Source organism: Temnothorax nylanderi, unplaced genomic scaffold, assembly GCF_030848795.1.
Source record: "Temnothorax nylanderi isolate EJ_2023f unplaced genomic scaffold, tnyl_v1.0 TNYL_tig0101_pilon, whole genome shotgun sequence".
Classification (NCBI taxonomy): Eukaryota; Metazoa; Arthropoda; class Insecta; order Hymenoptera; family Formicidae; genus Temnothorax; species Temnothorax nylanderi.
Window position 1 is genome coordinate 3,503 of NW_027249163.1, and position 563,176 is coordinate 566,678.

Sequence of the window (563,176 nt, forward strand, 5' to 3'; positions counted from 1 at the left end):
TTTAATCCATCGGCCATCCACCAGCCATCCTCCGGCGTGCGTTGAATCCACCGGCCATCCTCCGGCGAGCGTTTAATCCATCGGCCATCCACCAGCAATCCTCCGGCGTGCGTTTAATCCACCGGCCATCCTCCGGCGAGCGTTTAATCCATCGGCCATCCACCAGCCATCCTCCGGCGTGCGTTCAATCCACCGGCCATCCTCCGGCGTGCGTTTAATCCATCGGCCGTCCATCAGCCATCCTCCGGCGTGCGTTTAATCAATCGGTCATCCACCAGCCATCCTCTGGCGTGCGATTAATCCACCGGCCATCCTCCGGCGAGCGTTTATTCCATCGGCCATCCACCATCCATCCTCTGGCGTGCGTTTAATCCACCGACCATCCTCCGGCGTGCGTTGAATCCTTCGGCCATCCACCAGCCATTCTCCGGCGTGCGTTTAATCCACCGGCCATCCTCCGGCGTGCGTTTAATCCATCGGCCATCCACCAGCCATTCTCCGGCGTGCGTTTAATCCATCGGGCATCCACCAGCCATCCTCCGGCGTGCGTTGAATCCATCGGCCATCCACCAGCCATCCTCCGGCGTGCGTTTAATCCATCGGCCATCAACTAGCCATCCTCTGGCGTGCGTTTAATCCACCGGCCATCCTCCGGCGTGCGTTTAATCCACCGGCCCTCCTCCGGCGTGTGTTTAATCCATCGGCCATCCACCAGCCATCCTCCGGCGTGCGTTTAATCCATCGGCCATCCATCAGTCCTCCTCCTTACTTACTCGGTTAGGAGGAGCGCGTGCCCCGAGGTCGTGCCCCGGCGGTCACGGTGTTCTACAGCCAAGCGTGTCAGAGTGGCGTGAGGCCTCGCGGCCGATCGCCGTTAATACTCCCGCGTGATCCGATTCGAGGGACGCCAGGGTTTCGTTTTAATGTCTGCACTATAGTGTAGACATTATGTGTAGCCATGGCTCGGTGTTTGGATAACGTCAATGAAATTAGAAGTTGTATCGTTAGATAATGAAGATATGGAAGGTGTTGAAGATGTTGTGGATTGACAATTTGTTGCATTGAAAGAACCACTTTTGTAGCAGTATCTTTAAGAATGCTTTGTAAATTAGGTATGAATAAAATTTAGTTTATTATTAGATAACTGATTAAAATTAGTTAAATATTTCCACCAATGGCTGCCGAGCCATAGTTACAATAGGCGGCCGATAAGTGGCGGCGGCGTCACTTGTGAAATGATTAATTTGTTAATTTTTCAATAAAAATGCAATAAATCATTAAAATAATGATGGAGCAATAAGGAGCAATCGTTCTATGCCGGATTTAATTGCATAGAGTTATTAGAAATATGTTTTTGAGTGAAAGTTATAAATTTTACGTTTTTTTTAAATATCTTAAAAATAATAATTTTAAAAGGGGAGCAATTGTTGATTCTGAGGGAGCAATTAGGGAGCAATCGTATGAGCTATAGTTTATTAAAAATATGAACTTCCAGCGCCAACTTATTTCCGGTGATTTCAGCAGTGATGTCAGATGCTCGACGCTCGGTCAGCCGCGAGCCGGTGAGAATCGTGCTAGGCTTCTCGACGCTCACGCTCGCGCGCGCGCACCTAGGTCTTGTCGTACTTATTAATTACTTATGATATTTATTGATTTTATATATATATATAAAATAAATAAATAAATAAATAAATAAATATAAATATATATAATATATAATATTAAAAAAAAAATATATATATATATATATATATGAAGCCGAGACCGAAGATTAATGAACAATACTATTGTTATTATATAATAATAAAGAAACTTATTTTGTAATTTGAAAATAATTTCTTATTTTTTATTAGCAAATCGTTAACTTTTCTAAAGTTGTTAGAAAATATGCGAATAATTTTAATGATTGTCAAATAATTTTCCTAGTTTATATGTATTACATAACAACTCATTGCGAAAAACCCTGACTGAGATAATATTTTTTCGCAATAAATTCTTTACAGTAATATTCGGGGAAAGGGGGGATGTTAGATACGATTTGTATCAGCATCAAAAATTAAATCAATTTGCGATTTATTTAAGTAAATTTACTGTTCTAACGAAAAAAACTGTGTTTCAAGACCGACAATTCGTTGGCGCGCAGTTTAGTTGGAAATAGTATTAGAAATTCACACGGAAATTATTTGCTACTTAGATCCTAGCTCGGACTTGATGGCGTTCTTATATTATATTAATTTAATGTCAAATATACAGTCTTAATAACTAATTTTTGAAGGAATTTATAGTTTTTAGAGAAAGAAAATTCTCGAAATTATCGATGATTGTACGTGATATAAAATTTGAATATTCCATTTGTTTTCAAACTTTGTGCGCTCGCCGCAGTGACTATTGTTAAAATGCAATGCATTCTGCGCTCGCCGCAGTGACTACTGTCAAAATGCATTCTGCGCTTAGCGCTGTTTATAATGTGCAAATAAAATATACGCTCGCTCATCTATCTGCATTAGTGTCATCTTGTGCACTGTGTTCATACAAGAATTCGTGCAAATGGAGTAAATTGCTACCCATATGTGCACATGGGTGCATTTATATCTTACCGTTTAGAGTACAAAATATCTATTCTCTAATGGGTAGATATGATTGCAACCCGTCTGTAATACACAGCAGCGTGTTTATAATCCAGTAAGTAAATTAATAGCAAATTGTTGCCAATTTGGCATTAAACTCACTTACAAAGAACTTTGCCCATTTTTATAAAGGTTTTAGGCCCCTCGCGTTTAGTAACAAGATTTAAAATGAAAGATTATTGTTGGAGAATCGAAATATTTCTATATAAACATAATCCTTTATTGTAAGTTAATACCGTTCAGAGATACACTCTTTGAAAAATTAGAAAAATGTACGAAATGGCTTTGTTTCATTCGATTTTTCGACATCCTAGGCACCTCCCTGTGATGACGGATAATAAACTATTTTAATATATCAATTGAAGTACTTTATACAAATAAATTTGTTACTACTGATCCAGCTAATTGCAAGTTTCTGGATGTGAGTCAGGGATATTCAAAATAATGGATTGTAACCATTACCACTATCACCACGGAGAAAAGTCCTGGATGCCGAGAAATCAAATGAAAGAATGCTATATAGTATATTTTTCTAATGTTTCAGAAAGTGTATCTCTAAACAATGTCGACTTAGAGGATTATGTCTGTAGAATATTCTGATCCTCTAACAATAATTTTTTATTTTAGCAAAGTCTCGTTGTTAGACGCGAGGGTTCTAAAATAGCAATTCAATTTATTACTCGATTAACTGGCGCAATATATACAAAAATGCACAACGTTTCGGCTCTATATTCGAGCCCTTTTCAAGTGCGAACTGAAACAGGAACAGCGAAAAAGAAAAACAATATAAATAAATCGAGACAATATTAAGTTAACGACGTTATTAAATATTGAGCAATACCTATCATCTATTGACTCGTCACATAATTAGTACAGATTCCTGAGTTCACGAGCATGTTCCCGCATGGCCCTAAAGGTCAGCTGTGGACCAATCTTAATTTGTAGCAACAATGATATATGAGGAGAGAAAGCGACGATCAAGAAAAACTTACGAATCTCATAATAGAATTTCGCGTATGACTAGTTCTTCGTTGCGACATGTTACATGTATGCGAGTACTTGGGAGACTGAGCGGACAAAGAAAGAAACAAGGTGTCCCGAGGTAGAAATATAAACAATCAAACTGACATGATGACACTGTCGTATATCGTATTTAAATTCTCCGTATCTTTTTTTAAATTGATCGTGTTCTTATTTTTCTTTATAAAGAACATTTCAGCGATCTCTCTCATTTTCAAGTGAGGTTCTTTGTGTAATATTTTCGGATCTGACCACTTAAAATTGTGGTCATTCTGTATCCGGTGCTTGCTTACGACAGAGAAATTGCTGTCATGTTTTTTAATATCGCTGAAATGTTCTTTCACTCTTGTCTCGAGATGTCTCTTCGTCTGCCCAATGTAAGACGCGTCGCAATTCTCACAATCAATTTTGTAAACCACATTAGTTTCCTTGTTAGTCGCTAATCTGTCCTTGCCCCTCCTGATGACAGCACTGAGTTTTTTCGGTATCTTATATACCACGTCACAGCGGACTCTCTCAAGAGTACCCCGTATGCCCGCGCTTAAGCCCTTCACATAAGGGATCACCACACATCTGCGTACATCAAACGTGCTGTCGCGTTCGGAATTAGTACTCAAGTCCCTTCTATTTTCTAATTGTCGCAATCTATTGTTAATATGCTTATTAACCTAAAATAGTTCTAAAATAGACAGGGTTTTTTGTGGCAAATCCAATTATTAATAAAGTGAAACGTGATATAAAATAATGTAAAATCTCATAAAGTGAGAGAATGTAAATGTAATGTTTTATTATAAAATAACAATAAATATTTTAAAATTGAAAAATCTTCCTATACTTATCTTCCCTATAATCATGTAATGGTCATCACCTGCGATGACGTTTAAAATTTCCAAAGAACTTTGTTCCCAATTGCAAATAACACTTAATATAATACTAAAAAGCAACGTACATTAAAATATGTTTAACGCATTACATTTGTTTTGCTTTTTCACTTAACTTTTGCATATACCCTACAATAGATTAGGCAGTAAAAATAATCAATAACTCAATAACATAAATGTTTTGTCGTTTATAGATCTTCACAAGTTCGAATTCCATTTCAACAATGACAAAATCTTTTCCTGTTCATATTTTTTATTGTTTCTATCGTATATCGACTGATATCTTTCGGGAGGTCGTATCTTAAAAACTGTCACTTTACAGGATTCGTAAATTTTTGTTTTGTTGATAAGCGACAAACAAGATAGTTTGCTTTACTTTCAAAAGTATAGTGATTTGGAATTAAAATACAGCTTTATTGTTTAATTTGATATTATTCGTGGAAAACAAACGCAAAAACGCAATTTTTATAGATACGACGTACTTTAAATTGTAATCAAATAAACAAGTTACGACATATTTAGTTTTAAATAACATTTATTATTGTTATTTAAAAATAAATATGTCGTATCTTGTTCATTATTTGATTATAATTTTGAAGTGCAAATTTGTCGTATCTACAAATACGAGAAAATACGAGAAAATTTTGACAACTAATTCATTTTTGGTAATCTATTTCAAGATAGGATGTAGACATTTAGCTTCGGGGTTGCCTGACTAAGCGTTTAAGCAGAAAAACCGGAAATTGTGTAAAATCGACCTCGAATTGTGTAAGATACGACCTCACAGCTTCGCAGGATTCCCTCGCTGCTCCGATGTCACCTTCTGCGTCGTTATTTTCTGAAACATTCAAATGAACGATTCGATTAAGTAAAGACAGAAGAAATAGAAAATTTGTGACATAAATGACATAGTACGTGAAAATCAATTACACTCACCACCTTCTTTTAGGCTGCTCGGGATGTCCCTCGTGTTCCCTCGATGCGAAGCAACGTTGCTCCTTCCCGCGTGGATATTTTCTGTAACATAAAAATAATCGAATCGATTAAATAATTGTCACACGCATCGAACATCTTATTCGTTATTCAGATTAATATTATATTTTAAATTACTTCTTCGAAAAAAATCTTTACGTTAGAATCAACTTGAATCAAATTTTTCAAAATATTTCTTTTTACTAATTTAAATTTCGAAACACGATTTAATGTAACAACTGAATAAGCACAAACGAAAAAAGAGATTCTATATCTTTAGAAAAAATAAAAAGTAACATTTACCAGAAGTGTTGGTACGCCGATGCCCGATGCCTATCCTAGGCCTCCTTCTCCTCTCAGGCTGCTCGGAATGTCAGCTACGCAGGATTCCCTCGCTGCTCCGATGTCACCTTCTGCGTCGTTATTTTCTGAAACATTCAAATGAACGATTCGATTAAGTAAAGACAGAAGAGATAGAAAATTTTTGGACATAAGTGACATAGTACGTAAAAATCAATTAAACTCACCACTTTCTTTCATGCTGTTCCGGCCGCAAAATCCACCTCCACCTCTGGGTCAGATAGGAGTCTCGAGCCACATTGAGACTCGTGGCAATGCAGTTTGACTTCATCCCTTAAGCAAGAAAAATCAAGAAGCATTTCAGCTATATTGCATTAATTTTACAACGTTTTTGCAATATAGTCGAAATGTTTCTTGACTTTTCTCGCTTAATGGAAATGTAATTGCTGAAAGGAATTAAAAATTATTCCCTACCTGCGTTTTAACTAGGTCCTTTTTTTTTTTTTTTATTTTACGTGGTGGAAATCTTCCATCACTGGAATCCCCACGACGTCCTGGAGGCAACCCGTCAGCAGTGGCAACCAGTCACGGTGGCTGTGCCACCGATCGGGGAGCACCACTGGTCGGGGAGTGCCTCCATTCTTCCGGGGTTTGAGTGACCAGTGACCCCCCTTTCGGGAGGAAGACTCCCCCTTCCCCGGGGCGGGGCGGGGGGAGTGCCGGATTCTGCAGAGAGCAGAACATTAAAGTTCCGCCATTTCCCCGCAGCCTACCGGCTAAAACCACCACGAGTGACCCTAACGCCGCGTGATGTCGCCGAAGGCAGACAGGAGGAGGATTTACTTTTTACACGCTCACTACTGGAGAAAAGCGTGATGTCGCCGAAGGCAGACAGGAGGAGGATTTACTTTTTACACGCTCACTACTGGAGAAAAGCGTGATGTCGCCGAAGGCAGACAGGAGGAGGATTTACTTATTACACGCTCACTACTGGAGAAAAGCGTGATGTCGCCGAAGGCAGACAGGAGGAGGATTTACTTTTTACACGCTCACTACTGGAGAAAAGCGTGATGTCGCCGAAGGCAGACAGGAGAAGGATTTACTTATTACACGCTCACTACTGGAGAAAAGCGTGATGTCGCCGAAGGCAGACAGGAGGAGGATTTACTTTTTACACGCTCACTACTGGAGAAAAGCGTGATGTCGCCGAAGGCAGACAGGAGGAGGATTTACTTTTTACACGCTCACTACTGGAGAAAAGCGTGATGTCGCCGAAGGCAGACAGGAGGAGGATTTACTTATTACACGCTCACTACTGGAGAAAAGCGTGATGTCGCCGAAGGCAGACAGGAGGAGGATTTACTTTTTACACGCTCACTACTGGAGAAAAGCGTGATGTCGCCGAAGGCAGACAGGAGGAGGATTTACTTTTTACACGCTCACTACTGGAGAAAAGCGTGATGTCGCCGAAGGCAGACAGGAGGAGGATTTACTTATTACACGCTCACTACTGGAGAAAAGCGTGATGTCGCCGAAGGCAGACAGGAGGAGGATTTACTTATTACACGCTCACTACTGGAGAAAAGCGTGATGTCGCCGAAGGCAGACAGGAGGAGGATTTACTTTTTACACGCTCACTACTGGAGAAAAGCGTGATGTCGCCGAAGGCAGACAGGAGGAGGATTTACTTTTTACACGCTCACTACTGGAGAAAAGCGTGATGTCGCCGAAGGCAGACAGGAGGAGGATTTACTTATTACACGCTCACTACTGGAGAAAAGCGTGATGTCGCCGAAGGCAGACAGGAGGAGGATTTACTTTTTACACGCTCACTACTGGAGAAAAGCGTGATGTCGCCGAAGGCAGACAGGAGGAGGATTTACTTTTTACACGCTCACTACTGGAGAAAAGCGTGATGTCGCCGAAGGCAGACAGGAGGAGGATTTACTTATTACACGCTCACTACTGGAGAAAAGCGTGATGTCGCCGAAGGCAGACAGGAGGAGGATTTACTTTTTACACGCTCACTACTGGAGAAAAGCGTGATGTCGCCGAAGGCAGACAGGAGGAGGATTTACTTTTTACACGCTCACTACTGGAGAAAAGCGTGATGTCGCCGAAGGCAGACAGGAGGAGGATTTACTTATTACACGCTCACTACTGGAGAAAAGCGTGATGTCGCCGAAGGCAGACAGGAGGAGGATTTACTTTTTACACGCTCACTACTGGAGAAAAGCGTGATGTCGCCGAAGGCAGACAGGAGGAGGATTTACTTATTACACGCTCACTACTGGAGAAAAGCGTGATGTCGCCGAAGGCAGACAGGAGGAGGATTTACTTTTACACGCTCACTACTGGAGAAAAGCGTGATGTCGCCGAAGGCAGACAGGAGGAGGATTTACTTTTTACACGCTCACTACTGGAGAAAAGCGTGATGTCGCCGAAGGCAGACAGGAGGAGGATTTACTTATTACACGCTCACTACTGGAGAAAAGCGTGATGTCGCCGAAGGCAGACAGGAGGAGGATTTACTTATTACACGCTCACTACTGGAGAAAAGCGTGATGTCGCCGAAGGCAGACAGGAGGAGGATTTACTTTTTACACGCTCACTACTGGAGAAAAGCGTGATGTCGCCGAAGGCAGACAGGAGGAGGATTTACTTTTTACACGCTCACTACTGGAGAAAAGCGTGATGTCGCCGAAGGCAGACAGGAGGAGGATTTACTTTTTACACGCTCACTACTGGAGAAAAGCGTGATGTCGCCGAAGGCAGACAGGAGGAGGATTTACTTATTACACGCTCACTACTGGAGAAAAGCGTGATGTCGCCGAAGGCAGACAGGAGGAGGATTTACTTATTACACGCTCACTACTGGAGAAAAGCGTGATGTCGCCGAAGGCAGACAGGAGGAGGATTTACTTATTACACGCTCACTACTGGAGAAAAGCGTGATGTCGCCGAAGGCAGACAGGAGGAGGATTTACTTATTACACGCTCACTACTGGAGAAAAGCGTGATGTCGCCGAAGGCAGACAGGAGGAGGATTTACTTATTACACGCTCACTACTGGAGAAAAGCGTGATGTCGCCGAAGGCAGACAGGAGGAGGATTTACTTATTACACGCTCACTACTGGAGAAAAGCGTGATGTCGCCGAAGGCAGACAGGAGGAGGATTTACTTATTACACGCTCACTACTGGAGAAAAGCGTGATGTCGCCGAAGGCAGACAGGAGGAGGATTTACTTATTACACGCTCACTACTGGAGAAAAGCGTGATGTCGCCGAAGGCAGACAGGAGGAGGATTTACTTTTTACACGCTCACTACTGGAGAAAAGCGTGATGTCGCCGAAGGCAGACAGGAGGAGGATTTACTTATTACACGCTCACTACTGGAGAAAAGCGTGATGTCGCCGAAGGCAGACAGGAGGAGGATTTACTTATTACACGCTCACTACTGGAGAAAAGCGTGATGTCGCCGAAGGCAGACAGGAGGAGGATTTACTTTTTACACGCTCACTACTGGAGAAAAGCGTGATGTCGCCGAAGGCAGACAGGAGGAGGATTTACTTATTACACGCTCACTACTGGAGAAAAGCGTGATGTCGCCGAAGGCAGACAGGAGGAGGATTTACTTATTACACGCTCACTACTGGAGAAAAGCGTGATGTCGCCGAAGGCAGACAGGAGGAGGATTTACTTTTTACACGCTCACTACTGGAGAAAAGCGTGATGTCGCCGAAGGCAGACAGGAGGAGGATTTACTTTTTACACGCTCACTACTGGAGAAAAGCGTGATGTCGCCGAAGGCAGACAGGAGGAGGATTTACTTATTACACGCTCACTACTGGAGAAAAGCGTGATGTCGCCGAAGGCAGACAGGAGGAGGATTTACTTATTACACGCTCACTACTGGAGAAAAGCGTGATGTCGCCGAAGGCAGACAGGAGGAGGATTTACTTTTTACACGCTCACTACTGGAGAAAAGCGTGATGTCGCCGAAGGCAGACAGGAGGAGGATTTACTTATTACACGCTCACTACTGGAGAAAAGCGTGATGTCGCCGAAGGCAGACCCTTAGGAGGATTTACTTATTACACGCTCACTACTGAGAAAAGCGTGGTGTCGTTCCGCAGACAACGCGACGCGATTTCTTACACGCTTAACGTTCTAAGCGTGGTGTCGTTCCGCAGACAACGCGACGCGGGAGTCTGGGTGGCCGAAGCCAACGACAAACTCCTAAGCAGGGCAGCCGGACCCCCGGTTTTCTGTCAGGGTTTTCCTTCCCTTAGGTCGGTTAGGAGAGCCTAAGCTCCTCCCTCACGGCTCCGACCAGCCGAGCGGACTTTTTATAGAGGCCGCTTACCTCGCGAGTCCTTAAAAGGACTCCCCGGTCCACGACAGACCCGTAGGGCTGCCGTAGATTGCGGTACTGGTGTGCTCGGGTACTCCGGGTGCGCAAAACCCGTAGTGGAGGGCTCCCCCGTGCCCCTAAAGGGTCCGGGAGGACTCCCCCCACCCCCTGGAGGGAAGATTTATTACACGCTTAACTTTATCAGCGTGATGTCTTTAGCAGACAAAATTTTTTACACGCTTAATTTTTTTCAAGCGTGATGTCTTTTGCAGACAAGATTTTTTACACGCTTAACTTTATAAGCGTGATGTCATTCATAGACAAGATTTTTTACACGCTTAACTTTATAAGCGTGACGTCGTTTATAGACAAGATTTTTTACACGCTTAATTTTTTCGAGCGTAATGTCATGAGTGCCGGATTCTGCAGAGAGCAGAACATTAAAGTTCCGCCATTTCCCCGCAGCCTACCGGCTAAAACCACCACGAGTGACCGTAACACCGCGTCGAGCGAGCAAGGGGGGAAGTCGCGCCGCGTGTCACTGCCGCCGGTAGACAACGCGCCTATTTATACGGTCGAGCGAGCAAGGGGGGAAGTCGCGCCGCGTGTCACTGCCGCCGGTAGACAACGCGCCTATTTATACGGTCGAGCGAGCAAGGGGGGAAGTCGCGCCGCGTGTCACTGCCGCCGGTAGACAACGCGCCTATTTATACGGTCGAGCGAGCAAGGGGGGAAGTCGCGCCGCGTGTCACTGCCGCCGGTAGACAACGCGCGTATTTATACGGTCGAGCGAGCAAGGGGGGAAGTCGCGCCGCGTGTCACTGCCGCCGGTAGACAACGCGCCTTTTATACGGTCGAGCGAGCAAGGGGGGAAGTCGCGCCGCGTGTCACTGCCGCCGGTAGACAACGGCCTATTTATACGGTCGAGCGAGCAAGGGGGGAAGTCGCGCCGCGTGTCACTGCCGCCGGTAGACAACGCGCCTATTTATACGGTCGAGCGAGCAAGGGGGGAAGTCGCGCCGCGTGTCACTGCCGCGGTAGACAACGCGCCTATTTATACGGTCGAGCGAGCAAGGGGGGAAGTCGCGCCGCGTGTCACTGCCGCCGGTAGACAACGCGCCTATTTTACGGTCGAGCGAGTCGCGCCGCGTGTCACTGCCGCCGGTAGACAACGCGCCGGTACGGTCGAGCGAGCAGGGGGGAGGTCGCGCGCGTGTCACTGCCGCCGGTAGACAACGCGCCTATTTATACGGTCGAGCGAGCAGGGGGGGAGGTCGCGCCGCGTGTCACTGCCGCCGGTAGACAACGCGCGATTTATACGGTCGATCGCGCCGCGTGTCACTGAAGGGGGAAGGGCAGGTGTCACTGCCGCGGTAGACAACGCGCCTATTTATACGGTCGAGCGAGCAAGGGGGGAAGTAGCGCCGGTGTCCACTGCCGACGGTAGACATACGGCGCTATTTATACGGTCGAGCGAGCAAGGGGGAAGTCGCGCAGTCCCGCACCGCGTGTCACTGCCGCCGGTAGAACAACGCCCTATTGTACGGTCGAGCGAAGCAAGGGGGGAAGGTCGCGCCGCGTGTCACTTGCCGCCGGTAGACAACGCGCCGATTTATACGGTCGAGCGAGCAAGGGGGGAAGTCGCGCCGCGTGTCACTGCCGCCGGTAGACAACGCGCCGTATTTATACGGTCGAGCGAGCAAGGGGGGAAGTCGCGCCGCGTGTCACTGCCGCCGGTAGACAACGCGCCGATTTGTACGGTCGAGCGAGCAGGGGGGGAGGTCGCGCCGCGTGTCACTGCCGCCGGTAGATAACGCGCCGATTTATACGGTCGAGCGAGCAGGGGGGGAGGTCGCGCCGCGTGTCACTGCCGCCGGTAGACAACGCGCCGATTTATACGGTCGAGCGAGCAGGGGGAGAGGTCGCGCCGCGTGTCACTGCCGCCGGTAGACAACGCGCCGATTTATACGGTCGAGCGAGCAGGGGGGGAGGTCGCGCCGCGTGTCACTGCCGCCGGTAGACAACGCGCCGATTTATACGGTCGAGCGAGCAGGGGGGGAGGTCGCGCCGCGTGTCACTGCCGCCGGTAGACAACGCGCCGATTTATACGGTCGAGCGAGCAGGGGGGGAGGTCGCGCCGCGTGTCACTGCCGCCGGTAGACAACGCGCCGATTTATACGGTCGAGCGAGCAGGGGGGGAGGTCGCGCCGCGTGTCACAGCGCCGGTAGATGATTATAATGTTGCGGTTGATTACGAATCGTTGCGATCGTTAATAAGCGCGCGTTAATCATATCGGAAAAAAATAAACAACTACGTTGGATCGTTAATAAAATCTTAATTAAGTGACTTAATTTTGCTTTTAATTTTACAATGATACGCGTAATTAATGTATTCGTCCAAGAATTAATACACAGCAGCAATGGAAAGTAAAACAGAATTATATTATCAAGAAATGAAAGAATTTTATGTTAATCGCGTTCTAATAAAAATCGTCGTGATTATATCTTCCCGGAAGAGGAGAACGAGCGAATATAATTTTTCTAGCTCTACCGGGAATCGAACCCGGGACCTTTGGCTCAATAGACCAGTGCGCTGTCTACTAGGCCATGCTCGTCCTCAATAAAATATACACAGAGAAAAAATAATGTTGTATCAACAGCATTAGTCTAATTGGAAATAATCTTGTTTTATTTCATTAAAACAAAAGCATAATGTATTGAATTAACAAGATTATTTCCAATTAGACTCAGGCTGTTGATACAACATTATTTTTTTCTCCGTGTATATTTGCCAAATTTAAATAATTGCCTATAAATTTCAGGCGACTGGTATACTTCGCATGTTCTGCGATACAAATAACATTAGATGCATTAATAAATAATGCATCGACATAACGTATGTGCTTATGGATGCATTCTCCCGTAAGCACAATAAATCGATAAATAATGATGATGCTCCAGGATTAATTATTTAGCCTAGTCTGATCTAGTCTATCCATTTTAGAGCAACGAATTTGTAAGAAGTCGCATTTATCTATAGTACTATTATGTGGATACAATACATAAATATATCTAATATAGGTCTCACAAATTCGTTACCCCATACTATTGTAAAAAATTCGTCACTCACCGATCCGATGCGCAACGGGCGGAGTAATTCGGCCACGTAACTACGATGATACTGTAACAAAAACGAAAGATATAAATTAAAGAGGCGCTGAAAATGATAAATGTTTCAAAAAATACACATAATTTTACGCGCATCTAAATTCGTCTTTCAATTAGATTCACTGATATAATTATCTATTTTCCGGAAAAAATATTTACAAAAATAAATTTTTATAAAATTTTAAATAATTTCTTTTTTTCTAATTAGTTTTAGCTTATCGAAATAAAACTCCGAATAAATGAGGAAAAACTATTAATTTTATGCAGATAAAAGATGATACTTACCCCAAGGTTGCTCCGCCGGGGCCCGATGTCTCTCTCAGACCTCCTCCTCCTCTCAGGACGTCAGGCTTCCTCCTCTCATCGCGCACAGGACACTCGCGAGAAACACTCGCGGATAATAAACTACAATCGCGCGCGGACTAATTTCATTAAAAGTCTTTCTCGCGCGATACTGTACGGCACTCCCGTTTAAAAAAGTCCTTTAGTCCGATTATACTTGAACGGCACTCCCGAAGCAAACGCGACGAACCGGCTGCGGTTCGTTTATTCAATTAAATCGGCGGACGAGGGTACGTTAGCTTCCCCGTCTTTGAATTTTTATCCAAGCAGAACAAGAGTTTTGCTTGGGTAAAATCCTCGTACTGGGTACTGGGCCTTCCCACCTCGCCAAGGTCGTACCCATGGGAAGGAAGTACTTTACTCTGTAGTAATATAAAAACAGGTAACATAGATTGATTAAACAAAACCACAATTAAGATTGAATATCGTATGCACATTACGCCGCGGTATCGAGCACGTAAATCTCGCGAAGGTAAGTACTATTAATGCATGCTTTGCACGATAAGGAGTCGCGATTATACGCGGCACGAAATACACGAGTCACAAAAATAAGAAATATTCACGAACGAGCGTTGTATCGTTGTATCACAGCGTGCTATTTACTTGAATCATTTACTTGAATCACGATACGATTTCACGTTGTCACTCGGCCCTCTTTCCGCTCTTCGAAAAGAATCGGGGATAATCGCACGACAATTCCGGCACAGCACACAGCACGTTCAAAGCACGACACGATTCGAGATATGCCGCGTAAATGAATGCCACGCACATTCGATGGTCCAGCGACATATGGCGGCCCGGGCCGGGACGAGCGATTATCGCCCGCGAATATCACGACGAAACTACAAATCACTCACGACACGTCACGACTCGCAATTGCCGTACGAGGTACCTTCGCCTCGACGCCCTCGACATCTCCGTCTCGAGCGAGCGACACATTAATTCATTCACGACACTTGATACACACTTGATGCAAATTATTGAGCGCCTCGTCGATTATTCCCGCGAAACGAGGAGCAGGAATGCCAATCGCACGAACGAGCGCGCGTTCCGAATCAGCACCCACGGCACGGAGCACAAACACTTGACACCTGTTCGAAATTTATCGGGAGAATGACTGATTGTGAGTAATATCCGCAGGTGAGGGTACTCCGAGCGTCGGCAAAACAAGTATCAAGGCTGTCTCGCCGATGGAAATGATCGTCCGCGCGCCGACTTTGCACGTACGTTGCTGCGAAATCGGCGGACTCATTCAACGGTCGCGGTCGCGGTATTGCGACTGCCAAGGCCGAGGCCGAGGTGCCGACTGCCGAGTGCCGCGTGCCGCGTGCCTCGCCGACGCGCGCCGGCGGGCGGCGAGAGCGGCCGAACGTGATTCGGCATTCGGCCGGATTCGAAGGCTCCCGGCTCGACTCGCCGCGCGGCGCGGCGCGCACGCAAGTAATTAATACGTTAACGCGGCGGTCGCGGCGAGACGTTGTTGCTCGTGTAATTTCTTTTTCGTGAACGAAAAGAAATCCTCACAGGTTACAGTGTGTGTGTGTGTGTGTGTGTGTGTGTGTGTTGCAAGTTGAATGTACGCCGAATATTCTGTATTCTGTTTCTTCTCGTGTCGACTGCAACGTCTGCAACGAGTGGGATGGCCGAAAGGACGCCCGTACGTCGTATCACCCTCCCGTTCCTCCCGGCTGTGATTTGACGGGTCTCCTGCAATGTGCCGTGATCGGTAAGTGAATTGTGCATGAGAGACAAATGATTCGAAGCGCGACACATCCGAATCTTTAATAGAATCGTTGTCCCGCGTGTCGCAGTGAGACGATAACCTCGGAATTCGTGTCGTGTCTCTTGCCTCCGTTTCGATTTCTACTTCGCGAATGAGTGAATCGCGTGGAAAGACGCTTCGGTGAATAGCTCGAATCTCTCACTAAGCACGGGAATTAATAATCTATTAAGTAATTAAAGAGAATGATCGCGCGTTTGTTTACAAATGTTTCAAATTTATTTGTATGTGCTCCTAATCTAACTTTGTAGAAAATTAACATTAATATGTTCGTAAATCGATCGTTTGTAAAAATTTCGTCGCGATCGTTCTTGCAGCGCGGTGATCGCGCATACCATAAATTCCATAAAAGACGATAAACCGTCGTCAAGATACTTAAAAATTATAAAACATTCCCTGTTGCTTGTTCCCCAAATATTATTCGTTTTGCTTACAAAATTGTCCATAAAGGCCTATATTGTCTCGTATTCGGATCTTTAAATTGATAGGAGATACATATATCTTTTATTTGAAATAACTCAGACAACATACATGTCCAAAAGCGGGTCTTTCAGATGTCTTACGAAAAGATGGCTAAAAGACGTCTAAAAGACGTCTTATGTCCCGATTTTGGATATTGTGCTGTCTGGGAAGTGTGAAAGTGAAAGAAAAGAAAAAGTGAGAGAGGGAGAGATGAGGGCTATTAGATATTTAACATATAATATAAATATTTAAAATAAGTTAATATTTATCGATACATGTAAGATATTCTCGATTGTAATTGGTCGAGGATCAGTTTAATATTTATATCTTACATGTATCGATAAATGTTAACTTATTTTATATATTTATATTATCTGTATGTTTAATATCTAATAGTGATAGCCCTCTCTCCCTCTCACACTTTTTCTCTTTCCGACACTGCCGATAAAACATCATTCTAGTGCGCGTCCGTGCTACATCGCAAATGTTATGTAATATAGATTATATATATATATATATACAACAAAATGATGTTTTATCGGCAGTATCGGAAAGTGAACGTGGCTACGTAGTACCAATTTCGATAATGGATGTACTGGCGGTAGTGTACAGGGGCTTTCGACGGTCCCAGGAAAAAGGCCGGGATGGCCTCTCTCAGGCTTCTCTCTGTCCTTAGTTTACTGCTCCATATTGAGATATTTTTACACGCGTGGTCATATATTGATGATCAATCGCAGGTGCGTGCATCTTTAATTTTTAAATATTGGAATTGATTATTATAATCATGATGGACAAACGACTGAAAGCCATAGAGGAACATTATACTAATTTGGAATATGAAAACAACACAGTAGTGAGTATAAATAATATGTGTACTTATTATAGGTATAATATGTCTGTATGAATGTAGGTAGTGTTAATAATTAATTAAATAATAACTAATGAAAGTCAATACGCATGTAAGTGAGCACCTTAATCTATATTGTCTTATATAAAAAATATAACATTACTTTCTATGTGTGTTTTTAGAAAGCGCTACCAAAAATATCCACATTGACTACGGAACTGAAATTTATGGACATTAACGACTTCTCAGAGAGGTAAATAGGCTCGATTTCAAAGTATAAGTGACACGATGAAAAAGTTGCGTTCACAAATGTCACTTTTAATTGTGTATTTGCAGATTTCTCAAAACGGCATCTGTAATCGAAGAGAATTTATCTCTCTTTAAAGCTGCTTGTGAACATACTGATACAATCACCACCATTATCAAATACTTGCGTTATTTCGGCATGAAGTTTAAACTTGGCAGTAATTGTGGTAATATAATCTTCATAATTGCAATTTAAAGAAATATGTTGATCGTCTGTTATTTGTATTTTGTGCAAATTTTATTTTGTTCATGAATAACAATAGTACACGTGTACAGAAACATGTCAGATTGTTTGTATTCTGTTTTAAACATTCCTTTTTTATTTTTTTTATTTCTTGTAGATGAATACAAGAAGGATGATGTAGTCTTGTTAGTAATACTTACAGTTCTGAGAATATGTGGCGAAATCGAGATGCTTTCATTTCTGGAACATGCCATCATGTAACTATTAAAAATGTTATGCTTTTAAATATATATATATATAATTGTCGCTTATATATTTCTTATGTCCAAATTAATATTGTCATCAATTTTATGTACAAATTGTTTTTGTATTTCAGCAAAAATTCAGCACTGGAAAAATCGATTCGATATGAACGTTTAATACATAAAATTAGAAGTAAGAAAAACATATCAGTAATGAAGTAGAAATTTGTATCTCTTTCCGTAATAAAGATTTTATATATTTTGTTATAGGTCATACAAATGAAATAATACTTCTGGGAGATGCGGATTTGTATGCCGTCATTGGATATTTGAGGAATAGAAAATCCATTCTTGATTTTATCCCATCTGTAATAGTTTGGGTTCAAGAGCCAATAAAAGAGAAATTTTTGTGGCTTGTCAAGGAATATGTCGAATATCCCTTTCCCGTTTATACATTTCGAACGAAGAACGAGTTATTTACAGCCAGGACACCAAATGAAATTAACATAGTATCCATATGGACGGAAGATATTGTATTTGCCAAAAACTTAGCGATGTCTTTAAATGTATAGCATTTCAATTTTATAACATAATCCTGCTCGAGAAATTTGTCCTACTATTATTAATATGACTTCTGTATTTGACTTATTCAGAGAGACGTTATATTTATAAATACTTACATGGACTTTTACAATGGTACCGTGCTCTTGCCATATACAAAAATGTTTGACGAAACGTTGTATAAACGGTGCGAGCCGAATTTCGACGATACTATAAAACAGCTAAGTGTGCAAAGAGGTGTGCCAGTTTACAATTTATTTTATGATGGTATATGGCAACCGCCTGTAAAAGGCACATATTGCGCGGTAACGAACATACATGGTATGAGCCAGTGGGCAAATGCAACAAGGTACAAACTCACATTTTCTTGATCTTAATTATATGATTCTCTCAAATTTATATAATGTTTGATAAAATTCATACATGATTTATTCAGTATTGATATATTATTGTTGTAGTGACGATGTTAACAAATGCATTAATTCAGCCGAGAAAGGATTCAAAATTTGGAGCAGTAAATCTGTTGCTTGTAGAATGCAAATATTATCCAAATTTGCGTCTACGTTAAGGTGCAGTGAGTACGTATTGCGTGTTTAATTATTATAAAATTTTTTAATATCTTCATAGCGTCTTATCTGCTTTTAATTGTTCTCAACGATATCTTTTAACTGGCTTTCTCTTGTTTCTCTTTAGGAAATTTGTATTGGGAGATATAACATCGCAATGGATAAAATTCTCGTTTATCTATGAGAATTCTTTATCTTGGGTCTCACAAAGTGAAGGGTCAGAAGTAACAAAAATTCGTAACCCAAGAGGTGTTATTATTTTAAAGGAGGACGATGAATTTGTTTTATTTCAACGACTAATGCAAATTTTAACCGTTGGCAATTCTGTTATCGTTATATGCGACTCAAATTTCTGTAGTCTAGTACCATATTGTAATATGTTTTCAGTATCTCAGATACCGCCAGGTGTTATAAATTTGTTGTCCAGTGAAAATGTAAAGGAGCTAGAATTATCTTTATGCGGGATGGACTACGAAAGCTATGCAAAACAGTTCTTCTCAGAAGATCTCGACGATCTCGAAAAAACTTACATAAACCTTACTAAACCGAAACAAATTATAGTCCCTCTTAAATAGTTTTTACATGTAACGTCTAATGTTTGTGACAAAGGCATGATTATACATATAAACATTATGATATGCATGTGTTTATTTCCGCATTTATTTTATAAGTTTCATCATTTATCTGTCAATTCTTTAGAATAAAGCTGATAACTAATTCAAGATTAGAAGACGGAGATTACCACATCTTATGATCGAACCTGTTGGAAGGGTTTTGCAAAGTGCTATAAATTTTGTCGGCAGAATTGCCAACAGAAATGTAACAGAATGCGACAGTGGATTGGAGACAAGAATCGAGAAAAATTTCATTTTATGTTGAATTTAAATGAAATGTATTAAAATTTAAAATTCTATAAAATAATTAATTTTGCTTGGTGTATGTCTATTGTTAATCTCTCTATCAAAACATCTAATCAAGTCTACTGAAATATCTAATCCAATTTATTACTAATCTGCTAGTGTAATAATATTAATATTTTGCGTATTGGATTCAGAATTTTGCATCTTGTATTTTCATTCTCAGTCCCTCTATACAGGTATGCAGCAATTTATAAAATTAATTACTCTTATTGTGCATATATATCTAAAAAATTGATTCTATTATTTCGACCTAGTTTGACAGATTGACTTCTTTCCCGGCTGTATTACATATGTAAAGCCCATACTTCGGCTATCCTTGTATATAAGAATGTAGTAAGATATAAATAAGATGCGCGCGCGCGCGCGCATATTTGTAATTCTTATAATTTGTGGCTCTGTAGCACCGATACACGCCACTGACAACGATATATCGACAGTACAAAAAGTAGATGCGGCTATGTAGTTCCGGCAGTTCTGCATGTGCAGGTGGCACTAATACGCGGGAGATTGATCTCCGATTTCAATACACAAGTTTAATAAACAGAAGAAGTACCTAGAAAATAATTGTCAATATTGTCATTTGTCAGTCGAAAGTGGTCGAAAGTCGACTCAGTTATAAAGTGCCTCGCATGATCGTTGGTATACAGCTGAACAGTGTTTTTACACGTGTGGACATCTATCCGTTCTTTATCGTTTTTGGACTGATTATCAATCGCAGGTGCATGAATCTTTAATTCTTTAACAATATTGGAATTGATTATTAAGTATAATCATGGCCGAACGACTGGAAGCTATAAACAAATATTACATTGATTTGGATTATGATGATGGGTTCGACGAAGAAGGGAATGTATGTATGAATATACTGTTAATAAATTATGAATATTTAATATTCGTATCTCTAAGCCAGTACCTAATATATATTATTTGTAAAAGACACCACTTATTTCGTGTATTTTTAGACAGCGTTAATGAAAATATCAACTTTAGGAAAGGAAATGGGATTTGCGGACGTGAATGACTTTTCCGAGAGGTAAACATGCTCAATTCCAATGTATAAGCAACATTATGAAAAAGTTGCGTACACGTTTGTCAATTTTTATTGTGTATTTCTAGATTTCTCAAAACGGTATCTGTAATTGAAAAAAACTTATGTCTTTTCAAAGCTGCTTTTGAACATTCAGATATAATTACCACCATTATTGAATACTTAAATTATTTCGGCATGAAGTTTAAGCTTAGCAGTAATTGCGGTAATGTAATCTTCATAATCACAATTTAAAGAAATATACCGATATTCTGTTATTTGTATGTTACTTTAATTTTATTTTGTTCCCCTGAATGACAATAGTGCACAGGAACATGTCAGATTGTTCGCATTCTGTTTTAACAATCTTTCTATTTTTTATTTCATTTAGATGAAGAATATGAGAAGGATGATATAGTCTTCTTAGTACTATTTACAATCCTGAAAACATGTTATGATCCTGAGATGCGATTCTTTTTTAGACATGCTATCATGTAATTATTTAAAATGTTATGTTCTGAAATATATTAACTTAATTGTCCTTAATATTGTCATCAATTTTATATACGAATTGTTTTTGTATTTCAGTGGAAAATCAGCATTGGTAAAATCGATTCAATACCACCGTTTGAGACAAACATGTCATAGTAAGATAAACACATTAATAATGTGATAAAAATCTATATCTCTTCTCGTAATTGAGATTTTAAATATTTTGTTATAGGTCACACCATTGGAATAATACTCCTGGCAGATTCGGATTTGTTTGCGTTTATTACATGTTTTATTGAAAATAATGATCTGTCTTTAGATCAACTTTGTGTCCAAGAGCCAATAAAAGAGAAAGTTTTCTGGCTTCTGAGAAAATACACGAACTGTGACTACGAGGATATCAGGAATATTTTTTTATTTCGAACGAAGGAAGAGTTATTTACAGCTAGTACACCAGATAAAATAAACATAGTATCCATATGGACGGAAGATATTGTATTTGCTAAAAACTTAGCGATGTCTTTAAATGTATAACATTTCAATTTTATAGCATAATACTGCTTGAAATATTTTTCCAACTATTATTAATATGATTTCTGTATTTGACTATTTAGAGAGATGTTCTATTTATAAATACCTATATGGACTTTTACGGTAGTATCGTACTCTTGCCATTTACAAAAATATTTAACAAAACGACGATAAAATGGTGCGAGTCTAATTTCGACGATTCTATAAAAGTCACAAATCTGCAAAGAAGTATGCCAGTTTACAATTTATTTTATGATGGGATGTGGCAACTGCCTATAAATGGCACATATTGGATACATGATGATAGACAGTGGGCAAATGCAACAAGGTACAGTTGCATATTTTCTTGATCTTAATTATATGATTCCCCCAAATTTATGATGTTTGGTAAAATTCATATATAATTTATTTTTTATTGATATACATACCATCATTGTAGTGATGATATTAACAAATGCATTAATTCAGCCGAGAAAGGATGCGAAATTTGGAGTAATAAATCTGTTGCTTGTAGAATGCAAATATTATCTAAATTTGCATCTATGTTAGAGCGCAGTGGGTATGCATTGTGTGTTAAGTTACTATAAAATTTTTATACATGTTATGAATAGTGTCTTAGTTTGTTATATCTGCATTTAATTGTTCTCAACGATATAATTTATTAACTGGCTTTCTCTTGTTACTCCTTAGGAAATCTCTATTAGCAGATGTAATATCAAAATGGATAAAATTCTCATGTATTTATGAAAAGTCTTTATCTTGCGTTTCACAAAGTGGAGGGTTAGAAGTAACAAAAATTCGTAATCCAAGAGGCGTTATTATTTTGAAGGAGGAAAATGAAGCTGTTTTATTTAGTCGATTGATGCAAATTTTAACCGTTGGCAATTCTGTTATCGTAATATGCGGTCGAAATTCTTGTCTGGTACCATATTGTAACATGTTTCTGGCATCTGAGATACCACCAGGTGTTATAAATTTGTTGTCAAGGGAAGGTGTAAAGGAGCTAGAATTATCTTTATGCGGAATGGACTACGAAAGCTATGCAAAACAGTTCTTCTCAGAAGACAATCTCGAGAAAACATACATAAACCTTACTAAACCAAAGCATATTATAGTTCCTCTTAAATAATTGTAATATGTAACATCTATAATGTTTGTGACAAAGGCATGATTATACATATAAACATTATGATATGCATATATTTATTTCCGTATTTATTTTATCATTTTCACCATTTATCCATTAATTCTTTAGAGAATAAAGCTCATAACTAACTCAGAGATCACATCTTATGATCGAACTTGTTGGAAGAGTTTTGCAAAGTGCTAAAAATTTTGTCGGCAGAATGCTAACAGAAATGTAACAGAATACGACAGTAGATGGGTGGCAAGAATCGAGAAATACCTCATTTTGTGTTTAATTTTTGTATTTAAATGAAATGTATTAAAATTCAAAAAGATGATCAATTTTGCTTAGTGTATGTTGCCAATCTGTTGTTGGTCTCTCTATATATCAAAACATCTAATCAAGTCTACTGAAATATCTAAGTCAATTTTCCTTCCTGGTTGATTACGTATATGTAAAGGCTATATTTCGGCCCACCATGTATATGTATAAGAATGTAGTATACTAAATAATTAGAAGCATATTTGTAATTCATAATTTTTGTGGATATGTGGATAAATGTGGATATGTGGATATGTGGAGTGATGTGGAATAGACAAGCGTCCACTCCACATATCGTATGTACAACGGTTTATCGACCATATCGACAGTACCGAAAAGTAGTTGTGTGACTATGTATGTAGTTCCGCCAAGTTCCGCTTCACCTGGTGGCGCTAATGCGCGGGAGATTTTAGAGACAGAAGTGAACACAGAAGAAGAACAAATATTGCTTCTCGAGTCAGCTACAAGTGTTTTTCCAAATCCTTTACTGTTACAAATTGAGGTATTTCTACACGCATAATAAGTTATCTATACATTCCATATCGTTCCTCTGCCGTAATCAATCACAGGTGCATATACGTATCATTAATTTTTTAAGAATATTGGAATTGATCACTATATCATGGATGAACGACTGAGAGTTATTATCTATCATTACACTGATTTGGAATATGACGGGTTCGACGAAGAACAGAATGTATGTATGAATGTACAGCTGTTAATAAATTATGAAAGTTAATATTCGTAGCGAGCACCTTAATCTATATTGTCTGTAAAAGATATAATACTGCACTTTCTATGTGTATTTTTAGACAGCGCGAACGAAAATATACACTTCAATTAAGGAACTGAAATTTACAGACGTTAACAATTTCTCAGATAGGTAAACAGGCTTAATTCCAAAGTATAAACAACACGATGAAAAGGTTAAGTTCACATTTGTCACTTCTAATTTTGTATTTACAGATTTCTCAAGACGGCATTTGTGATCGAAAAAAATTTACCTTTTTTCAAATCTTCTTGCCTACATACAGATATAATTACCACCATTATCGAATACTTGAATTATTTCAGCATGAAGTTTATACTCGATAGTAAATACGGTAAATATCATCTTCTTAATCGTAATTTAAAGAGATGCATTGATATTCTATTCATTGTATTTTATGCACATTTTATTTTGCTTGTGAATAACAATAATGCACAAAAACATGTCAGATTGTTCGAATTCCGTTTTAAACATAATTTTTTTATTTTTTATTTTACTTAGATGAAGAATATGAGAAGGATGAGATAGTCTTATTAGTACTATTTACAATCCTGAAAATATGTGGTGAATATGATGAGATATTATGTCATTTTATAATAAATGCCATCATGTAATTATTAAAAATGTTATACTCTTAGATATGTTAAATTAATTGTCCTTTACCAAATTAATATTTTCATCAATTTTATGTACAAATTGTTTTTGTATTTCAGTGGAAAATCAGCATTGGAAAAATCGATTCAATACCAACATTTGAAACAAATGTATCATAGTAAGATAAGCATTTTTACTACATTAATAATGTAGTAAAAATCTGTATCTCTTCTCGTAATTGAGATTTTAAATATTTTGTTACAGGTCACACCAATGAAATAATACTTCTGGCAGATTCGGATTTGGATGCATTCTTTCAATGTTTTGTCCATATAAATTTCAATGTATTCGATTCTTTAGATTTGATTCTTTGGGTCCAAGAGCCAATAAAAGAGAAGTTTTTTGGACTTATGAAGGATTATTTTACTTACGACTGTGAGGATATTCGGATATTTCGAACGAAGAAAGAGTTATTTACAACCAGGACAGCAGATAAATTGAATATAGTATCCATATGGACTGAAGATATTATATTTGCCAAAAACTTAGCGATATCTTTAAATGTATAGTATTTCAATTATACATATAACAATACTGCTCGAGATATTTTTTCAACTATACTATTAATATGACTTCTGTATTTAGGGAGATGTTCTATTTATAAATACCTACATGGATTTTGGTGGTATCGTACTTTTGCCATTTATCAAAATATTTAACAAAACGTTGCATAAATGGTGCGAGTCTAATTTCGATGATTCTATTAAAAAGCTAGATGTGGAAAAAAAATCAGTTTATAATTTATTTTACGATGGGATGTGGCAACTGCCTGTGAAAGGCACATATTGGATGATACATGATGATATCCAGTGGGCAAATGCGACAAGGTACAGATGCACATTTTCTTGATCTTAATTATATAAATTTTCTCAAATTCATGTTTAGTAAAATATACAATTTATTTATTATTGATGTATTGCCATTATAGTGACGATATTAACAAATGTATTAAATCAGCCGAGAGAGGATTCAAAATTTGGAGTAATAGATCTGTTACTCGTAGAATGCAAGTAATATCCAAATTTGCATCTACGTTAAAGCACAGTGGGTAGGTATCGTGTGTTAAGTTGTTATAAATTTTTTATATATTTTTTTGTAGTGTTTTAGTTTGTATATCTACTTAAATGTTCTCAACGATAAATTATTAACTGCCGCTTTTTCTTGTTACTCTTTAGGAAATCTGTATTGGCAGATATAGTATCAGAATGGATAAAATTTTCATGTATCTATGTAAATTCTTTATCCTGCGTCTCACAAAATGGAAGGTCAGAAGTAACAAAAATTCGTAATCCAAGAGGCGTTATTATTTTGAAGGAGGAAAATGAAGCTGTTTTATTTCGGCGACTGATAGAAGTTTTAACCGTTGGCAGTTCTGTTATCGTGATATGCGATGCAAATTCCTGTAGCCTGGTACCATATTGTAACATGTTTTCAGTATCTGAGATACCGCCAGGTGTTATAAATTTTTTATCAAGTGAAAAAGTAAAAGAGCTAGAATTATCTCTATGCGGAATGGACTACGCAAGCTATGCAAAACAGTTCTTCTCAGAAGACGATCTCGAGAAAACATACATAAACCTTACTAAACCGAAGCATATTATAGTCCCTCTTGAATACATTTAATGTAGGTTTGTAACAAAAGGATAGATATATCCATATAAACATGATATGCGTATATATATTTGCATATTTATTTTATAATTTCCATCATTCATCCTTGAATTCTTTAGAATAAAGCTGATAACTCGAGGTTAGAAAATAAGATTACCGCCATTACCGAGTCTTATGATCAAACTTATTGGAAGAATTTTGCAAAATGCTTTTAATTTTGTCGGCAGAATGCCAACAGAAATGTAACAATCGGTAACAGACTACGACATATAGTAGATTGACGGTAAAACCTGAGAAAAATCTCATTTTGTATTAACTTTTATGTTTAAATTAAATTTAGAATGGAAATAAATATAGAATTTATCAAAATTCTAAAAGATTATAATAAATTTTACTGAGTTTATGTCATCAATCTATTGTTACGTACACTACCTCTATTAAAACATCTAATCAAGTCTACTGAAATATCTAATCGAATTTACTAATTTGCTTGTCTACGAACAACGGTATATCGACAGTGCCGAAAAGTAGTTGCGACTATGTAGTATGTTTCACATATTCAGGTGTCGTTAATACGCGGGACATTCCCTCTCCAATTCAATACACAAGAACACAAGTTTGATAAACAGAAGTAGAGACTATAGAAGATATTGTCAGTCGAATCGGCTATAAAGTGCTTTGCAAGAGATCGTTGATCTACAGCTGAACATTGAAGTATTTTTACACGCGTGAACAGCTATCCGTTCTTTATCGTTTTTAGATTGATTATCAGTCGCAGGTGCATGAATCTTTAATTCTTTACCAATATTGGAATTGATCATTATAATCATGGAAGCTATAGAGGACGAACGACTGGAAGCTATACGGGAATATTATACTTATTTGGGATATACAATTTACACAAAAATAAGGGAAGTATGTATGAACGTACTGTTAATAAATTATGAAAGTAATATTAATAAGTGAGCATCATAATTGGAGAAGGCGCTTCATTTTTTATTTATTTTTGTTTTTTGCATAAACTCACTTGGGACTACTTTTACACCCCAATTAAGGATTATTGTTATTAATTACATATTTTGGTTCTATAATTTATCAGTTTGAGGACAACATGTATAGATTTACTCAACATTTTCCGAAAAAAGTAAGGAAAAACAAAAAAAAATATTCAAAAAACGAAAGAAGCACATTAGAATTACTGTGACGTAAACATCATTTTTTCGACACTGGGGTAATTAAGTAGTCCCAGGTGCCCTTTCACGGATTAATCTATTTTCTGTGAAAGATATAACATCATTTTTTATGTGTATTTTTAGATAACGCAAACGAAAATATCCACTTTAGGGAAGGAAATGAACTTTGCGGACATTAACGACTTTTCAGATAGGTAAACACATTGAAATATATACAAACTGGAATGAGCGTTGCTATAAAAATCCACGGTAGGCAACCCAGGTAGCAAAGTGATGTCAAATGACATATTAATAATGTCTTAATGACATCTCAATAAAACGTCATTAAAACGTCTTTAGACGTTATTCTGCTACCTGGGGAATGGTATGAGAGAGAGGTCCCAAGTTCCTCTTTTCTCCTTGTTTAACCCACAGTGTAGTCAAGAGAAGAGAGGATGGAGTGAGGATAAAGTACAGATCGATCAAGAAGACCAGACAAGGACAGAGCGAGCCGAGCGAGCGCTGCTCGAGACACCTTGACATGCTCTCTCTCATATCGCGCAGGCAAGCCCAGCGCTCGTTCCAGTTAGTGTATATTTCAGTGGGTAAACATGCTCAATTTCAAAGTATAAGCAACACGATGAAAAAGTTGCGTACATGTTTGGTCAATTTTTAATGTATATTTACAGATTTCTCAAAACGGCATCTGTAATGGAAAAGAATTTATCACTTTTCAAAGCTGTAGAATATACGGATATAATTACAACTATTATCAAATACTTAAATTATTTCGGCATGAAGTTTATGCTTCACAGTAAATATGGTAATATAATCTCTGTAATCACAATTTAAAGAAATATATTCCGTTATTTATATATTATGTAAATTTTATTTTGTTCCCCTGAATAACAGTAGTGCACAAAACCACATCAGATTCGAATTTTGTTTTAAACAAACTTTTTCTATTTTTATTTCTTTTAGATGAAGAATATGAGAAGGATGAGATAGTCTTGTTAGTACTATTTACAATCCTGAAAATATGTGATGAATATGATGAGATATTATGTCATTTTATAATAAATGCCATCATGTAATTATTAAAAATGTTATGCTCTTAGATATGTTAACTTAATTGTCCTTTACCAAATTAATATTGTCATCAATTTTATGTACAAATTGTTTTTGTATTTCAGTGGAAAATCAGCATTGGAAAAATCGATTCAATATCAACATTTGAAACGAACGTATAATAGTAAGATAAGCACATTAATAATTAATGTAGTAAAAATCTGTATCTCTTCTCATAATCAAGATTTTAAATATTTTGTTATAGGAGACACCCATGCAGTAATAATTTTGGCAGATTCTGATTTATATGCGTTCATTACGTGTTATAAATATGTCTGTATGTCTATAAATCGTATTTGGGTTCAAGAGCCAATAAAGAAGAAGTTTTTATGGCTTATGAATAACATCGAGATCGGGAATATTCAGGATATTTGGGATATTTGTACATTTCGAACGAAGGAAGAGTTATTTACAGCCTGCAGGACTGCCTGGACTGCAGATGAAATGAACATAATATCTATATGGACGGAAGATATTGCATTTGCCAAAAACTTGGCGATGTCTTTACATGTATAGTATTGTAGTTATACATATAACATAATACTGCTTGAGAAATTATTCAAACTATTATTAATATAAAATTCTGTATTTGACTATTTAGGGAGATGTGATATTTATAAATACCTACATGGACTTTTACAATGGTATCGTACTCTTGCCATTTACAAGAATATTTAGCAAAACGGTGCATAAATTGTGCAAGCCTGATTTTGATGATTCTATAAAAAATATGAGTGTGGTAAAAAGTTCAGTTTACAATTTATTTTACGATGGTATGTGGCAATTGCCTGTAAAAGGCACATATTGGATACATGATGATAGACAGTGGGCAAACGCAACAAGGTAGGTACAGATGCATTTCTTGATCTTAATTATATGATTCTTTCAAATTTATGATGTTTAGTCAAATTCATACATAATTTATTTTTTATTGATATATTTTCATTGTAGTGACGATGTTAACAAATGCATTAATTCAGCCGGGAAAGGATTCGAAATTTGGAGTGGTAAATCTGTTGCTTGTAGAACGCAAATATTATCTAAATTTACATCCGTGTTAGAGGGCAGTGGGTATGTATTGTGCGTTGTTATAAAATTTTTATACATGTTAATAGTGTCTTAGGGCCTCCGCACAATGAAAAATATAAGGAACAAGGAACAGATATTAGCGATTGGAAATAAGAAATCAGATAAATAAAGCTGGTGTAACATTAATACACGGCTTCCGATTAAAAATCTATTGTCTGTGTTATTCCCTGTTTCCGTTGCCTGTATTTTTCATCGTGCATCCAACTTTATTCTTGATTCTTTAGTTCTAATCGCTAATATCTGTTCCTTGTTCCTTATATTTTTCATTGTGCGGAGACCTTTAGTTTGTTATATCTCCATTTAATTGTTCTCAACGATAATTAACTGGCTTTTTCTTGTTACTTTTTAGGAAATCTGTATTGGCAGATGTAGTATCAAAAGGAATAAAATTTTCATGTATCTATGTAAATTCTTTATTTTACGTCTCACAAAGTGAAGGGTTAGATGTAATAAAAATTCGTGATCCAAGAGGCGTTATTATATTGAAGGAGGAAAATGAAGCTGTTTTATTTCATCGACTGATGCAAATTTTAATTGTTGGCAATTCTGTCATCGTGATATGCGATGCAAATTCTTGTAGTTTAGTACCATATTGTAACATGTTTCCGATATCTGAGATACCACCAGGTGTTATAAATTTATTGTCTAGAAAAGATGTAAAGGAGCTAGAATTATCTTTATGCGGGATGGACTACGAAAGTTATGCAAAACAGTTCTTTTCAGAAGACGATCTCGAGAAAACATACATAAGCCTTACTAAATCGAAGCATATTATAGTTCCTTTTAAATAGTTTTAATATGTAACTTCTAATTTGTTTGTGACAAAAGCATGGGTATATTCATAATAAACATTTATAATATGCATATATTTATTTCCATATTTATTTTATATTTTCCATCATTCATCCATAAATTCTTTAGAATAAAGCTGATAATTCAAGATTAGAAAATAAGATTACCGGGTCTTATAATCAAACTTGCTGGAAGGATTTTACAAAATGCTTTAAATTTTGTCGGCAGAATGCTGACAGAAACGTAACAATGGGTAACAGAATGTGACATGTTGATTGGCGGCAAAAACTGAGAAAAGTCTTATTTCGTATTTAATCTTTATGTTTAAATTAAATATTCAATCAAAATTTTGAAAAATAATCAATTTTGCTTGGTTTATGTCGCCAATCTGTTGTTACACTATCTCTATTAAAACATCTAATAAAGTCTACTGAAATATCTAATCGAATTTACTACTAATTTGTTAGTACATTAATATTTTGCGTATTGGATTCAGAATACGTCTTGTATTCTCACTCTCAGTCTATACAGGTATGCAGAAATTTAAAAAATTCATTGCAATATCTTTATAATAAAAATAACTTATATTTTCAATAGCAAACTATTCATACCGCTAAAATAATTTATATGTATCATATCTCAATAATTAAGAAAAATATTTTCTTTATACATAATTATCTAAAGCTCTTTCACGAATTGTACTATACATTTCATTCATTGGTTATTGGTATAATACAGCATAAGTGGAATAACTTGAAGTATATGAGGCCTTAAAAAAGATGGATTTATAAAAGTCAGTTTTTTTGTAAGTAAATATATATCCTTCATTCTTTGTACTTAAAAGATCACTTCGCATACGTGTAAAAGACACAATTAAATAAAAGTATAAATCTGTATTGTTTTTTTATTATTTAAAATATGTATATGTATATTTATATACATATTTTAAATAATATACTTCAAAATATGTGTGTGTTTGTATTAATAATATAACATAAACATATATGTCACAATTAATTTAAGGAATGTATCGATTGTAAGAGGATTTTTGACTCAAATATCTGTAGACAGAGACGTAATGATTAATTTCTAATTAAAGCTTAATCATTAAACTAAACTGTGTGCAACTGAATAATTAAATATTTTCGCTGTAGATGTTTTCACATGTCAGTTTTTTATGTGTAACCAAATATATAGTAAAATTTGACACTACCCGCTTTTTTCCTGTACAACCTGCTACGAAACGAATCCGTTTCAACCTTCAACAAAGTCCAGTTTATCAAAACTATTTCAATATTTGTAACGATGGCTTCACGGATTGTGGATAGAATCCAAAATTATATCTAAGTTGTTCAAGGAACACAAATGTGAGGATGGTTTGCGGTGCTAACCGGACGAATGCAGGTACGTAGCCCTAAAATAAAAACAATTTTTATTTGAACTTTACGAATGAAATTATTTGTTAGTATCGATATAAGGATCTTGTTTCCATCATACTTACTTTGAAGAAAGCCAGTGGCCCAAGTTTGGCAGTATATAGAAAGATTTCCATTAGATTCTATACACAGAAAATAATAGTTACGAATTATATATATATTTTTTAATTTATTCCATTTGGTATGTACTTACCTTAAATTCTCCAGGCTTAGCGTTCATTGCTCGTGTCTTCAGCACGTCTAAAGGTTGCGTAAGCGTTGTCGCAATAGCACCCTATCAAAAAGGGAAAATAACATGAAACGTTATCGTTCTTCAAGCGCAGCATGGACTTGGAATGACGAATCTTAGTATTATTTACAGATACTTACTGCCGATACACTAGATAAAACGTGTGTCGAAGGATTATCCCGAAAATAGCCAGTTTGTAACAGCATCGTTTTAATCTGGTCGTAACAGCTCAATTGTCCGATAGTCATCAGCGCTGCTCTCATGGTCGCGGTCGAACATCCACTGAACAATTGGCGGACCCCTTCTTGTTGAATTACACGGAACAGTCCATCCAAAGCGTGCTTATAGCTGCGCGATAAAGGAATATATTAACGAGACCAGCAAAATATAGTAAGCAAGCATAAGAACGTCAGTTCCTACTTTCTTCTTAGTTCTGGCGCTACTTTGATATCATTCTGCATGCGTACATTAATCACATCGCCGGGAGTTCCAAAAACACCGCCCGTAGCACCCGAAACTCCAGCCAGCAGCAGCTTTTGGTAAAATGGTAATGGATGATCAGACGACTCGAGCGTCTGTTTGCCGACCTATGATATTCAATAACATGATCTGTGTTTAATAAATTGAGAAGAAAAATGGTTTATGCATAATAGATAGCGTGTGTAAGGTTTGCATGCACCGACCTCGTATGCGCCGAATCTTATTGTAGAATACGTAAGTTGGCGAAGTAGGGAAGCACTGAGTCCATTGTATAAAGCTAATATTCCCTGTTTCCTAATTATCCCGATAGTAGAATGTACTATCGATAGCTTGCCTTCCTGTTGAGTTTGCAAGTGAACCTGGAAGAAAGATCCGATCATTCAGTCTTGCATATCTCTCCACAACGCGTCTACATATAAAGAGAATTGATATTTATTAGTGATTTGAAACAATTTCTAATTATACAAACTGATTGGCAAATGTAATATCTTTCGCCATTTTTACTAACAAGTGAAAAAGTACTGGTTAAAAAAAAAAGGATAAAAACAGACCTTCAGTAAATCCAGAGGATGAGTCACGCATGCAGCAGCTGCGGAAGAGATGCCACCGAAGTACCAGCGGGATAATTTTTTACTCTTGTCAGTCATTGTTCTACTTATCTTTCTATCTTGTATCAAGCGACAATTAGGAACATTTCTATGGCGTTGGTACGGGCACTGCAAACAGAACAATTAATTAAAATCTGTACTGATTTATCAAGAAAGTGTATAATTAATTTATATTACCTGATAAATTAATGTATGCTAATAAAACAGAACGTCAATATATTATTTAGTCATCATGTAGAAACGCTGGCTCCCACTTCGACGTTGAAAATATTTTACAGGAAGAAGAGGAAGCTGAAAAATTATAGTATCAAAGTTAATGATCATAAGATAGAAAGATATGCACATGTATTTTCCACAAATAAATGAAAAATAATGCAAATTTTGTAGCAAATAATATTATATACATATATCGAAATTTCTGCTCCGTTTTTCTGAATCAAAAATTGATTTGAGACATAACGCGATAAATTCTGCAATGTTGTACGATCCCTCGCGCAAATATAAACGCGGAAATTCTTGCTGAACAAGTTACTCGAGTCGTGCTAAAATTAAAGCCACGATAAAGCGATCTTGCGATAACGGCGACTCTAAACGCGTGATTGGCACGCATTTTTGGAGGAGGCTTCTCGAATAAGAGATACCAAACCACGTTTGTGTGAAAAAATTCGCTATCGAATCCTTGTACAATAAAAATGTATGCAAGACAAAAGCTGAAAGTCACTCATGACAATCGGCAATTAACAATCGTAATCAATGTAAATTTAAGCGTCTGGAGACGATTAAGATCTGCAGGTTGTAGAAACGTGTTGTACTCGTCTAATTGTTGGAAAAAAAATAATTGCAACAATTTCGCAGTCAGCGATCATTGGGAACAATTGAAAAACAGTTGAAGGTTTCAGGCTTCTTATGTCAATTTCTTTCAATGCAGACTAATGATTTTATCCTTTTCTAATTCTGAGAACTAAAAAAAAAAAAGATAAAAAGTAAGTTAAACCGAGATTTAAGTTAATCTGAGCATTGACAGAAATGAACATATAGACAGCAAAATTTTTCAAAAGCCTTCACAAAGTGTCTGCTACAAATATATTTATTGACAGAATAGGCAGCGGAAATATAACAGAATCCGCTAACAAAACATGACAATAGACTCCAGAAAAAAAATCTACTGTTTAAATGATTTACTTTCATATTTAAATGAAGTGTTCCATTTTAATGGCTACGAAACGACAGGTTCCGCTCGGTTTCTGCGGCCGACTTGTCGTCAGATTACGTCGACAGATTTTGCTGACAGAACACGAGTGTGATACGGACGCGGTAGACACCAATCTATCCCGACTTTCTGCTCGGAATTTGCTAGCGTACTCCCAACACTTTGCGCCTCGGATTCGATTTTCTCCTATAAAAGACTTGATAAAATCGATGAGTGCGGGCGCTAATCTTATCGAAAGTTGTGGGATTCAGATTTCTGTTATCGAATATTCATTCTTCTATATATGAGATATAGTACCAGTAGCTTTTCACTCGATCTCACTCGGGGCGAATTCCGTTCTTTCTCGTTTCAATCTCCGTTCTAAAAGATGAATTTAATATAGGTATGTTTATTTTTAAACTGCCCCTCCCCTCGCACGCGGGCAGGTCGATTGAACTGGAAATCGAGACTGGATCGTTTGATCGTTATTCGATTGCCTTTAAGCTTCCTGAGTGAAATAAGGCAAAGTGTATATACTCACGAAGCCTGTGGCAGCTCGGCAACGAGCGATGGCAGCAGGCAGCAGGCAGAGGAACGCCTCCGTTCCAGTCGACAGCTGGACTCCGACTGATGTAATGGATGCGAAACGTTTCGGTGGAATGGAAAGGAGGCTGCGAGACGACGTGTGCCGCAGGCGCACGACGCGTATCAGCTGACGGCCACGTGCAATAGTACCGATTAGTACCATCTTCGTCCATGCAACGGCCGGGTGTTCCCAATGGAAAAGTGGAAGTGGAAGCGGTATGCGCGCCGGTCATAACCGTGTCCTTCCTTACTGTCGGCATTCCCGCTTATCGCCTGACCTATATAGCGATAAGCGGCCGATTTGCACGGCGAGTTTGACCGGAATTGACAAAGTCTCACTGCGATCACGGGACGTGTTATTCCTAAAAAAAAAACAGGCCATGTTCCAAAGCGAAATTCGTCTGAAATTTCTAGACTTGATGTTGCTTGATATATGTCATCCTCTACTCCTGCTTATACGGCGGCTTCTCTCATATTTCGTATTCGTTATCTAGATTAATAAAGGATTTTGCGAAATTGTATAATTAATATTTAGCTAATTATTTTATGTTATTACATATCTTTTCATATTCCTAAACTTGAAAAATTAATCATAGTTATAATTGTGTCATAATGGGAATATGAAATAGATAAGTGAATTAATCGAAAAACTCCACTACATAATAATTCTAAATTTTTAAATAAAATAATTCCATTATAATATGTATTATGTATATCACAAAATAGTAATTGTCAGTACCATATTTTGATGATTTGATCGATTCTTGTATATCTATATAATACCGCCGATTTCTCGTCACACAATGCATGTTCAATTTTACAGTGACAGATTAATTGTTTATTTTATATATCCTTTCCTTTTGTTAGTTCTAAAAAGAGTCGAATTTACGTTTATGGACATAAAACTGGGGGACGCGCGATCTTCCTATTTACTACTATATGGACAAGCCTGAATCCCTGAATCCGGAGCTTCGCGCTTTCGCCCGAATGAGGTCTCCGGAGTCGGCGTGTCGCCTCTGCCGACTGGCACGTATTTCGTGACTTCATGGACTTCGTCCGTTCGTCGTTACTCCACGTCACTCCACGTTACTCCGTGAAGCAAGCGGGACGGTGCCGGGTGTGCGTTAGAGCCAGAGTTAGAGCCGATTGGAGCGGTTGCGGGGGAGTCGGCGGACCTGACTTTGTGCTCGGTGAGGCTCGTGATCTGTGAGAATCGTTAATTTTCTTTTATCATTATTATTATTATCATTAACGTCGGCTAAACCCGCCGTCACAGCGTTCGTCGTGTCGTCGTTAGCGTCTCCATCGTCGCGCCGCCCGCGAAGATGTTTCACCTGCGGAGCCTCGCGCGGTCGTCGTCGATCGCCCTGAAACAGGCGCCGGGTAACGACGTGCGGGGCATGCTGAGGCGGGTCACGCCGGTCGCCTGGCACGCGGCGACCGCGACGGCGACGGCCCGCCGCGGCTACGCCGACCACCAGATCCCGGATCGTCTCAAGGACGTGGCCGAGGCGCCGAATCCGCGATTCTTCGACATGGTCGAGTTATTCTTTCATCGCGCCTGCCAGATCATCGAGGACAAGCTGGTCGAGGATCTCGACAAGCGCTCGCGCGTCTCGATCGAGGAGCGCAAGAAGAAGGTCAAGGGTATCCTGATGCTGATGGAGCCGTGCGACCACATACTCGAGACCACGTTCCCGCTCAGGCGCGACTCCGGCGACTACGAGATGATCACCGGCTATCGCGCCCAGCACTCCACCCATCGAACGCCGTGCAAAGGAGGTACGGGGATTACGCGACCTTTCTTTTTTTTTGTAATCGACAGTATCCCGACTCAGTGATAATTGATCGATCCGTAATTTGTCTCTTTTATAGCCGCGGTGACTCAGGGAACTGATCGAATCGTCCTTGTCATTGAATTTTTGAGTTGAAATTTCGTAAAGGAGAATATCTGTAGCAGGATCGTAGATAATTGCTCGTTTATATGCTACGTTGATATCGAAAAGTCATTTTTGTGGATTGCCTTTGTCGAATTGGTTCTAGATAATTGTTGTGCAGTATACTTGATCAGTTTCATGAGTCAATGTGTTTAATATTAAACTAACGAGGCTTAAGGGCGAGTTTGATGATTCAATTCAATCGGCACGAGTGCTTACAGCAAAGTTTTTAACTATGTAATGTATCATTTAATTTAATCTTTCTTTTTGTAAAACATTGATAATTCTATCCGCGTTATAACAAAACAACGCAGATGTTTTTTGACAAGTTAACAAGTTAACTGATTTTGATTAAGTTAATTGGAGTTTGATTAGAGTCATCCTAAGGGCCCGTATACGTATCATGAACGACAATAGGAAGGAAATGAAAATACGGGAAGAATTGCAGGGAATTAATTTCGACATATAAGAAGCTATGTCTTTTATTGCTATGTGTTTGTTTTACTTTTTTATTGTGGACCGAAGGATTCAATCTGGATAAATGGAAAAATTCAATCTAGATAAACGGAAAAATTCAGTCTAGATAAACGGAAAAATTCAGTCAGATTAGATCAAGAAACTATTGTGATATTTATCTCGCTACTGGGGTGTGAAAATCAGACGAATGTTCTTGAGTTAAAAGAGTTGACGATTTCTGCGAAATATTTTGCTTCTTTGATTCAAGATATTGAACATTCTCACGTTTTCAAGATACTTGAAACCGTGCCGTAATGATAGGATGGTAAGCGATTGAAGATATTATCGTTAATACACGCGACTGATAACACATGACGTGTGCCTCTTCTTCCCACATGATTTCGTACGCGATATCACTGTAAATACTTTCAGAGATACATTAAAGAGTAAAAAATAAAATAAGACAATTAATAAATAACCAGTATCTGAATATGAAATATTTCAGTTTTATTAATATTATTTAAAAAATATCGTAATTCCGATTAATTTTCGATCGACTCAAAATATGAACAAAGTAAAAAAACGAGAAAGACTCTATTTTTATATTCGACAACGTTTGGCTAAAGTAAAAAAAGTTGCAAACAGGGATAAACTATTTTTTTTTAACATTATTGTCTGTCTTATGATATTTCAAAAAAATAGCCAAGCCATCTTTTCGATGGATTTTCAAAAACTGGAAAATATAATTCCGACTTCCATCGAGTTGCAAAAAAAGGATGAAGGATACGAGGAGAGGTTGGAAAAAGGATACAAGTAGAGATTTTCGTTCCAACGATATTAATGAAATTAAAATATTTTTTAGTCGAGTCCTGGATCGCTCACTATTATAGATTCGTATCGGTGATAAATTTGCACTTTTTCGCGCAAAATGTTTCATACGAATGTTTTTGAATATTTATTCGCAGGTTGTGGTGCAGTATTTTAAAATTTTTAAAGACTGATAATCCGCTCATTTGGTTTTATCAGCTCATTGAAAAGTTGTGAAGTACAATTGCATGAAGATAACCATTTCGACGTCCACGTGTACAGTTATTATAGATTTGGTGTTGTCAAGTTAGTTATTTATTGCTATAGTTAGTCTTATTTTCTTATGTAAACACGCAATACTTAAGAGAGTTTTATAGTTTGACCATTCATTATTTCTTTGAGATTCAACGAAGATCTAGACGAAGGTCTATGATAACACAGTTTATTTTACGAAATCAAAATACTAATATTATAAAAATCTCCAAGTTTAAGTCTTCCATTTCCAAATTATTTAACAGCTGCAAAAGAATATTTATCCGTACTTTCGTGCATATTACATGATAAATGAACAATTCATAAAAACATTTTGAAAATGTTTAAGGATTTTTTTGTTCGTCTTTATTTGGCAACATTAAGAAATAACGAAACACTAATGTTGTTACGTAGGATTTTAGATTTAACTTACTTTTGAGCTGCTGAACATAGATAAAATAATTATTTATTAATAAAATGCAATGTAGTTTACACATTTTATAAAAGGAACTATACGAAATATATTTACTTACGTTTTATATATATCTCTCTAAATTAGGCTTTTAGTTAAATGGAAGTTTTGGAAACGATCTTTTTCGCTTTATCAATAAGCGTAATTCGATATTGAACTTTATCTTGTTCTGGAAAAGATATTTCTAAACAACTTCCTTTTTTTCCTTTCTTTTCTTATATTGTCATAACAAACGTCATATCTTATTTTATCGAGAAGTTTTTAAGTAAATATTTAAATACATACGCGCGTATTAGAACTATGTATACAAAACTAATGTATTCACAGACACGAAAATATATAGTTATAGCGATATTTTATTTCATAATGTTCTAAATACATAGCTATATGGCTACAGCTGGGACGAAAGGGTTAAGCAACGCGTACATCTTTTTCTATATATATCTCCAGTATATTTGCAATATAGTACGGTACATTTTGTCATTTTTACTCCGCATAAAATTTTTATGAAAAGTACGTCTTACAACAAATACATCTGCAGGTATATTCGATTAAATTCTTGTGTGATTAAAAGAAGATTAGTTATAACTTTTCGCAAACTTCTACGCGTTAATTGCTACAATAATTCGTCTACACGAGGAAAAAAAGAGTAATATAGTCCTTGTCTCGCGTTACGTTGCTGACGAATTAAAAGTGCTTCTCACATTTGTTAGCTACATATCTCTTGTTTCAGCCTGTTGTGGATCGACTGACAGAAAGGAGGATATACATACGTAGCATATACGTATACATAATAGTTTGTTAAATAACTTTTAAACGAAAGTCTGAAGCCGCGGGCGGCACGTTTATGGACGGTACTTTTAGATAATGATATAATTACCATTATATCATGTTTGCCATCTAAATCGAGATAATATCGTTTATTCTCTCGCGAAACAAGTCGGAAATGCTCACGGACGAATAAACGAATTCGGAATTCCCCCCCAAGATTCGGTATTGTATGCAAATTATTGCAACGTCTAATCGCAGGAAGTCGAGTTTGTTCGAGTCAACAGAAAACGAAGATTGATAAAATTACGATTTAATATGTGAGTTTAAACGTATATCAATACTAAAATCTTTTATATTGCTATCTGTATTATCTTTTGTGTTTGAAAAGAAAAGATAAAAAGGATTTCCGTCCCCGAAACATTTCTCTGACACAGCTGTAAGAAAAACTATCTCCTGCCTAATGAATCCCTCGCGTATACTGATCTTTGTGTTGTTTTTCTTCTCATTGGTACATTTATCTTAAACTGTTAATTTAAAACCCAAAGGAATCGAAAAGAAAAATATGAAAGACACTTCCGTGCCATTCTTTTTCCGACGAAGGATCTATAAATCTCTTCAAAGGATCGCGCTGCGTGTTTTATTCCAGGATTCATTTCTAGAAAACAAAGAAAAAACAGAACAAAAGAAAGAAAAGTCTTTTGAAGAACCGGCCTTATAGTAACTCGTAGCGCAGTAGCGAACTTACACACTTACAATTAAGCGTAGTACAATAATTTGTTTGCCAAATGTATAGTCGCCTGAATAAAGTTTAGTCGAGAGAGACAGCGTTTTTACTCGTTCAATACTTAAAATATTACGTCGTGTCTTGCACGTAACATTAGGCGTTTTCTGAGCTTTTTGTTTATTCATGCCAGGGCCATTGCCTGAGCGACTGCCCTAAAATAAATTAATTGGTGGCGGGCACGTTTAACGACAATGACATGATATTTCGGATCAACGAGCTTGTAGAACAAGTTCTCGTGCGTCTCGACTCTTTTTTTTATAAACGTTATATCAAGTTATGATTTATTTCATCTGGCGATATATGTATAATTTATTATTTGCTATTAAATGTCACGAGAAGAAATGTCGCGATTAGAAAAACTTTATTTTATAGCTGCAGATACATAAGCCAGACTGATTAATACCATGAAAGAAATGAGTAAAGAATTAAAAATCGACGAAATTATAAACTAATCACTCTGATATTAAAATTTAGGAAATTCATATTTCACAATTTATATATTTATATTTTAAATTTATATTTATTTATTTTAAAAATAAATTGATTTGTTTTCTGAGATATTCGTATAATCGTGTTTCATAAAACTTTCAATTGAGACAGATAACGATAACGAGATATAAAATAAATATTGTTATAATACATAGATGATGTAACAAAGCAAACTATTTGTTCGCTGTTTATAAGGTACTCGAAAAGAGATGTCAAGTGGCTTACCAGCTGTTAAATAAATTCATTATCGAGGCGGCATTACGCGTGTCACGTGAAATTTTAGAGGTAGAATATAAATTGGAGAGCAAATAAAATATGATTATCCGCGCGTGATGGAAAAACGTTCGCGAAACGTCGATATTATTTTTAGATTTCTTTTTTTATAGCTTCACTGCTACGGGCAGTTCTTGAGATAATAAATGAAGGACAAAAATGTGTCATGTGCTCGTACACTTCCTACCTTTTTATATTATAATTTTATTATTAGAATGTATATAGAAGATATACCTATAAGATCAATTTTTTGTCTCTACAAAAATGGTTTTTTATTATAGGTATTCGTTTCTCGATGGACGTTTCACGGGACGAAGTTAAGGCCCTGTCGGCCTTGATGACATTCAAATGTGCGTGCGTCGATGTACCGTTCGGTGGCGCAAAAGCCGGGATTAAGATCAACCCGAAGAACTATTCGGAGCACGAACTGGAGAAAATTACCAGAAGATTTACGTTGGAATTAGCGAAGAAGGGATTCATCGGTAAGAATTTGCGTCGAGCTAAAAAAAAGAAAACAATCGAGAAAAACTCTGTTCTTCGATCGAAGCTTCGATGAAGACAATCTCTGATGTAACATCGTCATAAACACGATGCGAACGGAGGCGTGACGATTGAGCGATAATTTTAGACATCGCTGAGAAGACGTGAAAACATCTTAGGTTCTACCACTGCTCTCGTAATGCCAATCACTATACAGAATTCACCGCCGTTACGTCACAAACCAAATGCTAAGGCACAGCTGGCTGTATGGCCCGATTATCATGAAGATTTATTAGCGAACTGTACACGCGAATGTAGCGAGTAGATTTTGAAGCGCACTTTACTTATTGACATTTTTATTCGCGTGAAATATTTGTGCAAAAAGAAACATTAATTGCTAAGATACATATATAGATAAATGTGATAAATATACCGATGCAAGATTAAAAATATGGGTAAACAAGTATCGCGTTATAGGATTGCTAAGTATAGTATAACTAACATTGTATAAATTTTTATTTTGCTCGGCTTGAGCAAGTTAATTATACCCACTCGCGGCAATCTTGTATAACATTTGATACTATATATACATGAAGAAACATATATGTATACAACTTTCAAACTATTAGTAGAATCAAAAAGAGATTGATTTCTCTTGAAAAAAATCGAAAATGTTGAACAAACTTTTTTTTCGAGAGATAAATGAGTGAAATTGATAAAATTAATAGTACATCCAAGAAGATTCCATTTGCCGACTAAACGATTGCTAACAGTATCAAGCAATGTGCTTGTGCACGAACGAGAAATCAATCTGTATTTCAACTTATTACGGGCAATAATGCTTGTAGGCAGTCGCTCTGTGCGCAATAAAGATTGTTAGCAATCGAGATTGTGGGTAATCTGATCTGAAGCGAATGACGTTATTGGAAATTGTTTCGATGAAAACCGCTCTTTTCGCTACGTATTTGTACTTTTATAAGATCGAATGAGTTTTAACGATCTCCTGCGTTATATGTCATCAAAGTTCTTTCAACAGTGGTTGATTGAAGTATGCATTCAAGTATGGCATTCAAAAATGACGGTATAAAATATTCAAAGTTACCAAAAACTTTACCTTTTTGTATATCTTGATAACCGCTAATGAGATAAACTCGCATATAATACATGCGTAAGGCGGGTTTGGAAATTAATCAAGCTTAGAAAAGCGTGAATATGTTATTAATTTTTTATTTTCGATGTCATTTCAAAATAAAGCCATTTCTTGTAAAAAAAGTTTTATTTTACGAAATTTTCGGTTTATCGTTTCATAACTTATCATTCCTTTTTCGAAATAAGTGAAATTTGAAATGAGTAAAATTTTTAACTATTTTTGAAACTAATAATAAAATAAAATTTAAACTTGTAATACTTTTTATTTTATTATTTCAAGATATTTCAGTATTGAATTAGAATAATTATGTATTAACGAAATATCGAGATTTTGTAAATTAATCTTGTCTATTTCTACATCTTTATATTTCTCAAAAAGAATTTGTACTTTCCAGGACCTGGAGTTGATGTTCCCGCTCCCGATATGGGCACTGGCGAACGGGAAATGTCGTGGATAGCCGATACTTACGCAAAAACTATCGGCCATCTCGACATCAACGCGCACGCTTGTGTTACTGGCAAACCTATCAATCAGGGCGGTATTCATGGTCGTATTTCCGCGACAGGACGTGGAGTGTTTCACGGATTAGCAAATTTTATCAACGAAGCTGGTTACATGGGCATGATCGGTACGCTTGTAAATTTGATTAGCTATTTTAATTGTCAATATATCATATGATATTAAATTAATTATTTATAAATTACAAATACATAAATACAACATAGTAATAAAACATTGTATGAATTATATAAATTATAATCTTCTTTAGTCGCACTAAAAGAGATAACATTTTATCAGAAAGATGTCAAATTATTATAAAAATAAATTTTACATTGAGATTATGAAAATTTAAGCTTATACCTGCTATCTAGTATCATCTTATAATATCTTAAGATTTTTAGCGGTTCGTTAGTGCTGAATAAATAAGAAAAGTATAATGATCCGTAGGTACTACGCCCGGCTGGGGAGGTAAATCATTTATTCTCCAAGGTTTCGGTAATGTTGGTTTGCACTCTATGCGTTATTTACATCGCGCGGGCGCCGCATGCATAGGTGTGATCGAACACGATGGAGCCATTTATAACCCAGAGGGTATCGACCCAAAGGTAAACAGTAGTTTGTCTTATGTTAAACTGTCCTAATTTTTTTACACAACATAATTACACAACAGGATTTATGATAAAACTCCTTTTCTTTTACATATTGATATTTATGATAGTTATTTCTATGCATTTCAGGAATTGGAAGAGTACCGCATAGAAAACGGGACTATCATTGGCTTCCCTGGGGCCAAACCGTATGAAGGCGAAAATCTCATGTACGAACCATGTGATATATTTATACCTGCGGCCACAGAGAAAGTAATAACCAAAGAGAATGCTGGACGTATCCAGGTAAAGATTATTTTACCGCACTTGCAAAACTTATTTTGATACATTATAATAGTTGATTACTGCAGGTATGTGGAGAAAAGTTTATATTCAATAACTTATATTGATATTGAATTAAACTTCACTTTGAATTGACAAAACATTAAAATTATCTGATTTTTAATCGATTTCTTGGAGATGTATTTTTATTTTTCACATATTTTGTGTATTATTCTAAAAATTATTGAAAAATAACTGCTTTGATGCACCATTTGCATAATAATGAAATCTTAAAAGATCTCAGACAGTAATTAAAAAATGATAATTAATTTAAATCATATTTTTGAAGGCAAAGATTATCGCAGAAGCTGCTAATGGACCGACTACCCCTGCCGCAGATAAGATTCTGATCGACAGGAATATCCTTGTAATCCCGGATTTGTACATTAACGCCGGTGGTGTCACAGTCTCGTTCTTTGAGTGGTTAAAGAACTTGAATCACGTTTCATATGGCCGCCTTACTTTCAAATACGAAAGGGAGTCTAATTATCATCTCTTAGGTACGTTAGACAACAAATTTAATTAAGGACTTTACATATGATGTACAAGCACGGCCTTTGAAATAATAAACAAATAATTTACAAATTTATCTTTGTAGAATCGGTGCAAGAGTCTCTAGAGCGTAGGTTTGGTCGCGTTGGCGGCCGTATTCCCGTCACACCGTCCGAATCCTTCCAGAAACGTATATCTGGTGCCTCCGAAAAAGACATTGTCCACTCTGGTTTAGACTATACAATGGAGAGATCCGCTAAGGTAATTAATTAGACTTAATCAATCAATCAATGACTTACAGTCCAAATAGGACCCGGGCCTCTTTAGATTTTTTGAGGTTTTCGAGGCAAGATTTCGTTTTCTGGGAGTAGGTTGTCAGCCTACTGCCCAACCTCCAACCTTGAGGGTCGGTTCCCTCTCCAGATACAGAGAGGCTCTCGGTGGTTTGCCATCACCATCCGAGAGGTGACGATCGTGGCGATCGAATAAAAACCGACGAATTTTTGGTCAGATTTTAACCTGAATTTTCGACTCACTAAAGCAGTGCACATCACTCTGCGCCACGATCGCCACAATTAATTAGACTAATCAATATAAATTAGACAAAGCGAAATCCAACGTATATATTTTCTTTTTTAATAGGCTATTATGAAGACTGCCATGAAATTCAATCTCGGACTCGACTTGAGGACAGCCGCATATGCCAATTCGATTGAGAAGATATTTACTACTTACTCGGAAGCTGGTCTCGCCTTTTAAATATTTTAGTCGTTAGATCGTATGCAGCGAATATCGTAACCAACGATAAAGACAAAGTCAGTTTTTACGTCAGTATAAGCAGCAAGAGAAGCGACCTGGATTTATCATCCAGAAGATATTCACGAACGGTTGACAGTTATGCCAAGTCGTAAGAGGTAAAGTATCTGAAACTTGCGATGGAAGCGTATCCCATGCAGAATCATTACTCGTCATGTTATGCATCGTGACGGTTTGCCTAGTTACGTGTATAGCCTCATAGATCAGATATTATGACACCGTCAAGTAACAGTAAGAAATAACTCCCGAAGGAAGTTCGAGATATCGACTATTTTTTTTTCTCTGTAAGGTAGGAAAGGCCAGGCTCAATGCATTTTTATATTTTACTTCTACGTATAGGATACGGAGAAGTATCGTTATACAAAGCTGCCGTTGAGATAATTCGCTATTTATGAATAGCGGACTTATAAATTCGCTATTTTTTTCGAGTATGCCATTTTAATGATATTGCTGTAGTTCATTGCACTCACATAAGGGAAACATTCGTGATTTTATCTTACGACAAGATTGGCTCTTACAGAGCAGAGCAGAGAGAGAGAGAGAGAGAGAGCAATGAACGATATTTCTCGGATGTTACACGCAGCATAATTGTTATACATATACGATATTCTATTAATAAAGATACTCAAATTCTGAAAGTAAACTCTCTTTCATATACAAACGAATACGTAAATGCGTCGTTTGTGGTTGCGTTTGATACATCATGTACGTATACTAACGGATGCTACCGTAATGAATGTAGTACTTGTCCATCACACTTTGCAAGTATAAAAATATGAAAATTGATAGATTATGACTAATACCGTTTTGTCGATTTAATTTGCATTGGTTATTGACCTCGTACTTTCCGCCTATATCCTTGACTTGCCTTTCTCTCGTCAGATATATGTATAAGGAGGTAAGTTCCTCTGCAAATGGTTTCCTTCCCACATGCATTATTCACGGCAATGAATCGTGCACAAAATACGTACGTGTTTTATCTTATAGTACGATTTTTTCGACATTAGATCTAATACATATAAATACGGTCGAAATAGAATAAATTTATCTGTTCAATGAAAGAAAAGACGCGATTTATATTGACTTTACGTTGAAAAACTGAAAAATTTGATTTATACATATGCATATTTATATGCATTTTATATATTTTTTCACAAATTATATAAAAAGTTATAAGTTATTTACTTAAGCGAATAATCTGCTGCTATTCATTAATGATAACAAAATTATTTTTAGCGTTTCTGTCAGTTAGCTATCACATCTTAGCGTATTGCATGAATGTGTGCGTTTGCCAACTCATATTGCATTCCTTAGAAATTCTATTCCTTAGAAATTGCTAGATATTGATGTAATTGTAATAATTTTAAAACCAAAGGGAAGAATGCACGGCGGAGTGAAATATTCTCGTCTCGATCTGCAGTGAGTAAATTTCGCACATAGGAACGTAATATCAGCAAGATTTTACATAACAATTAAGATATTTCAGAAGTATGATACAATTCTCTAATATTTTACAAAATGATTTATTCAATTACAAAAATAATCGTAAAATATATCTGGATAAATTGTAATAATTTTAAAACCGAAGGAAAGATTTTGTGCGGCGGGATGAAATAAATATTCTCGTCCCGATCAGCAGCAAGTAAATTTCGCAACGAAGAATACAATATAAGCAATATTTTGCGTAAAAAGACATTTTAGCAATATATATCGTATGAATAAAATCAATTACAAAAGTAATCGTAAAATATATCCGGATAAATTGTATAGTAATTTTGAAACCAAAGGGAAGAACGCACAGCGGGATGAAATATTCTCGTTCCGATCTGCGGACGAATTTCGCAGCAACGTTGCCGCAAATAGAGCTCGCGGGACATGCGAAACGACCGGGACGCGGGCGACGGGTGTGGGTGTGGAAGTGACTATACGGACGGCTACGGTTCGTACCCGCGAGGCGCACCAAAGTCGCGTGCACTACCCACTCGTCGGGGCGGCGCCCGGACCGTTCTATAAAGCGTCGCGACGCCGTGACGACGACTTCACTCCCGTCCTGCCTACTCTACACCCCCCGGTCAACACGTTACGCGTCGAGTCGGCACAGTGAAGCAAGGTGATGGAAAAAGAAAAGAAAACAAAAATCGCGCTCTCCTCGCGAATCCGAGCTCGTTGTTCCTGTTGAATTATTCCCCGTCGCCCGTCATTGACAAGTGTAAAAAAAAAAGAAAAAGACAGAATTTGATCCTTTCCGCCTGCCGGCGAGAGGGATGCTCCCCCAGAGGCGGATAAGGACGGGCGAGAGAGAGAGAGAGAGAGAGTGGAACGACCTCTCGGCATCGCGAATTTGCGCGTCTGTGCGATCCCGGCGCGGCATTCCCGGCGAAATAAGCTGGACGGAGGAGAGCTCAGGCCGGATGGCTCGCGTGCGTGCTCCGAGAATCGAAGACGTGATTTAATCACCGCGTCACATGGTACCGATTAGGGACTAGGCAGCGGAGGTGCGAGGGCGGTATCGCGGATGTGCCATCAATCACTCGGCTTCCGCGCGTTTTATCTCGCTCACGTTGAAACGTTGCGTTGGTGGTGGTGGTGGTGGTGGAGGTGGTGCGCGCGGCATCATCAGAGGTGATCGGAGTGATCTTCGTTCGAGCGGGTTGACATACGGGATCGTAAAGTAACCAGGTCGCGGCAACAATATTGTAGCAAATATCTCGGGAACGCCGATTAAAAAAATATATATAAAAATACCGCGATAAGCGGTACAGTTAAAGATTAACGCACGACGCGGGGGACGGCCGCGGAGGTATTTCGTCGTGAGATTGCAAATATTGTTGCGTATGGTGCGCCGCAGCCGCTGCATTATTGTCGGAATGGGACGCAGCGATTGTGGTTGAAATGTTCATCTTCCGAAGGATCGCGGTTTATTGACGTTGCAACGCGTTTGGACGTAATTTGTTTGCGACGAAGCAATAATGTGGTGACATGGTGACATTTAACGGATCGATTTGGAAAAAGAATTCCTCTATCGCTCTGTGCATGCGTTTTCTATAAAATAATTGCGAAGTTAATATTTGGACGTGATATATTTACGATAATGCAATAATATTGTAAATACAGTGGTGACGTTTAACGAATCGATTAGGAAAAAAGAAATTCTGTCATTCTTCTCCGTGCGTATTTTTCCAAAAATAATAGCGAACTTAATATGTGACATATAAGCTATAATTAATTGTAATATAATATTACAGGCGGATGTATAGAAGACGATCAAGTTTCGCGTCGTACCACGTATGACGTATTTGCGTCATACGATACAATATGTGATGACTATAAAGGAAGATAGCAATTATTATCTAACGAAAAGTGTATTTGATTAGTCAGAAACGCTTATTCGAATCTTGGCAACAATTTCCTCAGAGTTCTCTCATTTATCAGGTATTTTCATGTAAATTTTTAAACAAAATTAGAACATTTTTCAAGGCAAATTTAAAGTAAATTACGCTATGTTGGTTCTTTATTTTCTTTTTTTTTTATTCACATATTGGGGAATATTATATGGGAAAGAAACGAGAGAGAGAGAGAGAGAGAGAGGAGCTAAGTATAAAATTTGAAAAAATACGAGTAAGAGAAGAACACAGAATTTTTGCGTAAAACTTTGGTCTTTTTATCTCCAACGAATATAATAAGATTAATAATTCTTTGTTATATGAATACAAGGGTACTATTAACATTATGTATTATAAAGATAGGTTTAAAAGAAAACGAAGCTTATCGAAAAATCTAAAAAATGTTAAACAGATTATACAGCATTTTGATATTAAAATTTCAGCACTTGATATTTGTGACATGAAAATAAGATCTTCAAAGAGATAGTTTCAAGAAAGATATGATAAAACTCCATGAGAGTTTTATCAAATCTTTAAAATTTCACGAAAATTTTAGATTTGTTTTAGATAATAGACATTTTGTGTCTACATACAAGATAATATTATATAATGTTATGATCAATTAAAGCTATATTGCTCTCTTCGGATTACAATGGATCTCTCTGTTATGCAATATTATTGCTCATTTTCAACAACAATATTACTTATATAAGACAAATTACAATGTCACGATGTTAATTGTGATCCTTTTAAGGCAGACATTTTAACAATTCTGCAATCTACGTTTGTACCAATTGTTGACATATTGCAATCTTGCGATGTAATTTCTACAGTGCCTTTGCAAATCTTTTTTGATATATAGGACTAAGATTTCAGAAGAGAACTTTCTTAAACGATATTTTTATAACAATTATTAATTCTAAGTATATAATGTAAAAGAGATGAAGATTGATATAAAATCAAAGTGTTCAAGCGCGTCGCACTTATATATGCATTGCAATGTATTAATAATGAAATGCGTTATATATATATATTGATGATGATACGAAGTATATCGAAGTATAATGAAAAAAAGCTAATTGAATTCTATTATTTACTTACTGGTCTTTGTTTATCCAGGTGGCGAGGTTCGAATCGCGCGTCAATCCCACCGATATACCTATGGCGACCATAAGCAACAGCAATGGATCAACGATGCAGATTAACACCCGGCCCGACGACATCCGCAAACGGATTATTGGATGTGAGTTCTTTACAACAAAACTAAAATATCGTATAACAGAGAAATTTGCACGATGAAACTTGTATGCCATATCCTAATTTCGATTACAAAGCGAGAAAGAAAGAATAACGTGTGACGCGCGTACAGTTTTTACAATCCTTTTTTCCTTGCTTTTATTTTATTCTATTTTTCTTAATTTTAGTCTATTTTTCACATATAAAGAAATTGTGTGTTTTTTTTTATCTAGTTTGTTTTACTTCTTATTTTATCCTTATTTCTCTGCCTATTTCTTTTATTTTATCGTCTTGAAATTATTTTGGAAAATGTGACCGATGAACATTAATACGTGCGTCATTTTCGTTTCACGAATGCAACCATTAATACTAATGATTATTCCGAGCGTGTACGTGGCGGAAGTCAGACGAAGGGTTATAACATCGTTGTTCAACCTTAGGCTCGACAAATGAATTATTTCACGAGTGTAAAGAAGGTCATTCTTTATATGTGGCCGAACTTCAACATTGTACGATAGTCCGTCGATAATTTTATCGTTTGATCTTATCTTATTTAAAAAAAAACTGATGGGGGGGGGGCTTGGAACTGATTATCTACAAAATGTAAAATTTAAAGAATATATGTATATGTTTCTTAAATTCTAGTAAATAATATATATCTCTTATTCCCTACTGTTTCAGTCAAATATATATATATATATATCTTCAAGTTGCTTATATCAGTAAAAAAAATATATATATATGACATGGCAAACTTTTAACAAGACATCGATAGAAGGGTAGCTAAATTACCCTTTATTATCGGGTTGAAATTCGCGGAATGAATCGCGCGTTTACATCCATCAGGCTGTAATTATAGACTACCGACGAAAATAGTAGCTATATGTTCTCGTGAAATTCAGGCTGTTGGAAGTAGAGCGTATTATCGCTTCGCAAAGATGCCTGTGAAAAGAAGCGGCACGCTATCGTTTGTACTTTTCTATTTCTTGTCAAATCATTTCGAGCCAAGTATTCTCATACCTGTGTCACCTAATAATTTGCGGCTCACGATAAAGTGTTCCAATTTTACCGTCTCACGGCTGTCAGTGATCAGTAATAATCGCGCGTCAAACATAGTAAGTGGAACAATCGGCTACGGGGGCAACTCGCTTCGTTTCAGGTGAAAAAATCCGCGCATGTACGGCTGATCTTGACCGCCCGTTCTTTCCGTGTCGTTAACATCCCGAAACGAGCAGTTTTGTTGTCCAGATCTGTTTTTATCTTGAATTTTTTGGTCGATTGTATTAAATTAATTTCTCTTTCGCGGAAATAACAGGACGCTTGTAATTTCTGATATGTTTACTGATAGAAAAGTGAAAAAGAGCTATTGAATAAGCTTTAATTTTGAAAACCGATGACAGATCGACATACTCTTCAATCAACTTTAAATTATTTTTACCCGTGCATATTTATTATTTTAGAATGTTTGATATACTTAATATTAATACAGTAATTAATAACTTGACAGATGAGATAGACAAAATTCCAATAATATTGGCATGCGTGATTTAATAATTGCTTGTAATTAATTAATTAATTAGTTAAATTTCGAGGTTTAAATTATGAACACTACTAGAGATATATTAATAAATATAAATATAGGTATATAAGATAAAAATATATCTCACTAGTAAAGCTATAAATACAAAATTAAGAATTTTAGTCAAACTTTATCGAACGTAATTTAATGTGATTTTTGTTACTCGTACGTAATATACTGACATACGACAACTCATAATAATATTAATATTAAATTAATTGCTGCAATGTTTGGTTTTTACCGTCGTTTATACATGATTTAAAACACGCTTAAAATGATTTCGAGAGCTGTCCTCGCGTCGTCAAAATTACTGGAATGACCGACGACGATTTCCCTCGGCATTTTTTCATCGAGGAAAAATCGAAGTCTAAATTAATCGACAGAAGTACTGGATCTGGTACACCCTTTACAAGAATACGTGAACTTGGAACGCATTAGCATTCACCTTGTATTACAGCGCTTTCTATAGACTCGCTATAAGCTCGCGTCGACCGGCCGGTCGCACGCGGCTGATGCTTATACTCGGGAAAATAAATCGAATGAAATATCCAGTACGGAGACAGAAATTACCCTATATAGGGGCTGGCGACGAACAATGTCGCCTTGTTTTCCCCGGGGCGATGTATAACACTGTCGCCGCCGCCGTCGAGTAGTCCCCGATAGATTCTCGATAAGCTTTTGTTGTTTCGACTTTCACAATTTGATCGGGCGATGATAACAGTCGAGCACGTGTAAATGACCATTCCGACGATGATCTAGCTGATCTAGCACGCACGATCATTTTATACGATATAAACAAGTACGATATAAACAAGTACATAAGACTGCGGTAAAATTAGCGCGTTTCCTGCGAATTATAAATTCTCAGAGAATCCGAAAGTATCTTAGAAAAAAATTACCTTATGACTCTGATATCTCTGGTTGATACGAACAGTTATCTTTGCCTACGCTCTTTGCAATGAAAATGAATCCGAGACGTCCCAAAGCACGTTACCTTTAATTTTTTTATATGGACATTATTAGATACGATAAAAATATGAGACATCGGAAACTATACTGAATTCTTTATATTATAATTGCGCTAAAGAGATGCAAAAAAAGGACGACTGAAAGAACTACGCTATCTATATACTATTGACGATACTTATCTTATATCTACAAAAGTTTTTACAAGAATTATTTTTAATAAAAAATATACGCGCCCTACTTACTGCGCTTGGGTCTTATTGCCATTTTTATACCTCGTTTTGATTATACAAATATGAGATTTTTTTATCACAGGACAGAAATCTGTCGGTAATTTAAGAACAAGCGACATTTGCTTATTATAATTCTCAATAATGATAGGAAATTTTCTTCGCCAGTGAATATAAAATATCAAAATGAACAAACTTCCTTGACCATAACTGGCAAATTTATTAATAGATAAAACGACGTTTCGGTCCAAATTCGGACCCTCTTCAGGTGAATAAAGCTCTTGCAAATACATTCAACGAGTCATGACACTGTACCCGCAAGTCAGATACTGAAGACCAAAGGCAGAAAAAGAATTTCCCTTTTATATTGTGTTAACTTAAATAAAACAAAGGAAATATAAAATTAGAGTATCTAAGTAACTCATAATTCTCAATATTTACAGAACTTTTTTTTTTTAATCACCCTCATGTTATCGGGAAGCCTGAGTTATCAGGAATTTCTCCGAAATTATCTTTCTATTTTGTAGCGCGAATTGTGAAATAAAATGCTGCCCCATTTTTTTGGGGAAGAAGACTATGACTCATGCTTCGCTGAAGTTTCAGCGCGCATCTACTCGTGTCGAAAGAAAAATCGAAAATATAAACCAGTTCGTTCGTTTCCCTGGGATGGGCGCGTGTTATTACCCGAGCGTTGTCTCACCCTCGTGAACAACAACGGGCACGTGGGTGGTCGAACGGAGGGAAAACTAAAAGGGGGGAAGACTAAGAGAGAGAGAGAGAATGATTAACCGAAGGAAGGAAGAGTTTTGCGGACAAGAGGGACAGACGTAGAGATAGAGAGCGAGGGATGAAAGAGTGGCGGAGAGGGTGAAGGATGGGCGGCAGAGCCGGCGAAGGTAGGGTGGCCGCGAGCGCGCATCTCGCGCATGCTGCCTCGACGAGGACGAGGGAAAGGGACAGACGAAAGGGTGGCTACTGGGCCGAAAGGGAAAGAGCGAGGGTGAGCTGGTTGCGCGAGAGGGAAAGGGGAACGCGGGCAGGAGAAAGAGAGAGAGAGAGAGAGAGAGAGAGAGAGATTTTACCCTGGCAGCAATATCTAGTCGCGGTAAACCGTGTGAGAGGTGAATAACGCGCTCCTAATCCAGTCCGTTCGATTCTCCACCCCTACTTCGTTCCTGTGAAACGCGAAATATCTACCATTTTCCCGAGCCGCTGCGCTGGCATCAACGGTCCGCCGGTGGAGTGGATAGTGCGGGACGCTGCCGATTGTATCCGAGATGACGGAAGGTGAGCGAGGTGAGCGACTGGAAATGAGGATTGACAAAATTCTGTCGATTTAACGCAGACCGATGACACGGAGACGCTTAATGTACTTGCTATAAACGCTGAACAGTGAGGACCGAATTATTAATCATTCTCATTGCGCTTTGTCTCCATTTTCCCTTCGTACATTGTATTATTACAATTCTTTTCTGTTACAATATGGCTATATTGGCTAATGTTAAGTATTTTTCTTAATACATACTCTTTCTTACATCTATTGCCATGTTTCTTTTCCTTTGGTTAATTCATGTCAATTATTTTTTTCAACTTACGCTGGTTAAATATTTTTTATTTAGTTTGATGAATATTTTATCTGTTATCTAAATTCTAAATTTTTTACCTTATATATAAATATATATTTCATGTATAAAATATATTTTCACTATATTCGTATAAAATGGCATAATATTAAAATAAGATGACATAATAAGGACGAAATAGAGAATAGAGAAAAAAACTGTCAAAAAATTAGCGTAAATTAAAAGAAAAAGAAAAATGTGCGCAAGCATTTATATTTATATTTCCTCAGGATGAGACAAAAACTGCTATTACTATTATTACCGTTTTATCTGTAAATTGTCGCGTTTCTCTGATGCGTTTTGGGAGCCAGATTGAGATTACGTCTGTTTACGAATATTGTACATGCAACTCAGAGATAATTGATTTGTCGAAATGTTCATTCTATTCTACGCTTGTTAGACACTGCAAGTCTATCCTTTGTAGCTGTACTACGTTAAACTTCCTTGTACTTAAAATGGAATAAGTATATATAATTAAACGTTACAGGAAAAAAATTAAGGAAAAGTGCAAGAAGTTCAGCTACAAAGGTTACAATAAGTCTTATATTGCGCAAACTCAACAAAAATAAAATTATTATCTTAAGTTGCACGCCTGCACGACAATCTTTCGAAAGCCACATCACATCACACTTCTCGAAAGATTATGATCACTTTCGTGCGCCTGCAATTTCGATACCGTCGGATATCGAAATTCGCCGAGATTACGTTGGCGTTTTATGTCCCGGCGGTGAATATTTCGCTTGGACGAGTATCAAGCGCTAAATAAAAATCGATCGGGGGTTTCTTCCGAAATTTCATTGGGCGTTTCCCTGAAACAACACAATATCGTAGAATTAGAATAATTTTTCGAATGTAGGTTGTGGGCACGTGTATTCTCTATGACGTATGCATATTGATCGGTTTGTAGAGCAGCCGAAGGCATTAGTATAGAATCAATGGCAATTGTATATACTTACTACATACGCACGTGTGTGTGTGTGTGTGTGTGAGTGTATGTGTGTATGTGTGTATGTGTGTGCACACACAAGAGCGTTTTTGTAAAAATATTTTTACAGCTTATCCATTGTCGCTCGTGTAAATTCAGTGAAGGGAGAAATAATTGCAAAATTATTTTGCCGATATTAAAAATCTGCACGCGAGTGTCTAGCTTCGAAAAGATGATCGCACGTTAACTCCTGCGATCGGAAATAATCAATCATCGTGTATGTACGTGTACTGTTATCATGCTATTGTGCAATTGTGCCTCGAGAATTACGTGCGCTACTTGCGCGTGTGCGCAAGAGTTCTACGCTTCTAGATTTATTTACTATAATATAATGAAAATAATGCGAGAAAATTGCGCTTTTCGATACCACTTCTAATAGAGACTATATGTGTATGTTTACGAACACGTTATTTACGTGTTACAATCGCGTTGTGCTTGATGTCCGGAATGCTTAACGAGGCTGGTTAATTATCCTGCGATAATATCGTAGAGAATTTTATCATACCCTATGAGATCAGTGTCGGATAAATAAATATTGTCTACAAGATTAATCAATATTGATTAGCTGGGTAAATGAATATAATGTATTTTTTATTCCTATGACAACAGGAACGATGAGGATGAAGCATAACTATATAGGTCGTACTTTGTCGCACAAAGTAATTTCGCATTCTTGTGCAACAGTCAACATTAATATTATTCAAAGGCGACAGAATTCTATATGCAAATGAATCACAGATAATGCGATAATTTTCTGAGAACTGTACTTATAGATTTCCAGGGAACACACATTGCAAAAGGGAGGAGTATATGATATAAAAATTATTTTTTAAAGTATTTTGAAGGCTGAAAATAATGATAAGATTGAATGCTACATTGAATCGAGTTATACAAAAATAATTATTGGCAAATAATGTAATAGGATGTAAACAATGGAATTAAAATTAATTAGTGTTGATTTGTTACACAATAATTTCATAATTTTTCTATCGTGTATCTAATTAGAAAAATGGAAACTAGATTTGAGATTTCTCGCTACAAAAATATAATTAGAATTAAATGTTAAATCACGTCATCGAAGTTATTGAAATCGTTCCGTGAAATATTACATTGCTGATGAATATTGCAGATCTTTGCTATTTATAAACTAAATCGTAGATCAAGGACGAGCATAAAATGAACTTAGGTGTTAAATACTAATTTATTTAAGAAAGAAGTTTTGACTTTACTAAGTCGTCATCCAGCGCTGAATAACTTAAATATTTGATAATGAACATTGAATTATGTTGAGTGATATGTCAAGGATTGATATCAGAACTTAGAATAAAAACTCTATTACATTTTTTGATTATGCATTGATTATTTTTACTCTAAGTTCCGATATCAATCCTTGACATATCACTTAACATAATTCAATGTTCATTATTGAAGTAATTCACCGCTGAAATGAAGACTTACTACAGTCAAAATATTCGGTTATGTATAATGTTTAAGTTTTCTTCTTTCTTATTGAACAAATCAGTATTTAACATCAAAGTTGATTTTATGCTTGTCGTTGGCCTAGGATTTAGTTTATAGCTTTACTTGTAGCGAGCGAATCAACCTTATTTAATTTGCTATTTATCCTTTTTTTTCCAAAATAAAGCTACTGTTCAATTTTAATCTACTCTCAGTTTTAGATAAATTCTATTTAAAAAATTCAATCTTATTTTAAATTTCCGTTTTAAGTTTTAATTTAGGACTCAATTAAAAAATTGATTGAGACAAATATTTTGATTGCAGCTTTATTTTGCCAATAATATAACTGGCAGGTTCTTATCCTTAATGTCATCAATTGCGAACCTGAGATAGTAAAAGACGAGGAGCAAAATGCAAGTTGTTGCCTGAATTATTTGACAAGAATGGAAGTTAGGTCAGAATCGGAAATATTCAATGGACGTTATCAGACGTTGTACACTCCAAAAACTAGATAACAGCCGTCACGGACAATTATGACAAGCGACAACGACGTAATTGTGTTGACGTTGTCGTTATCCGATGGCTACTTTTTAGGATACACGCCCAACATTCGCCCAACTATTGACGAGTGCTGTAATTAGAAATTAGGTCGCTAAGGTCACCTCAATATAATTTCCTCTTCATAAATCCCTATACAATAAATCTATTGTTTAAAATATAGAGCTGTAGTTTCGAAAAGGACCAACTTTCAATTCTCATGAAACTCGAAAGTATAAAAGTATATGTTTTTAAATAAATATATTCAAAAGAGTTTTTGGTAAAAGTAAAAATTAATCGAAATAACATTAAAATAATGGCGTTGAGTTATTTGCAAGAGTTCGCAAATCGCGGATATAGCACGATCCTGACCTTAAATGTTATAGTTGATGTCTCTAATGTGATTTCAACTCAAGCGAAAATTGCTTCAGGTTGATGGAACATGTCGTCACAAACTAGTCTAATTTTAGGCTAAATTAGATTGTGTTAAGTTAAGTTTTTCTGTAGGATGAGGTGCGTAGGAAGGAATTCTGCCCCTTCATGTGTTTACACGTTCCCTTTATTGGCACAATAATAAAATAAGTGCGTAGAAATTTATTAATTTTATCATTATCAATATTACTGAATTTTTCTTTAAAACACTTCAACCTTTCACTCTTTGACTGACGTATTAGTCGGTTTTGTATCACATGTATATGTACACGCATACATTTTATGTGTGTACTAAATCTTATTTGTGCCAAAAGTCATTTTAAAGGTATTTATTTGGAAACAACATCTGGGACGTTTTTACTAACTTTTTCATAAAATCGGGAAGTGGATCTTTTTGGAACTACACATCCAAATAGATTTAATATTAATTTAATATTAAGTGAGTCAAGACCGTTTATGATAACACTCAAGTAAATAAGAAAGACCGACTGTAATGGCGCTAAGCGAAGAAAATATACATAAATTCACGCGAATAATATTATACATATTGGTACATTTTTTATTTACTTGAGATTTAATACGGTTTGAAAATAAACTCTTCAATTAATTTCGAGACTGCACTTATCTTTTATTTCATGCGCCTATTCGAATCGTTTCTACTATTTAACGAATAACGTTGCAAAAATTGCATTGTAGCAGATGACACCGCGCAGTCAGACTCGACGGCATGCGGGAACATCTTGGTGGTATTATCGTGGATTGTCGTAATATTGACGATGCCGTTCTCCCTCTTCGTTTGCTTTAAGGTAAGAGTCTTCTTCGGAGGAAGAGAAAAGTTTAAAAAAATCCCTCGAAATGCTATTCTCGTCTGCGAAATTTCTCGCTACTTATTCGTTGACGGTTGCGACGACCGACGAGCGTTTTAATGAGCAATGTTATTCCAGTGTAACTATAGTTACATGGAGTTTGTGTATAATACTGCCTTTGTCCACAGTGCTCGTTTTCACAGCGATCTTATTAAAGCGGCTCATTGAGCGCGATATGTATCAATGCGCAGCTATCATATGCTTTCATTAAGCTATCTTATTAATAGCCCGTATCAGCGATCTTTCCTACTAATTCCGCGATAAAAATGAGCATTAATTTACGGCACCGCAGTGCCAGTCATCGATTACTCTGCAACCTTAATTTTTATAAAGTGAAGTTATCAATTTGACTGGTTTCATCTGATTATTAGCAAAATTGTATTTTATTAAATCGTATTAAATTACACAATTGTATTTATTAAATTAATTAAATGTAATGATATTTATTAAATGTAATTATATTATCTTTAATTTACAAAATTCTAGTGAAATTGCAAGTTACGATACAAAATGCATCTTTTTTTTTTATTTTTAGGTCGTGCAAGAATATGAAAGAGCCGTCATATTTCGACTGGGGCGTCTTCTATCGGGCGGTGCTAAGGGCCCCGGTAAGATTAACACCATTACATTAATTTATTTGTTTAAAAAAAAATATATAATCTGCTTAATTATTACGGCACAGCTAATGGTCCTAAACTTTGTCTAAACTTTGAAAATTTTCAAGTAATTCAGTCATATACGAAGATTCGAATTGTTTTAAATATTATTCGATACTGAAAGTTCTCTCTCTCTCTCTCTCTCTCTCTCTCTTTCTCTCTTTCTCTCTCTCTTCAGAGCTTTTCATGCTTGGAAATACTTGAAAGATTTTATAATATCTGGAAAATGTGTTTTCTTACAAATGTTTAGATATTTGAAGGATTTTTTAAAATAAAATTATTATCTACGTTTAAAATAAATAATGAGAAGAAAAATAATAAAGAAGAAGTATTTTTCTATCGTTCATGTGATAAGGAAATAACTTTTAAGACACTTTCAAAGTATTCAGAATTTTCAAGATTTTCAAGAATCTCATAAGAATCTTCCAAATAACATATAAAACAACTTGAGATTCTCGTCGTACATTCAAAGTAAAGTTGTCTTGCACTTATTAAGATATATACAGCATTTACAACTACGCTATATTATATTATAAGAGGAAACTCCATATTTTTCGTACTCGCTGCGCGACTAGGAATTGAAGATATACAAAGCCAGACAATTCGGCTGACATTTACGGCCCTTTTTACGGCGCATTTTTTTTATATTATGTCACCGCTTCAACATTTTACGCACGATTTGTTATCGACTATCAAAGCGACATAATCGTGTTCACGCTTATAGGAATCTTTTTCATCCTGCCGTGCATTGACAACTACGCGCGCGTTGATCTGCGAACGCGGACATACGACGTACCGCCGCAAGAGGTAATTGCACGCAATTATTGCCCATTAAGATCGTTACTTGAATACTGCTTGAACATTACATTCCTGTCTAATAAATATAAATTTTTTTATTTATTTGTTAATATTAATAAAATATGGAAATTGTAGAAAAAATATATATACAATAAAATTAAAATTAAAAACAAAAAATTATAGAACTGGAAATATTATATGGAAATTAATAATTATATTAAATATAGAATTCAATGCCATTGTAAACGTCTTGACGATTAATCGGGCCAAAATCAATGGTCGAATCGTCACGACGATAAAATTATTGCCAGTCAGGCCGATTCATACGTCTTAGTTAAATATAGAATGTCGATGTATATATAAATTTATTTATCTGTTCATACTAGGTATTGACAAAGGATAGCGTTACAGTATCCGTTGATGCGGTAGTTTACTACCGCGTTAATAATGCGACCATTTCGATTGCGAATGTGGAGAACGCGCATCATAGTACGAGGCTGCTAGCTCAAACAACCCTGAGGAATACCATGGGGACGCGACCGCTTCATGAAATATTAAGCGAGCGGGAAACACTCTCCGGAAATATGCAGGTATATAAGATATTTAAGCACAATTCTGCTCCCTACGTCCCCTAAGTGAAAAAAGTGAATTAATATGCATTAATGACATTTTGATGATCGCGTTTATATTAGGTTTCTCTAGACGAAGCCACTGATTCGTGGGGAATAAAGGTAGAACGAGTAGAAATGTGAGTATATAAAACGTTTGTCCTGTTTAATAGCAGTAATGACATATTTAATAAAATGTAACTTTTTATGTTCAACAAAAAATAATTACTTTTAATGACTGAATATAATTGCCTCTAAAGTGCTCTCTTGTGTCACAATTTTGAGAAACTTAAAGTTAAAATTATCTTAAAAAATTACATAAAAATAAACATTAAAAATATGCTTGACATACTTTAATAGATATATTATAGCTAATGACGTGCTGGAATAATTTTTCTGAGTTTTATTTAAAACTGAGTAGGTATATTATTAGAACTTTCGCTCTTTGGAAGGGATTTGTATAAACATTAAGATTAATAAGATTTTTGTGATTAAATTGGACCTATATAAAAAATCCTATTGTAAAAATTTATAATATTGACGTTCTTCAAAATGCTAAATACAAGTCTGATATTAATCAACCAATTATTGTAACAGATCCAATATTTGGTGATAGCTTAATAGACGTAATTATCATAAAATTGATAAAGACTTACATAACAACAATATTAAATTGCAACTTTTTATGATTTTATAGCAAAGATGTACGACTACCTGTTCAATTGCAGCGGGCTATGGCGGCAGAAGCCGAAGCTGCACGTGAAGCACGCGCTAAAGTAAGACGTTAACATACATATAATGTAGAAAACCAAAATTCTTTTATTCATATCATTAAATATCCGCGATCTCATAATTATTTCATCAGGTGATCGCCGCGGAAGGTGAACAGAAGGCCAGCAGGGCTCTGCGGGAAGCATCGGAAGTCATCGGCGACTCACCGGCCGCCTTGCAACTCCGTTATTTGCAGGTAAATATTATTATTAGTCAATTTTTGTGCATATGTGCGGGATTATCTTTGTTAATATATTATTACTATCGATCGAACGTATTGTTAATGATTAGACATTGTCGTCGTTATCTTTGTACCGTTTCATTTCCACGCTCTTCTTTTCATTTTAGACACTGAATACGATATCGGCGGAAAAGAACTCTACCATTGTGTTTCCGCTACCGATCGACATGATGACATATTTTTTGAAAGCTCATCCGAATAAAGAATAATTGCATGAAAGAGAAAGAGAAAGAAAGAAAGAAGGAAGAGAGCGTACGTCTCGCAGAATATATCGACCGAAAAGAAGAATTAACAATTCCCCCGAGTCTCGTTGAGGGGTGTTTTGTTTGGCGATTTATCCGTATATCTGACATGTTTGTGTATTGCATCTTGACGACAGAGAGTTGCCAATATTCGACCAATCTCTAACAATTTCAAATTTAACAGGCTGTAGCAGAGTGATTTGTAACGTTGCGCGCGTGATTTTCGTCGCACAGAATCAACTCGAGAATTCTATACGACATAGACTGAAACACATATTTTTGGAAAATCTTACAGAGTTATTTTATACGTTTACATGCTATAAGGAGTAGCGTAGCAAAATTTATAGCATGTACATAGACTGTAATCGAACGACGTCAATATTTGCGTATATTCGGTCCACATTTGGCAATAATTTCACTTGCGTCAAGTATACATTTGTAATTAATAAATTCAAATGGTGAAAAAAAATGCAATGATCGAAAACAGTTAATCCGTTCATCACAGATCTCGCACTGCCACTAATGCCAGATTTGTACAAAATGCGATATCGATTTTACGACATTAACCAATCGATCCGTATAAATGAAATTTATTTAGTACAAATAATTATTCGAGATAAATGGCAAGGAGCGATTCTTTCTATCTTGTCAATTTTGTGATATGCGACAACATTGAATTACTACCACTTAATAATCAACAATGAAAGCAATTTAAATCTTGCCTATTTCGCTTACGGTACTAAATTACGTTCGGTCGAGAAAAAGATTCATTTCACGATACATATCCCTCGATAATTTTACACTTTGATCATGTGGTGCTAGTTAAAACGCTTATCGCTAATACTGGTAATATTGCCACGGGCGCTTAAGTGTTAAGAATAATTAATTTTACAGTCACTAGAAATATATATACTTTAGCGGCCTGTAACGATTGCTTGGTCCAACATCGGCAACTCTTGCTAGGGATATTAATACATTGTTTACTCAATCAATCACTAACGCTTTGATATTTTTACGGTTATCTTGTAAAGAGAAAAGGAGAAAAAAATATCGGGTACATATATATATAGAGATGATCTCGGAGAACGTTCAGTATTATTTATTCAATAAAATGCAAAATTGAATTGAATAAGTATAGCTATTCGCATAAGAGCACGTAGAATAATTAAATAATAATCAAATCATCGAAGGATACGTGTGCATCTAATAACATTTTCGCTTAATAAATTTCTTCTTATTTTCGGACGTCTACCCCATGACTTTTTAAATTTATTTTTTGTGTTGTAAATAATTTCAATGTTATTGCTCTGTAGTTATTATAAGGGGATAAAATTTTCACGTTTTAACATTAGCTGTTCAAAGGTAAATGCGAATCACATGTTGAATTATATCGAATGAAACGATGGAAGAACTATTGTACCGTTTTTAAAAGATTCGTAAGGAAAATTTATTGTAACTGTGATGGCTATTAGACTGTAGAATAAGATCAGTTCGCTTGACATAACATTCTTAAAGCGAGCCGATCGTCGTTGCACTTCCGAGTATGTTTTAAAGGCGAATGTGGTATCTGATTTGCGTTAGAATAGAGAACGTTTTGATTTGTAATGCGTAAAGCGATAACGAGAAACGATTGTAATACCGTTGTACGGTTAAACGATAGAATTATGGTTTTAACATTGTTCCTCCAACGTCTGATATATTATAACTATGCAGTGTCTCACGAAAAATTGACCAAGCATTCCAAGAACATTTGAAGAAGAGATTTAGAAATCTATTATTTGAGAGGAACGTATTTTATTTGTACCTTCTCAAGCAAGCTGCAAAAAGCTTGTTTCTATGTACTCTTTTCTTCTTCGTGATGGGACCAACGTATATCGAATTTTGAACATATAACACAAATTTTCAATATTAAAATTCTAATTATGGAGTTATAATAAATTAAAACCAAATAGTTTTGAAAAGAGTTTTGAATATACCTAAAGTGCGGGAAGTTTTGAAAAATTTGAAGATATTGAAATGTGTATATCCTTTCTTTCATAACGCTTTACATTGTTTCACGTATACAATTCATTTTATTTTATACATATACTGTTATTTTTAAGAATTTGTAAAATATTTTAGATATATTCTCGAACTTAAAAAAAAAGATTTTCTAGACACATAAATTCAAGACTTTCTAGAATTTGTAATTTCAAATGATATCCAAAGGCAACCGGAGTCTTTGACAATAGAATTGTTCGAAAACATTTAGAAGAAGAGAATTAATCTCAGACCCATCACTACTTCTCCTTTCTCTCTCTTTATTATATAAATAAAATATTATATATATAAAAATCATAAGGTTTTAAGATATTTGATCACTTTTATGGGTAATTACATATGAAATAGTATATATTGTGTCCCGATGCGTATTCTCTGCATATATATACAGTATGTGTCCCCTGTTAGATTAAAAAAATTTAATATTTGGTAAAAGAGATCCAGATGAGAGTAATTACTTGACTGCTTGAACGAATGGTTTAGTAAAGCATATGACAATTTTTAAATAATAAATGATTAAGGAGTTAGCCATTCGCGAGGTCCTGTTTCCGCATTCAGAAACGCATAGCAGTGGCATAATTATAAACGTAACTAAACGGTGATTGAAACTAGTGAACGATCAATTTTAATCGTTTATTATTTAAAAATCATTATATCTTTAATATTATATTCAAACATAATTACTCTCGTTTCAATTGATACCCTTCATTATTGTCTCTCATCAAATTTATTATCTCATCAAATTTTTTTTAACTTGATGGGGTGCGGCCTGTATATACCGTATATTATATGTATACATATTATATACATATATAGTCTATACACATACGTGCGCGCGCGCGCGCGCGTGTATATGTGCATTTTGTCTACAAGCACACACATTACTGGAATTTTGTGCTTTCTAAGAGTAAGATGGAGAAAGCTGTCTCTCTCCAATTTTATTAAATGTATAAATGCATGTACACATCTATATAGCGTTGGTTTAAATTACATTATATCCCTCCGCCCCCTTTTTAATCAATCTACCAATCTGCAGACGTTAATGATGCAAAGTTTGTGAATATTATAAATGTTGTAATTGTAATATTCTACCGCTATTATTCTGTATAATTGATCGATTAATTACGGTAGCACGATAATTTTTACGACGATGATCTTTATTGTCCCGTTTTTATAGTTCGCAATATTTTATCGATACTATATTGTACTTTGTCATCGATTCCATATATTAAGTACACGATACAGCTAAAAATTTGGAAAGATGCGTCTCTCTTCTCAGGTGAGTTCCCGTGATACGAATGTAAAAGAATGCCATGTTCGCACACGTTGGGAGAGACACGCATACTTTTTTATTTATACGCGACAGCACATTTATGTATAAAGCTAAGTTACCAGTTGCTTTTTAAGCGTACTCTTTGTACGTCGATGGTTACGAAAAAAATATATGTGTTAAAAGTTCCGAAATAATTGGAGAATTTCGTAATCCTTACGCTTAAGTCCCTTCAATTATGCTTAACGGAATGGCCTCTATTTTAATTTCGTCGTGCACGGTTGTTGTACGTAATTAAGACAGAAGCCTCTATTTCCAACGTCGCCGGGTCCCTCGGTGCTGTCCGTGTGAAATATTAATCTGAACGGCTTTACAGTGCCTGAAAGAATAATTGAAGAAGTGGATATATGTATATATACCTATATAGAACTTATATACATATTTTGCATAAGAACATCTTGAAAGCGTCTCAATGCAAACTTTATTAGAATTTGAAAATATTCTACTTTTTTCATTTATCATTAAATCCGCCATTATAAGCATTTTACATTGATATAATTTTCATATTCTGCAGTGATCCAAGAAACTTTATAATACACAATATGATCGAAATTAAGCAAAAATATTTTATTTCTTACACCTACATTAGATCCGTCATTTTCAATTTTTACGTTTCGATTTGATTTTCATACAGGCCAAAAAACAATTTAATAATAATTCAATTATGAAAGAATTGATGGATTTCTGATCAAGATCAGCAACAAAGGTACTCACTGATAACGGATGACCCATTCAAGTTCTGAGTTTCCGAGTTAAAGGTACCGCCGCACAATCGATCGACACACGTCATCGGCGACGAGGGTAGCCGACCCAGATTCGTGGCGCACGGTATCGACAGCCAATCGGTCATACAGGATGTTCCTGTCATCGACACGATCTGTGTGGCCTGTGTATTTCCTGTCAGCGTGAATGCGTTGCTACGCATTATTTGACCCGCTGAACCCAATGCGGGGGGTATCATCATCCCTTGAGCTGTAAATGAATTGCACTAGATATACCGTCAGCTCTAAAGAGATTCAAATAAAGTAAAGCTATATGTTAAAAATTGTTGGAGAGTCATTATTATTTCATTATATTTTATTCTACACTATATACACACAGAGTGTCTACCATCGTCAGGGCACGCCATGTATTGGATTCCGCAAAAGTTCCTCTCCATCCTGATGCATATACTGTAATCTTGATTCGACAATTGCAGCCCGGTCGTAGGATCGTAGTTGAAGGACTTTATCTGGCCAGAGACTCCGGTGAAATACTGAAGGCAGCCCTCCTCAGCTCGGTATATCGTGCTGCATCGTATCTGCGAGATACGAACCTTCCACGATCGCGAAAAGGAGTTGCCGCTCGTAACGAAAGTCAATGTAACCGGGTTGGTTTGGCCGACTCCCGTGTCTATGTACACTGTAAAAAGTATTTAGCTCGCTTAGAGAATTGAATCGCGACTTAAACAATATAGTATCGATGAAGAAAAGATAAAGTGAATATTCTTCTCTTTCTCTCTCTCTCTCCTTTTTTGCCACTTACTGTGATTTCCGTCATTGTTACCGCATATTATCGGCACCGGATTGCCACCGGAAACGATGAATTGGTCGTAAGTGCAGACGTTATTCGTCGTTTCCGGGCCCCTGATATTAAACTGTACGAAGTCCAATCTACGAAAAAGGAAAACAAGGCTGAGCAAGGTAATATCTTCATAAAATTTCTTAAATGAATAAATAACTTAAAAAGTTAATTAACAATTATCGTCGAAGTTTTTACTTTGATTTAACTATTAGGTATCGCTGATGATGGCTCAAAGCAGAGCCAAAACGTCCGATTTATATAATATAATTACGTATCTTATTAGTAATTAAAATTATTATAACGTTAACTTACTCTCAAAGCTCACCCTTTACTTTTTACTTCCTTAATTATTTGTACACTTACAATTAGTCGAACGTTTTAATATTCTTAATAATATATATATGTATATGTACCGATACTGGCATACATCTGGATCCGATTTCACCAGTGTCACCTGACACGAGTCCATGCCGTCGAAGGTGGACGGATAATTCGGGTTGACAAAGTGTGTGTTGTTGTCAGCGGTTATCCCGCCGCAGGAGACCGTGACTACGGGGGAACGGAGTAAAAATGTGGATTGAGAAATTTCATCGTGAAAACGGCCAGTGTGTCCAAATGTTCAAATTTGGAGAACGAATGTATATATTTACCTATGCAACAGACCCCGTAACCATTCGCGCAAACACCGCTGGCGACACCCCCGCGTTGCGCGCATTCCGCCGCGGCGACGCACGTGCCGTTCTCCCCGTTCAATCCGCCGCAGATGGTGTTGTCGAATGTCACCAGCGTGAACAGCGAGAGGACTATATGTACAAATGTGCGTAATAATTGCATAATATGTTTCTCTCTTTACCATGCTGTCGAATACCACAACTCAACAAAAAGAAACAATCTTCTTTACAGATAAAAAAAGAAGAGAGCGGTTGTTCTTTATTAATTTTCTAACGCTGAATGCGATTTTCTCCAAGATAGGTAGCCTTTTAATAGTTTTAAAAATTTATTTATATATCGATCGTTTTTACAACTTTAATATCATTTTTCAAAATTTCGACACGACACAAAATCATATTGAATATAAGAACACTGTAAAAAGAATAATTTTCCCTTTCCCTTTGGATTTTCTTAAGCTGTGATATTTATTGTTACACTCACGTCTTTTCTCCCTGGCGATTTGAGTGCGATTATTGTTCGGAAATTTTGACAATTCCCATTTACGTTTCGTCGTCCCAGCGGCGGAAAGAGCAGGTCCGTTATCATTCATTTGCCACAATCGTCTTCTGTCCGCGATTCTGTGCCTGCCGCGATTGTTCCAGGCATCGACGTAAACGCGAAACACGATGCAGCACATCAGAAGCGCGATTAACGACCAATCTTTGGTCATTCTGAGATTCCCAGTGCGTTTCTATATGTCGAAAAGGTGGTGCTACGAAATTTCGAATATCGCAGGTAAATTACGGTTTCCTTTTATTAAACTTTTATTATATAAATTTCTTCGAAAAATTGAAATGCGAAAACCACGATTCTCTCGAAGGCCGATCGCGTATTTCACTTGACGGGACCGTCAACTAACTTCCACGGATCCAAGGTGTCAAGTTAAATATACCCAGAAATACTGTTTACACGGTCTACATACCATGCAGCAAACTGTAAATGTCCGACCGCGGGCTAAATTGTCCACCTACATCACACAAGGAGTTTTAGAGAAAGTCGAGAAATTTAATTGACTCCCCGAATAACGCATTGTATTTGTCCCCTGAGTCGCGATAAGTGCTTCACTTTCTCGCCGCTTAAATTGATTATAATTGCTGCATATCCGTTAGATAAGAGCAATTACCTTAAACATGATGCAGTTTGGAAAGTTTGCTTGCATAAATATATTATTTCGTCATCTCACATTTTGATCGCGAGATGAAGAATAATGGGAAGAACGCGAGATGCATGTATGATATTTTCAAACCAAGAAAGTCGCTATACACCGCTCTCCAAATTGCTTCGCGCGTGACGTTCGTTTATCGCGGCGTGTAAGTTCCGAGATACGCGCGACAGATAGGACAGTAATGGTCCGTATTGTTGAAGGAATCCATGCAGTACGGTATCAGGCAGCATGGCCAGCACCTGCGATAAGAAGAACGCCAACTATACTAAATTATTATTTATTATTACATAGCTGTACTATATTATGTGTAAACAAATATATATATTTGTTATAAACCTAAATGTGTATTATATATTAATTATAATATTTATCAAAAGAAATTGTTTGTTAATTATTTCAAGCACTAGGCACATTTGGACGTTAATTAATTAGCGATGTTGGGGGACTAAGAATTAAACAAGTGACAAAAAAAGTATTAGTATATAATAATAAACGATTAAATTACCGATAAAGAATTGTGTAATAGAAAGTGCAATCTTTATAAAAGCGTGATTTATTATAAGGCGAAATTTCACTTGTCACTTTCGCATGTTAAACGTACCCCAGCAAAAAGAGCGTTAATGCGGTAAGGTGAGTAATCGTAGATCGACGCACCTCCACGACAGTGATAATAAGCGTCGAGCATTGGGGACAAATAGCAGCCGCGGGTACTCGCGGCCAGTCACTTGTGGTGTTTGCTGAAAAAAAATTAATTAGATCACAATCATACATCTCGTTAGCCGTTTCAGGACTAAGTATTTGTATTGTATTGAAGTAATTTTTTAATTAGCTAGCGCACGAGTTAATCGTTAATTGCCGAATTCCCTGGAAAAAATATTTCAAGTGAGAGAGAGAGATATCTTTTTTATATCTCGTCAAAATACTTCGCAATTTTAAGAACCATTTAATTATTGAAATTCATACGAGTTAGTCGCGCGATAATTATAACGATAAGATTTTCTTAGGGAAACTTTAACGAGACATGCGATCGTATCTCAAATGAAAGTCCGCTTTAAAACAATCTTTTAGAGCTGGTCGTGAAGGTATCTCGAGATCGTTTTACGGGATACAGAGACGAATGGATCCACTGACGAGGGTTCCACGAGACCGATTCCTTGCGCTTGGGTATAGGTGGGTGGTGGAATTCGCGCCACGACGAACGATCGATCATTCGCTGATGGGAAGGTCAATTCGTGCGAGAGCGAATCGGCGAATATCGAGGAGTACGTGGGTGGTGCGTCTCTCGAGGAGGGAATGTCCTGCGATAAAATAATTACATGTTATAAAAAGTAGATATAATTCCAACTCGATTAATATCGTATCCTGTAATATCTCTCACTTATGTGTGGTGGTAATTGTATAATAAGAAATTGAACATAGTACTGTGTGTCGAGAAAGTTTAAGGCAAAGTTAAAATTGCTTCTGTAGAAACATTAAGAAATTTTAATAACAGCAGATAATTACCTGTTAATTATAAATTAATAAATAATAATACCAATAACGAGATCTAGTAATAAATCATTCTGTTTTAAGAAATTAATAATTTTTAAATACTCTTTATGGCGTCTTTTAGAAAAGAAAAAATATTCCATCATTTATTGATGGAAGCATTGATTCAAAAGTTCCTTTTTGAATCCGCGAACAACTTTAGTCTAAAATATATTTTTCTAAAAATTGCGTTATTTCAGAAATATTATAGATCTGTCCATCGTGTTTACGCACACATAAGCATTTACAAAACAAAATATGTATTTTAGGTATAAGGTAAGTAAGGATTCTCTTTGAAGCGCGAGTGTCTTATATTCATTCATATAAAAACCGATCTCGGTATTTTAACATATCAGAGATTTCTCGGGCGGCTATTTTTGCGAGTTATGTGCCTCGTCTCTCCCAGCCGATGTACACCGAAAGCAATTACTAAGTTTCCATCGTCGTCGCCGTCCTCGTCGCTGTTGTCCGCATCGTCTTTCATGAGGAGGTGATCGATCGACACGCGGCCAAGACGTTTCACTTAGAAACGGATGATTTGATGCTTCATCTTCTCGCGGATTAAAAGATCTGCGGTTTAGATTCTGAACGCCTTGAAAAGCAATAGATCCAGTATGAGTCTATCCGATTTCACTTTTTATATCGATCTCCTCTGTCCATTACCTGACATTCGTTCGATATCGTCGACATCAATCACTCGTTGTACGTTCTCGTTCAAAGAGATTGAAGTTACTCCGGCAGTCATATTTCACATCACACACAATTCTAGAAGAATATATATTCTTACATAAGGTAGATCGTTTAATGTCTCATAGATATGTCTCAGTTATTCCTCAATTTAGACAAACTGTTTTAAATAATGCCTAAATAAGTATTTATTTTGTGAAATAACGAGGGAGCAGAGATTTTCTTATTTTTCAAATAGAATATGGTAGATTATAAAAATATAGGATTTACACTTTAATTTTTTTTTTAAATTTTGTTATGTCTTTACTTTAATATTGATTTCAAAAGCAGCGTGATTCTTTCAAAATCATACGTCCCTTTTCTTATGTTAATCTCTTTTTACTCTTACACTATGCAAAAAAGCATTAAAACAAGATTATTAAAAAAATGTTGAAATACTTTACAAGATATTTCATGTAAGTTAATATACTTAACAAAATATGTACATAGAGTAAAAATAAGAAAAATGTGTGCGCCCCTCTTTCTCCCTTGCTGCGTAAGCGCGCGCCTATATAAATAAAATAGAATATATAATAAGAGCAAAAATAATAATTAACGTCTGAATATAACCTAATATACCAAATGTATTATATTACATGATATTCCATTATTTAAACCGTCCTATCCGGGGAAAACGTTCATCCGACGGTGATTTTCCTGGGCAATTGACATAATATAATCAATCAACCGTGAATAATTAGGAGAGTGGCTCGCTTTTGTCGGGGCATCGACGATTTCGGAAAGGTCATTTGGAGAACAAGATGAATATTTCATATTTTCTCGCGGGATTAGCAATGATCATCTTCGATTATTCGTGATAGATTCGGCGGCGAGTCATCTTTGTATTATCTCATGATTGAGTTACTGCCGAGTAATTTTTATGTACGTATGTATAATTCTACGGTCTATTGTGGGTTTATCGCCGTGCACGCTGTGTGAAATTAGCGCGAGAACAAAAATGTTCGACATGTCAAATACACATAAGTACGATAGAATATAAACGTTCAGTTTTGTAATTTAGCATGATTATGTCGTTATTATTCGATAAGAAATTTTTCATATAAAAATATACGTATTAGATATACATAATTACATATAAAATAATAATTGCATAATTAAATAATTCATAATTCCCATATAGTGTTCGTATTTAATAAAAGCGAGTGCAAAAGATTGTGGTCACCGGAATAGTTATCACCGAAAATATAATATGTTTAATAATTAATTAAACGAAGTGCTTCTAAAGAAATTTTAAGATATACTTCGTTATTTAAAGAAAAGATATTCATTATCGTTGATCTAGATTTGTCTCCAAGTGAATTATTCATACATATATAAGCATACATATAAGCAAAAGTAATTAATAAATACATAATTAACTTTATAAACAATACATATTAATATTAAATTATTATCAAGTAAATGTGAAATATATCACGTGAAATATTCGTTGAGACGATTTAAGAGTTTATAAAAACTGTGAGAGAAATTTTTGGTTACATAAAGGACACTGCAGAATCGAGTTTGAAGTCGTCTTGAGTCGTCCGTAATTTCTCAGAAATCGCTCCTAACCTAACCTAACTTAATTTTAACCTCAACTCGCAGTTTCGTCCGGCTGTCGTAAATTTGCACCGTGCCCCGTGCGCCGTGCGCGATGTCAGGCGCTTCGCCGACGACACCGGCGATTCCTGTGTCGATTCGCTTCATCGTCTTCCACGTGATACTCACCCCCGTTGCCGGTCCCCGATCATGAACGCGGGATACGACGAGGATCTGTCGGAGAATCGGTTCCTGCAGGCTCTCCGGGATGAACACAGTGCCATGTTTCTGCGGGCCGTCCAGGAAGGCTGGATCATCTGCGTTCCGCGCAGCGACAGCTTCGCCAGCCGCAGGTTGCAGGAGAACGAGGTGAACGCTCACATCCTGGTACCCGGACAGGACCTCTCCGTCGCCCGCTTCAGCAGCCTGAGCGGCAGGGAGATCCTACTCGAGGACCGGGTTCTGCACGTCAAGCACAACGACGTGGAGCAGTATTCCTCGCGCTTGCTCTTCGAGGAGATCTTCTACAGCGATGATTTGCGTAAATATCGTGTATGGTAAGCTGGCACTTGAATGATACAATTTCGTGATTCGGATCATTCGGATGTTGGCTTGACGTTGTTGTGCCCCGTAGGTGCATCGACCGGCCCCTGGAGGCCAGCATGTGCGTCTCGGACAACTGCGTGAGCGTGATTACGAATCTCCAGGAGGCTGTGAATTTCCTTCAGGCGGAACTGCCCGACAGGCAGCTGCGCGACGACTTCGAGGCCAAGATCAAAGACTTCCTGTACGTTAATAAGAATCTAGACCGTAAACCGTTGCAGGCGCAAAGAGATCTGGTGCACGAGCTGTACGCGAGTTGCCTTGAGATGCTGCTGGAGAACGCGTCGTTGAGAGAGAGGGCTCCGGGCAACAAGCAGTATCAGTGGAACATCAGGGTGTCGCTGGAGACGTACATTCTCTACGCATTGAGAGATATCCTGCTGAAATCGTTGTCCGCCTGTACTGCCATAGAGGATGCGAATTTGAACAAGATCGTTAGGAATTTAGATGGGATCCAACTGAGCGATCTCCGAGTACGATCGGACTTGCAGTCCCGGGTCCACGGGGGGAAGGTAGAACTGTCGCGATTGGATTGCTTCGTGACCGTGCTGGGCAAGATCGAGTGCCTCAGGAGGACCGTGAATTACGTGTCGCGCGGAACGTCGTCGTCCGTCACGTCGGACGATCTCCTGCCGGTGCTCGTGTTCCTCGTCGTCAATGCCGGCCTCTCGAACTGGACGGCACAGCTATGCTTCATGAGACAATTTCGTCTCTCCACGAGCTCTGCTTATGAGGCGGACGAGACTGGCTTCTTGATAACTTCGCTGGAAGCCGCGATCATGCACATCAAATCCGGGGTAATTTACGGTGATGAGAAATGCGCGAATAATCTGGAAAAATATGGTCAATTAATGGATCAATCGGAACGTTCGTCCGTCGGTTATTTGTTCGTGTGCATCAAAAACGGCAATCTGTCCGAGGTAAAAAGAATCTTGACTTACGACGGATCCAATCAGGTCAACGACGTTACGCTTTGCCATCCATTGTGTGCCTGTGCGTCCTGCGAGCGAAACTGGACGAGGCAACGGGACCTAAAAGCGTATCCCAAGGATGACAAGGGTCTGACACCGTTGCACGTCTCTGTGCTGCACGATCAGATAGTGATCGTGGACTATCTTCTCGACCGCGACACGGATATAAACGCCGTCGACTCAAACGGCATGACGGCTCTCCACTACGCCTGCATCAAGGGCCATCAGAACATCCTGCTGCTACTGCTGCACGCGAACGCGAATCCCGCGGTGACGGACTCGCGGGGAAACACGCCGTTACACCTGGCGGTGGACCGCGGTCACGAGAGCTGCGTGAAGGCGTTACTGTACCTGTCGGAACACATGAGGATGCCGGTCAACGCGAGCGTCGCGAATGACAACGGCGACACGCCGCTGCATCTCGCGGCCAGATGGGGATATTGCGCGATCGTCGACATCCTCCTGGAGTACAGCGCGAGCTGCAAGATTACCAACAAGAAGGGTCAGACCCCGTCGATGGTGACGTACAGCGAGACCATCGCCGAATCGCTCAGATGTAACGCGATGTCGAGCAACATCTGCGCCGACGTTGCCCTGTCTCAGCGGCGTGCCCTCGCACAGCCTCGTCAATCGGTGCCCTTTCAGCAACGTCGCTGGGCCACGTTGGAGAATAAGAGCCCGTCGCATCCTAAGAGCTATGCCAACGCGATGCAGCATCGTATGATGGATAAGCTGTTCGCCGCGATAACCGACGGCGACGTATGCCTGGCGTGTTACTACCTGGGACTGGAAGTTTATCGCGAGCGGCCGCCAGGCGCCCGTGCGAATCTGTGCCATCATCCACTCTGCGACTGCGAACGGTGCTCGGCGATCGGCGAGGGTAAGCTGGAGCAGCGGCAGCGGCAACGAGCGCTTACGATCAACGCCTGCAACGGCCTAGGCGAGACAGCGTTACACGTGGCGAGCGCGACCGGTCGCACCAGGATGGTCCAGCTGCTGCTGGACGCCGGCGCGAACGTGAACGTGACGACGAGGCCGGAGGGTCGTACCCCGTTGCACCTGGCGTGCCTCAACGACCGCGTCGACGCGGCGAAGCTGCTGCTGAACTGCGCGACCTGCGACGTGGACGCCAAGGATCATAACGGCGACACGCCTTTGCATCTGGCGACCGTGGCCGGCAACGTCAAGTCCGTCGGCCTGCTCATCAGACACGGTGCGTGCACCAACGTGCGCAATTTGCAGAACAGGACTCCGCTGCGCCAGGCGGAGGAGAGGCTGTCCCTCGTCTTCTCCGCGAATCGCGCCGGTATACTGAAAATTCTGAAACAAAACTCGACACAGCCAGTCAGCGACTGACTGGCACGAGCCATTCCGCTTCCTTGTGTCTAAAGCTGCACTGCCTTTTTCTGTGTCTTTTCTACGTCTTTTCTACTTACCTCATAAATTAGTCAGAACAGTTTTGCTAGAAGTAGCTTTAACGTAATACTCACATAATTTCTTCATCTGATATTTCGTTGCAGCGGTTGAACAAAAAAATTGTCCATTCAGCCTTGCTCCAATATATTGTAAATTATACCAAGAGAAATCTCTGCACAGAAAGACGATGATTAATTTTTATTCTATGAGTGATTTTGTTTGTATTTCTTTATTATACGTACCTTATAAATGTGTGATTACCTGTATCTTCTAGTATAATTCTAACTTTGTTCAAATGTAACTTAACTTTGCTCTAACATAATATATGTTAATTGCAATTCTAAAATTAAATCTCATGCGCATCTTGATATATTTTTCCAAACTGAACGAGATTTTTTTTTTAGAGTCGCTTGCGTAAGTTGCACAAATTGTACACACCATGCCGAGCAATATTAGTGAGATTAACATTAGTAAATAAGTAAGTCAAACAGTGCAATATAAGTCAGGTCACAAATATATAGTCTTATATATTTTATATAATATAATCAGAAGCTATAAAAATATATATTTAAAGGAATAAAACTTGTAAATTATTTGTTTTGTACGAAATAAATAATACGTATATGTATTCGTACAATTTGTGCTTTATTTATACAATTTAGATATTGTAACTTGAGGAGAGTGACAAGAAAATTGTACAGAGTAAATGCATAAAAACTAATACATTTTACACTTTACATTTATATATTTTTAACACACATGTATATGTACTCAGTCAGACAGATAGATATAGATCACTGTTCTGTTTTGTTTGCATTCTTTCTTTAGCTTTGACCAACCACAATTTTATGGCACTTTCAACTTCAGATGCTGTAGTGTTTATATGGACTTTCATTACAGATTCTGAAAAAAAAAATTAGAAAAAATTGGTTTAAAATCAAAAACAAAATGACATTATTTTATCAAAATTCTTGTTATAGTTTTATAATATATTTATATCATATATATAAATTTTAGAATTCTTACTTATTATTATTTGAGAAATAATCAAATTAGAAAAATTTTGTTTTCTTTTGAATCCTAGCCAAGAGTATTGTGCAGCCAACTTATTAGAGAAAATTTTCTCCATTATTCTTTTAACCATAATTTTAACATTCATTCCTCCAAATCTTGAAAGTTCCATCACCTTAAAAGTTTAAAATAAAGAGTGATAAGACTTCTGTTACATTAAACTACAACTCAACTACTACTTAGTACTTATTATATTATTAAAATTTATCCCAATAACTTACAACTTCTTTCTTGCTTTTTTCATTTTTTAAATAAACTTCCACATTGTGAAGTTCTTCCACTGAACGTATGGGAAATTTAAATTTTTCAAATAAAGATTCTTCTTCCATTATATTATTCATCTTACGATTATTTAAATATTTCAATATTTGGTCCATTTTACAATTGATACTCGACAGTGTCCCCAGTATCTGTCTTTCATAGGATTCATCTGAAAATTAAAAAGGAAATGTAATGACTAATAAGAATAAATGAGAGATTCATAACTTCTATTTTATAGAATATAATTTAATAACAATTTTAATGATATTGAAAGCTGTGTGAATTAGTATGTAATAAGAAATATTTAATAGTTAATACAATACCTATAGAAGTGTCTTGAGGCTCAATGGTATTTGGAATTTCTTTTGATGTACCTGGCACTAAAAAAAATTCCTATGAAGTTTATACAAAAAAATATGAATATTTATTGCTACTAACCTGAATCAGTTTCAATACTGGCCATATTCTGTGAAACTGATACAGAATTTTCTTGGGGAAAAAAAAAAGAAAAATTTTAGTCAACTCGTGAATAAGATAATTTTAAGTGTAACATTATTATACACACCTTTGGTGACCTCTCTTAAAATTGGAATGTCAACTATTTCATTATCTTCCTCAATTTCCTCAATTTCTTCGATTTCCTCAATTTCCTCATTTTCTTCCTTTACAACGATATTTTCTCCAAGGAAAATATTAGAGGTAATTGGATCTGAGTCTGAAGCAGATATAAATTTGCGATGTTCTTTTATTTTCCTTATATATTCTTCATTTTCTTCAGACTCTAAATTTTGTTCAGCTTGAGCTGCTTTGTTTCTTGCTACTCTCAGATCTCCTAAAAAATTTGTTTATATAATTAGAAAAATTATAGATTTTTATAAACAAATACCTACCATATAATTCACCAATCAGCTTTGATTGGTAAAGATCCCAATCATGGACAGGTGGGACACAATTTTTTATTAAGGTTCTTGATTTTAATCCACTGTATGGCGGCCAAAAACATGTATTAATATCATTAACCCAGGATGCTGGCACAGCTTCAACTGTATTTTCTTTAATAAAATGCACCACCCTCCAACTCATTGCCATAATATCTAGAATCAAACCAAATTAAAACAACTAAATAATTAAGAAAGTTTCATTTACTTTTGATAATAAATGGTAGATTATAGAAATGTAAAGTTTATAATAAAAATGAAAATTCTAACGAAGAAGTGAGTAAAATATAAAGCCTTCTTCTTGAGTAAAGAACCAACTTGTGTTTTATATCTTTCACACTCCACATACAACATTCACCCAAATTCTTTGTAATACGTATATCTTGTTTTTAAGGTGGTTGTGTGTTATGAATCCATCATATATACATATTTACATATATATATATATATATATATATATATATATATATAATATATGTGTGCTTACCTGTTTCGTAACTACAAAAAATATCATCAATTCTATCCAAGTCAATTACAAACTTATGCTATTACACACGATAATCACGCAACAACTGCAGTGAGGTTAAAATCGGTTACTTGCTGTGTTTACATTTAAAGTTCGTAGAACGTTCTAGGAATATTTCGGTACAGAAACATTCCATTCGCTAACGGTATGGAATGTTTTAAAAATATTTATTGAAATATTATTAAAATATTCTAAGAACTTAACAAATAATATTTCAATAACATGCAGAACATTCTTAAATCTAAGAATTTTTTTTAATAATCTCGGAATATATGAAAACTATCTTGTTACAAAATATTCTTTTCTCGAATATTCTGTGCTTCTGGGTATATTATTTTACCTGTTGGTAATTGGATTACCAACAATTCTTTTCAGATACTAGTTCCCTAGTGGGCAGTAAAATAATAATTATAATTGCGCCACGTGTGTAAAATAAAATTGACAGCATCTTTATTTCATAAATTGCGATCGTTTACCGTTTCCTAGCAAAATAAAGAAAGTTTTCAACAGGGTGTGTTCCGCATATTCATTGCCAGTACTGAAAATCTATAGTATACGTGACGCAAACTATAGATTTTCAGTACTGGTAGTGAATATCGGAACACATGTGACACGAGTGACACAAGTTCTCATTCGACCTAACCTCCAAGCACGCTGGCTGTCAAACGAGGATCCGAGGTGTAATTTACTTCTTAATGCGAATTTTGCAAATGCAGGAAGTAGACGCATGGTTTTGCAATAGACTGACAAGGAAACATTCCGAGTTGTCGTTTTAATAAACGAGTCGATAGGTAAGTTTATTTATATCGGCTTCGATTTCGGAGCAATACCGGTGTTTGCTTATTCCCGCGAATGTTGCATCTAGTAGTTGCATCATACATTAAAGGTGACTTGAAACTCCAATTAATTTAACCGGCGATTCATTCGAGCACTTTAGATAACACTACTGCTTTAAATAATTATTTTCTTTATTAATTTACTAATTGTTTGTTGCTTTCTTTAAATGCGTGGGGTAAAACTAATCTCATCACTGTGTCTCCAACTGATTGCTGTTGCTTAATACATAAAAGTTTAGGTTAGAAATGTAGAATTATAGTCAGAAATTTTGTAGTAAATGTTTCTGTCAATTAATCACTGGTTTTAAGTTAATTAGAGTTTAGTCAACGTCGCCCCAATGACTGTCTTGTAGCCACTTCACGAAACTGGCATTCCTAATTAATATTTGCCGCTCTGAAACTTGTTATTGACATTTTTTTTCGAGTAATACAGATTTCCCCCTCTTTTCGGATTGATATGATACTTTAAAGTGGAATGTCTGTCAGTGATAGAGTTTTTTGTAATCGAGCTTTACATATATAATTTAAGTCCGTTTGTGATTGATCAAGAGAAATCAGTAAGTATCGTTATACCTGAAATGGTACACTTACAGAGTACATAATTTTTATTTTGCCTCTAGCATAAAATCTATAATTCTAAATTGTACAATTGACGTGCTGCCTTTATATTATTTTCAGGTACAGCTTTATTTCCCCTACCGATCTAAACGCAGAATTGCTCCAAGATGCTGAGATTATTCAAATTATCAAGGAATTCGCTCTTAAAAGGCGCAGCTTTACAGCAGCGCGTCACATACCGTACCTTCCAGTCGTCGACAAGCGCTGCATCGAGCGCGTTGCATCCGCGAAAGGAGCTGACGCCGGATGAACTAGCAAAATTCAAGAAGGGCGAGATTCTTCACGGATTTATGGTGGACGAGGTTTCGAGCATAGACGAGCTGTTCCTCACCGCGGTGAGGCTGACGCATCTGAGCACGGGCGCGCAGTATTTGCATCTGGCCAGAGACGACACCAACAACGTGTTCTCCATTGGATTTCGCACGACTCCCATGGATTCCACGGGATTGCCCCATATACTGGAGCACACCACTCTGTGCGGCAGCGAGCGATACCCCTGCAGAGATCCGTTCTTCAAGATGCTGAGGAGATCCCTGGCCACGTTCATGAACGCTATGACCGGGCCGGACTATACCATATATCCGTTCTCGACGCAGAACTTGAAGGATTACCGCAATCTACAGTCGGTTTACTTGGACTCGGTCTTCAAACCGAATCTGCGAGAGCTGGACTTCCGACAGGAGGGATGGAGACTGGAGCACGCGGACGTCAACGACAAGAACTCTCCCATTGTGTTCAAGGGAGTGGTCTTCAACGAGATGAAGGGTGTTTTCAATGACAATCAGGCCATTATGGCGGAACGCCTGCTGAATTCCATTCTACCGAGCCACACGTACTCTGTAATTTCCGGCGGCGATCCTCTTGTTATACCTAATCTACAGTACGTCGATCTCCTTAACTTCCACATGAAGTACTATCATCCCTCCAATTCGCGCTTTTATTCCTACGGAAATTTCCCGCTGGAGGACCATCTGAAGTTCATCAACGATCGGTACCTCTTCCTATCTGACAGGATAGACGCTTCTATGTCGGAAGTGCCAGCGGAGAAGCGATGGAGCAACGCTAGGAAGGAGCACGTCGCGTGCAAACCCGATCCACTCCTCGCAGATCCCAGCAGACACGGCACCATCGCTATCGCGCACTTGTGCAACGACATAACCAACATACAGACGACTTTCGAGATGTACGTGCTGTCGCAGCTGTTGCTGAAAGGTCCAAACTCGGCGTTTTACAAATCTCTAGTCGAATCGAATATAAGCACCGGTTTCGGACCGTTCACGGGTTTTGATTCGCAGTGCAGAGACACGATGTTCGTCGTGAGTCTGCAGGGCGTGAAGCCGGAAGACTTCGAGAGAGTCGAGAGTATCTTCGACAAGACCGTGCAGAAAGTCATCGAGGAGGGATTCGAGAAGGATCACGTCGAAGCCGTCCTGCACGGCATCGAGCTCCAGGTGAAGCATCAAACGTCGAATTTCGGGTTGGGCTTGCTCTTCAATCTGACGTCATTGTGGAATCACAACGGCGATTTGATACGGTCGTTGCGAATCAACGACGCGGTGAAGAAACTCACGTCGCGAATGAGAGAAGATCCCAGGTATCTGCAGAGTCTAGCCGAGACTCATCTCGGGAACAATACTCATAGATTGACGTTAACGATGACGCCCGATGAAAAATACGAGCAGAATAAGGCGCTCGCCGAGCAAGAGCTACTGAAGACGAAGCTGGAGACACTTTCCACGGAGGAGAAGGAACAGATATACAAAAACGGAAAGATCTTGCTCGCCGAGCAACAGAAGAAAGAGGACGCTGGAGTCTTGCCGACGTTGAAGATAGAAGACTTGAAGGCCGACGTGGAAAGATACAAGATCTCCGACCTGGAGGTATCCGGAGTACCTCTTCAGCTGTCCGTACAACCGACGAACGGGATTTCTTATTACCGAGGAATACTCAACACGCAGGCGCTGCCGATCGAGTTAAAGCAGCTGATACCGCTGTTCAACTACGTTGTCGCGAAGATGGGCACGCAGAATTACGACTACAGGACTTTCGATCAGATGATGCAGCTGAAGACTGGCGGTCTGAACTTCATAAATCACATCGCCGACCACAAGGAGAGCGAACTGAAGTACGAGGAAGGGATTCTCGTAGAATCGTACTGCTTGGATCGCAATTCGAACGACATGTGGAAACTGTGGACCGAGCTGTTCAACAACGTTAAGCTGACCGACCTTCCGAGATTCGAGACGCTCGTGAAGATGAACGCGGCTGACCTGATCAACGGTATCTCGCACGCCGGTCACTTGTACGCGATGAGTAGCGCCGCTAGCTTGGTCTCGCCGATAGCCCGTGCGAAGGAGAGCCTCTCGGGATTGCAATATATCGCGAGGATGAAGAAAGTGGCGCAGATACGTGACTTGACTCCCCTGATGCACAGCATGCAGGAGATAGCCAATCAAGTCTTGAACAAGGAACACCTGCGATCGGTCATCAACTTGTCCGAGGAACACCAGAACGACGTTCTCAACGGTATTCATGCGTTCTACGATTCGCTGAAGGGTCGCTCAGAGAATCCGCACATCATCACCAGCGACCGGAGCATCGATACGAAAGAATGCGGCAATCACCACGTGCTGCCGTACACGGTGAACTATTGCTCCAAGGCTATTTTAACTGTTCCTTATACGAATCCAGACTATGCCGCGTTGCGCGTGCTGTCCAAGTTGATCACCTCCGTGTATCTGCATCCGGAGATTCGAGAGAAGGGCGGAGCTTACGGTGGAGGCGCGAAACTAACGTCGGAGGGAATTTTCTCCTTTTACTCCTACAGAGACCCGAATTCCACTCGTACCTTCGATTTGTTCGACAAGACGTATGATTTTCTAGTCGGATACTCGTTGCCCCAGAGCGATATAGACGAGGCAAAGCTGGGAATCTTCCAACAAATCGACGCTCCCATTCCTCCCAGTAATCGAGGCCTGACCAGATTCATAAACGGCATCACGGACGATGATCTTCAAAGGCAAAGAGAGCAGCTAAAAGCCGTGACTAAGGAGCAGCTCTTGCACGTGGCAGAAAAGTATCTGAAACCCGATCAAAACGAAGTCAGAGTAGGTCGTTCGCTTATTGGACCGACAAATGCGGATATTTCAAGTAGGCAGAAAGAAAATTGGCTGGTGTTAAATCAGGAAGAAGCAGACCGAGCACGAGCCTCCGAATAGATAGATGTCAAAATATAATTTTTATTTTCACAATGAAGAGCGTTTTATGTTACACTGCAGATATTGTCGATTCTGTTGTTAAGCGTTTCCTGTATAAATATTAGAAACTGAAAAAATGACGCATATGTTATTTATGTATTAGTACATAGTGTTGAATATTATAATTTATGCTATTTTTGTATATTAAATGTATCCCAGTTAAGGGATGAAAAATATTTTGTTTTTTATACTTTACTTTAATTCTCACATACATACACAATTTTTAAACAATTTATCAACTCACTTATTTACTGTAAGCGTAAAAATGTAATAAGCCTCTTTTCTTTTTTTAGTCAAATGATATATATGGATATCAATGCTGAAAAGAAATATTTTTCCGAAGCACTATGCTTTTTTTACGAGACGCAATGGCTTCATAATTCTCCAGTAACTGAAATATTAACTAAAGCGTCTTTAGATGCAATCCCCAAAGAATGGATGAGCCATTTACAAATTTTAGAAAATGAGGAACTTAATAATTTTGTAGTAAGAAAAACAATAAAGGTCAGATAAGAAATCTCAGGAATACTATGTAATGGATTATTAAAATTATTAAGATTGATTGTTGTTCTAGACTGACTGGCCTGATTCTTTAAAAACATATGTTGCAAGATGTAAGAGAATCAATAGACTGCCACCTGTACCTGCATTATCTTCCGTACAACTACCGCAAAATTTTAAGATAGGTCTTAGTCAAAAGAAACAACACGAGATAATGCATTTGGCTCATTTAGTGGGTGTACAATGTAAGCGGCATGACATACGAACGATCATTGATTTGGGTGCGGGTTTGGTAAGAAAATGACAATGGAAAAAAAATACAAATATAGTCAGACTCTCGTGCTACAGTATAATATCGTTTTTTCTAGGGATATGTATGTCAAATGTTACATTATTTGCACGGCTATCGAGTCCTGGGATTGGAAAAAGACAAAGAAAATATTAGCAGAGCTTTTACTAGACAGAAAAAATTGTATCCCGATTCTTTGACTAAAGTTAAATACGCCCATTGCGACGTAACGTGTGATTCGGCCGACGCAATAGAATCCATTCTGCAGAAAGAGTTTCCCGACATTGCAGACGTATGTCTGATCGGCCTGCACGCCTGCGGGGATCTTAGTACAAATGCATCAAGAATCTTCTGCAAAATGAAATCTGCTAAACTGTTCATTCTGATTTCCTGTTGTTATCACAAACTCTCGATTTCCAAACGTGTACAGACTCCATTGCAGGAAGAACAATACTTTCACAATTTCCCTACCTCTAACTGTCTGCAAGAAACAGTCGCGGCATATAATTTTGATATAGGACAGTTCTTAAGAATACCTTTTTTGCGATTAGCGTGTCAAGAATCGGCGGACAAGTGGCACGGAATGTCCCGAGAGAAGCACGACGACCATTCCTTTCACGTTCTCGCTAGAGCCGTCCTCGAATTATATTCACGACAAAGTAGGTATCTAATATAATACAATATATGCACATTTTATGGATTAATTGATACAGAAGATGTATTCTAGACAATTACGTTCTCAAAAAGAAATTTCGGAAAGGCACGAGAAAGTCGCAGTGCTTGAATTTTCAAACTTATGTTAAAGACTCGTTACTAAGATACGATTTCATACCAGATACAGACGAAACAGGTAACTGATAACAAAAATCAATACTTATAAGATTGACAATTTACATAATTAATACATAATTAAACTCACGTATAAAGACAGTGTAATCACACATGATAAAATGGAGAAGGGTATAACGCGAGTATGGGAGGAACAGAGTAGAAGCTTGAAAGCCGTAGAAATCTACACTGGATTGCAAATGATGTTACAACTTCCGGCGGAGTCACTGATTCTACAGGATCGATTATGCTGGTTACACGAACAAGGTTTGGAGGCTGTCATTGTGCCAGTGATGAATAAGTGTATTTCTCCTCGCTCCTACGCAATCGTGTCCCACAAACGCTAAAAATGATTATAGTTTTATAAACATGAAGTATAATTTAAACCAGTTTTAAAACTATAGAATTTGTGGCTAAGTAATGTAATTTATAATAAATTGAAAACATATTTAAAATACTTTTTTAATGAGATATTATTTTCGATAATTGCGTACGATTTTTATTATGCCTTATACTAAAATCATGGATTACCTAAGCAAATTATATTAAGATTATTCTCTATGAAAATCAGAAAGTTAGGAACGTACCAATATTTGAGTGTTATCAGTCATTCTATAATACATCTTAAATGACAGAGGTGCTACGATATTTTTATCTATAAGGATGGATTTGCGATGCTGCCTTGATATTCGTTTTTATCGCACTTGGCGCCTTGTTTATTTGTCCCACTGTAAAAATATTAATTTAAATTATAAGAGATATTATAATGGCGAGATAAAAAATGGAAATCTTCAGAGAAATACACACTTGGTGGATTGCCCAATGGTCCTTGCCCAGTTGTTTGCTGTTGATTGCCAGGTCTGCCTACCATCATGCTGTTAGCTACTGGATTTACACCGGATTGGACCATTTGTATCGAATCAGACTGCGAATACAAAATAAAGCCAACATATCACATCTGATAGATATAATAGGATGCGATATTATATAATGGGTCTTTTGAAAAGCTCAGCTAGCTTCTCTCCTCCGATTGTAACTTACTTTCAAACCTTTACCCATTCCAACAGCAGCGAGAAGGGCATGAGTGTCCGCAGCACTACTGGTTTGCGCTTGGGTCGCTCTGGTGCTAACCTCGCCCTCCCAATCTTCGCGCGCTTTATTCGCTATATCCCACACGTGGCTAATCACCTTTGAATACTGCGTCAGTTGTTTCTGAAACCCAACGGAAGCATCGCGAGGAACTTAATAAGTGGCAGGATCCGCGTGTTCCACTCGCTAGATGGACCGTTCAGGAATCTCTGCGTAGCGAATGTTTATCTGAGACATCAAACATCTATGGCTATTTACGTAGCTACAAATAGGCTTGCATACATAACATCTCAGCCCAAAGCGAATGGAACCGACAAAGCTGAAGCTATCTGATTTAGTAGCTTACATTGTAGTCCTAGTTGTTTAGTTAGCACGTTAACAGAAAAATAAAACATTTTCAGTTAGCTTCAATGTGTTTATCCTAACAGATATTATATTGTATTTAATTGCGATCAGATATACTCTTAAAAAGTTCTAGTTTTGTCGCAGTTATGTATCTAACGTTCGAATATTTCCAATGATAATTTTTGCCTAACTTAAGGAAGATTTTGGTGTTAAATCAAACAAAAAGTATCAAACGCAGAGTATAAGTCTTACGTGTGAAGTGTCGATGTTAACGTTCGCTGCCTTGGCTTCTAATTGCAACATCTTCTGCTCGGCTTGAGGCTCCAGCTTCGTCCTCAGGTAGTCTGGGACCAGATCATGCGCGAACGTGGGAATTCGATTCTCGGTCAATCGCAGCAGATCCTCGTCCTTCTCCGGACTCAAGCGTAACGGTAGAACCGTCAGATTCCTGAGATTCGGCGCTTTGTCGTGTCCGAGAATCTTCGAGAGGCTAGTCAACTGTACAAAAATGGCACGTTAGCGATAACTTGAAGATAACGCATGGACGAAAGATATGTGTGTGGGCTGCTCTACAATTCTTTAACACCAGGATTACCAAAGCAGTCAAAATGACTGCTTTGCAATTTTTTATCAAAATTGTAATGATGCACTTTCTGAGATTTTCCGTAACTTTTGTTGCAAAGTGATTAAATTGAGCAATTTACTTTTCTTTTTTATCTTTATACATTGATATACATATATCGTAGATTTAAATAGTAAAAATAGGTGTATGTTAATTATAAGTCCCAGTGTTGATCAATTAGTTAAAACGTTCAGGAATCTGTTCGGGATACTTACGTGGCCCGAAATAAGGGCGAAATTGTCGAGGAAATTCGGCCAATTCAAGGTCTCATATTCGTGCTCCACCTTGAATATCATCGCGGCAATCGCGGTCTTCAAGTCGTTCACGCGCATTATTATGGCCTCCAAGGCCGAATCCAGTTGCTTCTCCTCCCTTTGCATCGCGTAATTTTTATCATCAAACACGATGAATGCGAATTTCACTCTACCGTTCCGTTCGTCGTCGCAAAACGTGCCAAACGTCTCCTGTCTCTTCGGCTTGCCTCTTGCTCTTCTTCTTACTCTCGGGCAGCTTGCTGAGCTTGCTCTTGCGTGTGCTCGCTCCTCGCTCCGCTCGGCTGGCTGGAGTGGCTGGTGGGGGCGGTGGGGCTGGCTGGTCGTAGACAGGGTGTCCAATATATCTCGTCTCTCGTCTGTAATTCCGAATCTCTAGGGAATTTGAAAAATTCGATATTATCCCGAACGCGAAAAAAAAAATATCGCGACAATAGCGATCACGTGACGACGCTTTAGGGGTTTGTTGTTGTTCCATGCACTTGCAGTTGAATGTTTAGAACGTCTCGTCTTTTCTCTTCTTCTCTCCGACGTCAAAGTATACATCTCTTTCATTTTAAGTGCGTGAAGTGTGATGTAGCGTAGCTGCGACAAACGGAGAACTTGTCACTTGTCATCGCGGATCAGCTGTTCGCCAGCTGATCGCCGCGAGCACGTGATCGCTCGGGATTACTTGCGAAAATTATTAATTAAATCGTTCTCTTAATTGCGAGTCACTTTCGTACGGGGCAGCGTGTTGATCAGCGTTGATGTACAACGTAATGAAGTCCTTCCGCGAGGCCCTCGCGGGCGCCAGCCACATCCTGATTCTAACCGGCAGCGGGATCTCCGCGGAGTCCGGCGTGCCGACCTTCCGCGGCGCCGGCGGGTTTTGGCGCAAATACCAGGCGCAGAGCCTCGCGACGCCGGAGGCCTTCGCGGCGAACCCCTCGCTGGTCTGGGAGTTCTATGAGTACCGCAGGCAGCTCGTGAGCAAGGTCAAACCGAACAAGGTAATTCTAAAAACTAAAAATGACATCAAAGAGACAAAAATTAGCATTACAAAGTTTCCTTCGCACTTGATGAGCTTTAGAAGCAATAGCAAAATACAATTTCATTATCCTTAGGCGCACGAGGCTGTGGCGGACTTCCAGAAGCGCAAAACAGCGGAGGGTAAAAGGGTGTCGATCGTCACGCAAAACATAGACGGTCTGCATCAAAAAGCCGGGGCGACAGATGTGTTGGAGCTGCACGGTTCGCTTTACAGAACACGCTGCACCAAGTGCGGCAATGTTGCCGTTAACGAGAACATTCCAATCTGCCCAGCGCTGGCAGGAAAAGGGTATGCATGAATCCTGTAACGTAGTCGCAGATAGTGAAATGCGAGACGGGACTGTCTGTGCATGGGGTGCTTCTCGTAGATCTGATGATAACATGTCTGAGCAGATCTCCTGACCCGAGCATTATGTCCTCTGATATCCCAACAGAAGAATTGCCACGTTGCGAGGTCAAAAATTGCGGCGCGTTGCTGCGACCCGATATCATATGGTTTGGGGAACAGTTAGACGCGAACGTATTGGAGAAGGCCTGTGCGTAACCTCATTTAATAAATATAACTGTACATTCTGCTTGTATAAAATATGAAAAAGCGATTCAGAGAGAAATCAAACGGATAGCCTTTGATTAAAAACTTGGTACTGCGTAAGGTACCAAGTAACGTAAGGAAATAAGAATATAACATAAGAAAACTAAAATCTATTTATCTCAATCGTCAATTCTTTTAAACTGCAGTTGACATTGTGGAAACGTGCGACGCTTGTCTGGTTATTGGAACTTCGGCGATCGTGTATCCAGCCGCTATGTTTGCGCCACAAGTAGCGCAACGTAATGTACCGGTCGCCGAATTCAATATAGAAAATACGCCAGCCACGAGACGAGTGCAGTAAGTATAAAATCTCTTGTCAATAAAAAAATCTCTCGAATATTATGTAAAAGTATTCGCTGAAATAGCTCAAGTTTTTATAACTTTAAGATAAAAAGCTCTACAGATATATAAATATAGGTATCACAATATATCATGACAATATAAAATATAATTTTTATTTTTTTTATACACGCATGCAGTGTATCTCTATAATTATTTGTTGGTTATATGTATCACAGTTGCTCTGTTTCTTCATGCTTTCGCTTACGTCCTTTAGAGTTCGCGTCTGACTGTAACAAAAAAAAAAAGGAACATGTCACATTTGTATTGATTAGATAATAAGCCAATAATTCTTGTAGGATAACACTTTTTAAAAAGCGAATTATTTTACAGATACCACTTCCAAGGTCCTTCTTCTATCACTGTGACAGAAGCATTGGCGCCTTAAAAGGGTTGGAATATATAATAAAATAATAATTGAGCTCCTTTATAGCACAAAAAAAATGATTACCTCACAATAGCACACTTCTGTATTGAGTCCAAGCTGATTCAAATAATCCAACCATAATTTTTGTTTGGTTGACAGCGAATCACCCGGACCCTTCACTTCTACAATTTTGTACTGAAAAAATAACACACATTAGGTTACAGTTCGTTGGAACTTACGTTTGGTAGAATATAAGGCATTCTTCTAAGATCTGTTTTATATAAACTCTTAAAATTGTACATAGAAAAGATTGACTTGCCTGTTTTGTATGTGCGTTCCACACAAATATATCTGGAAAGCCAGCTTTCCAGAGTGGGAAATTATAAATGAGTCGTTCGCAGATTCCAACAACACCCTTCACTCCTAAGCAGAATGCTACTTCCTGAAAACAAACGTGATATATTTATGACACATCTTATTTTATAAACTTTGTCGGTTACTTACTTGGAGGCTGCTACTGTCGTTAAAAATGTTGCCCTGAGCAATAGACTTGTATTCGCAATGTAACTCGAATTCACGCTTCAAATGTTTGCTCAACTTTTCCGAATCGTACTTTCGAACCATTTGAAGCTTCGTGTCAATTTGTTCCTTTCTATTCTTATAAAATTCTGACGAATACAGATCCAACGGCGCGTCCTGATACAACGACACCCAAGCGCCGGGAATTTTCATGTCATAAATCTCGTCCCAAAATAATGTAGCGAATAGAGTGATTGGAAAAGCACCCTCGCAATGCATGCCCTTGACATATCCCTCGGATTTGTAGTAATATAACGCCAGACTTTCAACCGAGCCGTATGTTTGTTGGTCTCCGCTGTTGCTGATACACCAAAGGCTCTTCCTCTGTGAAGCGTTACTGGAAAGATATGATATACAGATGTATCTTAAATTTATTTAAATGGCTTTGATTTAATTTATATGTATCTTACCCGCATAACGTTCCTTTTATTGTAGTGGAATTTGGAGATGTAAGCTGCGTCCTAAATCCGTTGTCCAACATACGTTTAACGAAGGCTTTTGCATGTTCGCTGATACCAGATTTTCTCTTACCAATCTTCTCTGCTCTGTCCGACAGGTCTAATCTATCAACTTCTGTCAGGCTCTCATACGTCATCGCGTCCGATAGTAATGCGACACTATCTTCAAGATTCTTCCTGTGAAACATTTCTATCTTGATCAACTCACTGTACCATTGACCTTTTCTATGTTTCATGTGACAATCCTGATTTATTAGCATTCGCAGAAATTCTATCGCCTGTGGCATCGTTTCCTTGGTCTTTTTAAATGCATCGATGCTTTTGCTTAAGACTTTGAGCCACATGTAACCCGGCATAAAGTGCCTGATGTAATGAGGTAAACTAGAATGTTGAAGACTGAAAATGGACATAATATCAAACAAATTTGCTTTATAATGATCATTTTGTCTTAGAGAAATATATTCTGTGAATTACGTTTTCCTTACCTTTCCGACTCCATTTTGATGAAGAGCGGCAAACGTTCGAACGCGGCTAAAGTTCCAAGCTTCCGTACAGTCTCCCATTGCTTTTCCTCGATAGCACTTAATACATTAGTTAGCGTACTTTTCGCCTCAATGTAACTGTGAATTATGGATAAGTTTCAAATTAAAATAAGACAAAAGAATGATAAATAATATGAGTCATAAAATAAAGCCACGCACTGTAACAGATGTCCCTTACTGGCGAAGATAGGAAATTCACTTATGGTTATTTCTGGAAACTTTATCTTATCTGTCTCAATTCTTAATAACATTAGGAATAAATCCACTAACGTCTCGGTGGGGTCTTGACTAGGTATCAGCAGCATAATTATTCTATCAACCACTTCTTTCACTCTGGTGTTCAATAATATGCAATCCCCCAAGCGTCTATTGACCAATGCGCGTAATTTAGAGGCGGGAGTCGCCATTCCAGGAAACAATGATTTCGTTTTGCGGCAGAATTTCAAAATTGATTGTATTATATTCTCCTTTTTTCCACTAACGTTGATCTTCGATTCCTGACAAATCTTGCGAATTTCGTCGACTTGCAGCAAGTTTAGTAAAACTGACAGGTCTTCCTCTTCCATGTTACTTTTAAAAATAGATCGCGATACAAGCTCGTCGAAGATCGGCTTCAAGTCGTTGGATATGTCATCGTACTTAATGTTGCTTATCCTGTGCCACGCGTGCTTCCTCTTCAGCATACGTATGAATAATGCTTGCGCAGGTTTTTGAAGGGTGATCAGCGAGAATATCAAATCCAGCTCGTCCTGATTGAAATATCCGCAATTGATTGGATTGGAGAATACGGTAACAATGACTTGGAAGAAATGCAGCGAATACATATCCGTAGGTACGACCACATCGTTAATCTCGTATCTCGTCGAAACTGTAGTGTCTATGGGATTGTACTGGTAGTTAAATCTCCCGTTCGAGTAAGCTTTCTCCAGATCAATGTCATTGTTAGCGATGGCTCCTTCCTTGGCCAAATTTAGATTATTTATCATTACAGATATCGATTCCACGGTTTTGTCTTTGAACAATTTCCTTCGCGCCGTCTTTGTGCGTCCTGGTGACCTGTCTAGCGCGTCTTTTATCGGAGACGATGTCTTCGGCGTGAACTTTGCGCCACTGTGCGACGTAGGAGTACGTTGTTGACTACTGATGGGAGAAGCGTGTTTAACAGTTGGTGACGTTACCATTCTATTTTCTGTAACTTTCGTTGGACTGTTATACGTATCAGCTTTGGATGAACGGGGTGTCTCGCTGGCTGACGAGACATTATCTTGCTTTTGTTTTTCACTCGTTTTGCATGAATTGTGTTTGTCGTTCTTCTTACGTGCAGAAGAAGTTCTCGATTTATTTGATACTTGTCTTCTTTTCTGTACAACAAGAAGTAAAATTCGTTACATTGTTAATAGACTAATTGTTACTATACTCATTAGACTTAGACACTGAATGACAGTTATGACTTACCATCTTACCAATCACTGGGCTTCTGACAGTAGATGACCTTTTGACATTTACACTTTCAGGTTTCTTGCTGCTACTCGTAACTTTATAGAACTGATCTATCCTGGTTTGTGCCATCGTGTTGGAAAAATGTTCAGCTTCAGGTTCAGGTTAATGTCAAACCATCTCATGTCACTCGTGACAATTTACTTATATCGTCATGCATCAATGAAAAATAAACTGCAAAGGAGACTCGGCACGGACTCGAATGCAAGCGCATTCCCGGACACCTGGAGGAACGAACGGAGGATCAATCTGCGTCAATCGTTTGCTCTCAATCCTTTTTTTATTTCGTTCGTACATTATCCTATCCTTAAGTGGTACTTAATTTAAACCATAGCGGATCGACCAAGGAAATTACATTATTTACACACTACACAGTCCATACAAATCACCGGCGGTTACAAGTGTTCGCTTGTTCGAAAGCCATACGGATCCGGAATCGTGGATCGTGCCGCGGTCGAGAACCTAAGTATCGACGGCGTTTTAATGCTCTTTTAATTCTCGCAGCTCTTCCCGTATATTTTTAAGTTAAAGCTACTCGCGAAGGACGTCGGGGGCTCGGGCGGGAACCGTGTTGAAGCCTAGCGAAACGGTGAGTCCCGTCGATCCACGCGCCTTACCTTAAAGATAAAGATCCAGAAGTCGCGCACGTACGCCGGAGGAAAGACTAAAGGGATTGTAAATCCGCGAGACGCGTCTCGGACGTCGAAAACCACTGTATAAAAATCAAACTCGGCGAGCGGGTGATTGTGCGTCATGCCGCCGCGCAACGTCGGACAAGTTAGGTTAGGTTAGGCTCGCCCTTCCGCGCAGCGCAGATGCGCCGGTCTCGCGTGGCGGGAAGCGAGCGTAACAAAACGCGAACGTAACCCGCGAAGAGAGACTCGGCGATCGAGTAGATTTTTTTTTAACTTATTAACGTCGCAATGTAATGATAATTCGGCGCGATAATTCGATATATGAAATAAATTTACAAAATTCGATATATGTATATATATCGGCGCGATTCACATCGTTTTTATAGATGTAAACCATACATACGACTGTGGATGTAACAAAGTTCATAATAAATGAAAAGGACAAAATGCCAATTTATAGAAACTTAGCGATCGAATGAACACTTAATGCAATTGCAATTCAATACGATAATTTACGCCGCCCAATACATAAAGTTTATACATTTATCGATACAAGTTTATTAATATAGCAAAGATAAAATGTCAATTTTATGTAAAAACGCACGTTTCAAGAAATCCTGTTATCCCTTAACAGAGAATATAGTCTATCACGTATGTGTATATATAATACTGTCCTGCTAAGGAAGAGTGTAATATTTACAAATCAGCAAACAGAAAAAAAAAACGGCTCAAAAGTCTTCAATAGAACTACAATCTATGTTTATTTTATCAATCAAACTTTTTCTGAACATTACTTCTAGAAATCATTTTGTGAAGCTAAAATTACAATATATTGTAAAATATAAAAAAAAAACAGACACGGCATTTCCTTAGCAGAGCAATATATATAAATATATGTGATAGAACATACATATAATATATGAAAAAAATACAAATTTTCGTCAGAAAAAATTCATAACATCCGAATTAAAAAAAAAGATTATAAAAGCATAGATCCTGAAGAGCTAGGTAAGCTTTAAAAAAAAATAGAAAAGAAAGATTGATAGTCAGCGTAATCGGAATTTATTTTGGCAGGTCCACTTTGTTCGGATTTTGTATCCAAGTGTAATTCTCTCACGGTTGAAACGTAAGAACGACGCTCTGTCTTCTTTTCTCCGTTTAAAAAGCACACAAGGAAACGGGACTCGCGCCTGTTAAAAGTAACGTCTCGTTGCCGCGTGGCGAACGCAAACGAAACGGAATACAACCGAATTTCAGGCTCTTATTAAATTGCATTCGGCTCACCGAGTTACTCAGAGGTATTGTATACAGCGAGTTTGTGACCTAACGCGCCGCATTCTCTCTTTCTTTCTCGCTCTCTCTCATTTTATATATTTTTATCTTTATTTATATATATATATATATATATATATATATATATGTATATATATATATATATTTATGTATGTCGTGTTTGCATGTACAGAGCTTACGAGATGCGTCACGTGTATACGTACATATGTATACGAATATGTACAAGTCATCCAGCATTCGTCGATCTCTTTCTTCTCCCGCCTCCTCGGAATTACACCCTAGTTAGAATATATTTAATAGCCAAAAAAATGCAACCCGTAAATTGACTTATAATATATACATATATATATACACACACTCACTCACTCACACGCATTCAATTGGTTATATCCGCTACCTCGCGCGTGCCGCGTTTTAATCGCAATGATTACGAATAATTAATACTTAGGTCTCTATACATAAGTTGCGGGGGGAAATGCCAACTCATCCACCAGGTAACACCTCTCCGTTCTCTGTCCTAACAATAATAAAGATCGCGAGATGTTATATCTCGCGCTTGGACGAAAGTTCTCACGAGGAGAGATCGTTCCGCGATCAACCGATTGCAACTGAAAACTTGGAAAAATAAACCGTATGAAATTCGGGAACATAAGTAATAATAAGTATAATAATTTAATATAAATGATTTATGTGTCACCGCGAATAAAGTCTCGATAAATCAGATGTATGTTTCGCGGCGTCGAGGGGTGTTAACAGGCGATGGATTTGGATCAGACGACGTGTCGTGTCGAGGAACAAGACGAAGGGCCGTCCGGAGCGAACGTTCTACGGGATGTCCTGTAAGTCCAGCATCATAGGGTATTATCGATAGGTGTAACGCCGTTAGTCCTGAACATGAGCCATATGCTTCTCGATCGCGTAAAGTGTAATTTTATATATTGAGAATGATGATGATGGATATATATTGAGCAGGTGTATTACATAAAAGCTTTCGTCTTACCCGTTTAATTCTTTTTTTTTTCCTACGATGCTGGACTCGTAGAATATCCTGTATGTACGCGATAGAGCTCCCTGCGTCTCCTTTCAGTCCCTCCGCGAGTCCTCTGACTGTACAATTGTTCTCGTCAAGAGAGAGAGAGATTACTCGCGCCTAAAGTTTCATTCGAATCGGAGCTTTGGCTGAAGCGTCGTCTCCGTCTTTCTCTCACTTTTTTCTTCTCATCTTTTCGTTCCGATCGGACCTTCCTGTGTCGCACAGCGACGCGGAAGCCCTACACCGTATTCACAGAATAAAATACACGTATATAAGTAGATACACATCGTGCCTCGACGCGTCGGTCGATATTAAATCGTAAATCTGTTTAACACGCAGAAAAAGTGTTGTCGTGGAGCCGTCTTGTTTAGATACCGCTATAACTGACCGGTTTTAAGCTCACTCCTCTCCACCCCGACAATCTCGTCTCTTACGCGCAAACAAGCGGCTTAGCATCTTTTCGCCTCGTCTCATCTCGTCAACTCGGAATATTTGCATTGATCGGTCTTAACTTCTACTTACATGATACACTATTGTTTCTCGCGAATGCAACGAATTGGGTAAACACGAAGTCTCACCGTTCGAGATACGACCGATCTCTTTATCTCGCCTCTTCTTCCCCTTCCTCTTCTCTTTCAGTTTCAATGAAATTTTCTCGGCGCGTCTTTCAACGGTATAGTCCGATCGAAACGAAGGTTTTTCTCCTGCGAGTTCTACCGCAGTTCTAGCGCGAGACGAACACCCATCGGTCTTAGCCGCAGTGGAATTTCGTGTTTGCCAAACCAGAGAAATGTAAAGCGAAACTCAGTCTTTGGTTGGAGCGATCCTCAAATCTCGATTCTCGACGTTTTATTTAACTTTAATGGCTATCGGATTACCTTTAACATTAATAAATTTTATATAAAAATCCATATACATCCGCTACACCTTGTTCTTAAAGCGTTCCAACTAAAATAAACGGATTACTTCTCTTTACAAATACATTCTCGAATCCTCGTTTTCCCTTTGTATCTTCTTTTCGTTCACATAAAGTCGCTCGTTCTTCTCAAAGTCATTTGGCGGAAGAGTTATCGCTTCTTTTCGTTTTCTTTTCAAGGCGTCGCTAGAAATCTCGATAGCAGCTGTATATACGCTGTATATTACGGTGTCTCTGTATGTGTACGCGCGCGCGCGTATGTGTGTGTGTGTGTAGTACGTGTACGTATGTGTTTTACGGCAAGCAAATAACGTTTATAAAAGCTAGATGCTACGAATGTACGAGAGCAAACAAGATGGAGAGAACGGAGAAATTTCGGTTTCGCGCGCAACAGTGAGTCTGAGAAAAACGAGAGAAACGACCAAGTATCTAAAGAGTATGTACAAACACGTGTCAGAAAAACGGATCTCACAAAAGAAAAGAGCACGTCCTGACAATATACAGGCGAAAAAGTGTGAAGATCTTAACAAAATAATAAGTTTCTATCCAGGATAAAATTTCTTTATTACTCCTCCTTTCTAAAATCGTCTTGAAATTCATAAATTTTCATACACATTTCGCTGTGCGTCTACCACAACAACGTTTCTTTTTTTTTTTAATTACAGTTATTCAGTTAATTACCTAAAAGTAAGAGATACAATAAGCGTAATTATTTTTATATGTACAATATATCTGGTTTTTTTTTGTTTCATTTTATTACGATTTCGAGAAGTCTCCCTTACGATTTGTAATCACTCGCACCATAATCTTACTCCCCCACCGTTCTCGCGTTACGGCTGGCGACGAATCGTTTTATGGCTCGCTACCGCGAGAGATTCCTTTGAGACCAGGCGTTCACAGATAAATCAGAAATTCCATGTTTTATACCGGCGATTATACTCAATGATCAGTGCCTGCGCGTTTCGATTTGCAACAAATAAATATGCATCAATTGCTGCGTAATCTCAAATTTATAATCCACTCTTGTACGCGGTTATTCTGTTTCTAACAAGAAAAGTACAACTATCGGTATGTCAAAGAAGAATATGAGTCGAGTGTGACTATAGAGGGTACAAAAGTGATTCTGTTCTCTGCAAGGCATTCCAACCGAAGAACCGTTCTGACCTCTTTCTCTCTCAATTAAATTTATCGTTAATTTGGAAAGGTCATCTCGTTTAGAACACCGTGTTTATAAAAGTAAAATATACAATCGGCAAATCGGTTAAATCGCAAAGATATTCTCCTCTCTCATTTCTTTTATATGCTTCTTACATTTTAACACTTTTTTTGTAATCTGATGAAGAAGGCAGAAGAGCAAGTGGTGTCCTATAGAAAGACTAAGAGACGAAGAGAGTCGTATTACATGTCACCCATATTACATGTAGAAAATCCAGGATATACTACGTTCTTCTTTTTTCGTGATAATTTTCGAATATTTGTCGGCGAAAGTATACACATTTTACCTAAAGGAAGGTTGCATCGATTAAATGTACGAGTACGAGATGTTTTGCTCGAGTCGACTGTAGATACAGCCAAGATAATTTGTTCAGTTGTATCAACAGACTCTACCTCTCGAACTTGGCGGCGAATTACATGTACACGGGTGAAGGGAACAAATGTATAATGTCACTTGTGTATAATTTGACGCTGCCTTCTCGGAGGATAACGTTGAGATACCTGTCCAAACGGCGGTTTAATGGCACGCCCGAATTTTATTTGCATGCTCTCAATATGCCTGTAACATTATGTGGCGTAACACGTGGCAAGATTCACACGGGCTTGAATTCCGACGTTTCGTGTCCGCGAGCCATAAGAACTCTATTCTACAAATAAGAACACGTATCGAACAGCTTTCCGACGTTTACGTTTATCTACGGTAGAATACCGAGTCTGTGAGAGGACAGATAAAAGTGTGATATGAGGTGCAATATTGTAATAGCTTCTTGCTTCGATCTTATCTCGTTAAATTCGTTTATACGGAAGAGATATATATATATATATAAAAAAAAAGAAATCACGAAATAAATTCGCGCATAGAAGAACACATGTACAGTTGCTTAAATGAATCTGCCTTTAGAGTCAATGAAATTTAACCGCTTGTATATCTACTTTGCCAAACGCCATTGCTCGTAGTATTTCAATATTTTCCTAACATCGATAATAATAATTTCAGTCACTGATGTGAAAGACACAAGTATTCTTATACGTTGCCCCCGGTGAGCTTTGTAGATTCTAACACAGTATAAAAATGATCCTTTCGCGCAAACACAAATCCCGTGATACAAGCTTTCCAAACGCAACATTATGAAGTTACATTACATTATAATTGCATATCGGTCGGATAATACGCGGCGATGGATATGCAGGTATCAAAATGTACATTTTGGCGATTACTGGAGAGAAAGAAGGGGAAAAAAAATTCTTTTACGATTACAATGACTTAATGCTATCAAAGATTAATTGATAACAGTAGCTTCGATATTTCACAGCCTGGAAGCCTTTAACGTAGTATTATATGTATGTATGTATATATATATAATATATATAAGGAGCATTACACTATATAAAGTCATACAATACTCGCGAACCGAATCTATATACAGTATTGAGAAAAATCGTACACTTTCGTAAGAAATTAATTAATCTACTTTCCTTTCCTGTAACTGTTACTTATCTGGAAAGCGACGAGATGTAATTCGAGCATACTATTGTACTTACAAGCAGATTACTATACAATCCCCGTCATTGCTAATATAATGCTTTGTATCTATTTTTCATACACGGTTGCGGAGGAAATTATCCAAAATCATTTTTTTTTCCAAAACAACGATTATCTGATTTTAGGATAACTGAGACAATTTCTAATTATCGAATACACGTCCACGCAAAGCTTCTATATTCTCGAGTGTTCATTTTTTTATGACAAATGTTACAAGATATGCAAAATTAAAAGAATTTTTCTCTTAATAATTTATGCGGCACTGACACCGCACTTTTAATGATTCAATAATTAATTATTAATGCTGTGTCTGAGAAAGCTTGCTGCATTGTGCGCCCAATTATTATATAATTGAACAAAGTACTGAACTGATAAATGAGGGATTTCAATATCAAGACAAACATAATTAGTTTGCATCTCGGATTCCAGATTTTCCTTGCATTGAACGAACGAGACTCTTGCAGACTATTGTCACTAAAAACAACGGAGAAGTATTGCACGCTATACTTTGACAAGTAACTTAATTATACGCGTAATCTTTTTTTTTTTTACAGTTAAGCTTATTCGCGAGTCAAGACCCAATTTGTCCTGGACTACATATCATTCCCTATTTTTAGAGACGAAGAGGAAAACGAGCACTGTTATTAAAAACGCTAGTGCTAATTTCGGACAATCGGATAGATTAGTTTCGGAGAATCTTGTATTTACAGAAACAATGGCAATATTTTTCACACGGCTATCGATCGTATTTAACGGTAAGTGGTTATTGGTCGTTCAATGAGCAAGGAAAAAGATAATTTAAAGAATACGGAGCACGATCCCCCAACGGAGAGAAGAAAAAGAAACTTGGTACTTGCATTAGAATCCACACTATCGCTGATTAGCGTCGCCATAACAAAACAACTGATCGGAGGAGCAATTGTACCTAGCCGTATCGCTCTTTCACGTCAACGTAGCGCAGTATATCATCATCAGTACGCGTCCGATCTCTCGCCCGAAGCAGACATCATAGGCAAGGTAAGAGAATTAGCGAAGCCCCCAGTGACGTATTGGCGGCAACAGGGGTGCCGATAGCAGGCATCATGTCACTTCCATCGCCAGTGAATTTGTTTTGTTCGCCCGTACAAGCTGTTGCTGCTGCTTGCTGTCGCACGGCGAACCGTCCACTCCATCCACTTCCATATCCAAACTTTCACTACAATCAAACGAATGATAAATCAGGACAATGTTAAAGTTGCAGAACTTTGTGTACGATCATGCCATCACGTCCCGGTTATTGAATGCTTTGTCACGATGCTCCTGTTCCTGGTATCATTCGAACGAAAGAAGATTCGTTAACAAAAATTCTAATTATAGAGTTATAAAAGATAATGGATTACCTATTACTATTAAGCGTAATTTCCCCGGACGTTGGGACCTGTGGCGCCTGATTTTGCGTCTGTTGCTGCTGCTGCCTCGCGAGGCTCGCCAATTTACTTTGCGTTATCAGGCCGGGTAACAGATTGGACGGCGGATGCTTCTGCGGTAGAACTAACGTGGACTGTTGGTTGTTCACGACGTGGGTGCTGTTCGTCAGATTGTTAGAGTTGTTTATGTGTGGCAGCGGGCCGTTCTGGTGACTATTGCCAAAGTTTGTGACGTTACTGCCGTTGCCGCCGCTACTACTACTACTACCACCACCACCACTGCCTCCACCGTTGCCGCTGCACGTGGTACTCGCACTAAACACTCTAACATTTGCACTACCACCGGCACTACTACCACTGCCGCAGCCGCTACCATTCCTATTATTTGTCGGACTAGTCAAGGATTTCGAGAGAATGGAGGCAGCGGCACTGTTGTTCGGCAATTGTCTGTGTTGCTGCTTGGGCTGATGATTCGATTGCGTGTCGACCGCGGCACTGACACCGACAGTGCATTGCGTGGATACGGTACTCGATGCCACGGTGGCTTGATTGGTCGTACATGCGACGACGGAGGACGACGGAGGAATCGACGAAGAACTCGAAGAAGTATGTACAACACTAGAACCACCACTGCAATAGGTAAGCCGGGTCTGCTGTGTCGTGGTAGGCGGCGCGAACAGATTATTCGTGAGCGGCGTCACCACGAAATGTGAACTGCCCAGTTCGCCGTCTGTCCGTGATTCGTTCACGCTGCCATCTGAGAGACCACTGACGGACGCACTACCCGTACTACTCAGACCCGCCACTGCAAGCTCGAAGTCCGATACAGTGTCCATTGCGAAGTAATCCGCGATATTAAACTCCGACGTAAATGGCGATTCGTCACCCGCGCGTTCCGGCTCCACCTCGATGCATATGGACGTCGCCTCGGGTGGGAACGGGTATGGAAGCTTGGATCGAGACACTGTTGACTCTACGTCCAAGTCCGTGTCGCTACTTTCCTCGCTTGGACTATGCACCGACACAGGCGGAGTCTTTGGTCGAAAATGTAACCTGCCAGACAGAAATACAAATGTAAGAAATGTGATATAAGTGATATAACTATGTAAAGATTATTTTTCTTTCGTAAATAAAATAAATAAGTAACAAGATTTTATAATTTACTAACATAAATAATAAAATGACCTAACCTAGCTTGATATAATTATATTAAAAGTGTGTACCACTCTTTTTTGACGGTGGTCGTTGCTGTGGCAGTCGCGTTCGAATCCGCTGTCTCGCGTTTGGAATCATGTATCGTGAAATCTAAAGTAGACCACATATCATCCATATCGGTGCAACGATCTAGTATCACTCTGCAAATTGTCAATAAAACAAACACAGTCAAATAAATGTTATTTTATCTCACGACATTTGTCACATCGGTAGACATCGTACCTGCCACCACGACCAATTCTCCGTCGTGCGAAGCCAATACACCTTGGTACCGGTTTGTTAATGCTAGTCAGCGCAAACCTGTACTTTTTATCAGCAATACCACCTTCGCTTTTATCACACCAAGGCCAATTTCCAAAACCGCCTGATACAGGCTGCAAAGAGAAGAATATTAGATTTAAAATCTTAAGAAATAACTGTCAGACTATTTCTATATTAATGACCTGTCCAGTTGCAATAACGCTTATGGAAAGAATTCTAGATTTAAAACGTTTCGCAACAGTACTGATATAGATTGATCCCAATCTGGTAACGATCAATTAATAGTAACGACAGTTTAATCAAAATATACCCAATAAATAAAAATTCTAAAACAGACAGCGCGTATTAATTAACTAACCGCTCATTTACCATATTTATTTGTTCAAAAAATAAATTTAGATAAAATATTGCGATGAATCATAATATTTAACTTTCAAAAAATGTAGAGCGACTTACCGGTAAATAAGAGCTATTCCTATTTCGACGAAAGGCGAATTGACCCTCGTCTGCTGCAGTGTCTTCGTCATCGCGGTCGGAAGGTAACGAGGGCTGGGAGTGCGAATGAGATGGAAGCGGGCTATCTTCATCCGAACTGATGAGCGGGTCCAGCCCACTTCCGAGAACTCCTGGGCGATTTCCTCGGCCGCCGCTACCCGTTCCGCTTCGAATACCAATGTCGTCCAAACTTCCTCCCCTGCTATCCGTTTTATGTTTCCGCTTTTTGTACTGTCTCTTTTCTTTCCTGGGCACTACTTCGTCCTAAATTAAGAGAGAAGCAACGTTAATTACGTAGCAAATGGAAGACGATACCCATTCTGTTGAAAAATTTAAAGACAAATAAAGTTTCAAAGAATATCACGAATAAACGTTCTCCTTAATCGACACATACTTTACAAACTTTGTTCGTCCAATTTTGATGAACGCCAAACTGGTTGGTAAAGAGTGGAGCAAACGCTGGTCTCGGTGCCTTTAACGCCGACACTTCCGCCAATATTTGTCCACTGAAGTCTTGCGCTTGATACCTGTGTGAAATTGGGTGTAAAATTCCTATTTAATAAATACATGTAACGCATATAATGGTATCGTCATCGACTTTATACAAACCGTTTCTCATAAATCTCGATCGTGAGATGCAGATGTTCCCGTTTCGTCTTTTCTCGGCGTTTCACCATCTCCAGAAGCGTGACCGCTCTACTAAGATCTCTACGAAGCTTCAACATTTTCTCGTAGCTGGTTTCGTCGTTCTTGCGATTCTTTCGTGTTTGCATTTTCTCCGTGCGTCGTCTGAACGCCAGATATGGATTGTTCGCAGCCGAGCCGAATCGATTCTCCGTTTTAACCGTTAATAATAGGGGATGTTGCTGTGGAAAATAGATAGTATTATTAATATCGCATTTAAGAAATTGATTCAGAAACACTGGAAACTCCATTAGATTTATGAAGAAAAGAAAGGAGGAAACTCGCAGGATAAAATTTGTATGCGTTCTTATATCCTTAATGAATAATTTAAGTGTTATGAATCAAGTAGAGCGACATAACCTCAAAAACACAATGTAAAAATATGATGCTTACAGTTTTGAGACGCTTGTTGAGCCAATAGTCGAACACCGCGATAATCAAATCGTCGTCCTCTTTCAAAAGTGCCTTGGCTTCGTTGAGGGTAACTACAGTTTGTCCTGAACTCTTCTCCAGACGATCCATCATTTCCTCAAATTGAAGAGGAGTCAATTCCATCTTACGGCTTTGCAGCGCAACCCATTTTTCGTCTTCCGAATCCATATCGTAGTCAGGTATGTCTGGTTCCATAGCAAAGGCTGCAGAGAAAAGGCAAATCCATTAATTATTTGTCCCGAGGAACAATATGAATAAAAAAGAACGTAATAAAAATGACGCTTTAACGTTCCCTTACGTTGCATGTGTATTAATTGGCGAGGCAGCTTATAATCAGCGGGATATATCTTGTTATAAGCTTCCGCATCTGCCAGATCGGTTACTTCAGGAGTAGGAATGATTAGACCCGTGCATATCGCTCTTTGAAGATGATGTTCCTGCGTAACAAAGAATTATTTAATTAATATCGTACTACAATCATCATTATTACACATATGACTCAGAATACAATGTATTTACAAAAATGTGCTCGATACGTTCAATAACGAGTTTAAATCTCTTCAACAATGTAATTTTATTAGATAAAATGCATTCTAAACGATTTAGTTTGACACATTTCTCCCGAGTGGCATAATTATATATAAACATTGCCAAATTATGTACGTGTTAAAGTAGAGTGAGTAGGCTGATCGCTATAGCAATCAATGTTGACTTAATCCTATCTCTAATTTAATGACACATTCTATCAAATTATATATTACTTAAAAAAAAATGATATTAATTTAATCGATAAATCGATAAATTGTATTAGGATGTAACGAAGGGTTCGGAGATTAAGGGGGTCTCGATTGTTTCAGTGCTACATGGTGCTACGCGAAGCACTGCGAATGTGCTTCCAATTTGTAAACAGCGTTTAGCGTGACGCATGCAACGGAGTCAACAAATGGAAATAATAGCGCATCCGTTTTGTAGTTTCCCTGTAGAAAGAAATACTGGAGTACCGTCGTTTCCAAGTTACAGACTCTTGCAGGTGGAAGGCATCGCGGGTCGCGGGGGCATTGTCGAAGCGTGTCAGGAAGAGAAACGCTTGACATTTGGACACGGGAGGCAAGTGGTGAGACGTAGGGCGGCGCGTGGGCTCGCGATTAACGGCGAGCCCAGGCGTTGACATCCGTCGCGGGGTATAGTGCCGGGAGCGGGAGGGCGCGGGGAGGACGGTCGGGAATCGCGGGCGGGCTGGTAATTGCGTTAAAGTTGGAAAATGAATAATTTTCCAGGGTGCACGACGACGGGCGGGCCGCCATCTGCCGGTTGTTTACGAAATTTTCCGCCGTGGGTAAGATGGCGGACGGGGAAAACATGCTGGAACGAGATGCTGGACGTTCCGACTTACGCATTCCTCCTCCTTTTCCATGCCGCTGGGCATTTGGGGCACCGCGCGGTTAATGGCCGAGTAATCTGGCAGATCCGGCAGCTCCTCGGCCATGTAGATCGGCATGGGCTTGGAGGCGTCCAGGGCGCGCGCCCTGAACGACAGCTTGCTCATCCTGAGGGCGGCTGGCTCGCGCGTGTTGACAACCAAGGATGGCTGGCCGCACCGTAAGAGGCCAGTCGGGTCGGCTGGGGGGGCCTCGGGCTCGCGGAACGCCGTGGACCTGGCTATTGAGGCCTGGCTGGGGGCCCTGGGGCCGAATTACCCGGCACAGAGAGCGCTCAGGGCCTCATCGTTCCCCGGCCATCGCGCTGGAACACGGTCACTCAGTCACCAAACGAGATATATCACTTTGAAAACATGTTTGCGTGACACGGTCCCTGCTCAAAGCCATCATGGCCGACGCACAGCCATTTAACACGTTCGGCCGCCGCCGTGCAGTACCGCGGGCCGACGCGGGCAGCGCGGCAATCGCCGCGTCGTCCGCCGTTGTGACGCGGCCCGCGCACGCCTATTGGCCGCTATTGGTCGCCGAGCTTCCCGCCCTATGCCGAGTACACACACCCGCGCGTCCCGCACCAACTCACGCCAACTCGCACGAGCGTCGCCCCTGGTCGCCCCGGAAAGTGAATGCGAGACGCTCAAAAAAACTTTTTCGTCCGTGACGCACGTTGTATCACTTAATTCAGTTCGTATGTACACTCGTGTCTTCGTGTTTTATCCGTGTGCTTTTTTATGTCAATTCACGCACGTGCAGCGTCGAGCACCTGATCCTGAAACAAAAGTTTACAAATATAAATTGTAGCGCGCAGAATCTTCGTAAAAAAAATAAAATAAAATTAATTGTCTTATCCGCGCCCTTTGTCGCGGTTATGAATTTTATTTTCTTTCTTATTACATTGGGTAATAAGTACAATGAGATAGGTACAATGAGGGGAATTTTTTTATTGTTACAAAGAAAAAAAAATAGAAACGAGATACGTTCCCGCGACTCCTGCGCATGCGTCGCCGACGCGGGCGCTTGAAATTGGTTGTGGGTTGTGGGCCGCGTCCGCCGTCGAGCGGCGGCAAATCCGAAACGACCGAAACGGGAAGTACTGCGCGTCGCGAGATCCGTCCATTTCGGTGTTCCGCATTCGAATTAAAATAAAGTACGCTCGTTTTGGGCTTTGAGGAAAGAAATGTGAGAGACTCGCGAGAAGCGGCGAGTGCGAAATACCTCGTACTAAAATGAGCGGATCTGTTCATCGACGAAGCGCTCGAAACTCGAAACCGTCGACGCGCGTAGCGTTTCGTCGTCGAACGGCGCCGAACGCGCTACGCGACGACACATCGTCACGTGTTGCCGCGACGGAGATTACGGCCGCCGTGGACGATCGAAAAAAAAAAAAGGGAAGAAGGCGGAAATTAAACGGCGTGAATGTCGCGCGCTTGATTCACGTAGCCGCCCGTCGCGGAAATCGCGACGGTCGAGTACGCGACAAGTGGCGATGAGTTTGGGCGTGCGACATGATGAAGGCCGTCGCGGTTCTGTCCGCGAATCCTAGGTTATCTTACCACCTGCGCTCGCGGCTGCCGAATCTGCGCATTTCGGACGTGTCGCCAGGTAACGGTGCTCCGCACGCGCGCGTCGCGACGTAACCGCGCCCCAGGACCCAGGGCGCGATTCCCGTGCTCGTCAAATCGTTCCGCGTGCCACCGATAACCCCCTCGCGACGAGCACGTGTCGAATTCCCACTGCCACTGGCGCGCTGCCTCCCGCTGTCGCCGCGAGGGAGCGTCCGCGCCGGGGCGGGAAAGTTCGACCCCGTTTATGTTGCGGCGCGCGCGATCCGAATTCGGCGTTCAGAATTTTTTATTAACCGCGACGTGCGAAAGGATGATTTTCCTAAATGTTTTTCGTATCTCGTTATATATTTAGGGTTCTCGCAACTTTGAAATACAAAATTAGCGAAAAATTTGCAATATATGATATTCACGAAAAGATTGAATTTAAAAAACGGTCGTATAGCTTGTTAATGAAATATTTCTTGTTAGTAGCATTTTTAAAATTGTTCACTTGTTAACAAATGTTTTTTTTTAATACAGGACAAGCAGATACCTTATCCAAGCTGAATGCGGTGGAAATATTAGTGGCCGACTGTGATTTATTAATACCTTACGTAAATAAATTGACGTCGGTCAAATGGATACAGGCGACGTGGGCTGGCTTGGACAAATTTATTCCACATGTGCGGGACGCGCGAAGAGATTACATCCTGACTCGTTTCTCCGACGAATCATTCGGTCTGGCCATGTCCGAGTATGTGATAGCGCAGATTGTCAATCATGAACGCGATCAGAGGCAACAGTACGAGAATCAAAGGCTCGCTGTGTGGAAACAAGAAGGCAGATTGATGAACCACAGGCTTATACGTGATTTAACAATAGGTATCTTAGGGGTAGGAACGATAGGAAAGTCGGGTAAGTCGCAAATAATAACTTAGATCCTGTATCTGATATCAAGCAGGCGATAAAAAGTTCCAGCTCTTCATCTCTTAATATTTTCATAGTGGCGGAAAGGCTGAAGCTATTTGGCGCGACTATCTGGGGAATGACACGTACCGTTCCGAAAGAGAAATTGCCGTACCTCGACGAGCATAGAACCGTAGATGACCTGCCAGACATCCTGAAAAATTGTGACTACGTCATTAATATAATGCCCTCGACTCAGGACACGGTAGGACTTTTAAATGGCAACGTCTTGGAACACTGCAGAGGCAAGAGTGCAGTTTTCATTAACGTGGGACGTAGTTCCGTTATTAAAGAAACGGACCTGGTGAACGCTCTCGAGCAGAAGTGGATTTCAGCTGCTATTTTAGATGTGTTTGAAAACGAGCCGTTGCCAAAAGAGAGCAAGCTGTGGAGCCTTCCACAAGTAACCGTCATTTTTTAATTATCATATAAAGAAGCTTTCATCTAGAACTTATTAATAACACTGTGCCTATTTAGGTAACCATCTCGCCGCATAATTCGGCCGTGACAACTTCACAAGATGTTGCAAAGCTATTCGCTACAAATTACGCTAAATACATAAACGGAGAGAGTATGATAAATGTATTTGACTTTAATAAAGGTTACTAGTTTAAGGGTTTTAGTCACAAAGGTTTTGTACGGTGTTGAGCTAACAAGACGTGTACACACAATAAATATTTATTATTAATGAAAATATACATACAGATAAAAATAAAGAACATATTTTGGGTATCTTGAGCTGTATAATTGTTCCTGATACTAGAATTTAAGTCACATAGAACAATCTTACACCTACATAATTTTTAAAATATTGCAAAATAGTATAACGCCTATTATTTTTTTATAGTTCTTTAAATTAGATAAATTAAAACTATATATCAAATATAGTTATTTCTGTTATAATATAAAACAAAATTCACAAAATAAATTACATAATTTACTTATAATCAAGTAAAACACTTTAAGTTTTATTTAAATAAAAAAAAATTAACTATCTTGATAATTTGAAATAATTTGATTATATTAGCAGTTTATCGACTATTAATAACCTAAAGTATCAAAATCTAAATAAAGAACATGTTTTTATTACATGTATATGAACACCATATATCTCGCTTCGCACGACGTTGTAGGTATTAATGTAAAATATTGTGGAAATTTATAGAAATCTATTCGGTAGGTGTCTCTTCAGTAGGCGTTTCTTCAATAGGCCGAGGAGACGGTATCAAGCCGCGGATGCACAAGTCGTACACTACCTCTTCGATCTTTTTCACGTCGTACTTGAGAGCGTCAAACCGTTTTCTCAATATATCATTCTTTAAGTTTAACAGCCGGAAGCCTGCGTTCAGTTCATTAACGAATGTCGCGATTTCCATCGGCCAATAGTAATGACCATTCGTGACGCTATTTACGGCGAAACGGCTCTAAAAAAAAAACACGTCGTTTACGAGACTATCACGTGAGAAAATCACAAAGAATACATACCAGTTCGGCAGACAACTGGAGCAGACCCAGCAAGAAATCCTCCAGATCTAGATGGAAGCCATCCTCTCTGTTATTTTTAACTGTAAAGATGACAAAAATTATTCTTCAATTATTGTAGACAATTATAGAATGTAAAGGCAAATGTTATTTAAATGCCTGTAATTATTCAAGTATTAGAGATGTAGTCATTTGTTATTTTTTATACCTCCTAATATTTCTGCAACAGTCTTCTTGTCGACCAAGAGTTTAATTTCGAAGTATATCACTAGAGCAACTAGAAAGCACAATCTTTGGGTAACGAAACGCCATTGATCGTGATAACGATAATACTGATTGCTCGGTACCACTTCAGCCAGACTCGCGTATTGTGTCCTTATGTCGCCAAATATTTCTCTCGCCTTTGAACAATATTTTGACACAACTGTAATTTATCAATAACAGGTTATTATATGATATATATTAAATAAATAATATGAAATTTAGCACTAAAAACATACTTATATTTTCCTCCATTGTGTGATCCACTGTGTGAATATTTTGCAGTGTCATCAGTATGTCCCTGGAATTCTTCTCGATATTCTTCACGATGACACGGATTTGCTGTAACAGAAAGAAAAATGTTATAAAACTTTGAAGACATATTTCGCTGTGCTATAAATCAACTTGTCTTTGAGTGAGAATATTTTAAATTTAAGGATGTCAATGCTGCTTTCTTTGCCTTTAAAGATTCTCGTAATATCCTTAAGAATTCGTTTATTCGAGCCTTCAGAAAAAGGTGACAACAGTGACATCCCACAGAATAAATGTTATTATGTTCAAGCAACAGAAATCGCGGACGAGATCGGTCGGATGTTGAGAACGTGAAATTGACGAGTTAATGAAATTAACGAACTTATTAGATTTCGCACGATGCCTTCGCGAGAAGGAATTAAAACGAGAATAGCGAAAATGCAGCGGTAAGAGGCGATCTGCTACACAACATAACCTAACGAAAGCCCCTTCCTCGAGGAACACGTTGATACGCACCTCGCGCACTTCCTGCTCGTTGTTCAGAGAGTCCTGGAACGAATTGAACATCTCCGTTACCGTAGAGGACACGGTGTCTTCCATGACTTCCGAGGAAAAGTCAAAACTCTCGCGCAATATTGAACCGCGTTGTAAACCGCGCACCGATCAATTTCGTCAGTGGCGTCGACGACTCGACGCGACATCCGTACGCCGCCGAGTTCACCAGAGTTCACTACGTCGCCAAGTGATTCGCGGGACAGCTCACAGATGGCGTCACCGTGCAGTTTTCGAGCGCGATAGTATGCAGAGTTGCAAATAGATGACGGCGCATTATTGATTGATTCAGTCCAGCCTCTTTACACTCACATTCGATGAAAAAAATTGATCGATATGCAGGAAGATACGGAAGCTCTGTGAAAAGGTAATTTTAAAAAAACCTTCCATTCTCTCGCAATTTTTAAACAATCAAATATATTTTCGTGTTTATTTGCCGTCCCAATTTATGCTCAAATGTAGTAACGAATGAAGATTGAATTTATAACATACGATTAACTATGAAAATTGCAAATAATAACCAGCAGAACTTTATGCGACCTTGTATCAATCGCGGGTAGATCATGTTATATTAATTTATTGTATGTTTTATGGTATTATATAATATTATATTCGGGCACGCGAATGAGATCTATTTTACTACATGACATGCATTTGATGTACATTTCTTTAGAGCAATCTCAGTAATTTATCATTTGATCTCTCATTAAAGTTCAATTTAATTATAATTCATTATAATTGCGTATATTTCCTATCGCGCACGATGTTTATAAATACAGAGTTTTCCGTGCTCATCTAAATTTATATTCGAAGAATATTGGATTTTCGGCTTGTTTTTACGATCTAGCAAATATAGCGAATATAGCGAATAGCCGAACGGCTGGGATCCTCGGCGCTCGCGGAGGGTCAACCGGTCAACACGCCATGGGCGGCGCCGGCGGCGCGATGCGCGAGCGCGATGTGGCAAATTCGAGCCGAGCACGGCGAGAGCGAGAGAGGCGCATCGGCGAGCGAGCCGCGTCCGCTCGCAAGGTCTCGTGCGCGCTCGAGGTGTATAAATAGAAACCAGTAGGTCCTGCTGTGTGCGCGCGCGAACTCAAGAAAGGCGACGGCGGCGGCGGCGGCTTGGAATTCTGCATACGAGCCGCCGGAGCCGCCCGCCGCGCCGCGCAGCCTCACGCACGGCACAGGTCGCGGGACGCGGAGGATCGGGAGGACGCCACGCATCCCTCCAATGGGGGAGAGAATTCGCGGGCGTGTCATTGATCCCGATACGCCGGCGGTTGAGCAACATCTTCGCGATCCGCGCCGAGAGGAGGGGGAGGGACTCGTTTTATGGAAAAATCCGCGCGCGCCCACGTTCACGGGCGCGAGGCGCGATCGCTCGCTCGCTCGACTTAACTCGGCGCGAGGAGTCAGGAGAATTTCGAAGCCGACGGAAAACGCGACGTTTGCGCGCGTTTTCTTTTTTCTTTGCCAAACCGGAAACGCGAAAACCGGCGTGGATTCCGACGAGGGCTCTCCGCGTCGAGATAACGTTCCCCAAGGGGCAACCCTTCTCCCGCGCCTCGAACGGAACTCCGAAGCCGAGGAAAGAACGGAAAGTCATAAAACGAAGTCAACATGATGGCAAAATGATGTAGAAATTGTCATTTTGCCATCAACTTTATTGTGACTTGTTATTCTACTTGGAGGATCCCATCGATTTCGATATCATCTCGACCCCTCTTCGCCCTCGATCTGGACCCTCCTCGCCGATATTTCGATAAGAATACGTTACTTCCTGGATCTTCGCGCTTAACGAGGATCGGCCCGCGGGATCCTGTTAAATTACCGCGCTCTCGTTACGCGTTTTCGGGCCTCGCTTCGGTAGAAGTACCATCAGGGGGACCGACGAAGAAACGATGAAGAGAGGCACTCGGCCTTGCGACGGCCTTCGCCGGCTGCGCCGCGCCGCGCCGCGCCGCGGACCTCCTCGCGCTATACCTCGTTCCTGATAACTTGGAGCGCGTCGCGGTTCTTTTCGCGGCATTCGTTCCTTCGAACCGTCTCGCGTTCCGTCAATAGAGAGAAAAAAAAAAGGAAGAAACAATACCTCGCCTTCCGTTCTCGGTCGGCGCGGAGAACATTTACGCGGCGCCCGCGCCGATACATTCGTGAAAGCTCTTGCGGTATCTTTCCTCGTTATGTAAAGCGGTCAACAGCCCGCATACATATATACGCAAACGAAACTCGTTGTATACAGGAGGAGCAGGAGGAGCAGGAGGAGGAAGAGGAGGAAACGGTGGGAGGGCAACGACGGGGGCCCCGTGCCCCGTTAAGCTTCGCATTCCTCTCCTCTTCGGGAGAGGCGTCAATCTCAATAAAATCCTACCGGCGCGGATCGTTGTAAATTCGTGGTACCTCGGGAACGATCTTGCTCCTCGTGCAAGCGCTATTTTTAGCGGTGCCGATCTTATCTCGGCGAGAAAATAACGCGGGCGCACATACGGCGGGCGGCGGGGGCCCCACCGCTCTAAAGAGACCTCTCGTCCCCCTTCTTTCCTCGTGGTCCCGAGTCCCGAGGCGGCCCCGGGTAACAACATGGGGGGATACTCCTCGCATGGGTAACACCTCGCGTGCCGTACGGCAACGATCGCGATTCTCTCGGAAAGGAGAGAACCCTCGCATGCACGTCGCACGATCGCGGAGAGTGACATTTCCAGGGCGAGTCCGGTTGACTGGGGGACCGACGAGGACGTTCGCGAGGACGTCCCTCTCCGATTTTCGCGCGGCGAATAGCAATGCGTTTCGAGGGGCACGCGTTGGTCCGCGTGTCGCCCGATTTATCTTCTGATCTCGTCTGGATTTGAGGAGTTAAGCAAACATTGGGAAACTTAACTAAAGTAGCTGTAAGATTGGTGCTCGTTACGAGAACAAAAATGTACCAGTTACACGTTACGGAATGAAAATTTGAATAACCGGCACGATTGAAAACCCGCGGGCGATCTAGAGGTAAACGCGATATATTTTGCAACCACTTTCCGCGAAGTGACCGCGTTACTTTCGAATCGCGGACAAACAGATGAAATACGTATGTACGTCAGAGTCGTGGCAGCGACGGCGACGCAATTGCCGCGGAAGCTGCTTATGATTTAATATGTTTGCGCTTTAAACAAGTTTGCGCGGATTAGCATTAGCTCGGCCTGCTCGGCGCGTGTAAATGATAGAATAACGAATCGTATTTACCCGCATAAATATGGAAACGGATGCTTGGCAGAAGATAATTTGAGGGAAAAAAGCAGGAAGCGCACACACGTAACGCGCCCTTTGAGAATTCTGTTGAGTAACGCGCGCGGAGATTACATTGTTAACGTTCCGGCCCGCGGTCTCATTATCCGGCTAATAATTTTTATCTGATTTGAAGATAAAGATATAGCCACGACGAGATTTCATTGCTTTTTCTATACAATTATGAAGCTCTCTAACGATCGCGTCTACCTCACATTTTTTTATATGAATTTTATATGAATTAATTTTATATGATTCTCCCACGATTCCACGAGACTCCTAGAGACGAGCGCTACACGAGCTCTCGAACACTGTTAATAAGCAAATTAGTAGGGTCAAATTAAATTCAATTTGAGTCATTTTTAACCATTCCTATATATAGGTCGCCACTGCTCCTGTTTAAAAAGAAACATGTCGTTAATTTAACTAAAACAATGTCAATTTAATTAAACCAATAGAGTTAAAATTGTTACTGTTTTGTGTTAAAATAATTTATATCGACACACATAGTAGTTAAAAATAACAAAGTTATTTAACTCAAAGTATTGGTTTAAATTTCATCTTTCAATATCATCCTTTAACAGTGAAGTTTCATTCATTTCGCGAGGTAATCCGGCGAAATCGCGACGAAGCGCCTATGTGTCTCGACCGCCAAGACGATAGACGAAGACGGCGAACGACGCTTAACGCGAACGAGTACGCGCGTAACACATGCAAAATTGCAAAATGCAGCGCCGTAAATGTCAGGGTCATCGGGCGGCATAACGCGGCAAATGCCAATTAAATACCAATGCCGTAGATTTATATTCGTAGAAACGGATATTTTCTCACGTGCCAATCGGACCGGAGGCTACGGAATGCGGCGAACGGGAACGTTAAACACAACCGGATTGTCGTTATTCCGCAACGTTGCGTATCAATTCGCGGAGAACGAATCCTTGGTATTTCGAGCCGATCCACTTCTCTCCAATGTTCTCTTCTCTATTTTTGCTGGTTGCTTCTTGCTGGTTCTCTCGACTCCTCCTCATCTCTTTGAAGACCTTCCCCGTCATTCCCCCCCCCCTCTCTCTCTCTCTCTTTCTCTCTCTGCTTGTTTTTCCGATCGAAAGAAATCTCACGGCTGGAACGTCTCGAGATTAATCGCGCGTCTTCCGATCGCGAACGCCTCGCCTTGGCTCAACGTTCTCACGTGGAGAGGATAAAGACTCAGAGGACTTCTCGCGAACCGGCCGGGCGGGACGCGCGGCCGCGGCGCGCGGCGTCGCGTTGATATCGCGAGAAATCGAAGATGAACGAGCCTCGCGCGCGTCCATTAATTTCCCCCCCGGAAAACGCCGCGTCGCGTAAACACCGATAGATCTTGGTCCCCGTACTCCCCGGTCGTTTACGCGGACAACCGAAGGCAACCGGTTGTAGACGCGCGGCGAGCACCGCGGCCGTTTGCTCGACGGGGCGTTTCGAATCGTCGACGATTATTCAAAGCGGTTAGGTTTAACTAACGGGGAATCGATTATATTACATTTGAAGAGGTATTCGTAAATTCGCCCGGTTCTCTCTCCTCTCTCGCGCGAGCTCGCCGTCGCTCTAATCAAGATTTAACCGCCGGATTCGCCTCTAGAAAGAAACGACGTGGACGCCGCGGGCGAAGGAAGGATCGCTCCTCTCTCCTCCGGAGAACGCGTCTGTAATTAAAATCGTAGACAGCCGGAAATTAAGGCATGCCCGTCCTAAGGCTGAACCCACGCCGGAACCCACAGTCGTTACTCTCGCGTATTCTTTCGCATAAACGCCAGGTACATTCGCGGAAATACTTACAATCTCGCATTACTGAATTGCGCATTAAACCAGACGCTTGGTTTGTTAGAGACATTATGCTTCCATTATATTTAACATTAGTTTGCAAACTTAATTCCTTTATATTTAATCTTAAATTATTATCTCTTCACAGAAAAAAAACAAGTGTCAAATCAATATATAATCTTGAAATGAGATTATATTGCGTTAAACTAAGGTAAAACTTGCTTGGATGCTTGAAGTCATTTATATTTTTATATGGTTAAACAAACTTTTATATAGTTATATTACGAGAGTATATCAGTGTTGATTTGTGTGTGACACTTATTTTTTTTCTGTGTTGAAACACACGTAATATATGTGCAGCGTTACTTTATATATTTTGCTTCACCCTTTACTTCCAAGTCACAGAAGCTTATTTTCCAGACCTGATATACGCATAGGGTTATCGCTCGCTCGCCTCTCCTCCCGACTCGCTTCGAGAGATCCCGGGACGGGAGGAAGATACGTACGGCTATAGTGGGATGCTCATCCCGCGATTGCCGCGGTGTACGCGACTAAACGTAGTCCCTGTATTGGCGGCGCCGTGCCGAAGAAACGCCCCCGGGCCCCGGGCGCTATATAACTTTTTACGTCACGGCTCGGGAATTTCCTACCCGTCGCGATTGCTCGCCGTCGTGGAACAACCGTCGCCGTCGCCGGCGCGATGTCGGACCGTTAAGGGCCACGAGCGCGGATCCACGGAGGAATCCACGGTATTCGGACGAATCGCGCTCGTTATCGCGGACCAACCGTATTGTGACACGGTTCCTCGTGGCTGGCAAAAGAAACAAACGCGAATCCTTAATTAAGGCAAACGATCGCTCGGTATATCTTACATCAAGAATCGGGCGACTTTAATTTCGCGAAATAAATTTCCCCTTTCCTTTTTTTTCTCAATATATTCCTATCCTTCGAAAGAGGTGAGCGTATATAAGAGGTGATGAGATACTCCTGTCGAGAGGGACGTCGAGGACGTTTCTACGTCGCGTCGCAACGTCACGGGGCTTCCCGACCGACGCGACGTCAGGATTCGTCGAGAGCGCGCGCATATATAGTTACATAATATGTAAAAGCCTAAGTATAGCGTATAAACGTCCGGACTGTGCAATTATGAATTTTATGCATTCCATTACGTGAGATTACACTCGAAGAGAGTCGCTTGTCAGCGGCGTACGGGTAGTTGCCAGGCAGGCGCGTATCTTCGTCGCCGCGACCGGTCGTATATATACGCGGCTAAGTTAGCCGCGAATGCAAAATACATTGTGATATACGCCTTGGGAAGACCGACAAAAACTGCTCGATGCATTATGGATACCGCACGCTAGATCGCCTTGCGCGAGAATTAACCTCGAGATCAGCCACTCCTGTGATACGTCCGCGTTGAAAGCGACAAAAAGCAGATCTCGTTAGAAAAATGACTCTATTAAGAAATAGAAGACTACTCGTACAAAAATAAATTTAAAAATCTATAACTCTACATTATAGATCTATATATGTCTCTACTTTATCTACACATAACGTTTCTTCCTTCCCGCTTCTAAATTGCTGAATAACGCTGCTCGCCTCTCAATCAGATAAGCTTACGAATTTATTTCTAATTTGCGAATTGAAGTAATTTAGCTTACAATGATTTATTCAATCGTCATAGACTGAATTAATTTAGAAGAAACTGCCATTTGCAATTCTTGGATCTTGGTAGCCTAACTATTTATGTGTGTATTTTATATATTTTCCATATATTACACATATTTTAACTTAGTAAACTGCGCACCGATCCTTTGCCTTAAAACAGTTATTGTTGGAAAATGCTTCCCCCCTTCCCAATTAAATCAATTAAATATCAATTTAACTTTGACGCTAAATTACTGTAAAGCATCTAAATTACTGTAAAGAATTTATTGTGAAAAATGTACTTCAGCCTTACTAAGTTGGAAAATATGTTTATGTGTGTATGAAATACACATAAATAGTATTATAGGCTATCAAGATCCAAGCTCGGTTCAAGCAAATGGCAAATTGATGTTCTAAATTGTATATCATGACGATCTTGTTTTTCTTAATATAATGAATTCAATTCGTGAATTAAAAGCGGGCAATTTTTGCACTCGCGGAGGCGTCCTTGTGATGCGCGTGTTCATCTCGAACTATCCGCAGATACCTATAAGTCCAAGGATTGCTTCAGGTAAAACGACTGAAGGAACGCTGAACTTTGCTCTTTACCATACCGCCGCCGCGCCGTTGTCGGCAAGACGTTATTACGATCCTTACTGACAGTCGTTTCCCATTCTGCCTTTGCCCCGTCTACGCCGAGAAACAACGTACACGAATTCCGTCAGGAGGATCATCTCATCGCGCATCCTCGCCAGCTGGAAACGCGAAGAGAGAGACGCGGACGATATCGGCTATCAACCTCAATTAGATAAATTAAGTCGCGCGTATAGGAATGCTACGTCGCGGGGCGAGACGAGCGGTTTTCCGCTCGAGCGGAGATGCTTTCGCGTTTCGAGCCGGTCGGTCGGCCGATCGGTCGGGCCTTCCAACAGGTCCGGCGGAACCGACTCGCCGGACTAGTTAATAAATTATCGTAGTCCGCCATCTTCGTCCGCGCGTGGACTCGCGTCGCCGGCAATTGTAAAATGGAGCCCACAAACGAGTAGTGTGGGCTTTATATATATATATATATATATATATATATATATATAAAGGAGAGATAAGAGAATCGCATCTCGCGAAGGATGTTTCTAGGGAATCGCGGGGAAGTCGCGCCATCGCGGATTGGCTTGCCGGTTAATGGAGCCGTCGCGCATCATCGTGATCGTATTCTAGCCGGTGTGACGACCGGCGATAAAATCTGCCATATCTCCGCGAACGCGACCGACACGTTTAATTTAATTAACGTCGCCGACGTTCTCGGCGTCTCGGCGATCCACGAGCGTCTTCGCGCAGACGAAATCGCCCGCTTCTCGGAACAGTCCACCCACGAATTTCGACGAAAGAAAGATAGAGAAGGAGAGAGAGGGAGATGAGAGATCGGAAATTCGAGTGGCCTTGGTGGCCTCCGATGAACACGTCTCGATCGGCAGACGGCAGAGCCGATCGAGAATGAGGATCCAGATAAACGGAACAGATGCGCGACGTCTCGCGAGGCGCTTTTTGAATGACGCTCGATGACGTCGCGACGCAGATTCAGGAAGAGAGTTAAATGGGAACCTTTCCATCAAATTTTCTCACTCTGAGCGCCCTGTCACGTAGATGACGTCTATATTTCCTAGGGAGTAACGGTGACGAGTGACGACTTCAGTCTCGTTCAGCTCGCGTTCGCTGTCCGCAGATGGATAATGTAAAAATCCGAATGTCATAATTCTATAGAAAATCACAGGTGTGATTTACGCACGTCGATGATCGAAGTGTTGAATTATGGTAATTTAATTGATGGATTCCGCGACGTCCGACCGACTGCCACGACGGCAGTAGGTCGCTAATCGCGGGTCTAATGGGCGGAAAAAAAACTTTTTGCAAATAATATAATTATCGTGCATTGCAAAAATGAATGAATGAACATGTGAAGGAGAATGTAATGGAGTGCAGCAATGCTTTTTCCCTGAAACGATCTTGATCGGTCGGTATAAAGGTGCGGGCGTGCGCCGCGCCGTGCCGTGCCGGCTCGCGAACAAAAAAGGCGACGAGGCGGAATTCGAGCCGGTCGCGGCGCCGAAAGCACGCATGCCGAGGAACCCGTCGTACTTCCTCCTGCGAGAAGGTCGCGCTTATTTGCGCGGGTTTCCACACTCGGGCGCTGTGCCTCGGCCATAAATGGGGCGCAGCATCCGAGAGTGGATAGCTTTTTACGGTACCCAGGTTCGCCGCCGTTGAATACCGTTGGTATGCATAAACAATGTCGCGAGCGCGATACCGACAACGGTATCTTAGGAAGATTTCCGGACTGATACGACTTATCGAAAATAACATCACTCGTTCAACCGAGAGCAGTCCGATCCAATGTCGATATTTTGAATAAACTTGATAAATTCTAGAGAGAACCTACACTGTTAAATATTAAAGGATAAAATTTGAACCAATACCTTGAGTTAAAAAATATTTCGTTATTTTTAACTACCATGTGTGTCAAAATTTATTATTTTAACTCCATTGGTGTGGTATTTAAAATTAACATTGTTTTAGTTAAATTAATGACATATTGAGTAGGTGCAGTGGCGACCTGCAGAAATGGTTAAAAATGATTCAAATTGAGCATAATTTGGAACTACGAATCTAACAGTACATAATTCACTGAAATGACTCATAAAGTTCACTTTAAATACGTGCTTAAGACATTTCCGTGTAAATTACGGACCACGCGCTAAATTTCTAAATCACGGCTCTTTTAATTTGCGGCACATCTCAAGTACATTGCGTGATTCCATCCGAAGAGTATCCCTCGCGAATTACATGCTCCGAAAGCTCCCGCAATGAATGACGCGAAGGGCACGTGCATTAACCGTATCATGGTTCCCGGGCAATTCGCGTGATACGTATGTGTGACCTTCGTCGAGCCTCGTCGATGAGAGATACGGGTACTTTAGATACATGCGAATGAAGAACAGCCGGATGTGCGACGAGCGTTACCTCTTTCTCCAAGTGGAAACCGAAGCCGGCGCTAACATAGATGCAAAAAGCGATAACGCTGAAGAAAGAAGAAAAAACGGTGATGAAAATTTTTTTGATCTTATATCTCGTTATGTAGAATCGAGGATAAAAATTTCTATATGTAAATATATGATAGAGCACCGAAATTCTGCAGAATTCCGTTACGTTGAATTTGATTTGACACTTCTTTTTCTTCTGCGTGATATCAATCACGTGAGTCCGTTGAAAAGAAAGAAAAGATGGAGAGAGCGATCGCTCGGTGTTTATTTTAAAAGCCGTGTGATTGTCGGGTATTCCTCGCTTCTTATCTTCCCTCGCGACGTCGCAATTTGTAAGGAAAAAGAGCTGCGGTTACGCGCACCGAGTTACTCCGCTTAATTCGTGCGATCGTCCCCGCTTGCAGTGACGCACACTTAATTTCGCGGGCCAAAAAAGAAATCGGCCAAAAGCGGCCGAAAGCCAGAGCGGAGAGCTCGATCTCTTCACGAATTCGTGAAGGCGAGACACGGAGGGGGACAGGTGGACGCGAGGTGTGTAGAACGAGGGAGAGAGAGAGAAGGAGACCGGCTCTTATGGAAGAAGCGTACGATCTCCCTTCTCCTCCTCGAGCTCCCTCCACGGACGCCTCGCCATCGAAAGATGCTGCTGCTGCTGCTGCCCGCCGCTCTCTCACGTAGCTCTCCTCTCTAACGCACATAGATACATACATTATCGTCGCGAGCGAACGAGCGGACGCTCATCTTGGCCAGCTTGGCCTCCCGCGGTTAGTCCGCCGGTTAGTGGTTGGTGGGTGTGCACCGGCGAGCCGGTGGGTCGCGCATACCGTGCGTGTCATCGTCGTCGTCGTCATCGTCCTCGTCACCGTCGGGGTATTCCGCTTACGCGTCCGATACGCACGCTGGCCACGTACGCGCGCGGACAGACAGATACGCGCAATCCCGTGCGTTACGCGCGCCGCTCTCGCGCCTTCGTCTCGCGTAAGCCAACCCGTCGGTGGCCACGTGATACGTGATTCAGATTCGATTGACCGCGAACCGCGAGTGATCGAGCTGAGGAACGATCGGCGAGGATCGGCGGGATCGAGAGAAATCGCCCCGCTTCTGGTCCCGCTCGCTCCGAAAAGGCGGATCGTCACGAGAGATTCCGCAAGGACATCGCGAAACCACCGTCTCCTCGCCGCCGCCGTCGTCGTCGCGGTGGGGACCGATCGCAACCTCGTGAGCCGCCGACGTGGTCGCACCGACGGTTTTTCCGCAGTCGCTGCGAGCGTGGTACCACGGCAGGAGGGACATTCCGCCGATTTCTTTCTCCTTCGCCGTCGCAAAGTAGTGGCGAAATGGAGCTATCGTAACGTGGTTTTTCCTCGTGACGATCGCCCTCTCCTCTCTCTCCTCTCGTCCGCAGGTTTTCCACGCGTGACGAGAGGTGCGGCGCCGGAGAAAGTGAGGCTCCCGGAAATACACGCGAGTCGCGCCGGAGTGCTTCCGTTTATGTAACCGCACACCGCCACCGTTCGCCGAGATATATGCGAGAGATCGCACACGTGCATGCGGGCATCGAAGTCTCTCCGACGATCTGACTCTGCCGCGGTCTCCGGCGCGCCGGATCGAGCGCCCGTCTCCCTTTGACCCTTATCCACGTCGCGGTGTGTTTTTTTCACCGAGAGGAGTGCGTACGTGTGTGCGTGGCGCGTGCGTGCATGTGTGTACCCCAGGATTGCCACATAGCTGCAGCGGGACGGACTTTCGTCATCGGCGATGATGACGGAGGCGATTGTAAACCACAACGTCCCGATAACGAAACGGAGAAATCACGAATACGGGGAACCTGAGAACGGCCTATCCGTAGCCGTAGCTTGTCATCGTTAGAAATAACATTGTGTCGCCTCTGTGTGTGTGTGTGTGTGTGTGTTGGCGCGACGTTTATTGTAGCGTGGACTTGCATCTCGTTTCGGGCGGACGCTCTTCCGATTCCGTTATACGCCACTTACGCCGCGGCCGCTCGCGATTCTCAATTCTCATATTCTCGGGGCAAGCGAGGAGTCGAGCAGCGTAAATTACGTGCGCGTATGATTCTTTTCCCTCCACTTTCGAGTTACAAACTGGCGTTTCGACACGCCGATACGATCGCGGAGCCATCGTAGCGGAGAAGGGACCTTGGACGCACTTACCCGAGGATAAGTCGAACGTTTACATAACGGCGGCAGCTTTAGAAAGTGCGTGGAGATCCGAAAAATTATCGTTAACGCGATAACGTGAAGATAAGGATAAAGAGAAGACAGATACAAGGAACTAGTATCGAGAGAAATAAGAATATAAGATAAGAGTGGCTCCCTGTACCTACCGGTGAACGTGAAAGAACGTTTCGCCATGGTTTCGCGACGGTTAAAATTTAAAATATTGGATATAAGTATTACGAATCTCAACATCGATTTCTCTCATATCCATTCACCATTCGGTTTCTCCACATTCTCGAACGTCTTTTCGAGCGAAGACGTCTTCTAAACTAAATTTCTTCGTTCATATTTATTTTCGTATCTTATAATATTAATTCCACACGCACACCCTGCACATTTTAATTTCATATTCTACTACATGTTAGGTTCAGGAAAAACGAAGAGGTCCTGTGTAAAAGAGAGGAAGAGATAGAAAGAGAGAGAGAAAGAGAAGAGGAGAGGCGGGCGGGCGCGCGCCCGCCCGGCGATTTGAATACCAAATCGCCGTCTCTTGTGCAATTCCCTCTTGTCTGTTTCTCTCCTTTTTCTTCTTTCCGTATTCCGTCCCGGGTCCCTACGACCTTTCCACGTCTACCTGCCTGCGTGCCCCGCGTATTTTTAGGCGTGACACGCTTTCTTTGTGCCGGTCGGCCGGACCACCGTCGCAAAAATGACTCCTCGTAAAAGAATACGCGCGGTACTGTTAAATCGACGTTTCTCTTTTCTTTCACCTCCTTTCCTCTCCTCTCCTCCCAAAGTTTCTTACGTCGTACGTACGTCCATCAAGTTCCCGAATTTTTCTATTTAACGTCGCTGTCGAGCTGAACATTCTGTAAATTATTAACGTAATAAATTATTCTCTTCTAGTTCAGACAATGAAGATAGGTCAAGAAAATTGAACAAAATTTTAATTAGTTTCAATTAGCGATTATTATATGCGTAACGTGAAAAAGAAATTTCTTTCACTTCGGTTTCGCAGCTATACATATTACACGCGACAACAATAATCAAATAAAATTATATCTGATTTAATCGTTCGTTTGTTTCACCCAGGTTCTTCGGATTATTTGATATTCTTTCATTCTCGTTACTTCGTTACCAAGCCAAGGCCAGCTTTATAATGTATGCACATATAATTCTGTAATTTAAATATTAAAGACACCGAGAGAATATCTAATGGATTCCGCGCGGCGATTTCTCTTTCTGGACTTTCTTTAAAATCCCGGATATATTCTCGAATCTCGTTCATCTCGAAGCGACGACACCGACACGACTCGAAATAGCGAGGAGTAATCTGTACATTGTACAACATCGGACAGCCGCCACGGAAGGCGGAAAGTCGCGCAAAAAGATTCCTCGTTTACGTTAAAAACCTCACTGCGCAGTTGTATAGCTTGATTAAGATTATCATTTTAAGTATACTCAGGCGCTATCTTAATGATTATTATACGGCATAGGATAACTACAGGCGAGCGGAAACTACCGTGGGAAGGAGGCTGCAAAAAGAGCGGACCAGACGAAGACAAAAAAAAAAGGAAAAAGGAGGAAGAGAGGGAAGGCTCGGGCGGAAGGAGAACCGAGTAACTTGGTTTAGCCTCTCCTAGGCTTTGTCTGTATGGGAGGACAGAGACATAGCCTAGAATAGGTTAGGTCAGGGCTCGTTCAACATGGATCATCCTCCAGCATATGACTTTGGGGGAGGCCTAGGTCCGACTCGGACTGTTGCGCCATTGAAATAAAATGAAGGTGGTTTTAATTTGTTTCCGTAAAGGAAACCTAGTGGCTTTAATTCAGGTTTCCTTTACGGAAATCTGAATTAAAACCACCACTGGTATCTAATACTAACCACCAAATAATTATTGGCAGTACTGGCTAGGCAGTCGTAGCCAGTGTATACAATGAATATGTATTATACATTGGCTACGACTGTCTAGCCGTACGGCTCCTCTATCTACAGATCTCACAGCGGAAAATACTAAATAATACGCTATATCGCGATTCACGAAATAATCCACGGCGCCGAAGGGCGAGGTGCGCGGGAGGGAAGGGGCAAAGTATGCCCAGGGTCAAGCTCAAGGTCTACTCTCGACAGGATCGAAAGGATGTCACGCGTGCTCGCGCGCGCACACACGCATCGGAATTCGCCAGGAATCTTAATGTATATTATTAAACGGATTAACCTAATTGGCGTTATGTCGTTGGAGAGATTTGTTATGCGATAAGGTATAATGAAGCGAGCGAGCGAGCGGAAAATGTAGATCATGCGGTCGTCGAAAATTATCTTTATGCGTCTGAGGATATATGATATATTACACTGATAATCATAAATAATGTATGAATGTGTATATGCATAGCGAGGTATATAATTACCTGTTGAAACGTTTCCGTTATCCTACCCGGAACAAGGTAAATATTATTCTAGTGTAAATAGGACGGAGCGGATAAAGTAGTTTTTATAATCGATTATTGATCTTCGAATTACCTACTGCCGAACAAGTGAATCGCTTCTCAGTCGATAAACCAATTACCTGCATTATCCTCTGTAATCAATAAAATCTTATTGATTAATCGATTAATGTCTACTTCTACCAATGCAGATTAACTTTAATCTCGATTTAACTTACTTTTTTTATCTGTTTTTATATCTTAGAAGTAGAAAAAGATAAAAAGTAAGTTAAACCGAGATTAAGGTTAATCTGCAGAAATCTTAAAGTTTCAATGTCAAATAATAATTGCGCAGTCTGACATTTCTAGTGCAACTTTCAATTTTCCACTCGTTGCAAAAGCTTTTTGAACGAAATTTAAATTATATAGTCTTTTTTTTGTTAACAGCGTATTGAGAAAGATATATCCGATAACTTAGGATAAAGGATAACTCGGAACATGGGAAGATACAGAACAGGTACGTCTTCTCGATTCAATAAAATTCTCATTAATGCCATTCGTACATTTTGCAGCTGAACCTTATTAAATACCGTCACAACTCGCGATTTTTTTTTATCATACGAAAATTATTTACGACGAGATCAATGTGTAAACGGACTCCCGAAATTCCTCGCCACGCCCAACGCTGCCGTCATTTCCGCCTCGAGAAGATCGAAATTTATTTGCGAGCACACGCGGTACATGCCGTAATTCACAGAAATTCCGAAGTTTTCGAAGACGTTTCCTCTGCCTTTCCGCAGTCACGTTTCGATACCTCGCCATCAAACGAAAGAACAAGATTTATAAAATGATCGCTATTATGTATCTGTGGACTTGATTCTAAGAGCGTAAAAACGTGTGCGGCTCGAAAGTACATCGTGAGCAAAGCGCATCGTCACTACCTCTCTCTCTCTCTCTCTCTCTCTCTCTCTCTCTCGTCTCTCCTTCATTTTAATATATTATATAATATTATATAATATATATTAATGTATATAATATATTGATATTATACATAATATATGTATATAAATTTATATAATATTATATACAATATATATTAATGTGTATATATATGTTAATATTATATATAATATATGTATACAAATTTATATAACATATTAATATAATATTGAATATATGATATACATTAAAGTGCTTGCAATTGCTCTCGTTCGAAGCGTTGCACAGAGTATCTACTTTCTCGCAGAAGAATGATATAATTTATACAATTTATAAAAAATCATCGAGCGCTGGAACTCGCTGGCGAAATTATTACTTGAAGGATTATTGTAATCTCTCGTTCTCGCTCGGTCCTCCGGACACGTCGAGCAAGACGATAACGCTAAACGATTTCAACTTCGCCAGTGGCTAGATACCATTCGATCGGCATTGAAATTATACTAGAGCTATCGCTATAAGAACTATGTACAAATGAGTTAACCGACGAATAATAGAACGACTCGCATTAAATACGGGTTTTCTCCAGCAATGTAAATAAATTAATTGCCTCCATACGTGGTGTCGAGCGCTACGTGCAATTCTTCTCGAGCTGTATCCTAAAAATGATGCATATCCTCTCTTGAATTATTTTCCGAAATATAAAATAACTTGACGCTAAAAAAAAATATGTTTTAATTATTACGATAAAAGGCTTCGCAGCATTTTCAAAAGCTCAGTGTAGAAAGCAATATCTGCAATCTATGAATGTACAACGTAGCAGAAGAAAAGATGTTAATTTCAATTATATAAATAAAATTCGTTTTATGCCATGTAATTTTGGAAAATATACGTCTATCAATCGCTTTCAAACAGTACAGTTTTTCGTAAATTATCGTAAATTTTAAAATATTTACATGTAATTGTACGAACCTTCGAATGACAAAAATTCGAGAGGAAAAAAAGAGTGCAAAATTGATTCTCCTATTCTATTCGTATGCGAATATTGATAATATATTAATAATGATAATATTATATATTAATAATTATAATATATTGATAATGATAATGATAATGATAATATATCGATGAAGTGTTCTTTCTGATATTTGTCCAACATAATTCCTCGACAAGACCGATAATATACAATAAATATTGCTGTGTAGCTTCATGCTTGTCAAAAATTATTCTATAAATATTGTAATTAATCTCAATAGATATAAGAATTTCATAACAGTTTTTAAAAGACATTATTTCTCACTTATTTATATATACCTTACAATCTCTCTCACGTAAAAATCTCGCCTCGAAGTGTCGCTCCTATCCCTGTATCGTAAGGATTAAAAACTATGCGATCAGTCGAATGTGTGACCAAACGTAAACTCTAAAGTAGAAATGATATATTGTACAATGTCGGCTATGTAAAAGATCTTAACTAATTAAATCCTTTTAATTTTAACAATGAGAAGCAGTCTCTCTGTGACACAGTGATTACCAACTGATCGTTAATTCCAGTCTGAATAGCGTGATATGTATACAATATTCTCGGTGATGACAATAAATAATTATATTTAATATTAGTCGCGAGTAATTATATTTAGTATTAGTAAAATGCACGTTTGACCAGATTGTACGAGTATTGCATCTCCTCTTTATCACTTAATCAGTTGATAATCTCGTTGTGTAAAACAAAAATGTACATACGCTATATATCGGCTAAACGTAACTCGCTAAAGAAACGTAAGATAGGAAAATAGTGCCTCGGCAGATCCTCCAACTCGATCAGTCTACTTTACTCGAGAATCATCTCACACGAGACCGTCTTTACGTATTTTTTTTTCTACGTGTGTTCTAGTCAATAGTCCGACTAAGGCCTACAAATCTAGAGTGCTTGCTCATAAATGTGATATGTCAAGTAAAATGTTAGTATATACATATATATCTACGGGTGTGGTGATAGACTTGAATGTTGTAGCAGAATTAATTACGTGGAGCTGTACGTGTGCCGGCATCGGTATTGACTCAACATTATTATACTTTGGCTAATTTCCAATGTGAAAAGAAGCTAACAAGAACGTCGTATGGTCCCGACGATGAGTTTTGTAGGCATGCTTAAATTTCGTGGTCCAATAGAAATCTCTTGCTCATATTGTAATCCTCGTGACTCGATATCACAAAAATTGATGCAGTCGCAATTGCGGCACCGATACAACTCGCTCCACGTCCAAGTTTACGACGAATTGCGATTTCCCTAAGCACAAACGAACGATTTTCGTTAGGATTTTTATTGAAGAAGACGAAATCATCCTTAGGACAATCACTGGAATGTGTAATGACGTTTATGTGTTGCCCGTGTGTTGGTCATCGCAATGATCTCTTTCTATTTCTCCAACGAGACGTTCGTAAACCTCGGCCCGGATATTAATCTCGTGTGTACATATATATCGATCGTCAACAGTCTGATATGAAAAAACTCACTAACCGTGATAGGACGTAAACATTTATCCTATTAAATCTGCCGACATCCTCCTCATCTTGATGAACTCCTCGGAGACTCCACGACGTGTACGTGTATTTTCTGGTAGGCGAGACGTTATCGCCAATCTTTCTTAAATCCTTTTATTGCCTAGAAATAGGAGTTTCCTCTCTTTTTCAAGAAACTCTTTACATTCTTTCCAGCTTGCCAGTGTCATCCATTGTCTGTCGTCAGCGATAAAACTTTAGCAAAGTTTCTCCGAGTGAATTACACAGATATTACATTTTGTATATATTATTATATATATTTACGTCAAGACGTGTGATCCTGATTCTTGTAGAAAATAACGTTCTACGTTTTAATATACATGTATCACTAGAGAGTCAGACACACACATTCATATATATATATTCTATATAATTGATCGTATCATAAGCTTGAAAACGATTAACGTTGAAGATGATAATCTCTTGGGCTTTTGCGCTATGAAGCTGATCTCTATCTTTTTTCTCGTTCGAAAGTCTTCGTCTAGGAATTGAGATTTCACACGGCAGCGTTTGCATTACGTGAATCATGTCCCTGTTTCTCTTTCTTTCCCATTTATCGAATTAGCGGCATTCTAGGGTCTAGTTAGTATTTCTAATGCATGCTAATAAATCGGTAAAAAGCGGAAGTACTGAACTTACGATTGCTTCATTACTTTCCCTTCATAGGAATGTTTCTTACGCATGAGTGAAGTGATCATTTCTCTTTTCGCACAGAAACATATAAAATGATTTATTGTATCATCATAATCGGTCTGTATCAGCGGATATCATGTAGAGTCTTGTGTGATTAAATCTGAGCGAATATAGGTACCTTCCGCAAACTATATCGGAATATATCCAAGTTCCACATCATGCATGGATATTATTCAATCTATAGATCGAAAGTAAGAACAGCTATGTATTCTATAAGCGTTACGATAATAATTGAGATATCAAACTGCTTTGCCGATATATCTTTCTAATTAATGTTTCTTAATATATACGATATATATATTATTACGGATGGCTGTGCATCCTCTATTAAAATTGACACTTTTCATGGCATAAGCCTTATTAAAATAGTTGCACATATGCGTGTGTCCTTTGCTCAATATACTTGCATAACGGTTTATATATAGTCAAAAGTAAAATAGCAGAGTGATTATTAGTTAGTTTCAGAGTGACTATTTTGCGCACGGAAACATCCGTGTGTGTCAGCCGATCTTGAAATCTTTTCTCTTTCAATTTTATTCCTATCGAATATTAGCATTGTTCGCGTGTAGCGATACTCGATGAGGTTCCATAAGCAATAAGAGGATACAAGAGTGCTTCGATCCAACTTCAAGTTATTCTGCGTTGGCAAGCAGAATAAAAGTCGCTGTGAGTCGTTCTGTGCGCTTCAAATATGCAAGTGCCTCCAAAGACAACGGTGCTTCATTATTACTTAGGATATGTCCCTTTGTACAAAGTCTCATTCTAAAAAGTTTTCTTCTTTTGATCAATAAATTATTGACATGTCTTGAACATCGTTTTTTTTTTTTTCGAATAAATCCTAAGAATAAAGAATAGCATGCCTCCACCATGTCTCTGACGCATTCGAGATTATTCTTTCTAGAATTCACTCATCAGACGACAAAGTACTGTATAAGGTTGTTTCGTATGCAACAACGAATTTTTAGCTTTAGATATGCGTTGCTGATATTCTTTTCTACCGATGGAAAAGTTTACAAGAAGACAGTGTGAGTATGAGGCAATTTAAAAGTTATAACGCTAGCGGTCAATAGTGCCAGCGCAGTCAATAGTGCGGGCGCGATTAAAGGCATACCCACTAATGTCTGATATGTCGTGGTTCCTATCAGACCTGATATTCTTATAGCTGCTGCTATGAGTCCAAAACCGGTACATCTAGACATTAACAAAATGCTTTCTTTCAAAATAACTTTGATTTTCGTTTCTGTAATATCCTGAAGATTTTTACTTCTTTACCTTAAGTGTGTGGGGAAGCTCTCGACTGTCACCAAAGTTAACGATGTCCATCCAACGGCGAAAAGGGCTGTGAAGCCACCTTCAAAACCAAGAATTCCCGAACTATTTTGGCGAAATAACATCAGACATAACGCAGCGACGGAAGAGAGGAAAAGCGAGAGACCTAATGGTAAAAGAAAAAGCGTTAGTCAAAGTTATAATTGAAAAATGCTTGCTACCTGCAACGAAATTTATTAACTAACCAATTAGTTTTGGCCGCTGGAGAACGGTAAGTGCCAATCCTGTCAGCGCGGCAGCAGGCACGAAAGCCAATTGAGCAATGAGGTGAGCATGCAACGCTTCTTCGATATAAATGTTATAATCGAGATCGAGAGTCGGGCAAGACCCGCTTAAACTCAGCTCCGTGTTATTCTCCAATTTACATCTGGTGAAAACTTGTGCAGATAAATCTGTGTCAATAAATCTGTAACAAAGTATGTACGTCCAATTATATTAATGAATATAAAACATTTTAATATTGTTTAAACGATGTTACTTACTTGGAATGTACAATAACACTGTCTCTAAAGTATGTTTTGCTAGACTTAATGCTACTGAATTCTACCGATTGGAAGGTACAATTGTCAAAATCGACATGGCTGAATACCATTTTAGTAAATCTGTAAACATTTAAAAATTATATTTATAGGAAAATACTTATTCGTTTTTCACTGGTTTATCTCAACATGTCTGTACCTGCAGTTCAAAAATGTAGAGTCTTTGTACTGACAATTTTCCCAAGAACCAGTAAACGTTGTACCATTGAATGTTTCATCAACAATGAGTTTAGTATGACTTTCATATTCCCTCGCTCGCAAAAGTTTCAGATATTCGGGACACCATATCATAAGACCATAAAGACTAAATATAATAAAAATAAGCTAAGTTCATGACATTCGTATAATTAGTAGTTAAATAGTAATTACCTAGAAAAGAACTCGAAACTTACCTGAATGAAGCAGCGGTCCAGATAATTAACAGTACCACAGTCACACGTAAATGAGGCGTTACAAATAATTCCAGGAAAGAATTCCAGAACTGCAAATAAAGAATAAATTAACTCTTACAGTTAAGATATCTTCACGTGGTGATATCTTCCTGGAATATTTACCATTTCGATCGAATATATTATGTCCGCCAAAACACTAGTATGATTGCTAGGAGATGGCGGCGCCAAGCCGCGAGGTCTTTTAGTCGGAAGTTCAAGTTCAGAGAGCTGATATTGAGCACCTGTTGCACCTTTTCGGGCGTTATTTTTCTTATATATCCTCTAAGACATTAAATTACGGAAAAATTTGGATATTAGATACTGAGAATTTAATTTTATCATCGTTTATGTTACACAATTTTACCTGATAGACCATCATTGCCTCCACATCTCGACCGGCCTCTATAAGATACCTTGGGCTTTCCGGTAGAAAGATAAGTCCGATAGTGGAGCACAACGCCGGCAGACAACATAACAACAAGAAACGATGCCAAGCGCTGAAGTGTTCCTTATTCTCCAGGACAACCATTTCTCCCGTCGTGGGTACCACTGCCCAAGCCAAGAGCGCTGCGTAAACACCACCAAGTGCACACGCTACCACGAGTATACCTGTCCAGCGACCTCTGCTTAAACGTGGGCAGCATTCGGCGAGATATACGAATGCCAGTGGTACAGCTCCTCCTACTCTGTAATACAAAAAAATTAAATCTTAATAAATAATGATATTTTAAATAACTGCTTTAGTTCTTGCTTCAACAAATGCTAAATTATGTGTATTTAAATCGACAATGGGATAAAAAAAAATTACCCGAGAGCCGAGCAAAATCTAGCTGTCATAAAAGTGCCGTAAGTGGGCATGAATGTCGCGACACCGCTGAACAGAGCGTGCACGGACATGGCTGAGAGCAGGGACCTGCGTCGTCCTAGTCTATCGCCAAGACCGCCCCAGAATAATCCACCCAGGGCGAGGCCGACAAGAGTAATGTTTCCTAAAAGATCATGTGTCGTTTAACATCCCAAAACACATTCACACAGAAGCAAACTCACCGAGCCATCCCTTCTCGCTGTCCTTGATGCAAAGCTCAACCTCTGCGCTTGGCAGTATATAAGGTACAACAAAAATTTCGACAGTATCGGCTGCCAGACTCAAGCCCGTGCAGAAAGCAGCGAATATTTGGAAATACCCAACGCCAGCCTGCAACATTACATCCCACTCGTTGATGCCGAATATTTTTACACAAGTCTTATTATGTAACAATATATAATTAACGTTCATCAAACATGCATTAGTAGAAAACATAGAATGCGCAAACACAATTCCTTAAGTGTTAATTGAACAGAGCACCCCTTTCACTACCTTGATGTACGAATAAACAATAAATATATCATAATACGAGCGATCTTAATCAAATATCGTTTAAGGCGTGCATTCATTTTTTTTCTCGCAGGCTCGCAGCGGGGTGTAACCGTGTAACCTCCGACGCGTAACGTCAACAAGTAAAAGAACATTTACTGGGAAATCCTTCAAGTAGCCTGGTACTTGGCGCGGTACGTATTTCGCCTTGACGATCGACTCGTCCAGGACTTGGTCCATTTTTGCAGGGAGAAAAAGGTTCCGGCCCGCGAGGACGGATCATTCACTTCGGGCAAACATCCCGTGAACGAACGACGCCATTTCGCCTAGGTTATGTTTTCGTTCCGCCCAGCATCGGAGCAATGAGCAATGAGCAATGAGCATCCCGCATATTTTTTATACCGCACTCGACCGACTCGACGCGGACGACGCGTCGACGGTCGACGGCCAATGGAGCGGCGGCTCTCGGACAGTCTCGGGGTCCGTTCCGTTTCACGCATATGCGTGCATTTATCTATAGCATACGTAACGTTTACTATAGACAATGCGCGCATCATGCGTGAAACGGAACGGACCCTCGGATGACTCGGATCCGCGTCCCGTCATTGGCAGCCATTGGCACGATCGTGACGATCGAGCAGCTTGATCGATACTTGGACACGCGTCTCGATCGATCGCGATTCAGCGGTCGATATCTATCAACTATCAATCTATATCACGTTCAAAATGACTCATGGCCGCTGTCGCGAATGCAGAGATAATGATGCGTCAATTATGTCAGGAAAATACGCGGAATACGCCGTGATTTGGACGAGAGGAGGCAAATGAGGTAGGCAATTCAGTCGATAATCTTGCCCTTTATGAGTTTGAAAGACGTCATTAGCGCGACATTGAAAATAAATTGCTCTTTCCCATTTCTAAATAAATCCTAATCACATTTCTTGTCGGATAGGATTGCGATTTAAAAAGAAAAAGAAAACATGGTCTTCTCGATGGTTCATCGAATTCGAGAAGTGACGTGGATAAGCCACATCCGTGGGGAGAGTTACCTGCTTGATGGCGTCCTCGTGAAACTGCGCCAGGAGGGTCGCGTCCGCGGTGGAGTCGATGAGGTCGTGCTCCGCGGAGTCGGCCGAGGCCGAGTTGACGCCGGCCGTAGGAACGTTCGCCGGCTGCGTCGTCATCTCCTCGGTGTAGAGACCGGACCTAGTGTTCGCGGCGCGCTCTCCGGCGCCCGTTTTCGTCGCGCTGCCGCCGGAGGGTGCGAGGCCGCCCCCGCTGCCAACGAGCCACTGGCTTTCCTCCTCCGATGAGGGCATCACTGCCAGAAATCATCTGAAAGATGGATTAACGGATAATTAAACTGAATGAGACAACGACCGGGAGCTGGACGAACGAATGCCTTTGTTAATCCCATCCTCTGGACTGTATCCTACCGGTACACTCGCGATTATTACACCTTCCGTATCTCGTGTGGGACAAATGGCTATTGCGATTCTGCTGTAATGTGTGTTCCATCTCGGTTCTAGGTACTCTCGCGGCGAACTGAACTTGAATTCGTAATGTCTACAATGATGGCAGAAAGATAGGTTGCCTCTCGGTATGTTGCGCCCTGTATTAATGTAGATAAGATAAAATGCGAGCTGAGATAAAGGTGGGAACGTTGAGTTAATATTGACGTACGAAAGACACAAAGCCGGAAGTGGAGCGGAGAGCGAAATGAGAAGCGGCGAGCAGTTTGCGGGAATAAGGCTAATTTTCCTCCGATAGAGGCACAGAGAGCCTGTTCTATATACGGCGCGCGTCATCACGACTTTCGCGGCTGCTTTTTATGGTTTTATTTCCTTTCGCGACGCTTCGTTTGACTGACGCTATCGATATAACATTAAACGGCACTTTGCGTCGCGACGGAGCGTAAAGAACGTAAAGATCCTCGGGAAATATATTTAATAATTATGTTACAATTGTATCTTGTTGGATCTGCGTTAAAAATCTTCATGATACCGTACGTAGATATATGTCTTAATAATGCTTGCATTGTGCATTGTGGCCGTGAAGTTTATCGTGCAACGCACGTGCTTGGAAAGGCATATGCGTCACGGCTCTGTCTATAAGCGCGGTTCACTGACCAAGGTTCATTGTGCACGATATTCGTCATAGTGACAAGTGAAATATTCAACATTCCCGACTTTATTTCGTCCCCGCGGTCGCGGGCCAACGATAAAATGAGCATTTGCATATTTAAGGCTGTGGAAGAGAAACTCACGTTACATTTACATATCGCGCCAGTAATCGGAGCTCTACACGAGCTAAGGCACGCTGAAAGATTACGCTGTATCGCTACATGAAAAGATTTTACGTATTCTTGTAAACAATTTTATGCAATGTAATTTCTTTTTACAGGTAATTTGTACAAAATTGTTCTTGACAATCCTTCGACTCGCGCATTCCACGGCGGATCTACAGCCTTATCGTTGACCTTACTCGGCCGTCACAAAGTAACCGGAGCAGCTTTCGCGTGCATTTACTTTCGTGGCTATAATAATTCAGCGTTTGTGAGTCCGCATTGAAACACGCGGAGGTCGTGCGTCCTACTCAAGGCTGACTAATTCCCGGAATTGATGCAAGACCTGCCGGCAACGCGCGTAGGTTCTCTCTTTCGCGTGTCCTTATATACTAATTCATCGATCTGCATTGAACGTTACACGGCTTTCAAGTACATACACCCAGAGTTTGATGAAAATTCTGAGATTACGGGATTAGGGTATCGTGAAAATTGCAAGATATGTAGAAATAGATAGAGGATTCGCGAATTTGCGAGAAATAACATAGAGCTTCTCGAATGTTAGAGAAAATATAAGAGGCAAAATTATGGTAAAAAATAATGCATGTTGCAGGTAGTTCTTCTTCATTAATGCTTTGCTGGCCGCAGAACGACGAATGCTCGGCCTTATCTCGAGAAAAGGTGCGGTATTACGTCAACGGTTCCCGTACGCTCAAGAACAAAAAGAAAGTTGCTCTACTACGTCAAAGAAAGTCGGGAAAAAAGGCATTAAAATTGTACTCCGTCCCTACGGCGACAACGTTGCGGTCCTTTTGAACGCATTCGCACATGTTAACGTTGCGATTCGATTTCCGGGGATTTTCGCGGTACGTAGCTATAATTAGGTACATTTTGCAAAACGCGTCGGCGCTTTGTTGCGGCCGCGACCGCATACATATACGATTTATCGATCCGAAACCGATTACACGGTTTCGTAGCGCGCGTAGACCCGTATATACATTTTCCGAACACAGAGATACACAAAGATACAAGCGCGCGCGAACACAGGCGTACTCCGGTTGAGTGTGTGTGGGCGCCGCGTGTATGCACGTGCACGCGTCCAACCTCGCGACCGCCAATGTCGCCGACAGTCACGGTCGCGCGGGGTGACTCGCGTTTTCGCAGTTCTCTATTTTCTCGCCGTTAGTTATTTTTGAAACGCGACCGTACAGCAGCGGCCGCCATCGGCAGACATTAGCGTTTTGTCTTTACTCGTCTTTACACACGAGAGAGCACCTCTCGCAGGAAAAATTATATATTTTTTTATTTATTTTACATACTTTTACCGCACAGACTGAGAGGGAGAGAAATACGTCGGAAGCGTTTCGGAGTCGATTTTTCCTCGGCGTTTAGAGAAGTTTAGATCCTGAACGATGTTTACAAAGTAAATGACAAAACTTGATATCTAATTTATCTCCGGATGTAGCTTATTAACTCCGACAAAAAGATATTTTGTTTAAGCCACCTACTTGCTAAGTCCACTCAATGTTGCGAATTGCGCAAGTCTTGACGAATGATGGATGACATCCTACGACGTTTTCGCTGAGAAGAGATTGGCTCCGAGTCGCATGCCAGAAATTTGTCTGGGGCGTATGATTGTACATGTGAGCGCAATATTTTATTTCGAAGATGTTCGCCTTGGGATCAGGACCCAAGTAGCGATTTCAATTTCGAGTATGTCACTCTAAGAAATGACATATTAATTTATACTTGGAACAGACTGATTTTTATCTTAATGTCAACGAGGCGGGAAAAAATACTCGATATAGTTAATTAATACGCCCGACGAGATGCCGCGGTCTCGCGTGTATCTGCCAGCGACGCAGCTCGTCCGGACTCGTACGATTGCGTGCTCATTATCACCGTATTCGGCCGTTACGCTGTCGACACATATGCGCTGCACGTGGGGCCAACACGATATGCATAGATAAGTGCGATCGACGAACACGAGCCAAATGACGTCGCGTCGCGTCGCGTAGCGCGGAGGGAAGCGCGATACGCGATTTATAAAGCTTATTCTTGGACACGATTATCGTGCGAAACCGGTCGTCTCGAGAGGACACCTGCATGTATCTATTTTAATTACTAATAACTCGTTTCTCTCAACCATAATTAACGATGCTCATAAACAGGAAACGAGATCGGAATAAAAGGGAAAAATCTGTTAACTCTCAGGCCTTCAAACGACAAACGACAAAGTAGCGCAGTTGCGATATTGATATGTCAGCGCGAGAGTCTTCATTAAATAGAGATAATATATTTCATTAAAGATATTTCATCAATGAAATATCGAGATAACTTTTCAAATGTATTTATAACAATTATTACTTTCTTACCCCGTTAATCAAACTCTTGTTGAGGGATCGGCCTATCTTTTCGCCATGTCGTTTATTATTTGGACTTTGCAAATAGAGGAGAAAAAAAATGTGGAGAGACATAAAAAGCGCGGTTGAGAAAGACTTGAGAGAAATAGACGCATATATATGCATGTCGTCGTCGCTTTGTCGGGCGCGAATTAATATCATTAGAGCCGCTTATCACGGGCGTTCTTATCGCGTCGCGCATAAATCACCCACCTGGTTGATAGGGAGTCGCCGTGAAATACTGCACCTTCCCAATGATAACGTCGCTTCTCTGCTTGCAGATTTCACCGGGATGGAGTAAATCGGGCGGCGCCAGTTCTCGTCGATTAACTTTCGTGGATCGTCGGGCTGTCGATCGAGAGCATCGCCGTCGATGGAACGACGAGGATTATCGGCAATTGGAGTCCGACTCGGAGGATGAGATAATATAGGAGAACTACTGTTTAATTCAGCGGCGTGCGACGTGGCGCACCTCTTCGCCCCCACACTTCGCCGTGCTTCGCCGTCGATCGTCTGTCACAGAGACACAGAGTCGTCCGCACTCGCGTCCTTACAACACGTCAGCATATGTCGGCGGCAGCGCAAGTGCGAACGCAATCGAACGCGCGAATAATTTTTACGTAACGATACCAGCGGCGACGGGTGATGATCCGTCCGACCGAACGACTTCGACGTCCCGTCGGGATTTAATCTCAGTACATTATATATATTATGGATTTACATAATGGATAATGTAGACGTTCAGGGATAGGTATTAAAGGAATATCGTGAATACCTCGTGGAGCGATCGCATCTTTGTCTCTCGTTAGAAGTGGTATCTCTCTTCGTTTCGACGCCGACCTACCTCAACGAACGACCGCCACGATCTTTAATTCCATGTTAAAACTTCTGCGAGGCGAGCATCACCGTAACACTCGGACGCGTATCTCCCTGTTATAATTATGTGTATAGATATAGATATATGTATAACGGAATCCTCCTCGCGAATTAACGCTCCTCCTTGTCAGAGGATGCGGCGCACCAGGACCAGCAACGTCGAGCTCGCGTCCTATCGCGTTTCGCGCGCCGTGTCCTTTCGTTGGGAGATCGATTCTCGGCCGGAGCGGGAGGCGGTGCCGCGCGGAACGCGGTGATCGGTTGCGACGCGCCTTTCCGAATGAAAAAGATCCGCGATACGTTTGTTGTCGGAAGCGCGGGGTTTATCTCGCGCGATCCCTAGCCCCTCGTCGCGATAGCGCGCCGCGGACATGGCGGGCGTACCAGTCGCTCCCGGCGGCAGCCCGTGAAAAACGAACGACCCGGTAACATTTTCGCAGTACGAGGGAAACAACACTGCCGCTGCAAACACTGCCGTCGACACGCCGCCTGCGCCGCGTATCGATTTGCGTCGCGACGCCCGACACGAGTCGTCGGTAGCGCCTTCTCCCCGATCGGAGTTCCCCCTGCGAATCATTAGCCCGATATAATTACTAGCGAGATGGTCCCTAAACTCGTAGAGGCCTCCTGAATGACTCCGAGCAAAGTACTCTGTAAATATATATAATATTTTATACACTGTTGAAAATGTCAAAAACAATACTCTCGAAATTTTTATTTGATAAGGAAAAATGTTTTATATGTCTGTAAGAAAAAGTAAACGATGTTTTGTATTTCTTGTTTTAATATATTTGGAGTATATTGGAACATTGCCTATATATAGTTCTGCTGGTTCTGCATATATAAATATGGAATTATTATGCAGTAATATCTGTAATATACATATATAGATATAAAACCATATACGTATGTACATATCTTTATTAACCTGCAGTATTCATATAAGATGTCTAAAAAAAAGGTTTCTACCGTTCGATGGAGCGTTCAGAAAAAAACAATTCGGAGAATTGTAGGATCATTTACTCACCATAAATCCTAGAAAATCCATGAACATATTCTATCGATGATTTTTTAAAACGGTCTATATATCAATATTCATAGTTCGTTAAAATTGTTCATATTATAATATTATTTGTTACAAGATTGTAGAAACAGAAGTAATTTTGTAAAAAATTTTATTAATCTTCATCGGAGTCCTCGTTTGCTGCAGTCGCTGCCTTTTCTTCCATTTTAGTTCGCGCAATAAGTTCCTTTGCTGGATTAAAGGTGCCGTTGGTCTGGGTATTGCAGACATAACATCGTGTACTTTTCCTATATTGCTCCAAAGCACATTTTTCACAAAAGTAATGCTTGCATCTAAAAGAAATAGCGGTTTAGTCATCAAAGACATTAAAAGCGTTGAAAAAGTTAGCGATTGAATATACTTCAATATAATCATACTTGGTAACAACAGGATCTGTGAAACTGTTTCTGCAAATAAAACATTTAAACGGCAAGTTGTCCTCATCGCTGTCGATCTCGTACTTCTTATCATCTTCGTCCCCACTGTCGTTATATTCGCCGGTAGCGGCTTCTCTTTCCAATTGCCATCCCAATTTGTAATCCGACCGATCGTGTAAGAACTTACAGCTATCTGTGCAACAGAAAAAGGATTTGTATTAATACCAATTAAAACATGGTACATTTATTTGGAATGACTAATTAAAATGATGGCACATGCCTCCGAAACCACAGAAGCCAGTCTCTTTGTAATCCTTGCATATGTCAGGTTGATAGTCCCATCTCACCGTTGCTCTAAGATTAGACGGTGCTCGAATTGGTCCCTTGCGCACCATACCGCTGGACGCATTTCCAGCTGCAGTATCTCTCTTTTTATAGTACTGCGTGTAATTGTTCAAGCCTCTATAAATCTTGTCATCATCCTTCCCCTTTAATTCCTGACAATCGAGATAGAGAGAGGTGTCATTATCTTTACCTTTCTAAAGTCCATTTCTACCAATGCAGATTAACTTTAATCTCGGTTTAACTTACTTTCTATCTTTTTCTAACTTAGAACTAGAAAAGGATGAAAGGTAAGTTAAACCGAGATTAAAATTAACCTGCGTCGATAGAAAAATAGACATAAATAAGTCAATTTCAAACTCGGTTGATGCACTTGGCGAATTGTTTGCTCAAAATATACCTCGTTTATTTTCTGAGCCTTCTCAAACAGTGCCTGCGCATCCCTGTCTTTCTCCGTTTCCGTCTCAAGAATAGCCGTCGCACCTTGGTCACTTGGGCCGGCCGGTAGAGCCGTTCTGTTGCTTTTATACAACACAGTTACTCGGCTATCATCCTCGCTGCTATCATCGACGTCGCAACTGGTCTTCTCCTGATGCCTTTTCACGTTTATCTAGAAAACAGGGATCAAGCTGAACTTTTATAATATCGCACAATGTATCTTATACGGAATTCAATCAAGTACGGAGTTGCTGGTACTTTAATGCGCAATTTAAATGTCCCAAGTGGGGGAGAGGTCACGCCTCTCCATCGCGGTGCGATAAATACTCACGCTTTGTATCATGGGATTGTGATCATCCTGCTTCTTGTCCTTCTTAATCACCGTGGTCTCATCCTCGCTGCTATCTACGTAGGAATTAATACAAACGTTTATTCACACGACGTCTTTTTACACATAACCTAAAACTTCAGTCAGGCTAGACTTATCCGACAAGTAAATGTGATGTCCAGGTAGCGTGCACTTAAATTAACGTTTATTAACGAGGACTCACCATCGCTGCCGTCTGCTTCTTTCCGCTTTCTCGTGGCATTGCTGCGGATTTTGCGTCTGTTAAATAGAAAAGTGCAGTTCTTCCGCTCCGGCTCCTGAATCGCGTCGTCCATGTTTGTTTGAAGCGTAAATATACTGGTAGACGCACGACCCGCACGACGCACCACGACGCACGTAAACATCGACCCTCCGACTCCGACTCTCTTGTCCGGCCGGGTTGTCTCCTCTCCACTTTTCTCCGCCGTTCGTCCCGCGTTGTTCCTTGCGCCGAAATACGTGGCCGAAAAATCGACCGACAATTCAGGCTCGACGACTCGCGTAAGTTCACACAAAAGATATGTTTTTAGCGTCGTCGAATTCCATTCGAGACGATCGGGTTATATTTTCTGATTATACGCGCTGTATTTTTAAACATTTTGCTTAGTTTAGAATTTAGAAATTTAAATAGTTTTGACTTAGTTTAGACTAAGAGCGAGAAGTATCTTAAAAACGGTGTTTTGGAAAATTTTCCATAAATTCTCCATCGATTGCAGGTCTTCCAATTGTTTTGTCAAGACAAGTAGTTCAAGACCAGTAAGAACGATGAGCAAGAAGAAAAATATGGCAATCGACTTCCAAGACAATATGATACTGCTCACGCGAAAGTACTTGAAGCGTAAAATAATGTGTCCTGAAACGAAGTTCAGGCATCACGTTAACGAGCGGCTAAACGTGCTGGATTTAGTGAAACGTACCGTTGAAGTAGGCGAGAGCAATTCCGTCTTGTTAGTTGGACCTAGAGGCAGCGGCAAAACAACGGTATAATTATCCTTTATGATTATACAAAATGTATTGTGTTGTACTCTGTATTGTAATTACTGATAAGGACTTATTTATGTTTCAGCTTGTTAACAGTGTTTTAAAGGAATTGTCTGCTTTAAAAAGTTTTAAGGATAATGCGCTAATAGTGAACCTTAATGGGCTAGTACATACTGACGATCGTTTAGCGCTCAAAGATCTAACTCGTCAGATGCAATTAGAAAACGTTGTTGGCGATAAGGTTTTTGGTACGTTTGCAGAAAATCTAAGCTTCCTCTTAGATTGCTTGAAATCTGGTGATAAAAACCGCTCCAAGCCAGTCATCTTCGTGCTCGATGAGTTCGATCTGTTTTGCGGACATCACAATCAGACATTGTTGTATAATCTGTTTGACGTTGCTCAATCTGCACAGGTAAATGTTTAAATGTATCGGGATAAAGAAAAGTGTAAGAAGATGGTGTAAATTTTGATGCAAATGAATAATTTTCTTTCAATTTCGTAGGTTCCGATATGTGTACTAGGGATAAGCTGTAGATTAGACGTCATGGAGCTGCTGGAGAAGAGAGTCAAGTCGAGATTCTCGCATCGCCAGATATTTTTATTTCCTGGCGATACGTCGTCCTCGGAACAGCCAATGTCCGCGTTTGACGATCGTCTGGAACTCTTTCGGGACCTCCTCAGCTTGCCCGATGATGAGAATGTAAATAAAGTTGAGCAGCAATATGATGACTGTACAATAGATCCGCAATTCGGTTCTATGTGGAACGACTATATCAAGAATTTGACTGCCAATGTTACGATGGTGAATTTACTCAAGAGAATGTATCATATCGATGTGAGCGAGAGGAGCTTTAGAAATCTACTCGCGGTAGCTGTCTCGACGTTATCAGAGAAGCATCAGAAATTGGAAGTGAATGATTTTGTGGAAGCGAGTAAAATCTTTTCGGAGGATGACAAGTTGTTGATGCTCGAAGGATTATCCATTTTAGAGATGTGTCTGGTACGTTTTTGACTTTCTAATTGTATTTGGTAGTGAAAGAAATATCTATATCTCAATATTATCACAGATAATAGCGATGAAACATGAAACGGAGATTTATGATGGTGAACCATTGAATTTTGAGGCGATATACAATCGCTACATGAAGTTCGTGAATCAGAATTCCTCTGTACAATCTGTCCAGAGACCAGTTATCATGAAAGCTTTTGAGCATATCAAGGTAAGAAATCCTTTTATATTGAAATTATTTTTCTCATTAGGTTCTCGAAAAAAGAAAAGATAAATAATACATATATATATTCTATAGAACTTAGAGATCTTGCTGCCAGTTGGAAATACGCATACAAAGTTTGAAAAAGAATATCAATATTACAAATTTACATTAACATCGCAGCAAGTTATTGAGGCTGTGAAAAATTATCCTGGTCTTCCTACAGAAGTGTCTCAGTGGGCGTCAAGCAGTATATAATAACGATATAGTTTCAAGTACTCAACCTATTGTGTTCCATAAAATTACACGTTACACGTAATTAATAAGTTTCCCTTCACGTAGCGCCGTATTTATAGAATCAATTTAGACATAGATATTTATATCGCTCTTATAGAAGGAATGCATTTGAAATAATGTAGGAATCGATAGTGTGCTAATCTTTTAGATACATTTTTATATGTTGAATATAATTATTAAGCTAGCTCATCTCCATACTCTCAATTAATGATCGCCATAGAAATGAAGTATTATACGAAGAAAATTACGAAGATACGCGACATTTCGTCTACATATTATGCCCTCCAAAAGACGTGTGATACTCTAGTCTTGCATCTCTAGAATATTACTATTCATACATGTATCCAGTTCGAATTTTCTAAATTTAGTTATGAAGTATCAGTCATTTTTAGAATAGAAAATCGAAAGAAATATCACGAAAATACAATGAAATTGTAAATATTCTCAATATGTATCAGTACAATATCTGAAAGGCAAAGGCAAAGGAAGAATGGTATTTTGTGAATATATACTTAATATGGTCTCCAGGAACAGTTCCTGCCAATATACAAACGAAGTAGAACATCTGGTATACACATCTTCGATATGTGAAAGATAATAAGGAAGATATTTATCGAAATATTTTATTTCCTATAATAACAAGCATTATCTTATCGTGTGTCATGGACGATTAACTAATTTATTCGATTGAAACCATATTTGTGCCACTGGCTAAGCATCGTGTTAAAATTCAGTTTGTCTGTGATCCATTTATCACGTTCATTTATCTCTGTGTCGTGTGTGCGTGCATGTGTGTCCGCGATCAATATTTATATGTATGAATGCGTAAAAATTTAAGTATTTATTAAGAAATGTGTCCCTCTCGCGCGCACACACACACACCACACATACACACACACATTGGTTGAGCGTATTAGAATACGAAAACATTAGAATGTGCACGTGTCCATGTTTATACATTTGTAATAAATTCACATCTCTGACGAAGTACCGATATAAGTCTGTGTATTCGTTTTTTTAAATCTAATCTATCCACGCAAACTGCGGTTTCGCTTCCGCGGTCAGCGCGGAAGAGTCCGCAATCGTCCTGATCTGGGAATTTTTCTTTACCAGCTTCTTTGACAATTGACGTTTCTCAGACTTTGAAAAATTTGCCAATTTCTTTTTTCTATGCTGAACAAGAAATAACTCGTGACCTGTATCAAAAGTGCGCGTTATTATACATTTCGGCACAGGTTTTAAACAAGGGAACAGGTTTTATGTCTTACCAGGATTCATGCCTATGGGAGGTACGTTCCTTAGTTGCTTCTCCATACTAAACGGTCGAAGCGCTGACATGGCACGACTCACACCTATCTGCAGACAAGCACTCACATAAGTTAGACAGACTGTTAAAAGTTCAAACTGCTTAAAAAATTAAGTTATTAAGGAAATTCGTACCTGTGAATGACGTATTCTATGCTCTACGAGATCTGCTCCGAGTACTTCTTCATAAACTGACATTCTAATTGGTATTATTTTATTTATTATCTACGAAAAAGACAGGTATTACTTACATCTTACGTATTATAAGTATTATTTATGTATGATACTTTTTTATTTTTTATTTTTTTTTTTTTTAAGGAACGAAGTTATAATACCCATAGCAATACGACAGAGCTGACAAAACTCCAAACCCCTAAACAAAGTACAGATAAGCTTTGTACTCCTAATAGATACCAGCCGCCTCCTACAAGAAAGAATTCATGCATGTGACGCGGAATGAGAAAAATACGCGAAATCATTGTACGAACCTTTAAACAAGCCCTTCCTTCCATTTGTGGTATCAAGCGGAATTGGATTATCAGCAAATAAACCGATCGCGATAACTCCCCAGATACCACTTGCGCCTATATTTAAAAGAAATGCGCGAGTGTTTATTATCGCGATGAAGAGAGTGAAAGAAACTTGTAAAAATTAGACATGTCAATGGAATTAACATAAACGCACCGTGAGTGGCGGCTGCTCCAACAGGATCGTCTATGTGAATTTTGTCTAACACTGGCATTACGATACACGTGATAAAACCACCTACCATCCCGACTATCATCGCTTCCCAGCCTTGATAGAGAAAACACCCACCTAAACGCAACATTAACGCTTGAGAGTCGGTTCAGTATTTCAGTCTTTACTATATTAATTAAGCACGTACCGGTGACTGCCACCAGTGCCCCAAGAACACCGTTTATCTGGCTAAGGATATCAATTCCGTTCGGATTAGTCAAGCTGAATCCCAAACCGACCAGACCACCCCCCATACTGGCTATCATCGTGGCAACAGCCGCTCGAGCGGCGTACTGCCACTGAGCACCAGTTACCCCATAAGTACTACCACTGTTGAATGCTAACCAGCCCCACCTACAATTAAGATTCCCTTTTTTTTCTATTCTGTAACTTATTGCGTTAATTATCGTTAATTATCGCGATAATCTACGATTGCTTTACCACAACACGAACAGCCCCATAATAGCATTGACTGGGCATCCGAGCGGTAGGGGATCGATGCCGTTGTCGTATCTACCTATTCTGGGACCGAGCATGATAGCGCAAGCTAGAGCTGTATAAATAAACAGGCAAATGAATGGGTTTGTCGCGTGAAATTGATCAGTTTATCGTTGATTATCTGGCAATGATTAATTACATTTGTATATCTCTGACTACCTGAAACACCGCCGACAAGATGCACCGGGCCTGAGCCAGCAATATCAACGACCCCCATGCGGTTCAGGAAACCGTGATCACCCCACACCCATCCGGCTGGCAAGCAGTACACGATAGTATTCAGAAACGAGAAGACGCAATACGCCTTAAAGTTACATCTAGAAATGCAAAATTGTACGATCGACTTACATCCCCGATATATCGCATTAGCGAAGATAAATACCGTTCTGCCATAGCACCGCTAACGATGGTCGTAGAAGTGGTGGCGAAGCTCAATTGAAATAAAAATGCGGCGCAAATGCCACCCATATACTCGTCGCCGACGGAAGGATCTACGAATAGACCTCCGATACCGATTAGAGGGTTGTTGGGCTCACTCATGCCAAAGCTAAATCCGAATCCAAACATCCAGTAAGTCAGACCGCCGAGAGATATATCGACCACATTCTTCATCATGATATTGACTTCATTTTTCACAGATACACAGCCGGACTCCAACATTCCGAAACCTATGGAGTTTGTAAGAGAATTAACGTACTCGCGTGCAGAAGAATAAAAGTGCCGCAAAAATTATGGCAGTAATAGTTTATATCTTAAATAGTTACGGAAAGAGAGAATAATTCACATTTTTCGGGATAATGATATTATTCTTCGGATAATGATATTATTACCTGTTTGCATTGTAAGAATCATAAAGGAGCTCGTGACGATCCAGCTGCTATCTTCTTGCGAAAGATTATACAATGGACTAATATATCTATAAACAGTAACGTTTGTATCATTTTTCTCGAAACTCGCCGGTTCCATGGTATTCAAGCTGCTACTTCGTCGATAGAAAGGAGTTTGACTACTAATGTCTTCGTTCGCATACATTGAGCGTGCTCGGGACAAACAAATAAAAAATTTAGGACGTACGGGCAAAACAAGTCTGATACAAGTATTGATAGCACCGTCACGACTTGTCAACAACTGATCAAGCGGATTCTATTAAAAGGAGCTAACATTAAACCAAGAGGAAAATAATATTTAAGAACAAAAGAATACAGAAAATACTTAGCCGTGTTCTCGTCGTTTTTAATTTTTTTTTTATTGGCCTTACATTTTCAAGATATTACAGAAAATTTGTCTCGCTCGCATATCCAACAATTTCTCTTCGTCCTTTCATTAATTAAATAACGTCAAAATTATGTATAATACAACATTAATCTATGGTGTTGAAAATGATATCACGTATAGAATTCTGTCGTCTATACCACACTTCGAATTTATAATGGTACGATAGTTACTATTCTCGGGAAACATGATTATAATGTGCAGTGAAACGTAATTTGTGAGAATATTAGCGATATTTGGCAATACAAATACTTTTTTTGGATTTTTTCTCTTGTTTCTTTATTTTTTTTTTTTAGTGGCCAGGCTAGACATTACATGATCACATAATTCTGCACAGTTTAGTTGGTCTTACATCATACGGTGAACTAAAGTCCTCTCAGGTGGCAAAGAAAGAATGGAATCGACAAGCATTTTTTTTTTAATCATCCAAGGATATAGCTGTGTAGTTACTTTTTGAAAGAAGCAAGTGTGCAGTATCGAGACATAAAATTTCACACAAAGTATATCGACAGTTGTAATTTTGTATGCTCGGTTTTTCGAAAGCGTCTATGAAGACTACGTTGGTAGATGATTTTTGTTGCTGAATCCCTTGTTGTTCTGGTGGTTTGCTCATCCTGCCGAGGTTTAGTGACCGTATACGTTCTCATCGCTATACGCTATATAAAGGAAGAAGTCCTCTTCGTGATGTTCCTGTTGAACATTTTGACGAGATTAGAGCGGGCGACGAAACGTCAAAATCGAAGCATCTCACTCGTTACATAATTCCGTAATAATATTCATACTAATTACCGCATAAAGAGAGCCCATGGTGGCGCTTGTCGGAGGAATGATGTTGTTGACGAAGAAGAATAGGGCATCCTCGGGACGTAAATGAATCCTCTTACGAATTAAAAAGTAAAACTGGCCGACGGTCAAATCAGAGGGTACCAAATACTTTTGCTTGTCCAGGTCACTGATTTTGGCTTTAGGCGCCTTCTCGACTATTACCTACAACAACATTCATTATGCCTCTCTCAAACATTTGTTTTTAATACACAAACATGTAATATTAGTTAACAACATTAAGAAAGTGTCTTAATTAGTCGCCGCAACACACCGGAATAAATCAATCTCCGCACAGCTTTGCGTTATGGGCATTGTTCGCGTGGAAAATTGAATTTCAGCCTATGCTAACAAAATATTAAAGAAGGCTTAATTCTCTGGCTCGCTGCCTGGATGAAAGATAAGTTTCAAATATGTACTTAATGCCGTGAGAGACTTTGAAACGCGTCCAACTGTTGAATAACAGGACTCAGGCGCGAGTCCTGTGATTGGATCTGGCGAACGCGTGTGCATCGCGGAACGGGAGGTAAGTAATTTTGCGATAATTTCGCTGCTGAAACTGCCGTCATGTGATCGCTGATTCATACGCGACGAAGATAAACACGATTATTCTTTCTTTCGAACGATCACGATTACGACCGTGGAAGTATCGCGAGATCCATTACGAATAAATTTGATTTTTAATATAGGTTGAAGGAAGATTATCAGAAACTAATTAATAAGCGAAGGGAGAGTAGGTAAGATCCATATGTTTGGACGAGACGTTGCTGTTATACTCCGTCCAATTAATGCCGCTACGAAATTGGAATGCTTTGATACGTGTTTTTCCTTTCACGATCGAAATGACTGTAATTCCTATCAGCGGAAAGATCCTATCTCGTAACGTTTAATCTGAAATATATTTCGAAATATATAAGATATATTTAAAAGTATCGATCTATGAGTTCTTCCTGATTTATTTGCCATTTATTATAAATTATGAAGCAAAGAGGATTAAATAGTACACAATTTGGTTCTAAAGGTGGAAAAATCTGGCAATTTATAATATTAGAAAGAAAAATTTGCGTTGTCACACGTAGAAATTGTCACGCTCTCCAAGCTCGAAAACGATAAAAATAACTTGATAAAACGACGCTTGACAAAGGTATACACGCTTCACACACATCCGACGCAACTTTGAAAACAAATTTGGGCTCGATTTAGCAGGACGACGTTGCGAATCGTTACTTTTTTAACGCGACAAAGAGCTTCTAGAAGCGTTTCCTCGCGTCCGAAGTCTACGCCGACGACGGGACCACGGGGATTCGCGAGCGACGCGATCGTGTCGCGAGTCCGACGTAAATAAATTCGTAGATAAACAGCCGCGGGCTGTTTACGTTTGAAAAATTTCGAAGCGCTGGGGAAACCACGTCGATTGCACGTCGTGAAGCAGATCAATATCGCGCGCGGAGGAGGACGTACGCGAGGAGCAGCGCGATTTCGCTGCGTAAGTGCGCAAAAAGGAGAGACAGAGACAGAGGCAGAGAGAGACAGGCGTCTCCCAAAGAGAAGCCGCCTCGTCCGAACGGGGGGCGATATGCGACGCAGAATGCGAGGACGACCTTGAGATCCTCCGAAGGGGATCGCGCCGAGGCGGTCGAGGGCCACGGCGCGGGCGTTCCTCGCGAGAGCGCGACTTCGCCGAGGAGGGGGCAAGGGAGGCCCCGTTTCGCCACGTCTTCGTCTTCGTCTTCGTTCGCGAAACGCTCCTTCCGCGTCCCTCGGGGAAGCGGAAAGCGTAAGCTATCATTTCCGGGATGTTAAAAGCGGAACGCGCACGAGGGGAGGATACTCACGGGCACTCGATCCGGGTATTTCCGTCGGATCTTCTCGCCCTCGGCCTTCCTCTTCTCGAACGGGTGCTCCTCCTTGTACTGGAACTTCATTGTCCCCCGTCTGCGAGGGGACCACGCGGCGCGACAACGACGACGATCACGATCCTAGATCACGATCCTTCACTCGCGTTGACTCGCGTTCCCTAGAGCTCACCCTTTTCGTTGACGCGCGCGCGCACTCTCGTTCTTTCTCTCTCTCTCTCCGTGACAGTCGCTAAATTGACACGAACGGCGCACGGCGACGGCCTCGGCGAAACCACGAAACTCTCGCGACTCGCGACAAGCGACAACAATCGCCGTGCGGGCCGTGCGTCACTGCGATCGCAGCGCGTCCGCGTCACGCCGTTGCCGACATCGTCGGATCGCCGTCCGCCGCGAGAAAACAGTCCCCCTCATTTGTTTCGGCAACGAGATGACGTTGATCACCGGTTTCTCGTGAGAGATCGCTCGATTATTCAAGGAACTTGCCGGCCTTGCCGCGCGTTAACGCGCGGGATTATCGCGGAAACGAGAGACGAGAAATTCGGGATAAACCGCGAAGACCGAAGCGCGTACGGATGACGGGACAATTGTATCGCAGTCCGCACCTCGGCTGCACCTTCCGCACCTTCCGCGTCCTCTCTTTCTCGCTCTGACGGGCGACCGTGCGGCGGCGGGCGCGCGTCGCGCTCCTCGCGCGCAGAAAGTGCAGCTGCGCGGAGCAGATCCCGCTGCTGATCGAGAAGTCGATATCTCCTCAGTCGCGCCGGTCGCGCGGCGCTTCGAGAATCGCAATCTCGCGCCTCCTTCGATATTTCGAATTCGCGCGTTGGTCGGCGAGCGCGCCGCGCCGTTGCAATGGATCATGGGTCGTCGCGGAGTGCGGAGTCGCGGACTGCGGAGTAGCCGTTCGAATCTCACGTCCGCGCGTCTCTCGCGATCGCGATCGAAGCAGATGCAGATATCGCGCGCGCGTTGTCGAGAGTCGAGACGTTGTCGTCGCGAGGGCGCGTCGCCGAAAGACTTTTGTAATAAGTATCGTGTCGAGTGCCGCGCGCGAAGAGGGTGCCGCGCACCGAAACCGTTCTCCTCGGCGTCGACGAGATCCAGCCGGGAGCCGGGCCGAGCTCGTTTGATCTTCCCATACTCCGCTTCATTTACGCACAGGCGCAACGAACAACGTCGTTGACGATCAGCCCTGTCACCCAGGTATGCGCGTTACGTTCTGGAATTAAATTATCATATATCGTGATTGTGCCTTTCGCCGCGATGCGAATAATGACGAATGGCCAAACGGATTCCGCCGCCATTTCGTGACGCCGCGACGCGTCGACGCCGTCGACGAAAATTCATCGAGAGATTCTTATAATTGCGTGATGGTGCGATTGTTGAACAAAGATTCGGCAAATTGTACTTATAATTATTGCTTTTCGTAGGAAGTTTGCCGTCAGATTGATAGAACTGCTAAGAATAGACGCCGAGTTTCAAGAAATATTGCTGATTGTTAAAATTGTCTTATTCCCGGTAATGATTTCATCATAAAAATCAAATGTCGACTTGAAAGTTACAGACGATTTCGACGAAACTCCGATTAGTTTATATCAATTAACGCTTGTAATATTCTGTTACGAAGGATAGAATTATTAATTTTATACGAACAATATTAATTAAGAATTATTAATTTTATGTGAAGAGAAATAGAAAGAGAAATTATACTTATCTAATACGCCATTCTTTAATTAACGGCGGATTATGTAATTGGAAATTTTGCCGTAAATAATTCGCAAGTTTAATTAATTACTGGCAAAGTTAATCGGAGTTTGGTCGGAGTTCTAAATTAGAGATCGCTGATTTCCCGCGCGCGAAGTTTTACGATTCGAAAAGTTTACCGTGCAGGAACGCCCTCGGCAGAAAATGCGTCCAAATCGCGAAGCTCTTAGTCGAGACTCGGGACAAGCACAGATGGTAACAGCAACGTCTGCAAATTCTGCTGTAAAACCTACTTCGTGTCGTTTATGAACAAATCTTGCATTAGAAGCAATACCACGAACTCATATTTAAATTAATATTGTCGACAGGGCGTTATTTAAAGTTTTACAGTCTATTAAAATTTACGAAAATTTACCACTTTTATATCTTCGTAGAAAGTGCAGCTTTGCTTCGAAATGCCTATTGTCGAAATAATTGCATATAATCGATGAGAGTTGCACGATTATAAAATTATAATCAAGAAACTTAAAAATAACAATACGATAATTATAAAATTGAAAGTACACAATTTATTTTTTGTATATGCGACCACGCATAATAATCACTTGAAATAAATGGTGATTATTAATCCAGATATTCAGAAAATATATTATAAAATTGGAAGTAATTTTAAAACTACTTATGTTTGTCGTTATTGCAAACCACTCGCCAATAAAATATTACATTGCTAATGTACTATTTGTTAGTTTTGTCACAATTCATATACGGATTTTCTACTATGAATGTCAACGATAAATATTTACATATATAAATATAATAACTTTGTATTAAAAATTTATAACTTCTAGTAGGAGCACTTATCTATATTTAAAAAAAGCAAGAATATCGGATTTTATTCTTTATTAAAAGAAATATATACAGAAGACGCATCTGTAATAGAAAAGTAAAGAGAATTATTCTGCATCTTCTTCGTCTTCGTCTTCCTGGCTGTTAATCTGGAAGTATCGTAATTCATACGTTTCCTTGTCCTTCGACACTACTCGCAACCAATCGCGCAACTTGTTCTTCTTCAAGTACTTCTTCGTCAAATACTTGAGATACCTATAGCAACAAAGTTTTTTCCAAATCAGTGCAAATATCGCTCTTCCTATAGCTTACGATAGCAAACGGAGATCCCGAATATCGCTTAGGCCCAGTTTCACAAGTGTCGGTTAACTTTTAATCTTAGATTAACTCACTCTTCGTCTCTTTCTAAGGGGGACGTTAGAAGGAGACGAAGAGTGAGTTAATCTAAGATTAAACGTTAACCGACACTTGTGAAACTGGGCCTTAATATCCAAAATTCTTCCGTATTGTACATCGTGACTGTTGTAATCAAAGAAACACGACGTTACTCACCGCTTGGAGAAATCTGTGTCGCTGTTGATGGTGAGCTTCATCTTATTACGTTCCAGGACAACATTGTTGCCGAAGTTATTAATTTTGCCGCCAACTTTGATTTTCTCGTTTAAATATTTTTCCTGGAAAAAAAATTGCTGTCTTATAATAATTAGCCTCAATCAACGTGATACTTAGAAACTTTAGCGGCACACCTATTCTGTAATTCTCAACGACAGTGTCGTTATATTACATATCGTTGCACAGATATAATATATGGTAAAGAAGCTGCGACAATATAATGATAACAATACTGTCGTTAAGAATTACAGAACAGAGGTGGAGGGTCCTGGATTCTGTAACTCGTAACGACAGTGTCACTGTCGTTATATTAGGTGCTTTCCATTTACATCAAAACTCAGATAATTCTCACTTGTGACGTCGTTCTATTCTTTTTGGCAATTCATGAATAATAAAGACAGAATGACATCACAAGTGAGAATTATCTGAGTTTTGATGTAAATGGAAAGCAACTATTGTCATTGTGTAGATATAATACATAGTAAAAAAGTGCGATAATAATATAATGATAACGATAAGAATTACAGAATAAGGATACAGACATCGCGCGATTCAAGATAGAGAAGTCAATGAACTCCAGATTCCTGCTCCTATACGTAGAGGTTAAGAATCCGCGAGGAATAGGTTAGGATTGTATCGTGCTCAAGATATCGAATGAGCAACTGCGAGCGGAATTCTCGTGATTGGAAACGGGAAATATTAAGAGACTACGGGCCAAAAAATCTCATGTAACTTACAAAATTGGCAACATCCATAATATTATCCTCCACGGGATGCGTGCAGTCGATCGTGAACTTCAGGGACACTTTCTTCTTCTGTCCCTTCCCCCGAAGGACCTGCTTCCTAATCGGACCTTTGGGTTTCTTCGCCGGCTAAAAAGTCGCGAAAAACAATCCTTTTAATGTTAATGTTGCCATCGTTTCGTGGGACGCGTGGGAATCGTTCGAGACAGCGGGACAGGGACGGCATGTGCTAATCGAACTCGAACGAAGCGATCTCGAGACAAAATAAAAGGCTGATACGTCGCGATCGACAAACCAAACGCGTTCTTTCCGCGCGCGGCGTTATTTTCACGGGATTCTGCCATAATTACGGGTAATCGTCGTACTTTTGCGGAGCGAGAACTCACCAGAACCATGTTCACGTGCGTTCGACGAACGAAAGAACCTGAAGACCTGAAGAGTCAAAACACCACCATACGGCGCTGTAGTCGTTTACGCTTGTAGAGAGATAGGAGAAAAAGACGCTTTTTTCGCGTAAACGACATTCGATTCGTAAAATCATCAATGAGACGCGATTAACTACGTCTATTCTTCGTAACTGAATTTGTGCCGCATTTTCTGCGCTTAAAATGAGACAGATATAATTAGAGAAAAGAAAACTTATATTTGTTTATTAAACTACAGTTTAACTTGGTAAAAACAATGACTTTGCTTCGCCAGTAAATAATTAATTAACCATATTTATTAATTTAATTTAATAAATGCGACCAGTTGGGTCGATTAAAAGCTACCTGCTTAGTTTAACTTGAATTTAATCGGTATTATTTTTTGTTGCAGATCATGATGAGAAACATGACTGGTGATGGTATTGGTGAGTAGAATTTAGGGTACGGGTGATGGTCTTTTTTCTTCACCGAAATTAACATTTTTGAAATCGGTGCGATTCATTTTTTTTTTCGGCGTAGATTTTTATATGTAGATGTAGATTTTTGTGTACGAAGCGTTCAGCGAGGGAGTGTAAATCGTATTATAATCCCTCTTTATAAAAAACGAAGATATTTGGCCAATTAGCAAGCCAAAGAATAAAATCACTTTATCATAATTATCACTTTATCACTCTTTTTTTGACTCGATTTATATAATAAATTATGAACTTGCCGTTGAATAAGCAATTTAATAAAAAGTAAAAGTTTTTTTTCGTTTGTGTCATATGCAATCTGTTTAAGTAAAACCGTATAATTCTTACAATTTTGTTTTAAATGTCAAAGTAAATTTCACTTCATTAATTTTTTCCTTTCATTTTCCGGCTTCATTTTATTATATATTAATATTCATGTTCCATGGAGAAATTATGAATTTTACAGAGTTAAATTCGCGGAAGTTAGAAAATTTCGCGGAAATTGCAAGTTTTTATATTCGATTTATTACTCATATTTTTGCGACAAAGTTTGAGTTAAATAATGCAAATTTTATCGAATTAAAATCGCGAGCGTAAGAATTTCGCGACAATGTAAAAAAAATTGATCAACTCGCAGTTAATTAGCAATTTCGCATTCTTTAGATACGGTTACAATTTTGATATTTTTATTTTTTTATCTTACTTAATATGATGTTACGATCTCCGTTGAACGATATTCGCAAAAGGAATTGCGAAATTGAGCTTCGCATAAGTATGCGAGGGTAAGTGATCTTCGCAGAAATATTGCGAGAACAATCTTTACAGGATATCACAAGACGAGTCAATCCTCGCAAAAGTATTGCGAAGCAGTAAATTAAATTTATAATATGTTATAATAATTCGCATGTTTCGTTCGCTTATAAATATATGCTTTAAACTTTATTTATGAAATACTTTTTAAGTAATGTCGCAAAGTAGATCGTGAATTTCGCCTCGCGCGAGTGCTTTGTCAAGTGAAATACAAAGTACAATGGATGTTAGAGAGAGAGAGTATTTTTTAACCAAATCCGTATATCTCGTTCTAAGTACATGAATTATTAAGTTTCGTGTAATTGCAATTCCGCGGATTTCGCGTCGCGAGTGTCTCAGTGAAATAAAGTGCAATCAACGTTGGAACATGCAGAGAGGCTCCTCCTAAACTACTTCCGGATACTGTTGCAGATGTAATTGTGGCGGAAGATACATCGGTGGACATCGAGGGACGTCGCGAATTGATGAGTGCTGATTAATTTTATAATCAATCTGTCCTTTTTAGCAACGCTTTTCCTGCACTTACATTTCATACATTATTGTTGCCCCATTATTGTGTGTAATAAAATATTATTATTAAAAGACTTCAATATAAAATATAACAATAATATCATATATAGTGCAGCTAAAAAGAATAGATTATACTGCATGCGTAGTAAATGATGCTTGCAAGAATCGCACTGATTTATCACGGCATGAGTAGAGATTTATACATTGTCACACAAATTTATATTTTGCACATTGCATCGTGAATTAATATCGGTCATTATAAAATAATTTTCCACGTACTTGCATTTGCAACTGCGATGCAAACGAAATTACTATTATTACAACTTTTGTTGTTACGACAAGGAAAATCACATAGAACTGCTTCTCACAATGTTATTTATTTAAGCCTAGCATACAGTAATATCTCTATGAATATAGTATTTCTATTATATAATATATAGATCTGTTCCTTTTTTTGGTGAGATGTACAGCTGAAGGAGTATTGCAATTTAATATAATTCCGGTATTCGTACATAATAATATATCAATAGCCTAAGTGCCAAAGCGTCCTGTAATAGCTATACTTACAAATCTATTGTTTAGTTTATAGTTATTATCGGTGGATAGACAATTTATCGAATCTGAAACGATTTGATTATATTATCAGTTGAAAGTAGCATCATGGTGTTCCATTTCATAAAACATAAAGAATAGGAATAGTACATTAACTTTTTTTTTTAAATGACAACAACTAGTTTTGAAATCTCTTAAATACGCGCCGAGAGAATATATTAGCCGAAAAATAGGCAAAAATATCTCGCTCCGTTTAAACAATATAACATTATTTAATGTATTAACATATTTAACATTGCTATAAATTACATGCTAATATCTTCGGAGATTCCAACTTCGGAAATTCGAGTTTATCGCACAAAATTTATTATCAATTACTATGTTAATGCTTGAAAATGTAGGAATTGATAATTATCCTACCTATAATTCGATTATTTTCTATGGTACAAGCTAACTTCCTCGTCTGTTTTTGAAGGGGCGAATTTTCTCACGGATTTATATCAGGTATTCTTAAATAATATTTAGAAATAATAAATACTGAGTGTGTGCTTTAGGAAATAAAAAATTCAAATATACGATATATAAAGTAAAACTAATGACAATTAAATCGTGCAAAGAATGTGTTTAAAGAGTTGTAGACTACAACATCACATTAAACCTTTTTCGCGTTTTACATTAAATAATTTTTGCAATCACTATAGTATAATTAAGGGATTTGGCGGATATGTGATATAAATCCGTTTCACATGTGTCCCAGAAAGCCTATTGTCGGAGACAATCTTTTATAAATGTACAAGCAAGCACCAAAAATTCTCACTTACATGAAACATCTTATGATGCGCACATCCGACATTTTTACATTTTTCTCGGTCGAAAGTGGACTCGAAATATACCTGCGTCAATCCTTTCAATTGTCATTTATGATTCTTCCATTATCATCTCTCCTGTATTTTGTTTGTTTATTTAACATATGAATAAATTATGTATTTATATGTATGTACATAGATTTTAATTTTACATTGATAATTCGTAATAATGTATGTACATATACATGTACATACATCGATACACATATCCGTGTATTTTCTTGTGAACGACACTTCGCTTGTTGTACCTATGTTTTTCGTATCGATTAGCTGAGCGGAATTTTAAAGGCTCGTAGAGCTATAGATAGCTATAGATTGTTTTTTCTTCTTGAACGACGAAAAGACCGGTCGATATGTCGCTTCCACTTAAACAACTTAAAGTTCGACTACAAGATTAATAAGATGCAAAAACAATCGAATAAAAATTGGTGAATAAAGATACGTGAAGACAATTTGCGTCTAAATACTACGTAGCTCGAAGAAAGTTGCACAATACACAGTAATTGCTAATAGAACATTGGTACTATTAGTTATCACAACGTCATATCAATAGGGGAAAAAATAATTCTACATAAAAATAATCGGACGCGCGGTAGCCGAAGAGTTCCGTTCGCAAAGAACGATATAAGTCCATGACTTTTGAGGTTCATTTTTTATCCTATACGGATTATGGAGTTACTGAATTTATTCCATCGTCCCCTTCGACGTGCAGATGATGATCCGAACGAGTTGGTCGCCGAAGCAAATATGTCGACCAGTTATTTCCGCGGATGAAGATGTCGTTGTCAGGGTCGGTCTCCCTCGTTTCTCGTTTTCTCCTTTTACCCCAAGTGTCACCAGCATGCCATACCGTTTATACGCTGCGTATACCGGCGTCCAGGTTGCCGACGAGCGCGGCCGGGGCGGGCTGCTGCGAACCACCCCCTGGCGCACCACCCGACGTCCCTGCAGTATTCGTAGCTGCACCGGGTCCCCCGCCCACCGGCGGCGGCACGTAGTTCGGATAAAAGTTCTGGTTGGGAGTGTTCGTAGGCGATGATTCCGGCATGAATTTCGCTGAAACGTTCAAATGAAAATTATATTAGTTTCTGATATCGATATATCGGAGCGTGAAATGACAACGGAGATCAATAGGGGAAATTCCTTGTATATTGGGATGTTAAATATAACATCATAGTCTTTTTCCTACAGACGACATAGTTTAAATCTTTGAGGAGAGAGTAAAAATTTTATGTATTAAAACGAAAGGAAGTATTTTAAACCTGGTCCAGTTCAAGCGAGCGAATGTGAACTAACACGAATGAATAATTTGTTTCGATAAACTGATAGTATGACGGTATTCACACTCATTGAAGCAAATTATTCATTCGTGCTTGTTCACGCTTGCTCGCTGGTCTAGATCTCACTTTAGTTTTCTAATTGTTTTTTTTGTTACACTAATATTGAAGAGTAAAATTGGTATATTGATTAATTTGTTTGCTACTGTTTCGTAAAAGAGATTGAATTTCCGTGAAATATTATATATAATAAAAGAGTATACTTAAAAAAATTTTTTTTAAGCAGTATGAAAAGAATTTTCATCATTGCACATTTAAGAATAGTTCGATCGTGTAGATATATATATTATTATTGTGAAAATTTCCGTATTAATTGAATAGCTTCCATGAAGAGAAGGTGTAAAGTGAAAAGAATATAATTATTAATATAGGAGTCGATAATAAGTTGATAAAAAAGTATTTTTTCGGCTGTTCTCTGTATCTGAGTCACAGGATCTATCTTTTATCTACGGCATAAAAATAATATGTCGTATTTGATATCTTTTATTCCCACACTTTTATAACGATTAACACACAGAAACATATAATTTGGACAAATGAAAAATATACAGGTTGTATAACGCTAAAACGCAGAAAGTGTATCGATATTTTCATTTGCTTCTGTCTTTTTTTTTCTAAATAGTTGTGTGTTATATTACAGAGTGTTCTCTCTCTTTCTCCCTCTCTTTCTCGCTCTCTCATTCTCACTTTCTCTCTCTCTCTCTCTCTCTCTCTCTCTTTCTCTCTCTCTCTCAAACGTGTAGGTATTGTCGCGTTTTACTTTAAATCTCGACATGTGTGCGTGCGCCTGGCATTTATACATTAACGATAAGTTGGAACAGTTGCACGAATGAGTAGCAAATAAAATAGTTACGAAGCGAATTGGACACACACATATCACTGATCTTTTCTATTATTGTTCATACGATCATAGGAAACGTAAATTTATTACCTATATAATTTATATTATTAACAGCAGTATTCATACGCGATGACTCCCTGACAGCGTGAAATATTAAACTATCTAATGGAATGCACAATGATGGAAGCACATATTTTACATATTTGTCACACACGACGGAAAGAAATTCGTAAAAGGAAACGCAGGAAACAGAAAAGTAGAAGTTGTAATTCAAAGATAAAAAGACATGTTTACTAATATGATCTTTACGGTATCGCGAGACTATTGATAATACATATAATTATGAGATTGCTGCATTATTAATCAATAAAGATTTAAAGAATTCGGAACGCAATAGGATTTAATTACAAAGAAATATCGACCACACACATTCACCAATAAATTAATAAATGAGGAAATAACCGCATAATTGTGACAATACTTTTTTAAATTATATATTTTTAAAAGATATATATAGTTAATATTTAATTTAACCGTTTTGAAATGTAGTACAAAATAACATGATTGTTAGTTAAAGGAAGTACAGATTGAAATCAAGTGAGAAAGAGTATAAATAAAATTGTTAAGAAAGTAGATAAATATAAAAAAAATGTGTATACCGGCATACAATAGCAAGTTTATTGTTCTTACCTCCTGCTTGGATTTAATGGATATTAGGCTTTATAATGATCCTCTTCCTGGAAGGCGAATTGCAATATACATATATTCGAGATCGTCAATAGGTGTTTAAAAAATTATTACCGCGTAACTTCTTTTCAGCCGTAATCGAATGACGCTTTTCTTCTCACTTTCTTTTTACATGCATGCAGCATTAATGGCACAAAATAAAAGAAAGAACTGAAATGTGTCTTTTTACTATTAGTAATAAAATTCTCAAAAATGTCGGTGCTTGCGGAAGGCAATAAAGATTCTACGATCGAAGCGAATTGATTTAGAAATAAACAGAAAAAAAATTATAATCGATCCCCTTCTCCGTTGCCTCTTTATAACTTCAATTTAACTACGCAGTGTATTTTTTATTCGATACTGTACAATTGTTCAAAGCGCAGCATCATGATCATATTCGTCGTTAATAATTAAGGATACGTCGACACGGTTAAGATATGACGTACAGCTATGTGTTCATAAGTTCGTAAACATAGAATGATCGTTTTTAAACATTATAACTCGGATGTGCGGCCATTTCGCGCGACAATTTCGAAGAAATTCTCATTCGTCGATCGGCCCTTCGCTTCTCCATCCTTGGGATTTTCGCGGATTCAACAAAGCGCATCGCATATTAATAACTCGTGGCCCCCCCCCCCCCTCCCCAATGATTCCCCAATAATCGATATAATTTTTTTAACAATGTCATAAAATTACGCTAAGCAACAAATATTTGTGTCAGAAACAATTTGAAAAAAGAAAGAAGAAGAATAGATGATTCCTTCATTTTATTTTAGTGCCAATTAACACTATGATTAAGTACATGGTTAATCAGATCAATTAATAATTGCAAAAAATTAATATCTGATATATTGATATTGTCACACACAAATCTCGCTTCCTAAAATTTTTCTTAAAATGAAACCCGGCGCCAATAAAAGCAAAGTCGATCGAGTATAGTCTGCCGATCGACACGATGAAAAGCTCTTCTGTCTCTTCTGAATTTTGTCGCGTCCGGAAGTCGCGACGGAATGGCGCCTGCAGGCATAAACCACAAATATCGCGCGTCGGGACGGGATCGAAGGGAGGAATAATTGCGGAGAATCGCGGTCGGAAGGACGATCGTTTCGTCTCTCGAGATTATTGCTGAATCAGCAGCAGCAGCAGCAGCAGCACCGAAATCAGTAAGGACCGAACGGAAGGAGGACTCGTCGACGAACAATCGGCGTGTCGGGCGCGATATACCCGTTGTCACTAACGTCTTATCTCGCGGATGGACAATAAGAGAATGATCGAGGGTGGAGCCTGCCCGAGCTCGGGTATCCTCGAATCGAAAATGACAGCGTTCTCTTCTATCGCCGCGATCGCATCCGCGAAGCGAGGAAAGCAACTTCCTCCGTCGTCGTTTATTATAATTATTATTAATGTTACCATTATTATTATCATCGTAATCATCATTATTATTAACATGTATACATAACATCTTGTAGATAATTCATCTTAAAGCCTTAAAACGTTACTTATAGCTGCTGCGCCTCTCTACAACAAGGCGTTTCTTTCCCACTCCCTTCGTCTCTTCTCCCCTTTTCTCTCCACCTCCCCCCCTTTCTTCCCCTTTCTTTATTATTTTTTAGATTCTCTGTACACAGGCTGCCCGAAAACGTTGATCGCCGTCTTCGACGAAAGCAGGCGACTGCCGCTATTTTCCCCATTCATTTTTTCCTTTCCCTCGTCTTCCGTCCCTCTATCCTTCGGTTTGTTCTTCCTCTACAATTCGCGAGAAAAACGAAGAGCAAGATGCGAGACAGGGGAACAAAGGACACGTGTGTGTGTGTGTGTGTGTGTGTGTGTGTGTGAATCTTCTCGATATAACTGGAGCGGATTGAATCCGATAAATGGCGCGTGAAGGACAAATGATATATTATTTACAGTTTGCGTGATTTACATTTACGTCTATAAAGTAAATGTCTCGATACATGTCGCGAACGCGTTCGCGTATGCAATGCGCGCGAACGTATATATACTTACTACAGCAACTGCCTTCGTCGGAGAGGTTTTACATGGTGGTTTTTACGGACATCCTGTCTCTCTTTATCTCCTTCTTTCTATATATAAATATATACATATATATACGTATACGTATATATTTATACATATATATGTGTATAGATATTAAATATATCTCCTATATATTTAAATATTATATATCGCTACAACGATTCTCCCTTCTTTTTCGTGAACCTTTCGCTTCTTTGTTTACAATAACCAACTGTTTCTCTATTTCTCATCTCTTCTAACTTTTCTCGGACAATCTTAATTAACGAAGATGGACGAAGGAATGCGCGATGCACGTATCTCTTATCAATCAGCCGTTTAGTCGTGAGATTTTAATGGGACCAGTTGCAATGTTTCAATGTTTGCCCGGTTTGCCGCTTGTCTGATAAGACTAAATCCGTTAAGACCTGTGTACTTTCAACTTAATTTTGCGTTCGCCGAAACACATGAGGTAAATTAATGTTCTCCGGAACGACGCATTGTTGCAAAACGATTGTAATAACAACAAAATTACGTCAATTATATTAAACAATAATATAAATAATAATAGCTGAATGAGATAATGGCCAAGAAATCAGCGGAATTAATTGTCGTGCGCGACCTTCGTCCATGCGAGATGGAGATCGAGTCGGTTCACTGTGGACTCGACTTCCTCTGCTCGATCCGAAAAGAAAAGAAACGCTACAAAGGACTGCAGGAAAGTTCTGTAGTCGTCGCGACGGCTCTCTTCGTTGTTCCCGCTCAAATCAACGTTCCCTGCTTCCGGTTATCCGCCGTCTCATCCTTCCTCCTCTCTCACGATGAATCCCAAGGCCGGCGATCGATCGATTCCCGCGCGCGATCGATCCGAACGTTCGCGGAGAACTCCGGCAGAGCTCGTCAACGGCTCATCACAATTTCCGTCTTGCGAGATCTATCCCTCCTTTTCGCGAATCAATCTCATCAGCCGCCGTCTCTCTCTCTCTCTCTTTTCTCTTCTTCACCCTTCTTCTTCTTCTTCTTCTTCCTCCTCTTCCTCTTCTCCCTCTTTCACCTCTCTTTTTGTTGCTGTTGTAGTTGTTGTTACGTTATTTTACTTTAGCTCTCGCGCTCAATTTTGCTCAGTATTGCTGCCGCCGGTGACGCTCGCTGAAAACAATAATAACATTTGTTCTCCTCCACTGGATAAGGGAAAGGGACGGCGATGATTCGCCCCCACGTTGCTCTTAGTCTCTTCCTCTTCGAATTTTAATCTGTTTCTTTTTTTTTTTTATTTCTTTCCCTTCCTCTCTATTTCGCTATATATCGTTCGCATGCGCAGACTCGTGGCGGATCGCGCTCATCGTGGACAAATGTTTAAATTTACTATATCAATATCTAGATCGTACAGAATGTTAGTTCATGTCTATTTTAGTAGTTTTGAAATGCTCTCATTTTTTGAAAGACATTGGTTTATTTACACCGTTATATCCACGACGATGCGTTTGATAAACTAAAATCAATTGGCTTGCGCAGTTTAAAGCTATATATAACAATCCATTAGCCATAAGGACAAGGAAGAATTGCATGCAAGTAGGTACAGAAGCATAAATGCGTATACAGAGGCCACTCGGTACACACGATACATAAACTTCCCCCTGCGAAAATTATCAGCGGCAGGATAAACTTTTGCTTTTCGTCAGAAGTTCCGCCCGAAGTCCGCCTTTTTCCCTTTCATATTGTACACAACACTTGGAAAAAATTCGCAGCTTATAGGAAATTCTGGCCGAACTCCTGACTGACAATAAAACTGTTTGCGTTAGAAGCTTTTGGCGCATTCCATATAACGTACAAGCCATGCAACGCTATGCCGACGTCGGCTTCCAATCGAGGGAGAAATAATTAAATCGATGGTGCATGCTCTGTAATAAGAGGTCAAGCACGTTGCGCGAAGATCGTCCCAGAAACGTTTGCTTGATTCGTCTTTATAATATTGGAATGCACATTATTAAAGTATGCATATATCCTGAGAATATATATATATACTATATATATATATATATATATATATATATACGGTGTATGAGTTTTGCACTGTACTAAGAATGTTATTTATAAGAGAAAAAAAAGAGGATGAATGAGAGGAGAGAAAGAGAGAGAAACATGCAGGATGTAATATGCATGAATGTATCTTTATATGCAAAAAATGAAACAAATTGATCATAATATTAAAATATCTCGTATCTATATATAAATGCAAAATTAGAAATTAAATAAATTATTAAATGTGTAAAGATTGAAACTAAAATTATAAATATAATATAAATATAATGTACGACCTTTATGTTTAACTATATGAAAGATAAAAAATGTAGTTTACAAAACTATATAAATGCAGATTATACATTTATATAGGACTTTTTTTTTCAATACGTAAAGATGAATGAATAAATAAAAGAAATAAATCTAAGAAAAAGAGTGCTTGAAGAAGTGATTTAAATTGCATTTTGGCGATAAGAAGAGAGAAAAAGGTAGAAAAGTCATATCGGGTACAACAATAAAATCATAGCTTACCGTACCGAAGAGTAGAATAGGATTAAACAGAAACATTGTTGTAGTTGTAGTTGTTTGATAATTCTTACTGTTGTCGATATTGTGCTTGTTGTTGATGTCGTTTGTCGTTGTGGTGTTTTCATTTCTTGTGTTTTCATTTCTTGGTGGTATTTTGTATCGTTTCTTTATTTGCCGCCGCAAAGTGTTCGCGAATCACAATGTTTGAAGCTGTATGTTCAATCAGTTTCACGCGTTTACACACTCTTTTTCGCTTTGTTTTTTCTTTGTTAATTGACCACCAGAAAATTGAAAATCACTGCCTGGGACCAACTTCAGAAAGAGGATACCACCGAAAGTACAGACAGACACATAACAACGATTAGAGTTGTAACACGCACACAAAGGGTGAGGTATGATCGTGTCTCGGAAAACATTCCCCTTTAAAAGTTCATCGGCATTCGTTAAGGAAACCGATAGTTTGCTTCAAAATTAACTCACGCAATACATTTCGTTCACTTTAGACGATCTGTAATTCGTATCAGAATTCAGGATATTATTCGACTCGTAATTTTATACGTAATCTAATATGAAATATAATTGAATATAGATACCAGAATGCAAACATAAAATATATATTAAAATATGCTGCACATAACACATATGAATATACCCAATATAAGAAGCTGCAAATAGAAATGTGTAATAAAAATTGTATATATTTTTATCCGGAAGTCTAGCGAGTTATAGATCGTCTAAAGTAGACTTTAGTCTTTAGTCAACATCGAATTTGTGACAGATATGTTGTAACGTTGTCTTGAAATTGTTAAAGTTATTATAGAGCGATTTTCTCGTGCGTCAGTTTATTCCGTCTTGTGGACTTTAAAGAGACGCTCAAATGTCAGAAAATGTTAAGAAAATTCCTAGCGGGAAGATATATGTATAACGGCAACTTTTACGTATTGTTTAAATGTTTACGCTTGACGTTGACTTGCACGCTGTGACGTGGTAAGAGAAGGGAATAAGGAAGGATGTCGTCGAAGATTTATGAAGGTTCGCGGTGTATCGCCATGGCGATTCTTAATTGGAACGCTTCCCAATTAGATCGGTGATTCATAAATATGCAACGACACTGGTGGAGAGTTCTTATGGAAGGAATACATGTAGCAACATGTACAGATACAGCAAGTACCTATCACAGGCAGACACCGACTAAGTATGCCAGTTTTATAAATTCGTCGTGGAAGCATTTGCACATTTTTTGCAAATAAAACCACGTGTGACAAAAATTATGATAATAATAAAATATTATAGTGGTAATAATTGTATGTCACAATTATCATGTGCATGACAGTTAATTAATAATCATGCTTTATTACCAAGTGCGTCTAACTATAAGCTTAATAATAATTTCAGCAAACTAAAATCGCTATTATTTTTAACAAAATATCCGGTAATAACAAAAGTTTTTATAAAACTGGCAACGCTTGATACGTGACATTATCAAAATTAAGGACAATTTTGAAATATCGGAGTGAGAGGAGTTTTTACGAGTCGGATGGTAAACAACGAGAATGTAATCGGAAAAACGTACGGGTTCAGGTATACATTTTCTACGACAAGTAAAAAAGAGAAACAGGGTGAGAAACAACAGCGATACGCAATGTCGCAATTGTTTTGCTTTCTACCTTCAGACTCACTCACACACAAATCTCTTCCACCAATCAGCGCGCCTACATGAAGTTCGCTAGACGGGAAAAGAGAAATACATACATTTCATACGTGTTAGATGATGAATGAACAAAAGGGAGACAGAGTAACGCCATTTTTTTCAGACGGATCACGCTGTATAGTGGCATCTTTCTCGCGCATTTTATATCCCGCGCGATAAAGACGTGTTCTTGCATTAAAAGTAATATACTCTCATTTCGTCCATAAAATGCACGAGAATGATATTGTTAGGAAATAGAACTTTAGTAAGATTTGAAGTGAAAATTATTCCGGAATATAGAGAAAAGAGATGCTCGCAAGTATGATATTTTCGATAAAGTTTTGTGAAGATGAATCGAGGCCAAGTATAGTCGACGTAATTTTCAGGCAAAGCACGATAAACAGTTTGTTTCACATTTTTTTGAGAAACCTCAATAGATCTCTTCGAGGGGATTTCTCAAAAGCTATGCAAATCCGCGGAACAACATTTCGTTCGTCACTTCGCATCGTGCAAACACAATCGTCCGTACGTAGACGTTTCGTTAGCACAAAGGGTATAGATCGACAGAGAGACATTAGACAGGAACGACTGATTCAGATGTAACACGATAAATTTTCAAGTCGTAAACTGTACGGGAGTTGGTCCGATCGCGATAAAAATCCATATATTTATCGAATACAAACTCGAAAAAGAATATTAATTTCCACGATTTAAATAAATAGTCGATACTTTCACCGTGTCCATACGGACGTGCGTTTAAAAAAAGAAATAACGCTGAATTAGTCGCTCGAAATCGGGACGAGATGTACATCGACGAGATGGCACAAAACATTTAAACAATTATAGTGGCAGTGTTGACAGCTGTCAAACATTAGTGCGTCAGTAAAACACTTACCGACAATGATGGCCAGTACGATGAGTGCGATAACACCTATGATGATCATCATCTGTTAAGAGAAAGCAAACAGAACAATTATTATTCAGATATCGAGGTATTGCCATAAATATTTCTCTTGTAAAATTTAACATTTACTCACCTTTAGATTCTGCAGCCAAAACTTTCTCTTCAATTTTCCTGCTTGTTGTTCAAACTGTGACGCTCCTTGTTGGAGTGCATCTGCAAAATTACGCGAGTGTGTCATCGGATTTATCTCGGGCATCCTCAAATATAACTTTGAAAACAAAAGAATTCTTCGAGTAAAATTGTCCTCCAATATCAATAATCGAAAAGAACAACATAACTTTATTCAAAAAGAAAAAGAATTCCGTGAGAAAACCTGAATGGGGGCATAAATAACGTAATTTATTAGGGCGAAAATATATGTTTGCGCAAATAAATGTACGTGCGGATTGTGTGAGAAAAGATCGACGTTCACCAAGCCACATAGCGTGGCATCGATTCGAGCGTGTCACAGTAATCGATATCAACGTGTAGTCAGACGCGCAGGGTCGGACTGCCTTATTGCCACGATACCATGAATGGAAGGTGTATAGTCTTCCCACGATCATATTTTCCGTTTAGCGCTTCTATTCAGTATGTAGCGATACGCTGGTTGTGAATAACAATATGATGTCATCGCGTCGTGACGCGATGCAATATAATTCGTGACATGAATTCGTCTTACAATTATATCTTCTTAAAAGTTTGTACGATACTCCTCTTATGCGGAGATACAGCGCAGCATATATTTTTGCTCCTCCAAGGCATTAATTAATCTCTCGACGTACAACAAATGATATTCGCCATGAATAATAAGTACCTGACGTAGAAGCAGCGCGCGAGCAATGGAGTGACGTATACATAATATAATAATTAATGAATATATTGGTGTTGATGCGCGCGCGCGCAAATAATATTCGCAACGGGACAATATAATATAATTTACAAAACATTACAAAATAAATTACACATAATTTGGCAGAATAGAGTCTAATTTGGAGGATTGACTGTTGATTAAATTTTCAACTTTAAAATAATTGCCGTCGATTTTTTTGACGCGAAGCGTTTTGGCTGCGCGAAAGATCGATCTCACCTGCTCGATCGTCGAGCTCGGAGAGCTTCTGATCGCGCTCGAGGACCTTCTCGACGTTCGTCTTCATGATGTCGACGACCTCGTCGACTTGCGCTTGCGTCGCCTGCAGCCGCTTCTGCGAGGCAATTTGCTGGGGCGTCCTGGGGCCACCGACGATGCCGTCGGTGCCGGCGCCTGCACCTGCAGCCGCATCCGGTGCTAAACCGCCCTCCGTAGCCCTGAAAAAAGACGCGATTTCGAGGAAATGACTAATAGCGTGTCACATCCAATGTGTCATTACAATACAGTTGTGTGTTAAACAAACGTTGTCCTTTTATACAAATATATCTATTCCCGCGGGGGTATTTGCATAACAGACGCTGCATAAGCGACGCGCTTCGACCGAATTTAATGCCTCGGAAAATAATAGAACGCAATGAAACAGAATAATTGTAGTACCTCGAAAACGCCAGTATATTTTCGAAAGTTGGGTGTAAGATAAATAAGCGCCGATAGGTGAATATCTCTGGGCTACCCGTATATAATACGCCGTCGAAACCGTATAATTATATGTAATTTATCAAATACATGCGTATTTATTTATCGATATACGCTTGCATTTCGCGGCTTGTTCACGGCGTGAAATTTATTTGTGCGTTGAATCCCCCGGTACGCGCGCGCGTCTCTCCTCGACGGCTCTAAAAAGTAAAATAAACACGCAGGTGGGTGTCGCTCATCCCGGGACGCGCCAGCCGGGAATTATAGTGCCCGTTATCGTTGCCCCATGGTGCTGGATGCTGCGTGAGGTTTTCCCCATATCGAGCTGCGGGTGGAAACCACCGCAAAAGGGCAAAGTTCATGACACGATTTCGTCATTCGCGCGGTTTAATGGCAAAAACTTGATGCGTATTACTTCGACAACGCGTTTCCCTCCCACTCGCTTCTTAGGACGGATACGACGCGGCCGAGCGCGACGGCGATGCGAGCACATTGTCTCCCAGGGCACATCGCGTTCGCAATTAAAAGGTGACGGCTGTTGAAGGCAAATGGATACGGAAAAAGAAAAGGTCATTGATAATGTCGGCTTATACTCGTATGGCCCCAGGAGATTGTAATCCAGAGCGCACGTGCCACGTTACACGCGAGTATTCAAAGTTAAATGATCGCGATCGCTCTTTGCGAGCGACTTTACGAGCTCTTCGCCTAAGCTCTTGGATGAATTATTCATGCGTTTGTGAAAAAAAAGGATTATGGTTGCGTAAAATATTTTGGATATTTTTCGTTAATCGTCGCGTGGAATATTTAGGGTACCTTAGATCAATCGTACTCGAAGATAATTAAATGGTTTAGAGTTTAAGATGGTAGAGATATTCCTCTTTTATTTTACATTGTTTAATTTATTTTAAACGTAATATGCGAGAGAAAAGCGCTTTGCAGCAATATCCGCTATTGTGTAAAACGATGTTTTAAACGGAATTAGATGTACAGACCTTTTTCATTTATTATATATGGAAATGTCTTGGGTGAGAAGCTACGTATACGTTATGGATATCCATGTCGTTCTGCAAATCTGTTTTCTACGGGGTTTCCAACGAGCCATCTGACCTTTTGCAGAAAGAGACCTTACGCGGTACCGCTGCGAGCAATGCCAATTTAATTACTCAACAACTTATGTACTGGGATAATTAGATCTTCCATTCCTTCCCCCGACATGACATTCTATTTTTTATCATACTAGCGACGAAATTCTGTTTTATTCTTAAAATGTTTATAGGACGAGTGAGATACCGCTATCGTATCGTTTAGAGAGGCAAGAAGCAACATGTTAGGTCAACACTTACGCGCGGAATGATCGGTTTGACATTTGACCGAAACATTTAGTTCTATTTAAAAAATAATGATAAGCTCTTTGCGCTTACCAGAGAGGATTCGGTAACGATATTTCATTCGTCTCATAAAGAGTTCTAACAAAATTTAAAACATCAGCAAAGAGTTTCGTCGTTATCTCCAATAGCAAATAGATAGCTTGTAACTTTACATGGATTATATTACCTGCATATTTATAAATTGATACTTGTATTTATATTTTAGTGCAATAAAAACAATGATAGAAAAAATATTTTTATATCTTTAATATTTAAATTGATCGAAGCTCTGCAATATTGATATAAATTTTAGCGTAAAATAATTTAAAATTTAATTTCAAATATTATACAAATTTACTTATAAAGCAATTAAATCCTTTAACATTTAATTAATGGAAAATTCATCTCTTTTTACGTGAAATAAATTATTTTTTTACGATACATATAAATATATGTATAATATAATCATTTAATTCGTCGGTATCAAACTTTCGATACAAAATGAGAATAAATTAAATAGTTTATCGATAATCTTATACGTAACAAAAGTAACAAGTAAAGAATAAAAATTAAGCAGTACCTAAGAAGTTTGAACTCATATATTTGTCCATTAACTACTGTCAAGTGCATAGATAAGTTGGAAATAAATTGCCCTCTTAATTTTCATATAATTTAATAATATTCCAGACAATCAAACAGTTAGCGGCATTTAAAGACTTCCCTTTATATTGCAGTTCTAATGAATATTAATCAGATGCTTCATCTCTCCGTCCTACATTTGCATCGATCTAACAATAAGAGAATCGCGTTTATTTCTGTTTTAAAAACAAATCATTCGACGCTGCTATTAGTTTTCTAGTAGAAAATTTGTACTTGGTTTTGAAAATCATGTGACTTATAATACATCCTAAAATATCGCGAGTAATAATTTATAATTTAAAAAAGTTATTATTAAAAAAGTTATTATGAAATGTACGCCTATGTACATACGTGTCTTTTGAACACGTTAAATTATAATATGCTACAGTAAATAAAATGTTTTATGATCAATGTGTATAATATCTTAATAATATTCTTCGAAGTTTAATTAGAGAGAGAGGGTAAAAATTTTAATATAAAAATATTTAATATAAAAAGTTATAAGTGTTTGAATTCTAAGCGATCGAAGTTGACCGTCATTAAAGAGTTTATTAATTTATTTTTAATAAAAATTGACCACATTGCAATGGTGAAATAAGGTAACATGTAAAATGATTATATATATATATATATATATATATATAATTTATTTATTTACTTATTTATTTGCCCCAAAGGGCTATCTTCTCTATATTTTCTCGCATAAGTGCGAGATTGGAAAAGCCGCAATTAAATCCCAATCGAGCGCGTGTTAGAACTCCCAATTCCACTTTTCTCACATCTCAAGTGATCGTGTCACTTGGAGATATTTCGTTCATCAGGTATCCTACTAAAATAACCAACAAATCAGGCCCCTTATAAATCGTGTCGCGGTCTTCATTAATGTTTTGTATATTAGATTATAAAACTGATAGGTAGGAAAATGGATATAGGTAGGACTATAGATCGGAATACGGGTAGGTAAGGATTCGGGTAGGCAAGGACAAGGGGATTAAATTCGATAGAAAAAATTGTAAACAAATATTAAATAATATTAATTTTTATATTAGAAATTAGTATTTTATAATAAATATCAATTTTTATTTTAAATAATACCAATTGTTTATACATAATTGTATTATATTGCATTTTACTGTAAATATTATGTAATTATTATGTATATATTATATATGTGTATCCTGTATAAATTGTGTACATTATGTAATTAAATTATGTATATTGTAATAACTCTTTTATAATGTTGTACATTATATTATTATATTGTAAAGTAAATTGTAAGAGATTGTTGTCTGCAAAAGAAATCAAGCTTGAAAAAAATTAAGCGTGTAAAAAATCTTGTCTGCTAAAGACATCACGCTTATAAAGTTAAGCGTGTAAAAAATCTTGTCTGCAAAAGACATCACGCTTGAAAAAAATTAAGCGTGTAAAAAATTTTGTCTGCTAAAGACATCACGCTGATAAAGTTAAGCGTGTAATAAATCTTCCCTCCAGGGGGTGGGGGGAGTCCTCCCGGACCCTTTAGGGGCACGGGGGAGCCCTCCACTACGGGTTTTGCGCACCCGGAGTACCCGAGCACACCAGTACCGCAATCTACGGCAGCCCTACGGGTCTGTCGTGGACCGGGGAGTCCTTTTAAGGACTCGCGAGGTAAGCGGCCTCTATAAAAAGTCCGCTCGGCTGGTCGGAGCCGTGAGGGAGGAGCTTAGGCTCTCCTAACCGACCTAAGGGAAGGAAAACCCTGACAGAAAACCGGGGGTCCGGCTGCCCTGCTTAGGAGTCTGTCGTTGGCTTCGGCCACCCAGACTCCCGCGTCGCGTTGTCTGCGGAACGACACCCCACGCTTCGAAAGTTAGTTAGGCTTAAAAACTTATCGCGTCGCGTTAATTGTCTGCTTGGCGACACCTCCGGCTTCGAAAGTTAGTTAGGCTAAAAAACTTATCGCGTCGCGTTAATTGTCTGCTTGGCGACACCTCCGGCTTCGAAAGTTAGTTAGGCTAAAAAACTTATCGCGTCGCGTCGCATCGTGTCTGCTTAGCGACACCCACGGGCTAGTTAGGCTAATATTAAGTAATCGCGTCGCGTCGCATCGTGTCTGCTTAGCGACACCCACGGGCTAGTTAGGCTAATATTAAGTAATCGCGTCGCGTCGCATCGTGTCTGCTTAGCGACACCCACGGGCTAGTTAGGCTAATATTAAGTAATCGCGTCGCGTCGCATCGTGTCTGCTTAGCGACACCCACGGGCTAGTTAGGCTAATATTAAGTAATCGCGTCGCGTCGCATCGTGTCTGCTTAGCGACACCCACGGGCTAGTTAGGCTAATATTAAGTAATCGCGTCGCGTCGCATCGTGTCTGCTTAGCGACACCCACGGGCTAGTTAGGCTAATATTAAGTAATCGCGTCGCGTCGCATCGTGTCTGCTTAGCGACACCCACGGGCTAGTTAGGCTAATATTAAGTAATCGCGTCGCGTCGCATCGTGTCTGCTTAGCGACACCCACGGGCTAGTTAGGCTAATATTAAGTAATCGCGTCGCGTCGCATCGTGTCTGCTTAGCGACACCCACGGGCTAGTTAGGCTAATATTAAGTAATCGCGTCGCGTCGCATCGTGTCTGCTTAGCGACACCCACGGGCTAGTTAGGCTAATATTAAGTAATCGCGTCGCGTCGCATCGTGTCTGCTTAGCGACACCCACGGGCTAGTTAGGCTAATATTAAGTAATCGCGTCGCGTCGCATCGTGTCTGCTTAGCGACACCCACGGGCTAGTTAGGCTAATATTAAGTAATCGCGTCGCGTCGCATCGTGTCTGCTTAGCGACACCCACGGGCTAGTTAGGCTAATATTAAGTAATCGCGTCGCGTCGCATCGTGTCTGCTTAGCGACACCCACGGGCTAGTTAGGCTAATATTAAGTAATCGCGTCGCGTCGCATCGTGTCTGCTTAGCGACACCCACGGGCTAGTTAGGCTAATATTAAGTAATCGCGTCGCGTCGCATCGTGTCTGCTTAGCGACACCCACGGGCTAGTTAGGCTAATATTAAGTAATCGCGTCGCGTCGCATCGTGTCTGCTTAGCGACACCCACGGGCTAGTTAGGCTAATATTAAGTAATCGCGTCGCGTCGCATCGTGTCTGCTTAGCGACACCCACGGGCTAGTTAGGCTAATATTAAGTAATCGCGTCGCGTCGCATCGTGTCTGCTTAGCGACACCCACGGGCTAGTTAGGCTAATATTAAGTAATCGCGTCGCGTCGCATCGTGTCTGCTTAGCGACACCCACGGGCTAGTTAGGCTAATATTAAGTAATCGCGTCGCGTCGCATCGTGTCTGCTTAGCGACACCCACGGGCTAGTTAGGCTAATATTAAGTAATCGCGTCGCGTCGCATCGTGTCTGCTTAGCGACACCCACGGGCTAGTTAGGCTAATATTAAGTAATCGCGTCGCGTCGCATCGTGTCTGCTTAGCGACACCCACGGGCTAGTTAGGCTAATATTAAGTAATCGCGTCGCGTCGCATCGTGTCTGCTTAGCGACACCCACGGGCTAGTTAGGCTAATATTAAGTAATCGCGTCGCGTCGCATCGTGTCTGCTTAGCGACACCCACGGGCTAGTTAGGCTAATATTAAGTAATCGCGTCGCGTCGCATCGTGTCTGCTTAGCGACACCCACGGGCTAGTTAGGCTAATATTAAGTAATCGCGTCGCGTCGCATCGTGTCTGCTTAGCGACACCCACGGGCTAGTTAGGCTAATATTAAGTAATCGCGTCGCGTCGCATCGTGTCTGCTTAGCGACACCCACGGGCTTCGAAAGTTAGTTAGGCTACAAACTTATCGCGTCGCGTTATTGTCTGCTTAGCGACACCCCCGGCTTCGAAAGTTAGTTAGGCTACAAAGTTATCGCGTCGCGTTGTCTGCGGAACGACACCACGCTTACAAAGTTACTTACGGGGAGCGCGCTTTTAGCGCTATAAGCGTGCTCTGTCTTTGTTCAACTTTCAGTAAGTAACAGAGATAGAATGACGTTGTCAGCGCTAATAGCGTCTCCCCGAACGCACCTTTAATCGAATCGTTCATTTGAATTTTTCAGAAAATAACGACGCAGAAGATGACATCGGAGCAGCGAGGGAATCCTGCGAAGCTGACATCCCGAGCAGCCTGAGAGGAGGAGGAGGCCTAGGATAGGCATCGGGCATCGGCGTACCAACACTTCTGGTAAATGTTACTTTTTATTTTTTCTAAAGATATAAAATCTCTCTTTTCGTTTGTCCTTATTCAGTTGCTACATTAAATCGTGTTTCGGTATTTAAATTAGTAAAAAGAAATATTTTGAAAAAATTTGATTCAAGTTGATTCTAACGTAAAGATTTTTTTCGAAGAAGTAATTTAAAATATAATATTAATCTGAATAACGAATAAGATGTTCGATGCGCGTGACAATTATTTAATCGATTCGATTATTTTTATGTTACAGAAAATATCCACGCGGGAAGGAGCAACGTTGCTTCGCATCGAGGGAACACGAGGGTCATCCCGAGCAGCCTAAAAGAAGGTGGTGAGTGTAATTTATTTTCACGTACTTACGTCATTTATGTCACAAAGTTTCGATTTCTTCTGTCTTTACTTAATCTAATCGTTCATTTGAATGTTTCAGAAAATAACGACGCAGAAGGTGACATCGGAGCAGCGAGGGAATCCTGCGAAGCTGACATCCCGAGCAGCCTGAGAGGAGGAGGAGGCCTAGGATAGGCATCGGGCATCGGCGTACCAACACTTCTGGTAAATGTTACTTTTTATTTTTTCTAAAGATATAGAATCTCTCTTTTCGTTTGTGCTTATTCAGTTGCTACATTAAATCGTGTTTCGGTATTTAAATTAGTAAAAAGAAATATTTTGAAAAAATTTGATTCAAGTTGATTCTAACGTAAAGATTTTTTTCGAAGAAGTAATTTAAAATATAATATTAATCTGAATAACGAATAAGATGTTCGATGCGCGTGACAATTATTTAATCGATTCGATTATTTTTATGTTACAGAAAATATCCACGCGGGAAGGAGCAACGTTGCTTCGCATCGAGGGAACACGAGGGTCATCCCGAGCAGCCTAAAAGAAGGTGGTGAGTGTAATTTATTTTCACGTACTTACGTCATTTATGTCACAAAGTTTCGATTTCTTCTGTCTTTACTTAATCTAATCGTTCATTTGAATGTTTCAGAAAATAACGACGCAGAAGGTGACATCGGAGCAGCGAGGGAATCCTGCGAAGCTAACATCCCGAGCAGCCTGAGAGGAGGAGGAGGCCTAGGATATTATTATATTTATTAATAATTAAATAATTGATTAATAATAAATTTGTGTATCGAACAAAACGTTTGGTATTTATTTCATAGTGCATTGGGTAATAAAGAGGTAGATAATTAACGCAATCAAATTGACCGGCGCTCGTTGTTCACTTCTTGAAGCATTAATTTTCATTGACTATATCTCCTCCCCTGGATACGACCTTGAAAAGATGGGAGGGTGTAGAAACGAGAAGGCTCACGTAGCCATCGCCGTCGATTTAGTTGAGAAAACGAACCGCAGCTGGTTCGTCGCGTCGCGCATTAAATTCGGGAGTGCTATTACGTACAAAGTGACATGCAAACGTGATTACCTGCGTTTTCGTGAATGTAACTTTTTCGAGAGAATAGATGATGACAAAGCTGATATTAATCTAACATAAGAGAAGAAATAGCTATTTTAGAGTGAGTACAATTGATTTTTACATGCGTAACATTTCTTCAAAGAAATATACTACGCACTACGAGAAAAGAGTTCAAAGGGAATATAATGCTAAAATTGATTTATGTCTTAATTAATCAGTAACTTGACTCCATTATTCGAGCATCGTATTGTCCAATATTAGAGTGACGTTGTCGATGCTATTTTCGAATTTTTTTAAATACTAGCACCACAGACGCGCGCTTCGCGCGCGCTATTTAGCTTTAACATTATGCTATTACTATTACACTATTAATTTCTTGATACACACAACTGTCAAAATATACGATGACAGCTGCAAATGAAGTAAGCGCAGCGAGAAAACCAATCAGCATCGCGGAAAAGCGGCAACAATAAATTCGACTATCGACTTAACATGCCTTTTTTTATATAGGATAAAATCTCCGTGTTCGTTAAATATATATTCTTCATATCAATTAAGTGATCGCCGAGAACTAAAGCTGCAATTTACGTTGACAGGACAATCAATAAGGATAACAGTCATATATTGCCGTAATCGATCAATTAATTAGCTAACTAAAATTAGAAAAAAATATTACGTAATTACACCGGTGAAACCGATCGATCTGTATTATATGGAGAAAATTAATTCTTTCTACAGAAAAACCTCCGCGATTACCCACCCTATATATGTATAAATGCCACGTCGCGGGGAGAGGGGGAGCGACACGTGACGTAAATCAGGAAGATTACGAGTAATATGTGTTAGCGATATTGTTACGATTCGGAAAAAATGCCGGCTACGCGCGATGGCGGATTAAAAAGCGGTCGACGATAGGTTGCGGGTTTTATTTTTGGCCTAGCGATCGAACGACCGAGTAGCAACAGCCGATCGATCGACTATTCGAATACCGTCGGTGGGAATAGTTAAACATAGAGGAGAGTCGTACGTGCCTCTCTTCTCCATATCGTTCCCATTGAGATGACGGACGCGACGTCGGAATATTCGGTCGCCGCCGTCCGGCATTCCCCGCGAAATTTCGACGTAATTCCAGTTGATTCCAGCATTTTAGCAGAATAATCGATAAAAACAGCAATCATTATACCGTTATCTAATTCAATTAAAATTTAGAAAATTATACCGTATTATAATATACCGTTCGAATGTTTGCGATATTTCTATTTATCGGTGCAACTTGGTTGTTCATCGTCGAAATACTTCTTCGACGTGGCTCGAAAATTTCCGCTGTTATTGTTGTAGACTGTTTCAATATATTTATTTATCACGAGATTGATAAAAGGATTTATTTTCAAAAACGTAGATGAATTTTTTGATTTAGTGAAATGCTTTTCCGGCGTAATGTGAAAATTCCTGCTGTTATTGTTTATTTTGTTACAATATAGGTATTCGATATATATCGAAATACTTTGCGATCGCTGCAGCTATGAATCCTACGCGCAAAAGTCAAGAAATATTCACCCTATGACGTAAAATAGATAGATAATAGGATTAATATATCGATCGCGATATTGCTCTTCATTCTCATTATTAGATTAGTACTCGCGCTGAACCGTGAATACTTATGGGATTTACATTTCACCGCTTAGAACAGTGATACGCTTAAAAAGTCTTTTTATATTTATCTTCTTATTTGCGATTAATTAACGTTAACTACGAAATCCATTTGGTACCGTTTAGGACCAAATTACTTGCAAATATTATAAAATACTTAAATAATGAAAATACGGCATAAAATAGATCAAATTAATGTAGCAAATTGATATATCAAATTAATCATTGTAAAAATTGTCGAATTTATGTGAGATGTTAATTTGGTACAGAATTTTTATATCACCAACAGTTTTCCGATAAATTATAGAAACCGTGTCAAAAAAAAGCGGTAATTCCATTAAACTATCGGAGCTCTCAAGGACCAAATTATTTGCAATGGGTATATCGCGGTTTGCCGCCGCCCTGAGGATTTCGTCGTCTCTGATCGACGCACGAACAATCTGGCGAACGGTTCATTGTTCGCCACCCGGGTCGCAATGCGTGTGTAAGTTACGTACGAACACGCGCACCTTTCTGTCTAGCAAAGCTCCGTAGAGCATTGCCGTAAATGTGCTCATCATTGATTATCTAAATATAGAAACTGCGAGCCGACATGTAGTAGCAGTGCGCCGCGTTTCGCGCGATTGATCCCGACTACATGTGTGTATGTATACACATATAATCGCAATTAAGCTGCCGGCGATCACGGCGAGCGCGCAAAGTGCGCAAAGAACGCGCGACAAGCGCGCTAATCGCGATCGTGCTAATCTAACGATTATTCTTATCGCGATTACTCGTAAACAAAGAGGCGAAAAGCTTGCCGGATGGGAAGAGAATCGATAACGTGCTCGATATCGCTTTTTAATCTCTCCCGCATCGCGACTGCAAAGCGGCCCGAAATTATCATTTGTCCTTCGAAAAGATCAAGTTCCACGCTTCCACGGTTACTTGCCAACGGCGTGTAGGCGTAACGATGGACGACTCTTGAATCATCCAGTTTGAATCACCCCTCCTATCGAGATTATCCAAGATCGCGAAATATTCGAGTAGATAACAATGACATTACTTACAAATACGTCGCCTCGATTGGCTGAATGAATATAATGCGTATAATCACGTATAATCGAGCTGGATGGACGGAAGCCGAATGCGAAAGATTATAATGAGAAAAGTTGGAAATAGAAATGCTATAATAGCGCGTTCAAAAGCGAGATTAATTAACGTAGTTATCGCATTGCAATTCGACTGCCGCGTCCGTGTAGTTTTCTCTATTGCCGCTATTAACAAATAAATAAATAAACGAGTCTATCAAAACATACAATAATTAACGCAGAAGTTAACGATTCTGAAACACGACGGTAACTTAATTGATAGAGGTACGGAAATTTTCTCGCGCGACGTGCCCGTTTCGTCAATATTTCTTCCACGATCGACTTGCTCATATCTACCTTCCAGTAGTCCAGATAAAAGATTCGCGTTGAATGGGGTCGATGCATTATGGTGCGCGCATCCCTTGAAAGGTTCGAAGGGTCGCGGGCGGTGTGGGCCGCGTTTCGATTAATTTTCCTCGAAAGCAAGTTATACGTGCCGGGTCTCGGGAGCTCCGTTGCACTCTATCGGAAATTGTGCCGTATGCCGCGGACGGACGGGTCGTGCGAGGAAGATCGATTGGCGGCGACAAGCCTCGGCAATTGCGTCTTAAAACGCATCTTACTGACGCGTCGCGGTAACGGCGATTCTCGCCTACCTCGCCGCGAGTCCCCGCGAGCTCCCTTACGCGATCCTTACACGGTTTTGCGCATTCATACCCGCAAAATTCATCGATCGCCGCACCTTCTCGCCGAACCTGCTTCTCGCGGGTAAATCGTCGACCGAGTTGCTATAGAGCACGGAGTAGTACAGTTCACCACTCTACTCTAATCGCTCATTGATCTACTTATGCGTCACAGTCTTGTGTAAAGGCCCGCTTAAAGAGACACGGCTATTTAACGTTAGTGCCTTCGACTCGCTTACGGAATGGCCACGGAATTCACTCTCGATGCAGCTCCACGAAACAATCGCCATTTGTATCATCGTAACGGGCGCGAAGCGAAAGCTAGAAGCGTATCGTCCCCGCGTCGTCCCGATTTACGACGCCGCTCGGTGTCCCCGATGACGGGCACGTCTACTCACATGCTCGTGATCGGTCGCCTCGGGTTCTCTCTGTTCCGGTAATCCTCGTCGATTTGTCGATCGACTCGCTCGGCGACACCCCCGGTTGGTCGTACGGAGTTCGGCGCGTAACTTTTCGCGAGCGACTGCCAGCGACAGCGAGACTAGTTGGCCGCCGCGGTATTGATAAAATTTCCAGGCGGCACGCCGCCGTGTGATACCGTCGGCACGGACGCGCACGCGTGCGACCGAGCGATATATCTCGATGGTCCACCCTCGAACTTTGATTTTCCCCCTCGCGTTCGTCGCGATCGTGTTCCGCTCGCGCTCCCAGGTCGCGACCGCTCGCGGGAGCACCTTCGAACGCGCGATCGGCCGATTTTCCGCGAGGAAGACCCGTGGTAACGGCGATACGCGGGGTACGCACTTTCGAAAGCACGGCGGTCAGGCCGAGAGTCGATCTCTCGAGGCTGCAGGGTCGATGGACGACACGCCAACCCTGCCGATTGCGCACGTGCGGCCTGACTTTGGTCGATAAATGGTCGCGATGTCACCTCGCAACCCTCATGCGCGAACACACCCTACGCGGCCGCCAGGAGCGTTTCCGCGAGCATAAGGTGCCACGCGCGTTCCTCCGACTTCGTCTTATACGTGGATAAACGATTTAAAATTGTTCTACGCGAGACGCACGTAAAATGTGAATAGAAACTCGTCTGCTTAATCCTGTCATCTTGTTTTCGCTTTCTATATACGAGGGTTACTTGAAGCAATCGCGTCTCGCGTAGAACAATCAGCGTGTGGAATAATTATCACGATGATTCTTGCTCTTCTACACGGTAAAATTGATTTAAATACCTCGCAGCACGTCCACGTGTTAATGATTCTAATTCGAGAGTCAATTTCGATTACAGTGCATCGTTGGATAAACCTATAAAAATAATGTGCTTTCCCTACAACCTAACGTGTGCTCGAGTGCACTAGGTCATGCAGATTGATACTGGTGTACAATGGAATTTTAATCAACTCTATACATTTTGCGCGTGAATGTTTTGTGCATCTGATGAATCTATCGCGGACAGCAGTGATATTTAAATTTCGTTTGCGTTAGTCTGGAAGAACGCGATTTGATCGCACCTCGCTTTCGAGAGGATCCTCGTGTCCCCGCGTACGCTCCTGCAACGACGCGGTGTGAATACGCGCATCGGGCATCCGCAAGATGTTTTATTTATGCCATCGTCGCGATATTCGTCGCGAGTCACGTCGGTGTCACGGTGAACGACGGCGTCGACGGCGTCGACGGCGTAGTGTCGAAGATGCTTCTGCGTTATTGCTCGTACGCCCGATTATGGCAACTTCTAGCGGTAAGTGGTCGTTGCGTTTCGCGAGATGAAAGCTTCCGGTTTCTTCATCGAAAGACGTCCGCTCACGTCGTCATTGCGACACGTTCCTCAGGCGTTGCTCTTTTCGAGATCGCGAGCTCGACCGAGTTCCATTTCAGACGTTTATTCCAGACATTCGCTATCCTATAAAATTCCGAACTGCCCGTTCTCTTAATATCGCTATTAAATATTTTAATTTATTGCCGCCAAATGTTATATCCTACTCCTTCTCGATCTCCTCATCCCGATCAGCCGCTCGATTTATCATGCTTTATTTCTCATAATTTATCATACGGTCTTCATAATAAAATCATGCTTATATCTTTCTCTTCTTACTTCTGTCTTTTGCTATTTTATTTCTTCCATGTTATTTTACGGCGATCAAGTTTCATAGTAGGACTATGATTAAAACGCCTTGTCTGTTACACATATATTTCTTTTTTGCTCTTGCATGTGTATGTCAATCTTGCAAAATGTCTCAAACTACGATAAAGCTATGTTATTATCATTAACTTTGCTTTTCGATCAAAATGGACGCTTGAAATGTCATCATAATTGCGATCAAGCAGACTTTCAATGCAGAATCCAACTGCAATTCGATTTGACGTTATCAATAATGTTCAAGAAGCTTTTTTGTGCAATATCCTTTCAACCCTTTCGTTTGTGTGCGTGCATGATGGATCTAGACCGAACGAACAAGCGTAAACGAACACGAATAAACGACTTGCTTTGAACGGCTCGGTGCTGTTAATTCGTATTCGTTCCAATTGTCCGCTCGATCTGAATTCACCTTTTTATAAGGAGAAAATATTTTAAAATGTATTTAAAATGTAAAATACATGTTATGTTACAGAGTAGTCTAAAGAGCACGCTTAAAATATACATTTATAATGTATATTTTAAACATATATGTTACAGTTTTTTGAAATATGAGAATAGCGAGCGTGCATTAAATATTCATATCAATTTTTTTTAGCAATGATCGATCATCTCTGTCGTACCACTGTAATTAATTCAATTCAATCAATTTGTGATAAGTACAATAAATGTGATTTAATTATTCCATTTACGCTCGTATATTCTCACGTTAATTATCGTACCATTACATTTTACATTAATTATCGCAACATATGATGTTGCCGCTGTATCCCGTTTTGAGTTTAGTGGACTATCGTTTTTACCGGCAAGGTAAATCTAATCGCCGCCTTTAGATGGCGCGGGCAAGCATTATTTTGACAAATTGTCATTAATTACAGCGGCCAGCGAGATTTTCTAGTTAATTAATAAATTCTATTATTCGCGTGAAAATCGAGAAAAGCGATCCTCGATCGAATTATTGACCATGCATTTTTGCCATCTTTCTTTTGGTGAACACGTTGTTATAATATCCGTGACGTTATTCACGTCATGATTATCGCCATCTTCGACTTGTGTCATTCACTGTTGTCGTAAACTGGTGACTGCCTGACTGGTGACCCATCGTCACAAGTAACTCGCGAGATATCATCGCGTCTCGCAGATTTATTAAAAGTTAGCTTCGATTCGTTTCGCGCATTTTGATATTTTTATAGGTGAGTAAATAACAAGGCAATTGTACGATATTCCACGATATCGAGATCGAGATTACTGTAATATTGTCGGTCCGGATGTAGCACTGGCGATTACACTTTCGTCATTTTGTCATCTTTTACAATCGTATTTCTTTTTCATTTTCATTTTTGCCCACACCTAGACCCTGCTTATTTATTAACAAGACGAAGCGATGAACGTTCTGTAGGTTGACGAACAATTAGACCTCGTTTCAGAAACATATGCGTGACTTTGAGGTTATGGGCGTGTACCTGTCACTCTGTTGATTTCTCTTGAATCTATTTTAAAGGGACTCACGTTCTTCATATTATGTTATTCCACGCAATCCTAAAGTCGCACGCATGGTGGTCGTAAATCGACAAAAACGTTCGCGGAGGGGTCGTGATTGTATGACAGGTTAGTCGGACGGAGTCCTTGTGTCATTTCAGAATTATGGAAGGTGGCGGCGCAGGAGGAGAAATGGGGGGCGGACCGCAGAACGCGCAGCAAGCGGGTGCCAGCAAGAAGCTACAGCAAACCCAGGCCACCGTGGACGAGGTCGTGGGCATAATGAAGGTTAACGTGGAGAAGGTGCTGGAGCGAGATCAGAAGCTGTCAGAGCTGGAGAATCGCGCGGACGCTTTACAGCAGGGCGCGACGCAGTTCGAACAGCACGCCGGCAAGCTGAAGCGAAAGTACTGGTGGAAGAATCTCAAAATGATGCTCATCCTCGGCATCATATGTGTCATTATCTTGATCATCATTATTGGTGAGTAGGCGACGCAGACCTGCGAATCTGGCGTTACGCGCCACTGATCCCCTCTGGCATTAGTTACACTTGTTTCTTTTTTGTTTATCTTTGTGATAGCTTCGGTTGTGCCAAGTTCGTCTTCGGACAACTCCAATTCTCCAAAATGATAGCGTTGATACCAAAGGCAAGACACGGTGTCATACCGATCAACCATCCTCTCACTTAGGATAAGTTATATATATATATATATTTGGTGAAGTACGTACAAGGGGGACTGCAAAGAGCTAGGATGAAGCATGAATGTGGAATTACATGTTTATCTGTAATGTCGTCCGTACAAAAAAAAATTGGGGAACAAAGAGAACATATTTTTTGAGACTTATTGTATTGTCGAAGTGCACACGATTATTAGACTAACAACCAGTATTAATACGGGTGGCCTTCCATTTTTTTAAAGAAGCAAAATGAACACTGGGGTATTCTTACGATGTTAATCTTGTTACAGCAATGCTTATTATAAATTTTACATAATATATAATGTTTGTACACTCTTTCCGACCGAGTCTGTTAATATCTCGATTCTCCTCCAATCTCCCACCGTCTCCGTTCCATCACGTGTAATTACACCGTAATTGAAAGTAGACCGAGCGAAATTGCAATTTTTTTTTTTGTAAAGTAATTACACCCTGCGTAATACGCAATTGACATAATTTCCTTCACCGGCAACGCCACGTCAAATTGTATTGGAGTCGTTAGGAATATTGTATGAGTCACTCCTCATTTCTCGGCGTCGTAAAAACGGGCGCTGCGCTAAAAGACGGTGATCCGCAAACCGCGTATTTTTACTGCATCCACGCGCGGATGCCCCTTCGGATTCTATACATCGATTGCACGCTTAGAAAATGTCGGTCGCTCATAAATATTTATACCCCCGACGCTCTTCCGCTTCGCGGCTCGAACCAACGTCGATTTCATTTGATCGAAAGTCGCCCGTACATGTTCGCCGATGAGCGATTTCTGCGCCGTTAAAGTCGAAAATTCAGGGTCGTCCTCCGCGGAGGGAGGTTCGTTTAATCGAATGCAGCGCCGTTAATTGCATCGTAAAGTAAAGAAAGAAGAATTACACGATGCAGGTGCCCGATAAGCGCGCGTATATAGAACGTATTACGTATAGAACAACGAGGAAAACCTTTAACGAATGGATCGCAGAGTAACACAGTTTGCATGAATATGAAGAAGCGCTCGATTATTTTTGCTATCGCGGTATAAATTATGCAAAACTCGTCACATATTCTACACAATATGTGACAATAACATATTCGCTGTCACGTTAAAATAAGAAAAATTAGATTATTTTTGTTTTCTGCGATATCGTACTGTTAACAAGAAGTTTCATATCTTAATATAAATAATTAATTAATTTCAAGTGTCATTAGTTCGAATAGCTCAATATTTCATGTAGATTTATGTATTGCGATCGTCATAGAAATAATTCGATACAGAAATAATCTGACAATAAAAAATATTACTTCGTAACAAAGGAAGCAGTGATCGATTGTTATCAGACATTGATACGTTCTCGTTATTTATCTCTTCGATCGTCCTATCACGGTTCAAGCTCGAAAGTGTCGTCGACAATCTCGTGCGATCGAAAACGTCTGGTGGAAGGTGAAATTAACATGTCTCTTTGATGGCCAATTAGTACCGTCCTCCCGTCGATCGACACACGTTCGCGAATCGTTCGGCGAATTCGCGACGGTCAAGGTCGAGCGATCTAATTTCGCATGTAATAACATGGTCGTAAGTCGCGTACGAGTAAAGCGATGACGACATGTGGGAAAGGAAAAGGTCGTCGCCCACAGCCTGATTAGATACGTTGAAAATTATCGCATCACGTTTAATAATGTCAAGTCTTTCGCCGAATCAGGCATCCATGGGGAAATGTCAATCCTCTCTCGTTTTCCTGCTATAAAATCGGTACGAACGATGCTTAGTCTTATTATCGCGCAGCACGCTTGAGATTTTCGTTGACATCGTCGTGTCGATCGAAGAAACATTTGACAATATGAAGCCGTTACACTTATGATTTACTATCTTGGGATTCTCGGGAACTATGACCAAAGAGCTATGATTTTATCGGCAGCTGCGGTGACGCGACGAATCGACACGATTCGCGTGGTGCTTATCGCAGAATTAATTTTTTTGTAAATTATCATTTCTAATGAGAGAAGACGTAAGAATATTGATAGGTAAAATCGAGTCGTATCAATTTTAAATCGATGCAATAAAATTTCTTTCCTCGCGCGATGATTCGACGATAGAATAAAAGTTGCGCAATCCGCGATATCCCCACGTGTTCTCCGCGTTCCCCCGTAAACAGCGAAATCGCGTCTCAGCGAAATTTTACTCCGAAAGCGTGCGAGAGCGCGGCGGCGACCTGTTATACACGATTTTACGTCAGCGAGTGCCACGCGAATCCGAGGAATCGATCACGAGAAGTAGTGACACCCACTGCCGCCGCCGTCGCCGATGTAGGATTTTGAATTTCTTACAAACGCAGAGAGTGACTGAAATCTCGGCCGCTTCATTCATACACCTATCAGTCGGCTCACGACCGTCCAGCCGGGCAGTCAGAGGCGCTCGCGAAGCGCGCGCTCGTCGCCGTCACGAGCGATTTCGCGCCGTAGCCGCGACGATCGACGATCCTTGACTGAAAAGTCTCGCACTTCGCGAGGTGGACCGCGTACACGGAATCGGGTGACACTGTCGTCTCCACGTACGAGCGACTCGAAACCTCCCGCGCGTTTTCTCCCTTTCGGTCGATCAAATTTCAAAGAATATTCGGAAGCTACGAAGTCGTTCAAGTAAAGCGTCTCCCTGAGTGCCGGTTCCTTGGACAGCTTAGTGCGACTCACGGACTCACATCTGTTTGAAAGTGTCCACACTTCGAGATCTTCGTCTACTTATGCAGAATTTCGCGAGGCACTTCGGAAGTAAAGTACGAGGATCCTCGATCCGCTGCGCGGAGTCGATTGGGGCTCTACCGACGGAACGATAGCGCTCGCTAGTTGCGTTATTCGCGTGCCACTATCGTGACGAGCATATTTGGCTCGCAAAACGTCGGCGTCAATATTTATTAGCTCGAAAGCCTCGTGCGTTGCGAAGACGATAACGTTTCGGGCCGATCGAGAGGCGCAAGTCCGATCGTGGGATTCGAACACCTTCTTGTCGCATTCGCTAGCCGATCCCGCTGCACAAGCCGGTGTTTACACAGTGACTGGACGATATTTTCAGTCTTTCTTTATCTTTAGCTACCGACGACGTCCACGTGATCGATGTAGCGCTTTTCGCGCGTTTCCTTCGAAAGCGCGTCCTCTCCGCGATTTAAATCGCGCGTGCACGAGATTCGAATCCGATTCGGCTCTTCGTTGCGCGATTGCATTCAAAAATATCCGCGCGAGTAAGTGCTCATGGATTTTAGTAGCCCGTGACATAATATTCACAAGTGACAAAGTCATTTCTGCGGTCTTATCAGCGCGATAAATTTGGAGTAACTCGCCAAGTTAACGGTATCGATCATAAGCTATCGAAGTGAAGATACATATAAGCGAGTTGCAGCGATTGGTTCTTAATTTTTTATTCCGCAATACGAATTATAATTCGAGCAATAATCGATGATTATTCTCATATTAAAGGATAACACCTTTTAATACGCCAAAGATTTATTTTGACAGGAAAAATTTTTTTCGCGTTGACCTTTCGATTCTCGCACGTTTCGTCGTGCGTCATCGACTTATCGACAAATCACGGCGTTCACGTGAAGCTCCGCGCTAAAAATCGGAGCTCCGAAATTATCGAGGAAAAGACACTGAGCGACGTCAGCCGATGACGTTGATCATCGTGCGTTTGAGGTGAGGAGTGTTATCGATGAATTGCCGTCGTTGCGAGGGAAAAGAACGAGGAAGAAGAAGAAGAAGATCCAGTGTCTTTGACGGTCGACCAATCGTGGACCAAGCTTTCTTCATCTTCTTTGAATTTCCACCCTTTAGAGGTGCGGTTTTTCGGAAAAGAACGCCAGACTTATTTGCAATTCTCCTTCCCGTACTCATTTTTCATTCTTCTCCCGATTATCCTTCTCTTCTACCTCGCCGCCTTTCCTTGGAAACGGCTTTCCGCGGCGATTAAAAAATTTATCGAATTAGTCGTTCTTGTCGCGCGAGATAAGAAGTCAAAATGGCATCTTCCAGTCGAAGGGAGAACGAGGAGTATGGACTGGGATATCAGAATACTTTGGTGAGTATCCCGTTTTAATTTCATGATTATTGCGAATTGTTTCACACAAGATTATTATAAGTTAATATTAATGATAAATTATTAATGTGCGATTTTAGTTCGATAATCAGTCACGAAAATCACCGAGGTTTTATTTTATTATCTTTGATGAAATTTTTTGAAAAAAATAGTAGAGAGCTTGTGGAAAGATAGCGAAGATTTAAAGAAACGAGTTGCTTGAAAGAGAGAAAATGACTTGATAGCATATATCGGAGTAGTTGATTTTAAAGTTATCAATATCGATATATAAAATTTGTGTATGTGCGATTAATTTTATAGATAACTTGATTATACGAAGGAGAAGATCCGATAAACATTGCATAATTTTATTACATAAAGTATAAATTACATTGTCGGCTTGTGATTCAGTAAATTGGAGGCAAATTTCTTTCTGGGAATGACGGATGTGATTTATCAAGCCTCTGCGCATTGTAACGGGTCTAAATTATGAGATATTGGTAATTTAAATTCATGCGCAGACGAGAGACAACACTTAGGAAGAATTACGAAATTACTTTCAAGAAAACCTGAATCTCTTTGTTTCCTCATTGTCTTGCCTAGACACAAACAATGTTTGTTTCATAATATTTAGATAAAAATCATAATTTACGTGATTCGCTCAATCAGCCTGTTTACGTCGCAAATAATTATGTTACAAAAATACCAACTTTTATAACACTATTATAATCTCTAAGAAATGCTACGAAGCTCAGCTTTTTATGCAAAAGCGCTTAGTATCATTAATTACATGTTAATATCACGAGAAGTCTTACGCGATCTGCGGATCGCATAAAAATATCGAAGATAAACATTTATTCTGAACGTTTCGCATACGTTTTAAAAATAAGAGAATTAAACAATTATTAAAACACAGTCACGAGTACTGAATATTGTTTCTCTTCTTTTTAAGATGCATTTCTTACCTCTTTTTTTCTCGTCTTCAATTTTCTCCCTTTTAATATGCCAATGCGTAAGAAAAACAAAATAAATCTTGGACACAGTCTCTCCCGGTTGTCGCGAGTGGAAACTCGCACTTTTTAACGCGGCCATTAACATTCGTTTCGCCTATCTTTGGACGCTCGTAAATTATTATTATCGACCGCAACAAAGTTCGCGTTTTTACGACTTACGAATCATCGCCGAGAGAAATAAATGTCGATAAGAAATCAATAGTCGAGACAAAGAAATTGCGACTCGACTTGTCGTCAGGATGCCTTTCTGACAGATAAACTTCCGGCCGCGAATTGAAACGATCTTAGCTCTCTTGACAAAGCCTAGCCTATCCTTATTGTGTCTGAACGGACTCGAAATATGTTGTTGCAATATTTTTATTATTGGGAGAGAAGAGACGGGGAAGAGGGATTGGTAATCATCATCTTGCCAAAGACGACGCGCTGCAAGGGTTGAAAACCTATATCTTTGTCTATTTTTGGCCGAAGTACCGCTAGTAGTCGCAAATAGTCTTCTTGTATTGCGAATCTCCTACTGAGCGACTCAAAACTGCTCTCGAAAACTTCTCTGTTTATGCAATATGATGTTTCACTTAAGTATGAGTTGCGCGATAAAGAAATATTTGTAATCATTTATATGTATATCAAATTTGCAGCCAGAATTATAGAAAGTTTATAAGTTTATAATGTTTAAATAAAATTTTTTGATGTTTATAGTCGTATATCGAGCGTAATTCTAGTATACATGTTTTCATAATTTCTGGAAAATTTATAATTATATACGAAACAGCTATCAACTATTGAACTATTCTACTTGAAATGTTTCTACTTTAGAGATTAGAATATTCTTTCACGATTTATATCAATATTTTTTCTAATACCTCGACCAATATATTGGTGCTCCCTGAGCTTGCACATATCAATATATCTTTTTTCTTGACATTCTTATTTCGTGTTCGAGTATATAAAGACAGAATTTTTCGAGTAGCAGATCTTAAATTTATTTACAGCATGATTCGATTCTTTCGTGTTTCACTCGTAGATGCATTCGCAAAATCGGTAAAATATATTTTGGACGATCCTGTATGTCAATAGCACGTGCTTGACTTTCTCGCGTGCATCCTCGCGCTTTCTTACGATGCGATTGATCGCCGAGTCGCACGTCGCAGTCGCAGCGGCGGAAATGCACGACTCAATAGAAACGCATACGATTATTGCAATAAAAAGTCCCACTGACGTGCGTAACGAATCCGCCAATTACAATAAATAAAAAGAGATTTATTGCTTTTCCGCGATCGAGTCATAAATAAGTATAATAAAATATACATAATGCTTCATTTTCCTATAAACAATTATCGTTCGCAAGTTTTTAAGATTTTAACGTCCTTAGGATGAATTAATATATTATATAAATAAATTAATCTTAATTTATTCGCATTTACACTTTTTATATTTGAGTACATGCATGAATTTTTACATTAATATTTATAGTATTACGCATTTTTTTGCGATGCTATACATAATATAAATACATTAGCAAATGCAGCAAGTAATAACTTTGCGAGAAATCGGTAATGTCTAGAAAGCTGAAATGACAGCATTTCCGATCAACTTGATACTACCGCGGATGTGGTTTCACAGCGAATGCATATCACATATCCTTTATCAGTGAATTCTCATAACTTTATCTACTCATGCTACAGAATAGCATGTTCCTGTATCATTCGCAAAATTGCGCACATCGACATTCTTTAATTTACCGATTACTCCAAAACTCGTGATCTTTATCTTTCGTTGAATTACATTTTTGCATAAACTTTTATCGTTAAATCGAATTTTTTTGTAGTAATATATATTACTAATATAAATATAATTAATCAATATATATTATGATTAAATGTGAATTATCTACAGCACGTGTTTATTTACCTTGTGTGTACACATAAAAATATCAACCCGCAGCGATAAAATTGGAACGCGATAACAAAAATATTTTCGCGACACAATCTAAATCAATTAAATAAAATTAAATTGAATCTGAGACTGCGAAGTTTATCCAGCTGTACGAAAAGGGGTCGCGGATTCTAATGCCGCTCTCTATTTCTGTTCTGCAATGTTCTCTATTTTGTAACGAGTCGCTAGAGAAAAGATCCGCGAGAGAAAATCACTTGTCACAATGTCTGCCAAGTCTGCCCGGGATTTTCAGGCTTTCCGCGTGCTTTTGAACGAGACGACAATGCGTCACGGCCTCGAACGCGTCGCTATGCGGAGCACCCCGTGCAATCGCGTAACTTTAACCGCTGTTCGTCATCCGACGTACGTGCCGGTGTACGTCACTTGCGAAATTTTTCGCATATGTACGCTCTTCGCAAACTCGCCACCTCAGCCGTGGACGCACCTGCGGATTCTCATTCATTTCCTCATATTCCGAAATCCCTGAAACAGATATCTTGAATCACGAACTGAAAGTAACGGTTATGAAGAATGGAGAGAGAACTGCGATGATAAAGAAATTTGCAATAAAGCTTTAAAAAAGATTGAATTATTATGTAAATTAGGAATAAAAATATTATTAATATAATTCGTAGTGTTGCTGCTAAATTGCGAGCATGTTCTCTATATCTAATGTAAAAAACAATTTATTTTATTAAGTACGCTTGTTTAGGAAACAAAGTACTCGCATAAAATTAGGTGCGTGGAAATTTTATATCCCGCGTTTGAGATAATCTTTCTATTTTCTTGTTCATATTTGTTGCGTTATTTAGACTCTATCGAGGATAGAACTGCTACCATAGATGTGATTAAAAGAAAAGAAAATGTCTTTTCAAATAAGCAGAGACGTAAAAAAAAATCTTGCAAAAAATCTTCTGTCATAAAGTTTGCTTTTCTACGATTCTTTTTTAATAAATATTTTTCTAATTCTTCTTTCGATTCACGACCGACAACGACAATTCCCATCTATCCTGTCAATCGCGTGACTCTGTCACGTTATTCTGCACGTGATCAACACTTGAGCAATTAAAGGTTGTTACTCGATTAAAATTCGGCACCTACTTATAACTTATTAACTCACGTGAATGAGCTCGATAATCATAACGTGTGTTTATGATTAAACGTTATTAGAGAAGGCAGGGTATCGGTGATTAAAGTACGCCATAAATCCGTACGTGCATCCTTAAGTGTGATCCAAATCAAAACATTTATTCTCGCTCGTAATAATTTTATCCACCAATTGACGTCGTATCGATTCACGAAATATTTTCGACGATATTAATAATTAATAAAGACGCAATTTGCGTCATGATTTCTTCTTTGCAAGTTTACATATAAATTATCTATTTTTAAATTTGATCCAACTAAAACCGAGGAACATATTTTTGACTGTGCTTATGAGATTTTTTCCGAAGTCAATTTTCCGAATTGCTGTCGCAGAATGTTTCCCTCCAGCCGATTTATGGCTGCTGTTCGTTGGATAACTCGTAACCGTGCTTATGAAATTAAATATTTATGATGTAATATCGCAAATGTATGGCGTGATATATGAATCACCGGCAAACCGCTTCGATTTTGACGTGAGATATGCACGTGTTATATGCGACCGGCTGCTTATAAGATGTTCTCTCACGGGAAATGCGAGCTGTGACCAAAGTTCTTCGTGACGACAAATATAATTGAATAAATATTGATACTTAATAATTAGGTTTAATAATATCATGTTTCAATGCACAATGTATAATTACATAATACTCCATGCGCACTTATCGGAAGTCGCACTATCGATACGCTAAGTAATCTAATCCGTTCGAGATTAGATCTCCAATTAAAAACCCGGTATTACAAACCTACTCCCTCTTACTCCAATTTACTAATATTATATAACAGCGGGCTCACTTATTATCTGCGAGATCGCGCATTAATATTTTTGCGTAACGTCTCGTTTTCGTGAACGAGATAGGTATTCAGTGCGAACGAAAAATAATAAGTCATTTATATCGCGATGATTATAGAGTTTTATGATATTACACGTGCAAAGACGTGATATCATGGACAATACCAGTCCATTTATGAAAGCTACGAGACCTGGAATCGCCTCTTGCGACGATAACGGTCTCGTGAAAGGAGATTATCATTCGGAATCGCGATTCGCGCAGAAAGTTTTGCGACGAGAATGAGATGAGAATCGTCCGAGAGGAGATCATCCTCACGCATAGTCGTGTCGGAATTAACCGAAGAATCGTTTTAAGAAGATATCTCGCTCAAATATTTCGCACGGTAGAAATACAACTGTCGATTAAACCTACGATAGAGTACGCACGTTGCAGTCTGCGGAATACGCAATTAATACATCACGTTTCCTCAAAATACTTTTTTGGTGTATCCAAGATTATAATTTAAAAAATAAGATTATATTAGAACTAAAGAATAATAGCTTATTTCTTTAGTATTTCTTTAGTAAAGAATAAAACCTTAAAAAATATAGTTCCACTATTGAAGGCAAAAATATTTCCATTGTTATAGGATCCTTAGATTTTATGTTAGAGAGATAAGTCGGATCAGTTCTGAAGCAATCGTCTCATACTGTTATCTTTTGCGAATCAAAGCGAGCAGCTCTCGTCGTTTACATAAAAAAAACTGGAACAAATTTTGCAGAAGGTTGCAGCTTGCTATCCTTTCTCTCCCTTTTTGTTCTTGAATTGCGACATATCGCGATTGAAATCCAAAAAAGCTGAAGTAATATAATAATACGCGAGCAATTTTGCGAAACGGCGAAAAGCCAAGATTTCACCGAAGGTCGAAAGAATAGGAAAAGGTTCTTGCAGTCGCGAAACGATACATTCCGTCAAGCGATCGATCTAGTCATTTAGAGGAAATCACAGTCGCTCGAAGTGTAACGGTTCCCGTCGACGTCACTTAACGCAGCAACGTTTTTTGTTGGCACACACATTGTACGCACATTCAAGGATTTTCTTCAAGCTAGATTCTACGAGTCGGTTTGCAGGCGGATAAACTGAGAGGAGCAGAAACGAACGCGTCGAATCGATCGCGGCTTCGCGTGACGCGCCCCGTTCAACTTGTTCTCTTCCTTACGTCTGGTGTCGCGGCGATTGCATAAAACGGCGATCCGCGCGTAATCGGACCGCGTGCGCGATCGACGTGAGTGGACCGTGTCGATCTCGCATGCATCTCGAGAAGAATACGTGTCTTTGTTTATGTAACTCGAACGTCGCGCTACTTCTTTTTGCATTTCGTTCGCGACGCTTCGATTCATGCGCGCGGTCTAATTTTTCGGAATCAGGAATGCACGATCGGTCGCGCGAGACGAATATCGCAGATGCGACAGCAATGCTTCAACAATCGATTTGCAACGTTCGAACGTCAAAACGTGCACGTGTTTGCTTCTCGATACCACCTATTACGTTGCTATAATTGCAACATATATTAATATGTTATATAATATGTTATATTATATATAATATTATATGTAATTTAATATATATTGCAATAACGATAAATTATTATTATTATTCACATTTTTCTAATCCTCGAAAGAAATCCACAAAAAAGAAATTATCCTTTTTTCTAATCTATCAATACACAGTAAAAAATTTTGTGTCAATGGAAGTCCACTCTCAATTTTGTGTTAAAATAACTCATTCATCGTGTTATTTTTGACATTTAGAAATGTTATATCGACATTTATAACATTTCTAAATGTCAAAAATAACACGATGAATGAGTTATTTTAACACAAAATTGAGAGTGGACTTCCATTGACACAAAATTTTTTACTGTGTAATGACACCGTGCTGTAAAATAGTCGCGGATATCTGCGCAAATCTAACATATGTATGAAGAGTGCTTAATACGACACAATAATTGCTTAATTGTTCACTGAAGAACAATAAATATTTCCTTGTCGATCTCAAAATAAAAATCTATTTTAAGTTCTGTACAATATACATATAAATATAAAATTATCGATACTTATTCGGTTTGAACGAATTTTGAAATTACACGACTGAAAAAGACGTTTTGTGGTGGTTTCAATTAATTTTATTCCCGATAACTTTTATCTTAACAACAATAACGGCGTTTGAAGCTCCCGCCAACAGAGGCGTTACGGTTTCGCCGATGTTGGACTAGGCAACGCCAATGTCGATGGTGCAATGTGAGCGAACACAGTACAGACACGCTGCCAAACATTATATTTCACACACAAAGCAAGTATACAAGTATCTTCTTTCTCACGACTCCTTCCTGGAAGAGAACGTCGGCATCGCTCGCAGTCTCTTCGCAGAAGAGACTTCGATCTGTGCGTGAAAGGGAATCGTTGCAAGTGGAGAACATTGATTCGCTCGAGCCTGTAATCGCTGACACGTAATGGCAAACGTAGCGCCGAGCACGTGACTCGTCTGGTGTAGGCTGGCGCTTAGTTTAAACGAAGTAGAGAAGCTTGAAAATACATGGAACCGGAGAGGAGAGAAAGAAAGAGAGTTATTTCTGCGTGAACGTCGAAGAAGGAACAAAAGTCGCATATCGTCTTTCTATCATCTACAGCCAGTGCTTTGTGCTTATCAATTCATTATCACTAAAATCGAACTTTTGAAGAGGAATTTGAAGATAATCACACATCTCTGTATCTCGCCACGATCGATAAGAGATAACGTGAAGTAAATAGATCGCGACTAGGGCAACGAATACACGCGCAGGATTTAGTACGATTTGATAAAGTGAATTAGCTCTACCCATCCTCGATAAGGTGAACCGAGTGATAAAGCGAGGTCGTGCGATCGTCGAGAGACGGAGAGAACCACTGGCGAGATGTTGACTGTCGTTCGTAGAGCAACGCTCAGTCGTTTATTGGGACTTTTGACGAGTAGTTCGCCATCGCGCGCGCGCACTGTCACCGCCGGCACCAGAATGACGTCCACCGGATGCCAGGAACGCGACCAGAAGGTCGTCCCTAAGGACGAGGTCATCAGGTTCATCGAGGAGTGTATGCGCAAAGCCGGCACCACGTTGGAAGACGCGCGCGTCGTTGGTCATCATCTGATGACAGCGGACTACAGAGGTCACTTCAGCCACGGGATGAACCGGATGCAAATGTACGTGCAGGATATCGAGAACAGGATCACTGATCCCGCCGCCCGGCCGCAAATCATCACCGATTTTCAGGTTCGAATGGATCTCTCTCTCTCTCTCTTTCTCTCTCGGTACTGCTGGTGGAATTTGAATATCGCGAGAAGAGAACCTTTAACTATTATAATTCACTCGTCACGCGCTCGTTTCGAAATTTCGTAATCGTTCCGTCTTTCGCGTACGTGAAGCCATAGTTCGTTATCAATATGATTGCGGCACGAATGTCACCAGTGACGTAAATGCTTTTTCGAGTGCCGGGCCAATTAAGGAGGCTGTACATACACGATATGTACCATAAAAAAATGGTGTTTACATTCCACGGTAATGATACACGGGACACCCTTCCTCTCCTCTCTTCTTGTTGTATCGGCCTTCGTATCTTAACAACTGATGACCCGATAAGATACGCGTCTCCCTGATTAATAGGATTTACTTTCTTCGCCGGCAAATACATTTGTCGCCGACTAGTGAACCTTACATATGTTTCCTTTATCGCGTTTTCGATCGGCTATAATTATTAAGCGACTGTAATTGCGCGTGCAGCTGTTTTGTGTCAGTATCTGAGTATCTGTTTTATTTTTATGCTGTACATGCTCGACTCGGAACAGAATCGCTATATGCAGATTCACTCGCGTTACCTTCGTTGAAATGGAACGGAAATTTTTCGAATGTAGTTGACAATTTGACGATCGGCAACAAACCGCGAGCGCTAATTACCGCCGTCGTAATTACTTTTTAGAATAGCATTGCGATAATCGCCGGCATGGTCGGAAGCACGTGTTATTTATTAGGTAATTTATTAGATAGACGCGCCAGTAATTTGGCGATCGGTAATAAACGCGCGAGCGCTAATTAACGCGGCTCTAATTACTTTTCGAAGCGGTATCTTTACTCGCGAGAATTACAGGTGTCGTCAAAAATACATGCGCTTACGTGCATAATAAGTAACTTTATTTGAGTACGTCAAGCGTGATACGTGCCGCATGTTTAGCGAATCAAACGCAATAAACGCAATCTCGGTATCAAAGGTTCACGTTTAAAGATTTTATTTTTAATAAGCAAAGAAATTTAGAAAAGATTACAAAACACAGCGAAAACAAAGCTAGGACTCCAAGTTCCACCAGACTTGCCAGAATCTTTAAGAACTGTAGACTTAGCAGTTACATCTAGGAGATCTTTTGCGTCACGACTTTCAGGCGATAGCTCTCGTAGACGGGAAGAACGGGTTAGGTCAAGTGGTCGGCAAATATTGTATGGAGCTCGCCATGGAGAAGGCCAAGAAATTCGGGATCGGCATGGTGGCGGCGCGCGGCTCCAATCACTACGGCATATGCGGTTACTACACAATGATGGCGATGGAGCAAGACCTGGTCGGTTTCACCTGCACCAACACGAGCCCGTTGATGGCGCCGACGCGCAGCATGAAGTCCGGCCTGGGGACGAATCCCTTGTCCGTGGGCATGGCCGCCTGCGATGGCGACGGGTTCGTTCTCGACATGGCAACCACCGCCGTCGCTCTGGGCAAGATTGAGCTGGCCATCCGGAAGGGCGAGAATATCCCCGAGGGCTGGGCGCTCGGATCTGACGGAAAAGTGACTCGCGATGCCGAGGAGGCTTTCAAAGCTTCTTTATTGATGCCTCTCGGTGGCGCGGAGCACAATTCCGGGTACAAGGGCTACGGTCTGGGCCTGATGGTCGAGATACTCTGCGGTATCCTAACCGGAAGTCATTTCGGACCGAATATACGGGCCTGGAAGACCGGAGATAAGGTCGCCGATCTCGGGCAATGCTTCATGGCCATTAACCCGGAGGCCTTCGCGCCCGGATCGAAAGACAGATTGACGACTTTGCTCAAACAGCTGCGAAGTCTGCCCTCCTCCGGCGAGAAGCCGGTCCTGATCGCCGGCGATCCCGAAAGGCAGCACATGAAGAAGGTCGACATGGATGGCGGAATCACGTATCATCCGAACCAACTAGAGGCTTCGGAAGAATTCGCTAAACACATGAGCGTTCGACCGATGAAACTCGTTCCTAAATCCACTTAATTTTTTGCTTATCAACGAAGAGTTCCACAAATTATCTGATTTTTTTTATGTTTTATCGTTTACCGATTTTTTAAAATCCTAAATATAAAGTATGAAAAAAAATCGAAAAATAATTAAACGCTGATTTATATTCGTTGACCAAGCACTCATTATTGTGACAATAAATACATCAATTTTGATACTGATTTACAAACGTTATGTAAGATTTTATTTTTTACTCGAATTGCATCCAATTGAAAATGTTCATGTATGAGCTTTATGGAACGATCGCTTTCTCAAATATCTGAAAGCTTAACGAGATTATATTGACGTAAGACTTATAAAAGCCGATTATATCAATCTCAGAGTTGTATGGATAATGTTTATGCCGAGGCAAATCAGTTCACGTATGCAATTCGATGATTTGAGCGGGCACGATGTTCGTTACGATGACATAACCAGCGCTACGGTTTGATCGCCGGTCGATGATGATGACGGCCTTGGACTTGCCCGCTCGTTCTCGATTACGGTTATTACGTCTTTGCGAGTGGGTGTCATCGATAATGTGGAACTCGGTAGATTATCGGGAACAAATACATCGCAAAACACGCAAACATTCAACATCATTGTTTTATAAGTATTACATATTAATTACACTTTTTTTCACCTGCACATTGCACGTGACTTTTTTTAAAGAGATTTTGTGCGCATAAATAAATAAATTGATACAAAACACGAACGTATTGTTTTTTATAAAAATAAAAATTATATTGATGGCAGTTTTATGTTTATAGCGTATATTTTAATGTGTGTATACAATATATATTATATATGCAAATATATATCTTTTAATAATATTGTATATAAAAATTAAGCTACATGTAAATTTTTTCTTTACCAATATTCGTGTAAAATCAATATATCCCTATATATAATTAGTCAGTTTTAGAACTTAAAAGATTTATTTGAAGAAACTCTTTTCGTATTTTGCTGTTCGTATTTGCTTTTTCACTCGAAAGCAGTAAACAGGGTTATCAGGCGACTGTGTCGCATAGACACGGCGTCTGACTTGAGTTTGCGTTATCAGTCAAAAGAGGCCAAGATTATAAATGCTAATGTTCGCTGTTAATTTCTCAGAATCGAAAGCTAGTTGGTGAAACAAACAGGGCAAAAAATTAGTTTGCTTCGTGAAATCCGGTTTTAAGGATGGTCTGTTCTATAGTAATTTTTTGTCGAAAGACTTTTGTTACAGGTCTCTTCTAAACAGCAATGAAACTGGTTTTCTCGCCGCGTTCGTTACAAAGATTTCTCTTTAAGAGCTCATTGACAAAATTGGTATTCTATCCCGTTGAATGATCGAAAAGATTACCTCGCGCGAATGTATGCCGTGTTCGAGATGTGAATTACAATCGCAATATTGCGTTCTCTCGGTCAATGTGTCGATAAATTTAGAAATTTATGTGACGTTTTATAGCCTCTTACATATTAAATGAATTGAGTTACAATTATCTCCCTCGCGTATGGTTATTTCTAAAAATCTTGTATGATTAAAATGTGAAATTTTATATCATCTTTATATCTTTGTCATTTGCCATATTTACTTATTCATAAAAATCTTTTGTGATTACATAATATTTCGATTAGTATATTAAATAATTGCGAATACTTCTGTAATAACGTTGTAAACTAAAGTGCCCGCGCCGTGTGTAATGGAATTAGAGCTTCTAGAGCGGCGAAGGTCGGCCGCAATTATCACCATTGACTTTATTTCGAAAAGGAAATCTACGTAAGCGATTGTGCACGAAGAAAAGAATCAGTCTTAAGAAAGATGATTTTACGGAAGTCTTTTGGAAGCGTCGCGTCGCATGCGCTAATTGATTGTCGACAAGCGTGAATCTTAAAAGTCTATTGTTTTCTTATAATTGTTTCATTTAAACCTATTGTTATATTACACGACGGAATTTTTCTTTCTTGAAAAATTTACGTTAATTTTTTTAATTTGCATTAATTTTTAAAATGAATGTACTCACCCATATTCCGCCTCTTGCGAGATAAACGACCGATCCGACTCCGCATATTTTTCAGCCCGACGAAATCAGTAGATTCACGGGAGGTTCAGAAGTTATCGGCACGCTTTGTTTGTCGCCGCATTATCGAGCAGACAAGAACGACACGTTGGTCCCATCTTATTTTTTTACGCGATAACGCGGCTCGTCGCACGATCCAAGGGGTAGGAGCAATTAAAGACTTAAATGAAAAATATGTTGTTGCGCGAAATCGTTTATGTGTTATCACTATTAATGATAAAGTTGAAGATAGAACTCAAACTTGTTTCTAAAAATTTGCATAACTTATCCTCTGACTCAGACAGACGATCGACGGATTGGTATAAAACACAACTTGCTAAGAGAGAACTATACATGAGTCATTAAAACGCCGGTTAATGGCATCACAGTCGACGTTAATTAGACTTATCTCTTTAGTCGAATCTCCGTTCGGAGAACGCTCAATAATCAAGGTATACCTATATTTCTTCATCGATATATCTTACAATTAGATATAATTCTTTGACAGAATAAATCTACGCGAACATTTTGCAAAAACATTTGCAAGAATTATTAAGACTTTTCTAGGATTTATATATATGTACACTGTTAGATATTAGAGGATGAAATTTAAACCAATACCTTGAGTTAAATAATATTTTGTTATTTTTAACTGTGTCGAAATTGTTATTTTATCACAAAACAGTACTATTTTAACTCCATTGGTTTAGCTAAATTAACATTATTCTAGTTAAATTAACTTTACATTAAGTAAAAGCAGTGGCGACCTATAGGAATAGTTAAAAATGACTCAAATTGAGTATAATTTGACACTAGGAATTTAACAGTGTATTATAATATTTAATTTTCTAAATAATTAGCGTGTAAATAATCTGTACTCATGTCATTAATCATCAGAATTTAAATCAATTATCGCATCGCGTTTAATAATTATTTTGGTATTGCATCCTATGACAAAATTTGCAAATCACATGCGTCTGCAATCTGTTGGAGGAAGAAAAAATGTGAAAGGGATTGCTGAGCCGACGGTATGTGTATTATGACTCATTTCTCCGTCGCAGCTAAACAGGAAGGAAGATTCAATAATTGGACAAACGATCCTATCCAAAATGCAGTCGTCTGCAGTGTTGACGCATTGCGGGCACAATAATTCATCGCCGCTCCATGTGACTCGCATTAACTAATTCACTGCGATCTAACACACTGTCAGGGGGTCATGGAACCCATGGGACATCCGTGGCGTTCTGGGACTTGCATTCCCATGACGGTCTTAACGTACGACATCAGCCCGTGCGGTCGCTTTTAATGTTTGTCGAATAAAGCGCACACTGATATATCTCTTTAGTGTACATAATAAATACTCTATATCTTTTATTTGTGCTTTTATGATCAGAAATGTGCTTTTTAATCTGAAGATAAAGATTTTATTGCTCGGTGAGAAAATTGCGCACACTAGAATACGTTGCGATTTAATGAAAAACATGCGATTCGTATTCAAATCCGCGTTTTTTGCAATCTACTGCAACCGCAAGTATAATACAGCAAGTATAATAAATCAAAGTATTCAATTGCAATGCACAATAATACTGCGATGATTGATTAACTTTCCACGCGCGAAAGCGAGCCTGTGGGGAAATTACACGAGAAGTAACGTAAATATGTTTGAATACCGCGAGAAGCATAAGGATGATGTGAATGAAACGTATCGTTTGTCGCACAATGATGCTTGCAATAAGTTTCTTCGCGAGAATGCAAAATGCGCGTTGATCACTCGGAGATTATTGAGAGGTCAGCTCGTTCTCGGAAGGAATTTATCCCGGGTTTGCATTGAGTCAACTTTTCAGAGATCGTCATCGCGATTAATTACCGCGATTAATTGCCCCGTCTTTGCTCGATATTCGTTATCTGCGATCGCGATCAGCGAAAATGCGGCTTACACGCTCGATCTCCGCGACTTCTTCGCGGATCGTCTCACAATGATACTTCTGCTTTGCAATTGCAATTGATGTAGATCACGCGAATCTCTCGCGCTGTGTACAGATAAATCCATTAGTACGATCACGGATATGCAAAACTCGACGAAATTCTATATTTTCGCGTAATCGCAGAAGATTGAACCGACACCGTCTGACGTCTTTCGACTTAATGACGTACAAAAGTACTTAATTGCTGGATCGACTTTCATGCGTCGCTAAAAATCATGTATATATGGGCTTATTTTGTATTTTTACGAGTCTAGTCTTTGTACTTCTTGCTTTCGGATAACTAGGATACATAAACGATACTCGCCGTCCGTCCGAATTATTTAAATGGATTAGTTACTTTTTACGCAGGTAATGTTTAACGATATCAATAAATCGCCGCTTATTTTCTTCCGCTTCTACTTCTCACGATCTCGCATGGCAATTGTCAAATTTCTTGTCACGCTTAAGCATAAGCACGGTGCACGGTAAAACATTTTGTAAGTCTTGTTAAGCTGTGACGAAAGAAGCGTATCGGAAGTTATAATAGGTACATTATCGCGCGACGTTAATTTGCTGGCGCAAATTTGCGCGCTTGGCGGGGCTTTTGAGCGCACGGCATTATCTCTTTGCATCGCGATGTCCGATGTAGAAATAAGGCGACGAAGCAAACAAACGACTTTTACAGCCTGATCGGTCAACAGTTAAAGATCTTGCTTTGCGCGCGAGCGGCCAGATTACCGCTCTTGTTTAATTATCTGCACCTTGCTTTCGGAAATCACTCGACATTCGGCCACCGTGCGAGGAGGTACGTAACGATATCTCGTCTTTAATATTCGTGTTATATCGATCATATTTCGGACGATACGAGATTAACTCAATATCGGTCGCGAAACGATAAATTTTACATTTGTTTCTTATGAATCAATCGCGAGCTGTGATCATTTCCAATTATTTCGTCGATATACTATAAAGTTGCGGACGGACATTGGCGGAACTGATGCTCAAATATATGTAACGTTTAATATATCAGGGAATTAGAAAACCATTATTTATAAGTAATGTCGAGATATATCGAAGATGTCATCGATCGGACTGATCGGAGTTGACCAGCCGGCGCTGGTTAAGACGACTATCCATCAAATTACGTGGTAATTTTGGTCAATGATAACTCATGACTTTGAAGGCAGCTTCCTACGAGCCCTCGTCGAGGGAAGTAGCCAATTGCCGTATACGGCTTTCGTACAGTCGCTACTAGAAATGCCGCCAATAAGATTCCTCTCGCGATGATACTTTGATAGGATCAGCTGCATTCGCGGCAACGCGTAACGCATAATTTTTATAAATTTCTTTTACCCGCAGTAAATTTAGCAAAAAAAATTTCTCATGTCATACATATAATTACACGCAAATTTATCTTTTAACTCTCCCTTTCTCTCTACGAGGCGAATCAATAACTGACTATAGGATTGGAATTGATTAGCAATTATCAGCGTGGCATCCTTTTAAATAATATAACTTTTAAAACGGTCGCCTTGATTAACGTATAAACAAATGTAGAACGACACGTTTGTTTTCACCGGCAAAATTGTGTGTATTATTGCACTCCCGAATTGAATTAAAATATACTCGAATTGAATTAAAATGTCGAGTTTGACAAGGGGGGGGGTGGCGATTTCTTCCAGCACTGCGACGTACGCGAGGTGTCCGTTGACAATGGGCAATTTGACCGAGTGTGGGGGGAAAATCGCGCGTGTATGTCGTATGTACGTGTGCGACGTCGACGGCTGTCAGTGCGGCCTAATGAGTCCGTAAATTGGACCAGGCTATAGGGCCTTCTATCTGAGAATTGCATGGTCGGCTCTCTCGTCTCGCTGTCAGTGTGACTCACTGGCTTCGTGTGCGACGAGTTCTCGCTCGCGATTCTCGAACGTTCAACGTTCCTCCTCCCTGCGTGTGTTCGGTGTCAGTGTCACGGTGCGCCCCATCGATTTCCCCGTCTCCCTAGCTCGCGGAAGAGAAAAAGGCTCCAAATCAGTTTCGGTTTTGCCGCGACTGTTTCACACGAAGAAGAAAAAAAACACGGCGGAACTTTACGATTTCGATGTATCGCGAGGAGATCGGTTTGTCGCAGAAATACTCTCTGGGGAACAGGGATATGGGGAACGTGCATATTTAACATGCACGGAAGAGGGAGAAGGTTGTAAAGCGTTAATGCATCACGAGGAAATATCGAACGACCGTACGCGCGTGGGTGCATAATCCGTGAAAATCGACGCGATCGAGCGGACAGCGCAAAAATGGCGAGTCAAACCGCGAAGAAGGAACTTCTAGAGGAGACTCTACACCATCCGGAAGGTAGCGAGGAAGAAGTGGATAAAGAATGGGAGGAGTTCACAAGACTAATGGCGAAATTAAAGGAAAACCGCCGGAATCGGCCGCACAGGTACATTTGCGCGGAATGTTCCGCCTTGATTCCAGAGGTAGCAGAAAGTAGAGAAGCACACACTAAAATTTCGAGTAAAAGAGATCCAATCCATTTGGATGTACAATAGAAGAATTTTCGAATAAAAAAATAAAAAATAATAATTAGATGCGGATTTAGAAGCCAATAGACAACTCAAGAGTTTTCTAATATTATATTAAAATTATTTTAAAACGGGTGAATAGGATTATCCAGGTAGAACATAAAACTCACAATGACATCATGATGACGTCGTCATGACTTTATTTAATTATCACTTAAAAGTTAAAATTAACTCCACTTCAACGTCACTTTGACGTCGTCATGACCGATTGTTCTATCCTGTTCATTATTATCCCCTGGGTAATAACAAGGCAACAAAATGTTAAATAACAAAATTAAACACAAATGTTAAATAACGAAATTAAACAAACGAACTCGGAATCTTTTTTTAGACCGTCGCAAGCATTCTACCCATGTCCTCCGCTAAATGCGGACGAAGAGCAGCAAGAGTTCGATCCTTTCGACTATATTAACACGATTGTAAGCAATTCTTTTTTGACAATGAGTTAGTCTATCGATCTTCTGTCTCTTGAAGCGACCGCAAAATATGTTGCTTGTATGAGCATGCAACTTAAAAGTTATTATTAGACGCACTAAACGCCTTATTGCTAGTTTTTCCGGTGTTTCGAAGTCGTGTATTTTATTTCAGTGACGATTTTTAAATTTATAGTCGAACTCTGAAGACATTTACGATCGTATTTTACGCGACTAGTTACTGTTGTTTCTGATAACGTTAATGACTGCTCAGAAGCAATTTATAATTAAACCGTGACTATTGTTGCTAGATAAGCCCAAGATTTGTCAATGTTTATTGCGCGCATTATATCTTCAAATATTTACTCTAATGTATCTCCTAATTGTCAAACTCTTTTTTAACTCAGATGTTATATATACAAATTATTATATACGCAATAAACGTCAAAGATTTTCGCAAAACATTCGCTGAAATATATTACTTGCTTTTACGATACACTTTACGTCCTACGTTTCTCTCATCGGGAATTAATATTTCACAAATTGCCGACTCGGCTAGTTTTGATGCAATGCCATGATATGAACCGGCGATTTGTCCGAGATTTTCTATGGTCCGTAAACCATCCTGCAACACTGAACCCAATGGCGCGACCTTTGGACAATTGCCAAGTGGGCGAGACTACATTTCAAATAAACGATTTCACGAGATCGTTGTCGGACACGGCTGCATTAAAGGAACGTACATATCGTCTTTTCTTTTTTACTATTAAAGTGTTTCTAAAAGTTTATGAATTTATGATATAACTTCCAGATATCTGGTAGTATAAATTCGATCTTTAACGTTTGTTATCTATATTTCGCATTATAAGCGCAAGGCACGCTTGATGTTGATTATGTCAGTGTGCATTATACAAAAAGATGATTTGCCCGTACGCGGGAATGTGCGCGCGTATACGATGGACCTTGACTCGTCGCGTATCACACAGGAGAGGTATCGGCCTTGTCGCGTGTCCGGTCATGTCGAAATCTTTAAGCAAATTTAGAAGCGCCGGCCGGCGCGGATCTTAATTTTCACGTGAAATTATCTGGAGGAAAAGATCTAAATTTTTTCTCTTTTGTTCCATGTGAAAATACGAGAAGACCATACGAAAGAGATACTAAATTTAATCGATTAAAAATGTTGGTGTAACTTGAGGAGAGCACCGATCTATTTGCAGCGACAAGTCGCGAGAATTCTCTTCTTTACGCTTCTTTGAGAAAAATATTTATTATAAAATATACTTACAAAAAATGCGGCAGAAACTGTTAATAGACATTTCTCATATAATTTTGCTTACTTACAGTGTTCTCGCGTCGCGAAATTTACGATTTACTTGAGGTTCGGAATAGATGGGACGTTTGCGATTTATCGGCAATTCCGTACAACACGGCGTGATATTAAGTGACCGCGGTAATCCGTCAGGTATTATACGAGCGACAGGTGTCTCTTTTCCATATCTCGCTGCAAATTGAAAATTACTCGACGCTCGCGACTGTTATTTCGCGAAAACAATGCGTTTCGTGACGCGACCGCGTGCCCGACGGGCATGGTTTAATAGCGCGCGGTAACGATTCACATTAGTCATCGCAATTAACCAGTTGATCAGCTGCCAACGAATCGCGAACGATTCTCGCGACTGTTTCACAATTCGCGGCGGTGTAAATGCGGAGTTTCAGTAACGTTTGTAAGTACTTGTAATGCAAGACCTTCTGCACGCGATTGAATTGAGGCGAAATCGGTGGAGAAGCGAATCGCGTGTTGCAAAGTTTTGCACACAAATTTGTTAAATATTTAACAAATTTAATTATTATCTAACAATAAATAGTAATCGTTCTATTATACATATATTAATTATCTTGTTTGGTTGATATCTTGTAATACTTTAATTTACGTCAAATATCTAAATTCCCGCGTGGTTTTCCGTAGTAGGAGACTTCGACTTGTGCTATTCATGCAAAGTGTCCGAGGCGGATTTCAGGAAATACTATTAGCGCGTGTAATCGCGTGCACCCGCGTATCAATTCACGGAGAGCTTGATAATTCAAAGGAGTACGCGCGGTCTTTGCAACGACGCCTTTCTAAGCAACGCTTTTATGCGCGCGAATGAGCTCTTAAGGACTCGTTATGCTTATCGAGCACGCGTGACCAGCATGAAGAGATCCTCGTGTTACCACGACGCACACATATGCACATACCCTATGTTTATATGCATATACATATATATACATATATGTAATATGTGTATGTATATGCAGATTACACACAGCACAGGTTGAATCTGCACTCTCGTGATCGTGCAATTTCCGGGTGCATCCACGCACTGCTTGGCTTAGCTCCCTTTTATGCCTAGCGTTACTTTCTGGTGCTGCCAGTAATTCGCAAGTGTCATATTAATTATATAATTAGTAAATATTAATGGCAAAATAATTAGGATAGCTATAATGTTTGAGACGAATGGACAATTTAAATAATTTGGGCAATTTGTTTTGCGTGATATTTATGTTCGAGCCTACTCATTATCCGTAACGCCAATCGGTTAGGAGCCTAAAATTGGATTAGGGGCCGATTGCCCAGTGGAACGTGGTCACGATGTGCGTAGTCGTCGGCTCTTAAATGTCACCTATATTTCAATCTACAGAATCGAACTTGCCCGATCTTATCTAATCTCGTGTTTCTCGTGACATCTTCATATTTAAATCGATCGTTCCGCACACGATTAAAACGCCACTGAATATTTCATCGGCATTATCTCCTCCATTCGTACGCCGGAAATTAAAATACACGCGATTGTCAGACTAAAAGATTTCTAAGGTCTGCGATTAAATCGAACCGATATCCCGAAAGTATCTCAAACTGAACTCCGCGATTTAACGCACAATCGTATACAGGAGAGTCGCGATGTAACCGCCCGGCGAAATCGTGTGTGATGCGTGCTGCATCTGTCACCCGCATATTTATATCGTCAACTAGTCCCGAGGACGCTGCCAGAATCGTGGTATCACACGTCAAGATCGAGATCATTGACGTTGCGATCGAAACAGACTCGAGGCTCGATCCTGTTTTACAAGATAATCTTTAAGATAATGTCACGTGGTCTTTTCTCCATATAAGAAAGATGATTCGCGAAATAATCGTGATAAGGAAACGTCACTCATAGATATTTATCGATGTTCTTACTCTTCATAATATTATTTCCCGCCCGCTTAAAGCGCGATTGATAACGTGCGTGACTGATCGTTGGGCGGTCGATTAGAGAACAATATAAATTTGAAGCAGACGGGTAAATAAACTGAGTTGTCGCGTACCGAACTTACGAATATATAAGTGATCGCTAGGTCTATCAAAAAAGTGGAAACGGTACATAAGTGGTGGCGAATAAATAACAGGCGCGATCTCGTGCCAAGTATATTTTCGAATGAGATCTCGGGACACACTGTATAACAAATAAATCTTACGTATATATATATGTACGACATGCGTGCGATGCGACAAAATCCAGATTCGAGAATTTTTCGAAATAAGTGACATTGTACGGGCGTGAGTTTGCGATAGAAGATGATGCGTCTTGAAACCAGGGCGCGCATCAGGTGAATTTACCCGGCATCAGGTGAAACGTCGCAGCTTATTCGACAATAAACAATAGGATTTCGCCCTGTCGACGCTGGCTGGGCGACGCTAAAAATAAGGATTTTGACTGTTGCCAAACTTCAACAAATATTCCCACTGAGGTGTGAAGCAGACATCCACGAGACGTCGCCGTTTAGTTTGCGCTCGTGTGTACGCACGTACAGATGCATAGGATTATTGTAAAAAAAAGGAATTCCTCGAAACAGTCGTGAAAATTCGCGCAGACGTTGCCGCAAGTTTATCGCGAGCCGCTAAAGTCGTTCAGGAGCTCGCATAAATAAAAATGTGACAGACGTAAACAGTTACGGGAGACGTAAGCAAAATTATAAATTTAAATTAAAGCACAAGGATTTAAAAATTTGGTGTACTAGCGGGGCAGTACTAAATGGTGAAAAATTTTCTTGGATGACATTTCGAAGAACGTAAATAAGATTCGTGTAGTGATGGAGATTCTAAGAATTTGTTGGTGTAGAAAAAACAACGCAGACTTTTATACGTATTATATACGTAAGGAGTTTATAGAAAATTTGGGTGTCGATTTAAAAATTTGTTGATACCGGAAAGTTAATTATTAAACAGCAAAGGAAAAGTGACGTAGAGTTCCAGTGCTTTTTCATTATTTCGTTCAATTGAATCCTTGTTAATTATTCTTATTTATTTATTTATTACCCACGAAGTAGCCGTTGCGTAAGAATGCGCAAGAGACGAAGAATAAGAATCGTACATATTAACCGAAACTATCGAATTTTGGGATTTATTAAGTTTCAAAAATTTTAATGACTCTTTAATGACTTCTGAGCTCGATGACGATGAGGCGATATCAGACGGTAATTTTTCGACGAAATAAAACACACTTTTTAGTGGAAGTGAATGACGAGCAGACGCGAGTTTCTCGAGAAAAAAATCAGATTTATCCGCGTGTGGCTGCATCCCGCAGCGAAACTTCAGGATGTAGATTAAGAAGGTGGTATACGATCGTGCAGTGATGTACGAAATGGAGGAGAAGCCGAGGAGAGACGCATCTTTAAGCTTAAATTCGAGTTTCCGCGAGTCGAGTAATCCAAGTGACGAATCCTCGATGCAATCCGTGAAACTTCTCGCCCGGCTCTCCCTGCCGACCTTGGTCTTGAACAGGGCATACTTTGTCTGTAACGACAACTACCTTGTAAGTGCACGCTCGCATTCTAATCCTACCGTTATCACTCGACGGGGTAGGTTTCCTGTTCAAGACGGTCTCGACGCGAGAGCGCACAGTTTTCCCGGCATTACGGCCATTACAAACAATTTCGTACAATTGTTTCTTAGGGACCGCCGCGCCGCGCCGGTGATAGCTCGTTATCTATCGTCGCTCGTGTGAAGACGATGATAATCATCGTGTAGACAATTGTGACGTAGCAATGTTTATGCAACGACATATTATATTTTTAGTGTGCATGACATTAACTCTTTTCTTTTTGCGTAATACGCTTATATTAAATTAACAAATAAATGGATCCGACGGCGTTTGAAAAAATATAATGGCTGTGTTCTCATTGTTCTCAAATTCACTGTCACTACTGAAAATGTATAGTATACGTGACGTAAACTATAGATTTTCAGTACTGGCAGTGAATATGAGAACACAGCTAATGGACCAATCGATCGTGAGCCGTTTCTTAGACTAGCGTACCGCAGCAATCTTCTGTCTGCCAAGAAATTTTTTTATCGTTTTATCGAATATTAATCGCTCGAGACGTGGCCGGTTTTTGGATTAGATAAAAGCTTGTTTTGATAGATAGTTTTCGCATCGTATATCAGATTTTCAGTTTAGAAACGATCGTTTTAATATCATTAAATCATCAATAAAACGCGGGAGGTTCGCTCTTTCGGATCTCTAATATTTCTCTGCTCGTCGATTAGCGCCGTAAGAAAGTACTTAAACTGATCGACAACTTCTAATTGCAAACAACAATTGGCGACAACTTCGTTTATCTTTGGAGGCAAGTTTATCGAAGCCGAACGTTTCTATTAGATCTCTGATTAATAATAGGTACGTAAAACACGAGTCACACTCGAAGTTTGGTCAACAAGCCAATTTCACGATATTCGAGGCGGTCGAGACGAAACTATATTGAACAATATTGAATTATGCGAACGATATTGAGTCATTTCTTTTATTTTTCTAAAAGATTGTAATTATCTAGAATAGATTGCAATTATCTAGCATGACTTTTTCCGATAACCATATCGGACAAACCGTATGAATTGAATACTTAATAATCAGATCTTGTGGTAGGACGAAAAGATATGATGTGATTGATTAACAGAATGCGCTACATTAAACTACAGCGAAATTATTTTAATATTTGGCTGATGATAATTATTGTATGCTGAATGCAGTTATAATTCTTAGCAATAATACATAATTTATCACGTAATTTCTGCATGAAATTTTTGAATGGTATGTTATTATAATTCCATACAAATAATTACGTATATATCTTAAATACATCTAAAATTGATTTTCCTCGAGTAATATCACTCACTCTTTCGAGACCTCAGAGACATTCAAACATTAAAAGTTCATTGGCAATAAGCTAACATATATATTTGCGTTCCCGCTTGTCTTGTATCGTTCTTTCATAAGAAAAATTTAAATTTCTTAACGAGAATATATAAATACGTCGTCTTTATAAGCAAATAGGACTTTTAGGTAAAATCGTATTACATTACACTGTCGCATGCTCTGAAACATTGCCGTTGTCACAAAAACATTAAGAACAACTCTAAAACTAAGGGAAATTTTGAATTAAACTCCGAATTTGACATAAATATACGCAGGAAATGTTATAAATATCGAATGCGACGAAAATTATATTTTACAATGTCAAGGCAAATTGAGTCTCAATTAAAGCTCTATCTAATTCTATAAATACGAATTATGGACCAAAAATGAGTCTAGAATTTGAACGAGCGAGTCTGTTGTCTCTCGTCTGCGCGTGAATCGATTAATTAGCAACCAAGCGTTCGAAATGACGCGGAATCGGCTGCCTCCAGATGTATGGTCGCTACACGAAGGACTTGGGTGAGTACGCGAAGGAAGAGGCACGCAAGCTCAAGTATCATGACAAAGCGAGGCGGAAGTATGATAAAACGAGAGCAGAGGATCTGCGGAAGTCCAGGCGGGGTCCTCTGTGTCGAAAGCTGCTGGCCCTGCTGGCTTTCGCCTGGAAACACACCGGCGCCCGGTTAGGTGAGGACTGGATTTTCCTTGCCCTCCTCGGCATCATTATGGCACTCATCAGTTACGCCATGGACCGTGGCATTTCCATGTGCAATAACGGTCAGTCTACTTTGCTTTCGGGAATAAATTTCACACCCTCGCGTGCGAAATTTCAAATAATTTTTACATTTGTTAAGTGAGAATATTTACCAAATTTATTGATAAAAAAATTATAAAATATTTATATAAGTATATGTTAAATATTGTAAAATATTAAAACATTATTTTATTATTTATATATTCTCGTGGAAAGATAAAAAGTTGCGAATCTCTGATGTGTAGCAAATTACAAATTATGGTTGTAAAATTCTAATTTGTGATAATTGCGAATGATTAGTGTTGATAGTTAAAAGGGCTGGATGGCCAGTTAAAAAAGATTTTTGCAAAAATATTAAAAGATAACGCCAACTCTTTGATATGACACATTAACGATGATCTCGTTTCACCAGCCAGGATATGGCTCTATCAGGACCTTACGTCGCATCCGGCCTTCAAGTACCTGGCCTGGGTGTCTCTGCCGGTGTGCCTCATTCTCTTCAGCGCGGGCTTCGTGCATATCGTAGCACCGCAAAGTATAGGCTCCGGCATTCCGGAAATGAAGACCATTCTACGCGGCGTGGCGTTGAAGGAATACCTGACCTTCCGTACCTTGATTGCCAAGGTTAGCTAATTACGTTCGGAGAAACTTAATCCGCCCGTTAAATTAAAACTTGAGAAAATTAATTTTAAGATCGAGCGCGTGCGTGCGCGAGTCAAAGTTGGATTACAACTTTCTTAAGGACCTTAAAAGAAACGCGTCGTAATCTCACGAAATAGAGACAGGGGCAATAAAGATCGTGATATGTCAAAGGTGATCGGCTTAACGGCGACCTTGGGCTCGGGGCTGCCGCTCGGCAAGGAAGGTCCGTTCGTGCACATCGCCAGCATCGTCGCGACGCTGCTTTCCAAATTGGTCACGAGCTTCCAGGGCATTTACGAGAACGAGAGTAGGAACTGCGAGATGCTGGCCGCAGCCTGCGCGGTGGGCGTCGCCTCCTGCTTCGCGGCTCCGATCGGCGGCGTTCTCTTCAGCATCGAAGTTACCACGGTGTACTTCGCGGTCAGGAACTATTGGCGCGGTTTCTTCACCGCGGTCTGCGGCGCCACGATGTTCCGTCTGCTGGCGATCTGGTTCCAGCGCGAGGAGACCATCACGGCGATGTTCGCCACCAGCTTCACCATGGAGTTCCCCTTCGATCCGCAGGAACTCTTTGTCTTCGCCCTGATCGGCGTCGGCAGCGGGTTGCTGGGCGCCTTCTACGTCTGGCTGCACAGGCAATACGTCATCTTCATGCGGAAGAACAAGAGCATGAATAGTTTTCTACAGAAGAAGTAAGTCACTCGAAATATAGAATTGTTTTCTGATAATTGCAATGCAAATTTCTTCTCCATGGGGTTGTGATCGAAAGACGACTGCTGTTAATTTCAGTCGTTTTCTGTATCCCGGCATCGTGTCCCTGCTAGTCTCGTCCGTGTCGTTTCCCCTCGGGCTCGGTCAATTCATGGCAGGCGATCTGAACACGCACGATCAAGTTCACGGTCTCTTCACTAACTTCACTTGGACGAAGGAGAATCTCAGCGTCGAGGAGATGAGTGTCGTGAAGCACTGGTCAACGACGTACACCGACGTTTTCAGCGGACTGCTTAGTTTCGTTTTAGTTACCGTAAGAAGATGATTTCTTTTTACACGATTGCTTGATCGTGATTATTTTTAAATATAATTACACAATAAGAACAAGGGAAACGGGCTTTGGTTTCAGTTCATCTTTTCCATCATTAGTTCGACGGTGCCGGTACCATCTGGAATTTTTATTCCCGTATTCAAGATCGGTGCTGCGCTGGGCAGAGCAGTCGGTGAAGCTATGGCTCTCTGGTTTCCCACTGGCGTGCGTTATGGCGGAGTAATTACACCAATAATACCAGGTCTTTAATTGAATATACATACAACTGTCTACATAGAAAAAGAGAATTTTTTATTTGAAAATATTTTTAGTTTCAATGTGGAAATCTTGAAATGAGACTATATTGCGTTAAATGAAGAAAACTTGCTTAAATAAAGTCATTTTATATAGTTCAACCAAGAGAAAGATTATCAAATTCTTATAAGAAGATTATATATATTGTTGCCTATATACGAAACCATGAACGCGTTAAATTGAGTCCATACGTTTTGATTTGACACTTCTTTTTTTTCTGTATATATTGATGATTCATGTTATTTTGTATTAAAATATGATGTTGTACTGAAAAAAGAAAATAACTCATTGCGAATAATCGATGAAGATGTTTCTCATGTTTCTGAAATGTGTCGGCCATGATAAAAATAGCATCTAAATGAATTATGGAATCGTTGGGTTAATATTTATGTTGTGCAATTTTAGTTGAGTTTAAGGAGACGTAAAATTGAGGATAGAATTAGACTCATGTCGTAAAATTGCCTCATTTAGGTGGATACGCCACGGTGGGCGCGGCCGCCTTCTCCGGTGCGGTGACGCACACGATATCCGTCAGTGTCATCATTTTCGAGATGACCGGTCAGATCACACACATCGTGCCCATAATGATAGCGGTGCTGATCAGCAACGCCATCGCCGCGCTTCTGCAGCCTAGTATATACGACAGCATCATCCTGATCAAGAAATTGCCTTACTTGCCCGATCTGCTTCCATCGAGTTCAGGTACATCTTCTTTAACGCGACTTATTTTCTCTTTAATTAATTGAATTAATATTATACGCTTATATTGTTCGCTCCGCAAAGCATTTCGTTCGGAATAAATGGGAAGGTAATTATACAGTCGTAATTTTGCGGCTACGTTGCGGATTTTACATCGAAAATAGAGTACGTGGTAAAAAAAAACTAATTACTGTAGGAATGTACAATGTTTACGTGGAGGATTTCATGGTCCGCGACGTAAAGTACATATGGCACGGCATCAGCTATCAAAAGCTGAAAGAAATACTGAAGGAGAATCGCAAGCTACGTGGATTTCCGCTGGTGGATAATCCGGACTCCATGATTCTGCTTGGATCGATCCAGAGACTGGCGTTAATCAAACTTATCGAGAAGCATATCGGTCGCGAGAGAAGGTTACAGGTAATGAGATTTTCAACACCTTAGACGATTTTATTCTTCATTTCTGTAAATTATCGTCGACGTTCCAGGTCGCGCAAAAATGGCACAAGGAGGCGGAGAGAGCGCGCGAAGAAATAGAACGACAGCTGCGAGAACAGGAGAGGACGAGGAGGCCTTCGAGATTCGAGGTTATCCCGGCACCAGACATTCTCAAGATGCAGCGGCAGAGTGTTAATGATCTAACGATGTCGCCAAACAATGGCAATGGTCCCGATCATGTGAGTTTGTGCATGCGTTCGTTGCGGATTGACTTTGACGTCAATCGTGGTTGTTCCTCTCCGTTGCTCCTCGCACATCACTGCACATCACTCACCGCGATGTAGATTAACGTATTATTCTTCCTTATGTTTCAGCACACGTACCATTCACCGGTGTTCGGATCGCAACCGAAGAAGTCGATTTTGAAGAAGACCAATTCTTTCACTCTTAAGGGATTCAGCCCGTTAGTTAGCCCGGCGGTGACGCCCTATACGACAGTTACAGGCGCGGAAAGCAGGCGAGTCGGGTTTATTCTCTCTAGCATTAACAGTTTTTTTTACATAGAAAAATATATATTGTATACATTTATCTATTTTATCTCAATATGTTTTACAAGAAAATATATATCACTAAACCCTTTTGTTTTCATTTTTTTCAAGCGTTTTAAACCGTATTTTTAATAATTAAGTGTATTTGTGAAATTATTAAATAATATAAAATAGAACATATGGAAAATAATAAAAACAAGAAATACGCTCTCCAGATATACGATACACAATCAAATTTAAAACATTAAAATGGAAAATAATTATATTAATGTAAGTGCTCGTTGCAGAATTCGTTTGGCGTTCGAGGCAATCTTTCGCAAATCCGCCACGTTGCAAGACGTGGATCCCGATCCGGAGTTGGGTACCAGGGAGAGTCAGGATGCCATTAACGTGCAGTCCCACACGCCCATGCTGGCCCCGAGTCCGGCGACATCGAAGAAAGTACAATTGGTGAGCAAACATCGTCGTTTCCTCTAAATACAATATATCAATAACGTTTGTACGTGTTAATCAGCCTCGAGAGAGAGTGATAGACATGTCGGCCGAAGATCAAAAACGGTGGGAAGAGAGCGAGATGGCACTCGAGGTAGATTTTTCGAGGTGCCACATCGACCCGGCTCCTTTTCAGCTGGTCGAAAGAACGTCCCTGCTGAAGGTTCACAGTCTCTTCAGCATGGTCGGCGTGAATCACGCTTACGTAACGGCCATCGGCAGGTTGGTCGGAGTTGTCGCGCTGAAGGAGGTACGGTGCACGATGATACAATGTTCTCCAGTCAAGATCGCCCAGTTGAAAATTGACAGACAGATGCCTTGACTGGGAATAAAAATCATAAAAGGTGATTTAATTCATAAAAATTCAAATGGATTTTAATTTGCAGTTGAGGAAAGCTATCGAGGATGCGAACGCCGGTATCCTGCCAATGCATCTCGATTCGCACATCGCCGAGTCGATCTCGAGCCTGGCGAGAAGCGAGACGGACATAGAGAGCAACAAGAACATCAACGCGATAAATTCTATAGGTTCCTGCGAGGTGGACTGCGAGAAAACGGACAAAATCTGAAGGCTATGCCGTGTCGAGACGAGCGAAAGCTTTTATATTGTGATAGCCGCGTTGCCGTTGTCGCGTGACGCGGCCCGAATAATGCGAGAGAGCCGTGTTTTATCTAATTTTCCTTTCCTCCTTCTTTCCCTTCCTGGTCATTCGCGCGATTCGAGAGCGACTATGCGTTAGCCGTTATGCGCGAATAAAGCCCGAACTACGTCTATCGTAAAGTTCATCGTAAGCGGATCGTAACGCTCGTCGTAACAGCTCATCGTATGAGTTGACTCAGTTTGAACTCTTACGATTACGACGCTTGTCTGGCGTTGCAACATAATTTAACCTGTCAGCTTTCTCGACGTGCGAAGAAAAGTGTGTTTATAGATATATTGGCATAGATATACGGTTTACGACGGCTTCTTTGCTTACGACCACGATCAAAGCGTTACGATAGATGTAGATCTAGCTTAACGCGTAACGACACTCTCTCAAACACTTCTCTCGTACTTAAGCCTAAGGTGAGCGTAATAACACTAATAACGAAAGTCTCGAGGAAAGACACGAGTGCGCGAGATAGTATTAAGCGATGCAGCTCCGTTCCGGAATTTCCTATTCTCTTCTAACGTATAATGTCGTACGATATTAAGTGACACGACCGCCGGTCGCGTTCGCGCGCGAAGACTATTTTTACCGGATAGATAGATAGATGGATTCGTACATCGAGATTCGTTTCTCGACGGATGTTTTATGTGGAAATCGTTTTATCGAGAAACATCGAGGAGAGAACGTATGTTTTCCCGTTGTATATTTTAATTAGGATAACGCGCGTGCTTTTACACGTTTGCATGATACGAGAATGCGCGCGAGGTCTGGACCGGAACCAGACTGTGAATCTTGGTCGAGCCGAGAGTACGCGCTTACGAAATACACTATGAATCGCGAGTCTATATCGTTACTGTCACAAGCGACAAAGTAAAGTTTTTTAAACGGCTGAACGGGTCTCTCGACGGATCGAAAGTGATTTGTAGTGCCAAAAGCAGCGACGGCGACGGCGACGCCGACGCTGCGCTTCCCCCGTGTGATGAAACGCGTGTACAATTCGACCTAATGATAATTCCACGTACGAGATCATTCGTGACTCCTACGTCGACGCTCCTCTAGCTAGTAAGTATCTGACCATGGTTGTGCCAGACTATTATTTATTAATATAATTGTTAATTATTGTCAAATCAAGTACGCGAGAAAATCACCGCGTTGTAGATTGAACTTAGCAATTCTCTTCCATTCTCTATACGATACTTAATTTAGCGGGGCGAGAAAGATGCCTCGGTTGCACATTGGATTTCTTCTAAGAACAATTCTAGTTTGCGTTTATTTCCATATATAGAATACGTTTAGAAATTATTTGACTTGAAAATCGAGTGCGGCTTTCGCTTGTGTCATTAAAAATCCCGTTGACGAACATCTATCGCGAGAATTATATTTTAACGAAAGTCGCGTATCAGAATGAAGAGTATTTTCTTCTAATTTACTACTAGGTGAATTAGGATATTACAGGCATAGGATTATGTATATCACAGTTACTATTCCGATAGTTTCTCATAGTGCAATTGAGACGATGTTGTCTACACCGAACTTTGTATTAATTGTTATTGCTGCAGTCCAGAGAATGGCTTTAACGTCATTTTCATATATCGCCACTCGAAGGACCGCGAAAATTTTTGACGATATTTAAGATATTTTACATTCCATTCGACTAGATTCTCATCTCGTTAGATTGTACATACATTTATTACGCCGCGTATTATTGCATCGTATAAGATGATGCTGTCCGCCGATTGTAAATAATTGTGCATCATGGAAAGACATTAAATAATTTATTACATTCGTGTGTTTGACAATATAATTATCAGCGCAATCACAAAGAAAATATGAAGAAAATGGAGAAAATTAATGAAAGACTGTTTTCGATCCATCAAGATAGTGAAAATGTGATTCAAGATTCGCTATCGGCTCGGTAACCGATAGATTGAAGAGTTGATAGATGTATATATAATCACGCAGTATATTTATACTTATATTTATATTTATACTTAATTTATATTTATGTTTAATTTATTTTAAAAGAGATGGGAGAGAGAGGAGCAGGAAAGGAAAAATTCTTCGCGATAAAAATAATTTTCTACATCATAAATCCTTTTATAACGTCGTGATGAATTTAAACTTTAAGTCCTTAATACTTTAAATCTCGAAAGAGCTCAAATGAGTCTTTCTTTCGCTTAATTTAATGATACTGTTATTTGATTGACAGTCTCTTTCGCATTCGGTTACTTGTCCAGACTGAACCAACCGTGCAGACATTTAGGCACTGGTCCCGGTGTGTTGAAGGTAGCCCTCGCGATTTCCGTAAATGTTACAGCGTCCAAGATCAACAAACCGACTTGAGTCTCCTTCTCCGCCCAGACGAGCGAGCTCACAACCACCCCGTCGTCCTCGTTCTAAACAGAAAAAGAGCAAGAGAAAAGTAAGTTGGCTCCTCTCTTATTTTTCCGAGCAAATACTCGCACGGCATTCAGTTGATACCTTTCCATTGGGATCCGGCACGAAAATTGGTTCGCTTGGGTAAATACCATTTTCCTGCCATAGTTTCTTGGTTTTTCGGACGGTGTCGACTTTGATAAGCTGCGAATAAAATTTTATTTTATTTTTACAGAGTGAAATGTCTCCGAGACATCTCGTCGCACTAAATTATGTGACAAGGGCACAGACTTGCAGCTCTTTATCGAATACGCGGTATACTAAAGTATAGAAGCACTAAAGTATAGAAGCTCGTGGAATGCACTTACCGTTCCGGGATTTTCCAGGTCCATATCGCAGGAGATCGCGTAGAAGTACCGATACTCTTTGCCGAGATGTAAATCCGTGTTTATCCGCGGGGTCTCGCAACCGACATCGCAGAGAAGCTCTGGCTTCACGAAAATCCTGCCGTCGTGAAGTCGGTGAGCGGTCGGTTTCCTCAGCAGAGCGTTTTTGTGCTTTTTTTGCCAGTACTTAGCTCTGCTGTCGTACGCAATGTCGCCCGCATTACTGTTGATGTCATAGCTCGGCCTACGATCGACAGACTCGCCGTTGACACTCTGTGACACCTCCATGCTCTGATACACCGTTTTAGTCGCGATGAGATTGTGTTCCGGTAGGGTGTCTGAGCTCGGTTTCTTCATCGGAAGTACGAAACGAAGCGGTCTGGCGCGGAACAGCTTCGAGAAATCGGGGTTTCCATGCATATTCTGCGTTAACATAAATATCCGTTAAGAATTACCGGCATTACGTAAAGGCATCACTCTCGCTGCGCGTCTCGATCTCACGAATATCTTACTTTCATCGCGTCGATGTACATGTACTCTAACATCTTCGGGTTACGATAACAGCACACGTCTAGAACGACGCACTCCTTGTCGTGAGTCTCGAACTGATTGATAATGTGTAGGTAGAAAAACGTTTCCGCGACGAACGTCTTCACCAGTTTGCCCGTCTCCCTCGAGATCACGTGGATGAGAGTCTATAGTAACGGGAACATCAGCCTTAATTTGGTAATAACGATTTAACTTGCTTAACGATTTAATTCTTCCAATAAATACGTACGCTTTCGTTATCGTGCCACTTAAAGGAATTGATCATTGGTTCTTGTTTGAAGTGGCTCATCGTCATCTTGACAAAGGAGATCGACAGTGGTTGTTCCACTATGATGAAGAAATTCTCGGTGATGCCGAAGGTGTGCATGTATGATGGATTCAGCATCCACCTGCTCGGCACACTGGTCACAATCGTCGCTTGATCGAACATGGAGAGTTCCTTTTCTTTTCCAGAATTATCTGAGATAATCACACTCGACTTTACCAAAGACTTTATTATTTAATTTAAATATTTTAAACATAAATTTTACTACTTAACATTATAATTTAAGTATTTTAATATCTAAAATCTATCTCTTCCATCGTAAAATTAATTTCTTGGCCATTGATGCAGTAAACATCCCAGTTTCTTCTTTCAAAAATTTCTCTTTATATTATATTGCAAAAAAGAATGTCTTACCAGCAGTCGCGCTACTAGGAGAGAAGCGTACGATGTTGTATCGAGGCCCCGTCGGCGTTACGCTTAATCCTACATTATAAACCGTACCGTCGGTCATAACGTGAGGATGTGAGGTGTGATTTACGATGTTAACGTACTCGGACACATTTACCTAAAATAGTTTTTGCAATTAGAATTTATTATGAATGCCGCAAACTGATATTAAAAATTAAACCTGATACTAGAAGCTGAAGTTGATCACTTAAGTTTAAAGCAAAAGATATGTGACAAGAACATTTACCCTGTTTATCGTCTCTAAATTCTTCGGATCGATCCTGTGCATCACCGGCGCTTCCGTGAACGTGTAATATTCGTCACCGAACGGGTACACCGAAATCATGGAATTGTCGGATAGTGTTTTGTTCGGACTAAACACTGTGGCCACTCTGAAAAATCATTGAAAAATAATTTATAGAGAACTTGCAAAAAATCGAAATGTTTCCAACTAAAAAACTTTGACGACAACGTATGATTTTTCGCAGTTTTCGCGGATTTTCGCTATTTCACGATTTGTGAAGAGACACAAGAATACAATATATTGCAAATTTAAGCAAATTGATCGAAAACTTTTTTTCATATAAAATAAATCATGCGGGGTCCTTCATGTTTTAATCAAGATTACTTCTATTCGCGTCGCATTCTCTCTTTTACTCCTGTTTACCTGTGGAATATAGTCTGACAGGGATCCGGCGTCGCGTTCGTACCGAACTCGTTGAAAACTATCCTCTGAGCTGCCATGTTTCTCTTGTACACCTCAGTTTGGACGAATCGCCGCTGATAGGTGACCTCCCCGTCCGCGATACCGAATCTGCACAATTTATTTGTGTCAATAGAAAGAGTTAATTGTCAACTTTTTCTTTATTCTAGCGTAAAAAATATACCTGTGTAGCAAGGCAGAGCTGTCGAAGAGATGCTGATAGCGGTAATTGCCCACTTTTAGATTGCCCGGGCCGTTTCGCAGCAGGGTGCCCTTCAGCCATTTGGGGATGGTGCCGGTGATCTCGGTCGATCGTAGAGGCTCGATCACTTCCTTCTCGCAGCTTCTCATCCACACCGAGGTGTCGCAGTTGGCGTAATAATTCCCTTCCGCATCAGGTGATGTCTCATTTTCATTCATATCATCATGCTGTAAAATGATATTAATGCAAATTGACTTTGAGTAAGTTACTTTTTATATTCGCTGTTATCTGTGATACTTTCGAGCGAAGAACCATATGAGGAGACTTACATGAAATTTTGATTTCAATTTTCCACATTTTGCGTGCTCGAAATTATTTAGCACGTTTGATGTGTGGGATAACGACTCATTGGACGATGTTACGAGATTTACACATTCCATGTTGTAATTCTTTTTTTTATTCGTAAAGGGTGAATTTAATTATATTTAATGTGTGTAATTAGAGCGAGCTTCAAATTGCGCGATATTTCTTTTAATTTTTATTTTATTTACATTTACACATGACATGAAACTCGTTCACTTTTTTAGAACGACATATCTTATTGTTCAGAAACTTTCAGATTCGTCCAACAATCTTGTGTACTTCACTACCGATTTAGTATCCAATGCGAAAAGCGATCACTGCGCAATAAAAATTTATAACCACGTCAGATTATAATTTTAACACAATTTTTCAGGTTTTCATGTAAAGAAAATATATCCTGAAAATATATCACGCGTCCTCTTCTTTCTTCTTCTCTTCGTTATTCACGATGATGTTATCCTCGATCGCCAATTTCGATACAAATGGTCTCAAGATCGTCTTCTCCTTCTTCCTATGTAATGGAAGAAGCTTCCGAATCAAAAGCTGGAGTCGATACGGCCAGGCGCAAAGATCCTTGAGCAATGTTCAAATTCTACTTTGTTACGTGAGCCTCTTATCTTTAGGTCGATTATTAGGAGTATAGTTTGATAGAGAGCCCATGCCTCAACAGAGAAAATGGATGTTCTGCTAAATAATTTATATTTGAACTTAAGCTAGAGCTTTGGCGAGTAAAGGGCACTGCCAACAGGAGCCTCGTTGTCATTCTTGCATATATAAACCGTGATAACAGAATCTGTGAATTTTGAGAATAGAAATTTAAAAATAGAATAGCTTAATTTAGTCGGGAAGCGACTGAAGGTGACATAATTAAATCAGGAGTAAACGTTTGAGATTCGTGACTGAAGAAGCAGTAAATCGGTAGGAGAGAGATTCTATTATTCATAATAATGGAACGTATATGCCTAAGCTGTGCTGTGTGAACTGTTTAAAGGTGGAAGTAGTTTTCAGGAAGCAATTTGAATCTCTTTTAGAAATAGAAGAGCCTGCGACTGACTGAAGTTCGAAACAAAATAATCAAATCTTATCTTGAGTGGAGGCTCTCTAGTTTCAGCAAGCATGACGTTGTAGTCAAATGCTGAACGAACCGTTGCAACTTGAAATCTTTCCAGTTGAGAGAAAAGCGACTTACGCAATTAATCGTTATCATCACGAATCGACGAGAGTATCTGGTGCACTCTTACGTGGGTGAAATCCATCGTTCGCGGCACAAGTTCCGACTACGAGTGGCGTCGCGATGCGCAGTTCTGCTGACCTTAAAGCGACGTTACGCTTTGGACGTTGTTTTAATCCGATTTAACGAGCGACACCAGTTGATCGAAGCCTTTAATCGGCTCTCTTATATGCGTCATTCGTCTGGCTTATTGCATTCGCGTGGAAAACCGCGACACGTGATGCGGATCGGACACGTGATCCACTTTCCGCATTGGATTGAAAGAAGCACTCAAAGACAAACAGATTTCGAGGGAAAAATCGCGTTGCAGATTATATGCTTTAACGTATTATTATTATTATTATATAGATATATTATATAATATATATATTTTTCTTATTTTTGTTTATAGAACATACTACTAAAGTTTATACGGAAAAACCTGGAGCGTCTTATGTATTATTATGATATGTATGTTAGTGCTATATATGTATATACATGTATAATGATAAAAGGAGAAAAAATATACATATTTCTTTGCCGTCTACATACGGGACTATTTTGCAATAATAGCGATTAAGTTTAGCCAAAAGATCAAGAATCTATTCGTAAAGAAAGAAAGTAATACGTCAAATTAAATTGAATTATTTTTTATTTGATACTCATCGTATTTGATCGTATTTGATACTCATACGTGGACCAATTTAAAAAATTGGCAAGTTTTTTCAACAATTACATAAGAACGCAGTAGATGTATGTACCTACATGCCAAGACTTTGCAAACTGCACTACAATATTTATTTTCGGTAAAACAATTAAAAGGTCAAAATTAAAGGAACCCGTCTTGTTTTTGTCTTCATTTTTGCGTTAAGTACATCTCGTTACTTATAATAGATATTGAATTATTAACTTCTTATTAAAATACAGTAAAATAAACGGAAAAATACATGTGAATAAATTTTCTAGTTTATCGACTACACATGTTACTGATCGTGTCGAAAGATAATCTGCAGAGGACACCACAATTCACAATTCGCAATTGCTGCTTATCTCGATTTTTTCTTCTGTGATATAATTAAGTTTAAATTTTATAAGATAGATAGGATCTGACTAAATATACTTTAACATGATAATACCAAAGGCACACATGCTTTTTTCTTCATTCAGCTTAATTACAGTTTACATTACTAGAATTTAATTAAATTATAAAACACAAAATTTCGTCGGCCTAACTGGCAATAATTTTAATCTCAATAAAACAACGTTTCGACCTCTACTTTGGGTCCTTATCAAGTTATAAGTTATTTAGCATTGAATAATCTGCGCGTCAAGTTTTGAAACATATTATCATCGTTACACTATGTGGTCAGTCGTTCTCCGGGCTTTGCACGGCACGATCATGTCTCTAACGTTCGCTCTGTTATATCTCCTGACCACATAGTGTAACGATGATAATATGTTTCAAAACTTGACGCGCAGATTATTCAATGCTAAATAACTTGTAACTTGATAAGGACCCAAAGTAGAGGTCGAAACGTTGTTTTATTGAGATTAAAATTATTGCCAGTTAGGCCGACGAAATTTTGTGTTTTATTATTTTTTCACTGGCGAAGAATTACTTTATTGATATTAAGGACGTTCTCCGGTCCTTATACTAGATAAAATCGATTTTCTTTAGATTTTTTTGAAACTGTAAATATACGTTAATTTAGGTGTGCTTTATGCGTGGTATAAATTTTAGTACCTCTTCCGGTATAAAAAATCAAGATACTGAGCCTCAAAGTTTCAATTTTTACCAAAACAATTTTTTTAATTTAATTTTTTTTAATTTTGGCATTTTTTCCTTATAGAACTCGACGAGAGGAGCAACTTTGGTCCTTTTGACCAACCTCGTATCTCTTACCGTTTGGCCTGGAAAACCTTTTCATTAGTAAAAGTTGAAACTTTGAGGCTCAGTATCTTTATTTTTTATACCGGAAGAGGTACTGAAATTTATACCACGCATAAAGCACACCTAAATTAACGTATATTCACAGTTTCAAGAAAATCTAAAGAAAATCGATTTTCTCTAGTATAAGGACCGGAGAACGTCCTTAATTAAATTATATCAGGCAAAGTTATATCAAGACTAAATAATTTCGAAAAAATGCAATTAAAATTCGATAAATCTTTAGATTAACTGACCCACTTCAACTTTAATCTTTAACTGCAATTACAGACCTCGTTTCACACCCGAGTCAAATGATCCGAGATGGGTTAATTAATCTAAAGATTTACGAAATTTTAAGATAATATTTGACCAAATATGCTCGTAACATGATAATATTACGCCAAAAACATACGCTTCTTTCCTTCCATTAACAGTAATAATTAAGTTATATCAGGCAAAGTATACACACACACACACACACACACACACACACACACACACACACACACACACACACACACATCAAGACTGGATAATTTCGAAAGAACGCAATTCATTTTTTTTTAGCGCAATAATTATTGAATGAAGGTGCGACGAACATGAGATAATCTCTTTTTTAATTGATTTCGAACTGTTTCTTATCGAATTTTTTTCCGTTCAATGTTTCACAACTAAATTATTATTATTAATGAAATAAAATTATTATTAATAGAATTAATCAAATAAATTAGCGCAATTCAGTCACTCTAACATGACATATTTAAACGACGCATACGCACATTTCAACATAGTGCGTCAACATATAGTGCTTTTACTCGGATAATTAATCAGCCGAATCATTATTCACATAATTTGATAAAAAAGGAAAAACATAATTTAATCAAAGGGACTTAACAGACATTTACATACATTTTTCCACAACATTTTACATTCAACAAATGTGTAAAATGTCCTTTTACAATATAAATGTATTTTTATACAAACAGATGTGGCCCTAACAGGTTTCCTATACATAGGAACGACTGGTCCTTTTCTCTTTATTCTTTTCTCCCCTCGTTCTTATAGGTACTTACCGGGAACAGATCTTTAATATCGTACAACAAAGGTAGCGGCTTGGTATTTTTCTTTGTGAAGCAAGCCTTGAACATCTTGGTAGGAAACGTGTGACGCGCAAGAAGGACAAATACTGACGACGACACTCTCTCTTGGTCGAATTCGCATTGAAAAGTTGGCAAGACCAAATTGGCAAGACCACAAAAAAAGACACAGCACGATGATATAGTCTGCTTTCACAGCTACCTGGATACTCGCCAAAATTATTAGCGATATTGCTATGTCGCCGTTGCGCAGAATCGCAGCTTTTTCTCTTTCCTCTTTCCTCTTTTCTCTTTTCTCTTTCAGAGCTTCGATTTTCCTCTCCTTCCTTTCTTGAACGCTAAAACGAAAGAGAAAAGAAAAGTAGTAAAAAATACAGGAGTATCGAAATGGAAGAGACATGATCTCTTCTACCGAGAAAGGGTTTTTAATGACAAAATCTTTGATCACAATATGCAACAAACATTCCTGATAAAATAAAATAAAAGAATCAGGCTCGTGTGTATTAAAACAATGTGGAAAGGTCAAGGGCCAATAAATGAGCAATGTATGTTAAATTAAAATTAAATAATTTATTAAATACTAAATATAAATACCGTGGAACATTTTGATCTACACTAAATTTTCATCCATTAAAATTTTCAGCTATTAATTAAAAAATGAATACAATAAAAAAGTTAAAGCCACATAAAGTACATAGACAATGCAGTGAAGAAAATAAAAGATGAGGAACAGAGATCAGGTTAATGAAACATTAAATTAACAATCAAAAATAGTTTAAAATATTAATGAAATATTATAATAAACAATATAAAAATGTCATGCAAAATACGCAAATTATAGTGGGTCAGCAAGAAGTTACATCACGTTTGAAAGCATTATAAAATTAAGGGTAGTAACATAATGAAAGTAACAATCGCGAAAACATATTTTTGAAGTCGAGTTTTAAAACAATGATTAAATAAATGTAATCAAAGGTTGAGAAATCCATAACTGATTGTTCGTTTGGAGGCGAGAATAAATCGAGCAACAAAAGAATAAAAAACAAATAGGGCATAAAACTGTCTTCGGTTTATTTCTTTGAAATCATTCCTGATAATCTAGATAAATAAAAATTTAATATATAGAAATATATAGAAATATATGTATGTATATTAAATTAATGAATATATAATAGTAGATAATATGTTATAAATTTGACACGTGGAAATGTGCTGAGAACTTGGACAAATAGAGATAAGATAAAAAAAAATAAATCTAGAACCGCATGTTTGTCAAAGAGTTTATTATCAATGAAAGTCTCGGAGCGTAAAGCGTGGGAGATTTTGATAATATTTATATGTGTCCATTCATGCAGGCCAAAATCATTGCAACGTATACGTGGCACTTTTGACGTTTATTGAGTAGGTAAGCATTGTCATCTTCGTGCGAGCACGCGTGACATTCGGTGGTTAAAATCGATGAATTCGACGGTTAAAATCGCTATCGTTCAACGACCGGGTCGAGCCTTTGCTCGAACATTGCTTAATCGGCAATTAGTTCCTAATTGATAAAAAAATCTGGTATGATAAAAAGATCCAATAAAGAACGTCGATGTAACGCGCGTCGACGGCGACGGACGGTCGGAAACCTCGAAGAGATAATCGATGTTTTCGAAGAGAAAGAACGTATATCGAGCGTTATATTGGTTTCTCCTTTAGTTTAGTCTCCTCGTGCCAAAACTACGCGAGAGACTTACGAGTCCCAAGCAATACGTATTCGATTTCACGCGTGCAAGTACGCCACGAGCGACACGTGAAGCCGGACATCCAGGTCAAGCGAACGAGCGCGAATAAGCGCCAACAAACATTTTGTAAATTGCTATACGTGCTTGTTCGCGCTCGTTTACTCGGTCCCGATCGGGCTCGATAGCTCGATGCGCGCCTCGCCGGCCTCGCTCTGCCTGTCCGCGGGCTGTTTCGCGCGGAACGCGGCAGCGCCCGTCGCGCCCGTCCGGCCCGTCCGGCCCGTCCCTTTAACGCGCGAAATGCACATGCTCGCACCACGTGTTACTCACGTGCTCGCGAGGCGAGAGGCATGTCGCGTGAGCGCGCACGCTAATAAAATCGAATTAGTGCCGCTACGTACCCGGTGGTTGGAAAACAATGCGGTCCTCCTTTCTCTCGAGGCGCCCGCGCCGTTACGGAGCGCCTCGTTAGAGAACGTCCCCTCGGCTATCCCCCCCGTGATTCGTTTCCGCGACGATTTGCGTTTGCATAACCAGCGAATTACGGCTCCGGACAAAAGAGCGTACACGGCTAATAATTTCTGTTCAGGTTCGATCGACAGAACGTGGATAATGCATGTCACGTTCTGTCAAAGTTAAGTTTATTCGTCCGTTTTTGGGTCAAAACATTTAAGTTATTTACCCGGGATTTGGACCAGGTTGCGTGATTAATCCAGTCCGAAGAGATATCGAATTTTGTATGTTTTAAACCGAGGGTCAGATTTGTTTATTAAATTAAAATTTGGAAAATCTACTATTAAATCCAAAGGGTTTAATTTATATGGAATTAAGATTTGAGTTTTATTGGAGTGAGAATTAAAAGAAATCCTGTTGCCACACTCTTTGGCAGCGACAAGAATATCAGGAAATTACTGTTGCCACACTCTTTGGCAGCGACAAGAATATCAGGAAATTACTGTTGCCACGCTCTTTGGCAGCGACAGTTAAGAGTTGTGAAATTAAAGGATATTAGAGTAAAATTAATTTTGAGAATTAAAATTAAAATTACCTTTATTCAGGGAGAATATGTTTACAACTTTTGTTTAAAATCTAGTTTAATTGATATGATTTAAATTCTTGTTTGCAATTGTAGTTAAGATCCTGTTTTAAAGATTTGTTGAAGTTATAGTGTATAAGTCAGAATTTGATATATTAGCTCGCATAAAAACTGTCGGTGGATTAGGTTATGAGCACAGGAAAATAACTAACTGTACGATGATTTTTCGCGCTTATTTATACTCAAGTGGTAAGAACCTCCAGCGCGAGCTTCTCACTACTTTTTTGTCTTTGTATCTTAAAGAAGGAAAAAGGTCTTATCACTAGGTGTAATTCTATGCGAACTGCGAACCGCGGTCTGAGAACCGTCTCCCCATCAGAAATCGGATAATTAATTTTTTAACATTCCTGGCTATTTTAAGACTGAGTTAAATTTTGCTCGCACGTAACAATAAGAAGAAATCGACTTGAAAAACCAGTATAATTCATAACCCTTCGTGGTCACTGGGGGTCAACATGACCCCAAAAATTTTTCAAAACAGAATTACACTAACTCCAAGCTTTGAAACGGACCTTATGGTGCCGAAAATTGACATTTCTTACTTATCTTTCTGACAGTTCGTTAGACCCGGAGAGAATTGCTTGTTCACTTTTTTCGAAAATTATCCACTTTGTATTGCAAAATAAATACCTTTTTTGGAACATACACTGCCGTACTATTTTTTTTCAAAAAGTGTCACATCTCATGGGTACAGTCATAAATTTTTAGCCAAAAATATCAATAATTTAAAGGTCTTTTTTTATGTACTTTAACTTCACGATTTTTTTTCAATATGTTAATATTAAATAATTAACAAAATTAGCGACGGTTTAATTTTCTTCTTGTCTGGCAGGAGTAACGACGGTCTTTTCGAAATTACTTATTTGTAAAACACCGTTATACTTATTATACATATTATTATACTATATATTTATTTACTCACATTTATATTTTCGTTATGGGTCAACGTCTCTCCGTCTTTTAGATTCTCTGTTATGCGGTCTTATACGTTCTAGATGCTGTTCCTCTTTACTTCGAATGCACTTGTTTCGCTTTTGTACTTTCTTCCTTTAACTTGGATGCTTATATATGTACATAAAGTTCTTGAAATGCAGAAGGAGGGGGAGCCCTGACCTCATGGTCTTTGACAGATAATTTGATCAAATTTTATCACTTTGCGTAATTACGTCCAAATAATAAGGAAAGAATGATTTACATATATATATATATGTAAATATTTTTTATTGTTATATCAACAATCCATCACAATATTTACAAACGTATACTATTGATATTTGTTAGATTATCACTCGATTATTTCGCTCATTAATTTTATAATATTTTGACGTTATCTTTGGAGTTGTCCTTCAAAGCCTTTTAATTACGCACAATAATTCCCAACAGGTGAAAAGAACGCATAAAGTCGAGAAGACAAACGGTGCAATATTAAATTCCAATTGCGTAAATATTCATTTTCACGAAATATAAAAGTATAAAAATGTAAAAGACTTTGGAGTAGGTAAATGATGAAATCAAACAATCGTGATATATTTTTTCTAATTTTTTGCACACCGACCATTTTTTTATACGATCGACGAGTAACTCCAGTACTTACATTTTTACAGTAAAACTTTTGAAAATCAAAAGTTTTATTTTGAAAAGAAAAAATTATATATGTTTATGAATTTATTTATTTTTATTTTTTAATTACACATGTCACCGTAGCGATGCTGGGTGGAGTGGTGCATATTATGAATGTTATCGTAGCGGTGACAATGGAGTACAAAGGGTTAATTATTCATGATATATAAAATTCGAGACTTTATTTTTGTAATGTATAATTTAAAAATTAGTGATTACATATGTTTAAAAAAATAGAGTTTGGATCTGTTTGGGTGTTTTCTACGCTTGAAACAGGAGGAAAAATAGCGGAGAAGCATGTAAAACGTGAGCAAATTAATCGCCTTCGCTGAATCGATAATGAATTCAAGTGATTAATTATCCGAGTAAAAACGTTGGCTTGTGTTAACATTCCGGTAACACCCGGTATATCGAGATATCGTACAATACATTTCGGAGACACGCGCTCGCTTTCCGCTCTTTCATTTGGCGTATTTGTCTCGCGGTGGGCGGCTTTGCCGTAACGAGGCCCCATCCCGTTCCTAGCAATGAGTCACGTTCACGCGCGTCCATTTCTATGCTTTTATCGAATTGTTTACTCATCGCGTTAACATGATTGTCGCGGGACGATTAATTAACAGCGTCCCTTCGTCGCGCGCGCGTCAATCCGCTGATTAATGGCAGAAAAAAAAAGAAAAGTCCGTTTGCTGCCTTTTCTCTGTGTTTCATAACAATTGAAGTTTAATATGAAGGTAATTGCGCGCGCAAGCATCTCTAATATAAAAGAAATATGACAATTTTATTTATAAATCATGGCAAATTTGTTAAATAATTTTTCTAAACCATTCTTTCAATTCTTCGAAATCAACCGTTCTAAATACTGTAATTATTTACTCGCGCAGAAGATGTTTTCTTTGAGTTTACATTATTAAATATCCTAAAAAATTACCGTATACAATATATTTATTGTCCTACAGCAAGCGACCTTCCCTAGTGTTTTTTTAGTGCTTAATAAATATCAATTATCCCTAATTAAACATCTCAACAAGACAATACTTATGTATTCTGTCTGAACAGCCAATTAAAATCCTGACTGCGATATAAAACTCGCGCATAGCTTTCGATAATTAGATCATTTTTATGATCGAAAACATTTGCGTCTAGCTCTAGGAGATAAATGCCAGTATTATTAAAAGCGCAAATACGAGCACTTTATTTGAATTTAAATGATTAAATGTAGGTAATACAAATTAATCGCGTTATTTCAGCGCCGAATTTTTTGTCGTTACGAACATCGTTTTTTGACATTTATTTTATTTATTATCAAGTCATAGAGGATGTTAAAAATGCAACTCTTCTTTATTAAGGACTTTCTAAAATTCTTTCCTCCATGTTATCTTCTTGTTTTCTGTCTTTCGGATGTTTTGCACTACGTCTTTTTTAAATCAAATCTAAACCCCGGATTTATTTACTACATATTTTTACTTATTTCTCGAAAATTGTTATCAATTTGTAAACTAAAATTTGTAATTTTGTTTATATTATGTTTATGAGCTTTATCTGAGTGTTGTAACTTTTCGCGCGAAATGTTTTTTTAAAATCAAATCTCAACCCCGGATTTATTCACTACATAAACAAGTATTTTCTACTTATTTCCCGGAAATTGCTATCAAATTGTAAACTAAAATTTGTAATTTTGTGATTATTATGTTTATGAGCTTTATCTGAGTGTTGTAACTTTTCGCGCGAAATGTCGTAGTTTGGTTTTTCCGTCAAAAATCATCTTCATATTATCTGTAGCGCGATATAAAGTAAACGTTTAATTTGGTCAGCACAAAAGAGAGAAATAAATTATACTCATTATCTATCAAATGTGCAGTCAATAATATATGTATATTAATTCGTAAATCTTTCACAGATTTTCGTTTTGTTACCGATAGTTATAGTTTTTTGTAGAGAATAATAATATACAATCAAGCAAAGGGAAAAACGCCGAAATAATAATATATAATTTATATTATACAATAATCTAAATAAACCCTCGGAATAAACAGATTAATACATGTCGATAAGCATATTAGAGAGATGTCCGTTCAGTCCGATGATTAAATTTCTCTGTTTCGTAGTCCCTCGTGCATTTTATTTATTATCATAATTTATATTTCTTACGAAATAGTTTTCATTCTTATATATTTGTCAACAAATCAATTCGTTTACAACTTAATGCAAAACTTCAATACCTTTTTCACTACCTTTTTATTCTCGACTTCCGACTTCCAATCTTTTTTCGTCAATTGCAACGATGTGGCAATTTGTGCTGATCTCTCGATAACCTTATTGACAAATGCAACTATCCGTTCGCAATTGATAAATAATTTCACCGAATTTATTATATATAAACTGAGATAAGAAGAACAATTTCTTCGTTGCCCAATTTTAGAGTCCACTCTTGTTAGCGATACACCGCTAAAAGAACTATTGTACTACTTTACGAACAAAATGACGCGTATCGCCGTATGCCCATCATCATATTGAAAATAATAGATCGATCTTTTCTATTTTTATCTGTCCAATTATCTGTACACAAGAAATTAGATTAAACTTCGAAAACCTTGAATGTTATTCTAGTAAGTCTGATTAAAACTATAGTGATTAAAACTAACGAAAGGAATGACTTCGTTGTAGGTATATAATCTCTCCCCCGAAATTATCCCTTGGTCGCTGGGGGGGATTGGGGTGGAGGGGAGGAGGGAGAATGAGGGTATCTCGCCTAGTATTTACAGCAAGAAGTTCGATTCCGAATCGATTGAAAAATCTGTGATGAACAGTGTCCTCTTCGGGGACATCGTATCGAGAACGGACAAAGTTTCACGACTGCGTGTCAATTTAATTCGGTACGAGCATCAGTACAAATCTCTACGGCAAGCCCGCGACGGCGGTGCGGGCACTGCGGGCGTCGATGTAGATCCGCGTTCAATTACTTCGTGTCCGCAAATAACCGGTCGATATTGACGTATAGCAAATTGCACGCGCGCATCAGTGAATTTCCACTCGACTGCTGTTGTTGCCGTCAGCATCAGCCAGCAGGTGTCGGTGCCGCGAAAGCGAAAAATATTTGCCAAAATCAGCCTCCGCGTCAGCGGATACCAAGACGGGAACGTGACAAAAGACTCGACCTTGTTTTCCTTTTTTGTTGATCTCGCGATAAAGATCTCTTAGAGTCTCAGATATAATTTTCGCGTGTAAATAATTACGGGAACTCTACGTCATCGTGGCTGACAAAAAATAAACGTCGAAGTCTAATTTCTTTTCTGCGCGAGGCGTGAAATGAAGAATGGCCTATAAATATTATCGTAAAATCGCGATTTGTCGAGCAGACAGGAAAAAATAGACGAATAATTAAAATCAAATTTAAATTACACGTAGCATAAATACGCGTTATCTCGTATTATCGCGTAGTAAAGATAATCTCTAAAACAACTGATAAATCTGCTCGTACCTGGCCGTTCTTTCACTGAGTCGTCTTATCGAATCTGACCTGAAATTTCAACATAAATTCCGAAGAACTGATTGTATATGTATCGTAATAACATGCAAGTAGGTTAAACAGACATTGCTCTAACAAAAGAGCTGTACATTTATCGGTAGAATATACTGTATTTACTATTTACAGACATATTCCCTCATTTCTAGATGTCTCAGTATAGCAAAGCGTGCAAATAATCAAATTTTGAAGAAATATGCAGCTTCTGTCAAATTACGTAACAATCCTATTGACAGCCGGTGGGAATTGCTCTTAATAATCGCGCGATCGCGCGATATATCACTCGTTTATCGCTCGTCTTCTCGATGTTTGGAGAAATAGTTTAGACGGTTATATTAGTGTTTCGTGCGAATTCTATTTAAAGCGGCAGAACTCGCAAAAAAGCTCCAGAGTTGACGTTTGTCGTTTGCGCCCGGCAAATATTTGCCTAGAAACCAACAAGATTTACGTCATTCTGGTAGAATTTTTCTGAAACAGATTTGTTATTCTTATTTCACATCGTGAATGTCACAGGACACGCGATACGACGTCGAACTATCACAAGGGGATTAATTGATTCTTATCGAATCTCGTGGAGGTTCAGTTCAGTTCGGTATTTATAGAAAAAGAAAGAGATCGAGAAACAGCGATACCCCGTGATACCCCAATCGTGAATAAATACTTTGTTATTTCGAGTTATCGTGCCGGACGTGCCGGCCATCTGCACATATCCAATTTGAGTTATTTCGTAAACAATAATCCAAATGATACGAATAATACGAATTCAGAAGTGTAAAAAGGATGATTAATACATTGTTAAATTCGTAGCATTAAATTATAGTATCAATTTGAGTCATTTTTAACCATTCTTGAACGGAAAGAACTGCTTTCCTTCATTACCAATAACTCCTGTTGTTATTAATACTTTTTAACGATTTTTTTTTTATAATCATAAAACAATATAAAATAATGTGCCAAAGTTTCAAAATACTCAGATTTTTCATTTCTTAAATATTTAACTTGAAAAAAATAAATTTTTTTTGCTTGTCAAGGTTGTCTACCCCTTTAACTAAACCAATTAATAAAGTAAAAGTAATACTGTTTTGTGTTAAAATAATAAGTTTTACACACATGGACACACATGGACACACATGGTAGTTAAAAATAACAAAATATTGTTTAACTCAAAATATTGGTTTAAATTTTATCCTTTAATATTTAACAGTGTACCACTCGTTACATTTGCGCCTTTGCTGAAAGCACATAGTATTAATTTCGTATATGTTAATTCGAGGAGAAGAAGAGTGAAAAGTGCGGAAAAATAACAAATAACGCATCGGTTTGCCGCCTCGCTGCAATCGCGTTCAATCGAGCGAGCGGTATTTAAATCAATTTACGTTAAAGCGAATTGTCACGTTTAAATAAGCGCGTGTTGTTTGTTCGTGGCTTGCTGCGCTTCTTTCTCGCGACCGATCGGCCGCACTCCTATTATTTTGCCGTCACGTTCATGCATGATTCATTATTCGAGCCGCTCCCGGGTTCGAAGCGAAGTTACGAGTCAGCGCGGCGCGGCGTCGATCATTCCCGTTCGGCTGGAAATGACGACGAGCGCGCGAGATCAGATCGCGATCGACTCACTGCTTCTTACGATCGATAGACGTCTGCTCTTCGTGCGTGCATATTGCCACGCATGCAATACGTGATCCCGTCCGCGGCTGTTCCTGCAAAGCGGATAAACAGCAAAGAGCCGTTGACCGCCTCGATTCCTCTCAACAACCATCGAGAGATAAAAGTTTTTATCTAAAAATAAATACGGCATAAAAAAATACGGTGTGTTCACGCACGCGCTCGTCCCACCCTTGCGGTTTGTTTCACACCTTTGTTTAATCGTGTATCGTTGGTATTACGTCAGAGATGTTACGAATCGACATCTTCAACAACAATACAACAAAAGTATTTGATGTAGCTTTACGTTTATTTCCAGTTTAAATTCGATACTTGATGCAAAATTGAATTTTGAATCTCTTGAATGGGAAAATCGACGAGTAATGTATAAGATAAATTGTGACAGTATTTATTAATTGATACGGTTATTCATAAGTAGGCTTATGTGAAAGGATGACTTATAATGCACGCGAACCGCAACGAACAGTGTGTAACAAAAAGCGGATTGCGCACGGAAACCGGATAGAGATTTTCTTTGTCAAGTTTATCCTAATTGGAGAACGCAAAGTCCACGAATGCCGGTCGCGAGTGCACTTTGCTCGATCGAGCACGCCGGCGATCGGATCGGATCCAGTACGCCAGCGGACGATGTTTTTTTTTTACGTGCCAAACGGTCACGGCTCCGTTCTATGAATATCGTTTTACAACGAGCGGATTGTGAATGCACGCGCTCGAATGCGCGCGATCAATTACGCGAATCTATTATCGGTGCTTTTCCACTCGGCGGAAAACCTGTCCGACGAGCGTTCTCATTCATATGTAATTAACGTGCTAGCGATCGCTCGGATTCCACCGGCGAGACTTTTACTTTTCTGATCGCGCATCCAGCAAGATCCGCTACTTACCTCGCATCTGCAGCTCACGCGTCGCAAACGTGCTTCGTGAAAGCAGGCATGGAGCGGAGAATCACGTGTCTTTATTCTTTTTTATTCTGTAGGAAGGACAACGTTGAGTCATTTTTAACAATTTTTATAGATCGCCCCTACTCCTATTTAACTAAAATAATGAAGTTAAAATAATACTACTTTGTGTTAAAATAATAAATTTCGACACACATGATAGTTAAAAATAACAAAATGTTATTTAACTCAAGGTACATTGGTTTAAATATCATCCTTTAATATTTAACAATGTATGATAAGTACTACCTATTATAGATCTATGATATTGTTGCGCTCGCCGCGTCACACTTGCACTCGCTCACACACTCCCGGAGCTCGCGGAAATAAAGGGAACGCTCCGTTAAAGGGCAAAACAATCTCAACGTTTATTACAGTCACGTTACAGAAGAGCGTGGACACACGTCCGAACGGTCCAGCAGCTCGAGAACAAATCTGACGGTTGTTGTTTGATCCATGGTGGAAAAATACGTATTCTTCCACCATGGTTTGATCAATCCGGCTCGTTGCTAAGGACCCGGGCGTCTCGCTCGAGCTCAGCGCGGATGCAACAATATATACAAAGTTATTTTTACTGTTATATTTTATTGTAACAACAACGTAATTTCCGAGAGCTTAAGGGTCGGGAAAGGCGAATGGCGAAATGCGATTGGTATCGAGATACGTGTATCGCGGGCACCAGCTCATAGCACGCGACAATCGTAACAATTTAAGCGTCTCAATTGATTAATTACTCGTCGACTCGCGATACCAATCGGCGCGGCGCGGCGTCGCTCTAAACTGACTACCGCCTCTTCTTGGCTCCCTGGAATCGATTCTTCTCGAAGCTGTCAAGTCGCTCGGAAAGATTTGTTCTGGCATCGTCTACTGTGCTCTTCCTCTTGGCTCCCTTAATTCCTTGAAGCCGATTCTTCTCGAAGACGTCGAATCGCTCGGGAAGGTCATACGTTCTGGAATTGCCTTCTCGCGGATGTGGAAGTGTATTTCCACATCCGCGAACTTGATACATCCCATTTCTGAATACCGATTATTTTACATCGACACGGAGATATTACACTTAAACGTTACATAAGCCATTAATAGGAAAACGAGATAAATAGATGGAATATTTGCAGCAAAATTCACAGAATCGACTAGTCGCGTATTCTCTCGTAGACGATCTTGCGAAAGCGTTACAGCTAATTAACGGGTGATTCATCGTTGACTGATTGTGAGAATCATTCACCTCGATTCATTAGCGGATAAAGTAGACGAGAAATATCACAGTTTGCGATCTAAAATGTCGTTCATATTCGTACAATGATTTTTCTTCTTTGCAATTTTTTTTTTAACATACAATTCTTTACATAACAAAACGTGACGAAGCATAGTACATATATCTTTGAAAATTGTTTTAACCCTGTAAGTTTTTTCCACTCATTAACAAGTCACTCATTAACATTTTTTTCAGTTTATCTAATTAGTTTTCTGACAATTTTTCTTCTTTATACAAGGTTATTTTAAATTATCTGCGAGCAAATTGTGACCTGCAAACGACATATCAGAGGAATTTTGTGTACTTAAATTTATGAGTGTGCTAGAATTATGGGAGATAAAAACGTAAGTCAGAGAGCGAAAATAGAATTTGAATTTGTTCTTTTGCGTAGACGAGACGTTTTCGAAAATCAGATTGAAGCGACTGGCGCGTTTCGTCGTTACGAAACTTTAGTTCACCGCGTATTCGCCAAGTGAACCGCATGTGATTTGTGACTTGCGTAATATGTCTCAATCTATCGCCGACGGTCACATGCAGTCTGTAATCACTTGTGCCGCCGATAAGAGGGCGGGCGCATGTTACAATGACTGCCGGCGAGCGCTTGCAAGCAAATAAACATCAATAAATCATTTGTATCTTCCTATTTTCTATTTACTCTTTCTCTCTCTCTCACACACACACACTGTAACGCGTTTATCTGCTTCAATCATGCGTGCGTTGTCAACTGTACATACAAGTAAATAAATAAGTGCTCTGTATAAGTGCGTCCTTTGCGAAGAAGATTTTCGGAAACGTGTTTAGATGTTCTCCGATTTTTTCCCGTGACATCGCGGATATTTCTTACGGATTTTTCTCACAACTGAAAGAAGCGGATTTATTTTAATAAGGTATATAGTTTGACTTGATCTTAGGCTAAGTTAGTTAAATTTAATTAAAAAATTGCAAGTTTTGTGACAAAAATCTCAGTAACGATAAGTAAAACGGTTGTCATCATCGCTGACGCTAGGAATCAGGAGTTTCCCAATTTCTCATAGGTCACGAACGAATGGAAAATCGTCAGAGACACCGATACCGATCTGTCCGCAAAACGCGCGACACGCGGTCTGCTTTTCATCATGCTCAGATCCCAGACGGAGTGCAACGAACGTGAACGTCGCGTCGCGGTCGGCGTGAAAATAAGCGGAATTAAAGAAAACAAGACGTACGCGGAGGAGCACATGACTGCCCGGATTGATAGCGGTAAACTCGTGACCACGATAAACTACTGAGAACAATTTCATCGGCCACAACTGGCCACATACGTGTTCAGTTCTCTTCGCCGGCATGTCCAGGAACAGGAATTACGAGACGTTCATCATCAGCAGCGGCAGCAACAGCGCGGCAGACGTATCGTCGCCGCTGCCACTCAAGTGAGTAGATCAGGCTCAAACGCCGCGTTTTTTCGGCGCCGCCGTTATCAGCGTCGCTCGTCGTTATCGTTGTCGTCTCGTCGTGTTGTCCGAATATCGTCATCTATCTGAAAACGGAAACGACACGCGCGTATGCATCGACACTCGTAATTTCCAATGTGCCTTTGATTCGGATAAGATAAGAGCGCTACGCCTGTCGATAAGTGCTGTTAAATGTGCCGTACAATCTGCCTGTATAATCCCACTTTTGCAGCTCGTGACTCGTGACTTGTCTTCGTACATTCTGGCTTCTGACTAACGATATATTCCGAATATATTTTCTACGAAATTCGTGATATATGGATTATTTTCTAACAATTCCGAATTTAACAGCCTTTCTTCGTATTTCTTTGAACCAGTCGTTTCTTATCTTATGATAGACTCTTATTTCATGAAACTTTACAGTCGTTTATAAGACTACTAGTTACGCTATCTGTACCGCGAATTTGCTCTTAAAGGATATGATCGTAAACGTACGTGTAATATAATAATAGCACTATCACAAAATATTAAATACTCAGAACAATAATGAGCAAAATCCGCTTTGTAAAGCGGAGAATTTAAAAGACAGATTACAAGACGTTTAGATCGCTCGGTTCTTTGTGGTAGGATAAGAAAAAATTACTCGATGCTAATTTTTAAACGTATTAAACGTACGAGTAAAGGCTGCGTATAATATAAACAATGGCGCTTTTCTGTACGTCTGCAGTTCCGTCAAGAGGATCTTACACTGCTTGCACGGCCTAATCGACCGTCACATAAATACATTCACGACGATTACACTGTTTGAATAAATCCGCGCGACCGAGTGCGTTTGCAGGCCGAGGTTATCTGCCAGATTTCATTTACCGTAGGCGCGCGACTCGTTATGCTCGAATTTGCGATAATGACCGTCGGCTGCAACGATATTGGCTGATAGTACCGAAGAGAACGTGGTTCTCTCCAGAGAAAATAAAAGTGTTCTTCTCAAATAATTTTCACGCTCGGTGGGTTCCTCGATGGCTTAATTTGAATAACATTAAATACAATTACAAATACAATTATATTTCATTATATTAATTGTAAGTACAATATATTATATGCACATATATAGAAAAAATCCCTGAAAATGCGTAAAAGAATAAAGGTTCGATTTAATTATACAGGACAGATTATGTTTATCTAAATAGAATTTTTTATATTTATTTAAAATTCTCGTCAGTTATCACGCATCGTACGGCCATCTTGATTTTTTACTTCTTATTCCATTTTCTTTATTGGTTAATTAAATTTCAAGATGATAGCGCGGCCTTCTCTTATCGTGCGGAATATCGAGAGCGACACGTCAAAACTGAGTATCGAGTAAACATTAAATCATCTTCGCGCGATTCCGACGAGAGATCGTCCGTCGTTATAATTATCTCCCATTCGACCTTATCGCACACTTATAAATGCTTACGTTAAATCGTTACTCCGCGCTCGAGTTCGCACATTTTTACACTGCAGAGATCGTCATAAAATAAAATTCTATGTGCGACTCAATTTTTTTTATTGAAACGACTTTTACTCGCTGAAACTATTTCTGTACGCGATCTCCACTTCTTCTAATGCAGTTTTTTCATTCACTGTGATCGAATAGATCTTTCGTAAGATCGCCCACCGGCACGATGGTGCGTGATGGATTTCCGAAGAAATCCGCGATGGACACGTAAATGCGACACGTAAACTAACGCATCTCATGGATTTTTTATTTAGCCGTCATTTAGTCGCGTATCTTTTCTCTTCTCTTTTTTTCTCTCTTTCCTTTATCTCTTTGTTTATTTATCTCAAAGAATTTTTTAAGTGCCGGAGGTATCGCGCGAGAATCACGTCAGCACGTATTTTCTTTTTCGCCCTTGTGTGCTCCCTTACCAGCGACGATTACCTCGCCGCGTTAAACGCTTTCTAAATCCACGAGACTGGATTTATCACGATTTACGTAAATGCAAAGAAAACGTTTCACGAACAACAATCGTGACAATTTCATGTCGGGCAATGCGGCAAGCAAGATACGGCACTATTTTTCTCAGATAAAGAGATGTGACCGTGCGTCCCGTGGCCGAGGCTCTTATCGATGTCTATAATAGATTACGTCCACGTAAATAACTAAGCTCTTTTGAAACGTGACAAAATTGACGATCATGAATAGGTGCGGTGACGAAAAAAGTTCGACAGTTGCCACAGCAAACAATTCATCGGAAACTATTTTACGTTATCGGCAGGTAAGGCCATTATCGCCACATAATCACGTGTTAACCGTATCAGGAGCGCTTTTTCAGTCGCACGATTGCCATTGTTAGCGAGAAATGTCCACAGCGAGCTTTTACGATATTTCAATTTCCTGCATTTTACAAATTTTCCTCTATACACATTTATTTTATTTTACTTACCTACACTGTTAAATATTAAAGGATAAAATTTAAACCAATATCCTGAGTTAAATAACATTTTGTTATTTTTAACTATCATGTGTGTCGAAATTTATTATTTTAACTCCATTGTTAAATTAACGACATATTGAGTAGGAGCAGGGATGACCTACAGGAATGGTTAAAAATGACTGAAATTGAGTATAATTTAACGAATTTAACAGTGTAATCACGTTTAATTTTTTTACATATAATCCGTATATTACTGTCCCTTCCATCAAGACATCCTTATCGATCGTCAACAATAATGAGAGAAAAAAATTTCTCCTCGCGGCGATAAATTACGAAGAAAAATTCAACAAATTGCATCGATTCTGCCTTCGCTCTTAACTAATCGGCTGGCCCAAGCAGATCATTTTCCCTTTTTTTTCTATTAAATGTGTCACGACCTCAATCTTTTTTCGTTAAACGAAATTTGTTTGTTTCTCCTATCTCCGTCCGCATGCGCCTTGTCACGCTCTCGCAAGCCCCCCCCCCGGTTGGTCTCTCTCTCTCTCTCTCTCTCTCTCTCTCTTTCTCTTCCACAAGTCCACAAGCGGCGACCGCCTCGCATATAAAGCTTTCGGGACTCGTTGCCGTCAGTACATTCGCTTCGCGCGAGCCGCAACGTAGACAGTGGGCTTTCGCGCGAGCCGCTCGACTCCGCTCTCGACGCACGCGGCATTCACCGGGAGTCGCGAATCGGGGTGGAGAAGAGATACAGAGGGCGGGCAAGTCTCTATCGGGAACAACACGGGTGCAAGAGCGGCGGGAAAGACGGCGGGGACCAGGCAGATGCATCGCACGCGGAGGAGGACCCTCGTGGGCTTTTACGTGATCGGACGCACGATCGGCCTCCTGGCCAGTCTCTGAGATTAAAGCTCTCGGGGATCCTCGACATCCTCGAAAAAAAAAAAAAAACCGCAGCTCCGTGGCTCGCGGACAACCACCGGCCGAGCAGGGTGGAGAGTCCCGAAGGGGGGGGGCGATGAGCCGTGTAACCACGTGGTGATACAACACTGTGATCAGCGGACTGTGATATATACACCTGTACCACATTATACATTATACTCCTACCGTACACACTTCATCGGGAAAGAGATCACCCAGTGACAACGTGCGCCATGGCAGAGTAAGTGGAAACATAACACAAACGGCATCCCCGGGTCTGTTAGAATCCCTTTTCTGCGTCTCATCTCGCGCTCATCTCGAAATCTCAGAATTCTGAACGCAACGTGTAGTCATATGACCGCACGGCTAAAAGCAGCCGTTTATTTCGACACTGACGTGCAGATCGTATACGTTTCCAGACGCACGTGGCGTTCTCGGAGTTGGGAAACCAGAGTACGGAAGCCTCCGGATATTCAGGACGAGAATTAGAGACGCGTTTTTTTAATAGACATCGCATGCATCGTTATACTTATTATATTACATCTTGTTACGTTTCCCGTTGTGTCACAATCGTTAGATTAGAAGTTATAGGTAGTACTCAGTACGGTTTCTTCGTTTTAATTTCAAGTGACGTGCGAAAGTTAAGTGTATGACACATTTTTACATTACTCAGCAAGTTCCTCGCGTGCACGTTCGAAATGAACGTGATCGCTGTAGCTGTAGATTCACGAAATTCATGATTAAACGCGGTTCTGAGCAGAGATGAGAAAACGAGGGCAAAGTCGACGTTTGTCGCAAATGTATATACGCGCGATCAACAAGTGATTCTATCTCGAAAGCTCTTGTTTACGATGTTCGAATCTCGTGACTCGTGACAATGAAAATTACCAGTCCTCAATCTTTGCTCCGAGATCGTTGCGTCTCTACTGTCTCCTCTCGGAAAATTGTAAAACGTGTGATTAGTCAAATATATTTCGAATAATTAAGTATTTTTCGGAGACTGCGCAATTTTTGATATTTTGAAGCTTGTCGTATAATCAATCGTAAACAAAGCAGATAAAAGCAGATAAACGCAGATTTGTAGCTCCTACAAAATTCGCTTCGCCCCGATCGAGGTTGTAGAAGAATAAGCTAATGAGAAAAATCAAAAAAACCTAGATTACAATGTCATCGACTGGATCTCACAATCAGCTGGACTCTTTAAGAGGATATCTCCAGACGTGGAGACGCCTCTTTAATGCATACGTCTAATTTTAAGCTTTTAATTTATTTAATATGAGGATCGCGTTTCGCCTTCTGCTCCTCGAAGTGGAACATGGCACGCGGACTATATAATCGAATATAAAAGGATGTGTCATCTCGTCGCCGTCCTAGTCACGTCGCGCGTCGTCGTGGGCGCGTTTTACAACGTGCGCCGCGAAGCAATTATTATATATTTAGCACCGCGATTTTATCGGTGGACGAGAATGACAAATGCCTCTTTGACTGCACTTGACAAATTCGTCAGTCGCGAAGCGCAGTAGGCCGGAAAGATAATATTGTTGATAGCTGATAACACTAGTGCATATAGACGTTTCTGATGCAATTAATCTATTAATATTGTATCGATTAACACCGTGGCGATGCATGACCGGCTGTCATGACGATCTACACGTATTTACCACGATCCACGATATTATCTCCGTCATCAGTCGGGCTACGTCATTAACGCCAATGTTAATTGACTTTTAATGACACGAATCCGCCCACTCTTTATTAATCCACGGCTGAAACGTGCGTTATCGCAAGCTGGAGATTGCTATAAAATAAAAGATACGAACACAACGCTCGATGTGTTCATTTATTTAATATCAATTTATTTAACTGTATCATCGTCCGAAGATTAGTCACGATGATTATTAACGCGCATTTATTCATAGCGTATCTAAACTTTATTGACATCGCTTAAAGAACTCGTCTCGTTTTTGCTCCGCTTTCGCGAGAGGCGAGAATCGGGCAATTATATTAAATCGATGCTCAACATCGGAGACGAGCGAGATGCGGTATTTTTACACCCGGGAAGAAGACGGTCGTAAAAGTTCTCGCGTCGAGTTTTTTGCGCACGATGATCGATCGCGGCCTTGCGAGAAAAGGATTTATTAGTCGGCGGCGGAATCGAGGTAATATCGCAGTAAATGAAGCGGAAAAATGCGGAGTCGCGAACAATGACGGTGACGATGACAACGCTGTCATCAGTTTTCCAGCTTGACGATGATAATGCGGGTCTCTCTCTCTCTCTCTCTCTCTCTCTCTCTCTCTCTCTCTCTCTCTCTCTCTCTCTCTCTCTCTCGCGAAACAACACTCGTCCTCCCCCTGCGAGCCTCATGAGCGTAAATCGCAGTAATGATACGACATTAGGCGATAATACAACGAGATCCGCGTCGCCGTTACACGCAGATGCGTGACTCGGTGTGCATCGTTATTGCTCGGATAAATCACGCTGTAGTCGGTGCGGAGATTTATTTTAAGAAGCAGTCTCGAAAGTGACATGAAGTTCCTATAAAGAAGCAATCGGTGGAAGATCCCGGGGGTCAAGATCAAAGGTTTTCGCCTTGCTAATTTCTCGAACGTCAAACGATCTTCTCTCCGCTTTGTTTTCACCGTGATTTAAAATTATCTCCGGACGATGACGTAATCCCGCGCTACGATGCGCGAAGCGACATTGAACTTCGGCGACACGAATCAAGCCTATGCTAAGACAATGGCCTGCGTGATTTTTAAGTGCACTGTCTCGAATCTCGCGACGATCGGAAAACTTCTCGCACTCGCAGAAACCCGCCGCGTGTTATTCGTGTGATCGTACATATAATATTTGATATATGCATTAGCACATCTCTCTCTCTCTCTCTCCCTTCAGCCTCCTTCGAACGATCGGTGCCTCGTGGAGCCGATTGATCGTCGCGTCGGTGCGCTTAGCAACGCAAACACTCCGTATATTTCGCAACGCGTCACAATGTTGCTGCTGCTTTCCGAGACAATTTACCGTCGTGAGTGTCGCTGTCTCCTCGCTCGTATTTACCTTCGTTCAAGCGCAGCGTGTTGTAATTAGACTATTAATACCAGGGACACGTCCGTTCGTTCGTTCGGTCGAATGCAACGCTCGCTGAGAGATGCAGTTCGCGTGTCTGCATATGCGTGTGCGCACTGCGCATTACACTTGAATTTTCCACGCGGACCGGCGTAAACACGAAAATAATCTTTACGAGCGATTCCGTTGTATCGTGCCAGAATTCGCGAGTCCGCTTGGCATCCACCTCGCGCGATGAATCGTTAGGCTGAGTTAGGCATCTGGAAATCCTTGGACCAGCTGATCGAACGCCACTTATATTATCACGCTGTTTTCGTCTTTACCCGAAGCCTTGAGGCTCACGCAATAATAATCTCCGTAAATGTTTAAATGACATCTCTTGTCAATAACTCAATACTTTATCTCTCAGGATTTTCGAACTGAATTAATATTTGCGCGTATCACTTGACGGGAGTTAAAAGAACGTTTTAAATCTCTCTCTCTCTCTCTCTCTCTCTCTCTCTCGAGCCTACGCATTTATGAACGGCCGATATCTGCTGCAGCAAGATAGAGAAATCGCGTGAAACTGCTCGTTTCCTCGATTACTCCGAAGCCGAAAACATCGCCAGGCCGCGGCTCGATTCTCGCGCATCATACACATGTTTAAAATGTTCTACGAGCAATAACGTCATCCGTTGTTTTCCATAATCATCTTCTCTTTGTCCCTTTCCACGTGTCTGATATCTGCTTCTAATTAACCCACTAATACTTCACACGTCATTCTATTGAGAGACAGCATGAATCTCTTCTGAAATTCTTTCTATAATTATTCTCTTAAATATAAATATAAAGAGACTCAAAGTTCCAAAGGTTGTTCCAATCTGTTGGTAAACTAATAGTTAAATCATAGATATATCTATCTTTGTTTTTTCTCCAAATTAGACAAAGATAGATAGATAGATAGACTTATGATTTAACTATTAGTTACTTTACCAACAGCTTGGAATAACCGGCCCTAAGCCCTTTTATATTATTTTTATTGTCTCTAATATCTTTATTATCTCGCGCTGCAAAATAATCTCGAGAAATGCTACAAACATCTTTAAAAAAATTCATAAAAAATATTATCAAGCAGATGTCGCTCGATGACCGAAAACGCCAATATTCATTCTGGAATTCGTTAGTCATCGAAATGATCGAAGCGCAGCATGAGTCGTTTCCCGGCGTATATACGAGTGAAGAGTGAAGGTTATCTCCGGTTGTCGCTTTGTTCGCGTCCGCGGGATAAGTAACGTTTCAAGATACCCGCGGAAAATTCCGTCGACACGACGACGGGGTGGCCGCGCGCACGAGACCATCAACATCCGATGGAAAATCTTACGAAATCCCTCTTGCGTTCTAATTCGGTTGCGCGAACGAACGGGGCGAGGCCCTTGAAGTGTCGTCGCCGCACGGCCTTCGCGCGCAAAGTCAAGGTGCGCACAAAGAGGAGATACAGCTCCGTCAACACGCTGAATCGTCCCGAGACCGCTTTGTCTGGCGACAACAACGTTCTTTGTTGACAGAAATGTCTGTCTGACGCCTATGCGTTCTTCCGTAACTCGGCAGACGTTGGAAGATCATAAAACTTGACGATTTTGTAAAGAAGCTCGTTAATTGCGACGAACCTTATATCTCCTGCTAAAAGAAAACGTAAAACTATATCTCGCCTAAAAAATAAATACTGTATAAAATACTTTATTTGGTAAACAAGACATTATTATGTTTTTCTCTGACTGGAGAAAATATATAAAGAATATAACTGCATTGTATCTCATATCTGCGTTTGTAGGCTTATCTTGGCTCAGGTTTGATTTACTGTATAGATTTCTCAATACCGAGTTTGAAAAATTCGCTCCGTCAAAGATCTCTTCCGGATGCATTCTACAAGAAACCTTTTTCTTTGTCCATTTCCATTGTTTATATCTAGATAGAACTGCATGTAAAAACAATGATTGCGACTGCTGTTTCGAGGGAATTCCAATGAGACTTGGTGTGAATGGACGCCGCGAACACACGAGAGAATTCATTAGCGAAGGCCGCAACTGTGCGGCGAAAACATTACGCGGTCATGTACTCGTACGCGTATACAAGTTCGGCTTTCGTCCAACCGCTGGATTTGAATTTCAAAAATCCAGGACACACGCTGGATCCGATATGCGAACTTCAGCGATCGCGATCGTTTGAAACAGAAATAGCTTTTATTTATGATAATCCGACCCGCGACCGACGTTACGTCGCGCACGCGTGCGCGCAAACGGCATCGTTAACTTGACAAGTTAATAATAAAGTGTTCGGGAAACCGGGCCGATAAATTAAATATGTTCGCCTCGAACTCGGTATGGAAATAAGAAGGAAATTATTGATTACGTAAACGCGATAAAGGCGCAAGTACAATTTTCATTAACTAATTCGTTACGTGCGTGCCTGCATGCAAGTGACAAATTAATGCACTCGTCAGTTTCTGCGAAGTCAATGATAATTGTTAACACAGGTGCGAGTAAAAGTACCAGAGGGAAAACTCCGGAGGTCGATACGCACGGTTACGCAACACGACGAACGTTGAGCAGTCGGTTCGCCGACTGCTTGATCTCTTCTATCAAATAATTTCTCGCGCTAACGCGTGCATTTTCGCAAACGACTCTTTCCCGATAGAGCCACGAGCGTGGCGTGGACGGAATCATTGCTCGCGCTCAATAAACGAAGCGGAAGTGGCAAAAACTTATCGCGAATTTACATAAGGCCTTCGCGGCGATCCGCGTACACGATTATGACTCTATTGCCTTACTTTTTTTTTTACCATTTCTTCATGTACAGTCGAGAATTATCAGCGAAACTCTGTGAGAAACAAGTTTCCTTGTCGAAGATCATCAACATGTACACGCGGTCGGTCCTCTGTGACACGAGTCCCCCCCTTTCATTTAAAGGTCGTGATACGCGGCGATTATGTCATCCCGGCGTGCAGCCACGCAAACTGCGAAACCTGACCATCTCGCTCTTCCTCTCGCTAGGATTTTTCTCTCGCGCTCCTCGCGCAGCCAGGCTCTGTCCTTTCAACAGTAACGCTATTGTGCACCACGTGCATGCAGAATGCTTTAAATACCACGTATAGACGTACATATTCACGTACACGTTTTATCTTTCGTATTCCTTCGGCATGCGATAAAAATTTTTCTTTTTTGTTAGGAATTAGTCGGGTATATCAGCAACTCGAGTATCTTATATACTAATATTTTTTCTATTTTATCTGACCTATATCTATCTATTTTATTCGCATAATTTTTCTAGTATTATATACATTATGTTAATTAATATTATTATTAATTCTACACTGTTAAATATTAAAGGATGAAATTTAAACCAATACCTTGAGTTAAATAACATTTTGTTATTTTTAACTACCATGTGTGTCGAAATTTATTATTTTAAAACCAAACAGTATTATTTTAACTTCATTGATTTAGTTAAATTAATGACATATCGAGTAGGAACACTGGCGACATATAGGAATGGTTAAAAATGACTCAAATTGAGTATAATTTGGCACTGCGAATTTAATAGTGTATTTAGTAATAATTAATTACTTTTTTTTATTAAACGTTCAAGGTGGACAGTATACCGTAAATATTTGTACATTTACGTTACAAAAATATAAACGTTTGTGCCAATGTTTGAGTGTTTTTATAATTCTCAGTTAAACCGACTCGAAATTATTAAAACGATCATTATGCTTCGGAGATACTGGTGTGACAACGTCCCGAATGCGAATAAACATTTAGGTCGAATTTAATTTTAGTACCGTCAAATCCGAGCCAAACTTGCAACCGGCGACGGCACGACGAGCTTTTTACGCGCAGGTGTTCGAGGCTCGTTATTTCGACTGCTCATTATCGGCCAATGAAATGATCTCTCTTTATCTGCTGATTAGCGTGGAAAGTTTTCTCGCAAATTATACTTGACAGCGTTTGACATCTGCCGCGTTATCTGCGGCTCGAACGAAAATAATTATTATCTCCCCGTCAAACCGATAAATAGTAACAAGCCAGTGTTTACAGTTTATATCGCTCGCTCGCGCGATACTCGACCATCAAGAAAGAAAAATTCACCGCGAACTTGCGTACTTTCGAAACGATTTCGACGAATGACAAACGCTGAAAAATCTTGCGTACTGTCCGCTCGAGCCTCGACTCCTCGAGCCGATCTCCATCGGTTCGACACGTGAGTAGCTCGCGCGTAGACACATGTGATTTGCACCGTCAACCGTGTCCCTAACAATTACGGTAGTAGAACGTCATCGCGTCTTATTATTGTCACTCGATATAGCTCCGCTGTTATTTTAACAAAAGAAAAAACAACGCTTGCATAATCGAACCTTTCTTTCAATCGCCACGTGATTTGCATAAATGTAACCTTGTGCTTTAAGATTGTTCCTCGCCTCGTTATAAATAACCGAGTGCGCGCGATAATGGATATCGTGAATGCAAAAGTCTGGCTCGTAACTCCGTCGTTAACTTTCCGCGCGCGTATGTGCAATATTTTAATCGTTTAGATAATGTACAATAGCAGCTTGCAGCTATTAGCATGCGTGTTCGAGCTCTTTCCCCGTCGTCATTAACAATCGTTTATCTTATAGGAAAAATAACGGCGTGCAAGATCCGGAGAAGACCTCGCTGGTGGACTCGGCGCTGCTCCCGAAAATCCAGCCGTCCGCGCTGCTCAATGACGAGAGAGCGAATCTGGCGGCGAACGGCTCCGCCGCGAACGGCGATCCGGAGGACGCCCAGACGCCCAGGGGTAGCGCCGTCAGACAAGTCGTGGCCGCCCTGGTCGCCCAGCTCGGTACCATCAACACGGGCATGGCGTTCGGCTTCTCCGCTATCGCCCTGCCACAACTCCAGGAACCAGACAGCATCATTCCCATCAAGGAAGGATCGACGGAGGAATCGTGGATCGGTAGGTCGTCGAGGAGGATCTAAAATCTACAGCTCTTCCAAAATATCTTTTCTTTTTTTTAGATTTATTCCCTGATAGAAATATTTTGCCGAAAGTATTATGAAATCGATAAAAAGTGAATTGAAAGTTATTGCAAAATTACTGAATATATTCAAAAATGAATCATAATTTTCTTTATGAAATGTAATATTGTGAAATATAAGGAAAGTTAATTCTAGAACACAGCTTCCAGAGCATCCCGAAAACACCATAGATCTGGGAGATTTATGATAACTTTGATAGGCTGTAACTCTGGTTCAGAATTTTGGACTTTTTTTTCTCTCTCTGAGATGTAGGAATATAGGTTTTAATACTAAAAAGAGTTTTATTTTGTCAAGTTATGAAATTAAAACTTCGAAAATAAAAAAATATATCAATTCTCATTCTTTTTCCCCTCGCAGCTAGCATCTCCTCCATCGGTACGCCGATCGGCTGCCTGGTTTCCGGCTACATGATGGACATGTTCGGCAGGAAGCGGTCGCTCATCATCACGGAGGTGCCGGCGCTCCTCGGATGGCTGCTGATCACATTCGCGACCGACATACACATGATATACGCTGGTCGTTTCTTCGTTGGTCTGGGCTCGGGCATGGTTGGCGCGCCAGCCCGCGTCTACACGAGCGAGGTGACGCAGCCGCATCTACGGGGGATGCTGACCGCCGTCTCGAGCGTCGGTGTCAGCACCGGGGTGCTGATAGAATACGCCCTGGGAAGCATGCTCGCGTGGAACGTCTGCGCCGCCATCAGCGGTATCCTGCCGCTCACCGCCCTGCTGCTAATGTTCTTCTTTCCGGAGACCCCGTCCTACCTGATATCGCGCAACCAACCGGACCAGGCGAAACAGGCGCTGCGGAAGTTCCGCGGCAGTACTTACAACGTGAACCGGGAGATGGAAACCTTGGTGGAGTTCTCCAACAAGAACAACATCAAGCGACTTACCGGATTCTGGGAGATCATGTGCGCTCTGCTGAAACCGAACGCGCTCAAGCCGTTCACTCTGCTATTTCTGTACTTCTTGATATACCAATGGTCGGGCACCAACGTCATAACTTTCTACGCCGTAGAGATCTTCAAGGACTCAGGAGCGAGTATGAACAAGTACTTAGCGGCGGTGATATTGGGAATAGTCAGGCTCACCTCCACGATCGTCGCATGTGTCCTGTGCCGAAGATGCGGCAGGAGACCGCTCACGATGGTGTCCTCCGTCGGGTGCGGGCTCTCCATGTTGGGGCTAGGCGGGTACATGTGGTTGAAAAATTATTGGGTCGCGAACAACCTCCCGCTAGTCGCCACGTGGATCCCGGTCGTGTGCATATTCTCGTACACCATCACTTGCACTCTCGGCTTTCTGGTGATCCCGTGGGTGATGATAGGCGAGGTCTACCCCGTGCAAGTACGAGGTATTATCGGCGGCCTGACTACCATGTGCGCGCACACCTTTGTCTTCATGGTCGTTAAAACTTATCCCTTCCTGGCCAGCGCGCTCACCCGACACGGCACGTTCATCCTCTACGGCTGTATATCCATGTTCGGCACGATATACTTCTACATATGCCTTCCGGAAACTAAAGATAGAACGTTACAAGAAATCGAGGATTATTTCTCCGGTAGAACCAGCAATCTGACGACCGGCAGAATAAGTAACAAGCCAAAGGTTCTAGAAATTAAAAAGGGCCAGATATTACCGTGAAAAAGAGGACCATTTTTAATCATATAACATTTGCAATGTCGCTTACTTTAAAAGAATCTATTTTAATTAGGAGAGAGGAAAGCATTTTGCTTAATTGTTAGCGACTAAGAACGTTATCTACTTTTACAATAAAATGGGCAAGTACTCTAACTTTGACGTTTGCTTTGTGACAAATATATATCGTAGAAAATAAGATGAAATATTTTTAGACAAACGATGAGATATAACGATAAGACAAAAATATGTGTACACTTTATAATTCTAAAATTAACAAAACAAGTTTTTACTATTAAAGAGAAAATGTTATTGTAATATTATATTATTGTTATTCATAAAATGTAAAATTATTTTTCAGCATACATGTATTTGTTCACAAAGCATGAAAATGATTAACTACGTTCAATTAGCAGACATTAACGTTCTCATATCCTCAATCACACACGAGATATTATTTGAACAAAGTAACAAAGAATACGGAAAATTTTAATTATAATCCTCCCGATTGTACTCGCGAGGATGTAAAATACGAAAGGCCAATTATCTCTTAATGACTTAAACGAGGTACGCGCGAATAAAAAGGTGGTGCTATTTATTATATATATATAAATCATAGTATTAAACTGTACTGTAATGTGTGCTACGTGTAATGATAGCGTTAATGGGAGCCTAAGACAAATACGAAATTGTAGAGAGCGTCCTATATAGGAACTATTTTATAAATTCATAAAGATATTTTGCGTGTCGACAGCTAATATTTTACAGAACCAGATAAAACATTTTCAAGCATGTATTTATTACAAAGCGCAGTAGATCAAGTGCCATTTGTTATTATCGTGTGCAATCTAAAATCATAATAATGAATGAAGGTAAAATTTCATCTCTCTGTATACTAAACAAATGCCTTATAATGATCGTTATATGTGAGAGTTTTGATGAATGAATGACTACATAAGTGACATATTTTTTTATAAGAAAATACATCTATTGCTCATTTAATTCTGTTTCTCTTGATTATCCCTCTTTTCAGGTTCTAATCTTTTCAATTTCGGAATATAAAAAGGACATAATTACTATTCCAATAAAATTTTATTACCACGACTCATACATAAGTTATAGAGTCAAACGAGGTTTGTTACGTTTAGCATCCTTTCTTGCTTTTTTCTCGTTCAGAAATTGCTTAATCATCTCAGGCGGCAGAATCTCGCCTCTGAACATTCTTGGTAGTCGCTCCTTGTTCAAGATATTTAGTTTCTCGTTGACGTACTCCTTAGGGTCAAACGCTTGAGCTTCCTTGACCTTGGCAATTAGCTCAGACTGAAACAATCTCTCCCTTTTATGGGCCCTCTTGAGATTTATCTTCGCCCATACAAATTTCATCTTCTTACGCAGCTTCTTTCGTTTGTGTTTCTTCATTTTCTTATGCCTGATCCTCAACATGTTTTCCGCCTGTTTATCAATGATCCTTTCACTCGTAGGTAGATCCACAGATTTTTCTAGTACAGGAGAATCGTACTGAATGGGCAAACGCTTCGCAGGCTCTTGCAATGGAGGAATCTTAATAGCAGGTGTTTCAATAATATTTCTTATTAAACTTCCATTCGCAGGCATCCTAATGTCTATGTTAAGTGTTCCAGGGATAAACTTAATGCTGTGTATCGTCCCCGTACCACATTGCATGCCGCTATTGTCAGACGTTAAACGGGAACATATATTCGCATCGCGGTTTGATCGCTGCGTCGAATATCTTGCAGTGGCAGCGGTACCTGAATTATACAAGAGGAAAAATTAAATCATTTATAAAATATCTCTTATATGCCAACACATTTATGATACAATATAACAATTTATATGGACAGTACGTTCTTTTTGTAATAATTGCCTAAGTGATGGATATATTTCTGTTCATTTTTATAAAGCAGATGACAATGTTAGGTTATGATTAACTGTTTCACGTTTAATTACATAAATCTCAGTTGTCTACATACTTATTCTGCCCACCGCGATCTTGCGAAATGCAGCGCATAATGTATTCATGGTCATTGCAGCGATAGATTTATCGCCGATAGTAATATATTTGCAGTTACACAGCACACATCATTCATTCGCATTCTCCATTTTTTGTTTCCGAACTTTAGTATCAGATGGCGATGTCGTCGCTTCGCACGTGCTCATTTCTCTATAATCGCTAATGAAATGAAATTATAGAAATGTAAAATATAAATAATGAATACTTTTATCTGGTTTGGGAATTTTCAGATTAATTAAAAAAAAAAACTTTAATCAAGGAAGATAAGATGAAGATTTTATAGAAGCGACATAACAAGCACAGTAAAGAGAATAATTTTAAAGATATTAAATTTTAAGACATTAAAAATAGAGTATATCAGGGGGTTTAATAAATTAAGACCTATTTATAAGTTTTTGTTTACATTTCTTAGACTTAGTTACAACAACAATTATGGAATAGAAATAAATTTGTCGCACATATTGATGTAAAAGGTGAGGGTGTTTAGTCCATTCGCGTTTTGACAGTCCTCTTCGTGACCTTATCCTTCTCTCTGAAACCAAAGCGCGTACATTTAATTAACGCGACTTGCGTAATAATACAAGTATTAATTAGCGTTGTCGCGCCAATTTGATCACGTTACTTACATAATATGAACAACTGCACCCCATCCAGATATCGCGTCCCGATCGAACGCATTGACTAAAGCTTGACTGACGGTCTCGAATAGCTCCTCAGGTCCCAGATTCGGCTCGTAAAGCGACTCACACATGCCGTAAAGCTGCTCCGTACACGTTCCACCTACCACAAAGTCCTCGGCCATGTTCCGGGAGCCTATCAGGTCCATGTTGCAGATGAAAGGTTCAAACGTGACCGGATCCAGTCCGGCGACTATAGGCTCCACGAAGTACGGCCCGAATCTCCTCTCGTACAGGAGATTCGAGATCATGGCGGTGAACGTTTTCGGGTGAATCTTCCGGTTCTCCTTGAGCTCGTACAGGTTCAGGCGGAAGCGCAGTCTCTCCATGACGGTCTGGGTGTCGGTGGCGAGGCCGGGCAGGCTGACGTACAGGTGCGGCCCCATCTCGTAGATCTTCTGGAAATCGCACGTTATCGTCTGCGCCTGTATACCGAATCTGCGATCGGCCGCTATGGCCACGCAATTCTTCCCCTTCATCGCTATCACGGCACCGCCGTTGTACGCGAGGATGCTCTACGGAGGAAGGAGAAAACATGTTCAGATGTATCGTACGTGAGGATCATCCCGCGACGACTGTATGCTGTGTCATCAAGACGATTGACAGCAAAGTAACCTCCAATCCACGGATTTAACCTTCGCGTTATTTCGCGAGCTCGGCGTCGCGGTTAAGAGAAATCCCATCGCGGGACAATGCGACGGGAGCGCGAAAAATGCCTTTTAACAGATAAACACTCACCATTTTCTCATACGAATATCTGACAGCTTATAGTAGAAAATGTCAACCGCAGACAGTTGGACGGGACGGGGACGCGTCGAAATGCGAGTCACGACACTCACGACCACGAGCTGTAGGCAACATAGAAGCGTGGACGTAATTGCGAGTAGTAAACGCGAGAATAAGAAGGGGGAGGGGAGAAGTAACGAGTAAAGTCCATTTCAATGTAGATTAGCTTTATCTCGGTTTAAAAATTACTTTTTATCTTTTTATCTTTCATCTACTAAGTATTATATCCATTTTTCAGTTTAAATTACTTTTTATCCGATGCTTTTTATCCACCTCTCGGTGTAAATTATTTTTTTTTAATATCTTTTTTCTAGCTCTAAGAATTAGAAAAAATAAAAAGTAAGTTAAACTAAAACTATAAAGTTCTAAATCTAAATTGATAGAAATGGATATAAATTCGATGAAAAAAGTTCGAAATCAGACTGAGCGATAAATGAAAAGCTCGAAATTACATGATCTACGTCAGCGGCGTCAGCCGGCCGTCAGACGTGCGGGTGCGTATGTCGTACATATATGTACATGTCCAAATACTCCAAATACATGTGACGGCTAATCAGGCTATCAGGCATCAGGCCGCGGGCGAATGAGAACGGCGCGTCGCGCGCGAGGCAAGCATGAGCATGAGCATGGCCGCGGCGCGATGTTATTGAGGATTCAACATTCAACGCGCGAGCGGGCACGGGAGAGAGCTGAGAGAGCACTGCGAGGTCCGAGCACTCCGAGCGTCCGAGCGGAGCTGCGACCTGCGACCTGCGACCTGCGACGGCTGCGACGAGGTGGCGGGAAGCGGACGACGGACGTCGGTGACACGAGCGCGCGTGCTGGACGGAAGGGAAAGGGAGCACAGCGGACGAGGGCGAGAGGGCCGAGAGGAGCGGGAGCCGTCGTGTGACACGGCCTGACGGCGCGGAGGCGACGGGGACAGGGGGCTACGGAAAATGCGCTCGCTCGCGTGTGCTTCTTGTACTCGCCGCGAGTGCCATGCATCGTCCCGCCGCGGCAGCGAGTGACTCGCGTCCCCGCCCCAAAAATAAACGGCCCGGTACGTCTCGTCATCTCATCGTCGAGGGAAGGGACCCCTGCTCGCGAGCCCCCCCGAGTCTTCCCGCGCCCGGAGATCTTTGGTTAGGACGAACCGCGGCACGCGGTCCATCTGGGTTCTGGCTTCTGGCCTGGCCGAGCCAGTCAGCTGTGTGCCGTGTGGTGTCCTGTCTCCTTCTCCTCCGCCCCCCCCCCCCTCCTCAATGACGGGCACCCGCGTGTAGTCCCACGCGCGACCTGACCTGACCGCGGACCCCCCCTCGAGTCCGCCACGTCCCGACGAGCGTGTCCTGAGCGTGTCCCCGAGGAGGAAGAAACCGTTGCCTCTTTGTTCGAATCGATATTTCGCAACGCGAAAGTCGCGAAACCGAGTACACCCCAGCCCCGCACGCTTCCACCAGCGGGCAGCGGGCAGCGGCGGCAAGCGGCGGCGGTGACGGTGGCCACGCGCGCCATTAGATTCGAGGTTTTGATTTCCAAACGGCTGGATGTTTACGCGCGCGCGACTCCGACAACGCCGAGGTCGTTCGGGCTGTTTGGAGTGTAAAAGATTTTTCGCGGGGGACTGCGGGGAGTGTCACCTTGCCGCGCGCAAAAGTTACGGGGAAACGGCGAACGACGCGGGACTGCGGGACAGGGGAGATTTAGAACGGCCGTGAGAGATGCGTGCGTGTGTGCGGCGTACGCGTGCTACATACGTGTGGTGTATTTCACTTTTACGTTATTTTTAAACCGACGATGTACAAAACACACGAACAAAGCCGTGTAAACTCAGTCTCTGGTCTCGACACGCCGAAGGACCCGACACTCTCGGGATGTGTTCCCGGTTGGCGTTTGCTTTTATCTTTTATCGGAACGTCGCTCGCGTCGGGAGATTCGTTGCTCTAACTGCGCTTGAACGAACGCGTCCCTGTAAATAATGGTACAGAATCTCGTATGTAAATAAGCCACATGAGTGACTTTGCTGTTTTGCAGGTTTATAGTGTACAGTGACCTGTCGTCGTTGTGATCAAGTTACCAGTAGTTTGTGGAGGGAAGGATGTCACTAAAACCCAAGAGAGTGGATTTTAATCAAACGTGGCACGTCCTACAAGAGACTATCAAGGGGGTGATAACGCTGGCGAATATCCCGCGTGCTATATGGAACGACAGATTTAGGTACGGGATTTAAGAATTATCTTACTTCTCGTCTCTATGTGGGAAAGTGTGTATTAAGTGTGTATTACGATTGCAGCGACGTTTATTCCTTGTGCGTTGCGTATCCCGAGCCGCTGGCAGACCGTTTGTACGATGAGACAAAGAGGTTTTTGGTCAACCATGTAGACCACTTGCTGGTACAGGTCAATTCGTGGGATGACAAGTGGGATTTGCTCCCGGCGTATTATCGTGCCTGGACGGAGTACTCGCAGGGCATTTACTATTTGCATAGCTTGTACTTATACCTCAATCAACAACACATCAAGAAGCAAAAGCTCTCCGAGGCAGAACTTATCTATGGCACGAGCTTGCACAATAGGGAGGAAGAGTGCCAGGAGCAGATGGAGATTGGCGAACTCGGTTTGGACATTTGGAAGAAAAAGATGATAATACCGCTCAAGGAAAAACTCGTCTCTCTTCTGCTTGCGTGTATCGACGCCGATAGAGATTCGAAATTGCTTGCACCGACCGACGTTATTTGTGGTGTTATAGAAAGTTTTGTTCGGGTAGAAGAGCACAAGATGAAGGGGAAATTAAACGTAATCAGTTACATTACATATTTTTGTTTTTATAGGAAAAAAAGAGATTTCTCTCTCTAATTAAATCTTATTTTACAGTTGTATCAAGAAATTTTTGAAGAGCCTTTTCTAGAGGCTAGTGGAGAATTTTACACAGCAGAAGCGTCATCGTTGCTGCAACAGTCGGACGTTACGCGTTATATAGAGAAAGTTACATGGAGACTCGCTCAAGAGGAAGCACGCGCTTACAAGTTCCTTCACAAGAGTTCTGTAGCAAAAGTGCGCTTTCGTTTTTCGTGCGCGTTTTAGAAATAACTCGGAGACTCGACGGTCGTATAACGGCAATGTTTCGTTGCAGGTCAGAGCGTGTTGCGAGGATAAGATGGTAGCTGCACATGTGGATTTGCTTCATTCGGAGGCGGAGATGATGATAAAAAATGAGAGCCGACGTGATTTGGCTCTTCTTTATCCATTATTGAGGTCGTTACCAGGAGGTTTAGATCCGCTTGTGCAACATCTCACTCGTCACATTACGCTGCAAGGATTGCAGGCAATCGGACCTTTGCAAGGAGAAAATGTGAATATAACAGAATGCGTGAAAATTATGAATATAATTTATAAGATTTGTTCAATCTTATAGAAAAGCATAAATTTCCAATTTCAGGTATACATGCAATTCGTGGAGAATATGTTAAATGTACATTCTAAATATTCTGAAATGATTAAGGAAGTGTTCAGTTCAGATCAAACTTTTGTGGGTGCTCTCGACAAAGCATGCTCCGCCATCGTAAATTACAGGCCCGCTCCGAAGCAGGCTGTCCGAGCGCCAGAATTGGTAAACTCTTCAGAAGCGATGATATTTTTAACTTAGGGTACGATTTCTATCGATAAGTTACGATACAATATGTATCTTTCACTTAGCTGGCGAAATATTGCGACACTCTACTGAAAAAGTCCCCCAGAGCTGCTTCCGAAAGCGAAATCGAGGACAAGTTGAGGCGCTCCATAACCGTGTTCAAGTACGTGGACGACAAGGACGTGTTCCAAAAATTCTATTCGCGTATGTTGGCGAAGCGATTGATACATCAGCAGTCGCAATCGATGGATGCCGAGGAAATGATGATCGACGATCTGAAACGGGCGTGCGGTTACGAGTTCACGAACAAGCTTCATCGTATGTTCACGGACATGTCCGTCTCGGCGGATCTCAACGCCAAGTTCACGGCGACCTTGCGGGAGGGCGACGGTGAGAATCAATTGGGTACCGGTTTCGCGGTTAAAGTATTGCAAGCCGGCGCGTGGCCGCTCGGTCTACCACCGTCGCCCGGCCCATTCCACGTTCCGCAGCAACTGGAGAAGTCCATCCAGGCTTTCGAGGCGTTCTATCACATGCAATTTAGTGGTCGAAAGCTTACGTGGCTGCACCATCTGAGTCAGGGCGAGCTCAAGTTCAATTACTTGAAGAAACCGTATTTGGTCACCGTACAAACGTATCAAATGGCGTTACTGTTGCTCTTCGAGCATTGCGACACGATACCGTGCAAGGAAGCGGCCGCTTCGTTACGTTTGTCGCATGACCAGTTAGTGAAGCATGCCGCCAGCCTTGTGGATTGTAAGATTCTCAACAAGTCCAACGACGGCGAAGTGGAGGAGGATACCATCCTCACGCTCAATTTTAGTTACTCCAACAAGAGAACCAAGTTTCGCATAACGGGCGTGTTGCAGCGAGACGCGCCGCAGGATGCGGAGGCCACACACCGCAGCGTGGACGAAGACAGAAAGATGTTCTTACAAGCGGCTATAGTTCGCATCATGAAGAGTCGCAAACTATTGAGACATAATCAGCTCATACAGGAGGTGAATTGGCAATTTCGAGAGTTCAATACAAGTCACACAATAACGGTGTTTAATGTAATTCTATTGTTTCAGGTGCTGAGTCAATCGAAGGTTACTTTCGCACCTTCTATCGGAATGATCAAGAAGTGCATTGAAACTCTGATAGATAAACAGTATATCGAGCGTACGGCGAATAGCGCGGACGAGTACTCATACATTGCGTAACCTTTTAACGTCTGTCACTAATTTATTTCACTCGAGATGCGTCCCAAACGGCATTGTGCTGAGTTCTGATCGGCGAGGCTAATCGACTAATCATCTTCAACGATCATTGAAATCTTCGAGGATAATTAGTCGTCAAAATAAAGAACACCAGTGAAAAGAAGGAAATGAGCTCTCAATGACATTTAAAAGATCGGGAAAAGCATCTTAGACCGCTTATTCGCTCCTAGGATCAATCAATTAATAAATACTTTAATTAATTTACTGACTTGTAACATATGCACACTGAATAAAGTTGACGTTACTATTTTATATTGGAGTAACACGTCTCGCAAAGAGTAATTTTATACATAATACAAATTTATTATTTTTCCTTTAATAGAATCTACTTGTCTGAGAATAGAGCAATCCATCATATATACATCTTTTCTCTTACAAAATGTATACACTCATCTTTAATTCAAGAACATGATCGCGGTATGACTTCTCATCGACGAATCATGGATTATTAATATTTAATAAGGCCCCGCATGGTCATTCTTAAATAATATTATATGCACCTTCGTGCAATCATTAATGCTAAAATCCTAATTTCGTCATAAAAATGTCATTCCTTGGTCGATAAGCAGCAGCCTTCGCGAATTCTCATGCTTTACGCGCAACGTACAGTTTCTGGTTAAAATTATATTGCAAGTTATCTTAGTTACTATAGTAAATCGCGTAACTGCTCAGAAAGCATGGAATGTTATCCAGGTTACAAATAATATGTTATGCTACATGTACTTTTAATATTATTAGGAACGTGGAGGCTTTAATTGTAGCAATTCGGGATCGAGCAGCGGATTACTGTCGGCTTCCGTCTCCGTCGGTTTGTTCATGTTGTTCACGATAAGAGACGATGCGCTGTCCGTGTTGTTGTAAGGAGAGAAACCTGCCCATTCCATGCCGAGATATATAGGACTACACGGTGATTCCAGTAACAGGTGATCCGAGTGTTGCGACTGGTGTTGCTGCTGCATCTCTTGACAGTCCGACGGTGGTAAGTGCGACGATGTCATATGCGTTGCGATCTTACACTGCTTCTCTTGCTTGCGCCATTTCGCTCTTCGATTTTGGAACCACACCTGTCCGCGAGGAAATTTATACTGACACAAATTCTTTAACAGATACCCCAAGTACATCTAATTACGTATACTGTTAGGGAAACATGCGGAAATTACTTGCACTCTAGCTTCTGTCAATTGGATACGAACTGCGAGTTCCTCCCGAAAGAACACGTCGGGATAATGGGTCTTCTGAAAAGCACGTTCCAATTCCTCCAGCTGGAAATTGGAAAATGTGGTGCGGTACCTACGCTGCTTCCTCTTGCCGATGATGCAGGACGGTCTCTCTTCGCTCTCAGGACTAGTCGAGAAATCATACGCTACAAGAAGACACAGTTTATTCGTCGTGACGATGCTGTCCCGACAAGACTACGTCTCAATACTACTACGGGATGTCGGAGTAAAATTCGCGAAGGATATCAGTAGCGTTTGCCAATGTCCCAGCGCGGTACGAGAATCCGTCACGAAGCGATTCGCTCGTCGTCGGATTTTACGCCGCGATGTTCCGCGGGCACGTCGGAGTGGCAACCGCTTCATAACTTAAACTGATTACCGCTAATTCTATTTAAGAAAAAGGGTTGACTGCGGATCCATTTAATGCATTTAGCAATAACTTAATTGAGCGACACTCTACCCCAACTTGGGGTACCGACAACGGAGACGGAGGCGGTTAATTAAATCAGATCCGGGTTGGCACGCGGCGTCGCGTCGTGACACTTACTGAATTTCGTAGGGAAGCAGACGGAGGTGGATTGCGCGCCGCTGATCAGACCGGTCAGGGCGGTCGACTGCAGATCGTCACCCTGGTTGACGTCGTCGGGGACACTCGTCGATGACGCTACAATCGCACCGGCTGACACCAGCGGATCGCGCGGCGCGCCGACCAGAAATAGCTGCCTGCCGCTCTCGTTTCCGCTCTCGTCCTCCTCGTTCAGATCCATCCCTATGCGAGAACTCCTGGTCCGCCGAGGGAAGCCGACAGGTCGGGCGACGATTGAATTAATCGCACGCGAAACGCGCGATACGATGTTGAAGTTCCGTCGACAGGAAGTTTGTTCGCATCCGAGTTAACTGCGCGGCGACTCCTCGGCGTTTCCTCGTCCTCCGTTTTCTTCGAGGGTTTTTTTTTTCTTTTCCTTACGCTTGTACAACGCGTATAAGCAGAGTAGGGGACAGAGTATACTCAAAGTGAACTCCCTCAAGGGGTGTGGTGAAGCCTAAAAAATGTGTTGCTTGTGCACCACTAATCAATAGCGTACGGCTGTTATAGTACGACCGTGCGATGAAGAAAGTTGTAGATCTCTCGCCGATCTTTATGACGAATCAACTCCGCGGATTTGCAATTATATACGCTCTGCAATCTTCTAATCACATTTTTATGACAGCAATCTCTCCCTCGGCTGTTTATCAAACTGTAAGATGTAATATCTTCACATGTATCGAAAAAATGTTGAGCGCTGCATTTAATTAACTCTGCATTTCTTTTTTACAATCAAAAACTTAAGGGATTCATTAATGATACAAAATATTATAGTTTAATAACATTATGAAAATAAAACATAACGCATATAAAATGTAACTTTTTTTTTTAAACTTTATTACTCGCGGTGTAGTGTATTACAATATGTACAAAACTTATTGCGTTTATACTTAACAAATAACTAAATTACGTGCTTCAGCAGTGCAGGTCACATCCCTTACGTTCTCAAGAGTGAAAAACGTATCCTAGGTACATTAGGCCTCGTTTGAAAAATGCAGTTGCTTAAAACTTAATAATTTTTAATAAAAGTTAATAATTTCTTATCGATTTGCGTGACTCCTATTATGTAGATTTCTACAAAATTATGAGATTGTCAATATCGTATCAGTAATGTACGCATAAGAAGTGTCTGATATAAAGGACCGATTGGCTTGTAAGAAATTTTTCACACGTGCGTTGTTCTATTTCCACATAGAGTCTGTTCACACTAGTTGGTCCCGCGTTACGTGCAATTATTAGGACCGTTTGGAAATCGCCTTAGACATAGAAGAGACGGACTCGACTGGTAGACACTAAGAGATCGTCATCGAAGAATTTTGTTTCTATTACGACGTTGCCGCTATTTGTAAAGGAAAACATATACAATTAATTAATTAAATAATCGGAAAAAGCACCAAGGATAGGTCTCCGCTTACTTCAATACGTTCGCTGGCATCATTTGACTCTCCGGTGCCGCCTGGATCAAGCTCTGCCACGTGTTGGTGCTGTTTGGAATGACAAATCCAAACTCGAAGAACCATTCTTCCAGGCAGCGCCCCTTGAACAACACCTTCTGTTCCAGACGAAACCTTTCCATAGGTTCCGCGGAACTGAAATTAATCTCCCTCGACACTGCGCGGCATCGCAGGATCTTCTTCGGTACACGCGCCTCGTGTTCCACCTCAGGTACGGATCTGTAATCGGACAAGGGGATCAGTTATGTATCTTGAAGAGAGGTGAAAATTACAAAAGTGAGGAAATTCACTAGAATACGAATTTATCTAACGAAATCTATCGTAAGTCTATTCACTTTCAATCTATCGTCATCTTTCAGTAAGATATCTGGAAAGTCGATCATACTCACAAGTCTTCGTTACCCTGCCAGAGAATCTTCCCGCTATCGGCGTCGCGCAGATTCATCCAATTACTGTACCATAATTAAGGAGACATATTCGTTTACGTAAATCAAGTCGTCAAACCAACATTCTAAAGATCTGATTCTTTGCATCTGCACTGTTACACTTTAAACGCTTAAAATGAAATAAAAAACATAATTAGACGTTGGAGAGGGAGAGAGAGAGAGAGAGAGAGAACGGAAAGGGATGAAAGGTTCAAGATCAGCCACAACTCATAAGGAACAAACGTCAGAACTGTTTGGTTTGATGTTTCATTTCTAACCTACAAAGCCGATTAAGGCGAACGCGGAGCGATCGCGCTTAAATTAATTTTTAAATTAAAGGATACACTTGAAAGCCCTTGAGGATGTCCTCCCCGCGTGACGGCATGCTTAGGCGCGATCGCGAAACGACTTGACGCGATTATGCAAAACGGGGAAACGGCGCGTGGATTATTGATCCTCCATGCCTTCGAATCAACTTTGAATTGTAAACACTGGCGACACTGGCGTACGCTGCCGTGCTGCTGACAGTGCTGACGCGTCGGCGCAGTCGCCGCAGTATAAAAAGAAATATATGACAGTGACAGCACCGACGTATAGTTGGCAAACAAATTAAAAATTATTGAATATCGAATCCCAAATCCCAAATCCCAAATCCCAATTTTCAATTCCCAAATCCCAATTCCCAATTCCCAAATCCCAAATCCCAAATCCCAATTCTCAAATCCCAATTCCCAATTCCCAAATCCCAATTCTAAATTCTAAATTCTCATTTCTCAATTCTAAATTCTAAATTCTCAATTCTCAATTTAAATTCTAAATTCTAAATTCTAAATTCTAAATTCTAAATTCTAAATTCTAAATTTCCGTTTAATAAATTAAAATTCCGTTTTAGCTTCACATTTCAGGAAATTAACCCTGCAACCGTAAATATGGGTCGTTTTCGTTCTCGACATTTTGTTTATGTGGTGTTATGTGGTATTTTCCAAAGGTTTGTTTACCTAGCGCGATTAAATTAACAATTGCAAAATTAATTTTATAATATTATTATTGTTTGAACTCATAGTTAAGATCTCGAGAAACTGCAAGAAACCGTCACCTATGAAATTTTCAGAATTTTTGGTTGTTTAATATGCCGCGGACGCAAACGACCCACATATACCGTTAGTGCGTGCCGAAGAAGAATGTACGGTTGCAGGGTTAAGCTAATTCTTTAAAAAATTTTTTAATTTGAAACTGAGGATCGACTTTCAGGCATGCTTTTCGTCAAGGAATTGGCAGAGCTGTCAATTTTTCTTTTTGCACGCAATTTTAATAAATTTTTAATATCAATGTTCCGTATAATACGTTGCAGCGTGTGCGGCAACGCGATGAAAGGAAGGAAGAAGGAAGAAAGGGGATGCTTCCGGTTAAGCCGCGAGTCACCGACAATGCAAGCGCCGTGAATTGATTGTCGTAAACCGATGAATAGAAAAATTCGCGACGCAGAGATCGCAGAGCGTCTAGGTCCGGTATTCTTACGAGGACTGGAACGAAATAATTTCTCCAGGGAGAAATTATTTCCACCGAGATATCAGGATATCGCGATCGAGAAACGTGCAATCGGATGAACAAGAAGTTGCTAAAATCCACAGTACTTCTCTTTCTTTTACCGATCTTGCAATAAATTATCTTGATCGCGAGAATGTATGTATCTCTTCTTCCTGGCTCTGATTTTAGCCAAAATTTATCGTTGCATTTATTGATTCGCTACTTAATTAATTAACGTAGTTATAAATTTTCCCAGGTATGAGGGAATATCGAGGATGAGCCATGATATGAATAGCCCGTGGAATCTCTTTAATTGGATAATCGAATAATCAAAACTCAAGTAGGGTAAATTTGAATCGAGAGACAAATGGGAGGATAATTGATAAGTGGATAATTGAGATTTAGATGGGAAGAAGAGCGAGGATTCATTCTACCTCCAGCAATCAGATTCACATGACCAATTAGTCAGTATAAAAGACACGTTGTATCGAGCGGTAGAATGCGAAGGAACCGAAAAATCGGTATCCAGTGATCCGTTCAAGAAACGCTTTTGTAGACACAAATGCGATGGGCAAGAAGTTTGCATCTTCTACGTAGTGTCATCACTACAATTTGGATTAATAAGCTTCATTAATAATCGGTGAATCAATTAGTTTTCATACATTATTTATGAACAATTTAGGAAAAACAGTATGTGATTGTTTTTTATTTTGTCGACATATGTAGATAAATTATTAAGTTATAAACATCTCGTTTCCATCGTACCTTATTGCTTTTTTTCAGTATCTACGGTATTAAAATTCTTATTTCTACCGTGGATCGCGTGGAAAAATTGAAAGATGACGAACATATATCTTTGGAATACATTGTGTACCTTCAAGCAGCTTCGCAGCGAGATCAAATAATCTTTCGCCCTAGATACGCGAAGTATCCTCTGCAGATCCTACCAGTTATTTCGAAGATCCCTCCGACAGACGAAGGGGATGTATCTAAGCCGGTACTAAGAAACCGAAAAGATTTATTACGCACGTATGTGACGGAGAGGAGAATTTAGTGTAGGTAAAAAAAAAAACTTTATCTTAGGGAAAGGAGTTGCACGATTAATGTGTTTCTTTTTTAGATGCTGCTCTCTACCCCGTTTGGCAGGCGTTCGCCAGCACCCTTCTGCACCAATACCCGAGTTTCCCCGAGTCGTCTTGCACATCCGCGGGTGTTTGTATACGTGAATACGTGTGCGCGGGTGGTGCTGGCCGCGGAATGGGATGGGAGCAAAAGGGTGAGGGCGAGAGCGAGCCGGGTCGACCGCGCAAATCTCTCCACGTACGATACACGTGTGTATGAGTGTACGTATACACGCGCCGTTTCCATGCCGCTCTTGTACATGCGTATCCGCGAGGGTGGCGAGGGTGGCGAGGGTGAGATCGGGGACGATGGGTGGCTCGGTGACGTCAGTGGCTCTGATCGTCAGTTGCGCAGAGACGGGCAGAGACGGGGTTGGTCACCGCGAAAGCGCGTCGCGCTACGTCAGAATGACGGGCCGAGCGAGCAGCAGCCGTTAAACCACCCTCTTCGGGATCGGGGTTCTCTCTCTAGGGGTAAAGACAATCGTTCTAGATCCCCGGCGATCGTGTCCAGGCGTCGCCGCTGGACACCGCGGTCCATGTCGTCGCGCGGTAAGTCACGCGCGCCCAGCATCCCGATAAATCGCTTCCGTTCTCTTCTGCAGAGGGGTGCGCGAGCATGGGACAGGGAGCGGTGTCGTGAAGCGAGGCGGAAGGCGCGTGTCGTCCGCGCGCGCGTGGTCAACGGCGGCGCGACCCAGGGTGGCCGAGTGCCGGCGACGATGGCGAGTTCGGGCTCGGCGGTCGACGGGGTCGGCGACGACGGCACGGCGGGCGGCGGACCCAGGAACCCCCTCACCTGCGGTGTCTGCCACAATTACTACAACGAGCCCTGCCTGCTCTCCTGTTTCCACACCTTCTGTGCCCGTTGCTTACACGGCCCGCACATTGACGGGACGATCAAGTGTCCCCTCTGCGGGTAGATAACATGTGACGATTTATCCAGCGCGGCATTATTGCTCCTTGACGCCTTTCACCTGAATATCATTTATTCTTGATGTTTTGTTTATAATACTCCTTTTTACTTTTCAACGAACAAATATTTCTTTTAGTTATGATTATATTTCTATCTGTGTTACGGCTTTACAATTCTCTTTATGACATTATGAATGATGTGTAAAATAATACCGCATTATGTTAATATTTCACTGTAATGTCCATAGGCAACAGACACAGTTGAAAGATGGGGCGCAACTACCACCGGGAGATCAGCTGATACGCCAATTAGTGGAATTGGCAAACTCTGAAAATCCACCGTGTGCCAACTGTGACAAGCGCGATAAGTCCACTATGTTTTTCTGTATAACATGCGGTATGTTTTTGAAGGGGGATATCTTTCAACTAGTATCAAGTTATCCATAGAATATAAAAAGAAAGTGCTATACATTTACAGGACAAGCGCTTTGCACCCACTGTAGAGAACACACCCACCGCGCGAAGATGTTCTCGACCCACGAGGTGGTGCACATGAGCAAGTGCACCAAAGACACCCAACGTCGTTGTCCGAGTCACGGCGAGCACTATATAATGTTCAGCCAGAGCGCCAAGTGTATGCTGTGCACTACATGCTTCCGCGACACGCCTCCGGACGCGCGGGTGCACTGCGTGGATATCGAGAGCGCCTGGCAGCAGGCCTCGAAGAAGATGGAGCGCGCGGTGAACTCCATCTGCGAGCTCCAGGCCGGCATCAAGGACGGCATAATGGCCCTCAAGTCGCAGCTGGACGAGCTGCGGCACAGCCTCGAGTCCGAGAAACGCGCGTTGACCGCCTTTTGCCACGGTATGCAGGAGGCGATCACCAAGACACACGCGTACGTCCTCGCGGAGTTGCAGCGTCAATTCGACAGCAAGGAGCGCATGGTGCGCTCGCAGTTGCTTGCGCTGGGTGGCGCGCTACCCGTGCTGCAGATGCACCTGATGCTGTGTACCGCCTTCACCACCGGCGCGACCAAGTATCAGTTCCTCGAGCTCGCGCACCCGATGCTGGAACGACTGAGTCGCGTCGCCCAGCTGGGCCATCCGTCGCGGCCGCCTCTGCTCGCCGCACACATCAAGACAAATTATCGGGTTGACTTCGCGCGTGCCCTACATCCCTACATAGGTCAAGTGCAGACACCCAAGGCCACCGCCGAGTCTCTGTACGATCAGATGGCCGGCGGCCATACGATAGGCCAGTCGGAACCGCAGGTGCTTCAGGTACGTGCGAGCAAGGCAAGCAATCGCACAGTCGATGATTCTTCATCATCGTGATCGTTCACATTCGTATCACAAGTTTCGTTTCCGATGTCATCCTCGCACATATTTTCGTGTATGTATCTTTTGTTCGCAGGATTTTACATTCGATGTATGATGTGTGACACTTTGTATTTCTTTAAGTAGAATATATCAATTAATCCTTCGGCAGGCTCATTCACGGATCATTAGACAGATTCGTAATTGATAATTGAGAGTTAACACAGTGCGTGATTGTAAGATCGCTGATATATACCATTCGCGTTTTACGCCAGGAATATGTTTTCCCAACAGAGCAGCAAGACTGCTCAGAGGTTGCCGTCGAAGAGCGGATCTGACGGCGGTCCGTTCTCCAATCATTGTCGGACCTTCGACACGCAACTGAAGGATCTGAGCCAGCAGTTGATGACGGTGAGGGAACGGTTGGGCGAGTTGCAGAGGGACGTTTCCGTTTTGAAGAAAGCGAACACTCCGCCGCTGGGTATGCGTTACGACCATGTGGCAAGGGATTGCCGCTTACTCGAGCAACAACTGGAGCATCATCAGATGGAACTGGAGCGACTGAGAAATGTCTTTGACGCGCTGTGGGAAGAACAAATGTGCAGGATTCACATAGAAAAGGAGATTTTCCATTCTCAGGTATGCTCTCCCAGCCAAGTTAGATTCGCGGTTGCGTCTCTCTTTGTCTCATTTACCATTTAATCATATGTTATTTCTATTCAGATGAATGACATATTATCGCTGAGGAGCGAAGTGAAAAAGCTGCAAATATTCGCTCAGGAGCTGGAGCCCTTCGTCAAATCATTCTCGACAGGCATCAGCGCTGGGGAAGTGAGCATGGCCGCGGCAGATGCGGCCAATAGTCAACATCTGCAAGCGTTGCTCGATCATCTGGCGCGCATCCAGATGCAGGAGCCGCCACCGCACCCACAAGCTCAAGCACCTACGAAGGATCATCGTCATCCACGTAGCACTGCCACGAGCGCCGATAACGCGCTGTACATGAAGGGTAAGAAAACATCTCATATGTTCCTTAGATCGCCTGAAAATAATAAAAGCATCAAATATTTACATATTTAAATGGTAATTTAATTAATCGTTCAGAGACGAAGGAGATCCCGACGCGATGTCGCACGCCGTCCGGCGGTGTCGGCGCCGTTCTGGACTCGAGCGGCAACATAGTCGTGTATGGAACGGCCAAATCGACCGATCCGAAGCGGGGCGTGCTCAGTCAATTGATCGAGAAGGCGAGAACGCAGAAGGACGATCGCAAGAAATCGCCAGGCAGAGAGGACGGCCGCGATCGCAGTCAGAGCCGGCGTTCGCGTAAGTCGCCAGATAGCGCGAAGCCGAAGACGCCGCCCGGCAGCCACTCGTCCGGCAGTAAGATGCGATCGTTGTATCGTTCCCTGAAAGGCGGCACCGGCGACACTTCCGCCGAGGCGCTCGATCAGGCGGAAAGATGCACCGACTCGCAGCAGCCGCAGTCTCATATCGGTAAGAACGGGAGAATCGCAGGACCGTCGTGTGCAAACGAGTACTGATACATTATGACACGCAGGTCTCCCTTTGTAGTCCACCGGGCGAAATTTCGGGTTTAGACTTAGAGGCGATAAACATCCGACAGCCGAATACGTAAAGTTGCTCGCCGTTCACCGCACACGCTTATATATACGATATATGTAAATATATTATGTATATTAAAGAAAGATTAAGATATATATACATTGACCCACATGGCGCATTAACACATCTATCGCACATTTACCCTTACGAAGTTAAGTGTCTCGTCGTCATCTCGCAGCGAACTCACGTGCACCCGCTGTGTTTGAAGAAGATGAGACCGTCTTCTAAAAGAGTCCCGTGCTTCCAGCAGGCGACGAGGGCGAGTATCAACGAATCTCGGAGGCCTCGAGCATGGGCGATGCGAAGAAGCGCGTGCAGGCGCAAGTGCACGCGGTCCCGGCCGACGATCAGATACGAGCGATCCCAAGCAGCAAAGTCGCCAAGATCTACCCGGCCAGCGACTCCGAGGAGCTGTTCTATGGTGACGGGAAGGCGGCGAGCGATGCGAGGAGGCGACGGCGCGCGAGCTGCGACAGTCTGAGCACGACCGGATCCGGTAACAGTAGGCGATCGAGCATCGCCGATGGGACGGTAGGTCAACAATCCATCGCGCAGGACCCCCGGAAAACCCTGGTCGTTTTGATCGAATCGGCCTCACGGACGTCGTCGTCTCTCATGCAGAAGCAGCGTTCCTGGGAGACCTTCCCGCGGCCCAAGAGCAAGCGCGGCGCCGGTGGCGAGGGCGCGGGGGCCTCGTCCCTCGGCCAGCTGAAGAAAGCGGACAGCTTTGAGGGTCACGAGGAGGCGGTGCGCACCTTGGTGGCGGCCGTACACGAGACGCGCTCTCAGCGACACCATCATTTACATCATCATCGTCATCATCGTAAGAGCAAAACGAATTGAGGCGCTTTTTGTCGCTCCTTACGCAATCTCTCCTAGCGCGTATAAGACTTACGTGAGGAAATATTGTCCGCGAGATAGATATCCGCGAGCCTATTGCGTTACAGATAGAAAAAGAAAAGAAAAAGGGAAAAGAATGATCAAAAGACTAAACGACCGTGCCCTAAGTGGCTTAAGTATACACCGATACACGTTATTTATTAGCAACGGGAGCGTATTGTTGTGAGAGCCGAGACATTATCGGTTTTTCGAAGATTTTGGACATTCTATTAGTATAATAATATAATAATAATAATGGATATATAAATATAACGGTAATGAAAAAGATCTATATTCTGCGCGATGTGAAAATACAAAAGTTTTTATTATCGAGAGTGCACCTTCGACAGGTGCACTCTCGTCTTTATATTACTTTTCGAGAGATTTCTTTGAGATCCCGATCAAACGCGTGGTATGTTTGTATTATTCCGACGTTTTTGACATTTACATTGTGTCCCTCGTCGAAGTTGTATCGCGTACGACGACGTACAGCTCTCGCGAACTATACCTTTTATATAGCGATTTAATTGCATTCGATATGACGAAAACGCCCAAGATCGGTATCGCTGCCACTGTAAATCCCAGACGTTAAAAGAGGCGGAAGAGAAAGAGAGTATGATCACGCGTCATATCCACTACTCGTGTGTTGGGTCTGTTTTCCATTGCTGAACTGGTTTATCTTTTTTACTCCACATTAGAAGGAAAAAGATAAACTCTGGACTAGCGCAGCCTGTTCAGCAATAGAAAACAGACCCATTGTTGACACGATCTGCCTGGGGCAGTTGATACATGTAGAGCCTTGATTAGGGATAGATAGCGGGAAGGTTCTTCGGACAAAAATGCGCGTGTGCAATGTACAATAATTGCAAAAGAACCGCGGTTGACGTTGCAATCTAAACTGTATACAGACAAATGCCCATTTCGTTCTGGGCGCACATTATCTCGATTTCATTATTACAAAAGTCCTGTTCTCGCGTGTTCCCATATCTCCGTTAAAACATGCGGATTAATTCCCATCGTATCCGTGCACACGGTGCACGAGATTCTTCCCTTGAACGTCAACAGGTCGGATGCATAGTCCAGTAAAGTACGTCGCGCAATTCGATCGGTCGAGTAAAAAAGGTCGAGTAATACTTTAGCTAGTAAACAACACTGCCAGTCGCGCATATTACGAATTTAATCGACGATACTCGATTCGCGAAGAATAGCCTAATTCGAGCGTTTACTCGTAATCTCGCCAGTCGCATCAATAAAAACCACCCGGTGATCGCCCTACGACGCGTCCGCAGCGGACGCGTCGTCGCGCGGGCTTAGTCACGATTATGCAATTATCGACTATAATGTAACGATAATATTCCACGATTACTGCAAACGGGGGGCGTACGGATAAATCGGTATTACGAGGAATCGGCTCCTCCATGTGAAAGTCAATGCGATCGTTAATCGTTGTTTCGAATTTAACTACGAGCGAAGACTTGTAATCTTCAGCAGGGTTACAATGAACGTTCTAATTATAGCGAGTGTACACATGTAAGCATGTATGGGAAATGTCGAATTGCTGGTATAGTAAAATATATACAAGTTAATAAATATACCCTTGATTTCTATACCGTATCTTCCGTGTATTGAAAGCGATCCTCGTTGCTCGCTTCAGTTTTACAACAAGTGCTCGCGGTTGTATGTACATGTATAAAAAAAATAGATACATGCATATTCGGTATTCCCACTTGTTGAATTTTACAAAGCAGATTAGGAATTTCCACTGATGAAATACGAGAGAACATTTTGGCCTCCAACGTTCACAATTTGTCGGAATTAATATAGCGACGATATAACAGTCTCCAATTAATTAATCTGATAACTGATTGTAATATTTCACAACGTATTTATTCGAGGCTAATATACGTAAATTGATTTATACGTAATTATCGATTTTATGTACATTTCTCTTCTATTTTCACATATTATAATACACACGATAGTACACACGATCGACCGCATTAAAAGTTCTCCCCGTCGTTTTTGTTCTCTTTCTTCCCCTCAAGTAAAATGTCTCTATTTTTCTGGCACCACCACTATAGATAATACCAAATCATTGGTATAAAAAGGAAAGTGTCTCATGCAGAATATATATACAGCGTACGTATTTCTGTAGAGATAAAGTACATATTTTGTCGCTACTCATTCGAGTATCATACTGTTTCTTTCTTCTTCGTTTCTGTCTCATCGATATTGACTTCGCTAACTTCGAACTTGTCAGAAATTTCGTAGGAATGATTCTCCGGGAATTTTTCTTCGATAATTTGTTTCTCCGTGCTGTTTAACTTCCTCTGATTCGTGTTGCCGTTATTTACTTTCAATAAAGTCATGATACCCCAGCTTGTGATACTTGTGGATTTGTCGGCAGTCTCTAGCGCGTAGATCGCGTCGTGCGACATCGAAATTATGCGATTCACCTCATAGAGGTTTACATTTTTGCAGACGTTCAACGTCGTTTCCAAGGGATTGCTAATATGGAGTGCCGAGCGTGACGGTTTTCGAATCTGCGTACCCTCGCGAATGCATATCCCATACACATTAAAATCGAACGTCGAATAATACTCGAAGAAACCGTGCAGAAGCGTCTCCAGAGTGTCCTGATTCGGCTTATATTTGTAATCGGCTGGCAATTTGTTAATATCCCGTAGGAAGGTGCAATCGATGCCATTCTCTGCGCAACGAATGTCACTGCGTGCTGTGCGAGAGAAAAGAAGATGCAATTTACTGGCTGGACGTTATATAATCCTTTTATTTATGATAAACGTCACTTACTTGCATACAATTTCAACGTCTTTAAGGACGGCAATATTTTCTTCTGTTGTAAGTAGAACAGCACCAGCAACGTGAGAGGGAAGTTTGTTATCCATTGCCCCGGTACATCGGACGTTATTTCCTGACTCTTCGCCCACACCCGTATCGCTATAACAAGCGGTCTTACCCGCCAATCTATCTCTCCGTACAAATTTAATAATTCGGTCATGTATATGGCAGTCCTGAAAGAGATAGGTCAGTATTGAGGGTTGTATATAATCTTATTTGTAAAAGTTTTATGAAGAAAACGCTACATCAGATACAATTGAAATACCTTTCAACTTACATATTTGTCGCACTTAAGTCACATTCAGTATGCGTGTAGTCGTAGCGGAATTTAATTATAGGTACTCGAGCCTCCAGGATCTTTCTTACATTAAAAACTCCAGGGATGAAGTGCTGCATGGTATTCGCAAGTATTCCCAGAAACTCTTTTGTTTCAGTCCTATCGTTATGCCTCATAGATTTCGAGTGAAATACTAATCTACTCGTGGCATTATGCTGTAAATATTACAATTCGTTGGTATTTAGTATTATAAGTACGTGAGTACATTTAACTGATTCAAATATCATTTATATAATTTACTTCACTGTCGTCGGGAACAAGAACTAAATCAAGATCACATCTTTTCCTTCCGAAACCATTTACAGAGGAGCCGAATGGCAGAACTTTCATATTCTGAAATAGCCGAGAGAAGTAGTGCTCTAAGTGGTGAGCGGTGTGAAATCTCAGTCTTACTTCTAAATCAGTCAGTTTCAGCGCCTCGTAGAGAACTATTATCTGTCCTGATATCTGCGAAACGGAGATTACGAGTTTTACAGGGCTAAATGTCTCAGATAATTCTCACCGTAACGTAACGTAATTATAATAATATTAAAGAAACCTACCGATTTCGCGTTATATAATAGCTTTACAATTTCCTGGTCAGTAGGCAACGAACAACCATTCTCCACAGACAGGGTTGTCTTCTTCTTACTATTTCTCTGTAAAGCAGCAACTTGTCCTTTACGGAACCACAACACCGACGATTTTACGGGAGCAATGTAATCTCCGTTTACAAAGGAAGCAGACGACATAACTTCATTTATCGACGCTACGTCTTCAAACTCGACCAAGATATAATTCTAAAATTAGTCACACAATATAGTATATCTTTATAACAGTATTTACGTATTAATATCGCATATAACTTTGGATAAATATTGAGCAGCACCTGACATACATGCTGACTATTTATTTGATAGTGATGCATACTCAAGACGTCTCCAAATCGTGAGCAATAGTTATGGAGATCGTTGTGTGATTTCGATGAGTATACTTGTATCAATAAGCTTCGACATGCCTGGTTTCTTCTCTTGATGATTTCAGCCTCGAGTCCGACCGCTTCTGTATCTGTAAAATTGCCAGATGGAAATATAGATTGTCCTAGTGCGGAAAGATATAAATAATCGTGAAGAGAGAAGGATTTAATAGATATTAATTCATGCTGCATCCAACACAATTACATTAATAAATTGCTCTGAAGACTACATAATTTTTGTGAGCTTATAGGTTATATATTGTAAAATTGTCACGTGACTCACTTTGTTTATTGTTCCTATGTTGCAGGATGGTTGACGATATCGAGAGGCGATTGCGCGATTTTAATCTATTCGTGCCCATCATGAACTTTTTGCAATAACAGTGACTTAACAAGGAAAAGGCATTCGAATTAGCACGGCTAAAGAGCGCCATTTTTAAATGTGCGCATAGCTCTGTGTGCCGCGCACGTGTGCCAATACTGGCCAATTGCTGCCAATGCAAGTAGTCGTATCCTACATTTATTAGATAATGCGGCTGCTTCAACAGAATATGCTCCTTCTTTAATTTTTTAAATTAAGAATGTAATTAGTAAATGCCACCTCTTGTCCTGCGATTATGTTGTCCTGAAATTTTGCCGAGAATCTTTAAACTTTTCTTGGTCCTGTAACGAAAGTCGGTAATTATCCGCGATCGATAAACAAATTCTGTACACTTGACAATCAGTAAAGCTGGATGCATATGATGAATAACACAGGCAATAGGTTTTCAACCTATCAGAATCCGTATCAATGCTGTATTCGTGTATTTGACAAAAATATAAATCTTATTATACCTATTTTTATAAATTTTAAGATTGAAATAATAAATTAAGTTCATGCTCGTATTTTCAAAGCAAAGTGGAAAAGTTGTAGGACAATAAACGAGTAAGATAGGATATATTATCGCATAAAATATAATTTATCATCTAAACAGATAAGATTTGACGGAATGTTTCGAACTGCACAGAGTTTTCTTCAGTATTCATTGGTTCCGCCATTTTAGGTTAAAGCCAATGAGTGTAAAGGGGGGAGGGGGTACTGACCACTCTGACCAGACGTCCCAGCGCCCCCAGAGTGCCCCAGACGGTTGCTAGAGGGACCTCTACTTCTACTTGGAACGGGCGGCCGCCGCACTAGTTTGACGTTTCCGTCACGATCGAGTGAGCGGAGAGTGGCGAGTGGCGAGCGAGCGGTGCGCGATCGCAGCGGCAAGCGGCAAGCGGCAAGTCGTCATTCGTCAACTCGTCAGTCCGGTTAGTCTCGTCATCTCGGTTTGTTTCGCGCGCCTACGCGCTTTCGGCGACTACGGCCGGGCCAGCGGCAAGCGGCAACACGTCGACGATCCCCTCGAATTCCCTTCCCTCACGAGCGACGGTCGTCACACCATCGTTCGCCTTCTCATCTGTATGCCTTGCGTACGCCCCCACCGTTGCCGATTTTCCATGAGTAAGTTATTTATTGATTTCGAAAAGGATACTCTTAATAACTCGCGTCACGAGTGTCACGACGACGACGGTGAATTCGGGAGGGTGTATCCGTGACGACGGCGCCGGCGGCAGTCTCCGTATTCCCAACGACGGTAGAAAGTCCGCGAATTCGAAACGGAGGCTTCTCGTTTCTCGTGCCGTCCGGCCGCAATTTGTGCATCGCGATATGTAATCTCGTGCCACAACGCTCGTGGATCGAAATTATACCGTGAAATCGGTCCGTGCGCTCGGCGGTCCGCTTCGAGGTCTATTCCGAGTCTCAGGCTGGGTATTATCCCGAGGTCGCGTGTATGAAATGGCAGGTTGAGGAATACCTGCACACACCTGCACACATGTGCGATGTGCATCGCAAATGTGCAGTATATGTGTACCGAGCGAAACGGGAAACGAGATCGTGGAAACTGGATTAAATCGTTCCCGCGGCGATTCAAACAGTTTCAGTCATTATAAGAATGAGGATAAATCAACGTCCACGCATCCGTCTCCTTCTACTCTTTGACAGTGTAAAATTATGTGCCTCTTACGTGCAAGAATAACGTGCCTTTTATCTTGTTTGTAGACGTTTTGCTTCTGAGAGATTAAACTCTACGATATACCCGTAGTGATAAATTAAAGACCTTTTTACAGAGTCAGAATTTGAGGATACCAGGGAGTGATAAAAGTCTGATTTTTTTAAATTGACTTGTCATGCCATCTTTCGCTGATAAATCCTTTCTTGACAACAACTGCAAAAGTTCTTTATTAATAACGACGATAGGTGATCTTATCTAAGTTATTATTTAACTGATTGAGATAATGATAGAGATTTGAGAGAGGCAATTCTTGGGAGTAATAATCTTGTAATCTAGATTTTTTTACGAAACATTTAGTCTTATATTTTTATGCGTGATTGACTAAACGTCTATTTGTATGCATTACAGATGTTGATATTGTCTTCCCACAGCCATTGGTAATGCAAATATCCTTTCTTGATCTGAAGTCTGTAAGATGGTTCTCATCGTCCAGTTCCAATTTTAGCTGAGATTAATACAGAAATGTGAGCAGCGACTAGATATTTACAAATGACAAAGGGCATTTGTTTTTATATTATTTATAAATAAGTACATATGAAATGTATAATTGTAACAAGTAATTTAATCTGCGTTATTAAAGTATTGCAATATGAATTTATAACGGTGAATCATTATATGAAATTAAAGTAACGCTACACACAACGTGCATGTAGATTTAATGCATATGTATGTATAGGTTTAAAATCTATTACGTCATTAATTTGTATGACATGATACATGTAAAGTTACGTTACGTGAAAATGCATATAATAATATAAAAAAAAGTATGTAATCCCTATGTCAATGCATTTTAGATGAATGTTGTTATATACGTGGAAAATACAATTTGCAATAAAATATACAAATGGATTTGCTTGTAGAGCGAAACGAATACGGTCCAGCTTGGTGGTAATGCGGGGATGTGGATCTGCTTTGACCCGATAGGAAGCCGAATAGGCTGGGGTTCCATTTCGTTTGTCGTACTGTTGTATTGGACCTCTATTACCATCGATGCCAGCCTAACGAATGCAGCCGCGTCCAATGTCCCTCGTAATACCGTCACGTCGGAGATATCAGTACCAGCGTCGGCACATCACGAGAACGACGAATGCAGGAATGTGACCACTGATAATAGAGAGGGTACGTTTAACAAATCACCGTTTGAGATCGTCGTGCGTAACCCGAAGAACGGTTTTTTTGGGGTTGCGATCACTTAGCACTACTTTATCGACGAAATGTGTGACTCATGTTTGTACAGGTACTGGACTGTCAGTGGTCAGCCATGGATCCGGTTATCCTCATTCGCCGATAGTGCCTCCAACCTTTCTGTACGGAGCTCTTACCTGCCAACCCTATCAAGGAATTTACGTGAATCACATCTACTTTCAACTCGCAAATGCCTTCTTCCTATTGTCACACCTTGCACCAAGCGGCATACATGGTGTGCTCTATTTAAGGTGCACTCTACTCGTGGGCTGTGCCTTTCTTGCTTTGTGGGGCTGGACAATAGCTTGCTGGCTGGACGCTGCTCTCTGGAATGCTCTCTTTGTTGTCATCAACTTCGTCCATGTATGCACGCTTCTTTACAAGCTCAGGCCTATCAAGTTTACAAAGGAAATTGAAGAGGTAAGCGAGAAGATCAAGTAGAGGACAATGATGTGAGGGAGTATTAATTATTTACAAAACTGATAGAGAAAAGAACAGGCATAGTACAATTTATTTGACATGGCTCATTATCTATATTTTTCAAAATTATTATCTATATATCTTATGAATAGGTGTAAACTAGAAATTCTTGAGAAGTAGTATAGTTAGATATATGACTCTATATAATTTGCTTTCTGTTTGACCGCAGCATTTGTATTATACACAAAAATTTCTGGTTTATTTTTGCACTGTTATTACAACTATATATATTATTACGAATGGTATTTATTTAATCCCTATCAGAATATAAAATCTGTCTACACTATTTAATAGAACCTGTTTTTAAATATTCGTAATTAATGAAATAATAATTAGTAATATATTTATAGTACAACGTAGATAAAGTTTCGTTTGAAATCCTTAATGTGTATTTATTTCAAATAAAAATGTTTCACAGTCGTCTTCTTTCACGTAGGTATACGTTGCAGTGTTCCAGCCATTACGAGTGTCTCGTCATCAATTCAGAAAAGTATTAAACTGTATGAAGATCATTCGCCAGTTGAAGTATCAAGAGGTTTATGCACAAGAAAAAGTGACCAAAGTCGATTCTTTATCATTGGTGCTGTCGGGAAAGTAAGACTGCACCTTACTTAAGTTCTTTAGGTTTATTTGTTGTTATAAGAACTCTCTAATAACATCATATTTTTATTTTTTTGTTCTTTGTAGACTAGTTGTCTCCCAAAATGGAAGAGCATTGCATATCGTCTTCCCACATCAGTTCCTGGATTCTCCAGAATGGTTTGGTGTCTCAACAGACGAATACTTCCAGGTAAATTGTTCGTCGATATGTTCTTCATATCAGCAAATTCTTTTATTTCACTATCTTTATCTATCCGACTCGATAATTCCGATATGCCGATATAAATATTTGATATTACGTCATATTTGCTTAGGTGTCAATAACAGCTATGGAGGAATCAAGGATATTATTATGGCATAGAGACAAACTAAAATTAAGCATAATTAGCGATCAATTCCTGCAGGCAGTGTTTGATCACATTTTGGGCAGAGATGTAGTTAAGAAATTGATGCAGGTATAGTTTATTTGTTAAGCACATTTCTTTTTTTTAATCACAAAAATATGGAATATCTTATATATAATTTATTAAATTATAAAATTGTTAGAAAGCTTAATGAAGATTTTCAATATGTGTATTCTATTAAATTTATTTATTTTATAGGTGAGTGAAACGATGGCTGCTAGCAGTCATCAGCAGCAGAATGGGCAAATAATTGGTCTGGGTGGTATTGGAGCCTTAGAAAATGACGCGGATACAAAACTTTTTGTTGTAAAAAAGACGGGTGATAGTCAAGGCATTACTGCTCTCATCAGTCGTCAACTTCAAGGTATGTATGAACTTCTATCTGTAGTTTTTATTTTTACCAACATTGAAGAATTCAATCAAAAACGTGTATAATAAAATTGTTTATCTTTTTTGTATTTGAATTTTTATTTTCATCGATATGCTAATTTTGAGACACCATACATATCTTCTTAAGACAAAAAAGACTATCTATATCTTGTATATTTTTTTTTATTTTTGTCAGCAATCTCTTCTTATAATTAGTAAAATGCACATTTCCCATATTATTCGGGCATGCGCATGTTTTGTATGTATCCAGTTTTTTTTTACTTTTGTAGTATTCTTGTGTTCTCAACACTTTCATTGTAATTTTAATTTCACGGTAAATATAATTTTGCTCGTTATATATATTTTTTCTGGCTTGTCATGTTAAGATTTTCGCTAATGTTTTATACAAATAATGGCTATTTACGTACATAGAATTATGCAAATCTAATAAATATAAAGTAAGCAATGTCAGACAACATTAACTAAATAAGAACACAATTGATACTTTTGTTTACAAAGTATGCATGCGCACACTCACACATTATTTTATACCTTTAATCGAATACTCCGTAATATTTTTTATTTGAAAGTAATACGGTTTCAATTATGTCTATTATATTTGTCAAGATGTAATAATGATTTATACGTGCCATAGATTTTTGTATTTATTTATATGCACCTTTTTTGTAATTTTGCATCAACTTTGATTTTGCTTTGGAAATAGAAGAGCGAATGCCGTTGCTGTACACGAATCAAGAAGTACTGAATAATACCCTTCACCATACGAACCGCCTACGTGTACCACCCTGTACATTACTCCCACCCCCTATGTCGTACAACGTTCAGACTTCGTTGTAATATCCTTGCCTACCGATCGTGCAACACTCTAGCACAAAAATTGTATGTGATGTACATATTATGTTCCTGCAATGGATGCATATGTATTACACAAATGTCGCAGAGTAATTCCATTAATTGTTCTTCCTGGATATTGTACCAAGAGGTGAGTTTTTCTATGCTTTCGAAAATTTTTATACATGACAAATACATGTAAAAAGCAATACCTATAAACCAGATATGTTAAGCACACATGTTTTCAAAAATGTTAATCTTGAAAATTAAAAGGGGAATAATATATTGATATTTAGATGCGTATTACAATTCTTACTTTCTATCACATTTACGATTGATTTGACAGTATTATAAAGATATATATTTCTAATATCCATATACTATTACTGTTATTACTACAACTTTCTTATAAGTGAGAAAGTGCAACTGTGGTAATAAGTGATATTTTAGATATGTTTATTTCAAAATTTGTTTATTTGTTATTTGTTTCTCTCTTTGCATGACTAAAAGTTATTTAAAAAATTTCTCTTAACTTACAGCGGTAGGTGACCCGAATGCTTGGAGATTGGGAAGAATCGAAGAGACTGATCATGAAACACCCGTTTAATGGAATGATTGTTAAATCGATGTCATCCTCGACAGTCAATATAACGTAACACCGGTGTTTTTACATAATGCAATTACAGCAAGCTGATATTTATTGTGACGAAATAATGTGCATATTGAAACTGTGCGTAGAAAAATTGAACATTCTCTTGCCAATTAATAATTTTCCCAGTGGCTAGTCAACCGTATGCGATAATATGAGAAAATTCCATCGTTTTGTAGCGTATGATGAATTCCATTCTAGCTTATAAAGCAACTAATCAATAAGTTTATGCTTCCAGTGTATTTGTTGAGTATGCTTGAACATATTGAATTTAAGAGTGGCTATTTATAATTTTACTCCGGTAAAGTATTTCGGTATGTTCTACGATGGATGAATAATGGATTAAGATTTTACAAGTATGCAAGTGTAATGAAATGAGGGTGACATGTTCACACAGCGGCGTAACTTCTGTTTATGCAAGGTCTGTGATGTCGCGGTGGGACTTGATAGAAGTCTGGGGCCTAAAGAAACTGATTCTTTCCCATACCCGGAAATAGTGCCTTTTTACTTACACTTCCTTTCTTAATGTTTCCATGGAGAAAATATGTATAATATACTACTATATGCGCCATATGACTTATATATTTATCCAATGTATCTAGTAGAGTTCTCCAAATGTCGCTGTATTACATGTTTGAAGATTCATGTTGTGATACTGTTAAGCAACCGATGTTCACAAGTCAAAGAGGCACAAGAAGTTACGCCATTATTAACGCATTGGACATTACAAAGTACGATATAAAGGACATTGTTGCGAGATTTATATCGCTACATTGCTGCTAGAGACGCCGAATGCCGAATCGCGTATATAACTTTCGATACGCTTAACGTAAAAAGTTATTATAAATTGATACAAGATAATGTAATTATGATCAATGCATTGATAAACCTAACATCAAGTTGATTCTTTCATTATTATTTTATTTGTTTACAACAGTGCATATAATAATAATTGTTTTATTTATATTTATATAATTGGATAAGCGAAAGTGAATACTTGACGTTTATGTTACGTAAAACAAATCGAGAGAAATTGCTTAAGAAATGTCGATAACGTGATCGAGTAAAAATAAAGACAGCAATCGGAATAATGAGATTTGAAGTGAAAAAGTTTTGCTTTTAATCATTAAAATATTTCGGTAATCAAACTATTGAATAAATAAACACTTTGGAAACAACTTTATTTAATCTTTAGAAATATCGCATTGAAAATTAGAAAAGTGTTAAAAAGTATCGATATTAAGCCCACTTAAAGTTGTAATACATACTTTAAGAAGACTTTTTATATATGTAAAGTCATAGTTCTTTGAACAACACACATACATACATATTCTATTTCGGATATTACCGACAGTTTATCACACGATGTAACAATTATTCTGTATTGTATACAACACACGATATACCGTATATTCGTATAACGATATTTTGAACCGACGATATCATTTTATGTAGCGAAGTACCGAAATGTAGGGAATGCCTTTTTTGATATGTATAAACGTGAAATGTAGGACCAGAGTTAGTATTTTTTGTATATGAACCATCTATAAAAATAGACGAGTTTATTGCTTTCTATGTGAATGTGATTTATATATATTATTGAATCTTTGTTATTATCTCTCTTATTGTTGTTACGATTATTTTTGTACGTGAAATTGTTTTTAGTGTGTAGTTAGGGATAAGCAGAGAATGGCTGATGAGAGTTTGAGAAATTTAAATCATATTGGATACAAATAAGAATGCATATAAAATGGCAGCGCGAATAAAGAAAGTTAGTTTTAAAAATAAAAGTAATTTTATTACGATTATCTGTCTCATTCCTTTTTCTTTCTCTTTCATATTAATATTATACATGTGAAATGTACAACGCGGTACGCGACATACGGGTGATCGAAGAAGCAAGGGTACGATTTAATAATTCCAGAGCCGGACGCTTGTTAAAATGGCATATGATACAAATGACAAAACGCCGGAGAAATACGCCATTCATTTCTTAAGATAAATTTTCTCCTGTTATTCTCACGAATTCTTCTAGAACTTCAATTTAATGTCTTTCTGCAAGTTTTCTATGAGAGAAATGCTACTTACATTCATATATTATTGTTAACAGTAAATAAAAGGAGGGACATCATTTTCCTTTTCTTAACAAAAATGCGAGTGAGTTCCTTTTGCCGCACGATTGAGAAGAATGCAGGTAACTATAGCAGCAAAATTTATAGCCTATAAAAATATTTACTGTCAATTAAAATCTGGTACTCGGATTATTTTTTAATCCTTCGCTGTGTGCGTCAAATTCCTAATGATCGAAATTGCAATTCTTGGAACTTTGAAAAATTTTTGGAATTTCCGATATAATTGCAACCTCCTGATGCTTTGTCGATTTTCGTGAGTTTAAACTTTTGTATTAAAATCTCCAAACTTAAAAATTATTATTTTAAACACTTGGAAAATTATATTATTAAAGATACTGCACATATATATAGATCTTATGCTTATATATTAACAATAATTATATAAAATTACGCATATATATTTAATTATTGATGTAGCGAATTATAAAACAAAATTAGCTCTTCTCTGTTTATAAATATTATATATATATCGGGTGTAGACGTATAGGGAAATCTTTTACCGCCTTTCGTTACGCATGTTTTGTTGAGTTTCGGGACGCGTCGGTGTCGCGAGAGAGTGCAGCTGAGTGCAATAATGTAAGGCCGTAAGAAAATAAACCAATCACACTCGATTATTCTTCAAGCGCGAGGAGAATAATCGACTGTGATTGGTCAATTTCTTAGGGCTTAGGGCTTAAAACACCTATTGTAGACGGGCACTTACGGACAATACGGACTGCTATTCGTCGTCGTCATGCTTTCCGCTTAATTCCGCTTGGCGCGCTTTCCGTTCAGACTTCAGTTCGTAGTCACTAGTCAGTCTAGTCACTGACTATCATCCACTATCATCCTCCGTTTTAAGATCCGCGTAGATTCGCATGGTCGTGAACAATTTTTATTAGAAGCGCACAGTGAAGTCGCACTTTCGCAGTGAAGTCGTTGTGGTGCACCGCAACACTTGGGAGTGCAAACAACCGAAATCGTTAACAATTCAAGGGCGAAGACCGCGATCGACGATCGAGGTATTGTCCTTCAGAGGACGAGCTCTGTCCCGAGTCCCGAGTCCCGAGGAAACTTATGAGCGTCAGAAAGAAGACGATAAGAAGGATAGAGCGCGATATTGTGCCCTGAGAAACGACACGTGGTCGTAAAGAAGAAGAGAAAGAAACGGAGAAAGTTCGATTGGCAGTCATACGGTGAGTAGTGTCACAATCGTCATATATATTCGTCGCTCCGATCGCGATATTCGCGATGCGCACCACTGTTATTTGTGGTTAGCTTACTCACGTGGTGAGTACGTGCAGCGAACTTCTCTCTCGCTATCAAGACGCTTCAAATACGTCATGTTGATTTTCGAATGTGTGTTTTTTTTTTCTTCAGATGGAAGAAGTATCACCAAAGGCGTATCCACTGGCGGAACAGAAGCTGACCCAAGATATATTGAATCTGGTGAGTCAAGCGAATAGCTACTCACAGCTGAAGAAAGGAGCGAACGAGGCTACGAAGTCCTTGAATCGTGGCCTGTCCGAGTTTATAGTTATGGCTGCGGATACTCAACCGCTGGAAATCCTGCTGCACCTGCCACTATTGTGCGAAGACAAGAACGTACCCTATGTTTTTGTGCGGAGCAAGCAGGCTCTAGGACGAGCCTGTGGAGTTAATAGGCCGGTGGTAGCCTGTTCGGTAATGAGCAAAGAAGGCTCGCAATTAAAACAACAGATCCAGGACATCCAAAAACGGATTGAGAGGCTTTTAATCTAAACGATATCTGTATTTGTTATTTTTACACATCCTCATTAGTAACACGTAACATAGATCTTTATTGCTACTATAAATATTCGACACAAATGAAACGCAGTTTGACTACTGTGCTATTTATAAAAAAAAAAATTATTTTTTACTCATCTCTTTTATGTATGAAATCCTTTGTATACAAGATAAATTTGAAGCATTAATAAAAAGTTCAACAAAAACTTTCATGTTTTCTGTGCACGATTCTAATACTTATATTGCAAACTAATTGAAAACTAATCCAACAATTAAATCGTTTAATTTTAGGAATAGTACGTTTAATTCACCCAAGTTTAATCTTTTAAAAGTTGACATATTAATTTTAGTCAATATATTAATTTTAGAATAAGCAATTACCATACGTTTATTCACTTTTTGCGTAGTGCGAAGAGTGTAACTGTGTTGCTGATCTCACCGCAACGAAGAAATTAAATAACGAGTTACTCATATTGATCCGACAAATGTATCACGCGGAGAGAAATATGTTGTTCATTGGATTAACGGACGTGATAGGCTCGATGGAACAAAACTTGACGGAATTTATTGTACTTGCCGAAAATGTAACGCATTTGACGACACCATTGGACTTTCTGACACGTTTGATAAAGTTAGCGGAGACGAAAGGTATTCCTTACATTTATGCATGTAAGAAGGAACAACTCGGTCGAGCATGTTGTATACCTAGCGGTATAAGCGTTGTTGCTGTCAAGATTGGACCTTCTTATTTCTCAGAAAAAATTGAAGATATCAAACGCACAATAATGAGTATGACGTCAAGAAAATCAAACGTAACTTTGTAATGTTATTGGTTCAGCTTTCTCTTAACATAATTGAGATCATATCTAATATTGATAAAATTATATTACGATAATTGTATATACATTAATATAAAAAAATTCTACTTCTTGGAAAAAAGATATTAAACACATGATACAAAAAGTCATTGTAAAATTTTGTCTAATTTTGTAACATTAGTGGTCCATATTTTTATAAAACCAATTTAAATCTTATACTGTAACATTATAAAATCTAATGAAATATTCTTAGTAAAATAAAATATTCTTAGATACATTAATAATTGCTAGATATTAATAAATAATTATCACATCTATGCTACTGGGAGTAATAGCATAGGAGATTACAAAGCATATGTACAAAAATTATATTAAAAAACCAAGTACCAAGTACAATGGAAATCACTCTTGAAAACAAGGCAGTACATTGAATTTCCAGTTCTCGTGCCAATCATTATGGTTCTGCTGAGATGCAAACATGTTCTCTTGAAATTTTTCACGCAATTGTCGTTGTGTCTCGTTATTAGGGAAATCTCGGAACCACATTTTTAATTGTTCAGCCAGCTCCTTCTCGTCCGCGAATACCAAACTGTTCTCATTGTGCCTTACTAATTCTGATAAGCTAAACAAAATGCATTCTCTCTCTTAGTAAGCAGATCTACCTGGTAATTACATTAAATAGTATTAATTATTAATGTACCAATTAAAATTGTATGCGCAAACTGGTAAACGGCAGCCAAACATGTCGACAACTTTCATTGGTAAATCCAGTCCACTGGACGAGGTATGAAGGCATACACCTAAGTCTGCACTAGCTATTTTAAGGACAAAGAGTATTTAAAACATTCCGTGAAGTGTTTTATAAAAAAGAATTTTATATGTTATACTTAAAAAATCAATTACAGCAATAATATGCAGATATGCGAATACCTAGTATTTTGGGATAATCCTCATTCTCAAGCCATGGCGTCTTTACTGTGACGTGTTTCCAATTTTTTAAGTTAACGATAGCCATATAGAAGTCCTTTAACGGCCCTTTGCCCGTTATCGCGCAGATCAAATCTGGCAAGTTTAACTCGCTAGCTTCGCACGCGTCTTCGTATTCTATAATAAAAATTACGTGTGTGTAATCCCCTTTAATCATTGCACACTTGTACGAAAAGATTACGCGAATAAAACAGATTCACCGAGATTCACCTTGTAAGGCATTTAACAGGATTGAGAAATCCTCATCCTCGGTCCAACTAGTGCTAGATACAATAAAGCCGAATCTTCTGGGTGAACAAGGTATTGATATATCATATTTTTCAGTTAATTTACACAGAAACTCATTCTTCTCTGCCGCAGTTATTGGACGAAACTTATCTGTTGGTCTATCATACAGGATTTTTGCTCTGTAATTGAAAAAAAAAAAAAATGAGTGAGCCGACCTAAATGTTTCTAACTGTAATAAACAATACTAACTGGATAGCCCATTTCTTTTCCAAATCTTCCTTCATTGCTTTGGTGACGCAGAAATTATTCTTTGCTCTGCGGCCAAACGTCGTCTCGATCATTCTCGCCAATCTAACTAGGACGTGGTTCTCTCCCAGACTCAGGGCCATGAGTGAATGGGCATAATTATGCCAATCGATCGTAAACTGCGCTTCAATTAGAACGCAATAAAACCAGCATACCGGAATAGTTGGTATCGCAGGTGGATTCTGCGTTATCAGCGAATCCGATATGCGTTTGCGAAGTAACAACCATGAAAGATCAGCCGTTTGCCACAGCACTTTAACCACGTAACAGAGAAGACGTGGCAATCCTGAAATAACAACAAGTACGATATCGTTATCGCTCGAGATCCATAAACAAATACGAAAATGGGAAAAAAGTCAGGGTCAGTCACAAAAAGTGCCGAGTAAACAGAAATCTGTGAAAGGAGCGACAGGGTCCGATTCGTACTGTTTTGCAAGTCGGGAGGCGGTCGCAGGTAGTGGACCCGCACGCGTGCATTCTCGCCGATTTCCCTCATCGGTGGCGAGCCAGGGTAACCTACAACATCCACGGTGAAGCCTTCCCGTGCGAAGGAGATCGCGTGGTATTGCATTCGCGGACTTCTGCCGACATCACCGAGCACCAGCACGCAAACATTCTTGCCGGATTTGAATTTTTTCAGATAGAATTTACGAGCAACAAGAAGAGCCAGCGGGAGCAGTAGGAATATCAGCGTCAACATTTCGAACGAAAACGACGGAGTCGACGGACGACGGAGCGTCACCTGCGTGGGCTGCGTGACTCGTGATTCCAGAGTTCAGAATTATAAATTATTACGAGAGAGATAACAAATCAAGTATGGAAATTGTAATTTAGCTGCGACGAATCCGCTATAAATAATAAAACCGTTGAGCTTTGCATCGGATTCTTTCCAATTGTTCTTTTCCAGAATTCTTCATATATATTCATAATCTGATCTTTAATTTATTCAAGATCGTTTTAAATACGATCTCAAACCTAATGATTATTTTATTGGCTGAACGGAATCCAATAATGATAAATAATGAAATAAGTTTGCTTATAAAATCCGACTTGGAACGATCTTGTTATGTGTAGTAATCTATCTCGTTTTAAGTGCACAAAGTGTAATGTATGTACCGCGGTCAGAAAAGACAGTCTTCCTTGAGTTGTGTCCACGAAGTTAAGCCTTGTGTACACGATACTAGAAATCGGTCCGAGTTTCGGTTTAAGCCAATCAACTTGCAGCTCTTACAGAAAAGCAGCAGTTTCATTGGCTTAAACCGAAACTCGGACCGATTTCTAGTATCGTGTACACAAGGCTTTAGAATCGCTCCAAAATCTCAGACGGAAAAAGAATTGACCAATCACATTTGAACAATTCGGCCGATTGACCAATGCGATTGGTTAACTCTTTCTCCCGTCCGAGATCGTGAGACGCGAGGTCGTTATCACGCATACTCGTGTGACTCGCGGCTCATATGTATGCATATGTAACAATAGTTGCTTTCCATTTATATCAAAAACTCAGATAATTCTCACTTGTGATGTCATTCTGTTTTTATTATTCATTAATTGCCAAAAAGGATAGAACGACGTCACAGGTGAGAATTATCTGAGTTTTGATGTAAATGGAAAGCACCTAATATATCATACACGTGCATACATGCTGATATTGCTGACACGTGTGACCACGTGTGATTGTGATACGTGCTCGTGTCGCGGCCGTCGCGCGGTCGCGCCAGGCGCCAGTGCTGCCAGTTCGCGCTTAATCAAAACTCAAAAGCGATATCAAAAAGGCGGGAAGCCGTCAGCGTGTCGCGCAAACGTTCCACGTTCCGTTAACCATTACGTTGCATTACGTTACGCTGCGCTGTGTCGCCGAGAGCACGAGAGACCGAAGAGACGAGCGACATAAATATTCCTACTCGAAATCACAGCGGGAGACTAATTTTCACGAGGAGTTGCGTAAGTTGCGTAGTCATTAACGAGAGGACATCAACCTCGTTGCGACCGTGCACTGCCGTGCACGCTTGGACGCTTGATACCTTCGACGTTGACGTACGTATGTACATACATACATCATCCGTTAGCTTTTCATCGTTAGAATATTCCCATTATTTCCAGGAAACTTTTGGGGGGACTCGAAGAGAAGGAAAAGCGATGATACCGTGTCTCTATCGGAACGAGATCTCTACAAGTGAAGCAGAAAAAGAAGTATACTGTTGAAGCATGAAAGACATTAAGCAATACTTTGCCAACGCCAAACATATCGATAAGGAGGCCGCTACCGATTCTAGCAACGTCGTGGAACAAGAGGAGCGGGAACAAGAAGAGACTACTGCGACGGGTAAACGCAAACGTGTCGAGATCCGGATATCACGCGATAGCTCTGCGAGCAGAATGTGCGATATAATTGAGAGCAAGAGCGACCTGATCGACGAGACGCCCATTCCGTTCAACGGCGGCGATGTAAACAATGGCCATAAAACTCTGCGGAACGAAACACCTAAATCAGAGTGGACCGAGTCAGGTGTAAAGCAGCGTCTCGAGAAGGTATCGATTTTATTAGTTGTAAGAGTTACAATTGATATTGGTTTGTCGATAAGTATCTGTAGTTGGATTTTCTTATTTTTAAGTGTTCGAAGCCCGCTGTGAAAATGAATGGAAATCGGTCTGAGGAAACGAAGAATGTGTCGAAAGGAGAAGGGTTAGATGAACAAATTATGGATACAGACAGCTTCCCCAACAACAGCGTTATTAATTTCAGTGATGAGACTGAGTCAAATGTAGAACACAGCGAAATTGATTCTCAACGGGAAGAATCAAACGCTTTTCAGGTTCTGATGAGTCGTAGTAAACCGATACAGTATAAATTACCACAGCAATCCACAGAAGACTATGAGAATAAAGACAAATTGGATACTGCAAAAGAATTGAAATCTAAATACAAAGAGAAGCTGATAACTTTGGCTGATAAGAAAGGGTATTCGAAAAGAAAAATGGCGGAAATAGAAGAGGGTGAGAGAATAGAAAAGAATATTGAAAATCGCATAAGGGTCTTTAAAGGCGAGAGTAAGAACAACATAATACATAAAAAAGATAACAGTTTTGAAGCATCGACAAAAAGTACCAAACAGTCTGGAAACCTGCTAAATTATTTTAGGTAATATAGCGTACATTATATAATTATATAGTATAATATTGTGCATGTGTATTCTGTGTATTATACTGTTAAATTAGTATTGACCTGGTAAAATTATTACAAAAGTTTGCACATAGAACCTTCTGTACGATTCTTATAAGATAAACATTTTAAGTCAATTTGCTTGAATTTGTGATGTATTGTAGTTCTTGTGTCCCTGATGAAAATTGACCGAAAACGTTTTTCCCATAAGAATCGTGGGTCTTTAAAATTCCGTAGCTTTATGATTTCTTAAATGAAATAATTGTTATACAATTTGATTATGCAGCAAATCACCTTTGGGATTGACAAATAAGGATGAAAAATGTGTGTCTACCTTTATCGTAAAAGCGGATGTACATAGGACTGATAATTCTGACGTTGAACCTGTAATAAAGCCGATTTCGAATAAAAGACATTCCAACAAGAAATGTCCAAAGTCAGAATTAGATCTTTCTACAGTGGATGATATTCACATCATAGCGTCTGAGAATTTGTTTTCTCCGCAGACCGTCAAACAAGATAAGCAAAAACGGGAAAAACCCCGTTGGTCCTTACGAATAAAATTACATTCTTCTGAAGATAACGGTTCTCCAATTGGTAATATGATAAAATTATATAAATTGCCATTACATATGTATAGTATTTCTTGTGTATATGATGTAAAACATAATCAGAGTCTCCCAATGTTAATTGGTCGATGGCAATGACTGTTTCTTTCACACTTTGATCGCTGACTTTGATACTCCTCTCTAACGAATATCTAGCTTTAATACTACTGTAAAATCAACATAATTTTTACTTGCAGGTACCGATGACGAATTGTTTTCACCGAGAAGCAAATCAAAGTTTAATCCCTCGAGTAAATCTGAAAATATAGAAAATAATGAAGTCTATATGAAGGATTGTGATCGGCATCTTAAGAGAATGCGAAACAAGGAGAAAAAAGAATCAATTGTAAAGGACAACATTCCAAACACTGTCAAAGACGTTTCTATAAACGCTTCTAATGAGGATACTGATTTGAAAAAGTCAAATGGAACTAGTAAAAACGAGCAAAAGATTAATGATACGAGTGAAACGGTTATTACAGTAATCGATGATTGCGAGATTGTCAATGAGAATATTCTAAAGAGAAAACCGAATGAAAAGCTAGCGCCTTTATTTATTAAACGACGTAAAACAGATCCGGCTATCACGGCAGCTAGACGTTTGTTCCTGCAATCGGATATAGTCGACGTAGAGAACAAAAATACGGACCATAAAGCGAACAATGGCATATCTGTGTTACCATTTCCCTCTATCAGTCATGTTACACAATTGGAAAATGAGTCGGATTCGACCAGATGCGAAATCAAACATAAATTTTCGATGAAAATCGAGAAAAACTACTTGCCTTTGATAGACATTAGTAATTATAAGTATATTACTAATTGTAGGGAAGCATCAAGAACAACTAAAACGATTAATGAGCCCGTGAAGGAAAACGTCGAACGAGTGTTATCAGAAATCGAAGAACTTTATCCGGATGTGCGAAAAATATGGAAGACTATATCAATGATTAAAGGCGATTCTGAAAAAAAATCGCCACCTCGGATGAGAGGTGGAAAGAGAGCGCTTGAACGAAAGAGAATGTTAATGGAGAGCGAGGAAAGTCAGTTGCATGATTGCATATGGACATATAAATATAAGCCGATGAGCGCGCAAGAGATAGTTGGGAATGAAGAGGCCGCGAATAAGCTAAAAGATTGGTTGAGCGGCTGGAGAACGTCCTTAACGAACGAGAACGACGGCAGCAGCGGCGATGAGTTTTATTCCTCGGACTGCAGTTCCTCGTGCAACAATGAAAATAATCAGATTGCTGTGTTATTAGGACCGCACGGCAGCGGAAAAAGCGCAAGCGTGTACGCGATAGCAGAGGAACTTGGTTACAGGTTGGTAATCGCGACTTACCGAAAATATAATATACAAAATGATTCTTAAATTATATTGAAATGATAAATTGTCAGACATCGCATCATTTCATGCCAAATAAATCAAGTAAGTAACTTTGCTCTTGCAGCGTGCTCGAGGTAAACGCATCTTCCAGACGGACTGGAAAGAGGATCTTGAAGGAATTGGAGGAAGCCACGAAGTCGCACAGAATTAAAAAAAGTAAACACAAATCTCCGTTCGAACGAGTCACGAGTGAGACCGAAAGGTCGAAAATATCGCAGAATTCGCTAATTCTTCTGGAAGATATTGATATTATCTTTGAGGAGGACGAAGGATTTGTTTCTGCTGCATATCAATTAGCATCAAACACCAAACGACCAATTGTTATGATATGTAGAGACACATGTCCGCATTTGAACAAAATGGCACCGCAACAAAATAAAGTTTACTTTTATAAAGTCAGTGGTAACAGAGTGTCTGCCTTATTGGAATTAATTTCGCTGGCAGAGACGGGTTACAGAATTCCGCATAATTGCCTAATGGTAAGTGATTTTTAAATTATACTTAAATTAAAATTTATATTATTTTGTTGTTCATCGAGATATGTAATATTTAAGATTCTTTATTTAAAGTAATATTTTAAAAAACGTAAGTTAAAAAAAAAGATACAATATTTAAGATTCTTCATTTTTAAAGCAATATTTTCAAAAGGGAAATTTTGTTTTAATGCTGAAAAGAGAAGTTTGGAAATAAAGATCGGCAGTTAATTCATCACTTATTCTAAATTTTCTATTGAAGTTGTGCGAGTTATCCAACCATACCATACTCGTCTATCGTTAAATTAAGTAAATGAATTATTTATTTATTATTTTATTATTTATTCCATTGTTTAGAAATTAGTGCAAGCGGGCGATCTAAGGCAGGCACTGCTCCAGTTGCAATATCTATTATTATCAGGTCCACCAGTATTATCGGAACAATCTACAACCACGAAGCCTTCGCTTTGGCAAGATATGCAACATTATTTGTACAAGCCTGCGATTAAGCTAAACAAGAGGCACAAGACAAAGAAGAGTACAAATACAAAAAATTCCAATATATTGAACAATTTAGCGGAGGATCTGGACAGTTTATCTCTAGTGTCGTCTTTAATCGATGTCGAAGACACGGCGTTGGATATGTCAGACGAGAACGCGCAACCTAATTTATCCTTAGCTGAAAACGTGTCTTTCTATTCTGCTTTGCGTGATTTGAACGCGGATATAGCGAATTTTATTAACAGTCAAATGCTGTATAAAAACTTTGAGGCAAACGAGCACGTGCAGAATCAAAGCAAAATTATTCTAAGGAAGCAATTGAATCGAGGAGTGGATCTAGCGCTATCGTACGTTACATCTGGGTGTTTAGATCAACGAATCATGGCATTAGATTATCTTCCAACCGTTCGAACGATATGTCGCGCAGAGGAATCTCGCTCGACCGCAAATTACAAACGACGCAATCGATTTTTTCATTATCTGCACAGTCTAGTGCCGACCGCGTCGACGAAGCCGAATATCTTAGCCGCCGCGTGTAGAATGTTACAAGAGAGAGAGAATAAAACTACATCTGCATAGTCAATGTCAGTAGCGACTGATGCTTAAGGGAAACATATTTTTATATACGAAGATGGTGATGATTTTATCGAATTTTAACATCGCGATAAATTGTCGTGAAATACGATATTTCAGTCTTTTGATGTTATTTATGTCTACGATATGTTTATATAATGACTTAATGCATATTGTTGCTTGTTGTGTATAAAATATATGTCATCTAAAATATTATTACTATTTCCTCTGCAGTAATTTTTCTTTCTTTTTTCTAGTTGAATTTATTATATTTCATTGAGATACAAGTATATTGGTATTTGTAAAAAATTTTGATATATAAAAAATTGCATGTAGAATAATTTATGTTAACAAGGGAAACGTAATGTATGTTCGCAATAGCTGATCTTTCACAGGTTCATTATCCTGTGTATTTTTACCGCACATTTAGTACTAAATACAATTTGTTTAATTTTATTTGCCAAATGTAAAGAATCGTACATCACTGAATAATGCAATGTGAATGTAGATTTTTGTACATTATTATTATATATTTGTATAATGCGTTACCATACACGAGTTACTTATATACACTTTATTCCAATCGCTGAGAAGAATCTATGATGAATATTTAATGGAAATAAATATTTATTTCTAAAAATTTTATTTCCTCTGTTTTGCGAACGTACTGTCAAGATGTTTAATAATAATTGTACACTAATATACAATTCTTTAAGTTAAATCTTTATATGATGTAATTTACGATTCAACTCTCCAAACTTCAATATCTTGCGAATGAAAAAGTCTCCATAACGGTGCGCTACCTTCGTGTCGGCGATGTGAATCATGTCGTGATCGATATAAAAGTCCAACTAAAAAAAAAAAAAAAGGAACGATTTCTGTGGTTGTTTCAATATATTTTATATCTATTGAGTATTTCACAAACTTAAAAGAAACAGCTAGAGTAAACTAAAAGAGAGTAAACTAAATTGCTTGAGTAAACAAGTATAAGAATTATGATTTTAACTTGTAACATTTATTTTTATTAGAGAAAATATGAATCGTATATATTGAAGGAAACATAAAATATACAAGAGAACTAAATATTTAAATAAATTTGTATAAATTATATTTTTAAAATACAAATGGAATAACAAAATGGCAGTTACCTCCGAACCGGATTGAAATTTTCCATCTAGTCCCGATGTACCTTTCGTCCAAACAATGTTCTTCATCTTGTGTTTGAAGCACAATAAGTGGATCGTCAATGCGTTGACTTCCTTGTCGATATCCCAGCCTTCGTTATCGGATCTAGTATTTCCCATAAATGTGGCCAATTTACTTAACGGCAATGTTGTATAAAGTTTCAAGTATGAACGAATAGTCGGCAACATCTTCTGTTGCACCACTTCGTCCATGAATACTTGGGTTTGATGTTTGATGGCTTCGCGGACATAATCCTCGTTGGGATTATCTGGATTCGGTGGTGTCAGAGATAGAAATTTGGGACACGCAAATACAAAGCAATTCTCGAATTCGGTGAGATCGCCATATTGCATTTTGTACATTTTCTCGTGGTAGTTCTTGTCCCGCAGAGCCTGCTGCAGACCCTCGTCTATGCACTGCGGATGTAGAACCAGGCAGATGGCGAGCAGATGATACATCTGCTCCGTCTGCTTGTTGATCTGATCGTTCTGATAGCTACGCGTGGCAAACAGCTGCTTCGTACGTTGGATGTACAGCAGGATACCGGAGAAGGTTCTGATCGCGTCGGCATAACGGCGCATCATCATGTATGCGAAGCCCACGTAATACGCCGTCGAGATCTGGCAGCCGGGTACATGGGAATACGCGCTCTTCTTGTAGAGCTCGACGTTTTCCAAGACCTTGATGGCCTGATAATAATCACCCAGCAGAGAATGCAGTCTGAGAAGACCGACGAGCGAAAAGTAGCCGAGCATTTTATACAAGGAATGCCTGCCGAAGGCCCCGGCTACGGAATCCGGATCGCCGCCGCTCGCGTATACCTCCAATTGGCTCTTAATCTTCGACTTGTCGACCAGGTAATGCAGGACGTTCAGCACGCATAGAACGTCCCAGATTTTGATGTGCGCAGTCAGATTCTCGATCTCATCCGGTGTCTTGTTGGACAAATTGGCACGATACTGGGCAAACGACTGAAATTGATAGACGAATTCGTCAATGAGCTCCCACAGCCACTGATCGGGCAGTTCCAGCTGCACCGGAGTATCGGGATGCAAGATGTAGTTGAAGAGATCGCAGTAATTGTAGAAAGAGTTGAGACGCTGCTCCAACGTGGGACCCTGCATGCGCGCGTATATATGACGATAGTAGAGTTCCTTGTAGAGGGTGAGGAACACCGCGTCGTTGTCGACGATGTGGGCGATCGTCGCGGCGTCCGGCCACGGCGACTTGTCAAACAGTTGCTCCGATATCTTGGGGAATGAGTTCTCGTACAGATTCTGGATCTCGAAGATCATACCCTCGTTGATGCAGTTGCGCAGGAACACCAGGAAGTTGCGAACAACCTCGGGCACCTGCCGGTAACTCGGCCGCTCGTACTGATCGTGCACTTCTGGCGCCCCGTATTCGTCGTAGGCGTCATATTGCTGGGAAGCACACAAATTAGATTAGAATGGCTCGAGCGAAATAGGGAGCACGTTCAAGACGAGTTGAACGCTACGAAATTAAAAACGAGCAAGCGGACGAATACCTCGTTGTTGTATTCGTCGTACATCTCGCTGGAAACAGAGTGACCTCGGTGACCAGAAAGAAAAATAACCTTCTCTCTCTCCTGTGCAAGTTCGGCACGGCCACGAGTCCGGAGTCGCGGCTTCCTCGGGAGTCACGGGTTAAAGGAAGTCTACCATGAGCGAGCATGAGCGGCGTCAACGACAGAAGTTTCGGAAATAGGACAAAACGCGAAACGCGATTCGTATAATTCCAAGCCAGCGATTGGTCGATCACTCCGAGTTTCGAGTTTCGAGCGTATATTTGATACGCGATACGTGTAGATCGATCTTTAGAACTTTAGACAGATGATCGGCGCTGACGGCGCTGACGGCGCTGCTGTCACTGGTCACTGAATTGTCATCGTTGCACGCGCCAGGCCAGGCGAAGGCGGCGAAGCTGTCTGTTGATTATCCGGTAAATGTAATAAATACGTTATTGTGTCGAGTCTCACGAGTCTCAGATCGCGATGGGGATACTGGAGAAGATCTCGGAAATCGAGAAGGAGATCGCGCGCACGCAAAAGAACAAAGGTGAGCGTCGTCACGCGTTGCCTTCTTTAACCTGTCCCCGTCCGTCCGCACCGTTTCTCAATTTTGCGGTTGCGACGGTCGACTAAAGTGAAAAGGCGCGAAAAGAGACGAGAGATTTAAATACGATCGAGACAATTGTATTCGCGAAATTTGATTGCAGCCACCGAGTATCATCTGGGCTTGCTGAAAGCGAAGCTCGCCAAGTACAGGTCCCAGCTTCTGGAACCGACGAAAAAGTCTGAAAAAGGCGAAGGTTTCGACGTGCTGAAATCGGGAGACGCCAGAGTCGCGTTAATCGGCTTCCCGTCAGTTGGCAAATCGACTCTGCTCAGCACTTTGACCGCCACTCAGTCGGAGGCTGCGTCTTACGAATTTACTACCCTGACATGTATCCCCGGTGTTATCGAGTACAAGGGTGCCAATATACAATTGTTGGACTTGCCTGGTATAATCGAAGGAGCGGCACAGGTAAACGGACTACGCAGGCTTGAAATTGTCCGGATATCTTCCACAAGATCACTGCTTCCATGTCGCTATGTCGAATGATTTTCTAAAATCATTCTGAAATGATTTTATTGTAGGGAAAAGGACGAGGTAGGCAAGTCATATCTGTCGCTAGAACGGCGGATTTGGTACTTATGATGTTGGATGCGACCAAGCAGGACGTTCAACGGCAACTTTTGGAGAAAGAGTTGGAATCGGTCGGGATAAGACTCAACAAGAAAAAACCGAATATATATTTTAAAGTGAAAAAGGGCGGCGGCTTAGCCTTCAACTCAACGTGTCCTTTGACGAAAGTAGATGAAAAACTAGTTCAAATGATTCTGCACGAGTATAAAATCTTCAATGCCGAGGTGCTGTTTCGCGAGGACTATAGCGCGGACGAATTGATCGATGTTATCAATGCAAACCGAGTATACTTGCCCTGCCTTTATGTATATAATAAGATAGATCAAATATCGATAGAGGAAGTCGATCGAATCGCTAGGCAACCTAATAGTGTCGTAGTTAGGTGAGATATTGAACGCTCAAACATAGTCAGATTGTTACAAGCACGAATCTTCGTGTCTTTCGCATGTCTTTTTGTTATTCATAATTTGTACTACGTAATTTCCCACAGCTGTAATATGAAGTTGAATCTTGACTTTCTGCTGGAAATACTATGGGAATATTTGAGCTTGATAAGGGTGTACACAAAAAAACCTGGACAGCCGCCTGATTTTGAGGACGGTTTAATATTGAGGAAAGGAGTGACGGTGGAGCACGTGTGTCACGCAATTCACCGTACTCTTGCCCAGCAATTCAAATACGCCCTTGTGTGGGTAAGTTATTAGATATACATAATTATCTGCATATATCGATATACTATATTGATATTTAATTTAGTTTCTAAATACACGCCTCATGTAAATTGTGTTATGCCTTTTTAGGGTACAAGTACCAAATATTCGCCTCAGCGAGTAGGAGTACAGCATGTGATGCACGATGAGGATGTCGTACAAATATTGAAAAAATAAATTCCAACAAAATTTATAAATTCGTTCGTGAGAAAATGTGAATAGCAATATAGGCCTTACTTAGCCTTTCATGTACAACAAAAGTATGAGCGAGCTGCTACACCGGCAAACTTTAACCGTAAAATTTAACGGTTTTAGGATGAATGTATTTGAATTACCTATTTTAAGAAGCTTGTGGTTTGCAGACCTTGTTCCAATAAAATTTGTAAGAACAAATGTAACTAATGTTAATTACTTATTTAAATACGAAGGAAATATATGGATTTATTATTTATTATACAGGGATAAGCCTTGATTAGAGTAATATATAAACAAAAGAAAGACAAGAGCATAATTCATCTCATCTGTCTGGGAGACTTTCTCAGGAAGAGTTTTTCTCTCAGCTTGCGGAAAAAAGGAAAAAGAAACACATTTATTTCATTGTAAGAAGATCAAATCTCTGAGGATATATCTATCATATCGTAACTTTATGTATATGGCAATTAGCGTGTGATACATTGTACAATAATCGACATCAAGTACGTTACGTAACCGGGCTAGATGCGGAAATCGATTGGTGTGTCAATTCGATTTTTCCCATCGGGGAATTCGGGGACAGCGATTCGAGCGCGCGATTCTCCCCGTTTGCAATTCTTGCGCGCGAATCGATGAATAATGAATGGCGTTCCAGCGGCACGATGACACTGCGTGAAGAATGCGTGTACATACGAATCGTACATCGTACATTCGTACCATCTCTCCGTTCTTCTTTATTTTAATATTTTCTCTCTCTCTCTCTCTCTCTCTCTCTCTCTCTCTCTCTCTCTCTCTCACACTCTTTCACTTGTTACACTCCCCCGTTCTCCGCCCCCTCCTCGCGGGCGTGCGTATACGAAAATGCGTTCGCCACTCGCGCGCGAGACACACATCCTGATTACTAATTCACGTAGCCGCGGACTACTTCCCTGCCTCGTTGTGACACCAAATCCCATATTCCAGCCAGAATGGAGAGTCGGCGAGCCCGAGAGCTCGATGATCCACGCGAGCGAGCGATTCGCACCGGATCTTAACGCCGCGCTGTTCACGCGCCCACTATTATCTGGGAAATATCTCTCGACGGCGGATTCCGTGCCAGATGATTCAGATGCGGCAGATGCGCTTTCGCCTTGGCAAAAATTTGACAATGCGCGGAAGAATTTTATTGTCATTATAGATATAAATAATAAATAAAGAACCAGATTTCCTTCAACAATCTTTTCAATTTCGAACGATCGCCGATATATACATTTTTTAATCAATTATTGATCGGAGAATCTTATTCTTTCCTTTCGCTATCGGTCCAGAACAATACAAGTCTTCCATTGAATTTGTTCTCAGTTCGAGTTTTATTATCAAAATTTTACTCGTAACTTATACTGTCAAATAACAAAAAATATCCGGCCTTGAATTTATTTTAAATTCCGATTGTATAAATGTCAAAGTGAGATATTTAAATGCAACGATAAAAATGGACGTGATGAGAATATTTTTATCATATTTTTTCTTTTCATATAATAGTTAATAAACGTAATAATGAAAATGTATTAAATACTATACATATGTATCGCGATTATTTATTTGAAATCGCTCAAGTGTTAGAAGTGGATAATTTATAGAGATGTACGAACAATATTAAGACAATTGCAGTATTATTTACAATGTCAGAATTCTGAAATTGATCTTGATACAATTGCAATCGATGTGCGATACTATCACGATTAATCTGATTGTGAGTGAATGGGACATCGTTATTGTTCATCTCGTAGATCCATGTGACTCGAGTGCAATCGCGTTCTATTAATATGACTTGTGACTTTTATAGATTCTCATCATTTATTATCACAACGATAATAGAAATGAGATATCGTTTGGTATTAAGGCTATCGAACGAAGAATGAAGGAGAATGAAGGAGATTTTCCTGTATATTCTAATAAAAACTCAGCTTCTATTTCTTCTTCGAATGTTCGTCTCTGAATTATCGGAACTTTTCCAATCGGTGGACGAAATATATATATATATAACACAATAACACAATAAAACAGTCCGAGAAGAAGAAATAATGCGATCTACGTGTATCGGATCTACAAAGATCATCGGGAGTAGTCTCGAAGCGTGAAATCGTCCGACGTTCCACAAACGGGAATATGTCGCATAAAAATCCAGCATCGTCGCTTCGGGCATTAGACAGAGCGGATGCTGGCGATATATGATCGATCCATCAGTTATAGCTACTACTATGCCATCCGCAGGAAGAAGTTGCTCGGTATTTACAGTTAGACGATCGACCGGCCCGATGACGATCGAGCGCGTTGCTTTCGCTCCTCGTTCTCGAGCTCGAGGCGAACGTTTCATTTCTGTAGTTCTCGTTTTTAATTCTTAACACTAGTCAGGATCGAGTCTTGATAACATGACTGAAGATGATGATTGTTCGATTAACAAAAAACGCAACACTGGAGATCGATTGAGCATTATTTCCATATTCAAGATTTAATCGCCAGATTTGTAAAAAGTATTGATGAAAGTATTAAAAGAGAATTTTTTTGCAGTAAATACAGAACAATGGAAAATGTAGATATAACGAATCATTTTGGGTCGGACTTGATTCACGCAACCTTTTCAAGATTTAGATCATATTTTTCATTCTACACTATTTTGTGTAATGTAATTCAATTAAAAAAAATTTCTTTTAGTTGTAATAATTAAATGTTACTAATATAATGTTCTCGGAATTAGCTGAATGTAATTTATATTTCAGATAGAAAATAATTTCTCTCCATAATACATATATTTCTTTTTTATTTTCTACGATTGGTATTGGAATTATTTAGGTCATATAAATATGCTCATTTAAGGCTTCAACACTGCAAAACGGATCAGGGAAGAGAAGAGCGAGCCCACACTCTCGCTCTCTTCTATATCGCCGAACGGATTCATCGGTTTATGTCAAGTTTGTCTTATTATATAATTGTAAAATGTCATTTTTATCTAAAATATCAACAAAAACTATACATGAATAAATTGTATGGAACGTAGAAAACGTAGAGAGGTAATTAAACGAGATAAATAATTATAAATCTGGATAAACCGAATATAAAAGCTGTCGTAGCTAGTATTATTATAATTATGTAACTAATATTTGTTATAAATATCATTGTTATTTTGAAGAAGCTAAATTTTAACACCTTTAGCAAAATTAATCTTTAAGTTAATCGTCTCTTTTATTTTCGTGACTAGTCGTGACCATATAATAATCGTCTTGTATTGCCAGATTGTTAACTCGACATTGAACGTATAGTAAGAAAGTCCTTCTCAATAAATATGTCCGACACACAAAATACGATTGTTCAATTAATCAGTGCAATCATTTTATATTGGGCCAATTCCTTTTAGTGACACAAGTCGACACAAACATCGTTCTATCCTTCTTGGCATTCAATGAATAACAAAGACAGAACAATACTTGTGTCGACTTGTGTCACTATAAAAGGAATTGGCCTATCTGCGATCGTTCGCATTAAGCAGCACCAATCATCCATATGCGAAGCAACTGCTGCTAATTAGCCATCTCAAGATCGAAACATCCCGGCAATGTCGGTCCGGGTAATGCATTATTTATCACGAAAGTAGCACATCAAATAAGCAGCGTCATCAAACGAAGTATTAAAACGTTAAGTTTCGCCAGAAGGAGCGAGAGTGACAATGATCTTTTAATGCGCGCTTGATTTATTGCAGATCTGTTTTACGAGAGGGCATTTAATGCTCTTTCTCGCAATATATTTTCATGCAATTAGTTATCGCAGAATTTCACCTTTGAGTAATGTCCAGTCAGGTAATCTTGAAAATCAAGAAAATTTAGCAGTTTAAATAAATCTAAAGATCGCAAAATTCTGAAAAATCCGAAGAATCGTAAAATATTACAATCTTTTTACGCGTGTCTCTTTTTTTCGTCGTTGAAATAATATATAGTTAATGCGCGCAACTTGAAGATTTTATATACTGCAATACTGAAGATGTAACTGAATTTTTAGTCAAGAATAATTAAAAATATAAATATATATATATAGAATATATTTAAAAATATATAAAATAAAGCACGATTTATGATGAGAGAAATAAATGTGGTCATGTAAAAAATAGGATATCAGATATCAGATATAAGAATGGGTATTACGGAAAGTGGGAATTGGTGAGAAAAACACACACTAACACCAGAGAGAAAATTTAAACAAGTACTTGCTATATTTTCCTCCTGCCCTCCCTCTCTCTCTCTTCCTCTGCGAATGGATGCGGAAGCTCTCTGAGACTCTGTAATCTTGACGGGTGTAAAATGCTCATGTGTATAATACGCTCATGCACGTCTCAGAAAGGGAGAAAACGCTCGATCGAGCCACGTGGAGAAGAGAAGATAGGTAGGCAGGTAGGCAGGTAGATAGGTATGGTGTGAATAAACGCAGGAAGAGCACGACGACGACGACGACGAGAAGGAGGACGACGAAGGAGTATGAAAGGAGGTGGAGGTGCGGGTCGGTATAAAAGGGTCGCATCGCGACCGTCTCGTCTGTTTTAACACTCTCACCGGGCCGCTCGGTGGATCGATCGGTGGAAGAACCGGGACGTATACGCGTGTCATCGTCGATCGTCGATCGTCTACTTCGAGAAGACGTAGAAAAGGAGAGTAGAGAGAAAGAGAGAGGAAGAAAGACAGAGAGAGGTGAGTCCCCAAGGGATATCCAGGATACCCAGCAAAGTGGAGAACAAAGTGCCCGCCACCTCGTCGAACCGTATCGGAACGGAGAACGATTTCCGGTAGCCGGACCTACCAACGACCTTGACCGACTCCGCGTTGGTGCCCATCCCCTTCCGCGTGTCAATCCAGGTCCTTCGCTGTCCGATCGAATTAATCGAAGGGAAGATTTCTTTGAGGGTTGAGTGATACTGTGTGCGACGCTAATACAGTGAGGTAACCGGTATTTTTCGTGTGGCGTACTCGCGTCTGAAGGATTCGTTGTGAACTTGGTTCCTGGTCTGCTTGAGTCTCTTCTTGATTCCGTCGCAGGGTTACTTCCGGGTACCAGCCGCGCCGCGCCATTGCTATCAGATCGTGGAGTCTCTAAAGCATTTGTGAGGCAACTTGAGTAGTTCCACGTTTTTACATTTTTTAGCGAGAGGTAACAGATAAATTATTCGATTACTCTTTTTACAATCGAAAACAATGGAAAAATTATTTATATATGCTTTTCGAGAAAAGTTAATAGAAGAAAATTTCAAGAATTTTGAATCAAAATTAATCGTGTATTTGTGATTAATTTTTTTATAAATTTCTTATTCATCTATTTATTATTATCAATAGTTATATTAAAAAGGTGAAAAATTTACTTAATTTTTTATACGGTCACCCTTTTACGTAACAAATGTTTTAAAAAATTATATTTATTGTATTTTCACCGATATCAACATCTTTAGTTGGAAATCAAAATTCTCTCACGAGAGAATCGCGACAAGATAATATCAATCATCCTCTTCAAATATCAAATTGTTGTAAGATAGATTAGTTATATAGATTGAAAAGCGATTTATTTCTGCATTGTATGTAAATTTGTATCCTTTGTCGACCCGGCATCTCACAGTAGTATTCACTTATACATTTATCCTTATTTTAATCTCTCCCTTGCTTTCTGTATAGATTCGACTGTGAAATGACTAGAAGATGCACGAAGACGTCGTCGACTACCGTTGTTATTCTATCCGTAACGCCTATTCCCTTCAAATCGAGACATCCGGTTTATTGCAATGCGGCTCGTAAATCTCATCGCGCGACGTTTCGCGTACTCGTGCTCCGAAAGTTGAAAGCATACGCTCGGGAATGCTACGAGATGTTATGGGAACTGTCTACCTCGCGACCGCGCGATTGATCGCTGGTCACGGCACGAAAAGTGTCTCTTCTGCAGGCGGAAAAAGGCGCAACTCCTTACGGTTAACTTGTATATAGTCCGGGTTACCGTATCTCGCACTCATCGTGCCTAGAATAACGTTCTAACAAGTCGCACGTGTCGTTCGTAACGGGTAACATGAGCGAAACATTATCTTCCTGTTATTTTATCGGTGACCCCCGGGTAATACCTAGGCAGTAAAATGTCCCAAATCGACTGCACTTCTCGCATTTATTTAATAAAAGGATTATTAGTAGGATTCATCAGAGAGAGAGAGGATCTAATCAATTCCACCTAATGTCATCGTTCCTAAGAAGAGATCGCTAATCGATGTTTAAGAGCTAATGAGAAGAAGTGATTTGCAAACGCAAATGAGAATATGATTATAAATAATGATTATAAGCATCCAGTTTTTAAACTTTACTCGCGTGGAGGGTACATCGCGCAATTCTTATTTCGCGTTATTTTTAAATTCTGAACGTTGAAAAAGATGATTAGGTATATTTATACGTAACACCTGTTCTAAAAATGACAAGTAATTCTACATCCTTGTACGTCTAATTCCTTTTGCAGAGCCATGAGACTAGCGGCAGTGCTGACGTTGCTGTGCTGTCTGGCGATAGGGGCACTCGCCTCGCCGGTGCCCAAGATCGCTGACAGCAAGGTGTCGACTCAGAATGCTGTTGCGACCGGCAGGCAATCGCCCGCGGCACCAGCCCCTGCTGACGATGACGACGACGACGACGATGATGACGACATCGATTTAGATATCACCGGCGACGACGATGACGACGATGACGATGACGATGACGACGACGACGACGATGATGACGGTGATTACTTGGAGCGTTTCATTGAAGACATACTTGGAGGTGAGAAATCGACTGCATTGTTCAGAAACAAAGAATCTGCTCAAGAAGATTTAGATTAATGGCTTAAATAAAAGATAAGAGAACACAGAAGTAAATTTTAAGTGGGAAATTAAAGAGATTCGTAAATATAAATAATCTTAATTCGGCAGTATTTCTCATTTAATTAATATGTATCTTAACAAGTGTACCGTTACATATAAACTTGATATTCAAATAGCAGTTTTGCTTAATAAACTGTCAAGACTCTTACATATTATATAAAACACGGGAAGATAGCAGAAACTTAATATGAATAAACATTTGCTAAATTTCTCCTAAATGCATCTACTTGCCAATTTATAAACAGTTTAATTTGTTTCTCTTCTATCGGATGATGAATCACGTGTAAACTATAACTTGTTTCTACTTGAGAGCTCAACAACGAATCGATTCTTTTTCTTTTTTTCTTCGATTAGCGCGTACGTAGCGTCGCATCAGTTTCTTTTCCGGCGAATCTTAGACAATAGAAATTCTTGCAAACTGACACACACCGTTATGTAAACGCGAAGCTTCGTATTGCCTGTGAGAATCTCTCTTTCTCACTCACATATGCTCGCGCGTTATAACGGTACAGGGTACTTTGACTCGTCCAAATTAACATAAATCGACAGCGATCTCGGTTCGGAAAAAAAATTTCTACGCGCTACTTCTTCGCATTGACCTGAATACCAAAAGATAATCCGAGTTCTCTCGATCCCCGGCCGTCTCTTATGCAGATTGCGTTAAAATCACGAATGCGTGAACTTGTGAAAGATAATAAATTTGTAACATGTACACTTTGTAAGTACAGTTTTGCAATGTTTTTTATTTCTTTTTTAATGATGTGGCAGTAAATTTTCTCTCTGTATTTACGTCATATTTTTTTAATAATTCAAGAAATATTAATCAATTCCACTAATTGCAATTTTCTAATTAATTTTCAAGTAAAGTTCTACTTTAGTTACATAATTCACCATTTATTTCGCCCGATCCAATAATGATAAACACACACACACACACACACACCCTGCTAAAATATATAAAATATATTATCCATCGATCATATCTGCAATGTGCCATTGTAAACTTGTAGGAGAGGATGACGACGATGATGACGAGGATGAAGCCGCCGCTGCACCGGCACCCGCTGCACCTGCCGCGACAGTTCCATCCACCCCCGTCAATTCGCCGCAGGTGCCGCTCGCCGTGGCGGCTGATCTGAATCAAGCGGCCGCCGAGGAAGCTGCGGAGGACGCCGCGTCGAGTGAGACGTCCGAGGACGATGCCGCTAGCTACGAGGATGAGGAGGCGGGTGACGCCGAGGGTCAAGCTGCATCCAATGTGCACGAGTCAACGCTCGAAGGTGCCGAGTCCGTCTCGAATCCGGTATCAGTCCAGGCCGTCGCGGCACCGGCTTCGCCCGCGGCTCCGTCCAGCGACGAGGACGACGACGATGACGATGATGACGATGACGATGTAGACTTGGACATCACGGGCGATGACGATGACGACGACGATGACGACGACGACGATGACGATGACGACGATGATGACGACGATGACGACGACGACGACCCAGTGGAAGACATCGCCGACATCGCCGGCGCTAGGCACGCACGTGAGTTCAAGGGCAAGAAGGCTAAGAAACATAACGTCAAGCACACTCGCAAGTCGCGCAAATCGATCGCACGGCCGGTCTCTTCCTCTTCTTCATCCTCCTCTTCTTCTTCTTCTTCTTCTTTCGCTTCCGTGTCGAAGAGGGTTTAGACCGAGTTGCCGAGAAAGCCGGATGACAAATGATTGGATGCAACGTGATCCTTTGACCTCGCGCGCTCTCTTTGCCGCCGAGTTGTTTGACTCTTGGCACGAAAATTTCTTGGAAGTTTCGTGGTAGTCATCGCACATCGATGGCTGTCTGCCGATCGATTCCATCGAGCGTTCTCACGTCGGTCTCACGAGATCGATTATTAGAGCGACTACGCCCGATCGTGATGCTCGCTCGTGGAGCAAAATTATTTATTTCGCTTCGTTTTCACATCTCCTTAAAGGGCATGTTTTAAAGGGTAGTTTTATACCTCTTGAATATAATAACCGCGCCTTTGTGAGAAAAAATTGTGAATGAAACGAATCTCATAATCTAAAAAAAGCGCAAGAGAGTATTATGCTGTACTGATCGATCTTGCCGTTCTTATACCGTTTCTTAAAATTTAAATTATGTTTTTATTATCTCTTTATATTTTGCATATAGCAATGAGTAATGTACGTATAAATATCAATTTTGTCGATATTATTTTTAATTTTCTAAGTCGATTCAAATTAAACATTGAAAAAATTATCATTTACGTATTTAGAAATTTAATAAATTGTTTAGTATCGAGATAATGTGTATAATTTATGTATATAATTTTTCTTTAATTTTTTTCGTTATATAATTCCTTCTTTTAACATAAATACTTATAATATTCTTAGTGTGATGACAAGAAGAAGAACGAAGAGAATTTTTTTTTATGTCCACGTGACAGTTTCTCGATCGGGCGATTGTATTGAGGAATCTTTTCGATAAGTTATTCAATGACAGAAAGTCCGCGCTAATAAATTTCCGCGCGAGCAGAATAAAATTTTCTGCTACTTCAGTTTCATGCACTAAACAATCATTTAACTTTAAATTATCTTCTGCGTTAGTTATTTATTATATTTATTAACGGCAATATCTCTATTTAAAGTCACATCGCAAGTCGCACCGCACCATAGACTGACACGTCCGGTCTCTTTGTAGTCCTTCGGTTTCTCTCTGATCTTTTAAACATTTTTTGGTTAATTTGTTACTTAAGACACGTGCTAATTTTTTAGGCTTTCAGATTTTTCCGAAACTTTTTAGATGCGTCTTTTAGTATTTTTTTGGATCTTTGTGTTGCATGGAGTAGCATTGAAATGCTTTGGCTTGGTGACCTCACGTCACGTATTTTCCTCCTTTTTCCAACATTCGTGATCCATCTTACTGTCAGTTGAATGAGGAATAAAAAAAAAAGAAAGAGAGAACGATAGAAAGGAAGAGAACGGAAGGGGAATGCGCGTGCATGAGAGAGAAAGAGAGACCGAGATCTAGAGATATCATTTAGTCTCATCTACAGGATCAAGAGACATCGAAATCGCCTACATTAGAAAACAGAATGAGAAATTAATCTCGTCCTGTTTCTGTTCTGTCGAATTAGCAATAAGATGCTTAATCTGGCAGATGGCTCAAACCTCCCATCACGATTTTTAGTGTAAATACATATCTAATCTTAAAAATTATTTTACGTTGCATAGATTTATATTTTATATCGCGTTTCTTTTTTAAGTTGTCTACCACCTGCCAGATTAAACACGGTCGATGACGGTGTCGATTGCTCCGCGCGAATCGAGAGATATGTCTTTTTTTACGATGTTTCTCTACTCTAGACCAAGACTTGTACAGAGACATTGTCCGTTCTGGATTGCAAAATACAAATAATTTATTATTTTTACAAAGTAATGTGTACCGCCTATTTATTTCATTCACCATTGTCCAATTGCATTGAATCAGTCGTACGTGTTTGTGTCCAGATACACTCGCGTTACACGTGATCCAGAGGAGGATGAATTCTCTCTGTTTTCCTTCCTTCGAGAAATCTCAAATCGCGATTCTCTTTCGCTCGGAGCTGGAGATTGGGATAATTTCGGTTCGGATCGACTTTCGATGCCGCAGACGCAGACGCGAGAAAAACCGAACGACCGTTGCTGATGAACGCGGAGTTGCTTTCGCGTGTCCGTGACATTGGGATTTATATTTTCTCGATGAAATTATCGATCTCGATCTCCGGCTGAGGAAAGAGCGTGTTCTCCGTTTCCTTGTGACGTGACGTGCAGTAACCCGCCTGGCTATTTGAATGCATTCAATTAGATAGCGGCACATTTCTCTTTTCCTGACATCTTGTATCAATTCGACCCTACTTGCTTTTTTTTATCACTCGGTTCTCACGAGATCGTAGCCACCCATGCTTGCTGTCGCTTCAGCTGTATTTTCTACCTGCCAGTAGGTGATCGCGTGTTTGGTGGACGGTTTTGGACAATCGACTGCAACAACGTGTACCTGGACAGTAGCACGACATTCCTACATTTGTCCCACATCCATGTTTCTTAATCTCCCGTACCTTTGCACCTCCAAGTAGACAGTAAAATTAGTAGTTAGTAACTAATTAGTAGTTTATAAGAAAAGTAGCTAATAACTAAAAAAGAAATATGTGGTCCGGCAGCATACTCTGCAGTTCTGCACACCTCTCTCTTTTTTTATTAGAGCGCTATCATAGATTTTCTTTTCTTTTCATTCGTAGTTTGATATTTTCGTAGAATTTATCTCAAATAATTCGCTTTTATGTGATTTATGTGTTCTATACATATTAGCCATACTTTTAGTAGCTCTACTTTGATTTTTTCATCTTTCGCTGGTTTTTGTTACAACCGACACCACGCGTGCGTTTACATATCACATATAACTATTTCCGTGTATTCGGTCTTCAATTCACGGGTAAAACTTAAAACAAGGAAGTAGCAGGAACAAAACCGCCGAAGGTTCGACTTCGATGCCGATCGAAGGAATCGCCGCCATCAGTTTATGAACGGAGATTCTTAATTAACCGTCACGCGCTACATCCAATTAACTTTCTACATGAGTGTCGGGTTAAATCCAACAAAGGTGTGACCGCGTTGAAATTTTTTCTCGGCTTTCACCGGGAGCAACCGGTCAAAAAAGAAACGAGGTCACCGACCTGGAGAACGCGCAAGCGATGTACCGGAAGAGCCTCCTCCGACTGCGACCCTGACCCACAGCTCAAATTATGAAGCCGATGTCCTTCGGTATCTGTCACGTGGCACGCCTAAACCGTGATTTAGTATACGATTGCTCTTAATCTTTCCGTGTATGTGCGTGTGTGTGTGTGTGTGTGTGTGTGGGTAGTTTCCCACTACCGACTGACCTGTTTCGTTCCTCGAAGGTGAGATGATTGAAGAAAAAAACCGGTTTATGTCTTACACAAAATTAATAACGTATCGAGTAATTTCTTCTTGGAATATTTGATTTCAATGGATGATATATTATAATGTCGTTTGAAAATAATCGTTGTGAAGATATTGAAGATCTGAAAATAAGAACCAGATAAAGATCAAAGTCATAATTATGAAACATAATTAAGAAACACCGTTTACTTCTATCCACCAGATATATAACAAGATGATGTTAAGTAATCATATTTTTCAAGAGTCTACGTAGTGTTCTCGTATTCAATGAAAAAGTTCATTCTAAAGAATAATTTCGAATAAAAATCATCAGCGTCTCATATAAAATGTTCGTTATTTGACTCTGTCAAATCTTTGATTAAAGTTTTAACGAGCACTTAGTCCAGAAAGATAAACCTTCGATCGTGTGCCATACATTTTGTATTTGTAACGTTTTATTGTATCATGTCATTTTCGTTTTAAAACCGTTAAAGTGTCGCTCGATATAAACTATTTTAGTTGAGTCGTGTCGCGTAAAGGATTCCTTTGTTTAAAGTACGCCAAAGATTTCCGAGAATATAAAGAGGCTATTATCGTGCACGCGTTGTTGAGAAGCGATCCCGCCGATCGGACCTCGACCGAGACCTCGGCATTCGACTGTGCCAGAAGTAGACGACCTTGATATTGTCCGTGGCATGAGATTTTCATCGCGGCGTGCATGGCACGGCATCATGACGTTCGAAAGAAAGTCGTGCTTACGTGCTGCGAGAGGTGCAACGACCGGGGGAGAGTTTTTAGGTAGGCAGCAGTTGGATGGACCCGCCGCGCGGCTAGATGGGTCTGTAGGTGAGTTATGTAGCGAGGAAGGAGGTCACGGCCTAGATCGGGGACCAGTTTGGCCGCGCCGAAGGATTCCGATATACCGTTAACATTGTCGTCGCTTTAAGTAGGCTCCTCCTCGATCGGCAACAGCCGCGCCGCGTCGGTTTCCTTTCAAGGTAACCGGCGGGGAGGGGAACGCGTTTCCCTTCATTAAAACCCAGAGACGGTGCGTCGAGCTGCGGAAGGCAACGTCGGGCACGGTCCCACCCTGGTCAATGACCCGGACGAGACGAAATGACCTCACGAAAAGTGGTTTCAAGGACGCAATCGGGGCGCATTCCCAAAGTCGCTCTCTCTCCCCCTCTGTTTACCTCGAATCGGACATTTTTCATAGAACATAGACTCTCGCGATCTCTGGGACTCTGGGTCGATAACGAGTGATTTTGGTAACTTTGCAGATTCACCAGTCATAAACTGATGGCTTTCGGAGAAGAGTAGAGGTTGCCAAGCAATGCTTGGGTTGGTAGCGGTGATGGTAGCACAACATTTATAAAGTTACAGAATTAGTTTGTAACATAATTATATGGAATAGTAGCATCTAGCATCTGTTATTATACAATATATATAGAATTTACACAGGCCCAATTTTACAGGTCAATGTAATCAGATGTACTCATCTGATCACCGCCACCAATAGAAATTAATCAAAGACTCGCAAAGCCTAAAATAATTAATCATTTTGAATCATAATTTTATTCGTGATGAAAAAATTAATATACTTCATGGTAGAGTGTCGCAACTAGAACAATTTCAGAATGCGAATACTGTTCCAATGTTGAAGAAAACGTTTCCGCATGGACTTTCGCGCGAGGAATATCCGGGAAAGTAGAAACTGTAAAACTGATACAATTTCTATCAATGGTTTAGGTGGCATGGACTCCGAATCGAGTGGTCACGTGCCAGCAATTTACGTGGCAAAATACAATCGTTTCGTCGACAATATTCTCGGCAAAATTAACAACATTCTGCGCGCCAATTACGAGCCGGTGACTGTGAAACTGACGAGTCCAAATGCAAGCTCCAAAACGAGCAAGAACAAGAATAAGACCAAGAGGAAGGGTACTAAAAATGGCACCAGAAAGAGCGCCTCAAGGCCGATCGACGCTTCCGTTGTTACTGAAAAGAATGACAATGAAAATGACATCGAGGTATGATTTCTGGTGACTGAAATAATTTATATGTCGCAGAATATTGACTTTATGATATCGAATTTTAATGACAATATCGAGACATTAGTAGCTTTCTAAAAATGAAAAACCACCAATTAAATTTTTGGAGTCTAATTAAATGATGAAGCTTCGTTGTTCAAAGACATAACAAATTTGAAGCCGATGGTAGAACTTTGGAATTTTTTTATAAAATAAAGATTGACTCTAAATTCATTGAAGAATTAATCAGTAAACTTGTTTATTATATATGTTCAGCGTTCAGCATATATGTATACGATTCATGTTTACAGAAAGTCACGCAGACCAGTGAATCTGCTGTAACGCAAACGAATGTAACGGAAAAGGAACCAATTTCACCGGAATCTCGCACAGAAACCAGCGTGAGATCTAGCAACAGACGTACGTCCAACAAGAACAAGAACTCTAATAAGAACCGCAAACGAACGAAGAACAGGACGAAGAATCAAAGCAGCAGCAGCAACAAGAACAAAGTAATTAAAAATTGAATATATGATAAATATTGGCGAATGTTACGTCTTTTCTATCATTTAAATTTATATCTGAATCTGTAGGTAGATATTTGAAAATGGCACAATTGCTTGACGTGGACGAGAATGAGTATTCAGTGAGTTTTCTCGTGATTTTTAGACCAAGTCTAAGAGTAGGCCGAAAGCGAGAGCCACCCTGTACGGATTGGCGTCCTTGCAGAGGACGGGAGACGTATCGGTGAACATGATGAGCGATCACACGACAATCAAGACCAAGTTCAGCCTGGGACCACTGGTGCTGAAGGTCGAGAAGGAATTTGGCAGGGCTGCGAAGAAGGAATTGAGAAGCGCGACCGCTACCACGGCCGAGATGGCTGGCAAGTTGAGCCTGCGTGTGTTGCACGGCGGTGCGGCGACGCTGCATTCTATTCGGGTTTTGCAACCTAAACAGGTACGTCGATAGAGGGGAAAAACAGTTATAGCAATATGTAAATACCACGGAACAGGAATGCCAAGTCAATAAGCAGATAGACAGACAATTTTGTATGTAGCAGATGATTTTGACCGTGCGAGCTAAATTCTTAAAAACCTTCTTCAATATTTCTTAATCTTGCTGGCTGTTTTTACTAATACTACTAGAATTGCTATTCTAACTTGTGATTAATAAATAATAAATCCCTCGTGTTGTATTATTAATGCAAATTCAAATACACATCTAAATTATATTAATTTAATATTATGTATATCGATATTACACCAATCAGTGTGTTAAATGTTAAACAAAGTAAGAATGTTTGGATTGTTTGTTTTAACTCGACGCGAAATTCAGCCTGAGACTTGAAGGCCGACGTGACATCACGAAACGGTTAAAGGCGACAGCAAACAGCGATTATTCTGTTTGCTTAATACTTGTTTGTACTCACGTATTAAACCGAATGTTTCTCTCTCTCTCTCTCTCTCTCTCTCTCTCTCTCTCTCTCTCTCTCTCTCTCTCTCTCTCTCTCTCTATCTCTTTTTTCTTTAAAATCAGGTTCGAGTGGAAAGTCAGGACGACCATGACAGAACGCGGGAGTTCGTGTGGAAGAGATCGTCGCATATCGCGCATTTGGTGTCGCAGAAACTTTCCTCGGCCACCAGGTCAATGCTTCGACCGCCGCCTGTTTCACCCGCAGCTTAAACTACATACTCCTGCCGCTTCTTGGTCCAACTGAAACCACCAGTAAAATCGATCGGAGTTAGAATCGATTGATAAGGAATCCTCATTGACGATCGAATGCAACGCGATGCATATCGTTTTACGGGGTATACATCAGTCATCGAGTCGCCAAAGCTGCGCGACGACTTCGGTGGACTGGATTAATCGTAATTGGATTTATATTAATAAATCGATTTTTCTTCACTCGCGAAATAAGCAAAGCACTCGCGAGAGAAAGTAACATCGAAAACGTATACACGGTGTCCCACTTGCAACTGCGTTATTTTCTTTTAGATGATAAATCGCTCGATCAATTTGGAGTCGATTTTCCCTCGAGAGAAATGTCAAGGCACCAATAGTTTCTCAATTAACAATTAAAAATAACAAGTTTCTGGCGAACTTGCAGCAAAAAATATATGATAAAAATTACATAATTATATTCGGCGCGATCAATATATTCTAATTAATTCCACGTGGTCTTCGTTTTATGCTAAAGATAAAAAATTACAATCAATGATAATTTCTCTCGAATATTTTCACTAAGAAAAAATCGACTCCAAGAAAGAGGGACGTCCTGTATAATACGGGTTTAACGTTGGACCAACATGTCGGCTGTACTTTATTTATTAATTATTTATTTATTTATTTGTCATATATAGTTTGTAATTTGTCTTCAGAAAGTCTGATATATGTATTCTAGGAAATGCGGTTAAATATCGAAACACAAGTATGTAGATGCAAGCCATTATGTGAGTTAAGTTGATCTGTTTAGATAAATGTAAAGAAATCTATTGCCAGAATACTAGAATATATAAAATATATACATGTCAAGATTAATGTGTTTAGCCTTACATTCCTTGATCTTTACGTTTCCTGCTTTGCAAATAAAATAGGATTTCGTCATTCCGTTACACTTTATAATATACAAAAATTTTATGTTAATTGTATATATTAATATTAATTTTTCGCGTAAATTTGCGTAATCAATATTAATATCTATTAACATATGCGTCATATACATATATCAATATTAATTTTCGCTACGCGAAAAAATTAAAATAATGCGCATTTAAAAATACAAAGATAGCTTCAGTTAGTAAAATTGCAATTGCAATTGCATACACCTAAATAAAATAAAAAACACTGTATACCTATTCATACGTTTCAGATAAGATATGCGCTTTGTGTACAAGAGTGGCGGTTATAAAAGTTAAATGATCTTTACACTAAGCGCGCGTTTATCGATGTGTCAATGTGTCAATACATTAAATCAGCAACGTAACGATATACATAACATCGACGAAGGATTTCTGAACTTTCATCATAAGGGAACCGCATTTTTTCACCGCGTCAGTCCACGTTATAATGAGGTTGCACTGTTACATTCTTGCAAATATTGCAGTACGAAAAATGCGCGTATCATTTCCTGTTGACATCGCGACGGTACGATATTTTTTGCTTCATCTACGGATTTATTTGAATGTTAATCAGTAATCAAAGTCTAATTCCTTTTTAATAATATGCACGCGACTACCATGTAAAAGTAGAAGGAATTTCTACACCGATAATATTCTTTCTCGCAGTGGAGGAGTTAACGCGGCAGCGTCGTCATTGCCAGAAATAAACACACATTTGCATACAAATGTTTTCCTCGGAACATATTACGGCGATACGCTCCATGGTTCCGATTCTCAGCTGATAGCACGTGTAATTTATTTACGGTTTCGCTATGGGCAAACGTCGCCTCGTTCAGTATCATTACCATTACATAATTTTAGTTTGTCGCCGAGAATATTTCCGTCAATTGTATTCTTCGAACGTATCAGCGTCAGCGAAAAATTACCGCGCGACTTGAGTAAATACCATTAAGCGCGTACAAAAATACCATAAAACTGTAGAGGCCATTGCAACACTCTTTACCGATTTCCCAAGAGCCTTTGTATGATTTAAGAAAAAAAAAAAAAAAAAAACCAAGACTCCTTTTATTTTAATTAAGGAGTAAGTAAAAAATGAATTTTAGTTTTCGCTATTTTTTGATCTATCAAACTTATATTGTAAATGTATATCTTGCTTCCATTGCATTGTGGCTCAAATGTTTGTTTTAATACTCACATGAGAAAATATGTGTATGTCGGGCGCGTATATGTATGTGTAAATTTATGCAGTACGTCGAGCTCGAGTTCATGGAATGTCAAGCCGAAATGACTGTGCAGGATGCGGAATAAGCGGAATTACTGCGGATCAGGATCAATGAGGGTCGAGCCGGTCGAGTCGGAGGGTCGAGGGCGGTCGAGGAATCCCTGCGGAGGAGAAAAAAGTTAAAAAAAGCGAAAAGAAAGACCCACCGGAGAGAGAATCAAGTGGCAGAGTGGCACCCTCTTTCACTCGAATTAGGCATTTCGTTGGGAACGCGTGCAGCGTGTCAACGCGCGCTCGACGCGCACGCGCGATGGATCTGACACACCAGTGACACCGACACCGACACGTGCGAATGTTGATTGTTGCTTTCATTCGCAACGCAACACGGTGAAAAAAGCAAACAGTCGTGGCCGCGACTTGGACGGCGGTTGGCGGTTGTGTTCGGACGTGGAGAGATTCGCGGCGGCTGAACGGCGACGGGCGAACGGCTCGTCCGTCGTCCCCGCGTCCCGCGTTACGTCTCTCTCCAACTTTCCTCGATCCATCCCTACCATCGCCCATCGCTCACCACCGCTGTCACCGCCGCTGTTGCAATGCCGCTCTGACCGGAGACCGGGGACCGGGGACCGGGGTCCGGGGTCCGGGGTCCGCAAAGTCCAAGGAGTCGCGTCGCGGTGAGTCGCGGCGTACAGCGAGGCATTCTCGCACGATCGGCACGATCCGTCCGCGGAAATCAAAACCCGCGACTCGCAAGCAATTGAAGCAACAAATCTTGCACGTTCATACACGCGTGTGCGTGCGGTCCCGCGCGAGCGCTCGCACCAGCTCGCACCAGCTCGCACGCTCCGAGTCCCGAGTCCCGACGCGACGCGAAATCTCCTGTTGCTGCCGCATCATAATCCCGAAATAGGATCAAGGATAACGACGTCGTAAATTTTTTCGCGTCTACGTGCTGCGGCGCCGTGCGAGAGGCGAGAGGCGAGAGTCGAGAAACCGGTCGGTTACATTCGGGTAAGTTTTCTTGCAAGATTATATTATATTCACTTAAGTGATATGTTAAATATACTATAAGACATCGCATACAGTTTAATAGACGATACAAAACGATAGAAGATTAAAAGGAGATAATTCGATAAGATACAAATATTTTGTCGAGGATAAAAAAAAATGTCTTTTCCCTTTTCCAGATTTCCATTCTAAAGAGAATAAAGAGAATAGATTGCAAATAAACTAATAAATCCCACAAAATGGTTTCATTAGTGGCAAGCGTCCGAGTTTCCAGCTCTCTTCGCTACTTGTGCGCTTGTGCCGCAAGGACATTGACTACAAGCGCAATGCCAAGTCCTAAGGACGAGGCGAAAGAAGTGATCATTAATTACCTTGATGGAAAGGACAATGGTATCGCTGTATTAGGATTGAACAGGCCTACCGCTCGTAACTCCCTCGGGAAGACCTTGGTCTCTCAGTTGGACGAAGCATTGGCCACCATCAGGCAAAACAACAAGCTGAGAGTCCTGATAATACGCAGTCTGGTCCCAAAAGTGTTTTGCGCCGGGGCAGACCTGCGAGAGAGATTCAAAATGGATAATTCCGAGGTGGTACGATTCGTGTCCTCTCTGAGAGGTCTCATGACCAACGTGGAAACCCTGCCGACGCCGGTAATATCGGCCATCGATGGTGCGGCGTTGGGCGGAGGATTGGAACTCGCGTTAGCCAGCGATATCAGAGTCGCCTCTTCCGAGGCCAAGATGGGCCTCGTAGAAACGAAACTAGCCATACTACCAGGCGCCGGCGGAACGCAGAGACTCCCGAGGATAATCGGAACAGCCAAGGCTAAAGAACTGATTTACACCGCGCGGATTCTGGACGGTGACCAGGCGATGGAAATTGGTCTCGTGAACGAGGTGGTTCCGCAAAACAAGGTCGGCGATGCAGCTTACCAAATAGCTCTTTCGATCGCAAGAGAAATTTTACCCAACGGTCCCATTGGTGTTAGGTGAGTTATTGATGTAAAAACTTATTTCAATAAATGTATAATATAAATTATAAAAAGATATTTAAGAAGAATAAACGAAGTAAAATAAAGATAAGGATAAGAAATAAAAATATTAGTTATATAAATATAAAAGAAGAACAATATATAGAGTAGACAGAGATAATAAAAAACAAAAAAATATAATTGGAAAACGAAGGATAGAGCTTTTTATAATATGCCAAATTGCGAAAGATTATCATTATTATTATCCGTAAGAAACGAACAGGTATTTAAACATGACAATGCTTACTCAGAATCGTTGATACGATCACTCACGTATTATATAATACACATCACACCACACACGTTTATCTACTTGGTCTTATCGAGCACGAGTAATACACGTTTCTCTCTCTCTGACGCTTGTATTTTACTCTGAACTTTCATTTCCTGACGAAGCACAATATTTATTTATAGATATATCTTTTAATTTTCTATCGTTTAGATTGGCGAAAGTGGCTATATCTAAAGGCACGGAGGTATCTCTAGAAGACGGTATGGAGATCGAGGGGCAGTGCTACAGTAAGCTCGTGGATACGAAGGACCGAATCGAAGGACTCGCGGCTTTCGCGGCGAAGCGCGTACCTGTCTACCAAGGAGCGTGAAAACTTACGGTGCCATAACAAACGCTTAATATACATATCACGAACGGAATACATTTTATATCACATTTTATACAAAATATATATACGTGTTAACGTTTACTAAGTGATCATACATTTTAATTTTAATATATATTCCTAATATTTTATTAGAAATGCATTTACGTTTTAAAACGAAAGTTTACCTAGAATGGTAAGAAATTAATATTAAAAGTTTCATGCAAGCTGCAACGACAGCTGTTACAGCATTAACTTTGCATATTTACTATTTACATATGCTAATAAGGTGCCTTTTATATCTTGTCAGTAGCAGAAAAAAACATTCTATGTCATACTGTGTCGTCTTCCAATAAATATTATATAACGTTTTTCTTTTGTTAACATTGTTATTGTTTAACGTAGTTTTAATATATATATATATATATATATGTACATATGTATGCGTAAATGTAATGATATATGCGGTGGCGTGTATGCACATGTAAGACTTATGAGAGTGGAATTTGTTCCAGACAAAAAATAAATTACTATCTTCTTAATACCAATAACCTTTTTATTCGACGTTTATGACTTCTGTATATCAAATGATAATAAAACGATCACAAAAGAGCATATGTACAAATATATTTCTAATGTGCGTGAAAACAGATGTGCCTAGAATTTTAGAGTGCTCAGAAATACTACTTGAAACTATAAAAGTTAAATACTATACTTTCATCGTCAGGAATGTAATATAATTGGTAGAGATAAAAAATAAAAGAAAGAAGTGAATCTATTACAATAACGTACACAATACTAATTAAAAGTGCACATTTATCTCGACCTAGAAAAATAATTTTTAGGCCTTAGACACATTGCATTGTAACATTAAGCTGCTCCTTCTCCCTATTTTCTTTTACGAGTGTCATAAGGACGTTCAATTGGTTCACGGTATCCTTGGGACAAGTGACGCGGTGTCCTACCGTCAGATCGCTCTCGTAAATCTCGTGATCGTTACCGCCTTCGGCAGTTTTGTCACCGAAGAAGTGTATTTCGTCATATCCCTGGATATGACGCAAGCAATATGTTTTATCCCAACCGATGGGAAAAACATCGAAAGAGATTTGTCCCCCTTAGAAAAAATAAATAAATTTGCTTGCTAAAATTTACATGTAATACATTAATTTGTACATCTCGGAAGTTATAAGATATTTGCAATAGTAAAATATAAATAATTAATAATATTTTAAAATAATTTAATGAATATTATTAATTTATTATATTAAAATTTTTAACTATGCTATAATCAATTAAATTAACTAAACAAAATTATTTCTATATAACATGTTACTTACCGATACTGTAAGTCAGACCCAAATCAGGAAACTCCTTTTTAAGGACCTGTATGAATTTTTCACGAATATGATGTTCATTGTCATATTCATGAAATTGTTCGCGTTCTTTCTTACTGCAATTCCGTCCTACTGGTGTAACATTCATCATGCCCGTACGGAATTCTATAAATGTTCCACGCTTAAATGGCAGCTTGATCTCAGATATGTATCGCAAGACGAAATTTATAAAATCCTGCAGAGCATCCTCTCCAAGCATATCCTGGATCGACTAAAATTTATGTTAATAAGATACATGTTAGAAAAGAAAACGCATTATCTGTCATTGCCCTTAGACACAACTACTACTTACTACTTACTTGGGACGGTAAAGCTTTGCCATTTTTGAAAGCGACAAGGCCATTTTCCGGAAAGACATACTTATACTTTTCAAAGAGATTTCCACCACCTAGCTGTTCTTGAATCTTGTTTAAATCAGAGCCTCCGACAACAGCAATGTCAAACTCTTTCTTTACAGTTTCTAGGAGAAACTTTTCAACGCTAGGACTGATTGGCTATAAAAGACAATATATATTTTTAAAACGATAGATAAGGATACAGGATAACGTAGCAATAACATAGTATATTGTAATGTCCAAGAAGAAATATAGCATTGCTCAGAGATAGAATATTTTGGTATGCAAAACATAATACCTGCTGTGGTTTGGTAAGTGTGCCATCCACGTCAAACAGGCAAATAATCTTGTTCGACATGACGTAATCTTATATCGTTTAAGCACTCAAGCTCTCTGAAACACATACTGTCATTTAATACACACAGAAATATTCACAAATGACTAAAATACATAAATACATTCCACAGAAAATAAAATAGAAACGAGAATGCCTTTAAAATTATATTAGATGATTATAAGCCAGCTTTTTTTTATTACAATCAGCTTCGAGATGAAGGAGTTTATCGAAGAGTGAGATTTTAAATCACGTGCCGAGAGACAGGTTAACAATTGCCCCATCTTCCCCCTCTACTTGTTAGTAAAGATGATTTATGAGTAATAGACTACACATTATTCTCAGCTTAATTCATTCAATCGCAATTATGTATATTTATATTAGAAGTAACGAAGCGTACGTGCTCGCAGTCATATTTAGTTAAATTAAAAAGATGTGAAAGAAAAAGCTTCGAAGGAAAAAGAGCGTACATGTAATTGTAACCTATCCCAACGCATTCGGAGCAACTCGGAATTTCCGGAGGTAACGCTGAAAATTTTGACATACATGATGCGATCAACGACATTTCGCGCGACTCGCGAGATTAGCGGCGATAAAAGGTTACATTCAAAATGAAATACAACAAAAAATATGATATATGCAAAAAAGATGCGTATATGTACGTATATACGTGGCCGGTTTGACGTGTCGAGTCGTGCCTCGTGCCTTGTGTGAGTGTGGCTATGTCAGAGTGGTCACGTGGTGACGTGGTCAGTATCGCCAGATGTGGTGAGATGTGGCCAGATGTTGGATGCTGAAACGTCATGTACCAATCGAGTGATAAAAAATGTACCAGATACGGTGCAGAGCTGCAGAGACCTTTTTCACGCGCGCACGTCCCTTCAGTCGCGCTTTGCAACGTTTTCCGTTGACAATTGAAACGGGGCGATTGTAATCTTCGCGTTTGATGGACTCGTGCACGTGCCTGCACACGATGCGGACACATGTGCCGCCACGCGCCCGGCAAGACACAACGTGATAGATAAATCAAGCCCTTATATCACGTGTCCGCTATTTCGCGGAAGAACAGAAAATTTTCGATCGGTCGTATTGGCAATACTTGCGTGTGCATCATGTGCTTTTCTCATACACGTGGCACACACACACGTGTATGACGTGTATCGCTCACGCATACATGTGTGTTACACAATTGCGATATGCCGTGGAACAGTTGTTTGAATAAATTATGCCTTTTGTGCATTGTCTTATTGCAATTATCTGGATCAAATGGAAAAACCAATACAGCTCAACAAAATGTGCTTTTGTTGCTGGGTAATTTACATAACGTACTTTTTTACACATCACATTTCGTAAATGTGATTTGCGAATATATCTTATCGAATAATTGGAATAAATAAATTGTAGCTTTATATAAATTGAAGTATTTTTTTTCAAAAATAAGAATGTATTTTAGGAATTAGAATTGCAAATGTAAGAGATGATGTAATGAACAAGAGTTACAAACTCCTTTAGTTGGCAAAAATTAGGTACATTTTGATAACTTCGCAGTTAGGCCAGTTAGATCACTTTTAGATTCACAATCTATATAATTCGCGTCAAACTTGTTACTGTGTGAAATATTTATTTATCAATCCACAGCTGATGATGCAGGATTTGAAATGCGATCATACTTGAATAAAATATGTCAAACCCCTAATTTGGATAAATTAGCAAAGGAAAGTCTGCTATTCAATAATGCATATACATCAGTCAGTAGCTGTTCACCAAGGTATTTTTGTTATATTCAAATTTAATCTAATTAATAAAGATATATAAATCTTAAATTTTGTATTTATAGCCGTTCTGCAATATTAACTGGATTACCAAGTCATCAAAATGGGATGTACGGCCTTCATCATGGAGTTCATCATTTCAATTCTTTTGATAATATTCAAAGCTTGCCAAAAATATTAAAAAGAAACAATATACGAACGGGTAATGAATAACAGATTTATAATATTGCATTATAAATTATCTTATCATGATGTTTAAATATTTTCTTTGTGCAGGAATTATTGGCAAAAAACACGTAGGCCCCAGTACCGTTTATCCATTTGATTTTGCGCATACAGAAGAAAATAATTCTATTCTTCAAGTAGGTCGCAATATTACTTATATAAAGCTACTAGTCCGCGAATTTCTGTCACAAAATAAAACACAGTAAGTAATATTTTATATATAGCGCGATTTTTTGTCATGTGTGTATATGTATAATAAACAATATAGATGACATATTATTTTGTTTCGTGCACTTCAAAAAATTATGTTTTCTTATTATATATTATTCTGTAAAACATTTTCTCAAGTATATTAAAATTTTGCAGACCCTTTTTTCTATATGTTGCCTTCCACGATCCACATCGCTGTGGGCATACTCATCCAGAGTATGGTAATTTTTGCGAAAAATTCGGTAATGGTGATGTTGGAATGGGTACAATTCCCGATTGGAATCCAGTATATTATCAATGGGACCAAGTTAAAGTGCCCTACTATGTTCAGAATACTGAAGCTGCTCGGAGAGATATTGCTGCCCAATATACAACAATATCTCGTTTAGATAAAGGTATCTCTAAAATGTTATTTGAGAGATGCTCAAGTATATATGTTTCTAATATGTTATGAGCAAAAGTTTCATATATTATATATAACAGTATTTAAAAAGAATATAATTTTTTAGGCGTAGGCCTTATTCTTGAAGAATTGGAAAATGCAGGATTCAAGAACAACACATTGGTGATTTATACGTCTGATAATGGTATACCTTTCCCAAATGGTCGTACAAATCTATATGATCCAGGTTTGTAAATTTAGTTACATTTAAAGTACTGAGAAAATGAAAACTAGCAAGTATTTGAAAATATTAGCGTTGTAAAAATACAAGCAAGTAGATACTAAAAAAAAATTCTGAAGGTCTAGCTGAACCCATGATGATGTCATCACCAATCCATGGCCATAGGAAAAACAAGGTGACATATAGTTTGACGTCTTTACTCGACATAGTACCGACAATATTAGATTGGTTCAATGCAACTTACATGGATGAAGATTTCAATGAAGTGTCTTCTCCGCAACTTACTGGCAAATCACTTTTACCACTGCTTCTTGAAGGTATATATATATATATAAATGCAATACACTGTCTTCTATTAGAAAGATTATACTGTAAAATAATCAATAATATTCCATTTATAGAACCCACAGAAAATAATACGGCAATCTTTGCTAGCCAAACACATCATGAAGTTACCATGTATTATCCTATGCGTGCGATTAGAACTAAACGCCACAAACTTATACATAATATTAACTACAGAATGCCATTTCCTATCGATCAGGACTTTTACGTATCTCCGACTTTTCAGGTAATCTGAAAAAAAAAGAATATCCAGAAAACAGTATTAGTTTTTTTTTACTGGAGTTGAAATTATTTTAAAATAAATTTGTTAGTATAGACATTCATAAATAATTCATCATTGTATTATGTGCAGGACCTTCTAAATAGAACAAGGAATCATCAATTTCTACCATGGTATAAGACATTAAAGAAGTATTATCAGAGACCAGAATGGGAATTATATGACTTAAAATATGATCCAGAAGAATTAAATAACATAGTTTCAAAACCGTCCGCAAAGGTAATAGATATAAACTTACAATTACACTAATCACATTTTCTCTTTGATAATAGATATAATAAATGCATTTCAATTTTTTATATATATTCTAAATTTTAGAGCATATTTGTCGAGCTTGAAAAACGATTGTCCGATTGGTTAGAAACAACAAAGGATCCATGGCTGTGCGCGCCAAATGGTGTGCTGGAGAATATTGGACGAAACAGTAACCCTCAATGTATGCCACTGAACAATTTAGACGATTGAGATTCTTTCCTAATATTGATCGTCGATAACTATTACATATGTTTTCTTTTTTATAATTTTATATCCCATTGTGCAATTTCCATAGTAATGATAAGTATTGAATATAAACTATATAAAATAATACTCAATAATATAGAATTTTTAATATTTATACCCAAGTGACGAATAATAAAAACAAATATTGTAATTTAATACTCAGCTTAATATATAGAGAAAGAATAGAGTTCCCATACAGCACACTTGTCCAAAAGCAGGACATATATAAGACATCTAAAAAATGTCTTTTAGACATCTTTTAGACGTCTTACTAAAAAGAAGGCTAAAAGACGTCTTATGTCCCAATTTCAGACTTGGTGCTGTCTGGGTTATAACAATGTTGAATATTCATTTAAGTATTAAGAGAAAAATTAAATGACACAAGTACAACCTGCTCTTGTAATTTAAATATAATTTACCAACCTTAATTTAAACTCCTAAGATATTTACGATGGTAAAGTAGCTCTTGATGTTGATGTGTTCTTTGACTCTCTTTCGCGATACTTGGTAAGCATTTCATTTAATTGATGAACATAAGCCGTTGATTTGTTGATGGATTTTACTACTGCCCTCAATTCTGTCGCTATTTCATTCATCTAGAAATGTATGAAATGTGTCTTATCTTCAAAATCACACTACAGAATAAATAAAGATGTTAACTACATGCAGGCGATTAATATTTATGTAAATATAAGAAAATCTCACATATTGCTTATAGTTCAGATATCGGTTATATTTTTGATTGTTATTATAGATTTGTTTTATTTGAATCATAAATAAAAGACACAAAGCGAGGCCACCCAACACAACGAGGGAATTTGAATTCTGGAGTCCGCGTAAAACGAGCATCACACTTGTTGAGGTTGAGGTTAGAACTCAATAAAGTACATACAAACAATCGTTACATAATATTAAAATAAGCATAAGTCAAGACGTTAGTCTCGTTCAGACAAAACGTTCTCTCGTAAAGTGACAACGTATCAATTATTTCGATTATTCGCATTTTTACGTTCATTTTTATAAGCAATGCCGAGTGGACTAGCTCTTATGACATGACAGTCCCACGATATTACACCGACTTGCGTCTTGCGATTGCGATTTGCGAATTTGCGATATTGCGATGCGATTCGAGAGAGATAACCTCGAGTATCTCTGGTTTTTCTCTCTTTCTCTTTCTCATTATAATAAAAAAGATTTTATGTTCTCTAAAGGGAAATATATTTTTTAATCATAATGAATCAAAAATACTTATATGTATTTAAAATTAGTTACTTACTAATTTTTTAATTGTAACTACGAAATACAAAAATTTTTTCTAAAATTATGTATTCTCTTTTTTAAGTACAATCGACATTAATTCGACAAGTTGCTCATAAAGTTATGACCGGTGCCGATTGTATAAAAATAAAAATTAATAAAAGAGGAGAGATTATATATATATATATACACATGCTTTACTAATATTTATATATATTTTTATATTAGATACCAATAGTACCAATATAATTTTCCACTTTTTAGGCAAGTTATAACAAAATGTTTAATTAATGTATGGAAAATATCGATTTCGAAGAGATACAAAGTTGATATATATAAATGCGATAACACAAGTTTACAACACTGTTTCAGCACTGTTCATAATCCAAGGTTAAATTTTTTACATAAATTTTTAAATAATATATAAAATCTGTATGTAATTGTATACATATATACATTAAAGTAATATTGTTTACAAGTTATAAAATAATGTAAGTGGACGGTTCTGGATAACGAAAGTCATTGTGTTTTACATTGTTATAAAATGTCTTAAGTCTAATTATTATTAGTTGTTGGCTGAATTGATGGAACGGTACTGTCTGTAGAAGAAATGTAATTCCTTGTTTTCTTTTTGCTTTTCTTATCTATTAGCAGATAATATAAGGAAGGTTTGTGTCAAAAAATACGTCCTTATATACTTGTTCGTCAGCTTAAAATTAATCTATATATAATATACATTCTTATAGTTATTTCGCTTGTTATTCTATTTTAAGTACAATTTTATATTGTTTGATCCTATATATATGTAACAAAATTAATTTACTTCTTTGCAATATTGTTTAAAAAATTAATGTACACCTCCGTAATAAAATAATAAAATTAAAGAAAATAGTAATATAACAAGAAAATGGTAAAATACTTAGGAATTTAGTTTTTCGCTTGTGTATGTACATTTTTAAACATCGATATATGCAGATTATATTTTGATTATAAATTATCAGATTATATGCAAATAATGTACATTTAAGTGTTTTTTATAGAATGCTATCTGTGTACAAAATCATCTTCTACATATATACATTTATTTTTTACTCGTATTATATTTTAACGTAAAAATTATTTTTTTCAACATTGATCTTCAAACAAACTATTATTGATCCAAATAATTTTCTTTCTCTAAAAAAACTCCAAATACTTTTTTACTGAGAAAATATTTAATAGCGCATATAATTTATCTTTGATTTTGTATTATACATAGACAATGTTTTATACATTTTATTTTAATATATATTTAACAAATTTATTTCAATAAAACTTTGGAAATCTTAACGGCTGTTAAATAAAATTACTCGTATATCAATCGTCAGATATGCTGAAACCAAATTTCATTAGTTTTGATTTTAGCGTTTCTTATTAACAGAAATGACGATTGTAACATGTTGTTAAATGTACACATAATACATGAAGATAATTACATTTTCTTCAGTCATTGCAGAAATATCACAATTATTTGTAAATTTTACATGTATTTAGACTTTTCCTATATATATACGAAATACCATGATGAGACCAATCTTCGATTTTAAAGTCTTGTATCCATTACTGAATTTTTTCATTGCTTTTTTTTCGTTTTTATCGAAAAGATTATGTCTGATTGCATTTATAGAAGATTTTGGTTATTAGAAAGATTTAAGATTTTGTCAAGTGTGTTGTCGGCATAACTTACAAATTATATGTCCACGTTCCTTTTGCCGATTGAATATAACGAAGTGGTGTAACTGTATTCTTAACATCAGAACTTTTTGATCTTCTTACACAATCTTGGCTTAAAACTCTACATCCCTGGCTCAAAATGACATTGTTATAATTACCACGAGGAATACTGTCACTGCTCGCTACACGTCTTACGTCATTGCTTTTTCTCTCGTGATGATTTCTCGATGGTGGATTATCCAATACGGAATCTTTGATTTTACACATGGATTGATTATTTCCGAGCAATCTTGGGCTCGGGTCAATCGATACTGTTTTCGGGCTATGTGTTGAGCAAACTTTTTCGGCACATTCATTTCGTCGAATTTGACTCTTATCGTTATTTTCTTCGAGTAGCTGACGGTCAAGTATGCGATGTTCGTCATTATTGTAATTTCCATCGTTATTAGCATATTGGCTTAAAGTTATGGTAGAATCAAGCGAATCAGAGAATTCTGGGCTGGGAACAGAAGACATGCTGCCGATATGGGAGAGAGCGACCGTCCCCTGTGGATTTTGGGGACGGTGTCCGAAACATCATTCTTCTAGTTCATCCATTCGATTTCTAACAGCCATTTCTACCACTTCCAGACTTGGATAATCCAATTCCTTAACCAAGCACAGAACAGCAGATAATATATTTGAATTCTAAAAGAAAAATATATATTAAAAATAGTAAATACTTCAAATTTAATCAAGCGTACTTAAAAAAATGCCGTAAAACATACCCTCGTTACTGGCCGCCTGTGATAGTGAAATTGGTTTCTGCATTTCTCCTTTTCGGGATGTCTTATCCAACCGGGTACTTGACTTGGGTCTTCCTGTAAATAGTAAAACGTACTAATTTTATTAAAAGCTTTTTATATATAGCATTTTATATGCCTGTTCAGCTAAATATTATGGACTGCATTAAGCTTAATATTTTATGAAAATAATATACTTATTTAAATCTAACCCTTTCGTTATGATGAGTTGCCATCCTTCTTGTTTGAGGTGTTGAAGGAGGTTGTGGCGAATCTTCATATTCTAATCTTGTTCTTTCATCATAGCTATAGTTATTTCTGTCATTACGTTTGTCATCTGCTAAATCATTGACAGCATATTGCGTACGTTGCGGTGTTGGTGTATACATACGTTGAGATACTTCGTTTCCACTGTACTCAGAATAAGCTCGTCTTTCATCGTAATCTCCATTATGTCGTTGTACTATTGGACGTTCATCGTAATCCTAAAACATCATTTTCTATAAAATAATTGCAGGCAATGTGTACTATGTAAACTGTATTTAGAAGAATTGTTTTACATTTTAGTCATAGACATTCCATCTCATATTATTGGTATAAAATATTAATAGATATAAAAAAACTAATCTTTTATTTATTCTGAATATATATAATAATATATGACACAATCAGATTTAGATGTTTTAGATTATTTAGATTAGTTTAAATCAAATTTTTGTATATTTAAGATCTTCATATTTGTCCCATTTGATAGAATTATTTATATTTCATCATAATTATACTACAAGAACAAATTATTCTACAAATGACAAACTTTGTTGTCATTTCCAATCTATCTATTGTCTATATCCTTCAAATATAAGTGTAGTCAGAACAACAAATGTGTAAGTTTTACAAATTTTATTTCATAAATTAGATTATTAAGTCCTATTTATTTCTAATTTTGTTGGTCAATGTAAAAATATGTTAGATGATATGTTAAAGCGATTAAAATAAAAAAAGTTACTCATCATTAAATGTCCTAAGCTGAGTCATACAAAGTGATATGTAGCCAGAAAACATGTCAAATTCGAGTGATCTAATCATACTTGCTAATAAACAGTAATATACACAATGACAGTATTACTGAGATATGATTATGAAACTTATTTAATCGTTTATATTATGGATAATATGAATAACCAGAATCGCAAATATGCTTAAAAATGCGCTGTACTTAAATGTACCTTGGATATTTCAAGAGTGTTAGTGGCCACAGTCTCACTGTTGCTGCGTGACTCTGTACACACAGTGTCATCTTTGCTCTGATTCTTTGATTGTCCATTTTGAAGCTGTTAGTATAATCAGGCGATAAAACAGACTTTAAGTTATAGTCATACTTGAAATCTAACTCTTTTAATTTAATTAGTTAATATGATCAGTACCATCAAATTAATTGATTAATTACATATTTTTACTTTAATATGAAAATATTGCATTAAAAATTGTATTATAACATGTTAAGAAAATTTCCCAGCACAATAGTTACAATTTGTTAATAAATAAAAGTTATTTACTTTTAGAAATAATTATTAAAGGACATTTTTACTCCTATCATATGATGATATGCATGACTGACCTCATATGCATATTGATTATTTTGTGAGTAATGATGTGACGATGACGCATTATAATTTGCGTTTCTTCTGTCAGGGTCATATTCTTCATGAGTATGTTGCATTTCATCAAAGCTTCTCTGAAAAAAGTTCTACAAGTATACATATTGCCGCATTTTAATAATTACATTATATCATGTGAGTTGCCAAATGATCGATTTTAGTGATCGAGAGCAAATTAAAGAATATGTTAATTTATGTTATTACCTGATCACTAGAAGAACTGTACCTCCTAGATCGTCCCAATTCAGTTTCTTCAATATATTCAATCGCAATATCCTAATTTAGTATAAATGTCATTTAGCATTTGAATGATTTAGCATTTCAATGATTAAAAGTGCATTAAAAAAATATTATAAATATATATTTTTTAATTAATACATAATCTGCTATCAATAAGTTTTAATAACAATTAAATAAAGAGCTATTAATCTTAGAATGTAAAGCATACAAAAAAGTATAGAAAATTATTGATGAAATAATGTGAATATTAATTGCATATGAAAAGTATTTTAGTATTGCATTAATCTTTTTCCTATTATTATACATTATTTAAAACATGGTCTCACCTCTGGGCTTACCACATCCGATTGTGGAGAAGCATCTATTTCAAGAGGATGTATTAAAGGTCGACCTATTGCCATTGCAGTTTGCACTTCTTCGGGTGACACTACCTTGTCATCTAATTTCTCAAGATTTGGCAAAGCTCGAAGTACAGCTAATCGATATCTATCAAAATAGCGAATTATAAGATTTCCATAATTTCTCATTTTAACAATATCTACTATTAAATATTTACCCATCCTTTTCTGCACATGGATTTTCACCGAGCCACAAATTTCGTAAATTAGGTAATCCTTGGAGATAGCAAACTTCATTTAAATCTTTAATATTGTTTCGTCTTATAAATAAATCCTGAAGCTTGTGGCAGTATTGAAAATCGGCAAGTGTATTAATGTTATTTATGCTAGAAATAAATATGAATGCTATTATTATTTTTATTTCAGATAAAGAAAGAAAAAGATTTATATTCCTTAAGCAATTTCAAATCAACATGCTCTATTTTAAACAACAACAAATAACATTACTAATATTTAATAACAATTTACATACAATAATTTATATATAATATGATACAGAAAAGTGTAAAACTCTTTGTTAACCCATTATTTTTATTTCGCACACGTATATATAATATAAAACAAGTAATATTAATCAAGTTGGGCTGATGTAAAAGAAATCTATATTATTATATTACATACTTTTGTCTTTGTTAATATTAATAGAGAAAATTATTAAACTTTTTATAAAAATTATATGCCTCATTGTAATTATGATTGTTCGTTTAAAATAGCAAAACAAAGTAAATATAAGTAAAACAGATTCTTTTTAAAGTCAATGAGAAAATTACAATACTGCTGAGAAAATTGAAATTGAAAGTTACACAGGGGAAAGCACACATAAATTTTTTTTTATACACATTTAACATATATTTTTTAAAAGTTTTCTCTGTACAAAGGAAAGAGAAGATTATACATATATTTTTATTTTTCTTTATCTCACAAAAAAGGACTAATTTTATACTGTACCCTAGAATTAGTGTTATAAAAAAAATTGTTTTAGATAAAAAGTGTTTAGTCTTTTTGGAGTAAATTTCAGATATTTTAAATACCGCGATCTTCATATTTGCCTTATACATTTTTCAATATTACTCAGACGAATCACAATGAAGCATGTGTGGGTAGAACAACTTCTGAAGTTGTGGGTTGTGACCATGAGTTTAATAGAATCATATCCAAAGTAGGAATACGTTGCAGCTTCTACGTTTTCGTAAGATGAAAAATATCTTAGATCATGATCATCAATAGAACGATTTACATTTTTGCGTAATAAACTATTCGCTAACAAGCACTGTAACTATTTATTTTTTAGCTTTATTCAAAATTGTATAAGCTAAGCGAGAGATTTAAAGGCTAAAGATTACAAGCAAAATAAGGTGTTAGTTTAAAATAAAATCGAATTTATTTATAAAAATATGATAGACACTGTACGTTAAACATTATAATGTATTCCAATGATTAAAATCATATAAAAGTAAAATAAATGACAAAACAATGCAACACAGGTCTGTTTAAAAAAAACTTATGGCAAAACCTTTAATGTAGATATGTAGACCAACCAAATAGCTAAAATGTTTACGACTATATTGAGTCAAATACTACGTTTACGCGAGCGTTACTTCTGTAGTAACTTACGATAATTTAACGAGTGAATTATCGTAAGTTACTACAGAAGTAACGCTCGCGTAAACGTAATATATATCATATAACAAATAAAGTGTTATAGATGATAAAATTTTTCTTATTTCGATAATCGTTCAACTATTTTAACAAGTTTCAACCTTACAATAAGTCTTACCTCAATGACAACACTTCTACATTCTTCATTTTTCTTAAGATGCTGACGTCTGTTATATCTGTTCCCCTGTATAAAAAAATATATTAATTAAATTCAATAGAAAGAGAAAAATATTGTTATAATTTACTTATTACACAAAATCTTATTTCAAACGAGATGGCAAAACTTAACAAGAGACTAAACATTCCTTTCAATTATAAATGCTTTTCGTTGCAATAGCGTTTATAAATAAATATACATATAAATGTAAATATAAATAGGAATATAGAAATGAAAATAAATTGTAAAATTTAGCTATATACTTGACATTACTCTCAGGATACATTTGCACGAAGAAAATTGTACTAGACGCAGAATTCGTCAAGTACTTTTTTTCCACGTATCCTTTCGCATGTCAGATTGCCAGGGTCTCGCGAGTAGCAGTTAGTTACGCTCGGGTGATGATAATTCCCTTTTTTTTTCCCATGGCGTGGCATGGCATGGCATAGGGCGGCGTAGAAAACATTGATAACCTTGTCGCGCGATTTTGTTTGCGTGGCAAAGGCAAAGTCGAGTCTAGTCGCGTTTAATCGCTCCGAGCTCCGAGACAGTCGAGTCGCGGTGAATTAATTCATGACGGACGTTCGGGACGTTATACCGTTAAAGAGACCTGTCGTCGATATAAATACTCACCAGCAATTGAGTTTCTTTACGGCAGAAAAGTCAGACACTCGCGTGCGAGCCACGACCATCTCTTCCGTCAACTTCACCATTGTGTCATTCGCGTTTCGACGTTACCACGCAATGAAAGATCGATATGCGGTCATCTGCTGACGGGAAATTCGATGCGATTAATTCACGATAATCACGATTACTGTGATCGTGTACGGGTTCACGGTAAATTTTCTGAGCGATGCGTGCTGACACTGCTGACTGCTCTAACCGATCGCCATGATGCCTTACTGTCGACACTACCGTCACTGCCGACTAGTCGCTAGTCGCGAACTGCGAAGTGGGTAGGTCGCCGCGGTGCAGTGCGCATGAACCAGAGTTTGCCAGTACGGCCGGTACGGCGGTACGGCCGACCGACGGCGCGGCGCGGCGTCGCGGCGTCGGGGAGAAGCGGGCGCCGGGCAGTGGGCGATCAGTGAAAGCATTTGCAAAATATTTTGCAGCGTACTTGGCTAGTAGCGAACTGCGAAGTAGGCTGCAAAATACTGCAAATGCTTTCACTGATCGCCCACTGCCCGGCGCCCGCTTCTCTCCGACGCCGCGCCGTCGGTCGGCCGTCGGCCGTACGCCGTACTGGCAAACTCTGGTTCATGCGCACTGCACAGTGCACCCTGCCCTGCACCGCGGCGACCTACCCTACGAGGCTACGAGATTACTACGAGCCTACGAGCTACGACTCTACGAGTATCTACGAGTATGTTTGGTTGCGTTAATAAAATGTTAGACTCGATCTCAGATTCTCACTCGATGACCACATTTCTTTACGACACCTGAAAAACGTCTTCTCATTAAATAATTATTAATTCATCGAGCGACTCAATTGGTTGATTTATATTTATAAAAAAATAGAGACTTTAGAGAAAATCGATGAGTCGCGGGTTACCATCAAATGATGTAGTATGTACAATAATTGCGCGTGAATTTTTGTGATAAACATTCGCGACGCAGCGCGTACTTAATTACACGGCGTTGAAAGAATCATCGATTTATGAACACTGTGTCTATCCGCCACAATCACTACATATCAAAACACGATTAATTACGCGATTAAACGTACGACGGTACGACGAACAGAGATTGTGATCTCTAAATTCTCTAATTAAACAGGCGCGGCGTTACTCGATTTAGAGTCCGCTCGTTCTTTCATCCGCGCTCCGAAAACGGCGGCAATTTCATTCTGCCATTGACGCTTCTGATTGGCTGTCGCGAGTCGCGACAACGTTGCGGCTAGAGTTTTGCGTTTTCATTGTAGAATAGGCTTTAAGCCCCGCGCGACACACTACGAGCCGCGAGACGCGAGTCAAGTTGACGGTTGAGCGGGTTGAGAAGCGAAACCGATTATCCGAAAGAATGTGATCGAAAGTAAGTCTGTAAGTCGGTATTATCGAATGCGATATACCTCGGTATCCGTATAAATTCCGCGAGGCATATGTATTAACTAATTATTCGATAGATCACAGTTTTCCGTAATCTCTCAATCGCCCGCGCCGGACTCGGCGATTCGTGTATTAAGGCTGATATTTCATGTGTCGTCAAGCGTACTAATTCGCTACGAGATGGAGGATTTCTAGAGGCTCGAGAACTTTTCTATCTTGCAACCGATCAACGTGCTTGAAAAATTTTGTCGCATGATAAATGAAATACCAGCGGCAGTAACGTCCGGACAAAGCCGCGGGCCGCGGCTTCTCGATGTCTCGCGCAACGGCGCAAGTAGGGGTAGAGTGGGGATAGATGACTAGCGACGACGCTCGCCGAGCGCGCGTTCGGCCAGCCGAGTCACCTACCCCCACTTTATCCCTACTACTTGTTTGTGCGCCGACTGCCGAGAGAAGCCGACTGCCGCCGCCCGCTCGCGTCCACATTTCGGATAACTGTGATATACATGTGTCTCGCGGAATTTATACGGATAACGAGGTATATCGTATTCGGTAATACTGACTTTCGGTCACATTCCTTCGGATGATTGGTCTTAACCGCCAACTTGACTCGCCTCTCGCCTCTCACGCCTCACGTCGTCGTGTCGCGCGCGGCTTCGTTCGGAGTAAAGTTTTGCCGTCCGCGTCGTTTTCGGAACACGGATGAAAGATACGAGTGGAAAGATACCCTAAATCGAATAACGCCACGCCGCGCCGTTACATGCTTAATTAGCGCGATCCGAGGCGCGATCACAGTCTCTGTTAACGTCGTACGTATAACTTGGTATTTGATAGTGTGGTGATGAGTATGTGGTGATTGTAGGGGATAGACAGTGTTCATAAATCGACGATTTAATTGCAGTTTACCAAAAATGCTTGACAATGCAGCAAGTGTAGCGTTCTCGCGACGCGCGACGCGCGACGCGCGCTTCTGGCGAGTGGCGAGTGGTGAGACTGACGAGTGAAGTTGGCCGCGTGATTTACGAAATTCTCTCCGCCATTTTAGCGTCTACCTGCGGGGGCTGCGGGACGTCGAGCGTCACGGGCGTCAAGCGGATCGCTCGCGGATCGTATTATCGTATAGGTAGCATCGTTCGCAGCTTCGCCGTAATTTTTCCGTTGCCGTGTACCTGAGTACGCGTCGCGTCGCGAGATTAATACCGGGAGTGCCGTGTAAAGTGTCGCGCGATTGTAAGCGACGATATCGTCGATTTTCGCGAGTGAATGAGTCGCGTCGTGAGTGAGCGCGCCGATGGAGATGTGAGATTTACGAAATTCTCTCCATGATAGCGTCTACCTGCGGGAGCATGCGGGACGTCGAGCGTCACGGACGTCAAGCGGATCGTATTATCGTGTAGGTAGCGTCGTTCGTAGCTTCGCCGTAATTTTTCCGTTGCCGTGTACCTGAGTACGCGTCGCGTCGCGAGATTAATACCGGGAGTGCCGTTCAAAGTGTCGCGCGATCATAAGCGACGATATCGTCGATTTTCGCGAGTGAATGGTCGCGTCGCGTCGTGAGTGAGTGCGCCGACGGAGATGCGACAACGGATCAACGGAGGAGGCTCGAGGAGAGGAGAAGGAGGCCTGGGAGGCATCGGGCGACAGCGGAGCAACCGTGGGGTAATTATTTATTTATTTATTTTGCTGTCCTGTCAGTCCTAGCGGATTCCGTCACTTTTTTAAGCGCGACTTGATTCGCCCATTACGTGTGATACTCATTGTTCGTACAATACCGTTCGAGGTTTAACTGGCATACGCGAGAAGAGATTACGTCGCGTCTCTCTCTCTCTCTCTCTCTCTCTCTCTCTCTTTCTCTCTCGCTTATTGCTCTCTCTCCCTTGCATTTTAAAATCAGATATCTGTTAGAATAATGTTTTACTTCATATAATTATTTACTTCAAGTATCGATTGGAACCTGCTTTAATGTAAATATATTTTTATGTTACAGATCAACGCAGGGTTACAACTTACAACTCCGCTGTTGCGCATCGGCCGGTGAGCTCTTCCTTCCTTCCTTTCTTTTTTTTTTTTTTTACTAAATCTTAGCGCGCATTGAGAGAGATTCGCTGAATTTATGAGACTTTGGCTTTAGGAATGAGAAACTCGGCGAGGAATTAGCTTACTCAAGCAATTCTTTGGACTACGAGCGAATTTTGTGAACGGGGGAAGATACATTTCCAGTAATTAGCCGCTCTCACGACTGCGAATTTATGTATAGGTGGCCATCTATTGAGAGATAGTCATTTGCCGATTTCGCGGCAAGATCTATCGGATAAAATCGTGACGTGCAGTTAGTCGAACTGATTGCTGCGTCGTGTCGTTGACTGCGACCGCGCATCGTGTCGGAATTTTATTCGGGATGCAGCTCGTCGACGATGAGCGGGCTAGCGCAATATTGTCCCCCCCCCCCCCCGTAATCAGGCTCGTAAAAGCGAGGTTTACGGCCGGCGAGCTTACGCAAAAACCTAATCATATCCGCGTATAACGCGGCGGGAGAAAAATAGCGTCACGTAGCGAACGCTCGGGTGTCGCATAAAATTCCGGATCGACGACAGGGATTTTCGTCCGATCGAATAACTGAGTCGCGGATTTATATGTTATAACTTAATGGTGACAACGAAGCAAGCATCGATCGCTCGCTCTTTATTGCTTTATTTTAATCAAGTGTTTCTGAGACGCGACGAGCGCGTGATTCATCTACACGCGTCGTTATGCGATTATAAAATTGTTCTCAACAATTTCAAGCAGAGACCAGGACCGGACGAAAATATCGGTTCGATTCCGGTTTCGGTACATTAAAATACTTAATAAAGGTTTTAGTTTCTGTTGCGGTTTTCTAGCTAACAAAAGTATCAGTATTGCGCAAATTACAGTTTTTTCGGTTCCGGTTTATTAAAATTTTTTTTGTGGCGGTCAGCTGTCCACCACGAGCGCGCGACGGTACGCACGCACCGCGGGCAGTATGACGGGAGGCGCGCGGTGCGGCGCGGGCGGTAGCACGGTATCGATCGATACCGTGCTACCGCCCGCGCCGCGCCGCGCGCCTTCCGTCATACTGCCCGCGGTGCGTGCGTACCGTCGCGCGCTCGTGGTGGACAGCTGACCACCACATTTTTATTTGAAATTTGTATTAAATTAAATTATTTACATATTATCAGCTTTTTATTTAATGATTTACTTTTAATATGTAATTATGATAATAATTGTATCAATAATTATGTGCAAAGCTTAATGGACTTTAATTTAAAATTATAGATCTATTTTTCACATATATTTTGTATTTTGACAATTAGTAGTCCTGAGTAATGAGGAGTGGAGGGAAGTGACTGACCACTTTTATTTACATAAATTACAAAAATATTTTCTAGGCTCTAGAATCTATCCATTTCCGATCCTATCCTTTTCAAGGCAATAGATTATAATATATGCGCAACTTACAGTTTTTTCCGGTTCCGTTTTGTTAAAATTTTCTTGAAATTTTTATTAAATTAAATTATTTACATGTGCATACTGCGTGTGCCACTGTAAAGTTGGCACCTCATTTTCAAAAATCGTCTGGATGTATCTTCCAGAAGAAACCTTTCCCCAGCTTTTTTTCTTTATTTTAATGAATTTTTGACTCAATGTGTTCCGTACAGAACCTTGCCAGCTTTTTTTATCTGCGGTTCTATAGTACGGGTAATGCTCAATGATATACGAATAGATGCCATTCAATACTTAATAAAGGTTTCGGTTTCTGTTTCGGTTTTCTAGCTAACAAAAGTATCGGTATTGCGCAAATTACAGTCTTTTCGGTTCCGGTTTATTAAAATTTTTTTATTTGAAATTTGTATTAAATTAAATTATTTACATATTATCAGCTTTTTATTTAATGATTTACTTTTAATATGTAATTGTGATAATAATTGTATCAATAATTATGTGCAAAGCATTAATGGACTTTAATTTAAAATTATAGATCTATTTTTCACATATATTTTGTATTTTGACAATTAGTAGTCCTGATAGATATCAGACTGTCGTATTAAGAATTAGGTAATATTAGTCGCTAAGTAAACACTTTGAGGCCTCTCGGCGCAATTTGGTTTGAAAATTTGTATTTTACCGAGACTCTGTGTGCGCGTGCCTAATAGAAAATTCTCTGGTGGTAACGTTATTGAAATAAAAGCAAACGTGTCGAACAAAAACCGAAATTGACATAACTGTAGCAAGCTCGCGTTTCGAAAGACGAAATCCGATCTTTACGGATTTATTCGTGAAATTTTTTCTCGTCAGAGAAGTGAATCGCGAGTGTGAACGTCGGGAGTGTCGGGAGTGTCGGTAAGTCAGCAGCACATTTACGTTTCGGGTACAATAGTTTATTTTCATTGTCATCTTCAGCTCCAGTACATACAATACTCGATATATAATGATTCAATAATGTCATTAAATACGAAGTACGAAATCTATCTAAACGCTAATTTCTCTAGATCGGTACTTTGTTTCGTCTCTTTCATATAAATGAAAAAACGCTCGATAATTAATTATTGACAATTATTAATATATAAGTATAGGTAAGCGTCTTGTCTTTCAATTTATCATAACTGCAAAGCGTCGGAACCTACCCTTGCGAGATAAATTAGATATACCAATATACACATATTTTCATAAAAATTTCACCCTTGCTACGTGACCGCTTACGTGTGTGCGTATCTCGGCTAAAGTCGTTCTTATGAAAGTTCGTAAAAACATCAAGCATCGATGGGAAGACCGTATTTCTTTCGAAAGCGTAACACATCTCGATATACGTTCGCGAGCAATACGATTATTTTGCCCTAAACGTGAGTTAGAGCCGTCGATTTTTTAATTAACCTAAGAGAAAAAAATTTTAAAAATAGCTCGACAACACCAACAATTTAATTGATCAATAATTAACATACGTGAATAAGTAACATTTTAAATAAATTAATAGTTTGTCAATACGTTAATTACTGTCAATTTTTTTTGTTGATAGCCTAAACAAAATTGTTGTCCATTTTTGACAATAAAATACGATTCTGTTTTTTTAACAATCGACGTCGCTTTACCCGCGAATGTATACTGCAACGGCTGTGCAAAGTATTGTTACATTTTATTAATGAAGCTGCCTCTATATGATATAACGAACATTGTGCGACCTGGCCATTTGGCACTCACAATGATTGCACGCGATGATGAACGTAAGGAAACCTAAGACGAGTCAATTACAAATATATTCTCTTCACATTCGTTCGGTGCTGATAACGATCCGTATATATGTATGTGTATGTATAAGTATGCGCTGCATGCTGGTACATGCACAACTGTACATGCACATATGTGTCTGTATAGGAATCAAAAGTTGAGATTGTGGTTTCAAGATGGTATTCATACGCGACACATCGCGGAGGGGCAAGGTAGGTACACGTATGAATTAGAGCTGGGACGGGACGCTAATCGCTATCCCGGAGTGTGAACCTGTGAACGATATTCGATACTCGATAGACATCAAATATCATGAATCATGACGTGAGATTTGCAGATATGTATCGTATCGACTGTATTTCGATATCGAGTAGTTTTGATAGGTTTTCATATAACAGGTCGATACAACCTTTTTTAATAAATTCGAGGAAAAGATTTATATGTTAGACGTTAGAGCAAAATATATCGTAGTCATTAGTAGTGACAGTAGCGCAATCGCAAATTTCCAAGGCTTTTTTTTCTCATTTTTGCAGTAAAATTAAATACTTGTTGGATGATTTAGCCGTAGAGTGTAGCGACATAGATATAGTAATAGTTAACACCGTGAAGCCAAAATAGTTTCAATTAATGGAAGGTTAATTTTACATCCGAATTGAAAAAAAATTTTATGTAGAACCATCTAACATCCAAGATTATAATCAACGCGTGTGAGCAATAGCGCCGCAATGTATACTGTAATCAATAAATTATATTTCTAAATGTTAAACGGTCGTAAAAGTATCTTTTATTGCAAGTTTAGCTCCGTATAATCTTCTACAGCGCTACGATAATTCTTCTCTTTATTTCTGCCGATGTAATTCATTTCAGATATTGAAATAATTCTCCCAGCTTTAGCATAGATACGCTATTCTCACAAAATATACGGCACCGTTATTATGCATGCGGGCACCGGCATTTTGTAAACGTCTAATAAATCTCGATAAATTTTAGTACATTGATGGTATGTATATTTTATTAGTCGTCGATCGAAATTACGAATTCACTTCAATAGTATCAGTCGAGGTGATCTAGGCGTTCATCTATCCACCCCTTTTTAATCGTCGTGATTAGCTCTTCTCGTCTCGCGAGGCTCAACTCGCGCGACATAGACTAGGACACTTTGTTAAATATGTATAAGTTCATATCAAGAGATTTTTTTTCTTGTTCATCGAAAAATCATTATCTAAACGTAAGTTTCTCGAAATCGAAGATTCGCTCTCGCGTGCGACAGTAGGAACGACAACGAGGCGCATTATTTCGAAAGGAAATTCGCGGTAATTACTTATCTCAAAATCAGATCAAAGATTCTTGAATCCTTTTCATTCAAATATGCGTAATGCTTGCAGCGGACGTCATGAGAAAGTCCACTTTCTATTGTTCGTGCTTACTAACTTTATCGGATAGATATCTTTGAGCTTGGTACTGTTTCGTCAAACTATTTGCTTATTTGTATCGAAGAATTGTGTGATAAATTGCGTTTGTTTAATTTCTATAATAGTGTTCCATGTTTTAATGTTAGTTTTATATTAGTATATAATATACCAGTTTCAACATAAAAAAATTACGTTAGAAATTCATATACTTTGTATGTAAATAATTAGATAATAATTAACTTACATTACACGCTGACGTATATCTTATGTACTTCTTATGTAATTAACATACATATATATAAACAATTTTACGTATATTATTTCTTCTACCAATGAATTAAGATATCTACCAAATAAACGATTTATCATGCACTTAGCGTGTCATTATCGTTACCAGCCGTCGCAGTTGCGCTACCATATATCGTACGATTATGTGTATTGTTTCCAAGTTTCCATATGTTCAAATTACGAAATAGACATTGAATAGGAAAGAACATTTGGCGAAATGCTTGAAAAAGTCAAAGAGATTACAGTTTCGCATTAGCTGTACTCTATACATAGGGAAAGATCGATAGCGACTTTACGTTAAGATCGAGTTGAATTGACCATCTAGTGGATAATATAATACATTATCACAAATATCAAGGGTGCGATGGGTTCTTCTATGAAGTATTTGAATTGTATTTGGATACATAAATTTATTCGCGATGCACAAACTCGCGATTGATTATAATAGCGTATGTAGCCACGATAGTAAAATAGAAACTTTGAATCCCCTCTCTTATTCTTTGACAATAATTTGCACTGGCCTTGCACTTTATATTATACTTCTCTGTCAAAGATGGACAGAGAAAATGTCCATAAAATTTTATTTCATATCTTTTTATAGTAATTTTTTTATGGTAAACGATTGCGAATACGATGTGTCTGGCGTCCTTAGGAAAATATTAAATTACTATAAGCTCATGTCCATACATTTTTCATTTAGTGAGGTCACCGATTTGCTATTGAGATGCAGCACGCCCGCGCCGCCGCGCCGGTACGAAAAAGAAAAAAAGGGAGAGAAAGAAAACAATCGCACAGAAAGTGACCCATAGATATCTATTATAAAAAGAGATAATTACATTGATTTATATAGACTCTGGCATTTACTTTTAATTGGTATTCACACTTTGATATTCTTAGCATTAGAATGGATATGAAAACGTAATTCGAATGTTTAATCGAAATAATTATTATCGTGTCCCGTTATCGATGACAACGATGAAGTAATAAAGTGACGCGATTGAGGACCGACGTGCAAGTAATTAGCTGAAATTATTGTCATTGATGTTATTTAACTTATTATTAACGATTAATAATAATGCCAGGGATGAATCTGAAGTTACGTTCAAGTACGAAGCACATTACTTTAATCCACTAGATTGTATAAAATGGAAAAGTCACCCGTCACCGTTGTAAATTGTTTTTTAAATATTTGCACGACTACTCTGCATTTACGCTTTCCCCATTTAAACACGTTTTGCAAGGTTGCATATGTTACGGATTTTATTTTTTTTATGTTTATGTAACGTAATATACGTTTATATATGTAACTAAGACTTTGCAGATGAATGAATTACAAGTTTACTTCCGCAACATGGTAATATTCGACCATACAGGCACGAAATAGTCCAACTAATAACAGTCGTTACTATCAATGTACGTATATGTATATGTATATATCATTACGCTTTGCACTATAGCTTATATTAATTATCAATTTTTATCAATTATTATTATTATTACCCTTATTATTATTTTGTAATTATCAATATTATTATATTAATATTTCTGGTGTCGAGAATGCCTTATCATCTGCACAAAGAACCACAAGCCGAACGTTATATGGATATTTTTTTTGTGTAGTTGTGTAAAAAAATTAAATTATATCTTTCCTTCAGATAAGATAAGCACAAACGATAGTAGCAGACAATTTTCTTATAAAAAAAAAAAAAAAAAAATCATATTAATTATTTGAAACAAAAGCAATATACGATACCAAATATCTTCATTATATGTTTAAATAAATATTTTTCCTCAAAACGAATTATATTGAAAAAAAGATTCTTCCTGCTGTTAGACTTTTTTTTCGTCATTTCTTGTGTTTGTTATGGAGGCTATTCCAGAACTATTGCACTGTTTTCTTAATGACGTAAACTTTGATAATTTAAAGTTGTTCCTTTTTCAGCCGGATTTAAAAAGTCACATTTTAAAAGTTTTTTCGCAACTCGTCTTAAGTCTCAGAAAAACTTGTATTAAGAAAAAATTGACTCCAAATTGATCACAGTTAAAATAAAAGGCGCTAGTTTTGGGATATCCATATATGTTATATCTAGGGGCGCACGTGAGACGAGTATGCGCGTACGTATGCTATGAACAATCTTTTATCGCGAAGAAATCTAAAGCACCTAATTTCGAAAATTGAGGTAGTATCATAGGGGAAAATGGATTTGGTGGGCTGTGTAGGCAATCCGAGACATTGATAATGGTAAATTTTATAAGGATCAATCCCATTGTATAAGAGGTATTAGCAATGTGCCAAATTATCTGCGCAGCCAATCAGGCCCACTCTCCGCTATATTGGATTAGGGACAACATACACACATAAACTATTAAGAACTCTTTTTAACACCGCAATTCCCAACACACTCACGCAAAAATAATCGGACTTGACACCGTGGGGAATTTCAGCACCTCTCATTTGAGATCTCGGTTGATCATAATAGATTTCGATCGTGATTTTAAGCGTTTTTTTCGCGTTTAAATTGCTATACTATCATAATTAATAACGGTACTATGCGAGTGAACTTTACTAGCTATCTCTATGCAAAGATCAATAATCTCTATGTAAATTAATGTCGATCGAGTTATATTGTATGCGACGAAAGAACCACTTTGTAGAAAATAACGAAAAACGTGGGAGGAAATATAATAATGTTATAATGTATTATCGTTCGCGAATGTGTTCGAATTACGATACGAATGTACTAAAGCTATCTTCATTTTTACTCTCTTTTTTTATTCCTTCCTCTCTCTTTCTTTCTCTTTCTCGTGTTTATACTCACGAGAAAGTATTATCATCGTATATTATTGCGTAGGAATTGTTCATAGGTACATATGTTTAACAATATATTTTCGCGAGCTTCTCTTTTTTCCGTAGATAGCGCGCAATAAACTATAGCGCGACGATCATCCATTCCGTTGATGCGTGTGAACCGGGCAATAAAAAATAATAAAAACGCAACATTTACGATCGAACTCGCCCCCGTTTCCCCATAGAAAATATTCGTGCCATTTCATAAAAAAAAATTTGAACTTACTCACCATCTTAACGAACGAACGTATCCTAAATTACCGTCTAATTATCGAGCGATAACGTATGATACAGAGTCTGTGTACAAAATCGCTGCGTAAATGTATCCATGTGTATTTGTGTGTGTCCGCAATTGCAATGCGTACGTTAAAATTTTCACGCCAGATTACAGTTTGCAATGTTTTGATTCGCAAACTCCATATCTTTTCCTAATTGCGATAATAGCGACGATAGTTAATATTTCTACTCTAGGAACTCGTGAGGATGTCTCGGCTCGATCGATTCGTATGAGGTATGAGGTAATACCACGCGGCCAATCTACTTGTTTAAGATCGCTCGCTCCAGCAAACAAATTTCGCGCTAAAATGTCCGAAGATATAGACAATTGGTTTATCAACGTTTTCAAATCTCAATTGTTTACCATAGTTTATAAGCATTGATATATCGTTCACTCTCAACAGTTTGATGCTAAGCGATAAATCGCATTTGACAAATCGGAATCCGTGGAAAGTTATAAGGGAAATAGGAAACGCGCGGGCGTTCTAGCGTTAAATCGGATTGAGCGATCGTGATGGATACACGCTATCGCGTTATAAGACGATTATTTTTTGCGCAAACTCTGTATAATACACACACGCAGAACAGTGTGTTCTTTCGTGCACTTACTCGTAGGTACATACGTGAAATGCACGAATGGTCAACGCATCTTCTTTGCGTACGCTTAACGTTGTATATATACAGACGTCGCGATTGCCGCCGATTAACCAGCGGCTTTAACATTAATAATACTAGGTTATCATTAAATTATTATCGCTTATCCACTTTTATCTCGCTACAGCGATCAGTTCTCTCGCGAACTCAACGTGCGACTGGATTCGTCGATTATTCTCCTTCTTTCTCAAGGAAAAGGTAACAACAGAAACATATTCCGATGTCATCGTTGTTACGATATATGCGTTCTATCGCGCAAGAAACACGGTTAAAAATGGTTAAACATTAACCGTAGCTTATACAAGAATCGGCCGACAAATTTCCTCATGCCTCTCGCGAATCTTGCCGCACATCGAGGAGAAATCGTGAAACTTCTACATTAGGATCTATTTGTCGTGAAACCGTGTTCAATCACGGCGATTTCGCATGTTAGAGTAATTCTCCGGCGTTTCCGCCGGATTTATTCGCGAGCATTCGCGTATACGAAGGAAACTCGACGACTGCAATCGCCCGATTGCAGTTCACTAACGCGGATTCTACTCGGGTGAATTCTCTATTACGTATTGCTAGAAATTTGTTTCGAACATGTTGGAATTTTTGGGTATCCCATATGAATATAGAACAATTTCGAGCTCTTCGGGAACGCGTGCTATTATCATCGTGGTGGCGTTTGAGAATCTATTTTCATCGTTACCTCACGCATTGTATACATGTTCGACCGATTCGTTAGATCGGAGTTCGTTAGATTGCGTTCGGTATTTTGATACAATATTTGGCTCGAATCGCTTCTTTGGACGATTCGCAACAGTCTCAAGGGCGATTCTGCGTGATTGTCGCCATTTTTCGTTTTTCTTTGTGGCATCGAGAAGGAGTTTTGACGTCGATGACCTCGCGAGAACTTTTATATATTCATACGGTTACAAATGTCAAATCGGACAGTCCGTTTTGCTCGAGCGACGAAAATTAGGCTGATTCGCAGCTTGTGATCTCGAGTGGTGACAGAATGTACGTCTTTGCCACAAAGTACGTCCCTGACCGCCCTGTTGCCGCCCCCAGGTCACCCTCGATAGACCTCCTGCCCCACGATTGTTTGATCTTTTCTATATTTCTGCGGAGGCAAATTAAAATTGCAGGTGTTGTTATTTTTTTTGTAGATACCGCGGTTGTGTGAAAGTGATCATTTTGTCTAAAACGATTTTTAATTGCAAGGTCAGTGCTTATAAAGACTGTATCTTTGGATACGTAGATCTGCTATGAGAAATTTGAAGAATGGCGGATAAAGTTGTTAGCGAATGTAAGAAAAGAGAGTATCTTTTATACGAGTAAAATAAAGATTTTAAAGACCGCCACTGTTCAAATTTCTCTAATTAGCTAGTGAATTGAATACAACACAAGAGAAGGGAAAGCCGTTCGTTGGCGCGTGGTTTTTCAGAACGCTTTTCATACACTACTTAAAGGTTTTCGTCGGCTTCCGCGAGTGGAGAGAGCTTTTAAGCTTTTCGCGGATACAGTACGCCTTGACGATCACGCGCTAAAGTCATCTAGATGTATGTATGTATATGCGCGAGCTATTTTCTTGCAAATATAATGCGACTCTCTCTCTCTCTCTCCCTCTCTCTCTCTCTGCATAATCTGTTTACCGAAGTTGGCGTAACACTTCGGGAGCTGAGGTTGAAGCTCGGCAAAGTTTCGACAAAGTTTTCACACCTAAAAGGCACTGCGATCGACATTTTGTTAATTATTGTCGTTGCACCAACTTCTCGATATGGAAGAATGATTTGTTTGTGCGCAGCCATATGTCGGCCGAAAAGTTTCACCGTGTTTCCCGCGAGGATAATGAAACGAGATCCAAGTATTTACGAGATATGTCCTTACACGCCGGAAGTGTATTGAGCGACTTTAGCTTAGCGTCGTCGTAACAAAACGTACTGCGTGTTAAATAAACTAAGCTGATTTAGGGCTCGTACTCGTAATCATAAATTGAAGCTTAATTTTGTAATTCATTAAGCCGATGTACGTATGTTACGGATGCTCTTAAATACAGCGTTTTCAAATGTAATAACAGGAAAGTGAAGCTGTTATTAATGATTAATGCAACAGCAGTGAAATGTAACGCCGCGGTGTTTACTGTAACCTCATTCTGAGAAATTTTATTACTAAAACGTGAAAACGTAATTTAATTACGCTAAGACATATTATAAATGAATTTCATTGCTCGCGAGTAACCTTTGCTATTCGATATTTTTAACGACATTTTCACCGATATATTGCCAACGATCAAAGCGTGGATCACGTAATCGAATTAAGGAACAATTTCGCAAACTATATAGACGCGTACATTTTATCCGCTACTTTCGCGCTCAACTCCACGTGATCCGAGCTGGTGCTCGGCTCGATTTTCCGCTTTCCCACGCCTCGATCGCCACGCGCGGCGGAACTCGACCGTATATAAATAAGCGCTCCCAACTCATTGTTTTCGAGTAAAAATACGTACGTCTGAGACATGAGAACCTGCTCATTAAAGCGGCAGAAGCGTAAATGTAAATCTGTTTTTCATTATTAGAAGTTAGAGTATACAAGTAAACGATTTAGCGAAACGTACACGTCGACCAAGCATCATCGTTACACTTTAAACGATTGTCCAAACACATCGAACCGTTGCAATATTTTAAGTACATGTATCATGTATCCTCTTCTTTATCGTAAGTCGTTAATCAGTACCGAGACTAACTGTCGTCTCTGGTCGAAATGTAAGAATATGACCGGACTGGATCAATCCTGACGTTTCAACCAGGATTCTTTTGCACAGTCAACACTTTCGCGATCGTTCTCATTTTACATCGCGAAGGCGTTAAATTGTGTGTGTGTGTGAATCCGTTCTCCTTTCAAATACCAAATCATTAGGGCGTCCAGAGGAACGCTACTTTCCTCACGCACAGGTTCCGAATACCGTTACTACGCGCAATACGTCGCCTCCGCGATAACTGGCGGCCAACGTATCCCGACCAGGCGAGGCACCTCCGAATACTGTATCCCGACGCACGGTCGTCGCGGTACTTGCCGACAGCTCTTGACGGCAATTCCGCGACATCCGGTCGACGTGTACGTCGCTTTGATGGTCGGTGGGGCAGGCGAGGTTCTCCCTAGAAAAGTAGAAAGGAAACCCGGGTGCGGCGAGCGTCCCCCTTGGCCCGTCGGGCCATCCCAAACTGTCAGACGGACGGGTCGCTGCCGGGGGCGGAGCCCGTCTTGCTGCCGTCGACGCCAACTCCGCCACCGTCGCCGTCAGCTCCCCCGCCCTCTCCGCCCCTGTACGGCGAGCCGCCGGCCCCGCGCGCCGACAGACCTCGGAAATCCAGGTTGTACTGAAAAGACGTAGGAAGACGAAAGGTTATTATATACCGTACATGAGACGCGAGCCCCCGGCGGGCTCTCGCTCGCGGGGGTCACTTGGGAGATCGAAAGATATCGAGCGGAAGCTCGCCGAAAGTCCTAGGTCCTAGAACATCTGACACGAAAAATTGATGCGTGTCTCCAAGACCGAATTTCTATTCGGTTTTCCCACGAGCTTCCGATCGAAGGATAATAATGTTATGCTCCAAAGTTTTAGCATTCGAAAGTTATTAGAGGTATGTTAGATATGTATATTCTCGAGAAGATGTCACGCGCGTGCTGTGGCACTGTTACGCTCTTGCCGTCATACTTGGCGAGTCTGTTTGTGATCTAGTATATAACAAGGATCGTATACTCTGACAAAGATACAACGAATTAATTTTAATTCAATGTGACATTTTACGTGATACATAAGGGAAACGTCCCAATACCCGAACATGTACCTATATCCGAACACCTTTATTATTTATAAGTATAACGCGAATTAAAATCAAAGATAAAAGTATTTTTTCTTGCAGTTTGAAACTTCAGTTATAATATCCAAACGTTCATGTTCATAAATTTATATTTTTTTAAAGGTATCCAGACACAGATACGTGTTCGGGTATTGGTACATTTCCTATGCTTAAGTGTTCGGGTATTGGGACGTTTCCCTTAATTACTTTGGAGAATTTTTATCGCGTCGAACAATAAAATACAATAATTTTTCTGTAAAGATGATATTCGTTTGTCAGAGTATTTGAGATTATTGCAGGAAGAAATATTAGATTTTATTACGAGATACATGGTGTAGCCATTCCTGTAAAGGTAGCTGAAAATGGATTAATTCAAATCGATTACATGATCATATCACTGGGTAGATCTCTTATGGGTATATCGTGTTGTATCGTTAAATCGAAGCGAAATCGGTGCACACGCGAGTTATTTAAAAAGAAAGAAAAGATGAAAAAAAGCTGAAAATAAAGTTAATGTCAGCTATAATAAGGGCTAGAGTAAGGTAAAGAATGAGAAGCCGCGAAGTTAAAAGCTAAAAGACAATGGATTCGTCGTAATATCGATCGTAACGTTACTTTTCAATAAGTATAGCGAATGATTAGAATGAGGTAATCGCAAGAACAATCTGTCGATCTCTATGTATCCTGAAATTCATCCTGAAACTTGTGCCAAGGAAAGAGACAGCGTTGCAATTTTTCTGTCGCGATAAAAATACGTGTTATTGCGAGTACGAAATTACGACGATTCGATGTAATAGCGTGATCGAAATCGGGTGATTCGAAATAAAACGAAGAAGCTGAAATGAAACCAAGGTCGAACCTGTACGAAGAAAGTGTAGTGTTCTCGACGTGTGCGTGCGTGCGTGCGTGCGTGCGCGTGAAACGACAGTGTCACGTGCCACGTGCTACGGCACGACGTATTACACAAGGCTGCTATTATCTCGGTAGCGTTGCGTGTTTTAAGTGCTGCAGTTGTGCGTGGTGCAGCTGCAGTTGGAGAAGCTGCAGATTCTGCAGGCAGTAGGATGGCTGCTGCTGCGTTCCGGGCGTTGTGTACGGTAAGACGGACGGATGCATGAAGGAGCCGGAATTTCGGGACAGCCCAGCATTGGGGTGCCCCGGGCTGTAATTGAAGGGGAGCAGGGGCAGGCTCAGGCTGGGGGGTGGTTTCAGGATACTGTGAAATTGCGCGGACGTGAGTGGATGGGGTTGCACGTAAGGGCTCGTGGAGGGCAACAATTGCGGGCTAATCGGATATAAACAATCCTCTTCGGCCTGGCCGGGCACCGTCGTCGGGCTGAGTTCCATGTATTGCGGCATGACGAGATTGTGCTAGGTGGTGAATAAGAATGGAAGGCGATAGACGTACACTCGATTTTTTTTTAGCCTGAACGCGTGTCTCTGCGGCTTAATTCGACTCTGGCACCTGTGCGAATACTTGAAACGCGATCTCGCAATATGAAAACACTGATTCGATAAAAATGAAAACAATATTTCATGCCGATGGCGATCAATGTTCCGATACGACAAACATTCGCACAGGATTGATACATTCTAAAGAGAATTTCATAATATCTTAATTTATATTATTTCATAAATAATTTTTAATGTCATTTTTCATAATTATGTAGATATCTCTGTTATCGTTTTATATACACATAAATGGCCCCGAAGGGCTAAAACTACCTGTAAATATAGAATTTGCTGAATTAGCTGACGTTTTATAAGAAACACAGTAGTAAGATATATCATGAATAAAAATATACTTGGACCGTATACAAACTCATCCAATACAGGCAACCCCTCAGTCATAGAAAAAAATCGCGCAAAAGCATGTCTTCGTTCATTTAGGTCATTTAGGAAATAGATTAATTGGGCATATCGAATATTCTCATGGCTCACCTTTGTGGCGCAGACGAAACACGTTGCGACCACCTTCGAGATCACATTCATGAGATTTTTCGTTTCTTGTATGACATTGTCGACCTTCGTAAAAGTGGCGGCCTTGCCGACGGTAGGATTCTTCACGGTGAATTGCAGTTGCTGAACGTACGTCGGCACTCGATCCAGATTTTCCAAGAGTTCTTTCTTGTGCGGCCCACCTGGTACCTGCACCCATGTAACATCGTATACAAACTTACGTTTTCGTTCGTATCGCAAGATAAACTTGTTCGCATTTAATTTTCAACGACCCACTAATGCATAAAAACATTTGGCACTAGCATTTAATTACTAATAATAATAGTAGTTTTGAAATAATAATATATTTATTAAAAAATAAAATTTTCTAAAATTAAAATTTTATGTTATATTTATCCTCGGCGAAATACTCAGCTTGGGTGAACAGGTCCTGGGTAGTTTTCAGGGCACCTTCGCCTCGCGTGAATTGGTACATCGAGAATGCCATCGATGACATGTTCTTCGCCCGCTTCACAATGTCGTTGTTCTCTTCCAGAGCGCTTCCGCTCTCCTGCCATTTTTCCGTCTCGGCATCCATCTCCGAAGTGATCAACTTCATCTCGAGACCCGCTTTGGCGATCTTCGCCTGCTCCTCGCTGTCCAATCGCACTGGTTTTAGTGGCTTGCTCGTCGTGCCGTGTTTCTGAAATGAATCATACTATTTATTTCTCACTCATTATATCTGACGAGAAACAACTCAAATAGCGAATTTTTCTTTTTTCTTTTAATTAGGAAAAAAAATATATATGTATAGAATGCATTGATCGTTTGTTGAAATGATTGTTTATGCGTACCCCTGGCCGCGGCAAAGACATGTAAACCTGCTTCTCTGGCCGGTTTTGACTGAGTTCCAAAACATCTTTCGCTACTGTCGTCACGTCAGTCATGAGCCATTGCCACATGTCAGCAAATACTGTAAAACATACAAAAACGTTAAATGAATTAGCAAATATCGTTGTTACAAATTTAGTGGATTATTTAAGTATTTATATGGCTTACCTTCGAGATTTTCTTTAGCTATCTTACTGGTGGGATGCCTAGCTAGCGTGTGCGCGGCCGTTACGACCTGAGGACCATATATTCTTAAGTTGATCTCCGTGAACTTGGCCGACACTTGCAACGATTCCGAAAGTGCTACGTGTCTTAGAAGTTTGCATACCTAGAAGAAAGAATAATTTGCAATAAGAATTGTATAACAAATAAAAAATTTTATTCGTAGACTATCGATAAAGAATTAATCGTGTATTCTAATTTTTGTGTATATCGTATTGGTAAAATCATTTCAAAGTCACGAAGATCTATTATTAACATCGGACATGAGTAATGAACTACTAACGTACTAATTCACTTAAAGTTAGGCGTGGAATAAATCCAGTTAGGTGCTGTAACTGATTATAATCTAGAAATGATGAATGGCAATCACTGCGTACTATGTCTATTGTCCAGTAAATCAATATATGTATATTTTAGAACCACTCGATGCAAAATTAAGGCATGCGCATTTTCACCGTGAGAATCAATTCGTAAGTCGATAATATTTCTCGAAAAGACCCCGTTATTTGTGGGCTTTGAGCTTAGAATGCACGTGGGGACACGAACGCGGGTCGCGGACACGCGGTGCGTGGGCCATGTCTGGGAGCTTACTTCGAGAATGTGTTCGATATACTCGTGGAACCTGTCGCTGCTCTCCTGCAGACGGTCGATGTCATTGGCCAACGCGAGATTTCTGATCGTTGACACGAGTTCCTGGCCGGCTTTTGTCACTTGGCCAAGATCGCCGGCCTGTTCCATCGTCGTCGAGCTGAGTTGCTGGCGAAGATCTCTGGTCGCCCGTAACACACCCATTACCGCTTGTTCCATTTCCGAGCTAGGTGAACCCCCGCCGCCCTCGTAATTCTGATGGAACACGATGCCCATCATTTTATATTTTATCGCTGTTTAATTTATTAGTAAATATTTTTCATTCGGATCGCGCTATTCGAAATATATTCCGTCATTTTTATCCAACGAATAGAATTTATTGCAAACTAATTTTTTTTACTTCATTTCTTTTGGTAAGTTACATACTTACGTAGCATTAAAAATTATGTTTTAATTTTACATTTCAAGTCTTATCACAATCAGTAGTATTAGACTTTTCTGCGCATTCTTACACGAGCATTATTAAATAACATTTAGTCGCGCATTTTCTTGTAAAATAGAGCAAAAACTCTATTAACTCACCATACTATTGCCGATCCGCAAGAGTGAATTGAGCTCGAGTTTCGCGCGATCGCAAAGCAGAAGGATATTTTCTCTGTGCTCGTGACTCGTATAAGCGCTGTCGGTGAAGTCTTGCGTTCTCTCGACCACTGTCTCGAGCGCCGATGTAAGTGTTTCGCGACAGCCCGGTCCCAGTAGGGTCATCCTCGTTGTTTCGACGAGCCTTTCGAAGTGTTTCAAAGCTGAGCAAACGGTACTACTATCCCAGTCTTCCTGCTGCGGACTCTGCAAGTAACGGCAAACGTAAAAGAAATATCTTTTTCGTACAGCGAATTCCTTCCCTCATGCAAAAGAGCCTTCTTCATTATTTGAACATTTAAAAATAGTTATATAACGAACGAGACTGGATTCTTTCGCATAACCACATTTTATAACGTTTGAAAACACCGATGACAGAGATGAATATTAGACACGATACAAATAATATTAAATCTTTTAGAGAGATGCCACGCTCGGGAGCGTTTCACTTGATCAGGTTGTCTACAATCACTCCAAAATCGATTATGTCCCGCAGAAAGTGGGTAGTACTTAAGTGTAAAATACAAGGATACATATATATGTATTTTTCTAGTACGGTTAAAGGTCGTTCAGCGTGACCCAACTCTCCGGCGCGCGGCGCGACGTTGTTTCTTCAAAGACTCGAGAGGTTTTCGGAAGCGCCGACAGTACACGTAAAATATTCCTCCTCATTTATCTCACGCTAAAAGAAATCTGGCACGGAATGAAAGCACCGCGCGTCAAAGTGCCGATATGTAAATGCGAGTGCACAATTTGGCACGGTGCGAATAATCATTCGCAATCTTTATGATATGACGTGTCATTTATGGCACGACGATTACGATTTCGCTTCCGCGATAAAAACTTCTCATCGTTGGTTTTGGATAACGGTTGGAGTTTTTATAAACTCTCGTTATATGAAATCGCGATATTCGCCAGCAATTTAATTTCTAATGTTTATCTATTTAATTTTAGGACAAAATTTGAGGTATGTGAGGTGATTTACGATTCACGATTTTTTTCCAGCTATTTTTTAGTGATACGTGTATGTAATAATTTCGGCATAATACACTTCTTTTAATTCCATGAGTGAAATCTGTAATTTTATTTATCGTTACGTTAGTTTCACTACTTTCTATCGCGTATTTCGCTTCCAATTTCTCGTTATTTGAGTTTTCTTTCACGGTAGTCTAGCATTGCTAATTTTTTTATTATAATGTAAGTGGAAATAATACAATATATTAGAGTGTATTTGTTTGAATGAACACAGAGAATTATATAAAATGGATCGTTATTAACGATCACAAATTTATCAATAATCGTCGCAATAATCGTCGTCGTGGATAATCGATTATGTACGTACACACTATGCAATCGTGATCGAGTGATATTCGTAGAACATATTCCGCTGATTTTCCTCTACCATCTTCGACCGTCGCTTATCGATTTCATGCCAGACCAGACATCGCCATTATTTATGGTTTCTCGAGTCGGACTGGGATCGCGCGCGTTTCGATATCTCGTTTACAACTTCTGCACAAGGGCAGCAGGCTCAAGGTCGTTTAAATCGCATATTAGAGAACGATTCATAAATCACAATTTAGCGGACAAAGGCTCTTTTTGGAACGTTTTCAAAGTTTTCGGGAACATTTTATCATATACGGCTTTTTCTTTCTGATTCTTACAATATGTACTATGCGTTCTCGCTGCATGATAATAATGGGTGTATAAATGCTTTGGAAAGTCAACATAGCTTATTTGGGAATCGCGATTATTACAACGTTTCTTGGCAAGCTTTAATATGAGAATATTCGCGTCGGTAATTATTTTCTCATTATTTTCATATTAATTCTTCAATTGTTCGCTATTTTGTGTTGTTCTGTAAATTAATATCGCGAATAGATAAATATCGAACTAATATCTCGTAATTTTATAAAATATTTGGTTACTCTCTTAGTTTTATTAAATTTTATTATAATATTAACACGACGTCCAATGAAAAATATTTTCATCGTCCGTAAGCGTTTATAAAGAATCGAAACGAACAGCTTAACTGCTTACCTGTGAATTCGAGTAGGACTGAGATTCGCTGCAGTCTAATACTCCATCCTTGACAACGTAATGTATCAGATCCATCGCTCTTCTCATTTGGCAAAAAACGGTGTCTCTGTTCTCCTTAGCGGATGGACATTCGGGATGCCTTAGACATGTCTTGCTAGACGTGAGTAGCATCATGGTGCTCCTCTCTAACACTTGTCGAGCCGCTGCCATCTGCGCGCGTCGCCTCTCATCTTTGAGATCATTCTGAAAATGAAATGTAACGTTTAATCGAGTCACGGTTGTATTACGGAAGTTAGTACGAAACTCATGAATGCAATATCGATTTGCAAGAAGGAAATCTCACCTGACGATCACCCGTTAAATGTGCCAACTCGACCATCTCTCCTCCAAATTGGCTGAACGCCTTGACGAATTCCGTGAAATTCGAGACACTTTCGAGGCGCCCGAGACTGCGGGCGACCTTATCCTTGGCGTGAAGCAATTGATTGACCACGACGATGTCTGCCAGGAGGAGGACTTTCGTCACTGAGCCTAGGAGACATCTGGCAGCTCTTACGACGGAGCCTCGGTCAGCCAAGCTGTCTTCCAAGGCACATTCGCATAATTTCTCGATTGCTGAGCCTAAATGTAACATAATCGATTGTCAGATTGCATTTTTTAATTTCATTTTATACATATCTGCAGAAATTAAAATATATGTAAAATAATAATCTCTTCTATTAATTCCACGGCAAAGTTTAATTTTTGAAAGAGAGATCGATTGGACTAATTTCGAGCGAGTGTGACGGAACAAGGAATACTGATGAATTAAACATCTCGCCTTTTTATCGTGTGTCACCGTAAAATTGGAGTAACTGATTTAATTATGACTGAGCCCCTTGACTTAAGTGCGACGGCTATAACTCTTGAACGTAATTGGGTGCTCTTGAACGAACGTAATTAGTTACTTTGCGCATTCGCTAACTTAACTTAAACAATGTCAGTATTGAATTAAGCTTATCGTTAAGTTATAGGAAAACTTGGATAGCCGATATGCAGCATTGCGTGTCTATCTCTGAACCTATCGAAATAGAAATGTTAGTTAATTCTTTTTTTTTTATTTGAAATCTCCATTATCGGAATTTTTAATATTAATATTTTTTAAACGAGTGTATAATGTTCATAATATTAAAAGAGTCATATAATAAAATTGAAAAGAGTAATTAATATTAATTAGTACATAATTTATTGATAATGATATAAAATCGTTCACAGCGTCCTTTCTAGCAATATGATATTGTCAGAAATCAATATATAAATTTACATTAAGGAACTTTTTCCAAGTTGCACTTGTGCATAACGTTTTCTAATAATATCATCATCGATCGGAAAGACTTGGAGTGTGGGACATCAGTGTGGGTAGCTGTATCATTAAATAATTATTTTCGGAATTAGAGAGCCGTAGTTAACGCGAAACACAATATCGCTACTGGCTATTATCTTGTATTAATTGTTCATCGCCATTAGGAGCTCGCGAAATTCTAAAGGTAAACTGCTCTAGGGAGAATCGATGAGAGAACAATTGATTATAACCAGTATACTATTTGTTCCTTTATATCAGGTAATTACGAGAAAACGCGGAGATTAGGTGTTCAGTAGAATAGATAAAATTTATCTGTGTCTACAAATTCCCTGTAGCAATGCTTTCCGTTAAATCCTATTCATCAATTTACTTCTCCGAACGGTTCTTCATCAACTTAATGTTTCTAAACGTTTCTCATAGGTCACTGCAAATTATCTTTGTTGATACCTCAGCAGAGCTTGTTCAGAGCTAATTTACTTGATATTGTATTATAGATACTTTTCTTATTAGTTAACGAGAGACCAGCACCGCTTCATTCTTTTTCATTTCAACAGTGCGAACTGAATATTCAATGCAATGACTAGTGATATCACAATGTTCTCTTTTTATATGCTATATTCTTTTAGAAGGCAAATCGCTCATATCGTCCTATCGAGCTGATTAGTATAGCGATGCCAGCATGTAAGATCAGTCGGTTCGATATGGAGAATCCTTATAGCGTTTTATATAGACTAACTGTTACGTAAGTACGCAGAGAACTTGACCTAATTTAAAAATCGAAGTGCATTGATTTCATACGATTTCACGTAACTTATATGTTCCGATGAGATTATTATTCCGATGAGTTGATTGTTTTCCACGTATTTATCAGCAAAATTATAAGCAATTTAGAGCCAATGATTCTATATTATCTGTATTTCACAAAGCACGAAAGAAACACATGTCAATGGATAAAAACTATTTTTTTTTAATTTAACATTTTACTTAATTACTACAAAATTAATTTTATAAAAAAGAAATAATAATAAACGGTTGATGTAATATGTAGACAAACTATTTTATTAATAGAATGGCCTGCCCCTAATTTCGCTCTTTGGTGAAATATTTTTGAGCGCAACGAAGTAAATAGAGCACACACGTCACTTATCTCGATATTGGTATCGCGATGCATCCACTGGAGGATGTATTGGGTGGATTGCAATTGGAGAGATTGCTCGGATGCGACGCGCAGAAGCATGTCCTAAGAGTGCGCTTTTCACGATTCATGCACGGGGGAAAATACATCGGGTCGGGATAAGCACGTTAAACTTGAGATTGACATTTACGCTTTTATTTCTTACTCACAAACGAAAAAAGAACTGTATTTTTTGTTTGATTTATTACGATACGAACATGTGAGGAAACCAAATTATTGTTATGAAATACGGTCCGTGAATTTTGAATAAACTAAGTTTTCCGAGATGCGTATCAATCGCTTAATTGTTACCCCTGTAACTTTCTACTGGCACGCGATAATGTTGAAAGAACAATTATGCGTTGCTTTAGTTCGCGTGATAAGGAGAGCTCCAGTCACACACATATAAGCGAATAATTTGTTTCGATGATAACGTGTAACCGTAATCAATGCTGTGATTTATTTCTGGATTTGATTATGGATATGATATCCATATTAATTGGCATTTCAGCTTCTCTGATTTCTTCTTAATACATATATAGCAATTTTGCAGTAATTAACCGAATAAAATCTGAATTTAAAAAAGAGAAATGGTTTTTGTGCTTGTACAAGCTCGAGCTTCGAGCTTCCTATCTCACGAAGTGCTGAAAAAGTTTTTTCACAACACCTCCACGGAAAGTTCGACTTTCCATGCCTGTAGAGAGGGGCGAAAGCGGTCAATTTCACGCCAAGGCGGCATAGCGGGCGGAAAGTAACCACTTTCCTCCCTAGGGAGGAAAGTAACAACTTTCCTCCCTGTTTAGCGGGTGGAAAGTGGTCACTTTCCGCCCTAGGGAGGAAAGTGGTTACTTTCCGCCCGCTATGCCGCCTTGGCGTGAAATGACCACTCTCGCCTCTCTCTAGGCATGGAAGTCGAACTTTCCGTAAAGGTATTGTGAAAAATATCGTGTGCACCTTGGGGCGAAAGCTTTTTCAGACTCGTGTGATTGCCGCTCTCGCCTTCGGCTCGGGCGGCAAACTTCACACTCGTCTGAAAAACGCTACTTTCGCCCCTTGGTGCACAATATACTATTATATATTTTATTGATATTTTTATTACTCTAAATTTTAGTCTATTTTGTGAATGTAACATGTATTTGCCCAGGTAATCGATTTGGTGTTGTTTAATTATTTTGCATGCGAAAAGTATCTTTAGGAAAGTTGTCCCAACATTATCAAGAGAGCATTACTCTCTTTATTGTATAATATGGCTTTGCAATTGTGCAAGCGTGAAACGGTACGAGTGGTTTTGCGTTCATCATCAGTGAATACCATTAAATTGTCGAAGTAAATAGCGTGGAACGACGTTTTATGATAACTGTGATAACGCGAGCTTACAAACGATCAATGACGATGAATGTGACTAATGAATCACTAACTTTACTCGTTAGCGGAACGTTTATCCGCGTTTACCATCAGTCCGCGTTGCTAAATCGTTCCGATATTTACATTTACATTACGCTTCTTCGTTAATAGTATCTCACTTTATTTATACAATGCAGACGATTTTCGTTTATACAGTTTTTTATTTCAGTTTGCGCAGTGTAATCTAATTTGTTATTTCTTTCATCGGTTTTTACGATGGCCCTATCTGAACGGGACTTTTTACTGTTTGTTATTAAAGTACGCCGAGTGAATTTATATCGCGTTTTTCCCAAGTGACACGTCATGATAAAAATCGCTCTCTTGTGTCCGTATACGCTGCAAGCTGAAAACTTTTTGTTATTCGGCTAGTTCCGTCATAAAAATGGATTTATCACCGTTATGTTGGGGAAATGTCGGCTTATTTGGGCGAAGAAAATTGTGGTAGAATCGTCGGCGTTTGATTTCAAAAGTACCAACGATCGTAGTATCAACTTGATTGATCTGTCGAGAGTTCTTTCGTACATTACTGATTCGATTGTAAAAAATATCAAGACAAAGATAAATCGGTAATATTTATGCAAAGATACATTTATCTTTGTCTATTATTAAAATCATCAAATCGACTATTATTTGACGTCGATTGACACAATCGTGCACAAACGAAATCGGAACTATAAAATTTCCAGCGTGTCTCGATATTACCTGATATTTTCCCATTTCATTAACAGCGCCGACGTATTCCTTCGATTTCACCCCAATGTTCGATGTTTCAATTCTCGGACAATTTATTTTCGCCCTGCGCGCCATGATATTTCCAGCCTCTATATTTGCATGTAACCGTTTTATTGCCAATTATCTCGAATTCGTTCTCTACTTTTGCATTCGTTTCTCGTACATCGTGATTCCGATTGATCATCTCGGTGACCATTTCGCCGAGATATAATCACGACGATTTTTATTAGAACGCGATTAACATAAAATTCTTTCATTTCTTGATAATATAATTCTGTTTTACTTTCCATTGCTGCTGTGTATTAATTCTTGGACGAATACATTAATTACGCGTATCATTGTAAAATTAAAAACAAAATTAAGTCACTTAATTAAGATTTTATTAACGATCCAACGTGGTTGTTTATTTTTTTCCGATATGATTAACGCGCGCTTATTAACGATCGCAACGATTCGTAATCGACCGCAACATTATAATCGTCTACCGGCGCTGTTAATCAGCCGGCATTGAAGGAATTTATCTCCTTCTCATTTTCTGGCTGACATACAACCAAAATGGATTTGGCCAGTAACAACTCAATAGGTGAGTTCAATCTTGGTCAGAAAAAACGACGGAAACATCTCATAAGGTAAGGTCTATATTAATGACCAGAATTGAAGGTTTGTAAAGTAGTTAACATACAAAATAATTTGATCTGTTTATTTGCCCAAAGTAGGACTATTTTCTTTATATTTTCTCGCATATGTGCGAGATTGGAAAATCCCCATCCCCAATTAAATTCCAATCGCGCACGTTAAAACTCTCAATTCTACGTTTCCCAAATCTCAAGTGATCACTTTGAGGTATGGATTAACAAATACTAAATTGTAATACGGGTAGGTAGGACAACGGATAAAGTTAAGCGTGTAAAAAATGTCCCTCTCGTGGTGTGCCACCTTGCCGTGGTGAGAGGGCTCCCTGTATCAACGATCCACTGGGGCAGTACCTTCGGCTTTACCGAAGGGAGGGCCCGGTGGGGAGGTACAGGGTCTACGAGCACACCGTACCCTCCTCCCAGTTCGCTGGGAGTGAAGGGTACAATGGGGTCCGGCGCTCCCGTCGCGTTGTCTGCCGCCGCGAGGCATTACGCTTCGCGTATACGGTCCGTCGCGGGTCTCTCCGCGCCGCGAGACTATGTCGTCGGCTTCCCTCCCTTATACGCGTCGTCGCGGGTCTCTCCGCGCCGCGAGACTATGTCGTCGGCTTCCCTCCCTTATACGCGTCGTCGCGGGTCTCTCCGCGCCGCGAGACTATGTCGTCGGCTTCCCTCCCTTATACGCGTCGTCGCGGGTCTCTCCGCGCCGCGAGACTATGTCGTCGGCTTCCCTCCCTTATACGCGTCGTCGCGGGTCTCTCCGCGCCGCGAGACTATGTCGTCGGCTTCCCTCCCTTATACGCGTCGTCGCGGGTCTCTCCGCGCCGCGAGACTATGTCGTCGGCTTCCCTCCCTTATACGCGTCGTCGCGGGTCTCTCCGCGCCGCGAGACTATGTCGTCGGCTTCCCTCCCTTATACGCGTCGTCGCGGGTCTCTCCGCGCCGCGAGACTATGTCGTCGGCTTCCCTCCCTTATACGCGTCGTCGCGGGTCTCTCCGCGCCGCGAGACTATGTCGTCGGCTTCCCTCCCTTATACGCGTCGTCGCGGGTCTCTCCGCGCCGCGAGACTATGTCGTCGGCTTCCCTCCCTTATACGCGTCGTCGCGGGTCTCTCCGCGCCGCGAGACTATGTCGTCGGCTTCCCTCCCTTATACGCGTCGTCGCGGGTCTCTCCGCGCCGCGAGACTATGTCGTCGGCTTCCCTCCCTTATACGCGTCGTCGCGGGTCTCTCCGCGCCGCGAGACTATGTCGTCGGCTTCCCTCCCTTATACGCGTCGTCGCGGGTCTCTCCGCGCCGCGAGACTATGTCGTCGGCTTCCCTCCCTTATACGCGTCGTCGCGGGTCTCTCCGCGCCGCGAGACTATGTCGTCGGCTTCCCTCCCTTATACGCGTCGTCGCGGGTCTCTCCGCGCCGCGAGACTATGTCGTCGGCTTCCCTCCCTTATACGCGTCGTCGCGGGTCTCTCCGCGCCGCGAGACTATGTCGTCGGCTTCCCTCCCTTATACGCGTCGTCGCGGGTCTCTCCGCGCCGCGAGACTATGTCGTCGGCTTCCCTCCCTTATACGCGTCGTCGCGGGTCTCTCCGCGCCGCGAGACTATGTCGTCGGCTTCCCTCCCTTATACGCGTCGTCGCGGGTCTCTCCGCGCCGCGAGACTATGTCGTCGGCTTCCCTCCCTTATACGCGTCGTCGCGGGTCTCTCCGCGCCGCGAGACTATGTCGTCGGCTTCCCTCCCTTATACGCGTCGTCGCGGGTCTCTCCGCGCCGCGAGACTATGTCGTCGGCTTCCCTCCCTTATACGCGTCGTCGCGGGTCTCTCCGCGCCGCGAGACTATGTCGTCGGCTTCCCTCCCTTATACGCGTCGTCGCGGGTCTCTCCGCGCCGCGAGACTATGTCGTCGGCTTCCCTCCCTTATACGCGTCGTCGCGGGTCTCTCCGCGCCGCGAGACTATGTCGTCGGCTTCCCTCCCTTATACGCGTCGTCGCGGGTCTCTCCGCGCCGCGAGACTATGTCGTCGGCTTCCCTCCCTTATACGCGTCGTCGCGGGTCTCTCCGCGCCGCGAGACTATGTCGTCGGCTTCCCTCCCTTATACGCGTCGTCGCGGGTCTCTCCGCGCCGCGAGACTATGTCGTCGGCTTCCCTCCCTTATACGCGTCGTCGCGGGTCTCTCCGCGCCGCGAGACTATGTCGTCGGCTTCCCTCCCTTATACGCGTCGTCGCGGGTCTCTCCGCGCCGCGAGACTATGTCGTCGGCTTCCCTCCCTTATACGCGTCGTCGCGGGTCTCTCCGCGCCGCGAGACTATGTCGTCGGCTTCCCTCCCTTATACGCGTCGTCGCGGGTCTCTCCGCGCCGCGAGACTATGTCGTCGGCTTCCCTCCCTTATACGCGTCGTCGCGGGTCTCTCCGCGCCGCGAGACTATGTCGTCGGCTTCCCTCCCTTATACGCGTCGTCGCGGGTCTCTCCGCGCCGCGAGACTATGTCGTCGGCTTCCCTCCCTTATACGCGTCGTCGCGGGTCTCTCCGCGCCGCGAGACTATGTCGTCGGCTTCCCTCCCTTATACGCGTCGTCGCGGGTCTCTCCGCGCCGCGAGACTATGTCGTCGGCTTCCCTCCCTTATACGCGTCGTCGCGGGTCTCTCCGCGCCGCGAGACTATGTCGTCGGCTTCCCTCCCTTATACGCGTCGTCGCGGGTCTCTCCGCGCCGCGAGACTATGTCGTCGGCTTCCCTCCCTTATACGCGTCGTCGCGGGTCTCTCCGCGCCGCGAGACTATGTCGTCGGCTTCCCTCCCTTATACGCGTCGTCGCGGGTCTCTCCGCGCCGCGAGACTATGTCGTCGGCTTCCCTCCCTTATACGCGTCGTCGCGGGTCTCTCCGCGCCGCGAGACTATGTCGTCGGCTTCCCTCCCTTATACGCGTCGTCGCGGGTCTCTCCGCGCCGCGAGACTATGTCGTCGGCTTCCCTCCCTTATACGCGTCGTCGCGGGTCTCTCCGCGCCGCGAGACTATGTCGTCGGCTTCCCTCCCTTATACGCGTCGTCGCGGGTCTCTCCGCGCCGCGAGACTATGTCGTCGGCTTCCCTCCCTTATACGCGTCGTCGCGGGTCTCTCCGCGCCGCGAGACTATGTCGTCGGCTTCCCTCCCTTATACGCGTCGTCGCGGGTCTCTCCGCGCCGCGAGACTATGTCGTCGGCTTCCCTCCCTTATACGCGTCGTCGCGGGTCTCTCCGCGCCGCGAGACTATGTCGTCGGCTTCCCTCCCTTATACGCGTCGTCGCGGGTCTCTCCGCGCCGCGAGACTATGTCGTCGGCTTCCCTCCCTTATACGCGTCGTCGCGGGTCTCTCCGCGCCGCGAGACTATGTCGTCGGCTTCCCTCCCTTATACGCGTCGTCGCGGGTCTCTCCGCGCCGCGAGACTATGTCGTCGGCTTCCCTCCCTTATACGCGTCGTCGCGGGTCTCTCCGCGCCGCGAGACTATGTCGTCGGCTTCCCTCCCTTATACGCGTCGTCGCGGGTCTCTCCGCGCCGCGAGACTATGTCGTCGGCTTCCCTCCCTTATACGCGTCGTCGCGGGTCTCTCCGCGCCGCGAGACTATGTCGTCGGCTTCCCTCCCTTATACGCGTCGTCGCGGGTCTCTCCGCGCCGCGAGACTATGTCGTCGGCTTCCCTCCCTTATACGCGTCGTCGCGGGTCTCTCCGCGCCGCGAGACTATGTCGTCGGCTTCCCTCCCTTATACGCGTCGTCGCGGGTCTCTCCGCGCCGCGAGACTATGTCGTCGGCTTCCCTCCCTTATACGCGTCGTCGCGGGTCTCTCCGCGCCGCGAGACTATGTCGTCGGCTTCCCTCCCTTATACGCGTCGTCGCGGGTCTCTCCGCGCCGCGAGACTATGTCGTCGGCTTCCCTCCCTTATACGCGTCGTCGCGGGTCTCTCCGCGCCGCGAGACTATGTCGTCGGCTTCCCTCCCTTATACGCGTCGTCGCGGGTCTCTCCGCGCCGCGAGACTATGTCGTCGGCTTCCCTCCCTTATACGCGTCGTCGCGGGTCTCTCCGCGCCGCGAGACTATGTCGTCGGCTTCCCTCCCTTATACGCGTCGTCGCGGGTCTCTCCGCGCCGCGAGACTATGTCGTCGGCTTCCCTCCCTTATACGCGTCGTCGCGGGTCTCTCCGCGCCGCGAGACTATGTCGTCGGCTTCCCTCCCTTATACGCGTCGTCGCGGGTCTCTCCGCGCCGCGAGACTATGTCGTCGGCTTCCCTCCCTTATACGCGTCGTCGCGGGTCTCTCCGCGCCGCGAGACTATGTCGTCGGCTTCCCTCCCTTATACGCGTCGTCGCGGGTCTCTCCGCGCCGCGAGACTATGTCGTCGGCTTCCCTCCCTTATACGCGTCGTCGCGGGTCTCTCCGCGCCGCGAGACTATGTCGTCGGCTTCCCTCCCTTATACGCGTCGTCGCGGGTCTCTCCGCGCCGCGAGACTATGTCGTCGGCTTCCCTCCCTTATACGCGTCGTCGCGGGTCTCTCCGCGCCGCGAGACTATGTCGTCGGCTTCCCTCCCTTATACGCGTCGTCGCGGGTCTCTCCGCGCCGCGAGACTATGTCGTCGGCTTCCCTCCCTTATACGCGTCGTCGCGGGTCTCTCCGCGCCGCGAGACTATGTCGTCGGCTTCCCTCCCTTATACGCGTCGTCGCGGGTCTCTCCGCGCCGCGAGACTATGTCGTCGGCTTCCCTCCCTTATACGCGTCGTCGCGGGTCTCTCCGCGCCGCGAGACTATGTCGTCGGCTTCCCTCCCTTATACGCGTCGTCGCGGGTCTCTCCGCGCCGCGAGACTATGTCGTCGGCTTCCCTCCCTTATACGCGTCGTCGCGGGTCTCTCCGCGCCGCGAGACTATGTCGTCGGCTTCCCTCCCTTATACGCGTCGTCGCGGGTCTCTCCGCGCCGCGAGACTATGTCGTCGGCTTCCCTCCCTTATACGCGTCGTCGCGGGTCTCTCCGCGCCGCGAGACTATGTCGTCCGGCTTCCCTCCCTTATACGCGTCGTCGCGGGTCTCTCCGCGCCGCGAGACTATGTCGTCGGCTTCCCTCCCTTATACGCGTCGTCGCGGGTCTCTCCGCGCCGCGAGACTATGTCGTCGGCTTCCCTCCCTTATACGCGTCGTCGCGGGTCTCTCCGCGCCGCGAGACTATGTCGTCGGCTTCCCTCCCTTATACGCGTCGTCGCGGGTCTCTCCGCGCCGCGAGACTATGTCGTCGGCTTCCCTCCCTTATACGCGTCGTCGCGGGTCTCTCCGCGCCGCGAGACTATGTCGTCGGCTTCCTCCCTTATACGCGTCGTCGCGGGTCTCTCCGCGCCGCGAGACTATGTCGTCCGGCTTCCCTCCCTTATACGCGTCGTCGCGGGTCTCTCCGCGCCGCGAGACTATGTCGTCGGCTTCCCTCCCTTATACGCGTCGTCGCGGGTCTCTCCGCGCCGCGAGACTATGTCGTCGGCTTCCCTCCCTTATACGCGTCGTCGCGGGTCTCTCCGCGCCGCGAGACTATGTCGTCGGCTTCCCTCCCTTATACGCGTCGTCGCGGGTCTCTCCGCGCCGCGAGACTATGTCGTCGGCTTCCCTCCCTTATACGCGTCGTCGCGGGTCTCTCCGCGCCGCGAGACTATGTCGTCGGCTTCCCTCCCTTATACGCGTCGTCGCGGGTCTCTCCGCGCCGCGAGACTATGTCGTCGGCTTCCCTCCCTTATACGCGTCGTCGCGGGTCTCTCCGCGCCGCGAGACTATGTCGTCGGCTTCCCTCCCTTATACGCGTCGTCGCGGGTCTCTCCGCGCCGCGAGACTATGTCGTCGGCTTCCCTCCCTTATACGCGTCGTCGCGGGTCTCTCCGCGCCGCGAGACTATGTCGTCGGCTTCCCTCCCTTATACGCGTCGTCGCGGGTCTCTCCGCGCCGCGAGACTATGTCGTCGGCTTCCCTCCCTTATACGCGTCGTCGCGGGTCTCTCCGCGCCGCGAGACTATGTCGTCGGCTTCCCTCCCTTATACGCGTCGTCGCGGGTCTCTCCGCGCCGCGAGACTATGTCGTCGGCTTCCCTCCCTTATACGCGTCGTCGCGGGTCTCTCCGCGCCGCGAGACTATGTCGTCGGCTTCCCTCCCTTATACGCGTCGTCGCGGGTCTCTCCGCGCCGCGAGACTATGTCGTCGGCTTCCCTCCCTTATACGCGTCGTCGCGGGTCTCTCCGCGCCGCGAGACTATGTCGTCGGCTTCCCTCCCTTATACGCGTCGTCGCGGGTCTCTCCGCGCCGCGAGACTATGTCGTCGGCTTCCCTCCCTTATACGCGTCGTCGCGGGTCTCTCCGCGCCGCGAGACTATGTCGTCGGCTTCCCTCCCTTATACGCGTCGTCGCGGGTCTCTCCGCGCCGCGAGACTATGTCGTCGGCTTCCCTCCCTTATACGCGTCGTCGCGGGTCTCTCCGCGCCGCGAGACTATGTCGTCGGCTTCCCTCCCTTATACGCGTCGTCGCGGGTCTCTCCGCGCCGCGAGACTATGTCGTCGGCTTCCCTCCCTTATACGCGTCGTCGCGGGTCTCTCCGCGCCGCGAGACTATGTCGTCGGCTTCCCTCCCTTATACGCGTCGTCGCGGGTCTCTCCGCGCCGCGAGACTATGTCGTCGGCTTCCCTCCCTTATACGCGTCGTCGCGGGTCTCTCCGCGCCGCGAGACTATGTCGTCGGCTTCCCTCCCTTATACGCGTCGTCGCGGGTCTCTCCGCGCCGCGAGACTATGTCGTCGGCTTCCCTCCCTTATACGCGTCGTCGCGGGTCTCTCCGCGCCGCGAGACTATGTCGTCGGCTTCCCTCCCTTATACGCGTCGTCGCGGGTCTCTCCGCGCCGCGAGACTATGTCGTCGGCTTCCCTCCCTTATACGCGTCGTCGCGGGTCTCTCCGCGCCGCGAGACTATGTCGTCGGCTTCCCTCCCTTATACGCGTCGTCGCGGGTCTCTCCGCGCCGCGAGACTATGTCGTCGGCTTCCCTCCCTTATACGCGTCGTCGCGGGTCTCTCCGCGCCGCGAGACTATGTCGTCGGCTTCCCTCCCTTATACGCGTCGTCGCGGGTCTCTCCGCGCCGCGAGACTATGTCGTCGGCTTCCCTCCCTTATACGCGTCGTCGCGGGTCTCTCCGCGCCGCGAGACTATGTCGTCGGCTTCCCTCCCTTATACGCGTCGTCGCGGGTCTCTCCGCGCCGCGAGACTATGTCGTCGGCTTCCCTCCCTTATACGCGTCGTCGCGGGTCTCTCCGCGCCGCGAGACTATGTCGTCGGCTTCCCTCCCTTATACGCGTCGTCGCGGGTCTCTCCGCGCCGCGAGACTATGTCGTCGGCTTCCCTCCCTTATACGCGTCGTCGCGGGTCTCTCCGCGCCGCGAGACTATGTCGTCGGCTTCCCTCCCTTATACGCGTCGTCGCGGGTCTCTCCGCGCCGCGAGACTATGTCGTCGGCTTCCCTCCCTTATACGCGTCGTCGCGGGTCTCTCCGCGCCGCGAGACTATGTCGTCGGCTTCCCTCCCTTATACGCGTCGTCGCGGGTCTCTCCGCGCCGCGAGACTATGTCGTCGGCTTCCCTCCCTTATACGCGTCGTCGCGGGTCTCTCCGCGCCGCGAGACTATGTCGTCGGCTTCCCTCCCTTATACGCGTCGTCGCGGGTCTCTCCGCGCCGCGAGACTATGTCGTCGGCTTCCCTCCCTTATACGCGTCGTCGCGGGTCTCTCCGCGCCGCGAGACTATGTCGTCGGCTTCCCTCCCTTATACGCGTCGTCGCGGGTCTCTCCGCGCCGCGAGACTATGTCGTCGGCTTCCCTCCCTTATACGCGTCGTCGCGGGTCTCTCCGCGCCGCGAGACTATGTCGTCGGCTTCCCTCCCTTATACGCGTCGTCGCGGGTCTCTCCGCGCCGCGAGACTATGTCGTCGGCTTCCCTCCCTTATACGCGTCGTCGCGGGTCTCTCCGCGCCGCGAGACTATGTCGTCGGCTTCCCTCCCTTATACGCGTCGTCGCGGGTCTCTCCGCGCCGCGAGACTATGTCGTCGGCTTCCCTCCCTTATACGCGTCGTCGCGGGTCTCTCCGCGCCGCGAGACTATGTCGTCGGCTTCCCTCCCTTATACGCGTCGTCGCGGGTCTCTCCGCGCCGCGAGACTATGTCGTCGGCTTCCCTCCCTTATACGCGTCGTCGCGGGTCTCTCCGCGCCGCGAGACTATGTCGTCGGCTTCCCTCCCTTATACGCGTCGTCGCGGGTCTCTCCGCGCCGCGAGACTATGTCGTCGGCTTCCCTCCCTTATACGCGTCGTCGCGGGTCTCTCCGCGCCGCGAGACTATGTCGTCGGCTTCCCTCCCTTATACGCGTCGTCGCGGGTCTCTCCGCGCCGCGAGACTATGTCGTCGGCTTCCCTCCCTTATACGCGTCGTCGCGGGTCTCTCCGCGCCGCGAGACTATGTCGTCGGCTTCCCTCCCTTATACGCGTCGTCGCGGGTCTCTCCGCGCCGCGAGACTATGTCGTCGGCTTCCCTCCCTTATACGCGTCGTCGCGGGTCTCTCCGCGCCGCGAGACTATGTCGTCGGCTTCCCTCCCTTATACGCGTCGTCGCGGGTCTCTCCGCGCCGCGAGACTATGTCGTCGGCTTCCCTCCCTTATACGCGTCGTCGCGGGTCTCTCCGCGCCGCGAGACTATGTCGTCGGCTTCCCTCCCTTATACGCGTCGTCGCGGGTCTCTCCGCGCCGCGAGACTATGTCGTCGGCTTCCCTCCCTTATACGCGTCGTCGCGGGTCTCTCCGCGCCGCGAGACTATGTCGTCGGCTTCCCTCCCTTATACGCGTCGTCGCGGGTCTCTCCGCGCCGCGAGACTATGTCGTCGGCTTCCCTCCCTTATACGCGTCGTCGCGGGTCTCTCCGCGCCGCGAGACTATGTCGTCGGCTTCCCTCCCTTATACGCGTCGTCGCGGGTCTCTCCGCGCCGCGAGACTATGTCGTCGGCTTCCCTCCCTTATACGCGTCGTCGCGGGTCTCTCCGCGCCGCGAGACTATGTCGTCGGCTTCCCTCCCTTATACGCGTCGTCGCGGGTCTCTCCGCGCCGCGAGACTATGTCGTCGGCTTCCCTCCCTTATACGCGTCGTCGCGGGTCTCTCCGCGCCGCGAGACTATGTCGTCGGCTTCCCTCCCTTATACGCGTCGTCGCGGGTCTCTCCGCGCCGCGAGACTATGTCGTCGGCTTCCCTCCCTTATACGCGTCGTCGCGGGTCTCTCCGCGCCGCGAGACTATGTCGTCGGCTTCCCTCCCTTATACGCGTCGTCGCGGGTCTCTCCGCGCCGCGAGACTATGTCGTCGGCTTCCCTCCCTTATACGCGTCGTCGCGGGTCTCTCCGCGCCGCGAGACTATGTCGTCGGCTTCCCTCCCTTATACGCGTCGTCGCGGGTCTCTCCGCGCCGCGAGACTATGTCGTCGGCTTCCCTCCCTTATACGCGTCGTCGCGGGTCTCTCCGCGCCGCGAGACTATGTCGTCGGCTTCCCTCCCTTATACGCGTCGTCGCGGGTCTCTCCGCGCCGCGAGACTATGTCGTCGGCTTCCCTCCCTTATACGCGTCGTCGCGGGTCTCTCCGCGCCGCGAGACTATGTCGTCGGCTTCCCTCCCTTATACGCGTCGTCGCGGGTCTCTCCGCGCCGCGAGACTATGTCGTCGGCTTCCCTCCCTTATACGCGTCGTCGCGGGTCTCTCCGCGCCGCGAGACTATGTCGTCGGCTTCCCTCCCTTATACGCGTCGTCGCGGGTCTCTCCGCGCCGCGAGACTATGTCGTCGGCTTCCCTCCCTTATACGCGTCGTCGCGGGTCTCTCCGCGCCGCGAGACTATGTCGTCGGCTTCCCTCCCTTATACGCGTCGTCGCGGGTCTCTCCGCGCCGCGAGACTATGTCGTCGGCTTCCCTCCCTTATACGCGTCGTCGCGGGTCTCTCCGCGCCGCGAGACTATGTCGTCGGCTTCCCTCCCTTATACGCGTCGTCGCGGGTCTCTCCGCGCCGCGAGACTATGTCGTCGGCTTCCCTCCCTTATACGCGTCGTCGCGGGTCTCTCCGCGCCGCGAGACTATGTCGTCGGCTTCCCTCCCTTATACGCGTCGTCGCGGGTCTCTCCGCGCCGCGAGACTATGTCGTCGGCTTCCCTCCCTTATACGCGTCGTCGCGGGTCTCTCCGCGCCGCGAGACTATGTCGTCGGCTTCCCTCCCTTATACGCGTCGTCGCGGGTCTCTCCGCGCCGCGAGACTATGTCGTCGGCTTCCCTCCCTTATACGCGTCGTCGCGGGTCTCTCCGCGCCGCGAGACTATGTCGTCGGCTTCCCTCCCTTATACGCGTCGTCGCGGGTCTCTCCGCGCCGCGAGACTATGTCGTCGGCTTCCCTCCCTTATACGCGTCGTCGCGGGTCTCTCCGCGCCGCGAGACTATGTCGTCGGCTTCCCTCCCTTATACGCGTCGTCGCGGGTCTCTCCGCGCCGCGAGACTATGTCGTCGGCTTCCCTCCCTTATACGCGTCGTCGCGGGTCTCTCCGCGCCGCGAGACTATGTCGTCGGCTTCCCTCCCTTATACGCGTCGTCGCGGGTCTCTCCGCGCCGCGAGACTATGTCGTCGGCTTCCCTCCCTTATACGCGTCGTCGCGGGTCTCTCCGCGCCGCGAGACTATGTCGTCGGCTTCCCTCCCTTATACGCGTCGTCGCGGGTCTCTCCGCGCCGCGAGACTATGTCGTCGGCTTCCCTCCCTTATACGCGTCGTCGCGGGTCTCTCCGCGCCGCGAGACTATGTCGTCGGCTTCCCTCCCTTATACGCGTCGTCGCGGGTCTCTCCGCGCCGCGAGACTATGTCGTCGGCTTCCCTCCCTTATACGCGTCGTCGCGGGTCTCTCCGCGCCGCGAGACTATGTCGTCGGCTTCCCTCCCTTATACGCGTCGTCGCGGGTCTCTCCGCGCCGCGAGACTATGTCGTCGGCTTCCCTCCCTTATACGCGTCGTCGCGGGTCTCTCCGCGCCGCGAGACTATGTCGTCGGCTTCCCTCCCTTATACGCGTCGTCGCGGGTCTCTCCGCGCCGCGAGACTATGTCGTCGGCTTCCCTCCCTTATACGCGTCGTCGCGGGTCTCTCCGCGCCGCGAGACTATGTCGTCGGCTTCCCTCCCTTATACGCGTCGTCGCGGGTCTCTCCGCGCCGCGAGACTATGTCGTCGGCTTCCCTCCCTTATACGCGTCGTCGCGGGTCTCTCCGCGCCGCGAGACTATGTCGTCGGCTTCCCTCCCTTATACGCGTCGTCGCGGGTCTCTCCGCGCCGCGAGACTATGTCGTCGGCTTCCCTCCCTTATACGCGTCGTCGCGGGTCTCTCCGCGCCGCGAGACTATGTCGTCGGCTTCCCTCCCTTATACGCGTCGTCGCGGGTCTCTCCGCGCCGCGAGACTATGTCGTCGGCTTCCCTCCCTTATACGCGTCGTCGCGGGTCTCTCCGCGCCGCGAGACTATGTCGTCGGCTTCCCTCCCTTATACGCGTCGTCGCGGGTCTCTCCGCGCCGCGAGACTATGTCGTCGGCTTCCCTCCCTTATACGCGTCGTCGCGGGTCTCTCCGCGCCGCGAGACTATGTCGTCGGCTTCCCTCCCTTATACGCGTCGTCGCGGGTCTCTCCGCGCCGCGAGACTATGTCGTCGGCTTCCCTCCCTTATACGCGTCGTCGCGGGTCTCTCCGCGCCGCGAGACTATGTCGTCGGCTTCCCTCCCTTATACGCGTCGTCGCGGGTCTCTCCGCGCCGCGAGACTATGTCGTCGGCTTCCCTCCCTTATACGCGTCGTCGCGGGTCTCTCCGCGCCGCGAGACTATGTCGTCGGCTTCCCTCCCTTATACGCGTCGTCGCGGGTCTCTCCGCGCCGCGAGACTATGTCGTCGGCTTCCCTCCCTTATACGCGTCGTCGCGGGTCTCTCCGCGCCGCGAGACTATGTCGTCGGCTTCCCTCCCTTATACGCGTCGTCGCGGGTCTCTCCGCGCCGCGAGACTATGTCGTCGGCTTCCCTCCCTTATACGCGTCGTCGCGGGTCTCTCCGCGCCGCGAGACTATGTCGTCGGCTTCCCTCCCTTATACGCGTCGTCGCGGGTCTCTCCGCGCCGCGAGACTATGTCGTCGGCTTCCCTCCCTTATACGCGTCGTCGCGGGTCTCTCCGCGCCGCGAGACTATGTCGTCGGCTTCCCTCCCTTATACGCGTCGTCGCGGGTCTCTCCGCGCCGCGAGACTATGTCGTCGGCTTCCCTCCCTTATACGCGTCGTCGCGGGTCTCTCCGCGCCGCGAGACTATGTCGTCGGCTTCCCTCCCTTATACGCGTCGTCGCGGGTCTCTCCGCGCCGCGAGACTATGTCGTCGGCTTCCCTCCCTTATACGCGTCGTCGCGGGTCTCTCCGCGCCGCGAGACTATGTCGTCGGCTTCCCTCCCTTATACGCGTCGTCGCGGGTCTCTCCGCGCCGCGAGACTATGTCGTCGGCTTCCCTCCCTTATACGCGTCGTCGCGGGTCTCTCCGCGCCGCGAGACTATGTCGTCGGCTTCCCTCCCTTATACGCGTCGTCGCGGGTCTCTCCGCGCCGCGAGACTATGTCGTCGGCTTCCCTCCCTTATACGCGTCGTCGCGGGTCTCTCCGCGCCGCGAGACTATGTCGTCGGCTTCCCTCCCTTATACGCGTCGTCGCGGGTCTCTCCGCGCCGCGAGACTATGTCGTCGGCTTCCCTCCCTTATACGCGTCGTCGCGGGTCTCTCCGCGCCGCGAGACTATGTCGTCGGCTTCCCTCCCTTATACGCGTCGTCGCGGGTCTCTCCGCGCCGCGAGACTATAGTCGTCGCTTCGCTCCCTTATACGCGTCGTCGCGGGTCTCTCCGCGCCGCGAGACTATGTCGTCGGCTTCCCTCCCTTATACGCGTCGTCGCGGGTCTCTCCGCGCCGCGAGACTATACCGTCGGCTTCGCTCCCTTATACGCGTCGTCGCGGGTCTCTCCGCGCCGCGAGACTATATCGTCCGGCTTCGCTCCCTTATACGCGTCGTCGCGGGTCTCTCCGCGCCGCGAGACTATACCGTCCGGCTTCGCCTCCCTTATACGCGTCGTCGCGGGTCTCTCCGCGCCGCGAGACTATACCGTCCGCTTCGCTCCCTTATACGCGTCGTCGCGGGTCTCTCCGCGCCGCGAGACTATACCGTCCGCTTCGCTCCCTTATACGCGTCGTCGCGGGTCTCTCCGCGCCGCGAGACTATGTCGTCGGCTTCCCTCCCTTATACGCGTCGTCGCGGGTCTCTCCGCGCCGCGAGACTATGTCGTCGGCTTCCCTCCCTTATACGCGTCGTCGCGGGTCTCTCCGCGCCGCGAGACTATGTCGTCGGCTTCCCTCCCTTATACGCGTCGTCGCGGGTCTCTCCGCGCCGCGAGACTATGTCGTCGGCTTCCCTCCCTTATACGCGTCGTCGCGGGTCTCTCCGCGCCGCGAGACTATGTCGTCGGCTTCCCTCCCTTATACGCGTCGTCGCGGGTCTCTCCGCGCCGCGAGACTATGTCGTCGGCTTCCCTCCCTTATACGCGTCGTCGCGGGTCTCTCCGCGCCGCGAGACTATGTCGTCGGCTTCCCTCCCTTATACGCGTCGTCGCGGGTCTCTCCGCGCCGCGAGACTATGTCGTCGGCTTCCCTCCCTTATACGCGTCGTCGCGGGTCTCTCCGCGCCGCGAGACTATGTCGTCGGCTTCCCTCCCTTATACGCGTCGTCGCGGGTCTCTCCGCGCCGCGAGACTATGTCGTCGGCTTCCCTCCCTTATACGCGTCGTCGCGGGTCTCTCCGCGCCGCGAGACTATGTCGTCGGCTTCCCTCCCTTATACGCGTCGTCGCGGGTCTCTCCGCGCCGCGAGACTATGTCGTCGGCTTCCCTCCCTTATACGCGTCGTCGCGGGTCTCTCCGCGCCGCGAGACTATGTCGTCGGCTTCCCTCCCTTATACGCGTCGTCGCGGGTCTCTCCGCGCCGCGAGACTATGTCCGTCGGCTTCCCTCCCTTATACGCGTCGTCGCGGGTCTCTCCGCGCCGCGAGACTATGTCGTCGGCTTCCCTCCCTTATACGCGTCGTCGCGGGTCTCTCCGCGCCGCGAGACTATACCGTCCGCTTCGCTCCCTTATACGCGTCGTCGCGGGTCTCTCCGCGCCGCGAGACTATACCGTCCGGCTTCGCTCCCTTATACGCGTCGTCGCGGGTCTCTCCGCGCCGCGAGACTATACCGTCCGCTTCGCTCCCTTATACGCGTCGTCGCGGGTCTCTCCGCGCCGCGAGACTATACCGTCCGCTTCGCTCCCTTATACGCGTCGTCGCGGGTCTCTCCGCGCCGCGAGACTATACCGTCCGCTTCGCTCCCTTATACGCGTCGTCGCGGGTCTCTCCGCGCCGCGAGACTATACCGTCCGCTTCGCTCCCTTATACGCGTCGTCGCGGGTCTCTCCGCGCCGCGAGACTATACCGTCCGCTTCGCTCCCTTATACGCGTCGTCGCGGGTCTCTCCGCGCCGCGAGACTATACCGTCCGCTTCGCTCCCTTATACGCGTCGTCGCGGGTCTCTCCGCGCCGCGAGACTATACCGTCCGCTTCGCTCCCTTATACGCGTCGTCGCGGGTCTCTCCGCGCCGCGAGACTATACCGTCCGCTTCGCTCCCTTATACGCGTCGTCGCGGGTCTCTCCGCGCCGCGAGACTATACCGTCCGCTTCGCTCCCTTATACGCGTCGTCGCGGGTCTCTCCGCGCCGCGAGACTATACCGTCCGCTTCGCTCCCTTATACGCGTCGTCGCGGGTCTCTCCGCGCCGCGAGACTATACCGTCCGCTTCGCTCCCTTATACGCGTCGTCGCGGGTCTCTCCGCGCCGCGAGACTATACCGTCCGCTTCGCTCCCTTATACGCGTCGTCGCGGGTCTCTCCGCGCCGCGAGACTATACCGTCCGCTTCGCTCCCTTATACGCGTCGTCGCGGGTCTCTCCGCGCCGCGAGACTATACCGTCCGCTTCGCTCCCTTATACGCGTCGTCGCGGGTCTCTCCGCGCCGCGAGACTATACCGTCCGCTTCGCTCCCTTATACGCGTCGTCGCGGGTCTCTCCGCGCCGCGAGACTATACCGTCCGCTTCGCTCCCTTATACGCGTCGTCGCGGGTCTCTCCGCGCCGCGAGACTATACCGTCCGCTTCGCTCCCTTATACGCGTCGTCGCGGGTCTCTCCGCGCCGCGAGACTATACCGTCCGCTTCGCTCCCTTATACGCGTCGTCGCGGGTCTCTCCGCGCCGCGAGACTATACCGTCCGCTTCGCTCCCTTATACGCGTCGTCGCGGGTCTCTCCGCGCCGCGAGACTATACCGTCCGCTTCGCTCCCTTATACGCGTCGTCGCGGGTCTCTCCGCGCCGCGAGACTATACCGTCCGCTTCGCTCCCTTATACGCGTCGTCGCGGGTCTCTCCGCGCCGCGAGACTATACCGTCCGCTTCGCTCCCTTATACGCGTCGTCGCGGGTCTCTCCGCGCCGCGAGACTATACCGTCCGCTTCGCTCCCTTATACGCGTCGTCGCGGGTCTCTCCGCGCCGCGAGACTATACCGTCCGCTTCGCTCCCTTATACGCGTCGTCGCGGGTCTCTCCGCGCCGCGAGACTATACCGTCCGCTTCGCTCCCTTATACGCGTCGTCGCGGGTCTCTCCGCGCCGCGAGACTATACCGTCCGCTTCGCTCCCTTATACGCGTCGTCGCGGGTCTCTCCGCGCCGCGAGACTATACCGTCCGCTTCGCTCCCTTATACGCGTCGTCGCGGGTCTCTCCGCGCCGCGAGACTATACCGTCCGCTTCGCTCCCTTATACGCGTCGTCGCGGGTCTCTCCGCGCCGCGAGACTATACCGTCCGCTTCGCTCCCTTATACGCGTCGTCGCGGGTCTCTCCGCGCCGCGAGACTATACCGTCCGCTTCGCTCCCTTATACGCGTCGTCGCGGGTCTCTCCGCGCCGCGAGACTATACCGTCCGCTTCGCTCCCTTATACGCGTCGTCGCGGGTCTCTCCGCGCCGCGAGACTATACCGTCCGCTTCGCTCCCTTATACGCGTCGTCGCGGGTCTCTCCGCGCCGCGAGACTATACCGTCCGCTTCGCTCCCTTATACGCGTCGTCGCGGGTCTCTCCGCGCCGCGAGACTATACCGTCCGCTTCGCTCCCTTATACGCGTCGTCGCGGGTCTCTCCGCGCCGCGAGACTATACCGTCCGCTTCGCTCCCTTATACGCGTCGTCGCGGGTCTCTCCGCGCCGCGAGACTATACCGTCCGCTTCGCTCCCTTATACGCGTCGTCGCGGGTCTCTCCGCGCCGCGAGACTATACCGTCCGCTTCGCTCCCTTATACGCGTCGTCGCGGGTCTCTCCGCGCCGCGAGACTATACCGTCCGCTTCGCTCCCTTATACGCGTCGTCGCGGGTCTCTCCGCGCCGCGAGACTATACCGTCCGCTTCGCTCCCTTATACGCGTCGTCGCGGGTCTCTCCGCGCCGCGAGACTATACCGTCCGCTTCGCTCCCTTATACGCGTCGTCGCGGGTCTCTCCGCGCCGCGAGACTTTAATACGCTTCGCTTATACGGTTCGCCGCGTGTCTGCCGCGCCTTAGAAAGTTAGGCGTGTAAGTTATCGCGTCGCGTTGTCTGCGGAACGACACCACGCTTACAAAGTTACTTAATCGAATAGTTCATTTGAATGTTTCAGAAAATAACGACGCAGAAGATGACATCGGAGCAGCGAGGGAATCCTGCGAAGCTGACATCCCGAGCAGCCTGAGAGGAGGAGGAGGCCTAGGATAGGCATCGGGCATCGGCGTACCAACACTTCTGGTAAGTGTTACTTTTCATTTTTTTTAAAGATATTATAAAATCCCTCTTTGTGCTTATTCAGTTCCTACATTAAACATTCCGTGTTTCGGAATTTAAATTAGTAAAAAAAAATATTTTGAAAAATTTGATTCAAGTTTATTCTAACGTAGAAACCTTTTTCGAAGAAGTAATTCAAAATATAATATTAATCTGAATAACGAATAAGATGTTCGATGCGCGTGACACGTATTTAATCGATTCGATTATTTTTATGTTACAGAAAATATCCGCGCGGGAAGGAGCATCATCTTCGCATCGAGGGAACACGAGTGACATCCCGAGCAGCCTGAGAGGAGGAGGAGGCCTAGGATAGGCATCGGGCATCGGCGTACCAACACTTCTGGTAAGTGTTACTTTTCATTTTTTTTAAAGATATTATAAAATCCCTCTTTGTGCTTATTCAGTTCCTACATTAAACATTCCGTGTTTCGGAATTTAAATTAGTAAAAAAAAATATTTTGAAAAATTTGATTCAAGTTTATTCTAACGTAGAAACCTTTTTCGAAGAAGTAATTCAAAATATAATATTAATCTGAATAACGAATAAGATGTTCGATGCGCGTGACACGTATTTAATCGATTCGATTATTTTTATGTTACAGAAAATATCCGCGCGGGAAGGAGCATCATCTTCGCATCGAGGGAACACGAGTGACATCCCGAGCAGCCTGAGAGGAGGTGGAGGCCTGGAAGAGGCATCAGGCGCCGGCGGAACAACATGCGGTATATATAATTGGTTTATACATATTGTGTCTTTCGCGGAAAGTTTAACCAATCGGTTTTTCAATCGAATAGTAAAGATAGTCAGAGAGTAGAAATTAAAAAAGAGTTTAATTTTTTAAATTCTATTTTGAATTCTTGTGTTCAGTAAATAGAGTATACTTTCAAGAAATTAAACGTGTTTTTTTATTAAATTTATTTAATTAAAAGAAATATAGAATTCCGTGTTTTACCTTCGGTAATTATTTTTCGAAATACAGACTGTCTCTTTTCTTCCCTGCTCTAATCTGGATTATATGTTTGATTGTTACAGAATCATCGTAGCGAGAGAGAGAGAGAGAGAGAGAGAGAGAGAGAGACGTTGCAGATACAGCTCCGCTGCTGCGCATCGGTGTCGGTGAGTTTTAGCGTAGGGAAGCGTGGGGAAATAAGCGTAGGTAGGGCCTTAGCTAAAACGTAGGTAGGGAATAATTTGTAATTCTTTTCAGCAATTACATTTCCATTAAGCGAGAAAAGTCAAGAAACATTTCGACTATATTGCAACAACGTCGTAAAATTTATGCAATATATATAGCTGAAATGGCTTCTTGATTTATCTTGCTTAGGGCCGATATCACAGTCTCCGATTAACGTGATCCTCCGATTAAACTCACTTTCAATTTGATATTACGTGCTACATATTAACGTATGAAACGTACGGTCTTCGTAATTCTTTAGTAATTATCACCCGGCTTGAAACGGATGCCGGATATTAAGCGCACAACGTCTGCACTTCCATCACTTTGCTTAAGCGCGCTCATTGTCAGTTGGCAGTGATTACAGTTTGCTTGTGTTTGTAATTAGATGGGTGCGACTATTCCTCAGCGTTGCTTTGCCCTTACCATATGCTGTTTCCCCTGGTGATATATAAATTTGGCATGTCGCCACTTATCTTTTACGATGGTCGCTTTTCGTTATAGTAATGTGCTTTGCTCTCTGTAGCCGCCGTTCTGGTGCACGAGTTTAAATTCCGCGAAGTATCAAAAATAGCGTTATCTTAGGAAAGGCAGCATAACCAACTGTTTAAGCATTCCGCGCAGTGTCGCGCTTCTTTCATTCGATTTCGATTTCGATTGGCATGTCGCAAACGTATGCGATCTGTCACGTATAATTGCTACTTAACATTCTATTTTGTATCTGACAAAAAAGATTTTTAACTTGCTATTTTGAGAAATGACCAGTTTCGTGATAATAATGGTAGCTCAACCTAAACGCTAAACGTACATACGAAGAGTGATCTGTATGCAAAAACCTCCGACAGTTTATACAAATTTGTCGCGTGTTGTGTCATAGTGAATCCCGCAGGCACGATAGCGTTCGCAATTCCACGGTTAGTTACACTTACAGTGCACCGATTTACACGCGATACTACGCTAAACGATTTGTTCAAGCCAGCAGGTAGTAAGCTTGCATGTCTTCGTACGATCGCTGTAATATCGCGGCTCTTTCGACGTTATTTCATTACTTCGAATTGATACGTCTCGCATGCTCCGATAAAATATTCTACATAATCTAGTAATCGAATTTTCCATCTTATCTATTATCGAGCATTTTTTATCGACACTTTAAATTCGTCAACACGCCGTTTCTCATTCTCATTGTACATAATCCTGTTTGACCTCGGTTGTTGTGACGAAAGCTCGGTTTATTATTTATATACATATATCACCGTTTTCCCTTAAGCGCAAGATCGATGACAATGAAGAGAGTAACTGATGATAATATTTCTCAAATGTTTCTAATAATATTTCTTAAATGTACAAGCAATGTTATAATCTTAGATCGATACAAGATCGTAAGTAAATTTTCATTTCTAGTATCGCTTTATATTGTATTAATTGACTTTTTTTATCGACATTTCCTCGAATTGTAGAGCATTCTTTAGTTGAATCTACGTCGAGTATTATTGGTCTTGTCAGTGCGAAAGCTTTCCTCAAGATCTTCAATTTCGTGGCGCGGGACTTTTCACGTTGAAGTCTACCGAGACCGTTTCTTCTCTCTAATAGTACAATTCTCCCCGAAGAGCGAACAGGTGTGCTGGAAAGAAATATCCGCGGTCCTTACTTCGGCCGTTATTTCTCCGCTATTTGACAAAAATACGTCGGGGCTCTTCTTATGTATATGTAGGTATACGTAGGTGGCAAAAAACCGTTCAAGATTTGGTGAAACTGGGTCATCGCGCGCGCTGTTTCCACATGGTAGCAGCAGTAAAATTCGTCGTTCTGCAATGTGCAGCCTAGCGTGAAGATACGAAAAGATATAATCTGCCAACGATAAGACTTTGGAGAGTGACGTTCGAAGGTTACGAGCCTTATCCTAGCTCGCTTGGAGGATAAGGCCTCCTTCTTCCGGTTTGCGTGCTCTTGTCCGCGCAAGGTTGCGTATGAGAGATGCAATTTGTATCTTTTCGATGTTCAACGTTGGCGTTCAAATCCGAGCGATTTGCTTGTGTTAGATTAAATGTAGAAAGATATCTAATTATAGATTTTTAATTACATGAATTAACTAAACGCGTTGATAAGAAAGAATTTGTAAGAAATAATCGCGCTTTCTTCTAATTCTTGTCGCGATCGCGTTATTTATAAAATGCACGGACCTGCCGAATTTCGTCGTGCACATGATAACGTCTCCGCGCACATATCCGCGCGCGACGGTTGTTACATGTACAATAGAGCCGCGGCTTCTCGATAACACGAGTGGTGGGGACGGAGTGGGGGTAATTAGCGCGTTGCGTCGTGCCTACTCACCCTACCCCCACTACCTACCTCTCCATTGTTCGCGCGCCGAGACTCGAGTAAACAACTTGCGCGAGCCGCTCCCTGTGTCGTCGTAATATTTCATTGAACGCGATCGCGGCAAGTGCCGAGAAACGATGGCTATCCATCGAAACGAATATTTCGCGCTATTCAGAATAGGCGTTGATAACAGGGAACGAGGCTCACAAGTTATTTCATTTCGTCGCGATACTTACACGCGACGATTGTCTTTTTAACGGTTGGATTTAATATATTTTTGCTCTCACTCACGTCTACCGACGTTAATATAATTTGCTCGGTAATTCCGCGATTTACAATAACGCGATCACTTCGAACAATTAATGATTGCTATCCCGTATGGTTTAACCGTCTCTTAATTGTGTCTAGAGTTTCGTGAACATATCGAGACGATGACTATCCATCGAAACGGATATTTCGCGCGATTCAGAATAGGCGTTGATAACAAGGAATGAATCTCACAAGTTATTTTGTTACGTCGTGATATTTACAGGCGACGATTGTTTTTTTAACGGTCGGATTTGAATATATTTTTGCTCTCACTCTTTCCATCGACGCTAATACAATTTGTCCGGTAATTCCACGATTTACAATAACACTTCGAACAATTAATGATTACTATCCCGTACGGTTTAATCGTCTATTGTGTCTAATGATTCGTGTACGTATCGAGACGATGGTTATCCATCGAAACGGATATTTCGCGCGATTCAGAATAGGCATTGATAACAGGGAACGAATCTCACAAGTTATTTCATTTCGTCGCGATGTTTACGGGTGACGATTGTTTTTTTAACGGTCGGATTTGAATATATTTTTGCTCTCACTCTTTCCATCAACGCTAAAACAATTTGTCCGGTAATTCCACGATTTACAATAACACCATTTTTACATGAATGTATGATACTAAAATGTTCGGTAGTTGTGTGAAATATTTAAAAACCCATGTTCATGCGTGTTTCTATCTATCTTTCTCTCTCTTTTCTTCTCTCGCTATTCTTAAACAGCGAATAGACTATAAGATACTAAACTACATGCTAAAAAGAATAAGTATTGGTCATTCCGTGCGCAACGCGAATCGTAAAATAGCGTTGGAGTAATTCACGATGCGTCCTTTTAAATCTTCGCGAATCAGATTTTTATGACCTATTTGACGAATAGTTCGTAATCGAAGATCTTGAAGCTTATACGACTTAGAATGTTAAAAAACAAAAAATGGTTGTATGTTCTACTATTCTACTTTATTATTTTTCTATTTATTCTGAGGATAACATATTCTTGTAAATAACTGAGGATAAGACATTCTTGTAAATAACGCTATAGGATTTTGCAACGCGATAAGATTTTATATTCATGAGCAGCTTTATCGTCCGATTGCGAGTTTATCTGAAGTAATATAATTATTCCAAACATTGGAATGGTGAAATATCTATCTGCTTGAGATAATATTGAGATAAAAAAACTGGTGCAAGTATAATGCAAATTGTTCTTGAGAAGAAGATAATCTCAAAGGAGAATATACAAAGTTTTTAATAAAACATAATCTGGATGAAAGTATTAAAGCACTTCAAATTATATCATTGTAATAAAATTTATCAAGATGGAAATTTTGTTATAATATTGTTTGCTTGTGTATGTGTGTTATTTTTAAATTTAATAAGCGTTATTTTTTTGCATATTTTCTTGAATAATTATTATTGTAGTAAAGTACATTGCGCGCTAAAAATAAAATAAAATCTGAATTTTCTTTTCATACTGCACAATTTTGCGAATTTCTGCATTGTATTGTTCTTTTACTAGATAATACTGCACTATTCTAAAGTTGTTTACATAATCTCCAACAGATGCACGATGTTGGCGTACAAAATACCCAAGTTTTAATGCGAATTTACTCTGTAATGTACAATTGGATATTTGTATTATTCTAACTTTTGATTAATGCTGCACTATCGTAATATTCGCAAGAACATTTGCATTGAATTTGCGTTTATATCGTACTGCATAATTTTCACCTATGGAATTCCTACGTTAGTTTGTTCTATAATGGAATTCACAGTATCACTTTTCTTTACTTTGAATAAAATGTAAGAAATATTGACATTGTTGCAATATATTTTGTTACGAATGGAAATCTTCTGACAAAGTATAAGTAATTCGAATGTTATATAGCATATTCAAAATTCATTAATTTATTAAGAATTAAGTATGTAGAAACGACTAAGTATGCAGAATCTTGTTATAAATCTTTAGATTGCGAAGGGACTCTAACGATTTATGAAGGGTTTATTGTATTTTAATTTTATCAGGTTAGCTTGTGTAAAGTTATTTTGGCTTTTTCTGTTTATAGGTCAGTTTCGTGTCCATTATCACAATTATAAGTATATTACACTTACCCGCAACTCTCGCTTCCTTGCACGCCTCGTACATGTCTTGTTTGATCTCCGGGTTGTCGTCTGCGATAGTTTCGCCAACGGTCACGAATCTCTCGACCGCCAAATTTACCGCCTGGCCGACTCTGGCGACCGCTCGCAAACTCCGGTCCGAGCATAGCGGTCGTTCTCTATGTGAGATTAACGTGGAAATCTGTAAAGATATTGCATTTTGGTGAGTGCACAAAATGAAGTCGGAAACATCTATGTGTGTAAAATTCCATTTTAGAACTTCGATATAATTGATAAAGAGTTTTGATTTTTCCTCAAAGGGTTCTGGATTCATATTTATTAAACCCGATTAAACCGCATTTTGTTGCCATAATAATAAATACCAAGATTGCGTACCATAAAACTTATCGCTTCGAAATATTTAATGCTTTATAAGATAAAATAAGACGTTGTGAATATATGTATACATGAATAAAAATTATAAATGAAAATGGAGTGAGTCAAATTCGCATTTAATGCAAAAAGGATCGAATGTTCGTAGATACAAATTAGTCTATCTCGAGCTGTTGGTGCCATGTATTCCTCGTTTTAATTAACGTTGTCGTCGTCTCGTCTAATCCAGAGCGATTTCAAAAGCAAGTTCGTCCGTATACCGCTAACGGCATATTACACATTTGTTTCAGTCGTACATGACTATAGCGACCGCGGTGACGCGCTGCTCGCGTTGCGCGCAGAATTGCGTCATAGTTTGTGGTAGCTTCATAAAACTACGTAACGTGCCTCGAGCATTCGCGAACTGTAGCGGCTACACTGCATTTTCCACACAATTAAATGATGCATTCGTGCGCGGCGCCCGCGCCGCGCCGTCCTTCTCAGAAATATCTGCCTCGGTCGAAGGAGGAAAAAGGAATACGGGCTGTAATGTAACATGGAGCGAAGGGACGAACTCGCGGACTATTGTTCTGAGAGATGAATGCGTGCAGACATGCATACGCGTACACATACATATACACAGAGTTGCACGCATGTAAACGATCCCATTCATTCCGATTCGATCGTCTTATGTAAATGAGAGAAATATCTGTGACGACATAGCTTCGTTGCGTGTTGATTCACATGCATGCGCGGGAGCGTGAATGGCTACGTGGGATAAAACTATATTTTGATGCCTTATTATCTAACGTTTGTAATGCATGACGTCAAAATTTGTCTGTAACAATATCGATTTGGCGCAACTAATATCGATTAACTGCTACTTTTTTTTCTCTTACACCGATAATCATCTGATATAAGTGGAAGAGCAAACGTTTTCGGTGGCACTCATAAATTATACGGTTGTTTAAAGATTATATTCTGCTCCCGTTTTTGTACGAAAAATTAGTAATATTGCAATACAGTACTTTGGTCAGAAAAAAGATAGGCATACAATTATGTATTTTATTCGATCACTGTGATATTATTTATCCGAAATCTGCAAATATTTTTCCATGCACAATGGACGTTTGAATGTTTTTATTTGTCCGTCGTGCAGTTGATACAAAACGTCAGGTCAAATAAAAAAAAAAAGAAAAACATTGTGTTTGATATGCGATATATACATCTCGTACGATCTGCTGTTATTTGAATGTTCTTTAAAATGCGAAAAAACTGTAGAAATTTTATTTTGCAATACGTCTATTACTGCAATTAATTTAAATATTTAATGTCCCTGGGCAAGAATTTACTTTTATGATTTTCATATTAATCGAAGTATCAATATCATTCTTATAAATATAACATTACAAACTTACAGATAGATAGAGAGAGAGAGAGAGAATGTGCATTTACAGGATGTCTCACTTTTACCGCATTATATTTTAATGACACGTTTGTCGTTAGTAGGAATTAGTAACGAAGGGCGCCGCTTGCGAGTATCTCGTGCAAAGTTCAATATAACTTTGTATAATTTCCGTCGAACGGAACTCCATTTTTCACGATGAAATTCCAACGGATTTCCTCGAGCGAACCGCGAGTAACCGACGAATAATTGAAGTACTATCTTCTCGTAGGAAAATCGGTCGCCTTGTATGAAAATTCCCGAAAGTTCATGAATTTATGTGTTCGTCGACACGGTATCTCATTTTTCGTTAAGATTATATAAATTATTACGCTTAAGCCGATGATATTTTTTTTTATCTCTCGCTCCCTGCATTGGTATTAACAATAATAAGGATGAAGTCCCTGGCGCGGTTATTGGCGATATCGATCCGAGTGCTATCGACGATACCGTTAATCGCTTTCATATGTGCGAGATTCATCTCTCGGCTTACGTAGCTATTCGCGGAATTTTCGATATCACCGGTGAATATTTAGCTCGCGAGATATCATCAATCAATTCCGATGTCGCATCGCGGTAGCGAAGCGTTTCCTGACGCATTTTCCATCCTTCGTGACACTGTACCGAGAGCTCGCAACTGTAACTTATGTTCCGTAACGGGGGCGGTTTGTAAATTTATCGCTCTAATACGCGACGACCATACGTGACATTATGACGTGCGGAAATAACTTACCCTGCGACTGCGGTCTCACACATAATCAGGACGTTATTAACGCATAATCACGTGTCGTCTATTCGTGAAAAATTCGATGAGGAATAATGACATCGTTTACTAGTCATGGTAGACTACAAGAAAACAATATCTATATTTTAACAAAATATTTATTTTTTTACTGCTATTGCTAGTTATTACGGAAAAGAATACACAATCCAAATTATTTCTCTTGTTATATTTTGTATTCTGTTAAAAGCTTCTGTATATACATAGGTATATCAAATATCGATATCCTGTCCCGATGTAGAAATTTTATTTGTGCTATCATGATAATCCAATAAATAACGCTAAGCAATTCCCACGTGTTCATTAACACTGCAGTGTGACGTATAACCGGAATTATGAAATTATTCATAAACGACTGGCATATTACGCTCGGCACTGCGCATTTTTAATTTAAATAATCGTTAAGCGCAATAATGCACAGTTCATATTAACAATGCCGATAGAGAATATAATTGTGGATATGTTAATAGTTGATGTTTAGGGAAAGCCTCAGCTTATATTTGTAATTTTACTTGGTGCATTGCTTACTTGAAGTAGACGAACTTTCGTTTGTGATCGATCTCTTTACTTTGTTATGTCTTTTATTTACGAAATATTGGAGCTTCGCGAATACGAATGCGGTAATGCCGCTACTATATAATACGGCGAGAGCGATGAGCCGCCACCTGCTGTGACTTGAGCAGGTGGCAGCATATCGCTTCGTTTAGCAGGGATGGGCATCTCTATATAAGTCACCGAGAATACTTTAAATAATTAACTCGGAAGCGTTGACGAGCGGAATTTTTCGAGGTCATATCATATTTAAAACCTAATGTTTTATTTTTTACTTCTTTATGAAAGATCCGTCAATTTAAGATTAATTCATTACTAATTGTAAGATAAAAAAAGTACAATATACACGAGCAATAGTATTTGCAAGTTTTTTCTTTTGCTCAGAAAAACATTTGGGTAATCCATAAAGAATAACATCCGACCTGAACGAATGTGCCGCATAAAAGAGAAAAAGAGGAGCTTCTCGCGAATAAATTTCAATTAAAATGCTCAAAGAGCAGGAATCGCGGGAATGAGATTCGATGAGTAGATTTGACTTATTTTAAGACTTAAGGATAATTTTATGAATTTTCTTTACTTTTTCTTTGCGAAAACTCCCTGAAAAGAAGAAGAAGGTCAGCAGCCGTGTTAATCAGGGGATTTAAAATTCTCATCATGGACACTCGAATTAAAGTTTTGTTATCTCGTCTCAACTCATTATCTTTTTACTATACTTTTCTTTATACTTTCGACTATTTTTCTTTTCTCCTTCGAAAAGAGAATAGCATACATGCGATTACTCACTTGCGGCGCGCGGCGTAGTTACTAAGTCTCTCCGCACCTTTATAAAAGATGCATGAGCTTTCACTCCGTCTACGGTCGTCTTTCTTAGAGTTTTCTCATTTCACCATTTCTTTCTTAGCTCACATCGTCCACGCAGGATACAATTTTCGTTTTATTTATCTCCTGGACTCTTCCTTTGCTTTTAAACAGGTTCTGTTTCTTTAAGTTCGATATTTCTTAAAATGCTCATTGCTCAATCTACTGAAATTGACGGCAAACATCAGCGACATGATTACGCTGACGTCGCGCAATCTGTGCGAAAAGAGTGCGAAAGATTTTTCAGAGGAAAACGTGCCAATTTTTCTTCTCCAAGTCACTGCACACACGTGCTTCGTTAAGAATTTCGGAAACACCGATCTTAGTTATCTAGCGATAACAGTCATATATAATTACAACAGTCGACAACGAAGGTAGGACGTATTTTCTTCTTCCACGATTCTCGATTCACTGCCGAATAAACTGCACCAGACGAAATGACAGCGAAAGGCATGGGATTTCTCGACCAATCGCGATCAGTTCGATCCAATTTTCCGTCATGACAGAAGAGGGAGATTACGTCGAAAGAATGAAGAAATCCGGGGCACAGGGAAGAGTATAAATGAAAATTCTACTTTAAATCGTGAGTGAGAAAATTGAAGGAGAAAAAATAAATATTCTAGGTTATATAGGGGATTAGCTGACGGCTATGTTGATGTAGAATGTAGAGAAATTTTTTGGTATCGCCGAACGAAAGTTAGGAAACCGATGGAAACGGGTTATCGGACCAATTTGCTTCACGATGCGAGTTAGAATGGTCCGCTAATTGATCCGCCAAGTATGCGCGTAACATCGGCCGTTACAAACGAGTCCCGAACAAAGAGCTGCGCTAATTTGGAGAATTCAGTTACAGTTGTCTAACGGCCATTGTACTATAGTAGTCCATCGTTTCTATTTCAAAAGTAACACTGTAACGTACATATCGAGGTTTGTTGAACTGTGAGAAATGAAGATAAATCCGTTAACATGTAGCAGCTATGCGGAAATTAAAAATCAGTTATTGAAATATCTCCGGAAAATTTAATACAGAGATTGTTGCAGAATTGAGATAATCAAAATTCAAGATATATCTTGTTAGTATATTCTTTGATTACTTACGTTTGCTGTATTAATTATATTTAAGATGTTTTTTTGATGTTCTCTTTGTCTTGCATATGAAGCTTAGGAATTTTACTTAAATAGTTATTAATGTTTGTCATTGACTGATATGATACTGATATTAGATAATTATGATAATTATTTAAATCAATGCCATTGCACGGATTTCTCTCGACAATTGCAACTTCTTGTAATCTCATACAGGAATATTTATTTGTGTTGGTGGAATGCTTGCTTTTCGCGCCGATGCTTATATCTATAATTAATCATGGCGAAAGCATTAGCTCCATTGACACGAAGTTTATGTTAGCTCGTTGAACGAACTTGATAAATCGCTATAGAAAATTTACATGCGTCATGATGTGACGCATTAAATTGACCAGACTAGCGAGTGCTTATACCGAGTATATATGTATTGTACTTTGCACCGTACATATTTTTTATTGTTATGTTTTCTTACGCTAATTTTTTAAACAGTGTATATTCAGTAATTTATCTGTAATGTATAAAATTAACAATTGACGGCTTGCTTTCTCTAACATTGTTACAAAAATCAATATCTTATTTTTCATCTTTTTTTTTCAATCTCCTAAATCGAAGGATACTCTATATTTCAAATAAAGTTATATAAATATTGTACATTCTCAAAAGGTATATCCTTTGTCCTATATGATTTCCTCCATCGTAACTGAATACATTAATTTTATGAAAATCCTCTTCATGCAACCCATCCCGGTTAACGATGTTGTTGTATAAATAAAGATAGAGCAAGCCCTGGTAATCCGTTTATTCGTGATTGGATTTCAGGCGATTCCATAGATATGCCACGAGATTTCCTTCCTCCCTCGAAACGGTCGTTGAAGGCTATTCGATTAAATAGTATTTTCATGATATATTTATTATATGATGTTCGCTCCAGAATTAAGCAGACCCGTATCTGCTAAATTGATTTTTTTCTTCTAAAAATTATTTAGCAAACTGGATAATTACAATCTTTATACTGTAAATGTTTTAAACTGTTAAGTATTTATTTTTTATTCAAATCTGGTAGTTAAATATATTAAATATCTTTGCCTTAAAATAATCTTTCCATGAAATTTTACGTAGTTATCTTTTGCAATTAATTTGAATTAATTTGTTGCGTTTATTGAAGATGTCTTCGTCAGTACATCGCTTAATACATACGATCTTCAGGTACTGTTTTGAAATGAGCACATCGAGTTAATAAAGTGCGACGTGTTTGTGGCAAATGGTAGAAATGCGTTTTGCAAATGACATGCTCTTAATCGTTGAAAATTATTCAAGACCGCGAGCTTTGTTGTGATAGAAAAACGAACTTCTCGTCCGCCGTTTTACTGCCGTGCGAATGGCGCATAAATCTCCCTTTGTAACTCGTTTCCGATGGACTACGCAAACGTAACGCAAACCAGATTTCCACTACGAGAGAAATAGAATGCCACAGTTAATTACGTATTTTACGTAAGTCGCACGTAACGTTAAAATTTACTAAAATCGTAAATAAATCGTTGAATCACGCGAACACAAATTTGTAACATCGCGATCATCGTGAAAAGATTAGGCTGACACATGCAGCGTGTGAGCTTGACACAAGTGTTAATAGACTTGCGTGACTTTAAATTATAAAGCACGTAGATGAGCTTTCCGGATAAGTCACACGGTTTTATTTCCGACGTTTCACAACTTTTTTAATATCCATGTCAGTAACGCAACGCATATTTTCAAACGCGGATAATTAACGTGACGGAAAATGTAACTCTGATCGTTCAAATTAATTTGTATGAAGTATAAAAATTATTTTATAAATTTCAATATATTATTATATACTTTTATTACAACTGTCTGTTATAAAAAAATATGACTTATTGATAAAATATATTAAATTATAATACATATCTTTATATTACATTTTGGGTACGATGTCACATTAACTGTTTTAATATATAATATATTGTTATAATTTCTGAAATATGTAAAAATTTGTATAAAGTCGCTGAATGTCAAAAGAAGATTTTGACATTCTCGACTTTGCCTACAAATCGAGCTGAAATATTTAGTTCACCATTTATACTATACGGAATCATGCTGGAAGAGTAATTTCCTCCGGGAATTCTTCCTAATATGAGAGGGTTCAAGGGTTCGATAGCGTTGTATGTGTGTGTGTGTACGAAATAGGAGGTAGAAGAAATCTCTTCTCTATTTGAAATAATTCTTGTCTAAAATAATACTGCTAGAGCAAAATAACCGATCATCGAGAGGAGGTCTTCCTAGACAAATATTCGGAGTATGTATTACGCAGACCAAGTTTTCTTTAACGAAGGATATATATATATATATATATATATATATATAATTTTTGCGAAAAACTCATAATTGGAAGAAATTATCACAAATTGTTACAGGTGTAAATAGATACGAGAATTTGGAATGGTTATCAAGAATTTACGGGAATCTAATTTTCTTTCGAACGTTTCTTGCGCTCGTCTAACTCTCTTCCGTCCATCCATTTCAATTTAGATTTCGTGAAGCTCAATTACACTTGCTATCGAAGTAGGTGCAATTTTAATCGCATGAACTTTTCTCTTTCGTTCTTCGATTTAACGCATACAACGACTATATTTTATGTAAGAGATAAATGCGCTTACCGTAAATATCTGTGTAGCCCCGGGAAAAATCGATTACAACGCGAATCCATCTCACCGCAAATACTTTGAGATGCAACAATCTGCTCTTTCCATATGGAGAAGTCTATCAGGATTTATGGTAAAAATTTCACCTATAGACCCTATCTTCTATCTGTATGATTTTGTTAAAGTTTAGTTTGTGCTATATTCTTATAGAGTCTACCCGGAATGATTTTTAAAACATTACACAGTTAACTTGATACTGATTAATGGCTTTTATATCCTTCTTCTCGTTCTTCTTTCATAGTTCTCTACTTTTAAGTAATATTTATCGAATAAATCATTCACGATAATATAAGCTTAAAAGAATCGGGGTTAATAATTAATCGGTTATTAATTAAAAAAAAAAAATGAAAATATTTACATAATTTTCAGAAATTAGAATTTTTCAAAATGTTTTCAAATCAATTTACAATTTTCACGACTAGTAAAAAAATGAGCTAGAATTGCTGAATTATTTCATAATGGAAATTTATTTCACGTTATTTGTAGATACATCGTACAAATGAAAAAGTAGAATATAATTTATTCGTTCGTAGAATTTATACGTTTCTATGCAAATTACATTAGCATCGCGGAAGGAAATATAATTATTCATTGGCTTGGTTAGCATATTATTCTTGTAAAATTTTCTATTATAGAAGAACGAAGAATCCTTTTAACATGAGTTCAACCTTTGCGGGCAAGTCATCTTTCTCTGAGTGATACCTTACAGGAATAATATTACATGCGTATGAAAACATCAATGTGTATTAATATACAAAATGTGTGGTTATTCCCTTAACTGAATTTAGAATGGTTTAAACATATTTTTTTGTTAATTTTTAAGATTCAACGTAATTAAACGCAATTAAGATAAATATTTTGTATTTCCTATTAATTGTGTTTTAATTATTTCAATCATACGTTTATCTATTTACGTCCTGAATGTGACCTTTTGCCATTTTATTTATTTGAATTAAAACTTATAATTGAATATATATTTTATGACTTGCTTTCTAAAGTAATTGCTCTGCAATCTTGGGGATAATAAATTTGTGTGTTTAAAATAAATTAAAGAAATACATACTTAAAATGTGAATCACAGTTTCATATCTTTTGTTCAAGGCTTTCTGGACGTTCATTAATTTTCTTCTTTTTATACTTCCACGGCAAAACAAAGAATTTCAAATCAGCTTTTGGTTATACGGACGCGATAAATGGTAACTCTCTCGGTAGAGCTTTATGACGTTTCTCCCGGTTTCTAAGGAGATTTGGCATTTTCCTAAAGCTTTTCCGAGTTTACCATTTTGCTGTATTCTGAAGAGATATCTAAAGTTTTCTAAATGGTCGAATTCTTACTAGAATTATGCCATATTTATCAGATTATATTGATTTATTCTGAGAATGTTATAAATAAAGAGCCTCTCTCTCATTTATCGTTTATTTATTTTTTATTCTCACGTATATAAAAAGGTTTATACGTTGAAACGGATTTTAGATGATAATTTAGATGGATTTAAGGGAATGTGATGTAATTTGTTTTGAAAATTGGTACATACATCATATACAATAAACTTACGCTTTAATACACTTGTAGGTATATGTCACGTAAGCTGAGACATAAAGCGGACTTGAAATGTTAAATGCAATATTTGAAATGTGGAATAAGTAAGAACTCTGATGCATCCATAAAGAGCACACATTTATAATAGGCATTATATGCGACAATCATTAGTGTTACGTGTATGCTAGTAATCCATGTAGTAAATAAGACAACGGAAACTTTTAAAAATTTCTTTTTCGATGGAGCCGATATGATGAAACTTTAGATAGTCTCGGCATATCAGTGGATCGTTACATTGCGGGAACATACCTGTCGTTCACCAGCCATGCCACCCTCGTACATGCTTCCTCGTCGATAATACACCGCCGGCATACAAAATTTCAACGATACGAATCCACCGGGACCCCGTCTCTAGTCTTATCGCACTATTATAATTTTTTAAATCTATCGTTAATTATACTATATTCTGTTTTTAAGGTCGTTTATTATTGTGCCTGTCACGATTGTTTTTTCGGTTATATCTTCGTCTTCTTTCTGCTCTTCTCCTTAGCCATCGACTTTTCGTTCCGGCTTTTCGTATGATCAAAATATACTATAAATCGTCAACGTCGTTAAGATATGTATATGCTCTTCTCTTATATGTAGAAATATTACTTTTTTCTCTCTCTCTCTCTCTCTTTTTTTCCTTGGTGCAGGTAATCTCGTGTTCTCTTTAACAAGTGATATTTTGGAACTCTTTTATACTTCGTCGTCTCTTAAGCCGCTTTCTTGCGCGGCGCGCGACGGTGGCAACAAAAATAGACGCGCGTACGACGGTCAAGTATGTGCAATATGTATTTATGTATGTATATATTTGTCTATATATCTGTAGGAAGATCACTGGTTGTTTAGGCTGCTACTACAGGTCCAGAACTTGTCTCCAAGCAAGTGAGGTCGCCGTGTCGAGCCGAGCTCGCTCTTGCAAGTTCGTCGTCACCTTCTCAACGAGGTGCATGACCCGTTGACGGCAAAGTGGATTGTTGCTGATCCTCGCCTTCTCGCGATCTTTTTCTCTTAGGCTCTGGTTTTGTCCTCTCGTTAAAATGATCGTTGACGCGCTGTTTCGACGCTATAGGGTTACTTCTCTCGAAGACGCCTTGGCGTCTGTTGGAAACTCCGAGTCTCGAAAGTTTACTCCTCGAAGTGGCGCTCCGGGACCCAGTGTATTCCAATAATCGTTATCCTCGTTCGTGTACTCGGATTGAACTCGCCGGACCGATCTTTCTCGCGAAAGGTGTATCTACGACAAATTGAAGGACCTTCCGATCGGAAAGATTACAGGCAATCGTTTAGGCTATGCGAGGAATCTGCTCCCACGCGGATCGGCACGCGTGATTGACGGTCAACGATGACGACGACCGCTCGTTAGGGGTGCACGACTCGCCGCTGGTGTCTCGCGTGCGCGCGTACACAGTGTGGGCGGCGACATGTGAGCAACGCTGATGTGCGTATGCACCACCTATACTCGCGGTTTTTCGGTGCTCTTTCCTGACGTTGTCTTCTAGCTCGCGTGCATACTTGTACACCGCAACACGTATCTATCTGTATCGCGCGTATCGTTGATTGCGCGACTACTGATGCGACATGTGTGTATGTGTGGATATGTAGATGCTGTGTGGATGTGTGGGTTATATTGTGCGCGCGTGTGTGTGTGTGTGTGTGTGTATATATGTTATATGTGTGATTTTTAGGAAAAATGGATATGCGTGTATCTGTGTGCACGTATCACTTATACGTGTGCGCACACTTATGCACACGTGTCCGTACGCGAGTACGCGACGCCGTTTCGCAAGGGTGAGTGGTTGAACCGTGAGAGGAGCATATATGTATCTATATATATGAGGACGAGTGACGTACGTAAGGGATGTATGCTTGTGTATGTGTGCGCGCGAGAATGACGGAGCGCGTGTCGGCTTCGAGAAACAGGTACCGACCTGCCGAGTGCCTAGGGGAAGACTGGACTCGGAAGCAGCGACTCGGTGCTCGGTGGCAGGATCCACGGGGAACGACGAGTGCGGCTGTGTGAATCGGTCTCGCTCTCGCACTAGTATTCCCACCCCGAATCCGCCTGTTACCCTCTCGCTCCTACTCTCGCTCTCGCTCTTGGTGTACGTGAACGAATGAACGGCTGCCGGGCACAGGCGCGCTGCTGCCTCTCTCCACCGACCGAGAATCAATACGTCGGCAGCCCCGTACTTTCGCCCGCGAAATCTCAATTTTTACGCCCGACATCGAGCCGAGTCGTCTTATTTTCGACCTTAGTCATCCCCGGATTGGTGCGACACGCTCTGTCTGACCTCGTGCGTAAACGGCAGCCGGGAATGACTTGGGGATCATTGTTTGCGACTCGATAGAGTCGCGTTTTTGCATGCTCCGTGATGCACCGTCCAGGGGAACGCTCACTTTTTGCCCCTCTTTAGCTGCTTAAAAAGCGCGGGAGAACCTTGTTCTCAATGAGAGTTTGATAGGAATCGAGAGACAATGTCGATGGTAATTTTTTATGTCAACATGAATTCTTATTATAAAAATTTGCGCACAAGGAATAGTGAGAGAGGAAGAGAGGGACAAGAGAGAGAGAGAGAGAGAGAGAGAAAGAGAAAAAATATCGGGGCAATAGATTTGCGGATATATAAGTTGTTTATATCTAATTGTTAATAAGATGTGCTTATAAATGTTTATTACGCAAGCATTTATTAATTTTTTATGTCTATATGAACATTGTTGCTATCTAATATGAACTCGTTGAATAATCTTAATGAAACTGATATTATTATCAGTAAATATAACGTGTAGAGTTTTAAGCATTCGAGTTTTTCCATCAAGTGTTCATAGAATACAATTAACGCATGGAAAAATTATAATTACGACTTTCCAGAATTACGAAATGTCGGAGATGCGGCTCTGGCGTCAAAGTTCGTGGAGAGATGAAATTTGAAAGCTTTATATTCATGTTGCATATTTGGCCTTTAATGTAGCTCTTCGATTCTCACGTCAGTTTTAACACGTACGTTCGCCGACCGTGAAGCGCTTCGCTAGAGCGTTATAATAAGATTGATTTGTAATCACTCGTGATTGGAAATTAGATAATCCTGCTGTAATGTCTTGTCTAGGTTCTCACCTTGATACTGAATACAGTAGTGTAACATGATTACGAATAATGGCGCTATCGTCATCGGATACATTAAAATTTCGGAATTAATGATAAATGTGACACCATTAGGGTTTCACAGAAGGGTGAGAGTTTCGATAGCGTAATTATTATCGGAGTGAAAGAGGAAAAGGCGAATAACTGCAAGACTTAATTTATGGGCATAACAGCAAATTTATATGTACTTCGTCGTTAATGAGAAAGTCGCTTGTGAGAAACGCTGTCTTGGCACTATCAATAACAAAATAATCCCTGATAAGGAGACACCAGAAACGAATTGTCACGACTCACGAATGAGAAACATTACCTAGGAGATGAGGGACCTGAAAAAAGTTGAGGAAAAGAATTGGACAGCAAGAAAAAAAAATAACTTAGGGTAGCTAAATGACCGAACAAAGGAATGACGTGATTGTCATATGTATATTTGTGGTAGCCTCATAGTTTAAAAAATCGTTATTACCGAGCGATACTGCGAAAAAAGAAATCTTTGGACGTGACAATGATTACTTTTTTTTAAGCTAACCATAAGAGAAGGAAGACACATTTACTGCTCTATATCTATTTGAAAGTTCTAGCTAATTGGAAGATACGTATGTACTTCTACACGGCATCGATGGAGTATCTGTGCGATGGCATATAGTCGGAAGTACATAGGTACTCAGCTAGTACGTATATCCTCTCGCCTTTCTGAGTAGCTAAGGATTTCTATCTCGCATGAGACATTCGGCCATGCGTCGTCAATGTTGAATTGAAGAGTCGTTGAGCAACAAATACTTGCAGCGATTACAAACTTGTCAAATACGTTATGCGTGTTAGGCAGTAGCTATAGAAGTTGAAAGTGCCATCTCTGAGCGCATATATAAAGTTACTTTATAAATAACTTTATAAGTCATTATAATGAACATATTTTTTGCGTCCTTGTCTAATATAACAATACAATATTATTATCTAACATACGCCGCGCCGGGGAAGCGAGGTGGATGCTGTGCCTAATATCTTTCTCGAGAGAAATATGTATCAACGTGGCGGCGTAAGAGCAGTGGTACGAAATATGAGGTACGCTCGAGTGTAAGGATAAAAGCCGCAGATTACAACGTAGAGGTAAAGGTAAAGCGACAGGAAGGCATCCTAAATGATACACACGAGGGCGGAAATTTCTACGGACCAGCGAGCATGTTCTGGAATTAAGGCGCGTTGCGAGATGTGCATTTTAAGCGATTTCCTTTTACGATATCATCGAGATGAGAAGGAGTAAATAAGATTGCACGGATAGATACGTAAGATAGTTAATGTAAAATATATTTATGATGCTGTACCGAAGCAGGTTGCAGCGGGTACATATCTTATACTCATCTGCCGTAAATGGCTTCTACAGTCTTTCAAATACGGTACGTTCCCGTAGTACCTTATAGGCCACTATCTAATACCATAATACCGTATTTTATCGCGTGAAAACTGAATGAAGAATTTCGTGGCAGGCTTAGTGTTCGTATTCGATTCCTCCTCGAATCTCCGAAATCGATACCGAAATATTCCAGTGACACGTCGATCGCTGTAAATTTCGGTAAATTAGCGTTCTTGGACGTTTACTTGCTTCTCCCTCGAGTTGCTCTAAGTTTCATTTAAAGATTTTCTATCGTAGTGTCGCAAAAAGTGCTACTTCTTAAGAACAAAGTTCGCAGTCTTCGGAAAGTAGCGCCAGCACTTTCAAGTCTTTTGTACTCACGACGAATGTTGTTCGAAGTTAATTGACGGCAAAAAACATATAATAATACAGATAAAAGCGAAAGGAAGGTGCATTTCTTCTTCAGTGAGAAGTGATAAAATTACGAAAGGCAATAGGCATTGTAAACTATCAACAATTGTAAGTAAATTGAATGTCTGGAATCTAAATCAGTATTATGATTTCATAGCAGTCATTAGCGAAAATTCGCTGAATTGATTCATTCTTTGCGTATTCTTAATTCATTATTTATAAAATTTGGTTCTTGATAAATTACTTTCTTGTTAGCGACATTCAGCTATATGATTTATGATATCTTACTATATATTGCGATATAGCAACACGTGACAGAATAAAAAGTGCACTGAAGAAACGCAGTCTTCCTATTTCTTTTATGATTTTCAATTAAGGCACCGTTTGGCAATATTCCTAACTGGATAGATTCCAGGTTACGAGTTGGTTTTAAGAAAAACTTTCGATATGACATATATGTATATATGTAGAAATTTTATTCTGGAAGAGCTGATATCTGTAAATCCTGTAATTCACTAAAACTTGCTTATCTTAAAATCGTAATAAAGCCAGTCCTTTTCATCTTGCATTGATCTGGAAGACTTTGCTTCGTTCGTCGAATGGGTTTTATTTTTACAGGATCTTCCATCTCCATATCAAATTCAGCAGATATTTTACGGAGATTCATAAAAAAAAACCTGTAACCGCAACAGATTAGTCAGCGAATGAAAAACTTTGACAAAAAAATTCAAAATAATTGCTCTCTAAGTCTATCTTGGTTTTTAATTTAGAAATAACGAACGAGCAATTTAAATATTTGTTTCTTTGAAACTTCGAAAGAAATTTTATACATAGATATATATTGTGTGTTTGTGTGTGTGCGTGTGTGCGTAGCACATTTGAAATGCATTATGTAATCATGATTAAAATATTATTTCTTTATTTTATATGTTAACTTTAATTAGATTGAGATTTTTACGGAATTTTTATGGCAAACTAGAAAGTTGCACATAAATTCTGAAATCTATTCATCTCACTCTAAGCTTCGCGTTGATACTTAAGTTAGTATACGGGATATATCCCTATTTATGAAACTCTTTTACTCACTGCAAACTGCAAGCATGTCAAATACGGTATGTTTTATGTGCGAAGGAAAACATAACCCGTATAACAAGTTACGATCGAAGGCGCCATTTTATGTCTGTCGCATACGAACAGTTATTCAGAATAATATTGGAATGTCTCAGAGATGCTATTTCCTCGAATAATATGCAATAACAAATTTAAAAAAAATTACAATTTTATTCCCTAAGAAAATACATTTGTGAAAAGGATTGAGGAAGTTCAATTTCGTGTCCATATTTGTTTGCAAAAATCCATGAAGATTTTAATGTAACATTTAAATGAAAATGATAGTAATGATGAAAAAGATAAGCATCTAAATAGATTTTTAATTATTATCAAAATGAAGCTCTAGTGTATATCTAAAGCTGCATTTAGATCAAGTAAACGAGCATGAACAAGCACGAATGAATATATACCTTGCTTCAATGGATGCAAATAACATTGCGAATATAGACGTACTGACTTTATACTTATTGAAGCAAGTTATTTATTCATGTTTGTTTGCGCTCGTTTGTTTGGTCTGAATCCGGTTTGATGTAGCAAAAATATATTTATTACGGAGATTTTTGAAGTTGTGTAGAAAATTACGTTTTTGTCATAGTTACGGTTGGCCACTTGTAATAATAACTAATTGTTTCTTTAATATATAGGCATCGTCGTGTTGACGAAACTGTAAACATCATGCTTAGCCGACCATGTGAAGCCTCTACAGAAAAACAAACAGATAACAATACAACGTCGACACTTGCAAACTCGAAGAATAATGTTGCTTTCTAGTGTTCTGCTCTATTATCACATGGAACAATCAGTCGTTCACATCGCTAGTCATCTATGTATAACTCTAAGTGTAACACATCACATTTAGGTAGCCGCAGGTACTTTCGACACTGCCTATTAAAGACTTACCATCGATGAGCCCATTATACCTATGTATGAAACTCAATTTCGTTTCTTCCGTCGAAGACGTGCCTAGAACATACATTCCCGTTCAGTGAGAAACATCAATTTCGCCCGGCCGCGCGCTCACTACAGTCTTTAATCACGGGCTAAGTTCGAAATTAGGAGAAATTTGAAACGTTTGCGAGAACGTCTGGAGACATTTGAGGATATCCAAAAGGAAAGGAGGATACGTCCTCGAAAACCAGAACCAAAACCGTCACCCGTATTTTCCAGTAACGTGTGAGCAACATTTCCTTCCTCCGTTGTTCTGCGAGAAGAAGCTCGTCGTCGTCGTTGAGATTACCAAGGGCGATTATATTAGCGCTAATTCACGCGTAGGCGAATATCGATAACTCCACGTGTATAATGATCTACCGCTCATTATTCGGCCCCTTCTCGTCTCAGGACGGCGCGCAACGTTTGGCATATTATATCATATCGGATCGGCGCGACGTCGAGGCCTGAATACCAAATGGGCAAATGGCGCGCTTCCACAATACACCAGAGACGAAACCAACCGACATAACTGCGCGGATAAAAGCTATCGGAAAAACGTGCGGGAGGCCTCGCCTCGCCTCGTCTCACTTTCTTTGTCGACACGACCCACTTTGAGCCGAGTCCGGCATTTTTCTTGTTTGACATTTGCGATCGGTGCATCATTCGCGGGAGACTTTGTTGCGTTCATCGTCAAGTGCGATTCGCTTTTGTTGCATGCAGCTGATGCGCGCTGAAAGCCACGGGTCGGTGAATTGACTCTATAGGCTAAACCGCTAAACTAAACGATGACATCTCGGAGGGTTGTAGTAATGGCGGCAGTGACGGAAGTGATATTATCGATGATTTTGCGGGTGACGCGTAATATCGATCCTTCATAATCAATCAGTCAAATGATTATTATTCTATCTTTTAGAATAAATTATTTTTAGTACAGCCTATATGAACTTGTCCGTATTGTGTTACAAAATAAGCACAAATTGCGCGAAAATGTCTTAAAATTGAAATAACAAAGTATATAGTTAAATCGTTGTTTTTCTTGTCATGTACAACATATTGCTTGCTCCTTTCTTTTCGTCTCTTTTTGCAGTACGTAGCTGCACTACCCTGAAAATTCTCGCATTTTTCTCGTCAGCATTTCTCTCTTTATTTTCTGCAATTTTAATTTCATCTTGTCGCCAAAAGTAGGTCGATTCTCTTTCTGTAAGTATTATGTTTAATACCTAGAATGTTTCGCGACATCATTTTTTTATGCAATACCCTCGAGGCAGAAACGCAGTCATATTTTTAAAATTTTTTTAATTGATCACATCCATATGTGTATCTTGATCGAAGGATTGTTTTCTATAGCAATATGTCGCTATTGATCGGGAATGAACATGCTTATTTGCGTTATTTGCTTTTTCAGAAACTATTATTTCTCGTTTTAGTTAAATTAGCAATAAATATAAACTTTTTTTTTAAATTTTGTAATGTATATATAAACTTCTAAGAAATGTATAAAACTAAATAATTTCTTTTATTTAATTGTTAGGAGAAAGATTTGATGAGAAATTTAAAAGTTGAGAGGGAATTTATGTGACTCTTTTATTGTTAGCGTAAGTCAAGTATAGTTATTCACTCACTTAGGATGTGAATCTTTTACATTCTTTCTAGAAGTTTGTCTTATTGGTTATCTTGATCTTTTTCCGGATTTTAATTTACAAAAATATTAAGCGCACAATTTTTTAACAAATATCGTATTTATCTTACGTTCGCCTCGACGTCAAAGAAATACTGAAGTCAACGTGTATATAGGGTAATTTTGCGAAGAACTCGCCTCTTTTTACTCGGCCTCGTGGCCTCCAATTACCTTTAACCATCGGAGAACTGTAGTGAAACACACTACTGTACTCTATGAGCAACAAAGGAAAATGTTAAATTTTCAAGTTATGTGCTATTATTAATTAATTTGGTAAAATTCCTGTTTAGGGGAGGCACCTCCAATAACCTTGTCCTCTCTCTCTCTCTCTCTCTCTCTCTCTCTCTCTCTCTCTCTCTCTCTCTCTCTCTCTCTCTCTTCACATATATATTATAAAGATCATTTTCGGAGTAACAATCAAGATCTTAGCCGTCGCTCGTTATTTACTAAAAAGTTGTTAACGAAAAAAGTTAGTGCCATAGTGTACGATACGAATAAAAATGACATAAAAAATGAAAAAGTAGTCTTGTTTTTTTATACTTTATACAGTAATTTTTATCATACAAATAGTATTATTTAAAAAAAGATAAAGCCAAACTTTTGTAACTTTTGTAATTTGAAGTTCACTCTACATCACGCGCATCGGTGCTTGCAATGCAAAATGAGGTCTACTATTCACTATTGTACGTACAATTTCACATGGGTTACTAATTTTCCACGCGAAGCGGGATTCATTCCACACCGCCCGGTGCTTACAGGGCAACACGAGGTCTATCATTATACGGTTCCACTTGTTGGAAATCACACCGCGCTGTGTGGAGTGGACCTCGCAACGGAAAGTTGAAAACTCATGTGGAACCATGCTAAGAAATAACTTTCCTCTAAGTTTTCTTTATGGTACATAATAAAATATAAATTTAATACAGTACGAATGCAACACCTGAGTCTAAAGTATCGCATAGTTTTATATTAACGATATAATATTCAGAAATGCACACAGTGAGAAACAGGGAGTGGAAGAGAGAAAGAGATAGTATATATGAAGGAAAAGGAGAAAACAGAGAGAGAAAGAGAGAAAGAGGGAGGGGGGGAGAGGGGAGAGAGAGAATATTCCTGAAAGCTAATTATGTGAATAGAAGGTCAAAGGGCGGATCATATATTGTGCAGAGCAAGACACCAGGCGTATTAAAGGACTGTCATCCTTGCACCAATGGCAATGAATTACTACGTTTGTTAATCAATGCATCGTATATGCACTGTACGTTATACTGTTCTTTTTTATTAATATTTTTGAAAAAAAAAGTTGTAATATTTTGCATCTGTATTTGTGCCTTCGAAACTCTGTATTTCGAGGGTTTTTCGCTTTTCCTTAACTTTTTTTCTCACTGTTAGTTATATAAAAGTGAAAAAGCCTGGAATTCATGTATTAATTTTTAGCGAATTTAAACTTTGGCATCTTTTATCGACTCCTTAGATCAATATGTTTTCTTTTTATTTGCTAATGAAAACTTTTGTTCGGCATGTTAAAATTACTTTTAACGAGTTCTATTTTGCACATCAATCATCTTTCTGTATTTATTTTTTCTGTCGATAAAAATACTTTAGCGCTCATCACATATTTTTCTTCCGAATCATTTACGATCTCGTACTTCGGATTCGTGTCCGCGCTTCTATTTTTCTTCCACACGACTATAATAAAACTGTGCACAATGCGAAGATGTCGAGACCGCAATGATGCCTCTATCGAGCGGTCTCTTCGCGCTTGGAGACCAAGAAAAATCGTAGCTGAAATTTTTCGACAAAATGGCTGTCTTCCGCGTTACTTTCTGTCATTAGCTATTGGATAAATTCTCGCTAGTTATATGTCTTAAAGGTGTTTTATATACATTCTATGTACTCCCTATTTTTTATAAAGTTAAATTGCAACGGGAGATTTTTTCGCGATAAGAAGTTTTTATATTTTATATTCAATAAATCAAATGATCATAAGATTTTCAGTGTGTACTATTAGTTTATTCATGTGTAGTAAAAATCCAAAATAAAATAAAACTATAATTAATATTCAAAATGATAATTAAAACTTATGGAAATTCAAATTCAATCTTTTATAATCTATCCAATTTATAATCTATATGTACCTATATATTGTGTGTGCTTGCATTGAAAATATCATTCAGTCGAAAATATATCAGTCGAAATACCGTGATTAATATTAGATGACTGATAACCGGATAATCGGATTTTTTACGCGAGCCTTTCAGAGTTGAATAATTTCCAGTGGTATTATCGGATGGCTGACAGCGATTGATACGTGGTTAAATATCGGCCTGTCAATCCTTTACGTTCGGTCATCACTGCAAAAGACTCTAAGAAAGACTTAAATGATGCACGCCGATCAATGATGACTCATTCCATATATAGTATACGTATCATATATAAGAATCAGCGACTTCCTTATAACTCGAAGGTATCATTGATCGAATGTCTGGTCGGATACCGTCGGATAGGCCGACAGTCAATATTAGTAGAATGGCTCTCGGTGTGTTTGATCTGTCTCCAAATAAGAAATTCCATCGTCCGCGTCGTACACAACGCGTTTATTGCGTCCCCGGCGAATATCGCTCGAGAGGACGCAAGTAGTAATCGCGAATTCGAAAGAAAATTTATTTACTCATTATATATTAAAAAGAAGCTGAAGAAAAAAATTTGGGTAAAAGTGTATCATGCACGAAAGTTATATCGAAATATTCGAGTTATGAAAAAAAATTCGTTGAGTGTCGGTAACTGTCACTGCTTTCATCGCGAGTACACGTTGTTCACTTGTCCACTTTACTATTTTGACTGGAGAGGTTATTTATAACGTTAACAATGGGGCACAAGCAGTTGCACTCTCCCGCTGGCGTATCACAGTTGGATATTTTGCAAATTGTCTTGCATATTTAAAATCTTCTTCGAATAACATAGAATATAATTTAATATATTTCCCTAATCTACAGGATTTGCTAATGTCTCTTGCTATAATACTCTTATACTAAATACTTGTGGAATCACGCGTGAAATAATACAGAGAATAATTTTATCATTTCAATGATATCATGACTTAAAATGTTATACGTTTACGCAACTTATATCTAACTTAATTCGTAATTCATAAAATCTTTATAATGTCGCGAAATATTAGTTTCAAAGAATTTCTTATAGTCTTGCCTTTAATTAAATCAAGCTTAGCGAAAAAATTAGAAAAATTCGATGTCTTGCACGAAGTTTCTAAAATAAAGGGAGAAGTTAATTACAATAGTATTCGTGTAGTTGTCACTCCTCTTCTGCGTCTGCGGCTAACAGTCATTAACGTGCTCGTAAGGGTCAATTTGAGATTAGATCGAGGGTCGAAGTTAATTGAAATGTCCAAGAATGGCATTCTCGAGGAAGTCTGAGGCGATGGTTTGTCCTCTGTTCACTGTTATCATTTCAGTTGGTAATGGCTGATATATCTTCGTACATATTTAACGTGGCTAAGACATCCGTAGCAAGTAAAACAGAGTAATGGCAATTTTGTGAGAGATACAAATGCGAATGAATATAAATAAAACGAATAGAAATGGGTAATTCTGGCTGGCGTACAAAACATAGATATTTTCAGCACACTGTTGTTGCGCGTGATATTTGAAGTATGATTTAGCTCTCTTTGGGCTATAGCTAATGAAAAGTTCCTCCCTTCGAATATATGTTATTGTTGCAATGGCGAGCTAAACTACCTTATATTCCATTTTGTTACATGTATATTTGCATATATACACATGCATATTCATAATTTTTGTTTGTGAGATATAGAGACCGCTTTTATTTATCTATATTAATTATAACATTTTATTATGCAAGAACTTTATGAAATTTTTAGTATTATATATCAGTTGAGATAGTTGAGTGATTGTTAAGAAATTTAAACAAAATTGTTTCTACATTTTTTAATACAATTTTTTTTAATTTTATACATATATATGTACATAAGTTTAAAGGATAGAACCCGAATTCTATGAAATTTCATTTTGACAAGACAATGTCAACAGATTTAATCAAAAGTTCCTAAACTCCTGAATTTCCTTGATATTTTTAAACATTTTCTGATAGAGTGACAGTTTCGTTTACTAAAGTACTAAAGATCGTTTATTTCTCCATGTATCCGAGAACAATCTCCAACATGCAGAAGGCTGCGATCGAAATATGCGAGATACGCAGGTGTTCACGAAGGCAGTAGCGACGGTCAATACAAAATCCGGCGCGAGGCGAAATCGTGACGGAAGTCGCCAAGAAAGCAACTTGAAGCCCTACGAAGGCTGAAGGCTAAATAGCAGTAAGGGCGAAAAAGTAGAAGAAAGATGATAAGAAGAAACGAGAAGAAGGAAGGAGGGCGAGGGGGAGATATGCGCGGGGGCAGCTAGACGGAGCTCTAACAAGTGGCTGCAGCTCGTAACGATCGCTCTCTGTGCCATGCACCAGCCAAGCCACTCGTACTGCACGCCCTTCTAACCCGAGGGGTTTAACCAACACATACACGTATACACAAAAGACGTGTGCGCTGTGTGTATGTATGCATACTCTGCCATGCCGCCAGAAATATCGATAAACACGACACGAAGGTCGGCCACGGGCTGTGATCGGCACCCCTCTTTTATTCTCGAAATAACCTCCGTCTATTTCCTTTCCGTTCTTCTTTTTACTTCAGTCTTGCTACCGCGCATTCTCGTTTTATCGATGATAATTATCGCGTCAGACGATTCGATCGATATGTGTTTGCTAAACTATATTGACTTCTTACTATCTCTTATTCCGCCGTTCCTTCTTAACCTTTCTCTTAATAGCGATATCTTTAATGACGATTGTTAAATTAACTACAACTCGAACGAAAAGAGAAAAAGAGAATTTATTCGGATCAAGATCTGCTTGCTTGCCTCCCTGCCTGCCTGCCTACCTGTCTGCCGTTTATTTTTCTTCGTCCCAGGAGAATAACGATTTTGTTCAGTTGGATCGAGCTCTAATCAGGTTGTTTCATGCGCGCGAGACGCGCACCCAATTTCAATGGAAGCGACACTACGGCAGGAATCGGTCCGCGTAATCCCTTTTTTTAGGCACGGCTGGTTTTAACGAAAGCGTAAATTAGATTGGTCTCTGTTTCATTTGACGAAGTTAACCGCGGAATAGATTGCGGTTTTTCAAGCTCTCCAAAAGGGAAACTTCTCATTGTTACATAGATAAGTTCGTTATCGGAGTAGATATCCGAAAATATTTCGAGTTTTCCTTTCAAGCACAATTATAAAGTCTTCTCAAGAAATAAAATTTATATATTTTAAATTAATAAAGCTTCTTTTCGTTTCTTTCTCTCTCTTTCTCTCTCTGGAATATATCGTGATTATTGCGAAATTTCTATTTGATATTTGGTGATACAGTTAATTTCAGTTAAGCATGTAATTAGTGACATATAGTATATTGTCATTAATGATAATTCGCATATATTATTATTTTAATCATAATTTGCTGAATAAATGTTATCAGATATATGTGAGATAATAAAATTGTTGTCGATAGCGTGCGCGAGTCGAAATAGACGCTGTTTAATTGAATGTTGATAATTTCGACATTTGAGTCAGTTATCTATGTATATACATATATGTACAACAATTTATATATAAATTATGAATGTAAGTGTGCAATCTACTGCATGCGGTGCATTGTGCATTTATACTTGTTTTTATTGAAAATTTAAACTTCAAACCAAATAACAATTTCGACTATGTACTGAAAGTAGTACAAAACAAGTATCGATTTATATCTTGCGCATAAGTAATCGTGAATATTTCGATACGCAAAGTATTCGTATGTAAAAAGCATATATAAATTCAATCTAATTTTTCGCAAGATATTTCGAATTGTTAACTTTGCACGTTGCATATGTTCGCGTAAAATTCCTCAATTATGGCGCGGAAACCGAGCAGAGTGATTTATTTTTTGGTCACGAGCGGCGATTTAAAGGCCTTTGACCCGTGAACTGCATATCTGTGTGTATGGCTCGCGTGCGTGCATCGCGCACGTGCCGGTGATTATGCAACGAGGGTGCAGCGTAAATTCGATGTAATTCCACGAAAACGCCAGTGTCGACGTCGACAAGCGGTAAGGTAAGGTGAGCGTGCGCCACAAGAGCTGAAGTGAGCAACGCGGAAGAAAAAGAGAAGTGCAGAAACAAGTGCGAGACAGACAGACGGAGCGGAAGAGGGAGTAAAAGAGAGGGGAAGAGAGTGACAAAGATAGAGTGGACCACTGAAATATCCGTTACTCTGTATGCCGCGTGCGTTTCATGACAAATATTGGACACACGCGTAGCATCAGAGTTGTCAAATTTCGTGAAATAGTATATATCCTTACGTCCCGAATGCACTTTATAGTTTCGCGGGGCCTATTGGGGCGATTACGACGTTACGAGAAATACGAGAAACTTTATTCGAAGATAAAAATGATGAGCGAAAATTTAACTACGTCGAACACGCGGAGCAAAAGCGTGGGAATCGCGCTATTTCTAGTTTCGGAATGGCGTCAGCGGAGCGCGAGACCCATGTCACCGTCTTAAGTTGTTCTCTCGATCTCACTTTTTCAACTCGATTCACTGCTCGATCTCTCTCGCATCGCAGTGTACGCGCACCCATTTCGCCGTCTCGCGTCTCGCGTTTTTCATCTCGCGTGGCGCTGTCCTGTGCGTCTCGACCTCCCCGGCAGCGCGGCGCGGCGTTGCGCCGTATGCACATATACACGCACTCAAACATCTCATGTTCGCTGGTTCGCTCGCTCGATCCTACGCCGCGCGCATCAGCATCTCGTATAGCTTTCACACGCATGATTGGAGCAGCGAGATAGAATGATTTGGGAGTAACTCCAAAGATGGAAAAATTATCTCAATCTGTTAGTGAGCGAATACGAGAGGCGCAAAACGAGACGCGGGGGTGCCGGGTACGCGAGGCGGCCGCGGCGCACGAGAAGAACGGAGACCGAGAATGAGCGCGAGACAGATGGAGTCCGCGACGAGAGAGAAAGAAGGATGGTCTGCGAGATGGGCGAGCGAGGGGAAGGAGGAAGAGAAACAGAGAGAAAGAGAGGGATGCAGGCAGAAAGAGACAGATGGGAAAGAGACGGCGCGCCGCCGGTGCGAACGAAAACTCTGGTTGCCGCATTTTCACGCGGAAACACGTCTTACCTGTTTCACTAGTGGGAGCAGTGTCTGTTCTATGCTACGGGTCTTAATCTCTAGGGTGGCTGGGTCTACGGGGTCGGGTGTCGCCATGATTCGAACACAACTCCGTGCTCCGTAGACTCGAGCCGAGGCGAGAGGGTTCGTTGCACCCCTCCTACCCCCGCCCGCGTGCCCGGCACGACTGCAACCCTTGCCCCCGCTACCGTCGCGGATAGCCACCAGACACCCTCCTACCTACGGACCAACCAATAGTCTTCGAGCCCCGTGCCCGAGCCGGCAATGACGAGGGCGACGCGACGTCGCACGACGACGACGGCGACGCCGACGCAACTACTGCCGCCGGCGCCGGCGCCGGACGCCGCGCCGGTGCGCCGGGCGTCGCGACGCCGCAACTCCCAGCCATCTCTTGGTTCCTCGCGTAACGCTTAACGCTCTTCGCCGAAGACCGTCGTTGACGGCCGCCAGTAATACAGAGTTACAGAGTCATATAGGATATTCCTGAACACCTGAGCTTTCGGAAGGAGAAAAAAGAGAACGTATGAGTAACGTGCAAAATTAACCGATAATGCGTTAAGCGAGTATCTACGCGAGCCACATTTAGTTTAGTACATCTATAGACTGCGTTAGTTATACAATTTAAAAAAAAAGGAAAGAAAAGTAAAAATTGTGGATCGAACGGAGCAAAATTTAATCGAGACATATCCGTTGAAATAAGTTTAATCCTCCTAGAGGATGATTTATAAGAGATAGGTGCTTCTCTCTTTTTTTCTCTGGATAAATGAATTGGAAATTTACTAAACAGCTCTGCAATTATTTACTTTGGATAAATTATTTATAAGTGAATCATTAACTAATTATATAAATCTTTAATAAACTTAATTTATTCATACCTACATCGGAAAGATAATGAACACTTATGATTTAAGTAAAGCTAGATTTGACTAGTTCTAGACGTGTGCTAACTCATACATGTTTCCATAACGAGGGTAATAAATTATGTTACAAAGTTAAATGTACTCGAACGTAACATGATTCGTTCAACATTGTTCTCACATAATTACATTTTGCAACAAAGGCACATTTTACCGTCAAATTTCACATTTACAAGAGTGTTTAATCTTTGTCAATTATATTTTCAAAATTGATTATCGCAAAATATTTAGTATTTAGTATTGTCCTATTTTTATACAAATGTTACAAATAGTTATCGTGATTAGCGATATAGCCATAAAGAGAATTCAGATTTCGAAATCGTTCAGCACACGATATTGTACTTTTGCGAGAAGGAAGAATATAAGTACGGAATTGCATTTAGGTAATAGGACTCCGATAGAATATTACATGCTATGACTGCACCGCATATATTCGCTGCAGATAAAATGCACATGCTGTCATAGATTATACTTTTGCTTAATTTAATGTAATATGTCCTCAAACATGATTATCCGCTTATATAGCCTACGCATAATGTATTGCACTTCTTAACGATTGTCCTACAATAGTATCTAAGTTTTATGATAGATCAGACAGATTATTTTTTCATATAAATGGCAATGATATAGAACTTTAACTTACTTATACATATACAGCAACAGAAAAGATATACACGTTTAACTATTAAGAATTTTCAATATTTTACAACAGTTAACTGTGACTTTTGTATCAGGTATTATCCGTAAAAATAAAATCATCCATCGTCAAATTAAATCTCTTGGAAACGGATATTTCTATTAAATAATTGCTATTTATACAAAGTAACATCACTTTTTTGCATTTCCCATTTTATTTTGGGTCGGTGCCAACGGCGCTCTTCTCTTAACGTGTTTCTCCGGAACCTTGTCCTTTGGCAGTGGCACTCCGTTGGAAACGATTCCTCCTTTCCTTTTCCTTAAAGATTCCGTTGGGAGGTATTCAGTCGGTCTTAGCAATTGCCTAAAATTGTAAGGACCGTTAATGTCTTCCGTATCATACTCGGTCTTGGCAGTTTCCTGACGCTTCTCAATCACTGTCGGCCTTAAAAGTTGCCTGAGATTAGTCGTGATGTTGAAAGTATCGTTTTGCAGTTGTCCTTGATTCGTTGCTTTTCCATTCGCTAATCGGTTGATACCGTTCTTATGATCCACGTTATTCTGATTATTTTTCATAGGATAGCCGTTTTGCTTATGATTCGATCGATCTGATGTCTTTTCTGATTTATTATTTATCAAGCCGTTATTTAACTCAGTTTGTTCAGTATTCAAAATTTTTATTTGACTCTTTGCAACACCGTTATTTATTTTACAGGGAGTCTGATGATTGTTGATCGATGTGTCATTGATTGATGTGTGATACTCGTTGACGGAATTATGGTGACCGTTAACGAGATTCTGTCCATTAAAGACATTCTGCCGTTCGTTTACGTTTACGGTGTTATATCGATCGTCGATCGTGAGTCGTAGGCCAGGTGGATCGTGGATATGCGGAGAACCGGTTGCACGTTGCCCGTTCGTGTATGATTGCAGGTTCTTGCTACGCAGGTCATTAACCCTTGTACTGGAAAAAATTGATTCCTTTTTTAATTCACCCTTCGAGAAAAAGCTTAAAAGAGGACATATTTAAGACAGATTATAATTTTTGTTTCATAAATTGAGACTATAAATCACTTATGAATTACAAAACCACTAATTGTAGGAGACAGATATCTGTTACAGTAGTGGTAGAAAAAATTTAGATCTTTACCTGAAAATTTACCATAATGCCTCTGGCAACATGCGTAAGAAGATAAATGCGAGATTAGTTATTAGATATTTATTAAAATATGATATAAGTTGATTTTCTAATTAGTCATATTAAAAGTATAGCTTGATAGAAAATTTATAAATTACATTATTATAATAAGTAAAAAAAGTTTAGCAAACATAAAGTTTGCTTTATGCTTTATAAACTTTGAATGACTAAAAAAATCAATTATAACTGAATTCTATAAGTTTTAATTATCAAACTGAACGTATATGCAAGTTACTCGTAAGAACATATAAAATCTCGCGTGTTTATTCAATTATATGTAATATTTACCTGACACTTTTCTTGGAGTTCTCGTTTTCGCGTAAATCGGGTGGATGTCTCAGGGCTTTGTGCCAAATGTTTGACAGATGCTGCTCCGGTGCCACTGCGAAATCGCTCTGAGCTATACGGTCCCTCCTCTCGGCATTCACCTCCAGAATATGATCCCTTCGACTCCTATATGAGAATAATCTTGTTTTATATCAATATACGTAGATAAGATCTAACATAGCACATCAACGAACCACTGCAGTTGATTATGAGACGATTATCTTTAAACATGAGCATGTGTAAAAGAAATACTAGAATCGATGAAGTAGAAAGAAATTTGTAGAAATTCAAATTTTTATTTAATTTGAACAAAATTAACTCTACTGCGTCTTAATCTTTGCTGAAGCTTTAAAAATTGGTTTGGTAAATCTCTTTCTATAATTTCAAGTTCAGGCATGTATTTTACGACCCTCTTCCTTTCTGTAATACGTGAATAGCGGCTGGGAAATACATATATATGTAGGTATAACTAACGTCAAAATAAATTAATATAGATACAGTTGACCAATTCTACAGTGTACCTCGACGATGAGTGAAGGTCATTCTCTAGCCGTATCAACGGCAAGTCCCAGCCAACTTCGTCGTCTTCGAATTCCGTACCACTTGCGATGCGAGTGCCAAAAGCATTCGAAAATTGAGTATTTAAATTTCTGATTCGTTCGCGACATTAATTGTAAGTCAAAGCACAACGCGCCTTGATTTTTATATACCTCTATATATATATATCTACCTGCTCATTTCATCCTTCAGATCTTGATAATACTTGACACTGTCTTCTTCATGCGGCTGCGTTCCGCTGCGATACTGCAATATAGACTGCACCATGTTAAATCCTTCAGGACGAACGTAATCGAGCGGCGGTTCCTCGATATCGCTCAATCTGATACCGGGTTTGTTGCGACGGAGATTTTTATGTACCTCCTGGTTCTTCATATGTACCTATAAATAGTATAAATAGAAAGGCCGCTAATAACTTAATTAAATTAATAGTCGACAATTGTTAGTACGGTTTCTTCACATAATACTAAATAAAAAGATTAGAACTGAACTTGAGTAAAAAGAAATAAAATATTTTTTAGTATTAATTTTAGAACTAAATAATTCTTAATTACATTTTGAGAAAATTGAATTAGATCTGCTTGTCGTAGCTTAGGATGTACGGGATCCTTCGCGGCTGGTTTCTTTCTGACTAGTTTCTCTTCTTTTTTGTACCATCTTTGAACAATAAGAGCTGCATCTTCATGTTTTAGCCCTTCGCGCAACAGTGCCTTATGACCATCATATATGTTGTCATAATTGTTCAAAATCCTTTTAAAACGCTCCTCCAGCTCGTATCCAAATCGTTTACGAATAGTGTAACCTCGGAAATCTATAAAAGTTCAATTATGTACAATATTCTCGGCCGTTTCTCAATTACAGGTGGTACAACAAAAATTACAATTTTTATACGTACGACTTTGTATGACAGTCGCGGCGTCGTTCTTTTCTAAATGTTTACGTATTTGTCGTTGTTTCTCGCGATTATTTATATCCGTATTTTCTTGCGCTCTACGTTTTACTTCATCTATGAAAATATTAAAATAAATGAGGATACATAATGATGGAGTTATTTAGAAAATTTATTGCCAAAGTTTGAATAGAACTCACTCAGCATAAAATCGAGCGTTTCATTTTCGTCTTTCGCACGTTTTTGAGCCAATAATTCTTCCGTGTGTTTTCGGGACAACCATCCTCGAATATGACGCTGTAATGTGACCACTGATACAGCGAATTGCCATTTTTGCTTCTTAAATCTCATTTTCGCGAGCCATCGTCGAACACACGCTTGGACTATAATTATTTTCCTTAGTTGTTCTTCGTACAGTTTTGAGAGAAATTCGACGTGATAGTACTTCAGGAAAACTTTTGTCTTGCCTAACGCCCATCCATCCATTTTTAACCGTAATAAGAGAAGCCGACAATTATCCCGATTGGCAATTACACGTTCGTCGTAGCCAAAAGCAAGGAAGCAATATCTGTATAGTTTATAGATTTGTACAATTGATAAAAGTTAAATGAAGATATTTCGCATTTTTCCACGTTTGTAATTGTAGCCAATCTGAAAATACCTTTTCAGAAATTCGTTGAACGGTATTCTATGAGAAAATCCATTTTGTCTTATACGTATCGTTTCGAGGACACCGGTATACCTCAACTGCTTTACAACTTTGTCTTTGTCGAAAAAACGTGAACTCCTTGAGTCATTTGGTTTTATACATCGAACGAACTGAGGTGAACCGGACACCATTTTTTGTAATAGATCCATCAGAGAATACCGGAAATATGTCGCTACTGTCTGCTGAGCTCTCGATTGTGATGCTAAACCTCGACTAGAATAACGTTCCTGCGAGATATTTAAATGCCGTTAAAATCCCATTAAAAAAATGAAAAAATATATAGAATATAAATTTAATACATACATACCTTTGTGTTTTGGTTTGATTGTGATTTTCTCGAATCATTTTCTTGTAATGCCGAGTATAAATTACCGGTTTTTGTGATCGGGCATTGGAACAGGAAACGAATCATATCGTATTGCGACTGTCGTACCAGTTGAATAACTTCGGGTGGCAGAAAGTTTCTGTTCTTCTCGAGAAATCCTTCAGCTTGATAGACAACACGACCAGCAAAATGATATATCGCGAAACAGACTGCATCCGATTTTGGGCGTACGTAGAATTTTGATTTAATATTGTTGTGGAATTTCTCTGCCAAAAAATATCAAAGTAATTAACAATATATAAAAGACACGAATGTTTATGCACTACTTAAAATTGCGGTGAGTTTAAGTGAAGAATTGTACAATGATTAGCTTAATCGTTATCAAGTGAAGAAGTTTACTAAAGTTTTATTTATTATAAAAAAAAAAGTAAACTGAAATGTTTTGTGATGACAGTGATAACATGCTGAAAGAAAGCAGCGTGTGCAGTGCAAACATACATTTATAGAATAACGCATTTAGAATGCTTACCGATTAGAGATCGATTGGTCGCTCTGGGAAATCGACTCTCTTCATCGAGGAGCGCCAGGAGTCCCATGGGCTTGCTTAGTAACATATCGAGAACCGGCCTATTGTCGGAAAATTCGACGAGATCCACGGGTATCCCCTCGGCCATATATTCCTGTTGCTCCCAAGTGAAGATGTGCTGGTTGAAGTAGTACTGTATCTGCTCGTTAGCTATGTTGATGCAGAGTTGTTCGAACGAGTTTCTGGGAAAGTTCTCGAAGCCGAAGATGTCGAGCAGCCCGATTGCCAGCGGCTCGTAATTCGGTGAGCGGGTGAAGCACAGCAAACAATTGATCTGGTTGACCATCCAATCGAAGAGCCGACCATAGAGACCTTTGGCCATTGCATCACGAGCCGCACGAGCTTCGGCTACCGTATTGTTCCGCGTAATTGTCTCGCCTCTAGTCATCACTGAGTTTGATGTCAGGGCCTCTAGGAGATCGTTCTGTTCGACGCCGAGTAGTTTCGAAACTGAAAACGAAGCATTTCTATAATAACGGCACGTGATTGACTGTGATATTTTTATGGACATTTATTTATGTGCAATGTAAATACGAGTTTTATTAGTTAACTGATTATATATAATATATAAAATCATAATTGATTCTAATAATAGTCTAATAGTTACTAAACTACTGTAACAGATATAAAGTGGACAAGAAAAATCTTACCTCTACGTAATGGAATGGTATCGATGACTCTGCTTTTATTGTCGGTGTTGTCTTGTGTTGCCACTTCGGCGAATTCAATGTCACCCAAATGGAGGATAGCGGCTAAAACCCGATACACCGTGTCTACCTCGCTGTCCTGAAATCCGAGTACCTTGAAACCCATTTTGAGCTGCTGGAACTTGTCAATGTGCGTCTGCGACGTGTGACTATAATGCGTGAGATATCGATGATATCTCCGAAGCGTAGGGTCGAGATAATATTCCGAGAGGCGGTCGTCTGCCTCCAGGCCATCGTACATATAATAGAAAATGTGAAAGTTTCGTTCACCCCTGAAAAATAGCAGAATTTGTTGTTTTTAGGTTGTTAATTAATTTTGTGTGTACATATAAATCTCTGAGAACGTACTCGGCTTGAGCAATCACTCGTGATTGTTCCAACAGATATACCGAGATTCGCGCACCGGTCACTTTTCCGCCTTTTGTCATCGTTAGATCCAAGTACTTTCCGAATCTGGAGGAGTTCGCGTTGATTCCGGTCGTGGCGTTTCCGAAAGCTTCCATTATAGGATTTATTTGAAGTATTCTCTCCTCTAGGTTACGATTCGGCGCCTTGCTGAGATAGACAAGTTGTTTCAGTAGTAAATTTGCGCTTTCCGTCTTTCCGGCACCTGATTCGCCGCTGATGACTATCGCTTGGTTTTGACGTTGATGTAATAGAGCTTGATACGCGGCATCGGCAACCGCAAATATATGCGGGGGGTTATCCGATCTCGCTTGTCCCTTGTACCGTTTTTGTTCCTAAAGAATAAATCATTATGATAATTATAACGTTTTATATTTTATTTACCATTTATTGCATTAATTGTTTATTAATACAATAAATAATTCATATGTGTTGTGGAACACTCTCTCTCTCTCTCTCTCTCTCTCTCTCTAATACAACAATTTATCTAATAATTAATATAAATAAAATACTTACGATACCGGTGTATAAACCTAGATTGGTAAAAGGATTAACGGCAACCAATATATCTCCGATATATGTATATATCTGCGCTTGCTCATATCGGTGCTGCAATTGATCGACAATAGCCTCTTCCGATAGCATATCGAGAGCTGCCAGATCATCCATGTACATTTTCTCTGGTCTCGTCTTACGGTCCGTCTTCAATTTGCCATGTTTCGTAGTCACTTCCGGTTGCCGGTGAACGCGACCTTCCGCTCTCTGTCTACAAATCTCCTCTCTCAGTCGCTCTCTGATTCTCTCGACGATTGGTTCCACCTTTGTCAATAATGGATGCTCTCTCAATTCGCCGGCGAACGGCCGATGCTCCAAATCCTTCACCAAGCATTCGGCTATGAAATCTGTCAGTTCCGACGAATACATATCCGGATTCTTCAAGGAAGGGGGAGGATTTCTTGGAATTTGAAAAAGTGCTCGCATGGGATGCAATTCCGACAGGGGAGGATCACCCTCGGCTAACTCGATAGCGGTAATGCCGATCGACCAGACATCGCAGCGCGAATCGTACGAGGAGTCCAATTGTTGCTCGCAAGCTATTACCTGTTTTGCGACATGACCGAAGGATACGAGTTGTATTTCAAAATTATGTGTGTGAAATAGCTGAATATTCGAAATTATACGAGATATATCATGCACAAGATTTGTTTTCCTCAACTGACCTAAGGCAAATAGATCGCTGGAATTGCCATATCTCATTTTCGCGTCGCTTTTATTTATTATAAAATTTTTGCTCCTAAAGGCAACGAAATATCTTAGGCAAACTCACCTCTGGTGCCATCCAATATGGTGTTCCGACAGATGTGTTCTTCCTGGCGAGAGTGGCGGCCAAATGCGAGGATACGCCGAAATCGATCAATTTGACACGCGCTTCTTCCGTGAGAAGGATATTATGACCTTTCACGTCGCGATGCATACAGTGATTTCTGTGCAGAAAGATCAGAGCTTCGACAGTCTCCTTCAAGATATAAGCTATTTGGTCATCCGTTAGGCGACTGCCACGTTTTTTAAGACCCTGCACGAGATCGGTCACGGAGCCTCCAGTGCACAACTGGAACCGGAGCAATTAACTTTTTACATACCCCGATTCCGTTCATTCCTTGGAAGACCGACAAATTAATATACGTGGGAATTGCAGAAAAGCAACAAAATTGTATAAAAATTTCGAATTATTAGAAAGTATGATATTTTCTTAATTGATTCTTGCTTTCTCTTTGATGGAAGATATTTATAGAATCCAATAGAATAAATAACAGCTTTTACGAAGCATCGGTTAACTTGTTACAATTAATTATATATACAAGTAATCTTAACGACTTTACTTCTTTAATTTTTTTTTATCGGAATTAAATTCATGCGCCGTACTTATTTTCTTTTTCGTGAATTTGAAATTTAATGACGGTACCTCCATCACAAACCATAACTGATCCTCTTCCTGACCAGGCTTTGCTCGCTTTAGAAATAAACCGTAAAAGAGAGGAATATTCGGGTGTTGACTTAAATCTCTCAGCACCAAATATTCCTCTTCAATCTCCTCGATATTATCAGCGACATTCTCCATTATTTTGATGGCTACTTTGTTGCCAGTTTCTTTATCATATGCTGCGTACACTTCGCCATATGTACCCTCGCCGATCAATTCTTCCAATTGAAAACGCTCGCCTGGATCCGGTATCACATCGAAATTGACATGTTGACTGAGGCCGTGATACGCCATGTTAGTCCCGCCTCCGGTCATTTCTATAGACATAATCGATGCAAACGGTGTTAGAATCTTGTCAAATAAAATGATTACGCTAGTGCGAAGTCTACCAGACAGAATAATAGGTCCAACAGGATATTGTTTAATAATTTATTATTTATATAAATTGCTCTCGCTTTCCTCTCGCTTTCGAATGTTGAAAATTGTAACATTGAAGTTGTGATTAGTTCGAGATTCTAATTAAATGGGGCAGCAGCGTTTAGAATATCTTAATAATAATCTTGTTAACTTAATAATTAATTTCGTTACTTCGATTACTTACGCAATGACATTTCCATCTATCGTTTTTTTATGGAGCACGGGACACTTTTTGCAAAAGTTGAAGCGCATTAGAGAAAGTTTTATCTCGCAGTTACTCTCCGTGATAATAGTATAGAGTATAGTATAGCTTTTATCGAAGTAATTTTATTAATCGATTATTCTTTTATATGTTTTCCTCTTCCCTCGAAAGTTTGAAATCAATTAAAAATTTTGATACTTTATTGGACCGGAGAAGCATCAATGAACGTTGTTAGCTCCATTGGCTGCGACACACTACTGGGAACGTTCGTTTTCCAACTGGTTATCTCTTAACTCCTTAATAGTATTAGTTCAGGTATTATAGGCCTGTATCGGTTAGACCGGCGCACTTTTGCTTCGTCTCAGATATAGGTCTGCCAAGAAAGATGCGCCCCGTTTAACTTTAAGTTTCTTTCGTGACTGTACATTGAAGGACTGGTCGTGAGAATCATTAAATAGTGCATTCGTGCAGCACACAATACGAAAATCAATTCGTGCGAATGTACAGAGAAAGCTATGATATTAAAAGCATTAAATTCTATTCTGTTATGTGCACATATTTTTTCCTTGTATATTTAATCCGTGCATTAAAATTTTTTACGATTAATGAGATTTACTGTGATATATTTTGTCAATTAAAAAGCAAATATTATCTTGGTGTTTTCGATATAATACATGACAGAGATTATTTCATTTCGTGGCAATCATGAAACAAATATTATGAGGCTTAATCGTTGTATTCTTGTATATATTTTATTCCTATAATTCGCTTTGTTATCAATATCCATTTTTTTTCATAACGAGGACATGTATTTTGACCAATATTGACTTTATATTGGAAGTCCTATCCAACTGAGTGAAGCCATGTATCAAGAACAATAAGCTTAGCAGTGGCTTCAAGCAACGTTTCATTGCAAGATATTGAATGTGCGAGATGCAAGATATAAACAGTAAATATAATAATGAAAACTGTCATATAAACTATGTTCTCTTTCCCAGTTTCATTTTCTTTAGCAAGAGAGATTATTTGATAATTTATAAGCCTGATATCTCTAGATAAAGTGATAAATCGAAACTATTCAGATACTCTCTCGATTATTGTAGGAAGCGATTTTACTCGATGTTCGTTCGTGCATATCGGCGAAAGGATTTCTCTCCAAGTGTTTCGCAGCCCGCCTCCTTACTAATTTTCGATGCGTTTAATTTCACTGGGCATGCAGATTGAATTTGTAGCGTGACTGACAAGAATGTGCATTAATTGAACATAAAACATCGGATATTAAACCATCTTTCTATTGACATTCTAATCAGTAATGGTAATCACAATTGACAATGATTGCCAATAGATGATTAATGATTAACAATTGAATTAATTGAATAGTAACTAGAAACTATTTTGAATAACGAAAAATTGGGATATATAAAATTACATTTTTGAAGTGCATGTTTGAATAATATTCAAGTGTTGCTAATATACTAATAATGCAACTTACAAGGTCCTCTTATTAAAGATTTTATCATGCAAAGTTTGCACGCTGAATATGTAGGTATATAATTACTCACTGCGTGAGTAAAATGATGGGAATCGTGTCAAAAGCACATTTATTTACTTATTGTTTGCATGTGCGAGAGTCTTCGCGCATAATTATAACGATTATACTGGAACTCTATGAGATTGTTAGTAAATACCTATACCGTAACAACGGTTTTTACACGCAAAAGTTGACGTGTAAACCGCAAACACGCGTTAATTGAATTAAGATATATGTTATATTAAATGATCATTTCTACGTCGAATTAATAATAAGGCTATATCTTCTGCAACATTGATTAAGATAATTAGGAAGTTTCAATGCGTTAAATTGTATTAATCACTGAATTTCTTCGAAACGTGATAATAGCGCTCTTGTTAGTAAACAACATTTTCTTTTCTAATATTGAAAGTTTTAAAAACCATAGCCTGTCGGCTAAAATCGTAAAATAAATAATATGTAATATCGTAGACGTTAATATTTGAAGCGAAAGTAGTGAAACTCTTAGTAGTTATCTTGACGGTCAAAGAACCAATAATTATTATTCCATAAACTAAACTAAACCATTTTTAACATAACATTTTAAGAAAACGTTTTGTATAAGAAAGTTAAATAAATAACATAGAAATCAGATCGATTTATAGAACTGATCTGATTTTTTCGAAGAATGAAGAAACGATATACAAATTGAAAGTTAAAATTAATTTAATCGCGCTAGATACTTTTGTAATTTATAATGATCGGTTATATTCATGTGCGTTCTTCATGCTGCTTCTTTATCTATTTATTTCACAGATCGATGCTTTCTGCTGCGGACATTTTACTGCAATTTCTACGAAAGCATTGTCATTCAGCGATTGATTGTTGAAAGGTGCTCATCGCTGAAAATCACGAGACATTTCACCGCGAAAATGCGCGATCGCGTTTCAATCTCACGGTTCGATACCTTTGGCAAAGGTATCAATTGCTCAGCAATAGAATAGCCAATCGTATACCCTCGATCACGTGTTCGCCGAGAGTATTAGAGCGAAGAAACCCGACGCGCGACGTGAAATCGGCTTAAGGGTTCAGCTGCAGAGTAATGTCCTGCTGCTTTGGACAGTACTTGTGACTGAAAGACGCAATACGTATACGTGATGTTTAAACTACGAATGTAACGATTTCTTATGCTATCTGGACGAAAATTTGATCGATTAATTGCATGATAGAAGTTATTTTCCTCATTGTACATATCGTATTAAAATCGGCATATTTTAGCGAGAAAAAGAGAGAGAGAGAGAGAATATATGTATAGGATATATATTCTTAAATTCTTTTTTGAAAACATAAAAGTGATAAAATTTATGTCATTGTACGGTGACAAAATTATTCTTATAAGCAGACAAGTCTTTTCACATTGCAATAATTTAACGTGGAATGGATAATAAAGTCTTTTATTATCGCGTTTCAGCAGTTAACAGGGTAATTATTGTATTTCTGGGAGGCTCTGCGCAAACAATGCTCGCTCGCGTTTGTCCACGATGAAATAATTACTCGAAAGCAAAGAGTGTCGCGCGGACGACTTCCCATTTTCACCTTACGACTTTTATGTAGCCATTAATTTCTGTTCCAACTTTTTACTCTACAAATTATCTATCGTGTGTTTCAGATCGTTGGGCTGACAAAGGAATACCGATCCATTATGATGTCTTCGGTGAGGAATTACGATTCGGTCGTCGGACACAACTTTGGTAAGAATTTGATGTTATCTTAAATTCAAGAATGTTCTGATAACGTATCGCGTGAATTAATTCAATAAATTAATAGATTCGATAAGAAGCATAAAAGCAAAATGTCGGGTATATTTCAAAGGTTAAGTATTTGTAGTTCCGCTTTCGTGATTCGCATTAATACCTTGCCAATAAATCGTTCGGCTGATAGCGTACCATCGGAGAAAAGGAAAAAACACAAGAGAAAAAGGAAGAGAACGCGAGAAGCGAATTTTTACTCACGGCGTAATTTCTCCGGTTTGCTTTTAGCGCGGTCGTATGTCAAACTGTTCGGTACGTAAAAAGATGGGAGCTTTTCCCGATTGTATATATGTTGCCAGCCGCGGTTCCGCTGGTTTAATCTTTTCAGCGTGACGACGTAACGGTACAGTGCGTGCCATCAATGACTATGCTGCGTCAACCGACACTCCTGCGTAACGTCGCATACGGGACTGCGCAATGTCGCCAAACTCGTGCTCGATATCATATGTTAATCACACTGAATAAAATGAGACTAAATTATACAAATCGCGAACAATACAGTGTGATGCACTCGCGAAATATGTTTCGGTATTCGCGCGTTTCGAATCTCTTTACCTTGGAGAAGAACAGAATCAGACTTTAGTCAATCCACTACGGGATTCATTTGCGCTACATACAAAAATACATATTTAATAAATATCAAACTATAAATATATTATATATTATACTGAGATGAGAGTATGTAAAAGATAAGCTGACAGTATAATCGCGAAAAAGTTCCCGAATAAGAAGACTTTCATCTTTCGACAATAAGTTCTCGTTGTGAGATGAGGAATTTGATCGTAATTCGATCGTAAATTGCTGCAGTTTCTAAAAACAATCTCATTTGATTTACTTGTAATAGCATTTTATTGCTCTTGTACTTAATTTGAATTGTTTTCAATAATTCTTGAACGATATTATATGTCTCTCTGCTATTCTCACAATCAGTTAAATGACAAAAATGTATTGGATTAAATTTTTGACATCGTTTTTTATTCAGAATATTAGACTAAAGAATCGAAATTCTGTTTGCTTCTATAGAAATTAGATCGCCTAGAATATCTTATAGTACATATTCAACGAGCCATTGCCGGGAAAATCTTTTAAAGGAGGTGAATGGCAAGATAGATGAGCGCAGTTTCTTTTAACGATCGAAATTTTCAAACGAACCACGAAGCGTCGCTCTATTAACTATGCATTCGTCATCCTTGAAACCTTTGGTCAAGAAAATCGAATTGTGAGCAGAGGAGTTTGCGCGACTTGCGACGAAATGTTTTGCGCTATAAAAGAGTTGTGTAACAGAGTATATAGCGAACCGTGGAAGTAATTGCCGCCTTTTCTATGAGCCAAAACACAGTACGTGTAATCCAGCCTCTTTGTATGTAAATGAAGTAGCAGTATTTGCGACACAAAGCTGCGCTGCCTACCTATAGAGCTGTTGCTTGAAGGAAAACGTACGCGTAACATCAAGATACGAGTATACACGAAAGTATAATCGACATTTAACTGCTTCGCTGAACGATGCGATCATTATACGGACAATGAAAGAAAGGATAGGAGAACGTACTTTTAAGCTTGTAGGCATTGTCATCTTATAATATTGTTATTTGTCAGCCACCTTCGCACTTTGATTACATATGAGAGAGGAAGCAAGACGTATATTTTATTTCGTTTTGCCATACGACGTGACGTGAGAAATTTTTTATAAAGATATAATGCCAGTGAAACACATATATGTTTCATATTTAGTAATGTGTGAAATAAACATGGGAAAAAATTCGCGAAAGAGAGTTAAGAATTGATTTTCAGAGTTTACGATCTCGCTGGGAGCTTGTACTTGATGCTCTTTGTTTCATAAAAATAAGTTTTATAAGGAAGGAATTGCGATACATTCGTATATATAAGGCTCAACTTCTGCAGTCTTTCGCAATCATAAATCCCAGTTAGCATTGTCGCTTCGAAAACGGAACCATTTGAATCATGGAATGGTACACTAAAAAGTGACTCTCACTTGACATACAATAGACTTGAAACGGTTATAAGTCAAGTCAGGACGGACAAAGAAGGATATTTCCATGTCGGGGAAAACTGCGAAGAGGGCAAGAAGAGTGAGGGAGTAATTAGTTTTAGAAGAAAGTTAAACGATATCCGCGGAGGAGGCAGAGGTAGCAATCATCAAGAATATTCAGAGCCGAACGGCCATGTCATAGATTATTGACTTCAGTTTCTTTTCTTCGTGCTTTACATCTTTCTCTTATCGTTTATTAAAATGTGTGTTAATACTTTTCAAAACTAAAAAAAATTCCTGGTTTGCCGATCCTTGAGTTGCCGATACTTTTATTTAGAAATTTATTTATCTTGAATTTTTCTATTTTCTAATGACATTTTACGTAACGTTAAATTCGCAATTATGAAATTATTTTGCAAACATTGATGAGATCTCGGCAGCGAAATCAATCTTGTCGAGGAAATGGAAATGCACTTCCCGAGTGCAACGGTGCGCGAGAAAAAAGTCATGTAACAGTATCCGCTGTTACATTGTACCGTACTGAATACTATTATTTTTACGATGCGTTTGTGCTCCTCCTTTCATAACGCATGTAGAGAAAGTAACGAAAAATCTTATGTGGAAGTTTGCATGCAGTCGAACAAATACGCAAACAACATTAAGATAAAAAGCGTAAAACGATTTACGAAAGAAAGAAAAAATCCAATGACAAAGATGAAGAAAATGAGTCAAGAGCACAACTGATTGTGAGAATAGTTACTTCTCGCATGATTGTATGGCGAAATCATTTCCTACTGCTAAAACAGTCGGATTGTTTTCTTTTCATACTTCCTTTGACGCAATCATTTCCTTACAATTGCAATGAGAACGCGTTTCATAAATCTCCTTCCTAACCTTTGTGACGCGTTTTGCATCAGAAAAACATACGTCTACCATGTATAGCATTACATTTAGATTTGGAATAAACTATTACATCAGGCACATACCTAAATAGAAAATATCATCAAGATATAATGCAAAGTTTGATTAATTTTCTTCCAAAAGTATTTTTAAACTTAATCGATATTAAGTATGTAGTTTTATCATACTTATATCGTTTTTATTAATTTCATTTTTACTATGATCGTAAGATCACTATAATTATGAATAAAGAAAAATAATGGGACATACTTAATTTTTCTCTGAATATTAAATTATCTTTATCTATCTGAGAACACGGGAAAGCAATAATTATATATAAATTCTGTGTACATGGTGATAATTATGGATTTAGACGTACTACGACGAGGATATTGCTTCCTCGAAAGTTGCTCACATAACTCGTATGTAACAGATATTTGATTAGCCGTGTTACCGGCGCTACGTGCGGATGTGTTTGGTAAAGTACGCTTCGCTCGGTTCATTTAATTATCTACCTATATGTACCCTATAATCTTGATTATGCGTGCGGATACGCGACACTTATGAAAGTAGGAAAATTTTGTTCACATTGTGTAATTAAAGATATATTGATCGAGAAATATCATTAAAACTGAACACGATTAAAACGGAGCGTTTTATGCGTGTGTGTAAGAAAACTAACGCAGGTACAAGAATTCTAGATAGATAGGAAGACGACCTTGAAGAATCACGTAATAGATGCGAATGATGGTAGCGTAGACTGATGAGCAGACGAACAGAGCGAACATATATGTTTTGCTCTCGGGTGTGACGGAAGATATCCTCTCTCATGATTTACGAACTCGCGTGACCACTGTTCATATAACTGGTTTTCATCGATTATTACCACCTTCGTACTACATGTGGATATATTGATGTTACTGTATACGGCAAGTTGCCGAGAAAGTTTTCGAGCGTTGCGATGCCCTTCGCCGTGAGCAATCTTACGTTCCAAAAAGTTGTCCATGACTTTCCTTACGCGTCGAATTCAAGGTGCAGTGTTCAGCATACATCTCGCTTAAGGGGACACGTGATTTCTCCAAATTTGCAATCCACACGTCGTAAAATGAATAGAAATTCGGTTTGCAAGAAATAAATGTCCAAGTGTTCTTATAATATGATTTTTTAGATCGTTGTCTTATCAGTGTTAAAATAAACTTTTGTGATTCATTGTTATTAGTCATTACTAACGAAAACAGTGTTATAATACCTCGATAAGAATTCCTGATAAAAGAGTCTGAATCGATAATTCCTTCTTCATTATCTAATATAACGTTAAGCCGCGTTTCTCGTGACTGATAATTCTCTTTTTCTCCCGACTGCTGCCAACCTTCGGTTGTTATTGAGATATATTTTCAATATCCATATAACAATGGACTTGGCAATGCATAAGGTTTTTTGCATTAATATTTTTCTAGCACTAGAAATATGTTTTTATATTATTTAATTGAATATAATTTATAATTGCTATATTATAAAACTTGTGATATAAAGTAGAGCAGTAGTATATAGAATATAATGTTCTCATGTATAATTCAATAGTAATTGTGCATAGTATGTGAATAATTAGTTGCGATATAATTAGTACTATTGAAAATAGATGGCGTACGCACTGCTACAAAATAATTAATTGAATAATCTGATTATTTAACTTGATAATCAGTTACTATACGATACGCATTACGCTAGGTTGTTTATGTATTGCTGAGAATTAAGATGTAATATTTAGCTTCAATCTTTACACTGTTTTTATCTTTATACGAAACGCTATTTACAAAAACAATAAGCTTGTAATTTAAACGAATATATACCTACTTACAATATGATATATAAATATATATAGAGTTATCTCACGCAACTTGTGATTTTAATTTCAATGAGAAACTTTCGGATAAACTTTCTGATCAACTTGGAATTGATTTTTTAAAGCGAAGATATTGACGGAGAGCATTACTCATCGAAACTTCTTAATTTTATAGCTCGCAAAAGTCCCTTCTTTTTCAATCGCTTATAACTCAGAAGTTATCAACATACTTCGTACACATAACACGTGTACACGCGCTTCTACATCTATGAACTGTTTTTACACACATTTATACACATGAAATAGTTATTGAGATTATAATTGATAGTAACAAATATTGTTCTGACGATTATCACGTGATTTTCATTATTATCATCAGTCTTATGACAAGTTTGTTAATACCACTATAAAATAATTTATGCACAAATACATCCCAAATTTTTTTAATAATCACTGACGTTGCAGAGTAATTTGTACATTATATTAGATCAATTTGTATAATATATACTACATATTATTATATCACTGTACATCACTAATAAGAATTATTCACATATTTATTACCTGAGTTAATATTGCACGTTGCATGACTTTCTAACTAACGTAGTATATTTAAACTATAAGAAAAATACACAATATCCTCTGAATTGTGGTTGACATTACTCACGTATTCCGGTGACACAATCTTTAATTGTAAGTAGAAAAAGATAGAGCTCTTCAGTCAGTTGCGATGAGAACACGAAAAATAAATGATGCACACGCGAGAAATTGTCGCAACGCAATAATGGTCGACGGACCAAGTTGTAAATTCACTCGCGTGTCAAGTATATATAATAGAGACAGTCGCGTTGGGGAATCGTCGAGTTCACCACGGTACTTCGCGGCTACCGACTGCTTGACTAGCTGTTTGTAAAATGCTGTGGAACAGTATCAACTGGCGAAGAGCGCGGCTGCACGAGTGCCGCGTGGTGCCGCGCGTCTTCAACGTGACGCCGCGCCGCGCCGGTCGTATTCGAAGGAAACCGCGTTGGCAACCCCTCTCCATTCCGCTCCATCGTAGGTCTTCGTCCGCTTCGCGTTTCTTCTCTCTTCCGGGAGTAGTTGGGTCATTTCTCATCGCAATCCTTTTCGCAGCCAACAATCGCCACGCGTCAAGCCCCGATCGAATCGATTCGCTGAAATCGTCTTTGGAATTCATTGCTTCTTCACAGTAGATTTATCCTTAATATTTTATCAAATTCGTCACTGTTGAAAATTTTTTATACGGTCTTTATGTACACAAAGTTTTTCTGATTAGTTGTATTTTCTTCGTCAGCGCGAAGTTGATATAAAAATAAGATTAGAAATGCATGTGTGTGTATCCTATGTATATATGGAATAATCGAAAGTTTCTCATTAAAAATCGGTACGCCTATTCGTCGTTAAACAACTGAGAGTATGAAGAATTAGAATTGACGTATATCTTCAGAGAGGATCACAGAAATGATCGCATAACGTTCATCAATCATTAAGGAAAGTGTTGCCCGACTGATTAGGCATCGTTCGCATAATACATCTGAGAACAGACTTGGGGTATTCATTCTCACTTCGATTTGTGCTTCTCTCATCATCTTGTCTTCCAATACATCTATCACAGATGCTCATTATGATCGTATCGGTCAATCTTGAGATTAGCTTTCACTGATTCATTATTTTTTACGTTATGGTACTTATATTATGATCAGCATGGGATCAATACGTATATATGTGATCGTATATCATTAAACGATAGCATTAATTTAGATTGAATGATCCATTTTGCCGTCGCATTTTGCCGTCTATCAATTTATATTTTCTAGTTTTTGTCCTCACGTTGGTTTAACAGTTCCGTTCTTACTGTTATTCTCTTTGTTATTATCCAATTCCAGAAAATTACGTTTAATTGTAACGCGGATGCACGTAACGGACATTTTATTGTGTAATATCTGGCACAATTATAGTCTCTGTAAATAATGAAAAGGCCTTAGAATGACGGTGGTGTTCGAAGTTTTTCATTACGGAATCCTTTGCTACTTTCTACCACTACGTGCATGGGAATAAAGGCGATTCTTTTCTTAAAGTGATAATGTTACAGCAACTAAAGACTAATCGAATACCTGCGCAAGTATTATCGATTAGTCGATGCTTGATCGAGCTTTCAGTTACAGCGACGTCGTTAACGCAATAAGCTCTCATTATTCACTTACGGTCGAAATATTCCTCTCACCAGCATTTTTTTAAAGGTCGCGCGAACGGCGGATGTGCGTTCATGGAAGCGTAGAAGCGCGGCCGATAAGCGAGATAACGTTCCTCTAGCTCGACGTCACAGTCGGATAAGTCGGAGCTCAACGATGCGCGATAAGTACTCGCTTTACTCGTCGTACTTCTCTCGCTGACGTTCCCAGCTCGACATATCTACGTGTTCGCAGATAACGAGCGTATGAATATATAGGCTGAGTTGCAGAAAGCGACTATCTACTACTAATGACTCAACCGAGAATCAAACAGTATATATTTATACTCGCATGATCGACGTTTTGATAACATTTTTAGAACGCCACTTTATAAGTGAATGACATCTTGGTCTCATATCAGCAAGAAGATATTAAAACGGTTACTGATGTTTGAGATTATTACCGTGTTATGCCACATACAATGTGCTAGAAACTAGATGAAATTTAGTACATGTTTACAAAGTTAGTTAATAACAATGCCTTTATGCATTTATGCGTTTAGAGGATCTATAACGTAGTTTTGAATGTTCATACACAAACAAGTAACTTTTCGTATGAATAGACGGCAAAGTTAAGACATTAAACTACTCACACTGATTAACGCTGATTGTAATTAATTAGTTAAATCATCTTTGCCCATCTGTTATATAGCCAAAACTACAAAGACAGAAAATAAATTAAACTGATTAGAATTGACCAACATTAGCAGATTCGTTTAGTTTTAGTATACTATTTTTAATTATTTATTACAATGAAGTGTATATATATATATGTACAGTGTGCATCAATAATTTTTTATTTTTACCTATAATTACTTATTGGAAAACGAGCTTTTTATGTATGAACAAACATGGACAAGTAAACGTTGGAACTATATTCTTTAAATAATTTTAACTAGACTTTCATATAAAATATATTTTATTTTAATGACTAAACTTTAAATTGAAAATTTGAAGCTTAATTACAAAGATATATGATACTGGAAATTCCGATAAGTAAATGATGTCCATCAATGTTTTTGCGAAGAAAAAATTGATTTTAATCAAATTCAGAGAATTGTCTATAGAATCGTGAAATCCGAGATATTCTATATCTGTCTAAACAATTTGATCTAAAATTAAAGTTTAAAAATTAAAGTTTTAAGATTAAAGTTTCAAAATTAAAAACAGAACAGAAATTATTGTACGTGTTAAATTTAACACATTTTACGTGCTGATTATACATATATATCTCGATATCTTACGGATTGCTGGTACTACAGTACATACTAACCAACGAATGATAATATGATTTCAAAGAGATTCTGCCAATTAATATTGTACAGCACGTGAAGGTGGCGTAATTATTGCATAATGTTTGATGATTTTAAAACGTATTAATATTAATATACACAAGTTTTTTTTCAATATATTTTTAAATATATTTTGCAATATATTTTTATTTAAATATAATTTTTTTAAATAGATTTCAACAATGCTAAATAATTTAGATATTTTCTTATAAAAAATTTGTTCTTTTATATTGCTTATCGGTAATATAATGTTATTGATTTTTTCTGGGTATTCTGCTAAAGATATTTTGCGTTTATTAGATGGAGCAAGGAGTCTGTGAAACATATATAAGAGTTTACAGAAATCTATTTTATCACAAACCGAGAATAAGTTTCCAAAAAAGTGTGCATGTTTTAAAATTAACATATTAGTATACAATATAGCCTCTTTAATTTTTTTCATATTTTCTGATGTTTATTATATAATGACAACATCATGCTTATTACATGTGTCATATATGTAAATTCTTCTACTTTATTGCTCTGTCTGTCATGATAAAGATAATAATTATTATCAACTGCTATATAATAATATTTATTCGGTATTTACAAGTGTTCGTTTTTAACTGCAGTTATTAAATATCAGTAAATTTTAACTTTTCTTGAAAAATAATATTATTGTCGTAAAAATAATTTTGTAATAATAGATATAAATGCCAATGAATAATATAACAAACTGAGAGATGCGTTAAAGTAGTCACTAACAGCAAGACCTCGACATTTTTTACGAGTCTCTATTTATCTCCGTAATGAAACGCGAAATATCACACGACAGTGTTATTAGAATCGTTCTTGATATCCGGGATGTTATCCCTACTTGGCAAACAGATTTAAGCTGAGTAAACGCATCGCTCACATTCGTTTGATCAAATAATCGTACAGTACAATTCGCATCCATTAGCTTTCATTAAATATCATTAATCACGGTTATGAAAGTGTGTGTGACAGCTTCATTTAATAATTATCCGGGAGCGGTATTGAGGGATTGTAGTTTCGTAGTACGGCATGCTTAAAGCCGACAAACAACGGAAGCCATTGTTCCCGCTGTATTAGAGATTTACAGGAAAGAAAGTTTGTTTACCTGCGCTATAAGAGCCTTCATTGTTCCGTCATTAATTTCAGTAATTATTCTCGAAAACGTTGATCGGCGCTTTACTTCGATGGATAATCAAATGTTATTAATAATCGCGTTTCCATTTTCAATTTATTAGAAGAGATATCTTGTTGTATTTTTTATTACTGTTTCACGCTTCCAATCTTATATTTATATATTTATATTATATACAATTTTATATTTGTTTGTTATTTCCGCCAAGCTTGTCGACATGCGATCCGATGTTAAAACATAATGTTAAAATGTTTCCCCTCTTTCGTATAGTATTAAAGAACCGGTCCGGTTTTAACTTTTCCAATCGATAGACACACAAGCTGGCAAACATCTGTCTTTGTTTGACTTATGTTGTAGTCATAGATAAGATTGGAAGCTCAGCCATCTGTTGCTAAAATCAATCTTCTATCTAGGATCGTGTTATACGCGTATTTATATGCGGCGTCAACAAAATGTTCAGAAAACATGGGCGTGTTATTTAACTTTGTGTCAATCCAGAACTGAATTGCTTTTTATTGCCTTGTTTTTCCTATCCATCACGTTTCACGCGAATTGTTTTCGAACAATATTTGCCGACCAAGTTTTCTGCATTAGCCTTTATGAATCGTATTGTCTGCGCCGAGATCACGGCGAATCATTGGCCGATCAATCGGATGTAAATTGTCCTTCGCATGCGATTGTCATGTCACGAGGGTAGATCCAAGTTCGTTGATCCCGCAGAAACGATAAATATAAATTTCGCTTAGACCCGCAGCTACGGGATCCTAATTTCTCAGCTGGACATCGTCAGTTGTCCTTTTACGAATTCACGTTGCGGGATGCAATAAGTCGACCACCCGTGGACTTATACGATCTGTACGACCCGGGAAGTCCAGACGTCTTTTCGCTCGGATGTGCGAGGCGTTCATCGATAATTGTTACTACTAGTCCATTGTCGACATTTATTTCATTTTCGTTTCGTCGGGAAAGAAATTGCTTTTTGATGATATCGATCGGTCTAAACATTTTTCTAGGTATGTCATAAGTCGGTTAGTATTAATTCGGCGTTAGTATGTTCTTTCGTAATGAAATAATTTATATGACGTCCAGTCCACTTTCCGGCGCCGCGCCGCGCCGTTCATTGCTCCGAATAAGCTACGTGACACAGGACAATTTCAGAACGATTTACCCTAAGGGCTTCTCAACTGCGGCGTTCCAGGGTTGAATCATCGGGGGGTAAATTAAAACGAAGACTTATGGAAATGCAAACATTCGTGTCGCCAATAACGATTCCCTCCCCCCCCCCCTCTCTCTCTCTCTCTCTCTCTCTCTCTCTCTCTCTCTCTCTCTCTCTCTCGCTGAAGACCTAGACTTCAGGGTACGAGTTAACGTCGATCAATGAAGACGTGTGAGCAAATTACCGAGTTAATTGCTCTTCTTTCGGTCGAGTCGTTCCTTTTTGTATTGAAAATATGGCGGTGTACGTTACCAGAAATTTCACGGCAGCAATGTAATTTGATTAATATCAAAACAAATTTTATAAAAGCAGAAGAAGCACTCCATCATTAAATATGAATTGAATATGAAAATATGAACAATTAGAATACTTTGACTGTTAAATTATATTTTGATTATTATAATTTCTTCAAAAATATGTAATTTTAAGAATAACTTTTTTTCTTTTATTATTTTTATCTAGCCAAACTGTCGAACTTTATTTGGTCAGATCTTTAGGAAAGAATTATCTGTAAGAATGCCACAGAAATTGTAGGTGACAATAATAGTTCTCCAGGTTGCACACTCGCCACCTCCAATTGTACGCCAACGTACGATTGTTTCGAGAACTCTTATGGATGTTCGCGCTTTGTCCTCGTTGGCTGGACGCGTCCTTGTTGAAGACGAGGAAGAAAATAATTGGACATAAATCCACCCGGTGGCCGATTCGAGGTGGTCATTATGCGGGTCGGAGCGTACCTTCGCTCGAGTGCAACGCAAATACAGGCCGCTGCCGTACGCGCAGCCATATCCACTAAATATTACCTAAAATATATGACAGACAATAAATAGGCCGCGATAAGTGCCGAATAATGCAGAGGTGGTACCTATCACATGTAGTTGCGTATTTGGCAGAAAAATTGACAAGGAAATTAAGAATATTGCTCATAGTTATAACATTTCTTTAATCAACAATTTATCAAATAATGTCTAATCTATCTGGATCATCTAGGAACAGAATTATAATAAATTTCAAGTTTGCTTTTAATATAAATAAAGACTTTTGGTATTGAAATAAATTAATAAATATTCCGTATCATTAGAAATACTCGGAGCTTTACTCTGAAAACACGGATATTTCAAAGAGGCGTTTATATATCCTTATACAGGGTGTCTTTTCAATTTTGCAGCTTTCAATTAATGCATACTAATGATGGGAAAAAAAAAATCAGAAAACATATTCTTTGATCTCACTGTTTGCGATTTATGCATAATGTTCGGTATGAGTGTGAGCATAGATGCAGCCTCAAGCGTGCATATTCAACAACATGTGATTGGCTGGATTTGCCAAATAACGAATATACGACGCAATATATTCGCAAAATACCCACCGCACTGGGGTAGCAAAGAGGTTTACCGAATACCCATAGAACGGAAAAAAACATTCACACGTACCCCTATATTTTGTTTGTTAAAACGTGATATCGCATGCGAACAAAACTAATTTCGCGATAAAAACTGATGGGCAAATTTTTACGCTTAGTAACGTGTTTAGACTAGAGTATTTAGACTACATTTATAGATATTTTACAGGTATAAAGACACATAGAAATGGTATCTTCTTCACCGAAACAACTTATTGTTAGAGTTTTCTCGTTGGTAACGAGAAAAAAAGGAGGGTGACTATCGCAGAATGTTTTCCTTGTTAAGAAACGATGATTTCCACGCTTGTTAAGAAGCGATTTTCGCGCTTTGATCTAAACTGATACTGCATAATGCTTGTTCGCCTCTGACGTAAGCCCAAACTCATTGAACGCGCGTTCGGTCTTGTGATCCCTGATTCGCCACACCCCTGTCAATGAATAAAAACCACAAAGCGCCCCAACGAGACCACGATATCTCCTTCGTCGAATCTCCGAGCTTTTCAGTGACTCGTTTTTTCGATTTATTCGGATATTTCCGCTCTCCTCTGAGCATAGATTACAAGCGAAAAAGACTTGGTTTTTTAAATGAAAAGTGGTCCTGAATGCGTACACGATAATTATTGATTAATAATGAATCGGGACAAAGACGAAATTAATCCAAATCATTTAATTATCGAAGCAATATTTATTATTTGAATGAATATAATTTTATTTTGTAAATGTTATTAAAATGTTATTAAAATATACTGGATATACACTGAGTTAACAAAAATATATTGAATCAAAGTAAATGCATTTGCATAAAATTGGAAATAAAAATAACATGTGTTATTTATGAAATTTTTCTAATCGCTTATCCAAATATCTGTGGAAGCGAATATAACTAGAAATCCTCCGATTATCCTTGAAATACGCTTGCCTTATCTCTAACGTTGCATCGTCAGCGACGTAACTTCCCCTACAGGCAGCTCGTTTTCACGATTCAACCTTTTGCCTTTTCACCTCTCATCCCACCTTTTCTCCCTTTCTCTCTCGCTACTGTCTCTTTGATTTTGCCATTCGTGTTCACTATCGCAATATCACGTGTTTGTCGTCGATCGAACATCTGCATTATCGGCGACGACATCTTTGCTGTTGGAACGGGGTGTTCGTTAAATTGGAACACATTGTCCCGACAAATCACGATTCGATATGAGAAAAATGTTACGCGTGTGCCTTCTTATTCTCCTTTCTATTTTTCGCTATCTGTCATTCTCCTTGAATCGTATTTTTATTCTTATGCTATTCGTTATGCGATTCGCTTTCTTCGTCGCTTGTAATTCCTCACAAGTTGTACTAATGTTTGATTCTAATAGGATAAAGCTTAAATGCAACGAAACTTTTGCGATATATTTTCACGATAGTAAGGGGAACAATATTATTACACAGTAATAATGTTGTTAAACGATTAAACGAATTATTACAAATATTATGTTACGTTATACATATAACCGTAACACACTACCATTATAGGTATGCAAAAAATTACACACACACACACAATTATATAATTTACTTATTACTGGACTTACAATCGTTAAATTGGTGGTATCCAGTGGAAAACATGTTAAATAACATGTATTAAGTCGTGTCACAAATGTCACAGAACTTATACTGGAAGTTATTTATTACATTCTGTTACGCACTTTTCCAAGGCGTTCTATTAGGATTTTTTTTAATTGTCTTTAATGATCCGCATTAACGACAATTTCTAAATAACAATGTCATGGAAAATGTCGCCCTTTTTTCTTTGCGTTAACATTGCTGGGCAGGAAACGCACGTAAAGCAGCATTAGGTGGAACACGAGTGTTACTCGTTAGCATAACGATCCGGACTCTAACTGACGCGAACCGCACGTGTTTTCGGCTCACGAGCCAATGCATATTTATATATTTCAGTGCTGCACGGTACGATAGACGTTATTACGTAATAATCCTGTTAAATGTAACGTTAAATACTATTAGCGTTGGCAAAACCGTACAGCGGAAGCCACGCCGTTCTTGCTCAGCGATTTGTTGCACGCGTCGAAATCCGTTCAACAGGACGTATGGAAAGTTTCCATCGGTTTACGCGCGTTCGCAATAATCCCGGTCTGCTTAGGGTGTGTCACACCCGTCAGTAACAGCGTAACATGATCATCAAACATGTAATTATAACAACAACAATTTGTAATTTATGTCCATTACGTCTAGTATCAAAAAAAGATTATTATTGATAAAAAAATAGGCTTATACATGAATGCAAGTTTTTCTTAACTACTAATTGTTCACTAATACAGGTTTCTTATGATATTTGGAACTCTTTCAAGTTTTGCATAAATAATATAATCAACCATGTTCATTAAACTTAAACATGAAAAAAAAAATTTAGACTCCTCAAGTTGAAACCACAATCCCGTGTTTTTGAATAAATTGAAAATTATATTTTGCACGGAGAGGAGGTATTCGTGGAAATCATGTTTATTAATTTTATATGCATAGTTGAAAATCTCTTCATTCGTTATATTGAAAATTGATCAAAGAGTATGTATATATATCAATGGTATGTATATATATCAATGGTAGACATATAAACGTATCATCATCGTTCGTATCGAGAGAATCATTGTATGAGATACGATTTATAGGGAAAATTGATAAAAGTTACCAAGCTTATCTCCAACGCACGTTTATCCCTTTGCCAAGATTTATAGGGGCAATTGGTTCTCTGTAAAAAAATTACGTTTTCAAGCTACTCATAGATGTTGCACGGATTGCACGGCGTGCAACGAGCCGCGTTTTAAAGTATCGTTTGTCGAGCCATTAGAGTCACGCTCACAGGACTATCGTTTCTCTAGTTTAATCTACCGTAGAATTTTATAACGGGGTAAATCGTTTGCCCTTCGCCGCTCTCTGCTTGTTTTTCCCCTCGTTTCTTTCTTTTTTTTATTCTGGATTAGATCGTTCTCCGCACGCATTGCGTAAATTTGCAAGGTACGTTAATTTAGCTGATCGCTCAAGTGATAAAATTACCAACTTGTATCGCCGCGCGCCCTTTCAATGATGAAATGTTTCACTATGGATTTAACCTGTAGGTGCTCGGCCGCACGTAATTTGCCACGGGATTTATCATGGCGCAATTTCAAGCTATGAGCGATATTGCGAATTGATGAAATGTGTCGTTATGGATGTTTGCTTTCCGCCTCGCGCACAAACGACTCGCGAAATATTTTTGCGCGCGACGCATTACGAAATTTTGATGTACACCGTTCTTGTTATCGCAAAATTGGTTTCCATGTATGTATGCTATTCCGTTCCAGCAGATATATTACAATGAAACTTATATTGAATATTGATTGAATTATGCGATACGTTGTAATTTATAACATTGTAGTTTAGAGTTTTTATCTATTGAAGCGATGCGTCGAAAAGTCTCAAATGCACACCAATTTATTACAAGAATAAGATATACAAGCTTTGCCGACACTTGCTAATGTGCAATTCTTATGAGGAAAACATTGTCTAACGAGTAATCGTACGCAATTATATCGTGTATGATTTTTATTTTTTATACAGCACATAAATTCAAGGAAAAGAGAAACAATGTCGGAAAAAAAATGAGACTATGGCAAGAAAACGTGAAACGAAAGGAAATAATAATTTTTTGTATTGCCGTAAGGCATTCACTAACGAATAGAAACATTCTTTGCGTTTTTTATTAAGAAATGATAGGTTAAAACTAAGGGAGTCTCGAAGATGAAGTGGCTGAAGCGAGGAAGGGATGAATATTTTTGATGCGACGTAGCTCCGCCAGATTTGCATAATTTCCAAATCTGCTCTCCGCACGAAAACGACGTGACTTGACGCGATGCACACGTGCACGTGCAAACACGCGCAAGTAATTCGTAACCGTGCCGCTGAAGAGATGTTTCTTGTCACGTGCCGAACATTCCGTTTACTTTTTACGACGAAAAATTTAATTAAATTGTGTAAAGTATTAGCTTAATAACAAATGTATCATAAAATGTTTTAATGCGATATTGTGTCAAACTTATTGTAATATATTTATTTAGATTAATACTAAAGAATCTTGCCCAAAATGGGCCATTGGCGCACACCATTGAATCATTGTCATTTTGTAGGCATTGTTGTGTACATTACTAGAAAAATAAGTTTAGGTTCTGGGACGGTGGGCGAAGAAGTTATAATCGGTTTAGTTGTCAGTATTATTACCCTTAATTAATACCTATTCATATATCACCTATAAAAATATCTTCAATATGTTCTGATGGCAGCTTAATTCTAGCATTTGAGTGTTTTTTTGTCTTTCGGTCAAAAAGTGCAAACCAGCCGCAGGCCTGACTTCACTGAACAAACCAACAAGTTTATTTGTTACGGTCGTTACCACGGGAAAGTGTTCTGGGCGCAAGGAAGTCTGGACGATATTATAAAATATATATTATTTTATATAAAATTAGTGATATTACAATATTTAAGTTAAATATTATAGTGTAAAGTTTTTAGCTAATGTTACATATGGTAATGAGCGAAATTCACGCCCCAGAAAGTATCTTTCCCCACGTTTTTGAGACTTGAGACTATGTTATTATTATTTCTATCAACCTTCTCTACAAATGCATATAGAAGTCAAGTGTGTGTGTTTATGGCCCAAAATCCGTTAATAAAATGGGCGAGAGTTTTTTTTATTTTTGCAACATAGATTTTACATGCTGACACTATTCATTTTTCGAGCAGCCTTCTTCAGCGGCATTATTGTCGCGCCTTCCGCAATAGATGGAATATATTCGCTTGAAAGGCTCATTCGCCCTGTCGAGTTGTCCCTTTCTGAGGACGGGGCATGGGGAGGGAGAGGGGAGGAGAAGGAGAAGGGGATGAAAAGATATTGCGGCTTAAACGGTTGGAAAATTGTCCAAACGGCCGTGCCGCATAATTTCGACGTGACTTAACGGCACTCAACTTAACGCTACGGGCCCGTTAAAGCCGCTCCATCGACGTCTCGCGCTAGATATAGTCTCGGTATATATACGCTCGGTATCCTACCTCCTTTCCTCCCTCTTCCTCGATGTTAAAGGATTTTACGTGGAAGTGACATGGTTGTCTACGTCGTTGTCCGTTATGATCGTTTCCTGGTAACGAATTAATTTGCACACAGCGTTAGAATATGCAGATCACTGTTTGGCGTAATAAATGGACGGGGTTAGCACGGCTCCACGGGGTTAGGAGTTGATCTCGTGGACGCGACAGAATGACACCAAAATTGCTATTAATATTCATGCGCAGCTGGGATGTGGAAAAGTGCTGAAAGGATAACCATGCGGCGCCTCCCGGCAGACAAATTGGAACTCATTTCTAAGCTTCTAGCGAGCGCAATTTAGTTTATTCGTAATTCGTAAATTATCGACGGCCTAAAACTCTCTCGATGAGACACGTCGCTCTCGCACAGAGATCGAACGTGAAAGTAGAATAGTCAAATAAATTTTTCACGTTACTGGAATATCGCAAAATTCATTTTTTTTTACATGGGCGACACTGGCGGTTACTGTATGTAGCTAACCCTTTATTTCGTACGTGATGTATAGAAAATCGATTGCTCCTTTTTTTCGGCGTCGATTGATTCCGCTGATCTCGCCGGTGCTGATCCTATAATTTGATCGGAGAGAGCCCTTTTATGACTGTGTGTGTGTAACCGAGTGACGTGAGCGCGATTGTTACCTCGGATACGAGATTGCCACGTTTTACTGTCCCACGCGTAAATACGGATTATATACATTTCAGTTAAACGAAAAGTAATTCCTTTCTTATCTCGTGGAAATGTATCGCATTGCACGCGCGAACGTCCACGATTTTATAGTGTTTGACGACGAAATCATTTCAAGGATGATAACAATTTCGTGTTAATCTCAAATATTGTCCAATCAACAATTTTAACAAGTAACATTTGCACACTGATAATACAATTTTACTTTTTTAAATTCTCACCACCAAAAGCAACTATTCCGGCGCTGCGGCGTCCGTTTTATTGCGATACGAGGCACTTTTGCTATTCCGTATTTAGTGGAAAATAGGTTTGTTAATTCAAAAGAGCTGAGATCTCATCCTCATTTGCCAAAATTGACGATACCGCGGATTAAACGGTTTCGGAAACGCAGAAGCAAAAACGCAAATCAATTCTTTTGCGTGTCGTTCCAAGGATGAACACGCGTCGCCCCACCCATGCCACGCCACGCTACGCCGCCGTTCTAATGAAAATTAGCGATAATTGGCCGGAAAATGAACATTTGTGGTGGATTAAAAGGGGAGCCCGCGAAACACAGACGGCACACTGGCCCTCCACCGCGCTCCTCGCGTTTCTGCGGTGTCATAAAACCGGTTCGCGGTCTGTAATTTGTAATGAATACGGCTCTAACTAGCACACCCCCGCCATCCCCGGTTCCGCCATCGATGCATCGTCGGTGACGAATTGGGTTCGCACGACTCTGGCGCGCTTGTGGCTGTACCTATATACCAGGTGAACCTATTAAACGGGATAGTAAAATATAAAAATGTAATTTTCCGCGCGATCGGGATGATATCAATATTTTAAAACATCCGAAATAATATTGTCACAATTTCTTCGTGTTTCTTGCATTTATTCACTAAATAGCTTATGCATGTGCAGATAGTAAACGTAACTGTTTTATATTTAAAAAATTGAACGAAATCATGCAGCTATAATGAAAATTAGTCGAAAGGAATATCAACGAATATTAATTCGAGATGTATGCCTTACCCTGTGTGATAACGACATTTTAAAGAAAGTTTAAGAAAAATTTTACATTCCATATGAATTTTATATAAACTTTATAAACTGGAATATTCTCGGACACTTTTGAGAACATTCCCTGATTACACGGTTCACCCTGTGAATGGGCACCCGTGTACAAAGGTGTATACGCACCATCCTCTCTCATATACCGTACCAAAATCATGCGACAGAACGGTCCATGATGCCTATTCATCGCGCACTCGAGTAGGTCCGAGCACGATCCTGACCCAGTAATTGGATTATTATTTCACCAACGATAAGTGCAATAATGAAGTCTGTTTCGGGAAATCACTTCAGACCACTATGATTAAAATTTGGATCGAGCAATTTCTCGTATTCTGATGACATTAGGGTTTTACCTAAAAAACTTTGGTAAATTGATTATCTGATTGGAAATCCGTAGCTTGTAATTTGATAGAACGCAAGAAAGGCTTAAGATGAATCGATCTGGCAAAGGCAGCGAGTAATTAAAATAAAATAATCTTTATTCTCTAATGTAAAAACAATATAATTTTGAAAGCTTTGTTTTCATTTGCTCGGCGATGCGAATGAGGCATACCTATGATTTGTTAACGTGCTTACACATGTGCTTACGTACAGAACGAATTTTTCACTTGCTGCATTAAATTATATAACAGTCTCAACAAATGATGTTATGATATATGTTCATTCATCGGGCTCGCTTTATGCGATCCTAATCTCGAAATTGCATTATTATTATCTTCTCCGAAATGCGACGACACTCGATAGTCGCTGTATCGTGTGACGCGTCGCATCTTTTTCCATTAGTCGTGATAGGAGACGGAGATAAGGTTTCGCTCTCTTCCTGGTGAACACCACGAACACGGTGTGCGCCTGGCTCGTGCGAGAAAACTGAGATTTTCCGTGTATCACATGTGCAAGGAGACCGTCGCGCGTCGGCGGACATAATTGGCGGAGATGCTATTTTAGGTGCGCTGCTAGTCTCGATGTACCTCGTATTGTTGGGGTTCATGTTAGGTACATTATCGATGGAAGAATATTTCTCTATTTTATATCTGAAAGAGTAAAAATTAACTTATCGATGATGAAAATTTAATGATAAAATTTTGTTCCTTTTGTCTCACAATTTATTATATTACTTGACAGCTTGACACATTATATCACTTGATATTTATTAAACATTTATGAAAAAGTTTGGATAATACAACTGACGACAGAGTACTTGGCGTTTGTATATTATAGCTTCAAAATCAATGAAAAATCAAAGCCCGCATTTTTCAATCGGAGAAGATTATTGGGTACTTTCCCGAAATCCCAACTAAGTCCATCCAAAGGTAGTGGCAACATCTTTTCATCCCCTTCCGCTCCACGTTACGACAGTAGTAGTCGGCCAGTGGTCTCCTTCTCCCTACCGCTCTTTCCCCTCCTTTGCGGCGCGCGGCGGATCGAGCCGATATACCGAACATATAGGTGTCTCGTCACCGTATCACCTACCCACCCTACCTACCCTCCGCTAGAGGGTGCTCGTGGATGGCGTTGGTGATTCGGGTGGGCCGAGGAAGCGGATGGTGGCGGCAAGGGGACGACAGGACTGAACGACAGGATAGTCGAAGGGAGCTGGAGGGATCGGTTGCGAACAGAGGGCAGGGGGTGCGCGTGCGCCTCGTCGCGAGCGAGCCGGAGCCACTCCCGATCGTCGACGACCGTCCCACACGATCCTTGAAACGATCCCACCACCGCGTCAGTCTACCGTCGGCATCCGCATAGTCAACAACCCTTAGTATCCCGAGCAACCCCGGAAGGTAGCACAAAGTTACGCGCGTCCTCTACGGGTTTTGAGTCATTCTGTAAGTTTTAGGGGGTTGGACGGCGAACGAGGATCGCCACTCATAGAGTTACGTTGTCCGACGTGTTTGTCGCGTTTCCGCACGGTGACATCCGCGTGAAATCATCTGTTGAGGATGAGGAAGACGAGACGGAGTCACCTTGCAGCGACGCGACTTCAGAACGGATTCAATTTCTCCTGTTGTCTTCGAAGGATTTTTCGGGTAAAAAAAAATGAAACTCTTTCGCAAATCTCATCAATCCTTGACTAATTTATTGTCACGTCGTGTCGCAAAATTGTTTATTTTCAAACAGCTCTTCAGGATTTTTAGAATAAATTAACGTAATAAAATTAAAAAGAGATTACTTATTTGATTGTGTTTTTTATTATTACGAATTAAATTATACTTATTACACGGCTTTCTCTAATTAGTAAATATTACATGAATATACTGTGATTATCTCTCTCGTTAGAAATTTAATTGGTACGGAGTCCAAAGAGTACTTAATAGTTTCTTAAAAGAATAATTAAAAACTATTTATTTTACTTAAATAGATAATTGGTTGAAGGAAAAATAGCTTTTTAATTTTTATAAGGATTGTATCTTCTCTATATAAAAAAGTTTTACAAGATTATTGTATATACCTTTGAAAAGAGAGAAATTTGTAATTATTCGATTGTAACGTGGCGTTAAACCCTCGAATTTCTTTTTGTGGAAATCTTGAGAGCATAAAGGATTATTGCGCCACCGCAACGGAATCAAGTTTCCGTTAAGTGACATCCACGTAAAATCATCCGCTGAAGGTAATAGGAAACGAGGTCGAGTCACTTTGCTGCAACGCAATCGCGGGATAGTTGAGTTTTCTCTTATTTAGTTGAGGATTTTAAGGAAGAAAGACGGCAGGAAAGTTTCTATGGTCGGGTTTCTGTTAGGCGACACCTACGTGGAATCATGCGTTCAGGATGAAACGAAAAGAGTTGGCATTCCCTTACAGTAAGTTGTTATCATGTTTATTGGTTCGCCGTTTGTGTCTGAAGAGGTGAAGTAAAATTAAATATATCGCACATAAGTCATGCGTAAGTTTCGAATCGTCTATCTCGCAAATGGTTCTTTATTAGTTTTATCATTTTTAATTAAAATTTTTATGTAACATCACGTTTAGTTAGTAGAGAAGATTTTTTTCCGTCGCCAAACACATGTCGGATCTAAGAGCAAAGATAGAAATTCTTATTCTCAATTGAAAATGAGTTAACTGTAACAAAATATTTGGAAAATTTATGTTACTGGTTAATAATATTAATAAAGAACATTGTAAATAAATTTTAATATACGCGCAATTACTTTTCATTGTCATCATTTCTATTAAATAAGAAAAGATTTTAAATATAATTTAGTGTAAAGAATCTTTAAATACAATTATATTTTTGATGTAAATTTTTATCTTTGCTACTAAATTTCTTATTTAATATTTTTTAATATATATTTCTATCACTTTAATAATTTACATATATCACAGTAAAGCACATCGCGTAAAATACATCACGGGCATTACTTAATTAAATTCTTCTTGGCCGAGTTTCTACATCGTCGCAACACATTTATTATTCATTCCCACAAACGATATATCGTCGTCTCGTTTGTCTTCGAATGACCCGGCTTTGACGATGGCACCTGTCCGTGTGTCATGCGGGTGCATAACACGTCACGTGGGCACGCTGGTTGTCGCTCGGTGCGTAGATAGATTGCACGTGACAGCTCGGCTTCCTGACGATCGGCGTTAAGCGAAAAGTGGGGTCATCGTGCTTTAAACCGTGCGCCGTGGAAACCGTACGTCGTGACTCGTTTTGTCCTCGGCCAGTCACGACTGCGATCAAATCTACCTGTTCCCGAATCGACCAACCGCCACGCCGCCGCAGTCTGACCATCGCGGTAAGTCACTACTTAAGTATCTTTCGCGCCCGATTGGCCCGAAGGGCAAGACTCTCCCCGTTTCGAGCAGCGAAATAACGCCTGCATTATTCGTGTTACAAACTGGAATAGTTAATGATGTCTTCGTCGGTTCTATAACATAGTTATTATAAAAGCTTTGCGTGGAAGTAGCAAGTTTGTTAAATGGATTTATATAACTTTGAAGATTCAAACGAGAAACGTTGACGTTGAATCGTACGTACTGGATTAAAGACAAATTGTATTACAGAAAGAAATTTTCTTCGTACAAATTTAAAACCTCTTGAAACACAAAAAGTTACAAAAAGTAACAAAAATATTTATTGAAAAGGAATTTATGTGTATAATTTATATATATATATATATATATATGCCGTTGTTTTAATTAGACGAAATGTCGTGGTCATCGCCCAAACCAAATAGATATATATAGCAAATATAGATGCAGCGTTATAAAATAAATTCTTGAAATAAATGAAAAGTGTTTAATATTATTTGGAATTAAAATTAGGCTATGTTTATTTCATAATTTTTATCGACTTGCGTGGTCAAACAACTCGCAAACTGACGTGACATCGAGATTACAGAATGAAAATGTTTTCCATAACGGGCGATTTAATATCATCACGAGCGTCGTCGTCTGTCAAGCCCAATGCGTTCATTCGACACATGCATACCAATCAATATGATATCGGAATTATTTAATGTATCTTCGACAGGTGCCCTTAACAGCATTTATTAGCATTGCGCGTAACTTTTTTAATCGCGGAGCGTAGCGTACTCATAAATCGGTCTGATGATTAAACTTGAATCTCTTTTCGGAATTAGAAAGCCCGTGGCTTAAGCAACTTTATGATCACCCTGAAGATAGGGCAATGTTTGTGATCGAAAGTTTCAATTAGAACTTGGAAGCACTTTTAAAAGTTCCTGAAAATCGAGTCCCCTCGTAGGATTAGGTGCGTGTCTAGACTCTTCAATAATCGTCGCTGCTATGACTGAAAAAAAAAAAAATACGATTGTGTTATTGATCTTGCTAAGATTTCAGCTTTTAACTCGAGGAAATTTCTCTTTTCGAGTAAATATAAAAAGAAAATGTCAATAACACATACTTATTGCTTTGTTAAATGTGTATGAATAGACACGAAAAGAACTTATAAAATTGATTTCATAATACGACTTTATAATGTGTTATCTGTATTATTGTGTATTTGCTATCTTGTAAATATGTTATCAAGAAACTTGTAAATTTGTTATCGAAGAACATCGTTGAAAATACGGAAATATCAAAATTCGAAATTTGCTTTCAAAATTTACTTTGCTCTGATAGTTTATTGATTCTTACTCTCGTTCTTTTACAAGGCTAGCGTCGCTATCCCGCCATCCTTTTTTTACCATCTCTCTTTGAATCTTATTTACGCGAGCGTTTGCAATTGCATTTGCACAGTAATTTTGCATCGGCGGAGAGACAGCCGAGACGACCAAGACGACGATGGCAATGATGACGACGATGCTGTCGTCGACGGAGACCGCAAGGTTGGCTAGTCAACTTCCAACTGGACGTTTTTTTATTTTTTCGAGACTTTCAATCCCTTTTTCACACATTCAAGAGCCGATAGAAATTTATTCGTTATATGTTTAATGACTGAGTGATGGCGCGACTCTGAATAAAAAATCACAGTAATTAATGTTCTGTGTTAAATAATATATTCGTATCTCATCGTATGTATCGCGCGATGTAATCGCGCAAGGACCGCATTTGTCCATTTGAGTCGCACTGTAATCAAGTGTTGCTAGCTTTTGTTTGATTTTCTTTTTTGCAGTGTGTTTGATAATATGTATATTATTATTATAATTGATATTATTATCATACATAATAACAATTTCTTATCTGCAAGAATTTGCACAAAATATAAAGAGGTAAAATATTAATTGTTATATCAATATACCACTTTTCTGATAAATAAATATATATATTTATTTATTAGAAATAAAAATAAATTTTATTTCCTTTTAAATAATTCCATGGCGAAATTTTTGATCGCAATCTTCAAATTTCTTTCTTTTGAATTAGAGAATATCATTGTTTAAATGTTACGATTCTAAAGACAAGGTTTGCTGCGCGTTTGTCTTTCCGAGCTTGAGAACTTGGCGTAGAAGCTGTATTTTATTTTGTCGCGTGTCATTCGACCACTCTGAGCCATTAGCCGCGCTAGGTAGTTTTAACTCGCGGAACGAAGGCAGCTAGGTTTACCTTTCCTCTCGACGTACCTGATTGTAAACCCAACTTTCTTGAGTGCTTCCTGAATAGCTGCGGACACCCTCCTTCCTTTTTGCTTCTTCATTAATGAGTCCATCTTATATATCACGGGTTTAGTGTTTCAACTGAAACCGGCTGCGACGTCTATTACGTCCTCGCCTTTCGTTCCATTCCTGATATATCATAGCAAAATAATAACAATATTAATCATATGACGATACGATGAAATATCTCATATACAAGAGGGATATCGCGTGTGTGTCTACAATGGATATAATAAATCATGTAAATTCAAAAAGATAGAAATACACAAAGTGTACGGAATTTTCAATTACAATGTATTTTCAATTTCAAAGGGTGTTATATATATCCATATAACAACCGTATTGATGAAAGAGCGTATATATTAATTCGACAAAAATACTTCAATAAAGAAAAATATTTAGATTTGAATGATGTAATTATATATATATAATTATTTTATTTTTAATGCATGTGTGTGTGTGTATATATATACATATATGTGTATGGGGCATCTCATAAATCGCGCTTCTAAAAGGAGCGGTAAAAGATCAATTTCTTCATGAATGTCAATAGAAATCCATAAGTTAAAAACAGTAATAGAAGTGTCGATTGTTGTCAGTTGTTGTTTCTCACGTTGGATTATCCGCGATGAGGATCTTTTTGGCGGTGGAGATTAAAGAAAATCGATATCCCGGGTACGGAGGGATGGGAAAGTCGCAGGTGTTGCGGTGAGCCAGGTAAGCCTGTACGTAATTTCTGGTAGTGAAGAAAAGGACAGAGAGAGAGAGAGAGAGAGAGAGAGAGAGAGAGAGGTAGGAGGGGCAGATAGAGCAATGTTTATCGGATAGAGTCATGATAAAACCAAAGGAAGTTTGATTTAGAGATTGAAGGCCGAGATAAGTAACTACAACTGTTTTTAAAAGAATATACAATAAATCATATATTTATATATTATATTGAAGAAAATTTGCGATTCGTTACTCTTCTTTAATTTGTTATATTACAAAAAAGTATATGAGAAAATATAAATTATAATATTCTCTGATTTCTGGTTCCTGTTGCTTCATGGATTTTTATGATCAAAATAGTTGTCGGAAATTTTAATTTCTATACTTTTAATTTCTAACACATGCGGATTATTATTAAACACGAAGGAATGTTACTCAATCACTCGTTTATTTTATCACTGTGTTCGGTTACACACATAGATACATATATATATATTATTATTAATAAACACATAATCCGCTCGCGACGGCTATGGGGGATAAAGTTTTTCCGATACGAGATATCCTACCTGATTCACTGTGTAATCTGCGAGAATGTTTTCATAATATACAGCCCACTGGTATCTCGTGTAAACTAAATAACGAAATTTGCAATTTATTTATCGGTACTTCGAACGCGACCGATTGAAGTGCATCAATGGACGATTCGCGTAAATATATCGCTCGTACGCGATGCACTCAATTATATGTCGAGCTTTCATTAGCGATCGCAAACATCGCCGACCGGAAAACGATTCGCAAAAAAATTACGCGGCAGCCGATTTGAATTTTTCAATAAATGGCATATCGGCGCGGCGCGCGGCGTGTCGAAAGAACTTTCCGGGCCGTGCCGCACCGTCCCGCGTTCCCGCCATTCGATTGACCGAGCATTAAATAATATCGCGCTTTTCCAGGAGCGTAAAGCTTTATTGCTCAAGCTGCTTCCTGATCCCCGCTGTGAAATTGCTTTACGTCTACTTCAATGGGTTCGACGGCTTTTGAGATTTTTGTTGCTTTATGTTTCTCCACGTAATCGTAGCGTCGCGCCGCTATCCTTCGCTCGTCACTCTGCAGGCGTAGATAAATCATTTTCCGAATGTTAACTGATAAGCAGATACATATTTTTATTATACAGTTTCAGCGATCGGAAAGGTCGTTTTTCTAGCATAAGTTTCGTGTTACGCTACTTATCAGATCGGGCTTGGATCGGTACCAAGTTTCTCAAGTTTTTCCAGTTGCAAGCGTCATAATAATGCAGTCTCTAGTTGTTATGCAATCGCATCGTTATCGTGATACTGATTACTTGTCGATACAGCGATGACATGAAATTCATGAAAAAGGTGAATCTTGTTGTCGTGATTGCCGCGCGGTGTAACATTTGACGCAAACGCTGCGCATCTCAAAGCTATAAAAGGGAGAGATATAATTAAGGATAATTAGATCCCGTTTAATTGGCTTCTTTGAAACACACCGTGATTTTTGTCATAACAAACTATAGTCGCGTGTCGCCAGCGCCATATTCAATATCGCAGCTTTATTAACAGTAAGTCTTCGTTCAGTGTTGGCTGAAGATAATATTATTCACTGTATGCAAACATGCAATTTTCGTGCCATTTCATGGCATATTTCGAAAACATTGAAAAGTTGCTGCACACACGTACTCTAGGCAACCTAATTTGATGAAAAAATAAATCGCGGAAAAGGAGAGGCGTTCGTTTGAGAATGTCGGAAATATATATTATGCATCACGATTCGCGGCGAATTAATATGGAGAAAAAAAGAGACGTGGCGGCTGGCGTACATTTACTTAATTTAAGCAAAGAACATTTATTGTGCGGGCTCTGAGTGTTTTCTTTTTTTTTCTTTTTCTTTTTATTTTTTAGCAAAGGAAATCGCGTATGATAAACATCCGCGCACGATAACGTTTTCCGTTTCGAACTGAATGTAATGCACTGCTGAGAATACGAGCGACGCGCGCGGGAACAATGACGTACACATTTCCTGGGGAACGATGCCGCACCTTAGCGGATTCATCGATCAATTCGATACACTTTGCTAGTGCATAATATACGTATACGTAGGTATATTGCAGTCAGGTCATATTTATTTTTCTTTCTCTCATTTCATTTATTGTGATTTTGAAAAAGCAGAGAGTTGATGCATCTTATAAAAAATACGAGTAGATAGAAAACTCCATGCACCTGTACAATCTTTAATTAGCATTATTCAGTTATGATAACAATCATAGTAGATTTTTTCCTGCCTATTTTCTGGTAACGCTAAATTTTATTAACTTCATCGTTTACTGTATTAATTAGCTATCACACAGCAACGCTATAATGTAACCATAGATTCGTATCGAATCGATTAACAAATGGACATTAATGGGTGTTCTCGACAATCCGATCGCATTAATTTACACCGCGAGATTTCATTGAAGTGCCAAAATTCGAATATAATTGACACTTACTTTACGCCGACGAGCACACGCGGGCGACAAGGACGACTCGTACGTACACGTTGCTTTCCTTGTCTATACAAATATTTGGCGAAGAGACCTACTCACGTGCAGTGACGCCATGTATGTGCACACGTTACATGTGTATGCACATACGTGTTTTACGAACGCAAGAACAACTCGCAAGCGCAACTCGGAGTAGTTGCCGCAACGTTATGTTTGCTATAGTGGAGTATGCGTGGTGCACCCAGCATACTGGGTATATCAGTCTACCGGGAATATACATGACAGCATGTATAAGCCCGTTTGTCGCTTTAACAATTAGCTTAATTGTTTATGCGACCGAGAACGCGTCAGCGCCGCTGGCGCAATGTTGATTTCGCTGCACTACTATATGTGGTGGTTGCCACGAGAAGAATCGAATGTAACCAACGTAGTAGCATCAGATATTTTGATCTTGAATAATTTTTTCGAAATTTTATAAAACGCACGTGAGAATCTCTCGGGATAAATTACTTATTTAAATTCAACGATATTTCTAAATGCTTTTTGTATAAGCTCTTATATTTTTATAGATTGCACTATAGTGGTTGCTGCGAAAGATTAAGTGCAACGATACAAATAAATATAATAAAAAATATTATATCACTGCATACTTAAGATATTTATTGAAATATTTATTATGATATAGTTGCATTATTCGGTATTGAAAAATTTTCGAAGCCTGAATGAATGATAAAAGATGTGAGGTATATATTCTTATCGATGTAGTCCGAAAGTAAGCCATTTTTCAATACCAGTCCTGTTGGTACATTGTGTTTATATTGCACAGAACGCAGCGGATACCTAGCCGTAATGTAAACGAACTGGAACGCGTGGTAAATCCAATAAACCGATTTTCACTCGTTACCGGACCAAATCGTATTTTAGAGTAACTTTTTTACATAGCCGCCGTATATGCCACCCATATCGGCGCGGTAACACACTGGCAAGGATAACTGGAAATAACGAGCCAAAACGGATACGAAATTTCCTAAATAGTTTGTACACCTAGAGTATATCCTTTTTTTTTCATTGAAACAAGCATTTTTTTCATGACATATTGATTTTGTTGACGTAACATTTTTCGCTTTTCATGCAATTCATCGATTAATCAAATTTTCTGTACCTTTCACGTATAGATATACATATATGTATATCTCAATGAGTTCACACTAGTTTTTCTCACAATATATTCGTTGTTTCTCGTTCGCTTATCGTGCGAACATCTTATTCCGTCGTAATTGCATTTTTCGTATCAATTAATTCCCTTATTATCTTCTAGCGGGTATTCAAAGGCCGGGCCGAATGTTTTTACGCATACCCCTTAACAAAGTTACATCGCGAGCGAGTTGAGCTCCTTTAACGAGTTCGTTCTGGGGACGAATTAATAGGTGTTATCCCCTTGATAGAATTGAAGTAACGAGATTAAAAGTAAAGGGCCTTTCCTGGAAGGAATTTCGTCTCTTGTCGCTTGACACCGTATTAAAATACGGTGGAAGGTTCCCGTTATCACAGAAGGGTGATTATCCGAAAAGTGATGTGAAAATGGACAATAATAACAATAATGCGTATCTGAGTATTTAATTACAATTGTGTTAAAAAGCAAAAGATTATACAATATAATGTATATCAATTGTAGCGATGTGTTGAAATTAATATTATATCGCAGATTTTATACGCTTTAAATATATACAGATTTTTTTTCTGGAATATAAAGCTTTCGCGGTATAATTATGATTAAGATACTTTTTCTTTGCCAGCGATTAAATAATAGCTGGTAAAGCAATGAGTAATGAGACGTTTAATTACATAATGCTGTGTCATTTTATTTCATCGGGCCAGTATGTCATCTTTCGTGGTTAAAGTTTCGTAGGGGAGAAAAGGGGAGAATACCGTCGTAGCGCACCTGCCTTCCAAGTAACTTGGAATTAGGATTAAAGGTGGCCAAAAATTAAATCCTTATCTCGGTGGAGCCGACAAGCAGGACGACGGCGGGAAAGGGGTGCGAGCGGTTAAGGGAGGAAGGAGTTCTTAGGGAAGCTACTGGGCGCTCCGCTTCTGCAGGCTCGAACCGGCGGGGGTGACTCTTAATCTGGCGCCAGCGCTGCAATTTCTTCCCATTAGCGGGCTCCTTCGCGATTAAACATTTGCATAATCTCGGGACGCTTGTTATAATTCGGAGGCATAATATATATTTAAGACCGGAACGTGAACACCAACAATGCGCGCGAATATTTTTACCGCTCGAAACTTTTGACCCTCGAATCCGTTTGTAATTTCTCTGTTGCTTTAGTTGAGTTTATCAGTTTCGTACATAATTGATTTTAATGTCTTCTTCGCACGATGCGATTTACTGCGAAAAATTCTCAACCAAAAAATTTCGGTATTTTCTTTCAAGTCTTTTATTAAAATACTGTGGTAGTATACAGAAAGAAGAATATTTAAAAAGTTTATGATATGTCTAATATGACATGTCATGTATACATAAATGATTGATTTTATCAACTTATAAAGTTCAATTTTCTGTATCGAATTGTTATAGATTTATCACAACAGCGCTCGCGCGCGTTTGTAATCCTAAGTATTGGCTATTCTTAGCGTAGTATTAATAGCAATATCCAGCAATTCATCGTATGACGCCACGATAGTTCTCCAACTCAAGTTCCTGTTATGCGGATTACCGCGAAATATTGGTGAGAATTAATGAGAATTGTAGTTTGCATATCTGAGTAATATCGTTACCTAACGCATCTGTACAACGTAGTTACTACATCAACCATTGTTGTAACTAAATACTGGTCAACACGGTAATCCATACAATAAAGTTTCTCTATGAATCTGCTTGCTGTTATTAAAAGTTCAGTATCGTATGTACATCCAATATAGTCTTATATTAATAAAGCGTTAATTGTATTGACGTAATACTAATTCGGTTTGTCTCGAAACGGCCACGGTGATTCGCGCTCTCACGGTGAGGAAAAGTAATTCGGGGTATTGATCGTTCGCGGTTGATGGTTTCGTGTTCCTGGATATAAAGGGAAACCGCTATACGATGGTTCGGGGGCTTGAGAACCCCTGTTTGCTCACCTCGCTATGAAATTGGTTGGGACCACTTTGACGCGTCGATGAGCTCCTATACCTCTCTCTCCTAGTGCTCTCAAAACTTCTCTTACCCCAACTGTACTTTCGTATACGCGCTTTTGTGTGTGTGCGTGTGTGTGTGTGTGTGTGTGAGCGCGAGCGCGCTTGTGTATTATATGTGTCCTCATGTGGGAACTGGCATTGCTGCAAAACGTGATATCACCCGCACCGTTTACCGCGCAGATGTGTGCACATACGAAAACGGTGGTACACGAAATCGCCGGCTGTATTTAACACTGGAACAGATTTCTCTAATCGTCCGCTATTCTCTAACCGCGATAATACGGCTCAGATAATACGTACGTCTGCTTTCACGACATTCTGCGGTCCTGAATGTTTAAATCTTTTTTTTTTAGATTGAATATTGAGAGAGAGAGAGAGAGAGAGAGAGAGAGAGAGAGAGAGAGAGAGAGAGAGAGAGAGAGAGAGAGAGAGAGAGAGAGAGAGAGAGAGAGAGAGAGAGATCGCAATGAGAGAAATACAATTGAAACTATTGCTACATAATCGGTTTTATTAACGATATTTCGTCACAGTCTGTTTTTGTGACACAATATGTGAAATCTGTCAAACTGTAGAATTTGAAGTTCGCATTTTAGTTCTTGTTCTTGTAAATAATAAATTAATAATTGAAAGTATTAATTTTTTAATTTAATACTTTTTTTACTTTTTCCTATTTCGTATTTAAGATATCTTAAATAATAAATAAAAGTAATTAACATTATATTTTATAAAATTCGAAAAAATCTAATAAAAGACTTTGAGAAATAATTCGTTTTGTACAACAGTTGTATTTTTTTTCTACATCACTAATTATGAGTTAAAGATACAATCGTGAATACTCTTGTTTTATAATACAATTGTATAGTTATTAGAATGAAAGATATCCCTCAAATTTGTTATATAAAAGCATCAAAGATTTTATATTTTGTCTTAAGTGGTTAGGGAATTTGGCGGTTAAATTTAATCGATAAATTGTGATACAAATGATTTTGCGCAATGACTTATTGTATTCCTGATACAAAGCTATGACTTGTCGACTGTTGATTGAAACACACTCACCATATTAACGGTCTGTGCTATATCATAACTCGGAATTAATTATCCGGGATTACTTCGCGGCGTCCATTACGGCATCCAAGTAGTTAAAGCGCAAAGGTAAGCCAATACCAGCTCCTGGCTTTGTGAGATCATTCCCGTCGGTGGCGGTGGTCTGGTTATAGGACTCTGGTCTGCAGTCGAAGGATTGACTGCGTTATCGAACAATATTACCGGTATCGTTCCCAGAAATTAATTAGGTTCGTTGGAAACCCCAAAAGTGTCAACCAGTTGATGATTCTCTCCCTCTCTCTCTCTCTTTCTTTCTCTGTTTCCCTTCTTCCCTTTCTCCCTCTTTTACAATTAATTATCTGTTTGCAAATTAAATATAACTTTGGTATCTTTATAAATTCTTTCCTTTTAACTACATCTTATCTTATTTGATAAGGAAATTGCTAGAAAATGCTTGATGGAAAATTATATGTATCGCGTTGAACAAGGTGAACAATCTCCTCTCGTGATCGTGATTTCGATGGCGAATATCGTCAGGGTAAATTTCGAAACGCAGTTACGCGTTCACAGTACTTGGCGAATGACAGACATTCTCTCATCCTCTCTTTCTCCACTGGTCGCTCTCTCCATCGAGGTGTGATGAGTTTCCGGCGCGGAGGTTACCTGCGGCTCTGCGAATTCCGGATTTAACGACTCGCGTATTGATCGCCGCCAAGTACGGTGTAATGGACTTGGTTCTAAAAGCGGCATGGTACGCAGATATTTAGATAGAGTAGTGAGAAATCTCGCAAAGGTGAAAAAAAATCTGACTAGAATATCAGAAGCGTTTTCCTTACGTTCTTGTGTGAGTGGTACACATCGGTTTAATATACTCGACGCAACATCACAAGCGCAGAAATGAGTTTCCGCGGGATTTATCATTTCTCTCGTGTCGCTTTCAGAAAATGTGCTTATATCTCTTACGTAGTTAGCGTGCATATCGACGGATTATATCGTCTTTTCTATATATTGTAGTTCACGTGGCGTATTTATGTAATTTACTACTAAAAATGTTAACTTCGCTTTCTTGCTATTGACAACTATAAAGTTAAAGCAGCTTTCGTAACCTGATTTCTCGGCAAAATAAATCGAACAGAAAGAACGACCACCTGGTTTTTCGGCCGAGTAGAGAACTTGGTGTGAATGGAATTTGGAACTGCGCTTGGTGTCGGTGAGAGCTTCAGCTCGCTCCTAGCTTAACAGAGATTTCGTGTGAATGTTCAGGAAGCTAGAGATGCGTGTTTAACGCATTGGGTTTTGAGCGCGAAGACGGGTAGAATATTTGTGGGCGGAGTGGGTGGGAACGGACGAAGGAAGTTAGGAGTTAGATGCCACGTTGGCTAGAGAGTGAGAGAGGATGGAAAAAGGCAGCAGCGAAATGGTTTGGATTTTATGGATTTTCGGATTTTACGCTTTTTGGGCATTGCTGTAGCGTGCACCCAGCTCCAGCTTGGCGCATCGGGCGACCGATGTGTGCGGTTATAATGGTGACTACGTGTGTCCTGCAGAAACTTCCTTATCGCCAAAAGTCCTTTCAGGTTGCTGTTGAAAGGCGATTTACGAGCTGATTCACGGAAAGTACACGTCGACGCTGTCCATCGTGCTTCGTGTTTCTGCGAATCTTCACGTCGTGACTTTCGTGTCTAATAGATCTTGAGCAAACCAAACATTTAACCCGCTATTGAAATTACAAGTATATCGCTAAGATAATAAATCCGGTAACAACACACATTGTTGTATTAGCCACGGTATTGATTTAATCAACTATGTTTACGTCTTTTATACGATTTAATCGTTTTCAATAATAATATCCATATTTTAAGTAATATTCTTTAATCATTATTATGACTGCTGTGTGTGTTTATTTTTCATCATTGAATGTCAACATAAATATATAACAAAACTCAAATGTTGTCGAATCGAACTATTAGCCATGAATCAGTCAAACGCTGATAATTTACATGTAGAATCAAAGTAAATTTACGACGAAATATTCGAAATTTTAGAGATAACAATGTACATATATGACAAGATTTTTTTACAGGTAGGTAAAATATCATTTGTACTGACGTCGATACAAGGCTAGCGAAACCAATTTAATAGTTAATTGTAACCATCATATAAATAATATAAGAAATAAACGAGATTCCTGCAAGTTGCACTTATGAGCTCTTTTTACACGCGTAAGAAATATAAAGAGAATATAAGTAATACCTTATTACTTTATTAAGTGTTGTACTTTGTAAGTGTTTGAGGCGTGTAAGAGTTAAGAAATACATAGTTTAACATTATATTAAATATTATGCGTAAGCGATTTTATCCAAATTATCGAATTAATTTCGATCTCCGGCATTAGCGCCTCTTTGGCTGTTCACGAGAGTAATAAGATGCTCGGTAAATCGGCACCTTTCGGGCATTTAGAGGATGGCGATTAATAACTGACTTCGTAAACTCGCGACGATTCGTTTCCCTCGGAAAGTTCCGTAATTACTGATAATCTCGAACGGGGAAAACGATCGGCAGGAATCCTGGCTGGCGAAAAAAAATGGTGCGAGGAGAAAGATTTCCTGTCCGCTAGAGGAAAAAAGCGTCGAGATAAAAGACTTACCGAGCGATTAATAAATCGAGTGTCTAATTGAACGAACACTTTCGAGGAAAATTCAATTCGGCATGTCGCCAGTGAGTTATTTTCTTTTGCTTTTATTATTGCAGGATAAGTAGGACGCAATCGACAAAGAAAGTTATATCAAGAATCTGATTAAGATAACATGGCAAGCATTAGTCTTCAAAACTTTTATTCGGAAGTACAAGAATTTTAGATAGCAGTTAAAAATTATGCTATAATATATGTAACAATGAAAATTAATAGAGAAAATAAAAGAATTAACAGTTGATATGCACATTGATATGAATGTCACGAGAGGTAAATTTACAGTTAACAAACAATCGCACGCGGCGAAACGTTAATAATAATGAAAGCTATCGTCGTCGCACGATAGCCGGAACAATATCACGTTGGGGAAACCTAGCATGATGAAAACGGGCTTAAAGAAATAAGTGGCGCACCACCCATGGAGGTGAGTGAAAAGTACGAAATAAGTGAGGGACAAACGCGAACATGGCTACCAAGACGAAGTAAAGAACTAAGAGAGAATTGGAACAGATTTACTTGGCTTTCGGTCTCCCTGCTTTCTTTCACGTGTAAGAGATCGACGTTGCGCATTGCCTCGTGGGGATGCGTGCGATCCGGAGCCAAGAGTGAAAAAAGGCACTGTGCTTCGTTCAAGACTTCATTCCTCAATTGCACTTGCATATTCCCGCGTGATTCCGTCATGCTACACATTTAAACATACATTTACTTGCATTTCACTAATAATTCGTCAATTATTTATTCACTTTTCGGATCATGATCTGTAGAATAAATTTTTATATAATTCTCTTTTATGCTATATACAGGATATATTTTTTCTGCTTTTATTTATCCGAACCAATCGAAATTAACCATGTTTTTATAAATTCGTGTATACCTAAATCGTCGTAACGGACGTCTATTATGGGCGACAAACCGACGTTCGCGTACATATTTCATATAGTTGACGACACTGGTACTACGGATCTTGTTATTTAATGGAAAGGGTTCCTACATTATATGGCGAATCCTCTACAAGCTCAAACATCTGTGCCGCCCCACTCACAGCCACTACCACTCGTGCGCGGACAGGTATGTCTTTATTAAATTTGGAATTAGGCGAGCCGGCTGGTGGCGGCTCGAATTCCGTCGCTCTCTAGAAATGGTCTGCAGCGAATCAGCATTGGCCGTTGCCATGCCGGTTCGGTCGTGTACGTGCATTTATTCGCTCGGTGGGCACATAAAGAACACTCGTTCGTGACATTGTATGCTGTGTATATATATATATGCATATTTTTTCCTTTATTCCTTCCGAAAATTTATAGTGTGTGGCACTCTCTTATACTTGTTTCTTGAGTTACTGGCGATTTGTATCCCTGATAATCTTTTCCTCAATATGCATTACCAATTGAACTTAATATATTTATTATTCCAAAAAGTAATAGTGTGTTAAATTAATATGTATTTCAATTAAATGATCGAAAAAGAAAATGTGAAATTCTTCTGAAAAGGTAAAGGAAGGATTTTTTCCCAAATAAAATGTTGCTTTTAATGCTGCTTTTACATTTCACTATTAGTGAATATGTGAAGGTATTAAAGCGCAAAACAGAAATCTTTATTTTTGTTTTTGCGCGACATTCGCGCTCTCTCGGTTAAAACTGTGGCGCGCGATATTCGCAGTTCACTGAAAGAAAGCCATGATTAGAAGGATAAACTCCGTGCTATCTAGCGTCGTTTTAACCTCGAAATAAGCGACGCCGTTTTGTTCCAACGAGTACTCGCAGCGGAAAGTTTTAACGATACTCGTTCATTGCTACGGGCAGCCGCTTTCCGTGAAAAAGCGTCGCTTCCGTAAATTTCAGAAAAATCTCGACTGGGAAATTTCGGTGTAAGAGTAATTAACGCTCGGCATCCCTACTTTCGCGGAATTTACTTTGTTCGCTCCGCTCTCAGTTTCCGCTTTGTTCGCCGCGCTGCGACACGCCGCGTAAGCCGCGTTACGTCTCCCAGCGAACATAAATAACAGAAAAAACTAGAAAAAGGAAACAAAAGAAAATAGAAATCTAATTGCGGGACAAGAGAAGATACGAATATCGAACGAAATTGGAAAAATGTCGTCCTACTTGTCCAATACTCCGATGATATGTGAGAAAATTTTTTCCGGTTTCGAAATTTAATAGTGACTGCAACTTGACGCTGCAAAATTGAAAATAAATAGAATAAGTTTTAATTAAAGATGCTCCAGTCAGAGGGGAGTGCAATATGCAAACCGAAAAGAAACCATTCTTCCACACAGGGACGTGCGAATTAACTTAACCCTTGCTCCTGATCATTTTCGAGCCTTTTTTCTTTTTGCCTCTACACTCGCTTCTTACGTCGACGTCCGCGCCGAGGAGCAACAGTTTCTTTCATCTCAGCTCTGACAGCTACGTCTTCTACCGGCTGCTTTGCTTTCTGCCGCTGCCGGGTATAAAGTTGCGCGGTGGTTGCTTGTATTCCCGCGGCTTTTCAAATTATATGTTCAACTTATCTTCCCGCCCCCGTCTCGCCCCGGGGATTTTCCGGCGCGGCAGGTCACAGGGGTAGAAGAGGAGATTCCACCCTAAAGATTCCACGACGTATCGGAGACGGGCGCTTCTCTCATTCCCTCGTCAAAGGTACGAGGACTTTATTAAGCGCCGAAAGAGGCGCATGATTCGATTCGATTTCTGCGCGACCCAGCCAATCTCTTTGACGAGCGATTATTTGATGTTTTTCTTAGCGAATGCTATAGGGAACGGAGGCTATATATATTTAAGAAGGCGTTACACGTCATAGTACACTGTAATTTTTTATCTTATTTAACTTTTATGATGGCGATGATATTTTTATAAGATTTTCTCATTAACTCTTCAGTCATTGAAATATATTTTTCTTGAATTTTGCTAATATAATCAAATCTAAATGCATTAAACATTTCTTTAGTAATATTTTTTTGATTATTTAAACTGTGAAAATTTCGTCATCTGTACACACTTTATACACTTTATCGGAGTGCTTCAAAGAGGATTAGAGGACCAAATTGTGATGCGTCTCGCTCGCAACTCGGAAATTATCTTGACGGGCCTTCGAGTCATGTCATAACGCGATATCGACGACAGTTCTGTCCAAGGTCCTTCGCGAAGGGATTAAATCGATAACGGCCAACGCGAAAGCGCATACATTGTCGCGATAACAGGAGATTCGAAACTTGTTCGAATGGACCCTTCCACCTATAGCCTTCGCACTTTGCCGTAAACCACGGCGGTGCATTTAATTCCCTCGTACTTGAAAACCTTTACGACGACGTTCTTCAAACTACCCTCCTCATCCTACGAGACCATTCGCCCTCTCGCGCACCTTTTTACTCTTTCTTTAATGGATACTTTTCGCGTCGCTCGTATAACATTAGAACCGTCTATATCGAAACGCACGCGTTTCCACGCACATTCAGGACAGCTTCAAAGAAACTACCTCAGAGTAATGCGAAAGCTGATAATTTTACGTTGTTGAATCTACGTACATTGCTAATTGCAGAAATAGCTTTAATCTTTTTACATAACATAATATTTTTAATATATACTGTGGAGAGATCGAAGACTCATGTTATGCGATTACGGAGGAACAGATAGAAAGAATGACAAAGAAAACCAACGTTAAGACCGACGTTCTTTAACAGTGGCACTAAAGCCGAACCGCGGTCTTCTACCATACAGTTTTGCGGCCTCTTTAACGCCGACATATAGCGTTATGCTTAACGTTTATGGCAACGCAATCCAGACTAGACTGACGAATACTTTATATTTTATAATGTCGTTTATAAGAAAGAAGGCCAAAAAGACAGACAGAGAGAGAGAGAGAGAGAAGACTTCCTCGTCGTTGCTTTATGCTTTCTCCGAGATGCGAGGTGGAAGGAAAATTTACATAGTATACTTTCGACAATTAATTCGATTTAAATGTAAATTATTCTAATGTGCATCGTCATTAAAGGATTTAAGATAACAATTTATTGTGGATTTTTTATTATAATATATAAAAAATCTTATTACGTTTTTTTGTTAATTAAAGTACATATTTAGAATAGTAATATTCAAATTCTCACCATATAATCACTGAGAGGTTAATATCGATAGTTGAATTATTCACAAATCGCCGAACCGTTGGAAAAGAGACCGGCAAGCATATCGTTCAACTTAATTTAATTTGGCACGCGTTCAGAAATTCGCAGATACGCTTTGTCGGTGCTTTGCGGCGTGATCGATTAGATCGTCACGCGAGAGAATTCGGATTGGCCGTTGAATTCTTCAGCTCGCTCGCTGCCCGAACACGTTCTGCCTGTCGAGTCGCAATGCACGATCGCGCAAAAGAGATTTAATTAATACAATTGACCCGAGAGCGGTCGCTCTCTTGCCGGTCGCCTTGCAATTTCAATTTCTCTTTTGGAATGCGCACTACCGAGCGCGTGAAGTCGACGAAGCCGGGTGTTATCGTCGTCCTTGTCGTCGACGCCTGGATTAAACGCATTTTCCAGATTCCGTAACTCGCGACGAACTCGTAAATTGTCCTTTGACACGCGCTTTGGCGACTGCAGACAACTTCTTTCGTATCGTGAACAGTTGGATCCTATCTTGGCCGGATAATCCTGAGTTGCGTTTGATCGCTAATAATTTCACACTTCTCTTTGTCTAATTGGATACATGAGCGCGTCTATCCAGGACAAAAATATTTCAGAGTAACCGCCGCGCCCGCGCCCGCGCCAGTGCGAATATGTTGCGTGCGATCAAAGTCAAATGCGTATTTCAATCGCGCTACGAAGTCAATTGATCTCTAGAATATGCTGAAAAATTTATCCATATCTACCTGTACCTGTACACGCATATGTGCGAGTCCGGTAATTAAACCTGTCATTGCACTGAGACGTAGCAGAGAGCGTAACCGACAAGCGTACTTGTCGCTTTACGTAAACCGTTTAGAAACGACATTTTTGTCCCCCGGCTCGTGCGCGTCCTTCTTCCTTTTTTTACGCCCTCCGCCCTAATAATGCTCGTGTCACCGGCAGGCGCATTAACGTGCGTTTTCCCTTAAATAATACTCCACGGGAGAGCAAGAAAATGCACGTCAGTCTGTTCAAAACGGCCGTTGGCTTAATTAATGCGAGTTTCGCAAAAATTTTGTTACTAGAAATTGCAACGAGTAGCACTTCCTCGCGCCTAATTTGCGCTTAATTACTCGGCAATTTCCTTCGAAAAATGAAGTGAATGGATATCGCAAAAATCAAAACAGTACACGTATTCATTTAACATGAAGACTAACTACTTCGAACAGTATATGGAAAAGCTCAATCGACTTTCATGTTCAAGTGTATAAAATGTGAATTTATCTGCACACCGTAAAAATGTAATCGATATCGGATTCAAATCAACAGTTTTGTTGTAACATTCAATAGTATTGATTATTTCAGCACGTCTCTCAGCACGTGAATATTTTGTTTTCTTTATTCTTTCCCTCGCTAAAGAAGAATATTGTATTCCACTGATTCTTTCTTATATCCGAGGTTCTTCTCGTATACGATCCACAAGAAATGAGCCATATCAAAGTTTCCAAATTGAATTGTATAAATAACGAATGGTTATGCAAAGCATACTATTGTAATATATAAATTTGACTTGCTCCAGAATGACATATGACAATGTGTGTTTTTCTTACAATTAGTGTATCCATTATGCACACAGTCTAGTAACATATTCAAATTACTATACGATATTGAGAGAGAGCGAGAGAGAGAGAAAGAGAGAGAGAGAGATAATATAAAAAAAGATAAATAGAAAGGAATTTAAAGATGGTAGTTTATTTTTATTTTAATTTTTTAACTAAATTTTTATTTTTGTAATTTTTATTTTGAATATATAAAAAAAATGCATTATGATTAATAATTGACACTTTCCTTCCGATAATAATAATTTGTAATTTATCATCAGTCCATCCTCGAGGCATCAATCCAAGATTTTACGATGAGTCTTGATACTTTATCAAGCAATGATTGTCCGATAATAGGAGGTAACATAGTCTGCGGTTGAGCATTTGTACGTGCAAACGTGCTCTTATTTTCAATTTTCATAATAGCCATATTGACCGGTCCGCCACGAGCGTAGAACCAAGGTCGTATATAACATACATGTAAATGTTTGTGTGTGTGTGTGTGTGTGTGTGTGTGTGTGTGTGTGTGTGTGTGTGCGTGCGCGTGCGTGCGTGCGTGCGTGCGTGCGTGCGTGCGTGTGTGCGTGTGTGCGTATGTGTGAACGGATAGGTGGGACAATATAATCGAAAAGGATGACGTGCGAGTAGGATAAAGAGAGAGCGAGAGCGGGGATGACTATACATGTAGCGTAAAAGAGGACGACGTAGATATCAATCATAGGGGGTTTAGGCCTGTCAAGCCACACTGACTACGCACGACGATAAAGATACCGAAATCGAGCGACGCAGACTCTGCAGGCGCTTTTACCTCCGTTCTTTAAACTTTAAAGAGAAACAAGTTGTACCGTCCATGGCGTCCATCGCGGATACCTCTTTGTTTTATTGCAAGAACGCGCCACGACGCGACGTCGCTGCGCGTGAGTGAACGTTGCAAAATTATTACTTCACATGATTATCACAGTCTCGTAAAAACGCGTATGTTGCACAGCAGTCCGACATCAAGAGTAATACAACTTTATGTTAGATTTATCCTTGCTTAATATAATAAAAAAGACATTCGTCCTTTTAGACTCTCTCCGGGCTTCATTTTAAGCTTATACTTTCGCAGAGATCAGTGATCTCGCGCGTAGCTTTCCTCTCCGCTAAGTTTCGAATTTACGGTCGGCTTTGCAAATGATTTCGGTAGACTCGGTATAAATCGCGTATCATATTTACCGAGTTTACAAGCCGTATACTCGCGGTAGATGTTTTATACGATGCGGTTTTGCGTGCACGGTATTCCTCGCCCTCCGGAGGAACTTGGAGAACGGACCAGAGAACTCGAAGGAGAATAGAATGGAAAATAATAACTTTTTCATTTAGCGAGCGAGCGAGGCATTACCGCGATATAAGCGCGTGGTGGCACAATAAAACCAAGGCGACGTCATCGTCGACGACGATGTTCCGTCGCGCGTCGTACGTCGCGTTTTATCTTTTTTTCGCGAAGGAGTTACCGTGATATCGAGTGTGTTATTGCACGTATCAAGATTTCCATTCTCTTTCTGTTGCAGGAAACTTTCGAGCTGGAGTCCGATAGACAGGGTCGACGATAACTCAAAAAACCGACCGCCACGCTGCCTCGGCTAGTCACGACGTTTCTTCCTCCGTAAGTTTTTATCTAAATAAATCGATTATTATTGTGACTTGAAATAAAAACACATAGGGAGCTGTTGAAATACTAATAATCAAGGATCTCGTAACTTGCGAAATAATATTGTCTATATATATGTTATCTCCAGCATATATTTTAAAAACTTAAACGTTTTATATATTTGTTACTCAAATATTCGTGGATAAATTATTTTATTTACACGTGTTGTAGGTAATAAGGAGTAATTTATTTATCTTAATTGATAAATCATGAAGTAAACTAAAATATATATGAGCACAAATGCGAGAATAATTTAAGACTTGAATTATTTTTATCCAGGATGTTTCGCTCTTTTTGTGCCCTGCTACACACACTTCGCTACATTTCTGTTATATTTATACTCTATGTAATAATAATTGTCTGTCAAGTAACAGTAATATATAGTGTAACCTGGATTCGCACTCGTCTTTGCAATATAATTTCCGCATAGTGCGCATGTGTTAGTATATAGGGTGTGTCGGTAATGAATAAAGTAGAAATTATCGTAAAAAGATCGATTGTTATGAATTAGAATATTCAAGTGTAAAAAGCAATTGCAAAAACGTTTCATGCAATAATTAAATCTGAATATAGCTCGCCAAGAAGCCTGTGTCCCATAGGCCTATAAATATGATCATTAGAAACGAGATGTTAATTCTAAAGATTGTTTTAAAGATAAACGAGACTCGCTCTTTTTATTGGCGAATTGAATGCTTCACACGATGACTGCTATGTGAATGTTACCGGTATCGATCTAGCAAACTTCTGATCCACCCCGTAGATCGGTGTGTGTATACGATGCAACGCGCAATATCCAAGCTACCTGTCGGCCATCAACGTCTTCGTACGATTTATCGTGACGTTACACGCAAGCCTTTCCGCCTACACCCTTTCGCCTTTCCGCCGGAAAACTTTTTCAATTCGTGCCGGTTTTACCTATTAGCGTCGCGCGAATTTGCCTGGCTATTAATCCTACTTCAGACCTTTTGCTCGCGCGCATATCCGCCGGAAAGGCTTCGAAAGTGTGGATGTGCATGATATTCGTGACATCTCAACAGGTCGTGTCTCTCACATTTCTTTTTTCCTTTTCCGTTCGCGGAAGTATAACGCTCGTGTTCATCATTTGTCCAATCTAAATCATTCGTTATTTATCTGGATATGTTTATCGAATGTGAGACTAACAAATAAGCTAATATTGAAACGTAACATGTAAAATTTGAAATTGCAAGCTTTTAAATACTTTTAATCATATGAAAGATTATATAAGATTATAACTTACTTAGATGAGAGAAATTATTTTTGTCTTCTATTTTTTATCTTGAATTTACTTTTATTCGCGCTACGTATCCGTCTGTTAATATCTTATAACGTATAGATGAAAAAATTTCAAAGAAACAAGTATACTTTATTGCAATCAATATAAATATCAACTAATTACGGCAGAATAATGTGACAATTAACATTCATTTAACGTTGACCTTGTATCGTCAAGTTTTATCTGCATAATTGTTGTTGTGAAGATAACGATGTGAAGATAACGAAAGCAGCATGCGTTTAGAGCGTTTATTTATTAACAAACATTCAGCGCGGCGAATGAACAAAAAGCCAGGAAATACGTTATTTATGACACATACAAGAATACACATATAAGAATCTGAATAATTTATAAAAGAATATATATACACATAGGTGTACGTAGGTAACACACTTATTATTTAATTACTTAATTACTTAATTATTTAATTAATAATATAATAATAATAAAATAAATTAATGTAAACCGTGTCTTTTCCGTTCATTCGCTGCAATCAAATGTATCTCTGTCGACTGTCACGATACGCTTGTGCATGTTACCGCTAGCGCTTGTTTGTGCATTTTACAAAATCGAAAAAGTAATCGGAATTGGCACGTATGAGCGTGATCGGAGGTAAACGGGCAGCGCCAGCCGAAATTAATTTTCCCGATGAGAAATAATCCCTCAGATTGCGAGGAGTCGATTCCCCGACCGCATGTACGCGGCATTAATACATCCACGTGTGCGCCACAGTTTGCTATGCACAAAGGGCGAAGGGTGTGCGGCGCGGTCGGCGGGGTAGTAGAGATATTAATGCCACCGATTAATGCTCTAAACGTTACGTTAATCGCCATTAGCCGTTCGCCGTCCGAACGGCCGAACTGTGCGTAGATCAACATTGTTTGCCGATCACATACGTGTCGTGAGCGCGAGCGCAGCTGGCGACGCGAAACACGCCTATCGCCTATGTCTCGCGAATATATAAGCGTGCCGCGGGCATCCGTCGTTGTGATCACGTTCCGCTCGTATTATAACGAATTATCGCCGATGATGAAACACCGTGGAAACGAGAAACGAGTGACAGTGATTAGTAAATGAGTTGTCGCTGTTTCAACATCCCATTGCTGTGGCTGTCGCGCAACGTGAGCTGTCAAACTCGCAACGGATTAAGGCTCGTTACGGACGAATCGATCCAAGGTTGTGATTTATCTCTTCGAGCGCTTCTCGAGCCATCATATAATGCATTTTTATTATTGAGCATATATTTTTATTAAAGGTTTATTTATTTAAACAATTGAATTCTCGACTCTTTGAGTTTGTGGACGACTCGTGTATGTGGACGCTTCAGGATTTTTTGGGAAATTTTTCGACATATCTTATATTTACATGTTTTTGACATGTCATAGATATTGTATCGATCTGAAAAATTTTTCATTCCATTTAAACTTGCAGTCATATTCTGCTTATAATCATTTAAGTTTTGCGATATAATTGTACAGTCACTTGACTTTTTCGATTGCGAAAAATCACGTTCGATGCTGAATTTGGCCAGTGCGCGATTTGAAAATTTAATTGAAATTCCCGACTGCCAGGATTAAAAGTAAGCGTTGTTTGTTATTAAATAATATCGCGCGCGATACGCCGTGTTAATATTGACATTTGACGATAGGCTACGCGGACGTGCGTAACATCAGATTAACGTTGCAGTGTGAAAACGCGTAATCGATATGGTTGCCCCTGCATTTGCAACGATTTCATGTGGAGGCAAATGTTTCGGTGATATAAATTTACTTGGTTGTAACATGGAAGGTCCGCGTTTTACAGCTTTACAGTTTTACATCATGCGTGTGATAAAACCACGCATCCATAAGTGCATACATCTGTTTTTCTGTCTGCATAATAATGAATCGTATTATATCTTACATGTGTGTTTTAATGGAAAAATTTACTTTAGGTACATGCAAAACATCCTATGTTTGAACAAAATTATTTCCTGTAAACATAATACAAATGTAAATAAGAATTGCTACGAAGTTAGCACTTTATTGTCAGAATTAGCTCTATAATCGATAAAACTCTTCTATTCTTCTTCAAGCAGCTTGGAAAAGTTTCCGTTATGTTGGAAAAAAATCTGGAAGATTTGGTGTAAAAGTAAAAAATGTGATGATATGACGTGCAAACTTGAAAAAACTTCGTTTTCAATTTATAAATCAGTTTAAATATTTACTGCATTGTAGGCGCGTGATTACATTCATTACAAATAGGCGTGAGTCTAATGACACGTCCATCCAATTTGGTCGTGAATTCCACTATGTCGACGAAACCGAGATTCAAACTCGATCGATATTACGAGCGATTCGCGAGTTGGGTTACACTTAATTACAAGAGACAGGCGCCGAAGCTTACACTTTCATTGTGATTATATGAAACTGTTGTTTCGTTCGTCCCTCCTGGTGAACACACGATTACAAAGCTTTTATAAAATGATTTGAAATTAGATATGTCACTGGGAATCTATAGTCAGTATAGTTACTGCGCAAGAGAAGAAGAATCTATTTTGATTAATCATTGTTTTTGCAATGACGATAGCACAAGTGAAATAAAAACCGATTCGACGACGTCCGCTACATATTGCGCGATAAAAGATTACGATATGGCTGGGCGTTTTCATTAATTTAATAACGTGACTCATAAACGTTCCGAGCGGAACTTTTAATTATAAATATTAATCTCGGGCGCGTTAAAGGCAAACTGCCCGGCGTGTTGTTAGAAAGTCGCCAAAGCACGAATTGTTGAAACGAAATTAACGCATGTATACGAGAAAGTCGGTCGCGTTTTAAACTTTTCAGCTGTATACGATGCTATATGCGTAGCGATACAAACGATATTTCATGTACGCTGACGAAAGTGATCTCACCAAACTTTTAATTGCGTCCGGATAAAAATAAGTAGCAATGGCAAATAATTTCACGCAATAATGATGACGAACTTGTCGCGCGAATGCAAATTGCAGAAATTAATTGCTGTATCACAATCTAGAAAAGGATGTTACTGCATTATTATGTATTATACCAGCACGTTCTGTATGTTACTGCAATCTTGTGTATCTTGTACTCTATATAATTAATCGTTTAAGTTAATTAACCACAGGAATTACTAGATTCCGACGATACAGCAATCTGAAAATTGCCAGCGGTACCGCAATCAATCATAGTATGGTTGTATATGGCCCATGTATGGCGCAACTGCCGGAAGTTTATATAGCTGTTAATAAGTTGCGCTTCTCTTTCAACACGGCAACAGTGCTGTACGGCAATACTGTACTAAATAGTATAGTAGATGTTAAATTTTTGTGTAGGAAATGGAGGAGAGAGCGGCATACTCAAATAATTGATTATATTAAGCAATTATCCGTTTCTTATTTCGTGTATAAGATCGATCGATGCCAGTTTAAGTGTTTAGATAAAAACTGACGGAGTTTGGTATTTGATATTTATACCAGGTTAAAATCGTAGCAATTAAACGGACGACGGAACATCCTCCGGCGTGTTAAATCAGAATCAAAGCGACGCCCAATAGAGAGGCCGGTCGGTCAGCTGTGTTTTAAGCTTCTTATTACCCGTTCTACGGGCGGCAGCCCTCGATGGCGCGGCCCGCGGCCGGCAGTGAAATGTCAATCGACGAGTTACGCGCCTGCCGTCCACGAGCAATTTTGGGAAATGGTTTGGATCACGGCCTTTTAGCCCATGGCGAGGCGGACGAGTGTGTACGTAGGTGCGGGTTTGCGGTACACGAGTGTAGATGGGCGTGTGCGTGTGCGCGATTTGTGTGTGTGTGTGTGTGTGTGTGTGTGTGTGTGTGTGTGTGTGTGTGTGTGTGTGTGTGTGTGTGTGTGCGTGCGTGCATGTGCGTGTGCGTGTGCGTGTGCGTACCGGTGAACGCAACGAAAGAGCCGGGCAAAGGGCCGGCCACAGGCCGCCACACGCCACACATTCGTGCGGGTGTACACATTTTCTCGCAGTGTGGCACAACGACGAGCTCTTTGCCCGGCTACGAACATCGCGCGCGACATACCGCGCGAAATTGCACTCAGAAAAGAGCTCGTCCATAGGTCACAACCGCCAACAATAGGTCACAATGGTATCGTACCGGTTTATCGGACCGCCGTGTATATAGGGTTACAACATGACGATTATGAGTGCCAGTCTCGGCACACATTACCGGAGTTACATACGAGCTTGTCGGTTAGTATATGTACCTGCCTATATCTGTCAGATTGGGATTGGCACGAAACTTGGGTTACATGGCCAGGATTTCTGGGTATACTTTGTCTTTACACCCTTCATCTTTCATATCGGATAAAATATGATACGACGGATGAAGGATAGTCAACAATTCTGATTTATTTTTTTTACTTTTGTAATACGTACGTATCGGCTATTTGCACATCTTTAGACGGAAAATTATACAATTTTATTTCACATCCTGATTTTATACTTCTATGATCGTGTGTTTCATGCAGCAAACGTTGACGCACGTACAATATAAATGAAATACTAGCCGACTGCACGCAACGATCCTTTTATGAAACATCAGACTCATTTCATAACTCGCAAGAGTTCCACCACCGCCTTTTTATGTTTACATTTTATAAAACGCTTCTAAAATACGGGTCAACGGCTACGACTGCATAATATTTTTTTATGAAAAGCGTATAAAATTCAGGTCAGCGTAAAAAGATGAGTAATTTCGTCATTGATTGCTGAAATCTACTGCTGAACTTTACATCAATATACACACATCCATTATTATGTGTATAAAATATACGTTAGCCATCGTTTTATTCGTAATCCGAAGGTAACGTATAACAAGGAATAAAATAACTTCCGTGAGAAGATCTCGACAGAATCTTATATATTACATTACACGATACACTCTTGTGTTTTCTCTTTCTCTTTGCTTAGATCACGAGATAATTGAAAGTTTGGACAAAATAAATTAAATTACACAGCGTGCAAAAAGTGGCACGTGGCATCTAGATGACGGTTGGCTCATCGATTCCACTTTAAACGCACTAGTACGGAAATCAGCTCGCTTCCTGTCGATTCGCGGCGATTCGCAAAGCCAAGCATGATATATGATTTGCGCAGCACGAATCTGCATCCAACGAAGTGGAATATTTTCGGCGCTCGGTATATCCGCAGAATATTTCCGTCGTCATGAATTTTTCCTCAACTTTTTGCTCAAGTTTTTATGCGAGCGTCGAACGTTGCACTATACCGTGGGAACATCGCTATTTCGTGGAATATAACACAGTTTGACGGAAAGAATTACTTTCTTACCGCAGACCGCAGCCTAGTGCCAAAATTATATATATTTTTTAGACGATGACTTTATATTTAAAAAATGCTGCATATTGCTCGCGAAAATGATCGAAAGTTAATACGGCCGATACGTGCGACCGATCCTCGTTTGATGACGATTTAGTTTAGGGCCGTGGATATGTTAATTATCCAGATACCGTTTAAATCATTAAAATTTCGGCGTGACGTATGTGAACGCGTAGGGGACCCCGCGTGTGTACTCTAACGCGTAATTATGTTGTGCGTTATCGTTTACATAATTTAGATACACGTGGGGAAAGCTCCGCTGAAATTTGGAATGTATATTTGAATGGCGCGACGAGAGCGAGAACGGACGCGTTGAAGCGAGGTAGCGGTTCAATGCGCCGACTTTTCGTTTATGAGCGTCGACAAATTCGCTAAACTCACAGGTAGAATCTACCGTGGAAAACGCTCGCGATATTTTACGGAATATGTACGCGCGATCAAACTTCCCGGCGCGGCGGATGTAATGTACTAAATTGTCCCGTAATATGTATATTGATGTTAAAAGCAGGATAAAACTGTGTGTAATATTTGATTCATTTTGTCTTCAGTGAGGAATTATTGAACGTTATTCTCTCTTTCGTGACTATACGATTAAATTTCAAAGACATCGAATTCCCAAACGAAATTCGATTCGCTCCAATAATTAACAGCCTCACGCGACTAAACTGAATTTTTAAAATGAGTAGTCTTCTACTTTGACCAATAGTGAGCTACTTTGCGTGTAAATCGTTATTAATGAAGCGCACGGTAAAGCGCTCTGTTTCTCTCTCTCTCTCTCTTATTCTCACTTCCATTTTTTGATCAATAAAGTTTACGTTTATATTTTATTTTATTCCACTCATATACTCGCAGTATTCGCATTCTCGACCTCTCAACAACCGATGCCCCGAAAATTGGTTCGTCACGCTGTATTTGTACACATATACATATGCATTCTCTCTCTCTCTCTGTCTCTTTCAGCATGCATCCGACGTGACGTAGAATTCACGCCGCGATTTGTTTGGCCGAGCCTGCTCCCTCCACATCATCCCTTCGCGTTACATCCTGCCGCATGTATCCGCGGATATCTGTTTCATTGTTTTTCACGTATTGTTTGAGATAAATAATACGCCAGCGTCGGTCCCTTTTTTTTCATACTTTATTCGCAGAGAGCGCGGCGCGGGCGGCTTGTCGCTGCATTCAATTTCACATACTTGCGCCTGTCTATCCGGAGTCCAACAGGAACGGTATTATATGTTTTCAACTATTCTGGATAAACAGAGCGTCAAATATTTGGAGAGGTTATTTTTATCGAGTTTCGATTAACCCTTTTCAGTTCCGATCAAGTTCTTCGTTGTTCGATGCGAGTCCTCGTGCGAGCACATATGAAATACGACACGAGAGGCATGAACGAGAGAGAGAGAGAGAGAGAGAGAGAGAGAGAGAGAGAGAGAGAGAGAGGAGAGAGAGAGAGAGAGAGAGAGAGAGAGAGGAGAGAGAGAGAGAGAGAGAGAGAGAGAGAGAGAGAGAGAGAGAGAGAGAGAGAGAGAGAGAGAGAGAGACAAATGCTTGATAAAAGATACGATTACGTTTTCTTCCATACATTAATGAAGAACATAAACTCACAATTTTATACTTCTAATGAAAAACTTTCATGCTTAGAAACTCGCATGTCTCTAAATTACACGGTAAGTTTCTCAAGTGGGTCATCTTGACAATCGCTTGGGACTCATTTACCGACTTGATGCCCAACGTCAAATAAATTCATTATCTTGCTGACAAACAGCAATTTCTCCGAGCCAAAGTGCCTCTAATTAAAATACAGCCAGTCTTGTAAACAAAGGATGAACAGTCTTTTATCGAAGTTGCGCAAAATCGCGCACGTAAGTTTAGAGCGCATGGCATCTTTGTTTTAACAGCAATGGAGAGAATTGTGCGCGATCTATATCGTCGTTATTGTACATGTTAATCATATTACATTTTTATTTACATGGTATAGAGAGCGTTTAGTATTTCTCATTACGCTCGGAGCTGATAATATCCCATTTAGACAATATCCACGGATTGCAGCGCAAGGTCTCATCTCAAGTCGGTTTGTTATTTATTAATGGCAGCTCGTGTTAAGGCGTCTCGGGTATTTATGAGTCGATTAATATGTAAGCGCCTTATATCTTATGTAAGACGGCGTTCAAAGTATCAGCCAGATTTCAAAGACGTCAGACCGTGAAGTCTCTATTAATATTTTGCAGCTTTAACGAGGGTTGATATTAAGTAATCTTGCTTTTGGCGTAAAGCACTTTTGCAAGCGCGTTGTCGGCTTTCGACACATTCGCCTTTGACGTTGAAAACTTTTAGCTAAATGGATGAACCAATTTAAAAGAACGCCGCCATTTAGGTACGCCGTTTAGGCAAAGTATTTTTCTTGAATCTTATGCACCTAGCAATGTGCAGTATTACATTTTCAATCACATTACAAGTTTTTCTTTTATATCGTGGTACACATCTTTTTTATCTGTGAACCGGTACGTTAACTACATCGCAAGGCTCTTCTTCTTGCACACATTTATGATTTATGCTGGCTTATTCGCTTGAGCGAATAATTTTCCCCGTGAAATCGATATACTTCCGACCAGTGACTGTCAAACCATGACATACATTCTGTAAACAATTTACTCATTATCGTATTAGCGTATTAGCATATTAGCATATATAATATATGTATATAAGACATAACACTCAAATGCGTGCAATAATTTAATATATCGTAAAAGGATTCAATTGCCACAGCACCAACAGCAAGTTAGCATCGACTTAAAGATGTAGACCTTGGAATTATATAATATCAAGGAAATTAAATCTAAAAGAAAGAATATTATCAAATTATACTGTTTATTCAGTGAGTTACTAATTTGCTCATCGAATCTTGTCTGATACATATATAAGCGAGCAAGTTACGTATCGAATATTTTAGTGCTGTAATACTTTAGTACTTGCGTAGTTTAAAGTTGACAATTTAGCGAATCTAAATAATAACATTCCTACAGAGTGATTTGCTTTAATTTTTTAGCAAGAAATACTTTGAGATGAATGCTTCATTCATCGGCTGAGACATGAAAGTCACTGTTTTTTTTACGCACGCCCAGCGCGTCCCGGTGCAACTGTACGTGAGCCAATAAGACGTTTCGATAAAACTGAATTTACGGTTTGAAAACTCGGTGCGGCTCGGCTTTTATTGCCGTCGTATGTCGGTGCTTCGATGGCAGATAGTAGTGCGGAGTACGTGCGCCCCGAGGGGGTCGATTACCCGGTAGCACGCGCTAGAACATCGCCGGTTAATTGGAGATGCGCTGGTTCGAGCTCCCGGTCTGTCCTTAATGAGCTCGACGACCGCCACCCTGGCCCCCGGCTCTGTCCTCGACTAAAGAGACATCCGCGCGCGATTTCCCTCGTGAAAAAGCTGTTTCTATCCTCCGACTGTCTTGAATGGATAATACCGATTTAAAGCTTATACCGGATTCATTGCTGGATGCGGACAAGCGTTATCTACGATCGTGTGATTAATGCAATGATATGCTTAAAAGTTTCATTCTAGATATAAGCTATCTTAGGAATATAGTAGATCGATAATGGATATTTAGCGATCATGATAAAGCCATAAAATTTTTTCTCCAATATCTAGTACAATTATTTAATAATCGTTCTCGGTTAGCGGTGCGTTAAATAAAACTACCGACCGTACAAGGTTGTCTATTATTACCTATTCGTATCGAATAAATTTTGAAAGATCAGTTCGAACGACGAAACGCGTCGTTTAAATTTATTACGCAGCATGCGGTTAATGAGTAAAGATAGCACCGGGGATGAACGCTGGCTTGGGAGGAGGGGCGGGGGTAGCGAGAAGCCACACTTTGGCGAACATTGCGTAATCAATTTCACGAACGGCCAATTTCTGCGAGCAACGGTTTTGGCTCGCCCTTCGGTTACGCAAAATCGTGCGCGGTTCCGGCGATGATAAATTATCGTCGCGCCCGTCGAACACGCGGCCCCGATCGATTTTTATCGGGCGGCCAAAGACCAACGACGATGTCGACGACGATGTTAGGGACGCGCGCGTTCTCTCTCTCTCTCTCTCTCTCTCTCTCTCTCTCTCTCTCTCTTAACGGCAATATATAAAAGCTGTCAGTAGTAGCAGTCAGAGCCGACAACCCGTTAAAAGTGAGTTCCAGAAAGAAGTACGAAGTAATCCATCCGCTCATCTTCGAGTAATTAAAACTTATAATTCGTGGCAGCCCTCGTCCGCGTCGAGCTTCGAGCCTCATCCCTTTCACACCGATCCATCCACCGACACCCTTGGCTGCGCATCCTTCTGCGGCGCCTCCTCTCTTCATCTTCCAGAAGTTGCCTGCGTCCCCCATGACCTCCTGCATATTTCATACTTTGTACCGCAATTACTTTATCGCGCTTCCGTGGATTTTGGTCGGAGGTTGGAAAGGCAGCGGCTGGAGCGGCTGGAGCGGCGAGGTTGGCGGGGGCGCGGCGCGAATACTTATCTTCCTGTCGGCGCTGCTACTCGGATACATTCAAAATAGACCGGCCCGCATTTATTCTTCGTTTCGTTAGCTTCGAAGGTGGTTTAGGCAGTGGTGTAGGAGATGAGAAAAATAGGCAAAAGGTGAAATGTTCAAAGTGAGAAACGAGAAAGAGAGCGAAGAGCGAAGAGTAGAAAAGAGGCAGGAGTAAACAGCAAACGGTAAAATACGCATTAATTTTGATTATCGTTCGATTATCATTTAGCGGTTTTAAACAAACGATTTCTGTTATGTAATGTACGGTATATAATGTTAAATAAACTGAAAAATAGTTAGGCCGTCGTTTTTTATTCTATCTTGGCTGCTTTCTGTTTGAACATCTGTTCGAGAGCTGGACGAAATCTCTGATTTGCTTTTTTACCAGAGAGTATAATTTTTCAATTTTTTTTATTCATCACATTGTTCGCCTTTTTGGTAATGAGATATCTGATATCACTGATATTTTTGTATTTTGCATCAGCTTTGAAGTTATTCTTGAAGAGTTAAAAAATATTTTTATCATTTTACCATTTCACAATACTTGATATGTTTTTCCAAATCGTATTTTTTTACGGTTTAGAAGTTCTCGAAGTTTTCGAAGAAGATATAATATCCTTATTAATGGAATTTACAGATTTGTTCAAATATTACTGCAAATGATTGATAAAAGACAGAAAATTATATTTTTAAGGTAAAAAGTTAATATACTTAATATGTTAATATATTTAACTACGAAAGTGGGCTTTTTTTAAATCTTTGCCAGACTTTAAATAAACGAATATACAGTTTATTTAACATTGTTATAACGTTATTATTTTATCGGTACAGTTATATCCTAAACCTCTTTAAAACTTATCAGAGATTTGGAATTGTGTTCTGAAAAAAATCAGATACCAAGAAGTTGCAGCAGACATACTAACGGAGTAATTGTTAGTATGTTATCTTTGTTATCTTTGGAATCGTATGCAGTGCAGCTTTTGTTCTATGCCGCGTAATTACTTTATCGTGCGTTCGCGATTACAAAGGTAACAAAGAATTCCCGGAGTTTACTCTCGGTTTCACGTCGTCGAACAAAAGAAAGGAGGAAGAGAAAAGGGGGGGGAGAGAGAGAGAGCGCACGAGCTCACAGGAGTATGGATAATTTTGTCGAAAGTTTTCGGCGCGTAAACTTTCCGGGTTTATTTTCTCTATCGTTATAATGTTAACGAATATCGCTCGTTGGTAGTTGGTTGATAGCAGCTACAGAAGTACGAATGCTTGTCACAGCACTGATATTTCAATACATTCAAAACGTATCGTATATATTTTTTTATTGATATCGATGCGGCGTTTGCACGAAGTAGAATTCAAGCAGCGAGTTCAATCGTAAACTTGAACGAAAATTCATACGATATTGGGGCTTTATTAACACCGTTCGTGCGATATGAATTTTATTAAACTTAAGAAGATAAAAGTTTTAAGAAAAAGGTAGTATTTGCGAATAATAAATAAATATAAAAATATAAATAATATTCAAAATGTGTGAGAAACAGAATTACATTCTCTTTTTTATCGTCATGTTAATAAAGAAAGATAGTGATGTTGTCAAATTAACGAAACCTGCAATTTAATCGCACTTATATAATCTGTAATATTTCGTTTCACAAACGTTACATTATACAATTACGTAGCTGCACCGATTGCGTCATTTCTGATTAGGAATGAGATAGAATTCAATTCGAGGAAATTATCCTTAAAGGAATCTATTCGGTTTATCCTAGAAGCTAATAACTCTAATTGAAAGGACATTCGATGATGGTAGTTTTATCTGTAATTTAGCAAGTGACAATGAGATATAATGTGGTGAATTAGTCCACTTGGTCGGTATATGGATTCTTGCGAGTGACGGGTACAAATTTCAATGTGTTTTCCGTTTGTATACGTTTGTTCGCCTCGGCGCAGAAAAAGTCGAGAAGAAACTGTCACAGGAGAACGAAAAAGAAGGGGGTTCGGTTTTATCATTGGAATGGGACAAGAGTGAGAAGAGAAACGGAAACATACGTAAAAAAGAAAAAGAAAAGTGATAAGGGGAGACGAGAGAGAGGGAGCGCTTCGCGTTCCCGGAAAGCCGATGATATTAAAGGAAGGAAGAGAGGACGCGCACTAAACGGAGAAATGAGGCGACAAAGTCCAAAGCGTCTGCTCTCCATTGTGTCGCCGACCCAGCGTTTCCCCCTTGCGACAGGGTGAATCTATCCCTTGTGCTTTCTTACATTTTTTTGTGCGCCACGCGGCGTTTCGGCAGCTCCACAGCTTCCTTGACTTTTCACTGTATTTCTACCAATGTTTGCAAAATGGGCGACATTACCGCGTGTCCTTTCAACAACAGAATCAATTGTCTGTAGTCAAAATTTTACAGAAGAATATTATTTATTTTAATTTCTAAATTGTATATTTTTGAATCTTTTGGCAATATTCTTACGTACGTGTTATTTTTGTTTTTATTTCTCCCGCTTATTTTTTTTTCTAACGACTATTGTTGTCGCGTATGTAATTATCATTATTGCGATTGGAAATGAGAAACGTGAAATTGATAAAAAGAGAATCCGCAGCATCGAGTATCTATTCAAGGACGTCGTATACTTGCCGTTGTACATTCAAAAGTCTATCCGTAAGTAAGAAGAAAACAGCGACGCAGATGGTTGATCCACTCAATTTCAGATTCATGGATGCCAGACTGAAAAATGTTGCTTCTTTTCGCCGGCGGCGCGGCGCGGCGCGGCGCGTAGCGCAGTGTATAGCGTAGCATTTTCCTTTCCGAGCGTTTTTCCCTTCTCCAGTTCTTCTCCCATCGCATCGTTCCTTTTCGATACGGGAGCAGCTCCTCCGATAGACGTGTCTGTACCTGTTATTGGCTGGGTAGACGAGTTATGTCGAAAATATAATAAACCACCCTCCTACTAGCGTTACGGTGCATACGATCTCAGCTGTTCTTTGTAAATACTGGTTATACGCGGAATTTGCGTATGCCGCGTTCCGATAACATTTACTTCTAACGTAGGTATATAAACGAGCGATCAATTTTTCTTTTGCATAAAATTCGTTATTACATCTTATCAATATTTCATCAAGATAATCTTTATACATCCTCGTATTTAAAATGACACGTCTGTCGGCCCGCCATTCTTGCATTACGAAGTTAAATGCCCACCGAATTACATGTCAATTACACGTTCAGGGAAGTTTGTCGCGTTGTCAGTGGTTTCTTAATTATTCCTCAGCGCTTGCTCACGGCAGGATGTAAATATCCTGAGGTAAAAGAATCCTTCTACTCGCCTCGCAACCTTGTTGCACTTGGCTTTCTCTCTTCCCATTTTTCCTCGATGGGAAAGTGTCACCCCCTGCGGAGTCGGCAGGAAGAGACACGTCTGAAATATAATAAACCTCGTCGGCGTTATGACACACCGAGAGGCTCAGCCACCTCTGTAAATACCCCGATATGGATTTCGAATATTTTACGGGGCATTCGTGAGGGTGCGTCCGTGTAAGCCCACCTCGCTCGCATCTCCAGTCGGTTCGGGTCCACTCTGAATATTTTTCCGGACCGAAGCGGAAGTGGAAGGGGATGAGAGCCCTGATGCAATTTTCACCGTCTCTCGGAATCTCGTTCCGCTCCCGTGTCCTGTCGACAGCATTAGGTAATTTCGTAGCACTCCTAGATGACACCCTTAAGGATACTTACTATAGGAAATAGTCAGTTATAGTCTAAGTTTTAATAGCTATGTGTATTAGGTTTTAATTTTTAAGTAAATAGTTTTTTGCGCGCTTATTAAGAGACTCCTTCCCCTTAACATAATAAAGGACTAATTGTATATGTAGAAGAAAAGTTGGGTAAAAGAAAAATATATAAGAAATATAGTTCGAGTATCGAGGTTAATAGGAAGCATAGGGAGCCCGATAAAAATTGTAACGCTGTGTGAGCTTGAGATAACTTGGGCGGTGTTGACAACTAATGTTGGAAGTGGTATGCCAAGTGATGGCTCTACGTTGGAAGGATTTTCCTAGAAGATTATCGTACCGTGCCGCAGCTCATAACATAAACTGCCGCCAAAGTTTCGGATGTTGTACGTCGATGAATAATACAGCCACTCGAGCAATTAGAATGATGACAAAGTTTCGACTTAATCCATAAAGCGGGTTCCCCGCGAATCTTGTGTCGCGAGCAATTTAGATTAATGTGATTTTTGGAAATTACGAGTTCTATTGTCAATCCTAACTGAAAGTGACGGCTTTTATTTAATAATTTGCAATTAAAGCAACAATTTTTTTATAATGAGTGATAATGAGACATGACCGTTATAATAACAACCAAGTAAATATAAAATATACCAATATACAGTCGGGCTGAATCTTTTGTGCGTAATAATATTTTCCACGTGAATTATGTAAATTTTTCGCTTAGCAAACTACGCGCCGATTAAGTACTGTCGGTTTTGAAATGCAGTTTTGAAACTCAGTTAGCTGAAGTTAGAATATAATCAGTAATCACATAATTAAATTGATAATATCAATACAAATTTAATAATATCGATACTAATACGTATCTTTAGAACGTAAGTATCCTTAGAATCACCGCAAAGGATTTATAATAATTTTTTCCTTTTGTTAACGTAATCGTCTTTTTCTGGAGAGGCGTCTTATAAAAATATATTTTCTCCTCGCGATCACATTCATGCTGACAAACACATCTTAAAACGAGATCGGGCAGCGTACACGCATGCATACACAATGTTAACATTTGCTAAATTATAAATTACTTACGTACAATTACAATGGAGCGAACGGGACGCGAAGAGATGGAAGAGAAATAAAATGAAAGCGACTAACGCGAATTGGAAAGGGAACGGAAGTGTGAGTGGAAGTGATGGAGAAGTCGTCGTTGGAGGTCGAGGCAGGAGTTGGGCGAAAACTCTGTTTTGGAACTACCGAATTCAAATCCAGCTACGAAGGGATAAAGGGAAATGGTAAACGAAAGATGCAGTGACAGAGGACAAGAAGAGCGTAGTAAAGAACAAGGGGAGTTGGCGAGAGAGTCGCGGATGAGAGTGAGAGAGAAAGCGAATGAGGTGTCGCTCCGTTAGAATCTTTCTGAGATTGCTTAATTAACGGCAGAAGTCTGATATAAATTCGTTCGTGTGCTAAATCAGGATCCACCCCTAGCGCCTCTTCGCCGCCGTGGCCGCCCTGCTGCCGCACTTCGGCCAAACGTGCGCTCCGGCCGGGCCGGGTACAAAAGCCGTGGCAGCAGTAGAACTCCTGAACCTTAATTATCCTCGTATTTTGGCCGTTTGTATTACAGACCATAGGAAGCTGGCGGGAAAAAGGGGGCTTCACTTTTAGTTACTCATTTGCGTGAAATATCATGCGATGATTGTCTGTAGTTGACTTTTTGCAGTCGTGCATAAGCATGTCATTTTCACTCTTAAATATATTTACATATTTAGATAATTATTATATATTTAAAATGAAAACCAGGTTCGAGTTTCGTCTAGTATTATATTTTATGTTGCTCATACTAATTATAGTCTAAATTATTAAACGAATGATGTGATTAACTATGCTGATTTTATCAAGACAAATGAAGCGCTCGCAGCAGCAGCATATTAAGCCGCAAGAAAAATTATCTAAAATTTAATTTTAGATCAACTTAGTTTATATTTATAAAATCTGTTATACGATATTAAGCAGACGGTTTTACATTTTTAGGGATAACGTCTCGAGCAGAAGCTTAAAGGAAATATACAATAAAAAATATATTTTTTTGAAACATTAATGATTTAACATTAAACATTATTCATTATTCAGTACATTTTACAATTATCGTAAAATGTACTCTTTGTGGTTTAGCGAGTTATTCTTCTTCACTCTCGTCTGCCCCCAAAAGACTTTTAATTTCAATAAAATATTATAAATTTATTTGAATTCGGACATGCATATTCTATGTAATCGTTTTGCACAACAAAACAGATGGAACGTTCTAACATACGTGCACGGAGAGTAGATTAATAATATTAAAATATAAAAAATTACTTTGTGTAGTACAAAGAGTATTGTCCATTTTGACATTTCGTACAAAGAAAATTTTTATCATTATAATGCGTAACATCATACCGACGTGATTATATGCCGGAATAATTCCGAGTAATGTAATGTACGAAGAGAAATGAATTGCGAGATGAAATATCCGAGGTACGGTACGATCTGCTTTTAGTTTGCCGACGCATGTACTATAAGGAAAATATGGTTCTGTAGCATCATATTATGAAAACATGAAATTATTATAATCAAGAAAAGTAAAGTTTACTTTACCTAGTTAAATTCTTTTTATACGTTGCTACATATAAACGACAGATTTATGAGAATGTTTGCATTTTATTTTATTTTTTCATCTTTTTTATATTTTGTATTAATATTATGTGTACAAAAATATGTAATATCATTAGTATTTAGTATGATATGAAATAATTTTTCACAATAACTTACATAATTCATCTTGTTTCATTTTTATGTTCTTCGTTCCGTAATTGTAGTTGTTTCTCACCATCTCACGATGTAATCAAAGGCTCGTAAGTCGTAGCTCCGCAATGCTCCTTCCATCGTTGGTTTCACGACACGGCATCCAACCCAGTGGTGGTCGATCCGAGCCATAGAAGCGCGGGAGTTATTTGCAGGAATTTCCAGAATTGTTGGCTGGAGGGTGGATCCTCGGTGCCTGCCGGACCAAACCGCGTATACGCGCCCTTGCACGACCGCCTAATTTTGGTGGCTCGACCCATCGCCAAATTGGATTTTATTAAATGCGTCTGCAGAGGTTGCCGCGCGCATCGGCCGGTACCTATGTTCCGTCTGCGCGGAAGTATCCGTTTCGTTAATAACTAGGATAACGTTAATTTTCGCTAAGTTTACTCAATTCTTGAATTTAGTCAAGCGTTTAAAGTCTGTGTGAAGCTGCGGCATATTATTTCGTGGAAAATCATTAATTATTGAGAGTTCTGGCTTTATTTTCAATAGTTCGATAGTTCTTAATAGAGTAAACAAATAGTTCTGGCCATTAAAGCCAAAAAACGCGTTTAAATTCTCATTTTAATACATTTTAATAATTTTCACACAGAAATATTCGATAGCGTGTATATATATATATATATATATATATATATATATCTTTTCTTACAATGAGATGGATTTATCGAGTAGCTAATTATGAATGAAGGAATTTGTGCGACAGTCATTTTTCTGGATAAAGATCACCAAGAGATGACGAGGGTTTAAGCGAGTTGCGTCTTCTCTCGTCAGACAGCTCGTGAAACATCTATGGCGTCTTGCAAATAATGACCGCGGACCGAGTATCGTGAACAGCGATGGTTACTGCCGCTCGAACGTTTACGCTGTTATACAACTGGAAAACGTAACTGTGGACGAAACATAGAGCCGGACATTACTAACAGATAGACGAGCCGCGTGGTGGAATGCACTAACATAAAAGCTAATGTAGCAAAGTGCGGTTATGTCTATAATGGAAGCGGGTCTCCTGGTGTGCATTCACTACCTCCATCGTCCTCCAGAAGTCCGCTAATATCCTTCTAGATACCACCCCTGCGTCCTGTCTTCTCTCTTCGAAGTCTTGCGCCAGTTAAAGAGTTCTTCGTTCTACTCAGAATCTTCCCCAACACCTTTCCTTTCTGTTTCTTTCTTCCTAATGTTAGTTCTGCACCTTTCTCATCTGCCCGAAATATCCTGACGATTTTGGTCAAAGACGACATATACATATTATTATACGATACGATATACATGTTCGATAATGGGAGAATTAATAAATATTTATTTTATAGACATTGTATCTGTGTTTAGATATGAAGTATAGTAAAGCCAGTAAAGGCGTTAATGAGAACGTCAAATCTGAGAATGGAGATTTTTAATTACTTTAAGATACTTGAAGGGCGTCCGCTTTCCCTTCGCGTAACAGGTAACTGATTGACTTTTATTAATTATGTGATTCTTGCAACGGCTTCTCTACCTGCAGGCAATTTGTAACCGTGTTCTCGAGGTTTAATGAAAATGTCAACGCTCAAGCGCCAAGCACCTCTCATTAGCTAACCGTAAGCGACACCTGTTTGCTATCCCCGTTACAATGAAGTAATAATATAGTAGAGAAAAGTCAATCTCGAATGTACTAGAAAAGCAAAGTTAATGTGCAATATGAATGTTTTATGACAATTGTACCGTAAATAATCACTAGGCAAATAATCATTCGTGCGTTAATTGTGGCATCCCAAATTCTTATAAAAGCTATAACGATACAAAGTATAAGTATACTTTAGAATCTTGGTAAGGGGTAGTTTGTTAGAACGACAGAGAGAGAGAGAGAGAGAGAGAGAGAGAGAGAGAGAGAGAGAGAGAGAGAGAGAGAGAGAGAGAGAGAGAGAGAGAGAGAGAGAGAGAGAGAGAGAGAGAGAGAGAGAGAGAGAGAGAGAGAGAGAGAGAGAGAGAGAGAGAGAAAGTTCCATTAATATTCTCGACAAGCGAGGATCGAACTTCAATTATTCAGAGGAACGCCGTTATACGCTCGTCACCCTCTGTAATGGTGCCGTGCGTCTTTTTGGCGTTTCATCTGTCGCTCCTGCACGCTCTTATACACACAAACATACACGCATGTATGTGAGTAACGCGTATATGTATTATACATATAAACGTATATAGATCTATATACTGATACCTATTAGTATTGGTATCAGTATATTGTATGGATGCTGTGCGTGCGTTTGTGTGTACAATATATATGGCGATAGACGTGCACACAGGAGTGTCTCTGAATTTCTTTCGGGAGAGAAAGAGAAAAGAGGAAAAAGAACGAAGGATTAGAAAAAGAGAAAGATTGAGCTCTCCTGAGAGCTGATACGGGGGTTGATAGAGGGTTGGAGAAGCCGCAGAGGCTCACCGTACTGATTATACCCACACCAATCGCCGACCACTCACGAGTCGTGTATCCCAATACGAATTAAAACATATCAAAAGCACGTATATATATTGAAGTCAATACCTTCGAGCTTCCACGCTCCGCCTTCTGATCCCAAGTGCGAGATATAGGATATGCCTTCAAGTAGGCAACAGGCGAGGGGAGCAAGCAGAGAAACTTTAATATTTACGATACGTGGATTTGTTCCATGTACAAGTCATAGCAGAATAAACTGTTTGTTTATAATAAAACTCGAATTAGCTAAATTCCTGATATCTGATATCTGATTACCGAACTACCGAGTTGTTGCGTAAACAGCGTGCAGTATTTTCAATTGCTAACAAGAAAATAAAACGCAAAATGACAAAAAATGTAAACCGAAATATTATTTTACAAATGTCATTATTTTGCATGATATAAATTATACTGAATAACATCATAAAACAAGAATCAAGAAATTCTATTTAATATCAAATAAGTAAAAAATCTAATAATGAAACGTGATATCCAATATTTTGTTGTATATCAGCATTAATACCTATTTTCATGAAAAATCAATCTATTATGAACTCTGATTCGAAATAAAAAGAAAACGTTATACATACAATCGATGCACTTACTACACTTTTATTTTTATACATATATCTATATTTGCTTCACCATATCACAGTTATGAAAAAAAAAAAAGAAAAAAAATCAATGCATCCATCGCGCTAAATTACGAATAACAGTGCTGAAAAGATTGATCGTTTGCGATTGTTAGAGATTAAATAACGGTTTAATTGCATATAAAATGTTATGTATTGTTGTGTCTTGTACATATATGGACACGAGAGATGTCAAAGAGCGATAAAAATTTTAAAATATGATGCGATGCGTGCTTGTGTCGATACAACATCATAATCATAAATATACTATCTTATATAAACTGCGTGGTGCTCTAAGAGGTCGCATGCCCATATTTGATCCTATAATACTTTTTATCTCATCCTGATAAGAATCGGGCGACTAAAACGCGCGCAAAGTTTCGTTATACAAGATAAATCTTTTTGTCATTTATATATATGTTATACATATATGTCGTTAATTAAATAATAAAAGTAAAAATTCGATCTTTATTCTATTACTAGCTTAGTTTTTAATAATACGTGTACGATCATATTCTTGTTATAGAACATTTTAACATCTCAAAGTATAATAGATTTTTATTATTGTTAGTAAAAAAAACGTTACTTATATATATAGACATTATATTCCACTCTCAAAAACAACAAAGTTATTTTAAATGGTAATAGCTAACATAAATAATCACCCTGTATAGTACCTATACATATATAAGAACATAAATAGAAAGGCGATTAAATTAAAAAAAACTGCATAAAATAGAGAAAAAGCTATATGTTCTTGTTAAAGTAAAATACAGACAGGATTGACAAATAAATGTAACATCAAAATGTACTGTTTTCTCTTCGTCGGTAATATTCTCGTGGCATTAAATTAAAATGTTTTCGGTTTTCTACAGGACTGTAAATTCATTGTAGAGAAACAAAGGCGCTGTCATTTTCTCGGGCGCTACACAATTCCGTAGTTTATTACAAGCGAGAAATTTGCCTCACGCACTCCTAAGCGCTTTCTAGATTTATAAGGTTTCGGAAGAGGCGGCTGCATTAAATTATGGTTTGTAAATATTCATGCGTAATAAACGCGGACAAATAATTCGTTCGTGCAGTCGCACAATGCTATGATAATATCGACTGCGTAGTTCGCGTAGCTGTCTGTCGACTGTCTTGAAATGGATTTGAGTATTGCAATAAATTTTTACGATATTGTTATTTACTTACCGAGCCGCTGATTCGCAACGAGATTCGCAAAAATTCACTCGCGGTAAATGTTGTAGGTACGCGTATTTTTCGTATCCCTATATATCCAGTATCACGAGCTTGCTTCGATAAAAATATATTTCCTCCAAAAATGATTTCTTTCTCTCTCTCTCTCTCTCTCTCTTTCTATTGACGTTCGTAGTACTCTTCCACGTTTACGAAAACCTGTGTCACGATATTGTCGTAAACGCACGCGGTAATGCATTTTTTTCGATTCTATCCTTTTCGTAAGGGTAGCTATAGCAGGATACAATTCCGCTTTTTTATTCTGAAAATTATTTACGATAATATACTTAAAAATAACTGAGAGTGCTAGCAATATTGTTTCTTGCTACATTTTTGAACAAGTATATGGAATATGAGTATCAAAGAATGATGATTGATAATTAAAAAGAATTTGTCTTCTATTTATCTATTCTGTGTTCGGACAATACAATATTTCGCAAAACGTCATTATTGCACGAATAAGACTGCAGCGAAATACGGAATATCGTCGATAGAAAGGTATTGATATATGTGAACGAACGTATTCGCAAAATACAGCGATGTCGTCGTCATCGTTCGAGGATCGAGCATGCATTTTACTTGCACTTCCGAGGAACGACAGATTCAATGTACTCTCGAGCTCTTTTCTCGCGAGTAAGCTTTTATTAACAATAAGCAGATCCGGACATCAAAGGATACCGAGCGCTTCAACGCGAGCAGACACATTGTGACAACGTTCGAAGAGAATCCGTGGAATTTCTCGTAGCCATGGCAGAGAATCGCAGGCGTGAGCAAGATCTTCCGATTCCTTTGAAAGAGTTTGCTGATCGTACTTTTTCGGCGCTTGCGTCCTTCTGTCGGCGGATACGCCGAAGTATTTTAATATTGAGCCTGCCGGCTTGGTACAGAGCTTGCGAGCTTTAGCATTGTCCAGACGACCTCCTCGCATGTGAGAATGGATAGGAATGCCACTGGGCTTTTGTACGTGGGTCTTTATTGTTGTTCGGCTGTCCGGCGATCAGTGGTTGTCACGCGACGAAACCGCACTGTAAAAAATTTTTGTAAAATTACAACTATTATAGTGGGTAATTTTGAGACCCACTATAATAGGTGTAAATTTCCACACATTTTTAATTTGTGTAATTGTAATACAAAATTACTTTTTCCTTCCGTACTGTAATTTTGTAAAATTACAACTATTATAGTGGGTCTCAAAATTACCCACTATAATAGTTGTAATTTTACAAAATTTTTTTACAGTGCGCATCGACATCTAGAGTACATAGGCTGATGAAGTCAACAGGAGAAAGATAAATCGTCTTATTTTAAAAGACGAATTATCTTAATCTTATTAAGTTTGAAAAAGTTTCACTTGTAACAACAAGTTAAGTATATTACACATACACACACACACACACACACACACACATTTGGATACTGTAATATTATTTACTCTTTAAGGATAACTGTCAGTTTTAGTTGCCACTTGCAGATGCAAAATTCGCGAGAATTGATTTATCTTGCGATAATTGATTTATTTATTTATTATTAATCACGCGTTATTATAAAAATCTTTATTGGAACAGTGACATTTCGTACAATGTCAACAATTTGTTAACTGATATATTGCACATTACAATGAACAAAAACCAGGACAATACCTGTTGCCCGAGCCAGTGTTACGATTGAGAAACTCTGTCGAACTGTTGCGCACGTAGCTTTATCCATTCACATGCACTGATGCAAATATCATGTGCATATTTCTGGAGGTATGTAGGTCCAAGCCGAGTCTGCATTCTGATTCAGGTACTAGAAAAACTCGATGCCGTAGCACGTTCGTGTATAACTTCTTTTGTTTGATCCGGCCTCACCACCCTCGCATCCGCAACGCAGGCTGGATGTGCTCCGAATGTTGTCTTTCATTAAATAAAATTCTATTCAAATGGAATACGAAGAAGAACACAAACGCAACTCTTAATTACCGATTACGATTAATGTTAAAATATTATTTGAACTCATTTTAGATTGATAGCTGATACAGATTTTTTTTAAATGTCAACAACGTACTAATTATTTCAATAATTATTCTCGTAACGCTGCTTCTCGCCAACAAATACAATACATATCAGGCCTTTTTTATATGACGAAAGATAATTGTACATTAATGTACTGGTGAGAGAATCGGTAATGGTAAAAACATTAGTAATGGTAATTTATAGAAAATTTTATAAAATTTATGGAAAAATATATTGTTTTTTATCGCCAATAAAGAAATTACAAATTTGGACGGTGAAAAGCGAAGATGTATCTTGCAAAACACATTGATAGTTAAGGCTTGGCAAACATCTTTCTTCTGTTTCCGATATTTGAAATGCGTCGAGATGGGCATGCATCATAGAAGGGTGTACGTAGGCATTGCATCTGGCATAGCATTCTGATCCTCGCGTAATGCGCGATGTGCTTCGGAAACGGCACGATACGGTTATGCAATACGTTTGTGTAAAGCCTTCAACCTCCGGCTTCGTTCCTCCGTTCTCCTTTTGGACGCGATCGACAGATGCTCCGAAAGACGCCGTCTTTTCTTATCTCACGGTATCAGTATATATTTTTCCATCGCGATTACACACAAATACTAGCAAAAAAAGCAGCGGAGGCAGCTTCGAAAAAATGTAGAGTCAAGCTCCATCCCCATGTTACTGCCGTTCGAACGCTCCTCCCTATCGTGCGGAAAGGAGACGGCACGTTACGCGATCGAGCTAATTCACCTGAGAAAATGCGACTCGCGTGAACGCACACGGAAGAGTGAGCTTGGAATACGTATGGAAACTTGAATTCTCTGATATCCACTCGGTTCTGATTCTTCTCTGCGCGACAACTTTTATCTAATTACTATACCTAATTAAGTGTAAATATTAGCCTCCTTAACGTCATCCATCTTGCTTTCGAATTCGATTTGTCTTCATCCGTCTTGAAACTGCTTATACATTTTCTAAGATCCGTGGCTCGAAGATAATTACAAGCGCAACGCGAATCGAACAGCTCGGTATATACGAGGCTTATTATTTCCCGAACCTCTCGATCTATCGAAGCGAGAATTTCTTCCAATCTCGCGATTCTCGCAGCATTCACTCTCGGGAGCTAGCGAGCGAGGAGTATCCGGGCGCGTGGTCCTTCCCTAATGAAACCTTTCGAGGCAAGGATCAGGAAAGCGGTAAGAGACCGTATAAAAGTCCGGATCGTGCAGTCGAGTTCGATAACGAGGCCGGAGGAGCCAGCCGGGCTACGCTTACTTTCGAAGTCGTTCGGGGAGGCCGTTAACTCCGCACGCCTCCACCTAGAAGGGCGGAAAGACGTACCGAAAAAAAGAGAACTGTCTAAATGCACGCAAAAATGTCATAAGCCAGTGTATGCCGTAATAACCGTAGCGACCGCTGCTGTCGGCGAGAACAAGGTTTAGTGGTGTTGGTGGTGGGTGATTCGAAGGGGTAGGTCTTGAAAAGCCAGTTGAGTTCCACACGCACGTTATATTCAATAAAACCCAAATGTACCGCAAGAGACCCTTTTCCGCCTTCGCTCCCTAACTCAACCCATTAAGCTATTTTTACTCTTGTCGCCTATTTCCTTTGCCCTTTTCTTCCCTTGCTTCTCTTTGCCTGTCCTTTGCCTGTACTTTGCGCTCTCTCTCCCCCCCCCCCTCTCTCTCTCTCTCGTATGCATATTCCAGTACACGTTAAGGAACGGCGGATCGTTCGTCGAAGTTTATTTTGCATAAACGACAAAACTCACCCTTCACAATGGCGTAAGATGCTTGGCATTCTTTTCTTCTCATTCTTTTCTCTGTCGTCAGATCACGCTATGAAAGTCACCCGCAGGATAAAGATAATCTCCGTGATTACGAGCGTTCAACCAGCACCTTTCGTTTTCGACGTTAATTAACTTGATCCTTCTTTTAACCATGATCGAAATAAACATTGCAGAAAAAATGCTTATTAAGTGAAACCTCTGCATTTCAAACAAAATTTACAAGATTTTTGTATAAGTTACTAAAAAAAGGACTCGTATTATAGAGAGTAAACGTTTTTTTTTTTTAAATCACTTGGTCAACCAACAAGATTGCAATAATAGTAAAATAACAATAATAAAACTGAAATTTTCTATAATAACTATATAGAATTAGCTGTTTGTATCCCACTGATGACAATTTTTGTTGTACTTTATACCGTTATGTTTTTTCCATTATTTTGACGTCGAGAGTCAACAAACATTACTCATATTGAAAAACATCGTTCGTATCGAACTGTATATGCACTTAGCGTACGATAAAGGAAAAACAATATTCGATGTCACGCGCGCATAAATTTGACTCTGCGAATAGCGCCTTTATGGTTGATCGTGTATCGTGCATTAATAATGCTCGCTTCTACACAGGTCGTCTCCCCAATATGCAGTAGCGATTTTCTGAAATAAAATATTAACACATGATATTAACTATAATAATGTGAAATATTTCTAAAATCGGTAATTACAAGAACGGTTGACAATGCATGAAATTTGAAATATTTACAGACAGGGAGAGGAGAGAGAGAGAGAGTGTTTTTACCACAAATTATTAACTACTATGATATACTATATACCGTAGTCAGATTCTTATTTTTTCACGCTATCGCCACTAAATCAGAAATGACAGGAGATTCGTATCGAGTCTCGTATTGCCGACGTCGGCATCGGCAGAGAGAACGATAAAGTACGTGAAGCTCTATGGAGCGAGATGTTATTGGGTCGCGGCCACTTAATATGCAAATGCACCGTAACGGCAGGCAGGCTGTTGTCGCTCGTCCCCAACCTGGATCTAGACAAGCAACGCGACCAATACTTTAATTTACATTTACATTTAAAATTGTTCAAGGGTTGACAGCCGCCATCTTACTCGTTTACCTCCCATCTCACTTTTTTCTTTATTTTCTCTTTTTTTCTATTCTACTGTTGAAGTAATACTTATCACCTTATTCAGCTGCATTTTACATTATTCTTTTGTTCAAAAATATCTCTAATCTATTGTTATTTAGGTAAAATATATAGATAATTTGTATATACAGATGAGAAAGGCTTCCCTAACTGCAGGAATGTACACACACACACACACACACACTTTCTTTGAAATTATATAATTTTAAGTGTAATTATAGGGCCCTCATGATCTCCATTACTCATTGTTTTTGTTTCGTTTTTTCCTTTCCAGCATTTTTAACGATAATCTTTCAAAATGTACATCGAGAGTAAAATCGACACGCGTGAGCACGAGTAAATATGTTTGAATCAGTATAGCTAAAGATATTCTCATGCACCCTTTGATCTATCGACAGCGCGCATCAGTGTTGTCGTTTCGGTGACGCCCGGTTATTCGACATTCTTTCACCCTATTTTGCCGCTTCGCAGCCCTCGCTCGCCACATCGTGTAACTGTTTGCTATAAACGGAGAGGCGCGTCCGGGAGCTTTGGTAGTCGTGCTTTTTGTGCGACGCTGAGGATTTACCCGCATCACGCATTACGAGACCCGATATCGCGATACACACACACGCCATAATACCATCGGATCCGCTCGATGTCTATTGGTGATGGCATTGTTTGTGGCAGCACCGATCACGGCACCTAATGACTGAAAAAAAGTCCAATTGCGTAGCAACTTGTTTTCTATCGACCCGTCTCTTCATTACGTTATTTTTATGCTAATTTATTACAATTTTGCTTATTGTATTTTTTGTACTATACTTTTATTTTTGAGATACCTTGATACCTATATATTCCCAGAATAAAAATAAGGTTTTATTCCACTGCTGTAAATCCATTAACTGTTTCGTATAGCAAGTTACAATTATTTCTACAGAAAATATCTTCAGATACCGATTAATTTTTAAATTACAAACTCATAATTACAAACACATAAATAATTGAAGAGAAACATGGATTTATTATTAAAGCGTATATTTTTCGATAGAATTATCGACAAAAAAGTTTATGTGTCAAATATATCTGATTATATAGTCAAATAGTCATTGAAAAATATCTCTCTGTGTGTGGATTGGGGGATATGCTATACGAACCGATAGTATTCGAAATAATTATTTTGTCATATCACAATTTTTTGTTATGCGATAATTTTATTATTATACAAATGCACTGGCATGAAATGATAAATTTGATATTATTATTTCGAATAATAAGAATTGTTTGGTTTTAACTAATTTTTTAAATGTATTTTAAATGAAAATGGAGCACTTATTTTAAGTGAAAAGTTAAATGTAAATAAAAATGTAAAATCAAATCAGCTCAAGAATTTTTTATATGATACAATTATTTTGCTTGTGACCAAATAATTAAATCTGTTAAAGAGATTAGATAAGGAGAAGTATATATTTAATATATTTACATAAATACACGCGCGCGCGCGCGCATATATATGTATATATAATATATATATTTTTCTTTATTCTGATCATTCTCTACTTAATATTGTTTTAATGTTTTTTTTTATTTATAGCATTTAATTAGTACACATACAAACTGTAATATATTTTTTGTGACGTAAGGAAACAAATATAACAAGAAAAAAATATTCTAGATCTCAATCTCCTGCGATGCATTATCGTGCAGTGAAAATTTCAATCTCAAGTACATTGCCGATCATCGGAACCGATAACATCCCGGAAGTCGACGAATGTTCAGCGAATTGGCTCGCGGAGGAAATCGTGATGTTCGGCGGTGGGTATGGAGTGCTTGCTCTTCCGCAGGAAACGATTTCACTCAGACCATAGAAGCAAGCTCAACACGGAACGATGCACTCGATACCGTCGCCTCTTTCCACCTTACACCCTCTCTGCCTCTCGCGTCGTGCGGCATTCTACCGCCCTTGTACTCGTCTCTGTTTCCGCTTCTGGTTTCGGTCCTGCTTTGGCCTCGACGCCGTTCTTGGGATGTTTGAACCCACAGTACGGCGGGTGAGAATAGAGGGTGTGTACCACATGCCCGAGGGGTTGGCGGGATTGCGAACACACCGCAACACAAATGAGTCGCCAATCGCTCCAAAACAGCTACAGTTTAGTAGCCTTTCAATCGGTGTCAGTCTACAGAAAAGATAGAGTGTATTTACTTGAGGTTCAGGCAATTCCTTCAACACTTTCCAAGTTCGCGTATCGTGTTTGAAACAAGCAACATACGTTCATCAACTCGATGAGATCTTTAGATTTTTTTCTTTCATATATTTTTTAATAATTATTATAGCTATTGATATGATATTATAGCTATAGATGTGATACTGTAGCTATAACTGTATACGTCACCCGCTTAAGAAATGTTAGTCAACTTTAAATGATTATATTCGATACAAATCAGAAAAGTTACAAAATACGAATTTCTGAGAATACCAACTTAATAGATCAGTATTTAAGATTGCATTTAATGTTTTTATTATATTTGAGATGCGTATCGAGAGACGCTAATTATTTATAAAATAACTCTCTTTTTTCTATTTCTTACTATCGATTCTTACTGCTCTTCTATTATAGGTACAGTTTAATGGGAAGGATAAAACGAAAAAGTCGACCCCCCCCCCCGACTAATCTATCAGATTGCCCACGTGGAACTACCTTGAAAATATTAATTTGTTGATTAATATTGTTACGTATGTCTAAAACGATAGCACATCCGTTATGAAATTGTACTCATCTCTTATTATTATACTTTGCACTTTTAATATCAATTATTTTTCGGATATATTTATGCAAATTTCTAAAGCTTCCCAAAGCTTTTAAATAGGATTATAAATAATTGGAATAATACGCTTAATTATTAATTTCTTTTTTATCTCTACTTATCACAAATGACATTAGACAACTTTTGTTAATGATTTATATTTACATAAATTAATATCACGTATTCTTATGTTGGAAACTCATTCAATAGTCAGATAGGCAGTTTAACTATGCTTCACTGATACCGGAAGCCTGAAATAATGGTTTTCCCGCGAAGAACGATCATTTAAATGAGAGTAAACACTAAATTTCGCCTCGATTAATTCTCAAAAATTCAAGCGCACGACTCTCCCTTCGCGAGGAAAGGGTTGTTACCTATTTGAATATTTATAAGGTAAGGAGGCCTCACGAACTACCCGAGTAGCTTCGCAGATATCGCTAGTTTGGCCGTTCTTTGAATACATTAATGGAATTTGAGAAACTCACTGTTCGTCGAACGATATGCATTTCCTATCACTATTCGAGTCACGAATAATAATGATACGTAAAATGAACAAATAATACATATAATGGACTTATGCTCGACAAAATAGTTATCCGTTTGAAAGACTATTGTATTTGTTCCTCTTTTATTTGTCGTTTTATATATAAATATATATTTGAATTCTCAATATTCAAAATATCATCTAATCGAGAAATTTACTTGAGCAAACGAGGAGCAATTAAGGTTGAAAATCCTCAACCTCCTATAAGGCAACTTGTTCCTTATTATTCCTTATTATTCCACACAGTGCCGCGTCAATTAATTCTATTCTGCGCGTGTAGATCCTGTCGGTGTGCGCGATCGCTCGAATCGTATTTTTCTCCATGATCCGTTGCATATTTTTGCATTAAAAAATCATCGGTTGGCGGTACACATTCCAATCCGCATAAAGCAATGCCACCATTTGGATATTTGTCACGAAATTTGTAAAAAAAAGGCGGTGGGAGATGCAATTTTAAATAGTAGCAATTATCGAGTGCATTCCGGCGTGCAACGTATGCGCATACGCGTATACGTAACAGACTGTTACAAATATCGTTCAGCGAGGGGATGCGGCATGAAGAGGGAAATAAACAAAAATATACTTGCTCGCACGTGTATCAGATTGTGTCGGCTAAAATATTGGATTGATACCGGAATTGCGTTAATTGTGCGCATTTGTGCGAAAATAAATCATGGATCTGGCATTCTGGCGGCACGTATAAGCAAAATGCAGATGGGGCATGCCATGTATCGCTAATTATTCCTGGAAATTCATGAATCCTCATCGGCGGTGGATTATTTCCAATTTTCTGACTTTAACACGCTCCGCTTGTTCAAGCTTTATTCCCAGAATATTGTTGCGCGTGTCTTTTCTTTGGATTTAATATCTCACAAAATATATCTCTAGTGAAACGACATTCTCATCGCCATGACGTTACAGACATACAATTTTGACGAATCGTATTTATAGAGTCAGATATCATGCTCACCTGAATATGTATTTATTCCGGACGATTTACTTTCATTTCTAATGAAGTGGTAATCGATGACTAGGATCGTTTTTCTCCGCAATAACAAGTGACGAGTACCGCGAAATTCAGTAGGGCGCGGGCGCGGCGGCTGACGAAACCTCGCAATTTCTACTTCGCTCCGTGATATTCTTTGATGAGCGTGAGTTGAACCCCGTCGTCGCGCTTCCCTCGTGCCTCTCGTGCGTTCACCTTAAATTACGACACGACAGTCTGTCCCCTTCTCCTCTCTCATCGGATTAGGCATCGGGTAACCGATTGTAAATACGAGGGAGCCAGGATGCGGAAAAGGGGAATTGAAGTTTGCCGAGGTTGTAAGAGGAGACGCTGGTAAATATCTTCCTGCCTTCCTTCCACGGTTCCTTTCAGCAGTCACCGGTCGCCCTAATCCAACATCGCCGTTCCTATACGAACCGATCCGATCCGATTCGTTTGGCTGCAACTACGCCTGCGTAGAGAGCGCGGCATCTTATCGTCAATAGTTCTCCCTTGTGTTCCTCAAGATACTTGATTTAATAGGATAATCGTATTTTTGTTAATTCAGTATCGAACATTACGAATAACGTCGATAACCGTCAAGAAACCGGATCTAATTGACTGTACGAACAAGTACGAACATCTTTTTTATAATTCGCGATGTCTTTTATAAGGAGTTATCATCAATTAATTAAAAGCTACTTTTCTTGCGTGCAGTGAGAGCAACTCCTATATATTTATAATAATAATTGGGTTTCAAGGTGCGAATTATTAGTGATACGCATAATAAAATTGCTTTCCGCAAATACTATGTATTCAAATGAGATACATATAAATACTCGGATTATTATAATTGTTTCTCTAACAATGCATTTGCAACAGCTTAGGTATATCGCGCTACGTTATATGTATATGTATATGTATATGAGCTCGCTCGTGAAATTCATTATTTTAGATCTCGTGCGGCATACGTTTCCTGAAATTCCTTCTTCATCTTAGAGAACTAAGATGATCTTCGGCGGACCATGCCGCAAATCCGCGAGTGCAAAGCGGGGAATCGTCCTGAGGACGCTCGCTAGCCGGTGACTGGTGAAAAGTAGACAGGATCGTAAAGGAGCCGACAGTCCGCGTCCGCGGCATATCGTCGCACGTTCTTTCTCGAATGACTGCTTCGGTTGCTCTCTCATAAGACGATTACGCGAAAGAAGTAAAAAAAAGAATTAAAAATGTCAAGTTGAAAAGTGGAGTTTCGTGGCCGGCGCGGCGCAAGCGGTCGGTGGAGGGCTAGAAGAGCATATTGAAAGAGGCATAAAGAAGGACGAGAGCCGAAGAAGGAAAAATCTCCGCGGGCGCAAGGGGGAAGAGGAACGAGAGAGCATCCTCGACGAGACAAGGCGAGTCGTTGAAGATTCGCCCCCGTTGCCTCCCTTTTCTTTCATCCCGTCGTCAGCCGTTTCTTCATTTTCCGTTACTCCTTGTACCAGCTCGCGATGGATCGCCCTTCGTCCCCGCGCGCTGCAAGGAGGGTATACGAAAACAAGTCGGAGACTTGGCAGAAGCGGAGATAGAGAAACGGAGGCTCTCCCTGCGTTGGCTGCATTGGCTGCGTTGGCTGCGTTGGCACACCGTACTCTTTGGTACCGACATCGCGGTTTGCCTTTTACATTACATTTATTTTACTTCATTTTTCGCGGGATAAATGTCTTCGGGGCTTTGCCAGTCGGTTAGGAAAATGCTTTCATAATGTCCTCCTGTGCCGATCTCTCTCCTCGTCCCGCCCCACCCTGCCACGCTTCGCCGCGAGCCTTTAGTTTCTTTCTTCGCCCGCGCACGCGGAACAGAGGAATAAAATAACCCCTACCTACGTTTGTTACGTCTACCGAGAGGAACTAATATTGTGGCTCTCGTCGCAGCTCAAAGCAAGTGGATATTCGGATGTAGCGCGTCGCGTCGATGTTATTAGCTGATAAAAAGACGATCTCAAGAGACGAACTTGTAATTTTTTACGGATTTTGTCAATCAAGGAGTCAACAAAAGCGTAACTTGAAGAGATGCAACGAGAGATAAAGATATCGATAGAATTTAGAAATTCATTTATTTCGATTGTGTGAATAGTCATATTTTTATATTTCGCATATACCTTGAAAATGTACCAGAGTGGATTGTTAATATGAATTTAACTAATGTAAATTGTGAAACTCGGCTTATATGAATCATTACGAGACTCTTCGAAGACTCGCAAGCTCTCGATCCCAATTTTTACCGAATTTTTATATCTTTTTTTCCCGGCAAGTAAAGAAGGAGAGATGGTTGATTCTGGCGGAACCAGACCGTTCTCTCGGTGGTAATTCGAAAGGAAGCTTTGGACGCTGCCGTCGCATCGTCGAGAATCGACTGATTGCGAGTCACGAGGGAGAAAAGAGTGCTCTACTCTCCAAGTTTAACGATGTTGCTGGCCAAATCGGTGAAATGGTCCCCAACATGACTCCTGTCCCGATCTTACAATTAGTCTCTTACCCGCGTCAAATCCTGTTTCTCACTCGAGTCAGAAGTTTATTCTTCGAGTTCTCATCAAACGATATTAAGCCCAGAAAGTGTAATCTATTTCCTATTAGCGGAATACATCCTTGTGCTATAGTTATATCCATATAAATATTTAAAAATGTAAGTTTGAAAGTATTTGAAAGTATATTATTGTAAAAGGCTAGTATTATACACACACACACACACATATGCACGTCAAAAGCATAAATATCGTGGAAAACATATATAATATATAATATATAATATATGTAATACATTTATATATGTACGGGTTACGCGTTATTATACATTAATTTTTGAGTTTGCGTGCACATTTTTCTTTTTTGAACGTTTGAAACCCATTCAGTTCAGGAAATTGCGACATCGGTTTCTCGATAATAATAACTTAAAAAATTTTTTACTGAAAATTTATATGCATTGACATTGCATAATCGAAAATTTACGTAGTATCAAATTCAACGATTTAACGCAAGGGAAATTAATGTTGATAATGTTTTATTGATGTTACGATAACATTATCGATAAAATAACATTTTCATGCAATTTGTGTAGCGGCGGCTTTATCCGGGATTTTCGTGTACCCAATTTTATTAATTGCATACGGTTATTAGCACGAGTTAGCGTCTCGTGCGTACAATCCCTGTTTCATGTATTAACTTTTTCCCCCTGTCATGCTTTCGTTATGTTTATTCGTTGAGTAAGGCCCTTTTAATTAAATTGATATCGGTATGCCCTAAGATTATATGTATATTAATGAAAATGTTTAAAATGGTATGCACTTAATTACTATAATATCGATCAATGTCTACGAGCACAATCAATCTCAAAACCTACCAAAAAATGATATTCTATGTTTTCGTTACTTTTTAATGCAATTCAGATATTAACAATAAGTATCATAAATACTCTTTCTGATATATCTGTTGCTCATAGTAGTCTAGCTATTATATTATATTTTATTCTCTGTTTTATAAGTTATATATGTAATTTCATTATCGTAAATTATATATATCACTTGATAAACACGTTTTGTTGAGAAATCTGTGAGTGCAAGTGTGTGTAACGCACAATTACTATTGGTAAAATATTGTGCAAACGACGGATTTGATCTATTATTGTTATTACACTCGATTTTTTTCCACCGCGCATCGTGTCGATCATGAAGCTCTATCCGTAACGTGATTTTCGGAGGCGACACGGATATCGAAGTAAACTAATACTTGTCCACGACGCTACGTCCGGTCTCGTTAATTAAGCCGTGCAGAGGTTACAATGACGTATCGGAGATATGCAGCGTTTGAACTTTGATGAGAACGATGTCCGTATAGGGGTGGTTAATGCGGTGACACGCACTGGGACACCCCAGGAGGGAGTGGCCGAGCCCGGCCATCCTGGTCACTGCTCAGTCGATAATTACTTACCCCCGGCTTAATGCGGCGAGCTCATCAAACTGTGTGTGAAATATCGTTTTCGCGCGCGTATATGCCGTGTCGCCGACGCGGACGTAACGACGAAATACATATTACGAGGCTCGCAGCCAAAATGCATCATGCTCTCGCGTCCGATATTAACTTAAATCATTAATGTCGAAAGCATTGTGTTACAGCAAAACTTTGTGTAACCGTAGACGCCACAAACTGCCAACATACTTTTTTTTTTAGCGTTTTTTCATATGTTTTCTTCATTAGGAAGATATTCTATATCTTTTACGTGATGTATTTACCTACATTATTTTAACTTAACGCATTATTCTAATTTAATTATACTGTATTTTTTTATTTCAGGTATCGATTAACAATCGTTCATGATTTCGTCATGATTTCTTCTGACACGTGAGTACAGATAAATCCTTCTTTACAATTTCGGATAAGATTGCACTGTTAAAAATAATACTAACAAGAAAAAAGTAATAAATGTGAAGAATTTATCGTGGAATAGTAACAATGTAAGTTAATCGAAGAATCATTATTTAGCTTTACTTTAATATTATTCATATGCATCCATTAACAATGAATTTACGCATTTTTTACGCACGAACGAATTTCAGATAGAAAAGAAAAGAAAAGAAAATATTTCGAAAGTAATTTTACGAATAAGATGCACGAAATGCAAGATACAGTCAAATACAGTAGGGCGATAGCTATATAGTGAGTGAAATTTTATTTACCGAGAATTGCTAGCGGGGATTGGACTACACTCCTACCACTGTCTCGCAATGAAGGAAGACAACCTGCAACCTGCAACCTCCACAACCTTTTCCAATTACAGGCACGAGATTGTGTTGCGGTATAGTATTGGTCTGACCTAACCAGACCGCTTGGCTTTAAAAGTAACTGTGGAAATAATTAAGGAATTCGCAAAATTAAAAATCTATCCTACCCAATACATATTGCGGCAAAGTTGCGGCAATCCTCTCACGATTTCCCGCCCATTTTTCCCCTTTTCATCTTATTATAAGATGTATTAAAAGTGCAATGAGAGAAAAAATCTATCTGCCTACTGCGAAACTCATCGCATCGACTTTCATACCGAAAGTTTGCATCTTTCATTGATAATTCAATTGTAACCACATACCTATACCAATAAATTATTTGTTATTAACGATTTCTATAGTCTTTTGAAAATGATACGATGATCGATTCTTCTTGTTTATAAAAAGAAAAAATTGAGAGCAGTATTACTGTTTAATGTTGATGCAGCGATTCTTGTGAGATGGAATCCAAATTTGATGCGAACGAACCTCATGAAGAGAGATGAAATGGAGCGTTAAGCGATAGTAGCACGATAAAATGAATTTTGGCATACTCTTCCGCGATCGCTTCGATTCCTATTCAAGGGGTCCTTATTCTCCCTCAGGAACGTAGAATCGTCTGCGTGGTCTCTGGAAGTCGGCAAAGTTTTATTGATCGAAGCTGCGTACGTGATCGGAATAAAAATCGCTGCACCTCGATCGCGCGCTCGCAGATCACTTTATAGATGTGTAAAAGCGACGATATAATGTAAAGCTTTTTTCTTGAACAAATTAAATGTCTTTGCATCGAAGAAATGCACTTTTGGTTTAAAAAAATTGAAAATATGTGAATTTTTAAATCTAATTTATACACTTTAAAGGAAATATTTTTTATTTAACAAAATTTCTCACAGTTTTAGAAATGGAATTTATTTCTTATAAATAATTAAAATGTGCGATTTTATTTTTTCACGACGCAGTTGGTAAATCTAATAATTAAATTATTTATAGAAAACACAAGTGATTTTTATTTCTAATTATATATAATATATATGTAGGAATTGCAAAGAAAAAATTCCTGTAGCTTATTAGTTCTACTATTATTTTTTATACTATTAATTTAATTCTTAAATAATTTCTCTTAAATTGCGTACAAACAGGGCTGTACAGGCTCACTATTTGGCAAATGTGCTTTTTTAAAAATGTGATCAAAATTTGAGTATAAAAGTTTGTGGAAAGATACCACATCGACTCGCCGTGCTTTCTTCAACAGCAAACATGTCGCGATAAATTTTCCGATATCATCAGGGGTGTGCTCGAGTTACGCACAACCGGTAAGGTCGTAATATCAATTAGTAAACACAATTACTGGCCAATTACCGTCGAACCGTCTGGCCAGCCGGTGGCCACGGTAGCCTTGATTGGTTGACTTCATGTTCTCTCTACGATGCATTTTGTTACAGCGTTCAAGGGACAGTCAAAATATTATTTCTTTATACGCATCGAATATGTCTCGTGACCGCTCTGCAGGGCATTTTAATTTACAATATACAAGAGATAAAAAAAGTAAAGTTTTAAAATAAAAAGAGGCTAATTATTAAAAGATATTAATTCTTAAAAGATATTAATAATGTCGGATATGTAATGTATATTCGGCGATATATGTATATAATCGGACATATAACATACAACACGTTCGTTGACCCTGGAATACCACACCTATTTTCTTGTCACGCGAATAAGTCAGTGGTTTATGGTTTTCTTTTGCTATTATTCCATCCAGACATTAGAACCTCAACTATTATTTTCATTCCGCAAATATACATATATAATAGTGATATATTAAAAAGATTGTAAGTAACACAGCTACATACACATGTATGTATTGTTACAAGTTTGACGCTCAACAATCTTTTTGAAAGAAATAGAAACGAGACAAAAATCGAATGGCTATTAGGAGAAAGTAGGAATTAGGAATAGGTTTTGGCCCTATATAATCGATTGTAATGCGATATTCAATTGCAAGCCCGCGCGTATCTCGTCCTGGGATTTAATTGCGCGTTTAATTTATTCCAGGAAAGCCGTTTTTGTGTTCCGTAAACGGGCGAGCGCGCGAGTTCACGGAAACGCGATTACTCGATTTCGTCGCGTTCTTATAATGAAGCGACGAGCCGACGACGAGTATTGCGTAAGCAGCCCGATCTTGCCGACCCCTTGAAATCGAAGAAGGCCGTAACTGTAACGGTGGCCGTTGCCTCCTCGATGCGTGCTTCGCTCACGGCTCGCTTTATTACACCGCTTCTCTCTGCCTTCACCGGCTTTCGTTCGACAGAGCGACGCCTCCTGTTCTGTTCTATCCCCCAACCCCCATAATGTCGTCGTCGTCCTCCGTCGTCCTCCTCTTTTCTTCCGCGACGCTATATCTCAAATCAATAGACACTTTTATGCAATATCGTCTTTCCAACGTAACACGGCGCCGCCGTCTTCAAATTCCACGGCCCTTTCATTTCTTAAAAAAAAAAGAAGAAGAAAATGAGAGATTGCTGTTCGAAATGGCGAAACTTGTCACGATACTGTAGCTTCACCCTTGGCGATCATATATAGTCACTCGAATCTCATTTATATCATTGGTCCTCGTATGCTAAACAAGAACCTTCGTAAAGACAGAAACAGAAGAAGAAATATTTTCTTCTTTATATCGCGGCAAAATGAAATAATCGATCGATATACTATTATCCGGCCTAGAGTTTTTCCCCATTCTATTTATACGATCATTCATTCACGCCGCGTATACATTGTGAAAATTTCTTATCGGCCGGATATTAAGCAGACGGTGGCATCCGGTTATTGTAGCGTTTTATACATCGTCCACGAGGATGTCAATTTTTCCGTTCGATCGAAAAGGTGCCCATCCCAGCTATACGGGTGGTGCTGCTCGCTCCAGTTAAGAATGGAGAGGTCTTGGCAATTAATTTCCGCGGCGTTTCAGTTTACATGCCTGCCTCCATCTTCTTTTACATCGGGAGATTCCTTTCCTTCTTATCCTGACGGTTAAATGACATTTTTCTCAAATAGGCGAGCATACCGAATACCGTACATTTTTTCTAATATGTCTGTGTATCACTGTTAACAGATGATATTTTATATATGCTGTAAACAGTAAATCGTGTAATGCGATGTAACAAAACAATTATAATTTATACAAGGTGATCGTGAGTTCGCGCAGACAGAAATAAATGGCATTATCGAGAATTACGATTATAACGATTAACGTGAATGACGTTTATTGCGATAATTTTTGGGCTCACGTGATAATTTTGGGCTCCATTAGTTATCTGATAAATATGCGTTGTCTTGCTCGTCCCCGGATACGAGACACGTCCCAATCGTCGTTCCCTACAAAACGCGTTAAAGCGCCCAACATCCACCATGTCGCTACTTCATAGTCACATCGAATTCCATTTCGTGTTCATTAAACGCATATTTGTGTTTCCGCCGTCGCTGCTTTCGCATGCCTCTTGCGATATATGTTATTAATTATGCGCGGTCGGTCGTCGATATGTCAGCCAATAGGGATGGATAAAGCCGGATTCGCGTCGCATAGATTTTACGCACACCAAAATGACTATTAACCATATTTGCAGCGGTATAATAAATGCTCGGATATATATATATATATATATATATATATTTAGTTCAATTCTCATTTATCGTGAACATATTTTGGCTTGGTTGTGGAAAGATTAACTTGTGTCATAAAAAGACGTGCGCATAAGCGGCATAAGCTATTTTTAGATCAGCGCGAAGATACAAAGTTTTCTCGTATGCGTTTGGTCCGTGCTAGTAATTAAGCTACGAGCTGCTCCGGATCATAACGTCAGCTATTTAATAACAATTACTATCCTGATAATCCTCGCAAACTCGTTGCGGCTACATAGGAGGAACCAGGGGATGCGAGGGGTTCGGAAAAAGTTGGGAAGGGGTGGTTAGACGTTACGAGGATTTACGAGCGGTCCTATTTCACGCATCTAACCAGCTGCGAGGACTTGCTACTAGTGGGGTCAGCGAATGTAGAAGAGAACGACGAAGGGATGAAGGAGGATAGAGAATACGAGGTTAGAATCAGGAAGTGTGAGTCGTCATATATACAGGGTGTATCAGATTTATCTAAAGTTGGCAATATTTTTCCTTATATAAATGTCAAGTACAATAACTATTATACAGTTGTAAGCAATTGAACGCGAAAAATTCCTCGTTAAATTAAAAAAATTAGAAGATATTTGTATAATAAAATATTCTATTTTATATAATTTAAAAGTAAATTCTACGTTTCTTAAATTTTAATTCGAATATTTTCCAGTCGATCACAAAAACGTTTAACTTGGAATCTGAAAAAATTATTGGAAAATAAGTAACCTCCCGCACAATATTTATTAAGCGAATAGTGCCGTGCAGGAACTTGCAAAAGAATCTGTAGATACAAAAGAGAGATACGGTGAAACCAAGTACTCCGTATATAGAGTCGCGAGGCAATAGTTTTCAGCTACCAGTAGTCATTTGTAACTCGAAGCTGGCGAGAGGTCGGGTTTATCACCGCCATAAAGATCTCGACTTCCCCGGTATTTCGTGGCCTATACTAAGCGAGTAGTTAGCGAAGTGCGAAGCGGCGACCACTCGTCGTCGTTGCGATTTATGCAAATTAGTAGTCGGCGTAGCTTCTTTCGTCAGGAGACAAAATCTTGCGTCTTCTACTCTTCTTCCAAGGATATTCCTGCTCTCTCTTTTTCTTTATACAATTTTATTACGCGTGAAAAAACAAAAATTTTAATATTTATCTATTCGCTTATTAATTAAAGCGATTTTTGCGTTCTCATTAAAACTAAAATTCTTATTTATTTGATAACTCTATCATAAATATAATCGTATCGGAACGATCAAAGATGTTCCGACAAATTTTTTATTTTGACATATATGACATTTATATTGTAAGAGCTTTTCACACTTGACTCAGATCACATCCGTTTATCATATCTCTTTATGAATAATTATTGTTTATTCTTTATGACAAAGTACTTTGATGAAATTGATATTTTTGTATTCTTTTTTTATATGTAAATATTGATATTTTTGTTATCTGTGTTCGTTGATGTTTTGCATAAATTATTTATAACACACGTCATTCATACGTACAACGTATATGTATATACATATACTAATTGTAAGTACCTTGTTATTAAAACTCGCTATTGACATAGATTATCAAAATAAAAAAGTTATGAATTATTAATTCTCTTCTTAGAAAATTATTCATTCTTACCGTAAATTATACACTATTAATTTTTCCATATTGAGTAATTATATTACGCATTATCTTATTTTATATATATAATTGAAAATATAAAACTCAACATAACAATGATTCAACGCTTTATTTCATTTTGAGTTGGTTGTAACGAGCGCGCGGTTAATCGTCGATAATATAGAACCGACCTGCTTTTAGCAAAATTTGATTACAAGTTTAACTGCCACTATAAAGGCGTTACTCTTCTGAAAGCTATATAAAATATAAGCATTATTAGCAAAAGTGATACAACGATTTCTCTGTCCGTCGCGCAACTTATTTAAGTGAATTATTTCGCGCGTAAATAGTATATTGTTTAATATACTAATGCAAAGATATAAAAACTAAAAAATTGGTGAAAGTATAATATTTCTTCGTTAATTTTCTTTCAAAAGAGAAAGATTTTAATATTTATGTCGATTTGTTTAATAGTAAAAAAAATATTAGCTGCATATTCAAACTGTGTCCTTTTCGATCAATATGCAGTGCAATAAAGCTTTATTCGGCGAACTGGTAAATTCATGATACGGCGTATGTGCATTAATGCGATGAATACAAACACCGAAGTCATCAATCTACTATATTACGAGAAAGTACACGGATCTAAAGGCCATACTTCACTTTGCGTCCCTGTATTAGCTTGATGAGTATCATGGATGTTCCTGTCTAGCTGTCTGGTCAATAAATTCTTCCTCTTGGCAAGACATTCATTGCAACCTCGTTAAGTGATAAAACCGACGCGATACGGGCCGTTTGCAATAAATTATCTTTTCTAAAATAAAATTATATGCGTTTGTGTGTACGTATGTGTGTACAATTCTTACAATAAGAAGTATTGCACTTCTATACGCTTTTACTTACTTAGGCTGCGTTCCAAAACCACCGCGCTCTTAGCGCAAAGAGCGTGCTCTGTCCTTGTTCAACTTTCTGTAAGTAACAAAGATTGAACGACGCTCGAGCGTTAAGAGCGTGGTTCTGGAACGCAGCCCTAATATATTTTTAATACTATTTGTTGACTTTTATACCATCCTGATTTTTTGCATGGCGTCATTCAATTTACAACCCTTTCTTTCTCTCTCTCTCTCTCTCTCTCTCTCTCTCTCTCTCTCTCTCTCTCTCTCTCTCTCTCTCTCTCTCTCTCTCTCTCTCTCTCTCTCTCTCTCTCTCTCTCTCTCGAATTAGAAAGTAATCATCCCTTTCGTGCGTGAATCTCCACACGAGCGTTAATAACTCCATGATTACCTAGAGTTGTAATTGCGATATCTACTGAGTAGTCCACTATGCGGCTTAGCTGCGATGCTTGATTATGTTAATAACTTCATTTAAAGGATAGTACAAGTTCGACCAATTCCGAAGCCATCTTGAAAATTTTATTCTCGACAGAAATGCGTCGAAGCAGCTTATTAACAAAGTTAAATTGAGCAAAGTTTCTGGGTCTGATTACCCGCTTGCGCAGGCTAGTTCAGTTTTCAGCAGCGGTGAGTTTACTTCGCTGGGCAGTGAAGCCTGGTAAAGCAGTTTCCCATTATCTTATGAAGATTTATTTGTACATATTTGCTGTACATCATCCCATTGAACGTTATGTAATCGATATACCGTCTATTCAGCTATCGCCATTATGAGAAATTTGAATTTAATATTTTGTTTTATCACACTTAATATTCACTGCTTCATTAACGTCGATTCATTGTTACGATAGGATATCTTTGATCAACTTTATTTGATCACGATACTGATATTCCGTTCTTTTAGGCGATCTTTTATAGTCAATCACCTTCAATTCTTATCAATACTTTATCAAAAGAGTGCAACGATATAATATGAAAAATCATCTGGTCAAAATTTTTGCAGTATCATCACTCCAGTGGTCACTGCGCAAAAAGTTTTATATATACATATAGATATATGTGAGCATGTGTGAGAGAAGCGACATCACGTTATCTCAAATGTGCATATGTCATCTTTCGAGGATGATAGAACGAAGACGACGCACGGCTACGTTTGACCTTCGCAAAGTTTGCAATCTCTTCCACTTGTGCAACCTGTTGCCTCGCTGGCAAAAGACGGCTTTCAAACGTACCACGATGAAAACTGAATAGAATGCGACATGCGACATGCGACACTCGTGCTTCTACTTTACGGATATGATCATTTCACGCGAATCTTTAACGCCAAAACGAAGTTGCACAGCGGCTTGCTACTGTTATGTTAAACGCATACATTTTGTAGTTATAAAATATGTAGAGAATTTTTAAAAATTATATTCATGCTTATGATTACATAAACAGCAATTTTTCATAATCAATAAAGAGATTACTACATGAGAACAAAACAGACGCATATTATCGAGCATCCAGTTATCGATTCGAGGAAATCACTGTACTGATACGCTTATCACTTGTGCTGCAAACCGGTTTTTTAATACATCTCGTTTGATAAAGTGCTTCAATGTGCAAGCATTTTTAAAATAAGCTCTGCACGATACATGTGTGCAACTGGCACATAAAAAAGAATTATGAGGTAAGAGCAGGTGACAAAGTCGAGTGTAAGCTATTTTTGACAGTGAGACAATTTTTCAAGACTGTATCAGGTACTAGAGAAAAATATGCGAATACTAATACAGAATTGAAATAATCTTATAAATAATCTGATAAAATAATATTTTCGTTTAGTTTGCTATAATTTTAATTCTAATATGTACGCAGAAAAAATTCCGATATACATATATAATTTTTCTTTATTCAACTTTTACTTATATCAATATTCTGTCTCATAACTAAATTTTTGATAAATATTATTGTTTCATCGCTAAGTATCATATTTTCAGCGCTAATATAGTTACTTATTCCAAAGAATTTTGCTTTATATATAAAAAAAAATCTGATTTTTAACATTTGTCAATGTACTATATTAAATTTTTTCACGAAAGAAAAAATGGCCAAGAAGAGGAACATAAATAATTTGAAGAGTCGTCCGTACAATTCTCATTCTCGTCCAAAGCTTTTTGTCCTCTTCGGGAATAATTTATAAGGAAAAATAGGGAACATAGACGAGCATAAAGAAAAATAACAAAGAGGGACACAGGTGAGAGACTAAGTCAGACGGTATTTTGACAATGCGATCATTTTTCAAGGATGGAAGTAGAATGGTACAGTCAGTCATCTTGCGCTATCTCGACTTTCGCGTCGAAATCGCGTACCGTGTGCATGCCATGAGCTTTCGAATGTCTGCCATTTCTCACGAGACAACACGGATTGTGAGCCGTACAAATATGTACATAACAATATCTTCGTTTTGAATATTTATACTGGTCTTGGAAGATAAAGGTGATTATGCATCTGAGACATCGTCTTGTTACATGATGAGATATGAAATAGTAGGAAATATAAACTACGAAAAGGCTGTACCAAAAAATTAAGCTAAAAATTTCTATTTAAATGATTAATTTATTTTTATTATAAATGTAAATTAAGTCTCACACCAATCTTAAATATAAATTGATAAATATAAATTGATAAATTGATAAACTTTACTTGTATGTGGTGATACACACATAGATTATATTTTACAAATGATGTATTATGACAATTGAACAATTTCTCGCACAAGTCTTTTGAATTTAACAAAAATATCGCTTAATCATTATTTTAAATGCGTCGAACATTGTTGTCGTCTTTTCGCAAAAGAATCGAGTGTGGAATATTCGTAATAACATTTATATTCTATTATTTCTTGGAACTGTGTTGTGTGGAGAATTATATCGCGAGGCAATCAAAGAGAACGTGTGCATAGTTAATATACTCTCCTCTACATCTGTAGCATTCGATGGTCGCTCTCTAGAAAGCTGATGCACGCTAATAAGAAAATGTTTTTTACTCCTGCGATGTGCGTATCATGTGCATGCACACACAGTGCGTCTCTCTCTATCGCGCGATGTGCGTATATGTATACATGTACTTGTGCGTGTGTACGATCCCGCGCGCACATACTCTGCCTGCTATTAACAATGCAAATGACTTCAGACAGCAGTGCCAGGGAATAATGCACAAGCACGGTTGCGTAAACAAAATACAGAAAAATTGCTCAATTTCGCGACTGAGAATTGCTTACCTTCCGGAGCCGCGAAGAGGCTGTCGTTCTTTAATAATGTACATTTAACCCAACATCAGACAGTACATTGCCGAAAGCTAAACAATGCGTCAAAGCTAACTAATAATTCGGAATAAATGATAATTTCGTTATTGTACCAGCATTCGTTCGCAGCCCGCTTGCTGCACATATTCATGTCTGACATCAACACACTCCGTTTACACATCGTTATTCAACGATAGGCATTATGCCGATTCTATTGTAATCTATTCGAATAATTAACGTTTTCGATATTAATCCTAATGCTATAGTACAATTGTTTTGCAGTACGATTCAGATAGATATGATCGGAATCATTTTTATGATACCATCTACCGCTTTCTAATTTACAATCGGTATATGATTAATAATGTGTATGGATATAATTAATAATAATCAAATTGGAATTCAACAAAGGAATAACTCAAAGGATATACGAGATCAGCTTTATATATTTAAAATTAAGTAATGTGTGCTCAAATTGATACGCGTAAAATGTGACATTATGTTAATGAATATATGCATCATCATTATAGAAATAATTTCGATAAGTCAAATCAGTCAAATGCGTTTTTTTGATAATTTTAAATTTCCTGGGGCTAAAAACAAAATACATATAATATTTATATTATGTATTCTGTATAATATACAAAATTATAGTAAACGTACATATACATACATACACACACACACAGTATTATATTCATGTATACATATGAATATATTATATACATATACATCACACACAAGCATACATAGAATGCGGAAAATCTGAAATCTCTATATATACAAGTAGAAATATAAGAAACCTTTCGTGCAAGGAATAATCGCACAAGATCGATCAATCGTTCGCGAAAGGAAAGATGAGGAACTCTCATCAGTCGCACGTTGATATTCGGCGATGGAGTTTCGGTCTCGTTTCGCGTCCCATTGCTCGAGAGAAGCACGTGTATGTGCACGCGACCTCGTGTCGTTCGCTTCGGAAGCTGGACAGGGAGCTGTGATCGATCGGGTCATCAAACATCTTGCCATATTGTTGGCTGAATCCCTAGTGGCGGAGGGTAAAGGCGAGAGGCCCACTATTTTTATTACGCGGTTTAACCTGACGGCGATTGCATCGACCGGAGACTGATGATGTTTTCACATATATGGTCGCAGCGAAAGACCGAACAAAAAAAAACCCATGGAAGCGAGATTATTTCGGAGTACCATTCCACAACCCTATTTGATCCCTGATTCGTCCGCGTCCGAAAAGGCTAACTTTTTGAAAATAAAAGTAGCAATAACAAGAATTGTATTTTGTCTGCGTGTTATGTATTACGTACATACATTAATGAGAGAGGAAAATGGCGTTCTTCTACTTATACAATATTAAAATTGAAATTATCACATATATACCAACTCTCTCTCTCTCTCTCTCTCTCTCTCTCTCTCTCTCTCTCTTTCACTAGTTTTATATGATTTGAACCCAAGGGAGCTCGATTCGAGAAGAATCGATTTAAAAAACTGTTGATTTGTATTACATCGGACTATAAAATATTAATGAAAATATGGAAGTTTAAGAAACAAGATACGCACACATATTGCCCATCTAATGATATTTACATAGTCAAGATAACAATATATGTATGTATGTACACCGAGATAGCAATGTTATCTCGGTATCAACAAAACAAAATAGCAATGAAATATTTCGCTATTAGAAGGACATATTTGCACTCGCAAAGTCATTAAGGAGAAGCGTACGTTAGCAATAGCAACACGCAACAAAGAACAATAAATAATGGACCGGCTGTCTATCCGAATACGTTGCAGAGAATATCGCACGCGGGTTATCTCACGCGAGGAGCCGCGACATAAGTATGCATGAAGTTAGCTAGGGGTCGTCTGAAATATTAAGCAGCTAGACTCTTCATGCTGAGGTCTGAAAACTGTTTACCCTGGAGGGCACGATAGAGAGAGGGTCGGAGCCGTCGTTAAAACCACGGCCGACTACCTACTCCGTTTGATAAATAATGCGGTCCGCATTTTGCGCGCGAAAACTTTCGGATATCGAGCCGTGCGACGCCGCGATGGCGAAACGCGGAATCCGCTGAAAGCTGCGTGCGTGTTAAAACCGCGGCGCGTCGCGGTTGCAGCGTGTCCCATCGATTAGAAGCAATCTTGGAAACGTGCAACTTGCAGGCAAGATTTGTACGAAGGTTTCGCATTTTAGAATCTCATGAATATGTTGGATGTGTCGATGTGTGTCCATATCACTGCTGGATCACTGATGGATGTGCTCATCTATCGCATAATACTATAAATATTATAAATACTATATCGATGATACATGATCTACTTGTGCGGTATCTAGCCGTTTCTCTAGAGCCATTGTCTAAATCTAAATGTTATAACAATTGCCGCTGGCGGCTAAAGTTCTAGCGACTCGAGGCGACGCGACGATGGAAAGTACCCTGGCGTTTTCCGTCGATCGCAGTTCCGCGGCGTGCGCACAGCGAAGATTGCGAAGTTTCACCGAGGATTCCTTACAAAGCCTGACTTATTTAGCCCCAGGCCCGCGATGGGCGCCACCTCTCTATATCTCCCTCTCTCGTTCGCCGCCCCTTTGACTCGGTTTGCACCGTTGGCGGAGTACGCCAGTACTCTGAGAGGGTGAAGGGGGGGGGGGGCGGGAAGGAGAAGGCGAACAGGCGGAAGAGGAAGGTTGCAGGAGCGAGCTTGAAAGGACGAAACGCTCTTTTGTCGGTGCCCTCTACACCGCAGAACTTTATTAATTGCGCGTTTTGTTATGCAGATTCCTGCAGAGCCAGTCTCAGTCTTCCAACTCCCGGCTCTGCCCGGAGCAACCTTGTCTGCCGGCCCGCGCGACCCCATTAACTCTCCGTTGGATCGCGAGAGTCCAGACCTTACCTTTAAAAGATTACCCTCGAATTCATTGCCTTCAATTGGGAAAACTTTGCGCATTCTGCAACGATCTTTCCCACTATCATCGTCCCCGTATTCCTCGTTCCTCGGATATCCAAATCGCGTTATGCATTTGATAAATTGTAGATAATGAATCGGTTTGTATGCGGCATCGTTATGAAGCGGTATATACTGTCTTAAAATGCTTATAATGTCGCTAACTTATGTGACGTTTATTGACGAGTCAGGAAGTCAAGAGATAAATTATCCATGAATAATTTTTTTATATGGAAATGTGATCAGCGTAATTACGTTGCAAAAATATAATCAAATTATAAAGACAAATTGTGACAATGCTTTCCACAAATTGCAGACTTTCTATTGAAAAATTCTACTGATTTTAAAATTTTATCAAAATGTTTGATATGCGAAATGTTAAAATTTGATCATTGCATGCATGTCGAAACATAAACTTAACAGTGTTTCTATAGCACATCTACGTGTAACTATATACTAACAATAAGAAGAAATAACAAACCGGATAATACATACATTACACACACGTGACTATTTGGGCACTTGGTGTCAAGAGGTCAAAATTATCGATTTAAGACGGTTATTACTCTGTTCATGTATACATATAACTGATTTTCTCTCTCACACATACATTTCTCTCCCGTCGAGCCATTCCCGTTATCAGTTAACGCATATCAAGGATAATCTGTAATTCTCGACACAAATTGCATACAATAAAACATGTTCTCGGAATCATTGACTTCCAAATGCTTTGTTCTCAAATTGATTGCACTGTGATCGCGGCAAGCTACTCCCTCGGACTCACCGATAATTAGCCCATTAGGAAATTAAAAGTCCAACTGCTGGAAAGGCGAAGTGATGTCTATTTCGCCCGAAGCACGTTCTGTTACGACGCTAGTTATTACTCCTGTCTGAGGCAAAACGAAATATTCCTCCGGGAAATACGGCATAAGAACCACTTAAGAGCATCGGCCTCCCGTTCACTTTCCTCTCTCGGTTTAGTCCCTCATTCATTCGAGTCATAATAATCGTGACGCATCAAATACTGGTTGCTGCGGCTGGTGTAAGTTTTTTCCGAAGTCTCTACTATGTCTATATCACGCAAGAAAACCGGACGGAACCGGACGGAACCGGACGGAACATTGACACCAGCGAAACTGGTACGATCAACGACACATCGATGCACAAAACATGGAATATAGCAAGCAAGAAATTATATAAGCTGTTAAAGCTGTTAAAATGATAGGGATATGAATTAATGAAAATAACTACAACATACGTTAATTTTTGTGCCTAATAATTTTACCATCATATAAATTTATACATATATATATATATATATATATATATATATATATATATATATAATGTTATTTCTTTTTTCTTTATAGAGTGTTTATGAAGAAAGAAATGACATATAGAATAAAGGGCGGAGAAAAAGACAAGAATGTAGGGAGAAAAAATTCGAAATCCATCGCGCGAACCGAAAAGATTCGACGATAACTCCGATAATATCGAATATCCCGAAAGTTTCGTTTCTCTCTTTCTTCGTTCTTCTGGGGTGAGCGAGAATGGCATCGTGCTTCGAAGTGTTTCACGTGCCTGTTGCGTTGCAGAAGCTCGCGCGGTGCGGCGAGGCGTTTCGCGCGCGCGCGCGCGCTTGTATATTAAATGGTGTTCACGGTTCACCAGTCAAATTGAATCCCGGGCTATTGGCAGATTCTCAATAAGCCTCAACAATGGACTCTGTTACACGAGCCCCACGTTCTCCGGTTCGCTCTTTCTGTTCTCTTCGTCTCGTCGTACTTTCGTTCGGCACGTTTTCGCATTTTTTCCCCAGGAACGTATCCATCGTGCTTCGCGTTGCTGAGGTTTCGTTTCTACAGTTTGATATCCCTAAAAGTGTTCACCAACAAAGCGCTCGAGGTGAAAATTTTTTATTTCCGAGACATTTAAGTATATTCTTTGTAATATTGGATTCAAAATTCTTGGTCCCTAACGATAATCATGTTGGATAACAATATTAGAAGCGAAAAATCATATCAATCTTTCTCTTGTACGTTAATTTGCACTTATACATTAAAATAAATTAATCTTTTTACGTTCCACTACTTGCATTCAATAATATAATAATATAAATTGGTAAAACACATTCTTTTTATATATAATCGTTTTGTATATATATTAGTAAACAAATGTATAATTCAATCTGCATGTGTTTCACATTTCGAATAGAAACAGACTGTGGCTATGACAATCTGTTAAGATTTAGAGCTATCTTATTAATCTATGAATTAAAAAGAAGCTTTATTTTTAGTAATTTAAATATTTCGTTAATCTAATTATTTAATATTGTATTATTTAGTGTTATTTAGTGTTGCAAAATTCTAGCAAGATAACGAAAAAATTCGAGGACCATCTCGATTGAAGTAAACTTCTAGCTACGTTACTGTTTCTCTCTCTCTCTCTCTCTCTGCCGGTTTTCTTCAATTTTCAATCACGAATCGTATATATGCATTATCTGAATCTTTTAAATCAGAAAAGAAATTATAGATGTGACAACATAACATATAATAAATATTCGTCAGAGCTATCGCTAAGCTATATCCAGTAAATACAGTAAATACAAATAAAAGAGTATACTTTTTGAAATCTATCCGTCGTAAATTACAATAATGTCGAAACTTGATTATTTTTAGCGAAATTTGAATTTTCTTTCGGATTAATTTTGTTAATGTATACAAGAGGTATTACGATATGAGAATAATATGAATACATTTGGATTAAGATAATGCGGATGAAAGCAATATAAAAGAACAAAAGGGAGAAAAATCAAGCTGTCGTACATTTCAGAGAATTTTTACGTGCAGTCGACATTTCGTTTGCCGATACACGCGAAGAGCGGATGGCGCGTGCATTGTCTGGACGGGGTTAAGAGGGTTAGACCGAGTTAGGGGATGTCATGGGAGGGGTTGAGGAGGTAGGAGGGTATCGGTGTAATGAAGAGCGACAGTGGCGCCCCTAGCCATCGCTAATTTGCCGCTAAGTGCCTGGCTTTGTTTCCGTACGGTGATCCCATCGTTCGCAATATCCTGGATCCAAGGTGATGTTCCACGGTGTTTAAGAGAGAAAGCCAAATAACCTGCGGTATTACCCGGCAATCTAGTATAGATCGGACTTGGGAAAAGGGATGACACCGACGAGGCAAATACACTCGAGAAAAAGACTAAAAAGCGGTTAGATATACTTTTAATGTTAGATTATCAAATCAAAAAGAAAAGTCACTTAAAATCAGTCTTATGATCAGTGTCTAGACGCTTTAGTCAGACATTTAATGAAAAAATAGACATGCAATTTCGGAGAATGTCGAAAAACATGTGAAATCTCTAAAGAGTTTATACATAAGTTTATATTACGCAACACAATTTCTTATATTTATTATGTTTCATATAATTTTCTGCCATGTTATATTTGCACGGGCAAAACGATTTTTAATGACAATACTGAACGAAGGTGAATTTATATGCTCATATGTTATTTTCTCTTGTAATTGTTTTCTTACTCGCCTTATAAGTCATTGTTATTATAGCGATTAGTCGTTATACAATGAAAAACGTACATTGCTATATATGGTACGATTAGAGATTAAGTTACGCGATATCAATACTCGTTCCCATCAGTATTCCCACTTTCGTTTTCTACCAGCAACGAAGGTTTAATCATCTTACGTAGTTATCTTACGTAAAGTGATAAAATCGCACTGATTATATAAGGAAGTAGTCGTTCACAACCGAAACAGTCATTGCATGCGCTTGCGATCTAGCAACATCGGAGCAGACAGTAGAACGATTAACGTGTTCCATTGAAACGTCTCGCCGCGCCGCGCGCCGCGCCCGCGCCGCCGCCGTCACGATGGACACTTGGATACTATTGTCTCTCTTAGCTGGCGTCATCGCTGTTTATTATTATTTCTTTAAAAACTTAAACTTTTTCGAGAAACATGGAATTATACATATACCACCATTGCCTGTTGTGGGTAATATGGCACCACCTTTTCTTCACCAGTTGTCGTTGGCCGAACTTGTTCAAAAAATCTACCATCTAAATCAAGACGCCAAATATGTTGGTTTTTTTGACGGTATGACTCCAGTTGTGATGATTCGTGATCCGGAGCTTATCAAAGCCATCGGCGTTAAGAACTTTGAGATGTTTCCCGATCATCGCGGTTTCATCGACGAAGTTAGCGATCCTTTGTTTGGCAAGAATCTATTTTCTCTTCGCGGCGAAAGGTGGCGAGATGTGAGGACTCTACTAAGCCCCGCTTTTACTTCCAGTAAAATGAAAGCCATGTTTAAATTGATGTCCGAGTGCGCCGCCAATTGTACTGACTTTCTTTCCAAGTTACCTACGGACGAAAATGTTATGGAAATGAAGAACTATTTTACCAGATACACGAATGACGTAATCGCAACTTGCGCTTTTGGTATCAGCGTCGATTCTATGAAGAATCCTAACAACGAGTTCTACGTTTACGGAAAGGAAGCTACGACTTTCAATATTCCGCGCAACATAAAATTCTACTTTATTAGAAGTATGCCAGGTGTCGCCAAAATGTTGGGTATTAAACTTATTAGCGATCACGTAAGTCAATTTTTCAAAGATCTCGTAAGGAACACAATACATACCAGAGATACGAAAAATATCGTACGACCAGACATGCTGCAACTGATGATGGAGACTAGAGGAAAAAGGGGACCCGGAAAGGAATTGACGATCGAGGATATGACCGCGCAGGCATTCGTCTTCTTCTTTGGCGGTTTCGACTCTGTCTCCACCTTGATGTGCTTCGCTGCTCATGAAATCGCCGTGAATCCAGATGTTCAAGCAAAACTGCGAAATGAGGTAGACGAGGTTCTAAAGACAACCAGCGGGGAATTAACCTATGACATGCTGAATGGAATGCAGTATCTAGACGCCGTGATCAATGAGGCTCTTAGATTGTGGCCTGTGGCTACTTTTCTGGATAGGATATGTGTGGAAGATTTCGAGTTACCTCCAGCGCTGCCCGGAAACAAGCCCTTTCTTTTAAAGAAAGGGATGAACGTTTGGTTTCCTGTTTACGGTCTGCATCGAGATCCAAAGTATTTCGAGAAACCGGACGAATTTTATCCCGAACGCTTCCTGAGCGTTGAAAATAAGAAAGATATAAATTCAGCCGCGTATATTCCATTTGGAATTGGTCCAAGAATGTGTATAGGTAATAGGTTTGCGTTATTGGAGACTAAGGTCATGCTATTCCATTTGTTAGCTCGTTGCGAATTGAAAATGTGTACGAAAACTACGCATCCGTTGCGATTGAGCAAGACAACTTTTAGCATGCTAGCAGATGGAGGATTCTGGCTGAAGATCGAAGCGAGAGACAATCCTAGTGTATCCTCTAACGTTGTTAATGGTAGCGCGACTGATGGACATATTTAAATTTACAAGATTACGATTATTACGAATAAAATTTGCATTCATAAATCTGGCGCAATATCATTTAACTGAGAGAAACAACATTTGGACTGATTTGGATACGCACGCGTAAATAGTTTTATTTTAAATGAGGTTTTCGTTATAATATTCAAATTATTTGCAAAGCAATAATTTTTCCATTTGCCCATAATTTTATCTCTTCTTTCATTAACGTTTCATGGAAATTGAATATGACAGTAATTCTTAATCTGTTTATTTATCATTTATATTGTTTAGTATCTATTGTTTAGTATATATTGTTTAGTATATGTGGATGAATAATTTCATTATACTATTATTATAAATTTCTATATTAGAACAAAATTTAAATTTAAATTATCTTAAATATAATTAAAAAGAATGAGCTATTGCGATAGAAATTCCATAGAAAGCGAAAGATTTTTTATGTAATAAATTATTAGAATGTGAAAGAATATTACTGCAAAGTTACATAATATAGAAAATAATGTAGAAAAAAATTGCATAGAAATAGTGCTGAATATATGTGTATATATACTATAAATATAATAATCCAAGAAATAAAGCATGTTATATTCTTTAGTCAAACAAAAAATTATTAGTATTAACAATAATTATACTTTTATCAATATGTTAAGCGAGATATGTTTAAACATTGTAAAATATACGTGTATAATAGTATAATAGTATAAAGAATATTACACGGATTGTTACATATAGCAGTATATCTTTAGTTTTTTATATATATTAGAAGATACATAAGAACGATTTATCAAGATGATCATTAAAGCGAAAAAATAATATAAAGGATTATTAATTAAAATTTCAAAATACTACCAAAATATACGAAGCAAAACATTTTTTTATTTTTCCCTTACCTGTTGTTCGTCATAAATCCAAAATCATTAAATAAAATTATCGTAAAAAATACGTTCTTAATATTCTTGCAAATTTTTAAGTTGTTTTATAAAATAACAAAAATTTGTTACATGTTTAATTATATCTCGAAATAATTACATTTATTTAAAAAAATGTTTGGCGTAGTTGCTCAATATATACAATCATATTATATTCAATCATACATAAGTTGCAATATCCTTTTTCTTCATAAATTTCGAAATATGCAAAAATTGTAAAATTGCATATTTGTCCTTAAAAGCATTTCGACATTATAACCTTGCTGTAACCTTGTTTTCGACTTAAATCATTGAGAGCAATGCTTATCAAGCGGTCGAGTTAATTGAATGATTGTCAGAATGATATATTCTCATCTGTATAATGTGATGGAAGTCAAGGTCAAGATGAGAATAGAAAAGTGGACATCATAAAACATAAATTCAAGATTATGATGAAAGTATGTCAGTAAATCAGCAAAGAGTAATCTGATGATAATGGATATGTTTGCTACTAGCATATACTATAATATAGAATATCATTAACAACATCAACCAATTTTATAGTTTGATTTTCTAATAATTTTGAAATTCTAATAGTGTATCATAATAACTTATATAATCTGACGCTGAATAATATATTCTAGTAAATTTACAATTTTTAAGATTTATATAAAATAACAAAAAATTGTATTTATATTTTTTGCTAATAGATGTTGCTAATAATTTTAGCAATAATACATCAATTTCAGTCATCTTTTAATTCGAATTTCGAGTACCACATTATATGATAGCTTTAACAATCCTTAGTACTCTCTATAAGTTTTTATTTCTTTTATAATATACAAGCAGTATAACGATGAGGAAGTTAAAAATGAAAATTGATAATAATTGATAATTTGTACATTTTACTTTTATAAATCTTCTAAACATCTCTTTACTAAAAAAAAAATTGATTTTTACATGCACCAAAAAATCTATCCTTAAGACAAGGCGATGATTGTCGTAACATAACAATTTTTTTTATAAAAAGAGTTACTATGTAATTTTGTCATATACTGATAAAGAATACTGATGTAGTTGACGAATAAATATTTCTATTGACAATGAATAATAATGAGAATAATAATTTTTTTAGATATCAAACCAAAACCTATATGATGTAGTTTTATCAAATCTATAAATGACATGCTGCACAAACTTGTTACGTAAATGAGATCCTTACCGATGATATTTATTTCGTACCAAGAAGCAGCGATAAAAAATAGATATAACAAACAAACAAACATAACGATAAGAAATATAAGATAAAGTAAAATAATGACGTGTCTCATGTCTATATATAGCGCTATTTTATAAGATTTCGTTCTTTTATAAACTGTACAACTTTTTATTATTCTCCAGATTCAAATAAAATAACTTCCAGTGACTTTGGTGCGTTTTCTTTTGATAAAATTAAATATATGTACAACGTAATAATTCATAAAATAACCCAAAGCGACACATATTTTTATACATTATTTATTTTTTATTTTATTCGATTTTATATGCAAATTGCCAATTGAACACAATTATGTAAGCTCCTTTATTTTTCCTCTACGGATTATATAAGCAGTTTAATTTCACATATCTGTGTATGTGTACATATATGCAAACGTCTTACATACGTAACAAATAGCTGCGTATTTAGATGTTATTACATTAACATTGTATGTCATATAATTATAAATTATATAATTAAAAAAATTACTTAAGATTTATCAATTTATACCGTGTAAAGTGTAAAGTATCAATGATTGATCAGGCTTACATAATGTCAGCCTGAAAACTTTTGCATCAGAAAGATTGCTGGTATATTATGAGCTAGGAAACTGCTGTACGAGCAGTTGTCTGCAACGACTCGTGTCGGCAGTATCGCTGTGTCACATTATACAAAGCGTTTGCGAAGAAATCGTTGCAAGAAATTTTCAAATAACATTTGCCATGGAATATTGGTCGATATTGTTATCGATAGTGATCGGTGCGGTCAGCATTTATTATCTTTTTAAAAATTTCAATTTATTTAAAAGACATGGTGTTATACACGTGCCGCCTGTTCCAAATTTCGGAATCATGACATCGATTATATGTCGCCGAACATCATTCGCCGATTTCATCTTAAAGGTGTACAATTTTAATCCAAACGCAAAGTATTTTGGATTCTATGCCACGACAAATCCAATCTTCGTGCTTCGCGATCCGGAACTCATTAAGACTATTCTTGTTAAGAATTTCGAAGCATTTCCAGATCGTCGTGGTTTCTCCGATTTGAATGATCCTTTACTTGGTAAAAGTTTGTTTTCTCTTCACGGAGAAAAATGGCGGAACGTGAGAACTCTGTTGAGTCCCTCTTTTACGTCTAGCAAGATGAAAATAATGTTCACGTTGATGTCGGAATGTGCTGTAGATTTTGCTAAATTTCTATCGACATTGCCATCAGACGAAAGCGATATAAACACGAAAGATGCCTTTTCTAAATATACGAATGATGTCATCGCCACATGTGCTTTCGGAATCAAGATCGACTCTATGAAAGATCCGACGAACAAGTTCTATGTTTACGGCAAGGAAGCAACTAGCTTTTTAGGGAGCCGCGCCATAAAGTTTTTTTTTATGAGAACTTTTCCGAGTCTCGGACGATTTCTCAATGTAAAGCTTATAAACGATTACGTGTCGAACTTTTTCAAGAACATTGTAAAGACTACAATCGCTACTCGTGATGCAGAGCACATTACACGCCCGGATATGTTACAATTGATGATGGATATTAGAGGCAAAGAAGGTCGTAGAGAACTAGACATCGACGACATGACTGCGCAAGCGTTCATCTTTTTCTTCGCTGGCTTCGATACCAGCTCAACCGCAATGTCCTTCGCAGCTCACGAGATCGCAGCTAACCGAGAAATTCAGGCCAAATTACAGCGAGAGATCGACAACGTTTTGGAGGAGTCGAAAGGAGAAGTGTCTTACGAAGCCATTAACCGACTCGAATATTTAGATGCGGTGATAAACGAAGCTCTCAGATTATATCCACCAGTCGGCTTCTTAGAAAGAGTATGCGACAAAACTTATGAATTACCACCCGCATTGCCGAACGAGAAATCTTTCATCGTGAAGAAGGGTATGGTTTTTTGGATTCCGGTTTTCGCAATCCATCGTGATGAAAAGTACTACGATAATCCGGAGAAATTTTCTCCAGAGAGATTTTTAGACAACAAGATGTACCATAATTCTTCGTGTTACATGCCATTTGGGTTAGGACCAAGAATGTGCATAGCTAACAGATTTGCCATGCTGGAAGTCAAAGTCTTGCTGTTTCATTTGTTAGCGCGATGCGAACTGAAACCTTCCGCGAAAACTCCATCCCCAATAAAATTCGAGAAAAGTCTGGCAATGATGCCGGAGAATGGCTTCTGGTTAAATATTCAGCGTAGAAAACATATGCATCCTGCGCTGGAGTCTACAGTAGTGAATGGCTAAGTCTTATCGTTAGAAAACATTTCAAATAATAATAACGAAAAAGTATCTTGTAATAAAAATTGATTTGTAATAGAAATTACTATAAATACGTATATATTACATAGTATTTGTGTTATATGCAGTAATAATGAATTCAAAATTATATGTATTGAAATTATTTGTTGTAAATATTAATAATTAGTAGATATTATTGAAATATAATTCAACGAAAGCGTAATCGGGACAGATTGTAGCAATTCCTATTTATATAGAATCGAATCTATAATCTTGTTCTGTATGAACATTTCTTATATATAATTCGTATATAATTCGTTGATTCGTGGAAACAAAAAAAACAATAAGAATAAATGTATGTAGGCTATAGAGATAATTATTATTAAATAATAGTATTAAATTTAAATTGTTATTTAATAATATTAAATAACAATTTATATAAAATATACATATTGCGCAATTCTGGATAATTAGTTTCTCAAATTATAAATTCTTACAAAAATTATACAAAATGAATATCTAATTGTATGTCTATCTAATATTTGCTTTTAATTTTGCAAAGTTATTAATTATTATTATAATTAATTTATTTTTTGTAACTTTAACGCAAAATCATACATTTTATATGATTATATGAACTCCAATATTACTTCATAGCAGAATATTTTTTATTTAACAAAATAACTTTATTTTATTATATTATGTGCACATGTATTCAATACATGTTTTATTTAAATAGGCAAAATAATAGGTTGCTATTATTTTATTTTTAGTGAAAGCGAAGTTGTAAAAGGAATGTGAGGGATACTTGAATATTGCGTGTTAAATACTTAGAAAGAAAATTATGGATCTAGTATTCTCTTTGATATTTATATAGGAACAAATAAAATATTATGTATTAAAAAATAAGATATAAAATAAAATTAAAACTTAAGAGATAAATTTCTGTACTAATTCAATGATCGATTCAATCGTACAACTTCTTATAGTTTTAATATTTAGTACAGTGCAAATTTTGTAATTACATGTAAATAGCATAGTGCGAGAAACTCCGAAAAGAATTGTAAGAGTGTTTTTGCCACTTACCTTGTTCAATTTCTTCGTAGCGAGACAATACATCGTTTCGAGCCACCCTTATGATCTCCACTTCATCAATTCTTGGCCCTTCTCCAACATGCAGTCCCTTTCCAACGGCAGTAAGTGAATTAGATTAGAAGGGGTACTTTTATCGAGCCAGAGAACGTTTCTTCAAACACACATTTCGAAAAGCTGATAATAGTTATTTTTACCAATGTAATCACGCTGCAAACTATCTTATGTATATATGTTACATTAAATTTAATGTAACTTATAAAGTATTTTTCTGTCAAAAAGACATTTAAGATCGTTCACTAGATTTATATTTTTTGTAATGAAATCATTATTAATATTAATAGTTTTCTTTCAATTACGTATCTTTTAACGTGTTTAGATTATATATCGTTGTAAAAAATATTGTTCTCTTTACTATTTCTGACTAGTTTAACAGATATAAATATAGAAATTTCTTATTTTTCTTGCCTGTTAGCCTGCTCGTTAGAATGCATTAGATAGAATTCGACTAATGATAATTAAGTGGTTCAGTCGGCCACTAATTATCTAAATTACAAGGATTTCCCGTAGCAGCGAAAGATAACTGCGTCTAATGATCAAGTGGATCAAATGCAACAAAGTGTCCAGTTTGGGTTCAGTAGCGACTGCGCGGCACGACGCGGTGCGTCACGCAAGCATCTTATATGGTAGAAACCGGTTCGGTTTGTCCGTCGAAGACCACGAGTCGCGATTCCTTTGGCAGACTTGGCAGTGGGCGCCGCGCCGAGAAAGCGCACGCTCTTCCGACCGCTCATTAAAGCGGCATTCACAAGCTCGTATCGTGTCTCTGGAAACGCCCAATCACGTAGCCGAATACATTACACGACTGTTATATCCACCATGCAACTGCATGAGAGAGAACGTGCAACCAATGCAGATTCTCTTTGGTCAATGCGAGAGATCTGTCGCAGACTTGTGACACGCAGAACCCCGATAATCGGCATTTGTATCAGTACAGCAACAAATCTGAACTGCTTTATGGAAGAGATCTATATATTTACAAAAAAAATGTTTTTTAACTGTATTCTCTCAACACATTTCTTATTTCTCCCTTCTCATTCTCATTTCTCTTTTCCTTAAATATTTATAACATCCCTATTACTTTGTTTATGCATATGTAAATCGCAATTTCTAATATTAACTGATATATTTATATAATTGAAACAATATATAATATATACATATTAATATCAATATTTATTAAAATCATCATTTAACATAGTAAGAAGTTTTACATATCAAAATAAAACACGAAACTGCGAACAATATGCAGCTAAGAAGAACATTTTTTCTCAAATCAATGTTATACCTATATTAATCATACAAAAATTATTGTACAAAAAATATTCTTAAAAAGATTTATATTTAACCATACCTAATCTAACTTATAATTAGGACCAATTAAACTAAAAAATTTGTTTACATTGACATCTGCGGTAATTAAAGTAATTATTATGTTGAAATTTTTTCGACATTACATTCAGAAACCACTTTCAGTTTTCATAGCCTATTTTAGAAAACTTGAGTGGCATTAAATTATTACAAAGTCACAATTCATTTTATAACAGTATTTAAATTAACAAAATTTTCGTCTCATAGAAAGTAAATCTATCATTTATACACGTTCTTTAGCCCAAGCCGAAGGACGGATAAAAGTGTCGGAGTTAAAATTAACTTTTTCTCCGCTCACACTGTGAAATCGTTCAGAATCGAACTTTGTGATTCTTTAAAGTACTTAAAGTCATGTTAAAAGTTATTATGTTATAATGTAAATTGATACTAAAATATTTGCTCTTTTTTTTTAAGTAAAGTTTCGCTTCGAAAGATCGGTCCGGAATTTAAAAATCTTTACATATATTCTGTTCAATACCATTTATAAATTCTGAGATTTTTATTCATTACAGCATCCAAATATATTCCATCTCATTGATCGCTAAGAATGTTTTCTCCTCAAGTCCCTCAATGTTTCATCGATTTAGAAACTAATCTGAGATATCACGATTGACGACAATTTTGTGAAACTTATCAGTGTCAAGTTGCTATCGAAAAACCACCAAGGAAAAGAAGCAAATGCTTGTAGCATTATATTCTCGATAATGAATTATTTTTTGTTCTCTTTCTTATTTCTGTTTTTTATCGTCAGCTACAGTATACATTTTCAATGAAACGATATATTATATATAAAACTTAATAAATATTATCGGGTATATAAATATGCACATAGTTTTATGCATGCACTTTCCTATTGCAATAATATGTATGACACATGAAAACTTTTTCGCAAGAACAGATTATTCTTTTGTTCGATTTTTCGAACATATTTCCAAATATATGCATAATCCAATTAAATGGCAGACGTATTATTCAAAGATATACATACTTCGCAATATACATACAAATTAGCAAATTATTGAAATATGCATAATATTTTATAACACTAATTAACACAATATAATAACGTTAACTAATTTTCCTTACTCTAATGTTGGCTAACTAATTCTAGTATATGTATATTATAAATATTTATATATAAAATTTTTGTATAAATTTTTAACATATAACGATATATATTTTTTGTTCCTGATTATACTTATGCAATTATTTATTTTAAAAAATTTTCTTTTTAATCAACATTATGTTAACTAAAAAATCAGAAGCTAGTTTGATACATTTAATTATAAATTTTGAAGATTTGACAAATAAATTTCTTCTTACATCTGGCGTGTTCCAGTAATAACATTAGTTGTAATAGAATGATGCGTATTTTTCCTTGGCGTTACATTCAACCAGAAACCTCCTTCAGGTTTCATAAGAAAGCTATTCTTAGCGATCTTCATCGGTACCGATGTCTTTTCGCAGGGTTTCAATTCGCAACGTGCTAGCAAGTGAAAAAGCAGAACCTTCGTTTCCAGCAACGCGAATCTGTTACCTATGCACATTCTGGGACCAAGACCGAAAGGAAGGTAGGCTCCACAGTTGAGACTGTCTTTCTTCCGCTCACTAAGAAATCGCTCGGGATCAAACTTCTCCGGCTCTTGGAAATATTTAGGATCATTTTGAAGTCCATAAACCGGTACCCATATGCCGCACCCTTTTTTTATAGTGAAGGGTTTTATACCAGGCAATGCTGGTGGTAGCTCCAAGTCTTTTAAGCACATTCTGTCCACCATCGAACTAGCCGGATACATCCTCAAAGCCTCGTTGATTACAGCATCTAAATATTCCATGCCATTAACCGCTTCGTAAGGTGCTTGTCCATTCGTTTCTTCCAAGACTTGGTCAATCTCCTTTTGAAGTTTTTCTTGTATATCTTGATTGACTGCTATTTCGTGAGCGGCAAAACACATTAACGTTGAAGTACTTTCGAAGCCTCCAAAGAAGAAAAGGAACGCGTGTGCTACTATATCGTCGACAGTCAATTCTGTCTTGCCATCTTTACCTCTACTCTCCATCATCAATTGTAACATGTCTGGACGAACGATACAATTTTCATCTCTAGTTTTTATGGTGGTTTTTATGAGATCTCTGAAAAAATTCGCTATTTTTTCAGAAACAATTGTCAACCCAAGTATTCGTGCTAGCCAGGGGCAGGCTTTAAGTATGTAGAGCTTGAAAAGAAACGATTTGAAATTGGTTGCCTCCGTGCCGTACATATAGAAATCGTTTTTGGGATTTCTCATAGAATCTACACTAACGCCAAAAGCGCAAGTAGCGATTACATCGTTTGTATACCTCGTGAAAACGTCTTTCATTTCCATTGTTCTCTTCTTCGACGGCAATTCCGCCAAAAAATTGCTAAAGTCAACACCGCAATGTGACATCAGCTTAAACATACTTTTCATTTTACTGGACGTGAAAGCCGGGCTCAATATAGATCTTACCTCGCGCCATCTCTCTCCATGAAGGACGACGAGGTTTTTCCCAAAAAATGGATCTTGATGTTCATCGATCAAAGTAATATGATCCATGAATATGTCAAAATGTTTTAATATCACGGTTTTAATAAGTTCAGGATCGCGAAGCATTATGATTGGTTGTCTCATATCATGCATGCCGATGTATTTGGCGTCAGGATATAAATCGTACATCGATTTGACCAACTCAGCTATTGATTGGCGACCGAGGATCGATGGTCCCATATTTCCTATTATAGGAAAAGGCTTCACATGCGGTATTCCATGTTTCTTGAAGTAATTTAAGTCTTTGAAGAAAAAATAATAGAGGCCTAGGGTGCCTGCTATCACCGACAAAACGATTACATATATCATGTTGATGATCGTGTTTACACCATACAATTGAACTCACGAAGAGACGTAATGCACAGTTTACTAGACACGTCTATTATTCGAATATGTATGTGATACGTTATTAAAGTGCCCGACGTTACACGTCGGAGAACGACGGTCAATTGCTATACTCACATGAACTATATTCTCCTTTATATACGGTGTACATGATATCGTGTGGGGGGAATCTATTGCATATGACTGTGTGTCGGGATCTCGTATACAATGCATATTAATTGACTTTAATAGACTCGAATTGACATATCGTACATTAGTGAGGATAGCCTCGATAAAATATTATATTACAAAATTTAATCAAACGCATAAGTGCATCTGGATTTACCGTTCCTGTTTCGATAATTGTGTCGGTATAGTAATAGGAGGTTTCTCTTTGAAGAGATAATATTATGGAGTTATATTTTTCTTTTCTCTCTAGAAATTTAACGGCCTATATCTTAATCCCAGGTAGTACATACGCGTTTCAGAAATGTTTTATAAGCCCTTTTCCCAAACGTTTTATAACCGATTTCTAGAAACGTTTCTCATGAGTAAAAATGTCCATTCGAAAAACGTTCGATGGAACGTTTCTTTTCCGATAAAATAACGTTTAAAAAACTATTATTACAGAAACGTTTTGTTTTAAAGACATGCGATAAGACAACGTGATAAAGACATTTTAGATAAAGACATTTAAAATTCCTACTTTTCACGTCTTTTGAATGTGTTTATGACGTCATTGAGACATGCGTGAGAATGTTCTAGAAGCTTTATGCATATACCATCTATTCTTTTTTCAAGAAATTCTTGAACTGGTGCACATTCGTCCAATAAGTATGCTAACGTAATGTATATTTTTATGTTATCTGGATTTGTCGGTTCCTCATAATAAATGATAAATAACGGTAAGCGATAAAGTAATTTCATCTACATAATATCTCAATATGCTCTACGTACATATATTTTCTATATTAAAAATATGGCGAATGATGAAAATATTTTTCGAAGAATTCAATAGCATATATAACAAACAAAAATATAGATAATTATAACAGCAATAACTGCGCAAAAAATTGATTGCATGAGAAAAAATCTATATTACAAGTCAGAAGTTGATCGATGATCGCGACACAAGATAATAAGCAACACTTGATCTTTAATCCTTTCCATATCGTCCTATTTCATCATCTTCGTAGTAAAAGATAATAACAACAACTCTCTTTATCATTCGAGGAATATTACATTATCTTTTGAAGTTATATTTTAGATCGCAAAAATATTGCGATTTTGACTGAAACAAAGAGACAGAGAACAAAGAAATCGGGATAAAAGAACATCAGAATAATAATTAGATAACGATATTTATAAAAATTAATACATTTAATTGCAATTATCATAACAAATTATGAAGCTAATATCAGAGCTACGTTACGTATTATACAATACATACCGTCCTCATTTTTGTTTTTTTTTCTTTTTTTTACTTTGTTAATTAATGATAATTATGCATATCTTAACGTAGGCCTCCCTTCAATTTTTCCACTAAAATTTAAGGGAGGTCTACGTTCAGCAGTGGACAAATCAGGCTGGATGATGATGATGATGCATATCTTATGTGCTTCTTGTGATAATCACATCATTTTAGCATTGCAGATAGGATATGAGGAGTGTTAATGATTCAGCGATTTTACTTCACTTAATCTTGTGAATCAGTATAAACATCTTGTTATCGGAAAGTTAAGAATAATAAGCCTTACGTGATCATTTTAATTTCCTAGTCAGTCTCAGTTTGTATTTTTTTCTTGAACATCCTGATTTATCGCGATTTCATAAGCGACAAAACACATTAACGTTGAGCTGCTATCGAAGCCTTGGAAGAAGAATATAAATGCCTGTGCTACCATATCGTTGCATAGTCAATTCCGTCTTGCCATCTCTGTTACTACTATCTATCATCAACTGTAACATGTCTGGTTAAACATTTTTTATTTTCTTCAATTCTAATTTTTATGGTGGTTTCTTGGAGGTCTCGAAAAAAATTTGATATTTTCTTATAAACAATTTTCTGTTTAATTATTCGTGCCAGCCAAGGCAAGCTTCTAAATATATAGATCTTGAAAAGGACAAGAGTGTTGAAAACAGTCGCTTTCTTGCCATACACATAGAATTCGTTCTCCGGATTTCTCATAGAATCAACATTGACACCAAAAGCGCAAGTAGCGATTACATCATTTGTATATCTCGTCTTTCATTTCCATTATCCTTTTTCTCTGCCGGATGGCAATTGCGCCAAGTAGTTGCTAAAATCGATGCTGCAATTCGACATTAGCTTAAACATACTTTTCATTTTACTGGACGTGAAAGCCGGACTCAATATTGATCGCATCTCTCGCCATCTGTTTCATTCAAAATGTTTTAATGTTATGGACATAATAAGCTCGAGATCGCAAATTATTATAAGTGGTTTGGTCATATCATACAAGCCGACATACGTGGCGTCAATGTGTAAATTGTACATTGAGTTGACAAGTTCAGCTACAGATTGACGACGAATGATCTTTGATCCTAGGTTTCCCACAATGGGAAGAGGCGTTACATACGGAATTCCTTCCTGATATTTCTTGAAGTAATTCAGATCCTTGAAAAGGAAATAATATAGGTCTAAAGTGCCTAGTATCACTGACAAGACAATTACGTATATCATGTTAATAACTTTTCTCTACACGATGCAATTAAACTCTCGAAGAAACGTGATGCGCAGCTTACTCGATGAATAATATTTATGCGGCGTGATTAAAAAACGCTCGTGTATGATCGACGTTAATCGTCAGTCGATGATGAACGACTGCTATTTCCACGTGTAATGTTCCTCTTACATTTAATGAATAGGCATTAATATAATCATGTGGAGGATAGTACGACTTTTTGTTAGAGTTTGACAATTTATTTACAATACCTTAACTCGATAGAGCATTCTCCTGATAAAATAATATACAAAGTAATTCTAGGAAATAGAATGAGTAGTCTTTTTTTTCTAATTTAAATAGAAAAATAATACTATACTAAATTTTATTTTAACTCAACAATCTTTTCTTTTTCTTTGCACATTGATATATGTTTAATATACAATTGTGCTTTATTTAAAACATTATTACATATTTTATACCAGAAAATATGTATAAATTATAATTTTTAATCGCTTTTTTATTTCGCGCAATATTTATGTAACAAGCAAAAACAATATTAACTAAGTTATGAAAATTAATAGCATTGAGATGAATACTCACATATACCTACACATTATTATGCATCTTTAAGCATGCACGCAAACTCTACGACCAATGATTAATTTTAATTGCTTATAACTCTGAACTCTACATAATTTTTATTTGACTTGAATTAACAATTATTAAACTTGAATTCACAACTATTATAATCTCGATATTTTTTGTATTAAATATTGTTTTTATCTCTAGAAAAATCTAATTTAATTTCTAGAGAATTAAAATATTATATATATTATAGGTATACCTATATATATTATTATATATTCTATTTTACAATTTACGTAACAATAAATTTATAGGCACATATTTCTGTTAATAATAATAATTACAAAAATGCAGAAATATTTTGAAAGTACATTGTAACTATTTCAAAAGATTTGTGAAAATTAATGAAAATATGATATCTATTGTCATTGAAAATATGATGTCTATTGCAAAATGATAAATTTTGATTAGTTTATTCTATCTTGAAATATCTGTTGATCCAAATAATATATAAAATTCGAAAATGTTTATTTTATATACATTATTTTATATACGTTTTTGTATAGATACATAGGTTAAGAAAAAACCAAAACAATATTCTGTAATAAAATAATGTTCTGTAATAATCTAATCCTAATCTTTATAACTTTTTTGTACTTATTACTTTTTTATATAATATTTTTGTATAACTTTTGTGTATAACTAGATTTTGTTTTTGACCATAGTTATGTAATCATTTGCTTAAATCATTTTTAGCTTCTTGTTTGTATAACACATCTTTATATGAATGTAAAAAATTATGAAAATATTTGTTACAAAAATCAAAGAAGTGCAATAGAAAAATACAAGTGGTTATTTAACTATAATTGCACGGTTATCTGTATTATGAAGAAAAATTGATAATAATAACGTGAGATAAGAAATAGTATTTAATCCGTTAATTTCTTTCACGCTCTCTTCTTTTATCAAGAATATTGTCATTTCTTGAGCTTGCAGCAACATAAGCACGCAACATCTTCTTGCCGAATCATTAAGAAAGAAATGTCCTGTTTCATGTTCCTTTTGGTTTCATTGTTTCCATTTTATCTGAAATTTAAATAACATTATATTACATAACAATATAACTACATTTTGGGCGATCTTTTATTTTTTGGAAATGCTATTTTATTTTATTATATCAAATTTTTTACGATTTGAAAACTATTTTCCTTTAAATCAATATCATTTTGAAATTATAATAATTTTTGTTATTTAAAAAAATAACAAGAATTATTTTTTATATTAAAATGTCTCTTTTACTTCCAAATTTTCAAGAAATTATAAAAAATTATTAAAATTTTCTTACATTTAGTGTGTTCCATTAACAAGATTAGCTGCAAGAGTGTGATGTGTATCTTTTCGTGGCAACACCTTCAGCCAGAAACCACCTTCAGCCTTCATATTGAAGCCGTCCTTAGCGATCTTGAGTGGTATTGGCGTCTTCTCGCAGGTTTTCAAATCGCAACGGGCCAATAGATGAAAAAGTAGAACCTTTGTCTCCAGCAATGCGAATCTATTACCTATACACATTCTTGGACCAAGACCGAAAGGTAGGTAGGCTCCGCAGTTGAGACTGTCCTTTTTCAGTTCACCACGAAACCGCTCGGGATCAAACTTCTCCGGCTCTTGGAAATATTTAGGATCATGTTGAAGTCCATAAACCGGTATCCATATGCCTTGTCCTTTCTTTACAGAAAATGGTTTTAATCCTGGTAATGCCGGCGGCAGCTCGAAATCTTTTATGCATAATCTGTCCATTGCTACAGCAACCGGATACATCCTGAGAGCTTCGTTGATCACAGCATCTAAATATTCCATGCCATTAACCGCTTCGTAAGGTGCTTGTCCATTCGTTTCTTCCAAGACTTGGTCGATCTCCTTTTGAAGTTTTTCTTGTATATCTTGATTTACTGCGATTTCGTGAGCGGCAAAGCACATTAACGCTGAAGTACTCTCGAAGCCACCAAAGAAAAAGATGAATGCCTGTGCTACCATATCATCGATAGACAATTCTGCCTTGCCTTCCTTACCTCTGTTTTCCATCATCAATTGCAACATATCAGGACGAACGATACCATTCTCATCCCTAGTTTTTATGGTGGTTTCTACGAGATTTCGGAAGAAATCTGCTATGATTGGACGAATCAATTTCAAGTTGATCAATCGTGCAAACCAAGGCAAGCTTCTAAATATGTATAGCTTTATTAAGGCAATACTGTCGAAAGAAGTTGCTTCTCTACCGTATACATAGAATTGATTCTCCGGATTTGTCATGGAATTAACACTAAGGCCAAAAGCGCAAGTAGCAATCACATCGTTAGTATACCTCGTAAAGGTGTCTTTCATTTGCACTACCCTCTGCTCTGGTGGCAATTGCGCCACGTAATTAGCGAAGTCGGCACCGCAATCCGACATTAGCTTAAACATGCTTTTCATTTTGCTCGATGTAAAGGCTGGACTCAATAAAGATCGTACTTGCCGCCATTTCTCTCCGCGAATAGAGAAAAGATTTCTGCCAAATAATGGATCTTGATTTTCATCTACGAAACTGCGATGATCAGGGAACTGCTCGAAGTGTTTTAATGCGATGGTCTTAATGAGTTCGGTATCGCGAATCATCACAAGTGGAACGGTCATGTCAAACATGCCAACGTACTTAGCTTCGGGATGTAGATTGTAAATTTCCTTTACAAGTTCGGCTACAGATTGACGACGAAAGATCGATGGTCCCATATTTCCCAGTAAAGGAATAGGTGTCTTATGCGGTATGCCATGTTTTTTAAAAAGATTCAAATCCTTGAAGAACAAATAATAAAGGCCTAAAGCACCTGCTATCACCGACAAAGCAATTATATATATCATATTGATATATATATATCACTACTATTTTTTCTCCACTAAATTAGTATACACCATATAGTTTTGTGAAAAGTGAAATCAATTATTGCACTTTGTTCATAATCAGTTCGTTTCTTGAATATTTTTATTTATCGTGTTGTTAATAACGAAGATGATACCAAGGCACAACGTTACGCGTCAAAAGCTGACGGTCGACTGCTGCTGCACTGACGCAATCTTTCAGATATATCATCCGACTTGTCATTGCTTGCGTAAGTGAAGTTAACAAGCATGTTGCGTCATATTAATCATAAGTATTTTCGTTGTTATCGATATGATACATTTTGATAATTAAAATGAACACTGGATTCGACAGGTTAACGTTTATTATTTAACATTTTCAAGTATCTATATTTATCATGTTAAGCAAGTATATTTGCCCATACCTTTTACTTGCTCTTGATATATAACGTGATTGATATCAATTAATGTCTATTATAATATAAAATTACAAAATTGCATTAGATTATCTATTTCTGACGAACGACTTTGACTATGTCAATTTCTAGCTAGTCAATAATTCCTGGCAATAAAATGGTTAAAAGAATCTGTTATCATCAAAACTGCTCGCGCATCGTTAAAACGATTCGTAGAATTGTCGCATTACATATCGCAAATTTCCACGTACTTCACTAATCTTTTTTATTATTATTATCATAATACACATATATATATATATATGTATAAACAATAATAATAAAAAGATTAGTATGTGCAATTTTACAAATTGTACGTTTTAACGATGTTCGCGCATGTTGTAATAATGTAACATATCGTCTATATTATAATATAACGTATAATATGTACGTGATTTTTTTCTATTCGTAAATTTTTATATATATGTTTTTGAATATTCCTACTGTTCAACTGCGTTGTTATACTTGAATTACTGTGGACTTTGGAACCGACACGACTAGTTTGCTTCGGTAATTGTAGGATGCCGGTTCTCTCTCGGTACAATACTCAACCAGAAACCGCCTTCAATCCGCATTGAGAATCCGCCTTTTTGTAACTTTGCAGATATCGAAGTCTTTTCACACGGCTTTAACTGGCAACGAGCCAGAAGATGAAATAACAAAGTCCTCGTCTCTAGTAACGCAAACCTATTGCCGATGCACATCCTCGGGCCTAATCCAAATGGATGATAAGCGTCAAAATTACACTGATCTCCTTCATCGAGGAATCTCTCAGGCTTGAACTTATCCGGTTCTGGAAAGTATTTAGGGTCATGTTGAAACGCGTAAAACGGGAAGAAGAGTAACATTCCTTCTTTCACAAGATACGGCTTTGCATTTGGCAGTGCAGGAGGCAATTCAAAATCCTTCACGCATAATCTGTCCGTCATTGGTTGTACCGGATACTTCCTAAGAGCCTCGTTGATAACGGCATTTAAATACTTCATTCCGTTGATCGCCTCATAAGATGGTTGGCCATTCGTATCTTTCAAAACCTTGTCGATCTCATTTTGCAGCTTCTCTTGGACGTCTGGATTGACGGCAATTTCATGTGCCGCGAAACTCATCAGCGTTGAGCTGGTCTCGAAACCAGCGAGAAAAAAAATAAACGCCTGCGATGTCATGTCCAAAATGGTCAGTTCTCTCCCGGGTTCTCTTTTACCTTTGCTATCCATTAGCAGCTGGATCATGTCCGGGCGAGTAATACCTTTCTCTTCTCTGATCCTTATAGTATCAGCTACCAGATTTACAAAGAATGCATTAGTACGATCATCTATTAACTTGAGATTTAACAGACGTATGAGCGACGGCACGTGCTGATACATCAAAATTTTTATAAGAGGAACGAAGCCGAAATCTGTCGTTTTTTTGCCAAAAACGTAAAATTCGTTCTCCGGATTTCTCATCGAATCCACGTTAATACCAAAGGCGCATGTGCCGATCACATCGCTAGCGTATCTCGTGAATATGTCTTTCATTTCCATAACGCGTTTGTCTGACGGTACGTTCATTACGTACTCGGAAAAATTCACAGCGCACTCGGATATTAATTGAAACATCGCTCTCATTTTGCTAGCTGTAAAAGCGGGACTCAGAAGCGCTCTAATGTCACGCCATTTGTCGCCGCGAAGGGCAAACAGATTGTTTCCAAACAGCGGATCTTGAGTTTCGCTGCCGAAAAAGAGGTGATCTTGAAACGCGTCAAAATTTTTGATAGCGACAGACTTGAGGAGTTCAAGATCACGGATCATTACGATCGATTTCGTGAAATCAAACATACCAATGTACTTAGCATCAGAATGCACTTCGTATATTTCTGTCATCATATCGGCGAAGCTTTTTGGACGTATGAGCATTTTCCAAATCTTTGTTAACAAGAAATTATCTTTTGCATGTGGAATTCCGTGTTGCCGAAATACGTTCGAATCTTTGCGGGACGAGTAATAGTAAATGGCAAGTATACCGGCTAATATTGATAAGGCTATCGTCCAGTACTCCATGATAGACGTTTAATCGGAATACCCGATTACTCCTTTCGTTCGAGATAAAGTTAAACACCAGTGTCGTGAAAGTTTGTGTCAATATCACTGTTTGCAGTTGTGTGAGGTACCCTCAGGTTATAATCCAATGCAATATGTTGAACGTGATTGTTTTATCAAGTCAAAGCGATCTGCTCGCTTGGAATCCTCGCACACGACTGCTCATACCGAGATAGAGTTGTTTGTTAAATGGCTCGTTGCAACTTCATGATGTCATTTAAGAGAATTATGTAGCGGGAGGGGGAGAGAGAGAGAGAGAGAATTCATATATTACATGCTCTTAAAATAGGTAAAATGTTGACAAAATATTTAAAAGTTAGTATTAATAAATTAATAAGTAAATGAAAAATCCCATAAAAATAATGCAGTTTATAAAATGTAATGCAAAATTTTGTATCATTAATCAGTAACGTACAGCTGATGATGTTTTCTATGATGCTACGATCTTAATGTTCTCACATTACAACGGAAAACTCTCGTACTTACAATTAGTAGCGAATTACATCATATGATAAATGAGTCACGCCGAATATTCGCTGTGCGAGTACACTATGTCACTATGTAGAAACCAAATTGAGCTTCATTGATACCAGCATACGATCGATCGAACATTACTAACTCCTCGTATATAATCCAGATGGCGTAAATTCTTCGATGTATGAGAAAGAGACGCATTATTTATTGGCGATAATTCGTTTGATCTTTAATATTGATGATACAAGTTCGAAAAGTCGTTCCGCTCATATCTGAAAATTAATCCGGCGGACGTTCCAAACATTGCGAAACAATATGTCTGTATAACCGGATTATATGAATTTACCCTCCTACAGTATATACAGGACCAACATGTAACCATACATAATCATGCCTTTGATGCGAACTGACTTACATTTGTAGCATACATACATATATATGTATATGCAAATTCACATACTAAATTGCGTTATTCGCAAGTTTGCTTTGACTTCCAATCACACTATCAACAATTGGACACAAAATATAAATACTTTACTGCCAATTTAAAGCCCGAAAAGTCAACATTAAAATAAAAGACATATAATCGCGCCATGAATATTTGTTGCATACTTTTTGCACGCGATATAATGAAACATAAGAAATAAGAAGTTTCCTTACAATTGAACTCACACTTCCACCTTAAATATATATAAGTACCATTTCCATATAAAAGAATCTATATCAAAAAGAATAAATTTTATTTCCTATATGAAGGGAAATATGAGAAGTAATTTCTCATCAATGAAAAATTTTATTTTTCATTTTATTAATTCTTTTAAATATCTTCCAAAATATCTCAAAAAGGTAAAAGTGTATACTTGTTTTGAAATCCGACTTACTTTCCTGGCGGGAAACAAGATTTTGACCAAAAGTTTGATCTATCTAGCACGAGTAAACGTAGAAGTAAGAAAGAGTAAGAGAAATGAAAAGGGGATGGGAGAATGCACAGGAAGGGATGGAAGGGATGGAAGGAGAAAGAACGGGAGAGGGCTGGCGGAACAAAATTCATTTGGCCAAATTAAACAGAGTTTAGCAATTTGCGCTTAATCCATTTGTCGGGGATCCGCCGTCCGTCAGTCCGTCCGTCTGTCTTTACTTCTACCCTCTCTCTTTCTCTCTCGCATTCTCCCCTATCTTTCTTGTGTCCCCTATCCTGCACCCTTCTTCTAGCCGTTCATTCTATATACCTTACCGGTACCTCGATCTCTTCGCCTTTTGAAGCTGCACGTAGATTTTATTTCAATTTCTCTTTAGAGAGAGAGAGAGAGAGACTTATCTATATATATATGTCATGGCCATTTTTCTCGCGATGATATCATTCTATTGAGTTGTAACACTAATATCAGATTATGTACGTATTATATTAATTAGTATGTCATACGAGACATCGCGCTAAAAAAGCAATGAGCTAAAACATGTTACGCTTTGTTCGTTTATGTATGCAAGACACGACGTTGTGTTTGTTTTTTATTTTCTTATGCAAATCATTTTTGCGCGTACATTGAGCGTATCTTATAAAGAGAAAGATCTCAAATTTATTCCATTGGGGTGAATCATAAATCATTTTCAATGCAGATAATAAATTTTTTTTCTTACTACTTTTCCTGCTACGCTGCTGGTCTAAAAAAAAGTGATAACAGAAAATTAGCGAAATTTAGTTGCGTAAAATATTCAGAAAAATAACAAGTGATGTACCAATTATACATGAGAAATATATTATGTTCAAATTTTAGCTTTACTGGATTCACACTGTTGTTGCATCTAGCTTCTCATTTGCGAATATTCTCTCTCTCTCTCTCTCTCTCCCTCCCTCTCTCTCTCTCTTTTTTTCTCTCTCTCTCTTTTCTCAACTATTACGCCTTAGCATTACGCCATTCCGTACCGTCTTGCACGTTACAGTACGAACGCTCTTTCGCTTGGATCTTGTTATCACGGAATTGTTTCCGTTCTCCCTCTCAGTTCCACACCGCTGTCGAGCTTTCTCTTTTTTTAGACCAGCAAGAACAGCGAATCTCACCTAAGTGTATTGGCAGTTGTGTCCACGTTTTATTTCCATTCAATCGGGTGAACACCTTTAAGATCACTTTCCCGTAAAGTGCTCGGCATTAGATGTTCTTGATTCTTGGTCCTGTGGCAACCATCCATGGATCCGTTTAACGCCGGTGTCCAGCGTTCATTTACCAATCGGTAGCATTGGTCCACTGATGTTTTCAACGTTCTTACACTTTACGTCTTGCGATTATGTGCGTGCGCTTTCTTTATCGATCTTCGTCGAATGTGCGTTTTCTTTGAATGTCTCAACTAACATTTTCTGAATATCATAACGACAAAATAACGAACAAAAACCTATAAACTGCTATAATGAAAGGTTTTTGAAAGATGTTTAAATCGCCAAAAGAGAACAAATCATTTGATGAGTCGCGCTCTGATACGTTACGTGTACCTAATACTAATTTCTGGATTCCTCTAGAAGTAAGCTCCTTCCCTCCTTTAGATGGGCAAAGATTAATATACTTTACAAAACAAACACAGTAAAAGGCAATCATATTTGCCTTTAGATGCGCGAATGATAGACATTTATAATGGTTCATAAATTAACCGTTCCACAATCGAATCACTAAGCATCGTTTCGCTTTTCACCGATTTTCCGATTGTTCCGCTGCTAGTTTTGTTTTTCGATCAGAGGTGAAATACTGCGTTTACATACAACTTGGATATGTACAATATAGATGTGTACGGATTGTGCGATGTAGTGAGAATGTGAAATATATATAGGTTTCTACAAAACGCCGGCGTATTTATCGGATAGCAATTCTTAAATTGAACGCTCATTAGCGCGGATATCGCGCAGGTAATGCGGCTTCGTTTTTAAGACTAACACTTTTAATATTTCGATTTACCATCCCCACGCTGCCAGTAGTTTGTTACAATATTTAAAATGCATTCTGTGTAAATGGATCGTATTAATAAACCGCAAGAATGAAATAATAATGTAACGCCGTTTAATTTATCGCATGCACCGTATTTCCCGTTACATTAAGATTTTACTTAACGATTTCGATACTAATGCCTCTTTTTCCGTTAGTATATATAAATCTCAATGATCCGAGCGTAAAACTAATGGAATATGGGTGTATCGGTACAAAGTCGTACGGAATGAACTCGAAAGTTGTCGCGCGTATGCTTCACGGTGTACTCACACAAGTCACACATAACGAGAGTTTAAGTATCCGTGAGGAGATGGATACTAAAACACGGATATATACGCGCGCGACTAAAATAGACGAAGTGAATATTATTGCTGACTTTCTGGCTCCTCGTAATGCTCGGTTCACGAGCTTAAAATCTGACATATATATCGCCGTATATCCGGCTATGGTTCCATGTGTGATTTATTTCACTGAGTTATTTAATCGCGCATTTATCGCGCATCAATGTCCCTCCCATCTCTTCCGTCGGCTGCGTACACTGGCGTGCACTCGCTTAAATCCTTATTTCTAACATCCATAATTCTCCATAATTCCTAGACTACTATATTTATTACGTTTTGCAGGACACGTCGGTCCGAGTGTAAAAAATATTTACCTATGTAGGTCGCAAAACGGATTACAAGCACAACAAATTGATGTTGGAAATTTTTTTTATAACAAATGTAGTTGGGTGATGTGTCGCTGTCGCTACGTCATATTTTCCATTCTCATAAGAGTCGAAAATTCTCACAACTCGACCGAGAACGGAGTCCTGCATTCTCCCGACTCGATCTATTTTTATATTTTATCCAAAATATATCCTTGATACAGCTAGCTCCTTTTATTAATTCGTATAATTGATCAGCTGCTAGTTCTGTGATTTTAATTTTTTATGTTTTAGAAATATTTATATGGTATGTTTTCCTGGTGTTTATCTCTCTAATTTTGAGATTTATGTCGATATTTTTCTTGAAAAAGGCCAGTAATCTACACGAATTACCGATTATGGCAAAGATTATAGCAAAGATTATAGCAAAAAGGCATGTGTTTGTGTGTGTGTGTGTGAAATAAATAATGTTGACATACCAGCATCAAGTGTCATCGATTGTCATTCTATATGTACCTATATCCAGGAAGCAATATCAATATCGGCTTGGACCTTCAAGAAAGAAGACGACGGACGCTTCTTCGTAGGTCAGGTTGGCGACGCGTATTCTTGGGGAATTAACACACATTTGCGATGTTATTGCTTGAGAATACACGTATTTGGCCTGGCCGGTCACGTCACACAAGCAGCGACTCGAATAATCGTCCGCTAGATTCCTCATGAATCATCAGGCGCGTGAAGGAATTGAAACTAAGTATTCCTTATTGCGTACCAACGAAGTAGTACGCTCAGCGATAGTGATATACTATATAAGCGTAATGATAGAACGATTCTAGAAAAATCAGCTCAAGCGATTACTCTAAAATTGAAAGACGGCATTCTTTTTCTTTAATTTTATTATATTTATTATATTACTTCATACATTTAAACATGTTTTAAGTGTACATATATGTGTTATAACGCGGCTCAAGCGATTGCGTAGAATAAGATAAATATAAAGTAAAAAGTAAGAAAAATAAAGTTAGATAATAATTTGTCTAGCAGAATAGAAGATACAATCTTTTGTATAAAAATCATTTATCCGTGTTACTAAGTTATCAAAGACTAAAGTTAAGAACAACAATTTGACGTTCTTTGTATTGCGTTATCAGATTAAATTTGTTTGATGGCCCACCGCGCCTTTTTTCCATTTTGTTTCTTGGAAAAAGAAATATGTCTATGCCGTCTATGGTAATATGTAAATTTTCGACAATTAAATTCTGTTCATTTTTTTATTGAAAATATCTTTTTCGAAACTATATATTCAGTAAAACAAGATTGTATTCGATTGCGTACATTTTCCAGTGTTTTAATGTTACGAAACAGATAATGGATGTATTCATATAAAGTATATAAACACTTCTACAAATGAGAAGATGAAGAATACAAAAGATTGGCTTTGCATGGATAACTAATAATATTAATATTCGTGTTGAATAATAACCACGTGTATAATTTTTCTACATTCTTAAAACTATAAAAATCGATTAATGATTAAAAACATGTTTAATTTATTAAATGAACTAGATTTTTTCAGATGTTTGAATAATGGAATTTGAAAAGTTCGATTTAATTGACCACTATCATATATTGTACAGTAATTTCCGCTTAAATGATCAATTTGCGATTTTACTATATTCTCGAGGTATCGGATTTTATATCGTGCTTGAAATCGTAAGCTGGGACAATACAGCCGGACAAAAACCACGATAGAAGCATGGCGAAGAGGGAGTTTATCCCGGCGTGTAAATCACTCTTTAGCGTGGGCTTTGTTGAAAACTTAACAGGCCGAGTAATGAGCAGGCCGTTTTCCCGCCTTACGGACTACATTGGCGCCTCAGGAGTGCTTTTACTTAATGCTTTCAAGTTGTTTGGAGGGGCGTTGAATAACCGACTACCGATGTACATACAACTAAAGGTGTTACGCTTTACATGAGAGACGAAAATTGTGTCACTTTCTTCTTATTATAGATAATGATTGTTTCCATAAAGAAATCAAGTCCACAAATTTAATACAAAAAAATCACGTTAAACCTATTATAAGTGATTTTCGTTGAGTATCAGAGAGAGAGAGAGAGAGAGAGAGAGAGAGAGAGAGAGAGAGAGAGAGAGAGAGAGAGAGAGAGAGAGAGAGAGAGAGAGAGAGAGTTGAATAAATAAAGACAATTATGATCGAGTATTATGCTATGATGCTTTTATTGCTATTTATTACGGTCTTAATTTTAGATAAAGAAAGTATCATTAAAATTTATTATTAGAACACTGACTTTTAGTAAACTGATACTAGTAAAGTGATATTCATGTCTCTGAATCGATATAATCTGATGCGTTCGAGTTTATGCAGGAATATCAGTATCGCAGCAAAATAATAGAAATAATCTGGGCTACAGAGCGAAATTATGGCAACCGCTTGTTGATTGTCGATCATTTCATGCAGCTGGCAAATCTCACGGATATATTCTCCTCAATAGGATCAAACGTACATATTAGGGAATATTGCGCAGTTAATGAGGAGTAATACATACCAAGAGCGCTCCAGAAGCTGCCTTCAAAGAGACGCAAACATAAAGCATACATGGTTAATATGTATTCTGTTACAAACACACACACACACACATATGTATTCTGTTACATATATATATATATATATAATATGTAACAGAATATGTATACACATGTGAAATAAGGACTCTATCCAGGCGCACTTAAATATCTGTAAGATATGAAATCTGAAATCTATTATTATTAAGATTTAGTCGGTCATCTCAGTCCAATAAAATTGTAAGAACGTAGAATCTTTTGTTAAGAGAGTGAAATCTGAAAAGAGAAATGTTTATAAAACAATTGTATAAGTGTAACGTCTTTAAATATTGCCCTCCACTAAAAAGATGTGAAACGATTAGAGAAGTCTTGATAACAGATTTTGCGGATATTATATCACATGTGCTCGAAAAAGGATTGCTCAGGCAGTAGCGGATTAAACGCAAATCTTAAACACACGATCGCGTTAATTGTGTTCGATTGGAGATATTAAGGAAAGCTAAACGACATTGTAACGCGTCGGAGGGAATGCGCGACACTGAGAGACGTAGACTCCAACAGCTATAACTTGGACGCACGTGTGCGTGCGCGCATAGATGTGCGGAGGGATAGATCTTATTAGACACCCTCTAGTCCAAATCATCAAAGGGATCTTGGAGTAAGGCCCGATTAGCTTTGGCATCCCGTAGCACCGGGATAGGATATGGAGTTGATGTAGATGTTGTCGAGAGAGCAAATTGACGGTGGATAATGCCGTATATGTTGCTTAGTTGGGCACTAACTAACTAAAGCTAAATAGGTATAACCATAAACGCGCAAATGGTCCACGTTGCAGCACGGTATATTCATGATCGAATATGCGACAAATACATATATATTTTCGATCCAATTTTGTTTCCGCAACTGAAACGAGCGAAAGCTTTAAAGCTCTTCCGGCTCTTATCGATCGATATTTCCGGATTGCACGATTTAGTATGCGACATTAGATTAGATTATGATAACAATTCTGGCGTTTAATGATAAAAATATATGTAACATTATATATATATATATAAATTAAAACTTATGTATGTAAATATATATAAATATAATAATTCTAATAATAATAATACACACACACATTTAAATCTTCTACAATTTCCCCTTTTTAGAAAGAATAAAGGTAGTGCGTTTTATTGCACTATACCTTCAAATCGATCGTTTGATTAAGGAATACGGACATGGTAGCACTCACGTTTTACGTCTCTTATGAAGTGTCTACTATCGATCAGATAATTCATTTTAAAAGCCCGTGCCATTCGTATGCACTTTTCGAAGTAATACGACATTTACCAGATACACTCGGGGCGCTTGTGTGTACACTTCGTAAACCGTCTTTTACATATTTATTACCACCGATACTGCTACGTGTCCCATGGGGCACATTGCGCTTTAAACGGCCGATCTCCTTTATACGTCTCATATTTACCTAGCGAATGGTAGGACAGATCGGTTGATAAGAAATATACTATGTAATAAACTTCAAGGCAATTATCGCAGCACGAAAGTAAGAGGGACGGAAATAACGAATTAATTTTATCGTAATTATATTTTTCTTTAAAGCTATAAATCCGAAGGAATTTATAAGATATAGAAATTACAAAATATATATTTCAGTGGAAGCAGGGTTTTTTTAGTCTATTCATAAATAGAGACCATTGCCTCGGTTTTTGCGATAATTGCACGTTCTACAAACGTGCGTGAGGATGACGATTAATGAATCGTGTCACCAACAATTGAAAATTATACGATTTCAGAATTGAAAAAATTCACCCGGATAACCAAATCTGTCGAGAACAGTTTTTGGAAGTGCCTGCTGCAAACTTTGTCGATAAAATGCCAGCAGAAATATAAGAATATCTAATACTAATAGAATATAATAGCATACTGACTGCAGAAACTGTCCGCTAGACCCGCTAGACATTGTCGTTGATAGCATGAGAACATGCGCGCATACATATACTTTAGTAGAAATAATTTTATACTAATATCACTCCGGCATTGATCTCGTACAACCTTGGCTTCAGGCAAGACGGTACATTACTCCTATTACTGCGGTACACAATAATGTCGGTACATACGAGCTGCCGCCACAACCGCCTCATTTAATAAGAGCAAGAAGTTCGTACGCGGGGCTGTACAAAGCCGGCTGTTTACGTCGGCGCCGCAGTGCAATTATAATTATAATGCCATTGTCGTTGCATTGCGGTGGTAAAAGGTGGGGTAGCTGCGCGGCGAGGATGGCGACGGGGGACAACGGTGAAAGCCGATGTCAAATTAGCAAATCAAATTTCGCCCGGAATTATTTCAGTACGAGCTGCTAAACACCCTGCAGCGAAACGAGAGACGACGAACCACGCGTATAACAGGACGTAGCGAATTTAATTCCCCCTCCTCCCCCCCCCATTCGTCCAGAAAGAAAATAAAGATCATCCGAGTGACGTCTTACAATCCGTATATCTTCTTCGTATCTTCGTTACAATAAATTCGCAGTAAGTCATTTAATGAAGACGTTCAGCAATTTAGCATCAAATTTTTTCAATGTCTCGTCAATTTCGAGGATTCTACGTTGATTAGCTGTATATTCCTTTTCTTGTTAATTTTTTATTTAAGAAATTACCTGTATCTTTTAAAATATTTTGCGCTCTTACAGACCGAAATAAACCGATCTATCTCTAGCGCGTTAATTAAGATTCCGACGGTCCGTCTGTCGCGAAAGTCAAATCATTCAGTTGAAAATGCAGGCCTATTTACTTTCTGACACGTGAGATTACGCCAGACCCGTATTACATCGATTACAAAGACGATTCATGAATATTTAAATAGGGTAGTGCAGTTCAATATCTCACGCCAGCGGTCTGATGCGCCTGAATAGCTAATGCGCCTACAATTTTCGAACCGTCCACCTGGTCGATCGTTACGTGCGAGTAAGCTTCCACGAAAATAATTTTATGAGCTTCTCATTTTTTTTCGTGCACTCCAAGATAAAACCATTTTTTACGTGAGTAACCGAAATCAGTTTATTTTAACACAAATAAGAATAATTACGAAATTGTATCATAACATTAAATTATATGTATCTACATATATATCTTATATATTTCTTAAAAATGAGTAGCAAAGTTTCGTTATTACAATACGATTCTCTGGCCGCAAAATATATAAAAACATACTCTATATAAATCGACATGGCTGGTTAGTTAACTCACTGCATCGGTAATTCCACAAGAGCTATAAACTGCAAGCTGCAAGCGAATTCTTTGCAAATATCAGTCTAAATGTATAGTCACATCCATCAGACGAAATATTCAGAAATTTAACGCACTTGGCTCTGTTGTAATATAGATGTAGCATGCGCATGTCAAAGAATAACATCGCATTAGTAGCAATCGTTACAATGATAAATGTTTGATTCTTGCAACTAAGTACCACCCATCAAAACATATTCCGGATCATATTGTGAAAATGCAAACCACCCTCTGTGTCATAAGTTTTCGATTCTCCATTAGACGAGAAACAAGAGGTACCGTTCTTTCCCTCTCCCTCTCCCTCCCTCTCTCTCTCTCTCTCTCTCTCTCTCTCTTTCTTATAAACAATTATAGATAGATAAATAGATCGATATACAGATAGGGTAGATAAATAAATAGATAGATTCTGATCAAGGAGAACGGAAGTGGAACTGTACTTGAAATTATCTTCCCTAAGGGATCAAGCAATCGTCACTATATCGACTCCCAAGATAAACTCTTGGCACGTCTTCATTAGAGTTTTCCAGTCTATTTACGAGAGAAACTGAACTTCTTTTATTGCCTGGTCAGAAACAACACACGCACACTCACCGCAGCAGTTCTTTCCGGCTATATATTTAAGGGTATTAGTGTCATATCTGATTCTATCAACACAAAGCTATCGATGGTTTTATATCACTTTATCTTAAATTAACATTTATTTTACGAATCATTATTTCTACATTCGCGGATTTCTTGACAATAAATTGCTCAAATTTTTATAGACCTTACATCTATAAGTCTCATTTCTTACGCAAATCTCTAGAATGGAAATTTACCACGTAATATTCTTTTTTTGATTGTTTGCATCGCATATTGAATCCAAATTTCGACCAAATATTCGTTTAACAGTGCTTTAAATATAAGAATATAAGAACACTCGCAAAATGAGCCAATAAAACTAGTCATTCTTTTTAAGTGATGGTCCTTGTCGATAATAATCGTCTTCCGCCCGACAATGGAGAAATAATGATTACACTAATATTATTCTACTATATACAATTGCTTGTTAACTGACTTTATTTCTTCAAACTTTATTTGACAGAAAAAATTTAACCCACTAAATATTTAATTGTCCTCTAACAATAAGTGTTAATTGCAAATAAAAGTGTTATTTAAATGTGCCATATCAATTACAAAAACGAAATGAGCAGTTAGGTGGTATATTTAAAGATTAACGAATAAAATTGTTTACTATACATACATTCTTTCGCTCTGGTAATGTTAAAATTTTTAATATTACGAAATATTAAAAAATATTTGTACGCTATTTGTACGCCATTAAGTATAGAAATTTTTTGAACAGAAAATTGAAATATCCACCGCTCGATTTAATAATATTCTTAATATAGCCACTTTTGTTTCAGAATCTTTTTACCAGGTAAAAAGAACCGAATTTGCTTGATTGCGGCATACACTATCCATGCGCATTAAGCGAGTGGTGTGTGATAATTTCTGGTAAAAGTTAAGATATGTGCGGTTACGTAGTTTTCCCCGCAATAAGAACTGGTTTACTCCATGACATTATACCCTACATTACCTCACCGGGGGGGGTTGAAGTAATATGAAGCTACGCGATGTTGCGCGTAATTAACAATGTTGGCCTATCCCTGGCCACCAACATTGCGTTATACGTGCTCTTTCGTGTTCTCAATAAAGATCCCGGAAACGCTACAGTCGACTCAAATTAATAAAGAGAGAGTCTTCACTTCTATATTTTATGTTATTTAATTACATCGATTACTTTGTACGTTGCTAAATACAGAACATTCATATGATAAGCGAATGATAAGCGAAGCCTGCTAAATTTTTCCCATTTATTTGCTTTAATAGAGAAAATTAAAAATAATAAAGTATAAAAATTCACACATATATTAATAGGTTACAACGAACCGGAGTCCGGCCGAAGATGGCATATATCCCTATTTATTTGTGAAAAAGTATATTGTTCGAGATTTATATAATTTTTTTTCAATATATTTACTACTTGTGTGATTGTGTTTCATATTAGTATTATTATAATAAAACATAAACACAAGATTTTTGCCAAAATTAATCATTCGAGGATTATTATCGGATCTTCTCAGAAGAATCATGTATGCTGTTTAATCGAGAAACGAAGGATAGAACTTGGAGAATAAGTAAAATGTGACCCAAGACGAAGCAGGCCAGAGAAAAGGGAGATTCGTGAACAGAGGAGAAATTGAACAAGAAAAATACTTCCTGGGAGGGAAATTTCAATATCCTGCGGCTTGTGCTTTGCCTGCCTACCTACAATCCCCTTGCTTTTGCGAGAGGGAAACGGAGTAACAGCGGGGACTTTCTTAACACTCTCGAGAGGTTCCTCTTCGTTCGTGACTCCGGTAGACATTGGGGGATCACTTCTTCCTTTTTGCCAAGCTCCACAGGACAACTCCACGAGCAACGACTAATTTAATTGTTAAACCGGGTATAGAAGCGACGAGTATGACGAGAAAAAGACAGCAAGTGCGTATCGAGGGTGTCGTCGCGATAGGACACGGCCGTCATTGTCGCAAAAAGCGCGCTTTTCTTCGGATTTGCGCGTTTCGACCGAAATAAGCGTTCATTACTCGAATCAATATCGTATTTCCGATAGTTACCGATAGTTGCCGTCTCTCTTCCTCGTTTCATAAGAAAGAAAATACGCACTCAGAGAATTAATTTATTTGGCTTTCTTTATACAAGATTGTACGTAATTAATACAAAAAATGAACATGAAGAAGCACTTAAAAATCTAAAATGTAAAAAATCAGAGTTAAAATTGCAATTGTTTCAAATCTTTGTCTTTTTTACATTCTCCATTCTACAAAATAAAATAATCTCGTGAATTAAACAAATATAAGACAAGGGAATTTTGTGTGAGACTCGCATATATGAAAGATACTCGCGCCAAGTTTGCGAACTTGTCGATTGCAATGATTTGCCATTCTCCGATGTGCTTGCTTTGGTCCGATGAAACTCCTAGAAGTGTATCGAGTTTGGTGAGTAAAGGTTCTAAAATATTTGGATCTTCCACCGAAAGAAACTTTAGTTAAGGAACACATTTGTGTGACATGAAAGCCGGAAAGTAGACGTCGTCTGGTCGGCTGAAGAAAAAATAAAATTCTCTACTGATTTTTAGTTACCGTTACCGTTGAAGATTTTAGTCGCAAAATATATTTTGCGGATTAGCTTAATCGACCTATATACCCAAATACGATTTTTATGTTACTATAAACTTAAGAAATAATAATCAGTTAAACTGATAACGGGAAAATGATGCAACGATTATTTAACTTAGAATTAATTAAAATTTTAGAATAAGTATACCCGATAATTCAGTTTTACTGTAAGGATAAAAATAAGTGACGCATTTATATCATAAGCAAGCTTGAAAGCAACACACGAGCGAGCATAACGACGTATCGTGGTAAACGCGTTAGACTGCGAAAATAAATTATTTTATCCGCCTTTTAAGCTGCCTGCTGAGAAAACCGGCATAGCTGAGAAAGGAACGAAAGACACCTCCCTAACGACATTGCGGACACTGGTCGACCACACGTCTTCTCTACAAATATTATTAGAACGTGAAAATTACAGTACGGAAAAATCATGATAACACATTTATAATTTTAAGTGATAATATTCGACGTTACGCGGGCAAAATCCGTTCGAGTAGGTACTGTCGTACTTTCGTACCTTCGTTCTCTCTTTACATTCGCAGTTCGCAGCTCGCGGAAAATAAACGATAGTGCAATAAAAAAAATTTAAATCAATATAGTACTGACAATGTAAAAACTGATACAAAAGAAAAGCGGAATATATGTATAAATACGTATTTTACATTTTTTCTTAGGATATCTCTTTCTTAAAGTCGATTCATTGCTGCATTCATCATATTGCATTCTGATGGAAAATAATTGATTGCAGAAACGCGATGGATCATTGTCGGAGGGAGAATATCGATAGGCGAATGTGCACTCGTTGTCTTGTACCTTACCATACCTTACCTTGTAAAGCGCATCTCGCGACGCGGCGGCGGTCGCACGACGACGATCGACGGTCAACGGTCGACGATCGACGATCGACGGACGACGGACAACGGGCCCCTTAACAAAGGCGACATACGTTACATAAAGTGGCCTCTTACGTTCCCGCACGGTCGGCTATTCTTTACCGCGACTTCGATACAAAGGGCACAGGCGTCCCCGCGCGCCCGACACCCCCATGCTCCCTGTCTACCACGCGTACATGTTATATACGTTTTCACGGAGAAGACGGAGTCATCGGTACATGTGTGTATAGAGAGGGTGTAACGCGGGTAACGAATGTTATTGATGTGCGACGTGGTACAACGTCGGCCCCGTGGATGGCACGCCCTTATTGTCATTTTATACGATACCTGCCTCTATTTCCGGCCACAAATATTCGATAACGGCGCGACAGCGCCGGCTACGGGGACGTTCCTTTTTCGGGACGGAACACGGACGACGACGGCTATTGGCTTTGAGCTCTGACGTACACACGACGGCAAATTGGACGACGAAGCGCGTTGGCGTCCGCGTTGGCGTCGGCGTCGGCGTTGGCGTCGACGTCGCGCGTCGTCGTCCTCGTCCTCGTCCTCGTCCGACGTGCACAAGGAAATTCGTTGGTCGTTGAAAAGAATCGAATCCAGCAATGAAGAAATTGCTAACACGTGAAGTAATCGCAATAATGAGCGGCATAATCGCAAAAGGGATGATTTTGTATGAAAAAATCAATCAAAATTTAAAATAAAATTCTTTTATTCGTAAAACTTCGTTTTTGTAGAGAATAGTTTAAAAAATTAAAAGATGATTGTGCTTTCATTGTGTTAAATTTTAATAACGCATACCTCGACGAAAGTATCTTAAAAAAAAAAACGATACTTCCCTCCTCGGAAACTCTGTCGAAACAAACTGTTATAAGCTCTCGTTTTTCTAATCTTTATTACTCGAGACTATTTAATATAACTCTAGTTATATTAAATCCACTTACAATCGTACGTTATTTGCAGTATCGATATACATGCACGAGACTACATATTTGCGATTTGATGCCCCCTTTAACGGTAAACGTACAACCCAACATACAACTCCAAAAAACGTTCCTATCATGAATCCACCCTTCTCCATTCGTAGCTGATAAAACCGTGTCCGATTCGAGCTCGCATTCCCTCCGAAAAATACACAAACGGCGGCGCACTTCCTGGCGCGTACAAATTGTACGATTCTACCGGAACCCAATGCGACTGCCGAAGAAACGATTGATCGCGGTACAGAAATTCTTTTTTAGCAAATTGCTCGGCCGTATCGATATCTGGCCGAGCATTTCATAGTTTGAGCGATGCAAAAATATACGTATATACTACCGTTTACATTTGACAGAGCTTGTAAAAAAGCTAAAATCAATGTTGAATCCCATACGTGTTTAAACCAGATTGGCTTCTACCGGTACGCATTCGATGATTATCGATTAGTCTGTTTATCAAAATGGCAAAGACAATAAACCAATTCTATTTTTTATTATCTTTTATTAAATTATTCTTTTATTATATTTGTGAATTTTCCAAACAAAATGTCAACAATTTTTTCTCCATTTCTTTGTTCTTGCCGCGAAGTCTTGGCTTCCCAAACGAGAAAACCATTCAGCTACTACCGCGCAACAACGCGACAGATATTCAGCATCCGTTGGCACGTGGATTCATTCTCTCAATATATTCTCTCACTTAGCACGATACGTTCGCAACGTTGCAGTCCGATATGGTTTCGTTGTTTCTATATACCGAACACAACAAAAGGAAACTTTAAAACGGAGAAAACCTGTGAAAACAGCATGTTTAGTAATTAGAATGTCTATTGATTATATATACAAGACATTATTAAATTATAGAGAAAAGACAATTTATAAAGACATCATTAATCTCTTCGTATTTTATCTTTTATCTATAATTGATTCCAAACTAGTATAATAATGCAAAGTTCTTTTTACGACTTAAATAAAAAAGATCGATACTTTTCTTCTTTGTAAAAATACTAATTTTCGATGTGTTTGGTCTTTTTTAATAATAATACTATTATTATTAAACACATCGAAAATTAGTATTTTTATTATTATATGTAAAAGTATATTGTTATAATACAATGTTAAAGTTAGGTTCAAAGTTTTTTTTTAAACAATTTTTTACAAGATGTGACAAGTTCAGTTTCTAAATGCTTAGTTGAGAGCCTCTGGCAATATGCGAAGAATGTAGAGCTGACCATGGAATCTCTCATCCTCTTATCCATCCTTGGTAGTCCCTTTCTCCCTCTTCCGGAAGGTTGATTAACTCGACGAAGCTCGCGGCATACTTACTTAACAATACCTGCAGGACCCAAGCGAGGTCCAGAAGGAGCTCTTTTCCTTCACAGTGAATGCAATCCAACATTGCATTCTTTTTTTTTTCATTTTCGGGAAAGGGTGACTGACCATCGACTTCGCCGCAAATGTAAGACATTCCTAAAACAACGGCAGAATCTGCTTTAAAATCGAAAAATTGAACAGTTATTCTAGGACTTGCCATTTATGGCAGTTATTGGCAATAATATAGCTTCCTGGTAATATAGGCCGAGTAATTGTCCAACATTGAACAATTATAGACCGATATATGGCCATTACGGAATATTAAGACCGCGAATGTGGTACGAGACAAATATATGTAATAGGCTTATAGAGAGAGGTCATAGCGAAATAGACTAATATTAATTCATGGATTAGGTATTTCATTTTGCGTTCTATTTAAATTCCGCAAATTTGTACAAATTTAGACATTAATTTTCTCAATTCGTTACATTATTTTGCTTTAAAATACATTGTTATAAATTAATCAAAATTTACTTACTTTTTCTACAATAATTACCTACTTGCAACAAAATTGCAGTTATTATTCTATCGGCAGATTGTGCATAGTTTCGAACATCACACGCTTCTCATACATTCATACGGAAACTATACCGTTTCAAAACGAAGGATGATTCATGACACAAAGTTTTCAGACATCCCTAGAAAAATTACAGCAATATTTTTTTCGATGCTATGCTATCTACCGAAATTATCAAGCTTTATTATATTATATATTTTTTATTATATTAAAACTGCGAAGCGGATGTAGCATAGCGTCATCCATTCACAGGATTCCTTCACGAAGGCAAAGAATTTTTTATGCGAGATCGTACCAGTTTCCTCTTCGAAGGGGATTATGGAAATGATTCTCTATATGAATTCTGCTTATTTCAACGCTGGTGAGAAATACTTATAACGGTAGAGAAATTCGCATTACAGAAGCATATTTCCAGGAAGGAATGACTCTGCCAACTCTATGTAATAAACCTGCGTTACTAATAGGTTTTTTTATGAGTTAAAATAATAATAATGTTTGTACTTCGATAACACGTTATTTTTCCGTGTCTCTGAAGCCACAATATATATACGAATCCAAGCAATACAGATTGTCATTGCTAGAAAACGTTGCGTATGTGTGTGTATGTGTGTGTGTGTGTACGAGTATATTGATATTAAGTCTACATTGACTTAAATCATAAAGCTTATCTCAGGACAGCTACGCGGTTGAGTGGATCGCAAATATTGCATGCCCAGATCCACTTTTCTACGCGTCCGTCCTCCCATATCAATTCTTGGTATCCGCGCACGATATTCGCCTTCGATTCTCTTTCGAGAATATACAGTTATACAGCGTTTCCCATTTTCCGTTTCTCGTCGTCGTCTTCGGCACACTTTATTTCGCAGTGCGTACAAACGATAAAACTGCGTTTCCCGTTTACTTGATGCGGCGGCCGATCCTTGAGGCATCAAATATTTACCCACGAAGGCAACTCCGGAAGGAAGGGGTCGCGTTTACGGATTTGTTACGAAATAAACCGACTATTACGAAGGAGATTCTGACTGGCAAATGGATGCACTGTACGAATTTACAATGTGAGGGAATACTTATCGCACGACAAGAACGAAAGTCTATTTCTCGACTGATATTATGCAGGTTTCCTGACAAGAGAGATTTGACGAATACTATTCAGAAATTGTAAGTATTTCTATGCAAAAATGCATACCTAAAACAATTTGTTATTCAATTTAGATCTTTAGGAGAAAAATGTAATATAATTAAATAATTCTTTTGTTACCTAATAAATACGATTTAAATTGTGTTAATATTTTAATTTTAATAAATCTCTGTAAAATATTCATTTTTCTTTTACAAAATGTATTGGCTACAGATGACGTAATTATATAAACTCATTTTATCTATTGGTTTTAAAATATATAATTTAAAGCTACAAACAATAAACGTGCATTTATAGATCGTAATGTATTCTGTTGAAGATGTATAAAAGTTCTCAAAATTTATACAGTCAATCTTGTTCTATCAAACACTATCAGAAGTCAAAAACATTAAATACTATAGTCTACTTTTATTAATTGTTATACTGTATACAAGGTGCAATCCTCGTTATCCATATTATATCTTTTTATTATAAATAACGAAGGTAGATAATATAATGCTTATATTTGCCTAAGCATCCAAATCAATTTTAATAAAAATAGCGCACTCTTTTTTCTCGTATGCAGATAATTACATAACTTAAAAAATGTTTTAATGTTTAATTATATTAATGGATCAATTATATAACTTGATAAGAAAATTTAAAACATCTGCATTCCGTTCGAGAACTGTAATTAGCATTTAATCTGCAAAACAAGTTAAAACACATATTAAAGATGTATCATGGTATTAGCAAGAAAGAAGTCGACCTTTCGTTAATAACGAAATGATGTAGCTCGAACGAAATCGGTTTAACGAGCGAGATCCGTATAGCGAGAAAAATCTCTGCAGCTTTATCCGTGAGTGCATCGTAAAAGTTTAACGCAAAACCGAGAGTACTTTCGTATGTGCTGGCCTCCGCCTTTAATTTCTTCGTTAAGAATCGCCCTTCCTGTCTTTGGAGAAAACAAAGATCAGAAGTATCGAATATAGCTGAAAGACAGAAGAAAGACAAAACCCACCGTCATGTTTTCTTTGGAATAAATCTTCAATTCTTTAATTTTAAAAAATAAAAGAAACGTACACTGGCAAAAAATGTATGCATATAATCAGATTAGCATGACTTTCACATATTCTGTATAAGCACAATTTTTATTTTTTTACTAAAATTATCTATAATATAAATGTATTCTGGCAGTAACACAATATACTTTGATTATTTTTTAAATTTCTTTCAAACGTTCTGATTTAAACTCGTTAGCGTGAAAAATCATCTGGAATGCCATTGAGACAACAGATGTCGAGGAAGCTCAGGTGGAGAACGAAGGATAATCCGGAAATAGAGGAAAGCAATAGCGGACGGAAGAGAAATAAGATTCGTAACAGGAGCGAAGACGATCGTCGCGCACTAGTAAACAGATGCCATGTATGTAGTAGCTTCGTCCATTATTCTATCTATATATATATATATATATATAGATAGAATATATATATATATATATATATATGAAAGTATAATATGCGCACAACTATGCGCCGCTTTCCTAGCTTCGGCTTTCAGTTCTCTAAGTAAGATACGAGGACTCTGCTTCCTTCTGTATGTGGATTACGTCATTAAATTCCTTGGCTGTAGCTGTATAACATCTGATGTTAATATTGTATCCTCATACGTCGACATATACTTCCTTTTCTGCGGTTTAAATTTATCGACTCAGAAATTCTTCGATAAACGTCCAAAAATGTTGGCTTAATATTGGAGGAATATTTCGCACAAAAGTGAATAATCTTTGATAAGCGATAGTAGATAAGCTAAATCCTCAACTTGCCTCTTTTTTTTTATAAATTATATATTTAATAAACTGTGCTATATACTATAATTTTATACACTTCTCTGGCTGCAGTAATCTACGAATTAATTTACATGCTAAAGGGTTTTAATCATCATTATATCAAAGAGCGTGCGGAGATACATCTTTCCGGCAGTTGAACGAAACGGATTGTTTTACGTTTCACTTACTTGCGCGGTTTCCTACCAAGTGGCAACATATTGGCACCTACGCTTGCTGAATAGATTGTCCGATCGATCACAAAGTTCGCACTCGATCGACCGGCGAGATATTTGTTCGGATGACAAAATACATTGCACCACGGATGCTTGACGTCCACGGCCGATCGATCATCGAATGGCATGTGATCGATTCGCCCAACGTCCGCTGAAACGAGGTTCATCGCTTCGGATGCGTCATTCGATTACACGTGAATTTGTACATGGCATATCGTAGAAAAAATATTTCGCGACCATGTTGACGCGAGATATATTTAATTTCTAAATCAAATACAAAACTTTTTTGTTAACACAAACCATATTTTGTGAAAAAATAACACGATATCGTTTATATTCCATTGATTACATATTATTCTTTTTGTCGTATCAACAAAGGCAAGAAATAAAGTTTATAAGCAAAAATATAAAACGCAAATCGAAAATACATATATACGATATTTTTCATAAATCTCATCAAGAGTGCATTATCCATATTGTTTCGTATGCGATTTTTATATACTGGAACTTTCATTTCGCAGTTCTCGAAAAATGGTATTTTCGTTGTATATCGTGAGAGCATATTTGTTTTATTACCGATTTGTCGACGCTCTCCATAGCGCGTAGCGCGAGACTTGATACATGGACAGGCAATATCTTTACTTTAGTATATCGCACATTGTGGAAAGACAATAGGTACTCCTAGTAACCCTGTATGACAATCTTGACTCCCATGATAGCGCGTATAGCGTGGCATCCATCCCGCATTCGAGGGTTCCACCGATGGATATAGACCATGCGAAATCCCACCTTAATGAAAACCCCCATACTCACCCCATATATGTCGACCCAGCTGACTGGATTGCGGCGGTGAGACAGTCATGACATTGCTCCCCAATTGCATAGGAATTGTCGGATATAATTTCGGAAACCCTACTACAATGCAATCGTTTGATTTGATCCTCAAATCGACCGCCTGCGCCTGTCGAGCTATATGTCAAAATCGATTCGCACTCGCGTCCTCACACACACACACTTTCCATCTTAATATATAATTAAAAACGCGAACGAATAATAGAGATATGGGTATATCTCGTACATTCAATCATTTTGCAATTTTGTAAAAATTATTAACTTCAAATTTACGCGTTCACTATCATAATAATATATTCCGCTATCATAAACGCGCATTATTCATCTGATTATTCATTGGATCAAACTCCATCGGATACCTACTTGACGCGCGCTGCTAAATTAATAATACCCTACACTACACCCATGCGCTACACTATCCTACTTTTTATTAATCAAGTATGCCGTGCTGGCGTGCTTTGCCGTTAACGCTAAGATCTTTGCATTCTTTTTTCGTCGTTTGCGCCTCGTCCTCGATGTAATTGGTTGTCAGAAGGTTGTCTACGTGGAGGGGTCAGGCTAGGTGCCTCGAAGCAAATTACGAGGGGCTGATTCTGTCCATTGCAATTCGCCTCCAATATATTATCTTATCCTCGTGGCTTACCCGCCGGCCCATCGACTTTCTTAAAATTACTTTTATCAGCACTTTGTTTCACCAATTACTAAGACTTTCATCTTTTTTGTGACCGGCTATGCGTATTGCCGTCCTCACGACGAAAATTAAAGAAGCATTGATTCGACGTGAAAAACAATTCAAATATAGTCTTAAATCGCAAGATTTGTTAGGTGTTAGAAGTAGCATTTTTTAATCAATATTATGCGTATAAAAAAAAATTGGGAAATTTGTCCGTGGTAAGTTACGAGATTGATCTCTTCTGTGTCACAATCCCCGTTTATTAAACATATTTTTGCTATTAATTTCTACGCAATTATAATCCATTAAATAACTTCTTTTGTCAAATAATCTTTAATTGTTAAATAGATCAATTTTGAGATTCTGATAAAACAAATAAAAACACGGATCGATCGCAAGGAAGGATAAAACATAATGTGAACGTAATCCGGGATGAAACATCAGGGATACATTACTATAGCATGTTACTCGGCCGATCTATTTCCGTCCAGCAACCACCCACGAAATAACGAAAGTTACATCATTAAGTCTACACTTAGCTATCGTAAACGAGGATAGGATTAACGTGACATCGGCATACATAGGATCGGCATGAGGACCCTTGTTTTAAGTGCCGAGCAGTGTCCGACAATGTACAATCGAGACCAAGTCCTCGCAATTAGCAGTGCCACGTCGAGTTGCACCATTGAGTTTCCTAGGAACGAGCATGATGATAATTATAATTAGTACACGGCGACGAGACGCGCGAAACATTGACTTCCGAGACCAACTAGGAGCAGGATTTTCGCTTCAATGGGACGTAGGTATACCAAACGTAGTCATTAAACCGCGCTCTATTCACTGGCGCCGTCCTCGTCCCTGAACCTGTGTCCACTAAAGGCGTCCTTCGTATTAAATCATTGATGCAAAGTGTCCACAATGGACACTCTCGCTCGGTCTTATAATTAATAAAGCTGATTTCTCATATCGCACACTTTATATATATATATATATACTTACATCAGATAAAATCATTGCATAATATCGCATATAAAAATGCGAAAGATACCAGTTGAACGTTGGTATCGTGACTACTTCTTTCGGCTCACAATAAGACAGAGGTAAAGTAGAAAAAGAGAAAACGGTGAATGGGGGAGGGGGGGGGTAAGGGGTGAACGCCAAGCGCGCGGATTCCGGCTTTTAGGACGCAACTTTTCCGACTTATTGGCACTGCCTGAATAAATTTAATTCCAACGTTTCCTTCCCCCTCTCTCTCTCTCTATCTATCTATCTATCTATCTGTCTGTCTCCCTTTATCTCTCTTTCGATGAATGGCGCTTTTCTATTCTCAACAACCTCGCTAAGAATTTCATCCTTGGTCTCCTTTCCTCTGTGTCCTTTTGACATCACTACGCCTTTGCGATCAACAATATCACTTGAAATAAATCCTAAGAAAGAGGCAAAAATTAATCAGTCATGGCATGTATTATAGAGTATATCATTAATGTGTGTAATTTGTAGGAGCATTTATTTTATGTAGAATATTAATCTCTTGATTTACTATTTTCGTGAGTTGCAGAGAATCGAAAAGCTTAAGAAACATTTACTGTTATAAATTATGGAAGATAAAAATTTTAATTTTTCTGGAAAATTTAGCTTAATCGAATAATAATAATCACGATTTACTTTCAATATCTGCATTCTCGCGACACGCGATGGCGATATACAGATTTAATTAAATGCGATCGTACGAAATGCGAAGAGCGAATACGACATTGCATTTGATATGTCAATAAAGGGAAAGATAATAATGCGACAAAAACGGCATTTTATTCGATGGAAAGCATCGCGGAAATCTGTATCTTGCATTCGCGTTCAGCCATCTGTAAGAAGGACGCAATGGATGCGAGACAGCCCTTGCACGCGATATTAAAATTTCGTAGAGATTCCATATTTATTAGACCGACGC

General features: G+C 39.5%; 55 protein-coding genes and 11 long non-coding RNA genes across 167 annotated transcripts; 32 read left to right on the top strand and 34 right to left on the bottom strand.

Annotated features, from left to right (window-relative positions):
* Positions 1 to 5,021: 5,021 nt before the first annotated feature.
* Positions 5,022 to 6,678, bottom strand: LOC139775583 (uncharacterized). Of its 2 annotated transcripts, XR_011718877.1 has the most exons (5): positions 6,275 to 6,678; positions 6,028 to 6,133; positions 5,804 to 5,928; positions 5,465 to 5,545; positions 5,022 to 5,366 (listed from the first exon to the last, which is right to left on the bottom strand). It is a non-coding gene; the product is annotated as an uncharacterized lncRNA (long non-coding RNA). The 2 variants fall into 2 exon arrangements; XR_011718876.1 differs by having other exon boundaries at positions 6,028 to 6,664.
* An 8,374-nt stretch (positions 6,679 to 15,052) lies between these two features.
* Positions 15,053 to 20,424, top strand: LOC139775616 (uncharacterized). 3 transcript variants are annotated; one of them, XM_071711737.1, is made up of 10 exons: positions 15,053 to 15,392; positions 16,454 to 16,761; positions 16,938 to 17,008; positions 17,092 to 17,228; positions 17,403 to 17,502; positions 17,622 to 17,680; positions 17,758 to 18,053; positions 18,141 to 18,397; positions 18,507 to 18,626; positions 18,742 to 20,424. In XM_071711737.1, the coding sequence occupies exons 2-10, from the start codon at positions 16,693 to 16,695 to the stop codon at positions 19,187 to 19,189; spliced, it is 1,557 nt and encodes a 518-aa protein (XP_071567838.1). In that variant the 5' UTR covers positions 15,053 to 15,392; positions 16,454 to 16,692; the 3' UTR covers positions 19,190 to 20,424. The 3 variants fall into 3 exon arrangements, with proteins under 3 accessions (XP_071567838.1, XP_071567837.1, XP_071567839.1); XM_071711736.1 differs by having other exon boundaries at positions 16,514 to 16,761; XM_071711738.1 differs by having other exon boundaries at positions 16,585 to 16,761.
* On the top strand, positions 20,263 to 22,773 carry LOC139775617 (uncharacterized). 3 transcript variants are annotated; one of them, XM_071711739.1, is made up of 9 exons: positions 20,263 to 20,384; positions 20,497 to 20,567; positions 20,651 to 20,787; positions 20,953 to 21,055; positions 21,150 to 21,208; positions 21,286 to 21,581; positions 21,668 to 21,912; positions 22,024 to 22,143; positions 22,275 to 22,773. In XM_071711739.1, exons 1-9 carry the CDS (start codon positions 20,307 to 20,309, stop codon positions 22,711 to 22,713), a joined length of 1,548 nt encoding a protein of 515 aa, XP_071567840.1. In that variant the 5' UTR covers positions 20,263 to 20,306; the 3' UTR covers positions 22,714 to 22,773. The 3 variants fall into 3 exon arrangements, with proteins under 3 accessions (XP_071567840.1, XP_071567842.1, XP_071567841.1); XM_071711741.1 differs by having other exon boundaries at positions 22,024 to 22,139; positions 22,275 to 22,426; XM_071711740.1 differs by lacking the exon at positions 20,651 to 20,787.
* A 149-nt stretch (positions 22,774 to 22,922) lies between these two features.
* Positions 22,923 to 26,131, top strand: LOC139775613 (uncharacterized). Its single transcript, XM_071711731.1, has 10 exons — positions 22,923 to 23,533; positions 23,630 to 23,728; positions 23,844 to 23,914; positions 23,998 to 24,134; positions 24,302 to 24,410; positions 24,514 to 24,572; positions 24,659 to 24,957; positions 25,040 to 25,281; positions 25,383 to 25,502; positions 25,630 to 26,131. Exons 1-10 carry the CDS (start codon positions 23,330 to 23,332, stop codon positions 26,075 to 26,077), a joined length of 1,788 nt encoding a protein of 595 aa, XP_071567832.1. The 5' UTR covers positions 22,923 to 23,329; the 3' UTR covers positions 26,078 to 26,131.
* A 129-nt stretch (positions 26,132 to 26,260) lies between these two features.
* LOC139775615 (uncharacterized) lies at positions 26,261 to 30,320 on the top strand. 2 transcript variants are annotated; one of them, XM_071711735.1, is made up of 10 exons: positions 26,922 to 26,980; positions 27,382 to 27,452; positions 27,673 to 27,838; positions 27,927 to 28,060; positions 28,219 to 28,327; positions 28,431 to 28,489; positions 28,571 to 28,875; positions 28,967 to 29,208; positions 29,317 to 29,436; positions 29,804 to 30,320. In XM_071711735.1, the coding sequence occupies exons 4-10, from the start codon at positions 27,949 to 27,951 to the stop codon at positions 30,243 to 30,245; spliced, it is 1,389 nt and encodes a 462-aa protein (XP_071567836.1). In that variant the 5' UTR covers positions 26,922 to 26,980; positions 27,382 to 27,452; positions 27,673 to 27,838; positions 27,927 to 27,948; the 3' UTR covers positions 30,246 to 30,320. The 2 variants fall into 2 exon arrangements, with proteins under 2 accessions (XP_071567835.1, XP_071567836.1); XM_071711734.1 differs by lacking the exon at positions 27,673 to 27,838 and having other exon boundaries at positions 26,261 to 26,980.
* On the bottom strand, positions 30,306 to 34,931 carry Dic1 (Dicarboxylate carrier 1). 2 transcript variants are annotated; one of them, XM_071711774.1, is made up of 10 exons: positions 34,730 to 34,931; positions 34,507 to 34,569; positions 33,177 to 33,290; positions 32,943 to 33,107; positions 32,595 to 32,750; positions 32,332 to 32,498; positions 32,052 to 32,259; positions 31,876 to 31,956; positions 31,748 to 31,804; positions 30,306 to 31,660 (listed from the first exon to the last, which is right to left on the bottom strand). In XM_071711774.1, exons 4-10 carry the CDS (start codon positions 33,036 to 33,038, stop codon positions 31,532 to 31,534), a joined length of 894 nt encoding a protein of 297 aa, XP_071567875.1. In that variant the 5' UTR covers positions 33,039 to 33,107; positions 33,177 to 33,290; positions 34,507 to 34,569; positions 34,730 to 34,931; the 3' UTR covers positions 30,306 to 31,531. The 2 variants fall into 2 exon arrangements, with proteins under 2 accessions (XP_071567875.1, XP_071567873.1); XM_071711772.1 differs by lacking the exon at positions 34,507 to 34,569.
* Positions 34,932 to 35,816: 885 nt separating this feature from the next.
* Gdh (glutamate dehydrogenase, mitochondrial) lies at positions 35,817 to 46,182 on the top strand. The gene is made up of 9 exons (XM_071711732.1): positions 35,817 to 35,963; positions 36,050 to 36,555; positions 41,296 to 41,496; positions 43,039 to 43,272; positions 43,593 to 43,750; positions 43,883 to 44,038; positions 44,364 to 44,574; positions 44,673 to 44,827; positions 45,209 to 46,182. The coding sequence occupies exons 2-9, from the start codon at positions 36,099 to 36,101 to the stop codon at positions 45,323 to 45,325; spliced, it is 1,689 nt and encodes a 562-aa protein (XP_071567833.1). The 5' UTR covers positions 35,817 to 35,963; positions 36,050 to 36,098; the 3' UTR covers positions 45,326 to 46,182.
* A 1,152-nt stretch (positions 46,183 to 47,334) lies between these two features.
* Positions 47,335 to 65,499, top strand: LOC139775622 (band 7 protein AGAP004871). 23 transcript variants are annotated; one of them, XM_071711752.1, is made up of 10 exons: positions 47,335 to 47,492; positions 49,885 to 50,008; positions 58,507 to 58,616; positions 59,212 to 59,284; positions 60,057 to 60,139; positions 60,517 to 60,720; positions 60,823 to 60,878; positions 61,436 to 61,514; positions 61,604 to 61,705; positions 61,858 to 65,499. In XM_071711752.1, exons 2-10 carry the CDS (start codon positions 49,927 to 49,929, stop codon positions 61,957 to 61,959), a joined length of 891 nt encoding a protein of 296 aa, XP_071567853.1. In that variant the 5' UTR covers positions 47,335 to 47,492; positions 49,885 to 49,926; the 3' UTR covers positions 61,960 to 65,499. The 23 variants fall into 23 exon arrangements, with proteins under 23 accessions (XP_071567853.1, XP_071567862.1, XP_071567849.1 ...); XM_071711761.1 differs by having other exon boundaries at positions 58,510 to 58,616; XM_071711748.1 differs by lacking the exon at positions 47,335 to 47,492 and adding an exon at positions 47,832 to 47,850.
* Positions 64,366 to 70,688, bottom strand: LOC139775627 (uncharacterized). The gene is made up of 10 exons (XM_071711780.1): positions 69,904 to 70,688; positions 69,403 to 69,538; positions 68,942 to 69,040; positions 68,078 to 68,327; positions 67,576 to 67,728; positions 67,339 to 67,474; positions 66,887 to 67,014; positions 66,473 to 66,763; positions 66,077 to 66,334; positions 64,366 to 65,681 (listed from the first exon to the last, which is right to left on the bottom strand). Exons 2-10 carry the CDS (start codon positions 69,484 to 69,486, stop codon positions 65,560 to 65,562), a joined length of 1,521 nt encoding a protein of 506 aa, XP_071567881.1. The 5' UTR covers positions 69,487 to 69,538; positions 69,904 to 70,688; the 3' UTR covers positions 64,366 to 65,559.
* A 1,918-nt stretch (positions 70,689 to 72,606) lies between these two features.
* Positions 72,607 to 76,211, top strand: LOC139775610 (ankyrin repeat domain-containing protein 27-like). Of its 2 annotated transcripts, none has more exons than XM_071711728.1 (2): positions 72,607 to 73,150; positions 73,228 to 76,211. In XM_071711728.1, the coding sequence occupies exons 1-2, from the start codon at positions 72,804 to 72,806 to the stop codon at positions 75,521 to 75,523; spliced, it is 2,643 nt and encodes an 880-aa protein (XP_071567829.1). In that variant the 5' UTR covers positions 72,607 to 72,803; the 3' UTR covers positions 75,524 to 76,211. The 2 variants fall into 2 exon arrangements, with proteins under 2 accessions (XP_071567829.1, XP_071567830.1); XM_071711729.1 differs by having other exon boundaries at positions 73,026 to 73,134.
* Positions 76,210 to 78,620, bottom strand: LOC139775620 (uncharacterized). Of its 2 annotated transcripts, none has more exons than XM_071711743.1 (8): positions 78,341 to 78,620; positions 77,806 to 78,009; positions 77,481 to 77,747; positions 77,354 to 77,404; positions 77,239 to 77,295; positions 76,876 to 77,084; positions 76,610 to 76,769; positions 76,210 to 76,486 (listed from the first exon to the last, which is right to left on the bottom strand). In XM_071711743.1, the coding sequence occupies exons 2-8, from the start codon at positions 78,002 to 78,004 to the stop codon at positions 76,359 to 76,361; spliced, it is 1,071 nt and encodes a 356-aa protein (XP_071567844.1). In that variant the 5' UTR covers positions 78,005 to 78,009; positions 78,341 to 78,620; the 3' UTR covers positions 76,210 to 76,358. The 2 variants fall into 2 exon arrangements, with proteins under 2 accessions (XP_071567844.1, XP_071567845.1); XM_071711744.1 differs by lacking the exon at positions 78,341 to 78,620 and adding an exon at positions 78,172 to 78,251.
* A 159-nt stretch (positions 78,621 to 78,779) lies between these two features.
* On the top strand, positions 78,780 to 83,266 carry LOC139775608 (presequence protease, mitochondrial). 3 transcript variants are annotated; one of them, XM_071711723.1, is made up of 3 exons: positions 78,780 to 78,890; positions 78,953 to 79,170; positions 79,894 to 83,266. In XM_071711723.1, exon 3 carries the CDS (start codon positions 79,941 to 79,943, stop codon positions 83,049 to 83,051), a length of 3,111 nt encoding a protein of 1,036 aa, XP_071567824.1. In that variant the 5' UTR covers positions 78,780 to 78,890; positions 78,953 to 79,170; positions 79,894 to 79,940; the 3' UTR covers positions 83,052 to 83,266. The 3 variants fall into 3 exon arrangements, with proteins under 3 accessions (XP_071567824.1, XP_071567825.1, XP_071567827.1); XM_071711724.1 differs by having other exon boundaries at positions 78,805 to 78,890; positions 78,961 to 79,170; XM_071711726.1 differs by lacking the exons at positions 78,780 to 78,890; positions 78,953 to 79,170 and adding an exon at positions 79,193 to 79,772.
* A 121-nt stretch (positions 83,267 to 83,387) lies between these two features.
* On the top strand, positions 83,388 to 85,165 carry LOC139775618 (methyltransferase-like protein 25B). The gene is made up of 5 exons (XM_071711742.1): positions 83,388 to 83,594; positions 83,665 to 83,883; positions 83,960 to 84,539; positions 84,608 to 84,730; positions 84,808 to 85,165. The coding sequence occupies exons 1-5, from the start codon at positions 83,388 to 83,390 to the stop codon at positions 85,053 to 85,055; spliced, it is 1,377 nt and encodes a 458-aa protein (XP_071567843.1). The 3' UTR covers positions 85,056 to 85,165.
* On the bottom strand, positions 83,927 to 87,422 carry Med8 (mediator complex subunit 8). 2 transcript variants are annotated; one of them, XM_071711777.1, is made up of 7 exons: positions 86,980 to 87,422; positions 86,395 to 86,640; positions 85,750 to 85,920; positions 85,516 to 85,633; positions 85,296 to 85,436; positions 84,800 to 85,051; positions 83,927 to 84,547 (listed from the first exon to the last, which is right to left on the bottom strand). In XM_071711777.1, exons 1-5 carry the CDS (start codon positions 87,142 to 87,144, stop codon positions 85,360 to 85,362), a joined length of 777 nt encoding a protein of 258 aa, XP_071567878.1. In that variant the 5' UTR covers positions 87,145 to 87,422; the 3' UTR covers positions 83,927 to 84,547; positions 84,800 to 85,051; positions 85,296 to 85,359. The 2 variants fall into 2 exon arrangements, with proteins under 2 accessions (XP_071567878.1, XP_071567877.1); XM_071711776.1 differs by having other exon boundaries at positions 83,927 to 85,051.
* Positions 87,423 to 87,644: 222 nt separating this feature from the next.
* On the top strand, positions 87,645 to 89,753 carry LOC139775624 (NAD-dependent protein deacylase sirtuin-5, mitochondrial). The gene is made up of 5 exons (XM_071711775.1): positions 87,645 to 88,028; positions 88,143 to 88,357; positions 88,462 to 88,604; positions 88,807 to 88,957; positions 89,333 to 89,753. Exons 1-5 carry the CDS (start codon positions 87,786 to 87,788, stop codon positions 89,385 to 89,387), a joined length of 807 nt encoding a protein of 268 aa, XP_071567876.1. The 5' UTR covers positions 87,645 to 87,785; the 3' UTR covers positions 89,388 to 89,753.
* On the bottom strand, positions 89,089 to 93,199 carry LOC139775612 (fanconi-associated nuclease 1). Its single transcript, XM_071711730.1, has 9 exons — positions 93,060 to 93,199; positions 92,401 to 92,666; positions 91,105 to 92,306; positions 90,889 to 91,023; positions 90,356 to 90,799; positions 89,871 to 90,282; positions 89,686 to 89,808; positions 89,451 to 89,561; positions 89,089 to 89,229 (listed from the first exon to the last, which is right to left on the bottom strand). Exons 2-9 carry the CDS (start codon positions 92,512 to 92,514, stop codon positions 89,173 to 89,175), a joined length of 2,598 nt encoding a protein of 865 aa, XP_071567831.1. The 5' UTR covers positions 92,515 to 92,666; positions 93,060 to 93,199; the 3' UTR covers positions 89,089 to 89,172.
* On the bottom strand, positions 92,704 to 106,718 carry E(pc) (Enhancer of Polycomb). The gene is made up of 11 exons (XM_071711727.1): positions 106,560 to 106,718; positions 104,964 to 105,775; positions 103,869 to 104,007; positions 103,532 to 103,773; positions 103,064 to 103,320; positions 102,849 to 102,981; positions 102,416 to 102,718; positions 101,921 to 102,072; positions 101,707 to 101,838; positions 100,457 to 101,536; positions 92,704 to 100,272 (listed from the first exon to the last, which is right to left on the bottom strand). Exons 2-11 carry the CDS (start codon positions 105,114 to 105,116, stop codon positions 100,158 to 100,160), a joined length of 2,706 nt encoding a protein of 901 aa, XP_071567828.1. The 5' UTR covers positions 105,117 to 105,775; positions 106,560 to 106,718; the 3' UTR covers positions 92,704 to 100,157.
* On the top strand, positions 106,269 to 108,248 carry LOC139775621 (glyoxylate/hydroxypyruvate reductase A). The gene is made up of 4 exons (XM_071711745.1): positions 106,269 to 106,608; positions 107,091 to 107,465; positions 107,555 to 107,919; positions 107,994 to 108,248. The coding sequence occupies exons 1-4, from the start codon at positions 106,512 to 106,514 to the stop codon at positions 108,123 to 108,125; spliced, it is 969 nt and encodes a 322-aa protein (XP_071567846.1). The 5' UTR covers positions 106,269 to 106,511; the 3' UTR covers positions 108,126 to 108,248.
* On the bottom strand, positions 108,179 to 110,211 carry Trsn (translin). Its single transcript, XM_071711779.1, has 5 exons — positions 110,028 to 110,211; positions 109,499 to 109,601; positions 109,207 to 109,422; positions 109,002 to 109,081; positions 108,179 to 108,940 (listed from the first exon to the last, which is right to left on the bottom strand). Exons 1-5 carry the CDS (start codon positions 110,109 to 110,111, stop codon positions 108,686 to 108,688), a joined length of 738 nt encoding a protein of 245 aa, XP_071567880.1. The 5' UTR covers positions 110,112 to 110,211; the 3' UTR covers positions 108,179 to 108,685.
* A 14,729-nt stretch (positions 110,212 to 124,940) lies between these two features.
* Positions 124,941 to 133,579, bottom strand: LOC139775575 (synaptic vesicle glycoprotein 2B). 2 transcript variants are annotated; one of them, XM_071711655.1, is made up of 11 exons: positions 133,310 to 133,579; positions 131,954 to 132,101; positions 131,715 to 131,895; positions 131,271 to 131,592; positions 131,030 to 131,188; positions 130,868 to 130,956; positions 130,615 to 130,779; positions 130,419 to 130,538; positions 130,122 to 130,342; positions 129,880 to 130,042; positions 124,941 to 129,798 (listed from the first exon to the last, which is right to left on the bottom strand). In XM_071711655.1, the coding sequence occupies exons 1-11, from the start codon at positions 133,577 to 133,579 to the stop codon at positions 129,618 to 129,620; spliced, it is 2,019 nt and encodes a 672-aa protein (XP_071567756.1). In that variant the 3' UTR covers positions 124,941 to 129,617. The 2 variants fall into 2 exon arrangements, with proteins under 2 accessions (XP_071567756.1, XP_071567757.1); XM_071711656.1 differs by lacking the exon at positions 133,310 to 133,579 and adding an exon at positions 132,420 to 132,641.
* Positions 132,843 to 138,728, top strand: LOC139775580 (uncharacterized). Of its 7 annotated transcripts, XR_011718874.1 has the most exons (6): positions 132,843 to 133,089; positions 133,213 to 133,698; positions 133,790 to 133,860; positions 134,664 to 134,905; positions 135,158 to 135,225; positions 137,228 to 138,728. It is a non-coding gene; the product is annotated as an uncharacterized lncRNA (long non-coding RNA). The 7 variants fall into 7 exon arrangements; XR_011718868.1 differs by having other exon boundaries at positions 133,213 to 133,860; XR_011718870.1 differs by having other exon boundaries at positions 133,213 to 133,860; positions 135,162 to 135,225.
* Positions 138,729 to 138,824: 96 nt separating this feature from the next.
* Mdlc (RING finger protein mdlc) lies at positions 138,825 to 140,774 on the bottom strand. 2 transcript variants are annotated; one of them, XM_071711660.1, is made up of 6 exons: positions 140,594 to 140,774; positions 140,374 to 140,447; positions 140,005 to 140,214; positions 139,543 to 139,759; positions 139,263 to 139,455; positions 138,825 to 139,178 (listed from the first exon to the last, which is right to left on the bottom strand). In XM_071711660.1, exons 1-6 carry the CDS (start codon positions 140,772 to 140,774, stop codon positions 139,001 to 139,003), a joined length of 1,053 nt encoding a protein of 350 aa, XP_071567761.1. In that variant the 3' UTR covers positions 138,825 to 139,000. The 2 variants fall into 2 exon arrangements, with proteins under 2 accessions (XP_071567761.1, XP_071567762.1); XM_071711661.1 differs by having other exon boundaries at positions 139,263 to 139,451; positions 139,539 to 139,759.
* Positions 140,775 to 140,777: 3 nt separating this feature from the next.
* On the top strand, positions 140,778 to 143,897 carry Orc4 (origin recognition complex subunit 4). The gene is made up of 6 exons (XM_071711659.1): positions 140,778 to 140,910; positions 141,126 to 141,390; positions 141,476 to 141,802; positions 141,893 to 142,390; positions 142,458 to 142,610; positions 142,698 to 143,897. The coding sequence occupies exons 2-6, from the start codon at positions 141,175 to 141,177 to the stop codon at positions 142,857 to 142,859; spliced, it is 1,356 nt and encodes a 451-aa protein (XP_071567760.1). The 5' UTR covers positions 140,778 to 140,910; positions 141,126 to 141,174; the 3' UTR covers positions 142,860 to 143,897.
* On the bottom strand, positions 143,506 to 146,561 carry Amt (Ammonium transporter). Its single transcript, XM_071711657.1, has 11 exons — positions 146,270 to 146,561; positions 145,822 to 146,107; positions 145,599 to 145,756; positions 145,383 to 145,494; positions 145,090 to 145,295; positions 144,888 to 145,019; positions 144,692 to 144,787; positions 144,539 to 144,627; positions 144,339 to 144,428; positions 144,167 to 144,254; positions 143,506 to 144,094 (listed from the first exon to the last, which is right to left on the bottom strand). The coding sequence occupies exons 1-11, from the start codon at positions 146,469 to 146,471 to the stop codon at positions 143,922 to 143,924; spliced, it is 1,632 nt and encodes a 543-aa protein (XP_071567758.1). The 5' UTR covers positions 146,472 to 146,561; the 3' UTR covers positions 143,506 to 143,921.
* Positions 145,914 to 146,171, top strand: LOC139775581 (uncharacterized). The gene is made up of 2 exons (XR_011718875.1): positions 145,914 to 146,009; positions 146,078 to 146,171. It is a non-coding gene; the product is annotated as an uncharacterized lncRNA (long non-coding RNA).
* Positions 146,562 to 146,666: 105 nt separating the features above from the next.
* On the bottom strand, positions 146,667 to 149,729 carry Atg8a (Autophagy-related 8a). The gene is made up of 3 exons (XM_071711662.1): positions 149,369 to 149,729; positions 147,501 to 147,698; positions 146,667 to 147,401 (listed from the first exon to the last, which is right to left on the bottom strand). Exons 1-3 carry the CDS (start codon positions 149,456 to 149,458, stop codon positions 147,336 to 147,338), a joined length of 354 nt encoding a protein of 117 aa, XP_071567763.1. The 5' UTR covers positions 149,459 to 149,729; the 3' UTR covers positions 146,667 to 147,335.
* Positions 149,730 to 151,981: 2,252 nt separating this feature from the next.
* On the bottom strand, positions 151,982 to 153,792 carry LOC139775574 (large ribosomal subunit protein eL22). Its single transcript, XM_071711654.1, has 4 exons — positions 153,684 to 153,792; positions 153,292 to 153,426; positions 152,495 to 152,616; positions 151,982 to 152,197 (listed from the first exon to the last, which is right to left on the bottom strand). Exons 1-4 carry the CDS (start codon positions 153,690 to 153,692, stop codon positions 152,050 to 152,052), a joined length of 414 nt encoding a protein of 137 aa, XP_071567755.1. The 5' UTR covers positions 153,693 to 153,792; the 3' UTR covers positions 151,982 to 152,049.
* Positions 153,793 to 155,852: 2,060 nt separating this feature from the next.
* On the bottom strand, positions 155,853 to 180,226 carry Nsyb (neuronal Synaptobrevin). 4 transcript variants are annotated; one of them, XM_071711649.1, is made up of 6 exons: positions 180,032 to 180,207; positions 168,103 to 168,320; positions 167,107 to 167,186; positions 166,965 to 167,016; positions 166,063 to 166,105; positions 158,717 to 162,978 (listed from the first exon to the last, which is right to left on the bottom strand). In XM_071711649.1, coding segments are annotated over exons 1-5 (366 nt in total). In that variant the 5' UTR covers positions 180,034 to 180,207; the 3' UTR covers positions 158,717 to 162,978; positions 166,063 to 166,091. The 4 variants fall into 4 exon arrangements, with proteins under 4 accessions (XP_071567747.1, XP_071567750.1, XP_071567749.1 ...); XM_071711648.1 differs by having other exon boundaries at positions 166,047 to 166,105; positions 180,032 to 180,205; XM_071711646.1 differs by lacking the exons at positions 158,717 to 162,978; positions 166,063 to 166,105 and adding an exon at positions 155,853 to 157,968 and having other exon boundaries at positions 180,032 to 180,226.
* Positions 174,387 to 175,955, top strand: LOC139775570 (uncharacterized). 2 transcript variants are annotated; one of them, XR_011718865.1, is made up of 6 exons: positions 174,387 to 174,584; positions 174,674 to 174,798; positions 175,058 to 175,138; positions 175,238 to 175,362; positions 175,622 to 175,702; positions 175,802 to 175,955. It is a non-coding gene; the product is annotated as an uncharacterized lncRNA (long non-coding RNA). The 2 variants fall into 2 exon arrangements; XR_011718864.1 differs by having other exon boundaries at positions 174,389 to 174,798.
* On the bottom strand, positions 175,358 to 180,023 carry LOC139775571 (uncharacterized). The gene is made up of 2 exons (XR_011718866.1): positions 176,240 to 180,023; positions 175,358 to 175,887 (listed from the first exon to the last, which is right to left on the bottom strand). It is a non-coding gene; the product is annotated as an uncharacterized lncRNA (long non-coding RNA).
* A 995-nt stretch (positions 180,227 to 181,221) lies between the features above and the next one.
* Positions 181,222 to 184,262, top strand: Syb (Vesicle-associated membrane protein synaptobrevin). Of its 2 annotated transcripts, none has more exons than XM_071711651.1 (3): positions 181,222 to 181,371; positions 183,408 to 183,727; positions 183,827 to 184,262. In XM_071711651.1, the coding sequence occupies exons 2-3, from the start codon at positions 183,412 to 183,414 to the stop codon at positions 183,874 to 183,876; spliced, it is 366 nt and encodes a 121-aa protein (XP_071567752.1). In that variant the 5' UTR covers positions 181,222 to 181,371; positions 183,408 to 183,411; the 3' UTR covers positions 183,877 to 184,262. The 2 variants fall into 2 exon arrangements, with proteins under 2 accessions (XP_071567752.1, XP_071567751.1); XM_071711650.1 differs by lacking the exon at positions 181,222 to 181,371 and adding an exon at positions 182,801 to 182,960.
* Positions 184,263 to 186,042: 1,780 nt separating this feature from the next.
* Positions 186,043 to 218,737, top strand: Clc-a (chloride channel protein 2). 6 transcript variants are annotated; one of them, XM_071711637.1, is made up of 14 exons: positions 186,043 to 186,707; positions 187,444 to 188,002; positions 211,887 to 212,172; positions 212,562 to 212,773; positions 212,963 to 213,483; positions 213,581 to 213,815; positions 213,912 to 214,074; positions 214,599 to 214,829; positions 215,023 to 215,246; positions 215,315 to 215,503; positions 215,639 to 215,781; positions 216,100 to 216,262; positions 216,327 to 216,554; positions 216,691 to 218,737. In XM_071711637.1, exons 2-14 carry the CDS (start codon positions 187,943 to 187,945, stop codon positions 216,871 to 216,873), a joined length of 2,838 nt encoding a protein of 945 aa, XP_071567738.1. In that variant the 5' UTR covers positions 186,043 to 186,707; positions 187,444 to 187,942; the 3' UTR covers positions 216,874 to 218,737. The 6 variants fall into 6 exon arrangements, with proteins under 6 accessions (XP_071567738.1, XP_071567739.1, XP_071567734.1 ...); XM_071711638.1 differs by having other exon boundaries at positions 186,043 to 186,702; XM_071711633.1 differs by lacking the exons at positions 186,043 to 186,707; positions 187,444 to 188,002 and adding exons at positions 203,858 to 204,628; positions 205,102 to 205,189.
* LOC139775564 (uncharacterized) lies at positions 190,405 to 200,538 on the bottom strand. Its single transcript, XR_011718862.1, has 2 exons — positions 200,186 to 200,538; positions 190,405 to 191,427 (listed from the first exon to the last, which is right to left on the bottom strand). It is a non-coding gene; the product is annotated as an uncharacterized lncRNA (long non-coding RNA).
* On the top strand, positions 195,146 to 199,029 carry LOC139775563 (uncharacterized oxidoreductase YjmC). The gene is made up of 2 exons (XM_071711632.1): positions 195,146 to 196,167; positions 197,328 to 199,029. Exons 1-2 carry the CDS (start codon positions 195,814 to 195,816, stop codon positions 198,174 to 198,176), a joined length of 1,203 nt encoding a protein of 400 aa, XP_071567733.1. The 5' UTR covers positions 195,146 to 195,813; the 3' UTR covers positions 198,177 to 199,029.
* Ninab (neither inactivation nor afterpotential B) lies at positions 218,713 to 226,611 on the bottom strand. 6 transcript variants are annotated; one of them, XM_071711642.1, is made up of 11 exons: positions 223,435 to 223,609; positions 222,212 to 222,756; positions 221,865 to 222,109; positions 221,645 to 221,791; positions 221,225 to 221,369; positions 220,945 to 221,095; positions 220,495 to 220,724; positions 220,229 to 220,411; positions 219,699 to 220,139; positions 219,436 to 219,534; positions 218,713 to 219,350 (listed from the first exon to the last, which is right to left on the bottom strand). In XM_071711642.1, the coding sequence occupies exons 2-11, from the start codon at positions 222,320 to 222,322 to the stop codon at positions 219,180 to 219,182; spliced, it is 1,923 nt and encodes a 640-aa protein (XP_071567743.1). In that variant the 5' UTR covers positions 222,323 to 222,756; positions 223,435 to 223,609; the 3' UTR covers positions 218,713 to 219,179. The 6 variants fall into 6 exon arrangements, with proteins under 6 accessions (XP_071567743.1, XP_071567742.1, XP_071567740.1 ...); XM_071711641.1 differs by having other exon boundaries at positions 222,212 to 222,818; XM_071711639.1 differs by having other exon boundaries at positions 222,212 to 223,038.
* Positions 226,612 to 237,211: 10,600 nt separating this feature from the next.
* Positions 237,212 to 240,564, bottom strand: LOC139775607 (uncharacterized). The gene is made up of 3 exons (XR_011718880.1): positions 240,409 to 240,564; positions 239,605 to 239,819; positions 237,212 to 239,162 (listed from the first exon to the last, which is right to left on the bottom strand). It is a non-coding gene; the product is annotated as an uncharacterized lncRNA (long non-coding RNA).
* LOC139775601 (facilitated trehalose transporter Tret1) lies at positions 239,585 to 253,831 on the top strand. Of its 4 annotated transcripts, none has more exons than XM_071711713.1 (3): positions 239,585 to 239,712; positions 250,787 to 251,106; positions 251,547 to 253,831. In XM_071711713.1, exons 1-3 carry the CDS (start codon positions 239,627 to 239,629, stop codon positions 252,833 to 252,835), a joined length of 1,695 nt encoding a protein of 564 aa, XP_071567814.1. In that variant the 5' UTR covers positions 239,585 to 239,626; the 3' UTR covers positions 252,836 to 253,831. The 4 variants fall into 4 exon arrangements, with proteins under 4 accessions (XP_071567814.1, XP_071567816.1, XP_071567817.1 ...); XM_071711715.1 differs by lacking the exon at positions 239,585 to 239,712 and adding an exon at positions 242,775 to 243,309; XM_071711716.1 differs by lacking the exon at positions 239,585 to 239,712 and adding an exon at positions 245,476 to 245,650.
* A 71-nt stretch (positions 253,832 to 253,902) lies between these two features.
* LOC139775604 (uncharacterized) lies at positions 253,903 to 255,077 on the bottom strand. Its single transcript, XM_071711719.1, has 2 exons — positions 254,821 to 255,077; positions 253,903 to 254,598 (listed from the first exon to the last, which is right to left on the bottom strand). The coding sequence occupies exons 1-2, from the start codon at positions 254,873 to 254,875 to the stop codon at positions 253,946 to 253,948; spliced, it is 708 nt and encodes a 235-aa protein (XP_071567820.1). The 5' UTR covers positions 254,876 to 255,077; the 3' UTR covers positions 253,903 to 253,945.
* Positions 255,078 to 255,209: 132 nt separating this feature from the next.
* Prosbeta3 (proteasome subunit beta type-3) lies at positions 255,210 to 256,897 on the bottom strand. Its single transcript, XM_071711720.1, has 4 exons — positions 256,777 to 256,897; positions 256,277 to 256,386; positions 255,488 to 256,053; positions 255,210 to 255,393 (listed from the first exon to the last, which is right to left on the bottom strand). Exons 2-4 carry the CDS (start codon positions 256,277 to 256,279, stop codon positions 255,345 to 255,347), a joined length of 618 nt encoding a protein of 205 aa, XP_071567821.1. The 5' UTR covers positions 256,280 to 256,386; positions 256,777 to 256,897; the 3' UTR covers positions 255,210 to 255,344.
* Positions 256,898 to 256,955: 58 nt separating this feature from the next.
* Positions 256,956 to 261,450, top strand: Cul2 (cullin 2). Of its 6 annotated transcripts, none has more exons than XM_071711710.1 (8): positions 256,956 to 257,366; positions 258,341 to 258,523; positions 258,600 to 259,101; positions 259,180 to 259,359; positions 259,439 to 259,657; positions 259,745 to 259,915; positions 260,002 to 260,937; positions 261,010 to 261,450. In XM_071711710.1, exons 2-8 carry the CDS (start codon positions 258,405 to 258,407, stop codon positions 261,139 to 261,141), a joined length of 2,259 nt encoding a protein of 752 aa, XP_071567811.1. In that variant the 5' UTR covers positions 256,956 to 257,366; positions 258,341 to 258,404; the 3' UTR covers positions 261,142 to 261,450. The 6 variants fall into 6 exon arrangements, with proteins under 6 accessions (XP_071567811.1, XP_071567809.1, XP_071567810.1 ...); XM_071711708.1 differs by lacking the exon at positions 256,956 to 257,366 and adding an exon at positions 257,581 to 258,287; XM_071711709.1 differs by lacking the exon at positions 256,956 to 257,366 and adding an exon at positions 257,581 to 258,277.
* Positions 261,451 to 261,477: 27 nt separating this feature from the next.
* On the bottom strand, positions 261,478 to 263,718 carry LOC139775603 (uncharacterized). 2 transcript variants are annotated; one of them, XM_071711718.1, is made up of 3 exons: positions 262,963 to 263,718; positions 262,392 to 262,561; positions 261,478 to 262,262 (listed from the first exon to the last, which is right to left on the bottom strand). In XM_071711718.1, the coding sequence occupies exons 1-3, from the start codon at positions 263,180 to 263,182 to the stop codon at positions 261,933 to 261,935; spliced, it is 720 nt and encodes a 239-aa protein (XP_071567819.1). In that variant the 5' UTR covers positions 263,183 to 263,718; the 3' UTR covers positions 261,478 to 261,932. The 2 variants fall into 2 exon arrangements, with proteins under 2 accessions (XP_071567819.1, XP_071567818.1); XM_071711717.1 differs by having other exon boundaries at positions 262,359 to 262,561.
* Positions 263,719 to 263,817: 99 nt separating this feature from the next.
* On the bottom strand, positions 263,818 to 265,382 carry Prbp (Prenyl-binding protein). Its single transcript, XM_071711722.1, has 4 exons — positions 265,225 to 265,382; positions 264,845 to 264,907; positions 264,417 to 264,674; positions 263,818 to 264,340 (listed from the first exon to the last, which is right to left on the bottom strand). The coding sequence occupies exons 1-4, from the start codon at positions 265,263 to 265,265 to the stop codon at positions 264,259 to 264,261; spliced, it is 444 nt and encodes a 147-aa protein (XP_071567823.1). The 5' UTR covers positions 265,266 to 265,382; the 3' UTR covers positions 263,818 to 264,258.
* A 1,326-nt stretch (positions 265,383 to 266,708) lies between these two features.
* Positions 266,709 to 273,857, top strand: LOC139775632 (RING finger protein 207). 9 transcript variants are annotated; one of them, XM_071711790.1, is made up of 9 exons: positions 266,709 to 267,466; positions 267,528 to 267,750; positions 268,134 to 268,447; positions 268,692 to 268,840; positions 268,922 to 269,739; positions 270,055 to 270,399; positions 270,484 to 270,769; positions 270,865 to 271,257; positions 271,634 to 273,857. In XM_071711790.1, exons 2-9 carry the CDS (start codon positions 267,745 to 267,747, stop codon positions 272,227 to 272,229), a joined length of 2,907 nt encoding a protein of 968 aa, XP_071567891.1. In that variant the 5' UTR covers positions 266,709 to 267,466; positions 267,528 to 267,744; the 3' UTR covers positions 272,230 to 273,857. The 9 variants fall into 9 exon arrangements, with proteins under 9 accessions (XP_071567891.1, XP_071567892.1, XP_071567894.1 ...); XM_071711791.1 differs by lacking the exons at positions 266,709 to 267,466; positions 267,528 to 267,750 and having other exon boundaries at positions 267,886 to 268,447; positions 271,634 to 271,917; positions 272,008 to 273,857; XM_071711793.1 differs by lacking the exons at positions 266,709 to 267,466; positions 267,528 to 267,750 and adding an exon at positions 267,886 to 268,002.
* Positions 273,858 to 274,127: 270 nt separating this feature from the next.
* Positions 274,128 to 277,204, bottom strand: Mtpap (mitochondrial poly(A) polymerase). Of its 2 annotated transcripts, none has more exons than XM_071711797.1 (7): positions 276,700 to 277,204; positions 276,339 to 276,508; positions 276,004 to 276,240; positions 275,702 to 275,908; positions 275,402 to 275,616; positions 275,077 to 275,297; positions 274,128 to 274,999 (listed from the first exon to the last, which is right to left on the bottom strand). In XM_071711797.1, the coding sequence occupies exons 1-7, from the start codon at positions 276,848 to 276,850 to the stop codon at positions 274,458 to 274,460; spliced, it is 1,743 nt and encodes a 580-aa protein (XP_071567898.1). In that variant the 5' UTR covers positions 276,851 to 277,204; the 3' UTR covers positions 274,128 to 274,457. The 2 variants fall into 2 exon arrangements, with proteins under 2 accessions (XP_071567898.1, XP_071567896.1); XM_071711795.1 differs by having other exon boundaries at positions 276,330 to 276,508; positions 276,700 to 277,194.
* A 337-nt stretch (positions 277,205 to 277,541) lies between these two features.
* On the top strand, positions 277,542 to 284,860 carry LOC139775635 (popeye domain-containing protein 3). 5 transcript variants are annotated; one of them, XR_011718881.1, is made up of 10 exons: positions 277,542 to 277,902; positions 278,864 to 278,979; positions 279,376 to 279,634; positions 279,753 to 280,120; positions 280,617 to 280,774; positions 280,868 to 280,970; positions 281,095 to 281,235; positions 281,383 to 281,548; positions 282,278 to 282,556; positions 282,945 to 284,860. XR_011718881.1 is itself a non-coding variant. In XM_071711799.1 (9 exons), exons 3-9 carry the CDS (start codon positions 279,415 to 279,417, stop codon positions 283,010 to 283,012), a joined length of 1,224 nt encoding a protein of 407 aa, XP_071567900.1. In that variant the 5' UTR covers positions 277,542 to 277,902; positions 278,864 to 278,979; positions 279,376 to 279,414; the 3' UTR covers positions 283,013 to 284,860. The 5 variants fall into 5 exon arrangements, 1 of the variants encoding a protein (XP_071567900.1); XR_011718882.1 differs by having other exon boundaries at positions 278,887 to 278,979; XR_011718883.1 differs by having other exon boundaries at positions 277,542 to 277,709.
* A 1,120-nt stretch (positions 284,861 to 285,980) lies between these two features.
* On the top strand, positions 285,981 to 287,138 carry Hoip (NHP2-like protein 1 hoip). Its single transcript, XM_071711800.1, has 2 exons — positions 285,981 to 286,361; positions 286,546 to 287,138. Exon 2 carries the CDS (start codon positions 286,546 to 286,548, stop codon positions 286,924 to 286,926), a length of 381 nt encoding a protein of 126 aa, XP_071567901.1. The 5' UTR covers positions 285,981 to 286,361; the 3' UTR covers positions 286,927 to 287,138.
* A 333-nt stretch (positions 287,139 to 287,471) lies between these two features.
* LOC139775634 (chitobiosyldiphosphodolichol beta-mannosyltransferase) lies at positions 287,472 to 290,005 on the bottom strand. The gene is made up of 6 exons (XM_071711798.1): positions 289,698 to 290,005; positions 289,215 to 289,557; positions 288,948 to 289,144; positions 288,681 to 288,854; positions 288,451 to 288,565; positions 287,472 to 288,372 (listed from the first exon to the last, which is right to left on the bottom strand). Exons 1-6 carry the CDS (start codon positions 289,969 to 289,971, stop codon positions 288,153 to 288,155), a joined length of 1,323 nt encoding a protein of 440 aa, XP_071567899.1. The 5' UTR covers positions 289,972 to 290,005; the 3' UTR covers positions 287,472 to 288,152.
* Positions 290,006 to 290,741: 736 nt separating this feature from the next.
* On the top strand, positions 290,742 to 296,192 carry Elg1 (enhanced level of genomic instability 1). 2 transcript variants are annotated; one of them, XM_071711809.1, is made up of 7 exons: positions 290,742 to 291,308; positions 291,375 to 291,803; positions 291,887 to 292,413; positions 292,721 to 293,031; positions 293,240 to 294,365; positions 294,494 to 294,908; positions 295,324 to 295,560. In XM_071711809.1, exons 2-7 carry the CDS (start codon positions 291,480 to 291,482, stop codon positions 295,414 to 295,416), a joined length of 2,796 nt encoding a protein of 931 aa, XP_071567910.1. In that variant the 5' UTR covers positions 290,742 to 291,308; positions 291,375 to 291,479; the 3' UTR covers positions 295,417 to 295,560. The 2 variants fall into 2 exon arrangements, with proteins under 2 accessions (XP_071567910.1, XP_071567909.1); XM_071711808.1 differs by having other exon boundaries at positions 290,744 to 291,308; positions 295,260 to 296,192.
* A 221-nt stretch (positions 296,193 to 296,413) lies between these two features.
* Positions 296,414 to 298,849, bottom strand: Eif3l (eukaryotic translation initiation factor 3 subunit L). Its single transcript, XM_071711810.1, has 3 exons — positions 298,690 to 298,849; positions 297,125 to 298,585; positions 296,414 to 296,827 (listed from the first exon to the last, which is right to left on the bottom strand). Exons 1-3 carry the CDS (start codon positions 298,711 to 298,713, stop codon positions 296,693 to 296,695), a joined length of 1,620 nt encoding a protein of 539 aa, XP_071567911.1. The 5' UTR covers positions 298,714 to 298,849; the 3' UTR covers positions 296,414 to 296,692.
* Positions 298,850 to 299,052: 203 nt separating this feature from the next.
* Positions 299,053 to 302,736, top strand: LOC139775643 (developmentally-regulated GTP-binding protein 2). Of its 2 annotated transcripts, XR_011718887.1 has the most exons (6): positions 299,053 to 299,239; positions 299,400 to 299,707; positions 299,821 to 300,251; positions 300,360 to 300,561; positions 300,670 to 300,961; positions 301,039 to 302,736. XR_011718887.1 is itself a non-coding variant. In XM_071711812.1 (5 exons), exons 1-5 carry the CDS (start codon positions 299,176 to 299,178, stop codon positions 300,754 to 300,756), a joined length of 1,092 nt encoding a protein of 363 aa, XP_071567913.1. In that variant the 5' UTR covers positions 299,053 to 299,175; the 3' UTR covers positions 300,757 to 301,033. The 2 variants fall into 2 exon arrangements, 1 of the variants encoding a protein (XP_071567913.1); XM_071711812.1 differs by lacking the exon at positions 301,039 to 302,736 and having other exon boundaries at positions 300,670 to 301,033.
* Positions 302,737 to 305,135: 2,399 nt separating this feature from the next.
* On the top strand, positions 305,136 to 317,179 carry LOC139775587 (uncharacterized). Of its 2 annotated transcripts, none has more exons than XM_071711676.1 (7): positions 305,136 to 305,486; positions 307,279 to 307,577; positions 308,689 to 309,213; positions 314,358 to 314,638; positions 314,950 to 315,150; positions 315,308 to 315,598; positions 316,178 to 317,179. In XM_071711676.1, exons 2-7 carry the CDS (start codon positions 307,283 to 307,285, stop codon positions 316,322 to 316,324), a joined length of 1,740 nt encoding a protein of 579 aa, XP_071567777.1. In that variant the 5' UTR covers positions 305,136 to 305,486; positions 307,279 to 307,282; the 3' UTR covers positions 316,325 to 317,179. The 2 variants fall into 2 exon arrangements, with proteins under 2 accessions (XP_071567777.1, XP_071567778.1); XM_071711677.1 differs by having other exon boundaries at positions 305,145 to 305,192.
* On the bottom strand, positions 307,719 to 318,701 carry LOC139775598 (uncharacterized). Its single transcript, XR_011718878.1, has 2 exons — positions 318,455 to 318,701; positions 307,719 to 316,354 (listed from the first exon to the last, which is right to left on the bottom strand). It is a non-coding gene; the product is annotated as an uncharacterized lncRNA (long non-coding RNA).
* A 425-nt stretch (positions 318,702 to 319,126) lies between these two features.
* Positions 319,127 to 321,657, top strand: LOC139775596 (methylglutaconyl-CoA hydratase, mitochondrial). Its single transcript, XM_071711695.1, has 3 exons — positions 319,127 to 319,492; positions 319,669 to 320,477; positions 320,962 to 321,657. Exons 2-3 carry the CDS (start codon positions 319,729 to 319,731, stop codon positions 321,119 to 321,121), a joined length of 909 nt encoding a protein of 302 aa, XP_071567796.1. The 5' UTR covers positions 319,127 to 319,492; positions 319,669 to 319,728; the 3' UTR covers positions 321,122 to 321,657.
* Positions 321,651 to 326,377, bottom strand: Pmm2 (phosphomannomutase). 9 transcript variants are annotated; one of them, XM_071711701.1, is made up of 5 exons: positions 326,253 to 326,377; positions 323,143 to 323,237; positions 322,809 to 323,003; positions 322,453 to 322,720; positions 321,651 to 322,229 (listed from the first exon to the last, which is right to left on the bottom strand). In XM_071711701.1, exons 2-5 carry the CDS (start codon positions 323,200 to 323,202, stop codon positions 321,964 to 321,966), a joined length of 789 nt encoding a protein of 262 aa, XP_071567802.1. In that variant the 5' UTR covers positions 323,203 to 323,237; positions 326,253 to 326,377; the 3' UTR covers positions 321,651 to 321,963. The 9 variants fall into 9 exon arrangements, with proteins under 9 accessions (XP_071567802.1, XP_071567801.1, XP_071567800.1 ...); XM_071711700.1 differs by lacking the exon at positions 326,253 to 326,377 and adding an exon at positions 324,037 to 324,178; XM_071711699.1 differs by lacking the exon at positions 326,253 to 326,377 and adding an exon at positions 324,011 to 324,152.
* On the top strand, positions 324,354 to 327,524 carry Sgsh (N-sulfoglucosamine sulfohydrolase). Its single transcript, XM_071711679.1, has 10 exons — positions 324,354 to 324,489; positions 324,817 to 324,946; positions 325,016 to 325,152; positions 325,227 to 325,377; positions 325,542 to 325,780; positions 325,895 to 326,014; positions 326,128 to 326,325; positions 326,410 to 326,579; positions 326,706 to 326,852; positions 326,952 to 327,524. Exons 1-10 carry the CDS (start codon positions 324,375 to 324,377, stop codon positions 327,096 to 327,098), a joined length of 1,554 nt encoding a protein of 517 aa, XP_071567780.1. The 5' UTR covers positions 324,354 to 324,374; the 3' UTR covers positions 327,099 to 327,524.
* A 1,063-nt stretch (positions 327,525 to 328,587) lies between these two features.
* On the bottom strand, positions 328,588 to 336,047 carry LOC139775592 (uncharacterized). Of its 8 annotated transcripts, XM_071711681.1 has the most exons (11): positions 335,882 to 336,047; positions 335,632 to 335,765; positions 334,960 to 335,025; positions 333,341 to 333,508; positions 333,111 to 333,270; positions 332,749 to 332,820; positions 332,505 to 332,633; positions 332,113 to 332,217; positions 331,099 to 331,371; positions 330,872 to 330,964; positions 328,588 to 330,791 (listed from the first exon to the last, which is right to left on the bottom strand). In XM_071711681.1, exons 2-11 carry the CDS (start codon positions 335,709 to 335,711, stop codon positions 330,681 to 330,683), a joined length of 1,257 nt encoding a protein of 418 aa, XP_071567782.1. In that variant the 5' UTR covers positions 335,712 to 335,765; positions 335,882 to 336,047; the 3' UTR covers positions 328,588 to 330,680. The 8 variants fall into 8 exon arrangements, with proteins under 8 accessions (XP_071567782.1, XP_071567783.1, XP_071567784.1 ...); XM_071711682.1 differs by having other exon boundaries at positions 332,505 to 332,621; positions 335,632 to 336,046; XM_071711683.1 differs by lacking the exon at positions 332,749 to 332,820 and having other exon boundaries at positions 335,632 to 336,047.
* A 5,380-nt stretch (positions 336,048 to 341,427) lies between these two features.
* On the bottom strand, positions 341,428 to 412,153 carry Alpha-catr (alpha-catenin related). Its single transcript, XM_071711807.1, has 12 exons — positions 411,405 to 412,153; positions 386,163 to 386,352; positions 358,275 to 358,552; positions 357,932 to 358,174; positions 355,835 to 356,098; positions 355,256 to 355,507; positions 354,611 to 354,770; positions 354,406 to 354,524; positions 353,969 to 354,254; positions 353,555 to 353,829; positions 352,473 to 352,984; positions 341,428 to 351,130 (listed from the first exon to the last, which is right to left on the bottom strand). The coding sequence occupies exons 1-11, from the start codon at positions 411,489 to 411,491 to the stop codon at positions 352,589 to 352,591; spliced, it is 2,550 nt and encodes an 849-aa protein (XP_071567908.1). The 5' UTR covers positions 411,492 to 412,153; the 3' UTR covers positions 341,428 to 351,130; positions 352,473 to 352,588.
* LOC139775573 (uncharacterized) lies at positions 379,752 to 381,297 on the top strand. Its single transcript, XR_011718867.1, has 4 exons — positions 379,752 to 380,197; positions 380,457 to 380,579; positions 380,839 to 380,959; positions 381,270 to 381,297. It is a non-coding gene; the product is annotated as an uncharacterized lncRNA (long non-coding RNA).
* Positions 399,969 to 402,521, bottom strand: LOC139775640 (uncharacterized). Its single transcript, XR_011718886.1, has 2 exons — positions 402,457 to 402,521; positions 399,969 to 401,123 (listed from the first exon to the last, which is right to left on the bottom strand). It is a non-coding gene; the product is annotated as an uncharacterized lncRNA (long non-coding RNA).
* A 102-nt stretch (positions 412,154 to 412,255) lies between the features above and the next one.
* On the bottom strand, positions 412,256 to 430,298 carry LOC139775637 (myosin-IIIb). 5 transcript variants are annotated; one of them, XM_071711806.1, is made up of 17 exons: positions 421,256 to 421,770; positions 420,637 to 420,971; positions 420,001 to 420,282; positions 419,190 to 419,774; positions 418,617 to 419,008; positions 418,212 to 418,540; positions 417,505 to 418,011; positions 416,958 to 417,241; positions 416,603 to 416,877; positions 416,142 to 416,509; positions 415,948 to 416,058; positions 415,607 to 415,863; positions 415,225 to 415,433; positions 415,016 to 415,096; positions 414,456 to 414,620; positions 414,120 to 414,141; positions 413,791 to 413,933 (listed from the first exon to the last, which is right to left on the bottom strand). In XM_071711806.1, exons 1-17 carry the CDS (start codon positions 421,269 to 421,271, stop codon positions 413,922 to 413,924), a joined length of 4,230 nt encoding a protein of 1,409 aa, XP_071567907.1. In that variant the 5' UTR covers positions 421,272 to 421,770; the 3' UTR covers positions 413,791 to 413,921. The 5 variants fall into 5 exon arrangements, with proteins under 5 accessions (XP_071567903.1, XP_071567902.1, XP_071567905.1 ...); XM_071711802.1 differs by lacking the exons at positions 414,120 to 414,141; positions 421,256 to 421,770 and adding an exon at positions 429,995 to 430,298 and having other exon boundaries at positions 412,256 to 413,933; XM_071711801.1 differs by lacking the exon at positions 414,120 to 414,141 and having other exon boundaries at positions 412,256 to 413,933.
* Positions 430,299 to 446,640: 16,342 nt separating this feature from the next.
* Positions 446,641 to 502,764, top strand: LOC139775639 (uncharacterized). Its single transcript, XR_011718885.1, has 3 exons — positions 446,641 to 447,216; positions 466,904 to 466,998; positions 502,717 to 502,764. It is a non-coding gene; the product is annotated as an uncharacterized lncRNA (long non-coding RNA).
* A 16,597-nt stretch (positions 502,765 to 519,361) lies between these two features.
* Positions 519,362 to 523,390, top strand: LOC139775572 (cytochrome P450 9e2-like). Its single transcript, XM_071711653.1, has one exon. The coding sequence runs from the start codon at positions 519,487 to 519,489 to the stop codon at positions 521,050 to 521,052; it is 1,566 nt and encodes a 521-aa protein (XP_071567754.1). The 5' UTR covers positions 519,362 to 519,486; the 3' UTR covers positions 521,053 to 523,390.
* Positions 523,391 to 523,834: 444 nt separating this feature from the next.
* Positions 523,835 to 526,610, top strand: LOC139775631 (cytochrome P450 9e2-like). The gene has a single exon (XM_071711784.1). The coding sequence runs from the start codon at positions 523,944 to 523,946 to the stop codon at positions 525,477 to 525,479; it is 1,536 nt and encodes a 511-aa protein (XP_071567885.1). The 5' UTR covers positions 523,835 to 523,943; the 3' UTR covers positions 525,480 to 526,610.
* A 1,172-nt stretch (positions 526,611 to 527,782) lies between these two features.
* LOC139775628 (cytochrome P450 9e2-like) lies at positions 527,783 to 533,855 on the bottom strand. The gene has a single exon (XM_071711781.1). It carries the CDS (start codon positions 530,870 to 530,872, stop codon positions 529,316 to 529,318), a length of 1,557 nt encoding a protein of 518 aa, XP_071567882.1. The 5' UTR covers positions 530,873 to 533,855; the 3' UTR covers positions 527,783 to 529,315.
* A 145-nt stretch (positions 533,856 to 534,000) lies between these two features.
* Positions 534,001 to 537,263, bottom strand: LOC139775629 (cytochrome P450 9e2-like). Its single transcript, XM_071711782.1, has 2 exons — positions 535,505 to 537,263; positions 534,001 to 535,245 (listed from the first exon to the last, which is right to left on the bottom strand). The coding sequence occupies exon 1, from the start codon at positions 537,058 to 537,060 to the stop codon at positions 535,507 to 535,509; it is 1,554 nt and encodes a 517-aa protein (XP_071567883.1). The 5' UTR covers positions 537,061 to 537,263; the 3' UTR covers positions 534,001 to 535,245; positions 535,505 to 535,506.
* A 141-nt stretch (positions 537,264 to 537,404) lies between these two features.
* On the bottom strand, positions 537,405 to 539,756 carry LOC139775630 (cytochrome P450 9e2-like). The gene has a single exon (XM_071711783.1). It carries the CDS (start codon positions 539,549 to 539,551, stop codon positions 538,010 to 538,012), a length of 1,542 nt encoding a protein of 513 aa, XP_071567884.1. The 5' UTR covers positions 539,552 to 539,756; the 3' UTR covers positions 537,405 to 538,009.
* Positions 539,757 to 563,176: the final 23,420 nt, after the last annotated feature.

Excerpts from the sequence above, each read along its gene's own strand:
- Prbp (XM_071711722.1), bottom strand. The coding sequence starts at position 265,265 with ATGCCGTCACGCGGGGAGGACATCCTCAAGGGCTTTCAAGT. Across the intron at positions 264,908-265,224 it reads ATCCTCAAGGGCTTTCAAGT|TAATTGGATGAATCTGCGCG; the intron begins GTATCCTTTAAT and ends ATTATGGTACAG. Across the intron at positions 264,341-264,416 it reads ATGCCAGCGAACGTATTGAA|CGGCAACGTCGTAATAGAAA; the intron begins GTAAGCGGAGAC and ends CTTTACAAATAG.
- Pmm2 (XM_071711701.1), bottom strand. The coding sequence starts at position 323,202 with ATGTCGAACAAGATTATTTGCCTGTTTGACGTGGATGGCACACTTACC. Across the intron at positions 323,004-323,142 it reads CACTTACCAAACCACAGCAG|CCAATCAGTCCTAGCGTTGA; the intron begins GTATTATGTTTT and ends TGTCTTTTATAG. Across the intron at positions 322,721-322,808 it reads GCAAAGCTTTACCGTCCCAA|TCGATCCAGGATATGCTTGG; the intron begins GTAAGTAGTAAG and ends CATAAATTTTAG.
- LOC139775572 (XM_071711653.1), top strand. The coding sequence starts at position 519,487 with ATGGACACTTGGATACTATTGTCTCTCTTAGCTGGCGTCATCGCTGTT.
- LOC139775574 (XM_071711654.1), bottom strand. Across the intron at positions 152,617-153,291 it reads TTATGGATGTTGCCAATTTT|GAAAAATATTTAAACGAGAA; the intron begins GTAAGTTACATG and ends TTTTTTTTCCAG. Across the intron at positions 152,198-152,494 it reads GACACAGATTTCTCCAAGCG|GTATCTCAAGTATTTGACGA; the intron begins GTGAGTAACGTC and ends TTGTTGCTATAG.
- LOC139775587 (XM_071711676.1), top strand. The coding sequence starts at position 307,283 with ATGAGACTAGCGGCAGTGCTGACGTTGCTGTGCTGTCTGGCGATAGGG. Across the intron at positions 307,578-308,688 it reads CATTGAAGACATACTTGGAG|GAGAGGATGACGACGATGAT; the intron begins GTGAGAAATCGA and ends GTAAACTTGTAG. Across the intron at positions 309,214-314,357 it reads CGCCGGCGCTAGGCACGCAC|GTGGCATGGACTCCGAATCG; the intron begins GTGAGTTCAAGG and ends TCAATGGTTTAG.
- LOC139775637 (XM_071711801.1), bottom strand. Across the intron at positions 418,541-418,616 it reads CGAGTGATTGCTCAAGCCGA|GGGTGAACGAAACTTTCACA; the intron begins GTACGTTCTCAG and ends GCTATTTTTCAG. Across the intron at positions 416,510-416,602 it reads TTCAACGAATTTCTGAAAAG|ATATTGCTTCCTTGCTTTTG; the intron begins GTATTTTCAGAT and ends TAAACTATACAG.
- LOC139775575 (XM_071711655.1), bottom strand. The coding sequence starts at position 133,579 with ATGCCCTCATCGGAGGAGGAAAGCCAGTGGCTCGTTGGCAGCGGGGGC. Across the intron at positions 131,896-131,953 it reads CAGCGAGAAGGGATGGCTCG|GAAACATTACTCTTGTCGGC; the intron begins GTGAGTTTGCTT and ends ATGATCTTTTAG. Across the intron at positions 130,539-130,614 it reads TCTACATTTTTGAACTGCAG|ATTTACTAAAATGGTATTCA; the intron begins GTACAGACATGT and ends AAATGTTTACAG.
- Gdh (XM_071711732.1), top strand. The coding sequence starts at position 36,099 with ATGTTTCACCTGCGGAGCCTCGCGCGGTCGTCGTCGATCGCCCTGAAA. Across the intron at positions 36,556-41,295 it reads TCGAACGCCGTGCAAAGGAG|GTATTCGTTTCTCGATGGAC; the intron begins GTACGGGGATTA and ends TTTTTATTATAG. Across the intron at positions 43,751-43,882 it reads CAGAGGGTATCGACCCAAAG|GAATTGGAAGAGTACCGCAT; the intron begins GTAAACAGTAGT and ends TATGCATTTCAG.
- Sgsh (XM_071711679.1), top strand. The coding sequence starts at position 324,375 with ATGCCGTGGAACAGTTGTTTGAATAAATTATGCCTTTTGTGCATTGTC. Across the intron at positions 326,326-326,409 it reads TTTACCACTGCTTCTTGAAG|AACCCACAGAAAATAATACG; the intron begins GTATATATATAT and ends TTCCATTTATAG. Across the intron at positions 326,580-326,705 it reads ACGTATCTCCGACTTTTCAG|GACCTTCTAAATAGAACAAG; the intron begins GTAATCTGAAAA and ends TATTATGTGCAG.
- LOC139775643 (XM_071711812.1), top strand. The coding sequence starts at position 299,176 with ATGGGGATACTGGAGAAGATCTCGGAAATCGAGAAGGAGATCGCGCGC. Across the intron at positions 299,240-299,399 it reads GCGCACGCAAAAGAACAAAG|CCACCGAGTATCATCTGGGC; the intron begins GTGAGCGTCGTC and ends ATTTGATTGCAG. Across the intron at positions 300,562-300,669 it reads TCAAATACGCCCTTGTGTGG|GGTACAAGTACCAAATATTC; the intron begins GTAAGTTATTAG and ends ATGCCTTTTTAG.
- LOC139775634 (XM_071711798.1), bottom strand. The coding sequence starts at position 289,971 with ATGTTGACGCTGATATTCCTACTGCTCCCGCTGGCTCTTCTTGTTGCT. Across the intron at positions 288,566-288,680 it reads GGATTATCCCAAAATACTAG|CTAGTGCAGACTTAGGTGTA; the intron begins GTATTCGCATAT and ends TCCTTAAAATAG. Across the intron at positions 288,373-288,450 it reads TGCGCATACAATTTTAATTG|CTTATCAGAATTAGTAAGGC; the intron begins GTACATTAATAA and ends CATTTTGTTTAG.
- LOC139775627 (XM_071711780.1), bottom strand. The coding sequence starts at position 69,486 with ATGCTCGACGCTTATTATCACTGTCGTGGAGGTGCGTCGATCTACGAT. Across the intron at positions 66,335-66,472 it reads CATGGCGTGCCCTGACGATG|CTCAAGGGATGATGATACCC; the intron begins GTAGACACTCTG and ends ATTCATTTACAG. Across the intron at positions 65,682-66,076 it reads GAATGGGTCATCCGTTATCA|GCACTGTAAAGCCGTTCAGA; the intron begins GTGAGTACCTTT and ends TTATTCTTTCAG.
- LOC139775603 (XM_071711717.1), bottom strand. The coding sequence starts at position 263,182 with ATGGATCTGAACGAGGAGGACGAGAGCGGAAACGAGAGCGGCAGGCAG. Across the intron at positions 262,562-262,962 it reads CTGCTTCCCTACGAAATTCA|CGTATGATTTCTCGACTAGT; the intron begins GTAAGTGTCACG and ends GTCTTCTTGTAG. Across the intron at positions 262,263-262,358 it reads TGACAGAAGCTAGAGTGCAA|GTGTGGTTCCAAAATCGAAG; the intron begins GTAATTTCCGCA and ends CCTCGCGGACAG.
- LOC139775608 (XM_071711723.1), top strand. The coding sequence starts at position 79,941 with ATGCTGAGATTATTCAAATTATCAAGGAATTCGCTCTTAAAAGGCGCA.
- Alpha-catr (XM_071711807.1), bottom strand. The coding sequence starts at position 411,491 with ATGGCGACACCCGACCCCGTAGACCCAGCCACCCTAGAGATTAAGACC. Across the intron at positions 355,508-355,834 it reads TGCGGATCGGCAATAGTATG|AATTACGAGGGCGGCGGGGG; the intron begins GTGAGTTAATAG and ends GTGTTCCATCAG. Across the intron at positions 352,985-353,554 it reads GTTTCGTCTGCGCCACAAAG|CACAATCTCGTCATGCCGCA; the intron begins GTGAGCCATGAG and ends TTCACCACCTAG.
- Eif3l (XM_071711810.1), bottom strand. The coding sequence starts at position 298,713 with ATGTACGACGAATACAACAACGAG. Across the intron at positions 298,586-298,689 it reads ACGACGAATACAACAACGAG|CAATATGACGCCTACGACGA; the intron begins GTATTCGTCCGC and ends TGTGCTTCCCAG. Across the intron at positions 296,828-297,124 it reads AATTTCAATCCGGTTCGGAG|TTGGACTTTTATATCGATCA; the intron begins GTAACTGCCATT and ends TTTTTTTTTTAG.
- Orc4 (XM_071711659.1), top strand. The coding sequence starts at position 141,175 with ATGAGCAAGAAGAAAAATATGGCAATCGACTTCCAAGACAATATGATA. Across the intron at positions 141,391-141,475 it reads GAGGCAGCGGCAAAACAACG|CTTGTTAACAGTGTTTTAAA; the intron begins GTATAATTATCC and ends TTTATGTTTCAG. Across the intron at positions 142,391-142,457 it reads CCATTTTAGAGATGTGTCTG|ATAATAGCGATGAAACATGA; the intron begins GTACGTTTTTGA and ends ATATTATCACAG.
- LOC139775635 (XM_071711799.1), top strand. The coding sequence starts at position 279,415 with ATGTGGATCTGCTTTGACCCGATAGGAAGCCGAATAGGCTGGGGTTCC. Across the intron at positions 279,635-279,752 it reads GACCACTGATAATAGAGAGG|GTACTGGACTGTCAGTGGTC; the intron begins GTACGTTTAACA and ends ATGTTTGTACAG. Across the intron at positions 280,121-280,616 it reads TTACAAAGGAAATTGAAGAG|GTATACGTTGCAGTGTTCCA; the intron begins GTAAGCGAGAAG and ends TCTTTCACGTAG.
- LOC139775563 (XM_071711632.1), top strand. The coding sequence starts at position 195,814 with ATGTTGACTGTCGTTCGTAGAGCAACGCTCAGTCGTTTATTGGGACTT. Across the intron at positions 196,168-197,327 it reads AAATCATCACCGATTTTCAG|GCGATAGCTCTCGTAGACGG; the intron begins GTTCGAATGGAT and ends CACGACTTTCAG.
- LOC139775622 (XM_071711748.1), top strand. Across the intron at positions 60,721-60,822 it reads CACTCTCCGGAAATATGCAG|GTTTCTCTAGACGAAGCCAC; the intron begins GTATATAAGATA and ends CGTTTATATTAG. Across the intron at positions 61,706-61,857 it reads TGCAACTCCGTTATTTGCAG|ACACTGAATACGATATCGGC; the intron begins GTAAATATTATT and ends TTTTCATTTTAG.
- LOC139775616 (XM_071711737.1), top strand. The coding sequence starts at position 16,693 with ATGATGGACAAACGACTGAAAGCCATAGAGGAACATTATACTAATTTG. Across the intron at positions 16,762-16,937 it reads AATATGAAAACAACACAGTA|AAAGCGCTACCAAAAATATC; the intron begins GTGAGTATAAAT and ends GTGTGTTTTTAG. Across the intron at positions 18,398-18,506 it reads CAGTGGGCAAATGCAACAAG|TGACGATGTTAACAAATGCA; the intron begins GTACAAACTCAC and ends TTATTGTTGTAG.
- Med8 (XM_071711777.1), bottom strand. The coding sequence starts at position 87,144 with ATGCAAAGGGAGGAGAAGCAACTGGATTCGGCCTTGGAGGCCATAATA. Across the intron at positions 85,634-85,749 it reads GAATGGGTAAAGGTTTGAAA|TCTGATTCGATACAAATGGT; the intron begins GTAAGTTACAAT and ends TTGTATTCGCAG. Across the intron at positions 85,437-85,515 it reads ACCATTGGGCAATCCACCAA|TGGGACAAATAAACAAGGCG; the intron begins GTGTGTATTTCT and ends ATATTTTTACAG.
- Clc-a (XM_071711633.1), top strand. The coding sequence starts at position 204,483 with ATGGCGAGTCAAACCGCGAAGAAGGAACTTCTAGAGGAGACTCTACAC. Across the intron at positions 215,247-215,314 it reads GTCGCGAGAGAAGGTTACAG|GTCGCGCAAAAATGGCACAA; the intron begins GTAATGAGATTT and ends TCGACGTTCCAG. Across the intron at positions 216,263-216,326 it reads CATCGAAGAAAGTACAATTG|CCTCGAGAGAGAGTGATAGA; the intron begins GTGAGCAAACAT and ends CGTGTTAATCAG.
- LOC139775613 (XM_071711731.1), top strand. The coding sequence starts at position 23,330 with ATGTACAACGGTTTATCGACCATATCGACAGTACCGAAAAGTAGTTGT. Across the intron at positions 24,573-24,658 it reads TTTGAAACAAATGTATCATA|GTCACACCAATGAAATAATA; the intron begins GTAAGATAAGCA and ends ATTTTGTTACAG. Across the intron at positions 25,282-25,382 it reads CAGTGGGCAAATGCGACAAG|TGACGATATTAACAAATGTA; the intron begins GTACAGATGCAC and ends TTGCCATTATAG.
- LOC139775624 (XM_071711775.1), top strand. The coding sequence starts at position 87,786 with ATGTACAACGTAATGAAGTCCTTCCGCGAGGCCCTCGCGGGCGCCAGC. Across the intron at positions 88,029-88,142 it reads GCAAGGTCAAACCGAACAAG|GCGCACGAGGCTGTGGCGGA; the intron begins GTAATTCTAAAA and ends CATTATCCTTAG. Across the intron at positions 88,358-88,461 it reads CCAGCGCTGGCAGGAAAAGG|ATCTCCTGACCCGAGCATTA; the intron begins GTATGCATGAAT and ends ATGTCTGAGCAG.
- LOC139775604 (XM_071711719.1), bottom strand. The coding sequence starts at position 254,875 with ATGACCATGAATACATTATGCGCTGCATTTCGCAAGATCGCGGTGGGC. Across the intron at positions 254,599-254,820 it reads GATCGCGGTGGGCAGAATAA|GTACCGCTGCCACTGCAAGA; the intron begins GTATGTAGACAA and ends TGTATAATTCAG.
- Elg1 (XM_071711808.1), top strand. The coding sequence starts at position 291,480 with ATGAAAGACATTAAGCAATACTTTGCCAACGCCAAACATATCGATAAG. Across the intron at positions 292,414-292,720 it reads AACCTGCTAAATTATTTTAG|CAAATCACCTTTGGGATTGA; the intron begins GTAATATAGCGT and ends TTGATTATGCAG. Across the intron at positions 293,032-293,239 it reads AGATAACGGTTCTCCAATTG|GTACCGATGACGAATTGTTT; the intron begins GTAATATGATAA and ends TTTTACTTGCAG.
- Amt (XM_071711657.1), bottom strand. The coding sequence starts at position 146,471 with ATGTATGCGAACGAAGACATTAGTAGTCAAACTCCTTTCTATCGACGA. Across the intron at positions 145,495-145,598 it reads TCTTGTCGGCGGTGTTTCAG|CTCTAGCTTGCGCTATCATG; the intron begins GTAGTCAGAGAT and ends TTATTTATACAG. Across the intron at positions 144,255-144,338 it reads ATAGAATACGTCATTCACAG|ATAGGTGTGAGTCGTGCCAT; the intron begins GTACGAATTTCC and ends GCTTGTCTGCAG.
- LOC139775618 (XM_071711742.1), top strand. The coding sequence starts at position 83,388 with ATGATATATATGGATATCAATGCTGAAAAGAAATATTTTTCCGAAGCA. Across the intron at positions 83,595-83,664 it reads TAGTAAGAAAAACAATAAAG|ACTGACTGGCCTGATTCTTT; the intron begins GTCAGATAAGAA and ends TTGTTGTTCTAG. Across the intron at positions 84,540-84,607 it reads CGAATTATATTCACGACAAA|ACAATTACGTTCTCAAAAAG; the intron begins GTAGGTATCTAA and ends GATGTATTCTAG.
- LOC139775632 (XM_071711785.1), top strand. The coding sequence starts at position 268,068 with ATGTCGTCGCGCGGTAAGTCACGCGCGCCCAGCATCCCGATAAATCGC. Across the intron at positions 268,841-268,921 it reads GTTTTTCTGTATAACATGCG|GACAAGCGCTTTGCACCCAC; the intron begins GTATGTTTTTGA and ends ATACATTTACAG. Across the intron at positions 270,400-270,483 it reads AGGAGATTTTCCATTCTCAG|ATGAATGACATATTATCGCT; the intron begins GTATGCTCTCCC and ends ATTTCTATTCAG.
- LOC139775615 (XM_071711734.1), top strand. The coding sequence starts at position 26,894 with ATGGAAGCTATAGAGGACGAACGACTGGAAGCTATACGGGAATATTAT. Across the intron at positions 28,328-28,430 it reads TTTATAATAAATGCCATCAT|TGGAAAATCAGCATTGGAAA; the intron begins GTAATTATTAAA and ends TTTGTATTTCAG. Across the intron at positions 28,876-28,966 it reads ACTTGGCGATGTCTTTACAT|GGAGATGTGATATTTATAAA; the intron begins GTATAGTATTGT and ends TTGACTATTTAG.
- Dic1 (XM_071711772.1), bottom strand. The coding sequence starts at position 33,038 with ATGACTGACAAGAGTAAAAAATTATCCCGCTGGTACTTCGGTGGCATC. Across the intron at positions 32,260-32,331 it reads GCGCCAGAACTAAGAAGAAA|CTATAAGCACGCTTTGGATG; the intron begins GTAGGAACTGAC and ends TTTATCGCGCAG. Across the intron at positions 31,957-32,051 it reads TTTTATCTAGTGTATCGGCA|GGTGCTATTGCGACAACGCT; the intron begins GTAAGTATCTGT and ends CCTTTTTGATAG.
- Mtpap (XM_071711795.1), bottom strand. The coding sequence starts at position 276,850 with ATGGCGCTCTTTAGCCGTGCTAATTCGAATGCCTTTTCCTTGTTAAGT. Across the intron at positions 276,241-276,329 it reads ATAGTCAGCATGTATGTCAG|AATTATATCTTGGTCGAGTT; the intron begins GTGCTGCTCAAT and ends GACTAATTTTAG. Across the intron at positions 275,298-275,401 it reads GACTTAAGTGCGACAAATAT|GACTGCCATATACATGACCG; the intron begins GTAAGTTGAAAG and ends TATCTCTTTCAG.
- LOC139775596 (XM_071711695.1), top strand. The coding sequence starts at position 319,729 with ATGGTTTCATTAGTGGCAAGCGTCCGAGTTTCCAGCTCTCTTCGCTAC. Across the intron at positions 320,478-320,961 it reads AACGGTCCCATTGGTGTTAG|ATTGGCGAAAGTGGCTATAT; the intron begins GTGAGTTATTGA and ends TCTATCGTTTAG.
- LOC139775620 (XM_071711743.1), bottom strand. The coding sequence starts at position 78,004 with ATGGCAATGAGTTGGAGGGTGGTGCATTTTATTAAAGAAAATACAGTT. Across the intron at positions 77,748-77,805 it reads GCTGATTGGTGAATTATATG|GAGATCTGAGAGTAGCAAGA; the intron begins GTAGGTATTTGT and ends CAAATTTTTTAG. Across the intron at positions 77,405-77,480 it reads TTTAAGAGAGGTCACCAAAG|AAAATTCTGTATCAGTTTCA; the intron begins GTGTGTATAATA and ends TTTTTCCCCAAG.
- LOC139775621 (XM_071711745.1), top strand. The coding sequence starts at position 106,512 with ATGATGAAGGCCGTCGCGGTTCTGTCCGCGAATCCTAGGTTATCTTAC. Across the intron at positions 106,609-107,090 it reads CATTTCGGACGTGTCGCCAG|GACAAGCAGATACCTTATCC; the intron begins GTAACGGTGCTC and ends TTTTTAATACAG. Across the intron at positions 107,920-107,993 it reads AGCTGTGGAGCCTTCCACAA|GTAACCATCTCGCCGCATAA; the intron begins GTAACCGTCATT and ends GTGCCTATTTAG.
- Mdlc (XM_071711660.1), bottom strand. The coding sequence starts at position 140,774 with ATGTTTACGTGCGTCGTGGTGCGTCGTGCGGGTCGTGCGTCTACCAGT. Across the intron at positions 140,448-140,593 it reads AGAAGCAGACGGCAGCGATG|ATAGCAGCGAGGATGAGACC; the intron begins GTGAGTCCTCGT and ends ATTCCTACGTAG. Across the intron at positions 139,760-140,004 it reads AGGCTCAGAAAATAAACGAG|GAATTAAAGGGGAAGGATGA; the intron begins GTATATTTTGAG and ends CTCGATTGTCAG.
- Nsyb (XM_071711646.1), bottom strand. Across the intron at positions 167,187-168,102 it reads CGAGCTCGACGATCGAGCAG|ATGCACTCCAACAAGGAGCG; the intron begins GTGAGATCGATC and ends GTAATTTTGCAG. Across the intron at positions 167,017-167,106 it reads TTTGGCTGCAGAATCTAAAG|ATGATGATCATCATAGGTGT; the intron begins GTGAGTAAATGT and ends TTCTCTTAACAG.
- Cul2 (XM_071711710.1), top strand. The coding sequence starts at position 258,405 with ATGTCACTAAAACCCAAGAGAGTGGATTTTAATCAAACGTGGCACGTC. Across the intron at positions 259,360-259,438 it reads ACAAGAGTTCTGTAGCAAAA|GTCAGAGCGTGTTGCGAGGA; the intron begins GTGCGCTTTCGT and ends GTTTCGTTGCAG. Across the intron at positions 260,938-261,009 it reads ATAATCAGCTCATACAGGAG|GTGCTGAGTCAATCGAAGGT; the intron begins GTGAATTGGCAA and ends CTATTGTTTCAG.
- LOC139775631 (XM_071711784.1), top strand. The coding sequence starts at position 523,944 with ATGGAATATTGGTCGATATTGTTATCGATAGTGATCGGTGCGGTCAGC.
- LOC139775617 (XM_071711739.1), top strand. The coding sequence starts at position 20,307 with ATGGCCGAACGACTGGAAGCTATAAACAAATATTACATTGATTTGGAT. Across the intron at positions 21,209-21,285 it reads TTTGAGACAAACATGTCATA|GTCACACCATTGGAATAATA; the intron begins GTAAGATAAACA and ends ATTTTGTTATAG. Across the intron at positions 22,144-22,274 it reads TCTATGTTAGAGCGCAGTGG|GAAATCTCTATTAGCAGATG; the intron begins GTATGCATTGTG and ends GTTACTCCTTAG.
- Atg8a (XM_071711662.1), bottom strand. The coding sequence starts at position 149,458 with ATGAAGTTCCAGTACAAGGAGGAGCACCCGTTCGAGAAGAGGAAGGCC. Across the intron at positions 147,699-149,368 it reads AATACCCGGATCGAGTGCCC|GTAATAGTCGAGAAGGCGCC; the intron begins GTGAGTATCCTC and ends ATGTTGTTGTAG. Across the intron at positions 147,402-147,500 it reads CCATGGGCTCTCTTTATGCG|GAACATCACGAAGAGGACTT; the intron begins GTAATTAGTATG and ends AATGTTCAACAG.
- LOC139775601 (XM_071711713.1), top strand. The coding sequence starts at position 239,627 with ATGTCCAGGAACAGGAATTACGAGACGTTCATCATCAGCAGCGGCAGC. Across the intron at positions 239,713-250,786 it reads TCGTCGCCGCTGCCACTCAA|GAAAAATAACGGCGTGCAAG; the intron begins GTGAGTAGATCA and ends TTTATCTTATAG. Across the intron at positions 251,107-251,546 it reads GACGGAGGAATCGTGGATCG|CTAGCATCTCCTCCATCGGT; the intron begins GTAGGTCGTCGA and ends TTCCCCTCGCAG.
- LOC139775629 (XM_071711782.1), bottom strand. The coding sequence starts at position 537,060 with ATGATATATATAATTGCTTTGTCGGTGATAGCAGGTGCTTTAGGCCTT.
- Prosbeta3 (XM_071711720.1), bottom strand. Across the intron at positions 255,394-255,487 it reads GGTGCAGTTGTTCATATTAT|AGAGAAGGATAAGGTCACGA; the intron begins GTAAGTAACGTG and ends CTTTGGTTTCAG.
- Hoip (XM_071711800.1), top strand. The coding sequence starts at position 286,546 with ATGGAAGAAGTATCACCAAAGGCGTATCCACTGGCGGAACAGAAGCTG.
- Syb (XM_071711651.1), top strand. The coding sequence starts at position 183,412 with ATGGAAGGTGGCGGCGCAGGAGGAGAAATGGGGGGCGGACCGCAGAAC. Across the intron at positions 183,728-183,826 it reads TATCTTGATCATCATTATTG|CTTCGGTTGTGCCAAGTTCG; the intron begins GTGAGTAGGCGA and ends TCTTTGTGATAG.
- LOC139775610 (XM_071711728.1), top strand. The coding sequence starts at position 72,804 with ATGAACGCGGGATACGACGAGGATCTGTCGGAGAATCGGTTCCTGCAG. Across the intron at positions 73,151-73,227 it reads TTGCGTAAATATCGTGTATG|GTGCATCGACCGGCCCCTGG; the intron begins GTAAGCTGGCAC and ends TGTGCCCCGTAG.
- LOC139775630 (XM_071711783.1), bottom strand. The coding sequence starts at position 539,551 with ATGGAGTACTGGACGATAGCCTTATCAATATTAGCCGGTATACTTGCC.
- Ninab (XM_071711642.1), bottom strand. The coding sequence starts at position 222,322 with ATGGAATGTGTAAATCTCGTAACATCGTCCAATGAGTCGTTATCCCAC. Across the intron at positions 220,140-220,228 it reads TGTACATCGACGCGATGAAA|AATATGCATGGAAACCCCGA; the intron begins GTAAGATATTCG and ends ATGTTAACGCAG. Across the intron at positions 219,535-219,698 it reads ACCTGGAAAATCCCGGAACG|CTTATCAAAGTCGACACCGT; the intron begins GTAAGTGCATTC and ends TTTTATTCGCAG.
- Trsn (XM_071711779.1), bottom strand. The coding sequence starts at position 110,111 with ATGGAAGACACCGTGTCCTCTACGGTAACGGAGATGTTCAATTCGTTC. Across the intron at positions 109,423-109,498 it reads CACAATGGAGGAAAATATAA|TTGTGTCAAAATATTGTTCA; the intron begins GTATGTTTTTAG and ends GATAAATTACAG. Across the intron at positions 108,941-109,001 it reads TCCAGTTGTCTGCCGAACTG|AGCCGTTTCGCCGTAAATAG; the intron begins GTATGTATTCTT and ends TTTTTTTTTTAG.
- LOC139775612 (XM_071711730.1), bottom strand. The coding sequence starts at position 92,514 with ATGGCACAAACCAGGATAGATCAGTTCTATAAAGTTACGAGTAGCAGC. Across the intron at positions 92,307-92,400 it reads GCCCAGTGATTGGTAAGATG|AAAAGAAGACAAGTATCAAA; the intron begins GTAAGTCATAAC and ends CTTGTTGTACAG. Across the intron at positions 90,283-90,355 it reads ATAAAAGGAACGTTATGCGG|TAACGCTTCACAGAGGAAGA; the intron begins GTAAGATACATA and ends ATATCTTTCCAG.
- LOC139775628 (XM_071711781.1), bottom strand. The coding sequence starts at position 530,872 with ATGATATATGTAATCGTTTTGTCGGTGATAGCAGGCACCCTAGGCCTC.
- LOC139775592 (XM_071711681.1), bottom strand. The coding sequence starts at position 335,711 with ATGGTGAAGTTGACGGAAGAGATGGTCGTGGCTCGCACGCGAGTGTCT. Across the intron at positions 335,026-335,631 it reads GTAAAGAAACTCAATTGCTG|GGGAACAGATATAACAGACG; the intron begins GTGAGTATTTAT and ends TTTTTTATACAG. Across the intron at positions 333,509-334,959 it reads GTAGAAGTGTTGTCATTGAG|CATAAATAACATTAATACAC; the intron begins GTAAGACTTATT and ends ATTTATTTCTAG.